Source organism: Pinus tabuliformis, chromosome 7 (assembly GCF_031772625.1).
Source record: "Pinus tabuliformis cultivar Carrire ecotype Pingquan chromosome 7, CPIR1, whole genome shotgun sequence".
NCBI lineage: Eukaryota > Viridiplantae > Streptophyta > Pinopsida > Pinales > Pinaceae > Pinus > Pinus tabuliformis.
This window is the reverse complement of record NC_142293.1, coordinates 80,336,180-80,912,895: the sequence shown is the minus strand read 5'-3', so window position 1 is coordinate 80,912,895 and position 576,716 is coordinate 80,336,180. Positions and strand designations below refer to the sequence as shown.

Genomic DNA, 576,716 nt, shown 5'->3' with positions numbered 1-576,716 from the left:
GACTCGCAGAGGTTGAAGATGAAGTGCCAGTGTGACTCGCAGTGACTAGACTTGTGCCCCCAGCATGACTAGCAGTGGCTGAAGGCTCATCTCCAACATGACTTGCAGAGGTTGAAGACTCATCTCCAACATGACTCGCAGAGGTTGAAGATGAAGTGCTAAAATTATTCTTCTTCTTTGACTTCCTTTTTCTCCTCTTTTTAGATTTCTTGTTACAAGAAGGAGGAGAAGAAGGAATCCCAGATTTCTCTTTGAGAGCAGATGAATAATTAGCACCCATATGATGCCCCTGAAATAAAGCATTCAACTGAGAAGCTTCAAGAGCATTCGGAATATTCGGAGTGGACCACAGCCAAACGGGTAGTCCAACATTCAACCCAGGAATATTCAAAGTAGCCATCAAGGGAGTACCAACGTTTCCTAAGAAAGGAAAAGCACAAGGATCCCCTTTTGGGAGGGCACCTTGGTTGGTTTCCACATGAATATTGGCCATATCTAACTGATCCAAAGACCCTTCCCTTGCGGGAATATAGAAATAACTCTTCAAAGAATATGGATAAGCAATCAAAACCTTTGCCCTTGAGGAGGCAACTCCACAACTTCCGAAAGAACGACCAAAAGCCTTTCAAGATCGGTAGAGTGGCAAGCCAGTCACTCAGAACACAAAGTCCAAATGTGACTAGACAAAAATACCTAAAGCCAACTATATACAAGGAGCAAAGAGCACTCACTATAAAGTCCCTAAAGAAACAGCCAGTCAAACAACTTCCAAGTATTTCCGCTCCGGGTGGTGAGGACCGGACACCAAAATACAAGAAAGTGGAGTCAAAGGGGCCTTCCGAAGATAGTCTGGGATGATGAGGGCCCAGTCCTATCAGCGAAGGTATCAGAGGAAGTTACGCTGACCTCCTAACAACAGCCTGCGCCGGTGCAAGCCCCAAGCTTCGCAAGGGTGCCCTCCAGTAGTACTGTCGAGAGTGATACAACGTCGACCTCAGGTGCCACGGGATTCCCTCCGCAGCCACCTATGCAGATCCCTAGGAGAGGCAACTATGGGTACCAACTCGTCACAGAAGCCAGGCGGAACAGTCGTGAGGTAAGTTCGGACAAGTAGGAGAGGGGGTATCTCTCTTCCTTGTCTTCACAGACCCTCGTGCTTAACTCCCAGATCCGGAGCTTTCCTGGTCTTCCTAACGCTATTGGATTTACTCTCTTTAATCAGACTCTTATGTTTGACGTTTTGTGTGGCCTTGGAGAGTTAACTCTCCACTCGCCTAATCCAAGGCCCTAAAATCCTAAACTTGTTGGTGTAATAACTAAAACAAAAAGTTCTAGTGGATTTTAATTAAGCGCTTGATTTTATTAGGCTGTTCTTTAAGTCAAAGGCAACGAAAGTGAAACTTGTGGTGTTTTTAGGACGTAAAAAGAAACTATCCTAACTACATGCACATGCACTTTTTCGTTTCGATGAAGAGCAATTTCTATGAGGTTCAGATGTACTTCAAATTAAACAAAGTTTTTTGCTTTCTTTTCAAACTCCACACTCACAAAAACTAACAAAACTATGCATGCCTAAAAGGGGATGCAAAGCTATGCTAATGCAAGAACTATATGTGAATGCAAGATTTTAAGACTACTCTGCAAACAAAGAAGGAAAGTTGCTGTTTTACCAATTTTGTCTTGCCACTAAAATGCTTAGATAGAAGATGATGTGTAACCAATCATTTCGTCCAAACAATAAAAACAAGTTCTAAGATAAAAACAAAGCACTTTCACTTCGCAAAAAAGGAAATCAAATGAGAAGCAAGTTTAAGAAAGCGAAACTCAAAAACTTTCAAAAGATTTTCTTTCAATCAAACCAAAAAGTCTTTTTCAAAGGAAAGCTCTCAAAAATACTGACACTAATGATTGATAAACAAGCCACCAAACACTTTTGTGAATTGACACCTTTCAAATGATGAAAACTCAACAAAAATAAAATGTGTTCGAAAACGCTTTTGACAATCAAAAGCAGCAATGAAAGTCCAAGAAATCAAAAGACAAGTTTCAAGGAAATGGTAACAAACAACTTTCCCGAAACGAAGGAGCAAATGGTCATAAAAATGATTTCGTTAAGCAAACACAAATGTCATGAAAACAAAATGGACACAAAGATTTTAAGACAATCTTCCCACTCTGCCGAAACAGAGCAATCAAGATTCTTAAACAGAAACCTTGTGTGTCAAAAATCAATGACGCTTGCAATCAACGAAAAACAAGACTAGCACTCCTAGAGAGAGTTCGAAACAAGATGCCCCCTGTTAAACAGAGAACTGTCACTGGGAATTGACTGCTTTAAACTGACCCAAACCACCAGACAGACATTCAGCCAAAAGAAAAATTATAAATCTTGAAAATTATGTGATATACGCGCCTGCAATTATTTGCAGAATGCGTGTACACGCGACTGTAACTAAGGAAACCTGCGTATACGCGGGTTTACTTAGTGCAACTTGCGTATATACGCTTCTGTAATCCAGAAAAAGTGCGTATATGAAGTGTTTCAAGAAAAAATAAAAAAACACAAACTGAAAAACTGGAACAGCTTGGAGTTCAAGAAAATATCAAACAGTCAGAACCAACAAACAGAGGGACTGAGCCTAGATTGGCTTGAGGACTACCCAAACTAGGAACAACAAGAATGTTGTCCCCAGCGGAGTCGCCAATTCTAGTTGAAGGGAAAGTACCCCTAGAGTCCTTTGGGCTGAGACTCTACCAGACTGAAATTGCTTATACAAAGAAACACACACACACAGCCATCTTTTTTACTTTTAAGCAAATTCTAATGTTTTAGGGTACATACCTAAGGTCCTACGTCCGAGAAGACCGTTAGGGTGCAAACCCTTCTTGGAGTTCCCTTCTTCTTTCTCTGACCTGCAAGACAAACAAATCAAAGAACACAACAGTACATGTATAGAAGTTTATGTATAAATCATCTTTATGCTATAAAGTTAGTTATAAATAATCTTTAAGTAACTACTTTCATAAGAATTCACCACAAGAATCTCATAAGCATAAAGAAAGATTATTCGGGAACAAAGACGTGTTTCTTTATATATAAAGGCAAATAAAGTACATATATCGGAAAGATATCACCTGAACACCTTCAGCAGGCTCCAAGCAAGCTTCCTCCCGGATTCGTTCCAGCCTCCAGCCTTCAACAAGAGCTCCTTCCAAGTCTTACTCAATGATGATGTCAAGGATGAATGATCACCAATACACATGGAAACAAGGGTTTCCTATGCAAAAATGGGGAAGTGCAGGATGCACCAAGGACTTCAGACCTGGTCTAAGGGAAAAATCTCAGCATAATAATCTTGCTCTCCTTTCTCTCTCCTTGGCCTTCCTTTGATGTCTTTTTATACCCTCTCCAAAGTAGTTTTTTAGTTAGGAGTTGGTTGGGAACAGTTGGGCCACGGGCACTAACAGGTGATCCAGCAGGTAAACCCGCGATCACCGCCCGAAAAAGAGGAAATTATATTTTTTTAAGTGTTTTAATAGATACACGCGGGTTGGGTATGACAGACCCGCGTGTACACGCGTTTAACACAGGGCAAAGTCGCGTACAGGGAATAAAACACTGTTTTTTAAATTTTTGGACCAGGTCTGGAAGGAGGGGTTGCCCTAGGCCATAAGTGCAGCATCACAAACCATAAGAGTGAGATTTGGAGCTATAACACATCTGATGAATGTGCCACCCCATCTGCGCTGAGAGAGCAAGAATCGTCCGTATGGGAAGAATACCTTGCAAAAGGTGCAAAGGTCTCCTCATAATCGATCCCCTCTATCTGTGAAAAGCCTTGGGCAAAAAATCTTGCCTTGTACTTCTCCACACTCCCGTCAGCTGCCTGCTTCACTTTGTAGATCCATCTCGAACCCACCACTGATTTCCCTTCCAGTCTTGGGACATTCTCCCATGCACTGTTTCTGACAATCGAATCATACTCTTCCACCATGGCATCTACCCATGCGGGATCCTCCACAACTTTCTCGAAAGAGGATGGCTCAGTCACAACACATTTGCTCACAAGAGCCATGTATCCAGTGTACCGATCAGGTGACTGTCTCTGTATACATTGAGCTGTAGGTGGTCCTACAACCTTCTCTACATCTTGAGCCAGTCGCTCAGCTTCTGTCAAGCGCTTTCACCCTCTGATGGTTGGCGCTACATGAGTGGTCTCTTCCACTCCATGAACTTTGTCCTGTGGATGATCCACATCTTGAAGCTCATCCTTAGGAACTAATAGCTCCTCATCTACATACAAGTGTGTCTCCCTCTCAAGCGAACACTTCATGGCTTTCTCCTCCTGAAATTTTATATCCCGTCGCACAACAGTCTTGCGACTGTCTGGCAAATACACATGATAGTTGTGGGGCATATCAGTGTACCCCACAAATATCCCAACCTCTGCGGTCGGCTCCAGCTTCTTTGGCATCCTTCATCACATGCATGTAAATGTTAGAACCAAAAATCCTCAAATGAGAAAGATCATGCTTCTTACCAGAAGAAGCCTCCTCGGGTGTACTCATGCCAAGTATCCTGTGAGGACAATGGTTCTGCACATATGCTACAGTATTGCATGCTTCCACCCACAAGTGAAGGGGTAGGCCCTGATCATGCAACATCGCCTGTGCAGCACCCACGATCGTTCTGTTCTTCCGCTCAGCAACCCTGTTCTGCTGTGGGTTATGGGGAGCTATGAGCTCTCTTCGAATCCCTTTTGCCCTGCAGAAGTCCTTGAACTCGCCAGAGATGTATTCACCACCATTTTCGCTCCTAAGAGCCTTCACCTTCTTCCCTGACTCCTTCTCGACTAGTGCTTTGAACTCACAGAACTTTGAGTATGTCTCACTCTTCTTCTGCATGAAGAAGATCCAACACTTTCGAGAGAAATCATCAACAAAGATCACATAATACCTGTGCTTTGTTGTCGAAGCTACTGAGAAAGGTCCACACACATCTGTGTGAATTCTCTCAAGGATCGTCGTGGCGTGACTATCCTTCTCGTGAAAGGTGGATTTCACAAATTTTCCCAAAGTACACCCCTTGCACTGATCTGACTGCGCAAAATTGCCTTTAGGAAGCCCTGTAGTATTCTGCTGCAGTATCTTCAAGGCTCCATGGTGAAGGTGGCCCAACCTCCTGTGCCACAGCTCGCCATCATCCCGGCTCACCAATCCTTCTGCCTTGCATGCCATTTCTGCGCAGCCATCTACATGCAACTGATAAAGGTTCCTCACTCGAACCCCTATCTTCTGGGTTTCTCCAGTTGTCTTACTGCGCAGGAAAGCCTTTCCCTCGCTGAAAACAACATCATATCCCTTGTCTTCTAACATCGCCACAAAGATAAGATTCTTCTTCAATCCTGGAACATGCATCACTTCCTTCAATATGAAGGGTTTACCAGACTCCCTCTCAAAGGCAATGGTATCGATACCAGTCGCACTGTATCTACCATCATTGCCCATCTTGATGTGCACTCCAAGATCTTTCTCCTCCAGATTAGAAAACAAATCTCGATCTCCTGTCATGTGAAAAGACGCACCACTGTCCAAGAACCATACCGATCCCATCACACTTGATACCAAGCATGCGATCAATGAAAAATCAAGCTCAAACTACGAGGCTAAGGCCTCTCCCGCTACAGATCTAGTAGCTTGCTTATTTTTCTTCTTCTGTTGACAATTTGTGGCATAGTGTCCGTGCTAGTGACAGTGAAAGCACTTCACCTTGGACATGTCCTGATTCTTGCCTTTCGCACCAGAATGAGAAGATTTCTTGTTCTTCCCCTTCTTTGCTTTGGCAGCCAAAGCGCAATTTTCTTCATCAGTTGCCTTTGATGAAGATCCGTCCCTGGTATTCCACCAGATCTCCTCCTGCACAAGATCTGACCAAAGTCTCTCCCATCCTGGCAATTTCTCTCGACCATTGATAGAGTCCTGATAGGAATTCCAACTCTTCAGAAGACCAAGGAGAGCCAAGCTCACCAAGTCCTCATCATCGACAGTCACCCCCACACTTCCCAGCTCATCCTTGCACTGAGTGAACTTCGTGAGATATTCGGGCATACTGTCTCCTTTCTCACACTTATTGTTTCTGAGTTTATCCTTGAGTGCCAACTTCCTCTGGTCGCTCTTGCTTTGGAATAGATCTATCAATGCTTTCCACATCAAGTATGGAGAAGCCTTTCCATGCAGGCGGACACAATGTGATCCTTCATGCCCTCTAACAGAATCCTTTGACACTTTGCTGTCTTCTTTTGCCAAGCCTCAACTTGCGCAGTATTAGTAGGCTTTGGGACCTCAGCCTCTATGAACTCCTTCAGCCCATTATCATCTAACACCACTTCCATCCTGTCTTTCCATGCAATATAATTCGAGCTGCCCTCAAGAGCATACTCCAATCACAATCCGTTGAAAGAAATTGCAACATTGACACCAAGAAAACACTGCTGCAAATTCGAATTCCACCAGCTCAAAACTCAACCACTTCTAATCTAAAATGCGTGAGAACAAAGTATTTCTCGTACAGAGATTGACTGTATGGGCTTTTACCGGATATCTCACCTTCCAAAGGAATGATGAATCCAGAGCTACCTGGCCCGATTACAGAATCTACCTGAAGAAATAAAATGTAAACACTTTCTGAATAATAGATCTGATGATCAACAGCTTTGCTACCATGTAGAAATTTTGAATAATATGAAACTTATTCACAAAGATTATCCAAATTATGCACTATTGCAAAATACATAACCTCCTCTACATTGATCATCAATTTAAACAATGAAACATCAATTGCATGCGCACATTAACACAATATGTAACCCGGGGAAAGCATACAGCTTAAAACCCCACACTATCTGTATATTATATTGATTGAGAACATGTAACAATACATAGTACAATACTCCTCACAAGTACTCAGTACTATCTCCACCTGTTACACACAAACTAGCTCAGATCTGATGCCTCAAATCTCCTCCATTGTTTGCTTACCTCTACTGCGCAATCCTGCATGAAAATAATGATGAATGGCTGAACCAAACTCGTATTTCCTTGGCTGAACCACGCAATCCTCATTGGCATTACCCAATCCCATTGATTGTGCAAGATCTCATGCACAACTATAGTCACAACTGATAACAATCTCAACCTCTAACACCTGTCTCCACTGAATTGTCCATGCACTGAGTTAACTGATGTATTCTTTAGTTGCTTTATGAGTTAATAATTAGTGAATTAATTAAAATTAATTCACATCACTCATCACTAGTGTATTCTGCAGTTAGACTAAATACAACTAGTTTAACCAAGTCAAATTGAACACAACTCCATCAACTCCACAATCAACTCCACCAAACTCAACCACATGAGTTCTAATTGAAGTCATGCATGCAATAGCTCAATTGACCCACAAGAAAAGCGTATTTCCTTCTGACAGCTGCATGTGCCACATCTGTAGCTCAAACTGAAGTGCTCCAAGAGGATAAGATAATGTTATAGTCCAAATATTATTATGAGCTAATAATATTCGACTGTTTTTTTTTAGCCCGACAGTCTAAAAATAGAAACCGCCCATATTTCTAAAAATAGAAGTCCATCTATTTTTACCAACATGACCAATCATCCACAAATAGCATCCTACAACTCATAGACCATGATCCATATGTCTAAAAATAGACTTTGCACCAAAAATAGCCTGTTGGCCCATTTAGTGAAGGCGACTTATTTCCACTAAGCCCCATCATCTTGTTGCATTCTAAACACTCACATATCTAATCATATTCATGAGTAGCAACGTCATCAACAAATGGTAAAGACGTATGTTCATGATCAGATTTTAGTTGAGTGGTTTATTAAGTCCTTATTACCATCTATAACTAAGGACGTGGAAAAAGGAGGAGTTGTCACTGAAGAGAAAGTCATTGCTCGTGACCAATATTTAGACTTGATCTATACTCAGTCTGACACACTCTATGATAAAATTCCTAATGCTCCCAAACCAAAATTTTCCTTTCCTCCCACTCCTAAATCGAATAGGGACTCTCACGCCAGTGATTTAGTGATCGATACCTCAAGCACACAAACTGCAAAGGCTCCATGTGGTAAATCCCTTATAGTTTATAATAAAAAAGCAAATGACAAACCACTTGCGTTAGAGGTTAATTCCTTGTCAAATGACAAGGGAAAAGATCCAAAGCAACCAGGGGGCAAGAAGAAAGGGAAAAATAATAAGAAGAAATAGGAGAACTAAACTCCTGAAAAATATTCTGAGAACCCTACTAGGCAAAAGAAACCTCGTGAGACATGTTACATTTGTAATGAGGACCATTACATGAGAAATTGTCCACATCAAGCTGAGGTTACGAAATTGTTAAAGACTTCAAATACCTTAGCGGTGTTGACTGATCCATTTTCGAACCTAGAAACTAATCTGGTTGCTATCGATCATGCTTCCACATCCCAAGTGCTTATGCTATCCATCTCAAAACAGAAAAATGATGCTTTGATATTGAAAAGGAATAAAGATTATGGGAATCCACCGATGTCGAACAACAAGGCTACAGATCAACCCAGTAGTTTGACAACAACTTCACCAGAAGTTGTTCCGCTCATCATTCCTGAATTAACTATAAAGTCGCCAAAGGGAGTAGTACATAAATTGACATTTAATCCTCGTGCTCATGCTGCAAAGAATTATAATATAGTGGAGGATCTGGCTCAATCGCCATCTGCTATGTCGACACTTGAAGTACTGCAGAATTACCCCTCCCAAAAGTAGGTTTTGTTATCAACAATAGGTGGGATTGATCTAGCGGATTCCAATCTTGTGGCCTTTAACCATAAAGGATACACACCTTAGTTACCAGCCCAACTCGCTTTCCTTATACAGGTAAAAGCCCTCAATAAAACTGTTCATCGAATGATAATTGATGAGCGGGGAATCTACCTGTATTATGTCAATGAGTTGCTGGAAAACTTTAGGTTCACCACCCTTGTCATGATCATCAACGACATTAAAAGCATTCAATGGAATAACATACACACTGTATGGGATTTTAAGTAACTTGCAAGTTGAACTGGGGGGCAAGACAGTAGAAATTGAATTCGAGGTCATTGATGGAAACCTTGACTACAATATCTTACTGGGAAGGCCCTGGATTTATGCTATGGCTACCGTTGTGTCTACATATTTTAGAAAGATTGCATTTCCCTTCCAAGGTGGAATTACAATCGTTGACCAACTAACCTTTTTCCCTAGTAGTTCACAAGATACTGGAAGCATTCCATTGATCCATGGAAGTTCTCAATCACTTCAAAATGTCGGTGTAGGTTTCCTAAAAGACCCTTCCTTAATGGGTACTTTTGCCCTCCCGCCTCCAACTGATCTGGCGGAAGTGGCCACAGTGGAGACTTGTCATATGGTCTCTTCCACATCGTCTAAGATTAAGAAGAACTCCGACCATTTTGATAGTGTGGATCATCGCGAGGTGTTGCCCCCAAGCCCCATAGAATCTTTGTAGCAATCAATTTTCTAGGCTTGGGCGGCAAACCCAAAACAACACTCAATGAGTGTTTAGATAGATAGGTCTCTAGAGTATGGTACCTGTTCCGATCCTTGGTCTCGTATACATGCTACAGACGAAGGAGTCATCTAGTCAATGATGATAGGAGAGACGCCGTGGGAAGATTACCACCATCGTTCCCATCTTCAAGATAACAATGAAGATTATTCAAGCGACATTAATCATCCTTCAATTTTTGATTTTCTATCAAATACTATAAATACAGTGGAATTTGAGCGAAATATGTCCAATATTGAAGAAAATATCACCATTAGTATCTCGACCAAACCTAATGTTGTAGAGAATATTCATGTTGGCAAATCTTGTTCTCCATTAGAACTGGAAATATATTGCGCTCTCTTTCGCGAATTCAGAGATGTCTTTGCATGGTCATATGAAGAAATTCCAGGCATTGACTCGAGAATTATTGAACATGAAATCAATATGTATCCAGATGTCAAACCAGTACGATAACGGCTTTGACCTGTTCATCCGAAGAAAGCCGCTTCCATAAAGGCAGAAGTTGAAATTTTTTTACATGCTGGTTTCATTTACCCCGTTCCTCTAACTGATTGGGTATCAAATATTGTTCCTGTGATAAAAAAGCAAGGAATAATTAGAGTGTGCGTTGATTATAGGGATGTAAATCAAGCGTGTCCAAAGGACAACTATCCTACACCCTTCATTGACCAGATAATTGATGAATGTGTCAGATGCGAAATCTTTTCATTCATGGATGGATTTTCCGGGTACAACCAAATCAATATCCGCCCACAGGACCAGTCGAAGACTGCATTTATATGTCCATGGGGCACATTCACATATCGTAAATTACCTTTTGGTCTGAAGAATGTAGGGGAGATTTTTTAGAGGGCGATGAACTACGCTTTCCATGACATCAAACACATCGTCCAACTGTATCTCGACGATCTACCAGCTCATTCGCGAAAGCGACCTGATCATTCGTAGCATTTGAGAGCCATATTTCTACGTTGTCGTCACTACAAGATACGACTCAATTCGCACAAATGTGTGTTTTGTGTTGGTTCTGGTCCATTACTTAGTTTCGTAGTTTCTAAGGACAAAATTCGACTCGACCCATTTAAGGTTCAAGCAATCCTTGACATGCCTCCACCTTCAAATTTGCTTTAGATTTAGAAACTTCAAGGGAAAGCTAACTTTTTGAGGAGGTTCATTCCATATTATTCCAAACTCACTAAAGGTTGTATATGTCTGTTGAAAAAAGGAGTACCCTTCCACTGGGATCATGTTGCGCAAGCTTCCTTTGATGCTTTAAAAAGTTCCCTGATAAAAGCATCATTAATGTTTGCTCTTGAATATCAAAAATACTTTAACCTGTATCTCGCCGCTACAGATACGATCATCGCCATAAGATAATGGAATAGAACATCCTATATATTATTTAAGTCGCAACCTTAATGATATAGAAAGCAAGTACTCTTATGTTGAAAAGCTGGCTTAGGTAGCTGTTCAAGCAGTACAGAGATTTCGACACTATATTCTCTTTCGCAAAACTACCATTGTGTTGGATTGCAACCCTATGACCTACATTCTGTCGCGTCAATTACTAGGGGGAAAATATTCCAAATGGATAGACATTTTGCAAGAGTTTGATCTAGAATTCACCAAATCCAAATCAAAGAAGTCTCTCATCTTCACGGAGTTACTTTGCGACCTCCCATCATCGTCCAATGATTTAACATCTAAAGCATCAATCGTGGATGAGACTCTGTTTCTGATATCGTCAAGCGATCTGTGGTACGGAGATATACTGGTCTATCTCCAAACCCAAAATTTTAGGCCTAACACCTCTCGATCTAAACAACAATGTATTCGATACCAAGCCAAGGATTACCTGATCATTGGTGATACACTTTACCATCAAGGTGTTGATACAGTTCTGCGAAGGTGCCTCATGCATGGTGAGGCTGAAAAAGTCTTGAATGACAATCATTCAGGTGCATATGGGGGGCATCTATCTAGTTATGCTACTGCACAAAAGATATTACGAGCTGGTTAATTCTGGCCCACTATATTCAAAGATTGCATAATTGCAGTTAGAAGTTGCCATGCTTGTCAGATTTTGATTGCAAAACTAGATTACCTCTTGCACCACTGCATCCAGTAGTTGCTATTGGGCCATTCGCTAAATGGGGCACCACCTCAACCCAGGGGCATGGGTATATTATAGTCGCTGTTGACTATTTTACAAAATGGGCCGAGACGATGCCTACATTAAACAATAGTGGCGAAACGACTGCTCTTTTCTTTTTTAATCATGTAGTCTCTAGATTTGGTGTCCCACAGGCTATAGTCACAGATCATGGATTGCATTTTCGCAATCACATGATAGTTGAATTGACTACCAAATTAGGATTGTCCCACGATAGTTCTAGTCCATATTATTTGTAGGCTAATGGACAGGTTGAGGCAATCAACAAAGTCCTTAAGCGCATGCTACAGAGAATGATTGGAGTCCACAAATGGAATTGGCATTTAATCCTATACTCAGCTCTATGGGCATATATGACTTTGGTGAGAAATGCGACTGGATTTACACCCTTTCAGTTGGTGTATGGTCTGGAAGCCGTCTTACCAATTCAGTGCGAAATCTCATCCATCAGACTCGAAATTGATTTGCTTCCCGAAACTTTGGAAGAAGAGGCTCGTTTCTTGGAACTAATCTGCTTGGATGAAACCTGTCGTGATTCCGAGCCGGCTAATGAAGCACATAAGAAACGCGTCAAGGTGAAATTTGACAAATGTCATGCTCTGTGTCTTCTCGGAAGGTGACTTGGTCTTGCTTTACGATTAGGACTCTGATAAATTCGGAGCAAGTAAGTTCGAACCATTATGGATGGGACCCTACATTGTTAAACGAGTATTGACAAAAGGAGCCTACAAGTTGGTCGATTATGATGGGATTCCTCTGTTGCAGCCCCGTAACGGGTTGTATCTTAAACGTTACTATGCTTGATTAAGTGTAGTACGCTTATTGCATATATGATTTTGTTACATTTTTGTAAAACATTATAAAACTGATAAACAAAGATATGGTCGAATCATTTTACCTAGAGCACTCCACAGCTCCCCAGCTGGTAACGCCAAATCCGGGTCGCCTCGGAAATCCATCCCGATGTATGGATACTCCGCAAAGACCATCTGTTGACGGTCGAACCACTCGAAAAAGGAATCAGAGAAGGAAATCTGTGACTGACCGGCATGTCTGGCCATAAGATCAACCCATCTCTGCATCCGTGGTTCCCCCGGTGTTGGCAATCCTAGTGAAATGTACTGAGGCTGCATCAGTGGAATCATCTCCAAGGAAAAAGCAGTCAATATGGAACCATAGCCAAAATTCTTGGTTCTTCCATTCTTTACTTTGGAGAATTGTTCTCTTATGACAGGAAGTACCGCCTCGCACTAGTTGAACACCTTTGGTTCCAGGCATTCTAGGGCGTACTGCATGTAAGATCTATTTGCCAAATGCAAAGTTGCGCTACCAACCAATCTAGCAAAGGTAAATAAAATGGTCCTCAGAGGCCGATCAGTGACATCCCAGATATTGATCTTGCCATCTCTGCTAGGCTAAGATCCATCTCTACAAAACTGACAAATATAATCTTTCACGGATTCACCCCCACGAGCGAATCCTGAAAGTGAAAGAGGGGCACCACGCCTTGACAACCCCGTCAGAAAGTAAATGTCCTCAACTGTCAATGGAATGGATTTACCTCTAATTTGGAATACCTGGTCAATCAGATCCCAAGCATTGAGAAAATACTACAACAAACTAATTTGTTGCCTCATGCTGGATATGCAAAAGAACTTTAACAAGCCACAGTTTCTTAATGCAACAACTATGCTTGGGTCATGTAAAGCAATCATGTCCTCTTCTTCATGTTTGCGTTCACGCCATGTGACAACCATCTTGATCCAACAAAAATCTGAAATGCAAGCAAAAGATGAATTAGGATCCAATTTTGAGTAAAAACAGGCAAAAATTTGGTGAAAAATCACTGTATAAAGATGCCCTTCTACGCCCATCGCACCCTGCCTTTGAGCAAGGTGGGATGCATACTGACTGGCCAGTTGGCAGCTCAGTATGAATCGTACCTTTCGATACTGGCAAGGTGCGATGATTGGGGAACGATATCTTAAAACCCTAAGGGCCCAGAAATGTGAAAAAACATGCTCAGAATCAAAAAAGGATGGAATGAAAATGAAGAGCTCAGGGTTAGCTCTTACCTGGTCCTGACGATGTAGAGAATAGTCCACCAGATCTCCTGAAATCAACTGGTGTAATTTGAGGGGGAAAACCACTCCAGAGCTCCAAATCCCAAATTTGAAATAGAATGATGAAAATGAAAGGTAAAACTACTTTTATGATTACTATTCACATACTTCAAGCAAAATGTTAGTTTTAACTCATTTTTTGCACATATATATGTATTTCTAATCAGTTTGATGGAGTGATTGAGCAGGTTGAATGACCGACGAAAGAATATGATGTGCTAAACAACAAATTAAACATTTTGACCACAAACTGAGCAATGTTATCGCATGGTTCAAGCTCGTTAAAAAATAAACCTACCTCTGAGCATAGTTATCGCATGGTTCAAGCTCATTAAAAAATAAACCTACCTCTGAGCATAGTTCCCCACGGTTCAAGCTCGTTAAAAAATGAACCCGCCTTCGGTAAATAACCTTTGTGATTGCCATGCTATCAGCCTTTTGAGCCTTGGTTGTGTTCCTGCCATCACCTCCATCCTTTTGGCCGATCATACGCTTCCACTTGATTTTTTACCCTTTTGAGGAACAGCTGCGACGAGTGGTCCTATTAGCCAACCTCTTCACATCACCTTGTTTTGAGAAGTTCCAAGCTTACCCGGAACCAGTTGCTACCCTAAATGCCACTCGTTCCTAAAAAACGAGTCTCCTTTAAACTCTTTTCAGACTCATTAAATATGAAAATATTGTCGAGCTATTGGCCTTTCCAGCTCGTTAAAGTAATGGGAAGTGCCATCCCTCCTGTATATTTTAATCTTTTTCAGACCTGAGGGATTATCTCATGAAAAAGTTCGAGCGCTTGTCTTTTCGGCTTGCTAAAGTGATCGAAAAGTCATCCCTTTTGTATTATTTTATCCTTTTTTGGACTTAAGGGATTATGCTACGAAAAAGAACTGCTGGAGTTTCCTTTTCGTCCCTTTTCAAACTCTCTAAACATGAAAAGGACCGAGTTGTCTTTGTCGTTAAACTCGTTAAAACAATAGTGACAAACTTGTCCACCTAGACAAGAACGAGTTTCACTGTCGCTAGGCTCGCTAAAACATAGCGACAGGTTTGCCCGAAGGGAAAATTATAGAACAAGCATATGTTATCCTCCTCAAGATTAGCAAAAATAAAGAGGTACTAGTCGGCAATGACTGGGGAAAAAGGGAAGAAAACTTGAAGAATTTTATGGTAGCAGGTCGCTCTTGAACATGAAACTTTCACTCCATCACCATGATTGAGTCGGGTTGGGTCATTCTGTTCACCAGTCATATCACCATTGGTCTTCCACACCATCCATCTTTTGGGGTTAACACTACCAATCCATCTCAGTGTCGCTGATATGTTCAAGAGAAGTCATTCAATTGAGAAACCACCATCAAGTTAATGCCTCATCCACTTCAATACCTTCACCCTCCATTTTTCATGACCGCCATTCCTGAACCTTGTGTCGTCAGATCATTTTCACCTCCATAAAATAATTTGCTTCGTTTCGTGTTGTAGATGTGGGATACATTAAGGCCCTCCTACGATGAGTCACTTCTTATCGACATCAGCTCAATATCCAAGAAGTTGACCTAGAAACAACCCTTTCAGTACTTTGAAGCTTGCATGCCTCAATGACAAGTTTCTCACTTCCGGCAACATGTTGACATCAATGGGATTCGACCGAAAGACTTTACGTGGTGCTCGAAATTGGATCATATATTCACACCGTGTGAATTGTACTATAATACCTTGAGGGTCATCATCATTATCAGTGATTCCTCTCACGTCTATTAACAACTCACATTATTAGCTGGTAATTAGGTGATGTCTTTCCATGTTCCACTTCAGAACATCTCTTCACATGGATCGACTTGTACATCGGGAGAAGGTTGAACGAGTTTGAAGACCCCGGATCTAGTTTCATCAATCCGGGCTGTGATATATTCAGGTACATAAAGACATCAAATATACACAAAAGCTGAACAGATAGTCATCCGAGCCAGGGATGATGACTCCACATATAAAGAATCACCAGTCTGCAATTGCAAATGATTATCTGTCCTATGTACATGGAAGTGAATTTATAAAGTTGAGCATGGGAATGCCCGCCTCAACTAGATCATGAAAATTATATTATGATGATGATGTATTGTATTTTATCTTATACAGGTCACCTTCCAGTTTCGAAAACCTCAAATCCTCATGATAAAGTATTTCACCCGACATTAAAAGATTTATGACTTCATGCTTTAGGGGGAAACTATTATAGACATATTTGGGCACTTCAACCCCAATCTTATATGTCGATAAACGAGGGATATTTAAACCCTAAAAGTGTTGTTTCATACCCTAAAGGATCATGGTCAACTGATTATATCATTTCCCAAAAGTTCCACCTGAAAAACCATCTAGAACTAGCCAAAATAGGACCATACTGACATCTCCACTGTCAGGGTGCGATGCATATTGACTCCTACACTAGCCATCTATGATGCATACTGAAGAGGCCTTCTGTAGGGTGTGATGAGCGAGGATGGACAAATGTCTGAGATAGTTTGCTAAGTGGATGCTCATGGAATCTTCTAGAAACTTCTCTTATGACACTTGCCTCTCTGAATTCGCCCAGGGATGAGTAAGAGATCCAAGAAATCTCCAAGTGGAACCAAAAACAACAAGTGGAATGACACTAATAAAAAACCCAGAGATGACTCACACCCTTGCACACATCTATAAATGGATCCCTCATCTGAGAGATCTAGAGGCTGGAATTTTGTAATTTGCAAGGAAGTGCTGATAGTTTGAGGTTGAAAAAGAGCATTGTATTGTTGATGTGATCTTGATTTTCATGAGGTGAATAGGGCTTTGATGCTAGGAGGATGATGCTGGATCAGACAGCTGGGTTGTAATTCTCCCTCCTATTTTAATAAAGTTCTTTGAGTTTTCCTCCATACAATCGTGTATTTCTGAATGTTATTATTGGTGAATACCATTGTATGTTCATTGTATTTCTGATTCTGCAATGCTTATGATATAATAGATCGAGATGCTTTGATGGTGTTTTGTTACTTTGTATCTACAGGTATTATCTAAGCGGGATAAGTAGGAGAGGAGTTGCAAGCTCTATCGAGGGGGAGAGAGATCAAGCAAGGAGTCAAGCAGAAGATCCAGGTTGGTTACTTTTCCTCTCTCTTATCTATCATACATAGGGGAAATCCCAGATTGCTTTGATTGTTTGTTTCTAGGATAACTGCTAATCCTAGAGGGCTAGAAGATCGAAAAGACACTAGTTTTCCAGGAAACACTCAGATAGCAGAAGCTTATACTTCTCTATGCCTTCCTATCAATCAGCAACCAACTGTTCGTTCATATTAGAATGAAGGGAGTACTTGTATTTTGTTGCTGGATCTCAAGACAAGCTATTGCTTCAGGATTTTCAAGATCCCTTTGACATTCTTTTGCAAGCGTTAGAGAATATGAATGTTTCATAGTTTGTTAGCATAAGCCTTGGTTTCAGTTGTTATTATGAGTTGCCTACATGTACATCATTCTGCTTGCTTAAGGAAAGCGAGAGCAGAATTTCAATGAGTAGTCATCTGCTGGATTGGTTACATTGGAAGGTTCACTTCACATGATTGTACATAATTCTTCAGTAGGCAGGTGGTTGTCATCAGTATTTGAAGCCCTCAAATCTCAATGATCTGCTGCCAATTAATAAGTTTTGTAAGTACATGTTTCAACTAAGCAAGCCTTGAGTTATTTTTTTTTTGGGTCAAGTTTAGAGTCGGTTGTGAGTCAGTCTTCAGTTTGTATTGAGTCATTTTTCTTATTTTAGTCTTTTTTTTTTGACCGTATTTCCCAATGGATGAGGCACTTGGTCTACGATGTTCTTGACACCTGTTCTTGACACCTCTAAGGAGCTGCCATCCCCAATAAGGCCGATGTTAGTGTTAGTATTTTCATCCTGCCATCAGTGATCAAAAATCCTCTTTTCATATCATTTTAAGGGTCCGATTTAGAATTTTTTTTATCATTCCACTAAGTCATGCAAAAAATTAGTCACTAATGGTAGTCCTAGTCCAAAAACATCACTCTTCCCTAAATGTGATTACTTGCTGGCATAGTTTCATATCTTGTTGATTGTACATCATCCATAAAGTTATTTTTATCATGCTATTTGTATTAATCATGAGGTCATTATATCATCTTGAAATTTAGTCCTTTATCATTAGGTCTTTAGAGTTTTTCAAGGTTTCATTAGGTCATTAGGGTTGCCAAGCTTCCATTCCATTGCATAAGACCAGCAAGTAAAGGGTGATCAAATAACATCCCTTCACCATGTGAATATGATTTGTAAAGAGAAATACTTATTTCATTATGTAATTTTATGTCTTTCAAATGTAATAATTTCACCATCCCAAGATGTTAACTCAGTGTTCCAAAGATTCTAGATCATCAAAAGATCAATTTTTCAAAGGAAATAGTCAAGTGAAAGGGTAAAGTTTCAAAGGTTTAAGTGCATGCCAAAGGGAGTTGTTTTTTCCCAAGGGTGTCCAAATCATCATTTTCCACATTCACTAAACCCTAATTTCCTCACCCATTGAGCTAGGGTTGGCTACGAAATCAGAGACATCTGAGTATATGAGGCATAAGGGAGGTCATTTCAGCGAGTATGAGGCCATTCAAACTCATACACATCATGTCTCCATCATTTTTCAATAAGTCATTCACAGGGACAAATCATTTGCCACATGTAGGGCCGTTTTTTCTTAAAACTATGTTTTATACCAAAAAGGGAAGAATTTTGAAAAAGTGAGAAATTTTTTTGTCCAAAACAGGCCAAGGAACAAAAACTGCCTTCACATTTTACGCAGGTGTCATGGTTTTAGAGAAATGTCAAAAATATAGTTGCTACAAGAGAGTTGCTGCACTTTTGGAGTGACCTTGGAAAAATCAAGCTTTCTCCTAGTTGGTGTGACCAAATGAATTTCTTGATGAGTCAAATGAAAGTAGACTTGACAAGCTTTCCAATGAGCTATCCCACGCCTAATTTGGACATCGGGAAGGCAGTCAAAAGTTAACTTGAAGTGGTGTTGCGCTTTTGGCAATGGCATTACGGTTTTGGCAGTGGCATTATGCTTTTAGTAGGAGAGGCCAATAACCTCCAAACCCTCAAGAAAAATTCACAATTTCTCTTTCTCTCCATCATCACAGTTAAGTAGATATCCCTCGCCTTGTTTTTGATTTGAAAATCTAAGTTATAAGCATCGTTTTCCATGTTTAATCTCAAACCCTAAAATCTCCCTAATGATGCCTACACCCTAAATCCTCACTATTCATCCTAGCACCTAGCCCTACCATTATAAAATTCCCCTATCCATATTCCCCTATCACCTTATCCTTTTTCCCTTTACCCCTATTCCATATCATTCCCATTCCCTTTATCCCTCTTCCCAAAAGCAAATTCTCAAGCAAAGTAGCCCTCCCTCTCATTTCCTACTCCTCCATTCATTTCCTAGTCACAAGCTCATCTTCCATCCCCTCATTCCAGAAAACACTTTCACTCATTCCCTTCATACACCTCAACCTTGCAAACACGGGCCAAGAGGACCAAGACTATGAGGAGGAGGCAAACACAGGCAGTGACACCTCAGCAGATGGAGCTAGGCAACATAGAAAACAACACAAGGGAGGCTCATGTACAGGCTCTAATTTCAAGTTGATAAGAAGAATCCATCACAACACTACTCTGCTTTGGGTAAATATTCACATTTATATGTTTTCTATTATCTAAGAAGGATCCATGATTGTCACATGCCCTTCTTATCTTCTTACTAGTCTTAAAAATCTCACCTCATCAAGCCCTAAAGTTTTAAAGCCTATGCCTACCTTGCTCCATAGAACACCCTGCATTTCTGACCTAATTTCCTAGACCTAAACTGCCCAACTCCTCCTGATCCAGTAAAACCTCTACAAAATCCAATCAAAACTCTTGAGCTACTATACCTAGCCTAAAATCCTTTACCCAATCCAGTCACCTTGACCAAGATCCAAAAGAAGAGAGCCCTCTCCCGGCCTAGTAGGGCTAGCTACTTGGCTAAGCTTGGTTTGTGGTTACCCTGGCATTGCCTCCCTTCAGCCTGAGGTCAATCTAGGTGATAAAAACACCAACGATTATTTTTAGTTGAGTGTAAAAAATATGCAAAAGTATGTTGGTGGTACTTTCGTAGTCAAGACAATGCTGTGCATGCTTCAGGATGAGTTGGACAAGGGTTCCAAGACCATATACCCAAAATATATGGAGGCAAGAGTCCACTATCAGAAAGACTCTATCAAGAAGTATGTGGATACCATAACACAATACCAAGCTTAGTATCAGTACATCATCGAGAGTTATCAAGTGGATGTTTCCAATTTGGTCTTTCCCCAAACTTGTGAGTCATAGTGTTTTGTCTTTTTAGGCTGCCTCTAACCTATTTTGTCTGACATGGGTACATGTGGAAAATGTATATTATTTTTAAATATGTTGTAAGTGAAATTCAAAGTGTCATTAGTGGAATGTGAATAGTCACTATGTAATGTAATGAGCTATTTGTAGAAGTTGAAGAGTCATGAGGGTAGTCAAAAAGTCACAAGGGTAATGTCAAGGATCACCCCACCCTTTGTTATAAATAGAACCTCATAACTCATAGTATGGAATTTTGGGAGCCAAGATTTTGGCTAGGCTTAGGATTAGAGAAGGCTTGGGAGTATTGTGATGAGCCTTGGCTTCTCCACATCATAGAGTGAGTATACTTCTTTAGAGGAGAAGGTGTTCTTGACTGTAAAGTTCCACTATTGCGGATAATGGTTGTCAATGTTGTATGTATGGATGAAACTTTCACTTATAATAATAACTGAGCCAACACATTTTCATGCATATGTTGTTATTATAGTTGGACTATTCTGGTTGCTTTAGCGATGTATGTTGTTTAAGTTACACATTTTCTTATGAACTATTTTATATGCAATTGTATGAATCTTGTTGAAGGCGCGTTGTAGCATTAACATGTCAATTTTATTTGTTTACTATTACGTATTTCAACTTCTGATGTCATTCTGCTCGTTTTCTTTTCAGGTCATGTACTATGACAATCTTCTAAGGGACACACTTCCTTTTCCCCTTGGTGTGTTAGAACACCACGCATCTCACTTGAATTGATGCAAGGTCGCACACTTTTTTTCAACCAAAGTCATCGTACTTATCTTTGCGCCCTATGATGGTCAAGGAACTACATTACCACCCACTGCTGGGAGTCCTACTCCAAACTGTTTGAGGTCTAGATGGGACTCCTTATTGGGGAGATCCCCTTGAATGTTGGCAGGTCCAACACCGTCAACATTTATGGCGCTAGAAGGAGGGCCAGATGACAAGATGAGCCCTCAAATTCTATTTTGAATCTCTGCACATCATTCATGACTTACATCACAGTATCAACCCCATCATGCTTATCTCACGCTCATGATTTTGATGTGTCAGAGGATGTTATAGATGACTTGTAACGATTTAAATATGGTGGTGAAAACAAAACATCCATGTTAATTCATAGAATTTCCTTTTCGGGTTTCTGTGACAGGAATGAAGTCCCCTCCGACGAAAATTCCTGTGGGTTGTTCACTTACACGTTCAAAGGGCATGTTAAACAATGGTGTCTCACATTGTTTGAAACTTATATACACTATTTCAATGACATGTTCAGAGAGTTAGGCCATGATTTTTTATTTTATGACCCTAAAACACTTAATCACAAAATTTTAAACTTAAGAAAAGCACACGATGAATCTATTATGCACTTTTATGATCACTTCCACCATTACTATTTTGAATTTCTAGAAGATGAAGTTGATTGAAAATTTCCAACTGAAATATTTCAATATCTTGTTCATATCTCTAAAAATCCACATGAGTTCGAATCTTTCAAACTCCTCCTAACATACCTTGATGTTAGAGCTTCTAAATCTGAGACAGACAAGGTTGCTGTCCCAAGTGACTGTCTATCCCCTTCTCATCAAACAACTCTAGCTCTATAGGACAAGGTGGAAAAAGTTGTGAACCTACTTGTTGAACTGTCACCTCCTCCTCCCTCCCCATCTGCTTTGGATTTCTGCATAGATTTAGAGTCCAAGCCTAATGGTTGTCACATGGTCTCATCCCCTGGACCTGATATTTCCACTAGTTCCTTTGATCCTCCAGATTTTGGTGTTCTGTGTTCATCCATTCCAGACTCCACATGCGATGTTCTCTAGGATCAAGTTATGGATAGAGTTGGTGTTGGGAAACCAACCTGCGCTATCATTTTTGATGAGTATGTGTGGGAATAAGAACAAGAAATTGCGGTGAAGGATGACCTCCTTCTGTCCTCACCTCGTCTGCTTTATCCTGACATCTTCTGCGATTCTACCATTTATGTTTTCTATTGTGAAAATTCATCCCCATATGTTTCCACTTTCGATCATTCATAGAACACGCTGGATGTCAGTTTGCAATTGATTGCGGAGAGGACAAATATTTCTTCCCAAATCCACTTGACCTCTCATCTTTCATTTCCGGAAATTTAGAGGGTGAAATTTTTGTTTCTTATCAACACCTCTCTATGATTCGTCAGATCATTATGATTCCAATGTCTATCTTGGATTTTCTGATTGTGGCTATCATGATCTTTTCACTCATTCACTTGATCACGATTTTGATTAACCTATTGCCGATATTTCTAAGCCACCGATATTTGATGATCCATCTTCTAATGAAGTGGAAACCCCTCAAGTTGTCGAGGCACTTCATCCTGAGATGATGGTTATGTCAGGTTCTTGTGGCCTTGAGTTTAGTTCTACTTCCATTTAGAAATCTATTGAATCTCCCTAGGTTCCTCATCACTCTCTTATTCACATTGAAAATCAATCTCATGTACAGTTTTCACATCCTCCACTGGAATCACATGATCCTATCACTCATGCTTTGGAGGAGTCAAATGTAGCGATCATTGTTATGAAATGAACATTTTCTTCTTTCTTCATGTTTTCTCATTTGTCACCTTCGAAAGAGTGTACATCCTTGTCGTTCACATGCAATGTGACAAAACACCACGAGACATCTGCAGGATGCCTTTCATGTGCTTTCAATCATTTATTTTCTATAGGCACATTCAAACTTCGAATGTTTTGGTTTTCATTCTTTATCTTTCTTGTTTATTAGTTTTCTTGAATATCTTTCTTGTTAATCATGCCATCACCTGCATGGGTCAACCAATGCGTCGATGACTGCATTGGAAATATCACTTCATGGGAGTTGGACCACGATCTTCTTATATTAGGAGTAGGAGTAATGTTTTCTTTCTGTTTTGTTTTCTTACTCTATTTTGCTTCTTTCCTTTTCTTGTTTGTTGTTTTGTGCACCCGTAGGATTAGTTTCCTTGTGGAACTGTGTTTGGCTTCATGACACAAGTAGGGTGAAATACAAGTGGACTTGTACAACTATAAACATTTGGTTATTTATCTATTCCCTCTCCTTATGAAGATCTTGTGTTTCTTTTAGTCGATGATACCCCAATGGAAAATACGTTCCTTTCAGAGTGAGTCTTGGTGAAATCATAATGCTTGCACTTTTAACTAGTACCACCTACTCTAATCGGTTAACCCTTGTCAACTTAGTCAAGTAGAGTAAGGTGAGTGGTAAAACCTTAACAACTATGTCAAAGGTATATATAAACATCCTTCTCTGAAGGGACAACCTCTTCTGCTCTCAATAAGTCGGGATCCCTCTTCCACCTCATGAAATAAATAAGTTCTTATGCATAGTTCTTTGAGAAAAGAAAAAAATGAAAATAAAACAATAAAGGTGAAAGAAGAGAAAATATTCCTATGTAGGGAGGTGTCTAGGCTCGCTGGAAGTGGAGCAATTCTTGTGTTCCTGAAGTGACTCCATCGGGGTATTGTCCAGGGTTGCTAGTAGCAGAGCAACACCGGAGATGAAACTAAAAATATGACAGTCTATATTACTTGTGCATCAATATACCCCTCATTCCCAATCGAAACAACTCAATTGAATTGGCTTGGTATGTGTGCTGCCGATAAAGAGAATGGTAGGGACTATATCTTTAACTCAAGATAGTGAAGAAGCCATGATGATCAAAGAATCAAACAATACTTCTGGAAGAGTTAGAATCACTTTACATAAGACAAGGTCCATACAAAGAGTTGGAGTTCTACCAGTGTGTCGCCAATGTTGTAGCGGCTACAACCACCCTCCAAAATTTTTCCTATGCTTCATTTTGGAGCCTCCCCCCTAAATCAAAACAACTTATCTCACACTGACCTAGGTACTTGTGCTTTGATTGAGCTTTATATTTTTCATTTTGGCTTGTGTTTTCTTACATGCTTTACTGTCTAACCCACAAGTTGATCTCTTGACTTGGTTTCAACCCTGTTCCAAGCCCGCCTTAGTGAATTGCACAATCCTTGAGGGCAACCGACCTTGCTCTCGAGAATTACACAGTCCAAACCAGTAGTGAGCTTGTAGCTACAGAATTGTGCAAAGCCAGCTGAAAGCCAACCTTTAGTTGGGAAACTGCGCAGAGCATGAGAGGCAGCCTGAGCCACTAATCCTAGGAATTGCACAAAATATTTCCCTCAACAGCTTCCCGATGCATGAGCCAGAGTTTCCCAGTTCTCCTTGTAACTGCACAATCTCTTCGAGAAATGCATGGAACCTTTTACCAAAATAGAAAAAAGATGAAAGCAAAAAAAATCCCTAAAAAATAGGGGTCTATTTTTAGTAGTCGGAGGTGGCACTTGAGTTATTTTTGGAAACTTCCACCAAGTATCACTTTTTCTAGATTTTTGGCCTTCACGTTATAAAACCTAAATCGACCAAATCTATTTAATGGATGCCGCCAGAGCTCATTTTTAAATTTGGTGTTGGAGCTCTGGCATTCCTGAGGAGATCTAGGAACCTTCAACACAATTGTCACATATTTTCTGGGTAAGTCTTGCTTGTCTAGTCTTTTGTTGCTTTTTCTGTCACTTTAGTTTCATTGGCTTGTGAGAATTCTGTTTTACTCATTTTTTTGAATGAATGGTTGCATTTTGATTTTTTTTTAGCTTGTAGAAGTGTTGTTTTAAGTTTTGCATTACATTTCCCAAGTGTCGCAAGCATGCCCCAGTTTTTGCACTAACGATCGCCATTGCGGCGACTCTCTCCACATGATTCACTGTTCTTCAGTTTGATTGATTCATGCACTCATTTTATTTGCATGCATCATAATTCACTCAAATTTTCACCCACCTTCACTTCCACCTTCAGATCTTCTTGTTTTCATGTTCCCATTGGGCAGATCTGGGCTTCCTTGGCCTAGGTCTTTCTCCTCCCTGGCATGCAATGCACATTTCTAGATCTCAAGGCTCTGGCTTGGCTCCAAGAATTACACAAAGGCTGCCAAGGCATGGCTTCAACTGCACACTGCGCAATTCCATGAGCCAGTCCTGAGCCTTAACCACTTGGATTACGAAATGCGAGATTGAGCTATGCATTGTGCAGTTCCAGTCAACAAGCCCTCCCAACTAGCAGTTGGGACTACGCAATGCACATAACCAGTTGGCGGTCAATCACCTCTGAGAGCTAGGATTACGTAATTCTTCCCTGCACTTTCCTAGTTTGTTGTTTGGTCTGTTCTTGAAGTGCTTTTGTTTCGAGCTAACATTTGCATGCCATGAGTTTCCTCTCTATCTCCAGGTACAGAAGTTGTTGAGAAACTCTCCAATAGTTACAGGTAATATGGCTTCCAAGAGAGATGCATCAAAGGATACTGTCAAAAGTAGCACCGGGGAAGAAGTTGAGCAGGTGTCAGTGAATTTGCCAATTTATGCAGACACTCAAATATTCATTGAGAAGGGCATGAAGTTAACATGGTAGGAATCAAGGATATCTTTACAGGGAAATTCAAGGAAGATCTAGAAGATCGGTAGGTGTATGTCAGTATCCACTGGTCAGGCATACATAAGGTTACATGTAGGCACCCCTCCTTCCCTTGTTTGGAAATCATCCACTGGATTATCTCACACACATATCCAGAGACTATGACATTGAGCAGTGCCAGTGGGACACAACTTGCTACCTTCAAGATGGAGAACTATCATCAGATGTATCACTTACCTTAGCTGGTGAACCACATGGATTAACTTTTCTATGCCACCCACAACTTTGTAAACACTAGGGATATTACAAAGCGATGGGTGAAAGAGCTGTCAAAGTTTAGATCAACACCCAGTCATGTTTACAATATCAAGTCACTTAGAAATGCCTACCAACTCTTGGTCATTTTTTCATGCTGATTATACACTCAAGAGAGCACAAAGACCTTTCCCGAAAATTCAATGGTTGTGTTGGACCACTTGGTGAATGATGGAAGGGCATTCAACTGGTCAAATCTATTGACTCTTTAGGTGAAAGTCCATATGACTAACGCCCGAAATCCACCCAAGGATGATCAACAAGATTCTACATGTCCACATATTTACTTAATGCAATATGTGCCCAACATCAGTTTCCTAGCATGGGTTGGACATGGACACCACAAGAGAATGTCGTCAACATTTATTGCAAGCTGATTTCCAAATGCAGCTACTGGCTAGTTATGGCGAGGCTAGATGACCATTTCATTACCCCCAGTTTGGGCTACGTCCACCCCGAATAGCCAGTCCTTCCTTTCTATTATCTAGCAAAATGAAGAGACACAACCTACAACAAATCCGCTGTAATATCCTCTGTTTTCTCTCACAGTCTCACCTCTCTGTTTCTCGCTCACAGGATACACATCTATATCTCAGCCTCAAATACAATACCCTCATACAAAGAAAGGGGTTGCCTTCTAGGGCAAAAAACCCTAAACTAAACATAAGTTCTACCGTCAGATCATCTGCCTAATGAACGGCCCAGATTGACTAGAAATTACTATACTTTTACAAGGCAATTTTACATTTGTTTTTAGCTTCGGGGGCGCTGCCCCCGAGCCCCCGCCAGAGGACCACTGGCCCCCGGACCCCCCAGCTGGGGGGGGATCGGCCCCCCCGGACCCCCGCGGGGGGGACAAGTCCCCCCCGCACCCCCCGCGTGGAGGGGTGTACAAACTTCCTGGGGTATACATCCGGCTGAAACAAAGACCTCTGAACAATCATGCTCCACACACAACAATCTCCCACTTGGAGAATGATTGTAGAAACTCCACCGCTGCTTCATTTGCTGGACAATGACTCCTCTTTGGACTTGGATGTTTCTCATCTTCATCGTCATCCTTGAAGACCAATTGAAACTAAGCATATTCTCAATTTCTCCCTGGTTACAACTTTTGTTAGCATATCTGCAGGATTCTGGCTAGTGTGTATCTTTTCCAGCGTCAACTCTCCATCTTCCAACACTGATCGTATGAAATGGTACTTGAGCTGTATGTGTTTAGTCCTAGAATGAAATGCTGAGTTCTTTGCAAGATGAATGGTACTTTGGCTATCACTGTATAACGTGCCCATATCATGCTCCTTACCCAATTCACCCATAAACCTTTGTAACCAGATCATTTCTTTACTAGCTGCTGTAGCAGCAACATACTCTGCTTCTGTTGTTGAAAGTGCAACAACACTTTGGATTTTTGAAATCCAACTGACAGCTGTTCCACCAATAGTAAATACATATCCTGTAGTGCTCCTCTTGTTATCCCTGTCACCTGCCATATCTGCATCAACATATCCCTGTAGAGAAATGTTTGCACCACCAAAGCATAATGCTTGATTTGTGGTACCTTTCAAATATCTGAGAATCCATTTCACTACCATCCAATGTTTCTTTCCTGGATTGTTCATGTACCTGCTTACAACTCCCACTGCATGTGCAATATCAGGCCTTGTGCAGACCATTGCATACATTAAGCTTCCAACTGCTGATGCATATGGAACTTTAATCATATAATCCATGTCTTCTTCGGTCTTTGGGCACATTTCCTTACTAAGTTTGAAATGGCTAGCAAAAGGTGTACTAACTGGTTTTGCATTGTGCATATTAAATCTTTTCAACACCTTTTGTATGTACTCATTTTGAGACAATGTTAATTTGCGATTTGTCCTATCTCTAGTTATTCTCATACCAAGGATTTGTTTTGCAGCTCCCAAATCCTTCATTGCAAATGAATTTGCCAATTTTCTTTTGAGTACATTTATTTCCTGCATGTTAGATCCTGCAACAAGCATGTCATCCACATATAATAAGAATATAATATAGCTGCCATCATTTTTCTTTTTCAGATAAACACAATGATCAGAGTGACATCTAGTATAACCTTGTTCAGACATAAACTTGTCAAATTTTAGATACCACTGCCTTGAAGCCTGTTTTAAGCCATACAAGCTCTTCTTCAACCTGCACACTAGTTTCTCCTTCCCTTTCACCTCATATCCTTGTGGCTGCTGCATATATATCTCTTCCTCCAAATCCCCATGGAGAAAGGCTGTCTTTACATCTAACTGCTCAAGATGCAAATCTTCAGCTGCTACAAGACTTAAAATAGTTCTGATTGAAGTCATTTTAACAACAGCAGAAAATATTTCATCAAAATAAATACCTTTCTTCTGTGCAAACCCCTTCACCACAAGTCTAGCTTTGTACCTCTGTTTTCCTCCATCTTCTTCCTTCAGCCTATAAACCCATTTATTCCTCAATGTAGTTTTTCCTGCAGGCAACCTGACTAAATCCCAAATCTAGTTATGCATTAAGGAGTCCATCTCTTCTTCCATGGCTACCTCCCACTTCTTCCTGCTTTCAACCTGCATTGCTTCTTCATAACATTCGGGTTCACCAGAATCAGTCAACAATAAATAATATAATGAAGGAGAGTATCGTTCAGGGGGTCTACTTATCCTGGTAGATCTTCTAACACCACTTTCAGGTGTTTGGGGTGCTTGTTGCTATTGTGGTGGTTGTTGTTGTTGATTATTATTATTTTTAGGCACCTTTACCTTTTAAGTGATTTCATCAAGAACTGCATATTCCTTGTTTTCTTTTTCCTGTTTCTTTTCCTGCAACTAATTCTTATACAAGACCTTTTCATTGAATATTACATCTCTGCTCCTAATGATTTTGTGATTTTCGTAATCATATAAGCGATAACCAAAATCATTAACACCATATCCAATAAAGTTACATTTCTTTGACTTTGTCTCAAGCTTTGTTCTATTTTCTTTATCAATATGGACAAAGGCCTCACAACCAAAAGGCTTTAAAAAAGAGTAGTTTACCTTTTTACCTGTCCATGCTTCCTCTGGAACACCACCATCCAAGGAACTTGAAGGCCCTTTGTTTATTAGATAAACAGCAGTATCTACAGCATCTACCCAAAACTGTAAAGGCAATGCTGCATGCAATTTCATGCACCTTGCACGCTCCATGATTGTTCTGTTCATCCTTTTTGACACACTATTTTCTTGTGGTGTTCTTGGAACTGTCTTCTCTCTGCGAATTCCATGCTCTGAACAATACCTATCAAACTCTTTGCTGCAATATTCACCTCCATTGTCTGATCTAAGACACTTCAATTTCTTTCCTGTCTCAATCTCAACCAAAGCTTTCCATTTATTGAAAGTATCAAATACATCAGATTTATTCTTAATACAATAAATCCAAGTTTTTCTAGTTGCATCATCAATAAAAGTAACATAATAACAAGAGCCACTGAGAGATGATACCTGAGCAGGTCCCCATACATCTGTATGCACAAGCTCTAATTTTTCATTCTTCTTTTCTTTCCCAACTCTGAGAAATCTGACTCTCTTCTGTTTCCCATAAATGCAATTCTCACAAAAGTCCAAATCAACATTCTTCAAACCTGGCAACAAATTCTTTGAGTGAAGAATCTTCATCCCCTTTTCACTCATGTGTCCGAGCCTATGATGCCATAATGCTGCATCTGCTCCTTTGGAAGTTAAAGCATTAACAGAGTTAGAAATACCATTGCATAAATACAATGTACCAACCTTTTCACCTTTTGCTATTACCAAGGCTCCTTTGGTGACCTTCCAAGCTTTATCTGTGAAAGTTGTCACACAACCTTCACCGCCTAACTGCCCTGTTGAAATCAGATTTTTCTTTAGATCTGGAACATGCCTTACCTCCTTTAATAGCCATTGGTTTCCATTCTGTTGTTTTACAAGAACCTTGCCCATTCCAACGATTTTACAGGGTTTATCATCACCCAGACGAACTTGTCCAAAATCTCCTTGAACATAGTCATGAAAGTATTTCTTATCAGGTGTGGCATGGAATGAAGCCCCTAAATCTACCACCCAGGAATCAGTAATATTTTCGAAAGAAAGAATCAAAGCATCTTGTAACACCTCACCTGTCACATTTGCTTCATGATTGTTTTCTTGCTGTGAATCTCCTTCTTTTCCCTTCCGAGATCTACAGTCTTTCTTTAGGTGTCCTTTCTTTCCACATTTCCAGCACACTATCCCCGATCTAGACTTGGATCTGCCTTTCCTTGATTTACTGCGATATCCTGAGCTCTTTCCTCTTTCCATTTTTCTTCCTCTAGACTCTGCACTCAAAGCATTTCCCGATGTCTCACCGGAGCTTTTTCGTCGCATTTCCTTGCTAAGGATGGCACCGACAACATCATCAAACTTTAAAGTACTAGATCTAGAAACGGAGTTACTAATGGCCATTACCAAACCATTCCAACTTTCTAGTAATGAGCACAAGAATAACAGAGCTCTAACTTCATCATCAAAGTTTACCCCTACAGAACTTAACTGACTTGTAACTGTATTAAAATCATTTAAATGGTTTGCAACAGATCCACCTTCCAACATATTCATATTAAATAACCGTTTCATAAGAAATACCTTGTTTGAGGCCGAGGGTTTTTCATATAGTTTCGACAACGTCTGCATCAAACCCTTTGTCATGGTTTCCTTCGAAATGTTGAAGGCGACTGATGCAGCAAGGCACAACCGTATTGTTCCGAGTGCCTTTCTATCGAGAAGGTTCCATTCTTCGTCTTTCATACTCGTCAGAATCTTTGTTTTTCCGCCCAATGGTAGGCATAGATCTTTCTGATACAGATAATCTTCCATCTGCATCTTCCATAGCGAGAAGTTTTGGCCGTTAAATTTCTCAACCCTAAACTTACCATCTTCCGCCATTGCTCCCACTCGAACCAGGAACCCTTCTTTCCTGCGAGTTTATCAGCCAAATAGACCTTCGGCTCTGATACCAGTTGTTAGAAAATTATATATTATGGAGCAATGGAACACATAAAATATTGTAGAAATATAAACACAGAAAACGCACAAAACAAGAGAGACACAAATATACGTGGTTCACCCAGTTTGGGCTACGTCCACCCCGAACAGCCAGTCCTTTCTTTCTATTATCCAGCAAAATGAAGAGACACAACCTACAGCAAATCCGCTGTAATATCCTTTGTTTTCTCTCATAGTCTCACCTCTCTGTTTCTTGCTCACAAGATACACATCTATATCTCAGCCTCAAATACAATACCCTCATACAAAGAGAGGGGTTTCCTTCTAGGGAAAAAAACCCTAAACTAAACATAAGTTCTACCGTCAGATCATCTGCCTAATGAACGGCCCAGATTGACTAGAAATTACTATACTTTTACAAGGCAATTTTAAATTTGTTTTTAGCTTCGGGGGCGCTGCCCCCAAGCCCCCACCGGGGGACCGCTGGCCCCCGGACCCTCGCGGGGGGGACAACTCCCCCCCGCGTGGAGGGGTGTACAAACTTCCTGGGGTATACACCCGGCTGAAACAAAGACCTCTGAACAATCATGCTCCACACACAACAACTTGCAGTAGCCCTCTATGTCCTCTTTCCAATGCCACAAGTATGACCCAATTTGGATTCTCCAAGGAAGAGTTATGTGAAGTCTCCCACAGTGACTTGATTATAGACTAGTTCAGTAGAGCGAACTTGTACGACGTTCCACGAGTCATTGTTTCAACCATTGGATATGAAAAATGTATACACGAAACTACAGTTTGTCCTCTTTCTGTACCTTCTTATGAAATTTAAATCCGATCCCTAGAGAGAAAGTTATGACTATTTTCCCCAGGTCACCTGTTTGGAATGTAATTTAGGAGTCTGCAAAAAAAGACCAACTTCCTTAGATCATATCTCCGCAAATATAGCGCGAAAAGCTCTGAAATTTGGATCCGAGGTTCAGCGTGATTGCTTCTCAAATGGGTTTTTTTTGCAAGTTTAGAAACGTCGTAAAAACAAAGTTATAGTGAAAATGCCACGATGACCTGTTTGGAGCAGCGAAACCCTAGAATCCAAAGCTCTGATACCAAATGTTATGAAACCAGCTCAAGAAAAGATAGAAAAGATAGATCAATGCCTTAGAATTCAGCCTCTTCGAGGGGGCAACCTCCTTTACATTACATAAATGAACAATTCTTGGATGATTCAAATGACAAAACCTCCTTTCTATATATAGGAGTCTAAGGAGTCACAATATAACCCATCCGACCTAACAATAATAATATAAAGCCACAAAAATAACAATAGAGGGATTCTATGGGGCACAGTAATAACAATATGGGGGCAATAGGGGCACAACAATATTAATAAGGGGTATAACTACAATAGTAATGGGGTAATCACTAGTATTATAGGGACCCAACATATTCTGGGACTGTGGGATGTGGGATTTACTATATTTCGTCACGTGGATGAGAGCGAAGGGGGAGGCACAACCTTTGTTTTTCATGGAATTCCTTTGTTGAAAATTTTTGGCCCTCCCCGATGATTTCACATTATATCACTGATTCCGCCCCTCCCGCCCCTAATTCCTTAAGGATGACTCATCAGGTATTGTAGGGGCCATGCAGGACTATGGGATGTGGGGCTTTGACAAGGCCAATATGTAGGATTCACTGTGCCTGGGACCCCCGACCTCTGATATGCGATAAACATCTCCGCCTGGACCCATCGATAGCCAATATGCGGGATATACTGTGAAGTTGCGGCACTGTGGGATGCCTGATATGCGGGAGTGTGGGATTTACCGTATTCCGCCACGTGGAGTAGAGATAAGGGGGCAGTTCGGCCTTTGTTTTTCATGGAATCCCTTTGTTAAATGAAATTAGCCTTCTGTTGAAGCCCCGAAAATCGGGTCGACAACAAGGGGGATACCCACCCGGTCCGGACCTTGGTTGGCAGCTCCTTATCCATTTGGTATAGCGGGTCCGACTGGGGATAATGGGACCAGTTTCCCAATTTAAGGGTGTGTGTGTGTGTAGAGTTGGATGATGATGATCTAAGAGTACTTAAAGCTAATTTAATTCAGACTTTTAAACTAACTCTATGCTATTGTAATCTAATGAGAAACAACAGATCTAATCTACGCTAAACCGGGGTGAATTTATTCTATTATGCGATCTAAAGAGATTTCAAACAATAACTGGTAATAAAGATCATTCAGCTATCATAAGAATAGAAATCAATTAAGATAAACCACTTTGCATAAAAAGTTAGGCAAAACAGTTGTGAACAGCGTATCGCATAACAAGTTATTCATATATCAGACATAAATAAATGGCTCCACCGTACAAAAGTGCCAAATGGTAACTCACACATTCATGCAGTAACATATAAACAACTAAAAACTGTATATCACTTTAAGAATATAAGCAGAAATGGTCAAGAGATAAAAGTACCATTTATGACTGGTTCCACTCATAAGCTTCAAGCAACAATGATTTATCTCTCCTTGCTCTAACATCTACTAAGAGTACAGAAGTGCAACATCAGTAGCAGATATCAAATGCAAACATTAATAAACCTTGATCCATCCATTCATCAAAACCCCCTCCGAGGGTGCAAAAGTGCATGTTCTGAGGACAAGTTTTTTGACAAATTTCTGGACCCTTCTCCTAATGCCTGAGAAGGGTTTAAATACTGCTAACTAATTAACTTAATTACATAAATTTAGGATACGGTTTTAAATGACCGCCCTTCTGCTAAAGAAAAACTATTTCTAAAAATTGAATCTAATTCCTAACCATTTCTGTATTTGCTCCTTAATGCTGCAAGCATGCAACATTCGCCTGGGAAGAGTCGGCTGGTCGCCTTCTGCTTTCGTTTGAGCTACGAAAATAGAAATAACAAGCGCTGGCACCACTTTCTGGTAAACTAGAAGATATTTTTGAGAATCTTCCTCTGGCTGGGTGTATTCACTGCGTGTATACTTGGTAACAGCCCAAATTTCTCTCAAACTGATTCTGCTTTTGCTATTTTGGTTTCCGGCCTAGCGCTAATCGTGCATCGCTAAGAAAATTGTTCAGAGAGCAAAGTAATCGCGCATCGAAAACTGCCTCCGTTCTTTGTTCCGGGCTTTTCTGGTGCGTTTTCCTTCTTTAGCGCCTTTTTTTTCTTTTTGCTTTACCGGTCATAAGCGTCAGGATCTTTTGTAAACATGCTGCTTTTGTGCGCTTTTGACTCTGAGCGTTGGATGGCCTATTGACATTAGCATCTGTTGAGTGATACTCTGGAATCTGTGGTCCTGTTGCATGCAGCATCCATTTATGAAGGCATCTCTTCTTTGTTCTCCGATCATTGACGCCTTCCCCTTTTCCTTAGATGTTTCTTGCACATTGCTTCATGTTATTTCCTGTCTTACAGTTTACGCAAAGGAAAAGAGTAATGATAATAAAGATTGACATGAAAGCTTTAAGCTCTTATGAATGCATAATCATGACACCCATAGCGAACTGACTCTTTGAAAAACACAAAACTATCCTTCTTGAATACTTTGGCGTACATTCATTAATTTCTTTTAAGGCGCGCGCCCAATTTTGGTTTACGGACAGCTTTCCTTGAATACTACGCCGAGGAAAATTTGCGATGAGTGATTTATGCGACTCGCATCGTAGCATCGCGGATCGCGTCGTCAAGATGTGTCATCGCAGAAATTCATGATCGCATTCATCGCAGATCGCAGATTGCGCTTAGTCATTCAATCATTGTGTGTTGCTTACGCGATGTTGCGATATGCGACGTCGCATATCGGCCGTCAGAGATTTCTTAAGATTTTTCATTTAAGAGCGCTTCATAATGTATGCGATGCGATGAATTTCGCGTCGCTTCTTCGCAGTTTATTATGCTCATAAGAAAATGTTTTATTCTCTTCTCGCGATGCGATACAGTTTTAAGGAGTTGAATACAAAAAAATTCATAAAATGTTTTTTGGATTTTTTATTAAGGGTCCCCATTTGCTTGGTGTTATTGCTAATACCAAACAAAGAGGGGGGTTGTTGGTGGCCACAACAATGGCGATTCACTGGGAAGAACCAGTTATCTCTGCTTTTCTATTGAATTTTAACTTCCAAAGCAGAAAAATTTTCATAAGTCTAAATTTTGTTATGGACAGATAGAGTACATTATGCCTTATCCTATCAATGATATTTTGTTTCAACCTTTTTCTATTCCAATTGTTTGCTTCCTCAGGCTTTGTCCTTGTATTTACATCAGCCATTACTTGGTCTTTTAAAGATAAAATAAGGTCTTCTCTGTGTGCTGGCTTTTAAAATATGCTCATTTGTCGTAGGTAGAGCCTCTGCTGCCAGCAGGCGTCCATAGCCTCGACAGGGTTACCTGTTACCCAACAATGATCCTTTATCCTGCTTAAGGCTATTTACAACTTTTCAGAGAAAAACCCATTTTGACACTTTTTCCTTTTTTATTCTCTAAAGAATAATGTCTTGGTTTGGTGGCCAAATTATGACACAGTCATTCACTTGATTTACACTTTCGCTGAACAAGCTGGCTCGTGATGAGACCCCTTGTCTTTTGATTGCAACAATCTTGAGTCGTTGCCCTGTTTTGGTGGACAGTATTGGCAAAGTCAGCAAGTTATAATATCTGTGATCATGATAAGCCGGCTCGTGATGAGACCTCTTATTCTTTGAGATATAGTGTTTTCTCGGATTGTTCCTCTGAATGCTGCGATTTCCTTTAGCAGGGAGGAAGTCATTGTTTTTCCTTAAGAAAGCTCTGGACGACAATCATAGAGTTTGAAAACAGCAGTTTTACAGAGAATATTTATTTTGTTATTGATACCTTTCATTGTGCTGATATAAAACAATTTCTTCGCTAAAGGTTGCTTTCATCAAACTTTTAAAGTTGAAACTAGTATCATATCTAGGCTAAAGTTTTTAACTCTATCTGTCAATAATAAAGATCAGATTTTCAAAAAAAAAAATTTGCTACTTGTACAAGCGAAAAAGCTCAAAATCTGAAAGAGAATTGGTGTTTTTTCGTGAATACCTGTAGTAACCATCTACAACTGGTTTTATTGTGAAAAAAGAAAAGGAAAAACCAAAACTATCCTACAGAATAGAAGAGTAATCTTCTATGGAAAATATATTTTAAGGATTTGTCCATTAACAGGCAAAGAATCCCTTCTACCTGCTAAATCCTGCAACACAAAAGTTGATGGACCTATGACTTCTACAATCTGAAAAGGACCAAGCCACATCTTCTGAAATTTTGTATGTTTGCCCTTTTCTTCATGAGCCTTATCCCATTTCAAAACTAGATCTCCCATCTGAAAATTTTTTCTGGTCATTATGCTTGAATCAAAAGATGATTTTATTAGCGCTTGGTGATGAGCATGGGTTTTCTTAGCTTGTTCTCGTTGTTCTTCTAATTTAATTATTTCCATTTGTCTTAGTTGTATGGAGGAAGTAGATACTTCATCGATGTATTGGACTAAAGACAAACAGGGGATGACTAAGTGAGTTGGAAGAACCACTTCTTTCCCATAAACTAAATTAAAGGGAGAAGTGCCGATTGAAGCTTTCTTCGTTATTCTATCTGCCCATAAAGCATTTACCAAAGCTTTGTGCCAATTCTTTTGGTTCTGGTCAACTGCTCTTTTAATAATCCTGATTAGGTTTTTATTTGTTGACTCAGCCAATCCATTACCTTGCGGATAGTAGTTGGCTAAATATTTCAGTTTGAACCCTCTTTTAAGTGCAAACTCAGTCATTGCATTCCCAGAAAAGTATGATGCATTATCAAACATTAAAGCCGTTGGCAATCCAAACCTAGTGATTATAAATTGATCTATGAATTCAATGATGTTTTCAGAATTAGCTGTCTTGAGAGGAACTGCTTCTACCCATTTAGTAAAATAATCTGTTGCCGTGAGGATGTATCTATGCTGCTTAGAAGAGTGAGGAACGATCTCACCTATTATGTCCAAGCCCCACTGACTGAATGGTTGCTCGATGTTTACCGGCTGTAGTGGCATGGACGGTTTCTTTTGTCTCCTTGCAGTGGTTTGGCAGACTTGGCATTTCCTCACGTAACTGTGTGAGTCTTTGAACAGCGTGGGCCAATAATATCCTGCACGTAAGATTTTATGTGCAGTAGCATCTCCAGCATAGTGTCCGCCTGCTGGCCCATCGTGGAGTTCCTGCAAAACCTTTTCGGCTTCAGTTTTCTCAAGACATCTAAGAAGAACAGAATCGCAATTCCTTTTAAACAGAACATCATTTATGAGCTGATATTGTTTAGCTTTCAATCTTAGAGCTCTTTTCTTAGTGTGATCCAGGTGTGATGGAGCATACCCGTTCTTAAGATAATAAATGGTGTCAGCATATAATGATTCTGCAGCGTTTAGGCTTACCTCATACATTTGTACCTCTTCAGATGAATTTTCAGGAATTTGCGATGCTCCAGCCAATATTTTGCAGAAGCCTTGACCTCTTACAATGCTTGCTGGTTTGATCGCAAGGTCGTATTCTTGTAAAGAAGTGATCCAATTTGCTCCTTTTTCACCCACATCCTTCTGTATTAGAAGATTTCTTACCGCTAGAAACGGTACTATGACCTTAGTATGGGTTTTAAGTAAGAAAGGTCTGAAATATTTGACCGCTTTGAAAACAGCATATGCCTGTTTCTCCACGTCTGAATAGTTGAGTTCAGCACCTTGTAAATTCGAGCTAAAAAATGCGATTAGAGCTTCCGCTTTCTCTTGATTCACTTGAGTTAGAATCGCGGCATATGATTTCTCTGAGGCAAATGTGTATAAGATAAAAGATTCTGAAAAACTAGGGGTTGCTAAAGATGGAGCGTTAATGATAGCTTGTTTGATCAGGTTGAATGCTTCATGCTCATCTTGACCCCATTTAAAATTTGAATTCTTTTTAATCATGGTTTGCAAAGGAGAAACAATTCGTGAAAAATCTGGGACAAATCTCTTCACAAAATTGATTTGACCAAGGAAAGATTGCATGGCTTTTTTATTATGAGGTAGGGATATTTCAGAAATTTCTTTGATTCTGTCAGGCTCAATGTGAATACAAGATTTTGACACTATGAATCCTAGAAGTTTTCCTTCACTTAATGCGAAAAAAGATTTCTTTGGTTTAAGTGAAATTCCATATCTTAAACATCATTGAAAGATTTGTTTCAAATCTTTGAGATGGTCGCTTCGCTTCTTGGAGTACACTGTTATATCATCCAAATAAATTACTACAGATTTATTGACTAAACCCTTGAATGCGGTGTCCATGGCTCTTTGAAATGTAGTGCCGGCATTGATCAAACCAAATGGCATCTTCCGATATGCGTATGTGCCCCATTTAGTTCGGAATTTGGTTTTTAACTGATCATCGGGATGTACCAGCACTTGATTGTATCCTGAAAATCCATCCAAAAAAGACATTAGTTCTGAGCCTGCTACTGCCTGTAATATCTGCTCCATAGGTGGGAGGGGAAAATTGTCTTTTTGACAGGCTTTGTTGAGATTCCGAAAATCGATGCAGATTCTAATATCTCCATTTTTCTTTCTAACGGGTACCATATTGGAGACCCATTTGGAATGCCTGACGGGGAAAATTATTCTGGCTTTTAATAACTTATTTAGCTCAGTTTTTATCTGATTTTCTAAATTGGGGTGGATTTTTCTGAGTTTCTGTTGGACAGGTTTTTCGTTGTCAATCATGGGGATAGTATGTTGAATGATAGAAGTGTCGTATGTCTTCAGCTCATCGTAATTCCAGGCAAAAACATTTTTGTATTGTCTCAAAAGACGAATATACGCTAGTTTTTCTTCAGGGGCTAGGCCGTGGCCTAGATTAACGTTTTGTGGTTTATCATCGGTTCCTAGGTTTACTAATTCGTAGTTCAGAGTTGAACTGTAGAGCTTAGAATTGGTAGACCTTTTAAACCGACTTTTCAAATCGTATAAGTCTTCCAACTTAACCACCGATTTAGGTATAGCATTATCAGTGCTATCTTGTTGTATTTGTCGATCGTGATGGTCTTCATCAATTATTTGATTGGAGTAGGATCCTTCAGAAGTGAGGAAATTTACAATATCAGGATCGTCATTGAATACTCTCCAATTTGTAATGTTGTCAGGGATGGACGGTCTAAAGATTAATTCTATTGAGAATCTATCCGGACTAAAATCTTCGGAGGGAATAAGTCTAGAGGCTACGTTAGCTAAAAGGTCTGCGCTCGCGTTTTGGAGTCTTGGGATTGGCGAAATATTGAATGCTATGAAATTCTCAGTCAGGTCTTGTACTAAAGATTGATAGTGTTTCAAATGACCTGATAGGCAATGTATGGTGTTACGTACCTGTTTGACGACAATCTTAGAGTCTCCGAAGACTTGAAGATACTTGACGTTCAACCCGATTGCTTTGTATAGGCCTTGCACCAAGGCCTCATATTCCGCTGTATTGTTTGTGCAATCGAATTCAAGTCTGCACGTAAGCATGGTCTTATTTCATTCTGGACTAATCAGAACACATCCTGCTCCTGCTCCTTTGTTAGATTTAGAGCCATCAAAATGTAATTTCCAAAACAAAGATGTATTTACAGGTTTATCTACAAAATTAACACACTTTGAATTATCAGTTTGGGAAAAATTTTCGACTTGGGACAAAACTGAATTTTCTAAGTAAGGTGATGTATGAGCATTGAAATTGCCGAGGAAAGAATCTATCGAGTAATTGCCTATGATACTGCTGTTATATGCTATTGCTTCATTTTCTCCCTCCAATTCCGTTACTATGTACTTCTGGTGTAACTCTCGTTCAACATTTATTTGATTCGGTTTACCATTGTAGGGTAACCACATGTGCGACCAGTCGGTTGAGAAGTATCCATGGAGTTTTTCGGACCAATCCCTGCTAAGAATCAAGCCATAGAATTCTGGGATATCAGCTACTAGAATGTCAATAACCTGACAATACCTTTGGGTTGGACGACAATCTTATGGTTACTTGATTAAGTTCACCAATCACTTCGACTTGAGATCGATCAAGATGAACTATGCGCACCGTGGATTTTTGTGGTTGAACATTCAACTTGGCACATATTGATCTGGGTAAAATATTCGTTGAAGCACCAGAATCTACCAAACAATTGTGCACATTTTTATTGAAAATTTCATAAGTGAGAAGAAAAGGGGGAGTGTGAGACCTTGATCTTCCTCCAATCAAGGCGATGTCATTTGGATCAATCTTATTGATCGTGTTGGTTGGAGGTCTTCCCATGTTGTGGGAAGCTACAATTGTAGGCAAAGATGTAGTAGGCACGGCATGCAATTCTTTCATCATTATCTTCTGTTGATGTTTCAATTTGCTCAATTCATAAAGAGTGATATTAGCCCTAGTCTTTTTCATGTCATCAATAATATTGTATTCCATTTCATCCGACACTATGAGTGTTCTTGATGGAGGTGTTTGATCTGGTTGGATTGGGCTTCTTTGTTGCGACTTTATCTTTTGCTGCAGGGCTTGTGCCCTTCTGCTTAGGGGTAGTTTGGGGAGGATCAAGTTGATTTTTGCTTCGTGTGCTAACCGGGAATGCTTCTTGATCTTCTTCTTGTGGGAGGATGAAATCCCACATTCCTTGTATTTCCACAACTTCTTCGTCATCGGTCTGCCCTTTAGTGGTACTCTCTTCTCCTTCCTCTTCTTCAGATTCGACATTTGAGATAGCGTTGGGTGGTTTTACATCCATTGAAGGGCCTCTTTTAAAAGCTCTGTAGGGCTTTTTTGAAGAAGTTTCTGCCACTTGTTTTTTTATGTCAATCATCTCATTGGACATGGTCTTTAATACTTTTTGCAATCCTTCTAAATCGAAAGGGTCTTTCATTTGTTTCTTCTTGGAGTCTTCCTTGAAGGTGACTTTTTTAGATTTGCGTTCCTCTATCGCAGATCTCTTTTCCAGGGCTACGACGCGTTTCTCTACTGCTATCGCCTCTGTCAGGTTTTCAACTAAGGTTGTTTTATTTGCCCTATCCACGAAGATTGCTAAGTTTGATGGTAAAGCCGTAATATACCATTCACATCGTACTTCTTCGCTGGGTTGGGAAGCAGTGGGAATTTTGTTGAGGATCTTATTGAACCGTAAATTGAAATCTTTGATGGGTTCTCTAGCCTCGGCTTTAAGATTGGATAGGTCATTGATTAACGTTGCCGTTGATCTGTCATCACCAAACTTGGTAAGGAATTGACTTTGAAAAATGTCCCAACTTGTGATAGACCCGGAGGGTAATGAAAAGTACCATGACCTGGTTGTTCCTTGCATTGTATAGGGAAAAATCCGGACAACAGCATCCTCGTTGGTAACTCCGTTGAGATTGACAGAAAGCATGAAATTGTTAATGTGCTCTTCAGCTAGCATGCCTGCTTCTGGATTGAATTTGGGTAGCCATTTCTCAGGGTGGGCCGGTATTTGGCTCAGGGGTGGAGGCATTAAAACTGCCCCAGGATTGTTCCATGGAGACCGGGCCATCGTTGAGCTGCTAGTTAATGAAAGTGCAGAGGATGATCCCTGAGGCTGGGAAGATGAAGTTATTATGATCTTAGATGATTGAAGAAGAGGGGTTGTGGAAGATGGATGAGTGGTTTGGAATGAAGATGTGGGTGGCTGACTTCGCGGTGAGGGAGTTGAAATGGACGATGTAGATGAAAGAGTCTCACTGTCAGACTCTGGTGGTGTTTTCCTTGCTCTTTTCCTGGTGGGGAGAGGGAATTCAGTTGGCTGGATGCCAAATTTTTCACTCTTTAATCTGGTCAGGGGATGAGCAGGATTGTACTGCGAAGTCACGCTGCTTTGAGATTTATCAGACCTCTGTGTAGAAATGGAAAATCCCTGGAGTTTGCGAATCAGAGTTTGAACTTCAGGGGGTTCAATGGTAGATTGGTCTGAAATATTAGGGTATGTAGCAGCGGTTAATACTCGAGCGACTTTTGACTCTGGATTTAAACGTACTGGGGAAGTCGGGGGAGTTGATGAGGGCGATTTACTCTCAGAATGGTATTTAGATTTTGATTTAGGTGCCATTCATAGTTCGGGCCCTCCTTCTAGCGCCAAATATGTTGAAGCCCCGAAAATCGGGTCGACAACAAGGGGGATACCCACCCGGTCCGGACCTTGGTTGGCAGCTCCTTATCCATTTGGTATAGCGGGTCCGACTGGGGATAATGGGACCAGTTTCCCAATTTAAGGGTGTGTGTGTGTGTAGAGTTGGATGATGCTGATCTAAGAGTACTTAAAGCTAATTTAATTCAGACTTTTAAACTAACTCTATGCTATTGTAATCTAATGAGAAACAACAGATCTAATCTACGCTAACCTAGGGTGAATATCTTCTATTATGCGATCTAAAGAGATTTCAAACAATAACTGGTAATAAAGATCATTCAGCTATCATAAGAATAGAAATCAATTAAGATAAACCACTTTGCATAAAAAGTTAGGCAAAACAGTTGTGAACAGCATATCGCATAACAAGTTATTCATATATCAGACATAAATAAATGGCTCCACCATACAAAAGTGCCAAATGGTAACTCACACATTCATGCAGTAACATATAAACAACTAAAAACTGCATATCACTTTAAGAATATAAGCAGAAATGGTCAAGAGATAAAAGTACCATTTATGACTGGTTCCACTCATAAGCTTCAAGCAACAATGATTTATCTCTCCTTGCTCTAACATCTACTAAGAGTACAGAAGTGCAACATCAGTAGCAGATATCAAATGCAAACATTAATAAACCTTGATCCATCCATTCATCAAAACCCCCTCCGAGGGTGCAAAAGTGCATGTTTTGAGGACAAGTTTTTTGACAAATTTCTGGACCCTTCTCCTAATGCCTGAGAAGGGTTTAAATACTGCTAACTAATTAACTTAATTACATAAATTTAGGATACGGTTTTAAATGACCGCCCTTCTGCTAAAGCAAAACTATTTCTAAAAATTGAATCTAATTCCTAACCATTTCTGTATTTGCTCCTTAATGTTGCAAGCATGCAACATTCGCCTGGGAAGAGTCGGCTGGTCGCCTTTTGCTTTCGTTTGAGCTACGAAAATAGAAATAACAAGCGCTGGCACCACTTTCTGGTAAACTAGAAGATATTTTCGAGAATCTTCCTCTGGCTGGGTGTATTCACTACGTGTATACTTGGTAACAACCCAAATTTCTCTCAAATTGATTCTGCTTTTGCTATTTCGGTTTCCGGCCTTGCGAATGACTGAACAAGTTAGGGACTTTGCTCTCTGAACAATTTTCTTAGCGATGCACGATTAGCGCTAGGCACTAATCGCGCATCGAAAACTGCCTCCGTTCTTTGTTCCGGGCTTTTCTGGTGCGTTTTCCTTCTTTAGTGCCTTTTTTTTTCTTTTTGCTTTACCGGTCATAAGCTTCAGGATCTTTTGTAAACATGCTGCTTTTGTGCGCTTTTGACTCTGAGCGTTGGATGGCCTATTGACATCAGCATCTGTTGAGTGATACTCTGGAATCTGTGGTCTTGTTGCATGTGGCATCCATTTATGAAGGCATCTCTTCTCTGTTCTCCGATCATTGACGCTTTCCCCTTTTCCTTAGATGTTTCCTGCACATTGCTTCATGTTATTTCCTGTCTTACAGTTTACGCAAAGGAAAAGAGTAATGATAATAAAGATTGACATGAAAGCTTTAAGCTCTTATGAATGCATAATCATGACACCCATAGCGAACTGACTCTTCGAAAAACACAAAACTATCCTTCTTGAATACTTTGGCGTACATTCATTAATTTCTTTTAAGGCGTGTGCCCAATTTTGGTTTACGGACAACTTTCCTTGAATACTGCGCCGAGGAAAATTTGCGATGAGTGATTTATGCGACTGGCATCGCAGCATCGCGGATCGCGTCGTCAAGATGTGTCATCGCAGAAATTCATGATCGCATTCATCGCAGATCGCAGATCGCGCTTAGTCATTCAATCATTGTGTGCTGCTTACGCGATGTTGCGATATGCGACGTCGCATATCGGCCGTCGGAGATTTCTTAAGATTTTTCATTTAAGAGCGCTTCATAATGTATGCGATGCGATGAATTTCGCGTCGCTTCTTCGCAGTTTATTATGCTCATAAGAAAACGTTTTATTCTCTTCTCGCGATGTGATACAGTTTTAAGGAGTTGAATACAAAAATTTTCATAAAATGTTTTTTGGATTTTTTATTAAGGGTCCCCATTTGCTTGGTGTTATTGCTAATACCAAACAAAGAGGGGGGTTGTTGGTGGCCACAACACCTTCCCCGAAAACTTTACATTATATCGGTGAATCACAACCCCACAGGTTTTCATGAGTGGCAACCCCTCTGCTTCGCGGATTCATCGATGGCCAGTAATGCGAGATTTGCTATGCTCGAGCCCGATTTGCAATCTGCCTTGGTCCTTTGGGATTTTCTCTTTTATTTCTAGCTTCTCAAGGGGCAGTTTAAAATTTCTCTATCTCCTGATCTAGAAGTCCATTCTTGGACTTCCATATATGGTTGGCAAGATCTTTCCAAGCACTATGCAATAGGGAAGGACTGACTTGGCTCTGAGAGATTTTTTGGCCTAGTAAGGTGGCTTCAAACTTCACTGCTCTTGGGTAACCTTGACCAATTAAAACCCACAATGCAGTGAGTGACAACATTGTCTCCAACTGGGGACATTGCCTTGTTGGCAAGGTACTGAGAACCTGTAGACTAGTAGCTTTCCTTCCATTGGGCATGGAGTCATTTCTAAAACCTAAAAAATTAACTGAATGACTGCAAACTGACTAAATGATTGTAAGATTCACTAACTGACTGGCTTACATAGCAGAAAACTTTTAAGAAAAATAAAAATTTTAGACAGCACATCACCAAAGTCTTAGGGCCTTCTCCTCGGGCTTCAAACTTGAATGACAGTTGTCCATACCTACTGAAAATATAATTACTAGGTGATATCTTCTCTCCAATGTAGATAGTTAAGCAACTAGCTACTTGACTGAGCTTTGCTCATATCTCTTATGAGAAATCACAAGAAGAAAGGGAGTGGAAACTCAAGATTCCATTGATTCTGAAAACCAACCTTCCAATGATACCATCTCTGCATCAGGGCAGAAGACCTCATTCCATTGTTCTCTAGAAATTCAGCAATTAAAACTAGCATGTACCTCATAAAATATTCAGACAAAAGCTTTAGTATGTCTTCCCAACTTGATAACTGATGCTCAACCCTTCCGATCTCCTCCATGAACCTTCTAATCCAGTTACTGATCTCCTTATGTTCTTTTATAAATAATCTGATGTGCTTAATAATCAGCTCGAAGCCTCCAAGCACAGTCGAGCATTCGACATTCACATTCCTTGTTGTCTATAGCCCAAGGAGCACTGCTTCATGTTTTTCCACATTGTTGGTTGCCTCAACCTCTAGCTTGGATGATCCGTCAAAGTAGAGTTTACACACTTGATTTTCATCTGTATGTTGGTGGTCTAACTGCCTTGTTAGGTGTAATGATGCTTTCTCTAATATGACCTTATCTTCTTCTAGGAATAGACAGGAGTTATCACTTTCTTTTCCATGAGCTAGGGAGTTTTCTTAGCCTTTAGCTAGGGTCACAGTTTTCACAAACCTGGATTCTCTATACAGCCTCCTTTGCTCGCCTCCAAAAGTAGGAATTGTGGCATAATTCAGATCCAACTTGATAGAGCCCCACACCTTGGAACCCCAAGATCCCGATAAGAGCATTTCGAACCGAGGAGGAATATCGGCCACCACTATGTCCATTACCACACTCTTCACCGGTATCTGAGCTAGGTTCACGACCAGGTCCTTTATCATCCCTAAGCACTTGAATCTCTTGGATTCATAGGATTACAGGTCCTTGTATGGTCTAGTGATCTCCAAGCCCAGCTGTTCCATCACTGCTAGTGGCATGAGGCTGTGTGAAGCTCTGGAGTCCAACATACAGTTGTCTAATAAAATATCATGGATCACCAATGTCACAAAAAAAGGTGTAGTAGAAGGATCAGGTTCTTTTACATGCGGCCCCAAAACAACCATTGGCCTCTCCTCTTGGAGTTTTAAACTGTCATGGGTTGGTGTTGAGGTAGAGGGATTCATGAATTGAGAGACTTGAGCTTTATAATTAGGCTGCTTTAGAAGCTCAATCAGAGGGACAATAATCTTTACCTTTTCAAGCTCCTTCTGGAGATTGAATGTAGGTTATAATTCTTCTATAGCTTCGGGATTGGTTCCTTCTTCATTGCCATTGGCAGCTTTAAACAGAGAAGAAGCCTCCTTGTCAATGTGTCCCTTTGCACTATCTCTTTCCTTATTTGCAAAGACTTTCATCTTGGAAGGGTTAGGATTTAGCTTGCCTTTCCCTTTGTCTAGTGCTGGAGGAATAACTCAGGGAGCAGTTTCCTCATTAGGAGAATTTTGAGGTCTAAAATGGGCCTCCTAAGGAAATTATAAAATAATAGTGGAAATAATAAAATAAGATTAGATTACATAATCAAATTGTAGAGGGAAAAAAAAAAACTATTTTTTCAACTCGTATTTTCAACTTATCTCCTTATGGGTTTAGTCAAATTTTGAGTGACAACACTTGTTGGATCCAAAATTGTATTCCTCATCCAAGGAGTACCCATGTTGCATAATTTCAATGGACCCTACTACATGAAAAATGAGAAATACATGAAAAACGTGATTGCAATAACTTTTTTCATGTATTTCTCATTTTTCAAGTAGCAGGGTCCATCAAAAGTATGCAACATGGATACTCCATGGATGAGGAATTAAATTTTACATCTAATGAGTACTCCCACTTGAAATTTGGGTAGAACATTAGGGAGATAAGTTGAATTTTTTTTTTTTATTATTTTTTTATTTTTTAATATTTTTACTTTTTCACTCCTAAAATAGTGAATCATCCCGCATGGTTGACATCATCTCTTGAATCCTATTGGTTCTTATAAATTTTATTTTGGTTGTGCATTTTTCTTAGGAGGCCCATTTTAGATGTCAAAATTCCCCTAATGCCTATTGCTCTGGTTCTCTTGACCTCTTCTTTGAAGATCTTAGATTATATTTACGTTGTGGTTATGCTTGCATGAACTCTATAAAGTGTTTGCAATAATAATATATATGTTCCTCATCTGTCGCTTCTCCATCATGACTGGCCTCATGGTGAGCCATATTCTCCTGTTCTTCTTCAGGGAAAGCAGAATATAAGTTTCCTTGCATCTCCTGTGTATTTGAAAATTGCTCATTGGGACCTTCTTCTAATTATAAAGGATGAGGGATCTTGTTGAGCTGCTCTTTTCTCTCCCCTGGAAGTATTTGCAATGGAGGCCTCCTATATTGCGAGTTGGGGGCCCCAGTTGTTGGTTGGAGCATTCTGTTTGGAGAGGCTCTTGTTCTCAATCTCAAGCTTTCCAACCTTCTATGATAAACTCCTGATGAGTTTTTCTAGTTCATACATATTCAGGTCTCATGATTCTCTATCTTGACCAGAGGAAGATGGCTCTTCTTTCCCTCTTTTGTTCTTAGTAGGTTCTTGCTTTCCTCTTGACTTTCCTACTGAGGCGAAATTTTCCTCCACCTCTAGTGCATCAATTTGGAGTTCTTATAGAGTGATGGACTTACTTTCCCTTAGAGTAAAGCCAAACTCAGACTCAAATGCTCCCAAAAAGGCTACTCAGGCAGCAGTTGGAGAAGGCTTTATCTCAGCTGGCAAGTTATTGTATTGCTTGTTGAACCTCTTTATAAATTATGAGATATCCTCTTTTGGCTTCTTCTTTATGGCATTAAACATTGTGAGGAGGTACTCATGATTCCTCTTTTCACCCCATTTTTGTGTGAAATAGTTTTCAAGTTCCTCCTAGGTGGTGATGAAATAATTGGGTAGGGATTTGAACCACTTTCTAGCCTCTCCATTAAGGGACTGTACAGAAGTCTCATGACCACATCTAGTTGTTCCATGTCTAGGTTCTTAGCAAAAGCACCGAAGGTTTCAATGTGACTTTGTGTCATGTTATCATCTTCCCCATTGAACCTAGGTAGATGCTTTAGGTAGTCACGGTGCATTGTACTTAGAGGCTAAGGTCAATTAAGAGGTGCATATTTATTTAGAAAAAAACATGGGAGACCCAAGTGGATTAATGGAGGGAGATTGATACTTGTTTGTGGAACTTGGCCCAAAAACACAGTGGTAGGAGTGACTAAACTGGATGCAGGGTTTGTTAGGGCCTTAGGAACAAATCCTAAGTAGTGGGTAACAACGGGCTGAGAGCTAGATGAGGAAGCTTCAAAGGCTAGTGAAATGGTAGCACAGGCAGTGGGAGTTTTCTCTTTCCAAACTTTCTTGAAAATCAACTTTTATGGGTCAAATATAAATGGGGTTTTCTGCTAAGATGTATCTGAGCAGGTATGAGGCCTTTCAAAATCCAGGGTGATAATTGATAATGGGGTGTTGTGGAGTCACCAAGGTGATGTGAATGCAATCAAAACAAACTTGCTCACCTACACAAAGAGTGCTCAATTTATCGTATCCCAAGGGAAAATTCCTTCAATACTTTCCCCGACAATGATGCCAAAAGATGTTGTAGCTCCTAGAGACAACCTTAGATTGCTTACAAGACTAGTGTATGGGCACATCTAAATTTTGAGTGTCTCAAATGATTCACAGTAAAGGGAGACCTCACTTATATTCTATATGTATATATAATGGGTTGGTTCATTCGTCTAAAGGAGTAAAACATGGATTTCTTGGTATTTCTTCCTATATACAAATCTCAAAACTATGTATAAAACAATGGAGGCTGAGTAGTCCAAGGGCTTACAGTTTAATAGACTTTTGCAGAGAAATGATAGAGGATGAGGAGGATTTACTCATCATATGGAGCTTACATCATCAAGAATTCTATGCATAACACATAGAGCTTGCAGCTTTAAGAATTCCTATACTTATCTGAGTCAGAAGTAGATATAATGGGAAGAAGAGAGGTTGTGTGCTATGATTCATGAAGAGAAATTGTTAAAGATATAATTTCAATAATCCATGCAGGCACTAGCATTAACAATGTCGATACAAATGAATCTATGAGGAACTTATAGGCACATGCATAACATATTGATACCAGCGAATCTGTGAGGAAGTCTTGAAATATTTCTAACAACAGTAATTACATGAATTCAAAGAAGAAACATGAACAAAATGGGTTTTAATAGAGGGAGAACATACTATAATACTTGGAGGGGGAATCACCACCATTTCTCTTCATATTTTGGAAAATTTGTATTGTAAAGCCATACAGACTAAAAATAGCATGTAGTGTTTCTTTAGAATTTAAGTCTTGCTTCCACCTATTTATTATGGATGGGGGAACATGGACATTTATTACATCAAAAATATCTTCAGTCGAGTCTCAGCTATCAGGTTGACTAGCTGTGTCACCTGAGATGACCCTTAGGCCCAAAAGCATTACAGAATTAATGGCCTCATTGAAATGAGGCATGTTACGGGACACAAACAATTAAACAATAAGACAAAAATTAAATGAAATATCTTCATGCCCATCTCGCGATCGCCTCTACCTCAGGCTATATTCTTCTCACGGTTTGGAATCCTGAGCTACCTAACTGACTCCTTTCATTTCTACTTTTACTACATGAACGACCAGTTCTATGGAATAGGGAGTGGGTCGTTGTAAGTTCCTGTTTCAGTGGTCCTTCACTGTGTAGAGGAGTGAGGCTCCATGACGAGCCATTAAATCTTACTGAGCCTCCCATATTGGTTCACCACCGCACCATACTCTTATTCAATGCTTCAGCTACCCACCCATCTGCCTTTACTGCCCTATACCGTGCTCTTGGAGCCTTGCTGTAATATGGGCCTTTACCCTTATAGACACTATAGAATGGTGGGTTTCAATGTTCCTTAGCCCCCTTTTAGTTTAGCCCTTTATACTGTTTTTATCTCCATATGATCAGGGGCTACGACCAGGGGCTCAACCTTTAGGCACTAAGACCTTTAGACCTATGCCCGTCGGCTGTTTTCCTTTGTTACCATAAATATCACATCCCAGAGATATCCTTTACCTGCCTTTGGTAACACCCAGTGATACCTGCGATTGCCGATCTGCGGGATTGGGCCCACCAACTATATCACAATCGCAATACGGGAGAGGGAGGGACCTTTCATCTTTTTACATCACCGGCCGACAGTCTGGATGCGAAGTTCTCATGAGATATTTCAAATAAAATATCACATCCAGGAGGATTCCCCGCATATCGTAATTTCAAGCCTTGATACTTTGGTGTAGGAGCGCTTTAACCTGTGCGATTGTCGATTGTCGATCTACAGGTGGTGATGTCATCACTGCCACGTGTCACCTTGTGAGTGGTCACACATGTCACCTGGAAATTCCCCCATTGGACCCCTAAAAATGTCAAATCTGAGTGACATGTTTCCTCTGTACTTTCTACATCACCTTCTGTATGGCCACATGGAGGAGAGAGAAAGGGTCCGCTGGAACTTGGTTTTTTCATGCATTTCCTTTGTTAATCATTTTCAGCCTCCCCCAATTATTTTACACTAGATCGCAAAAGTGGCAGTTCACGGGGCTTTTAAAGTGGTATCCCCTCTGTTCTGCTAATTGTTGATATTGCGGGACTGCAGGATGTGGGGTTTACTATATTCCACCACGTGGAGGAGAGTGAAGGGGGTGGTCGGGCCTTTGTTTTTCATGGAATTCCTTTGCTGAACTTTTTTGGCCCTCCCCGACGATTTCACATTATATCGGCGATTCTGCCACCCCCCCCCCCCCACTCCACAATTCCTTAAGGATGGCCCATCAGGTATTGTGGGGGCCATGTAGGATTACCGGATGTGGGACTTTGACAAGGCCAGTATGTGAGATTCACTGTGCCCGGGGCCCCCGACCTCTGATATGCGATAAATAGCTCTGCCCAGACCCACCAATAGCCGATATGCAGGATATACTATGAAGCTGCGGGACTGTGGGATGCCTGATATGCGGGAGTGTAGGATTTACCACATTCTTCCACATGGAGGAGAGAGAAAGGGGCAGTCCAGCCTTTGTTTTTCATGGAATCCATTTATTAAATGAAATCGGCCTTCCTCAACAACTTTACATTATATTAGCGAATCAAAACCCCACAAGTTTTCTTGAGTGGCAACCCCTCTGCTTTTCCGATTCGTCAATGGCCGGTAATGCGGGATTTACTGTGCTCGAGCCCAATTTGCGATCTGCCTTGGTCCTTTGGGCTTTTCTCTTTTTTTCTAGCTTCTCAAGGGGTAGTTTACAATTTCTCTATCTCTTGATCTAGAATTCCATTCTTGGACTTCCATATACCATTGGAAAGCTCTTTCCAAGCACTATGCAATGGGGAGGGACTGAATTGGATCTGATAGATTTTTGTGGCCTGGGACAATGGCTTATAACTTCACTTCTATTGGGAAACCTTGACCAACTGGAACCCACAATGCAGTTAGTGACAACAGGGAGGATGTCTTCTTCAATAGTAAATATCCTTGGCATCTTCTTTCTTCACCTTCTTCTTAGGTTCTCCCACTTCTTCACCTGTGTGAGCTTTTCTTCTTCCCTTTATTTTGTTGTGCTTGGACAATCCCTCATAAAGTTTCCAAATTCATTGAATCCAAAGCATTGAACCTTGGACATGTCTTGCTTCTTCTTGGAATTTCCAAACTTTCCCTTCTTTAGTTTCTTGGTTCTCGCAGTGAAGGCTTGAGACTTCTCATTTGATTCAATATCATCCTTTGCCTTGATCGTAGTCTCTTCTAGTTTGCTTTGATCCCACAACTCATCAAAAGGAGTTGATTCTTTCTTAGAGTATATGTTTGTTGCAAACCTGCTTTATCCCAGTGACAAAGAATTAAATACACATATGTTAATTTTAGAATTAGAGATTGTCTCCTCAAGCCCCTACAAATGATCTCTAATTTGAGAATTATTCAAAAGAAATGAGGACATGCCCTCATCCTTTGAATTATTCATTTTATATAGCTTATTCCTCAAAGACATTTTATGTCCTCTTGTACTTATAAAGTACAAATTTCAAAGTTTTTCATACATAGCCTTAGAAGTCTTCAAATTAGAAACAAAGGGAACTAGATGATCCTTAATGGATTCAACAATGATCCTTTGATGCTTCCTTCAAAGATGTATTCCAATGAGCCTTTGAATAGATCTCCCCTAAGAGAGATAAGCAACCTTCTTGTAATCTTCCTCTTCAGTATTTCCTTTGATGAGGGCTTGATGTAGTCTTATGCAAGTGATTCCCCTTAGCAATCCCTTCTTGTTTCCAAAAGATGATTCTTCCAACTGACTTCTCGTTCACCTTAGCTTTGAAACCATGTTGGAAAATGCAATATGAAAACTATCAATTAACATTTTCCTTATTCCTTAATACTTTCTTGTGAACTTTAATTATCTTCTTATGTTTCTTTGTTAGGTATTTTCATCAAAAAAATATCAAGATCAATACAGTAAAGATAATGGACGCATATATTAGGCTCCAAGTCAAGGAAAAACCCATCCAAGAGGAAAATCCATAAAAAATATTCTCTATTCTATACTTCAAATGAGACAACAAAGACCCAAACCCTAGACCTAATCCTCCTCCAAGTACCAATTCAACCTGTCCAATAGAATTGGATCGTCACAACTCAATTTTGCATCAATCTGCAACTTCAACCACAACTTTGATCTTGCAACTTCAGCCCTATAGTTACTGCAGAAACCTTAATTAAGCTTCTTCAAGAGATCTTCTTTGAGTAAGAAAGATCTTCCCAAGGTCAACGAAGTTAAAACAATTTTTTTCCTCTTCCAGCAACTTAATACTACAACTCATCCTATTATGACTTGAACTTGCAATTCCGACCTTCCTGGAAGTTGTAAAAACCCTAATTCTTTGCACGTGTGAGAGATATAGAGCCCAAAAACAAGTTTTCTTCCTTCTTTTATTCTTCTAGACCTTCACTCTTCTTGTCTTCTTGCTTCCCAGCTACAGATCGAACTTATTTTCCTTGAGATCAAAATTTTTAGTGAGTGTGTCCAAATGAGGTAGAATTTGCTTTATGTAGCCTTTCCAAGGGGTCGAATTCCCTCCTTTAGGCCAACTTGAAGTTGCCAAGGTTGAATTGTACTCTAGAGGTTTCAAAGACTTTTTAGACTCAAAATAAATTCTTTTACAATATATGCTTTTCTTGAAGGGTCCTATAAACATGATGTTGACTCTCTTGACTCATGAAAATATATCTTATGACCTAACAAACCCTAGAAGCACAAAGAACATGCTTTTACCTAGAAGACCATCAATAAAGAGCATGAAACTCATGCTTTAAAACAATATTTTTTTCTTTTCTTATTTTGTTTGTTACATAAGATACATATTGAAATGAGTACAATAACAATTATGAAGACCAAACCTAGTCACATTTCTAGCACAATCCACCCCTTTGAAACCAGCATATTGCAGACCCCCTTGATGGTTTTGAGATGAGGGGAGAGTGGGCTTGCAATGAATGTCCATCATTGTTTTGACATGGGAAATATTGGGCACAAACCATTTTGTGACCCATCTTTCTAGTTAAAGGTCAAAAGTAAGGAGGCACACAATTCATGTGGGTTGTTGGATGTGGCCCTGAGAGATTTCCAATGAGACAATGACTCTATAGAAAAAATTGATAAAAATGATTACATGAACATTAATGTTCATACATATCTAAATATAAAGAATACAATTAATAACATTTAATAACATATGTATGCATTTCCCTTAGAAGTTTTCCACTGCATATTTACTAAATCCTTTACTCTGTCCTTTACTCCATTGATAAGAAATAAATACATATATCAGTAAAAGTGTATACTCATATCCCGACAGTGAACAACAACATATATCTTGATATTAGTCATAAGTTACTAGTGAGTTCATTCAATTTATTAATAAAGATGAATTGGAAATTAAGTCAAGAATGTGTGTAAACATAATCATCTAAATAGTAATTAAAAAAATTATTAAAGAAAAAAATAACAATAAAAGTAAATATTTAAAATAACAATAAAAGTAAATATTAAATATAGTGAGCCATTTCCAGCTCAGTTTCCAACCTAAGAAATTCTAAAAGAATCAAATACAATGTCCACTGCGACTTTAAATTTGCTCTATAATCATAAACTACAGGATTTAAGTTCACTCGTGATGGTATTAATAGGTTTTTTTTTTTTTCACTCCAATTCGGTGATCGAAAACTTCGATTTAAACCCGTAAATGGGGTGGCAAGAAAGACAGGAGAAAACTTAATTAGGTCATATTAATAACATTACTTTAAACTAATCATGTACCAATCTCCCACTCAGAAAATTAGTTGAAGTCAACAATTTATATTTAGTAACCCAAGTCCTTCATTATAGAACCTAAATCCAATCAATTCCATCATGCATGATAAACAAGAAGCTCAGCTAATTAAATAAGCTTACGGAATCAATAGGAGATTCGGCTTGGTTTCGAAGTTTTTCCCAGTTTTTGTTACATAGCCAATGATTATCACTCTTTTATATGGATTGGAATGCAACTTATAAGGCCCATAACATAGTATATTAGGTAAATATTGTACATGATACGAAGCTTGAGAAAGGTAAACCAGTGTAATATACTTGTATACATAGATTAGGGGTATACTTATTGTTTCAGGGAAAATTAGTGTTGATTCAAACTGCTAGTCCCACTAAGATGGGTAGCTATCTTAGAAACAAACAATGAAAGCTTTTCAAGAGTTCCTTTAAGTGTGATAGATGGAAGAGTTCCTTTACCTATCGCCAGAAGTGAGAAACTTGCCATTGAGGCATGCAAGCTTCAAAGTACTGAAAGGGTTGTTTCTAAGTCAACTTCTTGGATAATGAGCTGATGTCGACAAGAAGTGACCTATCGTGGGAGGGCCTTGATGTATCCCACATCTACGATGTGAAACAGAGCAAATGATTTTTGTGGAGGTGAAAACAATCGGATGATATGAGGTTCAGGAATGGCAGTCTTGAAAAATGAAGCGTGGATGTAATGCAGTGGATGAGGCGTTTGCTGGATGGTGAATTCTCTGAATGACTTCTCTTGAACATATTGGTGACACTGATACGGACTAGTAGTGTTAACCCCATGGATGGCATGGCAGATCAATGGTGATGGTGAACGAAAAACCCAACCCACCTCAATCATGGTGATGGAGTGAAAGTGTCATGTTCAAGAGCGACTTGCTACCAATAGAGTTCTTCAAGTTTTCTTCCCATTTTTCCCCAGTCATTGCTGACCAGTACCTCTTTATTTTTGACAAGCTTGAGGAGGATAACATATGCTTGGTCTATAATTTTCCCTTCAGGCAAACCTATTGCTTTGTGTTTAGCAAGCCTAGCATCAGTGAGACTCGTTCTTGTCTAGGTGGACAAGTTTGTTGCTATTGTTTTAACGAGTTTAACGACAAAGATAACTCAATCCTTTTCATGTTTAGAGAGTTTGAAAATGAATGAAAAGGAGACTCCAACAGTCATTTTTCATGGCATAATCCCTTAAGTCTGAAAAAGTGTAAAATAATACGAAAGGGATGACTTTTCAATAGTTTTAACAAGCCGACAAAGACAAGCGCTCGATATTTTTGTTTAATAATCCCTCAAGTCCAAAAATATTAAAATATATGAGAGGGATAACGTTCCCCTTAATTTAACAAGCTGGGAAGGCCAATAGCTCGACAATCTTTTTATATTTAATGAGTCTAAAAAGAGTTTAAAAGAGGCTCATTTTTTAGGAACGAGTGATATTTCAAGGTAGCAACTGGTTCCAGGTAAGTTTGGGACTTCTCAAAACATGGCAGTGTGAAGAGGGTGGAAATTAGAATCACTCGTCGCAGATGTTCCTCAAAAGGGTAAACAATCAAGTGGAAGCGTATGGTCGGCCGAATGAAATGGAGGTGACGGAAGGAACACAACCAAAGTTCACAAATGCCAGATAGCAAAGCGATCACAAAGGTTATTTACCAAAGGTGGGTTTACTTTTTAATGAGCTTGAACCTTGTGCCAACATGTGCTCAGTGTAGGTTAATTTTTAAATGAGCTTGAACCTTGCTCTTACCAGTCTTTTGATAATGTCTCTTCGTATATTTATTTTTTAATGAGCTTGATCACTACTATAACATGTGCTCATGACCTTTTTATGTAAGCTAGAAACGACCGAGCTACGAGGTTAAAGGGTTAAGAACCTACAAACTAAGAAAAATCAAAGGTCGTTTTTCACTTGAATGCAAAGGTTTGCATGCCCCCAGGTATTTCAGTAAAAGGAGAGTTTCCAGGTTATCAAATGGAAGTCCTTGTGGTTAGGTAGGATCATTTCTGTTGGGAGACAAAAACTCTTCCTTTGCGATGTCCATCGAAATAGACAAAGGTGATTGCTGTGAGCTTCCAATCACATAACGTACGAAGGTGAATGCTGTGAGCTTCACAATCGTACAAAGGAAATAATCGCATCAGATTGATCACATAACCTATACAGGAATGTTATTCGGTCCAAGTATTATGACCTTTCAAGAAAATCTCTCTTTTCCTCTGGGTTCGCCTGCCAAAGCAGGCTAGGGTGCATGCCCCCTAATCTTCATCACATTCACTGAATTACTCACGGTAGTTAGGTGGATGGGATGAATTTGGAAGAGACATTGTTGATGCGAAGAGACCATTTAGGGATGATGGTTGATTTATAGCTGTGTTTGAATTAGGAAATGAAAGCTGGTTGACAAGTTGCACCAGTCTTCCTTCATGTGGAAAACACATCACTCGAAAGAATGTGGAAACAATGGCTTCCATGCTATATATATAATCACGTCCAAGGAGTAGATTGTAATATAGTGGACCTTGGACTACCATCACGTTCAAATAAATGTTTTTCTTTCTCAAAGTTATTAGTAACTTTGGAAGGATCCCTAATGGTCCACTGGTTCCTTTGTTGAAGCCCAAAATTTTTTTTCAGGCAAAAGCGATGGCGAACCAAGCGCTTTCCAAGTAGTTGAGGAAAGGATACTCACCGAAGCCCCTTCATCTATGATTGTGCTAGACATGATCATTTTGTAAACTTGTACTATGGTTCAGAATGGTACATTAGATGGAAGGCGAGGTTTCACTAGTTGATTCCAATCAAAGAAAATGACTAGACTGCTCAGAGGAGGTACCGGATAAATTTCCGGATAAGTTTCATGAACTGGGGGGGTCTCTTCCTGTTGTGAAGGAATGGGTAGATTTCCCCCAAGTTCATTAGACTCTATATCGACAAAAAGAATTTGAACGGTGTCATTCTCATCCTTTTTGGAACTATATCATCTAAAGGTGGATTTTCTGAAGGCAAGACTGGGTTGACTGCCATCTCGACGAGTTGACTTTGATCCGGTATGGACTCAGAAGGTTCACTTTCAATGCTAGGTGATTCAATCAACAATTGAGTTATGTAAATCGGGTTTTCAACTAGTGAAGGACTTGGCAAGAGTTTCTTGTATCCAGGTGGAAGCTGCTGTAGTGAAGCAGGACAGTTATCCAAAATGCTTTTGGCTTCATCCAGAAAAGGACAACAGTGAAGAGTATGATCACCCTCACATAACCTACATGGAACTCTAACTTTTCCTTTTTGTCGATTGACTTCGTATTCACTATTTGATGGTGCGCTATCAACCTGACTATCAGGGGTTGACGACACCGAATGGTGCAAACGGGGAGACCATTCTCTCAAGATCCGTAGGATGCAAGGGAAATCTCGATGGTAATGTCTCTCCTTGCAAATTACGCATGGAGTTTTTGGTTTGGAAACTTTAGTGTGTGGATTTTCGCCAAATGATGCATTGGTGTTCCCTTGTTTAGCTGGCTTCTTCTTCTTCTCCTTTCCTTTCTTATTCTTCTCAGTTACTTGTTTTTTAGTGTCACTAGTTTCACCAAGCGAAGAGGAAGAAGGGGAAGGAGAAACAAATGAAGTAGAAGGCGAAGGGGTAACTTCAGTATCATCTGGTTGTTGATTAGATTAATGAGGAATTGTTGTGTTTTGAATGATAGAGTTCGAGAAAAGTCATAATGGCATGCCGATTGTGATTCCTGGAAGGGACAATGTAGCCATATATGGAGAACCAATATCTCCCCAAGAGGAGAAAGGACTAGGATTCTCTCCAAGGGGGATTCCTTGATTGGTAGACTCCATTATCTCAACCTCAGATGAACGTAGGAACAAGGATGTTATTCCATTTAAAATAAATTTTAAGATGCTTTGACACAACTTGCTTTTTCAATTTTTAAGAGTCGAGAAAAAGCTAAAGGTGACTTTAGTTGCCTTCGATTTTTAATGAGCCTGAAGTGACAAGTGCTCAGATGGACCTTTTCTTTTAAGGAGTCGAAAAGGAACAAAAGTGACTGCTTTGGAAGTCTAGACAGAGGGTTTACCAAATCGATCGTAAAACTCCAAAATACACCTTGGTGATAAATGATAGAGAAATTACCAAGGACTTATGTACGGCAGTCAATCTTCTCGAATGTTGTGTGCAATGCATTATGATTGATATGGCGGCAGACATGGCTTCCTAAGGATAAAGGATATCAGCTTATTGTGGTCTCCCAATATATACTCGAAGATAAGGGGAGCACAAGTCCGTACTAGCACTTGTCGTATCAAAGAAGAGGAATCACCCAACCTTCGATGAAAATGATAGTTACCAGGTTTTACGATGCCAGAACACATCTCTAGCCTAGACTTCTAGATGTGTTGCATTAGATTCCAAAGCATTTTTATGTTCATTGAGGTTTATTTTAGAGTTGATCTTGCTTAGAAGTTTGTCTTTCAAGGTTCACCGCGTGATGTAGATGTGAAATTCCTAAATATGCAATCTAAAATGATAAACATTCGTTTATGTTCTTTTAGCAATGAAAATCCTAGCTACAAAGGAAAGAAGATAATGATTTTTCTTTCAGCAGAGAGCATAGAGCACACCCTAAATGCACTTTCCCAAATCAAATTTCGCAAGCAGTCAAAATGCAGATGCACATGCATGTATTTGTTTTCCGCTTTCTTAATGTGTGAATTACAAAAAGAAAGCTAAGTACAGATTTGAACTATTTTCTTTCAAAGTGACAGAACAATTTTTCTTTTCAAAGCGAAAGGAAGACTAAGATGACACTTTTCGATTTCGAATAGAAAACTGTTTTCGACACTTGAAATTCTAATAATTTCAAAATCAAGCACAATGACAAAAATACAATCAACTATCTAGAAGAGGAAGACTTTACGACACTCTTCTTTTGATTCAGAAAGACAATTACGACATTTGCATCAAAAACGACAGTTCGATTAGGCTACTTTTGACAAAGGAAGATTGTAAATGATTGACAAATACACAAAAACATTTACAATTCCTAACTGATGGAGGCTGAAATAATGTGAAGGAAGATGGTTACAGTAAGAAGGTATTGATCATGAACAATAAAACTACTAAATAAAGCTGAAAACAAAGAGAAAAAAAACCAAATTTTAGAGAAGAAAAATAGTTCACTCAATCATCGCACCTGCAACAAAGGGAAACATGGATGCATCTCACCTGCAACACATGGGAGGTGTGATGCATCCAGGTTGCACAGTTACAGACAGTGCGATGGGTTAGGGAGCGAAACTAAGCTTGGTTTTTGCTCAAAACTTGCAACTAAGTTTAGTGATTTAGGCTGAGTAATGATGGACAGTAAACGCAAAGCATAAGGGTAGGATCTGATGAGGTTTTGAGCTACCACAAGGGCACTTAGGATGCTTTGTAAGTCAGATGTTAAGTTTATTAACCAACCTGGAGATTGACTGAAGCAGTGTTTATCTACTTCGCAATTGCATAGCAAAGGCGTTTTGAAGGCCTGCTGGCTAACTTCAGGCTCTGTCTGTAGTTTATAAAGCAAACAATAAACAAACAAAACAAACTATTCGTTCCCCAGTGGAGTCACCATTTTGTTTCAGGGAAAACTAGTGTCGATACTGCTAGTCCCACTAAGACGGGTAGCTATCTTAGAAACAAACAATGAAAGCTTTTCAAGAGTTCCTTTAAGCGTGATAGATGGAAGAGAAGAAAAGAGGACCAACCTAGATCTTCTTCTTTGATCCTAGCTTGATTTCTCCTTTCCTTGATAGAATTTGCCACTCCTCTCCTACTTGTCCCGCTTCAAAGAGTACCTATAGAGTCAAAGTAACAGCAAACTATCAAAGCATCTCTATCTAAAACATCATAAACAATGCGAAATCAGAAACACATTGACCATACAATTGCATTTATAAACAATAAGATTCACAAATATGAGATCACATGGCGGAAAACTAAAAGAAATTTATTAATAGTAATGTAAGAGAGGATTACAACCCCGCTGTCTGATCTAGCATCGTCCTCCCAGTTGTAGAAGCCCTCTTCACCTCATGAACAAGAAAATCACCCAAAAATGCAATGTCTCTTCTCACCAATAAACCAACAACTCTTCCTTACAAAATACAAAATTCCAGCCTCTAGATATCTCAGATGAGGGATCCATTTATAGATGTCTTGTAAGGGTGTGAGTCAGCGCTAGGTTTTTGATTAGTGTCATTCCACTAATAGTTCTTGGTTCCACTTGGATATTTCATGATCTCTTACTCATCCCTGGGTGAATTCAGAGAGGCAAGTGTCACATGAGAAGTTTCTGGAAGATTCCATGATCATCCACCTTGCAAACTGTCTCTGCCATTTGTCTATTCTCGCTCATCGCACCCCACAGAATGCCATTTGAGTATGCATCACACCTAGCTAGTTAGGCAGTCAGTATGCATCGCACCTTGCCCATGGAGCAGTCTGTATGGGTCAATTTTGGCCAGTTTTGAGTAGTTTTTTAGGTGGAACTTCTGGGAAATGACGTAATCAGTTGACCATGATCCTTTAGGGTGTGAAACAACACTTTTAGGGACTTAAGGAGCCCTTAGTTTATGGACATATGAGTTTGGGGTTGCAGTGCCCAAATATGTCTATAACACTTATGATCATTGTTACTTTTCAATGCAAGTGTCTCTATTCCCATAGATCCAACTTAGTGATAGAGGTAATCCCATTACTATTCTTGAGGTAACAATAAGACACTTTTTATTATGATATGATGCATTATGAGTGCTAATAAAGATTTTGAATAAAGGTGGATTGAAGCATGCCTATATTTCACCAAACATTCAAATCATCCATGCATGTTAAGATCATAATGTCACATGTGAAAAAGGAGTGTGCCACATTTCCTATAATTTCCATGCATGAATGTCACCAATAGGTATCTAAATTTTGGATTGAATGAACAACATTATTATTATTGATTTGCTTGGAATCCGAATTTATCCTTGCATTTCAAGGAAATCGGTTATAAATGTTATTCGAGTTCATTGTAATTGGATTAATAGGTAATCCGTTGAAAATTGTCAATTATAGGTTGCACAAGTAGGGTCGTTGTATGAACATAGAAAGAGGAAGTTACAAGTTACAGGTTACACCAGACTCATTGTATGAATCTCAGGCTTTCTCAAAACATGGTCAAGCACATTATCTATGCATCCTTTCTCCATAAAGGAGACTTCATTTTCCCACTTATTAGTTCAAGATGCATTGACTTACACTGTTTAAGCATTAGGGCCTTGTGTTTGTTTGATATAGAGGATGTTGCGAAGCTCTAGCTTATATTTTTTTTTTTCAAGTTCCATTTTGAGATATATAATTTGAGCTTATAAAAAATGGTAGAAGTGAGATTACCAAACTTCGTTTAATCACAGTGGTCCGTTAGCTGTCGCGAAAAGTTTGCTATTTTTTTTATTGAAGTAATTTTTCACATCCTTTTCTTGTATCTCTAGCTTTGGAATTTTCTTTCAATTATTGTTGGATTTGGTTGTATACATGTTCAAATCCCACCAGATATAGGAGGACTGGGTTCGAAGCCTAGAAACTTGGGCTCTCGGCCTAGAGAGAACGAGGATTCTGGTTTTGTTCTGGGTGAGGTTTACCCATTGATATAGGTCTTGTGAAAGGTCAACCTCCTCCAATGAAAAATAATGATTCTAGACCAAATACATAGAAATTGGCCTTCCCGATCCCCAATTATTATATAGAAAGGCCATATTGGTTACTAAAATATTGACTCAAAACTCAAATAAATTAATTTGATATAGGGCATACTCAACATGTCCCGTTAGGGGGGGAATTACAAATTTAAAAGAACCTAAATATAAATTTGCATTGATGCCCAAGACATGAGAAGTAATGTAAAAGTTAAACTAAACTACCTATCCAAAAGTTGGCCTCAGTTTTCTTGTACATTTCCCAGGACTCGCCACACTTCATCAGGAGCTTCATAGATCCTCACCATGATAAAAAGTAAAACTAATGAAATTAGGATGGACTACATATCTTATTGGTTTGAGGCATCAAAATATATTACCAATTTCAGGTATGCATCACTATATATTACTTATAATGTGAGAAAACATCAAGGAAAACAAACAAATGTGAATAGCTACAAGGAAACATGCCCACAACCACATGTCAACATGGGCCCTACAACGAAAGGGTAGATGGAAACCATAACATAGAAAAATTCTTGGCAATAAGAGATAGAAAAACTTTGGCTAAATTGTAAACATGGAAAAAAAATTGGCAATAAGATATCGATTTTTATATCCAATCAAACATGAGAATAGGGAACTTTAAATAATTTGAAATATAATGCTGGCTTATAACTTTGGTTAAATCCTAAATAAGGAAAAATCAATGAGAACTAATAGGAAATCAATGAATATAGATTGCTATATACACCTCCTTCGAAAAGTATAATAAGATAAGCTGCATTTACAAAATGTTTCATTTTATAAAAAAAAGTTAGTATCAGAATAATACCTAACAATCACACTACATCTATATGCTTGATATTTTTGTTTTGCTTTAACTTAAACTTTTGACTCATTAATTACTATCACCTACAAACTATACAAATACAAGTAGTTTTGTAAGAATTGAAAGAACCCAAATCCAGTTATATGACTAAAATGTTGTTTACATGATATTTTTATTTTGTGGAAAGTTCTAAGGTATTCATATTGATTTAAGGAGAAACTCATAAAACCCCAACCATGGTTGATGAACTTATTTTTAATAACCCTCGAGATCCAATAGAGGAGAGATTCTTAAGGTTAGAAGAGCATGTTGTGGATATTTATTGTAATATGAACCTCCTTATGACAACTTTAGAAAACAATATTGGAATTGAAGAAGATAGAGGTTCCAATTTAGATGGTATATCAAAGGGGGAATATGGGGATCGGGAAGAACCACATAAGGACTCTAAGAAAGAACCCAAAAAAGAACAACCTAGTTTGAGTGTTGTGAACCATTCATAGTCTTTACTCAAGATGGAAGAGAAGGTCAACACCAAGCCGTATCAAGGTGAGATTGACACTTTGAAATTAAATTACTAGTTGTAGAAATTATAGGTTTATTTTAGCATTCACCACATAGATGAGGAACAAACAAATTCATTTGCTCATTTGAAACTAGAGGGCCATGCCCTGACTTTGTGGGAAAACTAGATGGAAACTTTGAGAGTAGAGGGTGATCCTTCAATAGATAAGTGGGAGTATTTTAAAACTCTTGTAAAGTCTCAATTATACCCTATTAGCCCTATTAGGTATGTATAGGACCAGTGGATCTAATGGCACTATTTTAGGTAGAGATAGGGGAAGAGTGTATAAGAGTACACCATCAAATTCAAGAAGATGGAAATGATGTTGTGTATCTCTCCGAAGACCTCAATCATACTTGTCATAGTATCTAGGAGGCCTACACAACCATATTTGGAAGTAATTGAAGTCATTCAAACCCAAAATAGTAGATGAGACTTGTGTACAGGCCAAGTACATAGAAAACATAGGCCAAAAAATATGTCAGTCAAGTGGTTCAAAGAAAAAGGAACATTGAGAAGCTTCCAAGGAGGGGAAGAAGAAGAAAAAAGGAAAAGAAGCCATAGCACATCAGTGCAAATATCCTATCAACCACTACAACCATTGCAATTTTGATGGTCACACAAAATATAAATGTTGGAAATTACAAACAAAACACAACCTGGAGAACCAAAAAAAATATGGGAAGAAGAAAAACCTCATAGCCCAAGATTTGAGCAATCAAGTGGAAAAACCTCATAACAAAATATATACAATCATCAGTTTATTTAAGTAATTAAAAATGTATATATCTTTTCATAAAAAATTTCATTGTATTAAGATTAGTGAGTGCATTACAATTTAGTATAATTTAAATATTATCACATAATTATATCTAAAAAATTAATCATTTTAAATTTATCTTAAACTTGAATTTACCTACATTGTAATTTTAATTTATACTTGAATCTATGAACTAATATGAAGGATTAAATCTCTTGAGGTATAAATCTTTTTAACTATTTATTTTAATGTCATGTATTAATTTCTTCATAATAAATTATTCTAAAAAAATACATTTTAAATTTTTTAATTCTTCTTCATATTTAATATATTTAAGTTTAAAATGAATTTCTATTAATTAATCGATAAATTCACATTTTAATGATTTAAAAAGGTAAATTAAAAATCTTTGTTTAAATAAAAAATTCAACTACTAAATTTTTAATAAAAAAAAGAAAGCATAAAAACAAATATTTATTAAAAAAATTAATTACATCTTCTTAAATATTTTCTTTGTTAGTTTAATATTATTATCCAATTTTAAGGTCACAGCCAAGTCATACACCAAATTGGTGTATGAGACCCCCTTGTTTATGGGACAAGGGACCCACCTCTGCACAACGATTTCACTGCTAAGTCTACGAAGGCATACATACTCTACCCCCCTCTGGTTTTGAACTTGTGGCCTCTTAGGAGGAAACACATGATGTTAACCATTAGGCCCACTCAAGCTATATGTGAGTCTTGAGATGACTTCACGAATAGTCATAAGAAATTTCCCCAAATTACCCCTTTTTTCCCTTATTTTTCAGGATTACTACATAAATCTAAGGAATCCAAGAGTAACAAAGGTGCATAGAATCGTGAAGACCTAGATACACTTGGGGTCGAATTACTTTGGAAAATATGTTGTGGTGAGGGTGCTCAACTCTTCGAAGGCTTAGATATGCCATAGCCTAGATACCATATGGAGATATGGATGATATCTGGTGACCCCCTCACTGGATGTGTTGTACAAGAGATGGATCTGGATTACTTTGGAGAAAAGTTGTATCGAGGGGATCCAAGATTCAGGGTGCCAAAGGGTGCATGCATACGTGAAGACCCAGATTTGGCCAAAGCTAGATCAACCCCATGAAGGATTGGATCTTGGGAACCTAGTATCTTGGGGTGACACGAGAGTGCACACTCTTGTGAAAATTGGATAATCGTTGGGGCCAGATTACTTTTAAGTGCGAGTTAGATTTGTAAATCCAAGAGTCTAGGGAGGTGAAAAGATAATACAATGTTGAATTCCTATATCAGTCATGAATCAGATATATCAGGGAATTGTTGCAAACATGAAACGGGCATGCCTAGTGGGACCCATGCACCAACGTTGACATGGAAAGTTCCATAGGGACCTAGTAGTGGCCACGTGGATGCCACACAGGGTGTCCCATGATGATGTGGACCCGAGTTATATTGATGTGGCAGTGCCATGTGGACTACACATGGGTGTCAAGTGGAATTACTGTGATGACATGGACCCCGAATTATGTTGATGTGGTGGTTCTACGTGCACCAGGAAGGAGTCACATTGATGCCACATGGAAGTTCATTATTGATGTGGCTCTATATGATTGATCAAAATTCAAATGGGCATAATGTTTTATCTAGGATTCGGATTGAGATAAAATTGATATCATCTAAAATCTCTCGACGAGCTAAATGTGATGGTATAATTTGTTTTGAGATTTGAAAATTTTGGAAAAATAAGATTTTTGTAACCCCATCTTCATAACATGTTGAAAATGCAACAAGAAAATCCTAATTTGATTTTGTCATTGAATTAAATTAAGAATCAAATTTAATTCCACATCTCATCACAACTTGTAATAGTTAACTAAGTTAATTTGACTTAGTTGGCTCAGTTAATTCAAGTTGAGGGCCTAACTAGAGTCATGTAGATTGTCTCCTACTTTTTAGGATCCCTCGTTGAGTTTATTTTGAGTTGTAATTATTTAATTTAGCCTAACTGAGTTAAAGTCAGTTAAACTAGTTCCAACTGATAGAGGAATTAGTGGGAGATCCAGTAGTGGGATGTAACGAATAGTGATCAATGAAAAAACTGAAGATTCACTCATTATTAACTCATGCATGTCAGATTAGAGAAAGACCTAGTTGAGATTGGAGTTTGGGGACAATATACTCTTAGTTGTATAATCATATGAATTGTACAGGTGGTGCATGAAATTAGAGGAAGGTCTATGAGGATTGTGCAATTCATATTTGTGGAATTTCCCAATTAAATATGGGCTAATTCCCAAGGAAACTGCACAAGGAAATAGGAGCTTGCCATGCAGCAGAATTGGCTAAGTATTGGCTTGAGCTTGTCTGGGAAGAAGTGACATAGATATATATAGTCCAGAGGTTGCTCAAGCTTAAGGAAAGCATTGTAATCTTCTCATATTTTCTGATTAATGCAATACATAGATAACAGATGTTTTTAGTTGTGGATTTCTGTAGAAAATTATTGTTTTATGTGACTGAATTCTTTCTCTTGTATGCTTCGTGATTTCATTGATAGTTTATTTTTTCACTGATGAGTAGAGTATATTCAAGACAATTGTTTTAGCATATTAAAATTTTCAGTTTGAATCTACAAGGAATTTCTACATGGTATCAAAGTTGAAATCATTGTAGAAGAGGAGAATACGAGTTTGTCTTTTGCAGGAGAAAACGAATTTGCAATATCATACTTCAGATCTAGCAGGATGTCATTCTATGGATTGAGACTTGAATATTCCCTTGAGAGTATATCGAAATATATTGCTTGGAAGGACAGGATGGAGGCAGTGTTGGAAGACAACAAGCTTAGGGACTTCATAGAGAAAGATATCCCTAAGCTAGTTGATGCTCAAGATCTGGCGGAGTGGTGAAAATGTGTGGCAAAGGCGAGAAGGATTGTCCTACAAGGAGTTTGAGATCATATTGTCTCGAACCTCCATGGTAAGGAAACTCCATTTTCAATGTGGAATCCTTTGATATACCTATTTGAAAATAGCAGTGACCACAAGAAGCTGGCACTGAAGGACAAGCTCAGAAAAATCAAGATGGAGAAGGGTGAAACAATACTGAAGTACTTGAAGAAGTTCACCCAATGTCGAGATGAGCTTGGATATGTCAGTGTTTTAGTTTTTGAAGATGATCTGGTGAGCCTAACACTTCTAGGCATTCCCAAGACCTGGCACAACTACCAAGACTCAGTTAGTGGAAGGGAAAAGTTACCAGAGTGGGAGCAATTGTGGTTTGACTTGGTACAAGAAGAGATTTGGAATAACACCAGAGATGGATCCTCATCCAAGCATGATGATGAGGAGAATTGTGCCTTATCTGGAAAGGCAAAGAAAGGGAAGGGTAAGTCATCCCATTCCAAATCAAATTCCAATCAAGGTAGCAAGAAGAAGGACTTGTGAAAGATTAAATTTTTTCACTGTCATGAGCTAGGACACTATGCTACAAAGTGTCTACACAAGAAGAAGTCCTCAGGAGGAGTGGTAGGTGAAGCTCTTGCTTCATAATTATAACTAGATTTCACCCTCATTTCATGCATGGTGACATCGGTGATGGGCAGTGTGTTGTACCTGGATAGTGGAGCCTCATTCCATATGACCAGCAACAAAGAGTTCTTCAGTGACTTGGAGGAGAAGGATCTCCTTATTCACATCGAGAAGGGAGATGATGGGAGGTAGCATGACCAGAATCAATACTATTACATTTCAGAGGGTGTCTGGTTCTCTTACATTAAAATATGTCATGTATGTTCCAGTTTGAAGAAGAATTTGGTTTCAGTTGCCATGTTGGAGGACCAGGCTACAATGTGATATTTAGCAAGGGAAAGCCTTTCCTTTGTCACATAGTCTCTGGATAGGTGAAGTAGATCGAGGTTTGGGTGAAGAACCTCTACAAATTGGATGTAGAATATTGTGTTGTTTTTTGGCACAAAAGAAGAGAAGGTGTAGAGCCGAGACATTGATGAGTTGTGGCATAGAAGATTGGGTCACTTTCACCACAAAGCTTTGAAGATCATCCAACAAATTTCTATAGGACTTCCCAAGGGTACACTAGAGAAGAGAGACACATGAAAAGGGTGTAAATTGGGAAAGTACACAAAAAATTCCTTTCGTGATAAAGGTAGTTGAGCACAAGCAATCCTTGATAGAGTTCACTCAGATGTGTATAGACCGTTCTCGATGGCATCAATGACCAAGCATAGGTATTATGTAATATTTGTTGATGATTTTTCGCGTAAGTGTTGGATTTTCTTCATGCAGAAGAAAGATCAAATGTTCTATAAATTTTGTGTATTTAAATAACTTGTCGAGAAATATATTGGAAGGAAAGTTAAAGCTCTCAGAAGCGATAATGGTGGAGAATATGTGTCGAATGAATTCAAGAAATTATGTGCATCAAAAGGCATTTGATGGGAATTAATAGAACCTCATAAACCATAGCAGAATAGGGTGGTTGAAAGGAAGAACAAAATTATTGTGGTAGCTTCATGTGCAATGTTACATGATCAAGGCCTACTTTTTCACTTGTGGGTTGAAGCATGCAACACAACTGTTTATTTGCAAAACAAAAGCCCTCATCGAATTCTCGGAATGAGTACACTAGAAGAAGATTTTTCAATCAAGAAACTAGATGGGAACACTTAAGGATATTTGGTTCATCAGTCTACTGTCGTGTTACCAAGGATGCATGGAAAAAGCTAGAGCCAACAACTGAGTTGGGCATATTTGTGGGGTACACTGATACACCTCACAACTATCGGGTGTACCTGTCATTCAACAAGATGACAGTGGTTCGTAGAGATGTGAAGTTTGATGAAGAGAAGACCATGAGATGTTCCCTTGAAAGGGAGATTTAGTTACATGCGGATGAGGAGATTTTAGCTCCAAAGGAGGAACCTCAAGAAGATGTGGAGTAGCCACATGCAGAGGAGCAGAGAGTGGAAGCACTCACTCATGCAGAGACTTCCAGATATGGAAGCAAGCGCACTGGAGAGGCTGACAAATTGATTCATGATGCTAGAGAGAATGTGGGAGCACCCACATCACAACACAGGCAGAGGAGATCACCAGATTAGTACACTGGTTACATGGATATGATGAGCGAGAGTATAGAGGTCGAGCCATCCTCATTCGAGGAAGCAGTGCAAAAACCGGTATGGGTTAATGCCATGGTTGAGGAGTATGACTCCATTATCAGAAATAGTGTTTGGGAAGTGGTCCCAAGACCAACAAGAAAGTCAATGGTGAGTTATAGATGGCTTGACAAGGTAAAGCAAGCGACATATGGGATTGTGGAGAAACACAAGGCCATATTTGTGGTTAGAGGGTTCTCTTAGGTGGAGGGAATTGATTATGATGAGACCTTTGCTCTAGTAGTAAGGTGTTACAGGGAAAAGTGTCTATATAGAACTGCTCTATCCCACTAAGGTGTGACAGCTGCCTTAGAAACAAACAGAGAAAAGCTACTTATGTTTTTCCTTTATGAATTATAGATAGAGAGGAACAGAAAGACCAACCTCTGTCTTGCGCTAATCCTTCGATTCGATCCCTCTCTTCTTTGATAGTTCCCAGCTACCTGCTCCCTTGCACGCCCAGCTTCACAAAGTACCTGTAAGATCACAGAAGCATAGCACTATACAAAGACATGGATCTATAATCATAAACAATCTAGGATCAGATGTAAATTGACCATACAAATGTAACAAGCATCAATGATACAAAAGCATGGAGGAAAACTCAAATAGCTTTTATTGATAAACAAGAAAAGATCCAGGAGGAGTTACAACCAGTTGTTCCGACCTAGCATCAACCTCCCAGCAAAGAAGCCCCTCTTCACCTCAAACAAAGCTTAGATCACCCAACAATCTGATGTTTGTCTCTAGAAACCAACAGCAATTCCTTACAATATGCAAAATTCCAGCCTCTGGATCTCTGGGATGAGGGATCCATATATAGATATCTGTAAGGGGGATGAGTCAGCTTGTGATTTGATTAGTGTCTTCTCTCCACCTCGCGGAATGACACTGCCATTTGTCATTTCTCGCCCATCGCACCCCACAGAAGGGAATTTCGAAATGCAACACACCCTCACAGTGTATTTGGATGAGATGCAATGCACCTAGCCAGTGGAGCAGCTACAATGATCCTGTTTTGACCAATTCTGAGTAGTTTCTCATGGAGAACTTCTGGGAGAAGCTGTAATCTGTTGACCTTGTTCCTTTAGGGGTTAGAACAACACTTTTAGGGACTTAGGATACTTGGTTTATGGAAATTTCATGCTTGGGGTTGTAGGGCACAAAAATGTCTATAACAGTTGCTCCTTAAAGTATGAGGCCGTTAACCTTTTGGTGTCGGGTGAAATGCTTTATTATGAGGATCCGAAGTTCTTTCAATGTTGGGAGGAGACCTGTAATAAGATACAATACAATACATTATCTTCATAATATTTTCATGATCTAGCTGAGGCGAGCATTCCCATGCTCAACTTTATAAATTCATTTTCATGTACATAGGACAGACAATTGTCTGAGTGTAGACTGATGATTCTGGTAGAGCCATCATCCTTTTGATAGGATGATTATCTGTGCTACAATGATGTACATTTAATGTCTTTATTTCCCTGAATATATATCGCAGCCCGAATGGATGAAACTAGATCCGGGGTCTTCAACCTCGTCCGATCTTCACTCAAAGTACAAGTCGATCCATGTGAGAAATGTTCTGAAGTCGAACATGGAAAGACATCGCTTGATTACCAGTCAATGATGTAACTGTTAACAAGCGCGAGAGGAATCACCGATAATGATAATGACCCTCAAGGTACTACAGTACAATTCACGTGGTGTGAATAAAGGACTTGGTGTCGAACACCACGCAAAATCTTTCGGTCGAAGGCCATTGATGTAAACCTGTCGCCGGAAGTGAGAAACTTGCCATTGAGGCATGCAAGCTTCAAAGTACTGAATGGGGTGTTCCTAGATCAACTTCTTGGATAATGAGCTGATGTTGACAAGAAGTGATCCGTCACAGGAGGGCCTTAATGAATCCCACATCAATGACATGGAACGGAGCAAATGATTTTAATGGAGGTGAAAATGATCTGGTGATATAAGGTTCAGGGTGGCGGTCATGAAAGAATGGAGTATAATGTATGGTAGTGGGTGAGACATAGGTGGACTCTCTGAATGACTTCTCTTGAACATATCGGCGACACTGATGTGGTGGATCGGTAGCATTAACCCCAGATGTGGATGGTATGGCGTGACCATGGTGATGTGACCGGTGAATGAAACAACCCAACCCGACTCGGACACGGAGCGGAAGTGTCATGTTCAAGAGCGACTTGCTACCAACAAAGTTTCTTTGAGTTTTCTTCCCAATTTTTCCCCAGTCATTGCTGACCAGTACCTCTTTTTTTTTTCAAGCTTGAGGAGGATAACATATGCTTGTTCTATAATTTGCCCTTCGGGCAAACCCATCGCTATGTTTTAACGAGCCTAGCGATAGTGAAACTCGTTCTCATCTATAGACAAGTTTGTCGCTATTAATCTTTTTAACGAGTTTAACGACAAAGATAACTCGGTCCTTTTCAATTTTAGAGAGTCTGAAAAGGAACGTAAAGGTAACTCCAAAATTCCTTTTTCGTCATCTAATCCCTTAAGTCCGAAAAAGTATAAAACAATACAGAAGGGATGGATTTTCGATACTTTTAACGAGCCAAACAAAACAAGCGCTCGATCTTTTTGTGTAATAATCCCTCAGGTCCAAAAAGATTAAAATCTAGAGGAGGGATAGCACTTCCTGTCCCTTTAACGAGCTGGAGAGGCCAATGGCTCGGCAATCTTTTCATATTTTATGAGTCAGTTGAAAAGAGCTTAAAGGAGACTCGTCTTTTGAGGAACGAGTGATAAAACGGGTAGCAGCTGATTCCAGGTAAGGTTTGGAATTTTCCAATCACGATAGTGTCACAAGGATGGCTAGTGAAATCACTCTTCGCAGCTGTTCCTCAAAATGGGTAAACAATCAAATGGAGGTGAATGATCAGCCAATGCAAAAGTGGAGGTGACGGTGCAAACACGACCAAGGCTTTAATGGCTGAAGTACTACATTCACGATGGTTATTTATCGGGGAATAGTTCATTTTTTAACGAGCTTAAACGCGGGTGGAAACATTTGCTCATGTCTTATGTTTATTTTTTAACGAGCTTGAACTATGTGCTAAAACTGCTCAATTAATCCAGTCGTGTGATAAGAATGTCTCATATAAAACGACAACTTTTAGAGTTTTGTCCCACATCCTTTTTTTATGCAAGTTAGGAAACAACCAATCCAAAAAACAGATAAATGATTGCTCTTTGCTTGCACTCCAAAAGGTTTGCATGCCCCCAGGTATAAAACAGAGTTTCAAGGTTACCCCTTCTTTAGTCCGTTAAAACATTTGTTTTACCGAGAGAGGCCTACCTCTTACAGGTTACCAAAGATAGTTCTATTTATTGCGTAAACAAAACACTTCTTCGGCGATGTCTACCGAAATAAACAAAGGTGAGCGACGATGCCCGCCAACTCACATAACTTTGACAAGAGGATCTTATTCCAGTCCAACTCCCTCTTCCAATCACGGATGGGAGTACGGAGGTCATATTCTCTCGCAGAAACCTACCCTATACCCGAAGTTTTCCTGCCGAAGCAGAACAGGGTGCATGCCCCTTGGGTTTCAGTCACGTCCTCTCGAATCACTCGCGCTCATTGGGTGGACGGACTGGGGATTGAGACATTTCTTGCGTGAAAAGACCATTTAGGGATGGTATATGACTATTTGCTATGCGTGATTTGGGAAATGAAAGCTAGTCTACGAGCTTGACCACTCTTCCTTCGTGCGGAAAACACATCACTCTAAAGAGTGATGAGACAATAGCTCTCATGCAATAAATATAGTCTCGTCCAAGGAGTAGATTGTAATCCAGGGGTCCTTGAACTACCATTACGTTCATGTGAACGGTTTTCCCTCTCAATGTTATGGGCACATTGGGAAGGATCCCTAACGGTCGACTGGTTCCTTTATCAAAACCTGTTAGATTTCTCATCTCAGGCAAAAGCGATGGCGAACCAAGCGCTTTCCAAGCAGTTGAGGAAAGGATACTCATAGAAGCCCCCTCATCTATGATGGTACCATCCATAACCATTCTATATATTTGAACAATGATTCGGAATGGTACACTAGCTGGTAAACGGGGTCTGCCTAGTTGATTCCAGTCGAAGGAGACAACTAGGTTGCTTGGAGGTGGGACCGAATAGACGGCCGGGTATGACTCTGATGAACTTCCTTCCTGCGGTAAAGGAACGGGTAAATTTCCCCCATGTTCGTTGGAGTTTTGCTTATGAAAAGAATTTGGACGGTGTCATCCTTGTTCTCTTTAGTGACTGTATCATCTAAAGATGGAACCTCTAAAGGCAAGATCGGGTCAACTGCCGCCTTGACCTTTTGACTTTCGTCTGGTATGGATTCAGATGGTTTATCTTCAATGATAGGTGCTTCGGCCGACCACCTGAGCGGGCCAGCTGGATTTTCAACTAGTGACGGACTCGGCAAGAGTTTTTTATATCCAGGAGGAAGTCGTAACGATGAAACCGGACGATCGTCCAAAACTCTTTTAGCTTCGTCTAAGAAGGGACAACGGTGGACGGCATGATCGCCTTCGCACAGTTTACAAGGAAATCTATATTTTCCTTTTTGTCCTGGGGCTTCACTGTCACTAGTTGACGGTGTGTTTTCAACATGATCATCAGAGGTTGATGACACCGGGTTGTGCATACAAGGAGACCAGTCCCTTAAGATCCGAGGGATGCAAGGACAATCTCTGTGATAGTGGTCTCCTTTGCAAATGACACATGGCGATTTAGGCCTGGTCGGTGCAGTGTGTGGATTTTCGCTAGACGACACTCGTTTTCCCCCATTCGCTTTTGGCTCCTTCTTCTTCTTCTCTTTCTTCTTCTTTTCCTTCTTCTCCTTAGGTACTTGAATTTTGGCTTTACCAACCCCATCAAGCGAAGAGGAAGGAGGAGAGAAAGAATTAGAGGAAGTAGAAGGTTGGTGGGTAACTCCGGACTCGTCTAATTGCTGATTCGATTGTTCAGGAATTGTGGTGTTCTGAACGACAGAGGTTGAGAAGAGCCATACAGGCAAACCAATTGTCAGTCCTGGAAGCGACAATGTGGCCATATGGGGTGCACGAACATCTCCCCAAGAGGAGAAGGGACTAGGATTTCCTCCAAGGGGAATTCCTTGGTTGGTGGATTCCATTTTCTCAACCCAAGATCAACGTAGGAAAGGGATAATGAATATTCCGTTTAAAATAAATTTTAGACGCTTTGACACAACTTGTTTTTTCAGTTTTTAAGAGTTGAGAAAAAACAAAAGATGACTCTAGTCGCCTTCGATTTTTAATGAGCTTGAAGTGACAAGTGCTCAGATGGACCTTTTCCGTTAAGGAGTCTGAAAAGGAACGAGGACTACTCTGGAAGTCTAGGTAGAGGGAGTACCAAACCAATCGCAAAACTACAGAATACTTTTTACGGTACGACAGTCAATCTTCCCGAATGCTGTGTTCAGTGCATTGCGATCGATAGGGCGGCAGACACGGCTTCCTATGGATAAAGGATTAAGCTTATTGGGGTCTCCCAAAATATACTCGATGGTATGTGGGAGCACAAGTCCGTACTGGCACTTATCGTCTCAGAGTGGAGGAATCACCCAAACATCAGTGAGAACAACAGTTACCAGGCTTTACGACGCCGGAATATGTCTCTAGCCTAGACCTCTAAATGTTGTGCATTAAGTTCCAAAGCGTTGTTAGATTCATTGAATTTATTTTAAGTTGATCTTGCTTATGAAGTTTGCCTTTCGGGTTCACCACGAGATGTAGATGTAATTCCTAAAATGCAATCTAAGATGATAAACAAACTTTTTATCTTCTTTATGCAATGAAAATCCTAGCTACTAGGGAAAAGAAAGACAGAATCTTTTCACAAAGAGCAAAGAGCACACTCTAAATGCACTTTCCTAAATCAAGCCAATCAGACTGTCTATATGCAAATGCACATGCATGTATTTGTTTTTTGACTTTCTTAGTATATGGATGCTAAAAAGAAAGTTGATGTACAAATCTGAATTTCTTTTCAAGTGACAAATATAAACAAGCTTCTTTTCGAAATAAAAAATGGAGACGATTACAACACCTTACGATTTTGAAATGGACACTTGTTTTTGACACTAGAAAATTACAAATTCAGACCAAAAGCAATAGTAACAGGATAATCGACCATCAACAGCAATCAAACTCTTTCCTAGGACTGAAATCGACACTTGCGACAGTTTCAAATCAAAGGGCGACAGTACGATTATGCTACTTTTATAAAGGAGAATTGTAAACGACTCAACAAACACACAAAAAACATCTACAGTTCTTTTGTACAAAGGAAGTGGAATAACAGTAAGGAAAAGGGGTTTCAAACAGACATATACTGATCACAGGCAGCAAAATTCAGGAATAGAACTGGAAAGAATGAATCACAGAAGCCACAACTGCACAGAGCTAGTCTGATCAGCGCACTTGTAACACAGAGAATCTGAAATGCAGCGCAGGTTGTCCACTCGGGAAGTGCGCTGAAATTCAGAATCTCTGAACAGTACCTGCGCTGGGCCAGAAACGAGACTCTGTTCGGGTTCCAGGTCACAGTTTGCAGTTCAGTTCTTGGTTTTTGGCCGAGTAAAAAGCAATCAATAATGCAACAATCAGGGGTAGATCTAAGGAGGATCTAAGAGCTATCACAAGGGCAATCAGATAGTTTGTGAATCAGTTGTTTAAATCATAAACAGATCCAGTAGATGGATTGAAGTAGCAGTTGTCTACTTTGCATTTGTTATGGCAAATGCAGTTCGAATCCTACTTGTAAGTTTATGAAATAGACAACAAAGAATGATAAACAAACAAACTAATTATCTCCCCAGCGGAGTCGCCATTTTGTTATAGGGAAAAGTGTCTATATAGAACTGCTCTATCCCACTAAGGTGTGACAGCTGCCTTAGAAACAAACAGAGAAAAGCTACTTATGTTTTTCCTTTATGAATTATAGATAGAGAGGAACAGAAATACCAACCTCTGTCTTGTGCTAATCCTTCGATTCGATCCCTCTCTTCTTTGATAGTTACCAGCTACCTGCTCCCTTGCACGCCCAGCTTCACAAAGTACCTGTAAGATCACAGAAGCATAGCACTATATAAAGACATGGATCTATAATCCTAAACAATCTAGGATCAGATGTAAATTGACCATACAAATGTAACAAGCATCAATGATACAAAAGCATGGAGGAAAACTCAAATAGCTTTTATTGATAAACAAGAAAAGATCCAGGAGGAGTTACAACCAGTTGTTCCGACCCAGCATCAACCTCCCAGCAAAGAAGCCCCTCTTCACCTCAAACAAAGCTTAGATCACCCAACAATCTGATGTTTGTCTCTAGAAACCAACAACAATTCCTTACAATATGCAAAATTCCAGCCTCTGGATCTCTGGGATGAGGGATCCATATATAGATATCTATAAGGGGGATGAGTCAGCTTGTGATTTGATTAGTGTCTTCTCTTTGACAGTTCTTGCTTCCACTTGGAGACTGAGGGCCTCTTACTCATCCTTGGTCGAATTGAGTGAGGCAAGTGTCACAGGAGAAGATTCTGGAAGCTTCCATTGCCTCTCCACCTCGCAGAATGACACTGCCATTTGTCATTTCTCGCCCATCGCACCCCACAGAAGGGACTTTCGAAATGCAACGCACCCTCAGTGTATTTGGGTGAGATGCAACGCACCTAGCCAGTGGAGCAGCTACAATGATCCTGTTTTGACCAATTCTGAGTAGTTTCTCATGGAGAACTTCTGGGAGAAGCTGTAATCTGTTGACCTTGTTCCTTTAGGGGTTAGAACAACACTTTTAGGGACTTAGGAGCCCTTGGTTTATGGACATTTCATGCTTGGGGTTGTAGGGCACAAAAATGTCTATAACACAAGGTACTCTTTAATCAGATCTATTCTAGCATTATCAACATAGATGGGATTGAAGATACATCAAATGGATGTGAAGACAACATTCCTCAATGGTATGATTGAGGAAGAGGTGTATATTGAGCATCCGGAAGGATTTGAGACCTTAAACATAGAGTCGCATGTGTGCAGACTCAAGCAAGTGTTGTATGGATTAAAACAAGCACCCTGTGCTTGGTGCACCAGAATTAACAACTATTTCACTAGGTTGGGCTTCACCAAAAGTGAAGTAGATGTGAACCTTTACCATATTGTGGTTGAAGGTAAATTTTTGATTATAGTATTATATGTCAATGATTTGATTCTAACAGGTGATGAGAAGCTGATAAAATCTTGTAAAGAGGATCTTGCAAGAGAATTCGAGATGAAGGACCTGGGGCTCATGCATTAATTTCTTGGTATGGAAGTATGGCAATAAATGACGAATTGTTTGTCTCTCAGGGCAAGTATTCCAACGAGATACTGAAGAAGTTCCACATGGAGAGCAACAAACCCATGGAGACTCCTCTAACAGGTAATTGGAGGAAGGAAGATGCTACTTCAAGTGAAGTAGTGGAGGCTACTATTTATAGACATCTTATGGGTTCACTTATGTATTTGGTGAACACATGACCATACATGTATTTTGTAGTTAACCAACATAGTCAAGCCATGGTTAAGCCAACCAAAATCTATTGGAAGGAAGTTAAACATGTGTTAAGATACCTTAGGGGCACCACTCAATTTGGTATTTGGTACAGATAGAAAAGGGAGTGAAGCTTCAAGGCTTCACAGATGCAAAATGGGCTAGGAGTCCATCCGATAGGAAGAGCACATCAAGGGGAATCTTCAGTATTGGATAAGTGGAAAATTCTTGGTATAGTAGGGAGTAGAGATCAGTTGCACTTAGTTTCGTAGAAGCAGAGTACATGGATGCAGAGTGTGAGGGATTATTACAAGTATATCTAATCTAATTTTATGAAGTAAACAAAATGAAATACATATTTATAACCAAAACACATAAATACATTGAAGCTTTAATTCAATTAATAAATGGAAAAAGTTGAAATTATATACATGCATAATGAAAGCAAACTAGCTTGAACGATGGTAGCTTATCTCTTAGAAGAGATGTGGACTACACACCTTCCTAAACTATGTTACAATTAGGCTCATAGGCCTTTTTATTATGAAGAATCTGTTAGTGTCAGTATTTTCAGCCTTCCTCCAATGATCAAACATGCTCTTACACAAGTGATTTTAAGGTGTCAAACTCAAATTTTATCATTTCAGTGAGTCTTCAACTAAAATTTGGTCACTAGGCATTAGGTCTAGGGTGTGATTTTACCCTTGTCAAAGCTGTCCAAATGATGTTCCATGTCACCATTCAGCTGAGTCTACCATCATTCAGAGGGTTTTCATCATCATGTCAACTTCCATTAGGTCATTTAACACCTTGTTCATGCTTCAGTTGCGCCTAGGCAAGGTTCATTTCCCTCTCCTAGGGTTTTGAAGCTAATTTCTCTTGGATGGTCAAATCATCAGAAAATCTTGTATCCTGATGTTCATACACCTTCCCATATCCTTAAAATACCTTATCAAACACTTCCCATCACTGAGATCCCCCAAATTCCTCATTTTCGCACAAACCCTAGTTTCTTGCTACAACCTGGCAATTTTCTATGGTTGGGCCTGTGTTTTTCCTTTTTGGACCCCTTCCCCTCACTCAATTTCTGAGATTCCACTTTCCCATACTTCCTAACATCCCTCCATACATCCAAAAATTTCCTCAAGAATTTAGAAGCTTCCTATCCCCTTCATTTCGCTTCATTTCGACAAATCCCTTGTCCCACACATCGGGATATGTTTCACTCAAATTATGTTTATGAACCATCAAAGATGAATTTGGGAAAACTGAGAGACATTTTTGTCCATAATATACCAAGGAATAAAAACCTCCTTCACTTTTTACACAGGTGTTATGGTTTTGAGGAAATGCCAAAAATACAGTTGCCTTGGGAAAATTGATGCACCTCTGGAGTGACCTCAGGAAAATCAAGTTTTCTCCTAGCTAGGTTGGCAAAATGACTTGCTTGATGATTCAAATGATAACTAGAGACAAGAATATTTCCAATGAGCTATCATGAGCTCAATTTGGAGTTCAGGAAGGCATTAAAAAGTTGACTGTAACAACACTCTTCCTTTAGGCAGCCTCATTTGGCACAGTTCGACCAGTCTTGGGAGATTTGATTTTTGACAGGGCAAATGAACTCTAAATTAAAAAATTAGGGTTGGGATGGAAATTAGACAGAATGGGATTTCCAATGAGCTATCACGAGCTTAATTTTAGATTGAGGAAGGCATTCAAACGTTGACCGCAACAGCACTCTGCCTTGAGGCAGCCTCATTTGGCACAGTTCGACCAGTATTGGAAGATTTGATTTTGAAAAGAGAAAATGAACTCCAAATCGAAAAATTATGGTTGGATTGGAAACTAGACTCAAATAACTTTCCAACAAGCTATCCTGCGCTCAATTTTGACATCGGGAAGACCTCCAAAAGTCACCTGGAAAATAGCACGACGCACAGGAGGAGGAGCGCGGTAGTTTTATAAATATCTTCACTCCATATGGTCAATTATACAAGTGGCAAAGGAAGGCAAAGGGTCACCCAAGCCATGTGTCATGTTTTTGGTGCTGCACCTGTAGCTGATTCTTGGCTCTCCACCTTCATTTTGTGACCCTTGGGTGTTCTATCTCTTCATGGCACATTCTATATATTGTATGCAAACCATTTGCAAAGCAATTTTTTTTGGTTGGTTGGCTTGTAACTTCTGGGAGACTGTGGGAAAGAAACTTTGTTTTTGCATTGTATATTTTTACAAAGAATTAATGAAAGGCAACAGCTCTGTTTCATGATATTCCTGTGGTTGTGAGTGTAGCAAGTGTGTCTCTTATGTTTCATATGTATCTTGTTATGTTCCATATTTCATTTCATATTCATTTCTGGTGAAATTTTTCGAATGAGATTAGGTAGAATTCAATTTTATTGCTCTACCTGTGGGAAAATTTCATGTACAGTGTTCATTCTTCTGTTGAAAAGGATTCATGTTGTCCATGCCCTTTTCACCTTCTTAATCAATCTCTCCATTCCGCCATATCTTAAAACTAAAATTGCTATGCTTTCCGCCTACCTTGCCTCACGAAATAATCTGTGCCTTTATGTTAAGTTCTCTGTTCATTAAGGTCCAGTGGTCCCATAACATCCTAGAAACACAGTCATTCATAAAAATCCCTCCTTATGTTCATTTTCACTTACTAGCCTAAGATAAATTGTTCGTTGTAAAGTCATCTCAGTCCTTTTCGTTCATCCATTCACTGAGTGTGACTCGGAGAGAGCCCTCTCCTGTTCTGGTAGGGCTAGCTACCAGACTAAGCGTGGTTTGTCGTTACCCTAAATTTTTCCTTCTTTCAGCCTGAGGCGGATTTAGGTGCTAACATAATGGTGACTCCATTGGGGACTTGATTACAAAATTGTTTGCTTGTAGATTGTCTTGTCCCAAGACATATCTCAAGTTCAGATCTGATGTTGATGGTGAACAACGATCAGACATAAGAAGATGGCTGAAATCATTGACCTGGCGACTCCATTCGCAATGGATCAGATTGCAAGAAGATACGCTCCCATGAGCCGATATAACATCCCAGGCTTCCCAAATAAAATTTCGAAGGTAGATTGGTCAAAGAATCTGCCTACGTTTAAAGATGATGGTAAGAAGGATGCTGCTTTACACCTAGTTCGATTTCACATGCATATTCGCAAGCTGAAGGTTGATTTTCCTGAAGATTTCTTAATGAAGATATTCATGGCCACTCTGGAAGACAAAGCCCGATCTTGGTATGAAAGTTTACCACCTGCTTCCATTTATTGTCTAAAGGATTTTCATTCAGTATTCTTTGAGAAGTATAAAGAATCTTATCCATCATTAAATTTAGTTCAAGATTGTTGCAAGCATGCTCATGGTTTTATTGAGAGCCTTGAAAAATACTATGGGGATGATAATTTTATGGAGGATGATATCATGGAAGCCTTGTATGAGAATCCATTTCAGTAACATGAAGAGAAACTAGAGGAGTCCCATCAAGATGCTCAGGAAACTTTGCAGCGAAATCAAGATATTTGTGGTGGAAAATGAAGGAAGATCAAAATCGAAATAAAAAGACATCTTGTTTCTTCAACAGGAGGTAAATCTTCATGTTTTTCATGATCCAATGGCAAATTTGTTGCAGACAGCAGTGAAGGTGATTATTGCAGTATTCAGTGATGAAGGAGATCATGGCCAATTATGTTTTTGGATGCCCAGTTACCAATATCAATTGTTGACCAGAAGATCTGATCGGAAGAATCAGTCAAGAAGCCATCTTCTTGATTGGTTACATTGGTAGTCTGATATAGTTTGATGATATATAGTCTTGTAAGAAATAAAGGTGGTCATGCTCTACCACCAAGCTTTAAGTTTTAAGTTCAGAGTCAAGTTTTTTTTAGTCATGTCAGTTTGCATTGAGTCAGTTTGAGTCAAGTTTCAGTCAATAAATTGAGTCATGTTGGTTTGTCGGAATAATGGACTCCATAGCCCAATGGACAAAAGGCACTGTCTAGCTCTTCCAGAGATCTGTTGTTCTTGGCACCTCCAAGGAGCTACCATCCCCCATTGGAGCCAATGTTAGTGTCAGTATTTGCAGCCTTCCTCCAGTGATCAAACATGCTCTTACACAAGTGATTTTAAGGTGTCAAGGTCAAATTTTATCATTTCAGTGAGTCTTCAAGTAAAATTTGGTCACTAGGCATTAGGTCTAGGGTGTGATTTTACCCTTGTCAAAGTTGTCCAAATGATGTTCCATGTCACCATTCAACTGAGTCTACCATCATTCAGAGGGTTTTCATCATCATGTCAAGTTCCATTGGGTCATTTCACACCTTGTTCGTGCTTCAGTTGCGCCTAGGAAAGGTTCATTTCCCTCTCCCAGGGTTTTGAAGCTAATTTCTCTTGGATGGTCAAATCATCAGAAAAGTTTGTATCCTGATGTTCATACACCTTCCCCTATCCTTAAAATACCTTATCAAACACTTCCCATCACTGAGATCCCCCAAATTCCGCATTTTCGCACAAACCCTAGTTTCTTGCTACAACCTGGAAATTTTCTATGGTTGGGCCAGGGTTTTGCCTTTTTGGACCCCTTCCCCTCACTCAATCTTTGAGATTCCACTTTTCTCTACTTCCTAACATCCCTCCATACTTCCCAAAATTTCCTCAAGAATTTATAAGCTCCCTATACCCTTCATTTCGCTCCATTTCGGCAAATCCCTTGTCCCACACATCGGGATATGTTTCACTCAAATGATGTTTCTGAGCAATCAAAGATGAATTTGGAAAAACTGAGAGAGGTTTTTGTCCATAACAGACCAAGGAAGAAAAACCTCCTTCACTTTTTACAAGGGTGTTATGGTTTTGAGAGAATGTCAAAAATACAGTTTCCTTGGGAAAATTGATGCACCTCTGGAGCAACCTCAGTAAAATTAAGTTTTCTCCTAGCTCGGTTGGCAAAATTACTTTTTTGATGATCCAAATGATAACTAGATACAAGTAGCTTTCCAATGGGCTATCATGAGCTCAATTTGGAGTTGAGAAAGGCATTCAAATGTTTACTATAACAACACTCTGCCTTTAGGGAGCCTCATTTGGCACAGTTCGACCAGTCTTGGGAGATTTGATTTTTGACAGGGAAAATGAACTTCAAATTACAAAATTCGGGTTGGGATGGAAAGTAGACAGGACAGGATTTCCAATGAGCTATCACGAGCTTAATTTTAGATTGAGGAAGGCATTCAAAAAATGACCGCAACAGCACTCGGCCTTGAGGTAGCCTCATTTGGCACAGTTCGACCATTCTTGGGAGATTTGATTTTGGACAGAGCAAATGAACTCAAAATCAAAAAATTCTGGTTGGATTGTAAATTAGACTCAAATAAATTTCCAACAAGCTATCCTGTGCTCAATTTTGACATCGGGAAGACCTGCAAAAGTCACCTGGAAAAGAGCGCAACGCACAGGAGGAGGAGCGCATCGGTTTTATAAATATTTTCACTCCATATGGTCAGTTATACAAGTGGCAAAGGAAGGCAAAGGGTCACGCAAGCCATGTGTCATGTTTTTGGTGCTGCACCTGTAGCTGATGCTTGGCTCTCCACCTTCATTTTGTGACCCTTGGGCGTTCTATCTCTTCATGGCACATTCTATATATTGTATGCAAACCATTTGCAAAGCAATTTTTTTTGGTTGGTTGGCTTGTAACTTCTGGGAGACTGTGGGAAAGAAACTTTGTTTTTGCATTGTATATTTTTACAGAGAATTAATGAAAGGCAGCGGCTCTGTTTCATGAGATTCCTGTGGTTGTGAGTGTAGCAAGTGTGTCTCTTATGTTTCATATGTATCTTGTTATGTTCCATATTTCATTTCATATTCATTTCTGGTGAAATTTTTCGAATGAGATTAGGTAGAATTCAATTTTATTGCTCTACCTGTGGGAAACTTTCATGTACAGTTTTCATTCTTCTGTTGAAAAGGATTCATGTTGTCCATGTCCTTTTCACCTTCTTAATCAATCTCTCCATTCCGCCATATCTTAAAACTAAAATTGCTATGCTTTCCGCCTACCTTGCCTCACAAAATAATCTGTGCCTTTAAGTTCTTTGTTCATTGAGGTCCAGTGGTCCCATAACATCCCGGAAACACAGTCATTCATAAAAATCCCTCCTTATGTTCATTTTCACTTACTAGCCTACGATAAATTGTTCGTTGGAAAGTCATCTCAGTCCTTTTTGTTCATCTATTCACTGAGTGTGACTCGGAGAGAGCCCTCTCCTGTTCTGTTAGGGCTAGCTACCAGACTGAGTGTGGTTTGTGGTTACCTTGAATTTTTCCTTCTTTCAGCCTGAGGTGGATTTAGGTGCTAACATAATGGTGACTCCATTGGGGACTTGATTACAAAACTGTTTGCTTGTAGATTGTCTTGTCCCAGGACATATCTCAAGTTCAGATTTGATGTTGATGGTGAACAACGATCACACATAAGAAGATGGCTGAAATCATTCACCTGGCGACTCCATTCGTGATGGATCTGATTGCAAGAAGATACGCTCCCATGAGCCGAGATCACATCCCAGGCTTCCCCAAATAAAATTCCGAAGGTAGATTGGTCAAAGAATCTGCCTACGTTTAAAGATGATGGTAAGAAGGATGCTGCTTTACACCTAGTTCGATTTCACATGCATATTCGCAAGTTGAAGGTTGATTTTCTTGAAGATTGCTTAATGAAGATATTCATGGCCACTCTGGAAGACAAAGCCCGATCTTGGTATGAAAGTTTTCCACCTGCTTCCATTTATTGTCTAAAGGATTTTCATTCAGTATTCTTTGAGAAGTATAAAGAATCTTATCCATCATTAAATTTAGATCAAGATTGTTGCAAGCATGCTCATGGTTTTATTGAGAGCCTTGAAAAATACTATGGGGATGATAATTTTATGGAGGATGATATCATGGAAGCCTTGTATGAGAACCCATTTCAGCAACATGAAGAGAAACTAGAGGAGTCCCATCAAGATGCTCAGGAAAGTTTGCAGCAAAATCAAGATCTTTGTACGGTGGAAAATGAAGGAAGATCAGAATCAAAAGAAAAAGACATCTTGTTTCTTCAGCATGAGGTAAATCTTCATGTTTTTCATGATCCAATGGAAAATTTGTTGCAGACAGCAGTGAAGGTGATTATTGCAGTATTCAGTGATGAAGGAGATCATGGCCAATTATGTTTTTGGATGCCCAGTTACCAATATCAATTGTTGACCAGAAGATCTGATCAGAAGAATCAGTCAAGAAGCCATCTTCTTGATTGGTTACATTGGCAGTTTGATATAGTTTGATAATATATAGTCTTGTAAGAAATAAAGGTGGTCATGCTCTACCACCAAGCTTTAAGTTTTAAGTTCAGAGTCAAGTTTTTTTTTAGTCATGTCAGTTTGCATTGAGTCAAGTTTCAGTCAATAAATTGAGTCATGTTGGTTTGTCGGAATAATGGACTCCATAGCCCAATGGACAAAAGGCACTGTCTAGCTCTTCCAGAGATCTGCTTTTCTTGGCACCTCCAAGGAGCTACCATCCCCCATTAGAGCCAATGTTAGTGTCGGTATTTGCAGCCTTCCTCCAGTGATCAAACATGCTCTTACACAAGTGATTTTAAGGTGTCAAGGTCAAATTTTATCATTTCAGTGAGTCTTCAAGTAAAATTTGGTCACTAGGCATTAGGTCTAGGATGTGATTTTACCCTTGTCAAAGTTGTCCAAATGATGTTCCATGTCACCATTCAGTTGAGTCTACCATCATTCAGAGGGTTTTCATCATCATGTCAAGTTCCATTAGGTCATTTCACACCTTGTTCGTGCTTCAGTTGCGCCTAGGTAAGGTTCATTTCCCTCTCCCAGGGTTTTGAAGCTAATTTCTCTTGGATGGTCAAATCATTGGAAAAGCTTGTATCCTGATGTTCATACACCTTTCCCTATCCTTAAAATACCTTATCAAACACTTCCCATCACTGAGATCCCCCAAATTCCTCATTTTCGCACAAACCCTAGTTTCTTGCTACAACTTGGCAATTTTCTATGGTTGGGCCTATGTTTTGCCTTTTTGGACCCCTTCCCCTCACTCAATTTCTGAGATTCCACTTTCTTCTACTTCCTAACATCCCTCCATACTTCCCAAAATTTCCTCAAGAATTTAGAAGCTCCCTATCCCCTTCATTTCGCTCCATTTTGGCAAATCCCTTGTCCCACACATCAGGATATGTTTCACTCAAATGATGTTTATGAGCAATCAAAGATGAATTTTGGAAAACTGAGAGATTTTTTTGTCCATAACAGACCAAGGAAGAAAAACCTCCTTCACTTTTTACACAGGTGTTATGGTTTTGAGGAAATGTCAAAAATACAGTTGCCTTGGGAAAATTGATACACCTCTGGAGCGACCTCAGGAAAATCAAGTTTTCTCCTAGCTCGGTTGGCAAAATGACTTTCTTGATGATCCAAATGATAACGATAGACAAGTAGCATTCCAATGGGATATCATGAGCTCAATTTGGAGTTGAGGAAGGCATTCAAAAGTTGACTGTAACAGCACTCTGCCTTTAGGAAGCCTCATTTGGCATAGTTCGACCAGTCTTGGGAGATTTGATTTTTGACAGGGAAAATGAACTCAAAATTGCAAAATTCAGGTTGTGATGGAAACTAGATAGGACAGGCTTTCCAATGAAAAATCTCAAGCTTAATTTTAGATTGAGGAAGGCATTCAAAAGTTGACTGCAACAGCACTCTGCCTTGAGGAAGCCTCATTTGGCAGAGTTCGACCAGTATTGGGAGATTTGATTTTTGACAAAGAAAATTAACTTCAAATCGAAAAATTTTAGTTGAATTAGAAAGTAGACTCAAATATCTTTCCAACAAGCTATCCTACGCTCAATTTGGACATCGGGAAGACCTTCAAAAGTCACTTGGAAAAGAGCGCGATGCACAGGAGGAGGAGCACGGCGGTTTTATAAATATTTTCATTCCATATGGTCAGTTATACAAGTGGCAAAGGAAGGCAAAGGGTCACCCAAGCCATGTGTCATGTTTTTGGTGCTGCACCTGTAGCTGATTCTTGGCTCTCCACCTTCATTTTGTGACCCTTGGGCGTTCTATCTCTTCATGGCACATTCTATATATTGTATGCAAACCATTTGCAAAGCAATTTTTTTTGGTTGGTTGGCTTGTAACTTCTGGGAGACTGTGGGAAAGAAACTTTGTTTCTGCATTGTATATTTTTACAGAGAATTAATGAAAGGCAACAACTCTGTTTCATGAGATTCCTGTGGTTGTGAGTGTAGCAAGTGTGTCTCTTATGTTTCATATGTATCTTGTTATGTTCCATATTTCATTTCATATTCATTTCTGGTGAAATTTTTCGAATGAGATTAGGTAGAATTCAATTTTATTGCTCTACCTGTGGGAAAATTTCATGTACAGTGTTCATTCTTCTATTGAAAAGGATTCATGTTGTCCATGCCCTTTTCACCTTCTTAATCAATCTCTCCATTCCGCCATATCTTAAAACTAAAATTGCTATGCTTTCCGCCTACCTTGCCTCACGAAATAATCTATGCCTTTATGTTAAGTTCTCTGTTCATTGAGGTCCAGTGGTCCCATAACATCCTAGAAACACAGTCATTCATAAAAATCCCTCCTTATGTTCATTTTCACTTGCTAGCCTAAGATAAATTGTTCGTTTGAAAGTCATCTCAGTCCTTTTCGTTCATCTATTCACTGAGTGTGACTTGGAGAGAGCCCTCTCCTGTTCTGTTAGGGCTAGCTACCAGACTGAGCGTGGTTTGTGGTTACCCTGAATTTTGCCTTCTTTCAGCCTGAGGTAGATTTAGGTGCTAACAGAATCAATGACAAACCTTAAACATCTAAAAGCCTAACCCTATGAGATGAAGTGCCAAAGGCTTATGGGCCCTGATGGGGTAAGTCATAAAGTTAAATTCCCAAGGGTGTAATTTTGGCATACGATATTTGTTTGAAATACATGCTAATCCATTGGAAAGATCTATTTCAGGAGTACAATGTCCTACTACCAATGGTAATTTCGTCAAATTATTTCCCTAAAAAATTATGTTTATAGCCTCAAAACGACTTTAGAAGTTCATAACCTGAAAACTACCAAAATAGGAAAATTGTGCTATGAACCAATGCAATAGGTGGGTGGCCACTTATTTCCACTTGGATCAGTCCTCCCCACCTTAGGAAGCAATGGTTTCCATTACGTTGATTTCCTTCATGAGATGGGGGAACTTCTACTGAAATTGGCCCCTAATGAGTTACGTGCCTTGGTGCAAGAGCTAACCTGCTTTGACAACCCGATACAGTTAAATCCTTTGTTGGCGAGATCTCTTACTCTATATTTACATGATATAATTTTTTGTGTCATGTTCAATGCAATCTGGTTGAGCTCTATCATTGTTAGTTGCTATGTGATTTCTAATGTGTTTAAAATGTTGGAAATTATGGCTAAAGGTGGTCCACATTGAATATTGCATGCAAGCCAAGGAATGGGGGGTTACTTAACTCAAAAGAGTTTTCACCCATAGCCTTGGTGACGGTGTAAGGTCTATAGCAGAGTGGTTGAAGCTTTTGGTGGGCCCCTACAAGGTGTTCCTTCTGTAGATGCAACCAAACCTTATCTACCACTTGAAACTTGTTTGGCACCTGGTGTTAATCATGGTGTTGTTTATACTTAGTGTTGGATTTCTGCAAGATATTATGGACCTATTGGTGAATGTGATAAATTATTTCACTAAACTCGATCACTTTGTCGACTTCAAATTGAAAATGTGCAGATTTTGCCTTTATAGTTACAAGGAGCAGTGCAACATCAATGGGACCTAATGGTTGAAACCTTTGGCCCACCTGAAAGGGGTCGTGGCCAGTTGATATATGAAGATCTCTATTGTATATATATTTAATATAGGGGAGAATCTAATCCCATGTCCGTGGATACTTGGATTTGTACATGTGAAAAATGTGCACGATCATCTTGCTGACGACCTTTGTCAAGCCCTCAAACTGGGAGTGGGAGGAAGCTGATTTGGTGAGCTTGGTGTCCAACAATTACTAGAGGCTCAACCAGAATGTGCTTAGGAACCTACTATCCCAATCTTAGATCATGGTATGTAGGATCCCAAATATAGCCACACCCATTCGAAGAAGAGCTTGACAATGGCTTCTATTGTGATACTATTTTTACTAGAAGTCAATATGACCATCTTAGAAAAGTGATCAAAAACCACAAACACACAATCATTACCATGCTTGGTAGAAGGAAGGCCAGACATATAGTCCATTTAGATAGATTCCCAAGGCCATTCAGGATCAGGAAAAGGGGTGTACAGGCCTTTCTTCTTAATGGTTGGCTAGGAAATAATAGGAGTGGTGTAGGACCTCATATACTTAAAAATGTATTTTCAAAGTTTTGGCCGATAAAAATACTTCTGCAATATTTCCATTGTCTTCTCAACACCAAAGTTCCCGTTTTCCCTACTGTAATGAGCCTCCCATATCAGCTTGTCACACTCACTTGAAGTAACACAAAGGTGTCCTAGGCAGCACAATAATGCATTTGGGAAGTGAAAGTCTGGAACTTTATTTCCCACCATTAACATCTAGTATGTGGCAACAAATTTCAAGTCATTGTTATAGATTTTTGGCCATCCAAAGATATTTTGCCCACAAGAGTTGAGAATGGTGGTCAGTGCCATAATAGAGGGGCGACTATGGCAATTTGCAATGTGATTGGAGCTACCCTTCTTGTATTTAATGTTCAAATTGAATTGTTGTAAATATTTGGACCATTTATGATGGAGGTCATTATGTACCTTCCCTTATGTCAGCATAAATTAAAGAGGTCAGTGATTCGTGGGGATGATTATCTCCTTCCCTATAATATAATGTTTCCATTTTCGACAAGACTACATGATGGAATACATCTCCTTATCATAGGTGGGATATCTCCAAATAGTATCTGAGAGTGTCTCACTATGATAGGCCACTAGATGTCCTTGTTAAATTAGGATTGCACCAATTGGATGCATTTGTCTTAAACTCAAATGGTTGTTGCGAGTCTGGTAGGGTGTAATACCCTCCTCCCACATTTACCCAAGATAACCGGTCCATTGGGGTAAACATATGACGAAAGGATACTATAATGTGATTCAACTCCCCATGTACATTTAAGGAAGTGGAACCAACAAAAAAAACCATTCTTACCTTCCACACATGCTACAGAACCTTAAGGTGCCAAGCAACCCTTCTAGGTGACCAAACCCTGAAACAACTTGACATTTTATTGATATAAACCTTCATCCACTCCCATGACAATAAATGCATGCAACTGAGGGATTCCAGTTTCTCCCATATCAAGGAATTTCAACAAGTGTGGATTTTTCAGGCAATTTTGTTCCAGCAACCCCGAATTTTGAGCCACTTTTTCAGGCTAGGATCCAGACCATTGCCCAGAACTTAATGAAACTTTCTAAAACCATGAATGACACGAGGTCAAAGCCTTCCATACAAATCTTAGAAAATAACTTGACCTAACAAGGCATAGCCATGAGAGTCATTTTGTTAAACATATCATGAACATGAAATCTACAGGTCAGAAATACACATATGAACCTAGGGATCTCATACTTATCTGAGAATCATCAAGGAGGTCTAATGCCCTCTCATAATATCTGCAATAACAAGTTTTAGTCCATGCCTTCATCATTCATTCATGTATTCATCAAACATGTCCAGAGCCATAGACAATATACATCATATAATCAACATATAACTAGCATATAAACCAACAATATCCAACATATAAACCAGGGGAAATCATCCATAATATCACCATAATAATCAATACATATTCTCATATATCACAATAGAAAATACCTATTATTAACATATGAAAATTCCAACCAATTTAGTGACTTCCACGTACCACTCGACCATAAACTGGGCTGAACCAAATCTTTCTTTCAGTTAGTCACCCTCATACCATATTCCAAGCATGAATGTGGGATCTCATGGAATAAATCAAGAAAAACCAAATCAGGGCTTCCATAGGCCAACCACCTCAACCTTAAACCAACGATTCCACCTCATGGTTGGACATTACTAACCATCACCAAATCAGTCTCTACCCAATTTGTCCAGGGCTCTAGAATGTTTGTTCCAACCAAGGCTTCCACGACTAGTAACTCAACCCATAGTCGTTGTTCGGCTCTATAGAATTTGTTCAACCATGGCTTCCAGGACTAGTATCTCAACCCACCAAGGGCTCCATAGAGTTTTTCCAATCAAGGCTTCCAGGACTAGTAACTCAACCCAAGCTATTATAGGGCTCCCAAAGCATTTTTCCAACCAAGGCTCCACGAACTAGTAACTCAACCCAAGCTATTACAGGGCTCCCAGAGCATTTTTCCAACCAAGGCTCCGAGAACTAGTAACTCAACCCACATCCAAAGAAACATGAGAAACAACCAGAAAAACAAAAGTAAAACCCACAACACCATGGCTATCCAGGAAATGGGAAGGCTAGGGAAAACCACTGTCAATCTAGGAAATCCGCCATGCCAATGACAGATCATAACCAAGAGAACCACATGCATATGTCATGCATGCCAAAACTAGCAAGGAAACCATACATGCAACTCGACACCTACAAGTAATTTAGTTGTGGCTATCGATCCACCTGTTCCCTTGCACTTTCCTTCTTTCCTTTTTCTTCTTTCTCCAAATCAAAAGTATGCCACACTCCTCCAAGAGTTCTCTAAGAAAACTCTAAGTTTCCAAGAGTATGAGAGAGAAAGAATAGAATGAGAGCTCCAAAACTGAACTGACAAAAGCTATGAAATGATCCTTAAAAGCCTTTTTATCATTGAAGCCTCTATTTTCTTCAATTTTCCTTTCTTCTCCTTCAATTTCCCTCTCATGCAAACATGTGACCTTTCACCTTCCTTTTCTCCTATTTTTCCATTATTTTCATAAATAAAATGCCAATTAATGTCACTTTTCCATTTCAAAACCTTTTCCATTTCCTTTTCCAATTTCCTTAGCCATAATAAACTGAAAGTGACACATACTAGGATGTTATGCCCACCATTCAGCTTGGAATATGTGTCCCATGATCTTGGTCTTATATTTTTTACATGGAAATTCAACCAAGGTTGTTACAGAACCCTCCCCCTTGGGGGAGCACTATCCTTGGTGTTCAATGACACCTATAAAATAGTAAAAGCATATTGCTTATGGAGCTTTATAACATAGCTCATTGCATTATTTAGAATAACCAACTACTAAAAACATGACAAACATACTGCTTACTGGAGATTTATAACACAACTCATTACAATATTTACAATAACATTCACATATACTCTCATGCACACTTTATTCAACCAAGAAATAATCATACTATCTATGGAGATCTATAAACACAACTCGATAAAATATTTACAATAATATACACATATGCACATTTTCTCAACTAGAAAATAAAAGGATACAATGCTCGCATCAATCAACAAGGGAATCCATAGGCTCACACCTCCACCCTCAAAAGTAGTATCATGATTCATCTCCTTCTCAGGAAGTCCATAATCCACTACCCAAAGTCAAATATGCATCAAATGTGTAGCGCTACAATCTTTGCTTTAATATTGTCTCAATTAACAGTTACCGACTCATTGTTCCAGGGCACACTCTGAATGTGCATATGGTTCCATTTGGAAATGCTAATTACCAAAAAAAATCTATTTCCTGACCCTCCCTTCTTTGCTACATAGTCCCTTGGGAAATCCAATCACCCACTTCCATGAAGTCACACACCTTCCAAGTTCCACGAGCATCCACTTCTCTCCTACACAGTCCCTCGGGCAACCCCTCCCCTGGTAAGGTTTTCTCGCATCGGAAGTTTCAAAAACAAAGGTATATCCCTACCTCAAAACTATCATACCGGTCATAACATGCTCATGAAAATCAATGAACACTATTGGGTACCAGTGTCCAAAGATGGCCTTGCTCCTGAAGTGCTTTACCAAAATATTGTTGCATGTTTCATTTCCTTTTGTTGTTGTTGCTTGTTCTGGCAGTCAGTTCCAACCACCCAACCGATCATTTTCATGTTGTCCTGTACGAAGCACATAACTTCCATTAGATTCAAAATAAATTGAAATAAATTCACACCATACCTCATCGGTGTCCCTTCAATAAGGCACACTTTCAATTCTATTCACTTCCTGTCAAAACATGTCAAACTAGTTATTTGATCAAATCATCATGTATAAACATATCACATCTAGTTAGCTCAAAATGCAACCATCATAATCAAAACCATATATCACATGCAACCATCATAAACCAAAATCATAGATCACATGCAACCATAATAAACCAAAATCATAGATCACATGCATAATTAAAACTAAAATAAAATATTGATACTTATCCTTTAATCAATCCTTTCACTTCTACCTTTTTTCTTTTTGTACACACACCTGATCAGTTTCCACACCCGACAAACACCTAGTGCCTTATCTTCAAACCATGTACACATACACATAGTGTGCATCACACACAAACAACCACACACAACATACAACACATACGATACATGCATGTAAACCTGACGTAAAACACATACACCTACACTTGCGTACAAACACAACAAATACACCTGCATCTAATGTATGACACAACACATACACCTACACCTAGTGTACAACACAACACAATACATACACCAACATCTGGTGTACAAGATAACGAATACACATGTCATGATACCATGTCTACGCAATGCATATACTTAGCACCACAGGTACACAAAACAACATGTAAAACATGCACACAATACCACAAGTGCACAACACACCACATGCACGACATGTACACAACACCATCTGTACATAGAACCCCACGTACAACATGTACATGACACCACATGCACACAAAACCACATGTACATAGCACCATATGTACAACATGCATGTAAATCCATATGTACACAACATCGCATATGAAACATGCACAAAGCATCCTATGTACACAACATCACATATCCAACATGTGCACAACACCGTTTGTACACATGACGGCATAAACAACATGCACACAACACAATATATACACAACATCGCATGTATATAACATCGAAAGTCATGTACAATATGTACAACATATACACAATAGTAGTACTGCACCTCCAGAGACTACACTATCTCTACCAAACAACCTTGCTTCTAGTGTCTTATCCATGCTTGTCCTAGCATGCCACATATCACACTTCTTTTATTCTGTTGATGTATCCTTCAAGATTACCTATCATAGCATAAACATAGACATAGTATAAACGCCTAATATCAAATCCTATCCACATGATACTAACCTCATATATCCTTTAGGGCTACTCTTCTGACTTGATTCCTCATAAACCAGGAACCGCTTCATGTCATTTACCTACATAAGCAATGATTCCTCCACAAGAATGATCCCTGACAACCTTGTTAGACGTCAACATACATACATACACATACACATAGAAACATAAACATAAAACAATCATGACCACTGAAAACCCTTTCAAACAACAACATACATACATATATACATATGCATATAAACATCAGAAAAAATAAATCATGATCCTTGATGACCTTGTCAGACAACAACATATTTACATACATATATACATAGAAACATCAACATAATCATGATAAATGTTGGGTGTGGAGCCTGATTATCTTCTATATTCAAAGGTATTGCCACATAGGACCCCAGTTCGAAATGGGGGCGGCAACGCCGCCCGTAAAATATTTGCTGCAGGGGGGGTCCAAGGGGGGGGGCGGCTGCGACCTTTGGGAGCCCCCCCTGGCGGGGGGTTTCGGGGACAGCGCCCCCGAAGCTAAAAACAGCTGTAAAATTGCCTTGTAAAAGTATAGTAATTTCTAGTCAATCTGGGCCGTTCATTAGGCGGATTATCTGATGGTAGAACTTATGTTTAGTTTAGGGTTTTTTGCCCTAGAAGGCAACCCCTCTCTTTGTATGAGGGCATTTTATTTGAGGCTGTGTGATAGATGTGTATTCTGTGAGCGAGAAACAGAAAGGTGAGACTGTGAGAGAAAACAGAGGATATTACAGCGGATTTGCTGTAGGTTGTGTCTCTTCATTTTGCTGGATAATAGAAATGAAGGACTGGCTGTTCGGGGTGGACGTAGCCCAAACTGGGTGAACCACGTATATCTGTGTCTCTCTTGTTTTGTGCATTTTCTGTGTTTATATTTTTGCAATATTTTATGTGTTCCATTGCTCCGTAATATATAATTTTCTAACAACTGGTATCAGAGCCGAAGGTCTATTTGGCTGATAAACTCGCAGGAAAGAAGGGTTCCTGGTTCGAGTGGGAGCAATGGCGGAAGATGGTAAGTTCAGGGTCGAGAAATTTAACGGCCAAAACTTCTCGCTGTGGAAGATGCAGATGGAAGATTATCTGTATCAAAAAGATCTATACCTACCATTGGGCGGAAAAACAAAGATGCCGACGGGTATGAAAGACGAAGAATGGAACCTTCTCGATAGAAAGGCACTCGGAACAATACGGTTGTGCCTTGCTGCGTCAGTCGCCTTCAACATTTCGAAGGAAACCACGACAGAGGGTTTGATGCAGACGTTGTCGAAACTATATGAAAAACCCTCGGCCTCAAACAAGGTATTTCTTATGAAACGGTTATTTAATATGAATATGTCAGAAGGTGGATCTGTTGCAAACCATTTAAATGATTTTAATACAGTTACAAGTCAGTTAAGTTCTGTAGGGGTAAACTTTGATGATGAAGTTAGAGCTCTGTTATTCTTGTGCTCATTACCAGAAAGTTGGAATGGTTTGGTAATGGCCATTAGTAACTCTGTTTCTGGATCTAGTACTTTAAAGTTTGATGATGTTGTCGGTGCTATCCTTAGCGAGGAAATGCGACGGAAAAGCTCCGGTGAGACATCGGGAAATGCTTTGAGTGCAGAGTCTAGAGGAAGAAAAATGGAAAGAGGAAAGAGCTTAGGATATCGCAGTAAATCAAGGAAAGGCAGATCCAAGTCTAGATCGGGGATAGTGTGCTGGAAATGTGGAAAGAAAGGACACCTAAAGAAAGACTGTAGATCTCGGAAGGGAAAAGAAGGAGATGCACAACAAGAAAACAATCATGAAGCAAATGTGACAGGTGAGGTGTTACGAGATGCTTTGATTCTTTCTTTTGAAAATATTACTGATTCCTGGGTGGTAGATTCAGGGGCTTCATTCCATGCCACACCTGATAAGAAATACTTTCATGACTATGTTCAAGGAGATTTTGGACAAGTTCGTCTGGGTGATGATAAACCCTGTAAAATCGTTGGAATGGGTAAGGTTCTTGTAAAACAGCAGAATGGAAACCAATGGCTATTAAAGGAGGTAAGGCATGTTCCAGATCTAAAGAAAAATCTGATTTCAACAGGGCAGTTAGGTGGTGAAGGTTGTGTGACAACTTTCACAGATAAAGCTTGGAAGGTCACCAAAGGAGCCCTGGTAATAGCAAAAGGCGAAAAGGTTGGTACATTGTATTTATGCAATGGTATTTCTAACTCTGTTAATGCTTTAACTTCCAAAGGAGTAGATGCGGCATTATGGCATCATAGGCTCGGACACATGAGTGAAAAGGGGATGAAGATTCTTCACTCAAGGAATTTGTTGCCAGGTTTGAAGAATGTTGATTTGGATTTCTGTGAGAATTGCATTTATGGAAAACAGAAGAGAGTCAGATTTCTCAGAGTTGGGAAAGAAAAGAAGAATGAAAAATTAGAGCTTGTGCATACAGATGTATGGGGACCTGCTCAGGTATCATCTCTCGGTGGCTCTCGTTATTATGTTACTTTTATTGATGATGCAACTAGAAAAACTTGGATTTATTGTATTAAGAATAAATCTGATGTATTTGATACTTTCAAGAAATGGAAAGCTTTGGTTGAGATTGAGACAGGAAAGAAATTGAAGTGTCTTAGATCAGACAATGGAGGTGAATATTGCGGCAAAGAGTTTGATAGGTACTGTTCAGAGCATGGAATTCGCAGAGAGAAGACAGTTCCAAGAACACCACAAGAAAATGGTGTGTCAGAAAGGATGAACAGAACAATCATGGAGCGTGCAAGGTGCATGAGATTGCATGCAGGATTGCCTTTATAGTTTTGGGCAGATGCTGTAGATACTGCTGTTTATCTAATAAACAGAGGGCCTTCAAGTTCCTTGGATGGTGGTGTTCTAGAGGAAGCATGGACAGGTAAAAAGGTAAACTACTCTATGTTAAAGCCTTTTGGTTGTGAGGTCTTTGTCCATATTGATAAAGAAAATAGAACAAAGCTTGAGGCAAAGTCAAAGAAATGTACCTTTATTGGATATGGTGTTAATGATTTTGGTTATCGCTTATATGATTATGAAAATCACAAAATCATTAGGAGCAGAGATGTAATATTCAATGAAAAGGTCTTGTATAAGAATCAGTTGCAAGAAAAGAAACAGGAAAAGGAAAACAAGGAATACGCAGTTCTTGATGAAATCACTGAAAAAGTAAAGGTGCCTGAAAATAATAATAATCAACAACCACAACAACAGCAACCACCACAACAACAACAGGCACCCCAAACACCTGAAAGTGGTGTTAGAAGATTTACCAGGATAAGTATACCCCCTGAACGATACTCTCCTTCATTATATTATTTATTGTTGATTGATTCCGGTGAACCCAAATGTTATGAAGAAGTAATGCAGGTTGAAAGCAGGAAGAAGTGGGAGGTAGCCATGGAAGAAGAGATGGACTCCTTAATGCATAACCAGACTTGGGATTTAGTCAGGTTGCCTGTAGGAAAAACTACATTGAAGAATAAATGGGTTTACAGGCTGAAGGAAGAAGATGGAGGAAAACAGAGGTATAAAGCTAGACTTGTGGTGAAGGGGTTTGCACAGAAGAAAGGTATTGATTTTGATGAAATATTTTCTCCTGTTGTTAAAATGACTTCAATCAGAACTATTTTAAGTCTTGTAGCAGCTGAAGATTTGCATCTTGAGCAGTTAGATGTAAAGACAGCCTTTCTCCACGGGGATTTGGAGGAAGAGATATATATGCAGCAACCACAAGGATATGAGGTGAAAGGGAAGGAGAAACTAGTGTGCAGGTTGAAGAAGAGCTTGTATGGCTTAAAACAGGCTCCAAGGCAGTGGTATCTAAAATTTGACAAGTTTATGTCTGAACAAGGTTATACTAGATGTCACTCTGATCATTGTGTTTATCTGAAAAAGCAAAATGATGGCAGCTATATTATATTATTATTGTATGTGGATGACATGCTTGTTGCAGGATCTAACATGCAGGAAATAAATGTACTCAAAAGAAAATTGGCAAATTCATTTGCAATGAAGGATTTGGGAGCTGCAAAACAAATCCTTGGTATGAGAATAACTAGAGACAAGAAAAATCGTAAATTAACATTGTCTTAGAATGAGTACATACAAAAGGTGTTGAAAAGATTTAACATGCACAATGCAAAACCAGTTAGTACACCTTTTGCTAGCCATTTCAAACTTAGCAAGGAAATGTGCCCAAAGACCCAAGAAGACATGGATTGTATGTCTAAAGTTCCATATGCATCAGCAGTTGGAAGCTTAATGTATGCAATGGTCTGCACAAGGCCTGATATTGCACATGCAGTGGGAGTTGTAAGCAGGTACATGAACAATCCAGGAAAGGAACATTGGATGGCAGTGAAATGGATTCTCAGATATTTGAAAGGTACCACAAATCAAGCATTATGCTTTGGTGGTTCAAACATTTCCCTACAAGGATATGTTGATGCAGATATGGCAGGTGACAGAGATAACAGGAGGAACACTACAGGATATGTATTTACTGTTGGAGGAACAGCTGTCAGTTGGGTTTCAAAAATCCAAAGTGTTGTTGCACTTTCAACAACAGAAGCAGAGTATGTTGCTGCTACAGAGGCTAGTAAAGAAATGATTTGGTTACAAAGGTTTATGGGTGAATTGGGTAAGGAGCATGATATGGGCACGTTATATAGTGATAGCCAAAGTGCCATTAATCTTGCAAAGAACTCAGCATTTCATTCTAGAACTAAACACATATAGCTCAAGTACCATTTCATACGATCAGTGTTGGAAGATGGAGAGTTGAAGCTCGAAAAGATACACACTAGCCAGAATCCTGCAGATATGCTAACAAAAGTTGTAACCAGGGAGAAACTAAGAATATGCTCAGTTTCAATTGGTCTTCAAGGATGACGATGAAGATGAGAAATAGCCAGGTCTAAAGAGGAGTCATTGTCCAGCAAATGGAGCAGCGGTGGAGTTGCTACAATCAGTCTCCAAGTGGGAGATTGTCGGGTGTGGAGCCTGATTATCTTCTATATTCAAAGGTATCGCCACATAGGACCCCAGTTCGAAATGGGGGCGGCAACGCCGCCCGTAAAATATTCGCTGCAGGGGGGTCCAAGGGGGGGGTGGCTGCGACCTTTGGGAGCCCCCCCCTGGCGGGGGGTTTCGGGGGCAGCGCCCCCAAAGCTAAAAACAACTGTAAATTGCCTTGTAAAAGTATAGTAATTTCTAGTCAATCTGGGCCGTTCATTAGGCGGATTATTTGACGGTAGAACTTATGTTTAGTTTAGGGTTTTTTTCCTTAGAAGGCAACCCCTCTCTTTGTATGAGGGCATTGTATTTGAGGCTGTGTGATAGATGTGTATTCTGTGAGCGAGAAACAGAGAGGTGAGACTGTGAGAGAAAACAGAGGATATTACAGCGGATTTGCTGTAGGTTGTGTCTCTTCATTTTGCTGGATAATAGAAAGGAAGGACTGGCTATTCGGGGTGGACGTAGTCCAAACTGGGTGAACCACGTATATCTGTGTCTCTCTTGTTTTGTGCATTTTCTGTGTTTATATTTCTGCAATATTTTATGTGTTCCATTGCTCCGTAATATATAATTTTCTAACAATAAAAACATAATTCCCATATATCATAAGGTCAAGGTTGAGAACTCCCTTTATCCATGCACACCATGCCCAACATTGAGAACAACATTTCCCAACTTAGCCAAGGTATCATATGCCTCACATCCATTCACTTTACCTTCCAGTTACCTTTTTCAAGATTGTCCTGCCATTGTTGACCTGATTGGGAAAATTAGTTTTGTTGTGCTAAATTCCTTTTAAGAATATGTTAAATGTACTTAAGGAGTCATGAGATTATTTCCAAGTTTAAAACATGAGTTTTTGAGTGCTATTATGTAATTTTTATGTGCAAATTAACATAAACAAATGAATGAACAACAACATATAACAAACATAAACATCACCATAAATAGTATCACGTAGCACATGATGAAGGAGTTCACCCCTACTAGGCTACATCTCCTTGGTCCAGCTTCCAATGGCTTGGCCCTCTCTTTTATGCTCAAAAGTGTGAATACATTAGTTCACAATGCTTAGAAAACTCTAAAACCTATTCCAATCACTCCAGAATGCCCAAAAATGCTTGTGTAGCCTCTTTCTGCTCCTGATTTGGTAAAAAAATGAAGAAGTTATGGCCTTTCCAAGTTTTATACTAATCGCACTGCAAATTCCCCAAAATCTAGCAGCATCCTACAAATTTGCCCCAAAATGCACTAACGGAACAACAATTTCACTAAATTTTGGGCGAAATCGTCAGGCACTTTAAATAGCCTCCAACACCTTAATTCCAAAAATGTGGCCATATGGGGCCACATGCCCAGGGCTAAGTTCAATGGCCCACCCCCGTTGGTCAAGCCCTCGCTCCTCTCTACTAGTGGTTGTATCGGTGGTAGCATGTCCAAGGGTCGGCCCCTGTGGGTTAGCCCCTCCCCTAGAATGGTGTGCATGTCATAAATAAATAGAACTTGCGAACTTAATATGTTAAGTTCTACTGTAATGGCGCATTGGTGGTTGGATTTCCTCGTTCATTGGTGGTTGTGAGTTTGACCCCCGCTCTTGCTGCCTAGACTTCAACTTATAATTTTGGTGGCCCCCGGGCTGCAACGTGGCTACCTTTGGTTGGGCCATGTGTCAACTCATGGTTGGCCACCAACCAACCAATAATAATACACCAAATTGCACCAACGAGAATGTGCCACTTGGCAGAACATGATTCACTGTGCCCGTTGACCAGTCAAACTTTCACATAGACCTGAACAGTCAGCTCCACATCAACAGAATGGACTGCTAACCACACTGTCAATTTTTTATAAAAATTCGCATGTTTGGGAAAGTGAACAGAACATGATTCTAGGAGCATACGGTGTCTATTTTGCGCAAAACGAGTTACGTCGGATTCAAGATGACGTGCACTACACGGTCATCCAGGTTCCACATTGATCCGACAATTTTGAATTTTGAGCTAAATTTTTTTTGAGCACCTGATCATTTCTCCCCACTGGAAGCCTTTTGGACCCCAAAATGTCACTTCCATTTGTTTAGCAGGTGAGGATATAGTTCCCTCACCTTTCCAATCTCGATCCATTTGGATTTTGAAGGATTTCTTCCTTTGAGCCTCACTCGAAGGTAGTCCACACTCCCTCATTTTGAAGACCTCGTTCTTCTGTCAAGAATGGTGTCTTGTTGTAGTTCGTCAAGGCATTCAGGAGAAAAATCCTCAATGGAAGGAATTTGGACATTTTCTCTTTGATGTTCTACCAAAGGAGGCTCATACAACCTTAAATTCTCAACATTAAAACAACATAAATTTGCATATATGAAGGCAAATCCAACCTAAAGGCATTGTTACCAATCTTTTCCAGAATTCTGAATGGAGCATATCTAACTGGTTTTAGCTTTTTACCTTCTTGGAGCCTCTCTTTGTTATTGTGAAGCCAAACTTCATCACTGACTTGGAACTTGTGATCTACATGATGCTTGTCGTGTCTTGCTTTGCACTTGCCTTGACTCTTTTCTAGTTGTTCTTGAACTCTTTGGTGTACCAATTGGATTTGTTCAATGAACCTTATTTCTTTGTCTATGTCACTATTACCATCAATAGTAACATATTTTTCAAAAATGAAATCCAAAGGAGACTTGGAAAGTATCCCAAACATGCTTCAAATGGCGATGTTTGCGTTGAAGAGTGCTTGGCCCAGTTGTAAGCATGTTGAATATAGTGAAAATGTTCATCCCACAACATAGGATGATTGCTACAATACCCACGAAAAAGATGTATAATTTTCCTATTCACCACCTCTATTTGTTCATCTGTTTTTGGATGAAATGTTGTACTCTTTTCAATTTGGTGTCCATGAATCCCCACAAGCTTGACAAAAAATTCCCAAAAAAGTGAGAATCTCGATAACTAACAATGGATGTGGGAGATCCAAAATGCACCCATACGTTCTGAAAGAATAACTGAGCAGTTTGTTCAGCTGTAATTTTCCTTTTACATGGCATCAAAATACACATTTTGTTGAACCTATCCACAACTATATACAAATAATCATGACCTCTTTTTGACAATGGAAGACCTCCTACAAAATCCATAGAAACACTCTCCCACGGTCTTGAAGGAACCAAAAGTGGTGTGTACAATCCTAACTTCCTATTGCTAGGTTTATTGACTGCACATAATGAACATCCTTTAATAAAACATGACACACTTTCAAGCATACGAGACCAATAACAATACCTCTGTATATGTTCCACCATCTTACTTACACCGAAATGACCAACAATAAGAGAAGTATGTGCCTCTCTTATGATGTTGACTCTTTCTCCCTGTGGAATACAAAGCTTGCCATGTATCATGCAAATGATAATCCAATTCCTCTATTTGGTTACCTTGACTCATGCTTGCATAAACATCCTGAAAGTCATTGTCTAATGCTTATTGCTCAATATAACTTTCATGCAACGTAGAATTATTCTTGAGTAAAGTAGTTGCACTAATAATAGGCCTAGAAATCATATCATCAACTTTACTGTAGATACCTTTCTTATACCTTATTACCAAGTGGAATTGTTGAACAAAACCCATCCATCGGATGCGCCTTGATTGCTACAACTTAGATTGAGATTGCAAGTATTGCAATGGCTAATGATCAGTGTGAATAATTGTTTCCTTACCCATCAAGTAGTGTTTCCAGTTTTTCACACTTTGCACCAATGCATACAATTCCTTGTCATATGTAGGATAATTAATCACTACACCATTGAAAGTTTCTGAACGAAAATAGATAGACTTACCATGTTGCATGAGGACTACACCCATGGCGTAGTCACTAACATCAGTATGAATCTCAAATGACTGTCTCAAGTCTGGAATTGCAAGTACTAGAGATGAACTAATCCTTTCCTTCGATGCATCAAAGGATTTTTGTTGTTTTCCTCCCCACTGAAAAACCTTTTTCACACTAGTCAATGCATGCAAATGAGTTGCTATAGAAGAAAAATTGGTAATGAATTTCCTCCAATATTGGGTTTCTCCAAAAAAACTTCTTACCTCAATAACTATCTTGGGCCTTGGAAAATTCAAAATGACATAAACCTTGGAGGGATCTATTTTCAACTCCCCTCCTTCGACAATATGACCCAAGTAAACTAAGGAAGTTTTTCCAAACTCACACTTTGACATCTTTAAATACAACTATTCTTTATTTAAGACATCAAGTGCTTTTCTCACATGCATGATATATTCATCACAAGATTTACTGAAAATTAAGTTGTCATCTAAGTAGACTATAACAAACTCATCAAGAAATGGCCTCAACATATCATTCATCAGATGCATGAAGCTGTCAGGAGAATTACATAAACTAAAAGGCATAACTAGCCATTCAAACAAACATTGTTTTGTTTTGAATGTTGTCTTCCAAATGTCTCCTTCAAAAATTCTAATTTGATGGTATCCACTCCTTAAGTCCAACTTAGTAAACTATTTTGCATCTTTCAATTAATCAAGTAAATCATCTATTCTAGGCAGTGGGTAACAATTCTTTACTGTAATCTTGTTCAATGCATAGAATTCCACACACATGCGCCATGTTCCATCCTTATTTGGCACCAAAACAATAGGTGAACCACATGGCAAAGAACTTGGCCTGATGATCCCTTTATCCAAAAAATCTTGAATTTCTTTTTTAATTTCTGCACTTTCCATCACCAACATCTTATACATGCCAATGTTAGGAAGAGGACTATCTTACTACAATTGTATCTCATGTTAGATCCCTCTCGTGGGAGGTAATCCTTTTGGTTCCTGATGTTGGAAATCCTGAGAGGGGGGTGAATCAGTATTTATTTTCAATTGTTATTTTACCAATTAGATTCTTCACAATTTAAATCAAATCAATGTATAATAATTATATTACTAATTTAAAAAAATGAATTGTGTACAATACAAATGTGTTCCCAAGCTCCAACTTGGTTTTCATGAGGCTTCGAAACCTATGGCTTCGACCCTATCTATCCAAGGCACCAACCTTGAGTTTAGGAGCACCAACTCCAAGGACACCAATCCTCTTGTAGTTTTGAATTAGAAGATGTACATAGAACTCATCTCAGTCAGCAATCAAGGAAGGTACTGCACCATAGGAAGATACTACACTGTTTGAGAGGCACTGCACTTCTTTACAACACTGTCTACAATGGGGGAAGGCACCAAACTTGAGAAACTGCAACTCAAACTTCCATAAGATGGTCCATCGTTAAACTGTATATAGCTTTATTTAAGATAATGACTCTGTCTACAATCCTTAAATACTTCTCTGCAACCTTCTTCACAGTGCACAACTCATTGATCTAATCTGTAGTTGGACAGACCCACAGTCAAGTATGGTTAACACGGACCCTTATCAAGTATAAGTGCAAACCCTTATCGAGTATAAATTCACCGCAACAGAGAGTTAACGTAGACCCTTATCAAGTGTAGATGCACCGCAACAGAGGGTTAACATAGACCCTTATCCGCACTCTAGTTTTTAAGCCATAATCACAACAATCCGTAGATCAGTTCATAGGATCGCTAGCATAGTTTCTTCAGCACAAACCCTTAAGCCACGGTCATATCCGTAATCCAATCAATCCGCAATCTATCTCAGTTTTCAAATCATTTCTTAAGGTGGCTAGCTCTGTCACTTAGTTCACGAGATGTGAATTGTATATCTCTTATCTTTTTCACCAAATTACTTTTTCAAAATGACACCATATCCTATATATACATACATTTTTGTTCATGAACAATGAAGGGATGTGCCTCTAGGCTAAGCCGACATGAGTTTGACTAGGAAAGGTCGGCTCACTGGTAGATTCATGACTCAAATTTGTAAAATCACGTTCTCACTCGTTATTTGGAATTTTATGACGTATATTTGCTCATTAGAAAGATAAAATTATGCTCTTCAAGATGGGCTAGGTCACATGATGAGATTCTTCCTCTAAGATGGATAAAAATATTATTTAATGTGACTGATCATTCAGTAGTGCAGAAATGGAGGCAGGGCATACTTCTTTTGAGTGTTGGGCTTCTTCATTGATTGCCTTCTTTAACATAGGGTCACCATCATTTCCTTGATGTCCTTACCTTCTTCATCACCATGTCATGTCCTTGCCTTCTTCAATATATTTACATCAATGGCAACTAGATTAACACATGAAACATCTCATTATATTGGTTAATAATATCAACCAATTCATATTTCAATCTTGAATCACAACCTTGAAAATATTGATTATCAACATCATTCTTGGGTTTGATCATTAGAAGCACAAAATTCTTGCTAGAATTCACTAGTCTTTTCGTCTACCCCAGATTAACAAGTGAAATATTTAGTTTCTTGCTATGAGCTCTCACAATATATTCTACTCCATTTTGGAAAAAATGGTATTTGTTTTCATGTCTATGGAAGATAGATTTTCTGTCATAGAGATATGGGCTACCAAAAATTATACCACATATGTCTAATGGCACAACATCAAGCTCCACTTCATCTATGAAATTTGGAGTCATGGCACATTTCAGTTTACACTTTCTAGTTACTTGCAATTGAGCATTGTCACACACCCATCCTAATAGATATGACTTGTGATATGCAATCATTTCCAAGTTTAAACTTTTGACAATGTTTTCATAGATAAGATTGGCTTGAGAGCCACTGTCAAAAAGAGTATCAATTTTGCTATGTTTTGAGATTACCCTTATGTGAAAAATTTATATCCTATTCTTTTCATTTGGAGTTTCATTGTCTAAATTTGAAGTACTAGTGCTAGCAAGGGATTCTTTTCCCTTCATACCCATGGCTTTAATTTTAGTTTCATCCCCCGAATCGGATCCCAAATCTTGTTGAGTGGTTGCAGTTGTCTTCTGTTTTCCCTTATTGTTGAATTTCTTTGGTTTCATTTCAAGATGAAGCTTCCAAAAATGAGCTTAATCATGACCCTCTTTGGAACAATTCTTGCATGTTAATTTCTCTCCTTCCTTCTTAATAGATGCATTTTTCTTTCCCTTTCCTTTGAAATCCTTTTCTTTTCCTTTACCCTTAAATGGATTTTTACTACCCTCTTCTGGAATATTTTTTCCTCTTGCCTCAAGAAGAGTGGCTTTCACACACACTTCATCTAGATTATTGGGATTAAACATAAGGATAGTATGCATAATGTAACTCTGGAAACCCCCTATGTACTTCATCAATGTGTCTTGTGATTGCAAATCTACACCTAACATTAGAGACCTTTTTCTGTTGTTAGGTCCCTATAATACTAATGATTCCCCCATTACTATTGTCATTGTAGCCCTTATTGTTATTGTTGTGCCCCTATTGTCCCCATATTGTTATTATTGTGCCCCATAAAATCCCATTATTGTTATTTTTGTGCCCTTATATTATTATTGTTATGTCGGCTTTGATTATATTGTGACCCCTTAGACTCATATATATAGAAAGGAGGTTGTGTCATTTGTATAATCCAATAATTGTTCATTTGTGCAATGTAAAGTAGGATGTCCCCTTGAATAGGATGATTTATAATTTATTGATCTATCTTTTTGAGAGCTAGTTTCATAACATTTGGTATTGGAGCTTTGGATTCTAGGGTTTCGCTGCTCCAAAACAGGTCATTGTAGAATTTTCGCTATAACGTTTTTTCTGCAACTTTTCAGAAGATAAAAAAATAATCCATTTGAGCCAAAATCTCGATGATCCTCGGGTCTGAATTTCAAATTTTGTCTCGCTGTATTTTAGGAGATATGATCCAAGGAAGTTAGGGTTTTTGCAAGCTCCTGAATTATATCCCAAACAGGTGACCTGGGGAAAATAGTCATACCTTCTCTCTGAGTATCAGATTAAAATTTTGTAAGAAGTTACAGAAAGAGGATGGACTGTACTTTTCTGTGCATCGTTTTCAGGTCCGAAGGTTGAAGAAGTGACATGTGGAACTTCGTACAAGTTTGTTCTACTGAAAAAGTGTATAATATTGTCATTTTGGGAGATTGGGCATAACACTTTCTTGGAGAATCCAATTTCGATCAGACTTGTGGAGTTGGAAAGGGAACTCAGAGGGCTACCGCTGTTCACAATTTCAGACCTTGGAGATCTGAAATTTCAGAGATACATCAGATACAATATCGAGCTCCTACAAAGCGAAAAAAGGTGTGTATTTTTTTTTAATTTTTCGTAAGTATGGTTTGAAAAAATAGTTTGAAGGAATTCAAAAGGAATAGTGAAGCATAATTATCATTAATTGATGCCCCGAAGAAAGAAAATGGAAACACCTAGTAAGCAACCTAAAATATCTAGCATGACTCATGAAGAAGAGGAAGAAATGCAACATGATATATCAAAATTACGAGACCAAGTGCAACAAAATTCACTCTCACAAAAAGTATCAGAAGCTAAGATGGATGGTTTAAAGAAAGGTGTAGAAGCTAAGATGGATGACATGGAATCTAAGATGAATGACGTGGAAGCTAAGATGGATGGCATGGAAACTAAGATGGTTGGTTTAAAGAAAGGCGTGGAAGCTAAGATGGATGGTTTAGAAGAAAAACTTAAATGCAACATGGAAGATTTCAAGACAGATTTGACAAAGTTTCTACAATAAATGCTTACTAATGGCGAAAGGGTAGTAAAGAAAGCTCTTGATGAGAACAAAATAAATGTTAATCATGATTTCATAGACTCTAATGTTGGATCGAAGACCCACCATGTTCCAAAGATCGATATGAGTAAGTTTTATGGCAAGGATCCCATAACATGGATACTACAAATGGAGCAATATTCCGATCTTGATAATGTGCAAAACACACAAAAGTTACACATTGCAACTTTATATTTGGAACCAAATCAGTTTGTATGGTATCAATGGCTTCGCTCTCATAAAAAAATTGTCACTTGGGCAATTTTTACAAATGAAATGATAGCACATTATGAGGATACAAAAAGAAACACTTTTTTTAGCCAATTGATAAATTTGAAACAAAAGGGTTCAATGATGGTGCACATTGAGGACTTCCAAAAATTGAATATAAGGGTAAAAGATATTCCAGAGGAGCATAGGATTGATGTGTTCATAGGTACTTTAAAGGATAACATATAACATGAGGTTCACCTTTGGGAACCTGAATCATTGGAGAAAGTATTCAGGTTGTCAAATAGAAAGCAAAATTATGGCAACAAGGAAGCCTACCACTCACAATTATAACGATGGAAGTGTTTTGGCCCCTAGCCTTTCACAACCTACAAGGTTGACACCACAAAAACTGGAAGAAAAAGAAAAAGGGATTTGTTACAGTTGTGATTAAATACACCAAAGGTCATAAGTGTGATGAGAAGAAATTATTTTACATAGATTGTGAAGAGGAGGAAGAAAAGGAACAAGAAACGTCAAAAGAAGAGGATATACACCAAGAAAAAACCCTAGAGAAAGAAGAAATGAATCCGATCATATCTTGTAATGCATTGGTTGGAATTACCACTCAAACTATCAAGATAGAAGGACATATCAAGAAGAAAAAGGTAATACTGTTGATTGATTCGGGTAGTACCCATAATTTTATTCATTGTAAGATAGCCAAGGAATTGAATTTCTTCCTATATCTAGCACCAGAGTGTCAAGTGATGGTTGCAAGTGGAGGAACCATAAATTGCTCTGGAAAGTGTCATAATATCAAGCTATCCATGGGAGAATATGTATCGAATAGCTCAATGCTTTCCATTCCAATGGATGGTGCTGATGTTGTACAAGGAGTCTAATGGCTACAATCCTTGGGTACAACAGCTTTTAATTTTCAAGAAATTTTCATGAAATTTTCTTCAAAAGGAAAGGAAGCTGAATTAAGGAGTATCACAGGGAAACTGAGAAAGATAATCAACTCTAACATAATGACAAAACTTCTAAAGAAAGAACAACGAGGCATAATTGCACAATTATGTTCACTAGAGGTTCCCACATCGAAATCATCTATTTCTCCAGATCTCCAAAAAGTCTTGGACAATCATTCCAAGGTATTTGAGACTCCCAAAGGCTTTCCACCTATTCGTGATCATGATCATGCTATTCATTTGATTCCAGAAATTTTTCCTCTAAACATCAAGCCTACAGATATCCTTATGCCCTTAAGAGTGAAATTGAACGTATTGTTGCAGAAATGCTAGACGCTAGTATAATTGAACCTAGTCAAAGTTATTTCTCTGCTCCAGTAGTATTGATTCACAAGAAATATGGATCATCGTGCATGTGTCCAGATTATAGGGAGATTAACAAGCTCACTATTAAAGAGTAATTTCCCATTCCTGCCATTGATGAATTATTGGATGAATTTCATGGATCAATTTACTTCACCAAGTTGGATCTTCATTCAAGATATCATCAAATCAGAATGAAGACTAAAGGCATTCTGAAAACAACATTTAGAACTCATGAGGGTCATTATGAATTTTTGGTCATGCCTTTTGGCCTTACCAATGCACCTTCTACATTTCAAGGTTTAATGAATTCCATTTTCAAACCCTTCCTTAGAAAAATTGTGTTAGTATTTTTTGATGATATACTCATCTACAACAAGTCTTGGAAGGATTATGTTCAACATGTTCACAGGGTGCTCAAACTATTAGAGGAGAAACAATTATATGCAAAAAGCTCCAAATGTTTCTTTGGAGAACAAGAGTGGAATATCTAGGCCATATTGTATCTCATGAAGGTGCTAAGGTATACCCTAGCAAAATTAAAACCATTGAGGAATGTAAAATCCCCACATCCATAAAGCATTTGTGAGGATTTCTCAGGTTGACAGAGTATTATCGCAAGTTTGTTAAGAATTATGGGAGAATAGCAGCACCTCTAACAACATTATTGAAGAAAGATGCATTTTCATGGACTCTAGAAGCAACGAAGGCCTTTGAACATCTTAAAGAGGACATATGCCAAGCACCTGTCTTAGCTATGCCGAACTTCACAAAAACCTTTATTGTGGAATGTGATGCCTCGGGAAATGGATTTGGTGTTGTTTTAATGCAAGAAGAGAGACCCATTGCTTTTGAAAGTCGTCCAATCAAAGGAAAGTATTTACAAAAAGCTATTTATGAGAAGGAAATGTTGGCAATACTACATGCACTTAAGAAATGGTGAGCCTACCTAATGGGAAGACACTTCAAGGTAAAAACGGATCATGATAATATTAAATACTTTTTGGAACAAAGATTATCTTTAGAAGAGTAACAAAAATGGGTCACAAAGATATTGGGTTATGACTTTGAAATCATCTACAAAAAAGGGAAGCAAAATGTTGTGGAAAATGCACTCTTTAGAAAGGATGAGGATGTGGAAACATTTCTTTGCGCCATTTCTATTTTCCAACTAGATTCGATAAACGAAGTAAGGGATGAATGGAATAACGATGACGAAGTGTGGGCACTCATGCAAAAGATACAACAAGATCCTAGTACATCTGATACATTTAGCTGGAAAAATGATTCGTTATGGTACAAAGATCGCTTATACCTATGTAAGAATTCTGAACTCAAACAAAATATTCTTAGGGAATTTCACACCTCTCCCTTAGGAGAGCACTCAGGATTTCTAAAAACTTACCACAAGGTTAAGAAGGAATTTTCTTAGGATGTCCTTAAATTGGATATTCAAAACTTTGCGATGGAATGTTTGGTTTTCCAACAAAATAAAGTTGAAGCAATTAAGACCCCAGGTCTATTACAACCTTTATCCATTCCAAGCCAACATTGGGAGGAGGTTTTAATGGATTTTATCACAGGTTTACCCAAGTTCGAAGGAAAGAGTGTTATCATGGTGGTAGTTGATATACTTACCAAGTATGCACACTTTTGTGCAATATCTCATCCATTTAAAGTGAGTACAATTTCCACTGCATTTATGGAAACAATTCAAAATCTACAAGGAAACCAAAGATTATTGTAAGTGACAGAGATCCCATTTTCACTGGAAATTTTTGGACATAATTATTTTCTTGTCTTGGTACTTAGTTAGCTCATAGCTCATCTTATCATCCTCAATCTGATGGTAAAACTAAGATAGTAAAAAAATATTTGGAAGGATATCGTCGTTGCTTTGTATATGATAAATAGACACAATGGGTCAAATGGTTGCCTCTATCTTAATGGCAGCATAACACTTCCTTCCATACTGCAGCAAAAATGACCCCATTTATGGCACTTTATGAATATCATCCACTGTCCATCACATCATATTTAAGAGAAAATTCTAAGCTTCAAGAAGTGGAAGATCACATCGAGCATCAACAACAAGTTCTCCAAATGTTAAAGGAAAACCTCACTTTGGCGCAGAATAGAATGAAACAACAGGCAGATCAACATTGCAACGAAAGAAGTTTTGATGTAGATGATTGGGCATTCCTACAAATACAACCATATAAACAAATGTCCCTCAAGCAAGCTAAGAAGGATAATAAATTATCACCAAAGTATTATGGTTCATACAAGGTGTTGCAAAAGATAGGTACTATGGCATACAAATTGGAGCTTCCTGCAACTTCTCGAGTGCACCTAGTTTTCCATGTTTCATGCTTAAAAAAGGTTATAGGTGACAAGCTCGTAGTTCAAACAATATTTCCAGAAATTGATGATGAAGGAAAAATCATATTGGAACCTGAAGAAATTACAAAAACAAGAAATTGACAACTATGAAATCGATCAATTTCAGAGTATCCCACCAAGTGGAAGAACTTACCCACTGAAGATTCCACATGGGAGGATGAGAATTTTATACAGAAGCATCCAGAACTACTCAAATGTTGAGGAAAACTCTTTTTTGAAGGAGAGGGACATGTTAGGTCCCTATAATACTAGTGATTCCCCCATTACTATTGTCATTGCAGCCCTTATTGTTATTATTGTGCCCCATAGAAGCCCACTGTTGTTATTTTTGTGCCCTTATATTATTATTCTTATGTTGGATTTGATTATATTGTAACCCCTTAGACTCCTATATATAGAAAGGAGATTGTGTCATTTGTATAATCCAATAATTGTTCATTTGTGTAATGTAAAGGAGGTTTCCCCCCCGAAGAGCCTGATTTCTAAGTCATTGATCTATCTTTTCTATGTTTTTTAGAGCTGGGTTCATAACATCTGTATTCTTGGGTGTAATATTGCACATTTTTACCTTTAAGTTGTCTAAATTTCTGCCAATTCATGATGGATTTCTGCATATATGCTAGAGGGTAGCATTTTATTTTAATTGCAACAAAGAAAACAAACCAAGAATTTGAGATCTTACCCTATTTTTTTATCTCTTCTTATGTTCCCACCATACTAATTCTGCACCCTCCAACCTCAAGGAAGATAGCTGAATCTTTATGTCATCCTCTTGAAGGTTTTGAATTTTGAAATAGACCTCCAACTGACGAACCCAATTGTCAAGCTTCTCTACATTCACTTCACCATTATACATGGCAAGTTCAAATTTAACATCAAGTTTTAACATGGGTGATTTACTCGTTCCTTTTGAAGTATGTTGATGAGTATGAGTAAGGGTTGTATTAGTGGAAGAGGGTGAAGATGCCTGTGAAGAAGAATATGAAGAAGATGGTGAAGAGGGTGGAGTTATACCTCCATTTCCATTACCTCCTCCTCCTGAAGAAACTTCTCCTTTGGGAGGCTTGGAGCTTCAGCCCTACAGTCTGGTATTCCTCTCTTCATAGAGGACCTTCACCATCTATGTCAGGTCAAAGAAAGCCTTCCTAAAGACCTTCTCATCCTCTTTCATGTTTGTAGGCTCTCCTTCAAGTGACATGCTCAATGAAGCCTCAACTGCAACTTGAGGAAGATCTGGTGGTGGAGAGTGTGACAACCTTGCATTCCTTCTCCTTGACCCAAATTCAGCACTTTCAGCCAGCTTAGCTTCTCCTCTCTTGAGCTTCAACCTTGTATGCATGACATTCACTTGAAAATAGTTAAATCCTTCTTTCACAAAGAAAACCAAGAGATATGATACCAAACTTGATCTGATTGGGAAAATTAGTTTTGTTGTGCTAAATTCCTTTTCAGAATATGTTAAATGTGCTTAAGGATTCATGAGATTATTTGAAAGTTTAAAACATGAGTTTTTGAGTGCTTTTATGTAATTTTTATGTGCAAATTAACATAAACAAATGATTGAACAACAACATATAACATACATAAACATCACCATAAACAATATCACAACATCACATTATGAAGGAGTTCACCCCTCCTAGGCTATGTCTCCTTGGTCCAGCTTCTAATGGCTTGCCCCTCTCTATTATGATCAAAAGAGTGAATATATCAGTTTACAATGCTCAGAAAGCTATGAAACATGTTCCAATGGCTCCAGAATGCCCAAAAATGCCTGTGTAGCCTCTTTCTGCTCTTGATTTGGTAAAAAACTAAAGAAGTTATGGCCTTTCCAAGTTTTCTGCTAATCACACCGCAAATTCCCCAAAATATGGCACCATCCTACAAATTTGCCCCAAAATGAACTAACGAAGCGATAATTTTTCCAAATTTTGGGCGAAATTGTCGAATGCTTTAAATAGCCTCCAATGGCTTAATTCCGAAAAATGTAGGTATATGGGGACCACATGCTTGAGGCTAAGGCCAACAGTTGGGCCTCCACTCCTCTTTGGTGGTGGTTGTATCGGTGGTAGCATGTCTAAGGGTCGGCCCTCATGTCTGGCCCCTCCCTCGGAATGGCGCGCATGTCATAAATAAATAGAACTTGCAAACTTAATATGTTAAGTTCTATTGCAATGGTACGTTGGTGTTTGGCTTTGATCATTCGTTGGTGGTCGCAGGTTCAATTCTTTCTACTTCTGCCTGGACTTTGACCCACAATTTTGGTGGCCCTTGGGCTACCACGTGGTGGCCTCTGGCTAGGCCACATGTTAGCCCATGGTTGTCCACCAACCAACCAATAATAATATGCCAAATTTCACTAATGAGAATGTGCCACATGGCACAACATGATTCACTAATCCCATTGACTAGTCAAACTACCACATAGACCTTCACAATTATCGCCATGTTAGCAGTACGGACTGTTGACTAGGCTATCAAATTTTTGCAAATAAACGCCTGTTTGGGAAAGTGAATAGAACATGATTATGGGAGCACACAGTGTCCGTTTTGCGCAAAACGAGTTGCGTTGGATTCAAGATGATGAGAAATACATTGTCATCTAGGTTCCACACTAATCCAACAACTTTTAATTTTGAGCTTATTTTTTTCTAGCACCTGATCAATTGTCCATTTATCCCAATAGACCCAACCAATCCAACCATTGTCATACTCTTGCCTTTAGCTGCCCTTTACTCATGAATTGAGATTCATCAGGGTCTTTAATTTCCTATTGGGTTTCATTCATCTCTCCCCAAGTTCCATTAACTTCCTCCTTCCCAAACCAATTCCCAAGACCCTCAAAACACAAAAGGAAAGAACCAAAGGAAACCAAGAATAAAACCACCTAAAACTAATAACACCACAAACAAAGTGGTATGGCCATACACTAGACATAAACAAAACTACAAATCAAGTACAGACAAATCACAGAATACTGAAAGCACAAACTAGCAGCAAACATCATGACTCAATCCCCATGGGTTCCCAATGCTTCTAAAGGAAATCTTAGCCTTCTTCAAGATCTCATGGAAGTTTCTTTTTCCATAGAATTCCTGCATCATACTACCATAAACACATAACTATTAGTGTATAAATAAATATAACAATACATCGGTTACCTTACCTTGTTGTATCGAGCAAGTTTTCTTAAACACCTGCACATGTTTCATCTCTCAAGGAATTCCAATTCCTTGACAAATCCATCCATAACTGGAAACCAATTGTTTACCTATCAAGTAAATTCTCATACATATAGGACATATCCACATAATGTCAGACAAAATCTAGGTTAAGAAGACTTACTATACTCATGCAAGCACTCATTCAGTTGGAACTGCAGTTTCCAAACATTTCCAAAGGAATTCTTACCTAATTCCTTCCTTTTACCTTTGTCCTCACTACAATTGATTCTTATTTTGTACTATCACATCATCCAATTTTTAGTTATGTAAACAAATCAACTATTACCTTGTCATGCTAACACCAAGCATGTTATCTTGCACCTCTTCACATATGTCAGTCACACATTCCAAAGATCAAGGCATCATGTCTATTAATTTGAAATCGGCTTTTACCAAGACTAACAACCATGTCATAATCAACTAACAATCATTAATCATAATTCTACAACTAGAAATTACTTTCACTCAAATACATATCATTTATCTCAGAATATAACGTGTTAGTACAACCGTCTTGAAACAAGATCATTCCTTTAGGCAATCTTATAAAAATATACTCATACCATGCAATTAATCAAACATTTAGACAATAAATAGATGACATAATAGACACCAAACACTCAAACACCAAATATACGACATAATCAAACTCATACCTTAATGTATCTCAAGGGAGGCTATCACATCTGCACAAATTAGTCTATATTAGTGCGACACGATATAACAAATATATTGAATCATACTTGAATATCATAACCATAACCATCTACACTGACTGATCCCTATTAACACGATACATATAATATCAATATCTTAGATATAATGATCATAACAATCATGAATATTACCACAATGCATATAACAACAAGTTACTATCCTTCATAACTAACGTGACACATGTGCATACAACCACACTGATTAACTAACATATGTCATACATGTAACGTAACAACCATAGACTAATAGACATGTACGTAACCCTAATGCTTATAACAACCATTAACCAACATACCTACATACCCACCATACAAACATGTATAACGATCTTCTCTTCCCCCAAGGTCCATTGTTGCAATCTTGCTTTGATGATCTGCATCTCTTGCTCTATCTCAGCCAACACATTAGCATCATAACGACCAACAACAACATGATGACACAAACTACATACAGTGACCTCACAATGCATGTCTGACCTACTATACATGCATAACTATAATCATGATAATTGTTGTGGGGAAAAATGCCTATGCAGGATGATCCTATCCACCTAAGGTGTGACAGTGCCTTAGCAACAAACAGAGACAGCTATTCTGGTTTCTTCCTTTATGAAATGGGAAAGAAGAGAGATCAATGGACTTACCGGTGTCTTCCGTTTGTCCCTCGATCTAGATCCTCTTCTCCTTCGAGTGTTCACAGCTACTTGCCTCCTCGCTCATCCAAGAGAACAGCTACTTGATTCCTGCGAGATCACAAGAGAACAACTACTTGCGACAAGAGAACAACTACTTGAGACAAGAGAAGAACACAACACAAAGGCAGATATTCATATTCATAAATGATTCAGGATTAGAAATAAATCAAATACACTAATGCAATCATACATCAAAGATACATCAGTATATAGGAGAAAACCAAGATAGCTTTATTGATAAATAACAAGGTTCAGGAAGAGATACAACCCAGAGGGCTCCAATCCAGCATCTCCTTCCCAACAGAATGGAATTCCTATCTTCACCTCCCTTCAAAGCATTAAGCACCCAATGATTCCAGTCTCAAACCAACAGCAATTCTTTGCAATAACAAAATTCCAGCCTCTAGATCTCATGGAGGAGAGATCTATATATAGTTATTTTGGAGAGAGGATGAGTCAGCTTGAGATCTGACTAGTGTCCTCTCCCACTCTCAGTTCTTGAGTCCACTTGGAGGTTCTTGCTTCCACTTGGAGATTTGGAACCTCTTACTCATCACCAGTCGAATTCCCTGAGGCAAGTGTCATTTTGGAAGCTTCCTGAGCATTGACACCTTGAGGAATGAGCCTGCCACTTGTCCAAACTCGCTCAGCGCAGGTAGCCTTTGTTGCAGTTGACATTCAACGCAGGTAGACAGTGGAGCAGTTGACATTCAGCGCAGATGCTCAGTGGAGCAGTTGACATGATCCTGAATTGACTTGTTTTTAAGCAGTTTCAGGTGGAGAACTTCTGTGAATTGCTGTGGTTTTCTAGCCTTGTTCCTCTAGGGGTAGGAACAACATGTTTAGGGACTTTGGATCCCTTAGATTATTGACATTTCATGCTCAATGTTGTAAGGCACAAAAATGTCTATAACAGTTGCCCCCTAAAGTATGAGGCCGTTTATCGGGTGAAATGCTTTATCCAGGAGGGTTCGAAGTTCATCCATTTGCTGGGAGGAGACCTGTAATAAGATACAATACAATACATTATGATTCATACTGCTTTCATGATCTAGCTGAGGCGGGCATTCCCATGCTCAGCTTTATAAATTCATTTTTGTACATAGCACAGACAATCGTCTGATGGTAGACTGATAATTTTGGTGAAATTATCATCCTTTGAGTAGGATGATCATCTGCTGCAATGATGTACATGTCAAATGCCTTTATCTTTCCTGAATATATATCGCAACCCGGATGGATGAAACTAGATCCGGGGTCTTCAAACTCGTTCGATCTTCACTCTAAGTACAAGTCGATCCATGTGAGAATTGCGCTGAAGTCGAACATGGAAAGACATCGCTTGATTACCAGTCAATGATGTAAACCGTTAACAAGCGCGAGAGGAATCACCGATAATGATAATGACCCTCAAGGTACTGCAGTACAATTCACATGGTGTGAATAAAGGACTTGGCGTCGAACACCACGCAAAATCTTCTGGTCGAAGGTCATTGATGTATACCTGTCGCCGGAAGTGAGAAACTTGCCATTGAGGTATGCAAGCTTCAAAGTACTGAGGGGGTGTTCCTAGATCAACTTCTTGGATAATGAGCTGATGTCGACAAGAAGCGATCCGTCAAAGGAGGGCCTTAATGAATCCCACATCAGTGACACGGAACGGAGCTAATGATTTTGATGGAGTTGAAAACGATCTGTGACATATGATTCAGGGTGGCGGTCGTGAATGGATGAAGGATAATGTATGGCAGTGGATGGGACCCGGTTGACTCTTTCTGAACGACTTCTCTTGAACATATGGCGACACTGATGCGATGGATCGGTAGCATTACCCCAAATATGGATGGTATGGCGAGACCATGGTGATGTGACCGGTGAATGAAACAACCCAACCCGATTGTGGTACGGAGGAAAAGTGTCATGTTCAAGAGCGACCTGCTACCATCAAAGTTCTCTTTAGTTTTCTCCCAATTTTCCCCAGTCATTGCTGACCAGTACCTCTTTATTTTTTTCAAGCTTGAGGAGGATAACATATGCTTGTTCTATAACCTGCCCTTCGGGCAAGCCCATCGCTACGTTTTAACGAGCCTAGCGATAGTGAAACTCGTTCTCGTCTAAAGACAAGTTTGTCGCTACTTAGTGATTTTAACGAGTTTAACGACAAAGACAACTCGGTCCCTTTTCATTTTTAGAGAGTCTGAAAAGGTACATAAAGTTAACTCCGAAATTCCTTTTTCGTCATCTAATCCCTTAAGTCCGAAAAAGTATAAAACAATACAGAAGGGATGAGTTTTCGATCGTTTTAACGAGCCGAACAAAACAAGCGCTCGATCTTTTTGTGCAATAATCCCTCAGGTCCAAAAAGATTAAAATCTAGAGGAGGGATAGCACTTCCGGTTGCTTTAACGAGCTGGAAGGCCAAAACTCGGCAATCTTTTCATATTTTACGAGTCAGTTGAAAAGAGCTTAAAGAAGACTCGTCTTTTGAGGAATGAGTGATAAACAGGGTTAGCAGCTGATTCCAGGTACATGTTGGAATTTTCCAATCACGGCAGTGTCACAAGGATGGCTAGGTGAAATCACTCTTCGCAGCTGTTCCTCAAAATGGGTAAACAATCATATGGAGGTGAACGATCGGCCAAATGAAAAGTGGAGGTGATGGTGCAAACACGACCAAGGCTTTAATGGCTGATAAGGTTAACATTCACAGTGGTTATTTACCGGGTGGTGCTTATGTTTATTTTTTAACGAGCATGAATTCCGCGTTAAAACTGCTCAAACTTATGTTTATTTTTTAACGAGCATGAACTATGCGCTAAAACTGCTCGGATCTTGCGTTTATTTTTTAACGAGCATGAACTTTATGCTAAAACTGCTCGTTTATATGGTCAAATTTTGATTTTTTACCATAACTAGTTTTTCCTCTTTTCAAGGACAGTACTGCATTCTCAATTGCTGCATCAAACTTAGTTAGAAATGAATGACATTTGCTTGAAAATGAGATTAAAACCCTAATATTTCACTTTGAACTACGTAAAAAGCAATTAAAAAGTGTTTTTACCTCTCATTTTACCATTTAATTTGAACTTGGCTTGTTGGAGCTTTGGAGGTGCCTCTTCCCCCTTGATTTTCACCAACTGATTTCGGGAGATTCTGTGGACGATTCTCGGCGCCGTCAGGACCAGGTAGGAGCTAAACCCTAGCTCTTTCTTTTCATGGTTTCATTTTCCTATTCTGTGCATGTTTCCTTGTCTTCCTGAGCACCTGGGGTTTTGCCAGGGCACCCTGCCATCAACGCAGGTGGTCCACTCGAAACCTGCGTTGAATGTCAAGCTGCCTTAAGGCAGTCTGACATTCAACGCAGGTGGAACACTAGTTACTTGCGTTGAGCACAAAAACAGGTCTTTTTGCACAGTCTTTTGATGAAATTTCACCAGTTTCTCATCAAATTCAGGAACTTACTCTTTCTCTTGTTTGCTTTGCAGGGATCTTTGAGCAAAATGTCCCTTACATGGCGAGAACGAGAACATGAAGAAGAGGACATGATTTCCCTCCATGATCCTGTCACGGTGAACGCATTGCGGAACTGCGGCCTGCTAAAGTTTTTTTGTATCTCGAGCATGAGAGCACAGATCTCCTTACTGCAGTATATGCTTGATGCTTGGGATCCTATCAACCAAGTATTCCAGATTAGGGGTAAATCCATCCCCTTGACCATCGTAGACATTTACTTCTTGACTGGGTTGTCAAGGCGGGGTGCCCCCATTTCTTTGTCAGGTTCGGCCCGAGGGAATGACTCCGTGAGAGACTATGTCCGCCAGTATTGCAGGGAAGGTTCCAAGCCGAGCGGAGACGGCAAGGTTGTTATCCGTGAGATTACTGACAGGTCTCTCAGGTCCATTCTGTATACTATTGGTAGGATGGCCGGTAGTGCATCTCTTCATGTTGCCAACAGATCTTATGTGCAGCACGCCTTGGAGTGTCTTCAACCGAAAGTATTCAACTAGTGTGATGCAGTACTTCTTCAAATGAAAATTCAGTTGAACAAGGTAAAGGACGGGAAGCTGAAGAACTTTGGATTTGGTTCTATTCTAACTGCCTTTGCCTTGGAGAAAATACCACTGATGCAACCTCAGTATATCGCACTCGACTTGCCTTCTCCTACCGAGCCACGCATGCAGAGATGGGTTGATCACATGTCTAGGCATGCTGGTCAATCTCAGATTTCTTTCACTGATACCTTCTTCAGGTGGTTCGAGCGTCAGGAGATGGTCTATTCCGAGTATCCATACGTTGGTATGGATTTCCGAGGTGATCCGGACTTGGTACTTCCGGATGGCGAACAGTGGGGCACTATTGGTAAAATCTTCGACCATATTACTGTTTACTGTTCTTATTTATAATGTCCTTGTGCTTTATTCTATCAAGACTTTTAATCAAACTCATGTGTGCATGCAGATGTTGGTCCTGTTCGTCCAGCAATTCGCCCGAGAGCGCCAGTCGCTGCCCCAGCAGGAGAGACTGCTAGGAGGGTTATTCTCCGCGATCTTGATGTGACCGAGATCCTTACAGCTGTGCAGGAGCAGGTTTAGAGCCTTACTCTCGGCATTCCCGATGTGAGGATTGATGAGTTACCTTTATAGTTGCAGCGGCATACTACTGGTGTGCCTAGACGATGGATTCGTCTCTTGCGCATGATTGCACAGGCCGTGACGTGTTATCATGAGCATCACTAGGCTAGGGTGCCCCCTAGCATATTTGAGTTTTTGGGTCATGTGACCGATTTTGTCTTGGTTACGGAACATTATGTATGAATGATAAACAGCTTATATATATATATATTTTGATTTTCGGGTTTATTCTGGTTGAGTTATATGATCCATATGTACAACATTGATGATGTGTCTCTTTTTATAAATGTCGCAAATGTCTATCTAACACATAGTTTGCTAATGAGTCGGTTAATGTGTTTAAGTTCCTGGAAATATGTTGGTATTGAATTAAATCAAACTGTCTTTCCAAAATCTTAACCCTTAGAAACATGCGATAAATAGCTGGATTGCGGACAGAATATATACCATTGAGATGTAGTATCACGAGTTGTGAGTCTAGCCTGACGATTAGTCGGCGTATACCATGGGTGATGGCATCAGAGAGGAGTTCTATCAACGCGCTATACTCAGCGATATTATTCGTTGATTTCCCAATACACACACCTCTGAAATTCACTAACTCGCCGCTTGGATCAAAAATGGCCCAGGCTGCAGAGGACAGGTTCCACGAACTACGACTCGCTCCGTCGGCATATCCCACACATGTCTCAGAAAGGTTCGACATCTGCAATAAATGTAAAAAGGTGGATTACTCGACCAAAAAAAACACTTTAGCGAAAACAAAATACAACAAAAGCACACAGGTTACTATTTAAGCATAGTAACGCTTGAGGTACAACCCATTGCGGGGTTGCGCCAGTGGAATTCCGTCATAATCCATTAACTCGTAGGCTCCTTTTGCTAACACTCGTTTAACAATATAGGGACCCATCCATAAAGAATTAAATTTTCCTGCTCCCAATTTGTCGGATTCTTGGTCATAAAGCAAGACCAAGTCACCTTCCGAGAAGACACGGGGTTTGACATTTTTGTCGAACTGCGCCTTGACTCGTTTCTTATGGGCTTCGTTAGCCAAAGCGGCGTCACGACGGGTTTCATCCAATTGGATTAATTCCAAGAAACGGGCCTCTTCTTCTGAAGTTCCGGGGAGGAGGTCGATTGCGAGTTTAAGGGACGAAATTTCGCACTGGACTGGTAAGACTGCCTCCAGGCCATACACCAGTTGGAAAGGTGTGAACCCAGTCGCATTCTTTACCGATGTTCGGTAAGCCCACAAGGCTGAGTACAGGATTAGGTGCCACCTTCTTTTGTGAACTCCGATCATCCTTTGCAACATACGCTTCAGGACCTTGTTGATCGCTTCAACTTGTCCATTGGCTTGCGGATAATACGGGGTAGAGCTATCATGAGATAGCCCTAGCTTGGCAGCTAATTCAACCATCATGTGATTGCGAAAATGCGATCCATGATCTGTAACTATAGCCTGTGGAACGCCGAACCTGGCGACTACATGATTGAAAAAGAAAAGGGCAGCTGTTTCACCAGTGTTATCCAATGTAGGCATCGCCTCGGCCCATTTGGTAAAATAGTCAACGACGACTATAATATACCCATGCCCCCCGGTCGAGGTGGGGTTACATTGCATGAAATCGATGCCCCATTTGGTGAAAGGCCCAACAGCAACTATTGGCTGTAAAGGTGCGGGTGGTCTTTTGGTTTTGCTATCAAAAATTTGACAAGCATGGCAACTCCTGACTGCGATTATGCAATCTTTGAACATGGTTGGCCAGAAGTATCCTGCTCGTAATATTTTTTGTGCTGTTGCATATCCAGATTGATTCCCCCCACACGCGCCTGAATGAAACTCATTCAGGGCTTTTTCAGCCTCCTCATGGGTAAGGCACCTCCTCAGAACTGTATCGATACCATAACGGTAAAGTGTATCACCGACGATCATGTAGTCTTTCGCTTGGTATCGTATACGTTTCTGTTCAGAGTGAGAGGTGTTAGGCCTGAACTTTTGGGTTTGGAGATAAATTATGATATCTCCATACCATTCATTGCTTGTAGATATCAGAAACAAACTCTCGTCCACGATTGATTCTTCGGATGTTTCATCGTTGGACGACGATGGGAGATCGCACAATAATTCTGCGAAAACTAGAGCTTTCTTTGATTTGGATTTTACAAATTCCAGATCAAACTCTTGAAGGATCGCTATCCATTTTGAATATTTGCACCCCAGCAACTGTCGCGACAGTATATAAGTCATGGGGTTGCAATCTGATAAAATGGTAGTTTTCCGAAAGAGGACATAATGTCGAAATCTTTGAATCGCTTGAACAACTGCAAGCGCTAGTTTTTCAACATAAGAATATTTTTTTCTGTATCATTTAAGTTCTTACTCAAATAATATATAGGATGTTCAATTCCATCGACTTCTTGAACTAAAACCATCGCAATGGTTGTATCTGCTGCAGCCAGATACAGGTTAAAATCTCTTTGATAGTCCGGGGCATACATTAATGATGCTTTTACTAGAGAATCTTTCAGAGCATCAAAGGAAGCTTGCACTACCTGATCCCAGACAAAAGGTACATCCTTTTTCAAAAGACGAGTATAACCTTTAGCAAGTTCCGCGTAATTTGGAATGAACCTCCTCAGAAAGTTCGCTTTCCCTTGGAGTTTCTGAATCTGAAGCAAATTTGAAGGTGGAGGCAAATTAATGATTGCCTGAACCTTGCAAGGGTCGAGACGAATCCCATCCTTAGAGACTACAAAGCCAAGTAAACGACCAGAACTGACGCAAAACACACATTTATGTGGATTGAGTCTTATCTTGTAGTGTCGGCAACGCAGAAATATCGCTCTTAAATGCTGCGGATGATCAGTCCGCTTTCGCGAATGAGCCGGAAGGTCGTCGAGATATGGTTGAATGATGTTCTTGATGTCATGGAAGGCATAATTCATTGCCCTCTGAAACGTCGCCCCTGTGTTTTTTAAACCAAAGGGTAATTTTCGATAAGCGAACGTGCCCCACGGACAAATGAATGCAGTCTTTGACTGGTCCTGTGGGCGGATATTTATTTGATTATACCCGGAAAATCCATCCATAAATGAAAAGATTTCACATCCGACGCATTCATCAATTATCTGGTCGATGAAGGGTGTAGGGTAGTTGTCCTTCGGACAAGCTTGGTTTACATCCCTATAGTCGACACACACTCTAATCGTCCCTTGTTTCTTCATAACAGGGACAATATTCGATACCCAATCGGTTAGAGGAACCGGGTAGATGAAACCAGCATGGAGAAGCTTTTCAACTTCTGCTTTAATGGCAGCGGCTTTCTTGGGGTGCACCTGCCGAAGCCGTTGTCTTACTGGTTTGACATCAGGATACATCTTAATTTCATGTTCAACAATGCTCGAGTCAATGCCTGGCATTTCATCATATGACCAAGCAAAGACATCTCTGAATTCGCGGAAAAGAGCGTTATATATTTCCAGTTCTGAAGGAGAACATCCTTTGCCGACATAAATATTCTCTACAACATTTGTTTTAGTCGAGATATTTATGGCTATAGTCTCTTCAATATTGGATAAGTTTTGCTCGGAATCCACCGTATTTACAGTATTTGATAGGAATTCAAAAACTGAAGGGTGATAAAGGTCTTGTTGAGTATCTTCTTCGTATTCTGGAAGAAGGGAACGATGGTGGTGATCATTCCATGGTGCCCCCTCAATCAACATTGATTGTAAGATTCCTTCGTCAGTCCCATGCACTTTCGACCAAGGATCTAATGGGGTACCATATTCTCTAGACCTATCTACCCAAACGCTTGACGAGCGTTGACTTGGGTCCGCCTCCCATGCCTGAAACATTGATTGCTACAATATTTCTATAGGGCTTGGGGGCAAAACCATTGTATGATCCATGTCTTGTTTTTCTACGACCTTCGTGGAAGATATCATGTTGCAGGTTGCTACCAACGCTATATTTCCTATATAAATAGGAGGTGGAAGCGCGAAAGTTCCCATCAATGTGGGGTCTTTCAATAGGCCTACTCCGATATCTTGAAGCGAATGGTTGCTCTCATGGATCATGGGAATGCTTCCTGTAACTTGTGAACCATTAGGGAGGAAGTTCTATTGGTCGACGACCGTAATCCCTCCTTGAAAAGGGAATGCAATCTTCCTAAAATAAGTCGACACTACAGCCGCCATGGCATATATCCATGGTCTTCCCAGTAGGATGTTGTAGTCAAGATTCCCATCGATGACTTCGACATCTATCTCCACTGTTTTTCCTCCTAGTTCAATCTTCAAGTTATTTAGGATGCCGTACGGGGTGTACGTCCTTCCATCGAATGCTTTTAGTGTTGTCGAAGATCGCGACAAGGTTGGAGATCCTAGAGTTTTCCAGCAACTCATCGACATGATACATGTAGATGCCCCCTCATCAATAATTGTTCGGTGAACAGTTTTGTTGAGGGCTTTCACTTGAATAAGGAAAGCTAGTTGAGCTGGTAACTGAGGATCACATCCTTTGTGGTCGAAGGATACAAGATTGGAATCCTTGGGATCAACTCCACCAATAGCCGATAACAATGCCTGCCTTTGGGATGGGCAATTTTGTAGTACTTCAAGAGTCGACATAGCGGATGGCGATTGGGCCAAATCTTCCACTATGTTATAATGCTGCGCCGCTCTGGCGCGAGGATTAAATGTCGACTTGTGTACTACTCCCTTTGGCGGTTTTATTGTTAATTCAGGAATGATGGGTGGTACAACTTCTGTCGAAGTTGTTGTCGAACTACTCGGTTGATCTTTACCTTTGTCGTTCGACAGCTGCGGATTCCCGTAATCTTTGTTCCTTGTCGAAATCAAAGCATCATTCTGTTGCTTGGAGATCGACAACATTAGCACTTGCGACGGGGAAGCATTTCCACCATCAACCAGATTTTGACCTGGATTGGGAAACGGATCAGTTAACACAGCTGAAGTTTTTGGACTCTTAAAGAATCTTTTAATCTCAGCTTTGTACGGACATTCTCTTGTCCGATGATCCTCATCACATATTTGACATGGATAATTTGGTTTCCCTTTCGCAGGAGGGTTTGAAGAAGTTTTTTGAGGGGATGACTCACCCTGTTTCTTCTTCTTCCCTTTGTTTTGCTTCTTCTTGCTTCCTGGTTGATTGGGTTCTTTGCCTTTATCTGCTGATACGGCATTTACTTCCGAAGCAAGAATTTCTTGATTAGCATTTTGATCCGAATTCTTACGGGCTTTCTTAGACGAAGCCTTTGTTGATTTTGCGTTTGCGGTGCCAATCACACCATCGCCGGCATGAGAGTCACTATTTGATTTAGGAGGAGGAGGAATTGAGAATTCCGGTCTAGGGGCGTCAGGTATTTTGTCGTAGAGCGTGCCAGATTGAGTGTATACTAAGTCTAGATACTGTGCACGAGCAATAACTTGCTCCTCCGTTACGACTCCCCCCTTGGCCACATCTTCCATTATGGCAGGAAGTAATGACTTAATAAACCATTCAGCTAATAGCTGATCGGGAACGTATGTTTTCACCATCCTGCGACGACGATGCCACTCATGTATATGATCGGATATATGAGTTGCCGTCGTCTGCTTGAAGTTGGTTAATATTTCCGTTCCCGTTTCATACCTTATCGGTAATTGAAAATGGGTTAAGAAAGTCGTGGCTAGGGAACTGAAATTGTCGAAAGAGGCTCTAGGTAATTCAATATACCATTTAGCCGCTGGACCTGTCAATGTCCTCTGAAAAAGGCGAAGCCTTAACGAATCATCGTTCAGGGTGTTCGACGAACACCACAGATGAAATGTCATCACGTGATTCGATGGATCTTCACCTGGATTTCCATTAAATTTAGGAATGTCCGATGGAAGTTTGTGAGGAATCGCTAGCCACCAAGGGGCATAAGCAATTGGATCGTTTGTTAATCGGTGTAAATCCGGTAATTCTAAAGTTGCCACGAATGGTAACTGTTGATTCAGGTTAGGTGAGGCATACCCAGGATACGATGGAATCGCCTGAACAGTTGGTCTTTGCATACCAGCATAATGTAATTGATGTTGGTATGACTGATACGGTTGGTGGACTTGACCACTGTAAAGCGGTTGGTTTTGACCGTTTTGAATATACGGTTGTCCACTGTTCGCAAAGATCTGCTGCTCAGAACCTTGGTACACTTGCTGGAATTGTGGTTGTTGGTATTGCACCAGCCATGGTTGTGAAGCCATGCTCTGTTGTGCTATACTAACCGACGGACCAAGATGTGGGGTAATTGTACCCGTTTGGGCTTGTGTTGCCCCACCAGTTGGCGATTGTGGTTGTGTCACAGGGTCAAGGGGCTGTTGCATTACAACCTGAGAAATCTGAGGTTGACACACGACAGGCATCGTTTGAACTTGCGACACTGTTACAATAGCTGGCGTTGTCGGGATGTTCGACACAGGTACACATTGTTGCATAGAATACACAACTCTTGGCTGTTGGGGTAGCATAGGTACCCAACCACTTGTCGTAACTCCAGTATAACCTGAGTATTGTTGAGAACTGCCGTATGGATATCCTCCCGAAGGGGGTAATGAAAGGGCATACTGCCCCCCATACGGTAGCAACCCGGAACTCAAGGGGATTGTTTGCCCTTGGGGACTGGATGGCCCAAATTGACCTCCATAGGGATCAATTTGTCGAGTCTCGACATAAGAGTTACCGGATATTACTCCGGAGGAACAAACTGGAACAGACCACACTGTCGAAATAGTCCCTGAGTGGACTCCTTCTAGCGGTTGCGAGCTAGTTGGGACAGATGGTATGCCAGCAAACATCGTCGGAGTGACGGCAGGGAGTTCTGTTGTCGCTGTGTCGTTTGACACAGTCCTAGATGTCGACAGTTGCTCAGACATTTTGAGTCTATCCAATAGATTGCCTAGTGATTCTACAGGAACTTCCACTGGTGATGGACTAACTTCTGATGTAGAAGGAAATAGAGTGACCCCTACTCCAAATGGGTTGGAGTACTTGCTTGCGGATCCTCTACAATTTCCTCTATCGCAATCAGACCAGGTGGAAGAGGAAGACCGTCAGGTCCGTAAAATATTTCTGGTGCCGAAGAAGGGGTTGAATCGACAGCGACAGTTGTTTGAGGAACAATACTCTCTGGACCGGTTACAGATGGAACTGGTTCAGTTACACAAGTACTTGTTCTCAGACTAGGATCAGTGTCACTGTCCCTCTGTGGCTGTTGAACTTCTTCAATAGAGGCAGGGTTTCCAGAAATGTTTGGAGTAACCGGAATCTCAGATGTCGTCGGAACACTTGTTCTAACTTCGATAGGAGATTTCGAACCGGTTAAACGAGTTCGCTTTGTCCGTACTATTTTCGATTCCGGAGACAAAGACGGTTGACTCGTAAGCCTCCGCGAACGACGGGGTTTCAATTGACTTTCTTCCACGATTGCGGATTACTCGATCAACTAAAATAAAAAAGGGGAAAGTGTGTTTCCAAATTGAATGAATTTTTTAGACGCTTTAGACACAACTTGCTTTTTCACTTTTAAAGAGTCGAGAAAAAGCTAAAGATGACTCTAGTCTCCTTCGATGTTTTAACGAGCCCGAAGTGACAAATGCTCGGATGGACTTTTTCTGTTATAGAGTCTGAAAAAGGCCAAAAGAAACTGCTCTGGAGTTCTAGGCAGAGGGTGTGCCAAACTTTTTGCAAAACCGCAGAATACTTTTTAGGGTACGGGCGGTCGATCTTCGTGAATGTTGTGTTCACTGCATTGCGATCAGTAGGGCGGCCGACACGGCTTCCTAAGGATAAAGGATATATGCCTATAGGGGTCTCCCAATATATACGCGACGGTACGTGGGAGCACAATCCGTACTAGCGCTATTGTCCCTCAGGAGGAATCACCCACCTTCCACGAGATCGACAGTCACTAGGCTTAACGACGCCGGAACACGTCTCTAGCCTAGACCTCTATGTTGTGCGTTATGTTGCAAAGCGTTGTTAGGTTCATTCAGTTTATTTTAAGTTGATCTTTTTAGAAGTTTGCCTTTCAAGGTTCACCACGAGATGTATGATACAAATTCCTAAATGCAGTCTAAAGATGATAAGCAAGCTTTATATCTTTTCAACTTTGAAAATCCTAGCTACTAAGGGAAAAGAAAGACACCATCTTTTCTCAAAGAGCAATCAGCACACTCTAATGCACTGTTCCTAAATCAAGCATGCAAACTTATCAAAATGCAAATGCACAATGCAGGTGTTTGTTTTCCACTTTCTTAGTATTGATGCCTACAAAGAAAGCTTTTTGTACAACTTTGAATTTGCTTTTAAATGACAAGTACAAACAAGTTTACTTTTTCGAAATCAGAAAGGGTAGAAGAGATTACAACACTTAACGATTTTCGAAATAAACTTTTGTTTCGACACTTTAAAAGAGACAAATTCAAACCAATAAGCAAAAGTAAATGTATAATCAACTGTAAACAGCCAATGAACTCTCTCCTAAGATCACAATCAACAGATCTGAATCAAGGGCTACAGGATGATTATTTCACTCATGCAAAGGAAAACTGTAAATGATGCCACAAACACATAAAAACACTCACAGTCTTTTTGTACAAAAGGAGGCGGAATTTAAGCAGAGAAAAGGAGTTATCAGACTGGTACCTATGCTGGTTACAGGCTGCAAAAAACAGAGATCAAAACAGGGCAACAGAGAGCAGAGAACCCCAGCTGCACAAGGCTAAACTGGTTCAGCGCAAGTCCAACACTGTGGGTTTGACATTCAGCGCAGGTAGCCTTCACGGGACCTGCGTTGAAATGCAGACTGCCTTCACAGCAGTTGCGCTGAAGGAGAAACTCTCGTTTCTCACAGGTTCTGGGTCACAAATTGCTCAAAAATCAACAGTTTCAGGCCAAATCAGAAACACAAGCAAGGTATAATCAAAGGGATGCTTTGAAAGGGTACTAAGATCTATCACAAAGGATCATCAAATCATTTGTGAGTCCATTTTTCAGATCATAGACAAAATCCAGTGAAGGATCAAGGCAGCAACTGTCTACTTTGCAGAAGCAGTTCGATCGTTGCTGTTGAGTCTATGAAACAAACAATGATGTAAACACAAATAAAATGCCTAAACAGATCTCCCCAGCGGAGTCGCCAATTTGTTGTGGGGAAAAATGCCTATGCAGGACGATCCTATCCACCTAAGGTGTGACAGTGCCTTAGCAACAAACAGAGACAACTATTCTGGTTTCTTCCTTTATGAAATGGGAAAGAAGAGAGATCAATGGACTTACCAGTGTCTTCTGTTTGTCCCTCGATCTAGATCCTCTTCTCCTTCGAGTGTTCACAGCTACTTGCCTCCTCGCTCGTCCAAGAGAACGGCTACTTGATTCCTGCGAGATCACAAGAGAACAGCTACTTGTGACAAGAGAACAGCTACTTGAGACAAGAGAAGAACACAACACAAAGGCAGATATTCATATTCATAAATGATTCAGGATTAGAAATAAATCAAATACACTAATGCAATCATACATCAAAGATACATTAGTATATAGGAGAAAACCAAGATAGCTTTATTGATAAATAACAAGGTTCAGGAAGAGATACAACCCAGAGGGCTCCAATCCAGCATCTCCTTCCCAGCAGAATGGAATTCCTATCTTCACCTCCCTTCAAAGCATTAAGCACCCAATGATTCCAGTCTCAAACCAACAACAATTCTTTGCAATAACAAAATTCCAGCCTCTAGATCTCATGGAGGAGAGATCTATATATAGTTATTTTGGAGAGAGGATGAGTTAGCTTGAGATCTGACTAGTGTCCTCTCCCACTCTCAGTTCTTGAGTCCACTTGGAGGTTCTTGCTTCCACTTGGAGATTTGGAACCTCTTACTCATCACCAGTCGAATTCCCTGAGGCAAGTGTCATTTTGGAAGCTTCCTGAGCATTGACACCTTGAGGAATGAGCCTGCCACTTGTCCAAACTCGCTCAGCCCAGGTAGCCTTTGTTGCAGTTGACATTCAACGCAGGTAGACAGTGGAGCAGTTGACATTCAGCGCAGATGCTCAGTGGAGCAGTTGACATGATCCTGAATTGACTTGTTTTTGAGCAGTTTCAGGTGGAGAACTTCTGTGAATTGCTGTGGTTTTCTAGCCTTGTTCCTCTAGGGGTAGGAACAACATGTTTAGGGACTTTGGATCCCTTAGATTATTGACATTTCATGCTCAATGCTATAAGGCACAAAAATGTCTATAACAATAATGCATTCATAACACCATATAGATATTGGCATGCATAACAAACGCATATACAATCGACATGCATTCATGACAAGCACATCCCAATAGCAACATCCTCAACTCCTACATGGAAACACAATTGTAACAATGACTACCACCATGAATACATAACAAGCACATATACATCCTACATGCATTCATGAAAAACACATTCCACCCATCTAGTCCAAGTGTTGAACCATGCTCTGATACCACTTTGTAACACCCTTTGATCCAGGGGATTAGTAAAGTGCTCAAAATTCAAAGTGTTCAAAAGTGCTCGAAATCTCGATGACCTAAATCCAACACAACTTGAATCTCTCAAAACTAATATTGTATGCTCCCAATGTCGTGTTCTGATCATCTTCCCAAACAGGTAAAAAAATTGCAGGTTGGTTGTAGGATTGATGACTGGGCAGTCCGTACTCTAACTAGGCAAGGTGACTGGACATGTTGACTGGGTATGTTGCCACTTGGCATCTCTGTATTGGGTCAAATTTACTGTTCATTTGATTAGTTGAATGAGGTTATGAGTTGGACCAATGGTGGGATGCCATGTGCACCCTGGGGTTCACTAAAATTATGTTATGGCCAAACAAGCCTCAGGGTGAGTCAAACACAAGATCGATCAAGCAAAAATACAACCCCTTACTACTAGGGTGCATGATGGGACTTAAGCCATATAGTTATGAATTGGTAAATAAATTTTATGTCATTTTGTATTGGGGGACGGGGCTAAGCCTTGGCCCCCGATCACCCCATGCCCACAAGATCGTAGGTAGGGGAGTTGAGGGCTTGAGCTTAGACTTGGCCCAAGGTCCCAATACTCACGATAATAGACCATTGGACCAGGGTATATATACCAGAAGCGCCAACATTCACAGGGGTAGAATGTATGGGACCAACCATGGTCTCATGCATATAACATACGATCGAAGCACAATGGACATGGGGGCTAGAGTTAAGCCCAAACCATGGTCACAACTCATGGCATGCAACCACGACGGATCAGCAGAGGGCACAACAGAGTTTGGTGATGGTGTAGAGATTTTTTGGCTTGGGAATAGGCCTAGGTAAGGGTCCTATGGGTGCAGGAGGAACCGAAGGTGGAGTTTGGAAATAGGGGCTAGTGGATAGGGACCAACCCATGGTCACAACACCCTCATGTGACCCTGCACGTGGATAGAGCGGAGTATTTGGAGTCGAACGTGAAACTTTGGGGATAATACCAGATTATATGGTGCCATATGTGACCCGACACGATAAGAGCAGGGGCTCCGATGGCAGGGGCATGTCGTTGGCCTTGGCTCTCAGCCACATAGCCCAAGTGGCCCAATTTTTCCGCTCACCGAGGTCATTGGAAATTTAAACAAGGCAACAACATGCACTAATTTTGATGCGAATCTCGCCGGCGGCGAGCGAAATTGTCACTTGACGCGCCTGGGAAAGGTGGATTCGTAGGATGGATATCAATCTAGTGTGTTTTGTAGATGAGTTAGCAGGGAAAACTTTGAGAGAGCATAAATTCTTAAGTGTTTAGCCAAATTAAGCCCAAAAAATCACATCTAGGGGGTTTTAACTGTTATGAATTCATTGGAGACATAATATTTACATTTTGAGCACTGTAAATCGATGTAAACATAAATTTGAGCACTTAATGAAAGAGGTCCGACATTGGAAGCTGGACCAGGAGATGTAGCCCAAGAGAGGGGTGAACTCCTTTATCATTTTTGTTGTTATGTGTTTCTGATATGGTATATTGTCTCTGTTATTTTTGTTAACTAAGTTTAAAAAGCACTATTTTATGTGTTTTGTAAAGAGATCCATTACCTAAAATACATAGAAGTTTACTTCCAATTTTTCTATCACCTTCAAGTTTGTGTTACAGATCAGTTTGGTAGTAGAGCCCAAGTTTAATTTGAAGGTTTGATTTTGTTTGCAATTATTTCCTGATGCTTACAAGGTTGAATCTTAAAATAGGAGAAGGGGAACATGTGGAGCCAAGGCCTCTAATTTTTTCAAGGAGAACACCCATACCTCAAGCTTCAATAGTCATGGCACATGAAGAAGGCCCTAAATGGATGTCTGAATATGAAAGAACTTTCAGAAAAGCCTTCTTTGAAATGTATGAAATGGTAAAAGTTCTTTATGGGGAGAGGAATTCAAGGTTGAAAGGAGAGAGATAGAAGCCTTCAAAAGGAGATGGAAGAAAATGAGACAAAACTCCAAAAGGGAATGGAGGAAATGGTGACAAGCCACTACCTTCACCTCCATCATCAACCTCATCATCATCATCATCATCATCATCTTCTATTTCTTCTACCTGTTAGCGCTTGAAATTTCACCTCAGGCTGAGAAAGGTAAACCTCAAGGCAACATCAAACCATTTAGCCTCGTAGCTAGCCCTACGGGGCAGGAGAAGGCTCTCTCCGGTCTATCTCGTAAAATCTTCAATAGATGAGATGACCAATAAGGTAACACTGATATTAGGCTAGTAAACTGATCAAAAGGGTTGATTTGGGGTTTTTTGGGTTTTTTGGTGGCAAATTGAGGATAGGGCAATTTTGGGTGCGGGGATTGGACACAGTTTCTGCAGGGGGTTCTTTGGGGCGAGGTAGGAGACAGTATTGATGCCTTTGATTGAGGTGGATGGTCAGGAATGAAAGGTGAAGAGATAAAGAGAGCAAACAATAACTTTGAATTCTCTTTAGACAGTAGAAAACATTGAAATTAAACAAACTTAAAAGCAGAGCATGGCAGGCATGAATTCTTACTTTAACACTTCATTTGTTTAATGTGCAGAAGTAAAAGAAAGGAAATGAGTCACATAACAAGCTTACAAGTACATTGAGAAACACACCATCAACACATGAGTCCACAAGAATCCCAAAGAGGACTGCAAAACCCTGGTCTTCCTTAGCCAAAAATTGCAGAGATACAGTGAATAATACAATGATAGCTTATCCCTCAAGAGTCCAACCATGAAAATGAGCAAGAAAGTACATAATATAGATGATCTAACCTCTTTCCCTGCCTCCATGGGTCGAGCTCACTATCCTAGGAGCTGTTTCAACCACTTCTAAACTAAGCACTACAAATTAGGCAGTCAAAACAACCTGCCTCTATAAGCTAGGAAACCAATTCATTCACTTAATATTTACCCTTTTCATGAATGAATCTTCTAGAAATGTTACATAAGAGTAAAAGTGTCTAAAAAGTACAATAATTACATCAAAGAGGATCACAATTCATCCCAAAAAGTCAAACTGAGTCAAACTGTGCTTTTCCGAGCTGTACAGTGCATTTCTGGACAAAACTGCCTGACAGGTCGCGCACCCCTGCCTGACGGGTCGCGCGCCTTTGGAGCCATGTTTGGGGCACTTGCAGGTGGCCAAATTGAGAAAAAGTGGGCTTGTTGGAAAGGTCTGTGAGTCTACTTTCCAACCCAACTGGAATTTTTGAATTTGGAGGTCATTTTCCCTGTCAAAACTTAATTCTCCCAATACTGGTTTCTGCAACTCAAAAAAGGGCCAGAAAGTCATTTTTTGGTAGTTTTTTTACCTTTTGGGGGACCAAAACTGCAAAAAATCTCAAGTCCATTCACAGGCATCTGTAACTTTGCATGAAAAATCTAGAAATGCTAAGTTTTTGCCAAACTGAGTTGCCATGATGTAGGGTCGTGCGCGGGGTGAGACCCATTAATGGGAAAAACCTGCAAATTGCCAAAAATTGCCAAAATTCACCCAAAATTCTCAAAATTTTTTGGGATTTGTGCTGTGGTTGAGCTGATTAGTGCCTTGATATTTGAGGGAAGCCTCAGCCAAGATACGGAGTGGATTGGTCTTCTTTTTCCGTTTAAGGGCCTCGGACAACCGCCTTTGAAACATTTTCATCTTGGCCTTGCACACATGCATTCTTGCCCAGTAATGGTTTTTCATGTTCCTCAGCAATCTCTTCTCTTGGTTGGCCTTAGCCAACAGCCTCTCTAAGTGTGCATTCTCCTGGATGAGCATGGACTCTCGGTCAGCGGGCAATGGATCACCAGCTCTTCTTCGGTTCAAGACCCGGTCACTACGAATCCTCCATAACTCATCAAGGACTTTTTCCTCCTCCAACTGCTTGTTGCGTTGCTCAAGGTAGGTGATGGTCCATTGTGCCCCCTCTAATCTCCTCTGCAAGGCATCATTTTCAGCTCTGAGATGCTGAATGATCTCCTTTGCGTCTTGGCTAGGAGAATTGGCCTTAAGATCAACAAGCTCAATATCTGGAACTCCTAATGGACCCTCATCAATCATGGGCTGTTTGCCCCTCTCTGGTACCTGTGCTGGTGAAGAAAGCGAGACCCCTTCCACCTGCTTTGGAGATAGTACTCGCCGAGCTGCTGCAAACAAGGCCCTCTAGCCTCTCTGATAAGTGATCAAACGTGAGGAGCTGACATGTCTAGTGACAGGGATGTCATGCTGCTGAGATGGTCCTCCCTCCTCGTGAACAACCTCAGGATGTGGCGGGGGTGGTGCTGTAAAAAGCTCACGAGAAATGAACTCCTCCCATGAGATGCCCTGCTGAGCCAACTGATGCAAGACTACGAGCTGAATCAAACCATAATGACATAGGCTCCTGTACTGCTGGGCCGGGCTCTTCCTCTGCATGACGGAGACCATCCTCTCAATGTTCTGATAAAAGAAGACCGGGATGTTCATCATCCGCACTCGAGTGAAGTGCATCAAGAGGCGAATGTGATATGAATATACCTGGGAAAATCTGCCCTCACAGGTGAAATAAAGCATAATGAGTCTCATCATGGGGGCATACTGACTCCGGAGGAACCTGAAAGGAAATACACCTGCCAAATGTCTCATGAATGGTGGCCGGACAAAAGGCTCAAAGTGAACTGTATCCAATACCTTGCGTTTATTCCAAATCTCCCCGACATTTGGAATCCCTGTAGCCTGTGCAATGATCTCGGGTGTCAAAATGAAATCCACCCCAGCAAGGTTAACATGTCCCTCATGCAAGTGCAAGACAAAGAGGTGGGCCAACTCTCGGTGATGTTGAATCAGAGATATCCTCTCACAAAACTCATAACAGGACATGTACTGAAAGCAAGAAACTGCCATAGGACAAACTTGTAGACCTGCCAAAGAAGTAGGTTCCTCTCTCCTGTGATGGCCACCTTTTCCACCCCTATGTGGCCTCCTCTGTACCTCAACCTCGGACACTGATGCTTGGTCATCACTCTGCTCATATGTTTCGGTTTCTGACATGTTTGAGGAGCAGAGTGGACAAAATGTACTGTTGTTTCTGCTTGTAAAAGTGTTGAACTCTATGCTGTTTCAAGGGGATAATGACATAAGGGAAATGTTAGGGGAGGGACCTCTTGAACAAGGAATTGGGAATATATGAATAACAGGGAATTTAAGGAAACATTGCAAACAATTTTTGCATATAGGAATACATTTTTATAATCAGGAATATTGGGAAATCATTTGCAAAGATCACTGCATATGGGAATACAAGTATAAAAAGGGAAAATATGGGAATATGAATACATCTATTAACAGGGGAAGATAGGGAAATATATTTACACAACTCTTTACATATTCACCAACCAATTGCTGTGTTTACTCATACATATGGTGCAGCAAGATTAGGGTTTGAGTGTTTTTGATGCTTTGGGAGAGGGGTAGGGTTTGTATTTTTAGTGATTAGGGAGAGGGGAGGGTTTGCATTTTATTGATGGAATAGTATGGGAAACTAGATATGAGTACACATATGAGTGGAAAGGGGAAGGAGGGAAGCAATTACAAAGGGAAAAACCTTGAAACAACACAAACCCTAGCACATTTAACCATTAACATTACAGTCATTTGAAATTTCATCCACTTGCACAATTTAACTTTTAAACACAATCATGAGGGTCATCAATCATAACCAACCACCAAACTGAAGTGTAGAGGGCCTACCTCGAACAATCTTGAAGATTTGAGGGAGTTTGAGCGATTTTATTTCGAGTTTGCAGGGGAAACCTTGACGGGTCGCGCGCCACGCCCAACGGGTCGCGCGCGCTTGACGGGTCGCGCCCGTTACAAAATACACTGCGGAAATGGCGCTGACGGGTCGCGCGCGTGGCCTGACGGGTCGCGCACCTGTCTTGAGCCCGAATTCGACCAGTCTTTGCCCAAAACGCTTGGATAGCTGCTCACTCTCTCTCAACAATGCCTTGGATGCACAATAAGAATAATAGGAGGGAAATTGAGCTTTTATAACCTCCATTTGAAAAAATTTCATGCTCAAACCCACTTTCTAATGTTTTCTCATTGACACTTTTTAAAAAACTGACTTTTTGGATTCCTTTGTCCTAAAATTGACTCTTTTAGTGCTTTTTCTTGATTCTTTTTGCAGGTAGATCATCTGAGGGATCTCGGCAAGGGGACCAGGGTTTCATGATGTCTGTTGCAGTCTTTTGAAAATTTCATCACTTTACCAAAAATTTAAAAAAAATGACCTTGGCTTTAAAAACAAAGTTTTTAAATCCAAGGTAAAAATTCACTGTACAAGATAGAATCTTTCGAAGAAACACTTTTAAAATCATCCCTCTGGCTTTCTGAGCACTTATTGACCTTCAGAGACATGACCTTGTAAACAAACTTGACCAAAACCATAGACCTAGGAATTTGACCTCAAGCCAAGCCAAGACAAGCTTGAAAGTGACTAAGGACTGAAATGACTTGATCCAACAATGCCAAGAGGGGGACAAAGACACCAGCTCCTCCATCAGGGTTATGGCATGCCTAATGGGATGCAAAAATTGACACTGATGAGACACCTACCTATGCAAATGCAAAGAGCTTTGATCGCTGATGGAGGGCTACAAGACCGACTCTAACACTACCCTTTCGCAAACACCTCCAAATTCTCCAAAAGGACATGGTAAAACTCCTTTGTTAAATATTTACATTAAGTTTTAATTGCCTATGTATGATGGAGAGGTAAATTCTGAGAAATTGGATAATTGGATTCATCAGATTGAAGTGTATTGTAGGATGCAAAGAATCAAGGATGATGTGACCAAAATTCAACTTGCTTGTCTTAGGTTGGAAAGTGCATCACTTATTTGGTGGGGGGCCAAAACAAGAGGACATGAAGAGACATGATAAGGTTTTATCCTCTTGGAATGATTTTGTTGTTTCAATAAGAAGACAATTTTATCCATTAGCATATATGAAAAAAACTATAATGGATCGGCAAAACTTTAGGCAAGCTAAGGGACAAAATGTGCAAATCTATACTCAATAATTTAGGAAAAGAGCTTTGATTTTGGGTATATATTTGTCCTCCCAAGACACTCTACTGAAATACATTGGAGGTTTACATAGTTATTTGAGACACACAATTCTCATGTTTAACCCTACAAAACTAGATGAAGTTTGTGTACAAGAAACTCATTTAGAAGCAAGAGGGAAGAATGTTTATGAAGAAACTAGTGAGAAGTCATTTAAGTCTAGAGAAAAATGAAAAGGGAAGTTCAAAGGCAAGGATAAAAATAATTCTTTAGTCAAGAAAGAGGGAGAAAAAATCACATGTAAGCATTGTTCAAAAGAATGCCATGATGAAGACCACTATTGGAAACTTCATCCTGAGATGAGACCCAAAAATTTTAACAACAAGGAGAAAGAAAAGATTGTTGCAACTACACAACAAGATCTAGGATCTGATTCTGGAGATGAAACAAAAATCATAGCCATGGGATTGAAAGGTAAGGATTCAATTACAAGTACTAGTTCTTATAGAAAATCCATTGAAACTCAAAATGAAAGAGAAATAATAAAGATTTTCCATATTAGAGTCATCAAAAAACATAACAAAGTATATACTTTGTTTGATAGTGGTTCACAAGAAAACCTCATTTTAGAAGGCATTGTTAAGAAACTAAATTTGGAAACCATTCCTCATCCTAAACCTTATCCTTTGGGTTCGGTATGTGACAATGCAAAATTGCAAGTGACAAACAAATGCATACTTAGATTTTCCATCACTGCAAATTTTATTGATGAGGTAAAACTTGATGTGGTACCACTTGACATTTGTGGGATTGTTTTGGGAAACCCATACTTATATGACAATAAATCCATCTTTCATCGCCATGAGAAAAAGTATCATTTTTTTAAAGATGGGATTGAGTATATTGTTAGAGCACATAGCAAGAAGTTGAATTTATCTCTTGTGAATGCTAGAGAAATGAAGAGGTTTGTTAATGCTAGTCACAATTTTTCATTATTTTTGATTAAACATAAAGATGTTGATGAATCTAGAGCCTTCCAAGGATGTGATGCAACATTAAAATATGATTTAGTTGAGGTTATTAACACATGTGATAAGATGGTTCATGAATCTAATGTGTTGCCTCCCAAAAGAGGAAAACAACATGAAGTTCATTTGCAGCATGATGCATCACTTTTGAACATTGGTTTGAACAAGATGCTAGTGTTAGAGAATGCAAGAATCAAGAAGCTACTTGAAAAAGGGAACATTAGTTCTAAATCATCTACTTGTGGGTCTCCTAGTGTTTTGGCTTTGAGGAAGAATGGTGCATGGTGATGGAAATAACATTTGGTGAAGATTCAAGCCAAGTACAAGGCTAAACATGATAAGCATCGTGTTCACCATAATTTTCAGGTTGGAGATGAGTTAAGGCTTTGCATCAACAAAGAAAAACATCATGGTGAAAATAAATTGAAATTGGGCAAGCCTCCTTTGATTGAAGATGTAGGAGTTAATGTTCATATTTCCTTAACATAAGTTTTCTCTTCCAAATATCTTGAATAATTGCAGCAAGATCCTATTCTTGATAGAGAAATAAGAACTTCAAGAAGAAGGAATGAGAAGCACCTTCTTATGGGGTTGAAAGGTACAAAACTAGGAAAAACCAAATGGATTGAAAAGGGAAGGGTGAGGGAACTATACCTTCATCTGTTTGTTGACTCAAAATAGTCTTTTGGAGGTCCAAAAGCTTCCACTTAGGAGGAGTGATCTAGGGGATTGGTAAAGTGCTCAAAATTCAAAGTGTTCAAAAGTGTTCAAAACCTATACTAAAGCATATATATTGATGACCTGAATCCAACGCAACTTGAATCACTCAAAACATATATCGTATTCTCATGATATTGAGTTTTGATCGTTTTACCAAATAGGTAAAAAATTGCAGGTTGGTTGCAGGACTATTGACTGGGCAGTCTGTATGCTGACTAGGCAGGGTGACTCGACACATTAACTAGGTTTCTCAGGCCAATGGCAGGCTGCCACTTGGCCTCTTTGTATTGGCTTGAATTTACTGTGCATTTTATTGGTTGAATGAGGTGATGAGTTGGACCAAAAGTGGGATGCCATGTGGAACCCCAAGGTTCACTAAAATTATGTTGTGGCTGAACAAGCTTCTGGGTAAGTCAAACACGAGACCAGTCAAGAAACAATACAACACCTTACCACTAGGGCGCATGGTAGGATTTAATCCATATAGTTCTGAATTTGTATATAAATTTTATGTCATTTTTTAATGGGGGATGGGGCTGAGGCTAAGTCTTGGACCCCGGTCACCCCACACCTACGACACTGCAGGTAGGGGAGCTGAAGGCTTGAGCTTAGACCCAGCCTAAGGTCCCAAAACCCGCGATAATAAAGCATCAGAGGAGGGCATATATACCCGGAGCACCAACATTCATGGGGGTGGAACGTATGGGACCAGCCATGGTCTTGTGCATATAACATACAACCAGAGCTCAATGGACATGGGGGCTAGAGTTAATCCCAACCCACGGTCACATCCCATGGCATGGAACCATGGTAGATCAACAGAGGGCTCGACTGATTTTGGCAATGTTGTAGAGTTTTGGGGCTTGGGAATATGTTGGCTTGCTGGGGCCTGACCCAGGTTCAGAGTTAATTAGCCAAACAAATCCCTGTAATACTGGCCCTTTCGACAATAATTTGCAGGGCGCGGACTGAGGTCTCACCCAAAGCAGTATGGGGGGACGTTAGAACCAAGTTTTAGCACCCTTGAGATATATGAGGGGCTGATTTAGTCCAACTATGGATCCCTTCGTGCAGGTTACTTCGTGCACTTCCTTGGCCTGCAAGGTCTTCATGCCCTATTATATTCACCTTTTCGTAGCCCTAACCAGGGGCTATGAGGTTTTCACACTGTTGGAGCAGTGATATGCACTCCTTCCCCAAGTCACACTGTGGATCTTACTTATCTTCTTATGCAAGTTAGTTATCTTTGCATAAACAGATACCTTGTATTATATTCACTTACTCAACATATTTATATAAATTCGTGCAGTAAATAAACAGTAAAATTGCAATTCATACCCAATAATACATAAAACAGGAAAAGATACACAGAAATATGGTAAAACTTCTCTTTTATTAATTCTTCCAATGGTTACAGACTCAACCTACCCTGTGCACTTAGCTACAAGGGTCCACACACTCAGCTGCAAAGCCTTCTCCTACTCTATGACCCAAAGACATGATTCTACCCTTCAACTCAATGCTTCTATTCCGTCATCATCAATCCATCAGATTATTAGATGTTGTCTTACACTTAGAGCCTCGGACCATGGGTAGATCTCTCAAACTGACATTACATTACAAAAATGAGGGTGGACAACCCTCTGACTCATTGACCATCTTCGCGCTCCGTACCCATAAATCGCAAAGTCTTTACAATAGACTTAGTAAAAACTTGGGCTTTAAGCCCCAAAACTTGCCTTGGGGGGATCCCACGCCCAATAGACCCCCAACACAAACATCGTGACTTGCCCTCGAGTCACTTTGTCGATGTTGAGATCTTCACGTAGACACCTCCAAACTCTACTCAGACAGCTGCAAGGTTGGCAGCTCACTAAGCGACTGCCTGTTGGATCTCTTGTACTTGTTGTTTCAAGACCGCAGGGTTGTAAATGCTCCCCTACATCTGTTCCTACATCCCTTGCATCTTCTTATAGTCCCGCACCTTCTTTCAGCTACCTGGAGTGCAAATATTTTGCCTCTGTCAGCTAGTCAGATAGCCAGGCCACCCATGTATGGCTTCAATAGACTATCATTCACTTTGCCTGGGAAAGGTTCTCCATTTAGCTTTACCAGCTGCACCGCGCCTCCATCTCTGACCTCCTTAACAACATACAGTCCCAACCAATGCATTTTGAATTTTCCCAGGAATTTATCAAACTTACTGTCATATAATAACACCAGATCGTTTACCTTGAAGGTGCGTAACTTAATATGTCAATTGTGCCAAGCATTTTTGCGCTGCTTTTGCACCTGCTGATGGAATCTAGCCAAAAACCGTTCATCTTCGAGTTCCTCCAACTGCACAAGGCTCTCTTCTAGGGCTATTATGTGCAAAATAGGCACAATATACTCCATTGGAATTACAAATTCCACTCCATCGACCAACTGGAGAGGTGTCTGTCCTGTCAGTTTCTTGCAAGTTGTCCTATAAGCCCATAATACTGCAGGTACTCACATGTCCCAATCACTTCGCTGCGCATTGCATACTTTAGTCAGCGCAGTCTCCATTGTTTTGTTAAATGCTTCTATTGTCCCATTGGCTTGTGGATGATACAGTGTGCTTTCTGATGATACACCTGAAAATCTTCTGTTAGCGCGTTAATTGTTTCGTTTAGGAAATGTGTACCGCAATCGCTCATCAAGATTTTCAGATAACCAAATCGTGTCAATACATGGTCAAACTGAAACTTCGCGGTTGTGGCGGTCGTGCAATCTTTTACAGGTTGTGCTTCTGGCCAACGAGTTAGGTACTCTATCACAGTGTAATGTATTGTGCGCCATCTTTCCCTGAGGTTTGATAGGTCCTATAAAGTCGATCGCCCACTTTTCAAAAGGTTGCAATGCCATTTTTGGATTCAAAGGCATCTCGTCCCTCCGCAATGGTTTACCTATTCTTTGACATACATCATAGGCCCTGTAGTGTTCTTTTGAATCTTGATGAAGGGTTGACCACCACAACCTTGCACGGAGAATTTTTTGCGCGGTCGCTCGCCCTGTATAATGCCCTCTCGCAATGCCCCCATGCACATCCATGAGAATATGACTTCATTCAAATTCAAGTACATACATTCCAGTATCTCATCATTTCCCATCTTATATAGCTGCCCCGCGATGACAAAAATCTGTCGCACGCACCACCAGTTCCTTCTTCTGCTGGATGGAGTATTCTTTTGGTGTATTTCTAGTCATGAGAAAGTGGATTATGTCTTCAAAGTATCCATCCACTACGCACACAACAAAGAGTTGTGCATCAGGTAGTCCTTCCTCTAAACTAGTAGGTTCCTCTCCTGTCTCAATGCGTGATAGGTGATCCGGTCCCGCATTTAGGCGCCCAGGCTTCATAACGACCTCAAAATCATATTCTTGGAACAATAGAAGCCACCTGCATATGCACCCCCCAACACAGGTTTATTGACCAAGTATTTCAACACGGAATGATCTGTATACATCTTGAAGTGTCCCCTTAGCAAATAGTGCCGATATTTTTGGAGCGCGTACATGATAGCTAATCCCTCGTGTTCAATTGTGGAATAGTTATTTTCTACTTTAGACAACATACGACTCACGAACACGATAGGGTGATCCAAGCCCTATCCACCGTCCTGTGTTAGTACCGCTCCCAGTGCTACGCATAATGCATCAACATGGACATGAAACTCCTCATCCCTTTTCGGGAAGACCCGAATCAGTGCAGAGGCCATTTTTTCTTTTAGTACATCCAGGCTTTTCTTGCAGTCATCATTCTAGTAGAATGTGACATATTTTTTCAATAGCTTCTCCATTGGCGCAGTAATCTTGGCATAGCTTTTGATGAACTTCCTATAGTACCCCATATGTCCCAGGGTAACGCGTAGCTATTTGACACTTCGCGACGCTTCCAAATTTAGAATCACCACAATTTTCGTGGGGTCTACCATTAGTCCCTATTTGCAAACCACATGTCCCAACAGGTTCCCAAAGGGAACGAGGAACGTACACTTTTTGAGGTTCAACGCAATTTGGTGTCGTCGACAGGTATCTAGCATCAAGCGTAAGCTCATTACATGGTGCTTAACCAATCCAAATACAGTCCAATCATCTAGATAAACCTTCAGGAACTTGTGGATATATTCCTTGAATGCTGCAACAACTATGTGCGAAAAGATGGCCGGCGCATTCTTCAATCCAAACGGCATAATAGTGTATTGAAAGCATCCCCATTCAGTCGCGAAGGTTGTATTACTCCTATCTTTCAGTGTGATTTTGATCTGGTGGTACCCTGAGAATCCGTCAGTGAAAGAATATGCTTCTTACCCACCAACATTTTCTAATACTTCATCTATGAACGAAGTTTGGAATGGATCGTGCACACATGCATCAGTTAATTTTCTGAGGTCCACACACATTCTTATCTCACCCTTCTGCTTCTTTTCCTAAACTACCATAGGGCTTACCCAATCAGATTCTTCCACCAGCTCAATGATTCCAGCTGCGAGCATCTTGTCTAGTTCTATGCGGACCTTCTCCTTGTACTTTAGATTCAAGTGGTAGGGCCTCTGCTTAACTGGCTTCACATCGTGCTTTAATGTGATCCGCATCATCCCTAAATCTCTGACGATTCATTTTAAGTCCATGATCTTAGTCGGGAATAGGTCCAGGTACTTGCAGAGTAACTCAGTGACCTTATCCACCGTCGTGTCATCCGAGTAGTCACCGAGCATTGCATACTTAGGTTCGGCTTCCATACCAATGTTCACCTACTTTGTCTTTACCGGTGCAGTAATGTCAGGGTCTTCAATTAGTGGTCCTTGAACCTCGCGATATTCTTCACTTTCTGGAATGTTAACTTTTCATGGGTCCTCATCGTCTTCATCAGTATTTACATTATAACACTCCAGTGCGCAGCTCAGCTGAGTAGCCCATTCAAGCTAAATCAATTCTATTGGCTCTTGGGGTATCTTAAAGATAGCTACTTTTACAGGTTGTAGTGCTTCATCAATAGTCCTACCAATGATCCTCAAACATGAAGGTTAACAGGAACCCTTCATGCAAGATATCCCATTCACTCGTCCCATGGTGGAGCTCTATCTCTATATACTAGTTCATGGGTATAACATTGAGGGTATGACAGAACAGGTGCACCCACTCAGGTTGGCTCTTCCCCATAGACCTTTGTCCACTTGGTGAGGTGCACACGCGGATCATGTTGTCTGTCATATTTGTCTTTTAGACGCATCTAAGGCTTCCCAAAATGCATGCAAATCATTCTCCTACATTCACGCCAGTCCTTAAAGCTTCCTTGGTGCATACCCCACCATCTCATGGGCGTAGTGTGTAGTACCCATTTCAAATCCTCGAAAAGTTGTTGTTCCGGCACCTCTCTTTCAAAACTATTCACGAAAACATCTACCTCACTTAACCATCATAAGTGGGCAAATCCCTTACTTCCATTGATACATAGTTCAGTGTGGTTACCTTGTGTAACCAATTCTGCCATCGCTCTATCTCTTCATCTAAATCTGACGTACAGGAGCTTTCACGCTCCCACAAGATTCGTCCATCCGCGGTGGGATTTACCCAGTCATGCTCTTGCGTGATTATCTTGTAGATGCAGTCTAAGTCATCTTCAATTCCATAGTCGTGCATTAGCTCTATGTAGCACGATCCTTCTACAGGCTCCAAAGGTACCACTATGTGCAGAGACATTTTTTCAAAAATCATCTTGCACTTCTTCAGATTTATCACCCTGTTCATGTCAATGGCCCAATATATTCCTAATAGCGTAGGGTAGGGATTTCTTTCATCAACAATCTCTATCACTTCAAAATCTGCCAATGCGCTTGCTCCTTCAATATCCACGGTGATTCCCTGCAATATTCCCATAGGTAGGATCTTTTGTTGGTTCACGATTCGCAGTTGGATAGGAGACCATTGTAGTGTAGGTCTTCCCATGTGCTCCCATGTCTGCTTCGGCAGAATGTTCACGTCTGATCCTAAATCTAGAATCACTTGGTCCATCTCATATTCTCCAATCTGTGTGGTCAATCTCATTCCTCTTCATGTCCTTGTTGAATCTTTCGGACTACGCGCGGTTCTCCTGGTGCAGTCCCAATGCATCTATTTATGAGTTCCTGTAGTCCCTTTACAACCTTGCTGTCGCGCAGCAGCTTCATGCATGTTTCCAAGAACGTAATGAGCATCGATGGGTCCATTTCCAACTCCGGTTTGTCTTTGCTTCCTAAAGTGGAGGCATCAGCGAAGCTCTTCCTAGCTTCCATGAAGGTTTCCTTAGCGTGCTCCAAATCAAACTCTGGTTCTTTCATCAGAGCCTTGCAAACCCAAGTAATATATTCAGATTGATTTTCTTTATCATCCCCTATCATCATCCCACTTCAAAGCACAATGTTCACGTTAGGGTCTTCCTCGCGCGGCTCAAACCTCATCGTTTTCAGGTTCTTAGTCGGGGGAGGTTGGAGTGTGCCCTTGTTGCACAATCGTGCTATCAGTGTGTGACAATCCTCCATCTCATGATCAAACAATGCACAATACAAGCATGATGGACACGTCGGATTCGTACAATCATGGGCATAATGTCCTAGCCCCCCGTAATTGTAACATATCAACAATCCGCGACCTCTTCTAGATCCTCCTCCACCTCGGCCTCATTCGTGCCCCTGAAATCCAATTCGTGCCACTCCTGCATTCTGGTTAAGGGGCTACGTTTCAGCCTTAAATCTATAGGTCAGAGTCCTATCCATCATCATTTCATAGCTTCTATAGGTGTGCTCATCATGTCCCACTAATCTACATAAATTACATAACATCTGTTGTGAATTCTGCATGTACTTCTGCAATAAATGGCAGTTTTCTGTAGCATGATTTCCTCCTATTTGGCAAATCGTGCACCACAACACAGGTGCCATGCTAGGTCCTTCTTGGGCTTCCAGTCTTAACAGCATCAGTCCTCCTCCCGCGAGGTAATTCACGAACACTAGACAGTGGTCCTTGTCATGACCCTGACCCTTACATTTAACACACCATACCTCGTCGCGCACTTCTGGGCGAGCTGTCCTATCTTGTTTCAGACTCTACATCTCAAGGCACAAGTTTTTCAGCTGCACGTAGATCTGTTGAACTCCGAGGTTAGGATCCTATATCGGGGTCTCATGCAGTCTCATCACGATTTCCAAGGCCTCTGCTTGAGTTGTTAACCTTTGTTGTGACAGCGCATTCCTTAAATGCGGCGTTAGCGATGCTACAAACATTCGAGGTGTTGTTCATCCATCAAAGTCATGTTAGCTTCACGAATCGTGCACTTCAGTCTCTGATCCAACTCCCAAGGAGTCTCACCTGGTAGCATCTTGATCTCCTTGAACCCAATGATCAACTGCGCTTCTGACTTTAGCCTTCTAAATTCTTTGTTTAGCGCAGTTTGGATATCTATGATCCCTGCATTCAGATTGTCATTAGAATTCTTAATATACCAGGTCAGTGCACAATCCTGCAGAGCGCTGGCCAATGTCACCTTCTTTATATTGTCATTTGTAACTCCCTATGCTTCCCATACATCTTTTATCACAAACCAAAATTGGTCTGGATCTTCATTTCCTACTCCCTTGAACACTGACAAATTTATCGTGCTTGCCATATTGACTTGCAGTGGCGGCGGAGGTGGTATGGTCGAAAATGGGGGTGAAGGTGGTGAAGATGGTGGTGGTGTGGGTGGCGGTGGTATGTGCAGAATCCTCTACCTTATCAGATTGATCACACTTCTTTGTGAAACCTTCGCGTGCTCTTCCTCGTCCCCTAGTGAAGGTGAAATTAAGGGGCTAGTTTCTAGTTCTGTACTACCTTCATTTCTGTAAATTATCCCACTTCGCGTAGCCCCAAACATCAATGTATTTGCATAATCTGCTTTTCACACAGTAGCATTTTAACCCAAGTGTTCAGAGACTTAACGTACTTACCCCGCGGTCCTTTGAGGAAGCGTCATCTTGCCTTGCTATAGTTGACTGAAGCATCTACTGTGAACTCAGTAATGAACCCTCCTACAATTCGATCGAGCCAGTGATCAACAGCGCACGCGATCTTATCCTTCGATGCTTCTAATCTGTGCACCAACTCTGGTGTCCACACAATAAGACTCTCAAGCTTGTACCTTCCTTGGCTATTTTCTAGTTTTGTGATCCACTCGTACAACTTAGTAGGGAAAGATGCGAAGAAAATTTCATGGATCTCTGTGTACAGGTAGCAATCTAACCACTCTTCTTTTGATAGTCATGAATTCCTGTTCTCCTACACTGCGAACTCGTGAATTCTCCTATCTAACCAACCTTTAATTTCTTTCTTAGTTGGATTCCAATGATACGACATCAGACATCTCTATGCAGATTCTGGTCCTGGCAACAGAACCATTTTTTGGCTTGTTGGGGCCTAACCTAGATTCAGAGTTAATTAGCCAAACAAATCCCTATACTACTAGCCTTTTCGGCAACAATCCGTGGAGCACGGACTGAGGTCTCACTCAAAGCAGTATGGGAGGATGTTGGAACCAAGTTTCTACACCCTTGAGATGTCTGAGGGGTTGATTTAGTCCAACTATGGATCCCTTCGCACCCTATTATATTCGCCTTTGAGTAGCCCTAACTAGGGGCTATGAGGTTTTCGTGCTGCTGGAGCAGCGATCTACACTCCTTCCCGAAGTCACATTGTGGATCTTACTTATCTTCTTATTCCAGTTAGTTATCTTCGCATAAACAGATACCTTGTATTATATTCACTTACTCATCATATTTATATAAGTGCATGCAGTAAATAAATATTAAACTTGCAATTCATACCCAATAATATATAAAACAGGAAAAGATACACAGAAATATGATAAAAATCCTCTTTTATTAATTCTTCCAACAGTTACAAACTTGACCTTCCCTACGCGCTCAGCTGCAGGGATCCATGCACTTAGCTGAGGACTACTAGGTCTCTGCAGACTCAGTAGCAGAGCCTTCTCCTACTTTATGACCCAAAGACACGATTCTACCCTTCGACTCAATGCTTCTATTCCTTTGTCATCAATCCATCAGATTATTAGATGTTGTCTTACACTTAGAGCCTTGCTCTATTTATATAATCCCATGGTTCGCGAACCATGGGTAGATCTCTCAAACCGACATTACATTGCAAAAATGAGGGCAGGCAACCCTCTAACTCATTGACCTAGGCTTTATAATAGACTTAGTCAAAACTTGGGCTTTAAGCCCCAAAACTTGCCTTGGGGGGATCCCACGCCCAACAGAATAGGCCCAGGTTAGGGTCCTATGGGTGCAGGCGGAATTGAAGGCGGAGTATGGCGACAAGGTCTAGCGGATAAGGACCAATCCATGGTCGTGGCACCCTCATGTGACCCCGTGCGTGGATAGAGTGGAGCATTTGGAGTTGGACGTGAAACATTAGGGATAAGCCTAAGTTATATGGCACCATATGTGACCCAACGCCATAAGAGTAGGGGCTCTGATGGCGAGGGCAGGCCGTTGGTCTTGACCCTCATGGGGTCATTGGACATTTAAATGAGGCAACAAAATGCACCAATTTTGGTGTGAATCTCGTCAGTGCTGGGAAAAATTATCGCTTGGCACACCTAGAAAAAGTCGATTCATAGAATGGATAGAAGTCCAGTGTAGTTTGTAGATCGGTTAGCAGGAAAAACTTTGAGAGAGCATAACTTCTTTAGTTTTTGGGCTAATTGATCCCAACAAAAGCCTAGTTAGGGGTTTTTTACTGTTCTAAAACCATGGGATACATAATATTTACATTCTTAGCATTGTAAATCCATGTAAACACAAATTGAGCACTTAATGAAAGAGGCCCAACATTGCAAGTTGGACCAAAAGATGTAGCCCAAGAGAGGGGTGAGCTCCTTTATCATTTTTTCTGTTATGTGTTTCTAATATGGTATATTGTCTCTGTTATTGTTGTTAACTAAGTTTAAAAATCATTATTTTATGTGTTTTGTAAAGTGATCCATTACCTAAAATACATAAAATTTTACTTGCACTATTTCTATCATCTTCAAGTTTGCATTACAGATCATCCTCCAACATTTACCCAAGCTAACTGGTCCACTGGGGTAAACATGTGACGAAAGGCTACTATGATGTGATTCAACTCCCCATGTACAGTTAAGGAAGTGGAACCCAAAAAAAAAACCATTCTAACCTTCCACACATGCTACAAAACCTTCAGGTGCCAACCAACCCTTCTAGGGGACCAACCCCTAAAACAGCTTGACATTTTACTTATTTGGACCCTCAACTAATCCCATGCAACTAAGGGCTTCCAGTGACTCCCACGGTAAATCATGCTAGTGGCTATGGACTTTTTAGGTAGTTCTGTGCCAGCGACCCTGGATTTTGAGCCACTTTTTTAGGCTTGGATCCAAACCTCTGCCCAGAACTTAATGAAAATTTCCAAAACCATGAATGAAATAAGTACAAATACTTCCATACAAATATTAGACAAGATCTTGACCTAACAAGGCCTAGCCATGAAAGTCATTCTGTCACATGTCATGAACATGAAATCTACATGTCATAAATACACATATGAACATAGGGATCTCATACTTATCTAAGAAACGTCAAGGAGGTTTAATGCCCTCTCATAATAGCTTCAATAAAATTTGTTAGTCCGTGCATTCATCAACCGTTTATATATTCGTCAAACATGTCTAGAGCCATAGAAAATATACATCATATAATCAACATATAAACCATGGGAACTCAGCCATAATACCATCATCATAATCAATACACATGCTCATAGATCACAATAGAAAATACCTCTTATTAACATATCAAAATTCCAACCAAGTCAGGGACTTTCACACACCACTCAACCATATACTGGGTTAAACTAAATCTTTATTTTAGCTAGTCACCCCTGTGCTATATTCCAAGCATGAATGTGGGATCTCATGGAATAAACAAAGCAAACCAAATCAGGGATTCCAAAGGCCAACCACCTCAGCCAGTGATTCCACCTCATGGTCGTACATCACTAACCATCACCAGATCGGTCTCCACCCAAGTTGTCTATTTTCTTCAATTTTCCTTAATTTTCCTTCAATTTCCCTCTCTTGCAAACCTGTGATTTTTCACATTCCTTTTCTCTTATTTTTCCACCATTTTCATAAATAAAATGCCAATTAATGCCACTTTTCCTTTCAAAAACATGTACCATTTCCTTTTCCAATTTCCTTAGCCATAATAAACAGAAAGTGACATGCACTAGGATGTTGTTCCCACCATTCAGCTTGAAATATGTGTCCCATGACCTTGGTCTTAAATTATTTACATGGAAATTCAACCAGGGATGTTACATAGGGTAAGGATTGGTGCAGAGCAAAGACAATTTTTCAATTGATCAAATGCCTTCTATTGTAAGTGAAACCAAAAAAACTTTGCTTTTTCTCTACACTTGGTAACTTGACTTCAGGGCCAAGTGATATAAGAGAACCCCAACACAAATCTTCAGTAGAAATTAGAAAGGCCGAAAAAGATGCAAACCTCTGTTAAAGTTGTTAGGTCTACCAATCTTGAATGGCTTGGATCTTAGAGGTATCCACATCCACACCTTGCTCATCAATAATGTACCCTAGATATTGGACCTTTTCCTTGCCAAAGGAGTATTTTTCCAAGTTAGCACATAGCTTGTGTTGTTGCAGAGTGTGAAGGACCTACTGAATGTTATAGCTCAAAAAGATACCCCTTAGGGTCTAATAGAAGGGGAAAACCCTTGCCAAGTCAAGGGGTCAAAAAGTGATTAGTAGAAGGCTCCATAAAATTGGAATTTGAGGCTTCTCTGCTCCCTTGTTGTTCTGGTTGAGCACCATTAGGCTTAACAACACCTTTTGTAAGTGTAACTTGAGAAACAGAGGGCTAACAACTCTCCTCTACCACTAGATTGGAGCAACAAAGTGCAACTTTTGCATGGACGAGGTTGATTTGGTCATGCTTAATCAGAACCTTATATACAGTCAAGAATATGTATAGGTTCAAAGTTGCCAATCATGAGAAAAATATATATATAAAAATCTCTCCAAAAGTCACAAGAGAAAGAAGTGTCATAATGTCATAATTTTGCTAGAATACTTCTACAATAAGCCTTCATAATTAGATCTTGATATCTGTGAGTGTAGGTGAGGAGGTGTCTAGGGCAGAGGCTCCAAGAAGACTCATTTATGTATCTACTTGGTATAATACAAAGTGATATAGACTTCCCCATTTCATTTCATGGCTTTTATTATTATGTACATATTTGATTTGATATTATATGCATGCTTGTGCTAACATTGATTTGCAGGGAAAATTGTGGTTGTTTTCTTGTTTGTGCACAGGATTCAGGTGGGGGAGTAGGAGTTGAGATCTTTATGAGATCTCCCCTCAAGATGGAATCACCAAATATAGAAAGTTTCTCGTGATATAAACAATAACTTCCTCTACCTTGTGAATTTGTACTTGTGTTCTTCGAACTGTCTTCTTTGTGTCATACACATCATTCACACAACCTCCTTTTGGGTAGACCCTAGGCAGGTCTATTGGACTCAAAGTAAACAATTAATGTAGGAGAAATTTGTCCATACAACTGAATATGCTACAAGTTCTCTGATAAACTCTTGTTGAAGATGAGGATATCATCCATAAATACAACCATGAAAAAGTTGGTGAAATGCACAAGATGTCATCCATCAACCTCATGAAAGTTGTTGGGGGAATTCTTTAAACCGAAGGGCATGACCAACCATTCAAAAATACCTTCCTTGGACTTGAAATCAATCTTCCACACATTAGTTGGTTCTATTAGGACGTGGTGATAGCCAGACCTCAAATCAATCTTACTAAAGTACTTTCACCCTTTGACTTGGTCAAGAAGGTCGTCAATCTAGGGAATCAAGTACCTTTTCCTGACCATAATTTTGTATAGAGCCTAATAATCAATGCAAAGTCTCTAGGTCCCATCCTTATCTCACACAAGTACAATTGGGCTTTCGCGGGGTGAGGAACTTGGTTGGGCGTGCCCTTTTTGTAGCAACTCTTGGATTTGCCACTTGATTTCCTCATTTTCTATAAGAGAGAGGTGATAGATTGGCCTATTGGGTATAGGTGTGTTGGGGGTTAGATCGATTGAATGGTTGAGCTGAAAGTGAAAAGGTACCCCAATGGGTGAGGAGAAGATGTCTCTGTATTCTTCCACGACCTTATCCAATTGCATCTGTTGCATGGAGGAGCCTTGTGTGGAGGCCATGGATGTAACCACGATCTTATCCTTACTTTAAGAGGTAATTAGGAAGAAGACAAAATTCCCAATCTAGGAGATGACCTTATTGTATTTCTTAACAAAGATCAAAGAAATGGAAGTAGGCAAGGCTAACTTTGGTATCATGTATAGTTGTCTGCCCAAAGTAATAATAACACTACGAGGTCTAAACTCATACACAACATGATGTTTTCACAAGTATGGTTGGCCTAACAAAACATCACAAACTTCAAGTGGAGAAACATCACATAATACCTCTTTTTTGAAAGGTTTGATGCTCCAAGGTAGGCAACATTTTTTGTTGGCGCTGTTAGCGCTCGAATTTGCCTCAGGCTGAAGAAGGCGAAACTCAAGGTAACATCAAACCACTTAGCCTCGTAGCTAGCCCTACGAGGACAGGAGAGGGCTCTCTCCGATCTATCTCAGCAAAAAGTTTTCTAAAAGGGGCTGAGATGACTTTAAAAGAAATTGATTTTAGGCTAGTAAATTGATAAAAAGGGTTTTTAATAGAATGATGGGGTTTTTCTGGGCTGCATGGGCAAATTAACAGCTTGAACAAAGAAATGTAATCAAAAACACAGATTATCCCCTGAGGCAAGGTAGGCAAGAAAGTTTAACATCAAATTGAGATTAAATGGAATGGCAAGATTGCTGAGGAGCTGACAAGGGCATAGAAGATGAATCCTTGTCAAACAGAAGAAAACATTAAATATGAACAAACTTAAAGGCAGAGCATATAAATTATGAATTCTACCTTAACACTTCATTTGTTCAAATGGAAATGATCATGAAATGACATGAACACATAACAGGCTACATATGAAACAAAAGAGGACACAAATGTTAAATCTCATACCACAGGAATCTCAGAAGCCAGAGCTGTGTATTTTCATTAAAATCTCTATCAAAATTGTACAATAGAAGCTCTCTGTTCTCCACCAGCTCTCAGAACTCTCTTCCCCTCTACTCTCTCAAATGAATTTTTAATACAATAAATAAATGCTGCTAAGGGAAAAACAAATCGACCCCAAAACAGGGGCGCTGTTTCACCTGCAGTTACAAAAAAAGAAAAGAGCGTTTCCATTTATTCTAAAATAGAACATAGTTCCTCTAAAAATCCTCTGATGGCCAATTAAGAGATAAATGCTGGAGCGCAGATCCCTTTGAATCATTAACTGAAGTCTTGAAATAGGAATCGAATCCTATGTCTTCGGCTGTGATGTATATCTTTGTTCCAATTTAAAGTATTTTGGCTCCGTTTGAATAGCGCTCTTGGGCCATATTCATGAGCCAGCTGTTGCTACCCAAGTCATCTTTTTCGCGAGCATACTTTGCATAGTCATTTCTCAGAGTCTGCATCAGGATCATTGAGACTAAACCCGTGAGCTAATTTACATAGGTGGGCACAGTCATGGATTTGGGTATTTTACAGCATCACTGATGAAATCTATACGAGATTCATACTCAAGAGTCAAGACACTACAATAGGAGTGCAGGTTAATGCCTCTTATACTCCATAAAGAAAATATGTGTTCCTTAGGGTAACAATAATTCCTTGATGGTATGTAGCTCCAACAACCTCTTACTCAGCATAAGAACTATAGCAAAGAACATGTGCTCGTTTCTCAAAGGACAACAACAGTCATTCGGAATGTGCATCTTTGGAACCAGCAGAACCTCCACCAAAATTGACTGAAATAAATTTCCTCTGACCTGGTTTTAATTGGTGACTTCCACGTTTGTTCAATTAAATGCAACCAGGGCCTGTAGGACACAACCTGAATATATTCAAACATCACTAATTACATCGGTTTCCTCATTGCTTCACTGACTGGGACTCTCCATTTACCTTTGTTTCAGGGTTGGAAAAATGGGCATAGGTAGTGAAGTGGGATTCACGCCATTTAAAAGAGAGGTGCGCGTAATGAAAATTTCTTTACCATTTGCATCATTAGGCATGTCCTCAACACCAACCCCTGACATAGTTGTGGACCCCTCTTGTAGGTTTTCCATGTTGCATCGCCTCAGGGAAGGAACATTCCCTTCACAATACCGGTGCCATAGCTTTCGGTATGTTGATTCCAAACCATGAATAAAGTTATGTCCATCAAAAATATTGGACTTCAGCATCCGTTCCCGAAGACACATCCTCAGAGATGAGAGCAAAGGAATGTTAGAAGCTAACTCCAATGCCTTGCTGACATACTCATCTTTAGTTTGAGCAATTAAATTTGTCAAACCAACTTGGTGCAGAAGGCTTACACCCACATTGTGAGCATGAACAGACCCTGCCATGGTAACACATGGAACGCCCATATACAACGATTCACATGTGGTGGTCGTTCACTTAACAACAAGTCATGATGTAGGAATTGCACACAAAATCTTTGCCCATACACGCAAAACTCGCAGTGTTATCTTAGCGAGATTATTGAAGCTTCCAAAGGTGATGAATCCATTAGAAAGAGCAGGTGTTTCTACAACAGGCCCTGCTTCTGGAGATGGTGAGTAGCAGAGGAAATATCCTGGCAATCTTACAAGCTCTTCCACATGCTTCTGTCTTGTTTCCAAAGGATCTGCCAATGAATCTGTAAATCGATAATCAATGGTCGGCAAACCAGTTGTATTTGGATAACCAATCCATGTAGCCTGTACTGGAGCAGGCCTTCTTCTCATCAATTCCATATATATCTTGCCAAAGCCCACCTTTCTTCAGAACTCTTTCTCTAAACCTATGTGTCTTTGCATCTTAACAACTGCAGAATAAACGACCACCTTGTAATTGCTATAATCATGGCATGCAAGAGGTGCTTCTATGAAATATGAGACTGAATGTGTGAAGTAATCTGGTGATACGTAACCAATAACTAGTTGTCGTTCGGGATCCTTAGGATTATCCCAAGTAGTGTACTGAGGATAGAGATTCATAAACCGTTTACCCCATTCCCTGTGTGCAATTGAATACCTGCGACAGTAATTTTAATACTAATTTAAAACTGTCAGCGGGTGTTGATCCTCAGTTGAGCTCCATGGAAAATTGAGCTATCTGTTTGCTGAAACTGGTGAAGATAATGTGGTGACAGAGTTGCCTTTGAAGCTGAAACAGGGCTGTCATTTGAAGAATTGGAAACTTTGAAGCATTTTGACACATCTGATGATTTCTTTGGCTGTTTCTGCAGGGATTGGAGCTACTGAAGCTGCTGCCATTGAAGACTGTAGAGCTTTGGAACATTTCCTATTTATTACAAAAACATATTTGATGATTTCTTCTTCAAAACAGGGTTTTGAAGAAGAATCTATTTCACATTGATGACATTCCTGAAGTAAACATCTACTGAACCTTCTCCTAGCCTGCAAGTGTTATTGAAACATCAAGCTTTACAAACATCTAAGTAGCAGTGGATGAAAGCTAATTGTCATTGGCCTGCATATTTGAACTGAGATTTTAATAGCCACCTGTCATTTTGACTCTGACAGAAAATTTTAAGAAGACGGAGTCTAACATTGGCTCCAATGGGGATGGCAGCTGCTGCTTTTTGGAGGTGCCAAGAACTGCAGAGCTTTGGGAGAGCAGACAGTGCCTCCATCCATTGGGCGATGGAGTCATCATTCCAACAACCAACACAACTGAAGACTCAACTTATTAACTGGAAACTGACTGAATTGATTGAAAGACTAACTCGGCAAACTTCAAACTAAACTGTAATGAAACTGGAACAAAATGTTGCTTATTTATTTACAAAATCTACCCTACTATGCTGCAAAAACACTAGATCAGGTAATACTGAAGTGCCAGATCAACCATTCAAGTAAACCTGAGAATGATGCCGCTTGAGAATGCTTCCGCGAGGGCACAGATGTAATTGCTGACAGCCCTTCATGCACGTAATGAGCCTGGTCACGGAAAAGACAGCCTGATCTATCAATCAAACTGAAAAACATTTCCATGTACATCGCAATTGGATCACGAAATCCATACTCTGTTGGCTGCCCCAACTCTGCAATACATACCTCCAGCTGCACATTGTCAATGTAAACATCTGTAGGCAATTCTATGATTTCTTGTTTCAATGGAGGAAGGATTTCCAAGAACATTTTAGGGTCTTGGAAATCATATGACTGGATCTACTCATCTAAATCTTGAATCTCCTTTTCGATTCTTTCAACAACTAACTCACAAAATCTAGTTTTGAAACAAGGGAACTTTGGAGATTTCAACCAATGAAGCAAGGCACTGAAAACATCTTCATCAAATTCAGTATCTGCTAACTCATTTCTTATTTCTTCTACAGCTTCACGCAGGGCAGGGTTTGCCACATACCCTACCATTGCATGAGTGAATCAACAAGCACTAGAATGTCTGGATCGAGTTGGAGTCGCCAGGTGAATGGTTCAGCCTGCATATGTGTCTGACTGCTGTCCACCATCAGCATCAGATCTGCAATTTGATTTCATGTACTGGGACAAGACAATCAACAAGTCGAATGTTCTCCCCAGTATGGTCGCCAATATGTTAGCGCTCGAATTTGCCTCAGGCTGAAGAAGGCGAAACTCAAGGTAACATCAAACCACTTAGCCTCGTAGCTAGCCCTACGAGGACAGGAGAGGGCTCTCTCCGGTCTATCTCAGCAAAAAGTTTTCTAAAAGGGGCTGAGATGACTTTAAAAGAAACTGATTTTAGGCTAGTAAATTGATAAAAAGGGTTTTTAATAAAATGATGGGGTTTTTCTGGGCTGCATGGGCAAAGTAACAGCTTGAACAGAGAAATGTAATCAAAAACACAGATTATCCCCTGAGGCAAGGTAGGCAAGAAAGTTTAACATCAAATTGAGATTAAATGGAATGGCAAGACTACTGAGGAGCTGACAAGGGCATAGAAGATGAATCCTTGTCAAACAGAAGAAAACATTACATATGAACAAACTTAAAGGCAGAGCATATAAATTATGAATTCTACCTTAACACTTCATTTGTTCAAATGGAAATGATCATGAAATGACATGAACACATAACAGGCTACATATGAAACAAAAGAGGACACAAATGTTAAATCTCATACCACAGGAATCTCAGAAGCCAGAGCTGTGTATTTTCATTAAAATCTCTGTCAAAACTGTACAATAGAAGCTCTCTGTTCTCCACCAGCTCTCAGAATTCTCTTCCCCTCTACTCTCTCAAATGAATTTTTAATACAATAAATAAATGCTGCTAAGGGAAAAACAAATCGACCCCAAAACAGGGGCGCTGTTTCACCTGCAGTTACAAAAAAAGAAAAGAGTGTTTCCATTTATTCTAAAATAGAATAGTGTTCCTCTAAAAATCCTCTGATGGCCAATTAAGAGATAAATGCTGGAGCACAGATCCCTTTGAATCATTAACTGAAGTCTTGAAATAGGAATCGAATCCTATGTCTTTGGTTGTGATGTATATCTTTGTTCCAATTTAAAGTATTTTGGCTCCGTTTGAATAACGCTCTTGGGCCATATTCATGAGCTAGTTGTTGCTACCCAAGTCATTTTTTTCGCGAGCATACTTTGCATAGTCATTTCTCAGAGTCTGCATCAGGATCATTGAGACTAAACCCATGAGCTAATTTACATAGGTGGGCACAATCATGGATTCGGGTATTTTACAGCATCACTGATGAAATCTATACGAGATTCATACTCAAGAGTCAAGACACTACAATAGGAGTGCAGGTTAATGCCTCTTATACTCCATAAAGAAAATATGTGTTCCTTAGGGTAACAATAATTCCTTGATGGTATGTAGCTCCAACAACCTCTTACTCAGCATAAGAACTATAGCAAAGAACATGTGCTCGTTTCTCAAAGGACAACAACGGTCATTCGGAATGTGCATCTTTGGAACCAGCAGAACCTCCACCAAAATTGACTGAAATAAATTTCCTCTGACCTGGTTTTAATTGGTGACTTCCACGTTTGTTCAATTAAATGCAACCAGGGCCTGTAGGACACAACCTGAATATATTCAAACATCACTAATTACATCGGTTTCCTCATTGCTTCACTGACTGGGACTCTCCATTTACCTTTGTTTCAGGGTTGGAAAAATGGGCATAGGTAGTGAAGTGGGATTCATGCCATTTAAAAGAGAGGTGCGCGTAATGAAAATTTCTTTACCATTTGCATCATTAGGCATGTCCTCAACACCAACCCCTGACATAGTTGTGGACCCCTCTTGTAGGTTTTCCATGTTGCATCGCCTCAGGGAAGGAACATTCCCTTCACAATACCGGTGCCATAGCTTTCGGTATGTTGATTCCAAACCATGAACAAAGTTATGTCCATCAGAAATCTTGGACTTCAGCATCCGTTCCCGAAGACACATCCTCAGAGATGAGAGCAAAGGAATGTTAGAAGCTAACTCCAATGCCTTGCTGACATACTCATCTTCAGTTTGAGCAATTAAATTTGTCAAACCAACTTGGTGCAGAAGGCTTACACCCACATTGTGAGCATGAACAGACCCTGCCATGGTAACACATGGAACGCCCATATACAACGATTCACATGTGGTGGTCGTTCACTTAACAACAAGTCGTGATGTAGGAATTTCACACAAAATCTTTGCCCATACACGCAAAACTCGCGGTGTTATCTTGGCGAGATTATTGAAGCTTCCAAAGGTGATGAATCCATTAGAAAGAGTAGGTGTTTCTACAACAGGCCCTACTTCTGGAGATGGTGTGTAGCAGAGGAAACATCCTGGCAATCTTACAAGCTCTTCCACATGCTTCTGTCTTGTTTCCAAAGGATCTGCCAATGAATCTGTAAATCGATAATCAATGGTCGGCAAACTAGTTGTATTTGGATAACCAATCCATGTAGCCTGTACTGGAGCAGGCCTTCTTCTCATCAATTCCATATATATCTTGCCAAAGCCCACCTTTCTTCAGAACTCTTTCTCTAAACCTATGTGTCTTTGCATCTTAACAACTGCAGAATAAACGACCACCTTGTAATTGCTATAATCATGGCATGCAAGAGGTGCTTCTATGAAATATGAGACTGAATGTGTGAAGTAATCTGGTGATACGTAACCAATAACTAGTTGTCGTTCAGGATCCTTAGGATTATCCCAAGTAGTGTACTGAGGATAGAGATTCATAAACCGTTTACCCCATTCCCTGTGTGCAATTGAATACCTGCGACAGTAATTTTAATACTAATTTAAAACTGTCAGCGGGTGTTGATCCTCAGTTGAGCTCCATGGAAAATTGAGCTATCTGTTTGCTGAAACTGGTGAAGATAATGCGGTGACAGAGTTGCCTTTGAAGCTGAAACAGGGCTGTCATTTGAAGAATTGGAAACTTTGAAGCATTTTGACACATCTGATGATTTCTTTGGCTGTTTCTGCAGGGATTGGAGCTACTGAAGCTGCTGCCATTGAAGACTGTAGAGCTTTGGAACATTTACCTATTTATTACAAAAACATATTTGATGATTTCTTCTTCAAAACAGGGTTTTGAAGAAGAATCTATTTCACATTGATGACATTCCTGAAGTAAACATCTATTGAACCTTCTCCTAGCCTGCAAGTGTTATTGAAACATCAAGCTTTACAGACATCTAAGTAGCAGTGGGTGAAAGCTAATTGTCATTGGCCTGCATATTTGAACTGAGATTTTAATAGCCACCTGTCATTTTGACTTTGACAGAAAATTTTGAGAAGACGGAGTCTAACAGGCGCATAGATATTTCCCTTGGTGGAGCCACTCAATGGTGTATGGTTGCAGATGTGGTGTTGTCAACAGACCCAGCTGCTTAACGACCCCTGTCGATATGAGGTTCTTTTGACTCTTACTATCGACAAAGAAACATAGTGGGGCACCCTTCATCACCCACATTTGTGAGTGAAAGAGGCGCTCACCTTCCTCCAGGTCTTCAAGCTCACTTTATTAGACCCTGGTGGTGGCAATTTCTACTCTACCCCTTCTGAATTTGAACTTATAACTTCTTAAAGAAAAACATACATGATTCAATTAAACCTACTCTCTCTCTCTCTCTCTCTCTCTCTCTCTCTCTATATATATATATATATATTATGAACCACTCACTAACATGTTTTTTTAACGGTGAGGAAACCTATCATAACTCAGTTGTCAAACCAGCAGTGAGGACAACTATCTTTGTCTATTATCCGCGAATGCAAACTGACTCATCACCATTATTCAAGGAAAACCACACCACTTGGAATGACCCGTTATTGGTCTGTAAGAGGGCAAACTTTTGCTCCTACTAAATACCTCTAGATCTTGGACCGTTAACCTATTTCCTTATATCCAAGAAATAAACTCTTAGCCAAACAAAAACTAAAACAATAACAATTTTAAAATAATTTCTAAATCACTAACAAACATTTATATAAACCAAAATAAACTTACAAATATTTATATATCAAAATATATACTACAAATATAAAAATATTTTAAATCAAATCACAACCCAAAATTGAATAAATAACTAATTTAAATAAGCATCAAACTCCCAAAAACAACCATATTAATGTTCAAACACACAAATCTTAGATCTATAGTATCCAATTACCTAGAATGCTTTAATGAAATATTACCTAAACATATTAATATTAAAGACCCAACAACAAACATATTAATGCTCAGATGCACGGATCTCAGATCTATAACATCCAAATACCTAAGGTACTTACAATGATATATATCTAAACAAGTGAACATTAAAGCAGACTTATTAATATTTATATACTTAAATATATATTATTTAAATACCCCGGTTACTAATATATTTTTCAACGCATAAAACATTAAAAATTCGCCACGCATGTAGTGACGTTTAACTCAACCCAATGTTACAATTAAAGGCATTGTTACCAAGTGTGTTGGGACATCATTTTTTTTGTTGGTAATAGAATTTGGTTATTTTTTTAACGAGTTTGATATAAGTGTTTGAATCGTAATTTTGATAGTGAAAATGAGTTCAGAATCATTAAAATAATTTTGAGGCATTTAAAATCTTGAGACTTGATCACTGTAACTCAAATTTCTTAAAATTTTTCTTATTAGGAATTTTATTATTTTCCAAACAAATTTAAAGCTTTATTAGATTACGTGTATAACACGTATAATGGTGGGCCTAATGGTTAAGAGCATGTGTTTCCTTGTAAGAGGTCACAGGTTCAGAACCACAAGGGGATGGGCCTAATGGTTAAGAGCATGTGTTTCCTCGTAAGAGGTCACAGGTTCAAAACCATAGGGGGTAGAGTATGTATACCTTCGTAGGCTTAGCAGTCAAATCGTTGCGCAGAGATGGGTCCCCTGGCCCACAAACAAGAAATCATTGCGCAGAGGTGGGTCCCTTGTCCCACAAGCAAGAAATCGCTATACACAAATGGGTCCCTTGTCCCACAAACAAGGGAGTCAAATTGCTGCACAGAAGTGGGTCCCTTATCCCAAAAGTAAGGGGGTCTCATGGTCATGCCCTTAAAATTAGATGATAATAGTAATAATAATTAGGTGAGTCCCTTGTCTCACAAACAAGAAGTTTCATATGCCAATTTGATAATAAGAAATGAGTCTCTTATTCCACAAACCAGAGATATAATAATTAAATGAGTTCCCGTTTCATACACCAATTTGAAAATAATAATAATAATATTTAAAAAAAACCAATAAAATTAAATCCCTAAGTCTGCAAAGTCACAACTCTATGTTAGGTACGTCCACTTGTCATTGTCATGTCATGTCACTACAGATACAAGAGACAATAATATGTTTCCTATGACGATGGATGATGTGGCATGTCATGGGAAAACATACATCCATGCTCATGTGTTTCTGATTATGATTATGATAAAGAGTCTGCCGATTGTTCATTCGTCATACCACGTCATCCATGTTCAAAACGTTGGATACCATGTGGGCCTGCTGCCTTCATTGTCATGCCACGTCATCCACCGTAGTTATTTTTTACCAGAACCGTGTAATTGTGAAAATTTGGCTGCTACGTGGACAATATTTTATCCATAATTTCTTAGAGAGAAGGAATCACTGGATGACTTGACTCCCAAAGCTCATATGATTTTTAAGTCATTTCTAAAATATGGAATTCATGTGAAAACTACTGTTTCTTTATTATTTGAAGATTAACCCCAAAAATAGACTTGCCTCATCCACATTTTAAAGATTGGCCACAAAAATGAGATTTGCCTTATCCATAATGTTAAGATTGGCCACAATTTGAAAAATGTCTTCAATGTAAAGAGGAAAAATAACTAATAATATGAGCTTTGACTTAACTTTAATTTAGTTAAAAGAATAAAAAATATGTTGAGGCTATAAATTTGTGGGAGAGAAATGCATACAAGCTATAAATTTTGACAATACACTTTTTATTATTAGATTAAATTACTATTCGAGCATCATTCAATATGTAATTATTAAAGTTTTTATACCATTTATGTAAATAGTTTTTCTAACGAGTTTAGAGTTGGTCTATTTTCTCAATTTTTTATTTTTTTATTTTATTTATTATGGTCGTTTGTCCCTGAAAAAGAGTTTTGAACAATGCCACTTTTAAGCTTAATAGCTAGTGTACGAATCAGTTTTGTAATTATTATATAGTTCAGTAATTAATTACTTGAAATGGTTATTTTAACAATATTTTATGAGTTTTTGGGTTGAGAATGTCCAAGTTTCTTATATACATGTGAATGGTTATTAGTGATACATGTACTATGAATGTTGTTTGCAATGGTTATGAAGAGTTATTGTCGAAAAATGCTAGTATAATTGTTTCTTTAATATTGGGTGTTTTTCACTAATATTTGTATAAGTTGTAATTAAAAGGAGTTGAATGAGCTAATGAATTCTTTCGGTATCCCATTATCATTATAGACTCGTTAAGTTAGTGAAAGACCTAGACTACATGTGGCAGTGATTCTTTAATGGACTAAGAAGATATCAAGCACGTGAATAAACCATTTTTAATAGTTCCCCAACTTGAGTAAAAGTGAATATGAACGTGTCAACAACAATAGCCATCAAATCATCCAATTAAGGAGGGAATTGGCCCTATGAATCCTCAATAGCCTGCCAAAATGATAAATCTATGGTGTGAGGAAGCTAGCACTTATAGGGGTAAGACCAATTTTATTATGCCTTGGAACTCCTTAGTAATCTAAAGGGATCCAATGATTCTCCATTATAAATATGCTCATTTGCAGCTTGAGTGTGAGAGATTTTGAATTTCACGTACTAAGGTCTAATAGTATAGAAGCCATTAACTAGATATTATATTTTAAAAGTGTTTCTTGATGAAATATTGTTATTGTTTTTGTGATTTGAGCTAATATCTTTTATAGGGTTCATCAATCCTCTTTTGTTGTAGGTTCAGAGGTGATTTAGTTAAGCAAACCCTGGTACTACTAGCCCTTCCAGCAACAGTCCGCGGAGCGTAGACTGAGGTCTCACCCGAAGTAGTATGGAAGTGTGCTAGAACCAGGTTTCCACACCTCGGGGATGTCTGATGGGCTTCTGGAGGTTCGTGGTTTGACCCTGCGCGCACGTCACTTCGTGCACTAGTTATTCCTTCGGAATCTGTGATGTTGTTTCCGCGTGGTTATTCCTTGCTATTTAATCTGTTATTACCCGATTACTTAACTTGTGTGTAAGATTAATGATTATTACAGCATATTCAACAATCATATCAATGCGCGCTATAAATAAACCAATATAAACATAAAGAAGGCAATGTACAACAAATACACAGAAATAAGAATCAACTTCTCTTTATTAATCTTCAATCCTGATTACAGACTCAACACCACCCTGTGCACTCAGCTGCAGGGGTCCACGCACTTAGCTGTGGACTCTACTAGGCCTCTGCACACTCAACTGCAGAGCCTCTTCCTACTACTACGACCCAATACACTTAGAATCCTACTCTAAGCTCGAACCATTCGTATTCTTCTCTCTAATTCCTCAACTTTCTTTACAATTTAGAGCCTCACTCTATTTATACAATCCCGTGGTCTGCGGACCATGGGTAGGCCGACATGACTTTACATTACATTACATTACTTTAGGGCAGACAACCCTATGACTTAACTTCTACTTCGCGCTCCACGCCTGCAATTCATGGAGTCTTAGAAAACCTTTGACCAAAACTTAGGCTTTGAGCCCCAAAACATGTTGTGGGGGGATTCCATGCCCAACAGGCCCCCAACACAATCATCATAACTCATCTCGAGTCACTCTGCTAGTGCGATGATCTTGGCACAGAGCCCCTCCAACTGGTCCCGTACTGCCCGGAGGTCCGTGACGCACTGTTCTATGGTTTGCTAGAACTACTGCATGCGTTCCTCCGATGCTTCTTTGTAAGGATCTGCTACCTGCGTTAGTGCTTATATCTCTTGCATCTGTGCGAGCTTTCCCTCAATCTCGGCCATAATGTGAAGCCCTCATCAATCCAAGGCTGGATGCGCACTTTGAGAAGTGCCTCTTTTTGTCTTGCAACATCCACTTGTTCCTTTAGTGCCCTTGCTTGCTGCATCTTTGCCAACCATTGGGTGAGGACGAATGTCTGCACAGTTCCCCTTACACTGTCATATTGCTCCTACAGTTCGCGTGCCTCTGTTTCCAGGCACTGTATGTTGGGGTCCTCCTGCAAGGATGTGAGGACGTCAAATGCTTGGTCCAACATACTGGTACAGTCCTGCATTGGCCATCCAATTTCTTCCAGTCCTATTTGAATCGCGCTAATGCGCTATTCTTTAACTTCTGGAGGAGTGAAAGGCTGCACCTTCATTCGCAGCTCAACAATCTAAAGGTTCAGCTCCAGCTGCACTCGTGTTGTTTCTTTGCGTGCGTTGCAGACTCCACTTGCTAGACAGTGGATCTGCATCTCTGTTGGTAGGTCTGATGGAAAATTCTAGAACGCGTCGGCTTGCTTCATCAACTGTTTGCACGATCTACTGATTTTGTGACACTAGTTCGTCACGCTGTAGGTTGAGCTGTTCAATGTTGATCTTCTACTCACTTAATACCTAGATCGCGTGGCCCTCCCTGGTGTAGAGTTCTGCTGTGATGCCATCCTGTAGTTGATATAATGTGTCTTGCGAAAGGGCAACTAAATTAAGGCCCATTCCCTTGATCCTGCTTACCGTGGCTCTGTCATCTTCGTTCTCCGTTGTTAGTGCTCCTTCCGGTAGCACTATGGTGCTGGCCATCTTTATGCATAGCAGCTGCTCCGCTGTTGATGTACCTGCGGCGCCGTAGGCAGCTACTGCTCCTTCCTGTGGGAGCCGCACCTAAATTTCTTGCAACTGCACCCTTAGGGCTCCCAACACAATCTGTTGCTCTGTCATGGCTTCCTGGAGTGCTTCCTTGGTGACCTTGTGAATTGTGTCGCCGATGTCGTAGAGGTCACCTTCTGTCAGTGTAATCGATTCGATGTCCAGTTTGGATGCCTTGACCTTTTTTCGTGGACCTGATCTCTCCGTGACGTGTGGCCATTTTAGCTGGGTGGATGTTGTGCTTGGTTCTGCGCCTTCTGCTGTGTCCTCTGCCCCCTATCCTGTAGACAAGTTCTGGCCCCCTTCCTCCTGGATCGTGGTGGCCCTTGTTGCCTGCACTGCTGCTGCTTTTTTGGCGACGTTTGCCTGCTCTGCGATTGCTTTCGTTGCCTCGTGGACATCCCTTACCTCCATAGCCGCTTGTTCGTTGCGCTTTTGCTAGGCCAACTGGATGATATGCAACTTGGTTGTAGCCTTCTGCTGTTGTGCTGTTGTTCTATCCTTCTCTGCTAGATTTAGGGTGCGCCACTCGGGAGGCCATGATTCTAGCACTGAGAAGATTGCATCATCAATGGCGATGAAGGGGAGCTTGGCCCATGTCTACGTCGGATCCTTATGCGCCTTGATATACACATTATGCATGTTCGCCTTGAAGTCTGCAAAGCTCCACATACTATTGTACATTGTGGGGGACAGACGCTGCCTCCTATTGATCCACATCCGAACGCTTGCCTCCATGAGCACCCAGAATATCTTTGTTTCGTGGATCCGCGTGGCATCCTTAGTAGCCGAGAGTGACACGTAATTTGCGGCTTGTGGTAAGTCCTGTTCAATATTAGGGAACTGACTGTCCTCAGGTAGTTTCCCTATTACCAGTAAAATCGACAAGAGAAACCACGCGTAGTGGAAGGTCTTGCCCTGCTCCTGGGCTTCTTTGCAGTTAGTTAGGAACTCCTCGCAGAGGAACTCGGCCCAGTTGAATTGGACCCCCTCTGCGCATTGTTCTGCCAGTGCAACTACCAGCGCTGGTACCTCATCTTTGCAACATTTTTTCTTTACCTTCCCGGCCAGGAGTTGGTTGGCTACGTGCACCCCTTTATATTTCATGTTGTTGATTACGTAACCCCTCTTTTTCTTTTCCAGTTTGTATTTCTTCTTCATGGCATCTGCAAGCGCCAAATCTTTGCTTTTTCTGGCTATCTTTGCGGGGTCCTTTCCCTTACAGGGGAGCCAGGAAATCCTGTGGATAAGATCCGGTGTGATGGGAATAGGCTCCTCCATCCATAAGTACCCATCGTGCACCAGGCAAAGCAGTTGGCCGATGATGAAAATTTTGATAAGCATACGATGAAAGTGTGGAATGTTGGAAATAATACTGAGGGGGGGGGGGGTGAATCAGTATTATCAAATCAATATAACTTTTTCATTTCCACACTCAAATTCATATACCCTACTTCAGTTAAGGGAATTTGCATGTACACGCAACTGTGTCTAATGCAACTAGCGTATATCCAGTAAACTTATGCTTCAATTAATCCATTAAATGTTGATCTTTAGTTAGTGCATCATAACTTCATTAACCATATGAACAGTAAACAAGTGCAGTAAAACAGAACAGATCATCACACACAAGGAGCACACATGAACACCATGATGTAAGGTGGAAACCCAATGTGGGTGAAAACCACCTGCTGCAATTCGTCTCTATCTTCCTTTAATATGAAACTTATTTTTACAATATTTCTATACTGGAGCAGTCTTATACCAGTACACAGGCTTCTACCTGCAGAAGGCTACAACCTTCTCTCGTTCTCTAGCTTCTCCTGGAAGGGAGCTGCAACCCCCTTAGCTCTTGTACTAGCTGATCCTTTTACTAGTATGTAGGTGCTGGCCTACTGAATGCTCCAACCTTCACTCGTTTTCCAGCTGCTACTGGAAGGGAGCTACCACCCCCTTAGCTCTTGTACTAGCTGATGTACTAGTATGTAGGTGTTGACCTACAGAAGGCTATAACTTTCTCTTTCTTCCTCCAGGTACCACGTTTCATAAATTTTCAAACTGGATACTCATGGAACACATCATCATAATCTGAAGGCCACGTTTCATCCAATTTTCATACTGGACCCATCAATATCATTGAAGCACACAATCAATCAACACTAGCATCATCAATCTTTGAATCACCCAATACTGAATCACTAAAATCCAGTCAACAAACTACAATCGCCAGAACACAGAACTCTGCAACAATGTTCAGATCTAACTGTATCATCAAAAATCATGTATCAGAGTGCATACGCTACTTGGAAGAGCCAAACCAGCATGTATACGCAACTTCACCAAAGCGAACCAGTGTATATGTCATTAATTACTTACTTATAACTTCGCTGCACTTCCTGACTCCAGACAAACCCAGATCATTACATATACAAGGATAATACGTATGTTAGCAACCAGATCTAGTCCATCAGATCACATAAAGCTAATTCATTATGATCCTAATCCATTATAGATCTCATCCATCAACACTGAAGCTAAACACAATCAACCAAACTGAATATGCAGAATACTGACACCAGTAAACAGTCATCAGAACTCATCAATAACCAGAACCACCTGTAACTTCAAACATCATAGTTCATATGGTATACGCTACTTAGATGTATCTAACCTGCATATGTGTGCGCTTTTATCATAGTCAACCAGCGTATACATCTGCAAATATTCATTCATGATTTGCAGCTATTCCAAAACTTGAGTTATACCCAGATCATAATATTTACAGAACATTACATGCGTCAGTATACAGATCTATAATAAGCATGATCAAACTGTATAGAGATGATTCATTCCAAGCCATTAGATCCCAATCTATCCTTAGATCTCGTTCTCCATCAGCCGCTGAGATTGCTCCTTAGCAAATCATTATGAACCCATAACATGCATACTAGATCTCATACTTCATCAGATATTCAAGACTTTCTGAATGCCTTTGCCTAATGATCTTCTTCTCCTTTTATAGTCTTAGGCCTTACTCAATACCATTGTCCAAAACCACTTAGAACTAATACCTAGGACCAAATACCTGGGATCAACACGTCGGACAAGATACCTTGGACCAATACCATGGATCACAATACCATGGTCCAAATACCACAAACCAAAACCAAATGTATGCGCCTTTCCTTGCATGAGAGTGCGTGTATATGTATATGCACCTTTTGGTCGGCTAACAAGTGTGTATACGCGGCTTTATTAAGGGTAACTTGCGTATACCTATTTTTCTTCATTTTGTGAGCCTGAGATGTGATCTGTCATCTTAGTCAGTTGCCATCAAGGACAACACCTGTATCATAATGCCAACAATCTCCCCCTTTGGACTTGATGGCAAAGTTATCTTGCCATATTGAGAACTGTCATCTTAATGAGTTGTCATTGTTCATTACATCTGAACTGATTCCTTTGAGTTGCCCTGCATCCCATGTATTCTATCATATTTGATATCTCTTCTGTAGATTCATCTAGTTATATATTAGTGAGTTGGTCTGCTACAAGTGGGTTGCCATCAAGTACAACACATGCATCATAATGCCAAAAATCTCCCCCTTTGGACTTGATGGCAACAACACAAAATCACTCTCCCCCTTTGACATCAAGGGCAAAGGGTGGACCAAGATATTCTCTTTCCTTGATAAACATTCCGCTGTCCATACTCCCCCTGAGTACCTGCTGAAATTTCTAAATGAGCTCCCTCTTTGTATATGCCAAGGTGTACCAATTTATCCATGCTCCCTCTGAGTACATGCTGAAATCTCTGCTCTGCTGAAGTGTGTTGTTCATGCTCCCCCTAACTGTAAGTAAGGTCTGCAAAAAGATGTTCTACAAGAAGAACATGACTCTATCACAAATGACCTTCCTATCACCAAAGACTCATACATACATCCATCTCCCAACCCAGTGGGGATATACCAATATTGACTCATCCACCCAACCAAGTGGGGATATGCCAGATACCAAATGTTTGTACATGACTGAAATATTACATCATCCTTCCCATGCATAGTGGGGGTACAAATTACATCATATGACCAAAAGGGATTCATCAAATGACTACAATAGATAGAGACAAACTATTACATCATGAGTCTTGATATGACCTTTACATGACATTTATAATAGAGACCAAACATCTAAATAAGATCATGATAGTCATCAGCAACTATCATACACAATGTATGATCTGCTCCATAAGCATTTGTCAACAGCATCTAGACCAGCAACCTGTATATGTTCATTAGTGTATAAGTCATCAACCTATAACAAGGTATGTCTGCATCAACTCATCCTTTTGAACAGAATTCTGCATATGACATATAGAATCATTCACATTATATCATATGTGAAAGACACCATAGCCATCTCATCAACATCAAGATCTGCATGATCCAAGTATCATCACTTGGGAACATCTGCATCAATCAACATATGTAAGTATCAACCTATCATCATATAGGTAAGAACTCATCATCATCATGTCTCCAACAATGCAACTTTGAGTAATCATCCATGTATCCAGCACTATGTATCTTGAGCTCAAGATCATTTGTTAAGATTTCTTGATATCATCAACAGAAACAATCCTCATCCACATGAGTGCCAAGAACTATAGGAATCCTGCATCACAACTGTATTATATGATCTTTATGCATATGACGACAGCAACATATGAGTGACTCATCATCAAGTAATGAAGTTGTGTGTTCAAGCTTTGTACTTCTCCTTATCCTTATGAAGATCACCATGTAAGCACCATATATGCATCATCACAAATCTGATCTGAACATCAACTATGTAACCCCAAGAATCATATGAGATTTGGTCATGGACAACTCATAACCATACCATAGCAAGATATATCATTTATCCATATAAGCATCATCACCAAGAACTACTAACCATAATGCCAACAATGCATTATTAAAAGCAAATACTCCCCATGAACTTGTGCCATCTTTCTTACTGTCAGATCTGATCATGCATATATCGGCAAGAAGTATCAAGGCATCATCATCATTAATTTAGCATCAAAACAATTTTAAACATCTTACAAGTGTCAAGACATTTCCACACATCATCAGCAGATTGTAACCATTATCAAATAGAGAAAATAATGGACTGAATCATATCAGACCCTTTTTCCTGAGCCCGTCCCTACTGCTTTTCCTCAAACTAACATATATGCGGCTATGCAGTAACTAACTCGCATATATATGTGACTTCTCTTTATGAAACTTGCGTATGAGATTGGGAACACTGAAGTTTTACACTTTCAGCTTCCTTTGAGTCTGTTAGGTCTGTACATTGTGCTGTGCCACATCTTTCTGACAGTACTTCCTTCTTCTTCCATATCTTCAAGTGTGATGATGTTTTCTCCTTTTGGTATGGTGCCCAAACTTTGTTCCTGCATTCCTTTGCTATATGTCCAAGCTTGTTACATGCATAACATCTTACATGTTTTATATTCCTTCTATAGCAGTCAACAACTTTGTGACCAAACATATTGCAAGAAAAACAATATCCCTTAAAGTACCTAGAACGTGATGATCTTTCTGTGTGATGGTATTGAACCATTCTGCTTTTGCATCTGGCTACAACATGTCCAAGATTATGACATACATAACATTCAACATTATTCAACGGAGGAGTAAAAGATTTTCTTTGAAGAATTGCTTTCCTTGGTTGTTGATGGGATTGACCTCTCATCTCCTTGTTGAGTATTTCATATTGTGCATTAGATTTCCTTGTCTTATTTTGTGAACTAGATTCACATTCAACAGATTCATGAAAACCAAGACCAGTTTTGGTAGTAGGAGACCTTTGACTACTAAGAATATCATCCAAGATCTTAGTACTCTCTTGAAATCGTAATAGCTTATCCTTTTCTTCTAAGTTATCTTTTAGAATATTTACCTCAACCTGAAGTTGCTCTTCCTTTTCACGATACTACTTCTTCATGTTTTCTTCAGCTTTTCTTCCTTCTTCCAACTGGTGTCTTAATTCAAGAACTTCGTTTTCTTGTTTTTCAAGAGCTTAGAGTAGTTCTTTATTCTGCTTATTTGATTCTTCAAGATCTTCGTTTAGCGAGAGGATCGTAGCTTCAAGACTTTCATAGTAACTAGATCTTTTTCTGAGTTTCTTGATTGTTGTGCTCCTTTCATTTACTTCACTTCTTAATGATGTCACTTGATCCTGCAACTTTTTACATTGATCTTCCTTTTCCTTGAATAGCTTCCTTACCTTGTTTCCTTCCTTTAGTTGAGCTTTTAGTTTGGTAACTTCTTCTTTGGAGATACATTCCCTTTTGTGCAATAGATCTTGTTGATCTCTAATTTTGTCTGTAAGCCTTTTAAATTATGCCTCTATTTGATATCTTTCTTTCTCACTCATAAGAGCAAATTCAGTTGTTTCACTATCACTTTCATCATCTTCAAATGGATGGAGAAATGTATCACCAGAGGATAACAAATTCATACCTGATAGTTCTTTTGCTTGTTCATCTTCATTCTAAAGTGATTCTGAATCTGAAGTGCTTCTTCCACATATTCCCTAATCGATTCTCCCACTGTCATAGTTCTTCTGGGATGTCTTCTTTTTCTTAGGTGATTTCTTCTTAAGCTTCTTTCCCTTGTTCTACGGATCTCCTTCAAGCGATTAAGCTTCTACCAAAGGACTTTCTCTGATTCCAATTGTTGGAAATAATACTAAGAGGGGGGGGGGGGGGGGTGAATCAGTATTATCAAATCAATATAACTTTTTCATTTCCACACTCAGATTCATATACACTACTTCAGTTAAGGGAACCCGCGTGTACACGCAATTGTGTCTAATGCAACTAGCGTATATCCAGTAAACTTATGATTCAATTAATCCATTAAATGTTGATCTTTAGTTAGTGCATAATAACTTCATTAACCATATGAACAATAAACAGGTGCATTATAGAGATGATTCATTCCAAGCCATTAGATCCCAATCTATCCTTAGATCTTGTTCTCCATCAGCCACTGAGATTCTTCCTTAGCAAAGCATTATGAACCCATAACCTGCATACTAGATCTCATACTTCATCAGATATTCAAGACTTTCTGAATGCCTTTGCCTAATGATCTTCTTCTCCTTTTATAGTCTTAGGCCTTACTCAATACCATGGTCAAAACCCACTTAGAACCAATACCTAGGACCAAATACCTGGGATCAACACGTCGGACAAGATATCTTGGACCAATACCATGGTTCAAATACCACAGACCAAAACCAAATGTACATGCCTTTCCTTGCATGAGAGTGCGTGTATACGTATATGCACCTTTTGGTCAGCTAACATGCGTGTATACATGGCTTTATCAAGGGTAACCTGCGTATACCTCTTTTTCTTCATTCTGTGAGCCTGAGTTGTGATCTGTCATCTTAGTAAGTTGCCATCAAGGACAACACCTATATCATAATGCCAACAATCTTCCCCTTTGGACTTGATGGCAAAGTTATCTTGCCATACTGAGAACTGTCATCTTAATGAGTTGTCATTGTTCATTACATCTGAACTGATTCCTTTGAGCTGCCCTGCATCCTATGTATTTTGTCACATTTGATATCTCTTCTGTAGATTCTTCTAGTTATATATTAGTGAGTTGTTCTGCTACAAGTGGGTTTCCATCAAGTACAACACATGCATCATAATGCCAACATGGAATCAATAATAGCTGAAGTAGTCTGACCTTCTCCACATCGTGCAACCGTTTATGCGGCTCTAGTGTTGTAACTGACCCCTTCGTGCTTTGCTTCATGAGGTTCTTAGTCTCTAAATGTGGGAACTTCTCATTGTCTACGAGGTCCTAATCTTCAAACTTCATTGTGGGCACGCAGCGCAAGGCCGAGCCCTCAAACAAAATTCCATCAGGGAAGAGCAGGGTTTGGAGTGCACTCTTAGTGGCATCCAAATCCTTGGGTATCTTAGCTTTCCCTTCTCACGAAGGAATGTACTTGAGCAATTTTGCTGCAACGCGCACTGACTGGATGTCCTCTTCCTTGTCTTCTGTTGCTTCTATCTCATCAACGAGAGCCTGTAGGTCCTCCTCCTCGTCATCTGTCACAATGGTGACAACCTTGCCCTTTTCTTCCATGGAGAGTTTACTGAATTGTGGATTCCATGGGGACATGTGGAATGGTCCCACCACCTGCTTATCTTTCTTGGGCCTCAACGTTTGAGGCGATTTCGGGATATCTGGCGTGACCCCAGTGTCTCTGAGAACATCATGCACCATGGGGTTCTGCGTGGCCTCATTGGTGGTTCCTTCGGCATAGCCCAAACCTCTCTTGGTAGTTGTCATCATGCTTGAGCTGTCTGTGGTTGTTCGTGAAATTCGAGGCTCAAATCTCACTTGGCACTCAACACTCTATGCTCTACGTAATTGCTCAAATCTCAAATGAACAAGTGTTGTCTTGTGGCTAGCCCTTGGAGTTTTGTAGTACCTTTTGCATTCAAATCCGACTGTTCCCCCTAATTCTGAGCCATCAATGCTTTCTTGGCAGCAGATTGCCCTAAATCTAGCTCTTAATTTGTGTCTTAAATGCCCACTGCCCACTCCCTTTTGCCTCAAATTGGACATCTCATCATAAATAGTGACACCAATGGTTACTTCCCAGCCTACCCGCGTGGCAGCACAACCCCCCATTGTTATAGCTCCAAATCTCACTCTTATGGTTTGTGATGCTGCACTCATGGCCTAGGGCAACCCCTCCTTCCAGACCTGGTCCAAAAATTTAAAAAACAGTGTTTTATCCCTTATACGCGACATTGCCCTGAGTTAAATGCGTGTATACGAAATGAATGGTAGCATCTCATATTCCATCTGAACATTCTAAGTGGCAAAATAAAAATTGATAAGCAAGCAACTTTCATTTCTTGATTTTAGAGTAGTTTTGAGTCTTGCATCAGCATATACTTGTTGCATTAGGATAGATTTGCATATCTTTTTAGGCATCCATAGCTTTGTTAACTTTTGTGAGTGTGAAGCGTGAATTAACGAAAAGAAAAGGAAAATTTGTTTTATTTGAAGTTCCTCTGAACCCTGTAGAGATTTCTTTTCCTCGAAAAACGAAAACAAGTGCATTTGCATGTAGATTGGTTTTTATTAATTTCTTTTGCATCAAAACACCACTAGTTTCACTTCCGTTTATCCCGTGACTTAAAGAGCAACCTATTTTAAAATCAAGCGCTAATTAAAATTTACTAAAACTTTTTTTATCAAGTTAGATACACCAACAAGTTTTAGGATTTTAGGGCCTTGGATTAGGCGAGTGGAGAGTTAACTCTCCAAGGCCATTTAAACTGTCAAACATAGGAGTCTGAATAGTGAGTGAAAATCCAATAGCGTTAGGAAGACCAGGAAAGCTCTGGATCTGGGAGTTAAGCACGAGGGTCTGTGAAGACAGGGAAGAGAGATACCCCCTCTCCTACCTGTCCGAACTTACCTCACCACTGTTCCACCTCGCTTCTGCGACGAGTTGGTATCCATAGTTGCTACTCCTAGGGATCTACACAGGTGGATGCGGAGGGGAATCCCATGGCACCTGAGGTTGACGTTGCATCACTCTCAACGGTACTATTGGAGGGCGCCCTTGCGAAGCTTGGGGGCTTGCACCGACACAGGCTGTTGTTAGGAGGTCAGCGTAACTTCCTCTGTTACCTTCGCTGATAGGACTGGGTCCTCATCATCCCAGACTATCTTCGGAAGGCCCCTTAATTCACTTTCTTGTATTTTGGTGTCCGGTCCTAATCATCCGGAGCGGAAGTACTTGGAAGTTGTTTGACTGGCTGATATCTTTAGAGACATTATAGTGTGTGCTCTGTGCTCTTAGTTGGCCTAGCTTTCAATTTTTTGAGTCTTTAGTTAGATCTTAACAAAAAATTCAAAGTGGCTGACCGATCACCTAGACGGTCCTGAAGACTTCATGGTCTTTCACCACCAAGTTTAGAGCCTTCTCCTAGAAGGCACAGAGGTAATACTGCTAGTGGGTTTCATCCCATGGCAGTTGACGCATCAGGGATTGATCCTCCTCTGGGGGGCATTAGTGTTCAAGCAAGGCCTGACACTTCCGCAGAGCAAGAGAGGAACACTCCAGTTCTCTCTCGAGTTCTCTTTCAAACAGAGAATAACATAGAGGTAGAAGAACTCTCAGAGTCATTAGCGGCTCTGAATTATCCCCTACCATCTAGCCATCCCGACGTATTACAATACGTTGGGACTCCGACGCATAGACCATCAAGTCCAGGTTATGCTACGCGCTTACCATCGATGACCACTACTGGAAGCATGGCTTCTACTACAAGTGCTACAACTATGCAGACTCCAACATCGGTACAAGGGGGAGGAACAATTTCCATCTCCTCTGCTTCTTTGTTTGGATCTTTGCTAGCACATCTTTAGTTGGGTTTACCTCCATTCCGTCCATGAGTGGAAATTCCCAAACCAATGCTTTTAGTTCTGGGTTCTTCCCATTTGGCACCCATTCACAGGGTATTCCATCAGTTCCGTTTAGTTCCACCACGTCCATGATGGATGGATCGGCTTCATTCCAAGGTTTTCCTTTCAGAAGTGGTCATATACCACATTCCAACCCGACAATAGGATCCATGCCTTTTTCTTCTATAGGAAAAAGCAGCAATCCTTTCCAAGGTTGGACTAACCCTGGGGTTAGTGGCACGGGAACTGGGAATCTGTTTTTTGGCCAACAAGGGAATAGGCCGTACCCCACAGTTAGTTCATTTCAAAGTATTCCCCCCTTAGCTTCGGCTTGGAATCCGTATCAGGGGTTATCAACTCCTTATAATCCTTTAGGAGGAAACTTTGCTAGTTATGGAGGTTTTGCAGCCGGAGTTGGTCAAACTCTGAATTTTGCTCGATCACAAGGCTTGCCTTTTGGTTCAGCCGGTTCTGCTGGTTACTTCAGGCAGCCTGGTGCCTTCCAAAATCCAGGCCAATCTTTTCAGAACTTTGGGAGCTCCGCCCAGTCTGGGTGGAATCCCCAAGGTCCTCCTAGGCTTCCGCTTCTGGCAACTTTGAACTTGCCAGAACTCACTAAGTTAACAAATGATCCAATCAAATACAATCCGGCCTGGCCTCCGGTCCCAACCAGACTCCCTTCAGACATTCCAAAATTCGAAGGGAAGAGCGGTGAAGACCCAGGCGACCATGTAACCACATTCCATTTGTGGTGCTCCTCTAACTCCCTTATCGATGACTCGATTAGGTTGAGACTTTTTCAACACACCTTTACTGGTAATGCAGACAAATGGTATATAGAGTTGCCAGGGGGTAGCTTTATATCTTTCACTGACTTAGCTAATATTTTCTTAAATCATTTCCAGTTGCCTGTCAGTTATGATGCCGGAACTGAACTTCTGGCCACTTTTCGTCAGGATAAGGCAACCCACATTTCTGACCATATTCAGGAATGGAGACGGAGAAAGAGGCTCATTAAAGAAGAAATCCCTCCGGAGTACCATCTCGAATGGTTTTTGAAATCTTTACAACCCGAGATCTCTAAGGATGTCTCCATGTCTGGAGTCTATTCTGAGGAGCAAGCCATTTTTAGGGCCCAACAATTAGAATTGATCTACTCTCAGTCTGGGATCCTACAAAAATACTTACCAGATGCTCCTGGGTCTAAGGTTGACATAGCCAAGTCGAAGCTAGGTCCCCATGCGGATGGTATTGTTGGGTTGGTAGACACAAATGCGGTGAACTTGTTGAACCAATTGCAGCAGTTGTCTTTACAAAATGCTTCTAACAACCAAGTCACATCGTCTAACCCTCCGGCTTCCCAAAACTCTTCGATTAATGCCGTCCAATCTGATAACCCCAAAGGAAATCAAAATTCCAATGGGAAAAATAAAGGACAAGGTAAGAAAAAGAACCAGGATGGGAAGGCTGATGCAAATAAATCTGGCAATAATGTTGGTGGTGGTAGAAATGAGTCTAGAAAGAAAGTCAAGTTTCCATGCAAGTTATGTAGTGGAGACCATTTAACTCATCTCTGCCCCAAGATTCAAGATGCTCAGCACTTTTTAGGGCAGCAAGGGACTTCTAGTTCTCAGGCTGTGTTAACCAACCCTTTTCCCCAAGGGCAACAACTTCTTGCTGGCGCAAGTTCAAACCCTGGAACCTCCGCAGGGGGCAACCAAGAAGGGGAAAAGTCATCAAATGTTTTCATGATGGGTTCTCACGCTAATGTGGCCACATGGTCACGCGATTATGGTGAAGGTGAAACTTCCAAGGGTAAATCATTTCTCGAAACTAACAACCCACTTCACATTGAGCGACCTTCTATTGAGACTATACCACGGGTACCGAAAGGTTCCGCTATACGCGCCACTATCAACCCTAACATCAGGGCATCCCAGAATTACTCCATTGTTGAGGCTCTAGCTCAGAGTCCATGTGCTATGTCTGCTTTAGAGGTTCTCCAGTCATGTCCTGCTCAAAGAAGTGCCCTATTGTCGGTAATGGGGGCAGTGGATCCAAGTAATTCCTTAGCTCTCACTTTTGATATGAATAATGTCAAAAAGAACTTCCTCACATGGCTTTCCAGATAAATTCTACCTACCAGAAAATGAATATTTTTCGAATGGTTATTGATGAGGGAGCTTCCATGTGGGTCATGTCTATGTCATGCTGGAAGGCCATTGGATCACCGTCGGTTGTTCCTTCACCTACCCTCTTGACAGCGTTTGATGGTGATTCTCATAGGCCATACAGGATTATCCCGGCCTTTCCTATATGTGTTGGAGGGAAGGTCATTAATATTGAAGTAGAAGTCATCGATGCTAACCTAGACTACAATCTCCTCTTAGGAAGGAACTGGGTATACGAAATGGAAGCCGTTGTTTCGACTCTGTTTCGTGTCATTTTCTTTCCTCATGAAGGGAAAATCGTTAAGGTTGATCAATTAGATTACTCTCCAGTCGATCCTCGAGCAACTTCGGACTCTACTATTCCCTTAGTGGATAACCCCCGTCCGCCTACTGAGAATCTAGGAGTCGGGATGTACTCTTCATTGATGGGTACGTTTGATCTTCCCCCTCCTACGGCTAGAATAGATACAATTTCATCCTCCAGGGACCCTTTATGGAAAGATTTTGTTCAAACTCCTTATCTTTCGGATCCAAGAACCTTATCTTCATCTGTTACCACATCAGATGACGGCAAGGTGGGTGAAATAGAATCTCTTATGTCTGTAGTAGAACTTATATGTGAATCTATCAATAACTATGCAAATGATCATCCTACTCCTTCCTCAGAGAACGAGTTAGATGATAATGTGGCTCATGCTCGGACCCTTGATTCCACTTCTGCATTGGATTGCTCGGATATTGTTTTTCCATCTGATGAAGCAATATTCGAAGCAATGACGACTGTAGATCGACCTTTGGAAGACTTACATCGTCGGTCATGTTTTCATTCCCCTTCGCATAAAGTTGAATCCAGGTCCTCCAGTCCAACTAGCGATGTTTGTACGGTCCCTTTGGCTCCAACACAGTCATTTGCCGAAGGAAGTATATTGATTGGTTCAATAATTGTACCTATAAACATCCCTAGGAGCAAGTTGGCGGAGCCCCCTGACGGGCTCTACCTCAGGAAGTACTTTGCTTAGTTTTGGCCAAGCAATGGCTTCTTTGTACATTATGTATATTTGTACATATATCATCAAGAGTTTTTTGATATCAACACTTTTTGGTCTGCTGTGGCAAGTGTTGATGGATGACTTGGTTTATTTTGGGTTCGCCGATGGTGCTAGTCAGCACACTCGGAATCTTGCTTCTGCAGCTTGGGTACTCTATTATCCAACTGGTCAATTGATGGTATTAAGAGGCGTATGCATTGGTCCCGCTTCAAACAATATGGCTGAGTATACTGCCGTTATTAATTTACTATCTGAGGCAATTTCTCACGAGATCGACTCATTGGTAGTTTATCTTGATTCTCAATTGATAGTGTCACAATTAAACAACATTTATCGGGTAAGGGATCCATGTTTATATCGCCAATATTTAAGGGCGAGGTTGTTGCAAAGATCATTTACTTATATTAATTATTTGCACATTCCAAGATCTCATAATTGGTTAGCTGATTCTATCGCTAATCAAGCATTAGACTGGCACATAAATCATTCATCACAATAAAATCAAGCATCAAAAAGTCAAACTGTATCTCTCTCTATATATATATATATATATATATATATATATATATCATAAGGCATCTCGAGTGTACATATGTTTGTCCAAAAATATACAAAATTGGGACTCAAATGCCCATAATCATGTCCGACATATCTAATGCCCCGACTCAGGATGAGTGGCTAAGTAGGTAACTATCGCATTGGCCACACGCTGAAAAGTGCGAACCCAGTCACGTGGCATACCAACCACATGATGCTGCATATCCTCAGGAAGGTCCTCTACAGTAGCCATCGGTACTCGGCAACTCAATCTCGCCAAGTGTCGCTGGACGTTATGTAGAACTCGTTCTGTATCAGCAGCTGCCTCTTCAGCTCCTCGACCACGCCGTCCATGCCGCGGGAACCCATCTGGTCGTACCGGCCTAATATCTGGAACATGATCATCATATTAGTCATTCGAATCCCATCAAAGATATTTTTCAAAATTCATCATTATATTTGAAAAATCCAAAAAAAATCATAAAATCATAAAATTCTTACCAATGTCGCCCCATGTTGCATTCGGTGGTAATGCTAGATCAGGATCTTCTCTGAAATCCAACCCAGCATAGGGGTAGTCATCTATGGCGATGATCTGCTGATCCCACTAGGTAAAGAAGTCATCGTCAAATGCAGTCCGTGGGACCTCCCCACCCCCTAGACATTTCATCAGGTCAGCCCACCGGCCCATGCATGGATCTCGTGGGGTGTTGATGGAAACTGCTACCCTAGGGCAGAGTGCGGGGACCTTCTCAAAAAAGAAAGAGCACAGGATAGTCCCATATCCAAAGTTTTTGGTCTGTCCCCTCTTGATAGAAGTGAGTTGGCTCTTCATGTTGGCCAGAAGAGGAGTACACCAGTCAAACACAGTGGTGAGACAGTCAACTGCCACGCTCATGGTTAACCATGATGCCTGATACAGAGAGGCTGATCCGTTCACTCGAGCTATGGTGAAAAATATTATCCTCAGTGATAAACTCGCCACATGTGTGATGGAAATCTGACTCCCAACCTTCTTGGGATGTCTCAAGCAATATATCTGTACGTAGTCCTCGATCGTGAAACTGCTCTGTGTCATACCCCGGGAATGTACTACCTCTCCCCTTCGGGAAAGGCCCGTGATGAAATAGATATCCTCCACTTCTATCTTGAGTGGCATCTGGTCAATCATAAAGGCATCCTCCTCGATATCCCAATAATCAATGAGCATCTCAAGCAGACGTGTGTTTGCTTTCATATTCGGCAGTTTGAAGAATTTAAGCAAACCACATCCTTGTAGGGCTTCCAAAGCATCAGGATCATTCATGACTTCGTTATCCACCGCGACATGCTCTCTTTCTCACCAGGTGACTGACATTCTGAGCAAAAAATGATTTTCAACCGTTAGTTTTTTGTTTAAAAATGTTTGCGGCGTATACGTGGGTCCCTATGCACACAGTCGCGTATAGGGCCCGCGTGTACGCGGGTTTCATATTACCAACCCGCGTATACGCCGCGGTGAAATTTTTGGCAAAAAATTCAATGGTTAAACATTAATTAAAAATCTTAAAAGTAGTCACAATCAATTGCAAGACAAGTATAAGAGTTACCTGGAGATTTTTGAAGAGTCTGAACGGTTGAATTTGGCGTATGGGAAGTTTGCTCCTTTTGCTCCAATTCTTTGCTCTCAAACTCAAATGGTGAAAATGGTGAGTCCAAAATCTCTTTTATAGGTTTTGAAAATGCAAAATTTTTTCAAAATTTTATTTTGTTTGGCCTCATGTGACTTTTAACTTGGGAGCTTGGAATGTCGAGAATGGTTTGATTTTCAGGACATTTTGGACGTTTTTCGATAGTTTCGAGACAGTTCCATGACTGTTGACCCGTCATGGCAAGTATCGTTTTCTCACTGGCATATAGGTTAGGGACACCATTTTTCCATTGCATTATGCATACTAGCCTCCATTTGTCGATACATCTGCCATAGGGTCAACCCCATCGTGTTATGGTTCGTAAGCCATCTTCACTTGCAGATTCTTTAAATCATGACACGGTGGTAGAGCCATCCTTTACATGGGCATCGTAGTTAGCACCTCACTGACATTTTTTGCCCATGCTGCTCTGATTTGAGTAGGCTCGGGAGTCCTCTGTAGTCCCGCCATGACTTATGCGTTGAAGACTCATTCCTCTTAGCTTCTCTGCTTCGTTCTGGCCTTGTACCCTAGAGGCTCCTTTTTGTTGAGTTCTACTACTGCATTGAATGTTGACCACTTGCACCTTTTGGCCTAGAGCCAGCTTCACTTGGACTCGTGTTTAAGCCAACTTTTGACCATGATGACTGCAAAATCAACCTTGCATACCTTTGACTTCTGCAACTTGACACACCTTGACCCGTGGAAGGAACACACCTTTGAGTGTCACTGACTAGTTTTCACCTCCCTGCATTAAGCATAGGAACGTTCCATTCCCAGGAACTAGATCATCTGTTTCACCGACACTCGTTCTTTCCACTATACCATAGCATTCTTTTATTCTTTTTCAAGCTTAACAGAAAAAGACAAAAAAATTAAATATTCCAAAAAAGAGCGGGAACAGGACAGTATTTCCATTTATTGTTGGCAGCTAGAGTCAGTCGTGTCACCCTTGAACAAAGCACTCAAAGCAAAGTCTCCTCTGTTTGGGCGGGATTTAGTTTGACTTAGGTACGCCTTAACCTTGTTATGCAGTCAGTTCTCCCCCGATTGGTTATCTCTTCCAATCATATGGAGGGTTCGTTCGTGCCTCCTGCATGACGAACTTATACAGAGTCATCATAGGTTGCCACATAGTCACATTGAGTCGTGCTTTTGTTCAAGGGAAGTTAGCCTGAGTCAGCCTCTCTGCGGTGTCTCTTGACTCATTTTTCAGTCAGCCATCCCTGGTTGTCAGTATCATGTCTGTCATCACATCAGCTATATTGGTCCTTTACTCATGCCGGTTTGAGAAGGTCCCATTGACTTTTTTCTGGCGGGTCTTGTCCTTATCAATGACGACATCTTGCTTTGAGGACAGGCCTAGAGCTGCACCCTGGCCCTATTTTCATTATTGATAGGTCACCTTGTGCTTAGCATCGATCAGTATCATGGGTCTTTGACTGAGTGGTTTCCCTTGTGTTCGACATCATCTTACATTATCACACATTGGGATTCGTGCAGTACCTTGGTTTCCATTTGACCCTATTGGTGGATACCTCGCCTTTGTGTCAGCTTTCATTATTGGTTGGTTCAGAGGGTTTCTGTCATGTGCTAGCCACATCTTGTGTATGCCAGAAACATACTTCGGTTGGGTTACTACATCTCTTTCGTCCGATTCCTTCCACATTATTGGCCTACAGGTTACACTCACGCTAGTTTGATGAAGGATGCCTTAATGCCTTCTTTCTAGTGGATCTTTCCCTATCGACTCCGACTCATTACTCTGGGGCAAAGATCTAGAGTCCATTTGGCAGTACCTTGGGGTTTGCAGTCATTGGTGGCAGATCCTTCTCTATCGACAGTGGGAAACCATCATTGTCTCCTGATCGATGGATTCTTAAGGTGTTCGACTCCAACTCATCTATTCACACTTGTTAGATTGTATTGGGTACCTTGATGCCCATTATCATTATCGGTGAGTAGTCCCGCATTTGTTAACGGTATACATCAATGACCGATAATCAAACGATTTCTCACATGGTCGACTTCAGATCATTTATTCCCATGGTGTAGAAATGTACCACGGAGGTCGGTGAAGACCTCAGGTTGTATCAGCATTCATTGGTTCACTTGACAGTTGCTCCTGTTGCTGCTAGTTGATACCGTTCCACCTTATATGTTGCAGTCAGTCATGGCAACATTCTATATGCTGGCACCTGAGTTTGCAGTGTAGTACCATCCTATTCCATCATGTTCAGTTGATACCTTTTGGGATTAGTCTTTGATATCAGTGATCCGTTGCATCTTTCAACATCATTGACAGTCTTATATGTGATATTCAGACATGTACTTGTTCGATCATGATCAGATGATCCATTATGTATTTTCCAGTCATTTATACTTGTATACTTAGTGGATCCGCTTGTACTTGATATGTGGACATGCTTTACTTTTTCTAAACATGGGTATGCCCACCTCAGACAGTGTTTCTTTCTGATCTCCTTTTGTGGCTTGTCAGGCTGAACTCTGGTGAAGTCGTTCTCGGTTTTTGACAGATTTCCTTTCCATGTACTTGCTTAATATATTTCGGCCATCATGTACCCCTTCTGACCTCATATATTAGGGGGAATCTGTTATAGCTCCAAATCTCACTCTTATGGTTTGTGATGCTGCACTCATGGCCTAGGGCAACCCCTCCTTCCAGACCTGGTCGAAAAATTTAAAAAACAGTGTTTTATCCCTTATACGCGACATTGCCCTGAGTTAAACGCGTGTATACGTGGGTAGGCATATACCCAACCCGTGTATATGTATTAAAACATTTAAAAAAAATATAAAACTCCTTAATTTCGGGTGGAGATCGCGGGTTTTACCTGCTGATCACCTGTTAGTGCCCGTGGCCCAATTGTTCCCAACCAACTCCCAACTAAAAAAATACTTTGGGAGAAGTATAAAAAGGCTTCAATGGGAAGGCCTAAAGGAGGAGAGAAGAGAGAGTAAGGTTATTATGCTGAGATTTTTCCCTGACCAGGTCTGAAGATCCTTGTGCCTCCTGCACTTCCCCCATTTGTACAGGAAACCATTGTTTCCTTGTGTGTTGATGTTCATCCACTACTTGTGACATCATGGAGTAAGTCATGGAAGGAGTTTGTTAAAGGCTTGAGGCTGGACGAATCCGGAAGAAGGCTTTTCTTGGAGCCTGCGAAAGGACGACTCAGGTGAAATTATTCCTTTTTTGTACTTTATTTGTCTATAATAAAAGAAACACATGTCTTGGTTCCTGATATAAATCTTCTTCATGTTTATGATATTCATGTTAGAATTCATATTTGAATGGTTGTTTAAATTTCATAACTAAATACCTTTCTTTATAACATGAAGATGGTTTCTTTATAAGGTTCAGTCCATATACTGCTGTACTCCCTAGAATTGGTTGTTTTGCAGGTCAAAGGAGCAAAAGGAACTCGAAGAAGGGTTTGGACCCTAAAGGACCTTCTCAAACGTAGGACCTCAGGTACGCCCCTTATCATAGAATTTGATTATAATAGCATAATGGCTGTGTGAATGTGTGTTTCTATGTATAGACAACTTTCAGTCTGCTAGGGTTTCAACCCAAAAACCCTAGGGGAACATTTCCCTTAACACCCATGTGCAGGCACAAACCTTGTGCCATGCTGATTCTGCGCGCACCTCCCTCATCGCGTAGCTCCCAAACAGACTCTTTTAGAGTCTCGCGCTCTCTTTCAACTATCTGGAGCGCTGAGACTGTGCTCCCTATGGCTAGTCAGGTGGTCGCACCACCTGTGTGAGAATTCACCTTGCCTTCCAGCATAGTCCGCAGAAACTCCTCAATTGTCTGTGCAACTGCCGGCGCCACGCATTCTACCGTATGCAGTGCTCTTCCCTGGTTACTGCATTTGGTGAGGTGCGGTCGTAGCCATGGCAGTAGAGCCATAAACTCTCGGAGACAATCTTCTACTATAGTGGTATGGTCATCCGTATCTTGCTTTGTCATCCTGGGTTTATCGATGAGACATGCTTGCATGATCTTGTTTTACAGCCTTTTAATTTCAACGTCCATCCACATGCTTTTCTTCCTCAATCATACCCGGTCCTATTCGAGTTTGCGAAGTCTAAAGTTCCCTCACTGGATGGCTTCCTGAATCCTTAGATGTTTGTCCTCGCGTAGATGTGTGATTTATGTTGAAAATAGCAACAAGAAATGCTAAAAATAAAATTTCTATAAATAGCAGTTCAACCAGTGTTGAACATAACTATAAGGAATCAAAAATGGTAGTGCTAAAAATAGCATTCTATAAATAGCATTTCAGGATACCTTCCTATTTTAGTCAGTCCCTAAACTAAAATAGTGAAGTAAAATTCGAATTTGATCTTAGCAGCTGTTTGTAAAATAATTAATTAATTCATTTTGAGTTAATTAGTTAAGGAAAATCAAACATGAAGTCTATGTGGGGACATGCAATAGTTTCTCCATTAATTTAGGAATTTATCCATCAGTTAAAGAGATCAGGATGAGTTGTAATTAATTGGCTCAGTTAATTGAGTCAAGTCCAGTTAGATTAATTCAAACAGTTTGTTGAATTAATGTAAGTTCAGTTAGTTAATGCTTGCATGCATGTAACTACTGCACTTCAGATAACTAAGTATTATCTCATAAATAACTCATGCATGTCAGTTTAGACAGAGACCTATTTGAGATCAGATGGAGGGGCAGTGTACTATCAGTTGCTAGAATATTCCATTGTGAATATTCCTTGCATGCAGAAGGAATTCTTTCCTTGAGGATTGTGCAGTTACTTCTTCAAGTTTTGTGAGTGTGATGAGGCCAATTCACACATGTGGCTTCACTAGACCCCAAGAAAAGCTGCGCAAGGAAATAGGAGGAGGGCTTGAGGAGGAATGAGTTATAAACTAGATCAGCTATTTGATTAGTACCTTCGTAACCCAGGAAGGGTCGATATCCCAAGGAAAAATTTTGGATATGAGCTGGGGCGGAAATAACTCCATAGGGAATTTCATATACTATGTCTATTCAGTGTATTTGTTGTATTGATTTATTGCATAGAGAGCAGGATAGCTTGAGCGCTGATTCTTTTTGTAACTTGAACAAGATTTCCACTTGTATGATAATACATAGATTGGGGTTTTAGGCTGAGGCTTTCCCTGGGTTATTTCTTCTTTGTTATGTGTGATTGATTTCTCATTCTCAGTTATATGTGTTCTCTTGATCTTGCTCAATTCGATTAAGCTTCCTCCAAGTGTTGTAGAAGTAGATCTTGTATTGTGTTTTAGTATATTGCATAATCTGTTGATCTACAGTGGGAATTTCTACATGGTATTGGAGCAAAGGTGATCAAGGTGAAGAACAATATACAAGAAGGAGAAGTTAGAAGTTTGTGGTTCCTGAATACAGAAATCGAGTTCTTATCACATCTCAATTTCATCAATGGCATTCAGCAGTTTAAGACTCGAGTATGCCCTTGATGGCAACTCAAATTATATAGCCTGGAAGGATCGCATGGAGGCAATATTAGAGGATAATGGTCTAAAGGAATTCATTGATCGAGAAGTCCCCGAGCCAATTGATGCTACTCAACTGGCAGAATGTAAGAAATGTGTGGCTAGAGCAAGGAGAATCCTCCTAGAGGGAGTTGAAGACCACATTGTCTCGAGTCTCCATGGGAAGGAGACACTGTTTTCGATGTGGAAAACATTGAAAGATTTATATCAAAACAACAACGGTTGGTGCTGAAAGACAAGATTTGTAAGATCAAGTGTGAAAAGAGTGACACGACCTCTACATATCTAAACGAGCTCACCACCTGCAAGGATGAACTTGGAAGTGTAGGGATCATGACCGTTGATGATGACATGGTGATTCTTGCACTTCTCAGTCTTCCTAAGAGCTGGCATAGCTACCAAGACTCGGTTAGTGGAAGAGAAAAATTTCCAGATTGGGAACGACTTTGGTCGGATCTGATGCAGGAGGAAATAAGAAGAAGCACCAGAGATGGATCCTCATCGAAGCAAGATGATGAGGAAAATATAGCCTTAGCGAGTAAGGCGAGGAAAGGGAAAGGGAAGGTGTCCCATTCCAAATCCGGTTCTTCCCATGGTGGGAAGAAGATTGACAAATCAAAAGTGCGATGTTTTCATTGTCATGAAGTGGGCCATTATGCTACGAATTGTCCACAGAAGAAATCCAAGAAGGGTTCCTCGAAGGGATCTGATGGTGAGGCACTGGCCTCACAGTTTGAGCTGGATTTCTTGCTTATCGCATGCATGGTTTCATCCATGGTGGGATGTGTGTGGTACCTAGACAATGGAGCTTCATTCCACATGTTAGGTGACAAGAATCTTTTCAGTACCTTGGAGGAGAAGGATCTCCAGATGCGGATCGAGATGGGTGATGATGGAAAGTACCGTGTTTTAGGTGAAGGTACGGTTGTGTTTGAGAGGGAGCATGGAGTTCCCCTCACCCTAACTGATGTAAAGTATGTACCAGGTCTAAAGAAGAATCTTGTGTCTATTGCTATGCTAGAAGATAAAGGCTATGATGTAGTCTTTAGTAAAGGTAAGGTATTCCTGAGGCATATCGATACTGGACAGACAAAGCGACTAGGGATTTGAGTCAAGAATCTCTACAAGCTGGAGGTAGATGACTGTACTGCTTTGAGTTCCAAAGCTGAGATGGTGCAGAGCTAAGATGTTGGCGAGCTATGGCATAGAAGACTGGGCCACTTGCACCATGGAGCCTTGAAGATCATGCAGCAGATTTCTACTGGATTACCCAAGGGAAAACTTGAGCAGATGAGTACATGCAAAGGTTGTACCTTGGGTAAGTATGCGAAATCTTCCTTTCTAGATCAAGACAGTAGAGATGGAGAAATGTTGGAGCGAGTTCACTCAGATGTTTGTGGACCTTTCTCTATAGCCTCCACCGCTAAACATAGGTACTATGTTATTTTTATTGATGATTTTTCTCGTAGATGTTGGATCTACTTTATGCAAAATAAGGATCAAACCTTCTTAAGGTTTTGTGAGTTTAAAGCCTTGGCAGAGAAAGAATCTGGAAAGAAAATAAAAGCCTTGCGTAGCGATAATGGTGGAGAGTATGTCTCCCAATAGTTTAAAGACTTCTGCGCTGCAGAAGGAATTAAACGGGAATTGACGGCACCCCATAACTCACTGCTGAATGGGGTGGACGAAGGGAAGAACAGATCGATTGTGGGAGTAGCTCGAGTGATGTTGCATGATGAAAGCCTACCACTGCATTTGTGGGCTGAGGCATGCAATATAGCAATATACTTGCAGAACAGAAGCCCACATCGTATATTGGGGATGAAGACACCTATGGAGGCCTATTCTGGGAAGCGACCTGATGTAAGTCACTTCCAAACCTTTGGATCATCAGTTTACTGTCATGTGACCAAAGATGCTAGGAAGAAGCTAGACCCAATAGCTGAGTTGGGAATACTTGTGGGGTAGACGGATACCCCACAACTATCGGGTGTACCTATTTTCCACTTAGAGGACTGTGGTATGCAGGGATCTGAAGTTCGACGAGTAGAAAGCCATGCAAGTGTCACTTGAGAGGGAGCTCAAGTTGCATGCAAAGGAAGAACCTTCAGTTCCTAAGGAGGAGGAGCCTTAGATTGATGTGGAGTAGCCGCATGCAGAGGATCCGGGAGTGGAGACATCCACTCATGCTGATACTTCCAGAGATAGGCAGAAACACTCAAGGGAAGCTGACAGGTTGATTTTGGATGTGCGGGAGAATGTGGGACAACCATCTTCTCAGCGTAGACAGAGGAGGTTGCCTGAGCGGTACACAGGGTACATGGCCCTAGGTGGGGAGTGTGTAGATACCGAACCTTCTTCATTCGAGGAGGCAATGCAACAACTAGTTTGGGTTGATGCAATGGTAGAGGAGTATGACTCTATCATTCAGAACAATGTGTGGGATGTCGTCCCAAGGCCTTAGGGAAAGTTAGTGGTGATTTCTAGATGGCTTTACAAGGTAAAGAAGGCAACTGATGGCAGTGTTGAGAAACATAAGGCAAGGTTTGTTGCCCGGGGTTTCTCACAGGTTGAGGGGATCGACTACGATGAGACTTTTTCTTTTGTAGCAAGGTACTCATCAATTAGATCGATATTGGCACTATCAGCTCAGATGGGGTGGAAGATCCACCAGATGGATGTGAAGACAACATTCCTCAATGGGAAGATTGAGGAGGAGGTGTACATTGAACAACCATAGGGTTTCAAGACCATCGATCATGAGTCGCATGTGTGCCAACTCAAGAGGGCTTTATATGGGTTGAAGCAAGCACCCCGTGTTTGGTACACTAGGATCGATAGCTATTTCATCGGGTTGGGCTTCACCAAGAGTGAAGCAGATTCGAACCTTTACCACATCATGGTAGAAGGTCAACCATTGATCATTGTTCTTTATGTCGATGATCTGATTTTGACAGGTGATGATCAGCTGATATAGTCTTGCAAGGAGGACCTTGCAAGAGAGTTCGAGATGAAGGACATGGGCCTTATGCACTACTTTCTAGGCATGGAGGTGTGGCAGAGAGATGGTGAAGTATTTGCTTCTCAAGGCAAGTATGCCAATGAGATACTTAGAAGCTTTCACATGGAGAAGTGCAAGCCCATGCAGGCTCCTCTAGCTGGGAACTGGAGGAAGGAGGATGCTACTTCAGGTGAGGTAGTAGCTGCTACCGTTTATCGACAGCTGGTGGGTTCACTTTTGTATCTAGTGAACACATGACCCGACTTATGCTTTGTGGTGAACCAGCTTATTCAAGCTATGGTTCAACCTACCAAGCTGTTTTGGAAGGTAGTGAAGCATTGTTGAGATACCTCAGAGGCACATCTCAGTTCAGATTGTGGTACAGACGGATAAAGGGAGTGAAGATTCAGGGCTTCATAGAAGCGGATTGGGTAGGGAGTCCATCAGAATGGAAGAGCACTTCTGGAGGAATCTTCAACCTTGGTTCAACTGCAGTTTCCTAGTACAGCAGGGAATAGAGATCAGTTGCACTTCACTCGACATAGGCTAAATACATAGCTGCTAGTCAGGTTGCATGTGAGGCCATTTGGATGCCGAAGATTCTAGTGGGATTGTTTGGTCAGAGGATGGATCCTACAGTGATATACTATGATAACCATAGTTGTATCAAACTCTTTGAGAATCCAGTTTTTCATGACAAGTCCAAGCACATTGATATTCGGTATCACCATCTTCGAGACTGTGTGGTCAAGAGGATCATGTTGTTGTTGTATGTTTCGACCGAGGAATAGGATGTAGATATTTTGACGAAGGCATTGTCAAAATTCAAGTTTGAGTTCCATAGAGACAGGATTGGGGTTACTGATAATCCCTTTCTTGTTGAGAGGGAGTGTTGAAAATAGCAACAAGAAATGCTAAAAATAGCACTGCTATAAATAGCAGTTCAACCAGTGTTGAACATAGCTATAAGGAATGAAAAATGGAAGTGCTAAAAATAACATTCTATAAATAGCATTTCGGGATACCTTCCTATTTTAGTTAGTCCCTAAACTAAAATAGTGAAGTAAAATTCGAATTTGATCTTAGCAGCTATTTGTAAAATAATTAATTAATTCATCTTGAGTTAATTAGTTAAGGAAAATCAAACATGAAGTCTATGTGGGGACATGCAATAGTTTCTCCATTAATTGAGGAATTTATCCATCAGTTAAAGAGATAAGGATGAGTTGTAATTAGTTGGCTCAGTTAACTGAGTCAAGTCGAGTTAGATTAATTCAAGCAGTTTGTTGAATTAATGTAAGTTCAGTTAGTTAAATCTTGCATGCATGTAACTACTACACTTCAAATAACTGAGTATTCTCTCATAAATAACTCATGCATGTCAGTGCAGACAGAGACCTAGTTGAGATCAGATGGAGGGGCAGTGGACTATCAATTGCTAGAATATTCCATTGTGAATATTCCTTGCATGCCTAAGGAATTCTTTCCTTGAGGATTGCATAGTTACTTCTTCAGGTTTTGTGAGTGTGATGAGGCAAATTCACACATGTGGCTTCACTGGACCCAAAGAAAAACTACACAAGGAAATAGGAGGCTAGGAGGGCTTGAGGAGGACATATACTATGTCTATTCAGTCTATGAGCTGTATTGTTTGATTGCAGAGAGAGCATGATAGATTGAGAGATGATTCTTTTTGTAACTTGAACAAGATTTCCACTTGTATGATAATACAAAGATTGGAGTTTTAGGATAAGGCTTTCCCCCGGTTATTTATTCTGTGTTATGTGTGATTGATTTATCATTCTCAGTTATATGTGTTCTCTTGATCTTGCTTAATTCAATTAAGCTTCCACACAGTGTTGTAGAAGTATATCTTGTATTGTGTTTTAGTATATTGCATAATCTGTTGATCTACAGTGGGAATTTCTACATGGTATCGAAGCAAAGGTGATCAAGGAGAAGAACAATGTACAAGAAGGAGAAGTTCGAAGTTTGTGGTTCCTGAATATAGAAATCAAGTTCTTATCACATCTCAATTTCACTAATGATGTTCAGGGGTTTAAGACTCAAGTATGCCCTTGATGGCAGTTTGAATTATATAGCCTGGAAAGATCACATGGAGGTAGTATTAGAGGATAATGGTCTAAAGGACTTCATTGATCAAGAAATCCCCAAGCCGACTGATGCTCAACTGGCGGAATGGAAGAAATGTGTGGCTAGAACAAGGAGAATCCTCCTGGAGGGAGTTCGAGACCACATTGTCTCGAGCCTCCATGGGAAGGAGACACCATTTTTGATGTGGAAAACATTGAAATATTTATTTCAGAACAACAACGATCAAAGGAAGCTGGCACTGAAAGACAAGCTTCGTAAGATCAAGTCTGAAAAGGGCGACACGATCTCTACATATCTGAACAAGCTCACCAGCTACAGGATGAGCTTGGAAGTGTAGTGATCACGACCGTTGATGATGACATGGTGAGTCTTGCACTCCTCGGTCTTCTTAAGAGCTGGAATAGCTACCAAGACTCAGTTAATGGAAGAGAAAAACTGCCAGATTGGGAATGACTTTGGTTGGATCTGATGCAGGAGGAAATAAGAAGAAGCACCAGAGATGGATCCTCATTGAAGCAAGATGATGAGGAAAATCTATCCTTAGCGAGTAAGGCGAGGAAAGGGAAAGGGAAGGCGTCCTATTCCAAATCTGGTTCTTCCAATGGTGGGAAGAAGATTGACAAATCGAAAGTGTGATGCTTTCATTGTCATGAAATGGGCCATTAGGCTACGAATTGTCCACAGAAGAAATCCAAGAAGGGTTCCTCGAAGGAATCTGATGGTGAGGCACTAGCCTCACAGTTTGAGTTGGATTTCTTGCTTATCTCATGCATGGTTTCATCCATGGTGGGATGTCTGTGGTACTTGGACAATGGAGCTTCATTCCACATGTCAAGTGACAAGAATCTTTTTAGTACCTTGGAGGAGAAGGATCTCCAGATGCGGATCGAGATGGACGATGATGGAATGTACCGTGTTTCAAGTGAAGGCATGGTTGTGTTTCAGAGGGAGCATGGAGCTCCCCTCACCCTAACTGATGTAAGGTATGTACTAGGTCTGAAGAAGAATCTTGTGCCTGTTGCTATGCTAGAAGATAAAGGCTATGATGTAGTCTTTAGTAAAGGAAAGGTATTCCTGAGGCATATTGGTACTAGACAGGCAAAGTGAATAGGGATTCGAGTCAAGAATCTCTACAAGCTGGAGGTAGATGACTATGCTACTTTGAGTTCCAAAGCTGAGATGGTGCAGAGCCAAGATGTTGGCAAGCTATGACATAGAAGACTGGGCCACTTGCACCATGGATCCCTGAAGATCATGCAACAGATTTCTATCGGATTACCCAAGGGAAAACTTGAGCAAACGAGTACATGCAAAGGTTGTACCTTGGGTAAGTATGCGAAATCTTCCTTTCCGGATCAAGACAGTAGAGTTGGAGAAATCTTGGAGCGAGTTCACTCAGATGTTTGTGGACCTTTCTTTACAACCTCCATTGCTAAACAAAGGTACTATGTTATTTTTATTAATGATTTTTATCATAGATTCTGGATCTACTTTATGCAAAAGAAGGATCAGACCTTCTTGAGGTTTTGTGAGTTTAAAGCCCTGGCAAAGAAATAATCTGGAAATAAAATAAAAGCCTTGCATAGCAACAATGGTGGAGAGTATGTCTCCCAACAATTTAAAGACTTCTGCGCTATAGAAGGAATTAAACGGGAACTGATGGCACCCCATAACCCACAACAGAATGGGGTGGCCGAAAGGAATAACAGATTGATTGTGGGAGCAACTTGAGCGATGTTGCATGACCAAAGATTACCATTGCATTTGTGGGGCTGGTATGTGCAGATTCCTTTTGGTATTCTCTTCAACAATTACGGTCTCCCAAATGTTCCAAACTTTTGGAATCATCTCCATGTTTAGGGTTTTTCACATGGTCTAGTAGGCCCATCGAACTGCTGGCACGTGCAGGTCCCAATCATTTCATCTTGCATGGTGAACCTTGTTCAGTACTCTACACACCCTGTCGAAGGCTTCGTCGTGGAGAATTGGTAGCACGAGTCACCTTTCCTACTACTGCGATTTGTTCTGATTCTCTATTCTAGGGCTGGTGTGCACTTGTGCGGACTGTAAAACATATTCTCTACCCATCAAGAAAGGTGGGCGTGCAAGTTGTTTTACCCCTACTGATTGGCTTTCGTTCAGAGTTGGGGTTCTCCAAAACGTAGGTGCATCATCCTTCTACATCTGCACCAGTCCTCAAAATTTCCTTGATGCGTACCCTGCCATCATGTGGGTGTTGTGCATAGTGCCCACTTTAGCGCATCGAACTGCTGTTTTTCTGGTACTACACTTTCAAATCTGCTCAGAAATTCATCCACTGCTGGCAATCCATCATATGTCGGTAGCTCCCTTGCCTCTGTTGTCACGCAACGTAGTGATCTAACCATCATGTTGCAATTAAGCGTTGTTACTTCGTGCAACCAATTCTACCATCGCTCTATCTCTTCATCTGAATCCGAAGTGCAGGAGCTTTCGTGCTCCCACGAAATCCTTCCTTCTGCAGTTGGATTCACCCAATCCTCTCCTTATGCAGTTATCTTGTAGATACAGTTGAGATCATCATCATTATCGTCGTCACGCACCGGTTCAGTGTATTGCACTCCTTCAGCTGGATCTAGTGGTACTACCATGCGTAGTGACTTTTTCTCAAATATCATTTTGTGCTTCTTCAGATTTATGACTCTGTTCATGTCAGTGGCCCAATCTACTCCTAGTAACGCAGGATAGGGATTGCTATCATCGACAATCTCTATCACTTCAAAATCCACTTGCGCGCTTGCACCTTCAATATCGACTGTTACCCCTTGCAATCTTCCCATGGGCAAAATCTTCTGTTGGTTTGCCATTCATAACTAAATAGGGGACCATTGTAACGCAGGTCTACCCATGTGTTCCCATGTTTGCTTTGGTAGTACATTCGCATCCGAACCCAGATCCAGGATTACCTGATCCATTTCATACTCACCTATTTGCGCAGTCAACCTCATTTCCCTTCCTGTGTGCAATGCATGCTTTCCAAGTTTCCAGACCACATGTGGTTCTCTTGACCCCACACACCTGGTGATAAGCTCTTGTAGTCCTTTGACTGCCTTGCTATCGCGTATCAATTTCATGCATGTCTCCAGAAAGGTAGTGAGCATTGAAGGATCCATCCCTGGTTCTAGTTGATCCTTACTACCTGAAGTGGAGGCCTCTATGAAGCTCTTCTTAGCTTCCATGAATATCTCCTTCACGTGTTCTAAATCAAACTCGGGTTCCTTTGTAGGAGCCTTGCGAACCCACACACTTTCTTCTGGATTCTTCCCTTTATCATCTCCTGTGGTCATACCAATTCTAAGCATCATGTTTATATTCGAGTCCTCTTCGCGCGACTCAGACCTCATCATCTATAAATTCTGAGTCAGAGGGGGGCTGGAGTACCCCCTTTTCACGCATCCTCGCTATCAATGAAGGGTAGTCTTTTGCCTCATGATCAAACTGAGTACAATACCAACATGATATTCTTATCGGGTTTGTACAGTCGTGGGCATAATGCCCTGGCCCTTCGCAATTGTAACAAATTAGTTGTCCGTGACCCCTTCCTGGCCCGATTCTACCTTGACCACGACCGTGCCCCTGAAACCCAGCTTGCGCCATTCCTACATTTGGGTTGAGGGCTCACATTTCGGTCTACACCTTGTAGGCAGGAGTCTGATCCATCATTAGTTCATAGCTTTGGCAGGTGTGTTCGTCATGGCCTACTGACCTGCAGAAATTACAAAAATATTGCTGGGATGTCTGCGTATACTTCTGCAACAGATGACAATTATCCATGGTGTGTTTTCCTCCTATCTAGCAGATCATGCACCATAATGCAGATGCCGCACTCGGCCCCGCCTGTGCCTCAAGTATTAATGGCATCGACCCTCTTCCTACTAGGTAGTTCACGAACACTAGACAATGGTCCTTGTCATGCCCTTGGCCTTTTCATTTTATGCACCATACTTCCTCGTGCACCTCCAGCCAAGGTGTCCTGTCCTATTTCAAACATTTCATTTCCAGACACAAATTATGCAGTTGCGCTGGATTTGTTAAACTCCAAATCCAGGGTCTTGTATAGGGGTCTCATGCAATCCCATTGCCATCTCCAACGCTTTAGCCTGGGTGGAAATTTTTTGCTGTGGCAGCGCCATCCTTAAGTGTGGTGTAAGTGAGGCCGCAAACCATGCGCGATGCTGGGCATCTGTTAACATCATATTGGCTTCGTGGATCATACTCTTCAGCCTTTGGTCCAGATCCCAGGGGGTCTCACCTGGGAGCATCACGATCTCCTTAAACCTGATGATTGATTGTGTCTCTGATTTTGGCTTGCTAAATTCCCTGTTTAGCGCGGTCTGGATCTCTGCGTGATCCTTCAACGCTCTCACCAGCATAGCATTTTTAATATTATCATCCACGACGCCTTGTGCTTCCCATACTACTCTTACCATGAACCAGAATTGGTCTGGATCTTCATTCCCTACTCCTCTTAACACCAATAGTTTGATTGCACTCGCCATACTGAACTGTGGTGGTGGCAGAGGTGGAGTGGGTGGAGATGGAGGTGAGGGGGGTGAAACGGGTGGCAGTGTGGGTGGAGGTGGTAAATGCGGAATTCGCTGTCTTATTAAACTGACCACGCTTCTTGGAGAAACCTTCGTGAACTCTTCCTCGCTTTCCTACGAGGGTGAAATTAAGGGACTGTTTTCCAACTCTTCATTACTTCTACTTCTGTATATCTTCCCACTTCGCGTAGTTCCAAACATTAATTTATTCACATAACCTGCTTTTCACACAATAGCATCTTAATCCAAGTGTTCAAAGATTTAATATACTTACCTCGCGGTCCCTTGAGAAAACATTGCTCTGCCTCACTATAGCTAACGGTCGTGTCTACCACAAACTCAGTGATAAATCCTCTTATTATCTGGTTGAGCCAATGGTCCACAGCTTGTTCGATCTTATCTTCTGATGATTCCAGTTTGCGCACTAATTCCGGAGTCTACACTATTGGTTTGTCGAGCCTACACCTTCCCTGGCTATCTGCAAACTTCACAATCCACTCATACAACTCAGAGGGAAAGGATGCAAAGAAAATCTCATGGATTTCCATATACAAGTAGCGCTCCAACCACTATTCCTTAGATACTCGTGAAGTTTTGTTTTCCTACGTCGTGAACCCGTGAATCTTCTTGTCCAACCATTATTCAATTTATTTCTTTGTTGGATTCCAGTGGCATGACATCAGACATCCTTTATGCAGATCCCCGGTCCCTAAAATAGAACCATTTGTTGACTTGTATGGGCCTAACCCAGGTTCAAAGGTGATTTAGCCAAGCAAATCTTGGTACTATTGGCCCTTTTGGCAACAATCTGTGGAGCACGGACTGAGGTCTCACCCAAGGTAGTATGGGAGGGTGCTAGAACTAGGTTTCCACACCCCTAGGATGTCTGATGAGCTTCTGGAGGTTCGTGTTTTGACCCTGCATGCAGATCACTATGCGCACTTGTTATTCCTTCGCAACCTGTGATGTTGTTTCTGCGTAGCCCTACTCGGGGTGCAACCCGTATAATACCCAAGTTCCTTGCTATTTAATCTGTTATTACCTGATTACTTAACTTGTGTGTGTAAGATTAAAGGTTATTACAGCATATTAAACAATCATATCAGTGCGCGCTATAAATAAACCAATATAAACATAAAGAAGGCAATGTACAACAAATACATAGAAATAAGAATCAAATTCTCTTTATTAATCTTCAATCCCAATTACAGACTCGACACCGCCCTACGCACTCAGCTGTAGGGGTCCGTGCACTCAGATGTAGACTCTACTAGGCCTCTGCACACTCAGCTGCAGAGCCTCTTCCTACTACTATGACCCCATACACTTAGAATCCTACTCTGAGCTCGAACCATTCGTATTCTTCTCTCTAATTCCTCAGCTTTCTTTACAACTTAGAGCCTTGCTCTATTTATACAATCCCATAGTCCGCAGACCATGGGTAGGCCGACATGACTTTACATTACTTTAGGGCGGACAACCCTATGACTTAACCTCTACTTCGCACTCCGCACCCACAATTCACGGAGTCTTAGAAAACCTTTGACCAAAACTTGGGCTTTGAGCCCCAAAACATGTTGTGGGGGGATTCCATGCCCAACATCTTCAAACTAGGGCTTTCTTAAATAGATTGTTAGTGAACACACTTCCTTGGTTATATTTTTCCCTATTTAAATTTCTATTTACTTGAAGTGCGTTATCAAGGTAACATCTTTTTTACTTGAGTGGTTGAGAAATAGTTAATGTTTGAATATTATAGTTATAATATTCACCTCTTTTTGTTGAACTCCTTCACTAGGATACCATGATCTTGTGGTTCATGGAAGACGATGTTATTGTAGAATAGTTTTTTTTATGTAACAGTAAGTTTATTCATTAGTAAATAATTATCCTTCTTATAGTGTTTATTGACTAAAGTAGTAGTCCTTTACCATTTGTAGTTTCAATACTAAGAGTGAAAGGGTTTTGAAGCATCTCTTAAAATCCAAGGAATTATATCCATGGATGACTAAAGTTCTATAACAATTGAAGACTTGTTAGGATAGAACTAACATGTAACGATAGATGCATATAACAACATTTGGTTTCCATTAATAAAAAATGGCAATGCAAAGTCAACTCAATAACATCTAAGCTTCGAAGGTTGCATAAATAGTGCATAACACTTCACAAGGCATTCCACTAGCCAATAATTCAAGTTATGGAATTCAACGACCTATATATTGATATAATTATTTAGCTTACCACTTTTGGCATTGTTGTCGAGGGAGTGGTAAAATATTCAAGGAAGAAACTTTATTGAGTTGGTACTCCACTACAAGGGAAGAATGAACATGAATTCTTGAGTGTTTCCCTCTATAGTGTTTTTATTTCTACATTTAGTGGTTTTATTTTAAAAATTCCATGCATTAGTAGAGACAATTAGTAGGACCATTTTCACCAAAACTAAATAACCCCATTCTAGGTCATGCAAAGAGTAGTGAGTAAGAACATGGGATAATTCCTGAGACAAACGGAAAAAATTAAGAGATAAATTCTAGAAATATATTTTAGACAAATCATTGAGGAAAGAGAGTCATCCTAGGCAGAGGAGGAGTGAAAAGGAGCTAAAATACTTTAAATCCTTTTTATTTTCCTCTTTAGGAATTCTTCCTTTATTTGCAATGAAAAAAGAAAGAGTGAAAAGGAAACTAGAAGTTTTTAAGTTTCCCATCCTAGAAACTAAGAAATAAGTAACAATTGAAAATAGAAGCCTAGTATTCCTTCCTTACTTCCATGGGATGGTTATAAAGGATCTTGACTCTTTCCTCTTTGATTTTGAAGTCCTTTGTAGAACCTAGGCTTACAAGAAGGATGCTCAAAAGTTCAAACAATTTCCTTCCATTCTAAAGGAAGCAACACTTTGATAGTTCATGGGCCTTAATGTAAATAGTATCCACACTTGAGAGTAGATGATAAAAATTTCCACCAAGTATTGAAACTACTATAAAATAAGGGACAAAAAATATGAAATATTCTAGATGACTTAGGGAAGGGATGATTCCTTGGAGGACTATGTTGAGAGGTTTCAGTTCAAAGATAGGATGTCTACCAACTACAATAATAAATGAAAGTTACCTTAAAATAATACTCCTAAGAGAAGAAATAGATGAATGGATAGAAGAGTAAATATAATAGTAGGAAGATACATCTCCAAGTGCTCTTATGATGAGATAAGGGATACTTTTAAGACTTATTCAAGAGTTGTTATAAGAAAAGGAATTTGTTTAATGGGAGTTGTTCCACAACGCATGAGACCAACAATTGTATTGACCAAAATGGACTAAAAACTTGTTAGAAGAAATGATATCATGCATTCATTAGAAATGTCATTTGATACACTGCAAACCAAGAAGAAACGAGAGGAGGTAGAGAAGGACTTATCAGTGTTTAATCCAAGATGTACCAAGAAACATGCTTGTCATGAATTTTCATTGAATAATGTGAAAATATGTAGCATCATCAAAGAATATCATTACACAAGCCAATGCCTCAATTGTTTATCTTAAAGGTGTTGTATGAAGGAGCTTAAGAGAACATAAATCAAGTATGTTTCATCAACCATGGAATGAAAGAAACATCTCAACAACTCTCTCAAGACATGCCTTATGAATATCCCCAACATTTCAATTTTTCATTGAGTAATTAATTAAATCCTTGTATATTAGTATTATATCCATCTTCAACCTTAGCGAGACCAAATCCTATCTCCATAGCGATGGCACTATATAAACCCTCAAGGAAAATAACTAACATTCATTAACTAATAGAAACTTAGTGGAATACTTCTCAATATCCCCAAAGACTTCAACAAGGGTGGCCACCACTCCAACAAGAATCATTGCTAGCAACTCCTCAAAAAAAAAAAATCCCTCCTCAAAGGTAGCCACCATTTCTTACCCAACCTACACCAAATTCAAACATTAATAAGTTGGCTTAATTAGTATTTAATAATGAGATAATTACACAACCTACATACTTTGTGGAACCTATTGGCTATAATGAGATTCAACTTCATTTAGGGAATATGGTGAGAAACTTTGCTCCACCCATAAACATTCAAATAGGTGAAGAAGAGTACCTACAAAATTCACCCCCAATTCCTCAAGAGAACCCAAAAAAAAATTCCTTAGCAAGAACAAGAACAACATAAAAACATTTCACATTTTCCAAAAATATTAGAGTGAATTAGGAAAAATCCTCAACAATAGTTTTCCTTTGAAGAGAACTTAGAAATATGCATGACAAAATCCATTTAATCCAAGAAAGCAATAATTTTCCTATCCACAACAAGATTTTCAAGGAATTTTTATTAAAGAAACCAAGGAGAAAAAATATATCCTTAGACAATTCATATCATAGGTCAACTTGTTGATATCATGCTAACACATATCCTTACTTCCAAAAACTTTGTTTTGGGCAACCCTATAGTGAACATATGTATAACTAACTAGTTAATACAAAACAATTTGATGGAGTTAGGGTGTTGTATGGAATTGTTTTCTATCACTAGGTTTAGGATTCCCAAGTGAGTGAGATGTAATCTCATAGTAAATAGTTGACATAGGAATATCTTATTTCTCCATGATGTGCAAATGATTTGTTTTACAAACTTGAAGGTGATAAAAAATTTTGCAAGTAAATTTTTATGTCTTTTAGGCAATGGATCACTTTGCAAAAGCACATAAAACAATGATTTTAAAACTTAGTTAACAACATAAAAACAAAGACAAATATACCATATATAGTAACACAAGACAACAAAATGATAAAGGAGTTCACCCCTCCTGGGCTACATCTCTTGGTCCAGCTTCAAATGTTGGGCATCTTTCATTAAGTGCTCAAATTTGTGTTTACATGGATTTATAGTGCTCAAAATGTAAACATAATGTATCAAATGGCTCTAGAAAAGTAAAAAAAACCCTAAGTTGGGCTCTTATTGGGCTCAATTTGGCCAAAAAATGAAAAATTTATGCTCTATAGAAGTTTTTCTGCTAACTGCTCTACAAAATGGAGTCCTTTGCTAACTGTTCTATGAATTCTGCAATTCCAAGGACTACTAAGCATCATTTTCCCCTGACGCCGACGAGATTCCCACTTATTCAGTTGCAATTGTTTGGACCATTTAAATGTACAATGACACCTTTTGGTGGAAAATTATGGCCACATGGGACCATGTGCCCGGGGATTGGGGCTAACTGCCCGCCCCTGTCGGCATAGCCCCTAGTCTTTCGGTCCATGGTTCCATTGCGTCATAAGTCCCAGGGCTAATCCCCAACCTTTGCACCTATCTGCTAGTGCTCCATTATGAACTGCCTCTGGTCACGTTATATGGTTAGACTTTGGGCTGGGGCTAAGCCTCGAGCCCTTCGTTGCTTCACTTGTGGTCTTGTGGGTTGTGTAGTGACCAGGGGCCAGGGGCTTAGCCTCGACCCCTTTCCCCAACACTAATCACCAAAAATTTAAATATTCATTCACTGCAATGACTATTAAGTACCAACCATGGCCTATTTGTAAGGCGCTTGGCTTGTGTGCATGAGATCTCCCATTCAAATCTCGTGGAGGGCAGTTCGACGCTTAACCAAAATTTTGCACAGTAACAGGGTGCCACGTGGTAGCCCATGATTGGGCTGTGTGGCATCCAACCATTGGTCCACCTAACAATTCTACAACCAATCAAAATTCTGCCAATTTAGACCAATCAGGTGAGGCCACTTGGCAACTTGCTATTGGCTTGAGATACACATTCAGCTTGTCTAGTCAGCATGCCCAATTAGCAGTCCTGCACCTAACCTACAAACATTTTACCTATTTGGGAAAATGATCAAAACATGATATTGAGAGCATACGATATCGATTTTAAGTGATTCAAGTTGCATTAGATTCATGCCGATGATCTCTATGCTTTGGCACTAGTTTCTAGCACTTTTGAAACTTTTAATTTTGAGCACTTTACTGATCCCTTGGATCACTCCTCCCCACTAGAAGCTTTTGAACCTCCAAAAGACTATTATGAGTCAACAAATAGATGAGGGTACAGTTCCCTCACCCTTCCAATATCAATCCATTTGGATTTTCTTGGATTTGTACCTTTGAGCCATAAACAAATGTACTCCACATTCCCTCTACTTGAAATTCTTGTTTTTCTATCAAGGATAGTATCTTACTGCAATTCTTCAAGAAATTGAGGAGATAAATCTTCTGTTGAAGGAATCGGAACAGTCTCTCCTTGATCTTCAATCAAAGAAGGCTCATATAATATCAAATTATGAACATTAACAACTGCATAAATTTGCATATATGGAGGAAAATCCAACTAGAAGGCATTATTACTAATATTTTCTAAAATATTAAAAGGTCCATACCTAATTGGCTTCAGTTTTTTACCTTCTCCTTGAAGCCTATCCTTGCTAATGTAAAACCAAAATTCATCTCCAACCTGAAAATTGTTGTCAACACGATGCTTATCATTCCTTGTCTTTTACTTGGCTTGACTCTTTTCCAATTGTTCTTGAACCATATGATGCACCAATTGAACTTGTTAAATGAATCGCTTGGCCTTATCAATTTCACTATGTCCATGACTAGCAATATATTTCCTAAAGATAAAATCTAAAGGAGATTTTGGTAAGTATCAAAATCATGCCTCAAATGGATATGTTTGAGTTGATGAATGGTTGGCCCTGTTGTAAGCATGTTGAATGTAGTGTAATTTTTCATCCCAGATCTTAGGATTCTTGTTGCAATAACCACGAAGAAGATGTACTATTGTTTTTTTCACCACTTCTTTCTAACCATTGGTTTGTGGATGGAATGTTGTGCTCTTCTTCAAATTTGTGTCCATGAGTCACCATAATCTTGACCATATTTTGCCGACAAATCAAGAATATCGATTATAAATAATAGATGTGGGAAACCCAAAATGCACCCATACATTTTAAAAGAACATTTGTGTAGTCTGTTGAGCTGTAACCTGGTTCTCACAAGGCATCAAAATACACATTTTGCTAAAACAATCCACCACAACATAAAGATAATCATGATTTTTCCTAGACATAGGTAGCCCTCCTACAAAGTCCATAGAAACACTTTCCCAAGGTTAGGAAGGAACTTGAAGTGGAGTATGCAGTCCTAAATTTCTATTGCTAGGCTTACTAGTAGCACAAAAAGAACATCCTCTTACATATCATGACACACTTTCATTCATATGAGGCCAATAACAACACCTTTGTAATTGTGCCATCATTTTGCCTATGTTATGAAACCAGCTCAAGAAAAGATAGAAAATATAGATCAACGCCTTAGAATTCAGCCTCTTCGAGGGGGCAACCTCCTTTACATTACATAAATGAACAATTCTTTGATGATCCAAATGACAAAACCTCCTTTCTATATATAGGAGTCTAGGGAGTCAAAATATAATCCAGCCGACCTAACAATAATAATATAAGGCCACAAAAATAACAATAGAGGGATTCTATGGGGCACAGAAATAACAACATGGGGGTAATAGGGGCACAACAATATAAATAAGGGGTATAACTACAATAGTAATGGGGTAATCACTAGTATTATAGGGACCCAACATGCTCCTCTCCTTCAAAAAAGTGTTGTCCTCAACGCTTGAGTAGTTCTTGATACTTCTGCATAAAATTCTCATCCTCCCATGTGGAATCTTCAGCGGATAAGTTCTTCCACTTGATAAGATACTCTGAAATTGATCGATTTCGTAGCTGTCGAGTTCTTGTTTCTGTGACTGCTTCCGGTTCCAATATAATTTTTCCTTCCTCATCAAGTTCTGGCAATATTGTTTGCACTGGGAGCTTGTCGCCTATAACCTTCTTTAAACATGAAACATGGAAAACTGGGTGCAATTGAGAAGCTGCAGGAAGTGTCACACGGAATTTGTCAAGGGTGCGGACACAACTGACCTTCCTAGAAGTCTAAGACGTTCTAATGACAAACAAGACAAAATGGAGTGATCTTTCTCTAAATATACCTTTTACAACATGAAAACTACAAGTGTTTAGGCTTACCTTATTCCAAAACGCTGTTGTTGAAGTCCGTTCTTGACGATCCGGATGAGCTCCTCCTTCAAGTCAATTCCTGCAACCACAAACAATCAAACAATTACCAAGCACTTGCATTTCATATAATAAAACATATATTCAACATGCAGACCAAGGAACACATGAAATAACTCATTAACACAAGCTATTGAGAAAAATAAACCAGTTTGTATTAATAACGAAACAAAGAAACTCTTACAACCTGGCCTTGGTGTTGTGCAAGTTCCTCCCAGGGTCCATCAAGGGTTTTCCTCTACTTTGACAAAGCTCACCCTCTCCCAAGTAGAATCAAGTGAAGACAATCTCTCCTCACAAAGGCTCTAATGGAAGACCTAAATCCTGCAGCATTTACCCAAAGAAAATGTATAGCTCCAACCTCCTTTCCCTCTGGCTCAATGTCTTTATTTATAGTGCTGTAAAGAGGTTATTCAGGTCCACTATCAATGGGATCATCCCCCTCTTTGGGTGGGATAGCTCCCTTATTGATGGGATAAGTTCCCCCTTAATAGAGATACATGAACCAACTGGAGGCGCATCCAATTCATCAAACCGACCTCTAGAATGTTCTAGAAGTAACCACAAGTAACTTTTTCAAGATAAAACTCGCGCATTTTGCCTTTTACAGAGGGACGCACCTGTCCCTTAACATACAGAGCGTCCACGGACGCAGATTTTGTGAACATGGTCAGCGTCCCCGCAGGTAAGGCTAGAGAGAACCTGCGACCCCAGAGATAAACATAGTTTTTACAAGACTTTCTCTCTTCTTTGAGTTTGAGATGGATAACAGAGGCATGAGACTTGCCTAAGAGGGTAGCATGACTGTTGATTTGAGCCATACTAACTGTAATTAGTCAAGGTGACATTTTTTAGTGTAACAGATTGCCCCCTAAAGTGCGAAGCCTGGAATAGAGTAGGGTTTTGTATTTCTAGGAAGGGTGAAGCGCTTTATCATTTCAAGGATTGTCTTGTGGATGGCCTGGTTGGAACCTGCAATTTTCAACACAAAATACATGGATAAGATTATATCATCACTGAGGTAGGCATTCCCATACTCAGATTCAAAACTTTAACTAATGGACTAACTATTCTGATACAGGAATGATCTTGCAGTACATCATTTTTATAGACTTTTGTAGACACAGGATGGACGCAGCCATCTGTTTATGATTAGTCTACATAGATAATGAATACAAAACTCCTCGCAGCCTGGATGGTAGAAACTAGATCCAGGGTCTTCACTTCTACTTCCCGAATTGGTACGATTCTAGCCATGTGATTAAATGATTCGATGTCGAACATGTTAGAAACCACTTGATTACCAGTCGATGATGCAAACTGTTAACAAGCGTGAGAGAAACCACCAGTAATGTCAATGGTCCTCAAAGTACCAAGCACAACTCGTGAAATGTGAATAGATGTTTTGATGTCGAACACTTCACGAAATCCTTTGATCGAAAGTCAATGATGTAAACTGACGTCAAAGGCGAGAAACCTGCCATTGATGCATGTAGACTTCAAGGTACTGTCGATTCCTAAGTCATCTTTCTAGATAATGTGTCGATGTCGATAGAAAGCGACCCGTTGCAGGCAAGCCCGCAACACGAAATCATTGTTCAAGTTGAAGAAATGTTGCTGTAAGGACTGACTCAAGGATGGTCAAATGGATGACAAGTATTTTGCAGATGAAAGTTTTTGCTTGCAGACCTCTTGAACACATAACGACACGACAGATGGCTTGGTGACGAATAACTCAAAGTTAATCCCCGAAACCCGGTTAAAGACTTTCAAAGTGGTTTGGTCAACTGTGAGGTAAAAGATTTCCCAACCCAGGTGAATGAAAAGTGTCGTGTTCAAGAGTGGTAATAAAGTTTCTTTTGAGATAAAAGGTAACAAATAGGCTCATTCTTCTCTCTTTTCCCCCACCATTTCTGGCAAGTACCTCTTTATTTTTAACAAGCTTGAGGAGGATAACATATGCTTGATTATAAGCTCATCCTTCGGACGAGTCCAACCTAGTTTAAATTCGAACCCTAGGAAGGAGTGGTTCGTTCCTGTTTGTAATTGAACAGGTCCTTTACTGTAAAAGTTTAACGAGCCCAGTATAGGAGAAACTCGGCGTTTTTCAATTTTAGAGAGTCTGAAAAACTTAAGGAAACTCCACGTTGAACTTTTTCGTATATTTGTGTCCCTCAAGCCCGAAAAAGTATAAAATAATACCTGGGGGAACCGCTTGATCTTGCGACCAAGGAGTACTTTCATAATTAGTGTCACTGACCTGAAAAGTAAAAAGTGATCAAGGACACGTCGTTTTATTTCCGTATCGAGTTTGAAACGACAAAAACACGGCAATCTTTTCCTGATTTTACGGTCAGAAAAGAGCTATAAGGGGACCGTCTTTTAATTCCGTTTTAACGAGTGTAAAAGAAACGCTCGGCAATCTTTTCATGTTTTAGGAGTCAGAAAAGGGCTTAAAAGATGACTTCGAGGTTTCACTTTTTCGTAAGTTTTAACGAGTTCGAAAAAATGATAAAAATGTACTCATGGTTTTCACTTTTTCATCAATTTTAATGAGTTCGAAAAAGGGATAAAAATGTACTCATATGACCGACTTTCAATTTAATTTACGAGCAGGAAAAGACGGAAAGAACTCGGCATTTTCATTTGTTTTACGAGAATGAAAAATAGCAAAATAATCTCGGGATTTTCATGAGTTTAACGAGTCTTGAAAATAACTGAAATTGACTCGAGATAGGTTTCATTTTTACAAAAGCTTGAAACAGATAAAAACTATGCTTCAAATTAGTTTCATTTTTACACAAGCTTGAAACAGAGATAAAACTGTGCTTGATGCCCCCTAAGCATAACTGTTAGAGCGCATGCCCCCCAGCTTCATTTCATTCAACTAAGGTGGATGAAATGAAGGTTCAAGAACGAGATCATTTGAAAGACTCGACCTAAAACTGTAAGAAAATTATGCAAAAACTGAAATAACTAACCTAAAAATACAACTTAACATCTAAGATCTAGTCAATCTCTCAACTCAAGTAGAGGAGGATTTGTTTCATTTTTTAAACGAGCTTGACACAGGAAAAGAACTATGCTTGGATTCGGTTTCATGTTTACACAAGCTTGAAACGAAAAACTATGCTTGTTACAAGTTCACATGCCCCCGGCATAATGATGCAAATCAAGGTACATGCCCCCCAAGCTTCATTGCATTCAATGAGGTGGATGGAATGAAGCTTTACTTTCAAAATCTTGGAAAGACTCGTGGGAGTTGTTTCATTTTTTAGTGAGCTTGACACAAGACAAGGAACTATGCTCATAACTACTTTCTACAATCTACCTAACAAAAAACTATACTCTAAAAAACCTTGATTCATTTTTTAACGAGCTTGACACAAGACAAGGAACTGTGCTCTAAAAAGCCTTGATTCATTTTTTAATGAGCTTGACACAAGACAAGGAACTATGCTCTAAAATCCTTGATTCATTTTTTAATGAGCTTGACACAAGACAAGGAACTATGCTCTAAAAAGCCTTGATTCATTTTTTAATGAGCTTGACACAAGACAAGGAACTATGCTCTAAAATCCTTGATTCATTTTTTAATGAGCTTGACACAAGACAAGGAACTATGCTCATGACTACTCTCTACAATCTACCTACTTAACCTACCCTTGTTTCATTTTTTAACGAGCTTGACACAAGACAAGGAACTATGCTCAAAAAGTTCGCATGCCCCCAGCATAATGATGCAAAGTGAGGTACATGCCCCCCAGGCTTCATTGCATTCAACCGGCTGGATGAAATGAAGGTTTACTTTCAATATTTAACTTGAAAAGGGAGTTGTTTCATTTTTAAGGAGGTTGACACAAGAAAAGAACTATGCTCATAACTCCTTGTTTCATTTTTTAATGAGCTTAACACAAGACAAGGAACTATGCTCATGACTTCCAGTTTCATTTTTTAACGAGGTTGATACTAGAAGAAACTATCCTCGCACACACTTAGTTTCTACAATCTATCTACATAATCTAAAATCTACCTGATTCATTTTTTAATGAGGTTGACTCAGTAAAAGAACTATCCTCAAACACACTGATTCATTTTTTAACGAGGTTGACACAGTAAAAGGAACTTTCCTCACGCATTCAGTTTCATTTTTTAACGAGGTTGAGACAGGAACAAACTATCCTCGTGACTCCTTGTTTCATTTTTTAACGAGGTTGATACAAGAAAAAAAAAAAACTATCCTCGCACACACTGATTCATTTTTTAACGAGGTTGACACAGTAAAAGGAACTTTCCTCGAACTCACTGATTCATTTTTTAACGAGGTTGACACAGTAAAAGGAACTTTCCTCGTAACATCCAATTTAATTTTTTAACGAGGTTGAGAGAGGAACAAACTATCCTCGTAACTCCTTGAGCATGGCTTCTAACTGGAAGAAAGACATGTCAATGGACACACCTTGATCATGGCTTCCAAGAGATCTTCATCAGAAGGAAGAACAGTTCTTTGGAAGGAACACATGTCAAGGGACTCAAAAGGGATAAGAACATTGTGTTCAAGAAATCCCATAGAGTTCTCCATGTCAATTACCGGATCTAAATCAACAGTGAGAGGCTCACTTACATCGGTAACTGAAAACATGGGATCAGTTGCCACATAATTAACCCGTGGCAGGGTAGATACCACTTTAGAATCAGGAACATTTAGGGGTGTCATATTATTGGTAGTTGAAAAAAGACTAGGGAACGAAAGCTGGTCTACAGTCACAATACTGCCATTGTGAGGGAAAGACATCACGCGAAAGAGTGTCGATACGACAGCTTTCATTGCATAAACATAGTCTCGCCCAAGGAGTAAATTGAAATCCAAGGGACCTTGAACTACCATAAGATCAATACAAACAGTTTTACCTTCCAAGGTAATAGGAAACTTAGGAAGGATTATCCTCGCACACACTGATTCATTTTTTAACGAGGTTGACACAGTAAAAGGAACTTTCCTCGAACTCACTGATTCATTTTTTAACGAGGTTGACACAGTAAAAGGAACTTTCCTCGTAACATCCAATTTCATTTTTTAACGAGGTTGAGAGAGGAACAAACTATCCTCGTAACTCCTTGAGCATGGCTTCTAACTGGAAGAAAGACATGTCAATGGACACACCTTGATCATGGCTTCCAAGAGATCTTCATCAGAAGGAAGAACAGTTCTTTGGAAGGAACACATGTCAAGGGACTCAAAAGGGATAAGAACATTGTGTTCAAGAAATCCCATAGAGTTCTCCATGTCAATTATCGGATCTAAATCAACAGTGAGAGGCTCACTTACATCGGTAACTGAAAACATGGGATCAGTTGCCACATAATTAACCCGTGGCAGGGTAGATACCACTTTAGAATCAGGAACATTTAGGGGTGTCATATTATTGGTAGTTGAAAAAAGACTAGGGAACGAAAGCTGGTCTACAGTCACAATACTGCCATTGTGAGGGAAAGACATCACGCGAAAGAGTGTCGATACGACAGCTTTCATTGCATAAACATAGTCTCGCCCAAGGAGTAAATTGAAATCCAAGGGACCTCGAACTACCATAAGATCAATACAAACAGTTTTACCTTCCAAGGTAATAGGAAACTTAGGAAGGATCCCTAAAGGTTCACTAATGGTTCGGTTAAAAGCTTTCAGATTCTGCGTAATAGGCGCAAGCTGAGGGGAACCCAAAGCTTTCCAAACAGTTGAGGATAAAATACTAACAGAAGCACCTTCATCTACCTGAGTACGATGTATGTCCCTACCACCAGCCTTGACAATGATTTGGAAAGGGATGGAGGAAGGAAGACGAGGTTCTGTCAGTCTATTCCAATCAAAGGAAAAGACCTCAGTGCTTGGAGGGGGTTCTGTAGAAACAGGTGAAATGCCCCCCGGCATAGAAGAATCTGATGTAACAAGAAGAACCTGAGCGGTATGAAGTTCACTCTCCAAAGGGAAAGTGTGATCGATTGAATGTGAAATTGAATCAACCACTTGATCAACTAATGGATCATCAGCCTGAGTGACATGAGTTTCACTCTCCAATGGGAGAGTGTGATCGATTGTACTTGAATTTAGATCAATCATTCCGTCAGTTGACGGCAGGTTGGGAGAAAGTTTACGGTAACCAGTTGGAAATTCTTGCTGTGGAACAGTAAGTTTTTCCAACAATGTTGAGGCTTCATCCATGTGAGGGAAAATGTGAGTTTGATGACTCCCTTTGCATAACTTACAAGGAAACCTAACTTTACCCTTTTTCCCAGGAACCTGACTATCACTGGTTGATGGATCAACAGAAAGTTGATGAGATTTTTCTGACCATACTTCCAAGACCTTTGGAATACCAGGACAATTGACAAGGAAGTGGTCACCCTTACAAAGCCTGCAAGGGTATTTGGGTTTACGATGCATGTCGGAATTTTCCTCGACACAACTAACACTTACAACCATGGTTGGTTGGTTGACTTCTTTCTTATCTTGCTTCTTCTTCTTCTTCTTCTTCTTCCCTTTCTTCTTCTTCTTAGCCTCCTGGTTACTAACATCAAGGCTTTTACCAGGCGAAGAGGAAGAAATGGAGGAAGAAAGATTAGGCGAAGAAGGTAAAGGGTCAACAGAAGGTTGGTGATGTTGAGATGGTGAACTCTGTGAAGGTGAAGCATCCGGTTGAGATGGAACAATTGGAGTATCTTGGGCCAACGAAGTTGAAAATAACCATATCGGTAAACCTATTGTAAATCCAGGTAATGACAAAGTATCCATATAAGGAGGACCAACATTTCCAAAGTAAGGAAAAGTACTAGGATTCTCATTAGGAGGGGTTCCTAGGTTGATAAATTCCGGAACATTTGCCATTATATTCAACTTCAGTGAATTTTATTAACAATTTAAAACTAAAATTAACAATTCACAATTCACACTTAACAACTAAAATTCACAATTCACACCTATGGTCTCTAAAAGTAAAAACAAACAAATTAACACGCGCTATCAAATCTAGGAGTCAAACCATACACAAACAGTAGCCTTCTGGACCGAAAACACTAGTTGGTGATGAAACCCAACATCGCCGAATTCAGTACAGAAGTGGTGGGCGGAACAGTTACCCTGGCAATCTGCTTAATGAATAGACTGGCACAAGTTCCTCCACTTTAACCGTCTCGAAGTGAAGTGAACCCCCTGGAAAATCCAAGTGAGTATAACCGACGTCTGCTCCAGGTACAGTGGGACCTTCCCTCCACCGTCACCTCGGTAGAACCCTAAATATTATGGTCACTAAGGTCACCAACAGTAACAAATACACCTGGGGGAACAGTCTAAACTCCGACAGCACGCAAGGGCAGAGTAGCAAGCTCAATCCCCTTACCGGCTCCTTGAGAACAATCCAAGGTTTACCGATAAGTGACCCCTGGCTCCTCGACAATGGTTAATCCGAGGTTTACCGTTTGTAATACGTACTGTCTGGCGTCGTTCCCAACGAGGGGGGAATGATCCCCTCACTGGTTCGGACACGAGCTCGTGCTTCTCCTTTAAGAGGAGCTTTCCCAGAGCGCAATTGAAACAATTGGATTTATTCTACTCAAGATAAACTATCTGTTTGGTTTTGTAGTCTTGGAGAGTTAAGTACTCACCTACTCCAAGACCCTAGCCTAAGCTATGTTGGTGTTTCAGAGCCCTAGAAATGTAAAAATTACTAGATGAATTTTAATTAAGCGCTGTGTTATTAAGGCTGTTATTACTCAAATGGGTAAATGGATACGAAACCAATGGTGTTATGACCCGACTCAACTGAATGCAATCGAATATGATAATGTAATCTTTTCAATTCGATGAATCCTAGCTAAAGTAAGGAGAGAGTTTCCATTCACTTCCAACAATGCAAAAAATTGATCATTAAGAGAAAATTTAACAAATTCTCTAATGCACTAATTTCATCAAGAAAAACTAATGCAAATCAATTCCAAACCAATTTTTATTTTTATTTTTGTGTAAATTCAAATCAAAGAAAGCTGATCTAAATCTACGATTGATTTTTCAGAATGTAAACTATGCAATTGTAATCTATGCACAATTCACATGAAAAGTATGCAAATGTAATCTATGCACATTTTTCATTCATATTCTGAAACTGAGAACTCTAATTATGCAAATGTGATCTATGCAAGAGAATTCTCAAACACAAGATGATTCTAATGTAATCTAAGAACCAATCAAGTGCAAGTCGAGAAAATTGGGTGAGAGTTCCAAAGATCAAAACATAAAAACACTCAAAGGCGATTAACACTCATACACAATTTAGCCCCCCCCGGCGAATGAGGGGGAAATTTTTTTGCAAAAACAAAAGCAAAAAGATGCAAAATTGTGAAAAGACTGAGAGAAACCTCCAAGTAATGACCAAAGGAAATCAAATTAAGAATTTCTCAAAAAAGAGACTCAAAACACCCAATTGATGAAAGCTAAAAGCAGGAATGCTAATGAAACAAGTTCAGGTGAAAATTTTTGACAGGGTACTAAAGGATCTGGGCAGAAAACACTAAGAAAAAACAAAATTTAAAAGCAATTAAAGCAAAAATGGAGTTTTCCTAAATTTTTACAGGAAGACGCAGGCAACCCGTTAGAACAGGCGCGGGCCCGCTCTGTGCAAACAGCAACAGCGCGTCCAAAGACGCACTGTGCAGTACTCAGAGGGTGCGTCCTTCTGGAAAAGTTAAGAAAAACCAAATCTAACTAAATCTAAAGCTAAGCCACCCAAATACTAATTCTCACAGTCAAAAACCAGAAAATAAAAATGATTTTCTCAGAGCAAAGTTCACACAAAGGAAAAGACTTTCTCATTAATGGATTCCCCAGTAGAGTCGCCAATTTGTCACACGGAATTTGTCAAGGGTGCGGACACGACTGACCTTCCTAGAAGTCTAAGACGTTCTAATGACAAACAAGACAAAATGGAGTGATCTTTCTCTAAATATACCTTTTACAACATGAAAACTACAAGTGTTTAGGCTTACCTTATTCCAAAACGCTGTTGTTGAAGTCCGTTCTTGACGATCCGGATGAGCTCCTCCTTCAAGTCAATTCCTGCAACCACAAACAATCAAACAATTACCAAGCACTTGCATTTCATATAATAAAACATATATTCAACATGCAGACCAAGGAACACATGAAATAACTCATTAACACAAGCTATTGAGAAAAATAAACCAGTTTGTATTAATAACGAAACAAAGAAACTCTTACAACCTGGCCTTGGTGTTGTGCAAGTTCCTCCCAGGGTCCATCAAGGGTTTTCCTCTACTTTGACAAAGCTCACCCTCTCCCAAGTAGAATCAAGTGAAGACAATCTCTCCTCACAAAGGCTCTAATGGAAGACCTAAATCCTGCAGCATTTACCCAAAGAAAATGTATAGCTCCAACCTCCTTTCCCTCTGGCTCAATGTCTTTATTTATAGTGCTGTAAAGAGGTTATTCAGGTCCACTATCAATGGGATCATCCCCCTCTTTGGGTGGGATAGCTCCCTTATTGATGGGATAAGTTCCCCCTTAATAGAGATACATGAACCAACTGGAGGCGCATCCAATTCATCAAACCGACCTCTAGAATGTTCTAGAAGTAACCACAAGTAACTTTTTCAAGATAAAACTCGCGCATTTTGCCTTTTACAGAGGGACGCACCTGTCCCTTAACATACAGAGCGTCCATGGACGCAGATTTTGTGAACATGGTCAGCGTCCCCGCAGGTAAGGCTAGAGAGAACCTGCGACCCCAGAGATAAACATAGTTTTTACAAGACTTTCTCTCTTCTTTGAGTTTGAGATGGATAACAGAGGCATGAGACTTGCCTAAGAGGGTAGCATGACTGTTGATTTGAGCCATACTAACTGTAAGTAGTCAAGGTGACATTTTTTAGTGTAACAGGAAGCTCCAATTTGTATGCCATAGTACCAATCTTTTGCAACACCTTGTATGGACCATAATACTTTGGTGATAATTTATTATCCTTCTTAGCTTGTGTTAGGGACATTTTCTTATATGGTTGTAGCCGTAGGAATACCCAATCACCTACATCAAAACTTCTTTCACTGTGATGTTGATCTGCCTGTTGTTTCATTCTATTTTGTGCCAACACGAGGTTATCCTTTAAGAGTTGGAGGACTTGTTGTTGATGTTCGATGTGATGTTACACTGCCTGAACCTTAGAAGTTTCTCTTAAATATGATGTGATGGATGGTGGTTGATACCCATAAAGTGCCATAAATGGGGTCATTTTTGTTGCTGTATGGAAGGAAGTGTTATACCACCATTCAGCCAGAGGCAACCATTTGACCCATTGTGTCTGTTTATCAGATACAAAGCAACGAAGATATCCTTCCAAACATTTGTTTACTATCTCAGTTTGCCCATCAGATTGAGGATGATAAGATGAGCTATGAGCTAACTGAGTACCAAGACAAGAAAATAATTCTGTCCAAAAATTTCCAGTGAAAATGGGATCTCTGTCACTTACAATAATCTTTGGGTTTCCATGTAGCTTTTGAATTGTTTCCATAAATGCAGTAGAAATTGTACTGGCTTTAAATGGATGTGATAATGCACAAAAATGTGCATACTTGGTAAGTCTGTCAACTACCACCATGATGACACTCTTTCCCTCAGACTTGGGTAAACCTGTGATAAAATCCATTGAAACCTCCTCCCAACGTTGGCTTGGAATGGATAAAGGTTGTAATAGACCCGGTGTCTTAATTGTTTCAACTTTATTTTGTTGGCAAACCAAACATTCCGCCACAAACTTTTGAATATCTGATTTAAGGCCATCCCAAAAAAATTCCTTCTTAACCCTGTGGTAAGTTTTTAAAAATCCCTAGTGCCCTCCTAAGGGAGAAGTGTGCAATTCCATAAGAATCTTTTGTTTTAGCTGGGAATTCTTACAGAGGTATAAGCGATCTTTGTACCATAATGAATCATTTTTCCAGCTAAATGTATCAGACGTACTGGAATATTGTTGTAGCTTTTGGATAAGTGCCCACACTTCTTCATCATTCTTCCATTCCTCCCTTGCTTCGTTTATCCAATCTGGTTGGATAATAGAAATGGCGCACAACAATGCTTCCACATCCTCATCCTTTCTTGAGAGTGCATCTGCCACCACGTTTTGCTTGCCTTTTTTGTAGATGATTTCAAAGTCATAACCCAACATCTTTGTGACCCACTTTTGTTGCTCTTCAGAGGATAATCTTTGTTCTAAAAAGTATTTAAGGCTATCATGATCTGTTTTTACCTTAAAGTGTCTTCCCATTAGGTAGGGTCACCATTTCTTAAGTGCATGGAGTATTGCCAACATTTCCTTCTCATAAATAGCTTTGCTTAAAAACTTTCCCTTGATTGGATGACTTTCAAAAGCAATGGGTCCTTCATCTTGCATTAGAACAGCACCAATTCCATTTCCTGAAGCATCACATTCCACAATAAAGGTTTTTGTGAAGTCCGGTGTAGCTAAGACCGGTGCTTGGCACATTGCCTCTTTAAGATGTTCAAAGGCCTTTGTTGCTTCCGGAGTCCATGAAAATGTATCTTTCTTCAACAATGTTGTTAGAGGTGCTGCTATTCTCCCATAATTCTTAACAAACTTGCGATAATACCCTGTCAACCCAAGAAATCCTCGCAGATGCTTTATGGATGTGGGGATTTTCCATTCCTTAATGGCTTTAATTTTGCTAGGGTCTACCTTAACTCCTTCATGAGATACAATATGACCCAAATATTCCACCTCCTGGACTCCAAAGAAACATTTGGATCTTTTTGCATATAATAGTTTCTCCTCCAATAGTTGTAGCACCCTGTCAACATGTTCAACATGATCCTTCCAGGACTTGTTGTAGATTAGTATATTATCAAAAAATACTAACACAAATTTTCTAAGGAATGGTTTGAAAATTGAATTCATCAAACCTTGAAATGTTGAAGGTGCATTAGTAAGGCCAAAAGGCATGACCAAAAATTCATAATGACCCTCATGAGTTCTAAATGCCGTTTTCGGAATGTCTTCAATCTTCATTCTGATTTGATGATATCCCGAACGAAGATCCAACTTGGTGAAGTAACTTGATCCATGCAATTCATCCAGTAATTCATCAATGACAGGAATGGGGAACTTATCTTTAATAGTGAGCTTGTTGAGCTCCCTATAATCCGGACACATGCGCCATGATCCATCCTTCTTGTGCACCAATACTACTGGAGTAGAGAAAGAACTTTGACTTGGTTGAATTATACCAGCCTCTAGCATTTTTGCAACCCTACGTTCAATTTCACTTTTTTAGACATAGGGATATCTGTACGGCCTGATGTTTGGAGGAACACTTCCTGGAATCAGATGAATAGCATGATCATGATCACGCATAGGTGGGAGACCTTTGGGAGTCTCAAATACCTTGGAATGATTGTTCCAGGACTTTTTGGAGATCTGGAGAAATAGATGATTCCGATGTGGAAACATCTAGCGAACATAATTGTGCAATTACACCTCTTTGCTCCTTTTTTAGAAGCTTTGTCATACCATTAGAGCTGATTATCTTTCCTGGTTTCCCTACAATACCCCTTAATTCAACTTCCTTTCCTTCCATAGAAAATTTGATGAAAAGTTCTTGAAAATTAAAAGCTATTGTACCCAAGGATTGTAGCCATTGGACTCCTAGTACAGTGTCAGCACCTCCCATTGGAATGGAAAGCATTGGGCTAGTCAATACATATTCTCCTATGGATAGCTTGATATTATGGCACCTTCTAGAGCAATTTATTGTTCCTCCATTTGCAATCATCACTTGACACTCTGGTGCTGGATATAGGAAGCAATTCAATTCTTTTGCTACCCTACAATGAATAAAATTGTGGGTGCTTCCTGAATCAATCAACACTATTACCTTTTTCTTCTTGATTTGTCCTTCTATCTTGATGGTTTGAGGAGTGGTAATTCCCGCCAATGCATTACAAGATATGGTCAGATTTATTTGTTCTTCATCTACGCTTTGTTCCTAGAGTATATCTTCTTCTTTTGACCTTTCTTGCTCCTTTTCTTCTTCCTCTTCACAATCTATGTAGAATAATTTCTTCTCAGCACACTTATGACCTTTAGTGTATTTGCTATCACAACTGTAACAAAGCCCTTTTGCTCTTTTTTCTTCCAATTGTTGTGGTGTCAACCTTATAGGTTGTGGAAGACTAGGGGCAACAACACTTCTGTCTTTATTGTTGTGAGTGGTATGCTTCCTGGTTGCCATAATTTTGCTTTCCATTTTTCTTGCTAACCTGAATGCCTTCTCTAATGAATCAGGTTCCCAAAGGCGGACATCATGTTGGATATTATCCTTTAAAGACCCTATGAACACATCAATCCTATGCTCCTCTGGAATATCTTTTACCCTTATGTTCAATTTTTGGAACTCCTAAATGTGCTCCATTACTGAACCCTTTTGTTTGAGACTTATCAATTGGCTAAAAAAAGTGTTGCTTTTTGTATCTTCATAATGTGCTATCAATTCTTCCGTAAAAATTGCCCAAGTGATAAATTTTTTACGAGAGCAAAGCCATTGATACCATACAAACTGATTTGGTTCCAAATATACAGTTTCCATACGTACCTTTTGTGTGTTTTGCACATTATTGAGATCGAAGAACTGCTCCATCTGTAATATCCATGTGGCGGGATCCTTGCCATCAAACTTCCTCATATCGATTTTTGGAATATGGTGAGTCTTCGATCCAACATTAGCGTCTATGGAATCATGATTAACATTTCTTTGTTCTCATCATAAGTTTCCTTTAGTACCCTTTCACCCTTAGGGACCATTTCTTGTAGCAACTTATTCATATTTATCTTCAATTCGTCTATGTTTGTCTTCAAATCTATCTTCAAATCATCCATCTTAGCTTCCACGTCAATCATCTTAGCTTCTACGCCTTTCTTTAAACAGTCCATCTTAGCTTCTACACCTTTCTTTAAACCATCCATCTTAGCTTCTACATCTTTCTTTAAACCATCCATCTTAGATTCTGTTCCTTTTTGTGCAAGGGACAGTTGTTGCACTTGGTCTTGTAATTTTGATATATCATGTTGCATTTCTTCCTCTTCTTCATGAGTCATGCTAGAGCTTTCAGGTTCCTTACTAGGTGTTTGCATTTTCTTTCCTCGGGGCATCAATTACCGATAATAATTCTCTATTATGCCCTTTGAATTCCTTCAAAATAAATTTTCAAACCAAGCTTAAGCAAAAATTTAAGAAAATCTACACACCTTTTTTCACTTGGTACGAGCTCGACATTGCCTCTGATGTATCTCTGTACTTTCCAATTATCTACTTCTAAATTTGTGAGCTGTAGTAGCCCTCTTTGTCCTCTTTCCAATGCCACAAGTCTGACCCAAATTGGATTCTCCAAGGAAGAGTTATGTCAGATCTCCCACAGTGACTTGCTTATAGACTAGTTCAGTAGAGCGAACTTGTACGATGTGCCACGAGTCACTGTTTCAACCTTTGAATCTGAAACATGCATACAAGAAACTACAGTCTGTCCTCTTTTTGTACCTTCTTATGAAATTTCAATCCGATCCCCAGAGAGAAAGTTATGACAATTTTCCCCAGGTCACCTGTTTTGAATGTAATTCAGGAGTCTGCAAAAAGACCAACTTCCTCAGATCATATCTCCGCAAATATCACGTGAAAAGCTCTGAAATTTGGATCCAAGGTTCAACGTGATTTCTTCTCAAATGGGTTTTTTTTGCGACTTCTGAAACATCGCAGAAAAAAAGTTATAGCGAAAATTCCACGATGACCTGTTTGGAGCAGCGAAACCCTAGAATCCAAAGCTCTGATACCAAATGTTATGAAACCAGCTCAAGAAAAGATAGAAAAGATAGATCAACGCCTTAGAATTCAGCCTCTTCTAGGGGGAAACCTCCTTTACATTACATAAATGAACAATTCTTTGATGATACAAATGACAAAACCTCCTTTCTATATATAGGAGTCTAGGGAGTCACAATATAATCCAGCCGACCTAACAATAATAATATAAAGCCACAAAAATAACAATAGAGGGATTCTATGGGGCACAGAAATAACAACATGGGGGTAATAGGGGCACAACAATATAAATAAGGGGTATAACTACAATAGTAATGGGGTAATCACTAGTATTATAGGGACCCAACAGCGTACAACAAAATGGCAAGCAATAAGAGAAGTATGTGATTCCCTTATGATGTTGACTCTTTCACCCTATGGAATACATAGCTTGCCAAGATGATACAACAATTTATCAGGAACATGGTAATATAATTCCTCTACTTGGTTGCTTTGACACAAATTTTCATATACATCCTCAAAATCTTCATCTAAAGCATATTGTTCAACATAGCTCTCATGCATGATAGAATTATGCTTAAGAATAACTGATGCACTAACAATTGGTCTAGATAGCATATCAAGAACTTTATTATAGATACCTTTCTTATACCTTATCACCAAGTGGAATTGTTGCAAGAAACCCATCCATCTGAAATGCCTTTCTTGTTGTAGCTTGGTTTGTGATTGCAAATATTGCAATGGTTGATGATTAGTGTGAATGATAGTTTCCTTTCCCATCAAATAGTGTTTCCATGTTTTCGCACTTTGCACTAAATCATAAAAATATTTGTCATATGTTGGATAGTTAACTATTGCACCATTAAAAGTTTTAGAATGGTAACAAATAGGATTACCATGTTGCATCAAGACTGCACCCATAGCATAGTCATTTGCATCGATTTGTATCTCAAATGGTTGTCTTAAATAAGGAAGTGCAAGAACTGGTGTTGTATTGATTCTCTCTTTCAATGCATTAAAGGCTTTCTGTTGCATGCCTTCCCACTAAAAAACTTGTTTCACACTTATCAAGGCATGTAATGGAGCTGTAATTGATGAGAAGTTATAAATGAACTTTCTCCAATATTGGGCTACTCCCAAAATGCTCCTAACCTCTGTTACATTATCAGGTTTAGGCCAATTCACAATGAATTTGACCTTTGAGGGATCTATCTTCAATTCGCCCCCTCCAACAATATGACCCAAATACACTAACAAGGTTTTTCCAAATTCACATTTAGACATCTTTAAAAACAACTTTTATTTCTTTAAGACATCTAAGACTTGCCTAACATGCTCTTCATGAGTCTTGCTGAAAATCAATATGTCATATAAGTAGACTATCACAAATTAATCAATAAGAGGCCTTAATACATAATTCATAACTATCATGATGTTGCTGGAGCATTACAAGGCCTAAATGGCATAACTAAGCATTCAAACAAACTTGCTTTGTTTTGAAAGTTGTTTTCTTTATGTTTCCTTCAACACTCCTAATATGATGATAGCCACTTCTCAAGTCCAAATTAGTGAAATAAACAACATCTTTCAACTGATCAAGTAAATCATCAATTCGAGGAAGAGGAAAACGATTATTTACCATGATCTTGTTCAAGGCTCTGAAATCTTCACACATGTGCCATGTACCATCTTTCTTTGGTACTAAAACAATTGGAGACCCAAGATGGCGATGTGCTTGGTCTGATGACCCATTTATGAAGAAACTGTTGGATTTGTTTCTTGATTTCTTCATTCTCCATGGATGACATCCTGTACATGCCAATGTTTGGAAGAGGACAATCTTGTGCAATTGGATCTCATGTTGGATTCCTCTTTTAGGAGGAAATCCTTCAGGTTCTTGAAATATCTTATCATAGGTGTTAACAAACTCAATCAAATCAGATTTTAATCTTGCATCACATCCTTGGAAGGCTTCATTTTCAACATTTTTTTTAGGTTTGATCATGAAGAGTACAAAATTCTTACTAGCATTAATAAATCTCTTCATTTGTCCATCATTCACAAGAGATAAATTCAACTTCTTTCTATGTGATCTAACAATGTACTTAATCCCATTTTTAAACAAATGATATTTGTTCTCATGGAGATGAAAGATGGCTCTCCTATCCTATAGATATGGGCTTCACAAAATAATACCACAAATTTCAAGTGGAATTACATCAAGATCTACATCATCTATAAAGTTCGCAGTGATGGAAATTTTAGTTTACATCTTTTTGTCACATGTAATTTTGCATTGTCACATATCCATCCTAAAGGATAAGGTTTAGGATGAGGAATGGTTTCCAAGTTTATTTTCTTAATAATGTCTTCTAAAATAAGGTTTGCTTGTGATCCACTATCGAACAAAGCATATATCTTGGCATGTTTTGAAATGACTCTAATATGGAAAATCTCTATTCTTTATTTTTCATCTTGAGTTTCATTGAGGTTACTAGAAGAACTAGTACTTGCAATAGATTTCTTACCTTTAAATCCCATGGTTGTGATCTCTGTTTCATCCCCAGAATCATATCGTAAATCATGTTGTGTAGTTGCAACAGTCTTTTGTTTCCATTTGTTGTTAAAATTTTTGGGTCTCATCTTAGGATGAATTTCCAACAGTGGTCTTCATCGTGGCCTTCTTTTGAACAATGTTTACATGTGAGTTTTTCTCCCTCCTTCTTCACTGAAGCACTCTTCTTCCCTTTTCCTTTGAATTTCCCCTTTCCTTTGTCTCCAATCTTGAATGGCTTCTTGCTTCCCTCTTGATTCTAAATGAGTTTCCTGTACACAAACTTCATATAGCTTTATAGGGTTAAACCTGAGAATTATGTGTCTCAAATAACTATGTAAATCTCCAATGTATTTTAGTAGAGTGTATAGAGAGGATAAATCTATACCCAAAATCAAAGCTCTTTTCCTAAATTCTTGAGTATAAATTTGCACACTTTGACCCTTAGCTTGCCTAAAGTTTTTCCAATCCATTATAGCTTTTTTCATGTATGCTAATGCATAAAATTGTCTTCTTATTGCAACAACAAAATCATTCCAAGAGGATAAAACCTTACCCTTTTCTTCATGTCCTCTTGATTTTTGGCCTCCCACCAAATGAGTGCTGCACTTTCCAACCTAGGAGAAGTAAGCTGAATTTTGGTGGCATCATCCTTGATACTTTGTATCCTACAATACACTTCAATCCGACGAAACCAATTATCTAATTTCTCATCATTTACCTCTCCATTGTACATAAGCAATTCAAACTTTATGTCATGATTTAAAAAAGGAGTTTTACCATGTCCCTTTGGAGAATGTGGATGATATGAACTTAAACAAGAACACAAAAAATTACATATATAACCATAAATACATAGTTGCAGCAGAAAGAACACTCCATTTCATTAATATCAAAATACTGAAATATGCTTACAAAAAGAATGGAAATAAACTAGTTCAGATGATGGTAGCTTATCTCTAAGAAGAGATGTGGTGGCTACATGCCTCTGAACCATGTTACAATGAGGCTGAAGGGCCTATTTATTATTGAACAACATGGGAAAACCCTAAACAACCCAAACCCCAACCCCATGAGATGTAACATAAAGAGTTTGTGGGCCCCTTTGGGGTTAGTTGGCCAACCAACTTCCCGGGGTCATAAATTGGTCATATTATCTCTGTTTTGCGTGTATGATACCTTGTTGGAAAGGTATCTCCAAGTACTACATGATTTGTGATAGGCCCCTGCTTATGGCTATATGTTGGCTTAAGGGGGTCTGGACCTAGGTTCAAAGCTAGTTGAACCAACCAACAAAACCCTACACTGTCGGCCCTTTTTGGTAACAACCTGCATAACGTAGGTTGCAGTCTCACCCGAGGTAGTATTGGGGGATGATAGAACCAGGTTTATACATCCAGAGGTCTGTGTGATGGGTTTCTGTTACTTATAGGGCTCTATGCCAACCTTCGCGAACCCTAACCCTTGAAACGCGAAAATTACAGTAACTTAGATAAAATAGATTCTAACTTTGCGTTGATTGCTTTAATCATTCATAACATCAAGTAAACTAACAGATCTACCACTTTCACACATCAATTAAGTGTTTCTTAAGATAAATGTAGAAAACAAAGTGAATATACAATAATTACAGAAGTAAACATAAACACACAGATACACAGATATTGCTTCCAAAATAGTCTTTATTATGTTCAATCCTTCTATTATAGGCTCTTTCTTCCCTTTGCATGCAATTGTAGGGGCCTGTGCAATCAGCTGCAGACTTAGCAAGGTCTCTGTGCACATAGATATAGGAGCCTTTCTCTTTGCCTAAGTACAGAAAACAGACTCTTCCAACTTAGGTCACTTGCCCATTCATAGACCTTCAATGCTTGATTAATTGATTGATTGATTATCCCCTATGACTCGCTATGACTCCTTTTTATAGCATCTATCTTTACAATACCATGGTTTGCGAACCATGGGTGGGTCAAAAAACTACTTAACTTCTAACAAACTAAGGGGATTTGACCTTCCTAAAGCCCCTTTGACTTCTAATGACCTTCGCGCTCCGCTCCTCAAAATGCGGAGACTTTACAAAAATAACAAAAACTATTACAAAATTGACCCTAGGGCACCTTGTCCCAATGGGCCCCCAACACAAAGTCATGAATCATCCTCGACTCACTCTGTTGGTGGCACCTCAATCTTCGCCTACAGCTCACTAAACTCTATCTTCAAAACTTGCAAGTTTGTTGTCCCCTGTGCAACGTCCTGATAGACTTCTTCAACCAATTTTTTGGTGCTAGCACCTTCGACTGAAAGGCCCACAGTTCTCTGCGTCTGCTACATGGCATTTAGCTTGCTCTAGAATGACAATGTCAAATGACTAGCCCCATTTTCCCAGGGCTATGTCCTTGAAGATATAATTGCTTCCTTTCGACATGGCTCATCAATTTCGCTTTGGATGAGCTTGCCTTCCTGTAACATGGTGAACCTTTGCACTGGTGCTAAGGTTCGTGATGTAGACCTTATTTCATCAAATTGCCTCTACTTCTCCTGGATATCAGCTTCAATCTTCTACAGAGTTGGATCCTCCTATAGCGAGGTCCAAAATTCCATGGCTTGCTCGAATAACTGAGTGCAACCCTTGACTGCTTCTTCCAAAGTAGCCAATTCCTCTTTAATAGCAGCTTCGTGCTGCTCCCTGACTTCTGGCAGAGTAGTTGGCTACAACTTAAGTCATAGCTTAGATATTTGCAGCTGTAGCTCAAATCTTCCTTTGCTAATTTCTTCCTTTGACTCCTTTACTGCTGATCTAGGTGGATCCAGGGACACACACAGGACAAAGAGGGCTTAGGGAAGCTCAAAAATCAAAGTGACCGGAATGCTTTCGAACCAGGACCAAAGCGTAGATCTTATCGTCGTGATCACGGTGGTGTGAATGGTTTGTCAAACTGAGTCTGTATGCGAAAGTTAGGAGTAGTCAAAGTTAAAGGTTGACTTTGTTGACTGGGCAAGCTTAAGGAGGCAGCAATTTGGACAAAATCCGGCCACCATATTCTGACCAACTTGGGCCAGATTTCGGGCGAATTTTTGGCCTACTTAAATTGACTCCTTCTGTCAATTAGTTTACAAAATTACTTATAATTATATATATAATTTTATATATATTTATATATATATATATATTTTTATATATATATATATATATATATATATATATATATATATATATATATATATATATATATATATATATATATATATATCTATATATATAGATATATATATAAAGTGGTGGTGGGCCATGACCCCCAACACCCCCATCGCACCCATGCCATATATACCTTAACAAACAAAACGGAGCCGGTGGGAGTCCAACCCATGGCCAGCAGTCCCGCCCACACAGTGGCCCCATGTGGCGTACTGCCAAACCAAACAACACACCAAAAAAACGCAACACTTATTACAACGCATTAATCGTTGTTAAATTTAAAAACAACGCACCATATTTAATGCAACCAACAGCCCATCAACATAACCGTTGGTTAAAAATTGTATATACGTGTATTTTTGGAATGGTCGGGATTTGATCCCTTGACCTTTGCTCAACTATTTTCCAAGTTTACCACAATGCCAAACAACCTTTTCATTAATATTTCTGCCCGGGAACGTTATATAAACCCTCATTCGCTCAGTATGCAAGGGGTGAAGGCGTGACATGGAAATTGAGACACATTTTTAATTTTTTATTGCATGTGGAACCATCAACTTGGGAATAACATAGGCAGAACCACGATTGAGTGAAATTGTCAGGAGGGTGAAATTTTACCAGTGTCCAAATTGGACAAATTTTATGTCGATGTTACACCTCTCAATGACACAAACTTGATGGCGCAGTCAGAGTTTTGATCTGAGCAACAGATATTAAGATGACTTGGAGGAGGGAATATCTAAAGAATCTAAAAGATTCCTATAGCCTTCGATTTCCACTTTCTCAGAATTCAAAAATTTGACAGTTTATTTTACCCTATTTGCTAGATGGGTTTTCTGGTTATAACCAGATCCCAGTGTTATAGACATATTTGGGCACTGCAACCCCAATCACATATGTCCATAAACCAAGGGCTTCTAAGTCCCTAAAAGTGTTGTTTCATACCCTAAAGGAGCAAGGTCAGCTGATTACATCATCTCCCAGAAGTTTTCCATGAAAAACCACTAAGAACTGGTCAAAGCAGGACCATACAGACTGCCCAGTGCAAAGGGTGCGATGCATACTGGAAAGCCCTTCTGTAGGGTGCGATGAGTGAGAGCAGACAAATGGCACAAGTAGTTTGCTAGGTGGAGACCCTGAGAATCTTCTAGAAGCTGCTCATTTGACACTTGCCTCCCTGAATTCGCCCAAGGATGAGTAAGAGATCATGAAATCTCCAAGTGGAACCAAGAACTATCAGAGAGATGACACTAATCAAAATCCCAGAAGCTGACTCACCCCCTTGCAAATATCTATAAATGGATCCCTCATCCCAGAGATCCAAAGGTTGGAATTTGGTAATTTGCAAAAAGGTTTTGTTGGTTTCTCTTTGAAGACATTGTTGGGTGATCTTGCTTTGTATGAGGTGAAGAGGGATTTCAAGCTGGGAGGATGACGTTGGGTCAGACCAAGTGGTTGTAATCCTCTCTTCTACTACTTTTACTAATAAAGCTATTTGAGTTTTCCTCCATATTCTTGTGTATCTTTGAATATTGTGTTGATATATGCATTTGTATGGTCAATATATATCTGATCCTATATTGTTTACAGTGATAGATCTCTATGCTTTGATGGTATTATGCTGCTGTGAATCTACAGGTGCTCTTTGAAGCAAGACAAGTAAGGAAGCAGTGGCAAGATTCTGTCAAAGGAGAAAGGAAACAAGCAAGGAGCCAAGAAAAAGACTGAGGTTGGTACTCTTTGCTTCTTTCTCATCTCTCTCTCGTAAAGGAAAAACAAGTGACTTTAATTTGTTTGTTTCTAAGATAGCTACCCTTCTTAGTGGGACTAGCAGTTCTGAATAGACACTAGATTTCCCGATAACAAAATGGTGACTCCACTGGGGAGCGAACCCGGAATCTCTGGTTTCGCAAACCCCAGAACAAATTACCAAATTCCAACCTTCCTTGTGCAAAGATTTGTGAATGTTTTTATGTATTTTTCGCCATTCACAGTTCTCATTTACAAAATGGTAGCTTAATCGAACTGTCGTCTTTGGATTTGAAAGTGTCGCAAGTGTCATTTTCAATCAAGGAAAAGAATCCTTCTCTTTTTGATAGTCGATTACACTGTTACTCTTGTATTTGATCTGAATTAATAGTACTTCAAGTGTTGAAAGCAGTTTTCAATTCGAAATCGCAAAGAGTCGTCTTGTCTCCCTTTTGTTTTTTTTGAAAAGAAAATTGTTAGTACTGTCACTTTGAAGGAAGATATAATTCAAATTTGTGGTTAGCATTCTTTTTGTCATTCACACATTAAGAAAGCGGAAAACAAATACATGCATGTGCATTTGCATTTAGACTGCTTGTTGATTTTGATTTAGGACAGTGCATCTAGTGTGTGCTCTCTGCTCTATGTTGAAAGGATTTCATTTCTCTTTCCTTAGTAGCTAGGATTTTCATTGCAAAAAGAAGATTAAATGACTATTTATCATCTTAGATTGCATTTTAGGAATTGTATATCTACATCACATGGTGAACCTTAAAGGCAAACTTCTTAAGAAATATCAACTATAAAATAAATTCAATGAACATAAAAATGCTTTGGAACCTAACGCACAACATTTAGAAGTCTAGGCTAGAGACGTATTCCGGTGTCGTAAAGCCTAGTAACTGTCGCTTTCATCGTAGGTTGGGTGATTCCTCCTCTTTGAGACGATAAGTGCCAATACAGACTTGTGCTCCCACATACTGTCGAGTATATATTGGGAGACCACAATAGGCTATATCCTTTATCCTTAGGAAGCCGTGTCTGCTGCCATATCGAGCGCAATGCACTGAACACAACATTCAGGAATATTGACTACCGTACCGTAAGAAGTATTCTGTGGTTTTGCGATTGGTTTCTGTCTAGATTTTCAGAGTAGTCTCTTTCGTTACTTTTCAGACTCCTTAAAGGAAAAGGTCCATTTGAGCACTTGTCACTTCAGACTCATTAAAAATTGAAGGTGACTAGAGTCATCTTTAGCTTTTTCTCGACTCTTAAAAATTGAAAAAGCAAGTTGTGTCAAAGCGTCTAAAATTTATTTTAATCGAAATAACGTCACTGTTCCCTCATTGGTCTTAGGTTGAGAAAATGGAGTCCACCAACCAAGGATTTCCCCTCGGGGGAAATCCTAGTCCTTTCTCCTCTTGGGGAAATGTTGGTGCACCTCATATGGCCAAGTAACTGAGAAGAAGAAGAAAGGGAAGGAGAAGAAGAAGAAGGAGCCAACGACAAAAAGGGGCAACCGTGCATCGTCTATAGAAAATCCACACGCTGCACCGTCCAAACCTAAATCTCCATGTGTCATCTGCAAAGGAGACCACTATCATTGAGATTGTCCTTGCATCCCACGGATCTTAATGGACTGGTCTCCCCGCTTGCACAATCCGGTGTCGTCATCCTTTGACGATCATGTTGAGAGTATATCGTCAACTAGTGAAAATGAAGTCACTAGACAGAAAGGGAAATCTAAATTTCCTTGCAGACTGTGTGAAGGCGATCATGCCCTCCACCATTGTCCCTTCCTGGATGAAGCTAAAAGAGTCTTGGATAATTGTCCTGCATCACCGCAGTGACTTCCTCCTGGATACAAGAAACTCTTGCCGAATCCATTGCTAGTTGAAAATTCGACTGACCCACCTTTGTTGTCGGTCGAAGCACCTATCATTGAAGATAAATCCTCTGAGTCCACATTGGACCAAAGTCAACAGGTCGAGAAGGCAGTTGACCCCATCTTGGCTTCAGAAGATTTACCTTCAAATGGTATAGTCACCAAAGAGAATGAGAACGACACCGTTCAAATTCTTTTCGTAAACACAGACTCCGATGAACATGGGCACAATCTGCAGATTCCTTTACCACAGGAAGGAAATTATTCAGAACTGTATCCGGCTGTTTATTCGGTCCCACCTCCAAGCAACCTAGTCATTTCCTTTTATTGGAACCTACTAGGCAGATCTCGTTTACTGTCTAATGTACCATTATGAATCATAGTGCAAACTTACAAAATGGTCGTGGTTGGTACCATCATAGGTGAAGGGGCTTCTGTGAGTATCCTTTCCTCGACTACTTGGAAAGCACTTGGTTCACCATCACTTTTGCCTGAGATGCGAAATCTGACAGGCTTCGATAAAGGAACCAGTTGACCGTTAGGGATCCTTCCAAGTTTGCCTATAACTTTGAGAAGGAAAATCGTTTATCTGAACATAATGGTAGTCCAAGGACCTTTAGATTACACTCTACTCCTTGGGCATGACTACATTTATAACATGGGAGCTATTGTTTCCTCACTCTTTCGAGTAATGTGTTTTCCGCATGAAGGCAGAGTGGTTCAGCTCATAGACCAACTTTCATCCCCTGGTTCACACATAGCTAATAGTAAAATGCCATCCCTAACAGGGTTTTTTGCGCAAGGAATGTATCATCAATCTCTAGTCCGTCCACCTGATGAACGCGAGTGATTCGGTGGTTGTGACTGAAACCCAGGGGGCATGCACCCTAGTCTACTTCAGTAGGAAAAATTTAGGTATAGGGTAGGTTTCCACATAGGATATATGACTGGTCTGACACACCCGTCCATTAGGAAAATGGGATTAGACCAGAATAAGATACCTCTATTAGAAGGTAGGCCTTTCCTGATAGAACAAATGTTTTGTCTGCAAATTGAAGGGTAACCTGGAAAAGGTAGGCCTTTCCCGATAGAACAAATGTTTTATCTGCAAATTGAGGGGTAACCTGGGAAACTCTACTTCGCTATACCTGGGGGCATGCAAACCTTTTTGCATGAAAGTGAAAAGCGACCATTTATTTTCCTAGTTTGTAGATTCTTAACCCTTTAAACTCGTAGGATTGGTCGTTCCTAGCTTACATAATAAAAGGAGTCAGAGCATAATTTCGAATGGTGCAAGCTCCCTAAAAAATGAACCTATCAATGAGACATCTTTATTATAACTGGCACGAGCAGTTTTACGCGAAGTTCAAGCTCGTTAAAAATTAAACCTAGTAATGAGCATATGTTCCACCAGAGTTTAAGCTCATTAAAAAATGAACCCACCTCCGGTAAATAACCATTGTGAATGATTATCATCAGCTTTTGAGCCTTGGTCTTGTTCTTACCATCACCTCCACTTTGTTTTAGCCGATCATTCACCTCCATTTGATTGTTTACCCCTTTTGAGGAACAGCTGCGACGAGTGATCCTATTAGCCACCTTCTTTATACTGTTGTGATTGAGGAAGTTCCAAACCTTACCTAGAACTAGCTGCTATCTGAAAACATCACTTGTTCCTCAAAAAACGAGTCTCCTTTAAGCTCTTTTCATTTGACTCATAAAATATGAAAAGATTGCCGAGCAATTGGCCTCTCCGGCTTGTTAAAGTGATAGGAAGTGCTATCCCTCCTCTAGATTTTAATCTTTTTGGACCTGCGGGATCATTACACAAAAACATTGAGCGTTTATCTTGTTCGGCTCATTAAAACTATCGAAAAGTCATCCCTTTCGCATTGTTTTATACTTTTACGGACTTAAGGGATTATATTATGAAAAAGGAATATTGGAGTTTCCTTTCTGTCTCTTTTTAGACTCTCTAAAATTGAAAAGGATCGATTTATCCTTGTTGTTAAACTCGTTAAAACAATAGCGACAAACTTGTCCATTCAGACAAGAGCGAGTTTCACTGTCGGTAGACTCGTTAAAACATAGCGACGGGTCTGCCCGAAGGGCAGATTATAGAACAAGCATATGTTATCCTCCTCACGCTTGAAAAAAATAACTTGAAGAAACTTTATTGGTAGTAGGTAGCTCTTGAACATGACACTTTCACTCCATCACCATGATTGAGTTGGGTTGGGTTATTCCATTCACCGGTCATATCACCATTGGTCCACCGTACCATCCACTTTTGGGGTTAATGCTACCAATCCATTTTAGTGTCACCGATATGTTCAAGAGAAGTCACTCAGAGAATTCACCTACCCAGCTTGTGTCTCATCCGCTACAATACCCTCACGCTTCATTCTTTCATGACTGCCACCCTAAACCTTGTTTCATCATATCATTTTCACCTCTACAAAATCATTTGCTCCGTTTTGTGTCGTAGATGTGGGATCCATTAATGCCTTCCTACGACGGGTCACTTCTTGTCGACATCAGCTCATTATCCAAGAAGTCGACCTAGGGACAACCCTTCCAGTGCTTTGAAGCTTGCATGCCTCATTGGCAAGTTTCTCACTTTCGGCGACATGTTTACGTCAATGGCCTTCAACCGAAAGATTTTGTGTGGTGTTCGACATCGACTCATGTATTCACACCACGCGAATTGTACTGCAGTACCTTGAGGGTCATCATCATCATTGGTGATTCCTATCGCGTCTGTTAACAGCTTACATCATTGGCTGGTAATCAGGCGATGTCCTTCCATGTTCAACATAAGAACATCTTTTCACATGGATCTACTTGTACTTTCAAGTGAAGATTGAATGAGTTTTGAAGACCTCGGATCTAGTTTCATCCATATGGGCTGCGATATATTCAGGAAAATAAAGAAATCAAATGTACATCAATGCTGCACAGATAATCATCCAAACTAAGGGATGATGGCTCTACCAGAATCATCAGTCTGCACACAGACGGTTGTCTGTCCTATGTACATGAAAATGAATTTATCAAGCTGAGCATGGGAATGCCCACCTCAGCCAGATCATGAAAATATTATGAAGATAATGTATTGTATTGCATCTTATTACAGGTCACCTTCCAGTGCCAAAAACCTCGGATCCTTATTATAAAGCATTTCACCCAACATCAAAAGATTTACGACCTCATGCTTTAGGGGGCAACTGTTATAGACATATTTGGGCAATGCAACCCCAATCACATATGGACATAAACCAAGGGCTTCTAAGTCCCTAAAAGTGTTGTTTCATACCCTAAAGGAGAAAGGTCAGCTGATTACATCATCTCCCAGAAGTTTTCCATGAAAAACCACTAAGAACTGGTCAAAGCAGGACCATATAGACTGCTCAGTGCAAAGGGTGCGATGCATCTCACCTGCCACATGAAAAAAGTGTGATGCATACTGGAAAGCCCTTCTGTAGGGTGCGATGAGCGAGAGCAAACAAATGGCACAAACAGTTTGCTAGGTGGAGACCCCGAGAATCTTCTAGAAGTTGCTCATTTGACACTTGCCTCCCTGAATTCGCCCAAGGATGAGTAAGAGATCATGAAATATCCAAGTGGAACCAAGAATTATCAGAGAGATGACACTAATCAAAATCCCAGAAGCTGACTCACCCCCCTGCAAATATCTATAAATGGATCCCTCATCCCAAAGATCCAAAGGTTGGAATTTGGTAATTTGCAAAGAAGTGCTGTTGGTTTCTCTTTGAAGACATTGTTGGGTGATCTTGCTTTGTATGAGGTGAAGTGGGCTTTCAAGCTGGGAGGATGACGCTGGGTCAGACCAAGTGGTTGTAATCCTCTCTTCTACTACTTTTACTAATAAAGCTATTTGAGTTTTCCTCCATATTCTTGTGTATCTTTGAATATTGTTTTGATATATACATTTGTATGGTCAATATATATCTGATCCTATATTGTTTACAGTGATAGAACTCTATGCTTTGATGGTATTATGCTACTGTGAATCTACAAGTGCTCTTTGAAGCGAGACAAGTAAGGAAGCAGTGGCGAGATTCTATCAAAGGAGAAAGGAAACAAGCAAGGAGTCAAGTGGAAGACTGAGGTTGATACTCTCTGCTTCTTTCTCATCTCTCTCTCATAAAGGAAAAACAAGTGACTTTAATCTATTTGTTTCTAAGATAGATACCCGTCTTAGTGGTACTAGAAGTTCTGAATAGACATTAGATTTCCCGATAACACCTAGTCCACCCAGATGATCAGGCAAAAACTGCATTCACTACTCCATGGGGCACTTTCATGTATGTGAAAATGCCTTTTGGGTTAAAAAACGCAGGGGCCACCTTTCAAAGAGCAATGGACATAACATTTGCTAAGGAAATCCATGACTTCCTGGTAATATACCTAGACGATATCATAATATTCTCTAAATCAGGATCATCTTAGGCAGGTCTTCACCAAGTGTAGGAAGTATGGAATTTCTCTGAATCCCAAAAAGTCTTTATTTGGGTTGGAAGAGGGAAAATTACTAGGCCATATTATCTCCAAAGATGGTATCCGGATTGACCCAATGAGAATTGATGCCATTTTGCAGATACCACATCCCAGGAAAATCAGAGAACAATAAACATTTTTAGGTAAAATAATTTTTTTGAGAAGATTTATCTCTAACTTAGCTGAACTAATTAGATTACTAAACTACATGTTAAAGAAAGTTTAGACTATTAAATGGACTCTAGAGGCTAAAAGGTCTTTTGAAGATATAAAGCGAGCCTTAACACAAACACCAGTTCTCATCAGTCCAATGTTTGATAGGGATTTCATCATTTTTTCTTTCACCTCAGACCATACAATTGCTGTATTCCTACTGCAGAACAATGATCATGGTTTTGAACAAGCAATAGCCTTCTTCAATAAAGCCCTGAGAGATGCACCTTCAAAGTATAATATAATGGAAAAGTAAGCTTTTTCTTTAGTTAAAGCTATTAAATATTTCAGAGTTTATATCTTGTATTCTCATATAGTAGCTTATGTTCCCAATGCTGTAGTCAAAGACATTCTAACACAAGATGGACCAGATGGAAAGAGAGGGATAGCTACCATATTAGAATATGAATTATAAATTACACCTACAAAATTGATCAAAGGCCAAGGTTTAGCCAAGCTCATGGATGAATTGAACTTTCAAGCCCTAGACATAAATTTCATTGCAGAATTGGATACCGAAGAGGAGATGGCAACTCCACAGACCAGTCAGGCCTTTACAGATTCACTATGGTATGTTGACATTATATATGTTCTACAAAATCTTCAAGCTCCTCGTGAGTTATCCAGGACTAAAAGTAGGTTCTTAAAAATGAAATCTTTGAAGTTTTGCATAATTGACAACGCTTTATTTTGGAAAAATCATGAAGGCATCCTTCTTAATTGTTTGTTAAAGGAAGAATCTGAGAAAATATTATAGGAGTTTCATGCAGGTGACTGTGGGGGACATATTTATTGGAAGACTACAGCTGATAAGATCTTAAGAGCTGGTTTTTATTGGCCCACTCTGTTTTTTGATGTAAAGAAATTTGTAACCTCATGCCACAAATGTCAGATTTTTGAAGGAAAAAGAAAACTACTGCCATTACCTTTGAAACCTATATCTACTGAAACACCATTTCAATAGTGGGGTCTTGACTTCATTGGTGAAATTCATCCCCCTTCCTCTGCTCAACATAGATGGATTTTGACTACCACAAATTATTTTACAAAATGGATAGAATCCATACCCTCAAGACAAGCTACTGATACTGTCATAATAGGTTTCCTTGAGGCCAACATTCTGTCCAGATTCCGTTGCCCCACCAAAATCATAATAGACAACACAATAGCTTTTAAATAAAAAAGGATGATTGATTTTTGCAACAAATATCACATAACCCTAGGTCACTCCACAACCTACTATCCCCAAGGAAATGGACTAGCAGAGTCTTCCAACAAGAGCTTAGTGAATATCATCAAAAAATTGTTGGAAGATAATAAGAAAACCTAGAACAAGAAGCTAGTAAATTCCTTGTGGGCAGATAGGCTGACCACAAAGAAATCCATTGGCACCAATCCTTAACAGTTAGTCTATGGAATGGAGGCTGTTTTCCCATCTTCCTTGGGAACACCAGTGATGAAATTGCTCCAAGAAGCACAAGTTGAACCAAATGATATTCAAAGGAGGATCAACTAGACAATTCACTTACATCAAACCAGGGAAGAAGTGTATATTAGATCCCACGTTGTACAGGAAAGAATCAAGAAAGCCTTTGACAAAAGGACCAAGGCAGAAGATTTCTATCTAGGAGATAAAGTTTTGAAATGGGATTCAAGAAGGGAAGATAAAGGCAAACATGGGAAGTTTGACTTCCTATGGAAAGGCCCTTATATCATTTATGCTTTCAGAGGTAATAATGCTTATTTCCTCAAAGAATTGGATGGTGCAGAAGTAGAAGGAGGACGAGTTAATGGTCGAATGCTTAAGCACTATATAGATCCCAGTCACTGATTACACTAATCACTTGTACACATTTTATTTTTCACAAAGTTCAGTGTTGATTGGATGGTAATTTTGGAGTTGAAGCCTGAAGAGAAGGCCCTAAGCTTCAAAAGTTTCACTGTCATAAATATCAATAAAGCAGCAAAGTAAAAGGGAAAAGTTATAGAGTAAAACACAGTAATTCAGAAGGCCATTTCTCTACTAGTTCTTGACATTTCACCAGGAAATGCCATACCCAAGTGGAGCCACTATTAGGTTCCTATACCAATAGTAGTCATATTTTTTGAATGACTGAGATTAAACCTATAATATGTACATACCTTTGCTTTTTGCAAATGTTTTCCATATTCAAAATTTTAAAAAATTTAAAGAGGGTATGTCCTAAAAGAAAAATCAAAGGACAAAAAGAATGAAAAAGGTCAAAAAAAGATGAAAGATGAGCCCCAAGAAAGAAAAAGACCATGAAAGTGTGAAAGTCAAAATTCCACTACCATTTACCTTTGATGTAAAATAAAAATATTGTGTGCAGCTTGTTACTTTTGCCACAATCCATGGATAGAGAATAAAAACTGACCAAACTGTTTAATCTTGGTAGATAAGTAGATGAGTAGGGAAAATGAAAGGAGCTCAACTATTTAATCTAAGCCCTTGGATGTAATAAGGATATACTTAGATAGATTTCTATTGTAAATGAAAAGAAATGTTTTGATAAAGGGTTTGCCAGCTTAAGTGCACCCTAATAAAGAGTAGAAAAAATGGTAGGTTGAGTAGATGGGTAAGTAGTTGAATGGTTACAGAATTATGATGATTGATTAGATTAAATCATATCATTTAATTTAATCATCAAATTTCTAAAGTATGGATGATAATTGAGCATTTGCCAAAGTAAACAAAGTCAATTGATTAACCTCCCTCATTCATTACATTTTGCACTTAACTAATTTCCAAGGAAAGTCTTAAAGTACCTAAAACCTTAGGTTAAAGGGGCTTAGAGCATTTCTCTAACTTCTGGAGGGACCGGACCCTCGGCCCAATAACTTATAGGTTCTAAAGTACTAAAATCCCCTCATAAAAATTCACCTCCTTCAATTCATTCATTTTCCCCTAAAAAATCCCTTTTCCTAAGGTAAAAGCACCATTTGCCTAGGGAAAGTTATCACCCCCACGTAAAACCCTTTTTTCCGAAAAACTGACAAAAACGCACTTAGCCTAAGTTATAATGTTTCCATGTGAAAAGTAAATAAATTTCAAAACACATTGTACTTAGTGAAAATCCATTTTTCTGCCTTTTTTCCATATTAACTTCTAATTTTATTTATATATTAATTCCCGAAAAATAAACCCTTTCCTGTATGTATTTATTAAATTCCTTTAATTTTAATATCTTGTCCCCTAAGTTTGAAAAATAAACTTTATTAACGTATGATTAATGGGTTAATTATGTCGATCAGTGGCTAATTAATAACCAACAGCCACCGCCAAATAAAAGAGATTAATTAACCGATCTGCGATTAATTAATAATCGACGTCGCCAATGAAATCACTCCCGACGTCATTAAACATCCAGAATCCTTCATTAATTAAATCTTTCCACATTAAAACCTCGCCGGAATGCTCCATTAAACTTCATATCAAATCATCACCCCAATCACCGTACGATCTGATCCCTTTTGATGTAACGGTCAATGCTCATATCGGGCGACCTCCAAAGGCCGACCTTTACTCGCCCGATATGGGTGGTTTCACTATTCACCCTCCTGCTATGTGGCGCCCGATGAATAGCATCAGGCAGCCTCCCCCCAAAACTGCTTAAGCCCAAAAGTAGTGCGATATGATCCCGCTTACTGTCTCTCACTAAATGACAAAACGTCACACCACCTAGCTTAACGCCAAATGTCCCTTTCTCTATGTACCCACCAAAATAGTTGAATTTGCGAATAAAACCAAAAAACTCACTGTTTTTAGTTTTATCATGAAAAGGACTGCTCAGACCTCCATGCAAGCACCAGAGCATGTACAACCATCAACCCACGTCCAACTGTCAACCTGTTGAAGCTGCTGAAACTCCAGACCACCTTTCAGTCACGTGTGTTTCTTGCAAACCATGCACAGACTCTCATGACTCCGTTCAAAGATGAAACTAGGTATTTACCCAAATTCACTGAGAAACCTTGTTTTATTCCCGAAACTGGACTCAATTGCTTTAAATTACTAAGTAATTCAGTAAGACAGTTGCCCAGTGACTCCAAATACTCTGAATTAGACCAGTTTTCCCCAATTTCACTGAAAAATCTTCGCCCCCATCCTTGAATCCACAAGAACCAAGGATGGCTACTCCCATTGCATTAAATGTCCTGCCAATTTCTACTCCCCACAGGGATTTAGACCATCTCCCATTGGCAGATAAAGATTTTCAGATTAAAGATACCTCTATCCAAGAATCCCCTTTGAAACTATACTGCAGGTACAAAGATCAGTACCTGAACCATGCAGACTACATAGGGCTTTGGGAATCAGGTTTACCCAAGTACCAAATCCCGAGAGTTCATATCTTCCCAGAGATTATACATTACTACCATATGAACTATAATCCCAGCCAAAGGGTAGTGATGACACCTAATCATTTTGTATTATTTACCATCACTACTGAGTCCATAAATGAAATGCTGCAGTTACAACCAAGCCAAAACCTGACCCCTCTTTTTGTTGGAGATTTTCTTAACAGATTCCCTACACTCACCTCAATCAAACTTGCTCGGTTATACCAGACCTTCATTAGGGAAGAACAATACATTCCAAAGGAACCTCCCCCTTACATGTGGACTATATTCTCTGATCTTGGCCGAGACATATAGAAATGATATACAATGTGCTAGGCCAGACTACAAGTGAATTTGTTGATGAAATTATTATAGCCTTTATGTCCATCTACTCTCTTGGGCAACCCCTAGCCATCATGTTTGACTATGCTAAGTTCATTTCTAATAAAATGCATGATAAATTCATGAGGATGGATAATGAAAGAGTGTTCAAATTTTCTTCAGTTTTATATCATCTTTTCCTGTATTATCAAGCTGACAAATTCCCAATCACACTCCAAAAGCTTGATACGAAAGACAACACTAGATCAGTGGTCTTCTCGACTTCATTAATCCACCTACATGACTCTCAATATTCTTATACTGATTTCATAGATCTCTTTGTGCACCTAGTGGAAACTATGTTAGTAGGAAGTCCTCCCCCTAGAATCAGTGCAGATATCAGGAGTATCCTATAATTGTCCAAACAATATAGAGTGGGATATTGGTACTTGTACCAAAACCACACTGGAATCAGAATATATGGATGTGAGTTGGCTCCCTACAAATTGCCCAGATACCTCCCCATGAGATTGTTTGCTCTGGAGTACTACAAACAAATAATTAATTCAGATGAGGTGCATTTTGTAAAGGCCAAGAAGAAAACTCAACTTAGGATAAAAGATCAACTTGGCCCCTTCATATGTAATAATAGGGAGGCAAGAAAGGAAACAGAAGAGATCCTCCAAAGGCTGAAACTGAAACAAAATTTTATCTGGAATTATGACCCTTTAGAGTTCATTTGCAATAGGAGACGAAAGAACAAATTATCTCCTTACATCCTCCATAGAATTCCTGAAATTGAACAGTATGCAAATCAGCTAGAATGGGTGGAAAACACTTTGGTAGACCGAGATAGCACATAAGTTGCTGTCAATAATGTATTGATTGATTTAGAAAGAAGACTTGATGAAGATTCATTTTTACAGCTGCCAGGAGAATCTCCATCTCAAAGGCAATCACAAGAACACAGTGGACAAACAACAGAAGAGGGACCTTAAGAGAAAAAGCCATTAGAGAAGCCAGAGGAATCAAAGAAGCCAGAGATATCAGAAGAACTTGCTCAGCCATAACATATCATGAGCAATCCACCTATTTTACAGACTCCTCTAAATGAGGAGAGAAATCCTAAAAGATAGAGAAGAGGCCACTCCTTCTAGCAGACCTATTGCCTAAACTTATTTCAAGAGGCAAAGGTTGAATCCACTTTCAGAACAAGAGTTTACTGAAGAAACAACAAGAGCTGCAGGTGCAGAAAGAGTAGAAAGCAGGCAGACCACTCCCACAAGAGGTACACAAGAACCTTCCACCTCACAGGCTCAAATGCTGGAGAGACAACAAAGCGTGGAGGTATACTCATTTAGAGCTCCAAGCGGCCAGAGCCAAGATATTAGAGAAAAATATAAAGAAATAAAGGCCAGGAATGAAAGATTGAAGGCCCAAAGCTATGCACATTACCTAAAAATGGCCCCTACTAATCAGACGATGCTAATGTCAGACTTTGATGTGAAAGAGGGTAGAATGCAGATGACTTTCATGAAGCCAACTACAAAGTAACCCAAGTCAATTGCAGATTACTTGAAAATAGACTTTGAAGTATTGGCAAAGGATATCCATCCTATTGACCAAATAGAATTACACAAGCAAACTGGGGAAATGGTCTACTCCACCTTGACCAGCAAGGCAATTGCAGCTCACCAACTCCAAAATTTGTTGAATAATATATCAGCACAATTCCAGTTAGAGAAGGCCTCTTCACAAGCCAAGGATACCAGAATAAAGTCCTTAGAGGACTTAGTCATAGAACTGGGCCATGATCCCAAAGATGTGAAAGTTGAAGAAAAGCTTATTAAAAAGAAAAATGATGATATAGCTGCACTAAAGAAGCAGCTCAAAATTCCCCCTCTGCATCATCCTCAGATAGCTGAAGTATTGGAAACTTAGAAGGAGGAAGAGCTTATGGACTTAGTCCTTAAGTTGAATGAACAACTGAAAGAAACAACGAAAGAAATGGATAACTTGATACAGTCTAGACAGAGTGAGTTGGCCACCACTCCTTAGACTGTAATCCCTACAGTCTCTACAATAGGACCCTCCACATTGGCTGCTTCATTAGCACCCACAGTTCCACCAGCCACAGCTCTGCTAGTTACAGGTACATCAACAAGCACAGGGAGATCCACAGAAAAGATAGTTGAATTGGTAAAAGCTATGGAGGAAATGAGCATCCAGGCTACTGAGCTTAAGAAACTTAGAGAAAAAGTGTCAAGTTTGGAAACTGATTGCAAACTTGCACAAATTCAACAGAAAGAAGAAGCTCAAAAGAATCAAAGAATGGGAGAAAGAATAAAAGTCTTGGAAAAGGACTTAATATTGCAACAACCACTTGGAGACATGAAGGAAATTCTTTAGGCCAACATCATTGATTCTATAAATGATGTTTGGCCATCTATTCAAGTAATTTTTGAACAAACTAAATTGGTAAAAGTGGCTATAGAAGCAATCCATAAGACAATGGAAGAGTTGGGAGATAAGCCTAAAGAAGCCAACCAATTGATAGAATTTTTGAATAGCAAAAGCAGGTACCAGCTTGATGAACTATAAATAGAAGATAGAACAGGAACTATCATAGAAATAAAGAAGGTTCTCACTAAAAGGAACCTTATGCTCAATCTGGAGAAAAGGTGCCAAAGCATCCAAGAAGAAATGGATAGATTTATGACAAAGTTTGGTATTTTAAGGGAAAGAGGACTCCCCAGTCCTATGGTAATACATGACAAGCTGATGACCCAGGAGGATTACATTGAAAGACTAAACAAGTTGGCTAGTAGCCAAGCTAGTACTTCAGGGGTAAAATCTCTGCTTACTGGAAAGGTACTATATGATAGTCTGGAAAATCTGCTTTTCATAGAGCATGAGGTCAAGCACTTGTTCGTCAACATGCCAAATTTTTCTAAGTATACCAAAGCTGATGAGATATATAGAAAGATGATAAGGATAAAATTACCTGACAGTGAATGGTGGATGAAACTAACAGATTTACTATAAAGTTACTGTAGTAAATCTATATGCCAAGTAAAACAGGTAAAACAGAGTCAAAGAATAGCAGGTAAAGAGTATCAGTAAGTAGAAGATAGAAAGTGATTCCAGCACACAACTATAAAGCAATTGAAAGAGCCAAATCCGAATTACAATAGCCAACACAGTTATAATAAAAGGGACAACAAGAGGACAATTCTCCATCTATCTCTATCTTCATGATTGAAGATATTTTCGGTTTCCTAGAATAATTCTCGTATTGTTATGAGATATTTTGTAACATTTTTTGTATAAATACTTCACAGATTGAAGTAAGTAGGGTGGATTAAAATACATTTCTGTAGACATTTTATATCAAGCTAAGGAGCTATTGTATTCAAGATTGGACTGGTTTTGCTGGGTCATGAAATAAAGCTAAAGACATTTCACTGGATTCTTGTGCACAGTTGGAACCAAATAAGTATTATTTCTTCATGTTTAATTATTGTTTTCTCGTCATCTTATAAATATTCACATGTTTTATCTATGAAATCTGAATAGTAAACAAGGAATGATATTTTAGAATTAGCTTTAATGCTCTCTGTCTTGACTGTTTACTTTCTCATTGTTTTCTACTAAACTATCTTGGTTTGGGAATTCTTAATTGCTCCCTTACTTCCGTAGTTTCCCCCCTTAGTTCCATAGTAAAGGATTCTTAGTTTCCCTTTGCTACTGATCTCCTTCTTTTCTTCATCTTGATCCTAGTTTAAGGATTCTTCATTGCCCTTTCACCCTGGTTAGGACTACCCCATCCATTTGTTATAGCTCCAAATCTCACTCTTATGGTTTGTGATGTTGTACTCATGGCCTAGGGCAACCCCTCCTTCCAGACCTGGTCCTAAAATTTAAAAAACAGTGTTTTATTCCTTATACGCGACATTGCCCCGAGTTAAACGCGTGTATACGCGGGTATGTGTATATCCAACCCACGTGTATGTATTAAAACACTTAAAAAATATATAATTCCTTATTTTCGGGCGGAGATCGCGGGTTTTACCTGCTGATCACCTGTTAGTGCCTGTGGCCCAACTGTTCCCAACCAACTCCTAACTAAAAAACTACTTTGGAGATGGTATAAAAAGACCTCAAAGGGAAGGCCTAAGGGAGGAGAGAATAGAGAGAAAGGTTATTATGCTGAGATTTTCCCCTTGACCAGGTCTGAAGTCCCTTGTGCCTTCTGCACTTCCCCCATTTTGTACAGGAAACCTTTGTTTCCTTGTTTGTTGATGTTCATCCACCATTTATGACATCATGGAGAGAGTCATGGAAGGAGTTTTGTTAGAGGCTTGAGGCTCGAACGGATCTGGAAGGAAGCTTTGCTTGGAGCCTGCTGAAGGTGACTCAGGTGAACATATTCCTTTTTTATGTACTTTATTTGTCTATAATAAAAGAAACACATGTCTTGGTTCCCGAATTGAATCTTCTTTATGTTAATGATATTCATGTTTTGAATTCATATGTAAATGGTTATTTGGATTTCATAACTAACTACCTTTCTTTGTAACATGAAGATGGTTTCTTTATAAGTTTTTGTCCATGTACTGCTGTGTTCTTTGAATTATTTGTTTTGCAGGACAAAAGAGAAGAAGGGAACTCCAAGAAGGGTTTGGACCCTAAAGGCCTTCTCAAACGTAGGACTAAAGGTACATACCCTTATCATAGAATTTGCTTATAATAGCGTAATGGCTGTATGAATGCATGTTTCTTTGAATAGACAACTTTCAGTCTGCTAGGGTTTCACCCAAAAAGCCCTAGGGGAGTAATTCCCTCTACCAGAATTGGCGACTCCGCTGGGGACAACACTCTTGTTGTTCCTAGTTTGGGTGTTTTTCAAGCCAATCAGGGCTCAGCTGCCTTGTCTGCTTGCTGTTACTGTCTGGTCTGTTCTTGAACTTTAAGCTTTGCCAGTTTCTTCAGTTTGTCTTTTTTATTTTTCTTGAAGCTTTTCATACACGTTGTTTTTCTTAGATACAAAGGCGTATATACGCTTGTTTCTTTGAGTGAACCCACGTATACGCAGGTTTCCTCAAACACAGTCACGTATACACGCAATCTGTACTACAGTACAGTCGTGTATATATTCCAATTTTCAAGATTTGTAAATCTTTTTGGCCTCTGAAGGTTTGTCTGGTGGTTTGAGTCAGTCTGAAACAGTCATTTTCCAGTATCAGTTATTTGTTTTACAGCGAGCATCTCGTTCTGAATTCTCTCTGATTATAAGGAGTGTTGGTCTTGTTTTTTGTTGATTGCAAGTGTCATCGTTTTTTGCTAAAGCACGCAAGATTTCTGGCTAGGAATCTTGGCTGCTCTGTTTCATCAGGGTAGGAAGATTGAATTCAATCTTTGTGTTAATCTTGCTTTTGGTGACTTTTTGTTTGCTTGACAAAACCGCTTTTTGTGACCATCCACTTCTTTGTTTCATGAAAGTTGTTGATTAACACTTTCTTGGAATTTGTCTTTTTGATCTTTTTTGGTTTTCATTGCCAAGGCTTTCATTGCTGCTTTTGATTGTTAAGAGCGATTTCAAACACATTTATTTTTGTTGGGTTTTCATCCATTAAGTGGTGTTGATTCGCAAAAGTGTTTAATTGCCTATTCTTCAATCACAAGTTGCAGTGTTGTTGAGAGCATTTTTTGAAAAGACTTTTTGTTTGTTGCTTTGAAGAAAATCTTTTGAGAATCTTAGTTTTGCTTTCTTGAACTTGCTTTTCATTTGATTTCCTTTTAGTGAAATGAAATTTCTTTATGTTTGTCTTAGAACTTGTTTTTAGTGTTTAGACGAAATGAATGGTAACATTTCATATTCCATCTAGGCATAGTAAGTGGCAAGATAAAGTTTGATAAGCAAGCAACTTTCATTTTTGTTTTTAGAGTAGTGTTTAATCTTTCATCCACATATAGTTGTTGCATTAGGATAGATTTGCATCCCCTTTTAGGCATACATAGCTTTGTTAGCTTTTGTGAGTGTGAAGTGTGCATTAACGAAAAGAAAAGAAAAATTTGTTTTATTAGAAGTACCTCTGAACCCTATAGAAATTGCTCTTCATCGAAAAACGAAAAGTGCATGTGCATGTAGTTAAGTTTTTATTAATTTCTTTTGCGTCAAAAAACACCACTAGTTTCATTTCCGTTACCTTGTGACTTAAAGAACAACCTAATAAAATCAAGCGTTAACTAAAATTCACTAGAACTTTTTGTTTTAGTCAGTTACACCAACAAGATTAGGATTTTAGGGCCTTGGATTAGGCGAGTGGAGAGTTAACTCTCCAAGGCCATATAAACGTCAAACGTAGGAGTCTGAATAACGAGAGAAAATCCAATAGCGTTAGGAAGACCAGGAAAGTTCCGGATCTGGGAGTTAAGCGCGAGGGTCTGTAAAGACAGGAAAGAGAGATACCCCCTCTCCTACTTGTCCGAACTTACCTCACGACTGTTCCGCCTGGCTTCTGCGACGAGTTGGTATCCATAGTTGCTACTCCTAGGGAACTACACAGGTGGCTGCGGAGGGGAATCCCGTGGCACCTGAGGTTGACGTTGCATCACTCTCGACAGTACTACTGGAGGGCACCCTTACGAAGCTTGGGGGCTTGCACCGGCACAGGCTGTTGTTAGGAGGTCAGCATAACTTCCTCTGTTACCTTCGCTGATAGGACTGGGCCGTCATTATCCCAGACTATCTTCGGAAGGCCCCTTACTCCACTTTCTTGTATTTTGGTGTCTGGTCCTTATCACCCGGAGCGGAAATACTTGGAAGTTGTTTGACTGGCTATTATCTTTAGGGACTTTCTAGTGTGTGCTCTTTGCTCCTTGTATATAGTTGGCTTTAGGTATTTGAGTCTAGTCACGTTTGGACTTTGTGTTCTGAGTGACTGGCTTACCACTCTACCGATCTTGAAAGGCTTTTGGTTGTTCTTTCAGAAGTTGTGGAGTTGCCTTCTCAAGGGCAAAGATTTTGATTGCTTATCCATATTCCTTGAAAATTTATTTCTATATTCCCGTAGGGGAAGGGTCTTTGGATCAGTTCGATATGGCCAATATTCCTGTGGAAACCAACCAAGGTACCCTCCCAAAAGGGGATCCTTGTGCTTTTCCTTTCTTTGGAAACGTTGGTACTCCCTTGATGGCCACTTTGAATATTCCGGGGTTGAATGTTGGACTACCCGTTTGGCTGTGGTCCACTCCAAATATTCCAAATGCTCTTGAAGCCTCTCAGTTGAATGCTTTATTTCAAGGGCATCACATGGGTGCTTATTGTTCATCTTCTTTCAAAGATAAATCTGGGGTTCCTTCTTCTCCTCCTTCTTGTCACAAGAAATATAAAAAGAGGAGAAAAAGGAAGTCAAAGAAGAAGAATAATTCTATCCTTTCATCTTCAACCTCTGTGAGTCATGTTGGAGATGAGCCTTCAACCACTGCTAGTCATGCTGGGGGCACAAGCCTAGTCACTGCGAGTCACACTAGCACTTCATCTTCAACCTCTGCGAGTCATGTTGGAGATGAGCCTTCAACCACTGCTAGTCATGCTGGGGGCACAAGTCTAGTCATTGCGAGTCACACTAACACTTCATCATCAACCTCTGCCAGGCATGTTGAAGATGAGTCTTCAGCCGCTGCAAGTCATGCTGGGGGCATGAGTCTAGTCACTGCGAGTCATACTAGCAAAGAGTCACCGACCTCTGCAAGTCATGTTCAAGACTCTCCGCAAACCACTGCTAGTCATGTTGGTGGAATGGAGGTTGATAAGAAACCTGGACGTAGAAGTTTTAAACCTAAGTTCCCTTGTAAGATATGCAAGGGAGACCATCTTACTCATTTATGTCCTGGCATTCTAGAGGTTCAAAGGATATGGTCCGAGTCTGAAAGTACTTCTACTCCTAGATCTAATATGGTTTCTCATCAATCCCATCAACCATTGGTTGATAATGTGGCAGTGCCAGTGCAATTGTTGGTTGATTACACTCCTCTTTTGGGGGTGAAGTGCCTAACAAACGAGTCTGTTTAATCTCTAGTACAGAGTCTTCTAGTATAGGGGGCATTCAGGTTTCTTCGAATGTTCCCCCTCCAAGTTCTAAGAGTGTTTCCTTTAATTGGGATAGTCTTGTTGAGCCTCGTCTTCCTTCTGCTGCACCTTTCCAAATAAAGGTCAGGGTTAATTCCACAAATGTCTATCGATGTATGGTGGATGAAGGATCCTCTGCAAGTATTATATCCTCTTTGACTTGGAAAGCTTTGGGTTCCCCAAAGTTGTTGACAGCTCAGAGTCAGTTGTTAGCCTATGATAGAAGACCTGGTGAATCTATGGGTGTTCTTCCTCAATTGCCTATCACTTTAGGTGGGAAGACTATCTTAATCGATATGATGGTGGTTGATAGCCCTTTAGACTTTAATATGCTACTTGGGCGTGATTATGTCTATGCTATGAATGCTGTGGTGTCTTCACTCTTTCGAGTAATGTGCTTTCCCCATAACGGGAATATTGTCACTATTGATCAGCTTGCATCTGATAATCACCACCCGAATTCGACTTTACTGCAGAATGCCCCTTGGTTTGTTCCAAGTGTTCAAGTAGACTCTACCCCGCCACGGGTTAATTATGTGGCATTGAATCCTCAATGTTCAATCGCTTCTAAGAAGGATCCTTTGACCTATTATTCTCCTTCTTGGGACTTGGTCCCGGCAGTTGACCGAGAGATTCTTTCTATAGGGACATGGGACCCTTTAATTCCCTCTTTTGATCCTTGTAGTTCTCATGATTTCTTAGAACTTGTTTTGCCTTCACAGGAGGAACTCTTTGAAGCCATGAGTTATGACTACCAAAGGAGTCCTTAGTCCGATCCCTGTAAGGGGTTTGTCCAAAAGAACTGTTATACATAGGCCGCAAGGCTGCGTGGTTCCCTGTACCATATTGTATACATGAGGTACGCATTTTTAAGTTTTGTATTCTATAACACAATATTTTACATGAAGTTTATATGTGGGATGTATTAACTTCGTGTCTAGTGTTCCTATTTATGTTTACAGAACTTGGAAGTTTTCTCCTTTGGAAGTTTATGGTTGGTCCATTTTGACAGGTATCGTGTTCTCACTGGCATATAGGTTAGGGACACCATTTTTCCATTGCATTATGCATACTAACCTCCATTTGACCGATACATCTGCCATAGGGTCGATCCCATTGTGTTATGGTTCGTAAGCCACCTTCACTCGCCGATTCTTTAAATCATGACACGATGGTAGAGCCATCCTTTACATGGGCATCCTAGTTAGCACCTCACTGATATTTGTTGCCCATGCTGCTCCGATTTGAGTAGGCTCGGGAGTCCTCTGTAGTCCCACCATGACTTATGCGTTGAAGACTCATTCCTCTTAGCTTCTCCGCTTTGTTCTGGACTTATACCATAGAGGCTCCTTTGTGTTAAGTTGTACTACTACATTGCATGTTGACCACTTGCACCTTTTGGCCTAGAGCCGGCTTCACTTGGACTCGTGTTTAAGCCAACTTTTGACCATGACGTCTGCAAAATCAACCTTGCATACCTTTGACTTCTGCAGCTTGACACACCTAGACCCGTGGAAGGAACATACCTTTGAGTGTCACCGACCAGTTTTCACCTCCCTGCATTGAGCATAGGAACGTTCCTTTCCCAGGAACTAGATCATATGTTCCACCGACACTCGTTCTTTCCACTGTACCATAGCATTCTTTTATTCTTTTTCCGGCTTAACAGAAAAAGACAAAAAAATTAAATATTCCAAAAAGAGCGGGAACGGGACATTATTTCCATTTATTGTTGGCAGCTAGAGTCAGTCGTGTCGCCCTTGAACAAAGCACTCAAAACAAAAGTCTCCTCCGCATGGGTGGGATTTAGTTTGACTTAGGTATGCCATAACCTTGTTATTGAGTCAGTTCTCCCCCGATTGGTTATCTCTTCCAATCATATGGAGGGTTCGTTTGTGCCTCTTGCATGGCGAACTTATACAGAGTCATCATATGCTGCCACATAGTCACATTGAGTCGTGCTTTTGTTCAAGGGAAGTTAGCCTGAGTCGGCCTCTCTGCGGTGTCTCTTGACTCATTTTTCAGTCGGTCATCCCTGGTTGTCAGTGTCATGTCTATCATCACATCAGTTATATTGGTCCTTTACTCGTGCCGGTTTGAGAAGGTCCCCATTGACTTCTTGCTGGCGGGTCTTGTCCTTATCGACGACGACACCTTGCTCTGAGGACAGGCCTAGAGCCGCACCCTGGCCCTATTTTCATTATTGATAGGTCACCTTGTGCTCATCATCGATCAGTATCATGGGTCTTTGACTGAGTGGTTTCCCTTGTGTTCGACATCAGCTTACATTATCACACATTGGGATTCGTGCAGTACCTTGGTTTCCATTTGACCCTATTGGTGGATACCTCGCCTCTGTGTCAGCTTTCATTATTGGTTGGTTCAGAGGGTTTCTGCCGTGCGCTAGCCACATCTTGTGTACGCCGGAAACGTACTTCGGTTGGGTTACTACATCTTTTTTCGTCCGATTCCTTCCACATTATTGGCCTATGGGTTACACTCGCACTAGATTGATGGAGGATGCCCTAATGCCTTCCTTCTAGCGGATCTTTCCCTATCGACTCTGACTCATTGCTCTGGGGCAAAGATCTAGAGTCCATTTGGCAGTACCTTAGGGTTTGCAGTCATTAGTGGCAGATCCTTCACTATCGACAGTGGGAAACCATCATTGTCTCCTGATCGATAGATTCTTACAAGTGTTCGACTCCAGCTCATCTATTCACACTTGTTAGATTGTACTGGGTACCTTGATGCTCATTATCATTATCAGTGAGTAGTCTCGCGTTTGTTAATGGTATACATCAATGACCGGTAATCAAACGATTTCTCACATGGTCGACTTCAGATCATTTATTCCCATGATGTAGAAATGTACCACGGCGGTCGGTGAAGACCTCAGGTTGTATCAGCATTCATTGGTTCACTTGACAGTTGCTCCTGTTGCTGCTAGTTGATACCACTCCACCTTATATGTTGCAGTCAGTCATGGCGACATTCTATATGCTGGCACCTAAGTTTGCAGTGTACCTTTTGGGATCAGTCTTTGATATCAGTGATCCATTGCATCTTTCAGCATCATTGACAGTCTTATATGTGATATTCAGACATGTACTTGTTCATTATGATCAGATGATCCATTATGTATCTTTCAGTCATTTATACTTGTATACTTAGTGGATCCGCTTGTACTTGATATGCGGACATGCTTTACTTTTTCTGAGCATGGGTATGCCCGCCTCAGACAGTGTTTCTTTCTGATCTCCTTTGGTGGCTTGGCAGGCTGAATTCTGGTGAAGTCATCCTCGGTTTTTGACAGACTTCCTTTCCATGTACTCGCATAATATATTTCGGCCATCATGTACCCCTTCTGACCTCATATATTAGGGGGCATCTGTTATAGCTCCAAATCTCACTCTTATGGTTAGTGATGCTGTACTCATGGCCTAGGGCAACCCCTCCTTCCAGACCTGGTCCTAAAATTTAAAAAACAGTGTTTTATTCCTTATACGCGACATTGCCCTGAGTTAAACGCGTGTATACACGGGTATGTGTATATCCAACCCGCGTGTATGTATTAAAACACTTAAAAAATATATAATTCCTTCTTTTCGGGTGGAGATCGCGGGTTTTACCCACTGATCACCTGTTAGTGCCCGTGGCCCAACTGTTCCCAACCAACTCCTAACTAAAAAACTACTTTGGAGATGGTATAAAAAGACCTCAAAGGGAAGGCCTAGGGGAGGAGAGAATAGAGAGAAAGGTTATTATGCTGAGATTTTCCCCTTGACCAGGTCTGAAGTCCCTTGTGCCTTCTGCACTTCCCCCATTTTGTACAGGAAACCTTTGTTTCCTTGTGTGTTGATGTTCATCCACCATTTATGACATCATGGAGAGAGTCATGGAAGGAGTTTTGTTAGAGGCTTGAGGCTGGAACGGATCCAGAAGGAAGCTTTGCTTGGAGCCTGCTGAAGGTGACTCAGGTGAAATATTCCTTTTTTATGTACTTTATTTGTCTATAATAAAAGAAACACATGTCTTGGTTCCTGAATTGAATCTTCTTTATGTTAATGATATTCATGTTTTGAATTCATATGTAAATGGTTGTTTGGATTTCATAACTAACTACCTTTCTTTGTAACATGAAGATGGTTTCTTTATAAGTTTTTGTCCATGTACTGCTGTGTTCTTTGAGTTATTTGTTTTGCAGGACAAAAGAGAAGAAGGGAACTCCAAGAAGGGTTTGGACCCTAAAGGCCTTCTCAAACGTAGGACTAAAGGTACGTACCCTTATCATAGAATTTGCTTATAATAGCGTAATGGGTGTATGAATGCATGTTTCTTTGAATAAACAACTTTCAGTCTGCTAGGGTTTCACCCAAAAAGCCCTAGGGGAGTAATTCCCTCTACCACCATTTGAACCTGCAGATTTTCTTTTTATTGTGATACCCTGCCCTGTGAACTCTTACTTTGGTGATTGATCTGACCCAGTTAAGCCACTCTTTGATTGACTCCATTGCCCAATGGCCTGAATACTTGTTCTGCCCATCTGTTTTCTTAATTCCACCACCCAATCAAAACAAAACATCATGAGCACTAAGAACTAGCCTGAAATCCTACTTAAAAAACAAAGTTAAATTATAAAGAGAGAGCCCTCTCTGGACTTAGGTTGGCTAGAACCCGAGTCTAAAAGATTAGGTTTGTGGTTACCTTGGACTATTCCTTCTTTGATAACTTCTAGGGAAGACATCTGAGTGATAACATAGTGGCGACCATACTGGGGACTCAAACCCCCAGTCTTAATAAACCTTTGAGAAATTCAAATTTTTATTTTTAAGCCTCTTAAAGGGTTTATTAGAAGTTATTTCAAAAATTCATAAAAAAAAAATAATTAGAAAAAGCTCGAAATATGGCTTCAGGAAGAACTCACTATACCAGGGCCAACCCTGATCCAAATCCTCTCCCTGTATTTGACAATCCCAACCTTATTCCGAGAATAATCAGAAGGCAAGAAAGTTCAGTAAGCCTAAGATCTTTATTTAGATCCAATTTCTGCCCTAGTGAGTGGTTATTCATAAAAGACCTCCCTTTTGATTAGTATTTTGACCATTCTCTATTTAGAACCAAGTCTAAGAGTGAACTTGAGGACACAGTTCTAGATCCAGAATTTACAGCAGAACTTGAAGTCCAAAGGGCAAACTTGTCAATTGATCAGTACCTTCTGAATTCCCCTCAGTCATCCCTTACTACTAATAGAATCCCTAAACTTTCTGAAACAACTTCAACTTCTTTTAGCTCACCATCATTTCCCCACACTTCTGAAGTTCATTCCTCATCTCCATTCATACCTTCACTTCCCCATCAGCCTATCACTACCCTTCAAATATCCATTACCCCTATTACTACAAATCCCCCTGTTGTCCCAAATCCTTATGTTACCCCAAATCCTGTTCTCAATCCTGTCCAACTTAGAGCTATGGCACTCAAATATGCCCCTCTTGTGATGCCTGCTCCTCAAGGTGCCTTACCAATAGATTATCATAGTAAAATTGTCCTATTCGATGGCATTGGATCTTACACAGCACAACAACACACAAAGAAAATGACAGATTATTTTGAACTGCATGAAATTGACATAGGAGATGTCCAAATGAGAATTTTTGTCCAAACTCTAGCTGGAGATGTGAGAACATGGTTTAGATCTCTACCTCCTAATAGTATAGATAGTTTAGAAGTTTTTTACCAGCACTTTTTACGTAAGTGGGAGAAGAAAAATAACCCTCTTCAAATTCTTTCTGAATATGAAAACCTCAAGAGGGGACCAAATGAAACCATTCAGGACTACTGTACTAGGTTTAACAACGTATATAACACAATACCATATGACCTTAGACCTCCACCTGGCTTAGCCTTGATTAAGTTTCCAGACGGATTTGACACAGATATGGCTTTCCAATTGAGAGAAAGGAATCCCCCTACACTAGAAGATATGCAAAGTGTAGCAGTTAGTGTAGAAGCTAATCTTCTATCCAAAAGAGCCAGGGTTAGAAACGAAAGAAGAACACCCCTGAAAGATGAAACTTCACCCTTTGATAAAAAAATGGATGCTTTAGCTAAGGGAATGGAAAGATTGATGGATAGGATAGAAGTCATTGAAAGGAAACCTCACTGGGATAACCAATAGGCACCTCCAGTAAGGAATCCAAACTTCAGGAAAAACCAGAACCAAAACACTGGTAAAAATGGGCCTGATCAGAACATTAGACCTCCTTTCCAAGAGAATTATGCTGAAACTTCTCATCAAGAAGACCCTGAGCTAGACACTCAAATTAACTTAATGGGGTTAGATGACGAGGGAATGGTTTTTCTAACTCAGGATGACCAAGAATTATACATGCTTCAGCAGTTACAGACCCAAACTGGAGAATCTTTCGACTACAAGCAAGGGTATGACTTTGCTATTTTCGAAGTGCATAAATAGTACAATTTGAGGAGCAAAAAGAACACTGATGTTCTGGACCAAAACAAGAAAGCAGTACCTAATCAGCCTAAGAAAGTGAAAGCTTCAAATCAGAATCCTCTAGTTACAAAAACTCTACAAATCCTTTCTAGATCAAATCAGAACCCTCCCAGTCCCACCATTGAAGATGTAACTAATGACCAACATTCTAATGAGAAACCCTCCACTTCAGTTCCCCTCAAGGAAATAGTGGAACGATCTCTAGAAATTATATTAGAAAATCCAATTAAAAAGACTCCAAACACTGAAAAAGAAGAATAGACCACTCAGAACCCTGGTGCTAAGATTTCAAATGTTTAAACAGACAAATCGCCTGTGCCTTTCAATTTGGGAGCAGAGGTGGCCAAACTTAAAATCTCAGTCCCTTTAATAGAACTGGTTAAACATGAAACTTACAGATCTCAAATAAGCAAATCTTTAAACTTCATTGAAAATGAAGACTCTGTTAACGTATTTGATGATCAACCCGAGTTAATTTTCAATCCTGATGTTAATGGAAAACTAGTGGAAGGAGGGATACCACCCTTCTACATTAGCCTTAACATCCACGATAAAATCCTACATAATTCCGTGCTAGACTTTGGGGCTTCACACATTCTTATGCCTAAATCCGTTATGGAGAAGCTAAACTTGGATATCACTAGACCCTACAAAGACCTGTTTTCATTTGATTCAAAGCAAGTTAAGTGCCTAGGACTTATAAAAGACCTGTGTGTTTCCCTAGTGTAGTACCTTGCTAAGACCATTCTTATGGACAAGTTGTTGTTGATATACCACCTAAGTATGGTATGCTGTTGTCTAGATCTTGGGGTGCTAAACTTCAGGGATCTCTGCAACTTGACATGTCATATGCTACCATATCAGTCTTTGGACATCCTAAGAAACTGTATAGAGATACTCTGATGCAGTATGTAGTGAGTACCCAGGAGAGGCCTCAAAACTTTCCTATATATTCAATGCATTCTGATATTGATTTTTTCATTCTTTACAATGCTAAATCTAACCAAGAGAATACTTCAGATAGCCTCATAGCAGAACCAAAAGAAATTATAGTAACAGAAGAAAATCAAAGTGTCCAAATTCATGAGGTTTCAGATAATAAAGATGACCTAGATACTTTAGTCGAAGAATATTTTATTCCCCCAGACAATAAGAATTATGAACATGAAATTCTATGGCATCTTGAATTTGATGGGTCAGTAAACGAACTAGGTGTAGGAGCAGGAGTATGGATTTACAACTTAGAAAATGATCATTCAGAGGGTCATGCCTACATATTGAACTTTAAATGTACCAACAACATGGCTGAATATGAAGCACTTCTGTTCGGTCTGAAATTGGTCAAAAGGTTAGGAGCCATAAGAGTCTCTATTATGGGAGATTCAAAGTTGGTAATAAAACAAATTAACACTATTTATATGACTAGGGATCCTAGGTTAGGATTTTATAGAGGAACAATTGTAGAAATACTAAATACTTTTCTAGAAACCAAGCTTGTTGTTACTCCAAGAAAAAACAATATGCAAGCTCACAGCTTAGCTATGTTTGCTAGTACTTGCAAGTTCCCATTTTGGCCCAACCATCAGTATACTGCTGAGGTTAGGCATAGACTAGCTATTCTTGAAAACTTAAAGAACTGGCAAGTGTTCGATAATGATCAACAAATTAACAATTTTTTAACTTTAGATGATGAATTTGTAAATAGAAACATAGAAACAGACATAACATTAGATTTTGATTACACTAATAAAGTAGAAATTAACGAAGTAGAAGATGAAAAGATAGATAATTTCCATCCCACAAAGTTTACAAAATCAGATATTCGAAACCTAAAACAAATGGAAATTGATGAAGCAATCGATGAAGAATCTGAAGTCATCAATCTTAAAGACAATTTTTTGCCCAAAGGATTAACTCCTTTGGAGGACTTATTTGATTCAAACGATGTCCCTAAAAAGCCAAAAATGGAACCTTTAAAATCAGACATTGAGGAATGTAACATAGGCTCTGAAGAAGATCCCAAAATGATAAAACTTTCAAAGTCTTTACCTCCCAATGAAAAAGTGAAATACATAGAACTGCTAAAGGAATTCCAGGATGTTTTTGCTTGGAATTATGAGGACCTTAAGTCCTATGATACCAGCATAATACAACACACCATTCCCTTAAAAGAAAACTAGAAGCCTTTTAGACAGAAGCTTAGAAGGATTAACCCCGTTCTATTTCCTTCCATTGAAAAAGAGATCAAAAGAATGTATGAAGCTAAGATTATTGCACCAATTAGATTCTCAGATTGGGTCTCTAATTTGGTACCTACAAGAAAGAAAACCGACGATATTAGACTGTGTTGACCTTAGGAATTTAAATAAAGTTTCACTTAAGGATAACTACCCTCTTCCTAAAATGGATCACATATTACAGAGGGTATTAGGTTCAACTAGAATCTCGTTGCTAGATGGGTTTTCTGGTTATAACCAGATCCTAGTCCACCCAGATGATCAGGCAAAAACTACATTCACTACTCCATGGGGCACTTTCATGTATGTGAAAATGCCTTTTGGGTTAAAAAATGCAGGGGCCACCTTTCAAAGAGCAATGGACATATCCTTTGCAAAGGAAATCCATGAATTCCTGGTACTATACCTAGATTATATCACAATATTCTCTAAATCAGATCAACAACACCTGGATCATCTTAGGCAGGTCTTCACCAAGTGTAGGAAGTATGGAATTTCTATGAATCCTAAAAATTCCTTATTTGGGTTGAAAGAGGGAAAATTAATAGGCCACATTATCTCCAAAGATGGTATCTGGATCGACCCAATGAGAATTGAAGCCATTTTGCAAAGACCACATCCCAGGAACATTAGAGAACTACAAGAATTTTTAGGTAAAATAATTTTTTTGAGAAGATTTATCTCTAACTTAGCTAAACTAATTAGATTACTAAACAACATGTTAAAGAAATATTTGACTATTAAATGGACTCTAGAGGCTAAAAGGTCTTTTGAAGATATAAAGCGAGCCTTAACACAAACACCAGTTCTCATCAGTCCAATGTTTGATAAGGATTTCACCATTTTTTCTTTCGCCTCAGAACATACAATCGCTGTAGTCCTACTGCAGAAAAATGATCAGGGTTTTGAACAAGCAATAGCCTTCTTCAGTAAAGCCCTGAGAGATGCACCTTTAAAGTATAATATAATGGAAAAGCAAACTTTTGCTCTAGTTAAAGTTATTAAAGATTTCAGAGTTTATATATTGTATTCTCATATACTAAGTAGCTTATGTTCCCAATGCTGTAGTCAAAGACATTCTAACACAAGATGGACCAGATGGAAAGAGAGGGAAATGGATAGCTACCATATTAGAATATGACTTATAAATTAAACCTACAAAATTGATCAAAGGCCAAGGTTTAGCCAAGCTCATGGCTGAATCGAACTGTTAGGCCCTAGACATAAATTTAATTGCAGAATTGGATAACGAAGAGGAGATGGCGACTCCATAGATCAGTCAAGCCTTTACAGATTCACCATGGTATGTTGACATTATATATGTTCTACAAAATATTCAAGCTCCTCGCGAGTTATCCAGGACTAAAAGTAGGTTCTTAAAAATGAAATCTTTGAAATTTTTCATAATTGACAACGCTTTATTTTGGAAAAATCATGAAGGCATCCTTCTTAATTGTTTGTTAAAGGAAGAATCTGACAAAATATTACAGGAGTTTCATGCAGGTGATTGTGGGGGACATATTTACTGGAAGACTGCAACTGATAAGATCTTAAGAGATGGTTTTTACTGGCCCACTCTGTTTTTTGATGTAAAGAAATTTGTAACCTCATGCCACAAATTTCAGATTTTTGAAGGAAAAAGAAAACTACTGCCATTACCTTTGAAACCTATATCTATTGAAACACCATTTCAACAGTGGGCTCTTGAATTCATTGGTGAAATTCATCCCCCTTCCTCTGCTCAACATAGATGGATCTTGACTGCCACATATTATTTTACAAAATGGATAGAAGCCATACCCTCAAGACAAGCTACTAATACTGTCATAAGAGTTTTCCTTGAGGCCAACATTCTATTCAGATTTGGTTGCCCCACCAAAATCATAACATACAATGCAACAACTTTTAAATTAAAAATGATCATTGATTTCTGCAACAAATATCACATAACCCTGGGTCACTCCACAGCCTACTATCCCCAAGGAAATGGACTAGAAGAGTCTTCCAACAAGAGCTTAGTGAATATCATAAAAAAATTGTTGGAATACAATAAGAAAACCTGGAACAAGAAGCTAGTAAATGCCTTGTGGTTAGATAGGTTGACCACAAAGAAATCCATTAGCACCATTCCTTATCAGTTAGTCTATGGAATGGAGGTTGTTTTCCCATCTTCCTTGGGAACACCAGTGATAAAATTGCTCCAAGAAGCACATGTTGAACCAAATGATATTCAAAGGAGGATCAACCAGACAATTCACTTACAACAAACCAGGGAAGAAGTCTATATCAGATCCCAAGTTGTATAGGAGAGAATCAAGAAAGCCTTTAACAAAAGGACCAAGGCAGAAGATTTCTATATAGGAGATAAAGTTTTGAAATGGGATTCAAGAAGGGAAGATAAAGGTAAACATGGGAAGTTTTACTTCCTATGGAAAGACCCTTATATCATTTATGCTTTCAGAGGTAATAATGATTTTTTCCTCAAAGAATTGGATGGTGCATAAGTAGAAGGAGGACCAGTTAATGGTCGAATTCTTAAGCACTATATAGATCCCAGTCACTGATTTCACTGATCACTTGTACATATTTTATTTTTCACAAAGTTTAGTGTTGATTGGATGGTAATTTTGGAGTTGAAGCCTGAAGAGAAGGCCTTAAGCTTAAAAAGTTTCACTGTCATAAATATCAATAAAGCAGCAAAGTAAAAGGGAAAAGTTGTAGAGTAAAACACAGTAATACAGAAGGCCATTGATCTACTAGTTCTTGACATTTCACCAGGAAATTCCATCCCCAAGTGGAGCCACTGTTAGGTTCCTATACTAATAGGAGTCATAATTTTGAATGACTGAGATTAAACCTGTAATATGTACATACCTTTTCTTTATGCAAATGTTTTCCATATTCAAAAAATTAAAAAATGTAAAGAGGGTATGTCCTAAAACAAAAATCAAAGTTCAAAAATAATGAAAAAGGTAAAAAAAAAAGATGAAAAATAAACCCCAGGAAAGAAAAAGACCATGAAAGTGTGCAAGTCAAAATGGCACTACCATTTACCTTTGATGTAAAATAAAAAGATTGTGTGCATATTGTTACTTTTGACACAATCCATGGATAGTCAAATGTTTAAACTTGGCTATTTCACATTTTCAATTTTATGCTTAGAAATAGAGAATAAAATTTGACCAAACTGTTTAATCTTGGCAGATAAGTAGATAGGTAGGGAAAATAAAAGGAGCTCAACTGTTTAATCTAAGCCCTTAGATGTAATAAGGATAGACTTAGATAGATTTCTATTGTAAAAGAAAAGAAATGTTTTGATAAATGGTTTGCCAGCTTAAGTGCACCCTAATAAAGAGTAGAAAAAATGGTAGGATGAGTAGATGGGTAAGTAGTTGAATGGTTGCAGAATTATGATGATTGATTATATTAAATCATATCATTTAGTTTAATCATCAAATTTCTAAAGTATGTATGATAATTGAGCATTTTCCAAAGCACACAAAGTCAATTGATTAACCTCCCTTATTCATTACATTTTTCACTTAACTAATTTCCAAGGAAAGTCTTAAAGTACCTAAAACCTTAGCTTAAAGGTGTTCAGAGCATTTCTCTGACTTCTGGAGGGACCAGACCCTCAGCCCAATAACTTATAAGTTCTAAAGTATTAAAATCCCCTCATAAAAATTCACCCCCTTCAATTCATTCATTTTCCCCTAAAAAATCCCTTTTCCTAAGGTAAAAGCACCATTTGCCTAGGGAAAGTAATCACCCCCATGTAAAACCCCTTTTTTCCAAAAAACCCACAAAAATGCACTTAGCCTAAGTTATAATGTTTCCATGTGAAAAGTAAATAAATTTCAAAACACATTATACTTAGCGCAAATCCATTTTTCCACCCTTTTTCCATATTAACTTCTAATTTTATTTATATATTAATTCCCGAAAAATAAACCCTTTCCCGTATGTATTTATTAAATCCCTTTAATTTTAATATCCCGTCCCCTAAGTTTGAAAAATAAACTTTATTAACGTATGATTAATGGTTTAATTATGTCGATCGGCGACTAATTAATAACCAACACCCACCGCCAAATAAAAGAGATTAATTAACCGATCTGTGGTTAATTAATAATCGACCCCACCAATGAAATCACTCGTGACGTCATTAAACCTCCATAATCCTTCATTAATAAATCCCGGCACATTAAAACCCCGCCGGGACCCTCCATTAAACTTCATATCAAATCATCACCCCGATCACCATACGATCTCATCCCTTTTGATCTAATGGTCGACGCTCATATCGGGCGGCCTCTGAAGGCCGACCTTTACCTGCCCGATATGGGTGGTTTCACTATTCACCCTGCTGCTACGTGGCGTCTAATGAATAGCATCAGGCGGCCTCCCCCTAAAACTACTCAAGCCCAAAAGCAGTGTGATATGAACTCTCTTACCACCTCCCGCTAAACGAAAAAACATCGCATCCCCCTGCTTAACGCCAAATGTCCCTTTCTCTATTTACCCACCAAAATAGTTGACTTTGTGAATAAAACTAGAAAAACTCATTATTTTTAGTTTTATCGTGAAAGAGACTGCTCAGACCTCCATGCAAGCACCAGAGTACGTACAACCATCAATCCACAGCCAACTTCCAACCTACTGAAGCTGCTGAAACTCTAGACCACCTTTCAGTCACATGCGCTTCCTGCAAACCGTGCACAGTTTCTCATCACTCCATTCAAAGCTGAAACTAGGTATTTACCCAAATTCGCTGAGAAACCCTATTTTATTCCCAAAACTGGACTCAATTGCTTTAAATTACTAAGTAATTTAGTAAGACAGTTGCCTAGTGACTCCAAATACTCTAAATTAGACTAGTTTTCCCCAATTTCACTGAAAACTCTGCGCCCCCATCCTTGAATCCACAAGAACTAAGGGTGGCTGCTCCAATTGCATTAAATATCCTGCCAATTTCTACTCCCCATAGGGATTTAGACCATCTCCCATTGGCAGATAAAGATTTTCAGATTAAAGATACCTCTGTCCAAGAATCCCCTTTGAAACTATACTGTAGGTACAGAGACCAGTACCTGAACCATGCAGACTACATAGGGCTTTGGGAATCAGGTTTACCCAAGTACCAATTCCCCAGAGTTCATATCTTCCCAGAGATTATCCATTACTGCCATATGAACTATAATCCCAGCCAAAGGGTAGTGATGACCCCTGATCATTCTGTATTATTTACCATCACTGCTGAGTCCATAAATGAAATGCTGTGGTTACAACCAAGCCAAAGCATGACCCCTCTTTCTATTGGAGATTTGCTTAACAGGTTCCCTACACTCACCTCAATCAAACTTGCTCGGTTATACCAGACCTTTATTAGGGAAGAACAATACATTCCAAAGGAACCTCCCCCTTACATGTGGACTATATTCTTTGATCATGGCCAAGACATCATAGAAATGATATCCAATGTGCAGCCAGACTACACGTGAATTTGTTAATAAAATTATTATAGCCTTTATGTCCATCTACTCTCCTAGGTAACCCCCAGCCATCATGTTTGACTATGCTAAGTTCATTGCTGATAAAATGTATGATCAATTCATGAGGATGGATAATGAAAGAGTGTTCAAATTTTCTTCAGCTTTATATCATCTTTTCCTGTATTATCAAGCTGACAAATTCCCAATCACACTCCAAAAGCTTGATACCAAAGGCAACCCTAGATCAGTGGTCTTCTCGACTTCATTAATCCACCTACATGACTCTCAATATTCTTATAATGATTTCATAGATCTCTTTGTGCACCCATGGAAACTATGTTATTAGGAAGTCCTCCCCCCAGAATCAGTGCAGACATCAGGAGGGTCCTACAGTTGTCCAAACAATATAGAGTGGGAGATTGGGTCTTGTACCAAAACCACACTGAAATCATAATATATGGATGTGAGTTGGCTCCCTACAAATTGCCCAGATACCTCCCCATGAGATTGTTTGCTTTGGAGTACTACAGACAAATGATTAATTCAGATGAGGTGCATTTTGTGAAGGCCAAGAAGAAAGCTCAACTTAGGATAAAATATCATCTTGGCCCCTTCATATGCAATAGTAGGGAGGAAGGAAAGGCAGCAGAAGAGATCCTCCAAAGGCTGAAACTGAAACAAAGTTTTATCTGGAATTATGACCCTTTAGAGTTCATTTGCAATAGGAGATAAAAGAACAAATTATCTCCTTATATCCACCATAGAATTCCTGAAATTGAATAGTATGAAAATCAACTAGAATGGGTGGAAAACACTTTGGTAGACCGAGATAGCACAAAAGTTGCTATCAATAATGTATTGATTGATTTAGAAAGAATACTTGATGAAGATTTATTTGTACAGGTGCCAGGAGAATCTCAATCTCAAAGGCAATTGCAGGAACACAGTGGGAAAATACAAGAAGAGGGACCTTATGAGAAAGAGCCATCAGAGCAGCTAGAGGAATCAGAGCAGCCAGAGATATCAGAAGAACTTTCTCAGCCAGAACATATCATGAGCAATCCACCTATTTTACAAACTCCTCTAATTTAGGAGAGAAATCCTAAAAGAGATAGAGAGGAGGCCACTCCTTCTAGCAGACTTGTTGTCAAAACTTATGTCAAGAGGAAAAGGTTTAATCCATTTTCAGAACAAGAGTTTACTAAAGAAACAGCAGGAGATGCAGGTGTAGAAAGAGTAGAAAGTAGGCAAACCACTCCCATAGGAGGTACACAAGAACCTTCCACCTCATAGGCTCAAATGCTGGAGAGATAACAGAGTGTGGAAGTATCCTCATTTAGAGCTCCAAGTGGCTAGAGCCAAGATATTAAAGAAAAAAATAAAGAAATAAAAGCCAAGAATGAAAGATTGAAGGCCTAAAGCTATACACATTACCTAAAAATTGCCCCTACTAATCAAATGAGGCTAATGTCAGCCTTTGATGTGAAAGAGGGTAAAATGTAGATGACTTTCATGAAGCCAACTACACAACAGCCCAAGTCAATTGAAGATTACTTGAAAATAGACTTTGATGTATTGGCAAAGGATATCCATCCTATTGACCAAATAGAATTACACAAGCAGACTAGGGAAATAGTCTACTCCACCTTGACTAGTAAGGAAATTGCGGCTCACCAACTCCAAAATTCGCTGAATAATATATCAGCACAATTCCAGTTAGAGAAGGCCTCTTCACAGGCCAAGGATACTAGAATAAAGTCCTTAGAGGACTTAGTCATAGAACTGGGCCATGATCCCAAAGATGTGAAAGCTGCAGAAAAGCTTATTAAAAATAAAAATGATGATATAGCTGCACTAAAGAAGCAGCTCAAAATTGCCCCTCTGCATCATCCTCAAACAGCTGAAGTATTGGAAACTTAGAAGGAGGAAGAGATTATGGACTTAGTCCTTAAGTTGAATGAACAACTGAAAGAAACAAAGAAAGAACTAGATAAGTTGATACAGTCTAGACAGAGTGAGTTGGCCACCACTCCTTAGACTGTAATCCCTACAGTCTCTACAACAATACCCTCCACATTGGCTGCTTCATTAGCACCCATAGTTCCACTGGCCACATCTCTACCAGTTACAGGTACATCAACAAGCAAAGGGACATCTGCAAAAAAGATAGCTGAATTAGTAAAATCTATGGAGGAAATGAGCATCCAGGCTACTGAGCTTAAAAAACTTAGAGAAAAAGTGTCAAGTTTGGAAACTAATTGCAAACTTGCATAAATTCAACAGAAAGAAGAAGCTCAAAAGAATCAAAGAATGGGAGAAAGAATAAAAGTACTGGAAAAGGACTTGACATTGCAACAACCACTTGGAGACATGAAGGAAATTCTTTGGGCCAACATCATTGATTCTATCAATGACGTTTGGCCATCTATTCAAGTAATATTTGAACACACTGAACTGGTAAAAGTGGCTATAGAAGCAATCCACAAGACAATGGAAGAGTTGGGAGATAAGCTTGAAGAAGCCAACCAATTGATATAATTTTTGAACAGCAGAAACAGGTACCAGCTTGATGAACTAGAAATAAAAGATAGAATAGGAACTATCATAGAAATAAAGAAGGTTCTCACTAAAAGGAACCTTATGCTCAATCTGGAGAAAAGGTGCCAAAGCATCCAAGCAGAAATTGATAGATTTATGACAAAGTTTGGTATTTTAAGGGAAAAAGGACTCACCAGTCCTATGGTAATACATGACAAGCTGATGACCCAGGAGGATTACATTGAAGGACTAAACAAGTTGGCCAGCAGCCAAGCTAATACTTCAGGGGTAAAATCTCTACCCACTGGAAAGGTACTATATGATAGTCTGGAAAATATATTTTTCATAGCGCATGAGATCAAGAACTTGTTCATCATCAGGCCAAATTTTTCTAAGTATACCGAAGCTGATGAGATATATAGAAAGATGATAAGGATAAAATTACCTGACAGTGAATGGTGGATGAAACTGACAGATTTACTATAAATTCACTGCAGTAGATCTATATGCCAGGTAAAACAGGGAAAATAGAGTCAAAGAATAGCAGGTAAAGAGTATCATTAGGTAGAAGACAAAATTGATTCCAGCACACAACTATAAAGCAACTGAAAGAGCCAAATCCAAATTAGAACAACCAGCACAGTCATAATAAAAGGGACAACAAGAAGAAAATTCGCCATCTGTCTCTATCTTCATGGTTGAAGATATTTTCGATTTCCTAGAATAATTCTCATATTGTTATGAGATATTTTGTGACAGTTTTTGTATAAAAACTTCAGAAATTGAAGTAATTAGGGTGGATTAAAATACATTTCTGTAGACATTTTATATCAAGCTAAGGAGCTATTGTATTCAAGACTGGACTGGTTTTGCTGGGTCATGAAATAAAGCTAAAGACATTTCACTAGATTCTTGTGCACAGTTGGAACCAAATAAATATTATCTCTTCATGTTTAATTATTGTTTTCTCATCGTGTTATAAATATTCACTTGTTTTCTCTATGAAATCTAAATAGTAAACAAGGAATGACATTTCAGAATTAGCTTTAATGCTCTCTGTCTTGATTGTTTACTTTCTCATTATTTTCTACTAAACTATCTTGGTTTGGGAATTCTTAATTGCTCTGTTACTTCCGTAGTTTCCCCCCTTAGGTCCATAGTAAAGGATTCTTAGTTGCCCTTTGCTAATGATCTCCTTCTTTTCTTCATCTTGATCCCGGTTTAAGGATTCTTCATTGCCCTTTTACCCTGGTTAGGACTGCCCCATCCATTTGAACCTGCAGATTTACTTTTTATTGTGCTACCCTGCCCTGTGAACTCTTACTTTTGTGATTGATCTGATCCAATTAAGCCACTCTTTGATTGACTCCATATCCCAATGGCCTGAATACTTGTTCTACCCATCTATTTTCTTAATTCCACCACCCAATCAAAACAAAACATCATGAGCACTAAGAACTAGCTTGAAATCCTACTTAAAAAACAAAGTTAAATTATAAAGAGAGAGCTCTCTCTAGACTTAGGTTGGCTAGAAACCGAGTCCAAAAGATTAGGTTTGTGGTTACCTTGGACTATTCCTTCTTTGATAACTTCTAGGGAAGACATCTAAGTGATAAGATGGTGCATTCAGATTTTCCATTTGATCATTTCAATTTTCGGCCACTTTTCAAAGTGGAGTGCAGTTGTCAACATTCAATGTGTGAGAAGTCATTTCCATGAGATTCGATGCCACGAGATTGATCGTGCAGTAAGATCCAATAGTTTATCATCATATTCTTTAGATATCTCCTTGATGTGAGGTATATGCAGTGTGATCATGTAATTTTTTATCTCTTTGCTTGAGATGCATTGCGCTGTATAGATACATGTTTGATGTTTGATGTGGGATCTTGTTTTGTACTTTATGTGAGATGTACTTATTGACATGTTTTGATTGAGGTCCCTTTTTCATCATGTTGATGGGATACCCATGTGTCGTCATGTATGTTTGATTTGAGATCCATTTGATGCCATGTTGGCGGGATGCTCATTATTCACATATGTGAAATTATGTCATGCTGATAGGAGTCCTTTTCTGAATGATAGTTCCTGCAATGGAACATATCTGGGATCCACTCCTGCGTTAGGGAATATTCCTTGTATGATAGAGAAAACACATGCATGTACATCATCACTCTTTCTAGCACTTAATGCAGTGGCCTACACCATCATTAACACCAGGGCCCAGAGATGTAGTCCCTCCTAGACGAATTCCATTATCAACGTGTTGAGTTTTACGTTGTTGATTATTGTCATGTTCCTTCTTCTTTACAACATGCATATATGTTCCTTTATGCTATTTTAATTGCAATTCTAATCACATCACGAAAGAAAAAGATCTTGGTTAAATCCGAGATTTGAGTCAACTCGGATCAACTGCGGCAACTATCTTTTGAATATTTTCTACAGAGGCCACTTCTGTTGGAATCTGGAGCTCAGGAAGCTCACTGCAAGCTTGCGAAATTTCTGTTGACTTCACGCCATTACTTCCTCCCTTTCCTTCAGGGCCTATGCATTTTCTTCGAACATCTACTGATTATTGGTTTTGACTTCGTTGATGATCAACAATTCGCATTGTTCTCGAATTTTGAGCTCATCTGACACCCCTTGATGTAGCTCGTGCAATGTCTGAATGGGAAGTGCTACTAGATTCATACTCAAATCCTTCATGTGTAAGAGGTGTGCCCTGCCTTCTATTGAGTCTACGCATAGGGACCCCTCTGGTATCTACACTATGTAGAGGTCCATGGTGAGTTATGCTGCCAAGTCTGACCCGCTCGATTGTTTTAGGCTCACTTTCTTCGGGCTCGCCTAACCCACACTCACTTGAATAATACTTGTTTGGACTTGAAATTCCTACAGACCCTGCTATACCTTATCCAATGTTTGTTGGTACTGTTATTCGATGTGGCCCCAAAGATTCTCTATGGCATCACAAACCACCACTAATTTCATCAAAGTCCCCCTCCATGAAGACCAAAGGTGTTGCGTTGACTGATTTATATGTTTTTTTCTTCTTGCGTGGCTCGATCAAACTCCTCTTCTGCCTGTTCTTGACGATGAAGGGGAACTCCAAGCCTGCTCTCCCTTCCTCTTCTCCTTCTGTCTCTTCCTCCACATTTGTGCACTATATTTCGGACTCACCAAGGTCAATGGTGGCCTGCGACGTAGTCTTTTATTTTGTTGCTTCTTTTTCCTTGGCAGCAACGTATTTATCCTTTGCAAAAACTTCTTTCTGCTGTGCGGCTTTTGCCGTGACCTTCTGTATAGCGGAAGCCTTCTATGCTTCCTTCTTCTTTTCCTTCACTGCTGTGGTCATTGTTGTAGTCTGTGTTATTGCACCTTTAGTAGTCTGGCTGGTACCTGCGTCGGCATTAGAAGGGGTGAGCTAGTCACTTGGCCACTTGCTGACAACCCCTAAAATATCATCCTCAATGACCAGGTATGGAAACTTGCGCCATGTGCCCTTAGCATATTTCTTCATGCAGATGTGCAGATTATGAAAATATGCTTGGAAATCTGCAACACTGCTATAGTGTGCGTGAAAACTTGGTGATAACCTTGGCCACTAGTTAAGCACCATTCTCAGTTCTAACTCAAATAGCAACCAACTCTTTTTTGTATCCATGACGTGTTCAAGGTATTTAGTGACCCACAATGAGGCAAACTTCACGGCCGTAGGTAGCTCTGAATCATGCTGAGGGAATTGATTGTCTTCTGGCATCCTCCATGTCACCAATGCAAGAAACAACAACAACCACACGTAGTGGAATGCTTTGCCCTCATCTTGGGACTCTCTACAGTCTTCCAAAAATTCATGACACAAGTATTGAGCCTAGTTTCACTAGACTCCATTGGCGCACTGCGAAGCCAAAGAAGCTATTGGTGCTGGTACTTCATCCGTGCAACACTTATGCATGATTTTTCCTGCCAAAATTTGTTCAACAAACTACACTGTGCTATTAGAGATTCAACGAATGGATTACCTGCGCGAATTCTTCACCAGAACAAATTCATTCTTCATTTGGTTTTCCAACTTTTTCTCTTGCGATTTTCTTACAAATTCTTTTGCAAGGTCCACTCCTTGGTATGGCATCAATGTTATTCTATGGATCACCATGTCAGTGATTCGGACAGGCCCTCCCAACCAGAGGTACCCATCGTGCACCAACATTAAATGTTGACGCACACAAACTATGTTGATAACGCTTCAGCTAAAATGTGGTACCCACAACATGTTCAAGAGCCCTGTGTGCTCAACTTCAACCACCCACTTCATTGGTTCTAATCAGGTGACCTTTGATTCTTCATAATATACATTCTTCAGGTATTTGCTTGGCGCTAGTTGTGGGAACTTTGCATGGTCCCCTAAATCCCAATCCTCCAGTTTCACGTAGGGTATCCGGGCTAGCAAATTACTCTCAAATGCCACATTCTATGGCAGCAAATGTGTAGAGACCATAAACTTCGTGGCATCTGGATCTTTGGGTACTTTAGTTGTGGCTTTCCTTGGTGGGATATATGGTGGTAGCTGAGTTATCGGCTCAACCTCCTCGGCACCAATCTCCTCTATTACTCCATGTAGTTATTCCTCATCCAGGTCCAAGGGCTCTGTCAGTATTTTGTACCTATTCATATTTCCCTTCTAGTGGACTTCTGTCAGTTTTTTCCGCGACAATTGCCACACCATTGCTTGCTAAGGATTTTCTTCTTCTTATCTCCCACTGTGGAAGCAGATGGCTTAGGCCTTGGCGACCTAGGCGATGTAGTAAGAAACCGTGTAGGTTGGGTAGGCTCTATCTCAGGTCGAGATGCAATCCTTTTCTCAATGAATGTCTCGTGTTTCCAGTCATTTAAATTTGTGAAACCCGGTTGTGAAATCTACTCCTTAATTCTTTCCCAATCCCAGTTAGACATACAATACTTCTTTTGGCACAAAATCAGGCACAAAAGCTTAAGGCAAATTCTCAGGAAGCAAAGTGTTCGAATGTGGAGCGACATGCCATATTTATAACTCAATTTGAATTCAAATCCATCTGTTCCCTCCAAATCCCTATCATTAATGCATTTTTGGCAGTAGATTTCCAAAGATATGCTCCATAAATTCTCTCCCCCTGCTCCCTTTAATGGAAAAATCACCATCCAATCAACTATAGTGCTTCCAATGGTCACTTTTTGGCCAGGCTGCGTGGGACCCACCATCTTAGAACAACTCCTTCATCGTAACTTTCCTCTATGCCTTCCCTTGATTCATCATGCAACCCAATCACTTTGCCCAACCATCCTTCTAGAAGTGTAGTTTATATTCCCGCACTCCCTTGCAACTTCCTAGAGTACTAAGACTATCCCACATGCATATAGTCATTGCGCAAGGGAGGGATCACCCCAAGGTTCTACATTAATAATCACTGCAATTTTGGCAGGGTCTACCATCAACCCCTACTTGAAGACAAAATGGGCCAAAAGTGCCCCATACGGTATGTAGAATATACATTTCTTCAGATTAAGGGATATCTGATACTTTCTAAAAGTATCCAACATGAGGCAAAGACTGGAAACATGTTTCTTGACTAACCTAAACACCATCCAATCATCAAAATAAACCTCCAACAACTTATGAATAAATTATTTGAAAGTTGTGACTACCACCCTAAAGAAGATTGTCGAGGCATTCCTAAGTCCAAAAGGCATAACTGTATACTGAAAGCAACCCCATTTAGTTGCAAAGGTGGTATTACTCTTATCCTCAGGGGTGATCATGATTTGATGGTACCCTGAGAACCCGTCACTAAACCAATAGGCTTCCTAAACTCCAACATTCTCTAGTACTTCATCTGTGAATGGCGTAGGAAATGAATCATAGACACAAGCATCATTCAGTTTCCTTATATATATGTAAATCTGAAGGTCACCCTTTGTCTTTTTCTCCTGAACCACCATAGGCTTGACCTAGTCTGATTCTTTGACAACTTCAATAATTCCGACAGCAAGCATCTTATCTATCTGTTTGCGTACTTTTTCCTTATACTCAGGTTAGGCTTCAAATGGTAGGAGTGCTACATCACTGGCTTCGTATTTGGATTTAGATTGATCTTCATGACACACATATCCCCTACTATCCCTTTCAAATTAGAGAACTTGGTGGGAAACAATTCCTGATACTCCCGCAATAACTCCGCGACTTTGTTCACTATGTCTTCATCCGAATAGTCACCTATGTTTGTGAACTTCAATTGTTCTTCTAATATGATATTCACCCACTTAGTCTTCAAGGGATTTGAGATATCAAGGACTTCCACCTGAGATCCAGCGCCTTCATGTTGTCCTTCTGACTTAGGAATATTGATGTTTCTAGGATCTTCTTCACCTTCCTCAGTGGTCATATTGTATCATTCAAGTGCATGGTGCAGCCGTGTACTCCATTATGGTTGTACACACGTGACCAGTTCTTCTGGAATTATGAATATTTTAGCTTTAATCTCTTGTAACGCTTCGTCAATACACTCAAATCCATCTTCAAAGCTGAAAGTTAACAGAAAAATTTCCTTCAAAACATCCCATTCTACGGTTCCATGTCGCAGCTCCGTCTTTAGATACCAATTCATCAGAATCGTATCCAAAGAGTGGCAGAATATATGAACCCATTCTGGTTGGGGTTCTTCTCCCCATGCTTTCATCCATCGAGCCAGATGCCCGTGCGGATTATCCTTTCCTATTTATTTCTCCATAATGCGGTAATTGGCATACCCAAACACAGCTTCATCATCCATCGATACTCCTTCCAATTTTCAAAGTTGTTCTTGTGCGTACCCCACCATCTGGTAGGTGTAGCCCGTAGTGCAATGTCCAATGCCTGGAACCAATGTTCCTTTGGTACATCCCTTTCAAATTTATCCAAAAATAAACTGACATCTTCTAAAACATCATAATACGATAATTTGTGTACCTCAGTGGATATACATCAAAGTGACTTTGTAAGCCTATTGCATCACAATGACAATACATCATGCAACCTTTTTTTTCTAGTGCTCGAGCTCTTCACCTGAATCTGAGTGGGAGGAGTTGTCCTTTTCCCACATAATTCACCCATCCACCATAGGTTTGGTCCAATATTTATCCCATGCAGTGAGCTTATAGATCTTCTCAATATCATCTTCCTCATCATAATCATGGATTGGTTCAGCATATTGCGCACCCTCGGCTAAATCCAGTGGAACAATAACCCTTAGTTCTTTCTTTTCAAATGTCATACTGCGCTTCTTAAGGCTGATGACTGCATTCATATCAAATTCCCAATCAATGCCAGGTAGTGCCAGTTATGGATTGCTGTCATCCACTATTTCTATTACTTCAAAATCATCTATGGTTTGCACCCCTTCAATATCCATGGGTTACTCCATGTAGGCGCCCCATAGGAATAATATTTTGCTGATTTTCCATTCTTAGGTAGATCGGGGACCAATGTAGCACTGGTCTTCCCATTGTTTCCTAGGTTTTGCTTCGATAGAACATTTGCATCAGACCCCAGATCAAGGATTACCTAGTCCATTTCAAATTCTCCAATATGGGCAGTCAATCTCATTTCACGACTAGTCCTTTTCTTATATCCACCTTATGTACCATGATCTGTTCTGGAGGTGACTTATTCTTGCCACTGTAGTTATCTATCAAATCCTACAATCCTTCTACTACCCTCTTATCCCTTAAGAGCTTCATCCAAGTTTTTAAGAAAGATACTAACAAGGATGGATCTGTTTATTGCACAGCACTGACTCCTCCAGGCTTCTCTGTGCACGTACCCATAGTCCTTGATGTAGAAGCTCATGCATTTGTGAAGCTCCTTTTTGCTTCCATAAACATTTCCTTTACTTTATTTACATTGAATCTAGCCTCCTTGTCAACAACCTTGCGAACACATACATTTTCCTTTGGTTGTTTTCCCTTATCCTCCCCGGTAGCTATACTACTTCACATAACAATATTAACACTAGGTCCGTCTTCGCGGGCTCAAATCTCATCATCTGGATATTTTGGGTAGGCTACTGAGTCTAGGTCTTATTTTATTGCATCTTCACAATGAGCACATGAAAATCTTCTATGACATGATCAAACTGTCGATAATATTGGCACGAGGGTTGCATTGGATTATGACAATCTTGCGCAAATTTACCAGGTTCTCCACAATTATAACAAATAATCTGGCCATGACTCCTTTTAGCTCCTCCTCCTCGTCCTCATTCTCGACCCTGAAATCCTCCCCGTGCTGAAGTTGCACCTTGATCCTGAGGATGATCCTCCATTGGTACTCTATACGTTGGTGTTTTGTCCATCATTAGTTCATAACTATGGAAGTTGCACTCGTCATGTCCCACAAACTTACATAAATTACAGAACAACTGCTGGGGAGTCTGCACAAACTTCTGTAGAAAATGACAATTATCCGTCGTATTTTTTCTTGTAATTTGACAAATAACGCACCATGGTACTACACCTATACTTGTCCCAGCGGTATTCTCAGGCTTTAGGGGAACATGACCTCCCCCAACTAGGTAATTATGATACACTAGGCAATGATCCTTATCATGAACATGTACTTTACATTTTAAACACCATACTTCTATGCGAACCTCATTCTAGCTTCTTTTCCCTTCTTGAGGCTCTACAACTCCATATGTAGACTAGCCAACTGTGACTGAATTTTCTGCACTCCCAGATTTGTGTCCTAAATAGTTGAGCCTTCCAATTTCATGGCAATATCCAATGCCTTGGCCTACATCCCAATCTTATACTATGACAATGGCAATCTCAAATGGGGTAATAGTGAAGCAATGTACCAGTCCTTGTGTTGGTCATCCACAATCTGCATATTAGCCTACTGCAACAAACATTTGAACCTCTGATCAAAGTCCCATGTGGACTCATTGACCTTCTGCGGGATCTTTTTGACCTATGTTACTAACTGGGCTTGTGACTTAGGCTTCTTAAACTCATTATTTAGTGCTTCCTTTGTTTCCTTCAACTTTGCATTTGGATGAGTTGAACAATACTTAATGTACCAGCTCAATGCTTTGTCTTGCAAGGTTGTGACTAGCTGTGCTTTCTTCAAGTCATCATCTCTAATCTATTGTGACTTCCACACAACATCTACTACAAACCAAAACTATTCAGGGTCTTCTATCCCCAGACCCTTAAATATATGCATCCTCATCGTGTTCGCCATATTGAATAGTGGAGGTGGAGGTGGGGGCGGAGGTGTAGGTGTAGGTGTGCGAGGTGGAGGTGATGGTGGAGGTGGCGTGGATGGATGTGGTATTCCCACAATGCCCTGATTTACTGGTTGCGGTGCACCCTGAGGTGTTTTCAGAATACTGCCTTCTTTTTCACTATCAGATGCTCCCAACAGAGGGTTGTTATTGGGACAGGGTCCCCTAGGGTCAATTTTGGGGAAAAAGCCCAAGTTTTGTTGTAAAAAATGTAAAGTCTCCACAAGTTGTGGTCGTGGAGTGTGTAGACAGTAAAGTGTCATAAAAGGGTTTAGCCCTTCTTTTATGTAAGTTGTGTCAGCTTGTATAGACCTACCCATGGTCTGCGGGCCATGGGATTGTATAATTAGGAGAGTCTTAGAGAGTATAAGAAAAAAAGTGATGATGAAGATGAATGTAATGGGTTAGTATAAGAAAGAGAGAAGAAGTCTTAGAGTAGAAGAGAGGCTTTGTAGCTATGTGCGCATGGACCTAAAGTAGAGTTTGCAACTGAGTGCACAAACCCCTACAGTTGAGTGCGCAGGGAAGTCTTGAGTCTGTAAGTAGAACTGAAGTATTAATAAAGAGATTATTCAAGAAATTCCTGTGTTTCTCTATTTCCTTCTGTTAAGAATGAATACACTACTATGTTATGATGAATGATGGGTTTATGAATTAGCACTGTATTGATGCGCGACTTTACATGATTTATATTATCATATGAATGCAAGTAATAGTAACTATTTACACGAAGAATATCTTGTTGCATGTTAAATTTATCAAACACTTAAACCCATCCGGGTAAATACGGGATTAAGGGAAATCATAGAGGCACGTAAGTGGTTGATTCACCTGTTTAGGGTACGCGAAGGATGGTATAGAACATCTACGGAGGTATAGAATCTGACTAATGGAAGTTATATCGATAAGCCCTAAAGGCTTATCGATTTGCACGAAGGCAGGTTTAGGGCATAAAACGACATTACACTAATCTCTGGGTGCAGAAACTTGGTTCCAACATCGCCCCATACTACTTCGGGTGAGACTTCAGTCTGCACACCACAAGTTGATTTTGAAAGGGCCAGTAGTGTAGGGATTTGTTTGGAAAAACTAACTCTAAACCTGGGTCATGAACCACCAAGCCAACAAATGGCTCCATTGCTGGGACCGAGATCTACATAAAGAGATGTGCAATGTCGCATCACTAGAATCCAACAAAGAGGGAAATTGAGGAGTGGTTGGATAGAAAAATCCACGAATTCACGCTACAAGAAAACAAAAATCCGCACCTGACAAAAGAACAGTGGTTAGATAGGTATCTGTACACAGAGATGCATAAATTTTCTTATGTTCCTTCTCGATCAAGCTATATGAGTGGATCGCTAAATTGGTAGACAACCTGGGAAGGTGGAGGCTTGAGGGTCCAATAGTGTGGACCCTGAAGCTAGTACGGATATTGGAAGCCTCTGAAGATAAGATCACACGCACTATTGATCACTGGCTTGATCGTGTCATAGGGCGATTTGTGACATAATTCACGGTCGATACCTCGGTCAGCTATAGCGAAGCAGAGCAATGCTTCTTCAAGGGATCATGAGGTAATTATTTGAGATCTTTGAATACTTGGATTAAGATGCTCGTGTGAAAAGTGGGTTATGCCATTACCTTGATGTTTGGAGCTACACGAAGTGGAAATCTCTTCAGGGATAGAGGAAGAATAGGTCCTGAATATAGCCTGCTAATTGAACCTCCTCTAAGTGACAACGAAGGGGCAGCACAGGCTTCACCGTAGAGCATTGTCCAGTTAATAAGGCAAGGGTTCTCACGAATACCCAATCCGCCCACACCACCCCCACTGTCACCTCCACATCATACACCTTCACCCATGCCGCCACCACGTCCGCCACCAATTGATATGTCAAATACGCTGAAATTTCCCATTTTCAAGGGGCCGGCTTGGGAAATGAGGACCCGGACCATTTTTGGTTCATTGCGAAGGCCATATGGACAACCTAGAATATTACAAATGATCAAATGAAGAAAGCAATGTTGGTTACTGCTTTACAAGATCATGCGCTAACGTGGTATATTAAGTACCACACCGATAACCTGACGACTCTGTTAGTAGACATTCAGACCACACTGAATAAGGAATTCAGTAGGCCCAAGTCTGAATCACAGTCAGTCGTTGGATTCAAGGAAATCATGATGAGGCCTGCTGAAACATCTTGGGAGTTGGATCAGAAATTGAAATGCTAGATCCGCGAAGCTAACATGAATATTACAAATGGGAAGCACCGTGAATGGTTTGTAGCTTCACTCTTGCCCCACCTAAGGGTTGCCTTATCACAACAAAAGATCGGGAACCAGGCGGAAGCCCTGGAAATTGCAATGAGATTGCATGGGACACTAATTCAAGATGCTGCCTTGGGAGTTCAACAGATTCATGTGGAATTGCAGAATATTTGCTTAGAGTTTCAAGGTCTGAAGAAGGATAGAGTGGCTCAGCCAAAGGTGTGCCAAGAAATGTGGTGCATGAAGTTTAAAAGCGAGGGGCATGATAAAGATCATTGCCCTGTCTTCGCAAATTATGTTGCAGGAGGAGGGCCAATGCCTTTGAGGCTAGAAGCTCAAGTAGGGCCAAGTACAGGTCCTGCAATGTGGTGTGTTATCTATCAAGTAGCTGGAAAACATGTAACATACAATTGTCACCTGCTACAAGAATTTGTGCAGACACCACAACAACTCTTCTACAACTTCTGCCAATCAGTGGGCCATGTTGAGTGTAACTTCCATAGATATGAGTTGATGATGGAAAGAAAACCCACGTATCGAATGCAGATAGAGACTCGGCGTTCGAATCAAGGTGCTAGGGGAGCATGTGGAGGATATCATGGGCATGGACGAGGCTGAGGCAAAGGAGGACCTACAAGAGGTTGGGGACAAGTTATTTGCTACAATTGCGAAGTGCCAAAACACTATGCATGGGAGTGTATGAGCCCCACGCATCGGTCATGCTGATACTGTAATTAGTTTGATCACGTGATAGAAGATTGCCTTGTATTGATAGCTAAGATGCAGGAGAAGAGGGCGCAACCTCAACAGCCTACCCAGAACCTACATATGATGAGGACTGAACCCCATGAAGAAGATCCTAATGTGCATATTTTGTTGTGAAGTGGAATGACGACTGGTGAGAATAAAGGAAAGCAACCTGAAGAAGGTGAGTGGGTCCGCAAGGCTCTAGAAAAAGAGTTTGGGTTTGATTTGTAGCATGTGAAAGAAACATTCATGGAATTGAAGAAAAGCTTCGCTGAGGCCTCTACCTTAGGAAGTCAGGATAAGCTATATGAAGAAATGGACCCCTCCATGCTTACTACCTTTTTTGAAACTTGCATGAAGTTGTTAAACAATGGCAAGGTCGTGAAAGGATTACATGAGTTGATAAATAAATGTGTCAGTAAAGAGAATTCTCTTAAAGGACCTCGCGTAGTTTGAAAAATTGGTAAGAATAAAGTAAGAACAGGGTGTGAGATGAGGCTCACTACGCAAATAGGAGAATATGAAATGGACCAAGTTATTTTGGATCTTGGGTCGGATGCGAATGTTTTACCTAAACAGACATGGGAGAGGATGGGGAGACCCATGCTGCAGTGGTCTTCGATTCAATCGAGGAGGGAAAATCATTAGAAGATTATCCCCATGGGAAGATTGCAAGGAGTGATAATAGATATTGAAGGTGCGAGTGCGTTGGCTGATTTTGAAATGATAGATATCATGGATGACAACAATCCATACCCCGCACTCCTTGGGATCGATTGGGTTATCGATGTGAATGGAGTAATTAATTTGAAGAAGCAGACGATGTCATTTGAAAGGAAATCACTCCGTGTAGTAGTACCTTTGGACCCTACAAAAGGACCGCGCTATACTGAACTAGTCTACGATTATGAGGAAAGCGACGATGATCTGGACCAGATCTATAAAATAACATCGTGAGATAAAGATTGGGTTAATCTGACAGCTGATGGATGCATTGCATGGGACCGTGAAAGTTCCTGCACATTAGATTCAGATGAAGTGTTGGAGCACTAGCAGAATAGGTTGCATGAAGTATCTACATTGTGCTGTAACATGATGACTAAATCGCTGCGCTGTGTATTGTCAAAGGTAAGAAGTTTTCCTTATTATGATGGTCTCCCTAACATAGATAAATTTTTGGATGCATTTGAAAGGGAAGTGTCTGAGAAGAATCGCTTCCAAGAACTGGATTTGGCACTGTGCACTATGCTCACAAGGTGGTGGGGTACGCATAAAGATAGTTTTGATGGATGGCACAAATAAAGAAAAATTATGAGATTGCAGTTTGGTCACCCAAAAGTTCAGCTAACAGAGAAATATGATGGAAGAAGTGATCCACACAATCATTTAGAAAAATGGACTCACGTTTATGGAGCGGAGCCACAACCTGAGTGGGTACATTTATTCTGTCACATTTTGGATGTAATACCAATGAATTGGTACTTGGAAACAGAGCTCCACCATGGCACTGAAGAATGGGACATTTTGAGATAGGGATTCTTGATGACATTTAGATTTGAATATGGGTTCAAATGTATTAATGAAGCGTTGCAGGAGGTCAAGGAAACGATCTTTAGAATACTGCAGGATCCCTTGGATTTGATTCAACCAGATTAGACCACCAAGTTGTGCCATGCGCTAGAGTGCTATAATGTGACTGTTGAAGAAGAAGACAAGGATCCAATGAAAATTAATATCCCAGAGGCAGAAGGTCACCGCGAAGTTGAAGGACCACAAATATAGAATCCAGATATCACTGCACCACTAAAGACTACATAGGTGAATATTGGCACAGAAGCGGAGCTAAAGTTTGCGAAGGTAGGGGACTACTGGGATGATGCTACAGTGGATAAGGTTGCTGAGTTGCTCCACGAATATCAAGATTTGTTTCCCACAAAATTTTTGGAGTTAAAAGGCATCATCGACAATTTGAGAGTGATGAAAATAAAGTTGAAACTAGACACGAAGCCTGTTAAGCAGAGGCCATATCGCGTTAATCCCAAGTACAAGGAAAAGGTTTTCTTGGAGTTGGACAAGATGCTTGCAGTAGGTATTATTGAACCAGTGGAGGAATGTGATTGGGTGAGTCCAATGGTAGTTCAGGAAAATAAATAGAAGGATGAAATAATGATTTGTGTAGATCTCAGGAAGCTAAATGATGCTTGCGTTCATGATCCTTTTCCAACACTGTTCACCGATGAAGTGATGGATAATGTTGGCGAGCAAGAGGCCTACTCATTCACTAATGGGTTCTCTGGGTACCATCAGATCAAGATCGTGCCATAAGACAGGAGTAAGACGACCTTCATGATTGAATGGGGATGATTTGAGTATACGGTAATGCCTTTTGGACTTATGAATGCACGACAATCTTCTCGCGTGTAGTCATTGCGACATTCAAAGAGTTCATTCACATGTTTTTGGAGGTATACTTTGGTGATTGGACAATATTTGGACTGGTAAAATGCCATGTATCTAGTTTGCGCTTGATGCTGGATACATGTTGGAGGTATCAAATTGCGCTAAACTTGAAGAAATGCTTATTTTGCATCCCTTTCAGAATCTTGCTGGGTCATGTGGTGTGCAAACAAGGACTAATGGTGGACCCTGCTAAGATCATGGTTATCATTAATTTGGAGGTGCCAAGGAGTGTTAAATAGTTGCACGCAACACTGGGTCATACTAGATACTATTAGAAGTTCATGAAGAGTTATGCCTAGATTACTACATCGATGGAAAAGATACTAGAGAAGGACGCCACATTCTGTTGGGATGAAGAATGTCAGCGGAGTCTGGATGTATTAAAGGAGAAAATGGTCACCACGCCGATACTAGTCTTCTTAGATTAGAAGAAGGAATTTCATGTGCATGCTTCATGTATTACGCTAGGAGTAGTGCTGACACAGTCCAATGAAGGAGAATTGTATCACCCTATAGAATTTGTGAGCAAGAAGCTATCTAAGGATGAAAAGAATTACTCGACGACAGAGTGCGAAGGGTTGGCTATGGTGTACATGCTCTAGAAGTTTAGACATTACGTGCTAGGCAAACACTTTAAGATGTATACAGACCATTCTGCATTAAAGTACCTAGTCAACAATCTTGTGTTGGGGGGGGGAATATGCAGATGGTTACTATTGTTTCATGAGTATGATTTTGAATTAATTGTGAAGCCATGATGATTGAATGCAGGGCCAGATCGTCTGTCGCGCATTGAAACGGGTGAGGATCCTACCAATTTAGAAGAAGGGCTACTTGACACATAACTCTTTGTGGTGCACGTAGCTGACAATCACTTTGAAGACATTACCCACTTCTTGAATACAGGAACAACTCCAAAAGGATACACTAGTCAACATAATAAGGAATTGGTGGTGCACGTGACAGACTTTTCTGTTATAGCAGGCCATTTGTATAAGACGGACTCGGACGAGATATTGCAACGTTATGTGCCTGATTTTGAACGAAATAGTATCCTTGCTAAAGCTCATTGAGGGGCTATGGCAGTCCATTATGCAGGAAAAGAAAGAACGTAGAAGATTTTATGCGCTGGGTTGTGGTGGGCAACATTGCATAAGGATTCCAAAGCATATTGTAGGGTGTGCGATGCATGTCAGAGAACCGACAGGCCATCACAGAGGGATGAGCTTCCTTTGAATCAGTAGGTATCATTACAACCATTTGAGAAATTGGAAATTGATTTTGTAGGGCCAATTCAAGCTCCAAGAAAGAAGACAGGTGCACAGGATATCATCATCGCGACCGAATATTTGACCAGATGGGCAGAGGCTTAGCCTGTAAAGGACTGTACAGGGGTAACAACAACAAAATTTCTGTTGACCAGGTTTGGTTTCCCAAAGATTTTAATGAGTGATCATGATACACATTTCCTTAATGAAACAATCAGCGTGCTAACAGAAGAATTGTAAGTTTATCATCATAAGAGTACGCCATATTATCCTCAGGCCAATGGGACGGTTGAAGCATTTAATAAGATATTGGAGAATGTGCTGACAAAGGTTTACAATGGGTAGAAGAATGATTGGGATGTGCGCATAATGGCAGTATTGTGGGCTTACAGAACTATGGCATAGAGGCTGTGATGCCTATGGAGTACATTGTGCCTAGTTGTAACAGTCCAAAAATAAATATCTAATTAACATTAAATTTAAATCAAGTGGCACTTACCTAGCCAAATAAACATGTAATTAATAAACTAAATTCAACTATGAATAGTGCTTACCTATGGTAGAAGTAGGCTTATCGCGACAAGGTTTTGGGGACGACTTTCCGCCCAACCGTAGGCTCAATTGTGCAAGGATTTGCTACAACTGGCCACCCCCGAGCCCTCAATCAACGTACTACTGCCAGTGACTCCTATGTCTTAGAACACCATTCTCCCAAGAGAATGAAAGATAGAATCTCGAAAAGATGGAATGCAGGAATGCTTCTCACCTTCCTCACCATCTATTAAATAGAACAACATTGGAAGGGGAACCACATGCACACACTCCATGTGTCTACATGCAACTTTCTTTTGATTTTTAGCTTTCTTGTTTTATTTCTTTACTTTTCTTTTGATTTTTAGCTTTCTTGTTTTATTTCCTTCTTTTTGATAGTTTTCTTGTTTTATTTCTATTTATTCTTATTTAGAGTTTTAGTATGGTTATTACTATTTTTATTTTTATTATTTTTATTTATTTTTTTGTATATATTTTTAATATCATTTATTATTTAACATTTATGATTTATTATATTTATTATTTATTATTAAGTGATTTATTTATTATTATTTTTGCATTATTTATTATTTTATTATTTATTATTATATTATTATTTATTATTTTTATTATTTATTATTAAGGGGAGGGATATTACACTAGCCTATGCATAGCAACGTTCACAGGAATGGAGGACCACAGAGCCTTAGAAGAGCGGCTCACATAGATAGCAGAGCTGGAGGAAGATAGATTTTTGGCTGGATTTCATCAATAGGTTTAGAAGGAATGTGAAAAGGCATGGCATGATCGACACATCAAACTACGCACCTTCAACGTAAACGATTTAGTTTTATTATATCAAGCAAGTTTGATAATTTCTCAGGAAAATTTCAGATGCATTGGTTAGGGCCATATGTTATCAAAGAGATTACTGATGGTGGAGCAGTTCAACTTGTGAAATTGAATGGAGATCCATTTCTGAGAATGGTGAATGGAAGCTGATTGAAGCCATACACCGGGGATCCGACCCAATGACTACATGATAGTAGCATATTCTTAGCGTGATCCGGATTTAAACAGGAACGCAATAAAATACAGAGATAACCATAAAGACAGATATGCAGCGGAAATAATACCTCAATTCATTACTGTAAAATACTGAAATATGCTTACAAATAGAAATGGAAATAAACCAGCTAGGGCGATGGTAGCTTATCTCTGAGAAGAGATGTGGTGGCTACATGCCTCTGAACTGTCTTACAATGAGGCTCGAAGGCCTATTTATTGTTGAGAAAACAATGGAAAACCCTTCACATTCTAAAACCTAACCCTAGAAGATGAAACGCCAAATTGTGGGCCCCGTTTTTGGGTAAGTCGATACATCAACTTCCCGGGGTCGCAAATTGGTCATACTATCTCCGTTTGACGTGCATGATAGCCCGCTGGAAAGATCTCTCCAAGGAATACGATGGAAAAGACTATTTTTATCAAAAAAAATCGCTGGCGGTAGATTTCCCAAAAAACGTCGTTTAGGGCCTCAAAACGGCTCCGGAAGTTTAGGACCCGAAAAACTGCGAAAAATAGTAAATTGTGCTATAATTAAGGAAACTGAAAAAAAAACTGTAAGAAGCACTAGAGGGGATCCAAGTGGAATTAGCGGGTGGCCACCAATATCCACCTGGATCATTCCTCCCCCCTTAGGAAGCAATGGTCCCCATTGCGTTGAGTTCCTCCATGAGATGAGGGAACTTCTGCTGCACTTGGTCCCTTGTGAGCCACTTACCCTGGTGAAGGAGTTGTCCTGCTTTGACAACTCGATATAGTTGGATATTCTGCTGGCGAGTGTGCTTGATCTGTGTCCATGATCCGATCAGTTGCAGCTTGTTCCATGCAAGCTGGATTTAACTCTGTGGGTGTGAGTTGTTCTGCAATGTCGGACGTGTCTAGTAATGGTGGAAAGTATGGCTGAAGGCGGTCAACATTGAACACCGGGTGCAGGCCAAGGAATGGGGGAATGCTGAGCTCAAATGCATTGTCTCCCACAGCCTTGGTAATGGTGTAAGGGCCATATCGAAGTGGTCTGAGTTTCTGATAGGCTCCGGTAAGGCATTCCTTTTGCAAATGCAACCAGACTTTGTCGCCCACTTGAAACCTGTGTAGCACCCGATGTTGATCATGTCGCTGCTTGTACTTGGCATTTGATTTCTCCAGAATGTCATGGACCTGCTGGCGAATATGTTGGATGTGCTCAATGAAGCTGTTTGCCTTATCTGTTTCAGACTAGACATGAGCAAAATCTGCGTGAGTAGCTGTAAATGGCATGGCCACATCGATGGGACATAGTGGTTGGAATCCCAATCCCACTTGAAAAGGGCTGTGGCCAGTCGAGCTGTGGAGAGCCCGGTTGTAGCTGTGCTGAACATAGGGGAGGCTCTCGTCCCATGTGCGTGGATGCTTTGAGTTGTACATGCATAGAATGTGTATGATCATCCTATTGACGACCTCAGTCTGGCCATCAGTTTGAGGATGGAAGGCTGTGGACTTAGTGAGTTTGGTGTCCAGCATCGACTAGAGGCTAGACCAAAATGTACTGAGGAACCTGTTGTTCCGATCTGAAATGATAGACTGTGGGATCCCAAAGTGTACCCATACTCGTTCAAAGAAGAGTTTAGCAGTGGCTTCTGCTGTGATATTCTTCTTGCAGGCCGTCATAATGGCCATCTTCGAGAACCTGTCGACGACCACAAAAACACAGTCATTTCCATGCCTAGTGGAAGGGAGGCTTGACATGTAATCCATGGAGATGGATTCCCAAGGTCGACTCGGGGTAGGCAGCGGGGTATAGAGGCCTTGCTTCTTGATGGTCGGTTTGGCAATGGCGCAAGCAGTGCATGATCTGATGTACTTCCCGACATCCTGTCGAAGATTCGGCCAATAGAAATATTTCTGCAGTACTGCCACCGTTTTTTCGACCCCAAAATGCCCAACGGCCCGACTGTAGTGTGCTTCCCAGATCATCTTGGTACGCTCGCTTGAAGGAACACAAAGGTGACCCAGGTGGCATAACAGGTCATCCTGGAGGTGAAAATCTGGAACATGTTGACCCTCCAAGAGTGTCTAGTATGTGTGGCCGAATTCCGGGTCGCTTTTGTAGAGCAGTGGCCAATCAGAAGTCTCGTGCCCACAAGAGTTGAGCACGGTGGTTAATGCCATGATTGGTGGTCGACTGAGGCAATCTGCAACATTATTGGTGCTGCCCTTCTTATACTTGATATTCAAATGGAACTGTTGCAGGTATGTGGACCACTTCTGATGGCGATCATTCTGCAATTTCCCTTGGGTCTGTATGAACTGCAGGGGTCGGTGGTCTGTGTGGATGACCGTTTCCTTCCCCAAAATGTAATGCTTCCATTGTCGGCAGGCCTGCACAATGGAATACATCTCTTTGTCATAAGTGGGATACTTCCGGACTGTGTCTGAAAGTGTCTCACTGTGATATGCCACTGGATGCCCATGTTGAGTAAGGACTGCCCCAATAGCATAGTCAGAGGCATCTGTCTCGACCTCAAATGGTTGTTGCAAGTCTGGCAATACAAGAACTGGTGCTGTGCAGAGTCGATCTTTCAACTCTGTGAATGCCTTCTGTTGAGATTCAGACCAAAAAATTTTTGCTTTCGCTCCTCCCTTGGTGACCTGACTCAAGGGCCAAGTGATATGAGAAAATCCCAACACGAACCTGCGGTAGAAGTTGGCAAGGCCTAGAAAGCTGCGAAGCTCTGTCAGAGTGGTTGGAGATGGCCAATCCCGAATGACTTGGATCTTGGCTGGATCCACATGCACCCCCCATTCATCAATAATGTATCCCAGATACTGAACCTGGGTCATGCCAAAAGTGCCTTTCTCCAAATTGGCACATAACTTGTGTTGTCGCAGTGTTTGGAGAACCTGTCTGATGTGGTGGAGGTGCTCTTCCCAAGTCTTGCTAAAGATCAAGATGTCATCCAAGCATACCACTACAAATGAGTTGGTGAATGGCCGCAAGATGTCGTCCATTAGCCTCATGAAGGTTGTAGGAGCATTCGTCAATCCGAAAGGCATAACCAACCATTTGAAAAGGCCCTCCTTGGCTTTTAAGGCAGTCTTCCACACATCGGAGGGTTCAATTGGTACCTGGTGATATCCTGACTTCAAATCAATCTTGCTAAAATATTTTGCCCCCTTTAGTTGGTCCAGGAGGTCATCAATCCGTGGGATTGGGTACCTATTACGGACAGTGATCTTATTCAGCGCCCGATAGTCAATACAGAGTCTCCAAGTCCCATCCTTCTTTTGTACCAGCATGATCGGGCTCCCACAAGGCGATGAACTCGGACGGATGTGACCTTTTTGCAGTAGCTCCTGAATCTGCCTCTTGATTTCATCGTTCTCCAGAACAGAGCGCTGATAGATTGGTCCATTGGGCAGCGGCGAACCTGGGGTTAGATCAATGGAGTGCTTGACTTGACAGTGCAGAGGAACCCCTGCGGGGGAGGTGAAGATGTCCTCATACTCCTCCACGACCTTGTCCATCTGTAGTTGTCGTGCGGAGGGGCCCTGTCTGGAGGTCGTGGCCACCGTCTTCTTCTTTTCTTGAGGGCGTATCATCAGGAAAAAAAACTTCCCGATTTTGGAAATGAGCTTACTACATTGTTTTGCAGTAACCAAACAGATGGCGGTAGGCAGTGCTACCTCTGGTATCCTGTACAACTTATTTCCCAAAGTAACAATAACAGCACGGGGCCTTGACTCATACATAGCATGTCGCTTCCACAAGTATGGTTGTCCTAATAACACATCACAAACTTCAAGGGGAGCAATGTCACACAATACCTCATCTGCGAAGGGCTTGATGTTGTATGGAAGGCGACACTATTGGCTCACGCGAAGATCCCGTCCTTGGTGCAGCCACCCAATGGTGTATGGTTGTGGATGTACTGTGGTCGGTAAGCCCAGCCGTTTCATGACCTCTGCCGAAATGAGGTTCTTTTGGCTCCTGCTGTCAACAATGAACTATAGCGGGGAGCCCTTTACCCACATCTGGGAGTGGAAGAGACGCTCCTCCTCCTCTGGATCTTCAGGTTCCTCCTTATGGATCTTCGTGGTGGCAACAGTGGCGTTGGGCTCCGCATCAATAATCTGCTTCCCTTTTTCATTCCCCTTATCGAGTTCTGACTCAGAGTTAGAACATGCATCTGATTCTGAAACCTTTAGCTCAGCCACCAGTGACTGCTTGGCCCGACACTCACTTGTGTTGTGAGTGGAGCTCTTATGGAACTCACACCACTTTCCGGTGTCCTTTTTCGGCTTCGTGGCGCTATTCTTTGCTTGCAGCTTTGGTGGGTTGTCTTAGGCCGCCCCGCCTTGGCTTTGTCCTTTGTTCTGCGGTTTGGGGGCACCTTTCCCTTGTTTCGGATTCGCAGACCCAAAGTCTCGCTTCTTCTGTTTAAACTTTCGCTCGACCTTGACGGCATATCGGTATGCCGTGCCGAGCGAGGAGATGTTCAGGAATTCTATTTCTTCTTGGATGTACTTGTGTAGGCAGCCACGGTATTTTAGTACCAAATGTTGCTCTGTATCCTTGATACCCAGCTTTGTGCGAAGGGTATGGAAAATATTGGTAAACTCTGGTATGTCTTGGTCCCTTCCCTGCCGTAGCGTGGTCCACTTTATGTATTGATCCTCATAGCTTCCGACAGGGTAGTACTGCTCCTTGATGGCATCTCGGAATGAATCCCAAGTCGGTGCGACTGAAAATAATGAGCCTGTACTTTCATCCTTCTGCTCGCAGTAGGTTTCCCACCAATCCTTGACGTGGGGAGCTGCTTTGAGAAGAGCGAAAATAATCTTTTCCCGACTGGAAAAATCATGAACAGAAAAATAACCCTCTAGCACATTTAACCATTTATCGACGATATCTGCGTCTATCTGACCCTCGAATATGGGGATTTCAAAATTAACTTGTACCTTAAATGGTGTGGTGTTTCCAGAGTTGCTGTTGGAAGCCGATGCGTCGCCCCTGGGTAGCCGCTGTAGGATTTGGGCAAAGTTGTCCATCATCGCGTTCCTTAGGTGATAGGATCTCCTGCCCCCTCGTCTTTCTTTTCATCTGCCATGGGAGGCCGTCGGGATTTGCAAGGCTGGTCTTGCAAAGGTTTGACCAGTTCAAGCCCTAACTCCTTATATCCCGACCTCATTGGGGACATGCAAAGAAAAACAGAGAAGAAAAGCAGACCGCTCTGATACCACTGATCCGGATTTAAACAGGAATGCAATAAAATACAAAGATAACCATAAAGACAGATATGCAGCAGAAATAATACCTCAATTCATTACTGTAAAATACTGAAATATGCTTACAAATAGAAATGGAAATAAACCAGCTAGGGCGATGGTAGCTTATCTCTGAGAAGAGATGTGGTGGCTACATGCCTCTGAACTGTCTTACAATGAGGCTCGAAGGCCTATTTATTGTTGAGAAAACAATGGAAAACCCTTCACATTCCAAAACCTAACCCTAGAAGATGAAACGCCAAATTGTGGGCCCCGTTTTTGGGTAAGTCGGTACATCAACTTCCCGGGGTCGCGAATTGGTCGTACTATCTCCGTTTGATGTGCATGATAGCCCGTTGGAAAGATCTCTCCGAGGACTACGACGGAAAAGACGATTTTTATCAGAAAAAATCGCTGGCGGTAGATTTCCCAAAAAACGTCGTTTAGGGCCTCAAAACGGCTCCGAAAGTTTAGGACCCGAAAAACTGCTAAAAATAGTAAACTGTGCTATAATTAAGGAAACTGAAAAAAAAAACTGTAAGAAGCACTAGAGGGGATCCAAGTGGAATTAGCGGGTGGCCACCAATATCCACCTGGATCATAGCGCTCCAGGCAACTACAAGGAGGCACAAGACTATAAACTACACTACTTGGGTTGTAGATCTATGCGATAAGAGGTCTACACGAAACAGGAGGGTCTCATAGTACCAGAAGAAGCATGAAGGGAGTTGCGCTATAGGGGTGGAGACCATGCATTGCAGCCAAAAAGTGACCGCTACCATCACTATTCATGATTTGACTGCTAGGAGACGGTTAAGAGGAGCGAGGGGGGGGTGACATTTAACGTTGAATTTAAGAATGAAATATTTGGAAATCTACTGCCAATCTAGCATTTATGGATGGATTCTGGGGGGAATTGTCGAATTTGAATTTGAATTCGCCTATAAATTACGCTTGGCCGTCCAACGAAAAACACTTTGCATTTGGAGAATTTCTATGTTGTGTGTCTGTTGCACATGAATATTGAGTTCTTTGAGGATTTTCGTGCAAGCCCTATGTTTGATCAGTGTCCTGAGTTAGATAGAAATATTATTCGCGATATCATGTTAGGACTAGGTCCTGCAGAAACTACAAGCACTGGAGGGACTATTGCCTCTGAGGGAGCTGCTCCTGAGGTTGTGAGTATGGAGGTTCTAGCAGCAGTGCCTACGGCACCAAGGTCGCCTAGGCCGAAGCTTACGCCGATGAGAGAGGTCCCCAAGCCCAAGAAGGATAAATAAAAGAGGACGATGCTAGTGTGCGAGTCACCACGGAAGCATGTCACTACATAGGCTCATAGAAAAGAAAAGTTGAACATGAAGGAGAAGGGAAAAGTGGTATGTTTGGAGGTTGAGGAGGGCATGGAAGGTATCGAAATTGAGGGGTGGACTCTATTTCTAAGCTACCAGAGTATATCCCTCCATGCAAGGGCAAGTTGAAGGTCTCGAAGGTCCTAGATGTAGGACAGTACCCCCTCAACACACCCCTATTGCCAGAGAACATCACCTTTGAAGGTCCATGCTTGGCGTGGATCCCACACTTAAAACTCGAAGACTAGGATTTGGCATAAAATGAGCAGTTCCCCCACCTAGCTACTGACACCTTCATGTAGAGGATCTTCTACAAAGATATTGGTGTCACCACATTGGAGCCTGTGGAATGGATACGTGGAGTCAACAAGTTAGGGTTGCTGAACCTGTTATGGGTACCACACTATCATCGCTAAAATATAAACCTGATTGTCATTAAGCAATTGTTGTTCCTGGTGCATGACGGGTGCTTGTGGCTGAATGATCTGATTCCCATCACTGATATGCTGATTCATCAAATCACATTATTACCACATTCTGGACTCAATCCAGCCAAGGTGTTTGGTGGAAAGATGAGTGAGCGCGACCTCGATGAGAAGATCAAGGACAAGTTTAGACTTGTGAAGAAGCCACGCAGGTATTCGATTACCAGCATCACTGATCCCGCAGTCAAGATTGCCATGTAAATTTTAGCTGGAAAAGTTATGCGAAAGTGTCGTGCAGATGAGGTGCCGACCCCAGTGGTTTCATTGGAAGCTCAGTGCATGGAGGGTGTATAGTTCCACTGGGTGCGCTACCTGTACAGTGATTTCCTCGTGAACTACAAAGAGGCAAAGAATGACAGTAATACATTCCACTATTCATGGTTGTTGCTTTCAATAGTGCTCATCACACGGGATTTGCCAAAGGATAGCTAGTTTCCTCCTATGGAGAAGGATTTACCGGAAGCGGAAAAGTTTGCATCTCTCTAGGTCACAAAAGATGTCGTGTGGGTCACAGAGAGAAAATTCTTTTGGGTGCTAATGGAGGTGAGCATTTGCATGGCCATCAACCAAAAGTCACGGTTGTCACCAACCGTGCAGAGTTCAAAGTGGACTTCCACCATGTTTACATCCGGGCGTGAAAGGACCCCGAGTAGAAATGGTTCGACTTACCCTACCTGGCTATGAATGACACTATTGCAGAGGTAATCAAGAGTTGGCTAATAGACTGGCACTCCGGATCCAATGTGGCCACCGGGAGTAGAAAGTCCTCGAAGAAAAAGAAAAAGGAAGCAACCAAATGGAAGGTTTAGCAGTTGTCTAAGAAGACGAAAGTTGGCTGCAGGTGTGTGCGACGCGAAGATGGAAGTGGCCAAGGTTTAGTTTGAACTAAACCTGAAAATCATAGAGTTAGAGTTGAAGTCACAACCTTCAACTCTGCCAGAGGTAAGAGAACAAAGTGAAGCCGCTGTGAAGGATGGAGTTGCAACAGTGGATGCCATAGTGGTATATTACACCATGCTCTTCGAGCAATCCATGGAGGTAGTCACAACTATGCAGGAAGATCCTAACTTGCAGAGGTTAAACACAGAGGTCTGTGAATTGCAACAACGGTATGACAAATCGAGAGCTACGGTACCCACCATCACTATAGCACAATGATTGGCCAAGCTGCATGAGGAAAAATAGTTGCTTGAATAGGTGGAAGAAACACAGAGGAAAGAGGCGTCCTCAAGGCCAGATTAGGGCCTAGGATGGATGAGGCCTACATTATCTCTGCCATTATTGAGGAGAAGTTGGCAAGCCTACATAGAACGTAGCAGAAAATCAAGGAAGACAACGTGGGACCAACAACAGAACCACTGGTGGAGCAGATCAAATAGGCAGCCACGCAGAGCGCAACTGATATAGCAGTGGCACAAGTAGAGTTGGGAGGTCTTCACAGTAAGATCTCTGCATCGACAGAGTGACTCAATGGCGAGTCATGATATTTGTGTTGGGGGCCTATTGGGACAGGGTCCCCTAGGGTCAATTTTGGGGCAAAAGCCCAAGTTTTGGGGAAAAAGCCCAAGTTTTATTGTAAAGAATGTAAAGTATCTGCAAGTTGTGGTCATGGAGCGCGTAGATAGTAAAGTGTCATAAAAGGGTTTTACCCTTCTTTTATGTAAGTTGTATCGGCTTGTATAGACCTACCCATTGTCCGCGGACCATGGGATTATATAAGTAAGAGAGTCTTAAAGAGTCTAAGAAAAAAGGCGATGATGAAGATGAACGTAATGGGTTAGTAGAAGAAAGAGTGAATAAGTATTAGAGTAGAAGAGAGGCTTTGCATTTGTGTGCGTAGACCCCTGCAGCTGAGTGCGCAGGGAAGTCTTGAGTCTGTAAGCAGAATTGAAGTATTAATAAAGAGATTATTCCATAAATTCCTGTGTTTATCTATTTCCTTCTGTTATGAATGAATGCGCTATTATGTTATGATGAATGATGGGTTTATGAATTAATACTGTATTGATGTGCGACTTTACATGATTTATATTATCATATGAACGCAAGTAATAGTAATTGTTTATGTGAAGAATATCTTGTTGCATGTTAAAGTTATCAAACGCTTAAACTGATCCAGGTAAGTGGTTGATTCACCTGTTTAGGGTCCACGAAGGATAGTCAAGAACATTCGCGGAGGTATAGAACCTGACTAAGGGAAGTTATATTGATAAGCCGTAAGGCTTATCTTTCTGCGCAAAGGCAGGTTTACGACATAAAATGACATTACACTAAACTCTGGGTGCAAAAACTTGGTTCCAACATCCCCTCATACTGATTTGGGTGAAAATTCAATCCGCGCACCGCGGGTTGATGCTGAAAGGGCCAATAGTGTAGGGATTTGTTTGGCAAAACTAACTCTAATCCTGGGTCAGGACCCACCAAGCCAACAGTTGTACTCAACACATGAATCTAGATCTCTTCTAAACATCTTTCCACTTCAGGTAGTACCCATCAATTCTCTTCTAAACATTAATTCAATGGCATAACCCTTTTCTCGCACAACAACATTTTAATCCAAGTTTTCAGGGACTTCATATAGACACCTCTTCGTCCTTTGAAAAATCGGTGTTTAGCTTTGCTATAACTGATAGAGGTATCGATTGCGAACTCAGTAATGAATCTGACCAAAATTCTATCGATCCATTAATTGAAAACCCTCGCGATCTTGTTTTCTAAAGCTTGCAAGTGCCTTACCAACTCTGGGGTCCACACAATAGTGTTTTCCAACTTCCATGTACCTTGATTGTTCACCAATTTAGACAACCACTAGTGTAATTCACATGGAAAGAGAAGAAGAAAATTTCGTGTTCATCTCTATATAGGTATCTATTTAACCACTCTTCCTTTGTGTTAGCACTCTGTAATATTTCTAGGTTTCAGAAGAAAATCACAAAGGTAACCACAAACCTACTTGGGAAGCTGGGATCTAGCCCTTCTAGCTTTAGAGATGACTCTCTTTCTAAGATTTAACTTTGTTTATATTGAGATATTAGGCTAGTTATGAGTGTTCGAAGTTTGGTTTTTAATTGATTGGTTGATTAAGTTCCTGAACCTTCCATTGGGCTATGGAGTCTACAGTTTAAAGGGGCTCTATTTCAACTTTTAGAAAGGAGTTTTACAAGGAAAGGTATCTAAACTAGCTGGATCCTTTACATTTAAGTGAATTGGAATGGAAGAAAAGATATAATTTCAATAGGAGTTAAAGAGAAATTAAGAATTCCTTAACATGATATCAAAAGAAAACATATAAATTATTTCCAGCGAGAAGCAAACTTTATTTTTCAACAAATTTTGTTCATCAATTTTCTGTAAAATAATTGAGATTCAGAAGACACAAGTATGGAAACAATGTAGTAAAACCTTAATTGTGTAAGAAGCACACCGCCAGATAATCTAACACATAAATCCTGTGAAGAATGTCCTCTTTATTATTCATCATACCATCAAATAGAAAATAGTACAATAGCATTCTGGAATGCAAAAATCCATGCAGTAATCAACCCTTAATACTTCTAAAGAGAAGTATTTATAATATATTTACAAAACATCATATCAAAACTGACTAGGATGTATTTAGGAATTCCTAAACTGAATCTATCTAGCTTATTACAAAAATTTAGGAAAATTTGAACTGTTTGGAGTGATGGCACTAAATTCATGGAATCGCCGACTGTCTGGCCCTTTGAATTCTATCATGCTGTTGTGCTGAGCTGTACAATTGAATCGACTGCTTACTCCAGTAATTCACATAATTTATTCCAGCATGACTCACTAAGGATAGAAGTCTTCAGTAACTTTCTATATACCTTGTCCACTTCAGTATATTTAGCAAAAGTTGGTTTGTAAATGAATAAGCATTTAATTTCATATTGAATGTCTAGGTCATATGACAATGCTTCCAAGAATGTTTTTCCTATCATATTGATTCTTCCACTTTTAACTTTCAAACTTTCTTTGGCCTTGGTCATTAATTTCTCACTTTAATCAGACCATGTACTGAGCTTATCATTTATTACTAATAAATTAGGAAGTCCCTTTTTGTAGAGGGCTTCCAACTTTTTAAAGAATCTTTGCACACCAGTGTCTAGAGTGACACTTTTCTTCAAGCTATCTCACCAAATTTATCTTAGTCAACACCTTCTTGACCTCCAATATAGTTTCTGTTCTATCTTCAATCTCTAGCTCTTCTAATTCCTGTTTGTTTTTAGAGTTAAGGAATTTCATGAGCTTAGTAGCTTCACTGGGTTTGTCACCCAACTTTTTTTTGACTTCTTCAATGGCTTCATTAGATCTTTCAATCAGTTCTTGTTGCTCAAATATGATTTGTATTGAAGGCCAGATGTCTATCATATCTTCATTGATCCTTTTCCAAATATTTTCTTTGACTTGGGCCAAGGTATTACCCATGGTAGTGTCTTTCTCCATCTGCTGCATTCTTTGGGAAAGTGTCTGGGATTTGTGTACTTCTGTTAGGAGGGCATTCTTAAATCTTGCTTGCTCCTATAAGTTCTTCACCTTCTGTCTTAGTTCCTTTATCTGTTCTCTCTGTATAGACATGTTTTCTAGGGATTCAACCAACTTAATTGAATCATCTGCAATTGAAGAAGGAGTTACTGCAGAAGAGGATGCTCCTATTTTTTTAGCTGTTGTAGGAATACCTATTTGAAGTAGGGATGCAATTCGTACTACATCAAGAGGAACCACTACTAGTTGAGAGCTATGCTCCTTCTCTTTGATCATCTTATCCATCCCTGCTTCCATCTCCTTGATTTGTTCACTCTACTCCACAATTAGCTTGAGCATTTCTTCTTTTTGTAACTCTGTCTCTCCTACCTCATTTGCTTGGGGATCTTTAGTCACAGGCAGCTTCAATTTCTTATTCAATGATGCCATTTCAACATTATTCTTCTTGATAATTTCCTTCCATGGCCTTTGAATTTCTAGGATCAAAACCCGGTTTAATCACCATTTCCTCCAATTATTTATTTTTTTTGTCTTTAGCAAGAGAGGAAACTTTCTCCAGTTTAAGTTAAGATTGAACATTGTATAATGAAAGTTGTAGTTTGGAAGAAGTGAGGGAAGTCTGTGTGAAGGTTGAGTAGACCATTTCTCTTGTTTGCCTGTGCATGTCCATTTGATCCAAAGGATGAACATCCTTTGCCTCAAACTCAAAGGTAGTCTACTTGAAGTCAGCTACTGATTTTGTTTGTGGAACTTGGGCCTGCAAGAATGCCATATGAATTCTTCCCTTCTCTGTGTCGTAGGCTGAAATGAGGTTGTGCTAGATTGAGGAAGACTACTTCCCAAATTGAGCAGAGATTTTGTCATGAATGGATACATTCCTCTGTTTAATCTCTTTATATCTCTGGAAAATATCCAATTGCCTCTGTTATGTAGATCACTCTGGTGTGTGAGGTATTGTAGCTTGAATCTTTTTAGTAGTCGAGGATGACGGAGAATCAGTGGTACTAATGTCAAACTTAAATGTTTAAGGGCCCAAGAGTACAATGGCACCCTGTGTTTCCTCGAGTGGTGGGAATCCTATCTTAGTGCCTGTCTTAACCTTCTTTGTATATATCTTAACTTCTTTGGCTGAGACTTCTGTGACTGAAGGAGAGTCCTCTTCTCTTGGTCTCTTCTCCGTCTTTTCTCTAGGTATAGGAGTCTCTGAGACAGTGTTGGAAAGCACCTTCTCTTCAGCCTCTTGCAGTGTGTTCTCTACCCAATTTTTTTGATTCATGTACTTCTCTATTTCTAGTCTTTGGGTATGCACATAGGGAGTTTCCTTTTGTTCCACTCTTAGCTTAGAAATTACCTTGAAGGGGTCATAAGACCATGTAAAGATAAGAGGTAAATGAATTTGTTTCAGCAGGAGGTCTTCGTCCTCTCCTGCGTCTCTGCTATTACAGATAAAATGTCCTATCTGTGTCTTAATTTTGAATTGAGGCTTCTCCTTGGTTGCCACAAAATGGATATTGTTTGAGTGGATTATTTGCCTGATGTACTCCACGGAAAATATCATCATTGGAAGGTACTTGGGCAGCTTATATGGTGGCATCTCTGAGCCATAAACTATGATATCTATAAATGATTGTTATAGGTACCAATGGCCTATCTTCACCTGTTTAATAAGGTATAACACTTTTTTAAAATCTTCATTGATTCTTGGAACCTGCTGGCCACTAAGCAAACAAGTTGTTGGATACACAAACTAATCAATAAACTCTATAAAACTGAACTCCTATGATTGTTTTCTAGTCATGGAGGTCCAGAAAATAATGAACTAAGGCTCTCCTTGCTGATCGAGCTTCTGTAATGTGAAGGGAAAACTATCTGTATGGAAGAAAATGAACATATACATAATAATTGAAGAATATTTGAACATTCCTTTAGTTAAAAACTAAAGTAATTGTTCATGAATTACATCAGTAAGGAAGTGACCATAGTCAAAGGTGACTGATAGCCCTTCCTTTGTAGAAAGAGCAGATAGAAATCCTAAAATAGGCTCATCTACCCATTCATCTGAATAGTAACCAAGAAGGTAAGACATGAGAGAGATAATCTGTCTGGTTCTTTGAGGGAAAATAGAAGAGGGATAATGGGGATTCTTCTTGGGGAGTAGAGAATCTCCTGGCAGGAAGACCTCAAAAATTCGTCTCTCTTGGGGAAGGTGAGTTTTTGATAAATTTATTTAAGAACTTCAAGGGAAAAGGGAGTTAGAGAGTCATTGTAGGGGACCTGCAACATTTGGTTTATACTTTCAGAGGTAATGGTGAAAAGGATTTCACCACTGGGGGAGATGATAGCCCTCTTACCTGAGAGATAAGAGGCATGACATTTGATGAAGAATTTTGGGAAATGGTAGGACTAGGGAAAAACGAATAGAGGTAATCTAGACTGCCAAAGGTTAATTTCATCTGAGTGGTCAAGGTAAGTGTCACAAAACCAATAGTGTAATTTGGAGAGGTCGAATTCACACCGTGTCTCAACAATCATGTAATCTCTGTCAGCAAGAGGGATGTGGTCCAAATCCACAGGGGAGTGAGCATGGGGTTTATCACAATGGCAATTTTTGGGGCCATCGTGGTAGTAGAATGGAGTTATAGAGGATGACAGGTCGAGAATTATAGATGGTCTCAGTAAATTTTGCGGGAAAATCTTGGGGGGAAGTTCCTCTGTAAACAGTCGTGGATAGGCAATTCGTCTATGAATAGTCGCTGATAGGAACAAAACAGAGGGCTTGGAAGCAATGAAATAGTAGGAGAATGAGAAAGGGACATGAATGCCGGAGAAATGGAGATTTATAGATTATAACTAGAGCAGGACCCTTGGATGAACATTGTCAGTGGGCATTTAGTCGACAGTGGGATGGAAATAATGGGAGGAAGCCACAACAAAATTGGTGTAACGGTCATCGACATGGAAGCTCAAGATAGGTGGACAAAGGCATGGGGCTATTGGCAGGAAGTGATAGGTAGGGGGATATGTGGCAGGAAGGGAGGGACAATTGGACAGAGATGTGGTGGGTGAACGTTGGCAGGAATGCGGGAAACAACGGGATGGAGGAAACTTCTTTTAGAGGGGGGTGATAGTTTTTTGTGGTATTTGAGGGGGCGGGTCTGAAATCACAAGGGGAGGACATGTAGCAGTGGGAAAACCACTTTTCAACCCCCCCCCCCCCCCCCCCAACATTAAAGAGAATCATAGTGGGGGGGTTCGAAAAGGCTTAAGGGTCGTCAGATGTAAAGGCAATTGTGATCGGGGGAGGTAAGGTGAGCAGAGTTTAATGCAAGTGGTCCCACAACGTTTGATGTGTGCATATCTTTACCATAAAGTCCAAACTTTGGACTAAGCAACATATTACAAAAATCTTTTCATAACATGAATTTCATTTTTCCTAAACTAGTCTAACTTAACCAATTAGGGTGTATTTGAGAGTGAAAACCCTATTTATTTTTCCATTTTTAAAGGACTAAGAATATCTATTAAAATCACTAAACTAATCTGCAAACTACATTAATACATATTAAACTATTGGATTAATTTATTCACCTATTCTACCTATCTAATCTCAGCCAAGATTTCACTGTTTGGCTAAGTTATTCACTCTAATATATTTGACATAAATTGAAATTTGCTTGAACATGATTAAACTGTATGTTTCAAACAACAAAAGTATTGTGGCATTTTAAACAAGCTACACACAATTTCATGAATTTATTCTCTACAAAACTATTGGAATATTAGTGGCACTTCAATTAGCATCACTTTCACATTTATTGTTTTTTGTGGGGTTATTTTATCATTTCTTTTTCTTTTTTCTATTTTTTCTATTTATACTGTCTTTTCATTTTTCTATCCTTTTTTTTGGAAATCATTTGCAGTATGAAATATTATTTACAAACTGAAATACTGAAAGAAATCATTCAATCATCATTTGATCCTATAAACTATAGGACCCTAACAGTGGCTCCAGCTAGGGTTGGAACTCTCTTTGTGAGGTGTCAAGAACATTAGACCAGTAGCCTTGAATCCTTATCTTTAGTGTTTGGCTGCATCTGTTTTTTTTGTGTGTTTGTTGTAGTTACGGTGGAAAAATGACTAAAATCTTAGCTTATTCTCCATGAGATTCAAATTTCAGACATAAGCTACCCACTCATGATAGTACAAATTAAATGGTATCTACAATGGGTGTGATAAAAACTATTTTTTACTCCCGAAAAACATAATGTTTAAGCATCCTGCCATTGACAGGTCCTCCAGGTAGCTATGTTCCATCCATGTCCTTCAGAAAAAATGCATATTACCTCTGTAAGCATGAATAATGTAAGGTCCCATAGATATATGTCCAAACTTACCATGCTTTCCTTTCTCTTATCTTCTAGAATCCCATTTCAGAACATGATTGCCGATCTGAAAATTGCCAGTGTTTGTTCTTCTGTCAAATGTTTTCTTGATACTTTCCTGGATCAACTAAGTTTTGTTGTGGACCTCCTCTCTTGACTGCTGCAAGTGAATAGTTTGGTTTATTCTCCTCTGTAGATCATTTGGTTCAACCTCTAATTCTTGAAGCATTTTCAAAACAAGAATTCCCAACGAGGTTGGAAAAACAACATCTATTCCATAAACTAGCTAATATGGAGACATGCCTATTGACTTCTTGGTAGTAAGCCTGTCTGCCCATAATGCATTCACAAGTTTATTGTGCCATGATTTCTTGTTCTCCTGCAACAACTTTTTAATAATATTAACCAAGATTTTATTGGAAGATTCTACTAGTCCATTTCCCTGAGGGTAATAGGCTATAGAATGTGCTAAAGTTATCTAATATTTGTTGCAAAAATATACCATCCTCTTTGACCTGAATGTTGCAGCATTATCTGTGATAATTTTCCTAGGGCATCCAAACCTTGAAAGGATATTGTTTTCTAGGAATTTAATGATGACTACATCAGAGGCTTGTCTAGTAGGTATGTCTTCTATCCATTTTGTAAAGTAATCAATGGCTGTAGGAATCCAATTATATTGGGCAGAAGGGTAGGGTGAATGTCTCCTATAAAGTCAAGGTCCCATTGTTGGAAAGGAGTTTCAGCAGATATGGGCTTTAAGGGTAAAGTCAATAGTTTCCTTTTTCCTTCGAATATTTGGCATTTGTGGCATGAGGTGACTCTTTTTTGGACATTAGAAAATAAAGTGGGCCAATAATAACCTACTCTCAGGATTTTGTTGGTAGTAGTCTTCTAGTACAGGTGTCCACCACAGTTTCCTTCATGAAATTCTTGCATCACTTTATCTGCTTCATCTTTCAACAAATAGTTTAGTAAAACACCACCAACATCTTTCCAATACAGATTTTTATCTAGAATACAAAATTTGACAGCTTTGAGTTTAATAAATATAGCTTTTGTTTTAGTCAAACCAGGAGGAGCTTGTAAATTATGTAGAACATAAATAATGTTTGCATACCAGGGAGAGGTAGAAAAAGCTTCTACTACCTGTGGAGTCGCCAGCTCATCTAGTTCATTAAATATTGCTAGAAAATTTATATCCAAAGCATGTAAATTTGATTCAACCATTAATTTTTCTAACCCCTGACCCTTAATGAGTTTGGTAGGTCGAATTTCAATGTCATATTCTAATATAATAACAATCCACTTACCCCTCTTCCCATCAAGATCATTTTGGGTCAGAATATCTTTAACTACTGCATTTGGAACAAAGGCAATTATATGTGAATGGAGGATATACACTCTAAAATATTTTATTGCTTTTACAAGGGCAAAAGCTTGTTTTTCCATGATGTCATATTTTAATGTTGCATCTCTCAAAGCTTTGCTAAAGAAAGCAATAGGTTGTTCATGGCCTTCATTATTCTTCTGTAAGAGAACTACAACAATGGTATGCTCAGAAGCAAACGAGAAAATCAGAAAATCTTTAGTGAAATCTGGACTAATTAACACCAGGGCCTGAGTTAAAGCCTATTTTACCTTGTCAAATGATTGTTTAGCTTCAATGTTCCATTTCACCTCAGTGTCTTTCCTTAACATGTTGGTTATATTATTTAAAATTTTTGCTAGATTAGGAATGAATCTCCTCAGAAAATTTATCTGTCCAATGAAAGATTGAACTTCCTTTACATTTCTAGGGTGGCTAATTTTTAATATAGCCATGATTCTATTGGGAGCTATTTTGATTCCTTCCTTTGAAATTATGTGTCTCAACAGTTTTCGTTCTTGTTAACCAAACAATGTTTTCTTCAGGTTGGGTGAGATACCAAATCTCCTATATTTTTCAAAAACTCTTCTTAGGGGATTTAAGTGTTCCTCATTTGTTTCCGAAAAAATAGTGATTTTATCAAGGTATATGACTATAAAATGACCCATTTCATGGGCAAAGGTGAAACCCATTACTCTTTGGAAATTTGCACCAACATTCATTAGACCAATAGGCATTTTCACATACATGAAAGTGCCCCAGGGTGTAGTAAATGTTGTCTTCTCTTGGTCGTCTAGGTGTACTAAGACTTTGTTATAATGCAAAAATCCATCTAACAGGGAAATTCTGCTAGATCCAACCACCTTCTGTAGAATGTGGTCCATCTTGGGTAGAGGATAATTGTCTTTCAAAGAGACTTTATTTATATTTCGAAAATCAATACAGAGTCTGATTTCCCCAGTCTTTTTTCTAGTCAGAACCAAATTAGACACCCACTTAGAATATGTTAGTGGCACTATGATCTTAGCATCATACATTCTTTTAACCTCTTTTTCAATCAGAGGCATAAGCATTGGGTTGATTCTCCTTAATTTTTGTTTAAAAGGTTTATGATCTTCTTTTAAGGGAATTTTATGTTGTATAATGCTAGTGTCATAGGACTTTAGATCCTCATAACTCCAGGCAAAGACATCAATGAATTCTTTGAACAATTCAATGTACTCTATCTTTTCTATTGGGGGTATAGATTTGGATAGTTTGATTACCTTAGGTTCTTGTTCTGTTCCAAGATTGAATTCCTCAACACTAGCTCTAGTGGGTTCAATTTTGGGCTTCTTATCTACATCATTAAAGTCAAACAAGTCTTCTAGTGGAACTAGTCCTATAGGAAAGATATTGTCTTTCAGCTATAAAATTTTTGTTTCTTATTTTTCATGATCTATTTCATTCAAATTTAAATTATTCACACTATTATGTACATTATTTTCTAAGTAAATTTCAGAATCTATATAAGCATCTTCAAATTCATCCTTAGACTGCAAAAAATTCTCAATCTGGGCATCATTTCCAAAAACCTGCCAGTATCTAATGTTATCAGGTACAACAAGTCTATTTTTTATTTCGAAGGCAAGTAGGATGAAATGGTAATTTAAAAGTACTTTCCGAAGTATCCAGACCATCAGGTAGAATATTTTGATATCTCGAAACCACAGACAAACTATATTCAATAAAAGAATATAGAAAATCCAACACATCATTCCTGTAGGCTCTCATCCTGGGATGTTTAGTAGAATATTCTCCTTTAATTTGTTTAATTACCAATTCAGAATATCCATGAATGGAAATTCGTTTAGCACCCAGCTTCTTTAAAAGTTGTAACCCTAAGATTAAGGCTTCATACTTTGCTACTTTACTAGAACATTGGAAATTCAATTTATAGGAATGACCCTCTGAGTGATGAGTTCTCGAATTGGAAATCCATACACCAGCACCTGACCCTTCTTTTCTAACAGATCCATCAAAAATCAAATTCCATAAATTTTCATCTAAGTTATCATGTTCACTGACTAATGTTTGACATTCCTTAGTGTGAAATAACACAGCGTTTTGATCAGGAACTTGTTCCTATACATTTGTGTCATTATATAGAATAAATGAGTCAAGGTCCAAATGAATAGAATATAAGGGATAATTATTAGGTTGCTCCTGAGTTGTGACCATGAATTGCATGTGTATTTCCCTATATAATCTCCTATTCTGACCAAAAACTAGAATTGTAGCATAGGTCATATCCATTTCGAGGGTTCCCTGTAGTTTAGCTCCCCATGAACGAGAAAGAAGCATGCCATATTTAGGAGGTATTTCAGCAATAACTATGTCCATTACCGCATTTTTGGCTGGTATTTGGACTAAGTTGACACATAAATCCTTAATAAGTCCAAGACACTTTACTTGAATGGAATCAAATGAATATAGGTCTTTGTATCTTCTGGTAATATCTAATCCCAATTTTTCCATGATTACCTTAGGCATGAGATTATGAGAGGCCCCTGAGTCAAGCATAACATTGTGTAAGATTTTATCATGAATATTCAAGCTAATGTAAAATGGAGGTACATCTCCATCTTGAAGTTTACCATTAACTTCCAGGGAAAACAATATTTCAGGTTGATCATCTAATACATTCACTGTATCAATATTTTCTCCTATGCTTAAAGCTTTCATTACCTGGGATCTGTATGTCGTTTTGTTCATTAGTTCTATTAGGGGAATGGGTATTTTGAGCTTTTCCAATTCATGTTCTATATTAAATGATGTCTGAGTTTTGTTTAAAATGGCAACTTCTTGTTTATCAACCAAATCATTTTGGGATATGTCTCTTGGTTGGCTAGTGGAGGGATCATTTGTTTGAATTGATTTGGATGCAATATCAAGTCTTTTCTGGATTGGAACATCAGTATTATTTCTAGCAAGAATCTCAATGTTTTTCTTGGAAGGTGTATCAGCTGGCTTTTTAGTTGGAGTATCATGTGTTTTCCTACTCCTCAGATTGTATTGCTTATGGACTTCCATAATTTCATTTTCAAAACCATTTTTATACTCTTCCAATTCTTCAGGCTCTATTTCATCTTGGGATATCAGAAAAAGGTCTTGTTCATCTTGGGTAAGAAAAGTTGAATCATTATCATTAACTCCCATCAAAATTATGTGATTATCATCTATGTCATTAGATATCTTTGCCTCCTCATATGTATAGTTTTCTTGGAAAGGAGGTCTTAACTGCTAGTATGGACCTTTTGGGTCCCTTTGTTTAATCTGGGGTTGGTTTCTCCTAAAGTTTGGATTTATGATTTGACCAATTTGGTTTTCTCTAGGAGGAGCCCTACTAGATATGTTGAAAACTATGCAACAAGAAATGCTAAATTTAGGAAGTGCTAAAAATAGAACTGCTAAAAATAACACTTCTAAAAATAACAGTTTGGTCAATGAGAATTTTGGCCACCTTGGGTGAGAGGTGAAACTGCTAAAAATAGCATATTCTAAAAATAGCATTTCTGGGTCCCTTCCTATTTATAGCAGTCTCTGGTCTATCTATAAGAAGTAAATTCGAATTTGGTCTTACCAATAGTTTGGAATATTAATTAATTAATTCTCCATGAGTTAATTAGTTAAGGAAAAGCAAACTTGAAGTCTTTGTGATAACATGCAATTATTTCTCCACTAACTGGGTAATGTGTCCTTGATTTGCTCCACTAATTGAGGAATTAAGGATGAGTTCTATATTGAGAGGATCAGTTGACTTAGTTTAACTTAATCAAGTTCAGTTAGATTAATTTAACAAGTTGTTAAATTAATGAGATACAGTTTGTTGATGCTTGCATGCATGTGACAACTGCTATTTTCAAATAACTGAGTATTCTCTCATGGATAACGGATGCATGGCAGTTCAGACAGAGACCCAGTTGAGATCAGAGAAGGGACAGTGTACTATCAGTTGGATGAATATTTTTCCTACAAAGGAAGCTCATCCATGATGAGGATTTATCTCCTTCAGGTTTGCGCAGTTGTTTCAGAGGTCAATGTTGTGTGTGAGGTGAGAATCACATAGGTTGCAGCTGGAGGACCCAGGAAAAACTATGCATAGAAATAGGAGGCTTGGAAGGTAGAGGAGATGGTTTGTGAGAAGCCTTTGACTGTCTATGAGCAGTAGAGGGATTGTACTGAGAGCTAGATAGCTTCCGAGCTAAGGCTTTGTGTAATCCGGACATATTTCCACTTGTATGATAATATAGAGATGGGGTTTTAGGCTAGTGCTTTCCCCTAGTTATATCTTCTATGTTATGTGTGTTTGATTTCTCCATATTAGTTATATGTTTTCTTATTTATGTTGCTCATGTTCGATTAAGCTTCCGCTAAATTGTTTGTAGAAGTAGATCAAGTGTTTTTCTTTAGTACATTGCATTACTAGGTGATCTATAGTGGGAATTTCTACATGGTATCAGAGCTAGCTGATTTGTAGAAAAAATTCTACATGGTATCAGAGCTAGCTGATTTGTAGAAAAATTCTACAAAATTCTACATGGTATCAGAGCACAGGTGATCAAAGGAGAGAACAATATACTGAGAGGAGATTTCAAAGTTTTGAGTTTTGGGCCGAGAGTTTGCAGAGCAGATCTGAAAATTTCTGTACAAAATTTTCAAAAACAAATAAAAAATTTGGATTCCTTGTGGAAAAATACCCAAAATAAAAAATAAAAATAAAAAGAATCGGTTGAATTAGAGTTAGGATGAGGGAGATATCGCTGATTTAAAATCAGCTTTTTTCCAAAAAAATTCGTGACGACGGGAAATATGAAACATATTGGTGTGCTAGCCAAGAACCTGTATGCACTTGAGGTACAAGATGCAGGCAAAGCCTTGAGGAGAAAGGAAAAGGTTAGATACTTGGTGGTTGAGAGGGAGAGTAAATTACCTCTCAACATGCAGCGCTAGAAGAAGTCTCAGACAATTGTGGAGGAGCCATGATTGGTGCAGCAGCTTTAGGAGGTTGTGGAGTAGCCACAACTAGAGAGGCTAAGAGGAGATTGAGAAGAGACATCTACTCATGTAGAGACCTCCAGTAGGGGGAAAATTTGAGCCAGGTGGGCAAAGGGATCACATGTAGCCATACCTCCAAGTAGGAAGTGGGGCGATGTAGAGTGATCGTCCCAAGGAGGAGGAGCAGGATCCTTGAGGTACCCAACCTCTTGGATGAGACCTTGCTATGAGAGACCCGATGTGGAGTATGTTTCTAGCCCAATAGAGAGGTCAGTTGGGAGTTTTTTTTTTGTTCCGAGTGTTGCTGGAGCAACCACACTTGGTAGATGTGTTGCATGCAGAACATTCCAGAGTTACAGGATCGGGTTCGAGAGGAAGCCTTTCTTGTTGAGAGGGAGTGTTGAAAAGTTTCCAACAAGAAATCCTAAATTTAGGAAGTTCTAAAACAGTTTGGCCAATGAGCATTTTGGCCACCTTGGGTGAGAGGTGAGACTGCTAAAAATAGCATCTTCTAAAAATAGCATTTCTAGGTCCCTTCCTATTTATAGTAGTCACTGGTCTATCTATAAGAAGTAAATTCGAATTTGGTCTTACCAGCAGTTTGGAATACTAATTAATTAATTCTCCATGAGTTAATTAGGTAAGGAAAAGAAAACTTGAAGTCTTTGTGAGAACATGCAATTATTTCTCCACTAATTGGGGAATGTGTCCTTGATTTGCTCCACTGATTGAGGAATTAAGGATGAGTTCTATATTGAGAGGATCAATTGACTTAGTTTAACTTAGTCAAGTTGAATTATATTAATTTAACAAGTTGTTAAATCAATGAGATACAGTTTGTTGATGCTTGCATGCATGTGACAACTGTTATTTTCAGATAACTGAGTATTCTCTCATGGATAACTTATGCATGGCAATTCAGACAGAGACCCAGTTGAGATCAGAGATGGGATAGTTTACTATCAGTTGGGTGAATATTTTTCCTAGGTCCTCCAGGTTGCAGCTGGAGGACCTAGGAAAAATTGTGCATAGAAATAGGAGGTTTGGAGGGCAGAGGAGAAGGTCTGTGAGAAGCCTTTGACTATCTATGAGTATCAGAGGGATTGTACTGAGAGCTGGATAGCTTCCAAGCTAAGGCTTTGTGTAATCTGGACATATTTCCACTTGTATGATAATATAGATATGGGGTTTTAGGTTGGTGCTTTCCCCTGGTTATATCTTCTGTGTTATATGTGTTTGATTTCTCCATATTAGTTATATGTGTTCTTATTGATGTTGCTCATGTTCAATTAAGCTTCCACAAAGTTTTATGGTAGATGTAGTTCTAGTATTTGCTTTCGTACATTGCACATATTAGTTTGATCTACAAGTGAAATTTCTACATGATATCAATGATCTAGCTGATTTGTAGAGAAAATTCTACAAGATATACTTATTCTATCCATCATTTTTTACACAGTTATAAGTAGACTGTCTATTTTATAATCAGTGGTAGAAGAAGATGAAGGTTCCTCTTTTATTGTCACTTGTTTTTCAGATTTCAATTTAGTTTTTCTGGCTAATAAATTAGTCTCAACTTTGAGCACATTTTCTTGCATTTCCTCTAAGGTCGTGGGATCTCTTTCTCTCAGTTGATAAGCCATATCAAAATTGAATCCTTTTGGGAAATGTATCAGGGCCAAGCCCATGAGAGGTTTAATGGCAACCGGAATTGCATTGTAAACCTTATTAAACTTGTCACATTACTCTTCTACAGTTTCATTAGGTCCTCTCTTAAGGTTTTTGTATTTGGTAAGGATTTGTAGAGGACTCCTTTTGGTTTCCCGCCTATTTAGGAAAGATTGGTGAAAAATAGAAAGGTCAACCATATTACTTGCTACTAAGTTTTTGAACCATTTTCATACCTCTCCACCCAAGCTCTAGGAAAAAAGCCTTATTTTTACATCATTCTCATCTAATTCATGAAGATAGAAGAAGTCATTCATTTTATCTATGTGTTGTTGTGCATTAATAGCACCAGTGCTATCGAATTGGGGAATCATAGTTTGATAGTATTAGGGAATATCACACAACTGGGCAGGAAAACCCAGGGGGGCATAACAAGCAGCCATGATGGGTGGAACAATGTGTGGTCTTAAGGGAGCTGTGTATATAGGATTTGTGGGAACAGGTTGGGTTACTTTTTTTGATACTACTGGATGAGTATTAGAAATTATAGAAGAGGTAGGGCCAATGTATGTTGGATGAACAGATTGGGAAGAGTGAGCCGATGTTGCAATAGTAAGAGCAGAAAGTTCAACAGATTGCTGAATATATGCTTGGTGCACAACTTGATCAAGTGCTGACACAAGATCTTGCAATTTGTTAAAGTCTTGGAGGGCTTGCTAGTCCAAATTAGGTTCAACAGATGATTTTTCAGGCTTATAAGGCTGAAGAATAGATTCGTCAACTAATGTTTGATCCACAAAACTTTTAGATTTGGTCCTAAAAAGACTATGTTCGAACGGTAAATCAAACTGAATATCTTGTATAGTATTGAGGTTTTCAGGAAGGGAATTTTCTGTAGAAAGGGGGTTGTTACTTCCTTGGCTTTCATCTAGACTTCTTTTCCTTAGTATCTTTTTAGGATTGTCTAAAATTTTAGGTGGTTTTGGATTAGGATTTGATTTTGTATAAATTCGTTTCAGAGCTAGATCTTAAAAGTGAGGAACAACCTCTAATCCTTTATTTCATAAATTTGAATCATTGTTCTTCCTAAAATAAAGTTTTAGGAACTAGGGAAATTAACCTTATGAAAATGAAATGAAGGATTGTTTTAAGTCTCCAGTATGGTCACAAAAATTTTAGCACTCTATAATTTTCTGAGGTTGCAGAAAAAAATCACAAAGATAACCAGAAACCTACTTTGGAAGTTGGGATCTAGCCCTACTAGCTTCAGAGAGGGCTCTCTCTGTAAGATTTAACTTTGTTTATATTGATATATTAGGCTAGTCATGAGTGTTTGAAGTTTGGTTTTGAATTGATTGGTTGATTAAGTTCCTAAACCTTCCATTGGGCTATGGAGTCTAAAGTTTAAAGGGGGTCTGTTTCTGCTTTTAGAAAGGATTTTTATAGGGAAAGGTAGCTAAACTAACTGTATCGTTTATATTTATGTGAATTGGAATGGAAGAAAAGATATAAGTTCAATAGAAGTTAAAGAGCAATTAAGAATTCCTTAACATGATATCAGAAGAAAACATAGAAATTATTTCAGTCAGAAGCAGACTGTATTTTTCAACAAATTTTGTTCATTAATTTTCTGTAAAATAATTCAAATTCAAGAGGCATAAGTATGGAAAAAACGTAGTAAAAATTTAGCAGTGTAAGAATCACATCACCAAATAATCTAACACATGAATCCTGTGAAGAATGTCCTCTTTATTACTGATAAGCCCATCAAATAGAAAAAATTACAATAGTGTTTTGGAATGAAAAAATCCATGCATCAACCCTTGATACTTCTAAAGGGAAATATTTATAAGATATTTACAAAACATCCTGTCAAAACTGGCTAGGATGTATTTAGGAATTCCTAAACTGAATATATATAACTTATTACAAAATTTTAGGAAAATTTGAATTGTCTAGATTGCTGGCACTAAATTCATGGAATCGTTGACTGTCTGGCCCTTTGAATTCTGTCATGATGTTGATGTTGAGTTGTACAATAAAATCCACTGCTTACTCCAGTAATTCATATAATTTATCCCAGTGTTGCTCACTATGGATAAAAGTCTTTGGCAACTTTCTGTAAACCTCGTCCACTTCAGTATATTTAGCAAAAGTTGGTTTGGAAATGAATAACTATTTAATTTCACACCGAATTACCAGGTCATATGACAACGCTTCCAAGAATGCATTTCCTGTCATGCTGATTCTTCCACCCATAACTTTTGAAATTTATTTGGCCTTGGTCACCAATTTCTCACTATAATCAGATCACATACTGAGCTTATCATTTATTACTAATAAATTAGGAAGTCCATTTTTTTAGAGGGCTTCCATCCTTTTAAAGAATCTTTGTACACCAGTGTCCAGAATCTAACACTTTTCTTCAAGTTGTCTCACCAAATTTCTCTTAGTCAGCACCTTCTTGACCTCCAATATAGCTTTTGTTCTATCTTCAATCTCTAGCTATTCTAATTCATGTTTGTTTTTAGAGTTAAGGAATTTGATGAGCTCAGTAGCTTCTCTGGGTTTGTCACTCAACTTTTTTCTAACTTCTTCAATGGCTGACCTGGGCCAAGGTATTATCCATGGTAGTGTCTTTCTCCATCTGCTGCAATCTCTGGGAAAGTGTCTAGGATTTGTGTACTTCTATTAGGAGGGAATTCTCAAATCTTGTTTTCTGCTCCTATAAGGCCTTCACCTCCTTTTTGAGTTTATTTATCTCTTCTCCATGTATATAAATGTTTTCCATGGATTAATCCAACTTAATTGAATCATTTGCAGTTGAAGAAGGAGGTACAATAGAAGAGGATGCTCCTACTGTTGTAGCTACTGTAGGAATATCTGTTTGAAGTAGGGATGAAATTCATATTGCATCAAGAGGAACCACTGCTAGTTGAGAGCTCTACTCCTCCTCTTTGATCATCTTATCCATCTCTGCTTCCATCTCCTTGATTTGTGAAATATGCTCCACCAGTAGCTTGAGCATTTCTTCTTTCTATAAATCTCTCTCCTAACTCCTTTTATTGGGGATATTCAATCATAGGTAGCTTCAATTGCTTCTTCAGGGCTGCTATGTTAGCATTCTTCTTATTGATAATTTCTTCCATGGCCTTTGAATTGCCAAGATAAAAACCTACTTTAATCACCATTTCCTCCAAATATTTAATTCTGTTGTCTTTAGTAAGAGAGGAAACTTTCTCCAATTTAAGTTGAGATTGAACATTGTTTGATGAAAGTTGTAATTTGGAAGTAGGGAGTGCAATCTGTGTGAAGATTGAGTGAACCATTTCTCCTATCTGCCTATGCATGTCCATTTGATCCAAAGGATGAACATCCTTTGCCTCAAACTCAAAGGTAGTCTACTTGAAGTCAGCTGCTTATTTTGGTTGTGGAACCTGGGCCTGTAATAATTCCATATGCATTCTTCCCTTCTCTGTGTCATAGGCTAGAATAAGCCTATGCTAGTGGTGGGTTCCAGTATTGCAGCAATAATGTTGGAACTCCTGGGACTCCCTTCTTCACTTTTATCAACCCGGTAGTTCGTAACAAACTTGGAAACGACGATGCTATATGCACAAGTACTAGCTCTTGACACAGCTGTCACTGGATCAGCTGGCACAAGTCTACTAGGAGCTTAAGCCAACTTCTATGAGCTCTCAGAAGAAGCTTTTAATGGTGATGGATGAAAGCTAACTCAACCAGAGGCTAATCTACTTGCAGAAAGAAGTTGAAAGCTAGAAAGGAACGCAAACCCTAACAAACCCTAGTTTTACCGACTAACCTTACTGGTGCAAGTAAAAGGATGAAGCTACAGGAATGGATGTCATTGACTTCTATAAAGGTAAAATGCATGTGACTAAGCTACTTCTAAAGAGAAATATGAAGAAAACATCTTTTTGCATTTTTGAGTACTTCGTCAAGATTATTTTGCATATGCTTTAACTGTTTTTGACTGTGCAGAGGTTAACTGGTGAAAGGAGATGGAGTAGGCGCTTGCAGGAGGTTGGGAAGGTTAGAAGAAGGCCTAAGGGGTCCCTAGCACCCTTCTAGAGAGTTTCACAGTGATCAGATTCCAAGAAACCACTTTCGTGAGCTTCTACAGGAAGTCTGCAGGGGTTCTACAAGATGTTCTGTGGCTTCTACAGGATGTTCCGAAAGGAGATTTTTGAAGGGTTGATGGTGGAAAAGAGGTGAAGAAGTGGGTATGGAGGTTGATGATGATGAGGAATGGTCCAAGACCTGGCGAACGAAGCAGGTGAGTGACAAGGATGGTTGGATTTGTTCAAGGAGGGGTAGAGCAATGTTGCACAAAAATATGGAAATTAGGTCAAAGTGAGGGAACGTAGCAAATGTGAGGCAAGAATCAGAGTTAGAGGGCGGAGTAGGCGGTATTGATGGATTAGGGGTAGGAAAAGAGGTTTTACAGGTGCTCTGCAAGTTATTTTCCAACCTATTCAAACAAATACTCGAAAAACCAAAGACCTAGCTACTTTAACCTAATTTGACTCGAATATCGGCAAAGAAAATGAGCAGAAGTTTATTGCAACAAAATCATGTGAAATAGCTATGTAAACTAAGCAATGATGAATCTGAACATGTAACCTCAACTGGTATCAACTTCTCTAGATGAGAATCTACACTAACAATAGCATGATGAAGCAAAGACAATGTTTTCGGTAGCGGCAAGGACACCTTGGTCTCAACTCATGGTCCCGCAGAGGGAGAGGTGATATCAGGGGTGCTTGATGGCCTCTTTTATGAAGATATTCTCTGTTATTAACCTATCAAAACAATCTGAACCTGAAAATCCTTTTTAATCATCAACAATGACCTATGTAATCAAGCAAATCTGTAATCTACCTAACAAAAATTATTTGATAAAGACATTCAAAACATGTAACAGTACAAGAAGGAAGCCTTGGCGCTTGGGTTGGTCCCAACCCCAAGAGCTGCATGCTCCTAAGAAAAAGCTCAAGATTGATGCCAAATGAATATGCTTTCCATTATTCAAAAACAACCATGTCACCATAAAGTTGTACAGCAGAAACTACAAAATGAGCTGAGAAACCAGCAGCACTATAGTGCAAAAATACAACTGTTCAAAAAAGTAAAATACAAAGGCTGGAAGCCTTCCTATTTATGCACTACGAGGGTCTCCAATAGCCGTCCTTAACTCGAGGGGCTTGACTGCTCAAACTGCCAGTGATCAGTCACTTTACAGAAAAATGCTCAGCTGCCCTTGGGAATCCTTTTCGGTGGCCTGCTAAACTCTGAGTTGAGGGTGGAGATTTCGAGGAAGGGGTGATTTAGTGCAGGAGACACCCTTCCTATGAATCCTCACCCTTGTTCCTTCATGCTTGGCTGTCATCTGGCTCATAACTACTTTGCTTTGATCCTAAATTTGTCCAAAAATCTGCAATAACCACGTGTTAGCCTTCTTGGTCAAGTAACTATCCTCATTCATTCAACTAACATAAATATACTCAAAAAACATGCATAAACTATGAAAAATGGTGGATTGATGAAGAAAAATAGGCAAAATGAGCCCAATAAGTTACCCATTTTTTGGGCTCATCATCACCCCGCTGCTAAATGGGTTGCTCATCCTCTGAGCAACTAATCTAGCTCATCATCCTTGATAGCTTTGACTGCCTCTCTCATGTTCTAGGCCTTCACAGTGATGTCTTCTTACCGGTCATGAAATCCTACTTTTCTTTCCACTTCCTCCCACTGCCTGTTTTCCTCCTCTTCCTTAACTCCTTCTAGCAATCCCAAAAGCAAGGGAGGATTGAATTTCAGGCCGATCCAATTGGCCTACAGATTTTGCATTGATTGTTTATAGAGGGGTACCCTTGCCAAGGCCTCCTTCATCCTGGTTGGAGAGTGGTATCCCCTTATCTTCAAACTGTGGGGCAGTGTGTTCCACCTCCTTGTGCACACATGGAGGCATTTATCCCCCAACAGTCTCTCCATGTCCTCAATGTGGGTAATAGCCTGAGCCTATCGCTCAATGTAATCTGGTAAATCTTGAGGGCTATTGGCCAAGTGCTGGTGGGTTCTTATCAATGCTAGGGGATCCTCCGGCTCTGCTCTGATCATTAGTGGCTCACTGAGTTCCCTGCTCATAATATTTCGGACCTCTGCTGCTCTTTTTTCCTCATGATTCATCCAAGAGGCCATGGCTATAATTTGGACATCTCCTACCATAGTGTTGGGATCCCATGAATTCATATTCGGAAGGGCTAAGTTGTGCAAATAAAACTCTGATAATTTAGCCTTGTCCTCTAATGAGCTACTATCACATAAAGCCACAAATTGATGATAGTTTTGAAATGGAGTAGTGCCCCTTTGGGCCAAGGTGTTAATATGGAACTGCAACCATTGATCTTTAAGGTATAAAGCGTATGACTTGGTTGGCTGCCTACACTGTATGGCCTCTATTGCCCAGCTGGCCATGCAGGCCAGTTGGGCTTCCTTCTCATGTACCTGTTGCCTTAGAGACTGTATCTCCTCTGCTGCCTACAACTCCTTCTCCTGTAGCTGTTTTGTTAGTGCCTTGATCTCAGCCTGCAACCCATCCTTTATTTACTGTTCATCCAAGGTTTCTTTGTCTGTTGGAGGCTTTTCCTGTTGCTGCTGTTCTCCTAGAATGGAGGGCCTGTCTTCCTTATGGATTCGCTGTAGCTGTAGCTATTGTTTCAGCAGCTCGTTCTCTTCCTGTAGTTTGGCCCTCTGACAACTTTCCACATGCTTCACCATAGCCAATTCTTTCCTTGACTCCTTGAGTTTCTCCTCTAGGGGGCCTATGTCTGCCACACCCTTGGACTTGGCGATCCTCATCCAAGTATGAGTCCTAATCCTTTCTTCCTCCTGTGCAAAAAATAGTGGCACAGCAAATTTATGGGGAATTATTTTCGCACCTTCTAACAAGTTATAGTGTGTGCCCAAACTGGGCTGAGGACTTGGTTCCAATATTTCCTCTATCTTTTCTTCTTCCTGTGGTTGTTTGGCCACCTTTTCCTCCAACTTCTCTATCTCCTTTAGCTTAGCCCGAGTTTCCTATAGAGCTTTCTTAGCTTCCTGTAGAACAGTCTTTGTGTCCATTGTCTTTAGTCTTTCTCTCCAGGTGAAATTTTTTGGGCTTCCTCACTCATAGGTGACGGAAATCTTTGAGGGAGACCCTTCCTTTGGTTTAGGGGTTGTGTCCTCAATAATAATTGGCTCCTTTGACTTCGGCTGGGGTCTGCCTACTTTGATCCGTGTGCTCCTTGCTTTAAAGTACATGGAGGTCTGCCTCTTTCGCTTCCCTTTTTGTTTTGGAGGTGTTTTTAAGGCAGCTAGCACAGCTGCTGCCTCTCTTGCCAATATTTCTGGTGATTTTCCTCTTTGCTGTTTTGTTTCCATGCTTCCTGTATAAGCCTCCGTGTTAACTATTTCTGCCTAATTGTGGGCATTTTAGGATCTGTTTTTACTTTTTGTTTTGGTGTGACTACTGTGGCTGTATCAGCCTTCACTTGGGATGTTTCTGCCTTCTCTGCTATCCTCTATAGTATCTTTTCCCTTAGTGTTTGTGCTGTTGTTCCTTTCTCTGTTTTAGACTCAGTAATTTGGCCCTCCCCCTCTTTCTCTTTTTGTCCTACTTGTGCTTGTTTATCCTGTGTTTCTTTACCACTAGTTTTCTCTCCTGCTTCAATTTGTTCCCCTTCTTCACTGCTGGATGAGGTGAGCTCCTTGGCCAGAATTCTAATATCGTCATCTTTGGTCATGTTTCGGAAAATTTCCCAAGAGAGGGCAACAGTGTAGGTGTGGAGAGCATCTTCTACTAAAAGTTTGATGAGCCCATGATGGGCTAACTGATCCGGTGTCCCTTCTTTCAATTTTGTGCCACATTCACTTAACAACTGCAAAAGAAAACAGGGGATGCTCAACTTTTGTTCTGGAGGTAAATCCATTCCATGTCTTAGTTCATTTAGCAACCTGAAGTGATAGCCGTAGAAAATGCTGAATCTCCCTTCACAGGTAATGTATTTCATGATTTGGACGCTGACTTTGCTCCAAAGAGGAGGTAAGCTGACTCTCCGAACCCCGTTTTTGTCTTCTACAGGATGTTCTTCAGGCAGGAAGAATGCTTTCTTGGCTGCCTAGCCCAATGACCTTTCTTCTTTGCTCCATGGGAGTCATAATGGGAGGCTAGTAACACGACTAATGAGCTTAGGGGTAACTTATAGGGTCAAACCCCTAAAATTCACTGTGGCCTGTGTCTTTGATTCAAGTTTTAGGGACATTAATAATTCCTCCGTTATTTCATCGTCATGACCCTGAATTTTGTCACAAAAGGACATCCAATTGGAACGGGTGAAGGGGTCTACCACCTCTGGATGCTCACGCAGCTTGCTGGGATCTGAAGGTTCTCTCCTGATAAATCCTCCTGGCATGGCGAGAGTGCCCTGTTTTATGCTCTGTCAGAAAAGGGAACGCTATCTATGGGTTTTTCCTTGGACTCAAGGAAGAATTCTTCGGTTGTTTAATATTAATGAGCAACAATTCTCTGGTTTCAAGCTTGCTGTGACTTAGCTCTCAGTTATCTGGTTATGAAAGGAAGAGTTTTTGCTTCTAAAGACAGAGGGTAGTGACCAAGTTTCTTCTTGGGACACATTCAGATATGCAAAATTTTTAAAATTTTCATCCATAGGCTGGCTCTCACAACTGCATATGCTTTCCTTATAAGAGAATATTAGCAACAGGAGACGTGGAGAAGAATTTCGATGCAGAAAAACTGAGGAATATCATTCAACACACAAGAAAACTGCTATTTCCAACTAACAGGATGATTTTCTCAGACTCCCCAATTTAAAATAGTTCAATTCACCACCTTTTCGAAACATACCATGCATGGAAGAGTGTTTTCAAGCCTACCTCTCTCGGAACTCCAAATTCGACGAAGAAAAATCCAGGCTTTCTGCTTCGGAACGCTGTGCCAGACTTCTTGTAGAGAGGCTTCCTGTAGAACTCTTGTCGGCTTCTGTAGGATGTCACTACGCTTCTGAACGAGCCCGGTATGCGGGAGATTTTTTGAACAGGCCGAAAAACTCGGTGGAGGACGACGGGTTAATAGATTTCAGAGTCGAAGGACGGGTACTTCGGCTGAGGACGTTGCAAGTGCAAATGAATAGCGGGTGGTGAGAGTCTTCAACCGAATATCTTTTAACTGCGACGCAATTCATGGTGAGGGAATGAGGTGGCCGAACTGAACCATTGATCCAACGTCACGGCCATCATTTTTCTGCGTGTCTCTGACCACCATCACCTCCCCTCTGCCATTGACTGCCGCCACCACTACCAGTCTCGCTGATTTTCCCCGACTGGACACTCCACACGTGTCGGCTACACGTATCGGCAGAAAATTTGAACGTAACTAAGCTTGTTTAGATCCCACGAGGCTTTGTAACTGGTTGAGGGTGGCCAGTTTGACTGGCCACTGATCCTGTTCAATCCGAACCATTTTCACAACCATGCAGTTTTCGAAATATAGTTTATGCAATTGACGAATGAGGTTAGACACTTACCTGCGTGGCCTTGGACGCGTTATGCAGACCTCTGGTCTTGGAACCACTACTTCGCTTGTTGTTGCCTCGTGCATAGGTGTTAGAACCCATTCCTCCATTCATTGATGCTGTATGTACAAGTTTTGGAACCCAATCCTTTGGTTGTCATTGCTGCATACACAGGTTTGGCTTCGTTTCAGCTGCTGAGGATGTTTTCACGTTCAAGAGGAGCCTTCTGCATGTTCCCTTTGTTGATTTCGGCTATCCCTGTCTTCAGAGTATGTCTTTCCAGAGGGATTAGTTGCTACAGGATTCCTATAGGATATCCTGTAGCTGCTTCTCCTCCTGGAATGTAGGCTAAATGAGCAGGGCTATATTGCGGATGAGGGATTTGTTGATGAAGAGTCCAGATGGAGATTGATAGGTAGGGTGAGCTAGACATCATTGCTTAATTTGTCGCTAAAAAATTCTTGCTGGCAATCTGAGGAAACGGGGTTTCTGGTATGACTATGCAGGAACATATAACCAAGTGGGTGACGGAGGTGTATAGAGATGGAACAGGGTGCCATATGGTGATGGGTGGAAACAGGGGTGGCTGCAGGCCTAACAAACAGATTCCCACCATCAGATTCCCCTCCAAAATCAATTTTGGCTTGCCCGAAGGTTCTACAGGATGTTTCTTGTAGAAGACATAAACTTCCTATAGAAGAGGCAGAGCTTCCTGTAGAAGGTGGAATCTGAACCCGAATGCGATCAAATCCTAGGAAAGGTGAGTGGTCAGGGAGGAAGTGTCTGTGAGGGTGTCCTGTAGCCTGGTGTGGACCCCTATCCTTGTTTTGTGTGACCTTCCTAACCTGCAATATATTCCCTGCAACCTGCAATTATTCCATAGAGATTAGGCCTGTTCTTGTTTTTTTTTCTCTTTTTTTTTTTTTTTTTTTGAGAGACAGCTGGGGTGCCTCCATGAGGTTTTCGCCCTCACTGCCTACCCCGGGTGCTTCTAAGAAGTTTTCACCCAGGGATCTTTTTATTTCACTTCTCTCTCTCTTTTTTTTTTTGATACTTAAGGTGTGGGTGGAGTAGAGACAGGGCCCCGCTCCATTACCAGCACTGATTTCTCCAAAGTTTCAATGAACTCCTGCCTCAAAAGGGGTTTCCTATAGATTTTCAATCAATGCCCATTGACGAGCATGGGGATGGCTTCTTCATCAATGGTCCTGATGAGGACTGAAGCATTGTCGTTGCATTTCTCCACTGTATATGGTCCTAATCACCTTCTCCTCAGTTTCCCTTTGAAATCCTTGTATCTGGAATCATACAGCAGCGCCCAATCTCCTGGCTAGAATTGCTTTTCATTAAGGTGCCGATCATGCCATATCTTCCTCTGGAGTTGAATTACTTCTAATTGGAGGAGGGCCTGCATTCTATGTTCATCTAATCCATTCAGTTGCAATAATCTTTCCCGTTGTGCATGGCTGAGATCTAGGTCTAGCTGAGCTGCCACCCTCAATGTGTTGTACTCGAATTCTATGAACAACAGAGCCTTCTTCCCGTAGACCAGCTCGTAAGGTGTGAAAGCTATTGTAGTTTTCCAAGTGGTGTTGTAGACCCAGGTGGCCTCAACCAAACGATTTGCCCAATCCTTCCTACTGCTGCTCACCACTTTAGTCAAAATTTCTTCCAGCGATCTATTAGTAACTTCCACCTGCCCATTAGCTTGTGGATGATAAGGAGTGGAAGTTTTGCGCTTGATCTTGTGATGAGCGAGTAGGTCTTCAATCAAGTTAGAGGTGAACTGACTTCCTTGATCGGTGACTAGCTCTCTTGGGTAGCCAAATTTGTAGAAGATATTTTCCCTTAAAAACTCAGCCACTTTTTCTTCTGTCACTGCCTTGATTGCCTTGGTTTCTGCCCACTTTGTCAGGTAGTCTATGCACATAATGATGTAAGACCTTTGCTTTGAAGGAGGGTTGATAGGACCCACAAAATCCATGCCCCACTTCTCAAATGGCTCGAAGGTCACTTGAGGTTGGAGGGGCATTTCGTCCCTTGGAGTCGGTTTCCCCATCCTTTGACATTGGTCACATTGGCTGATGTATCTTCTAACATCTTGATGAAGAGTGGGCCAATAGTAGCTTGCCTGTAGAATTCTTAAGGCAGTTCTTTTCACTGCAAAGTGACCTTTATAGGGCCCATCGTGATAGGTCAGGAGGATGTCAAAGACTTCCTCCTCCCTAACACAATGCCTCAAGATCTGATATGGGCCAAGTTTAAACAGGTTTCCCCCGATCCAAGTGAATGGGGCACTTTTCCTCACAATTTTTCTCTTCTCTCTTGAGGAAAGGTGTGGAGGGAACTGTGTTGAGACCAAGTAATTTTCTATATCAGCAAACCATGGGGAGAGTACTAAAATAGCAAACAGGTGTTCGTCTGGCATCTGGTCATCCACTGTCCCTTCTTCAACTGCAGGAAAATCCAATCTAGACAGAAAGTCAGCAACAACATTTTCCTTACTTGGCTTGTCCACAATGGTCAAATCAAATTGCTGCAACAAGAGTAACCATCTAATGATACGAGCATTCACATCAGGCTTATTCGTTAAATATCTAATCGTAGCATGATCAGTGTGTACGAATGTTTGATAACCAGTGATGTAGTGTCTGAACTTGTTTAGGGAGTGTACTACAGCCAGGAACTCTTTTTCGGTTACAGTATAGTTCATCTTTGCCTTGGACAGGTTTTTGCTGACAAAGTATATGGCATATGGGAGTTTCTCCTCAACTTGTCCTAAGGCTGCCCCTATGGCTTTGTTCAAGGCATCGGTGTGGATGTGGAAAGGTAGGGCCCAGTTTGGACCTCTCAAGATCGGGGCGGACACCAGCTTATCTTTCAACTCATCCAAAGCCCCTTGACAGTCGTTAGTCCAATTAAACTCAACATCTTTCCCTAAGAGGCCAAACAATGACGAGGCTAGCTTACTAAAATCTTTAATGGATCTTCTGTAATATCCTGCTAATCCTAGAAAACTCCAAACATCTCTTACCTTTTGAGGAGGTGGAACCTTTTGGATGATAGCAATTTTGTTAGGATCCACCTATAATCCTTGCTGAGAAATGGTATGACCTAACACAGTCCCTTTAGTCATCAGGAATTCACATTTTTCAGGACTGAGGGACAAGTTCATCTCAATACATTTGTTTAAAACTTTTCCCGGGTTAGACAATGATTCTTGGAAGTTAGACCCATAAGGAGTAAAGTCATCCATATAAATTTCCACCGAATCGTGAACCAGCTCAGCAAATATGCTCAACACTGCTCTCTGGAAAGTGGCAGGAGCGTTGCATAGCCCAAAGGGAAGGACCCAGTAGGCAAAGGTTCCCCAGGGACAAGTGAAGGTGGTCTTATCTTGGTCTTCCGGGCTGATTTGGATTTGATTATACCTGCTGAACCCATCTAGGAAAGTTAAGAATTTCTTCCTTGCTAGCCCATCTAGCACTTGATCTATGAAAGGCAAAGGGAAATGGTCCTTCTTGGTGGCTTTGTTAAGTTCTTGATAATCTACACAGATTCTCCACTTCCCATTTTTCTTGGGTACAAGCACCAGAGGAGAAACCCATTCGCTGTCCGAGATGGGGTAGATGAATCCTGCGTCCAACAACTTTTGCAATTCCTCTTTAACGATGTCCTTAAGCGCTGGATTCATTCTAATCTGAGGCTACCTGACTGGTTTACAATCCTCTTTAATGTAAATGTGATGGGTACAGACTGACGGATGGACTCCTTTCATTTCCTTATAGCTCTAGGCAAAAGCATCCAAATGGTGGTTCAATAAGCTGCAGAGCTCCTTCTCCTTAGAGGGAGATAGGGATGAGCTGATCTTTAAGGTCTTTCAGGGCCAAATTCCACATTTTTAACTCTGTGTGAGGTCGGATCGGCCACACAAAGGTCCACTAAAGCACTGGCTTGGGTACCTTCCACTAACTCCTCTACTGATAGTGCACTAGAAGGTGGATTTTGAATCAAATTCTCGATCAAGTCATCCTCAGTCAAAGGACCTCCCCTAGTGGCTTCTACTGTGCACAATGGTGCAGAGTAGACTTCATCCTCATTTTCCTCCTCCAACCAGAGCGGTAAGTCGTGTTCTGACAGAGGTTGGGAAGGAGGGTATAGGACTAGCTGTTTGGACATAGGCCCATTCTTGATGGTCATGCTTCCAGCTCGACAACTGATGTAAGCATCCGCAGTAGCTAACCAAGGCCTTCCCAAAATGAGGGGGTATCCAGTGAGTTTTGCCTTTGGTTGAAGGACCAAGAAGTCCGTAGGGTACTCCCAAGAATCAACAGAGACCAGGACATCCTCCACAATCCCTTCGGGAGTCACGGTGGAGTGGTCTGCTAACTGTAGTACTGTCAAGGTATTTCTTAAGGAACTCTGAAGGTTAAGTTTAAGCATAGTGTCCCTGGTCATCACATTAATGGCAGCCCCTAGATCAATCAAGGTGTGGGGGATTATGGTGCCATTGATGTGGACATCAACTACAAGACTCCCAGGGTCCAAATATTTTGGACAGATTACTTGTCCCAACATCAGATCAGACAGTTGTCCTATGACATTGATAGTTAGGGCATCTCTCTTGTGCCTGCCTGGGTGCCTGAAACACTTTTCCTTGATCAATTTTTTGTAGATTGGTACATCTCTTATGGCCTGGAGAAGTGGAATTTTCACACACAACTGTTTAAGTTCTCCTAGAAGTTCAGTCTCCTCTAGGTTTGGTTGCGTGGCTACTGTTAGTCTCTCAAGAAAGGGTGGAATGGCTTTGGGTTCACTTTCCTATTTCTCTTCCTTCTCCTCTGGGGCAGGAGGCTGGCGATCTGGAAGCACCTTTCCAGATCGTAGGTTGATCTCTTGAATCTCCATAGCATAGGTAGGGCATGTTGTCTCTCTAGTGTATACCTGTTGGGCTTGTCTATTGTTGGGGTTCGGGTTCGGTTGAGCAGGCATCTGGGGTTGTCTTGGAGGAGCAGGAGGTAATGGTTGTGGTTGAGTAGGGGGTGGAGGAAAAATAGCAGGAGGAGAGTTGTATTGGGGCCTCCACCCCAGTTGAGGTGCATTCCGCTGAGGTTGTGGCTGGACGTGAGAGTGAGACGAATGAGTAGCAGGTTGAGTATGGTACTAAGATGGATAAGACCAAGGAGGAGGTGTGGACTAGGAGGGATGAGTAAGGGGTCCCCAAGAAGGCATGTGAGTGGATTGGTTGGGGTTGTAATAAGCTTGCGATGTTCCTGTTAGAAAATTATCTATTACGGAGCAATGGAACACATAAAATATTGCAGAAATATAAACACAGAAAACGCACAAAACAAGAGAGACATAGATATACGTGGTTCACCCAGTTTGGGCTACGTCCACCCCGAACAGTAGTCCTTCCTTTCTATTATCCAGCAAAATGAAGAGACACAACCTACAGCAAATCCGCTGTAATATCCTCTGTTTTCTCTCACAGTCTCACCTCTCTGTTTTTCGCTCACTGAATACACATCTATTTCACAACCTCAAATACAATACCCTCATACAAAGAGAGGGGTTGCCTTCTAGGGCAAAAAACCCTAAACTAAACATAAGTTCTACCGTCAGATCATCCGCCTAATGAACGGCCCAGATTGACTAGAAATTACTATACTTTTACAAGGCAATTTTTACAGCTGTTTTTAGCTTCGGGGGCGCTGCCCCCAAAACCCCCCGCCAGGGGGGGGGCTCCCAAAGGTCGCAGCCGCCCCCCCCGGACCCCCCCTGCAGCGAATATTTTACGGGCAGCATTGCCGCCCCCATTTCGAACTGGGGTCCAATGTGGCGATACCTTTGAATATAGAAGATAATCAGGCTCCACACCCAACAATCTCCCACTTGGAGACTGATTGTAGCAACTCCACCGCTGCTCCATTTGCTAGACAATGACTCCTCTTTGGACCTAGCTGTTTCTCATCTTCATCGTCATCCTTGAAGACCAATTGAAACTGAGCATATTCTCAGTTTCTCCCTGGTTACAACTTTTGTTAGCATATCTGCAGGATTCTGGCTAGTGTGTATCTTTTCCAGCTTCAACTCTCCATCTTCCAACACTGATCGTATGAAATGGTACTTGAGCTGTATGTGTTTAGTCCTGGAATGAAATGCTGAGTTCTTTGCAAGATGAATGGCACTTTGGCTATCACTGTATAACGTGCCCATATTATGCTCCTTACCCAATTCACCCATAAACCTTTGTAACCAAATCATTTCTTTACTAGCCTCTGTAGCAGCAACATACTCTGCTTCTGTTGTTGAAAGTGCAACAACACTTTGGATTTTTGAAACCCAACTGACAGCTGTTCCTCCAATAGTAAATACATATCCTGTAGTGCTCCTCCTGTTATCTCTGTCACCTGCCATATCTGCATCAACATATCCTTGTAGGGAGATGTTTGAACCACCAAAGCATAATGCTTGATTTGTGGTACCTTTCAAATATCTGAGAATCCATTTCACTGCCATCCAATGTTCCTTTCCTGGATTGTTCATGTACCTGCTTACAACTCCCACTGCATGTGCAATATCGGGCCTTGTGCAGACCATTGCATAAATTAAGCTTCCAACTGCTGATGCATATGGAACTTTAGACATATAATCCATGTCTTCTTGGGTCTTTGGGCACATTTCCTTGCTAAGTTTGAAATGGCTAGCAAAAGGTGTACTAACTGGTTTTGCATTGTGCATGTTAAATCTTTTCAACACCTTTTGTATGTACTCATTCTGAGACAATGTTAATTTACGATTTTTCCTGTCTCTAGTTATTCTCATACCAAGGATTTGTTTTTCAGCTCCCAAATCCTTCATTGCAAATGAATTTGCCAATTTTCTTTTGAGCACATTTATTTCCTGCATGTTAGATCCTACAACAAGCATGTCATCTACGTACAATAACAATATAATATAGCTTCCATCATTTTGCTTTTTCAAATAAACACAATGATCAGAGTGACATGTAGTATAACCTTGTTCAGACATAAACTTGTCAAATTTTAGATACCACTGCCTTGGAGCCTGTTTTAAGCCATACAAGCTCTTCTTCAATCTGCACACTAGTTTCTCCTTCCCTTTCACCTCATATCCTTGTGGCTGCTGCATATATATCTCTTCCTCCAAATCCCCATGGAGAAAGGCTGTCTTTACATCTAACTGCTCAAGATGCAAATCTTCAGCTGCTACAAGACTTAAAATAGTTCTGATTGAAGTCATTTTAACAATAGGAGAAAATATTTCATCAAAATAAATACCTTTCTTCTGTGCAAACCCCTTCACCACAAGTCTAGCTTTATACCTCTGTTTTCCTCCATCTTCTTCCTTCAGCCTGTAAACCCATTTATTCTTCAATGTAGTTTTTCCTACAGGCAACCTGACTAAATCCCAAGTCTGGTTATGCATTAAGTAGTCCATCTCTTCTTCCATGGCTACCTCCCACTTCTTCCTGCTTTCAACCTGCATTGCTTCTTCATAACATTCGGGTTCACCAGAATCAGTCAACAATAAATAATATAATGAAGGAGAGTATCGTTCAGGGGGTCTACTTATCCTGGTAGATCTTCTAACACCACTTTCAGGTGTTTGGGGTGCCTGTTGTTGTTGTGGTGGTTGTTGTTGTTGTGGTTGTTGATTATTATTATTTTCAGGCACCTTTGCTTTTTCAGTGATTTCATCAAGAACTGCGTATTCCTTGTTTTCCTTTTCCTGTTTCTTTTCCTGCAACTGATTCTTATACAAGACCTTTTCATTGAATATTACATCTCTGCTCCTAATGATTTTGTGATTTTCGTAATCATATAAGCGATAACCAAAATCATTAACACCATATCCAATAAAGGTACATTTCTTTGACTTTGCCTCAAGCTTTGTTCTATTTTCTTTATCAATATGGACAAAGGCCTCACAACCAAAAGGCTTTAAAATAGAGTAGTTTACCCTTTTACCTGTCCATGCTTCCTCTGGAACACCACCATCCAAGGAACTTGAAGGCCCTCTGTTTATTAGATAAACAGCAGTATCTACAGCATCTGCCCAAAACTGTAAAGGCAATCCTGCATGCAATCTCATGCACCTTGCACGCTCCATGATTGTTCTGTTCATCCTTTCTGACACACCATTTTCTTGTGGTGTTCTTGGAACTGTCTTCTCTCTGCGAATTCCATGCTCTGAACAGTACCTATCAAACTCTTTGCTGCAATATTCACCTCCATTGTCTGATCTAAGACACTTCAATTTCTTTCCTGTCTCAATCTCAACCAAAGCTTTCCATTTCTTGAAAGTATCAAATACATCAAATTTATTCTTAATACAGTAAATCCAAGTTTTTCTAGTTGCATCATCAATAAAAGTAACATAATAACGAGAGCCACCGAGAGATGATACCTGAGCAGGTCCCCATACGTCTGTATGCACAAGCTCTAGTTTTTCGTTCTTCTTTTCTTTCCCAACTCTGAGAAATCTGACTCTCTTCTGTTTTCCATAAATGCAGTTCTCACAGAAGTCCAAATCAACATTCTTCAAACCCGGCAACAAATTCCTTGAGTGAAGAATCTTCATCCCCTTTTCACTCATGTGTCCGAGCCTATGATGCCATAATGCTGCATCTGCTCCTTTGGAAGTTAAAGCATTAACAGAGTTAGAAATTCCATTGCATAAATACAATGTACCAACCTTTTCGCCTTTTGCTATTACCAGGGCTCCTTTGGTGACCTTCCAAGCTTTATCTGTGAAAGTTGTCACACAACCTTCACCGCCTAACTGCCCTGTTGAAATCAATTTTTTCTTTAGATCTGGAACATGCCTTACCTCCTTTAATAGCCATTGGTTTCCATTCTGCTGTTTTACAAGAACCTTACCCATTCCAACGATTTTACAGGGTTTATCATCACCCAGACGAACTTGTCCAAAATCTCCTTGAACATAGTCATGAAAGTATTTCTTATCAGGTGTGGCATGGAATGAATCCCCTGAATCTACCACCCAGGAATCAGTAATATTTTCGAAAGAAAGAATCAAAGCATCTTGTAACACCTCACCTGTCACATTTGCTTCATGATTGTTTTCTTGCTGTGCATCTCCTTCTTTTCCCTTCCGAGATCTACAGTCTTTCCTTAGGTGTCCTTTCTTTCCACATTTCCAGCACACTATCCCCGATCTGGACTTGGATCTGCCTTTCCTTGATTTACTGCAATATCCTAAGCTCTTTCCTCTTTCCATTTTTCTTCCTCTAGACTCTGCACTCAAAGCATTCCCCGATGTCTCACCGGAGCTTTTCCGTCGCATTTCCTTGCTAAGGATAGCACCGACAACATCATCAAACTTTAAAGTACTAGATCCAGAAACGGAGTTACTAATGGCCATTACCAAACCATTCCAACTTTCTGGTAATGAGCACAAGTATAACAGAGCTCTATCTTCATCATCAAAGTTTACCCCTACAGAATTTAACTGACTTGTAACTGTATTAAAATCATTTAAATGGTTTGCAACAGATCCACCTTCCGACATATTCATATTAAATAACCGTTTCATAAGAAATACCTTGTTTGAGGCCGAGGGTTTTTCATATAGTTTCGACAACGTCTGCATCAAACCCTTTGTCGTGGTTTCCTTCGAAATGTTGAAGGCGACTGACGCAGCAAGGCACAACCGTATTGTTATGAGTGCCTTTCTATTGAGAAGGTTCCATTCTTCGTCTTTCATACCAGTCAGCATCTTTGTTTTTCCGCCCAATGGTAGGTATAGATCTTTCTGATACAGATAATCTTCCATCTACATCTTCCACAGCGAGAAGTTTTGGCCATTAAATTTCTCGACCCTAAACTTACCATCTTCCGCCATTGCTCCCACTCGAACCAGGAACCCTTCTTTCCTGCGAGTTTATCAGCCAAATAGACCTTCGGCTCTGATACCAGTTGTTAGAAAATTATATATTACGGAGCAATGGAACACATAAAATATTGCAGAAATATAAACACAGAAAACGCACAAAACAAGAGAGACACAGATATATGTGGTTCACCCAGTTTGGGCTACGTCCACCCCGAACAGCCAGTCCTTCCTTTCTATTATCCAGAAAAATGAAGAGACACAACCTATAGCAAATCCACTGTAATATCCTCTATTTTCTGTCACAGTCTCACCTCTCTGTTTTTCGCTCACTAAATACACATCTATTTCACAGCCTCAAATACAATACCCTCATACAAAGAGAGGGGTTGCCTTCTAGGGCAAAAAACCCTAAACTAAACATAAGTTCTACCGTCAGATCATCCGCCTCATGAACGGCCCAGATTGACTAGAAATTACTATACTTTTACAAGGCAATTTTTACAGTTGTTTTTAGCTTCGGGGGCGCTGCCCCCAAAACCCCCCGCCAGGGGGGGGCTCCCAAAGGTCGCAGCCGCCCCCCTGGACCCCCCCTGCAGCGAATATTTTACAGGCGGCGTTGCTGCCCCCATTTCGAACTGGGGTCCAATGTGGCGATACCTTTGAATATAGAAGATAATCAGGCTCCACACCCAACAATTTCTTGTACGGACTCTGGACACCACATATCTCCACAATGGTATGATATTGTCCACTTTGGGCCTAAGCCCTCATGGATTTGTTTTTGGGCTTTACCCCAAAAGGCCTCATACCAATGGAGATATTTGTCCATCCTTATATACCCATGATCTTCCCCACTTCTAGTCAATGTGGGACTTTGGTCGTATACCCAACAATCCTCCCATCGAACAAAGGACCATCGAGCCTCCCCTCGAACGATTATCCATTCGTCCACTCTCTACCAACCAGGATTCTCCGCTCCAATGCGTTGGAAGCACACGCCTTACATGGAACACCACCTGCCTTGAGAGCTTGCTCTAACCGAGCTCATCCACGGATCCCATTGTGATATTACCGGGGCTCACCACCTTCATTCAACATTCCAAGGATTCATCCACTTAGCTAACTTTGAATCTGGCTCCAATACCACTTGTACGGGCTCTGGACACCACATATCTCCACAATGGTATGATATTGTCCACTTTGGGCCTAAGCCCTCATGGATTTGTTTCTGGGCTTTACCCGAAAAGGCCTCATACCAATGGAGATATTTGTCCATCCTTATATACCCATGATCTTCCCCACTTCTAGTCAATGTGGGACTTTGGTCGTATACCCAACAGTTCCTTGCATCCCTTGCTGGTAAGGTCTGGACCCATGCGGCCTCCTTTGGTTAAGGAAGTAGAGTGGCTCAGTGGCCCCTTCAGCCCCTTGGTACATGGCTTTAAGTCTCAGTAAGGTTAGGCATTGGTTCGTGGGGTGGTCTTCCTCACAAACGAAATATACCTCCACTAAGTGCAATGGACACTCATTCTTAGGATGCTTCCTTGTACATCTAGGACAAAAAATGGCCAAAGCCCTTTCAACTTCCTCTTTCTTCTGTTGGATTCAGAAGGTATCTAGTTGCATAGAAATGGTCTATCTCATCTCACTTTTGAGGTCTACCATCTGATTAGCAAACTCATGCTTGGAGAAGGTGGTATTAGCTGAGAGTGGATTCCCCCTACCTTGTTTTCGGGCTGCCCTAAAGTGGTTTCTAAACACAGTCTTTATGTCCTCATAAGGTAGTTGGTAGATGTCTCCTCCAGCTAGCAGATGGAGGGTATCTAGAAGGTCTTCGGGGACTCCTCGGAGCAGAACCAGCTTCAGAGATTCACGGTCAAGCATGCACCTGGCCTGTTTATAGCTAAGTTGGAACCTTTCCTCGTAGTCTTCTAAAGACTCATCGCTTCCCATGGTCATCCGAAAGATTTCTCCCTCTGTTTCCTTTGACCTACAGTAGTCCCAGTGTTTGTTGTTAAAGGCTTGTTGCATCTGAGCCCAAGTTGTGATACTATTTCCAGGTAACCCCATGAACCAACATAATGCCGCATTCTTGAGGGTAGAGGGAAAGAGTTTCAACTTTTGCTTGTCTTCTGCATAGTCATAAGTTCAACAAAGGACAACAAACTCAAACAGGTAGGTATCAGGGTCTTCAGTGGTCAATCCATGGAAATGAGGTAAGGCTTAGGGACTTATGTTTTTCATCTTTATGTCCCCGTTGGTCTCTCAGATGGGGAAGGCATATTCTATTCACTCCTCATCTTCTCTACCGTTTCTGTTTGCAGCCATGGTCTCAAAAGGAATGTTTTCTTGCTCTTCTTTTGTTACAGGATCTTCGTATATCTCAGGAGGTTCACCTATAGGTTCTTCTGGATCACTGCCACCAAAGAAGAGAGAAGGGTGACTCAGTGATGTGGTGGGGGTGTTGGGTAGGAATTTTCCGGTATTATCTCTATTCCTACAAGGCATGAAATGAATATTTTTAGTTTCTTTTGTTTTTTTCTGTGCTTGTACCTACAAAACTGAAATAGATTGAATTGCAAATAACTAAAATCTATCTTGCTGAAACGAAAATGTGGAATTGAAATGAAAGCAGGAAAGAACTAATCTATTTTGCTGAAATGAAATTGCAGGAATGAAATGCTAAGCTACGCTTGCAGAATTGAAATGCTAATCTACGCTTGTAGAATTGAAATTGCGGAATTGAAATGCTAATCTATGAAAGCAAGAAATTCTAATCTACTTTTTCGGAAATGAAATTGCAGAATGGAAATGAAACAACTACTCTACTCTTGCTGAAATAAACTACTTAGCAGAAGGTTGTAGTATAAAATAGAAGAAAAACAGCAATCACCAATACTTTGACGCTTCCCCGGCAATGTCGCCAAAAAGGTGGTGGGTTCCAGTATTGCAGAAATAATGCTGCAACTCCTGGGACTCCCTTCTTCACTTTTATCAACCCGGTAGTTCGTAACAAACTTGGAAGCGATGGTGCTATATGCACAAGTACTAGCTCTTGCCGCAGCTGTCACTGGATCAGCTGGCACAAGTCCGCTAGGAGCTTAAGCCAACTTCTATGAGCTCTCAGAAGAATATTTTAACAGTGATGGATGAAAGCTAACTCAACCAGAGGCTAATCTACTTGTAGAAAGAAGTTGAAAGCTAGAAAGGAACGCAAACCCTAACAAACCCTAGTTTTACCGACTAACCCTACTGGTGCAAGTAAAAGGATGAAGCTACAAGAATGGATGCCATTGACTTCTAGAAAGGTAAAATGCATGTGACTAAGCTACTTCTGAAGAGAAATATGAAGAAAACATCTTTTTGCATTTTTGAGTACTTCGCCAAGATTATTTTGCATATGCTTTAACGATTTTTGACTGTGCAGAGGTTAACTGGCGAAGGAGATGGAGTAGGTGCTTGCAGGAGGTTGGGAAGGTTAGAATAGGGCCTAAGGGGTCCCTATCACCCTTTCAGAGAGTTTCACAGTGATCAAATTCCAAGAAACCGTTTTTGTGAGCTTCTACAGGAAGTCTGCAGGGGTTCTACAGGATGTTCTGTGGCTTCTACAAGATGTTTCTACAGGATGTTCCGAAAGGATATTTTTGAAGGGTTGATGGTGGAAAAGAGGTGAAGAAGTGGGTATGGAGGTTAATGATGATGAGGAATGGTCTAGGACCTGGTGAAGAAAGCGGGTAAGTGACAAGGATGGTTGGATTTGTTCAACGAGGGGTAGAGCAATGTTGCACAAAAATATGGAAATTAGGACAAAGTGAGGGATCATAGCAAATGTGAGGTAAGAATCAGAGTTGGATGGTGGAGCAGGCAGTATTGATGGAGTACATGTAGGCAATGAGGTTTTACAGGTGCTCTGCAAGTTATTTTCCAACCTATTCAAACAAAGACTCAAAAAACCAAAGACCTAGCTACTTTAACCTAATCTGACTCAAATATCGGCAAAGCAAATGAGCAGAGGTTTATTGCAATGAAATCATGTGAAATAGCTATGAAAAATAAGCAATGATGAACTTGAACATGTAACCTCAACTGGTATCAACTTCTGCAGATGAGAATCTACACTAACAATTGCATGATGAAGCAAAGACAATGTTTTTGGTAGCGGCAAGGACACCTTGGTCTCAGCTCATGGTCCCATAGAGGGAGAGGTGAGATCAGGGGTGCTTCATGGCCTCTTTTCTGAAGATCTTCTCTGTTATTAACCTATCAAAACAATCTGAACCTGAAAATCCTTTTTAGTCATCAACAATGACCTATGTAATCAAGCAAATCTGTAATCTACCTAACAGAAATTATTTGATAAAGACATTCAAAACATGTATCAGTACAAGAAGGAAGCCTTTGCACTTGGGTTGGGCCCAACCCCAAGAGCTGCAGGCTCCTAAGAAAAAGCTCAGGACTGATTCCAAATGAATTTGCTTTCCATTATTCAAAAACAACCATGTCACCAGAAAGTTGTACAGCAGAAACTACAAAATGAGTTGAGAAACCAGTAGCACTATAGTGCAAAAATACAACTGTTCAAAAAAGTAAAATACGAAGGCTGGAAGCCTTCCTATTTATGCACTACGAGGGTCTCCAACGGCCCTCCTTAACTCGAGGGGCTCGGCTACTTAAACTGCCAGTGATCAGTCACTTTACACAAAACTGCTCGGCTGCCCTTGGGAATCCTTTTCGGTGGCCTGCTGAACTCCGAGCTGAGGGTGGAGATTTCAAGGAAGGGGCCATTTAGTGTAGGAGACACCCTTCTTACAAATCCTCACCCTTGTTCCTTCATGCTTGGCTATTGTCTGGCTCATAACTGCTTTGCTTTGGTCCAAAATTTGTCCAAAAATCTGCAATAACCACGTGTTAGCCTTCTTGGTCAAGTGACTATCCTCATTCGTTCAACTAACATAAATATAGTCAAAAAACATGCATAAACTATGAAAAATGGTGGATTGATGAAGAAAAATAGGCAAAATGAGCCCAATAAGTTACCCATTTTTGGGGCTCATCAGCTAGATCAAGGAAGATTGCTTCCTGAATTGAGCAAAGATGTTGTCATGAATGGCTTCACTCCTATGTTTAATCTCTTTATATCTATGGAAAATATCTAGCTATCTCTATTATGTATATGACTCTGGTGTGTGAAGTAATGTATATGGAATCTCTTTAGTAGTTGAGGATGATGGAAAATCAGTGGTACTTCTATCAAATTTAAAAGTTTGAAGGCTGGAGAGTACAATGGTACCCTGTGTTTCCTCGAGCGGTGGGAAGTCTATCTTAGAGCCTGTCTTAACCTTCCTTCTATATATATTAAATTATTTGGCTGAGACTTTTGTGATTGAAGGAGAGTCCTCCTCTCTTGGCCTCTTCTTAGTCTTTTCTCTGGGTATAGGAGTCTCTGAGGCCATCTTCGAAAGAACCTGCTCTTCGGCCTCCTGTAATGTGTTCTCTACCCAATTTTGTTGATTCATGTACTTATCTATTCTGTATTTGGGTGTGCACATAGGGAGTTTCCTTCTGTTCCGCTCTTAGCTTAGAAATTAACCAGAAGGGGTCATAAGACCATGTAAAGCTAAGAGGGAAATGCATTTGTTTTAGCAGGAGGTTTGCTTCCTCTCCTACTACTCTGCTATTATAGATAAAAGGTCCTATTTGTGTCTTGATTCTGAATTGAGGCTTCTTCTTGGCTGCCACAAAATGGATATTGTCTAAGTGGATTATTTGCCTAATGTACTCCAAAGAAAATATCCTCATTGGAAGGTAACTGGGCAACTTATATGGTGGCATCTTTGAGCCATAAACTCTGATCTCTGTAAATGATTGGTATAGGTATCAATTGCCTATCTTCACCTGTTCATTGAGCTGTAACACTTTCTAAATATCTTCAATGATTCTTGGAACCTGTTGACCACTCAGCAAACAAGTTGCTAGATACACAAACTAATCAATAAACTCTGTAAAACTAAACTCATGTGATTGTTTTCTGATCATGGAGGTTCATAAAATAATGGACGGAGGCTCTCCTTGTTGATCGAGCTTCTATACTGCAAAGGAAAACCTGTGTGTCTAGAAGAAAATGAACATATACATAATAATTGAAGAATATCTTAACATTCCTTTAGTTAAAACTGAAGGAATTGTTCATGAATTACATCAGCAAGGAAGTGATCGCAGTCAAAGGTGACTGATAGCCCTTCCTCTGTAGAAAGAGTGGATAGAAAGCCTAAAAGAGGATCATCTACCCATTCATCTGAATAGTAACCAAGAAGGTAAGACAGGACAGAGATAATTTGTCTGGTTCTTTGAGGGAAAATAGAAGAGGGATAAGGAGAATTCTTCTTGGGGAGTTGAGAATCTTTTGGTAGGAAGACCACAAAAATTATGGATCTCTCGGGGAAGGTGAGTTTCTAATAAATTTCTTTGAGAACTTCAAGGGAAAAGGGAGTTAGAGAGTCACTATAGGGGACCTTCAACATTTTGTTTATACTTTCAGAGGTAACTGTGAAAAGGATTTCACCACTGGGGGAGATGATAGCCCTCTTACTTGAGAAATAAGAGGCATGACATTTGAGGAAGAATTCTGGGAAATGGTAGGACCAGGGGAAAACGAACAAAGGTAGTCTAGTCTGCCAAAGGTTAATTTCGTCAAAGTGGTTAAGGTAAGTGTCATGAAACCAACAACATAATTTGAAGAGGTCAAATTCACACTCTGTCTCAGTAATCTTGTAATCTCTGTCTACAAGAGGGATGTGGTCCAAATCCACAGGGGGAGTGAGCATGGGGTTTATCACACTGGAAATTTTTGGGGCCATCGTGGTAGTAGAATGGAGTTAGAGAGGATGATAGGTCAAGAATTGTAGATGGTCTCAATAAATTTCATAGGCAAATCTTGGGGGGGAGTTCCTCTGTAAAAAGTCGCGGATAAGCAATTCTTCTATGAATAGAAGTTGATAGGCATGAAACAGAGGGCTAGGGAGCAATGAAACAGTAGGAGAATGAGAAAGGGATGTGACCATGGGAGAAACGGAGCTTTATAGATTGTAACAAGAGTAGGATTGTTGGATAAACAATTGTTCGGGGGCATTTACTCTGTGACGGGACAGAAGCAGCGAGAGGAAGCCACAACAGAATTGGTGTAATGGTCTTCGACATGGCAGCTCAGGATAGGTGGATGAAGGCACAAGGCCATTAGCAAGAAGTGATAGGCAGAGGGATACATGGCAGTAAGGGAGTGGTGGTTGAATGGAGCCGTGGTTGGTGAATGTTGGCGGGAATGCAGGAAACAACGACATGGAGGAAACTGCTTTCGGAGGGAGGTGATAACTATTTGTGGTATTTGAGAGGGCAGGTTTGAAATCACAATGGGGGGACACGTAGTAGTGGGAAAACTACTTTTTGGACCTCCCCCCGTTAAAGAGAATTACAACGGGGGGGGGGGGGGGGGGTCCGAAAAGGCTTAAGGGCCGTCAGATGTAAAGGCAATTGTGATTGGGGGCGGTAAGGTGAGCGGAGTTTAACGTTGGTGGTCCCACAACACTTGATGTGTGCCTATCTTTACCATAAAGTCCAAACTTTGAACTAAGCAACATATTACAAAAATATTTTCACAACATGAGTTTCATTTTTCCTAAACTAGTCTAACTTAACTAATTAGGGTGTATTTGAGAGTGCAAACCCTGTTTATTTTGCCATTTTTAAAGGACTAAGAATATCTATTCAAATCACTAAACTAATCTACCAACTACATTAATCCAAATTAAACTATTGGATTAATTTATTCAACTATTCTACCTATCTAATCTCAACCAATACTACACCGCTTGGCTAAGTTATTCTCTCTAATCTATTTGACATAAATTGAAATTTTCTTGAACATGATTAAACTCTATGTTTCAAAGAACAAAAATATTGTGTCATTTTAAACAAGTTGCACACAATTTCATGAATTTATTCACTACAAAACTATTGTACTATTAGTGGCGCTTCAACTGGCATCACTTTCACATTTATTCTTTTGGTGGGGTTCTTTTATCGTTTCTTTTTCTTTTTTCTATTTTTTCTATTTATACCCTCTTTTCATTTTTCTATCCCTTTTTTTTGGAAATCATTTGCAGTATGAAATATTATTTACAAACTGAAATATTGAAAGAAATCATTCAATTATCTTTGGATCCTATAAATTATAGGACCCTAACACTTTGACAGGTGCGGATTCCTATTTTCCCGGGCTGCAAATTCGTGGAGCTTCTGATCTATCCACTTCTCTATTTCTTTCTTATTTGGGAACCATTTATTCAACATCGTACATTCCTCAAAAAGATCCTAGTCCCAGCAACGGGACCATTTTTTAGCTTAATGGGGTCTGGACCCAGGTTCAAAGTTAGTTGCGCCAACCAACAAAACCCTACACTGCCAACCCTCTTCAACAATAACCCATGTAGTGCAGGCTACAGTCTCACCCGAGGTAGTATTAGGGATGGAAAAACCAGGTTTCTGCATCTAGAGGTCTATGTGATGTGTTTCTGTTACTTCTAGGGTTTTATTCCGACCTTCGCGAACCCTAACCCTTGAAACGCATAAGTTACAGTAACTTACATAAAACATATTCTAACTCTACGTTGATTGATTTAATCATTCATAACATCAAGTAAACTAACAAATATACCACTTTCACACATCAATTAAGTGTTTCTTAGGATAAATGCAGAAAACAGAGTGAATATACAATAATTGCAAAAGTAAATATAAACGCACAAATACACAGATATTACTTCCAAAATAGTTTTTATTATGTTCAATCTTTTTGTTACAGACTCTTTCTTCCTTGTGCACACATCTGTAGGCACCCACACACTCAATTATGAACTTACCAAGGTCTCTACAAACACAGCTGCAGGAGCCTTCCCCTTCGCCTAAGTACAGAAAACATAGTCTTCTAACTTAGGTCACCTTCCCATACATAGATCTTCAATTCTTAATTGATTGATTGATTGATTATCCCCTATGATTCACTATGACTCCTTTCTATAGAGTCTTTCTTTACAATGCCATGGTTCACGAACCATGGGCGGGTCACAAAACTACTTAAATTCTAACAAATTAAGGGGATTTGACCTTCCTAAAGTCCCTTTGACTTTTAATGACCTTCGCGCTCCGCTCCTCAAAATGCAGATACTTTACAAAAATAACAAAAAATATTACGAAATTGACCCTAGGGGACCTTGTCCCAACACTATTGGCCTATTCTGGATGTCAAAAAAACTTCGTTTACAAGGTCGAAACTACTCCAGAAGTTTAGGACCTGAAAAAAAAAAAGCTAAAAATAGTAAATGCTAGAATAAATAAGGAAACATATGAAACCAATTAGAGGTCTGGGTGGAATAGGTAGGTGGCCACCAATATCCACCCAGATCAATCCTCCCCCCTTAGGAAGCAATGGTCCCTAGTGTGTGTAGAGCCTCCATGTGGTGAGGAAATTTCTATTGAACATGGTTCCTCGTGAACCACTTTCCTTGATGAAGGAGTTTTACTACTTTGACAACTCGATATAGATGGATCCTATGTTGGTGAGTGTTCTTGATCTACATGTCCATGAGTTGATCAATTATGGCTTGTTCCATGCAGTCTAGGTTGAGCTTTGTTGGTGTGAGTTGTTCTGAAATTTCGGAGGTGTCCAACAATGGTGGAAAGTATGGCTGAAGGTGGTCTACATTGAACACTAGGTGCAGACCAAGGAACGGTGGGATCTTGAGCTTGAAGGTATTATCCCCTATAGCCTTGGCGATGGTGTATGGCCCATATCGGAGTGGGAGAAACTTACGGTAGGTTCTACCAAGGTGCTCCTTTTGCAAATGTAGCCAAACTTTGTCACCCACCTGGAACTTGTGTGACACTTGATGTTGATAATGGTGCTGCTTATACTTAACATTGGCTCTGCCCAATATAGCGTGGACTTGCTGGTAGATGTGTTGAATGCACTCAATGAAGCTATTAGCCCTACCAGCTTCAGACTAGATGTGAGCCAAATCTACCTAAGTATCTGCAAATGGTATGACCACATCAATGGGACATAATGGTTGAAATATTAGCCCTACCTAAAAGGGACTATGGCCCGTTGAGCTATGGATAGGTATGATATAGCTGTGTTGGACATAATGGAGGATTTCATCCCATGTGTGTGGATTCTTTGAGTTGTACATGCGCATAATGTGTATGATCATCCCGTTGACGAACTTTGTTTGGCCATCAGTTTGGGGGTGGAATGTCGTGGATTTAGTAATTTTGGTATCCAACATCGACTAGAGACTTGACCAAAATGCACTGAGGAATCTGTTGTCCTGATATGAGGTAATGGACTGTGGGCTCCCAAAGTGTACCCACACTCGCTCAAAGAAGAGCTTAGTAGTGGCCTCTGTTCTGATACTCTTCTTACATGTCGCCATGATGGCCATCTTAGAGAATTTGTTGATGACCATGAAAATGTAGTTGTTGTCATGCTTAGTAGAAGGAAGGCTCGACTTGTAATCCATGGAGATAGATTCCCAAGGTCGACTAGGAGTAGGTGGAGGAGTATATAGGCCTTTCTTCTTGATGGTTGGTTTGGAAATGGGGTAGGTGGTGGAGGATCTAATGTAATTCCAAACATCCTGATGAAGTTTTAGAAAATAAAAATACTTATGCAGTACCGCCATTTTTTTCTCTACGTCGGAATGTCTAGTGACCCAACTGTAGTGTGCCTTCAAAATCATCTTGGCACACTCACTTGAAGGAACACAAATGTGTGCCAAGTGGCATCATAGTGCATCCTGAAGGTGAAAATTTGGAACTTGCTTCCCTTCCAGGAGTGTCTGGTATGTGCTTCTGAATTCTCGATTACTGTGGTAAAGATACAGCCACCCCCAAGTCTCGTGCCCACAACAGTTGAGCACAATGATCAGCACTATGACTGGTGGTTGGTTGAGGTAGCCTGCAACATTATTGGTGCTTCCCTTCTTGTACTTAATGTTCAATTGGAACTGTTGTAGGTAGGTGGACCATTTCTGATGGCGATCATTCTGCAACTTCCCTTATGTCTGTATGAACAACGGGGGTCAGTGGTTTGTGTGGATGATTGTTTCCTTCCCCATAATGTAATGCTTCAATTGACAACATGCCTCCACAATGGAATACATTAATTTTTCGTAAGTGGGATACTTTTAGACTGTGTCTGAAAGTATTTCATTGTGGTAAGCCATTGGATAATTTCGCCTGTTGAGTAAGAACTACACTAATAACATAGTTGAATGTGTCTGTCTCAATCTCAAATGGTTGCTGCAGTTCTAGTAATGTAAGCACTAGTGCAGAGAAGAGGTGATGCTTCAACTCAGAAAATGCCTTCTGTTGGGTTTCAGACCAAAAAAACTTTTCTTTTGCTCCGCCCTTGGTGATTTGAATTAAAGGCAAAGTGATATGAGAGAACCACAACACGAACTTGTGGTAGAAATTGACAAGACCCATAAATCTGTGGAGCTTTGTTAGAGTGGCTGGAGTTGGCCAATCCGGATGATTTGTACCTTGTGTGGGTCCACATGCACACCCTTCTCATCAATGATGTACCCTAGATATTGAACTTTTGTCATGCCAAAAGTTCATTTCTCCAAATTGGCACATAGCTTGTGTTGTCCCAGGGTTTGAAGGACCTGTCGAATATGGTGGAGGTGCTCTTCCGAACTCTGGTTGATGATCAATATGTCATCTAAATACACCACAAATAACCACCAAAAATGCATTGGTGAAGGGTCGCAAGATGTCTTCCATCAATCTCATGAAGGTTGCGGGGAAATTTGTCAACCTGAAAGGCATGACCAACCATTCGAAAAGGCACTCCTTGGATTTGAAGGTAGTCTTCCACACATCGGAGGGTTCGATAGGCACCTAGTGATAACTGCACTTCAAGTCTATCTTGCTGAAATATTTGTCCCCCTTGAGCTGGTCTATAAGGTCCTCAATCCATTGGATTGGGTACCTATTCCGAAAAATGTTCTTGTTCAACACATGGTAGTCAATAAAGAGTCTCCATGTCTCATACATCTTCTGTACCAATACAGTTAGGCTCCCACAGGGTGATGAGCTTGGTATGATGTGCCCTTTCTACGACAGCTCCTAAATATGCCTCTTGATCTCATCATTATCCTTAACATATCATCGATAGATCGGTCCATTAGGTAGCAGTGCTCCTTGGGTCAAATCGATGGATTTCTTGAACTGAAAGTGTGGAGTACCCCTGTAGGTGAGGTGAAAATGTACCTATAATCCTCGATGACCTTATCTATATGTTGTTTCTAAGCGGAGGAGCCCTGTCTGGAAGTTGTGGCCACAACCTTCTTCTTGCCCTGAGGGTGAATCATAAGGAAACCAAATTTCCTAGTGTGGGAAATGATCTTACTACATTGCTTTGTAGTGATCAAAGAGATGGTGATAGGTGTGGCTAGCTTTGGTATCCCATACAACTTATTGCCCAAAGTAATCATCAAAGAGCGAGGTCTAGACTCATATAGAACATGTCACTTCCATAAGTATAATTGTCCTAATAATACAGCACAAACTTTAAGAGGAGCAACACCACACAATACCTCATCCATGAAGGGCTTAATGCTGTAGGGAAGGTGACACTACTGGCTGACATGGAGATCTTGTCCTTGGTGAAGCCACCTGATGGTGTATGACTGTAGATGTGTTGTCATTGGTAGGCCCATCCACTTCATGACCTCTGCTGAAATGAGGTTATTTTGGATCCCATTGTTGAAAATGAACTGCAGCAGAGAACGCTTCATCCACATCTGTGTGTGGAAGAGGCATTCCCCCTCCTCTGGATCTTCATGCTCATTCTTGTGGATCTTGGTGGTGGCCACGGTGGCACTGGGTCACCCCACCTTATCTTTTGCCTTTTCTTTGTGGTTTGGGGGCACCCTTTCCTTGATTCAGATTCACAGATTGAAAGTCTTGCTTCTTCTATTTAAACTTATGCTCAAACTTGACAACATATTGTATTTCGTGCCAAGCGAGGAGATGTACAGGAACTACATCTTGTCCTAGATGTACTTGTGTAGACAACCACAATACTTGAATACAAAATGCCACTTAGAATCCTTGATACCCAACTTCATGTGGAGGGTATGGAAACCATTTGTGAACTTCGCACATCTTGGTTGCTCCCTGCTGTAGCATGGTCCACTTTATGTATTTATATTCATATCTCCCAACAGGGTAATATTGTTCCTTGATGCATCTTAGAAAGAATCCCAAGTGGGTGTGGCTAAAAATAGTGAGGGTTCCCTCTTGTCCTTTTGTTCATAATAGTTTTCCCACCAGTCCCTGATGTGTGGGGTGGCTTTGAGAAGCGCAAAAGTAATCATTTCCCAATTGGAAAAGCCATGAAATGAAAAATATCCTTCCAATAGATTCAACCATTTATCTACTACGTTTGCATCTATCTATCCCTAAAATATGGGAATATTAAAGTTAACTTGTACCTTAAAAGGAGTGGTGCCTCCTTAGTGGCTACTAGATGAAGATGCATCACTTGTGGGTAGTCGTCGAAGGTTTTGGGAAACGTTATCCATCATTTCATTCCTCTGTCGCTCGAGAACTTTCTCGAGCAATATTTTGAAAGGATCTCCTACCCCCTCATATTTCTATTCTTCTGCCATGGTAGGTCATCGCAGTTTGTGAGGTTGGTGTTGAAAAGGTTCAACCAGTTCAAGCCTTAACTCCTTATCCCCTAACCTCGTTGGGGACATGCAAAGAAAAACAAAGAAATAACAGACCACTCTGATACCACTAGTTTGAACTTAAACAAAAATACAAAAAATTATAGATATAACCATAAATACAAAGATGTAGCAGAAATAACACTTCATTTCTTTAATATCAAAATACTGAAATATGCCTACAAACAGAATGGGAATAAGCTAGCTCAGGTGATGGTAGCTTATCTTTGAGAAGAGATGTGGCAGCTACATGCCTCTAAACTATGTTACATTGAGGCTCAAGGGCCTATTTAATATTGAAAAGAAAGGAAAAACCCTAAACAACCAAAACCCTAACCCCAAGAGTTGTAATGCCAAGAGTTTGTGGGTCTCGTTGGGGTTAGTTGCGTAGCCAACTTCTCGAGGTCGTAACTTGGTCATATTATCTCTATTTGGCACGTATGATACCTTGTTGGAAAGGTCTCTTTGAGTACTACATAATTTGTGGCATGCCTCTACCTATGGCCATGGGCCTGCTGCAGACCTCAAAAAACCATCGTTTAGGGGGTCAAAACTGCTCTAGAAGTTCAGGACCCAAAAAAATGCTAAAAATAGTAAATGATGGAATAAACAAGGAAATAGTTGAAACTGAATGGAGGTCTAGGTGGAATAAGTGGGTGGCCACCAATATCCACCTGAATCAGTGCAGCTATTTGTGAAGGGGTAGAAGTAGAAGAAAATGAGGGTGAGGATGGAGGTGAAGGTGGTGGCCTATCACCATCCCCTCCATTCCCTTTTGGAAGTTTGTCTCCATTTCCTCCATTTCCTTTTGGAGGTCTTGAGCTATCTCCTTGTAACCTTGAGTTCATCTCCTCATAAAGAAATTTCAGACATTTCAGACATTTCAAAAAAAGATTTTCTGAAAGTTCTCTTATCTTCAGACATCCCTTCATGACCTTCTTCATGTGCCATGACTGGTGAAGCTTGAGATATGTGTGTTCTCCTTGAAACAATTTGAGACCTTTGCTCCACAAGCTCACCTTTTCCTCTTTTGAGCTTCAACCTTGTAAGCATGGGAAAACACTTACAAACAAAACAAAACCTTCATTAAGTGCTCAAATTTGTGTTTACATGGATTTACATTGCTTAGAATATAAAAAATAATGTCTCCAATGGCTCCAAAACAGTAAAAAACCCCAAGTTGGGCTCTTGTGGGGCTCGATTTGGCTAAAAATTGAAGAATTTATGCTCTAGAGAAGTTTTTCTGCTAACTTCTCTACAAGCTGGACTCCTATTCTAACTGTTCTACGAATTCCGCAATTCCAAGCATCGTTGAGTGCCATTTTCGCCCGACATCAACGAGATTCCCACTAGTTTGGGTGAAATTTGTTGGATCGTTTAAATGTACAATGACGCCATCTGGTGGAAAATTAGGGCGATATGGGGCCATGCGCTCGGGGCCTGGGGCTAACCTTCTACCCTTGTTGGCATATCCCCTTGTCTTTCAGGCCACAATTCCATTGTGTGATAAGTCCTGGAGCTGGCCCCCAATCTTCGCACCTATCCACTAGTGCTCCGCTCTAAACCAGCTCTGATCACCTCATATGGTTAGACCTTGGGTTGGGGTTGGGGTTGTGTAGTGACCAGAGGCCAAGGGATTAGCCCTGACCCTTTCCCCTAACATTAATCCACGAAAACTTTAAATATTCATTTGTTGTAATGACTATTAAGTACCACTCATGACCTATTCATAAGGCACTTGACTGTGTGCATGAGGTCGCGCATTCGAATCCTATGGAGGCTAGTTCAGACCTTACATAAAATTTTGCATAGTAACGGGGTGCCACATGGTAGTCCATGACTGGGCCATGTGGTATCTAACCATTTTTCCTCCTAAAAATTCCACAACCAATCAAAATCCTGCCAATTCGTACCAATCAGGTGAGTCCAGTTGGAATCCCACCATTGGCTCGAGGTACACAATCAACTTGTCTAGTCAACCTGCCTAGTCAGCATACATACTGCCTAGTTAGTGGTCCTGCACCCAACCTTTAAAAATTTTACTTTTTTGGGAAAACGATCAGAACACGATATCGAGAGTATACGATATTGGTTTTGAGAGATTCAAGTTGCGTTGGATTCAGGTTAGCGAGTTCTATACTTTGGAACTAGTCTTGAGCAATTTTGAACACTTTTAATTTTGAGCACCTTACTGATCCCTTGGATCATCAAATGAGAAAGGATAAAGATACACCTTTTTATATTTGTTTTTGTGGATCCTAATAAGTAAACCTAATCGACTCACTCTATAGCTCCAACTTTCTCTTTAGATTTACACATAATCAAGTAATTAATACTTGCTCCTATCAAACATATGCTTTCCAATGAGTATATTAATCTAAATTGATTCTTAAATTAAGCAATGGAATAATAATTCCTAGATCTATATACAATGACCATTCATAAGAATAATAACAGGGAACTATGGGGGAAGAAGAAATATCTATATTTAAAAGTATGAGAAATGTGTTATAACAAGTATGAACACTTGGTCCACAGTTGAAACACCTCCCTCTATCACATGAATTTGGGTCCCTCCATCCTTTTCCACATGTATAAAATACTTCCTCAAGATAAGGATATTAATCTCTTATTGTAGTTGGTGGATCCAAGTAGAACCACTAGGATATAGTCAATTCATGATCTTAATTAAAGACTTAAGGAAACTCTCTCTCGAATGAGGAAATAAGGACAAAGGAAAGGATACCACGATCTAGCTCAATAACACCATAAGTGTGTTATATCTCCCGAAATAAGTCCCTTCATATCACCAAATTACCATCCTTTTTATAAGAAACAAATAGTTCACATAAATAGAGATTATGGCTCTACAAGTAGATGATTCAAGATCTAGCTTGGAAATCACACTTTCAAAGTTTTTAGAGATATTTTTAGGAATAATTCCAAATAAAGATTTTTACATTTACTCTTCAGAAAAATACCACATAAAAGTTATTTTAAAGGTAACTTTGGAAAGAACATATTCTCCTTAATGGAGTAAATAATTTATTTGTAAATTTCCATGCATATTCCAATGGATAGTTCATTGCAACAAATATAATGAAATAAACTAAAATATGTACTGTAAAGGTTAAATTCCTTTAGATTCTAAATTTGTTTAATTATTGATTTTTTGCTTATACTTGGAATAGATAAAATGCAAAAAGTAAAGAACAACAAATACAATTACACCATCCACAATGAACACAAATATTTGCTCTAGGAAAACCTTATGGGAGAAAATCTAGCTATAAGGTGAGGTTTTTATGCTATCTTTTCTAGTATGGAAATAATTGAAGTACAAAGGATAAGACACTCTTTATGTAGTTTCCTAATACTTGTGGCTTGTTAAGATATTATAGGACATTAGCCTGCTCTATTATGCTTTCTAAATCCCATGCTCAGTTTCTCTACTCCACTACTTCTGTGTACCCCATCCCACAATGTAGTCCAAAATTCACTAAGAAATATGGTGCCCCTATCTGAAATGATGATCCTTGGTATCCCAAAGTGAATCTAGACCTATTCAAATAACAATTTTCTTGCCTCTTACCTTTTGGTGTTCTTTTTACAAGGCATGAGAATACACATATTTCTAAACATTTCAATTACCAAAAATAGATTGTCATGTTCCTTCCTAATTGTTGGTAAAAATCCCAAAAAGTCCATGGAAATGTTTTCCCAAGGACAAGTGGTTATAGGTATGGTATGGTATAGACACTATTTCTTGTTACTAGGCTTGCTTGTACAACAAAGTATACATCCTCTAATGAATCTTGCTATGTCCTCTTGCATTCTATGCTAGTACATGTACCTATGTATGCTAGAAATTGTCTTCCCAACACCAAAATTCCCTACAACCTTGAAAGTGTGAGCCTCTCTAATTATATACCATTTCTCACTTTTAGGAGCATAAAGCTTGTCCAACTTCTAGAGTAAACCATTATGGAGATGATATCAATATATGTTGTCACAATCATTTGCATGACTCTAAGCCTATAGATACTAAAACACCTCCTTTAATTCTTCATATTATGTATATTCCTCTATATTTACATCACGCGTGAAAGGATTCATATGCCTCAAAGTTCTCAAAGATATAATTTTTGTAGTTGGTGGTCTTGAGAGAATGCTAGCCAACTTGCATATGCTACCCTTCTTATACTTGATGACATAATGAAACTGTTTTTAAAACCACATATTCTTATAGTGTCAAGTGATACCAGCCTAAGCTACATATAACTAATGATGCAGCCTAAGCCGCAAATACCCACAGTATGAAAATAAAATTTCATGTCACACTATGTGTCTGTCATGTCCCAGGATGAACACCAATATCACTGGTGAAACCCTCTTAAACCAAACTTGAAGTCTTTTAATTGAATATCTAAGTGGAAGCTATCAAACTTTACCATAAAACATTAGTCCTGCTTATTTCTATTATAATTCCCATATAATAGAAACATTCATAACCCATACTTAAAAACTTACCTTTCCACCATTCCACAAATCATTACACATATACTAATGCTCAACTTGTGCTTCAAATATCCACTGTTGATTTGTCTCATTCGATCCAACGGTTATTGCGTCGTCTGCTCGCCAACTAGCTTAACCGATCTCCACCGTTGATCAATCTCACGTAATCCAACGGCTATCGCGTCACCTGCTCGCCAAATAGCTTGGTTGATATCTACTGTTGATCAATCCTACTTGATCCAACGGTTATTGCACAATATCGCATGAAATCGTGCATGACCGATATCAGATCAAGAGCACACGAGAAAAGTAGTTTTCTCGTGCTACGTGTCGGCCACTAAGGGTAATCATGTAGAATTTTAGAATAACACTTACATCTTTTAGGGTGTACGAGATACCACTTACCATCTTTTCAAGACCACTCTATCCTTCTGCTAACATGTTAACCTGCGTGTACTTTTGGAAGCGATATAGGTCCGATCACCCATTAAACAAACGGTCCGACCACTCTGTACATTAAACTCTTGACTTCATTTTGCGCGACTTAATCTTGGCCGTCTATCTCCCTCACTCTTATTCGTTGATTTGACTGATCCAATGGTTCTTGTGCACTTTTGCTTCACTACTTCTTCCTTTCACTGACCTCGATCTTCGATCACTCTTTTGCTTGACTCCTTCCGGAACATTGTTCTGCTTATTCTTTAAATGCTACCACTCCTGGGCTTTGATTTGCTTATTCAATTAGACTCCAACACTGTCCGATCATCGCAATACTCCTCTGAGCATTGTCCTCTCTCTCAGATTCTTATTGAATTCCCTAAACACTTATGTTATGCAGAATTACTCTAATCCACACACAGTTATAATTCAATTAATCAATACACACCACACAAACTCAGAAATCAAGTTATCTGTATTAATAAACAAACATTTACACAAGAATTTCTTTCTCGGCCTGATCTTCTATATCAGTGGCCTTTTGATTTTTTGCCTGTAGGCTTACAGTCAAACCCTATCTGATTCTCACTCTAACTAACTCACTGATTAACTGATTGCTAACTGACTGACTTCTCTATTCCTTTTAGGCTTACATTTATATAAAAAGTTTTGTTAACCAATTCTCGTTTAGATCCGTAATCTGCTGAACTAAATCTTGAATATCCTCTAAGTCCACTTTTGACTCCAATAATCCCTAAGAATCCTCTTTAGTTCCACAAATCATGAAACTAATTCCTAATCTAAGACTTACAATTGATTTCCAAATCTCTCAATCCCCACTAATCACTCATCATCACTCATGTTCTCCTACATTCGAGAGCATTTACAAATATCCTCACAATATCTAATTAATTCCTATTCCAATCACTCAAAACATTAATAACTACATTAATTTGATACATAGGAATCCAACTTCCTTGAAAACACAAGGGCCCCTAAGTTAACTAGAATATAATGAAATTGTTGAGCTGAATGCTCATGCATCAGACTCACAAGGTTAAAATAATCATGATCTCCTAATCATGTGCTTCCGACCTTTATCTTCTTGGATCCCATACTTTGTTTTGTAATTTGTTTTTGGTTGTTGTTGTTGTTTGTTGCTATTCTCCAGGTTTCCATACTTTGTGTTGCTTTACCCCACTAGCTATGGTTTCATAGTCTATTGTTGTCTTTCTCTTCCTACTACTTGGTCTTCTTACTGCTGCTTTCTTCTGAGGCACCTTCATCATCAATCTTATTATTCTTTCAATCTCTATGTACAATTTATCTTCTGACTAATAATAACTTTGCCATTTGTTGTTGTACTTTGTCCACTCATCTTCAAACTGTTGTTTGTTGTCTTCTCTTTGAAGTTGTTGGATTCTTACTACCGCTCATTCATCCTTACCCTCTTGTTGTTTTCCAAACAACCTCTGTTCAATATTTGTAAATTTACTTTCAAAAAGTAAATTTTCCTTCAATTCCCTTTGTACTTGATTCCTCTCAAATACATCACTATGTTGTTCATCAATTCCAACATATTTTCCTTCTTCTTCTTTGACAATCCTCAGTAATTGTCCTTCACTTCCTTGACTGATTTTTACAATCAATTTAACTTCTTCAAGCATGGTATCTTCATTCTTTTCATCTTCCTCGTCAACATGTCTGACCTGAAAAATTCCAGTCTTCTTCAGTTTTAAAACTGACTCTTCAACTTGGAACATGTTTGTCTCATCTTCATCAAATCCTATAATCATAAAACAATTATCAGAATTAAAAATATAAGGCATCATTACCTTTTCCTTCTCTAGCAACATCTCAGTATGCTACTCTGATTTTTCCTCCTCTATCAGCACATCAGTATGTTGATTCTTCAAAGAATTTTCTAAAGAATTTTCTAAAGGACTCTCGAAACTGTCAGCAAGTCTCTCTTCCACACCATCTGCTTCAATGATGTCTTTCTGCTCTTGTCCACTATGGTGAACTCCTTCCTCTGCAATCACACTATCATACTCTGAGTTTTCCAACAAATATTAAAACAATTCAATTTCTCTTTAACACTTCATAAGTACTTCATCATCACTTATAATTCCTGCATTTATACACAAATTATCAATTTGAAAATTACAAGGTTCAACAGTCTCAACTGTTGCTTCACATATCAGCTCTTCAGACTGATTTTCATCTCCTTCTTTCACAAGAAACTGTTCCTGGGTTGTAATAGCTTCAAACATCAACGTATTACTAAATTATTTTTGCTATAATAATTCACCGCTTTTCCCATTTAAGAGACATTATCCATCCTTCTTTACTTCAGAGTATTCATCTTCTGAAAGATACTCTTCCATACTTTTGACAACTTCAAAAGACTGCTCATCCTCTGCAAAACCTTCCTTTGTTAGTGACCAATCATCAAATGTCCTTTCTCCCTTTGTTAAATCTTTTTCATAGACTTCTTCTTTCTTAACATCTTTCAGTAGATGTACTTCTACTTCAATACACTTTTCCTTGTTGTCTCTCTGTAAACCTTCTTCAAGAGCTATCCTTGCCCCATCACCTGCATTAATATTCTCCTGCATTTGTTCTTCATCAATAAAATTAATCAAATTCATTAGATTACCTATCTGAGACAATATTCCTTCATTCTTCATCAGAATAAGATCTTGATCTTCCATCTCTATGACAACTTTAAATGACTATCTTCTCTCATTAAGTAACTCATCCATAGACTCATTCTGCAGTAACGAGTCAAATTCTTCCTCTTCTGAGAAATTTTCTTTGTCACCTTTCACTTCAAGATCTTCATCCATTCTGAAGACATCTTCACAAATTTGCTTTTCTCCTGCAATACCTGCAATGTTACACAAATTATCAGTTTTAAGAACATAAGACCTTGTGGTCTCATTTGATGCTTCAATCATCATATCTCCTTGTTGTTCTGAATTCTCACAATAATTCATAAGATCTTCCATAGATCTCCAGTCTTCATCTTTAACCAGAACTTCACCCTGTTCTGCTTCACAAATGGAAACTTCCATTCTCAACTCAGCTTCTCTAAGTTCTTCCACCAACCACTTCACTTGCCCCTATTGCAGCCTTCTCTGCAACTTAGACCACTTCACTCCCTTTTTCCTCAAGACCGAACCTTGTCTTTGGGTTTCCTCTAGTAGCATCCTTAGTGCATTGAGTTTTTATTTTAACTCTGCAATCTCATTGTCACGCTCCTCTTGGCTCATTCTCTTGCCATTTACCTTGGCATCCTCCTTCTTCACTTTTATTCTATTGTGGTCTTCCTCAGAACCTTTGTTATCTCTGTTATGACTATCAGTAGTCATCTTCTTCTCTATCTTCATGAGTTCCTCACTCACTTACAATGAGCTTCATTAAAGTCTCTGCAACAACAAGTCCTCCCTACTGCCACTTACCTCACCAAGCTCTCCTCTGTACTTGGTCTTTTGGCAAGCACTTGGTTCTCTATTCTCTCGAACCTCTTTGAGCACTTCTCTCTGCTCCTTTCAGGCTTCAATTCATCTACACCTTTTAAGAACACAATTGGCCTCTTGTATTTCAATCACAATGAAATACTAGGTTCTGGCCACCTCTTCTTTCACTAAGAAATTCTTACCAGCTTTCTTCATCCCTTAGAAATTCTACCCACATCCTCTATGGAATTGCCTCTATTATCTTTCCGTGAGCTGTAACAAAACCTCTGCAGTAACAAGTCTCCTTCTTGCTACACATGCCTCACTAAGCTTCTCTCCTTTGAGCTTAGTCTTTTGGCATCTCTTTGGTTCTCTCCTCTGGAACCAATTGAGCACTCCTGGCTCTAGGTTGTTGCAATCTTCTCACCTTCTTATGCCACTACCTTCAATACCTTTACATGATCTTGTTCTACCATTCACCTGCACTTTGAATGGATTGTTCTTTGTTTCCTTTGCATCTACAAATTCTACTACACTTTATCTCTGTGTGCCTACTGTTTGTCATATTTAAATTCTGATCTCCTCTTTCCTGCATACATACCTTCAAAACATAACTCTGTTCTAAATTTTCTCAAATAATTCTCACACGTAGAATTTCCTTGTTCTGCTTTGATACCAAATGATGCCAGCCTAAGTCGCATATACCTAATGATGTAGCCTAAGCCGCAAATACCCACAGTATGCAAATAAAATTGCATGTCACACTATGTGTCTATCATGTCCCAGGATGAACACAGTTATCACTGGTGAAACCCTCTTAAACCAAAGTTTAAGTCTTTTAATTGAATATCTAAGCAAGAGCTATCAAACTTTACCATTAAACATTAGTCTCGCTTATTTATATTATAATTCCCATATAATAGAAATATTCATAACCCATACTTAAAACCTTACCTTTCCGCCATTCCACAAATCATTGCACATATACCAGCGCTCAACCTATGATTCAAATCTCCACCATTGATCTGTCCCATCCGATCCAATGGCTATCACGTCGTCTGCTGACCAACTAGCTTAGCTAATCTACACCATTGATCAATCCCACGTAATCCAATAGCTATCGCGTCACCTGCTCGCCAACTAGCTTGGATGATCTCTACCATTGATCAATCCCGCATGATCCAATGGCTATTGAGAAATCTCACGTGAAGTCATGCACGACTGATATCGGATCGAGAGCGCATGAGAAAAGTATTTTTCTCGTGCTACGTGTCAGCCGCTAAGGGTAATTGTGTTGAAGTTTAGAATACCACTTACAACTTTTAGGGTGCATGAGATACCACTTACCATATTTTCAATACCGCTCCATCCTTCTGCTAACACGTTAACCTGCACGTGCTTTCAGAAGTAATATGCATCCGATCACCCATTAAATGGACGGTCCGATCATTCTGTACATTAAACTCTTGACTTCATTTTGCGTGACTTAATCTTGGTCGTCTATCTTCCTTGCCCTCATTCGTTGATCTGACTAATCCAATGGTTCCTGTGCATTGTTGCTTCACTAATTCTTCCTTTCATTGATCTTGATATTCGATCGCTCTTCCACTTGACTCCTTCCTGAACTTTGTTCTGCGTATTCTTTAAATGTTACCACTCCTGGGCTTTGATTTCGTTATTCAATCAGACTCCAACACTATCCGATCATCACAATACTCCTCTGAGCACTGTACTCTCTCTCGAATTCTTCTTCAATTCCCTGCACACTTATGTTATGTAGAATTACTCTAATCCACACATAGTTATAATTCAATTAATCAATACACACCACACAAACTCAGAAATCGATTTATCTGTATTAATAAAAAAACATTTACACAGGAATTTCTTCCTCAGCCTAATCTTCTATATCAGTGGCCTTTCATTTCCTGCCGGTAGGCTTACAGTCAAACCCTATCTAATTCTCACTCTAACTAACTCACTGACTAACTGAATGCTCTATTCCTTTTAGGCTTACATTTATACAAAAGGTTCTGTTAGCCAATTCTGGTTCAGATCCATAATCTGCTGAACTAAATCCTGAATATCCTCTAAGTACACTTTTGACTCCAGTAATCCCTAAGAATCCTCTTTAATTCCACAAATCACGAAACCAATTCCTAATCTAAGACTTACAATTGATTTCCAAATCTCTCAATCCCCACTAATCACTCATCATCACTCATGTTCTCCTACATTCGAGAGCATTTACAAATATCCTCACAATATCTTATTAATTCCTATTCTAATCACTGAAAACATTTATAACTACATTAACTTGATACATAGGAATCCAACTTTCTTGAAAACACAAGACCCCCTAAGTTAACTAGAATATAATGAAATTGCTGAGCTGAATGCTCCTGCATCATGAAGTTATTTGTGGCTTACTTTGGGTTTGAAAATACTAGAGGAACTAGTGATCTATGTGGATGATGCTCTTCTTTCCAATCTTTCAATCAAGCTACTGTGGAAACCAAGATGATTTGAGAACTGAACAATAATTTTGGAGGAGTTAGACATGATTTTCATGAAACAAGGTCCATTCAGAGAGCTGGAGTTCTACTAGTGTGTCGCCAAGTGTTGTAGCGGCTACAACCACCATCAAAAAATTTTCCTTAGCTGCATTTTGGAGCCTCCCTACTAGCCATCCTTAGCAACATGTCTTGCACTACCTAAGTACATAGGTTTCAGCTGAGTTTCATTGGACTTCCAGCCTATGCATGTCAACTTTGTTTTCTCCCACCATAAGTTGTCATTTCAGACTTCGGCATTTTTCTGGCTGAGTTGATGCCCCTGAAAATTGCATAATTCTAGAGTAGAAATAGCCTTCCCTCTAGAAATTATGCAATCATGCTAGGCTACCTACTAGGCTCCAGAAATGTGCAATCCAATTACACAACCTTCCCTCTGGAAAATGCGCAATCCAGCCCAACACTGGGCTTCAGCTCAGAAATTTTGCAATTCTGACTAACATCCAGGGCTTCAGTCCAAAAATTGCACAATGCATGAGGGCCAGCCAGTCTTTCTCAGCCCAGAAATTGCACAAATTTCATCCTCAAGCTTGAAAATTGTTACATGTTCTTGTAGGTTGACCAGTTCCCCCTAGAACTGAGCAATCCTGATTTGCATGCATGGGCTGCTTTTTCTCGAAAAGGTAAAAAGCAAAAAAGCAAAAAAACACCCCTAGATTTTAGGGATCTATCTTTAGCAGCTAGAGGTTACATTCAAAGATCGTTTTAGAAAATTCCCTCCAAGTGTCTGTTTTTCTTAGATTTGTCACATGCGCATCATAAGAATCATCCTTGTCAAACTTATTTATTCGACGCTGCAGAGCTCATTCCTCACATTGATATTGGATCTCTGACATCCCACATCGCATCTAGGAGTCTTCGTCATATTCAGCTCAACTTTATCTGGGTAACTCTTCTTTTCATTTCATTTGTTGCTTTTATATCACTTTTTGTATTTCACTTTGTATGAATGTTGTTTTCTTGGTTTTGTTGAACACTTGCTATCGTTTTAATGCATGTTAGCTTGTAGAAGCATTGTTTTAGTTTTCCTTTGCATCACACTCTTATCACATTCATGACACTGTTTCTACACCGATGGTTTTCATTGCAGCGAATCACTTCACACACATGCTTGCTTTCCTATTTTCTAAATCTTGCACTCATTGTTTTCATGCATGATCATTCACTCTTTCTTACACTCAGTCTTGCCATGCATTCAAACCTTTTCATGTTTTCAGTTGCATGTCAGCGGGTTTGGGCTGCCTCGGCTCGGACCTTGCCTTGCCCAGAAAACAATGCACATTTCTGAGAGTAAAGGCTCTGCCTTCCTTCCTCCTAGAATGTGTGAAAATATGGCCCAACACTAGCCTCCAGGCTTTCTTTGCACAATTATGGGAGGCAGTGCCTTGTTGACCCCAGAAATTGCACAATGCAGTTTGTGGGTTTGCATGTCATTCCTAACTGAAACTGCGTATTGCACAGTTTCAGTCCTCAACATGCCAGGCTAGACTATGCATTGAATAGTTCCAGTAGTCAGTTAGCCTCCTGATAGCCCGGGTTGTGCCTTGCGCAACTTTGGCAGTCAATCTCCTAGCCTACCAGTGAAAATTGCACAATCTTCACTATCAATCACCAAGGTATGTTGCATGTTAGTCCTCAAATTTGTTTTGGTTTTCAACTAACAGGTCTCTTTCCATGAGTGTTGCTATATCTCTAGGCATAGTAGGTGTTCGTCCATCTCTCAACATTACATGTACAATGGACTGCAAGAGAGCAGGGTCAAAGGAAACCATTGGAAGTGCAAATGGAGATGGAGTTGAGCAAGTGTCTATGAGCTTGCCTATCTATGAAGACACAAAATTGTTCATAGACAAGGACATCAAGATGAAATGGAAATAAATCAACGACACATTCTCAGGCACATTTGAGGAATATATGGAATACCATAGGGTCTACTTCAAAATCCACAAGTCTGGCTTGTATCAGATTGCATGCAGGTATCCCAGGTTTCCATGCATGGGCATGATCCCTATATTGTCTCGCACACTGATCTTGAGGCAATGATATTGAGTAGTGTCAGTGGGAGAGAGCTTGCCACCTTCAAGGCAAAATACTTTCAACAGATGTACCACTTTCCATAGCCGATGATTACAATGGAGAAACCCTTCAGTAGACCCAACAATAGTGCAAAATCCAGAGATACCTTGAAGAGATGGGTGAAAAAGCCAGCCAAGTTCAGGACAACAACCAGCCTAGTTTACAAGAAGAAGATATTGCAGAAGGCATATGAGTACTTGGTCATATTTTCATTCCTCTTATACAAGCAAGAGAGCATAGAGACCTTCCCGCAGAGTTCAATGATTGTGTTCGACCAACTGGCCAGCGAAGGAAGGTCATGAAACTGGTCTGACATGTTGGCTCTCAGGTTGAAGGAATAGGTGATAGAGGCCCGACATCTGCCCAAAGGTCAGCAAGCGGAGATATACATGTCCACATACATAATTGATGTAGTCTTTGCCCGTCAGCAGTTCTCGGGCTTGAGTTGGACATGGACACCTTAGGAAACCTCTGTGCACAATTAATGCAGATTGTTCTCTGAATGCAGCTTCCGTGGAGTTACCACACAGTTTTCAGACCACTTTGTCACCCTAGTGTACAAAATGATATTTGAGCAAGATCCACCTTGCATGTTGCAGGAAGTGATGGAGGCATTGATCGACATAGCAGATTGGTATGCCTCACCCCTTGGGACCTTCATACAAATGTACAATGCAGATAAAGCTCCGCATATTTTACCGAAGTTTGCATGGAGAAGCTCATCATGCAAGAGGTGTCATATCACATATCGAATTGTTTGTCTGCAAGACTGCATAGGAGGAAGAAGGCACATTGGCCTTCTCTTCCTTTGTGAATTGGGTTGTATGAGATATGGAATCTCAAGCATGTTGGGTCAAAGATGGATGTTATGAAACCAGCTCAAGAAAAGATAGAAAAGATAGATCAACGCCTTAGAATTCAGCCTCTTCGAGGGGGAAGCCTCCTTTACATTACATAAATGAACAATTCTTGGATGATACAAATGAAAATACCTCCTTTTTATATATAGGAGCCTAAGGGGTCATAATATAATCAGAGCCGACATAACAATAATAATGTAAGGGAATAATAATAACAATAGTGAGCTTCTATGGGGCACAATAGTAACAATATGGGCACTGGGTACATCAATATAATAAGGGGGTTGTACTAATAACAATAAGGGGTTACACTAGTAGTATAAGGGCCTAACATTCCCCTCTCCTTCAAAAAGTGTTGTCCTCAACGCTTGAGTAGTTCTTGATGCTTCTGTATAAAATTCTTTTCCTCCCATGTGGAATCTTTAGTGAGTAAGTTCTTCCACTTGATGAGATACTCTGAAATTGATCGATTTCACAGCTGTCGGGTTCTTGTTTCTGTGACTGCTCCAGGTTCCAATATGATTTTTCCTTCCTCTTCAATTTCTGGCAATATTGTTTGAATTGGGAGCTTTTGCAGCTTTTGAATAAGTGGCCATACTTCTTCATCCTTCTTCCATTCATCCCTAGCTTCGTTTATCCAATCTGGTTGGATAATAGAAATAGCACAAAACAATGCTTTCACATCCTCATCCTTTCTTGAGAGTGCATCTGCCACCACATTTTGCTTCCCTTTTTTGTAGATGATTTCAAAGTCATAACCCAACATATTTGTGACCCACTTTTGTTGCTCTTCAGAGGATAATATTTGTTCTAAAAAGTATTTAAGGCTATCATGATCCGTTTTTACCTTGAAGTGTCTTCCCATTAGGTAGGGTCGCCATTTCTTAAGTGCATGGAGTATTGCCAACATTTCCTTCTCATAAATAGCTTTGTGTAAAAACTTTCCCTTGATTGGATGACTTTCGAAAGCAATGGGTCTTTCATATTGCATTAAAACAACACCAATTCCATTTCCTGAAGCATCACATTCCACAATAAAGGTTATTGTGAAGTCTGGTGTAGCTAAGACCGGTGCTTGGCACATTGCCCCTTTAAGATGCTCGAAGGCCTTTGTTGCTTCTAGAGTCCATGAAAATGCATCTTTCTTCAATAATGTTGTTAGAGGTGCTGTTATTCTCCCATAATTCTTAACAAACTTGCCATAATACCCTGTCAACCCGAGAAATCCTCGCAGATGCTTTATGGATGTGGGGGCTTTCCATTCCTTAATGGCTTTAATTTTGCTAGGGTCTACCTTAACTCCTTCATGAGATACAATATGACCCATATATTCCACCTCTTGTACTCCAAAGAAACATTTGGATATTTTTGCATATAATTGTTTCTCCTCCAATAGTTGTAGCACCCTGTCAACATGTTCAACATGATCCTTCCAAGACTTGCTGTAGATTAATATATCATCAAAAAATACTAACACAAATTTTCTAAGGAATGGTTTGAAAATGGAATTCATCAAACCTTGAAATGTTGAAGGTGCATAGGTAAGGCCAACAGGCATGACCAAAAATTCATAATGAGCCTCATGAGTTCTAAATGTTATTTTTGGAATGTCTTCAGTCTTCATTCTGATTTGATGATATCCTGAACGAAGATCCAACTTGGTGAAGTAAATTGATCCATGCAATTCATCCAGTAATTCATAAATGACAGGAATGGGAAACTTATCTTTAATAGTGAGCTTGTTGAGCTCCCTATAATTCGGACACATGTGCCATGATCCATCCTTCTTATGCACCCATACTACTAGAGCAGAGAAAGAACTTTGACTCGGTTGAATTATACTAGCCTCTAGCATTTCTGCAACCATACGTTCAATTTCACTCTTTTGGGTATAGGGATATCTGTAGGGCCTGATGTTTGGAGGAACACTTCCTGGAATCAGATGAATAGCATGATCATGATCACGAATAGGTGGGAGACCTTTGGGAGTCTCAAATACCTTGGAATGATTGTCCAAGACTTTTTGGAGTTCCAAAGAAATAGATGATTCCAATGTGGAAACATCTAGCGAACATAATTGTGCAATTACACCTCTTTGTTCCTTTTTTAGAAGCTTTGTCATACTGTTAGTGCTAATTATCTTTCCCTGTTTCCCTGCAATACCCCTTAATTCAACTTCCTTTCCTTCCACAAAAAATTTCATGAAAAGTTCTTGAAAATTAAAAGCTATTGTACCCAACGATTGTAGCCATTAGACTCTTAGTACAACATCAGCACCTCCCATTGGAATGGAAAGCATTGGGCTAGTCAATACATATTCTCCCATGGATAGCTTGATATTATGGCACTTTCCAGAGCAATTTATTATTCCTCCATTTGCAACCATCACTTGACACTCTGGTGCTGGATATAAGAAGCAATTCAATTCTTTTGCTACCTTACAATGAATAAAATTGTGGGTACTTCCTGAATCAATCAACACTATTACCTTTTTCTTCTTAATTTGTCCTTCTATCTTGATGGTTTGAGGAGTGGTAAATCCCGCCAATGCATTACAAGATATGGTCGGATTCATTTCCTCTTTATCTAGGCTTTGTTCCTGGAGTATATCCTCTTCTTTTGACCTTTCTTGCTCCTCTTCTTCTTCCTCTTCACAATCTATGTAGAATAATTTCTTCTCAACACACTTATGACCTTTAGTGTATTTGCTATCACAACTGTAACAAAGCCCTTTTGCTCTTTTTTCTTCCAATTGTTGTGGTGTCAACCTTATAGGTTGTGGAAGACTAGGGTCAACAACACTTCCATCTTTATAGTTGTGAGTGGTATGCTTCCTGGTTGCCATAATTTTTCTTTCCATTTTTCTTGCTAACCTGAATGCCTTCTCTAATGAATCAGGTTCCCAAAGGCGAACATCATGTTGGATATTATCCTTTAAAGTCCCTATGAACACATCAATCCTATGCTCCTCTGGAATATTTTTTACCCTTATGTTCAATTTTTGGAACTCCTCAATGTGCTCCATTATTTAATCCTTTTGTTTGAGACTTATCAATTGGCTAAAAAAAGTGTTTCTTTTTGTATCCTCATAATGTGCTGTCAATTCTTCCGTAAAAATTGCCTAGGTGATAATTTGTTTACGAGAGCAAAGCCATTGATACCATACAAACTGATTTGGTTCCAAATATAAAGTTGCAATACGTACCTTTTGTGTGTTTTGCACATTATTGAGATCGAAAAATTGCTCCATCTGTAATATCCATGTTGCGGGATCCTTGCCATCAAACTTCCTCATATTTATTTTTGGAATATGGTGGGTCTTCGATCCAACATTAGAGTCTATGGAATCATGATTAACATTTATTTTGTTCTCATCATGAGTTTCCTTTACTACCCTTTCACCATTAGTGACCATTTCTTGTAGCAACTTATTCATATTTATCTTCAATTCTTCCATCTTATCATCCATGCCATCAATTTTAGCGTCCATGCCATTCATCTTAGCTTCCATGCCATCCATATTAGCTTCTACACCTTTCTTTAAACAATCCATATTAGCTTCCACACCTTTCTTTAAACCATCCATATTAGCTTCTACATCTTTCCTTAAACCATCCATCTTAGATTCTGTTGCTTTTTGTGCAAGTGACACTTGTTGCACTTGGTCTCATAATTTTGATATATCATGTTGCATTTCTTCCTCTTCTTCATAAGTCATGCTAGATCTTTCAGGTTGCTTACTAGCTTTTTGCATTTTCTTTCCTCGAGGCATCAATTACTGATTCAAACTAATTTTTCAAACCAAGCTTATGCAAAAATTTAGAAAAAACTACACACCTTTTTTCACTTTGTAGAAGCTTGATATTGAATCTGATGTATCTCTGCAATTTCAGATCATCCAATTCTGAAATTGCGACCTGTAGTAGCCCTATGTGTCCTCTTTCCAATTCCACCAGTCTGATCCAAGTTGGATTCTCCAAGGAAGAGTTATGCACAATCTCCCAAGATGACCTGATTATAGACTAGTTCAATAGAGCGAACTTGTACGACGTGCCACGAGTCACTGTTTCGACCTTCGGATCTAAAAACGATATACAAGAAACTACAGTCCGTCCTATTCCTATAACTTCTTATGAAATTTCAATCCGATACTCAGAGAGAAAGTTATGACGATTTTCCCCAGGTCACCTGTTTGGAATGTAATTCAGGAGTCTGCAAAAAGACCAAATTCCTCAGAGCATATCTCCGCAAATATAGCGCGAAAAGCTCTGAAATTCGGACCTGACATTCAACACGATTTCTTCTCAATTGGGTTTTTTTTTTAGCTTCTGAAACGTCATAGAAAAAAGTTATAGCAAAAATTCCATGATGACCTGTTTGGAGCAGCGAAACCCTAGAATCCAAAGCTCTGATACCAAATGTTATGAAACTAGCTCAAGAAAAGATAGAAAAGATAGATCAACACCTTAGAATTCAGCCTCTTCAAGGGGGCAACCTCCTTTACATTACATAAATGAAAAATTCTTGTATGATACAAATGAAAATACCTCCTTTCTATATATATGAGCCTAAGGGGTCATAATATAATCAGAGCCGACATAACAATAATAATGTAAGGGCATAATAATAACAATAGTGAGCTTCTATGGGGCACAATAGTAACAATATGGGCACTAGGTACATCAATATAATAAGGGGGTTGTACTAATAACAATAAGGGGTTACACTAGTAGTATAAGGGCCTAACAATGTAGGAGTTCAAAAGATTCACCTTCGACACCATAAGTTTCAATCTGTATGACTTGCATTTCTTGGTGAAGGACTACTATGTTAGAGTTTGGTTTCCTTGGATCCACAGGGCATGTCATTGGCCTAAGGAAGACCCATGGAGATATTTCTATCACTCCAAGCTCAATCAACCAGTCGACATAGTTGTAGAGTGGTTAGCAAAGCCAAAAGAAGCAACATCTCAAAGAGTGCTCTGAATTTAAACAGGATCAATACAAATTACAAATATAACCATAAATACATAGATGCAGCAAAAATAACACTATCTCTCATTAATATCAAATAATGAAATATGCTTACAAATAGAATGGGAATGAGACCATCTCGGGTGATGGTAGCTTATCTCTGAGAAGAGATGTGGTGGCTACATGCCTCTGAACTAAGTTATAATGAGGCTCAAGGGCTTTTTTTATTATTGAGCAATAAGAGAAAACCCTAAGAAACCAAAACCCTAACCTGAGGAGATGTAACACCAAGAGTTTATGGGCCCCATTGGGGTTAGTTGGGCAGCCAACTTCCCGAGGTCATATCTTGGTCATATTATCTTCGTGACGTGCATGATACCTTGTTAGAAAGATCTCTACAACTAAAAAACATGATCTCAATGAGATCTCTTGAAGCGATATTGCCAAAAAACGTCGTTTAGGGCCTCAAAACGGCTCTGGAAGTTCAGGACCTGAAAAACTACCAAAAATAGTAAAATGTGCTACAATTAAGGAAACTGAAAAACTAAAAGAAACAATGGTGGGGGTCCATATGGAATAGGTAGGTGGCCACCAATATCCACCTGCATCATCCCTCCCCTCTTAGGAAGCAATGGTCTCTATTGCATTGATTTCTTCCATGAGATGGGGAAACTTCTACTGAACTTGGTCCCTAGTGAGCCATTTTCCTTGGTGCAAGAGTTGGTCATCTTTGACAACTCGATATAGTTGGATCTTCTACTGGCAAGTGTTCTTGATTTGTGTGCCCGTGATCCGATTAGTTGCAACTTGTTCCATGCAGTCTGGATTTAACTTTGTTGGTGTGAGTTGTTCTACAATGTCAGATGTGTCTAGTAATGGTGGAAAGTATGGCCGAAGGCGATCCACATTTAACATTGGGTGCAGGCTAAGGAATGGGGGAATGTTGAGCTCAAAATCATTATCTCCCACAGCCTTGGTGATGGTGTATAGCCCATATCGAAGCGGGTGAATCTTGCGATGGGGCCCAACGAGGCACTCCTTCTACAGATGTAGCCAAACTTTGTTGCCCACCTGGAACTTATGTGGCACTCGATGTTGACCATGTTGTTGCTTGTACTTAGCATTGGCTTTTTCCAATATGTCATGGACCTATTGGAAGATGTGTTGAATGTGCTCAATGAAGTTATTTGCCTAATCGGCTTCAAACTGGACATGAGCCGAATCCGCCTGAGTCATTGCAAATGGTATGGCCACATCAATGGGGCATAGTGGCTAGAACCCCAAGCCCACCTAAAAAGTGTTGTGGCCAGTCGAACTATGGAGAGCCTGGTTATAGTTGTGCTAGACATAGGGGAGGTTGTCATCCCATGTGCGTGAATGCTTTGAGTTGTACATGCACAGAATGTGTACGATCATCCTGTTGACAACCTCTATCTGGCCATCAGTTTGAGGATGGAAAGCTATGGACTTAGTGAGTTTGGTGTCCAACATCAACCAGAGACCAGACCAAAATGTACTAAGGAACATACTATCCCGATCTAAGATGATAGACTGTGGGATCCCAAAGTGTACCCACACTCATTCAAAGAAGTGTTTAGCAATCAATTCTACTGTGATACTCTTCTTGCAAGCTACCATAATGGCCATCTTCGAGAATTTATCAACGACCACAAAAACACAGTCATTTCCATGCTTAGTAGAAGGAAGGCCTAACATGTAATCCATGGAGATGGATTCCCAAGGTCGACTAGGGGTAGGAAACGTAGTATAGAGACCTTACTTCTTGATGGTTGGTTTGGCAATGGCACAGACAATGTAGGATCTGATGTACTTCCCGACATCCTGTCAAAGATTCGGCCAATAGAAATACATCTACAGTACTGCCACCATTTTCTTGACCCCAAAATGTTCAACGACCTGACTATAGTGTGCTTTCGAAATCATCTTCGCACGCTCACTTGAAGGAACACAAAGGTGTCGTAGGTGGAATAATAAAGCATCCTGAAGGTGAAAATCTGGAACTTACTGACCCTCCAAGAGCATATGGTATGTGTGGCCGAATTCTGGGTCATTTTTGTAGAGAAGTGGCCAATCAGACGTCTCGTGCCAACAAGACTTGAGCACGGTGGTTAACACCATGATCGGCTGAGGCGGTATGTAACATTATTTGTGCTACCCTTATTGTACTTGATATTCAAATGGAATTGTTGCAGGTACGTGGACCACTTCTGATGGTGATCATTTTGCAACTTTCGATGCATCTGTATGAACTGCAGGGGTCGGTGGTTTGTGTGGATGATCATTTCCTTCCCCAAAGTGTAATGCTTCCATTATCGGTAGGCCTACACAATGGAATACGTCTCCTTTTCATAAGTGGGATACTTTCATACTGTTTCTGAAAGTGTCTACTGTGATATGCCACTTGATGCCCTTGTTGAGTAAGGACTGGCTTAATAGCATAGTTAGAGGCATCTGTCTTGATCTCAAATGGTTGTTGTAAGTTTGGTAATGTGAGCACTGGTTCAGAGCAGAGGTGATGTTTCAACTCTACAAATGCCTTCTATTGAGATTCAGACCAAAACAAATTTGCTTTCGATCCTCCTTTAGTGACTTGACTCAAGGGCCAAGTGATATGAGAGAACCCGAACACGAACCTGCGGTAGAAATTGGCAAGACCTAGAAAGCTATGGAGCTTCGTTAGAGTGGTTGGGGCTGGCCAATCCTAAATGACTTGGATCTTGGCTGGATCCACGTGCACCCCCGGTTCATCAATAATGTATCCTAGATACTGAACCTGGGCCATGCCAAAAGTGCATTCTCCAAAGTGGCACACAACTTGTGTTGCCGCAGTGTTTGGAGAACCTGTCGAATGTGGTGGAGGTGCTCTTCCCAACTCTAGCTGAAGATCAGGATGTCATCCAAGTATGCCACTACAAATGAGTTGGTGAATGGCGGCAAGAGATCATCCATAAGCCTCATGAAGGTTGCAGGAGCATTCATCAACTCGAAAGGCATAACCAACCAATTGAAAAGGCCCTCCTTGGCTTTGAAGGTAGTCTTCCACACATGGTTCGATTAGTACCTGGTGATATCTGGACTTCAAGTCAATCTTGCTGAAATATTTTGCCCCCTTGAGTTGGTCTAGAAGGTCATAAATTTGTGGTATCGGGTAACTATTTCAGACAGTGATCTTGTTCAGTGCCCAATAGTCAATACAGATTCTCCAAGTCCCATCCTTCTTCTGTACCAACATGATTGGGCTCCCACAGAGCAATGAACTCGGCCGAATGTGACCTTTCTGTAGCAGCTCCTAAATCTGCCTCTTGATTTCATTGTTCTTCGGAACAGAGCATCGATAGATTGGTCCATTGAGTAATGGTGCACCTAGGGTCAAATCGATGGAGTGCTTGACCGACAATGCAGAGGCACCCTTGCGATGGAGGTGAAGATTTCCTCACACTCCTCCAAAACCTTGTCCATCTGTTGTTGTCGTGCGGAGGGGCCCTATCTGGAGGTCGTGACCACCATCTTCTTCTTTCCTTGAGGGCGTATCATCAGGAAAACAAATTTCCCAGTTTTTGAAATGAGCTTATTGGATTGTTTTGCAGTAACCAGAGAGATGGCGGTAGGTGGTGCTACGTCTAATATCTTGTACAACTTATTTCCCAATGCAACAATAACAACACGAGGCCTTGACTCATACACAACATGTCATTTCCACAATTATGGTTGGCCTAATAATGCATCATAAACATCAAGGGGAGAAGCTTAACATAATACCTCGTCCATGAAGGGCTTGATAATGTATGGAAGGTGACATTGTTGTCTCACGCGCAGATCCCATCCTTGGTGAAGCCACCCGATCGTGTACGATTGTGGGTATGTTGTGGTCAGTAAGCCTAACCGCTTCATGACCTCTGCTACAATGAGGTTATTTTGGCTCCCGCTATCAACAATGAACTATAGCAGGGAACCATTTACCCACATCTGGGAGTAGAAGAGATGCTCCTTCTCCTCTGGATCTTCAGGTTCCTCCTTCTGGATCTTTGTTGTGGCGATGGTAGCGTTGGGCTCTACATAAATAATCTACTTCCCTTTATCATTCCCCTTGTCAGGTTCTGACTCAGAGTCGGAACATGCATCTAATTCTGAAGCCTTCAGTTTGGCCACCAGTGACTGCTTGGCTCGACACTCACTTGTGCTGTGGGTGGACCTCTTATGGAACTCACACCACTTTCCCATGTCCTTCTTCGGCTTCACAGTGTTTTCCTTTGCTTGTGACCTTGGCGGGTTGTCCTAGGTCATCCCATCTTATATTTGTCCTTTGTTCTGTGGTTTGGGGGCACCTTTTCCTTGCTTCAGATTCACAGATCGAAAGTCTCACTTATTTTTTTTAAACTTCTGCTCAATCTTGATAGCGTATCGATACGCTGCCGAGCGAGGAGATGTCTAGGAACTCCATCTCATCCTGGATGTATCTATGTAGGTAGCCACGGTACTTGAGTACAAATGTTTCTTAGAATCCTTGATACCCAACCTCGTGCGAAGGGTATGAAAAACATTGGTAAAATACGGCATATCTTGGTCCTTTCCTTGTCACAGTGTGGTCCACTTTATGTATTTGTCCTCATAGCTCTTGAAAAGGTAATACTGCTCCTTGATGGTGTCCCGGAATGAATCCCAAGTGGGAGCGACTAAAAACAGTGAGGTCGTACTTTCATCCTTCTTCTCACAATAGGTTTCCCACCAATCCTTGATATGGGGGGTGACTTTGAGAAGATAAAAACTAATCTTTTCTCGGCTGGAAAAACCATGAATAGAAAAATATCCTTCTAGTAGATTCAACCATTTATCTACTATGTTTACATCTATTTTGCCCTCAAATATGGGAACTTCAAAGTTTACTTGTACTTTAAAAGGTGTGGAGCCTCTGGAGTGACTGTTGGATGTGGATGTGTCGTCAGTGGGCAACTATTGAATGATCTGGGAAAATTTATCCATCATGGCGTTCCATTGTTTCTCAAGGGCCTCCTTGAGCAATATTTTGATAAGACTTCCTGCTCCCTCATCTTTCTTTTCTTCCCCCATGGGAGGTTGTCAGGATTACCAAGGCTGGTCTTGAAAAGGTTTAACCAGTTCGAGCCGTAACTCCTTATATCCCGACCTCATTGAGGACATGCAAATAAAAACGTAGGATCAGACTGCTCTAATACCACTGATCTAAATTTAAACAAGAATGCAACAAATTAAAGATATCACCATAAATATAGAGATGCATCAGAAATAACACTATCTCTCATTAATATCAAATAATGAAATATGCTTACAAACATAATGGAAATGAGACTAGCTCAGGTGATGGTAGCTTAAATCTGAGGATATATGTGGCAGCTACATGCCTCTGAACTGAGTTACAATGAGGATCAAGGGCCTTTTTATTATTGAACAATAAGATAAAACCCTAAAAAATCAAAACCCTAACCCAAGGAGCTGTAACACCAAGAGTTTATGGGCCATGTTGGGAAGCAAACTTTTTGAGGTCGTAGTTTGGTCATATTATCTTCGTTTGACGTGCATGATACCTTGTTATAAATATATCCCTGAGGACTACAACTAAAAATGCAATCTAAATTAGATCGCTTAAAGCGATATTTCAAAAAAAACATCGTTTAGGGCCTCAAAACGGCTCTGGAAGTTCAGGACTCAAAAAAGTGCCAAAAATAGTAAACTATGCTACAATTGAGGAAACTAAAAAACTAAAAGAAGCAATGGTGGGGGACCACATGGAATAGGCAGGTGGCCCCTATTATCACTCAGGTTGTTCCCTGCCTCCTGAAGGGAATACAGCCGAGGTAACCACTAACCAATCTTTTAGCTGTAGGTTCTAGCCTACCTGCAACCAGAGAGGGCTCTCTCTTTGTAATTTAGCTTTGTTTTGAAGTGTTTTAGGCTAGTTATGATGCACAAGGTTTTGTTTTAAATTTGTTGGATTGTGATTTCAGACCGAGCTGAGATGCAAGTCCAATATATTCTATTCCGTTGGGAAATGGAGTCAATGATGGTGTACTGCTGGAAGTGTTTCTTGGGTAAATGGTAATGCTACAGAGCAAGATAGGCAATCCTGTAACAATCTTCAAATCTGGAAATTGATGGAATGAAGTCAGGGAATGAAAGGCAATCAAGAATCTTTCATTATGCTGGTAGAGGGAAAGTGCATGAATATTATCAAGGAGAAATCAAGAATTCCTAGGTAATATTCAAAGTGAAAGAATCAGTGCAGACATGAGCAGTTAAGAATTCATATTCATGACTAATTTTGAAGAAAACACAATTAATAGCAGAGATTGAACAAAGGGTGCATTTAAACAAATCCTGGGCTATTCTTCTTCTCTGTTACCAAGATTATGGAACATATATGAAATTTGCAAACACAGAAAACATAAAACACAGTTTAGAATAACTTATTGATCCATAGAATGACACAGGAATTCTGTAGCAGGTCCTAGAACATCAAATCCACATCCAGATGGTCAGCAACAGTGAACTTCAATAGCTTTTGTATTAAAACAGTCTCAGAATTTACAGCGCAGCCCAGAGAGAAAATCACCAACCCCAAATACATTCTATGGGGAGGTATTTATACAAAAATGATATACAAAATATCTTGTAGATAAGTCTTCATGCAATAACTTTCTTCACCAACTCTTCAAAAGAAGTAAATGAGAGAAATAAATGCTGCAGTAATTGTTGGTGTGCTAGCTATCCAATTTGTCAGAGATATTTGACTTTCTAGACTGAATGAGACGGCTGGAGCTGCGTCTTTAATCTGTGGTTCCTGTGTTTGCTGTCTTGCTATTTTGTTGCGTCACCGCTTTGCTATCCTAGCCTTGTCATCCATACTTGGTCTTTTATTAAAGAGTTGTAGTTACAATTGGACTTCTTCTGTCTACCGGTGGCCCGTGCATTTAGAGTTGCTGATCTGTAGCTGACCAAAAAAGGAACAGAAATCAAATTACCTGGGTAGAATTTCCAGCATTGCCTGCCACCAATCCTCTGTAGGCAGCTGATGTCTTTGTATCTTTATGAGTGTTTCATCAGCTTCAGTGTATCTATAAAAGTTGGGCTGGACCTCAAAAAGATGGTTTATCTCATGTTCAATATAGAATAGATTCTCTAACTTGTCATAAAGAATCTGTCCAGAGGGAGGCCCTGTTTCTTCTGAGGTACTTGAGGATGCTATAATCTGATTTGAAACATATTTATTCATCCTAGTAGTATACTATTCATGGGTCAGTAGTCTGCCACTACTGGTTAATAAGCTGGGTAACCCTCTGCTCTGCAATGCTGCAATTTTTAGCTTGAAGTCATTTATTTCTGCTTGCATTTCCTGGCACTTTCTTTCTAGAGTTTGTACAAAATTTCTTAGGGTCAGCACCTTTTTTACTGTCAGAATAGTATCTGTCCTGTTACTGATATCTAATGCTGCCAACTCCTCTTTGGTATGAGTGTTTAGGAAGTGAATCATTCTATTGGCTTGCTCAGGCATATTTCCCAATGCTGCTCTAGCCCTTTGAGTCTCAAATTGAGCTAAGCCTATCAATTCTATTTGTTCATGTATGGTCTGGATTGATTGCCATTGGTCAGTAATTGACTGGCCAATTTTGGCCCACAAAATCTTCTTGATTTCAGCTAGAGTTTTGTCCAAAGTAAGCTCCTTCTCTAAGGCTTTTATTTTGTTCTCCAAGGCTTTTATCTCCCTTTGTTTCTCAGCCACTGTCATCTTGGACTTGTCATAGCTTGCCTCCAGCTTGGCCAACTATTCTTTGGCCTCTTTCACCTCTGTCGCCTGAACTTCTAGCTCTTTGACTGCTTTCATCATTTCTTCCATACTCATGCTAGATTCTGGTGCTGTTGATGTTGTTTCTACTGTTGTAGCATCTGTAGTTGATGTAGCTATTGTGGATGCTGGAATGACAGGAGGGATTGTTGCTGCTTGTGTGGAAGGAACAGTGGCAACAGTTGGAGTTGTTTGAGGTGGTTGGGAGGTCGACTCTCCCTGCTTGCCTTGCAATGCTCTCTCCAATTCTTCCTCCATCTAAATTATTCTTTGGTTCATCTTCATTAGCAGATCCATGGTATCTTCTCCTTCCTTTTCTTGTACAAGTTCTGCAGTTTGAGGGTGCATAGTTGTAGGTAGCCTCAATTGCTTTCTTAGTGCAGCAATATCTTCCTCTTTTTTCTTTATGAGGGCCTGGATGCCTTTGGCATCCTTCTTAGGATCATGCCCTAGTTACATAATGATTTCCTCCAATGTCTTTATTCTGTTATCTTTGGCCGAGGAAGACATTCTCTCCAAATCCAATTGAGTATTTGTATTTTTCAATGATTCCTTCAGTTGATGAGCCAGCATGGCCTTGTCTGCTAGGGTGGCATAGACCATTTCACCTGTTTGCTTGTGTAGCTCAATTTGGTCCATCGGGTGTATGTCCTTGGAGAGGACCTCTAAGTTGGTCTTTATATAGTCTGCAGCTGTCTGTGGCTATGGTATCTTAGGCTTGAAATGACTCAGAATCATCTTTTCCTCCTTAAAGTCATAAGCTGCCATTAATCTCTGCTATTTGGAGGGTGTTGTCTTGAGGAATTGATCATACAGCTGTACTCTTAACAACTCATTTTGAGCCTTGATTTCTATGAAAGTTCCTTTAATGCCAGGCGGTTGCTTGGTTTTTTGCCTTGAGGAAGACACATCCATACCATGCTGCCTCTCTTGCTCTTGCTAGAATGAGCTAGTAGGTGTTTGCTGGCTAGTTTCTCTTCCCCACCTCCGACTCTCTATGACTTCTTCACTAATTTCTTCCTCAACTTGAGGATCAATTCTCTGTCTTTTGGCTTCTAGTTGTCGTGCTAACCCACTTGGAGGTCTGGTCTCTTCCCTATCCCACTTCTTACCTCTTTCCACATTAAGAGGAGTCTGTAAAGCTGGCACCTGTAGTGCCTCAATTTGCTATGGAGGGGTTTGCTCCTGATTCTTCTCCTTTGAGGTGGTAGGCTGTTCTATCACTGTTTCCTGCTCTGCATCCATTACCTCCTTTCCTTTTGCTGTACCTGTTGCTGGTGTAGATCTTTCTTGGGCAGCTTGTGAAGCTGCAGCAGTTGATGGGCCTTCTCCGACTTGTTGTGGCAGTTTGAATGTTACCTGCTCAAAAGAATCCAAGTCAAGAGTTTTTTCCAAATCTTTGACATTTTGCTCCATTATTTCTTCTTGGGTGAATTCTTCAACTAGTGTCCCTGCCACCCACTCATCTTGGTTGGCAAATTGTTCAATTTGTGGGATTTTGCAGTGTTCATAGGCTGACAGCCTATATTTTATTTTTCTGGCATTAATAAAGCCATCTGGGTCATAAGGGACCCACCAAAAACTCCTTTTCAACTTGAGTTTCTCCCCCAATATTTGGTCAGCATCTTGCCAACCTTCTTTCTTGTTCATGACAAAGGGGCCTAGTTGGTCTTTGAATTTCAGGCGAGCCTTTTTCTTGGCACTGTGAAAATGAGTTAAATCTGAATTGATGAGTTGCCTGTAATACTCCAAGGTAAACAATCTCATTGGTACATATCTTGGCAGCCTATAGGGACAGAGCTCACAACCATATATCTTAATGACAGTGTGATTCTGGTAAAAGTACCAGTCACCTATTTTGTAGTTCTTTGAAAGCTGCAATATTTTCTGCATGTCATAGGATAGCCTAGCAGGAGGAGTTCTCATCAGGAGACAAGAGACTGGATAGACAAACAGGTCAATGAACTCACAGTAAGAGTAAGGGGAGTTGTGGACTTCATGAAAGACTGAGGTCCAGAAAATCACAGACCTTTTTTCTCCTTTAGAGTCCAATCTTTTGATGGGGCATTGGAAGCAGTCTGGCTAATAATACATGAATAGATGGTAGATATAAGATGAGTATTTGAAGACTCCCTCCCTATCCAGTTTCAACAGTTGGTCATGTATCTTATTGGCAATAAATTTGGCATAGTTGTATTTGACAGCAGGGGGCTGTCCTGGGGTAAATGCAGACAGCAAGACCAATATAGTATGATCAATATGTTCACTTGTCTTGAAGCCCAGTACATAAGATATCATATCCACTAGTAGTTTTCCCACTTCATTGAAACATACATAGAGAAAAGGAGGTGGCCCTGTAGGCTGGCGGTCTGCTCTCATGAATGTTTTGGCAATTCTGGTTATCTCTGAGCTGGAGAGTTTAGGACCTTCATCAAGCAGGAATTTCATAGAAAAAGGGACCAGAAGCTGAGTTTGCTTGAAGTTTAGCATTTGGTTGATTGAGTCAGGAGTTATTTGGAAGAGGGTGCTCCCAGATGGAGACTTGACTGCTCTTTGAGTTGGGTCATAGTTTTCACAGCAGAGGCGAATAATTTCAGGGAAGACATTGACAGAAGGGAGGAAGTAGATAGGCAAGTTTGATTCCCAAATGCCATAAATGTCACTGTTATTCAAATAACTGTTCCTTAGCTGACAGAAGGTCTGCAAGTGGTTTCTGTCACCAACCAAATCTTGAATTAAGTGGTCCCTATCAGCCAAAGGCAATGCTTCAAGTTCTTTGTGAGGTGCATTGAGAGGAGTGATATTCAGTGCTGCTGGAGTAGTCATTTTAAAATTTTGAGTGCTTGCAATTTGAAACTCTATCTTGTGTGCAACAACTGTCAATAGAACAAGGGCTACGAAACTTTTCCCAGGGAATTTGCAGATTGAGCTTTGATATGAAACAGGTTTACTGGGTAAAATTCACAGGGAGAACAAACCGTGCAGAGGCAAACTGGGAGACTGGATATACAGGGGAGATGGGAATCTTAGCAGGGGCTTTTGACAAATGCACTTAGTTGATGGGCAGTTTGGAGACTATGCCAGCGGAAACGAGCTTAAAATTTATTTTAATGGTGGAATTTGCAGAGGAGGGCTAGTTTGCCGAGTTGCTCTTGAACAAAGGGTCACCTAGTGAATTTACAGGTGGAATTTCAAGGGCTGTAGTGAATTTTAGTTTGAATTTGCAGATGCTCAATCAATTTTAATGGAGAAACTGCGGAAAAACAGGGTTTATGGGTAAACAAACGGGTAAATACCTGTTTTTGATGGTGCAGAGGTAATTAGCAGGTACAATGCTGAGCTGAGGGGCCGAATTTTCAAGAGGAACTTGCTTGGTTGGGTAATCTGGAGTGGTGGCGGCAAATTCGTCGTAAAATGGCATGCACGTTGTCCACGGCGACCAATAGAAATAAACAAAATAGTCGTTTTCACGACTTTTTAATGAATTTTGGACATTTTAGCGCTTTTGGCGCTTTTCGGGGATGACGTCAGCATGACGTATTTTTGGTGCGTAGTGGGTACAGAGGGTGACGTGGCAGCAGACGTGTATGGTGACGTGGCGGATGACATGTTGGCGGGGCGGTGATGTCAGCAAGTGATGTGGTAGTACTGCAGAGGGGTGGGGGGCCGACGTGGACACAATGTGTATGATGACGTGGACCTGACGTCATCGGGCAGGTGGCGGGTGTTAAGCGATTTTCCCCACACCGCCTTTGGCCCAGGGTGGTTTTGCAGGGGAGGGCTCTGATCACGCCGAGAGATTGACACGTGGCGGGGGTACGACAGCAATACCGCCCATCCCCCAGACGCTAACCTTCGGCAGATTGGGGCATGCGATATTGCCGCCAGCCATTGGATCGCCGGCGCTGGATCGGACAGTGGACAGGCGACGATGGACGGCGAGCAGTTTTGGATGCGGGACCCGCCGAATATTTTATTGTTTGTTAATGTGGCGGGGGTTTAAACTTTAGAAAAATGGGTTTTTATATGTTTCGTTGGAGCGGAAATGGTTTAGGTGGAGGGTTAGCATGGTTATTAATTTAACCAGATGTTAAATTAATCCCAAGTATTTTGGACGCGAAAGGGCTAATACAAGTCCCAAATGAACTCAATATTCCTTGAACTCGGGATATATGGCTATAGTGCCAAGGGGTGGGGATATTTACATTTTTTGGGTTTTTTATATAGTTTTTGTAAAAATAGGGGTGGGAAAATGATTTTGGGGAGCTAAATAATAAAGTTAAATGTTAATATGACTTTATGGATTGAAACTGCATGGATAAATGCTAAGTTTGTAGAGTGAAAACTTAGGCATAGGGAAGTGCAAGGAGTATGGAATAATGATTTTTACACAAGAAATGTGGCTTTTTTTCACTAACTAAACTCAGAGTTTAACTTAGCATTTCTCATAAAATTAAGTGAAATAGGAGTATTGGGCAGATCCCAAGGTCCCTGAGGGGATGTTAGTAAATGATCTTTGGGGGAATAAAAGGGGAGTTAGTCATGCTTCCATTGTTCTGCAGTCCAACAACTACCATGGTACCTGTTGCATCGATAAGATGAGTCCTTCTTGACAAGACAAAAGTGATCATAAACTTGATTCTGCAACCTCAAACTGCCTACCCAGCCTAATACACCTAGCATTTTTTCTTCATTTTGATTGGGTGCATTTGAACTTGCAAACCCTGATATAACTCTTTTCTTTTGACTGCCCTCCTATCTAACTCTACCCTTATCTCTTCCAAGGGCCCAGATTAAGCAGTTGGGCTCCTTATTTTCTCTATCTATCTACTTATCTGCCAAGCTTGAACTGTTTGGACAGACATTCTTCCTCTATTCTACAACAGTAAATTTAAATATGGAATGGTCCAGATTGAACTCTTGGGCCATCCATCAAGTGTGATAAGAAACAGTATTTGCACATTGTGAACTTGCAAATAAGATAGCAGTGGCATTTTGACTGGCCACTTTCCTGGTCTTTTGGTTTGGGGTTCATTTCTATTATTCTTTCTGACCAATTTACTCTTTTTTCCCTTTGATTTTTCTTTTATGGCATACCCTCTTTACATTTTTTAATTCTCTTTATCTGTATACAAAATATGGAACCTTTGCAGCATGAAAGGATGAACATATTTGGCACTTCCATGGTCAATCATGAAAAATGAAACCTATTGGTATAGGAACCTAACAGTGGCTCCACTTGGGGATGGCTTTTCCTGGTGAAAAGCCAAGAACAGCAGGTCAGATGGCCTTATTCTTAGTTGGCTGCTGTAATTCAAAACTTCCTTCTCCTGGAAACCAATGATCTGAACCTTTGTAGCCTGTGTGCACTCCTCATGAGCTGATCTGTACAAAATTACAGCTCTGTCTTTTGCTGGTTTCTCTGAGTATTTATCATCATCTTTATAATTCCCAAGTCTTCTTCTTGATCTCTTGTGGTAAATTCAAAATATACACCAAAAGTGGTGTAATTCCTTGACTTTTTCCTCAAAATCTGCTGCATCTTGTTCCTTATCTAATTGCTGTAAATGAAAACTGGTGGAAATACAACTATTTATGTACAATATACAGTTGTGTTGTGTTGATCATAGGGAATCAAAATAATGCTTGAGCATTCACCCATTGACTGGGCCTTCCTCAGTATCTGTGCCATCCAAACTCTTCAAAAAATAGGTGTTGTTACCTTGTACAGCCTGAATAACAAATGGTCCTTTCCAAAGAAAATCAAATTTCCCATGCTTTCCTTTGTCTTCCCTCCTAGAGTCCCACCTTAGCACTTTGTTTCCTATGAAGAAATCTTAAGCTTTTGTTCTTTTGTCAAAGATCTTCTTGAGTTTATCTTGTAGAACCTAGGTTCTCTGATATACTTCTTCTCTTGTCTGCTGCAAGTGAATAGTTTGATTGATCCTTCTCTGAATATCATTAGGCTCTGCTTGTATTTCTTGTAGCAATTTGATCACAGGGATTCCTAAGGATGAAGGGAATCTTGCCTCCATTCCATAAACCAATTCATATGGACTTGTACCAATATATCTTTTGGTGGTCAATCTGTCTGCCCATAGTGCTTTCACAAGTTTTTTATGCCAGTTCTTTTTGTTCTCCTCCAAGACCTTTTTGATGATGTTAATGAGGCTTTTGTTGGATGACTCAGCTAGGCCATTACCTTGAGGGTAATAGGCTGTGGAGTGGCCTAAGGTAATGTGGTACTTATGACAAAAATTGATCATTCTTTTGGATTTGAAAGCATCAACATTGTCTGTAATAATCTTTTCTGGACAGCCAAATCTAGACAAGATGTTGGTTTCTAAGAATTGCATGATGATTGAGTCATTGGCTTGCCTACAAGGGATGGCTTCTATCCATTTGGTAAAATAGTCTGTGGCAGTCAAAATCCACCTGTGTTGGCCAGAAGAGGAAGGATGAATTTCACCAATGAAGTCTAAACCCCATTGTTGAAATGGTCTTTCAGTTGAAATAGGTTTGAGGGGTAAAGGTAACAGCTTTCTCTTGCCTTCAAAGATCTGGCATTTGTGGCAGGTCATTACAAATCTTTTCACATCAGCAAACAGGGAAGGCCAATAAAAACCAGCTCTTAGAATCTTATCAGCTGTTGATTTCCAATACAAGTGTCCTCCACAGTCCCCTGCATGAAATTCCTTGAGCACTTTGTCAGTTTCATCCAATGTTAGGCAATTAAGCAAAATACCTTCATGATTTTTCCAAAACAACACATTATCTATAATACAGAACTTTGATGCTTTCATTTTCAAGAATCTCTTTTTAGTCCTGGACAACCCTCGAGGAGCTTGCAGGTTTAACAATAGAAAACATATGTCAACATACCAAGGTGATTGTAAAAAGGCTTCATTGATCTGTGGAGTCGCCATCTCCTGTTCGTTATCCAATTCATTGATGTCAAGGGCTCAGAAATTGGTTTCAGTCATTAATTTGGCTAACCCTTGTCCTTTTATCAATTTTGTAGGCTTTATTTCAATGTCATATTCTAAAATATTGGCTATCCATTTGCCCCTTTTACCTTCAATTCCTTCTTGAGTTAAAATATCCTTAACCACAACATTTGGAACATAGGCTATCACATGTGAGTACAAGATATAAACTCTGAAATCCTTGATGGCTTTTACAAGGGCATAAGCTTGCTTTTCCATGATCTGATATTTTAAGGGAGCATCTCTAAGAGCTTGGCTGAAGAAAGCAATGGGTTTCTCACACCCTTGGTCATCTTTTTGTAATAGGACAACAACAATAGTATGCTCAGATGCAAAGGAAAAAATGATGAAATCTCTATCAAACTTGGGACTTGTGAGGACTGGTGTTTTTTTTAGGGCTGCTTTAATGTCCTCGAAGGCTTGTTTAGCTTCCATTGTCCATTTGAATTTGTAATCTTTCTTTAGCATATTGTTCAACAGTCTTATCAGCTCGGCCAAATTGGGAATGAACCTTCTTAGGAAATTTATCTTCCCTAAAAAAGCTTGCAGTTCTTTGATGTTTCTTGGATGGGGCACTTGGAGAATAGCTTGAATTATGTCTGGGTCAATCCTAATGCCATCTTTTGAGATTATATGACCTAGGAGTTTGCCTTCTTCTAGGCCAAACAATGATTTCTTAGGGTTTAATGATATGCCATATTTTCTACAAATCAGGAACACTTGCCTTAAATGTTCTAAATGTTCTTGGTCTGATTTTGAAAAAGCAGTGAGATCATCAAGATATATGACTAAGAAATCATGGATCTCTTTGGAAAAGGCTATATCCATTTCTCTTTGAAATGTGGCCCCTGCATTCTTGAGTCCAAAAGGCATTTTGACATATTTGAAGGTTCCCCAAGGTGTTGTGAAGGCAGTTTTGTCTTGATCATCCGGGTGGACTAAAATCTGATTGAATCCTGAGGATCCATCTAATAATGAAATCCTAGAGGCTCCCACTACCCTTTGTAGGATATGATCCATTTTTGGCAAGGGGTAGTGGTCTTTGAGAGAGACTTTATTCAAATTTCTCAAGTCAATGCATAGTCTTATCTCCCTGGTTTTCTTCCTAGTAGGCACTAGATTTGAAATCCATTCTGAGAACCTGATTGGTGCAATGATTCCAGCTTCATACATACGTTTAACTTCCTTTTCAATCAGGGGAAGGAGGACAGGATTCACCCTTCTAAGCTTTTGTTTAAAAGGTTTTTGATTCTCTTTCAGAGGTATAGTGTGTTGGATGACTGAAGTATCATAGGACTTGAGGTCCTCATAACTCCAGGCAAAGACATCTTGGAACTCCTTAAACAACTCAATGTATTTTAACTTCTGATCAGCAGGAAATGTTTTGGATAGTTTTACCATTTTGGGATTTTCTGTGGTTCCAATGTTACAGTCCTCAATTTCTGCATTGAGAGGTTGCATCTTTGGCTTTCTAGGAATGTCATTTGAATCAAATATGTCCTCTAAAGGAGTTAAGCCCGTGGGCAGAAAATTGTCTTTTAGTTCAATTACTTCAGCTTCTGCCTCAGTTATTTCATCAAGGTCTATTTGTTTCAGCTCTTGTAGATTCTTGTCACCAAAAGTGGTTGGGTGCAAAATCAAATTTGTTGTTTTAGCTGATATACTTTGCTCACTTTTGTCGATCTGTTGTTGATCATCCACGGTGCTTGTATCAATGTTTATACTTGAGAATTCCTCCTTCAGAGTCAGGAAATTATTTATCCGTGTATCATTCTCAAAGACCTGCCAATTTTTTTGACATTATCTAGGATAGCAGGTCTGTGTTTGATTTCAGCAGTGAAATGGTGGTTGGGTTCGAATGGTAGCTTGCAAGTGCTGGCAAAAGTTGCCAAGTTGTGCGCATGTAAATTGTGCTTTCTAGGAATTTTGGTGAGTTGAGATTTTGAGAAAGTGTTAAGTATTTCAATGGCTGCCCCTCTGTAAGCCCTCAACCTAAGATCATTTGTGACAAAACTTCCCTTCATCTGCTGTATAATCAGATCTGAATCCCCTAGAATTGAAACCTTGGTTGCCCCTAGACCTTTGATCAGTTTGAGTCCTAACAACAGGGCTTCATACTCGGCCATATTGTTTGTGCATCTAAAATTTAACCTATATGCATGACCTTCAGCATGGTCATTTTGCATGTTGTGTATCCAAACCCCTGCCCCTGCTCCTAATTTGTTCACAGAGCCATCAAACTCCAAGTACCATAAGATTTCTTGGTTATGACTAGCCTTAAGAGTTTTAGAAGCTTGTTCAGTGGGCAGATTTGGCTCTTGTAACTCATATGATATGTCATTTTCCTTTATTGCATTAATTACATCAACAGTTTTATGATCTTGAGCATTATATTGTTCCTCTATGCTTTGTGTTTGTGTTGCTTCTAGGAGTTTGACATCAGTTTTGGGACACATCTCAGCATTATATAAAATGAATGAATCCAGGTCGGAATGCATTGCATAGATGGGGAAGTTTTGGGGTTGGTCTTGACTGCTAACCACATATTTCATTAATGTTTCCTGGTACAATCTCTTTGGCTGTCCAAAGACTGAAATAGTGGCATAAGACATGTCTAGTTGCAGAGACCCTTGGAGTTTTGCACCCCAAGATCTAGACAAAAGCATACCATACTTAGGTGGAATGTCAGCCACCACCACATCCATCAAGATTGTTTTAGCTGGATATTGGACTAAAGATACACAAAGATCTTTGATTAGGCCTAGACACCTGACCTGGATGGAATCAAATGAGAACAAGTCTTTGTAGGGCCTTGTGATGTCTAGATCCAGTCTCTCCATCACCGATTTAGGAATTAGGTTATGGGAAGCTCCAGAATCAAACATAGCATTATGCAGCACCTTGTCATGAATGTTTAAGCTCACATAGAATGGAGGCACCCCTCCGTCTACTGTTTTATGATTAACTTCAGGACCGAAAATTAACTCAGGTTGATCATCAAGAACATTGACTGCATCCCTGTTCTCTGGTATCTGCAGTGACCTATTGATTTGCTGTCTGTAAACTTCGTGTTTAGCCAGTTCAGACAAAGGAATAGCTATTTTCAGCTTACCTATTTCTGTTTCTAAGTTGAAAGGTTTTTCTATCTGAATTTTTGTATTGTGGACAGTAGACTTTTCCTTTTCAACTAGATTTTCAGTGATCTTTTCTTGATTATGAGTGCTATTTTGAGGTATATCTGATTTGAAATCATTTTCAGGAGGGTGATTCAAATTTTCTTTTGATGAATGGGATGTGTATGGCTGATTTTTTGAGGGCTGTAAGTCTGATATGTCTTCCACAGTGACTTCCTTTGGGTCTGGGTCTATTTTAGTGGAGGATTCTAACAGGACAACTTTATCCTTTATTTTCTTTGGCTATTTGGTATCCTTCAGCTTGGTAGGTTCAGGAACATATATGGTTCTACTTCTTAATTTGTACTGTTTATGAACCTCATAGACTGCTGCATCATAGCCTTCCCTAAAATCAAATGACTCTCTGGACTTGGTTTGAAATTGATTGATGTTATGGGCTTCTTGGTCATCTTGTGTTAGGAAAAAAAATTTCTCACTGTTTAACCCCATTAGATTGATTTGGGTGTCCTCTATTGGTTCGCTAGATGTTGAGGCTTCGGCATAGTTCTCTTGAAATGGAGGTCTGATGTTCTGGTCAGGACCAGTCCTCCCAACATTTGGATTTTGATTTTTTCTAAAGTTTGGGTTTCTTGCAGTGTTACTTGGTTGACCTTCCCATGATGATTTTCTTTCGATGGTTTCCACCCTATCTCCAAGTCTGTCCATACCTTTGATGATTGCATCCAGTTTTTGTTCAAATGTTGAAGGCTCTTCTTTGAAAGTTATTCTTCAGCTCTTGCCTGATTTCACTTAGCAATTAGGTTTGCCTCCACACTAACAGCTATATTTTGCATGTCTGCTAAGCTTAGAGGGGCTCTTTCCCTTAGTTGGTATGCCATGTCAGAATCAAATCCATCAGGGAATTTGATCAAAGCTAAATCAGGTGGAGGTCTAAGGTTTTGAGGAATAGCATTATAAACATTGTTCAACCTAGCACAATAGTCCTGGACTGTTTCCTGTGGGCCTCTTTTCAAATTGTCATATTTTGTTAAAATGTGTAAAGGGTCTTTCTTCTTTTCCCATCTGTTTAGGAAGGATTGATAAAGAGCTTCTGAATCAGCTATAGAATTTGCAGGAAGTGATCTAAACCAAATCCTTACATCACCAGTTAGACTTTGCACAAAAATCTTCATTCTCACATCATCATCATCTATTTCATAATTCTCAAAATAATCTTGCATTTTCTTAGTGTGTTGCTGGGCTGTGTAGGAGCCAGTACTATCAAAATATGTGATTTTACTCTGATAATCCTAAGGCATAGCCCCTGGATTTCCAGGTAACTGCAGGGGGAGCATAACGGTTCACCATATTTACAGGGATAAATGGGGCAACAAGAAGGAATGGGACAGCTGAAACTACAGGGACAACGGTAGAAGTATATGCAGTGGATGGTGGTGTGGAGAAGGTGCTTTGAGAGGTGGATGAAGAACTAGGAGAAGCAACAGTAATGTGAGGACGGATTGAAGCTTCAGCAAGAGTTGGGATATAGTTCTGCTGAACTGTTTGAAGGTTTGAATCAGCAGAATTTTCTTGAGTTCCTTGTTTCCTAAGGGTCTTAGGGATCAAGTTAGGATTTTCAAAAACAGCTGGAGGATCTCGGTCAGGATTTGACCTAGTGTACCAGGTTTTCTTCTTTGGAGCCAACTTCTAAATTTGTTTTTGGTATTTTCTAGGAATATTTTAAGATCACAGTTTTTCACAATATTCTACAAGAGTTCCTTTGAAATATGGGAGGCTTTGGGCTTTCCTTTGAATATGTTGAAACAAGGAAACTAATCAAATCTTTGGAACAACTGTTTAAAGCCTAAAACTATACTGCAGATTGACTGAAGCAGCTTTTATTTACTCCTGTAAATGCAAAGCAAAGACAGTTTCAAAGGCTACCTGGCTGACTTCAGGCTCCATCTGTAGCTTTAGAAAACAGACAGTAGTTACAAATAGTCATTCAGTTCCCCAGTGGAGTCGCCAATGATCTTATCACTCAGGTTGTTCCCTGCCTCCTAAAGGGAATACGGCTGAGGTAACCACTAACCAATCTTTTAGCTGCAGGTTCTAGCCTACCTGCAACCAGAGAGGGATCTCTCTTTGTAATTTAGCTTTGTTTTGAAGTATTTTAGGCTAGTTATGATGCACAAGGTTTTGTTTTAAATTTGTTGGATGGTGATTTCAGACAGAGCTGAGATGCAAGTCCAATATAGTCTATTCCATTGGGCAATGGAGTCAATGATGGTGTACTACTGGAAGTGTTTCTTGGGTAAATGGTAATGCTACAGAGCAAGATAGGCAGTCCTGGAACAATCTTCAAATCTGGAAATTGATGGAATGAAGTCAGGGAATGAAAGGCAATCAAGAATCTTTCATTATGCTGGTAGAGGGAAAGTGCATGAATATTATCAAGGAGCAATCAAGAATTCCTAGGTAATATTCAAAGTGAAAGAATCAGTGCAAACATGAGCAGTTAAGAATTCATATTCATGACTAATTCTGAAGAAAACATAATTAATAGCAGAGATTGAACACAGGGTGCATTTAAACAAATCCTGGGCTATTCTTCTTCTCTGTTACCAAAATTATGGAACATATATGAGATTTGCAAACACAGAAAACATAAAACACAATTTAGAATAACTTATTGATCCATAGAATGACACAGGAATTCTGTAGCAGGTCCTAGAACATCAAATCCACATCTAGACGGTCAGCAACAGTGAACTTCAACAACTTTTGTATTAAAACAGTCTCAGAATTTACAGCGCAGCCCAGAGAGAAAATCACCAACCCCAAATACATTCTATGGGGAGGTATTTATACAAAAATGATATACAAAATATCTTGTAGATAAGTCTCCATGCAATAACTTTCTACACCAACTCTTCAAAAGAAGTAAATGAGAGAAATAAATGTTGCAGTAATTGTTTGTTGGAAATAATACTGAGAGGGGGGGGGTGAATCAGTATTATTAATTTCTTTTCAATAAACCATCCAAATTTATGCTTTAAAGTATTCTTCTGATATTGATAATTAACTTGTATATCAGAACCATATAATAATGAATCAAGAACAGTAAAAACAGATAGTCACACAAAGGAACACCAGATATAAGGTGGAAACCCAATGTGGGTGAAAACCACCTGCTGCAATATGTCTCTATCTTCTTTCAAATAGAATTTCTCTTACAATGAGTTTGTACTGGTGCAGTCTTTTACCAGTACGCAGGCTGCAACCTGCAGAGAGCTACAACCCTCTCTCGTTTTCCAGTCTCTCCTGGAAGGGAGCTACAACCCCCTACTTCGTTCAAGGACCATGTTTCATTAATTTTCAGACTGGATCCAAGAAGATCCAATGGTCATCAAGTATAAACAATTCTTCAGAATTACCCCAGCATCAGATCAATACATATTTTCTTTATACAGCAGAACACCCAAGCGCCAACCCAAGCACTAGATCAAATATAAATAAATATTCGATCTGGCCACCCAATAAAACAGAGGATCTACATATAACAGAGCACCTGGAGGCTAGACACAAAACAAACCCAATATGCACACCCAGAACCTGAACTGCAAAACACCCGAAGCAATGTGATTTCTCTCGAAGAAATGTCTGAACTTTAAGCCTGCGATCTCTGTTCTGCACGCATTCTCCTTGATTCAGGTTCAGTAATTGCTCATTTACTGGTCACACGAATGCCGATCAATTTAATCAATTCTCCCTTGATATATTTCATTCGTGATCGATACTTTGCCACAAGATCCCCTTTTCTTTATATATATTCACGCTTTTGATAATACCAAGAATCGAAACCAGAGGATCCGAAAACCTGGGGCGCAACTGTTTTGACCGATCTCTTAAGAAAGGAGCTTAAGCGGGAAAACAATGAAAATGGTCCAAACGGGCGAAGAGGCGAAATTTTGATTGAATGCACTCATATTAATAATAAATCAGGTCTGCTCCTTATCGCTATCAGCGATTAGATGAGGGAGGCTTTTATAAAATGGGCGACTACCGCGGATGCGATATTAATATATGATGCCTTTAATCCCTTTATCGGGTCCGCCCCCTCTTATCGCAATCGGAGGATTGGGGTGGGCGCCCTTTTATGTATTGCGATACACTACGGATGCGATATTGTTATAAACCATGATTGATGCCACCATCGGGTCCGCTCGCAATAACCCCCAACGCGCATATATGCCGAACTGCAGATGCGATATAATTATAAGCCATGTTTGATGCCACCATCGGGTCTGCTCGCAATCGGAGGTTTCAACGAAGTCACATAGCTGAACCCCCGATGCCGATATATATGTATTAACACATATAACTGTGTTTATCCACCGAAAGGGGGAAATGCATACATGCTATTGTTTATTATATAATACATATATATATGGGTTTTAAGCGCCCAAACACCTCCCGATAATATTAATGCATGCATATATGGGTTTTAATAAGCCCGATACCTCCCGATAAGCTCCCAATGGCTCAATGGTTCCGATAAACATATGTAAATGGCCCCTCTTCTCTCCTCTTGGCTCTTCTTGTCCCCATCAAGATGTATATAAGAGAAATGTCCATCTGTGAGAGGGTTGCCATCAAGTTCAACACATGTCCATAATGCCATAATGCCAACATTGTTGGTGTGCTAGCTGTCCAATTTGTCAGAGATATTTGACTTTCTAGACTGAATGAGATGGCTGGAGCTGCGTCTTTAATCTGTGGTTCCTGTGTTTGCTGTCTTGTTGTTTTGCTGCGTCACCGCTTTGCTGTCCTAGCCTTGTCATCCATACTTGGTCTTTTATTAAAGAGCTGTAGTTATAATTGGACTTCTTCTGTCTGTTGTTTTCATGCTTTAACTGGTGGCCTGTGTATTTAGAGTTACTGATCTGTAGCTGAACAAAAAAGGAACATAAATCAAATTACCTGGGTAGAATTTCCAGCATTTCCTACCACCAATCCTCTGTAGGCAGCTGATGTCTTTGTATCTTTATGAGTGTTTCATCAGCTTCAGTGTATCTATAAAAGTTGGGCTGGACCTCAAAAAGATGGTTTATCTCATGTTCAATATAGAATAGATTCTCTAACTTGTCATAAAGATTTTGTCCAGAGGGAGGCCCTGTTTCTTCTGAGGTACTTGAGGATGTTGTAATCTGATTTGAAACATAGTTATTCATCCTGGTAGTATACTGTTCACGGGTCAGCAGTCTGCCACTACTGGTTAATAAGCTGGGTAACCCTCTGCTCTGCAATGATGCAATTTTTAGCTTGAAGTCATTTATTTCTTCTTGAATTTCCTGGCACTTTCTTTTTAGAGTTTGTACAAAATTTCTTAGGATCAGCACCTTTTTTACTGTCAGAATAGTATCTGTCCTGTTACTGATATCTAATGTTGCCAACTCCTCTTTGGTATGAGTGTTTAGGAAGTGAATCATTCTATTGGCTTGCTCAGGCATATTTCCCAATCCTGCTCTGGCCTTTTGAGTCTCAAATTGAGCTAAGCCTATCAATTCTATTTGTTCATGTATGTTCTAGATTGATTGCCATCGGTCAGTAATTGACTGGCCAATTTTGGCCCACAAAATCTTCTTGATTTCAGCTAGAGTTTTGTCCAAAGTAAGCTCCTTCTCTAAGGCTTTTATTTTGTTCTCCAAGGCTTTTATCTCCCTTTGTTTCTCAGCCACTGTCATCTTGGACTTGTCATAGCTTACCTCCAGCTTGGCCAACTTTTCTTTGGCCTCTTTCACCTCTGTCACCTAAACTTCTAGCTCTTTGACTGCTTTCATCATTTCTTCCATACTCATGATAGATTCTGGTGTTGTTGTTGTTGCTGCTGCTGCTGTAGCATCTGTAGTTGATGTAGCTATTGTGGATGCTAGAATGACAGGAGGGATTTCCGTTGCTTGTGTGGGAGGAACAGTGGCAACAGTTGGAGTTGTTTGAGGTGGTTGGGAGGTCGACTCTCCCTGCTTGCCTTGCAATGCTCTCTCTGTTGTGTGTGGAGTATGATTGTTCAAAGGTCTTTTGTTTCAGCCGGATGTATACCCTAGGAAGTCTTGTACACCCCTCCACGCGGGGGGGTGCGTGGGCTCGGGGGAAGCGCCCCCGAAGCTAAAAACAACTGTAAAATTGCCTTGTAAAAGTATAGTAATTTCTAGTCAATCTGGGCCGTTCATTAGGCGGATGATCTGACGGTAGAACTTATGTTTAGTTTAGGGTTTTTTCCCCTAGAAGGCAACCCCTCTCTTTGTATGAGGGTATTGTATTTGAGGCTGTGAAATAGATGTGTATTATGTGAGAGAGAAACAGAGAGGTGAGACTGTGAGAGTAAACAGAGGATATTACAGCGGATTTGCTGTAGGTTGTGTCTCTTCATTTTGCTGGATAATAGAAAGGAAGGACTGGCTGTTCGGGGTGGATGTAGCCCAAACTGGGTGAACCACGTATATATGTGTCTCTCTTGTTTTGTGTGTTTTCTGTGTTTATATTTCTGCAATATTTTATGTGTTCCATTGCTCCGTAATATATAATTTTCTAACACTGTCCAATTATTCCTCCATCTGAATTATTCTTTGGTTCATCTTTATTAGCAGATCCATGGTATCTTCTCCTTCCTTTTCTTGTACAAGTTCTGCAGTTTGAGGGTGCATAGTTGCAGGCAGCCTCAATTGCTTTCTCAGTGCAGCAATATCTTCCTCTTTTTTCTTTATGAGGGCTTGGATGCCTTTGGCATCCTTCTTAGGATCATGCCCTACTTCCATAATGATTTCCTCCAATGTCTTTATTCTGTTATCTTTGGCCGAGGAAGACATTCTCTCCAAATCCAATTGAGTGTTTGTATTTTTCAATGATTCCTTCAGTTGATGAGCCAGCATGGCCTTGTCTGCTAGGGTGGCATAGACCATTTCACCTGTTTGCTTGTGTAGCTCAATTTGGTCCATCGGGTGTATGTCCTTGGAGAGGACCTCTAAGTTGGTCTTTATATAGTCTGCCACTGTCTGTGGCTGTGGTATCTTAGGCTTGAAATGACTCAGAATCATCTTTTCCTCCTTAAAGTCATAAGCTGCCATTAATCTCTACTGTTTGGAGAGTGTTGTCTTGAGGAATTGATCATACAACTGTACTCTTAACATCTCATTTTGAGCCTTGATTTCCATGAAAGTTCCTTTAATGTCAGGCGGTTGCTTGGTTTGCTGCCTTGAGGAAGACACCTCCATACCATATTGCCTCTCTTGCTCTTGTTGGAATGAGCTAGTAGGTGTTTGCTAGCTAGTTTCTCTTCCCCACCTAGGACTCTCTATGACTTCTTCACTAATTTCTTCCTCAACTTGAGGATCAATTCTCTGTCTTTTGGCTTCTAGTTGCTGTGCTGACCCACTTGGAGGTGTGGTCTCTTCCCTATCCCGCTTCTTACCTCTTTCCTCATTAAAAGGAGTCTGTAAAGCTAGCACCTGTAGTGCCTCAATTTGCTGTGGAGGGGGTTGTCCTTGATTCTGCTCCTTTGAGGTGGTAGTCTATTCTGTTACTGTTTCCTGCTCTACATCCATTACCTCCTTTCCTTTTGATGTATCTGTTGTTGGTGTAGATCTTTCTTGGGCAGCTTGTGAAGTTGTGGTAGTTGATGGGCCTTCTCCGACTTGTTGTGTTAGTTTGAATGTTACCTGCTCAAAAGAATCCAAGTCAAGGGTCTTTTCCAAATCTTTGACATTTTTCTCCATTATTTCTTCTTGGGTGAATTCTTCAACTAGTGTCTCTGCCACCCACTCATCTTGGTTGGCAAATTGTTCAATTTGTGGGATTTTGCAGTGTTCATAGGCTGACAGCCTATATTTTATTTTTCTGGCATTAATAAAGCCATCTGGGTCATAAGGGACCCACCAAAAACTCCTTTTCAACTTGAGTTTCTCCCCCAATATTTGGTCAGCTTCTTGCCAACCTTCTTTCTTGTTCATGACGAAGGGGCCTAGTTGGTCTATGAATTTCAGGCAAGCCTTTTTCTTGGCACTGTGAAAATGAGTTAAATCTGAATTGATGAGTTGCCTGTAATACTCCAAGGCAAACAATCTCATTGGTACATATCTTGGCAGCCTATAGGGACAGAGCTCACAACCATATATCCTAATGACAGTGTGATTCTGGTAAAAGTACTAGTCACCTATTTTGTAGTTCTTTGAAAGCTGCAATATTTTCTGCATGTCATAGGATAGCCTAGTAGGAGGAGTCCTCATCAGGAGACAAGAGACTGGATAGACAAACAGGTCAATGAATTCACAGTAAGAGTAAGGGGAGTTGTGGACTTCATGAAAGACTGAGGTCCAGAAAATCACAGACCTTTTTTCTCCTTTAGAGTCCAATCTTTTGATGGGGCATTGGAAGCAGTCTGGTTGATAATACATGAATAGATGGTAGATGTAAGATGAGTATTTGAAGACTCCCTCCCTATCCAGTTTCAGCAGTTGGTCATGTATCTTATTGGCAATAAATTTGGCATAGTTGTATTTGACAGCAGGGGGCTGTCCTGGGGTAAATGCAGACAACAAGACCAATATAGTATGATCAATATGTTCACTTGTCTTGAAGCCCATTACATAAGATATCATATCCACTAGTAGTTTTCCCACTTCATTGAAACAAACAAAGAGAAAAGGTGGTGGCCATGTAAGCTGGCGGTCTGCTCTCATGAATGTTTTGGCAATTCTGGTTATCTCTGAGCTGGAGAGTTTAAGACCTTCATCAAGCAAGAATTTCATAGAAAAAGGGACCAGAACCTGAGTTTGCTTTAAGTTTAGCATTTGGTTGATTGAGTCAGGAGTTATTTGGAAGAGGGTGCTCCCAGATGGAGACTTGACTGCTCTTTGAGTTGGGTCATAGCTTTCACAGCAGAGGCGAATAATTTCAAGGAAGACATTGACAGAAGGGAGGAAGTAGATAGGAAAGTTTGATTCCCAAATGCCATAAATGTCACTGTTATTCAAATAACTGTTCCTTAGCTAACAGAAGGTCTGCAAGTGGTTTCTGTCACCAACCAAATCTTGAATTAAGTGGTCCCTATCAGCCAAAGGCAATGCTTCAAGTTCTTTACGAGGTGCATTGAGAGGAGTGATATTCAATGCTACTGGAGTAGTCATTTTAAAATTTTGAGTGCTTGCAATTTGAAACTCTATCTTGTGTGCAACAACTGTCAATAGAACACGGACTAGGAAACTTTTCCCAGGGAATTTGCAGGTTGAGCTTTGATATGAAACAGGTTTACCGGGTAAAATTCACAGGGAGAACAAACCGTGCAGAGGCAAACTGGGAGACTGGATATACAGGGGAGATGGGAATCTTGGCAGGGGCTTTTGACAAATGCACTTAGTTGATGGGCAGTTTGGAGACTCTACTGGCAGAAACGAGCTTAAAATGTATTTTAATGGCGAAATTTGCAGAGGAGGGCCAGTTTGTCGGGTTTCTCTTGAACAAAGGGTCACCTAGTGAATTTACAGGTGGAATTTCAGGGGCTGGAGTGCATTTTAGTTTGAATTTGCAGATGCTCAATCAATTTCAATGGAGAAACTGCGGAAAAACAGGGTTTATGGGTAAACAACGGGTAAATACCTGTTTTTGATGGTGCAGATGGCAATTAGCAGGTACAATGCTGAGCTGAGGGGCTGAATTTGCAAGAGGAACTCGCTTGGTTGGGTAATCTGGAGCGGTGGTAGCAAATTCGTCATAAAACGGCATGCACGTTGTTCGCGAGTGACCAATAGAAATAAATAAAATAGTCGTTTTCACGATTTTTTAATGAATTTTGGACATTTTAGCGCTTTTGGCGCTTTTCGAGTATGACATCAGCATGACATATTTTTGGCGCATAATGGGTACAGAGGGTGGCGGGGCAGCTGACGTGTATGGTGACGTGGCAGACAACATGTTGGCGGGGCGGTGATGTCAGCAGGTGATGTGGCAGTACTACAGAGGGGTGGGAGGCCGAAGTGGACGCAACGTGTATGGTGACGTGGACCTGAAATCATTGGGAAAGTGGTGGGCAGTAAGCGGTTTTCCTCGCACCGCCTTTGGCCTAGGGTGGTTTTTGCAGGGGAGGGCTCCGATCACGCCGGGAGATTGACGCGTGGTGCGAGTATGGCAGCAATACCGCCCATCCCCCGGACGCTAACCTTCGGCAGATCGGGGCATGCGATATTGCCACTAGTCGTTGGATCGCAGGCGCTGGATCAGATGGCGGACGGGCGACGATGGACGGCGAGCAGTTTTGGACGCGGGACCCGCCGAATATTTTATTGTTTGTTAATGCAACGGGGGTTTAAACTTTAGAAAAATGGGTTTTTATATGTTTCGTTGGAGCAGAAATGGTTTAGGTGGAGGGTTAGCATGGTTATTAATTTAACCAGATGTTAAATTAATCCCAAGTATTTTGGATGCGGAAGGGCTAATACAAGTCCCAAATGAACTCAATATTCCCTGAACTCGGGTTATATGGCTATAGTGCCAAGGGGTGGGGATATTTACATTTTTTGGGTTTTTTATATAGTTTTTGTAAAAATAGGGGTGGGAAAATGATTTTGGGGAGCTAAATAATAAATTTAAATGTTAATATGACTTTATGGATTGAAACTGCATGGATAAATGCTAAGTTTGTAGAGTGAAAACTTAGGCATAGGGAAGTGAAAGGAGTATGGAATAATGATTTTTACACAAGAAATGTGGCTTCTTTTCACTAACTAAACTCAGAGTTTAACTTAGCATTTCTCATAAAATTAAGTGAAATAGGAGTATTGGGTAGATCCCAAGGTCCCTGAGGGGATGTTAGTAAATGATTTTTGGGGGAATGAAAGGGGAGTTAGTCATGCTTCCATTGTTCTGTAGTCCAACAACTGCCATGGTACCTGTGTCATTGATAAGATGAGTCCTTCTTGACAAGAAAAAAGTGATCATAAACTTGATTCTGCAACCTCAAACTGCCTACCTAGCCTAATACACCTAGCATTTTTTCTTCATTTTGATTGGGTGTATTTGAACTTGCAAACCCTGATATAACTCTTTTCTTTTGACTGCCCTCCTATCTAACTCTACCCTTATCTCTTCCAAGGGCCCAGATTAAGCAGTTGGGCTCCTTATTTTCTCTATCTATCTACTTATCTGACAAGCTTGAATTGTTTGGACAGATATTCTTCCTCTATTCTACAACAGCAAATTTAAATATGGAATGATCCAGATTGAACTCTTGGGCCATCCATCAAGTGTGATAAGAAACATTATTTGCACATTGTGAACTTGCAAATAAGATAGCAGTGGCATTTTGACTGGCCACTTTCCTAGTCTTTTGGTTTGGGGTTCATTTCTATTATTCTTTCTGACCAATTTACTCTTTTTTCCCTTTGATTTTTCTTTTAGGGCATACCCTCTTTACATTTTTTAATTCTCTTTATCTGTATACAAAATATGGAACCTTTGCAGCATGAAAGGATGAACATATTTGGCACTTCCATGGTCAATCATTAAAAATGAAACCTATTGGTATAGGAACCTAACAGCCCCCAATATCCACCTTGATTAGAGAGCACCATCATCAGCAGTAGGAGAGGGTATCGTACTTAGACATGACAAAGGAAAGAGAAAGGTTGTTGACAACACAGAGGTAGAGAAAAGCTGCAAGTTCAAAGAAGATCAACTTGTGTTGAAAGAATCCTTAGAGATTGAGGCTAAGAGGCGATAGTGTGATAGGAGGAACATGCAAAGGCAAAGAGAGAAACGGAGGATGGAGGAAACAGAAAAGGAGTTTCAAGAGTTGAAGAAGCAACTTCGGGAAGAACAGGAGTTGCGTAGAAGAGAGAAGGAAGTGCATTAGGGACAGTCATAGCAGGAGGTGCAACATGCACAGATTGATGAAACAACACTGATATATGTTATAGACTCATATGAGCAGCTAGCACAAAGCATACAGGGTGAGCAGTCGCAGGAACAAGACTTAGCTCAAGAGATCAAACAGATGCTAGAGAAAATGGACAAGGAGATGGTTCAGCCAGAGTCAGATCAGGATATTGACCTCCTACCTCAGAACCAAGAGGTCACCCCACCGACTTCACCACATCCAGAAGTAGAGAAAGTCCCAAGCGATCAAGGAGACACAAATATCCTTGAAGACAATCTAAAGGTGTAGATGCAAAACATATCTTTCGACGAGTCACAACACTGGTTTGTGTAGTGCGCAGAGTTCCCATTCCAAATGTTCACATATCTCCTACACAGTTTGAAGAATGAGTGGTCGTATTCGATGTGTGCAAGCATCCAGTAGCATTGGATGATGTTACAAGAGCATATGCCGAAGCCACAAGTTCGAGTGTTCGATTCTTGATAGTTGAGAATGACCACATGGCTAAGGAGTTACAAGTGACCAAGCAAGGAGGAGAACATATTACATCATCCATGAGAGCAGTGTTGAAGAGAATGATACTAAATGAAGTATCGTCCCTCGAGGAATTCATGCGGATGTTGCATTCAAGATTCATCACCATGCATAAGTTAATCATCCATCTCAACAGTTGGCAGCAACGTTGTGCTAGGAGAGCACGCATCTTGTCAAATCTGCACACTACTATCGATCACATGAAAACATGGACAATGAGGTACAAAGGAGCCCCATTTCACTTGCCAAAGATGATGAAGGCCAAGGCGGTAGAGTTGAATGCACGCATCCGGAGTCAGATCTGGAACTATGAGGAACTGCCGCAGTGCATCACCAGTTTCTAGGCTTCACATGCACAGGTGTTAAGAAGCATGGATGTCATTGTGTGCATGCACGTGATCCCATCCATTGACACACTCACCGAGGTGAAGACAAAGAACCAAGTTCAATTGGAGCTTGAAATGTACTTTGATGGTTGATGCGTGTAGCCACCAGCGCAGACACTATGCCTCAATATGTTGATGGTCCAATTGCACTCAAGATGAGTTGGACAAAGGTGCCAAAGCAGTGTACCTAGATGTAACAGAGGCAAGAGTTTGCTTTTAGTAGGATGTCACAACTGAGCATGTAAACACCATCACGGACTACAAAGTTTTGCATCTTTCTCCACCATCGATCATCATGAGGATGTCGAAGAGTTGGTCTTCCCAAAACTCTTTGAGTCTTAGTGATACCTTGCATTGCTTGCTCAAGCCTATTTTGTCTCACATGGGTACATGTGTAGATTGTAATGTAACATCTCTTAAAAGTGAAAGACCAAGTGTCGATAGTAGAATGCAACAATCATGTCGTAGTTGAAGAGTCATGAGGGTAGGTGAAGAGTCACAAAGGGGAATGTCAAGGGTCACCCCACCCTTTGCTATTTATAGAACCTCATAACTCATTGTATAGGCTTTTGAAAGCCAAGCTTCCAATAGGTGTATCTTGGAGAAATCTTGGAGTGTATTGTAATGATCGTTAGCTTCTCCATAGTACATAGCTAGTATATCTCTTTGGAGGAGCAGGCGGGAGTGACGGTAACGTTCCATCGTCAAGACTAGTGGTTGGTCATAGTTGTATGTATGATTGGAGCTTTCACTTTCTTAATATAATAGAGCCAACACATTTCATGCATATGTTGCTATTATATTTCAGCTATCTTGGTTACACTAATGATATATGTATTTTTTGTTTACGCATGTATGTATGGACACTTCTATATATGTTTGTATGAATCTTATCATGATGTGTTGTTGGTTTAACCATCACTTTGGATCATTGGCTAACCTTATTTCCAGCTTGTGATGTATCTCTCTCGTGTGTTCCCTTTCAAGCTATGTGTTGTCATGGGTTTCTAAGGGATGCACTCACCCGTTACGTGTGTTAGACCCATTCATGCACCTTCCATGAATTGTTGTACATGTCACACCCTTGCTACCAACAAGGACATCATGCTTTCCTATGCGCACAACCTCGGTCAAGTCAATACCATACAACCCACTGCTGGGACTCCTACACCAAACGGTCTGAGATCTAGTTAGGACTTCCTACCGAGGAGATCCCCTGATATGTTGGCAGGTCCAACACCATCAACAAGTGTTCATCATATAGAAGAAGAACAAAATATTTCAATTTTGCGACTAAAATTAGAGATTGATGCCCTAACAGAGTGGGAAAGCCACATGAAGACCTTGAGCTTGGAGGGAGATCCTCCAATGACTAAGTGGGATGAATTTAAAACCCTCATAAAGTCCAAATATTACTCTATCAGTATTTAGAGGACTATTGGATCTAGTGGCATTACATCAAGAAGAAGCATTGAGAGATTGTATTGGAGTACACCAAATAATTTAGAAAGATGGCCATAATGTTAGGTATCTCCACAAAGAACTTAGATGTACTCCTTAAGTATATAGAGGATATATATAGTGATATGTGGAAGTAAGTGATGTATTTCAAGGCTATATTAAAGGTTGAGACTTGTGTACAGGCATAGTGCCTGGGGGGCATAGGCCTAAAGAAAGAGAAACCGAGTGGAACAAGAAGTGGAAAAGGGGAAAATATAAAAGGATAGTGGCCATAGAATACCAGGGAAAATATCCAAAAACAATTGCAACCATTGTAACATTAATGATCATATCGAGGAGAAGTGATGGAAGTTGCATCCAAAGAGTAACCTGAAGAACACAAAAAAAGATAATAAGAAGAAGAATCTCATGGCCACTAATTCAAGCAAATAAGTTAAAAGCAGCTCGAACGTGAATGAGAATATCATTTGTACATCAATTTAGGAGGAGAATCTAAAGTATCCTTCAACCACATGAAGAGAATGAAAAGACCAAGCTCTTCCATATAAATATAAACGTTAAAAATATCATCAGTGATGCTCTATTTGACTCAGAATCACAAGAAAATATCATTGGAGCATAACTAGTCAACAAATTGGGATTGGAGGTTCATGATTATCAAAACCCATATACATTGGCTCAAGCAAATAAGGATGCAGAAATAAAGTTAACCAATAGTGAAAAATTATATTTGCTATCTGAATGCTAGTTTTATTGATGAAGTAGAACAAGATGTAGTTCTCCTTGATGTATGTGGAGTATCATTTGGAAGTACCTATATGTACATGCAGGATGAAATATCCATGTGGAGATCCAACCAGTACCACCTCATCAAGGATGGAAAATCGTTCACCATCAATGCGAACAAAAGCAAGTCAAAAATTTCGCTAGTAAATGCCAACCAATCCAAGAAACTTTTCAGTTCTAGGAAGAAATATGTTTTACTATTTTTAAGGGTAAATTAGTATGTAGAAGGATCATTAAGAGCAAAGGAATTCCTATATGGGTGTGCTAAGAAACAAAAATAAAAATTAGAAGATTCACTACATGCATATAGGAATGTGTTCCAAGAGCCTAAAGGGATACCACCAAAGAGAGAAGTGGAGCATGAGATCCAACTATTCCCAAACACCCCATTTCCAAACCTTTGGTTGTACAAGTAATTTGTTATCAAAGCAAGTGAGGGGAAGAAATAATTGAACCAGCTACTGGAACAAGGTGTTATTTTACCAAGTACATCACCATATGGGTCACCCATCATCATTATGCCAAAGAAGGATGGGACTTGGCAAATGTGTAAAGCTTACAGGGCATTGAAAAAATATTACGCTAAATAATAGGTACCCCCTACCTAGAATAGATGATCTATTCGAGTCAAATAAGAAGTTACTTGGAAGATCACCTTCAAAACCAAGTAAGATTTTCATAAGTGGTCAGTCATGCCATTTGGTCTATATAATGCACCAAATACATTTATGAGGTTAATTAATGGTATAATATTTCATTTTATAGATTCGTTTGTTATTGTATATTTGGATTATATATTGGTATATAGTGCTACCTAGGAGGAGCACATCTCACATTTGATGCAGGTGTTGGAGACATTAAAGAAGCGCAACTACTAGAAAAACTGAAGAAGTGTGAGTTTGAACAATCATATTTAGTGTATCTAGACTATGTGATAAGTGGAGGAGGATTTAAAAATACATCCTAGCAAGATGGGGGCCATAATTCATGAAATGGAAAGTTCCTACTAATGTTTCTTAGGTTAGGAGTTTCTTTGGAAGATTCATAAAATCATTTTCAATGGTAGCAACACCACTCCATGCCATAAAAAAAGTGAAAATAGTTTCTAGTGGGGAAAGGTTAGCAGAGGGCCTTTGAGGAGCTAAATAAGAAGATCAATCTAGCATCAGTTCTGGAATTACCAAACTTGCAACAATCCTTTGAAGTGGAGATAGATGTGATTGGGTATGTTATGGAAATGGTCTTGATGTAGGGAGGAAGGCTTGTCTGCTACCATTCTAACATATTCCAAGGGAAATTTTGTAACTACCCTACCTATGACAAGGAGCTATATACCCGAATGTAATTTGTGAAGAAGTAGAAACACTATTTGATGGATCTTAGCGCTTGAATTTGGCCTCAAGCTGAAAAAGACAAAAGCCAAGGCAACATCAAACCACTTAGCCTCGTAGCTAGCCCTACGGGGCAGGAGAGGGCTCTCTCCGGGTCTATCTCGGCAAAAAGTCTTCAAAGGGCGGAGATGACCAATAAAGAACACTGATTTTAGGCTAGTAAACTGATTGAGAAGGTTTGATTTCAGATTTTTAGGGTTTTGGTGGAAAAGAGGAGGAGAGCAATTTTGGGTGCGGGGATGGGACACAGCTTTTGCAGAGGTCTTTTTGGGGCAAGGTAGGAGACTGTCTTGATGCCTTTGATTTAAGTGAATGGATAGGAATGACTGGTGAGGAGCTAAAGAGAGCAAGAAACTTTCGAGAGTTCTCTTTAGACAGAGGAAAACATAAATATTAAGCAAACTTAAAGGCAGAGCATATAAATTATGAATTCTACCTTAACACTTCATTTACTTAATGTGCAGAAAAGAAAAGTGGGAAAATGATACACATAACACACTTAAAAGTACATGAGAGAAGCACACCATCAACACAAATAACCACAGGAATCCCAAAAAGTGCTGCAAAACCCTGGTCTTTCCTTTGCCAAAATCGCAGAGATACAAAGTGTAATACAATAGAAGCTTATCCCTCAAGAGTCCAACCATGAAAATGACTAAGAAAATACATAATATAGGCAAGCTAACACCTTTCCTTGCCTCTAGGGGTCGAGCTCATCATCCTAGGAGCTGTTTCAACCAATTCTAAACTGAGCACTAAAATCTAGGCAGTCAAAACCACTTGCCTCTATAAGCTAGGAAACCAATTCATTCATTAAATTTTTGACTTTTTATGAATGAATCTTCTAGAAGAGATAAATAAGTACCATGACATCATAAAATTACATCAATTACATCAAGGAGGATGAAAAATCACTCCAAAAAGTCAAAACTAGTCAAATCTGCGTTTTGTTGAGCTGTAGGTGAAAATCTGGCAAATTTCCCTGATGCGTAGCGCCCCAATTCTCAACGCGTAGTGCACATTTGAACCAACTTTTGAGGCACTTCTCGGCATGAAAATGAGGCAAAAGTAGGCTTGTTGGAAAGGTCTGGATGTCTACTTTCCAGCCCAAGTGGAATTTCTCAATTTGGTGGTCATTTGCCCCTCCAAAATTGCAATCTCCCAAGACTGCTCCCTGTGTGTCTAAAAAGTGGCAGAAAGTCATTTTTTGCATGTTTTTTGACCTTCTGAGGGCTCAAAACCTGATGAAATGTCTTGGAAATTGCTGAGAAAGTGTAATTTGTCATGACAAATCCAAAAATGCTGGGTTTTTGAGAAATGGACTTGCCCATCTTCAGGGTAGCGTGCGGCGCGCTACGTGTTGAGAGCAAAAACCTGTGTGTGGCACAAAAAAGTCAAAATTGACCAAAATTGCTCAAAATTTCCTGAAATTTGAGCTGGAAGTGCATCATTGAGCACCATGCTCCTTCAAGGTAGCCTCAGCCAAAATATGAAGGGGATCGGGCCTTTTCCTCCATTTTAGTGCCTTGGCCAACCGTCCTTTGAGCACCTTCATTCTTGCTTTACACACATGCGTTCAAGCCCAATAGTGATTCTTCATGTGTCGGAGCATGTCTTTGTCCCTGTTTGCCTTTGCTATCAACCTCTCTAGATGTGTGTTCACCTGAATGATCATAGAGCTTTGCTCCTTAGGTGTCAAATCACCGGGTCTCTTGCGAGCCAAGTTCCGGTCTTCTCGGATCCTCCGCAACTCATCAAGAGAGTGTTCATCCTCTAATTGCTTGTTGCGCTACTCTAAATAAGTAATTGTCCAATTTGCCATCTCCAATTTTTGCTGCAACAAGTCATTTTCAGCCCTTAGCTGCTGGATGATCTCCTCTGACTCTAGGCTAGGAGAAATGATATCAAAGTCAACAACATCTATGCCTGGAACACCTGATGGCCCCTCATCAATCTTGGGTTGCTTGCCTCTCTCTGGTACCTGTGCTGCTATCGAAAGCGAGGCCCCTTCCACCTGATGTGGAGATAACACTCGCTGTGCTGATGAAGAAGGTGAGACCCCTTCCACCTGATGTGGAAATAATACTCGCCGTGCAGATGCAAATAAGGCCCTGTGGCCTCTCTGATATGTGACAAATGGAGGGGAGCTGACATGCTCGGGCTCTGGAATGTCAAACTGATGTGAAGGCCCTCCCTCATCATGGAAAACCTCAGGAGGTGGCTGTGGCACTGTGAACAAGTCACGAGAAATGAAATCCTCCCATGGAATACCCTGCTGTGCCAACTGATGCATGACCACAATCTTGATCAGTGCATAATGATAGATGCTCTTGTGTTGCTGTGTTGGGCTCTTTCTTTGCACCAAGGGCACCATCCTCTCTATATTTCGGCACATGAAGAATGGAATGTTCATCATTCGTACCCGTGTGAAATGCATCAACAAAGGGATATGGTACGAATATAAACATGAAAATCTGCCCTCGTAAGTGAAATAGCGAATGATGATCCTCATCAAAGGTGCATACTCGTCTCTTAAGAATCTGAAGGGAAAAACAACAGTTAGGTGCCTCATATATACAGGTTTGATATATGGCTCATAATGAAATCTGTCCAACTGCTGGCGCTTGTTCCACTCTTCTCCAATATTGGGTATCCCTGTTGCTTGAGCAACAATCTCGGGTGACAATGTGAAGTCCACTCCTGCAAGATTCACATGCCCATTGTGCAAATGTAGGACAAACAAGCGGACCAATTCCCTGTGGTGTTGAATTTGGGAGATTCTCTCGCAATATTCATAACATGATTGGTATCGGAAACATGTCACTGCAAGTGGACAAGCTTGTAGATAAGCCAAAGAGGTGGGCTCCTCCCTGACATGCCGACCACCCTTACCACCCTTATGATGCCTCCTTGGCACTTCTACCTCTGGTGATGTATCACTGTCATAGCTCTGCTCATAATCTGACTCTGTTTCTGACATGGTTTTGGAGGCAAGTGACTGAAAAGTAATGCTGACTGTGCACCCAATGAACTGCTGTTTTGACTTGTTTAAATGCTGTTACCAAGGGGACAAACACACATGGGAAATGTTAGGGAAAAGGGAACATTGAGGGGATTAGGGAAAACAAATGTGAAAGGAAATTTTAGGAAAGGAACATGGAACATATACAATCATAATTTGTGGGATTTAAATGGGAAGTAGGGTTTAGGAAATTTACATAGGGTTTTAGGAATTAGTAGGGTTTAGGGATTTTAATGATTTTTAATAGGGAAATTATATGATTGCATGGAAAAATGTCAAGGAAAATGGTGATGAAAATATGGGGAAAGAGGAATGGAAAATGGGTAACCTTGGGCAGCAAATTTCAATGAAACCCTAACACATTTACATTTTAAAATTTTGACACAACAATGTAGGGTTTTTACTCCATATTAGCATGGCATTTTTTGCATGTTCATTGCTTATTCATCTTAGCCAAACCAAAATCACCATGGATTAGAGGCCTACCTGAAAAGATTTTGAGAGAGAAGTAGTTTTGGTGGCTTGCTGGCGATTTCCTGAGCAAGAAACCCTACGCGTAGCGCGCCCAGCCTAATGCGTAGCGCGCCTCCAACGCGTAGCGCCTGAGTTAATTTGCACTGGAAAATGCGCGCTGATGCGTAGCGCACCCCCAACGCGTAGCGCGCCTCCTCTGATGCGTAGCGCGCCGCTGTAATTGCCCAATTCGCCCAATGAACTTTGAAATCGAATTGACAAGTATTCTCTTGAAGTGTTGAGAGGCAAATGAGTTACCAATGAGGAGGGAGGGGCTTTAATAGGCTCACTTTTGAATTTAATTTTCCCAAAACCCACTTTATAATGTTTTTGAAATGACACTTTTTGAATTAATTGCTGCTGACTTCTGGTTTCCTTTTTTCAAAATAAATTGGTTGAAATGCTGATTTCTCTTGAAAATTTTTGCAGGGATAGCTTCTGAGATGTCTTGGCAAAGGAGACCAAGGCTGCATGCCAACTTTCGGAGAATTTGAACTTTTTACAAATTTTTACAAAAATGAGATAATGACCTTTTTCTTCAAAAACAGGGTTTTTGAAAACAAGGTAAAAATTAGCTGTACAATGATAAGAGTTATTAAAATTATGCTTTATGACGGACATACCTCTGGCCTGCTGGTCCTTTATGACATCTCAAGACAAAGCTTGACTCAACCCTAGACCTAAGACCTTGACATTTAAAACAGGGAAATGACCTTTTAAAGATTTTATTTACTCAAGAAAACATGATCCAGCATTGCCAAACAAGAGGGGAATAACGACACAAACTCCCTCCACCAAGATTATGGCATGCCTAATGGAATGCAACATGATCACACTGATGGGACACCTAATCATGAAATGCAAAGAGTTTTGATCTCTGGTGGAGGGCTACTAGACCGACTCTAACATTGGCTCCAATGGGGATGGTAGCTCCTTGGAGGTGCCAAGAACCGCAGATCTCTGTAAGAGCTAGACAGTGCCTTCATCCATTGGGCGATGGAGTCATTATTTGACAAACAATACAAGACTTTGACTCATTTATTGGCTGAAACTTGATTCAAGCCGACACAATTATGAAACCGACATAATTGAAAACTGACTCATAAATGACTCATGATTGACTTAACGAAAACAAGAACTTACAAAGCTTATTGAAGGGCAACAGTCCATCAAGATTTGAAATCATGATGACAACCACCTGTGTTTCTTACAAGACAATATACCATCAAACTATATCAAAATGCCAATGCAACCAATCAAGCAGATGCCTTCTTGATTGGTTCTCTTGATCAGATCTTCTGGTCAACAATGAATAATGGTAACTGGGCATCCAAAAATATAGTCGACCATATTCTCCTTCATCACTGAATACTGCAATAATCACCTTCACTGTTGACTGCAACAGGGCTGCCATTGGATCTTGAAAAACATGAAGTTTTGCCACTGCCACCTCCTGCTGAAAAAACAAGGTGTCTTTTGCTTCAATTCTGATCTGCCTTCATCATGTGCTTCAGTAAAAGTATGCTCATAAGCTTCAAAAAACTCCGAACAAATGGATGGGCAGATCTCTTCTTGGAAAAGCATTTCAGCACATGAAACATATGAAGAGGAATCTGAATGGAAATCCTGAATGTTTTGTTCTTCTATGGTGTGAATGTGTTGTAGGTCATTTGTATATGATATGACAGCCGGATTATCATCTTTGTGAAGGAAAACATTATCTGTTTGCTGATCTACAAGACAGTCATCTTTTTCAACAGAGGAAGAAGTTTTCCCAACACTTTCCTGACTATGTGTGCACTGCAAATCTGCTATAGCTTGGGCTGTAACAAGACCTTTCAAGAGCTGATCTATCTCTTCTTTAGACAAAGGAGACAATGCCTTTTGTTTTCTTCTGCTTAAACAGTAATTATCTTCATATGACAGGGCACTTAGACTATCATTTATTACTGAGTTATTGAAAGGAGATTCATCACTTACTTGCACAAAGATCTCACCTTGCTGTTCATGAACTGACTGGATTGCTTCTTCATGAAGGCTGTGTTCTAATGATGGACTAACAGTATGAATTATTGTGTCTTCTACATTCCAAATGATTTTAACAGAACCTGGAGTAGCTGACTGGACATTATCAAAATCTACAATCAGCACTGGACTTACTTGCATGCTGCTGTCTTCTGTGGGCAGATCTGAAATGTCATTCTCCCTTTCATCATTTTCAGCCATATTATCTTCAACCTGCTAATCTTGATTCTGCTGCAAAATGTCCTGATCATCTTGATGGGAATTCTCTAAGTTTTCTTTATGCTGCTGAAATGGATTCTCATACAGAGCCTCCATGATCTCATAGTCCATAAAATTATCATCTTCATAATATTTCTCAAGGCTTTCAATAAAATTTGAAGCATGTTTGCAACAATCATGAACTAAATTTAATGATGGATAAGATGCTTGATATCTTTCAATAAACAAGGCATGAAAATCCTTTAAACAGTAAATACAGGCCTGCGGCAAATTTTCATACCAGGATTGAGCTTCACCTTCCAGAGTGGCCAGGAATATCTTCATCAAGCAATCTTCAGGAAAATCCACCTTCAACTTGCGAATATGCATATGAAATCTAACTAGATGTAGAGCAGCATCCTTCTTACCATCATCTTTAAATGTAGGCAAATTCCTTGACCAACCTACCTTCAGAATTTTATTTGGAAAACCAAGGATGTGATCTCGGCTCAAGGGAGCGTATCTTCTTGCAACCCGATCCATTTTGAAAAGCTCAAAGCTACTAATCTTCCTGCAGTGAAGTCACCATGAAGCATTGATCTCTGGAGTTTTCAGTGAAGGAGTTGCCAGTGAATGATTTCAGCCTTGTCAGTCTCTGATCATTGTCCACCATCAACAATCAGATCTGAACTTGATACATGTACTGGGGTAATTAACAAGTTAGATGTCACGTTTACAAGCTAGACCGGAGATTGACTGAAGCAGCGTTTATCTACTTCCGCTAATGCAAAGTAAAAGCGTTTCAAAGGCTACCTGGCATAACTTCAGGCTCCGTCTGTAGCTATAAAACAAATGACATCAACCAACAAACCATTTGTTCTTTCCCCAGTATGGTTGCCAATATGTTAGCGCTTGAATTTGGCCTCAGGCTGAAAAAGACAAAATCCAAGGCAACATCAAACCACTTAGCCTCGTAGCTAGCCCTACGGGGCAGGAGAGGGCTCTCTCCGGGTCTATCTCGGCAAAATGTCTTCAAAGGGCGGAGATGACCAATAAAGAACACTGATTTTAGGCTAGTAAACTGATTGAGAAGGTTTGATTTCAGATTTTTAGGGTTTTGGTGGAAAATAGGAGGAGAGCAATTTTGGGTGCGGGGATGGGACACAGCTTTTGCAGAGGTCTTTTTGGGGCAAGGTAGGAGACTGTCTTGATGCCTTTGATTTAATTGAATGGATAGGAATGACTGGTGAGGAGCTAAAGAGAGCAAGAAACTTTCGAGAGTTCTCTTTAGACAGAGGAAAACATAGATATTAAGCAAACATAAAGGCAGAGCATATAAATTATGAATTCTACCTTAACACTTCATTTACTTAATGTGCAGAAAAGAAAAGTGGGAAAATGATACACATAACACACTTACAAGTACATGAGAAAGCACACCATCAACACAAATAACCACAGGAATCCCAAAAAGTGTTGCAAAACCCTGGTCTTTCCTTTGCCAAAATTGCAGAGATACAAAGTGTAATACAATAGAAGCTTATCCCTCAAGAGTCCAACCATGAAAATGACTAAGAAAATACATAATATAGGCAAGATAACACCTTTCCTTGCCTCTAGGGGTCGAGCTCATCATCCTAGGAGCTGTTTCAACCAATTCTACTAAAATCTAGGCAGTCAAAACCACTTGCCTCTATAAGCTAGGAAACCAATTCATTCATTAAATTTTTGACTTTTTATGAATGAATCTTCTAGAAGAGATAAATAAGTACCATGACATCATAAAATTACATCAATTACATCAAGGAGGATGAAAAATCACTCCAAAAAGTCAAAACTAGTCAAATCTGCGTTTTGCTGAGCTGTAAGTGAAAATCTGGCAAATTTCCTTGATGCGTAGCGCCCCAATTCGCAACGCGTAGCGCGCCTTTGAGCCAACTTTTGAGGCACTTCCCAGCATGACAATTAGGCAAAAGTAGGCTTGTTGGAAAGGTCTAGATGGCTACTTTCCAGCCCAAGTGGAATTTCTCAATTTGGTGGTCATTTGCCCCTCCAAAATTGCAATCTCCCAAGACTGCCCCCTATGTGTCCAAAAAGTGGCAGAAAGTCATTTTTTGCATGTTTTTTGACCTTCTGAGGGCTCAAAACCTGATGAAATGTCTTGGCAATTGCTGAGCAAGTGTAATTTGTCATGAAAAATCCAAAAATGCTGAGTTTTTGAGAAATGGACTTGCCCATCTCCAGGGTAGCGCGCGGCGCGCTACGCGTTGAGAGTAAAAACCTGTGTGTGGCACAAAAAAGTCAAAATTGACCAAAATTGCTCAAAATTTCCTGAAATTTGAGCTGGAAGTGCATCATTGAGCACCATGCTCCTTAAAGGTAGCCTCAGCCAAAATATGAAGGGGATCGGGCCTTTTCCTCCGTTTTAGTGCCTTGGCCAACCGTCCTTTGAGCACCTTCATTCTTGCTTTACACACATGCATTCGAGCCCAATAGTGATTCTTCATGTGTCGGAGCATGTCTTTGTCCCTGTTTTCCTTTGCTATCAACCTCTCTAGATGTGTGTTCACCTGAATGAGCATAGAGCTTTGCTCCTTGGGTGTCAAATCACCGGGTCTCTTGCGAGCCAAGTTCTAGTCTTCTCGGATCCTCCGCAACTCATCAAGAGAGTGTTCATCCTCTAATTGCTTGTTGCGCTGCTCTAAATAAGTAATTGTCCAATTTTCCATCTCCAATTTTTGCTGCAACAAGTCATTTTCAGCCCTTAGCTGCTGGATGATCTCCTCTGACTCTAGGCTAGGAGAAATGATATCAAAGTCAACAACATCTATGCCTGGAACACCTGATGGCCCCTTATCAATCTTGGGCTGCTTGCCTCTCTCTGGTACCTGTGCTGCTCTCAAAAGCGAGGCCCCTTCCACCTAATGTGGAGATAACACTCGCTGTGCTGATGAAGAAGGCGAGACCCCTTCCACCTGATGTGGAAATAATACTCGCCGTGCAGATGCAAATAAGGCCCTGTGGCCTCTCTGATATGTGACAAATGGAGGGGAGCTGACATGCTCGGGCTCTGGAATGTCAAATTGATGTGAAGGCCCTCCCTCATCACGAACAACCTCAGGAGGTGGCTGTGGCACTGTGAACAAGTCACGAGAAATGAAATCCTCCCATGGAATACCCTGCTGTGCCAACTGATGCATGACCACAATCTTGATCAATGCATAATGATAGATGCTCTTGTGTTGCTGTGTTGGGCTCTTTCTTTGCACCAAGGGCACCATCCTCTCTATATTTCGGCACATGAAGAATGGAATGTTCATCATTCGTACCCGTGTGAAATGCATCAACAAAGGGATATGGTACGAATATAAACGTGAAAATCTGCCCTCGCAAGTGAAATAGCGAATGATGATCCTCATCAAAGGTGCATACTCGTCTCTTAAGAATCTGAAGGGAAAAACAGCAGTTAGGTGCCTCATATATACAGGTTTGATATATGGCTCATAATGAAATCTGTCCAACTGCTGGCGCTTGTTCCACTCTTCTCCAATATTGGGTATCCCTGTTGCTTGAGCAACAATCTCGGGTGACAATGTGAAGTCCACTCCTGCAAGATTCACATGCCCATTGTGCAAATGTAGGACAAACAAGCGGACCAATTCCCTGTGGTGTTGAATTTGGGAGATTCTCTTGCAATATTCATAACATGATTGGTATCGGAAACATGTCACTGCAAGTGGACAAGCTTGTAGATAAGCCAAAGAGGTGGGCTCCTCCCTGACATGCCGACCACCCTTACGACCCTTATGATGCCTCCTTGGCACTTCTACCTCTGGTGATGTATCACTGTCATAGCTCTGCTCATAATCTGACTCTGTTTCTGACATGGTTTTGGAGGCAAGTGACTGAAAAATAATGCTGACTGTGCACCCAATGAACTGCTGTTTTGACTTGTTTAAATGCTGTTACCAAGGGGACAAACACACATGGGAAATGTTAGGGAAAAGGGAACATTGAGGGGATTAGGGAAAACAAATGTGAAAGGAAATTTTAGGAAAGGAACATGGAACATATACAATCATAATTTGTGGGATTTAAATGGGAAGTAGGGTTTAGGAAATTTACATAGGGTTTTAGGAATTAGTAGGGTTTAGGGATTTTAATGATTTTTAATAGGGAAATTATATGATTGCATGGAAAAATGTCAAGGAAAATGGTGATGAAAATATGGGGAAAGAGGAATGGAAAATGGGTAACCTTGGGCAGTAAATTTCAATGAAACCCTAGCACATTTACATTTTAAAATTTTGACACAGCAAGGTAGGGTTTTTACTCCATATTAGCATGGCATTTTTTGCATGTTCATTGCTTATTCATCTTAGCCAAACCAAAATCACCATGGATTAGAGGCCTACCTAAAAAGATTTTGAGAGAGAAGTAGTTTTGGTGGCTTGCTGGCGATTTCTTGAGCAAGAAACCCTACGCGTAGCGCGCCCAGCCTGATGTGTAGCGCGCCTCCAACGCGTAGTGCCTGAGTTAATTTGCACTAGAAAATGCGCGCTGATGCGTAGCGCGCCCCCAATGCGTAGCGCGCCTCCTCTGATGCGTAGCGCGCCGCTGTAATTGCCCAATTCGCCCAATGAACTTTGAAATAGAATTGACAAGTATTCTCTTGAAGTGTTGAGAGGCAAATGAGTTACCAATGAGGAGGGAGGGGCTTTAATAGGCTCACTTTTGAATTTAATTTGCCCAAAACCCACTTTATAATGTTTTTGAAATGACACTTTTTGAATTAATTGCTGCTGACTTCTGGTTTCCTTTTTTCAAAATAAATTGGTTGAAATGCTGATTTCTCTTGAAAATTTTTGCAGGGATAGCTTCTGAGATGTCTTGGCAAAGGAGACCAAGGCTGCATGCCAACTTTCGGAGAATTTGAACTTTTTACAAATTTTTACAAAAATGAGATAATGACCTTTGTCTTCAAAAACAGGGTTTTTGAAAACAAGGTAAAAATTAGCTGTACAATGATAAGAGTTATTCAAATGATGCTTTATGACGGACATCCCTCTGGCCTGCTGGTCCTTTTTGACATCTCAAGACAAAGCTTGACTCAACCCTAGACCTAAGACCTTGACATTTAAAACAGGGAAATGACCTTGTAAAGATTTTATTTACTCAAGAAAACATGATCCCGCATTGCCAAACAAGAGGGGAATAACGACACAAACTCCCTCCACCAAGATTATGGCATGCCTAACGGAATGCAACATGATCACACTAATGGGACACCTAATCATGAAATTCAAAGAGTTTTGATCTCTGGTGGAGGGCTACTAGACCGACTCTAACAATGGGAAAGGAGACAATAATCCACACAGATCACTAGCCACTATAATACTTGCAAGCCCCAATCAAGCTTTTACAGACCAAACATTGCAAGTGGATTAGGTTTATATAGTAGCTTCATTTAGTGATCAAGTATAAGAAGGGTAGAAAAAACAAGTTGGCAGACATGCTTTCAAGGCAACCCACATCAAAGATCACAACTTTGGGAAATTTGAGCCATATGGAGCCATTAAGCCATGATGCATATAAATAAGCATATTCCAAGGATGAGGAATTCAAGGAAGTGTTTCAAAAATTGTAGAGTCAGATTCATGGGCACAATGGTGACAACACTATTGACTACCCTCTTCAAGACAAGTTACTCTATAGGTTGGATAAGATATGTGTTCCTAAAGCTGAGTGATACGTATGATAGAGAGGCTCACAAGTCCAAGATTGTCGAGAAATTTGGTGTAGGGAAGATAGTGGCCAACTTGTGGAGGTATGTGTATTGGGCCAATATGCAAGAGTGGGTAGCTAGGTTCGTAAGAAGAATCACGATGAATTCTTTCTTGTACAGGTAAGCCTAGTAATAGGAAACAATGTCTATATCATTGCTTATATGTTCCCACTTGTCCTTGGGAAAACATTTCCATGGAATTTGTGGGAGGTTTACTGACAACTAAGAAGGGTCATGACTACTTTTTCATGGTAGTTGAAAAGTTAACAAGATGTGGGTTATGGCACCTTGTAAAAGGATCATAATTTGGTAAGAAGCAAAATAATTGTTCTTTGGATAGGTCTGGGTGCACTTTGGGATATCGAGGAACATCGTTTTAGATGGAGACACAATATTTCTCAATGCATTTTCGACTTCAATTTTGAAGAATATGGACATGGAAATAAAGAGGCATGAAATATTTAATCCACAAAGGGATGGGAAAATAGAAGTAATCAACATGAATTTGGTGCAACTTTTGATGGGTCACAATCAAAAGCATATGAAGACGTGGGATGAAAATATAGTATATCTAAAATATCATATAACATGGAATTCCACGCTTCTACTAGTATGCCCCCATTTGAGACTTGTTTTGGATATTTCCACCTTCAGCTTTGGATATTATCTATGGGAAACAAGGTGGAGTGAGGAAGAATATTATAGGTGATTCCTTGAGGGTTGGAAATTTTATTGAGAATATCAGCTAGATCCATATATATGTACATGAGACACTATAAAAGTCACATAATATAGGAGTCATTCAAAGTGGAAGGCAGCGTATGGTTACAATTGAATAAGGAGAGGCTATAGGGTCTTGCTAAGAAGATCGAGGCTCTATAGTATGGTCCCTTTGAGATATTGTAAAATATGGGAGATAATGCCTATAGACTCAGTCCACCCTCGAACATGAAAATTTACTCAATTTTGAATATAAATAAGTTAAAACTCTATGATAATTCCATGCTTGATCCGGAAGAGGAATAGGTCCTACCTTCTGTAGAGGATTTGATGCCACATGCTCAAGCAGAGTTGATAGAAGATATAGTTTTTCAGAAGAGATATTGAACTACAATATATGAGCAGCATGATATTTTGTAGATTGGTTTGAAAGGTCAACTTCCAAGTAAGGCTCAATGGCACACTTATCAGAGCGTGGAGGAAAAAATTCCTCACCTCATTTAGTATAAGATTTTTGGGAAAAAATCCTCCCAAAATATGGAAGTGTGATCCATATTAATCATTATATTGTTTCTAAAGCATCTCAATGCTTTCAGAGTGGAAACATTGGAGGAATCGGGTCACAAGACCATATTTACCAATGGCCATGTTTGGAAAATTGGGGTTTGAAACCTTCTAAGAGAATTTTGAGGCATCAAATGGAATTTTTTGGGGGTACATTTTTTCACTTTAGCATAGCACCCTTTTCTCATATTCTACACATTGAGACCTTTCCAACAATGTACAAATCACCTTAATTGAAGTCTGTGTGCAAATGTTATGCCACTTAGAAGTTGACCTTCCTATTTTGTCCACCATAATTTGAGAGGATGCCACGAAAAGCCCCATTACTCATGGAAAAGGGAATAACCATGTGATCATGATGAGGAAGAATCTAGAAGAGTCCATATTGTGTCTAGCTAAGAGTTGAAGGAACCAAACCTAACTAATAGTAGGCTATTAGATTGTTTTATAACCATATGACTAAGAGAAAAAGGTGTTCCAATTCTTTTCTGGGGCATTATATTCCATAGATGAGTAGAGTAGCCAGGAGGGATAGGGAGAGAGCATACAAAGAGGATTTGTGCATTGTATTATGTCATAGGACACATGTCTTACTTCTGTGTATTTGTGATCATTTTCTATTTGGAAAAAGAAAGCAAAGTATCCTCACCTTTCAGTTGGGTTTTCTCCCCAAAGGGTTTCCTAGGGTATATGTTGTGTCAATTATGCTTTGTGATTTTTCATTTCGTTGTTCTATATATTCTGCATAATTATAATTTGCATGTATATGCAATAAACAATAAATTACAATTCTAGAAATCTAAAGAAAAATAATAACTCATAATGTTGATTTCATATTTTTAAGGATAATTTTATTAGATTTGTTGTGATGAATTTTCTAGTGGAATATCCATGGAAATTTATGAATCATATTGGTATCAGAGATTTTTTTATTTATTTATATTGTGGATATTTGGAGGAGATCTATATTGGTTAAGCCAAAAGTTATAAAAACCTCAGGCATGGTTGACGAATCTGTGAAGAACCCTCCCAATCCTATACACGAGAGGTTTTCATTTGGAAGCACACGTTGCAGATATAAAATGTAATTCCAATATCCTCATGGTGGCCCTAACCAATAATCTCACGATATTTGGATAAGATGGGGGTTATAAAGTAAAGGTTCAATCAAAGAGGATATTAGGTGATTGAAAAGAAACAGAGAAGGAATCAAAGGAAGAACCCAAAAAATATCAACCTAGGTCAAGTGTCGTGAACCATTCACAATCGCTGTTCAAAATGGAAGAAAAGGTTGATACCCAACAGTATCAAGGTCAGATCAATGCTTTGAAGCTAAACCATTGGTTTCAACAATAATAAGTTTGTTTCAATTTTCATCATATAGAAAACAAATTATGCAACATGATATATCAAAATTACGAGACCAATTGCAACAAGTGTCACTTGCACAAAAAGAAAGGCGTAGAAGCTAAGATGAATAAAGTGGAAACAATTAAGACCCCAGGTCTATTACTATCTTTATCCATTCCAAGACAACGTTGGGAGGAGGTTTCAATGGATTTTATCACAGGTTTACCCAAGTCTGAGGGAAAGAGTGTCATCATGGTGGTAGTTGACAGGATTACCAAGTATGCACACTTTTGTGCATTATCACATCCATTTAAAGCCAGTACAGTTTCTACTGCATTTATGGAAACAAATCAAAAGTTACATGGAAATCCAAAGATTATTGTAAGTGACAGAGATCCCATTTTCACTGGAAATTTTTGGGCAGAATTATTTTCTTGTCTTGGTACTCAGTTAGCTCATAGCTCATCTTATCATCCTCAATCTGTTGGGCAAATTGAGATAATAAACAAATGTTTGTAAGGATATCTTCGTTGCTTTGTATCTAATAAATAGACACAATGGGTCAAATGGTTGCCTCTGGCTGAATGGTGGTATAACACTTCCTCCATACAACAACAAAAATGACCCCATTTATGGCACTTTATGGATAACAACCACCATCCATCACAGCATATTTAAGAGAAAATTCTAAGGTTCAAGCAGTGGAACATCACATCGAACATCAACAACAAGTCCTCCAACTCTTAAAGGATAACCTCATGTTGGCACAGAATAGAATGAAACAACAGGTAGATCAACATCACAGCGAAAGAAGTTTTGATGTAGGTGATTGGGTATTCCTATGGCTACAACCATATAAACAAATTTCCCTCAAGCAAGCTAAGAAGGATAATAAATTATCACCAAAGTATTATGGTCTGTACAAGGTGTTGCAAAAGATTGGTACGATGGCATACAAATTGGAGCTTCCTGTAGCCTCTCGAGTGCACCCAGTTTTCCATGTTTCATGTTTAAAGAAAGTTATAGGAGACAAGCTCCCAGTTCAAACAATATTGCCAGAACTTGACGAGGAAGGAAAAATTATATTGTAATCGGAAACAGTCACAGAAACAAGAACTCGACAGCTACGAAATTGATCAATTTCAGAGTATCTCATCAAGTGGAAGAACTTATCTGCTGTAGATTCCACATGGGAGGATGCTTCCAGAACTACTCAAGTGTTGAGGACAACAATGTTTTGAAGGAGAGGGGCATGTTAGGTCCCTAAAATACTAGTGATTACCCCATTACTATTGTAGTTGTATCCCTTGTTAATATTGTTGTGCCCCTATTGTCCCCATATTGTTATTATTGTGCCCCATAGAATTCCTCTATTGTTATTTTTGTGGCTTTATATTATTATTGTTAGGTCGGCTGGGTTATATTGTGACTCCTTAGACTCCTATATATAGAAAGGAGGTTTTGTCATTTGAATCATCCAAGAATTGTTCATTTGTGTAATGTAAAGGAGGTTGCCCCCTCGAAGAGGCTGAATTCTAAGGCGTTCAACTATCTTTTCTATCTTTTTGTGAGCTGGTTTCATAACACTAGGGGGGACATATCATACCATGGGCTTTCATATTGGGGGATATATATTGAGGAAAAAAAAGACATAATATATTGAGCATATAATAGGGGGTAAAGGTTTTTTATATTGGCAGGTATAAAAAATGGACCTCAAAGTTAATGAAAAAATAAAAAGGGGTATAAAAAATGTTAATGAAAAAATGGATACCTACAATACCGAGTGAAAGTAGGGGTTTTTAATATTAGGAAGGTGTATTGGGTTCGTATTGGCATGGGGGTTAAATAATGTGATTTTTAGAGGTATTTTCCAATATGTATTCAAATTATGGGTATTGTTTACTATGCCATGAATGCACGTGATATGTTAGAGGTTCATTGAGTGAAGCCCTCCTGGCCTTGACCTACTATGAAAGCCACATGAAGGCATTGAGGTTGGAAGGAGATCATCCAATGACTAAGTGGGAGGACTTTAAAACACTTATAAAGTCACAATTTCACCCCATCAAGTATGTAGATGACCAATGGATCTGGTGGCACTATTTCAGGTAGAAGTAGGGGTAGACTGTACATAAGTACACCATAGAATTTAAAAATACATCCATAATGTTGGGTATTTCCCAAAAGAAGCCAATTGTATTCCTCAAGTATCTAAGAGGTCTACATATCCATATACAGAATAAAATGATGTTTTCTCAAACATAGATTAGTGGATGAGGCTTTTGTATAGGCACAATACTTGGAAAACATAGGCCTGAAGAAAGGACAATTAAGTGGATTGAAGCAGAAGGAGCGTAAGGACACTTCTAATGAGGGGAAGAAGAAGTGGAAAGGGGGGAAATATAAAAATATGGTTGCCACAATGCACTAGTGCAAACATCCCAACAACCACTACAACCACTGTAACATTGGTGGTCATATAGAGGAGAAGTGTAGGAAGTTGCATCCAGAGCTTAACACAAAGAACACAAAAGATAAGGAAGAAGAATCTCATGGCCACTAATTTACAAGCTTGAAAGTAGCTCGGACATGGATGATAATATCATATATACATGAGTTAGAAGGATGTGAATATAAGTAGCCTTCAATGGCAGGAAGAGAATGAAAAGAGTAGGATCTTCCACAAAAATATATAGGGTAAAAATACCAATATTGATGCTCTACTTGACTCAGGATCATAGGAAAATTTCATTTCACCAAAATTGGTCAAAAAATTGGAATTGGATGTTCATAATAATCAAATCATATATTAATTAGGTTGGGTAAATAAGGATGTAAAAATAAAGGTGACCAAACAATGCAAAATTATATTTTTTGTTAGTGCTAATTTTATCGATGAAGTAGAGCTAGATGTTGGAAAATCATTCACCATCAACACACATAAAAGAAAGTAAAAAAAATCATTTGTAATTGCTAACCAAGCTAAGAGACTAATAAATTCTAGTAAGAAGTATGTTTTATTGTTTTAAAGAGAAAATCAATATGTAGAAGATTCAGTAAGAGCAAAGGCATCCCTAGATGCATGTACCGAGAAACAGAAACAACAAATGGAATAATTGTTACATGCATATAGGGTTGTGTTCCAGGAGCATAAAAGGATACCAACCAAGAGGGAAGCGAAGCATGAGAACCAACTATTTCCAGACTCCCCGTTGCCAAACATTTGGTTGTATAGGAAGTCTATTATAAAAGAAAGTGAGTTGAAGAAATCATTGTAAAACTAGTATAATAGGGTGTCATTCGACTAAGTACATCACCATGTGGGTCACCCATCATCATTGTGCCAAATAGGGACATGGTGAATGTGTATATAGTATAGGGCATTGAAAAAAATTATGTTCAAGATTAGGCACCCCCTTCTTACAATAGATGACCTAGTGGGTCAATTGGAGAAAGAAAAATATTCACCAAGATGGACTAAAATTTTAGATATCACAATGTTCCAGTCAAAGAAGATACCTGGAATACCACCTTCAAAATTAGGCAAGGTTTCTATGAAGGTTAGTCAGGCCATTTGGCCTATTTAATGCACCAACTACGTTTGTGAGGTTAATGAATGATATATTTCACCCTTTTAAAGATTAATTTGTTATTGTTTATTTGGATGATATATTATTATACAATGCTACCCGAGACTAGAACATCTTACATTTGACATAGATTTTAGAGACATTAAAGAAGCACTAGTTGCTAGAAAATCTCAAGAAGTGTGAGTTTACATAACAGTCTTTGGTGTATCTAGGGTATATGATTGGTGGAGGAGAGATGAAAATAGAGCCCTCTAAGATGGAGGTGTTGAAAAGGAAACAAGAAAATCCTAATTTAGTTTTTTCCTTTAATTAAATTAGGAATAAATTTGTAATTCCACATCACAAGACAACTTGTACAAGTTAACTAACTTAAACTAACTTAGTTGGCTCAGTCAATTCATTTTGAGGGTCTAACTTGAGTCATGTAGAGCGTCTCCTACTTTATAGGAGCCATAGTTGACTTTATTTTGAGTTGTAATTAATTAAATCATTTTAACTAAGTTAAAGTCAGTTAAACTAGTTCCAACTGATGGAGGAACTAGTATGAGTTCACACAATGGGGTGCTTATTCACATGTTCATACAATTAACTGATGATTCACTCATAAATGACTCATGCATTTCAAATCTTAGAGTTACCTAGTTGAGAATGAAATTCAGGGACAATGTACTATCAGTTGTATAATAAGCTAAATTGTATAGGTGGTGCATGCAATCAAAGGAAGCCCTATGATGATTTCACAATTCATATTGAGGAATTTCCCTAATTAATAAGGGGCTAATTCCCAAGGAAAAACAAAAAGGAAATAGGGACTTGGGTAAGCCAAATTTTGGTTAAGTATTGTCCTGGGCTTGTCTAGGAAGTTATGAGATAGATAAAGATAGTACAAAGGTTGCTCAGACTTGAGAAAAGCATTGCAATCTTCCCATCTTTTCTGACTAATGCAATATAAAGATGGTAAGGGTTTTTAATTGTGGCTTTCCCTAGGAAATCATTGTGTAATGTGTTGATTGAATTCTTTCTCTTGTATGCTTCATGATTTCTCGAGCAATTAATTGTTTCCACTTATGAGTAGAGTAAATTCAAGTCTTTTGGTTTATAAAATTACATAAGCTATTTGAATCTACAAGGAATTTCTACATGAGGCCATCATGAACTAGATGGTGCCTACTAATTTTTCTAAGGTTAGGAGTTTTTTTAGGGTAACATCCACCTGAGGAAATTCGTAACCTTGTTTTTAATGGTAGCAAGCACCACTCCACACTATAGAAACAAGTGGAAAGAGTTTCTAATGGGGAAAGGGTTAGAAAATCAACTTTGACAATCTAAAGAAGAATATCACTCAAGCACCAATTCTAACATTACCGAACTTACAACATTCCTTCAAAGTGGAGACATATGTGAGTGGGTATTCTATGGGAGCATTCTTGATGCAAGGAGGAAGGCATGTATGCTACCATTCTGAAGTATTTCATGGGGCAGCTCTTAACTCCCTACCTATGAAAAGGAGTTTTATTCCTTGGTGCAAGAAACGAAGAAGTGAAAACACTATCTGACGGGAAAGGAGACAATAATCCACATAGATCACCAACTACTACAGTACCTACAATGCAAAGTAAGCTATAACATACCATGCATTACAAGCGGATGGGGTTTCTATAACAGTTTCTTTTATTTATCAAGCATAAGAAGGGAAAGAAGTTGGATGCATGCTTTCAAGGCCACCCACATAAAAGATTACAACTTTGGGAACTACAATCCACATGGAGAAATTCATCCATGATGTGTACAAATAGGAATATCCAGAGGATGAGGACTTAAAGGAGGTGTTTAAAAAGTTATAGAGCCAGAGTCATGGGAACAATTGTGACAACACTATTGTTCAACATGCTTTCAAGGCCACCTACATCAAAGATCACAACTTTGGGAAATTTGATGCACATGGAGCCATTCACCCATGCGGTGTACAAAGAGGCATGTTTAGAGGATGAGGGCTTCAAGGAGGTGCTTCAAAAGTTGCATAGCCATAGTTGTGGGCACAATGGTGACAACACCATTGAATACCATATCTAGGATAGGTTACTCTATAGGATGGATAACTTATGTGTTACTAAATGTGAGTGCTTATAGTTGATTAGAGAGGCTCACACCTCCAAGGTTGCATGTCACTTTGGTGTAGGGAAGATAGCGACAAATTTGTAAAGGTATTTGTATTGGCCTAAGATGTATGATCAAGTAGCTAGGTTCATAATAGAATACATTATTTATCGTACCAACAAGCCTAGTAATAGAAAAAAGGGTCTATATCATCCCTTACCTTTATCCACTCATCCTTGGGAAAGAATTTGCATGGAATTTGTGGGAGGTTTACCAACAACTAAGAAGGGACATGACTACTTTATCATGGTAGTTGAAAAGTTCAGAAAGAAGGATCAAACTTATTCTTGGGACAGGTCTAGGCACACTTTGGTATATTGAGGAGCATAGTTTTAGAGAGGTACATAAGAAATATAAATGAATTCTAGAATGCATTTTTGGAGAAGATGGACATGAAGTTAAAGAGGATTACAACGTTCCACCCACAGACATATGAGAAAATAGAAGTAGTCAACATGACTTTGGCACAACTTTTGAGGGGTTACAATTAGAATAATCTAAAGATATGGGATGAAAATATGATATATACAACACTCTTATAATATATCAATCCACACTTATACCTATAAGTGCCCATTTCAAACTTGTTTTGGATATTTTCAACATTCACCTTCGGATATTACATATAGGCAACAAGGAGGAGTGAGGGTGGATCTTACATGGGATGCCTTGAGGGATAAAAAAATTGTTGACATGATCAGGAAGATCCATATATAGTTACATGAGACACTGTAGAAGTTGCAAGAAAAATATAAGGCCATGAATGAACAACACAAAATAGAGAAGTCATTCAATGTTGGAGATAGAGTATGGTTACAATTGAACAAGGATAGGCTATAGGGTACTTGTAAGAAAATCAAGGCTCTTTGATGTGCTCCCTTTGAGATACTAAAAGATATGGTAGATAATTCCTATGAACTCATTATACCCACATACATGCACATTTACTCTATGAGACTTCCATGATAGATCAGGAAGAGGAACATGTCCTACCTTATGTAAAGGATTTTCCACCATATGCTCAGGCACAATTGAAAGACTATGTACTCTTCTAGAAAATGTCACAAAGTATAATACATGGATAACATGATCTTCAATATATTGGGTTGAAAGGATAACTTCTAGGCAAGGCTAAATAGCACACCTAAGAGAAGGTGGAGGGAAAATTCCCTCACCTCATTTAGTAGAATATTTTGGGGACAACAATCCTCCCAAAATAGCGAGGTGTGATTTGTATTGGATAATTATATTTTTTTTACACATATAAATGATTTTAGAGTGGAAATATTGGAGGAATCAACTCAGAAGGACATTTTTACTAGCGAGACCCAGTTCGGCAAATTGTGTTTTGAAACCTTTCATCAAAATGTTTAGGTATAAAATGGTATTTTTTGGTGATAAAACTCTATTGATTCAACATATAAACTTATTTTCCTATTATAAACATTGATACATTTCCAACAGGGTAACAATCACCTCAATCAGAGTCCATATGCAAAATTTATGCCACTCAGAAGTTTACCTTCCTCTTTTGTCCACCATAATTCAAGAGAATCCCAATCAACCCCATTACTCATGGAAAATGGGTTAGACACATGATCATAATGAATAATAATATAGAAGAGTCTATATTATATATCTAGTTAAGAGTTGTAGGAACCAAACCTAATCACTAGTAGGTTATCAAATTGTTTTATAACCAAACCACTAGGAGGAAACATTGTTCCAAATATTTTCAAGGGAAATTTGTTTCATGGATGAGTAAAGTATCCAAGAGGGATAGGGAGAAAGCACAAAGAGAGTATTTTTACATTGTATTATCCCACAGACAATATGCCTTTCTTATTTCTACATGTATCCATTTATTTAGACAAATAGAGTATAGAAGCCTCACCTTCCAGTGAGATTTTCTCCTAAAAGGGTTTCCTAGGGAATATATTGTGTCAATTGTGGTATCTGAGTTTTCATTTCTCTATTTGCTATTTTTTGCATAATTATAATTTTCATGCATATGCAATAAACAATCATTTACAAATCCAAAAAGATAAAGAGAAATAAACCCTCATATTGTAGATTTTGGATTTGTAAGAATAATTTTATTAGATATGTTGTGACAAATTGTCGAGTGGAATATCCATGATATTTTATGAATCGTATTGGTATTAGAGAAGGTTTATTTTAGTGTATTATGGATATTTACAAGGGATCTATATCGACAAAGACAAAAGTCATAAGACCCTAGTCATGGTCGACGAATATATGAATAACCCTCATGATCTTGTATATGAGAAGTTTTTGTTCTTGGAAGCACAAGTTGTAGATATAAACCATAATGTGAATCTCCTCATCATGGCCTTGACCAATAAGATTGGGCTATTTATAGAATATGGGGGTTCTAATGCAGAGGTCAGATTAAGAGGGGAGATTAGGAGATCCATAAGATATAAATAAGGTGTTGATGAAAGAAAATAAAAAATATCAACCCAATTCAAATGCCATGAACCATTAATAGTCCCTGCTAAAAATGGAAGTGAATGTCGATATCAAGTTGTATCGAGGTGAGATTGATGCTTTGAATTTAAATCACTAGTTTCATAAATTAGAAGCTTATTTAAATGTTCATCATATAGAAGAAGAATAGAAAATTTCATATACACCATTGAAATTACAAGACCATGCCTTGACTTGGTGGGAAAGCCACTTGAAAACCTTCAGGTTGGAGAGGGATCCTCCAATGACTAAGTGGGAGGACTTTAAAACCCTCATAATGTCACAATTTTACCTTATCAATTATGTAGAGGACAAGTGGATCCGGTGGCACTACTTTAGGTAGAAGCAAGGGAAAATTGTATAAGAGTACACCATAGAATTTAGAATGATGGCCATAATGTTGGGAATCCACCCAAAGAACCTATATGTACTCCTCAAGTATATGGGATGTATACACAACCACCTGTGAAAGTAAGTGATGTTTTTCATGCCTAGATTGGTGGATGAGCCTTGTGTACACGAAAAATACTTGGAGAACGTAGGCCTAAAGAAAGGGAATTCAAGTGGATTGAAGTGGAAGGAGCATCAAGACACTTATAAGGAGGAGAAGAAGAAGTGGGAGGGGGAAATATAAAAATATGATGGCCAAAACACACTAGTGCAAAACTCCCAACAACTGCTACAACCACTTTAACATTGACAATCATACAATGGAGAAGTGCTAAAAGTTGCATCTAGATCTTGACGCAAAGAAAAAGAAGAAAGATAATAAGAAGAAGAATCTCATGGTCACTGATTTCATCAACCAAGTTGAAATCAAATCATACATGTATGAGAAGATAATTTGTATATAAATGAAGAGGGAGGTGAATCTAAGTAGCCTCCAATGGCAGGAAGAGAAGAAAAATACCATGCTCTTCCATATAAATATATAGGTTAGAAAGACCAATATTGATGCTCTATTTGTCTTAGGATCGCAAGAAAATCTCATTGTTGTGGAAGTAGTCAACAAATTGGGATTGGAATTTCATGATCATCTAAGCTCATATACATTGGTTTGGGTAAGGATGCAGAAATAAAGGTAACCAAACAATGAAAATTAGATTCGCTACTAGTGCTTATTTTATTGATGAAGTAGAACTAGATGTGGTTCCCCTTGATATATGTGGAGTGGGGTTTGGATTTCCCTATATGTAGATGTGGTATGAAATCTTCATGTGGAGATCCAACCAATAACACCTCATCAAGGATAGAAAATCATTCACCATCAACACACACAAGGGAAAGTCAAAATTTTGTTGGTAAGTGCCAACCAAGCAAAGAAACTTATTAGTTCTAACAAGAAGTATGTTTTACTATTTTCAAGAGAAAATAAGTTTGTAGAAGAGTCACTAAGAGCATAGGAATCCATGGAGGAGTGTACTAATAAATAGAAAAAATAAGTGGAAGAGTTGTGATAGGCATATAAGGATGTGTTATAGGATCCTATAGGACTACCACCCAAGAGGAAAGTAGTGCATGATATCTAGCTATTACCAGATTCTCCATTACTGAACATTGGGATATACAGGTAGTTTTTTATAGAAGAAAGTGAGTGAAGAAAAAAATTAGGCAATTATTGGAACATGGTGTCATTCGATGGAGTACATCACCATGTGGGTCACCCATCATCTTTGTGCCAAAGAAGCATGGGAATTGGAAAATGTGTATAGATTACAGAGTGTCGAAAAAAATTACACTTAAGAATAGGTACCCCTTACCCAAAACAGATGATTTGATGGAATAGTTGTAATAAGAAAAATAATTTACCAAGCTAGAATTAAAGCCTAGATATCACTAGGTTTGAGTCAAAGAAGAAGATACTAGGAGGACCATCTTCAAAACCAGAAAAGGTTTGTATGAGTCGTTAGTCATAACATTTGGCCTATGAAATGCACTAGCCACGTTTATGAGATTAATTAATCATATAATGCACCCTTTTACATATTCATTTGTTATTTTCTGTTTGGATGATGTATTGGTATATGAAGCTACATAGAGACATTAAAGAAGCATTAGCTACCTAGAAATATCAAGAATTTTTATTTTTCAAAGACGTCTTTGGTGTATCTAGGGTATGTGATAGGTGGAGGAGATTTGAAAATAGATCCTGCCAAGATGGAGGCCATCATGAAATGGTTTGTGCCTACTAATGTTTTTGAGATTAAGATTTTTGTTGGGGAAGCACATTACATGAGGAAATTAATAGCCTTATTTTCATCAATAGCAACACCACTCCATGCCATAACAACAAGTGGAAATAATTTCTACTGGGGAAAGGGTCAACAAAGGGCCTTTGAAGAGCTAAAAAATAAGATCAGTCAAGCATGAATTCTAGCATTATCAAACTTGCAACAGTCATTTGAAGTGAAGACAAATGCGAGTGGGTACGTTATGGGAGCGGTCTTGATGCAGGGAGGAAGGCTTGTATGCTACCATTATGAATTATTTCACGCGGTTGTTCTTGACTACCCTACCTATGACAAGGAGTTATATGTCTTTGTACAAGTGTGAAGAAATATAAACACTATCTAATAGGATAGGAGATACTAATCGACACATATCACCAACCACTATAGTATCTATAGGCCTAGAGTAAGTTACAACAAAATAGGCACTACAAGTGGATTGGGTTTCTATAGTAGTTCCATTTAGTGATCAAGTATAAGAAAGGTAGCACAACTGATTTAGTCAACATGCTTTCAAGGCCACCCACATCAGATATCAAAACCTTGGCAACTATAATGCACATGGAGCCATTCACCCATGATGCAAATAGAGAGGCCTATCAGAGGATGAGGTAAATTTCAAAGCCAGATGCATGGGCATGATGATGACATTGCTGACTAGCATCTCTGGGATGGGTTTCTCTACATGTTGGATAAGTTATCTTTTCCTAAAGGTGAGTGATTGTAGTTGATTAGAGATACTAACACCTACAAGGTTACAAGGTACTTTGGTGTAGGGAGGATAGTATCCAATTTGTAGAGGTATATGTATTGGCCCAGTATGTCAAAGGTTCAGAAGAGTATGCTTGCTTCATTGTGCCAAAAAACTTAGTAACAAGAAATGGTCCATATAATCCCTTTTCTGTACTGCTCATCCTTGGGAAAGCATTTCCATAGACTTTGTGGGAGTTTTACCAACAACCAAGTGAAATTATTAATTGTTTGTGGTTTTTGACTATTTTAGCAAGATTTTTGTTATGCCCAGTAAAAACACCATCGGTAGGAAAGAAGCAACAAACTCATTCTTTAGATAGGTCTGGGTTCATTTTGGGATTTCAAGGAGCATTTCTTCATATAGGGAAAATATTTCTTAGTGTATTCTAGAATACATTGTAGGAGAAGATGGACATGAAGTTAAATAGGTATACAACATTCCATCCACCGATAGATGGGAAAACAAAATTATTCAATGGGAATTTGGTGAAACTTTTGAGGGGTTCAAATCAGAAGCATCTAAAGACCTGGGATGAAAATCTAGTATATATACAACACTCTTATAACAAAGTAGTCCACACCTCTCCTCGTAAGTCCCCATTTGAAACTAGTTTTGGATATTTTATACCTCCACCTTTGGATATTGAAAATGGGCCATAAGGAGTAGTGAGGGATTATCTTATAGGGGATGCCTTAAGGGATGAAAAAATTGTTGAGAAGATCAAGTAGATCCATATACAAGTACAGGAGAAATTGTGAAAGTCATATGAAAAATATAAGGCCAGGAATGAAAAACACAAAACATAGATGTTGTTCAAGGTGGGAGACAACATATATTAGTTATAATTAAATAAGGAGACGCTACAGGGGCCTGGTAAGAAAATTAAGACCCTGTAGTATTGTCCCTTTAAGACACTGGAAAATATGTGTGATAACATTAATAGAATTAGTCTAGCCACATAAATGTGAATTTACTCAGTTGTGGATGTAAATAATCTAAAACTCTATGAACCTTCCATGCTAGATCAGGAAGAGGAACATGTCCTACCTTTTGTAGAGGATTTGGCACTAGATACTTAGTCATAGTCAAAAGAATATACAATTTTTTAGAAGATGTCTTCAATTACAAGACAGGAGCAACATGACCTTTGGCATATTTGGTTGAAAATACAACTTCCACGAAAGGCTAAGTGGCACACCCGAGAGAAGGTGGACAAAAAATCTCCTCATTTCATTCAGTAGAAGCTTTTGGGGAACAAAATCCTCCCAAAATTGGGGTATGATACAAATTGGATCATTATATTGTTTTTTAGGCATCTTGATGCTTTCAGAGTGGAAACAGTGGATGAATCAATTCACATGACCATTTTTACCTGCTAGACCCAATTTGGTAAATTAGGGTGTAAAACCTTCCAAGAGCATTTCGAGGCATAAAATGGAATTTTCTGTGGGTCAAACTTTTCTACTTTAGCATAGAAACTTTTTTTATTATTATACACACATATAACTTTCCAACAACATGAAAATTTCCTTAATCGAAGTCTTATGCAAATGTTCTCTTTTTTCTGCATAATTATAATTTGCATGCATATGCAACAAATGGTAATTTATAGATCCAAAAATATAAAGAGAAATAAACCCTCATAGTGTATATTTCATATTTTAAGGATAATTATATTATATATGTTGTAACAAACTTTCCAATCGAATATCCACAACAATTTATGGATAAAATTTGGTGAAATTGGAACACAAACCCCTAGAAATTCTTATTATTTTGCACAATCATTCTAGTCCTATAAACCCTTAAATATATCCAAATATATTTTTTATTATTAAGTACTTCCTCAATATTTGGATGTATAATAGGAGAATCATAACAAGGCTTAGGTTTCTCCTCTACCCTTCGAGACTAGAGGAAGTCCTCTAGATTGGGTAGTACACTTTGTCCACTTCATTCTTTGACCATCAATTCAAGAAAACTTTAAGACATAATGACCATTCATATTCATCACCTAGAAGATACTTTACCAACTCCTTGGCATCTATAGCTATTTTACTTTTCCATAGCTCTTTTTTCCCTCCTTCTTATAATCCCCTTCTCCTTTGTGAATATCCCCTAATCTGCTTTCTTGTCGGGTATCCCTTCCCCAAATTTATTTACCCAAAACATTTTGGTGAATTAGTACACACTTAGAAACCACACATCCATAACTATGACATCTAATGCATGTAAAATGAACTCCCATTTAGTTAAAGGTTTGGTAGTGAACTAAAGACCACTTTTCTAAAATGATTTCCTTGGATAATGTTTCTCTTGGCTCCATTTTCACCAAAATTCAAGTCATTTAAAAATTACTGGAGTTTCGAAAACTAATATCCACATCTTTGTAGGATACCAAACTATTCTCTCTCTCTAAAACATCTCAACGAACCAAAAATGAAGACTTAAGAGAAGTAGCTTAACCCATACAAATTTACTACAATAGAACATGTCATTACTGCCACAAATAGTGTCAGAATCCAGTATTTTGGAGCATGCGAATTGGCTTGAAGTGGTCAAAAAATATTTGGCGAAAGAAGACATGTCCACATTGAAGCCTATATTTATGTTTCAAATAGCACTGAGAATACCATAGGGAATATCACTAGGAATATCGCCAGAAATTGTTTCTTCCATTCTTGCTTCAATTGTTGCATCCATTCCTACTTCTATTTTTTCTCCTAGTTTCACTTCTTGTTTTGATGCTTGCATGGAATCGAAAATAAAATATTTTTTGGCTTCCTAATTAGCTCCAAGCTATGCTTCCACCGTAACACCAAGTATCACTTCCAATATGGTTCCACCACCTATTGCATCTAGTTTTGCTTCCATTATGGCATCTTGTTTAGCTTCTAATATATGGCTTCCATTATAGTGTCTTTTGTTGCTTATAATATTGCTTCCATTATTGCTTCTTTGTTTGCTACCTAAATGGCTTCTTTGTTTAATGCTTCTTTGGGAACGCCAAGTTTGGCTTCTAGTATTGCTTCCCTTATTACTTTTTTGTTTCCTACCTAAATTGCTTATGTTTTTGCTTCTTACATAATGTCAATTTTTGCTTCCATAATTACTCCTTTTTTGGCTACCTGAATTGCTTCTATTTTTTCTTCTTGGGTAACACCTAGTTGGGCTACTAGTATTGCTTCCATTATTACTTCTTGGTTTTCTACCTAAATTGCTTCTTTTTTGCTTCTTATTCAATGCCAAGTTTTGCTTCCAATATTTCTTTTGGCTGCTTCTATTTTGGTTTCCATTGTTGCATCATTTTTTGTTTACATAATTGTTCCCTATTAGCCTCATGGTTTGCTTCTCATTCAGCGCCTGGGTTTGCTTCTTTTCTAGATCCAGGGTTTGCTTCCTTTTAGTGCTGGGATTTTCTTATGGATCAGCCTCCAATTTTTATTCATGTTAAGAAACCAATTTAGCTTCATATTTAGAACCCGTAATAGCTCCTAGTATGGCTTTGAATTTAATGTTGAATTTTACTTCCATTTTACAGCCACATTTTTCTTCCATTTTAACAACTCATGATGTTTCCTTTAAAGCTTCCATTTATTTATTTAATATTTTTTATTTCAATAAATTATTTAAGTGTGTCATACCTCTTAAATAACTCATATGATTATAGATTAAGTCATATTGCATTTGAAATATTTTATATCATACCACTTATAAAACATTTCAAGGGAAATGGGAATCCATACAAACTAACAAAATTTTTAAAAAACTATAACCATTATTTTTATATTATTAATAAACAAAATTATTGGTTGTGACTACCTACACATAATGCAAGCCGAAATTCACATCATAGAGATTTATAAAGAAAATATCTTTCAGGTTTCTTATAGTTACAAACCACACCACAACATTGGAATAAAATAACAAGATAAAGTGTTTTTAACTATAACCTGTAATTTTATATTATTAATAAACAAAGTTGTTGTTCCATGACCAGCTACACATAATGCAAGCCCAGATAATACATTTCTGAATTATATAAGTAAAAAGGATACATGTCAAAGTGATATAACTCAATATGGTACTGCAAGTGAAAATGATACATATGATAATAAACATGAAAAGAAGAATCATAACGATCTATCAACAATGATCCATGATAAAGTCTATATGGTAAATGTCACTAGCTACTACTAGCAGATTTCTCATCATCATCATGTCTATCATGATAATCATAACTCTCGTCATTGTCATTTGCCTTTGTGTCCTCTCCATCTACCTTATTGCCTTTGTCTCGAATGTCTGGAATATACCCAACATAATTTGGTTTAATTTTAGGATCAACTGGATCTTCTGAAAGACCCGTGTTCTGCAAAAAAAAAAAAATCAAAATGAAAAGTTATTATTTGTTTCATGCAATATTTAATATTTATGTTATATTTCTAATATTACAACATTTGAAGGAACCATAATAATATTATATCATATCAAAGTGCATATACATCCAATAATACAATTTCAATTGTTAGATCTACGTGTCATTCCAACGATCTAAAACATGCAACAATTCTAATAAACGTTAGTGAATTGTGGAATGGCACCATACCTTTATTTTGAGTAGCTTGTGTGTTTTGTAGTGTACCAGCCCCTACTAAGAAGGGAGGGCCCTCCTTATTAGGAAGGTATTATAGTTGTTTGATTTATTTCCTCTCAGTTATAATTCATGTGTGATTGTTTTTATTGTTATTATTAGTCTTGTGGATGATTTAATGATTGAAAATCCTAACCTTTGTATTGTGTTACATGATAGGTCCTAGACAAGTTCCTTTGTTAGTGTAACAGTTATTTAATTATCGTTACAGTTTGATGGTGTGTTCATTTTATTTGAATGTGTGTTTCAACATTTGTTGAGAGAATGGTTTCCAAGAGTGCTCTTCTTTTTTTAATAAGAGAGATAATATGACAAAGTGATTTTATTCTACATTGTTTGTTTATTTCTTGAGAGTGTGAACAAGGTTTGAGAGTGTAACATCCAAAGTGTTGATTTGTTGAGAGTGTGATTACAATGATCGAGTTTGAGATTCATTAAGCATTGGTCATGATTTTCCCTTGCATATAGTTTTCACAATAGTCTTGCAATAACAAAACCTACCTAGATTGACAATTAATGTGAATAATTGGAACTATTACTCTGAATTTAAAGGACAATTGTCCTTCCCAACAACAAGCTGAAGAAAAACCTATGCACAACTTTCACATAATGCAAGTTGAAGCAAAACTTGGAATGTTGTATGAAATCTAAAGAAGAATTATTTAAGGGTAAAAGTAAAGATATAACAATGAAAAAGCGTGTAAAATGATTAAATAAATAGTCTATAATTTGAATCAATCAGATTGGCCAATAAATGAAGCATAGGCGTGCATTTTAGTCAAGAAAGGATTTTTTGTCCTGATTCAAAACAATGCAGGCCCAACCTTCATTTCAAGGCCAAATTGAATGATTCAAATTGGAGAGTACTTTTTACTCATAATTAACATTAATTTTGCAAATAGAAAATTCTGTTGTGCAATAATATGCCAAATTGGATCGATTTCAAAGGGTTAAAGTCAAGGTTTGTTTGCCTCAAACAAATGCACACCAAGACCTGTAATTAATTGGATGTGCGATAATGATCATTCCAACCTAAATATAAAGCCATTTTACACAACATAACATAGTCATTTTCATAAAGGAAATGCTATACACTTAAATCCAAGTTTGTCAGAATAGCAATTGATCATATCTACCAATGATCACAGTCGGTACAAATATGAACTCCCACAACAAACCAATTACACTCTTGGTAATGAAATTTTAAATGGGACATGATTGGACAAGTCCTAACCTTAGGATATAACCTTAAATCATGTCTTAAAAAATATCCTAAATAACTATGTTTCCCACTTATACACAACTTTCACATAAGGCAAGTCGAAGCAAAACTTAGAATGTTGTATGAAATTTGAAGGATAAATATTTAAGCTCAAACTAAATATATAACAATGCAAAAGTGTGTAAAATCATCAAATAAACAATATACAATTTGAATCAATTATATTAGTCAATAAATGAAGTCTAGGCATGCATTTTAGTGAAGCTAGGCAATTTTGGCTTGCTTCACAAAAATGCATGCCTAGACTACATTTCAAGGCCAAATTGAATTATTCAACTTAGAGAGTACATTTTCTACTCATTATTAGCATTAATTTTGCACATAGAAATTTATGTTGTGCAAGATATGCCAAATCGGATTGATTTTGTAGGGCTAAAATCAAGGTTTGTGTGCCTCAAATAAATGCACACAAGGACCTATACTTAATTGACTGTGTGATAATGATCATTCGAATATAAATATAAAACAATTTTATGCAACATAGCATAGTCATTTTCATAAAGAAAACGTTATACATTGAAATCCAAGTCTGCCAGAATAACAATTGATCATATCTACCAACGATCACACTCATAACAAATGTGCACTCCCAAGCCAAACAAATTACACTCTTGGTAATGAAATTTTAAATGGGACATGATTGGACAGTTCCTAACCTTAGGATATAACCTTGCATCATGCATGCCAAATATCCTACATAATTATGTTTCCTACTTATACACCACTTTCACATAAGGCAAGTTGAAGAAAAACTTAGAATGTTGTATGAAATCTGAAGTATAAATATTTAAGCTCAAAGTAAATATATAGAAAAATTGTGTAAAATCATTAGATTAACAATATACAATTTTAATCAATTATATTGGCCAATAAATGAAGCATGGCCATGCATTTTAGTTAAGCAACGCAATTTTGGCCTGCTTCACAAATATGCACGCCCAACATTCATTTCAAGGCCAAATTGAATGATTCAACTTGGAAAGTACTTTTTTTACTCATAATTAACATTAATTGCACACGCACAAAACTTATTGTGCAATAATATGCCAAATTGGATCAATTTCATAGGGGGTTAAAGTCAAGGTTTGTGTGCCTCAAATAAATGCACACCAGGACCTGTACATAATTGATAGTGTGATAATGATCATTCCAACCTAAATATAAAATCATTTTATGCAACATATCATAGTAATTTTCATACGAAACTGTTATACACTAAAATCCAAGTTTGTCAGAATAACGATTGATCATATCTGCTAATGATCATAATAAAAAAAATAATGCACTCCTAGGCCGAGCCAAATACACTCTTGGTAATGAAATTTGAAATGGGACATGATTGGATAATTTATAACCTTACGATATAATCTTGCACCATGTCTAACAAATATCCTACATAATTATGTTTCCCACTTATACACAACTTTCACACAAGGAAAGTCGAAGCAAAAATTAGAATGTTGTATGAAATATGAAGTATAAATATTTAATCTCAAAGTAAAGATATAACAATGCAAAAATGTGTAAAATCATTAAATAAATAATCTATAATTTGAATCAATCATATTGGCCAATAAATGAAGCCTAGGAGTGCATTTTATTGAAACAAGGCAATTTTTGCCTACTTCACAAAAATGCATGCCCAACCTTCAATCCAAGGCCAGCGTTTTTTCTTATAAGGATATTTTCTCTTGAATTTTGTGACAACCCTAACCATGGTTCTCTTGTAAAATGCATTGTAAAACTTTTAAAGAAATGAAATTTAAAAAGTGGGGACTGAGTCAAGGACACAGATTCTAAAGCTAAGAGGAGGTTGCTTGCTTGGGATATCTTCGGGTTCCTTGTGCAGAAATATGAACCATTTTTGGGACAACCATTAAAGGGTTGGTTGGTGTGCCTTCATCGACTGGTTATGAATTTAATTAGGCTACAAGGAAGTATGCGGACCATGTTGCCTTGATAAACACTCACAAGGCAAGAAGGATAAGGACCATGATATTTGAGAAGAGATTACAAGGAAACAATGATAGGGAAGTCAATCCCTGTGTAGAAAAGTAAATAACAGAAGAAAAGGATGGTTCCATGTCATTCAATACTTTCACTTTTTTATGCAGAGACAAAATTTTCACTCACTCTCTTAGCCATACAGGATTCAAAATCCAACAAGAAGAGAAGAGAAGAAGGAAGAAAGATAGAAACTAATATCGGTTGGAAAGATTCGTGGACATGTGGTTTCTCCTTAGTGAGGAACAATGCCTCTCGAGTCCCTGTAAATCTAAAGGTTGGAGATGGTTTTATCTAGATTCCTTTAGTGGTGTGGGTGGAGGATTGTGTCCTTAGATTTCTAAAGGGAGATTCACTAAAGCCTTCTTGTTGTTGATTTACAGTGGTTTTTAGATTCCCCTAAGTGGGTGGAAATCTATGTGTTGTTTAAGGGTGGATATGCCACTCTTTGGATTCCCTTGGTATCTCTAGGGTGGAGGTAACTAGCCTTTGGAATCCCTGTGTTCTATTGACTATTGACTGGCTTGTGCGTGGAGGAGGGATGTCCTCTGGAGTCCCTGTTTCCACTGGTAGTTGGTGTTTTATCCTTGAAGCAAGTCACTTAGTCTCTGGAATCTAGCTCAAGGTGACACCTCCAAGATGAAGTTGTCTAAGGTTGGGTGGAGGGTCCTTGTCCTAGACTCAGTTTCCCAACACGTTCCAAGATATATATTTCTATTTACTTACAGTGTTATTGAACATGATTTCGTATTATGGATTGAAATGATGTTGATAACTATAATGAGCATGTCTTTATATTTTTGGACTGAGATGGTGCCTATATATGTGATGAACATGATTATAATGCATTCCTGGCTTGGAATGGTATGCCTTGTGAATTACATGACTATTCTATTGAAATGCACAATGAATTAAAAATGTACACAGGTTAAAGACACCATAATGGTTCATAGGAACTAGATTCAACCATGACAATATTTAATATATGAGTCGTTTTATTACATGTATAATGATTCCATGGGAGACAAACTATTTAATAGGGTATGTGTGAGCATATGTTGTGATAAATCCCATTATAGTTCATTTGTTTTTGTGTGGAAGTTGAGCATGACCTCATCTTCTAACTATACAAAATGGTGACATTCATACACTAAAGGCTCTTATAACCTTGCATTTTGAGAAATCCTATAGGTCTTCGAAAAGCTTCACAGTGTTGTTAGCTATGGTAAGGTTCAGAAACTCACGTGACGGTCAGGACCACGTGATGGGAGTTGCACCAAAGTATTCATTCCCTGTACTATAATCTTCGTTGAAGTGAAATAAAGAGGTTGGGTTGATTGTTGAATCAAATTTTTGTTGTAGAATATAACATGCAAGTTTTCAATTAAACCTTAGAATTATAAGGCGGTGAACACTGACGGCGCTATACTGAGCTAAGAAGATAAAATAAGTTGAGACTGGATGGGGTGAGAGAGGTAGCACATGTGAACCATCGTATCGAGTTGATTTGAAGGAAGATTGCAAACTAGATTTGTGTAGACTCAGAGTGATTCAGATCAGAAAACCATAATGGTGAAGTCAAGGTCAAAAGAAGTCATGATGAAGGAGTCAGAGGTGTGAATATCTATAAAATACCACCCAAGGGATGATTGAGGAAGGAATTAATTGGTGAAAGGAAGTCTTCGAGTAATAGAGGATTAGAGGGGATGAGGAAATTTAAGTTGGAACTAGGAGAAGGAGCGCAAGAGTGGCGCCAAACCAAAGGAGTATGAGGGATCACATAGAAGGAGCTGAAAAGATAATTAAAATACATGGAGGAAATGGTGAGAAAGTGGCCATGGTAAGGTGATGCAACTATGGAAGAATAGATTGTGTTATAAGAGTTAGAAGCGGTAGATACAGAAAATTATATTTCATCCATGAGAGGTGGTTACATTATGACAGGTGGCTAGGACCAGGGAGGGCTCCCTCCACTCACAGATATGGTTCTCATGTGATGTTATAGTCTCATTAGTAATTTTATCTCAACACCTTTTGAAGGTGGGATTTGCAAGTCCATATGGTGTAACTGTGTCAGGACACTTCCAACTGTGGGAGTTGTAACAGTAGGACGAGATTATTTCCCCTTGCTTAATAGAAAGATAGGGGGACCTTACCCCTAACCATTACTTGAAATTGAGAAGAATCCTTGTTCTATATGGTACAAGGAACTGAAATCACTTTGAGGAAATGGGATGGTTGGTTGAAAAAGTATGAGCCACCCCACCCCAATAACCCTTAGAGTATCTTGAAGAAGGCAGCAAGACAAAATATTTGCCACTACCTACCAAAGGAAAGGGCAAGTACACCAAGGTGAAAAGATAAATAGTCAGGGATATGCATGGGACCCTGACCTGGAGCAACAGTGGTGGTAAAGTTTCTCTTTCGGAGAGCACAGTTGTGGGGAGGGGGGATGTGGCTAACCCCTCCTAGTTTGTTCGAAGAGCTCTAAGGAAACCAAGTTCCCTATTTACCCTTGTGCCTGTTGTACCAGGATAAAGAATACAACCTAAATAAGGACAGAGGTTCTAGATACATGGGGATAGAAGAAGGAATGAGTGGCCCAAGGAAAAGCCACATTTTTTTGTTGTGGTGTAACAACACAACGCTTTTTTTTATGGTTTGTCTTCTCTTCAAGGTCTATCTCTCGGTGGCTTAGTCCCACCACAGAACAAGGGTTTTGAATTTTTTAATGTTCACCTTAAAAAAATTCTGATGATGGATTACACAAGACTTGATTTGCAAATTTTGGAAAGGTTCTATGGTTTCTCTCTCTAAGGATAGAGAACCTCGATGGGTCATGGACGAAGACCCCCCAAGATTTTTTACATGTACTCTATGTATATTTCCTTGTTAATATAATGTGAATCTTTTCCAACAAAAACACAATAGTGCCCTAATGGGCCTCAGTCTTGTGGTGCAACATTGCCTTAATGGGCCTCAATTCTTGGGTCTGACAACAACCTCTTTGGGCCTTCTTGTTTATGATATGAGAAAATATTATGACAGAGATATGTAGGAGATATGCTGAGATATATGGAAGAGATATATGAAAGAGATATCATGCTATACCTATGAATGTTCCGCTGCATTTTTATTTCTAACATTCTCTCTACATAATTTATTATGATAATATGGGGTGAATGCAATTTGAAAATTTTGAATATGTTTTAAAATGCAATTATCTACAATAGAGACTTCTAGCCCTAAGAAAATTAATATTGTTATTACTCTACTGGTTAGTAAATATATAACAATTTAAAAGTGTGTAAAATAGTAAAATAAACAATCTACAATTTGAATCAATCATATTGGCGAAGAAATGAAGCCTCGGCATGAATTTTTGTGAAGCAAAGCAATTTTGGCCCGCTTCAAAAAAATGCATGGCTAACCTTCATTTCAAGGAAAAATTGAATGATTCAACTTGGAGAGTATTTTTTTACTCATAAGTGACATTAATACAATTAAATGTTTTTAATTTTTCACATATATATTTATGTTGTTCAAGAACACTCCAAATTGCATGGATTTCATGGGGTAAAAGGCAGGATTTGTGTGCCTCAAATAAATGCACACTAGGACCTGAAATTAGTTGGAAGTGATATAATGATCATTCCATCCTTTGGGTCTATGAAATTGTACCTCATTCTCATGGTGTAACAACACACTAATGCGCCTCAGTTCTTGGGTATCATAGTGGCCTCTTAGGGTCTTCTTATCTATGATATGAGAAAAGATTATGACAAAGATATGAAGGAGATATATTGAGCCCTATGATAGAGATATCATGACAGACCTATGAATTTTCCATTGCATTGTTATTCCTAATTTTCTCGGTACATAATTTTTTATGATGATATGGGCTGAATGAAATGTGAAAATGTTGAAAATGTTTTAAAATGCAATTATCTACATCAAATATTTCTAGCCCCAAGAAAATTTACATTGTTACTACTCTATTGGCTAGTAAATATATAACAGTGTAAACATGTGTAAAATAGTGAAATAAACAATCTACAATTTGAATCAATCAGATTGATCAAGAAATGAAGCATAGGCTTGCATTTTAGTGAAAATTTTTGTATAACAATCCATTTTCAAAAGTGTTATTTAGATGTTGTATGCAAGCCTAACCTTTCAACCTTAAAAGTGCAACCTTAAAATATATAAAAGTGGGGCTGAAACTTTTATAAATTGGAAATTAAACCACGTGTAAGTTTGGGGTCGGATCGTCGCTCATTAGAATCAGCCCAAGGAATCAAATACTTTTCAACAGGTTAAAGCAATTGAACGTTATGGGATGAGGACCCGTCAGAAAATAGTATGGCTAAACAACCCATCTCCAAATCAATGACCTATCAAAATGAATCGTGGTCATTGATAATGAATAGCCAAACGCTGATGAGTAATTAACAATATACACTCTTGACATTTGTCACCGTAACTACGCAACTAAAGGACAAAGAAAATAACATGAGAGACAACCTTTTATCGAAAAATATTGATGACATGTAAGGGCCCATTCACTTGCCTAGCTCACCTCATGGGTACATGAGCTATCACAAGCTTTCGATGCTTGGTTTTCATAAAAACCATTAACCACTTCTAAGGGGTCCCCATAGTGGTTTGTGAAAAGCATGAAAGACCTATCAGAGTGAATCATGGTCGTTGATTTGGTAATGGGTTGTTTAGCCATACTATTTTCTAACGTGTCCCCATCCCATAACATTCAATTTATTTAACCTATTGTAAAGTATTTGATTCCTTGGGCTGATCCCAATGAGCGACGATCTGACCCCAAACTTGCGCATGGTTTAATTTCCAATTTGTAAAAGTTCCAAACCCACTTTTATATATTTTAAGGCTAAAAGGTTAGGCTTGCATACAACATCTAAGTAACATTGAAAAGGGATTGTTATATAAAACTTTTCCCACATACCTATAATTTCCCCGAATTCGTTAGTTGGTTAGTGTCTTCCTTTGTCTCACAGAGGGATTTTGATTTTGTGTTGTCTTATTTAGGGGAGAATATTTTTGAGTTCACTTTAGAGCTAATACACAAAGCTTTTAACTTTCCTAAAATTGAGAATCCCATAAGCTTTTTAGATCAATCCTTACACGTCACATATAGACTTCTCTCTAAAGATAATAAGGAACGTATGTTTAGAATCATTCTACCACCAAATTTTGAAATTCTCTACCTGTAGTGAATTATCCAACAACCTTATTTTCTGAAGTTGCACAACATGACTTAGTTATAATTTTGTCTCTTTTGGGAGAAGATGATACTGGGATAGTAAATGAATAAGCCTTAGGGTTTTTCAGTTGATGCTACAACCAAATACTGTGTTGGATATCCCTTCTTACCTAGCCAAGTCTATCACTTTTTAATTTGAGAACTATCATATTTTGGTCTTTTTAGATATCCCTCTCTCTTGGTCTATATGTTATTATATGTACATGTTGATAAGTTTGAACATCTGGGTCTGAATATGTGGGATTCAAATAATCAAATGAAATTTGTGATTGAATGGACTAGTGTTGTTAGGAAGAAGGAAAATAATGAGGTCTTTTATTATTACTTGTCATCATTCACGACCACTGTACTATTTTGAACAATTAGCAGCCTCCAAGGATTTTTCCTAAAGGAAAAGAGTTTTTGCAGCTCAGCAAGGACACCAGAGTGGGGGACTAGTATTTTTTTGAATATTACAATAAGATAAGATTGTATTGGGTTTAAGTACCACCGTATTGTTTGCCAATATTTTTTCCTATGAGGATATTTTCTCTTGAATTTATAAGGCGGAGTCTAAATGTTTACCAAGTTCATTTTTCTCCTACACGAAAAGGGTATACTTTTAAGTTAGAATGAATTTTTGGACCATTCATCATGAATAATAGGCAATCCCTCCTACAAGTTGAATAAATGATGAGGGAGTTTGGCTTTGATCAAGGAGAGAAGTAACAATATGATCCTCATCATATAATTTCAAATAAAAGAGGGGATATCAATTATGCACCTTATATTCATGAGAGCAAGCTAGAACATGAGAAAACGGCAAATCAAGAAACATGGCCTAGCAACAAAACACAACAAAGAGTAGATGTTCAAACCCATGTAGTGAGGGAAAAGAGCTTGAAAGATAAATATACCTAAACAAATTTATTTTTAGATAGAAGACTCACAATTGAAAAAGAGAGCAAAGGTTCAAAGAGAAGAAGAAGCAGAGGTACAAGTTAAATTAATAGAGGGACCCTCAAATCAACCAAGTTTTCAAATGCAGTTGGGAAACCCAAAGTGATCTACCTCCTCCTCTGTTCTCACTAATTTGAAAGTATTTTCAATTGAAGAAACTCCCCCCAATCATAGAAGTGTTACAGAGGAATTATAAACAGATTGAAGAAAGAAGTCATAAGGTGAGAAGCAACATGGAAACTCAACTAGCAGCACAAGAAACTCAAACTTATCAAACAAGACTACTCTTTGTTATGGATTTAGAAAGGAACCAATTAAAATTGTCCCTCATGCATCTAGTTGTTTAGTCTCTTCCTTCAAGACTTGATTTTAAAACATTAGATCTATCCATAAATGTAGCTGACATTCCACTGCCTAACAATATTAATTTGCATATAAAAGCAAAGGAAACAATTTATAGTGACCAAAGAAAAATATAATTAACAGTAACTAAAGCAAAAAATAATTTGGAGAAAGTTTCAAATAATCTTAAGCAAGAAAAGGAAAATTCTAGAGCATTGCATATTCAAAATGAGGACTATAAGAAGCTAGTTGTTAAATTGGGAATAGATCTAAAAGATAGGGAAGCTATCAAAAACCTGTTGCAAAAAACATAATATGAGATGTAGTCATTAAGGAAGAAGTTGAAAATGCCTAGGACTGAGCACACTCAAACAACTAAACTAACTCAGGTTGAGAAAGAGAAGGAAGTGTTGATGAGAGTGTTAGTGGACAGAAACAAAGAAAACGACATTTTGCAGAAACAAATGCAGGGCTTAAAACAATCAATTGAAAGTCATGTTTGCACTATTGTGGTCCAAAGTGAGTCAAATGACCCCTCAAAGAAGCTTACAAAAGTTATGGAAGAACTCAAAAATTTATAGGTCGAACTAAAAAAGATTCAGGGCAACCTACCTCAGGTAAAGGAACAACTTGATATGAAGGAGGGGTAGCGAAATACAACAAAAGAAAAACAACGATCAGTTGACCACTAAGAACAAGGCAACACAAGATGAGATCAAGGAGTTAAAAACAAAATTGAAGGGAAATATCTCTCTAATTGAAGCTAGAAAAAAATGTTTGGGATGATATCATTTAGGAAGTCCATTCTAAATGGGATTATATTCATATAATTGCTCAATATAATATTATGATGAATGGGTGTCAATCAAGCATTGATACATGCAAGTAAATAGTACATAAATAAGAAATTAAAGCTAAAAATATAATCAAATATTTAAATGAGAAATCTTCAACCGAACTAAGGGAATTAGATATCAGAGACAAAAATAAAGTAATTATGGAAATCAATAAAATTAATGAGAAAAACTTACTTCGCATTCAGGTTGTGAATATATTAAAGTATGTTCACATGTCAATATCTTTGTTTGATTCAAAATTTTACAAAAGGACTAGATATTATATACATAGTTGTTGGGACCAACAAGGAAATATACTTTCTTGGGAACTATATGAAATGGAACTAGTGGTTGTTAAAAGAAGAGCAGATACAACACATGAAAAGAATGCAATTCTAAAAGGAGGTACTATAGTGAAGTTTTTGCAGAGGGACTTCCAACTTCTTTGGCTGATGAAGACACTTTTTTTGTAATACCTAATTATACAAAGCTTTCAAATTTCAAATTTTCATTCCATAAAATGATCTAGTGTAAGCTCCCAGATGAAGAACTTTGGAAGAAGTGTCAAAGGTTGATTACTCCTATTGAAGGAGAAGTTCACATGGTGGAAGCAGGCAGCAATCCTCAAAGTCAATGTTCCACTAGTCATTAGACTTCTAAAAAATGAGAAAAATTCATTTTGTAACGTTGTAAAAGGCTTTTTAGTAATGGATAGTTAAGTAGTTATAGATGCTTTGACAGTTACATTTGTAACTAATTTTGATGTAATATTTAAAAGAAACGATAACCACTAGAAAATGATTTACAGTTTTGGCATTTTGAGTACTTGTGTAATGATTTTGGATTCCTTGGAGATAACAATAAAAGTCACGAGGTTGATTCTAGTATGTATTGGTACGTTGTAGTATGTGTTATTTCTTTTATGTGTTTTCCATATTAATTTTCCTTCTTTGAAGCATGTGTATGATCATAGCAGATTTATTTGAGAAAGTTACAAATTTATTTTATGTATCTTTAACAGTTACAGTCAAAGAGATCTTAATAGGCTCTCCACTGCTTCTACACTTTCATTCTTAATCTAAATCATTCAAAATTTCATCTTAGAGTTTTAAATTTGGATTTTATTAAAGGGCATAATTTATAAACCCTGACCTCTTATCAATTTTACTTTCTAGCAAATAATTAAAGCTTGCTAATATAAGTCCAATTTGGGCATAAAGATTCATCTCCAAGAATATTTTTTGTTACACAAGGGAATATATCACCTCTAGGCACATTTTAATAAAATTTTAACAATATTTTAAAGTTTTGAAAAATTTATGTGGATGCCCTAGGCGTCGGTTCCCTTTCAGCCAACATCTATCTCTATGATGAAAACACAAGTTATGGATGGAAATGTTACCCACCAAAAGTGGGTGACCCCATATGAGAATTTTTCTCCCAGATTTGTCTTCAGTCGGTAGCCAACAACACTTGATAGCCACTAGTGTAGAAAATGTATTGTGTCATTTGATATCTACTCCCTAAGATGTTCATATTTCCCCACACCCATCTATCGAGAGCATGTGTTTTAAGGTGGGCAATCCAATATTAAAGGTATGTTTTCCATTGTGATATCGGGTGCTTATGCTTGTTTCTCCTTGTGAACTTTGTGCATGGATTGTTAGATGACTTGGAAGAAGGAAGGGTCTTGACTATAGTCTTGTTACCTTGCCTTAAAAGGGGAGTTAATCCTCAATCCTAGTCCAATGGGATCACCCCTAATGGCTTATAGCTTAAGGAAGGGCACTACTTGGAAAAATTCTATTATTATAGGCCATTTTGTCACATCTAATCAGTGAGCCTCCTAATGGGATCAATCAACATCCTATTCCCCCTTGTCACCATCTTCCACAAAGCCTTATTCATATACCTTTTATTTCCCATAGTTTCAGCCCTGAACTACTTCATCTTAGTCACTTTAAGGACCAATACTCCCTATAGGCCTACTAGGGCCCATTCACCAGTAGGTTTCTCCACTATGGCTTGTGTTCATCACCAGCAGGTTGCTCCCCTTTACACCTGCATTGGTTCTAGAAATTCGAGAGAATGATCAACATTCTGGAAGCTTCCCCTTCTAGGATTTTCCAAAAGTTGTTACAACTATTTACCTTGGATAAAACATTCAGATCCTATCTTTCCCTATATTGGAGTTTTCATCACTTATCCTTTGATCTTAACCCTCCATCAAAGGTGGATCTCTTACCCTAGATTGGTAATTGGATAAGAACTCCCAACTTACCATACTTCTCTATATATTCCCAACCTTCTATGTGGTATGGGGTCATATTTTGGAGAGTGATTCTTCCCTTATGCTACTATAGTGAGTGGGCATCTTCTCATGCATTTAGGGTGATTGGAGGTGCATATTGTGACAAGGAAAGGACAAGTCAACAACTTGGAGGATCTCTTATACAATTTCAATTGTTACTTATGGTTGTAATCTCCTTCCATTTATAGTTATGAAAATAATTCATTGTTTTCCTATATGTGATGTTTTTATTTCACTTATTTCAATACCATGTTGATCTATTGAATGAAGTACTTCGATGACACTCCATAGATCTTGTAGTTTCTTGTCTTTTGTTATCTGACTGTGCAGGTTCTAATATTGGCATTTAGAGCTGGAATTGGAGCTTCCAAGCTAAAGAAGGAAAAAAGTGTGTGAAGGATTCTAGGTAGGCCTCACTCCATCATCTATTTACTTTAAGGAAAATCATTATGTTCCTTGTCTCTCTATTGTTCTAGGTTAGCCACCAACCTAGGGGAGATACTTTTATTCGCAATTATAAATATTGTATAACAAATTACTTTTGTTCGCAATTATAAATATTGTATAACAAATTGGCAACTCTACTACAAAGAGAATTATTCCCTTGGTGGTATCCTTATCCATTATGTTTGATTACCTCCTTGATAGATTGTTGTTGAATCGTCCAACCAAGAACAGACCTAGGAAGTGCTTTCTTTGAACCATTTTTGCAATTTTTATGTCGAAAACCTCTTTCCCAGGCCCAACGCACCCCCATGCCTTCGACAGAGCATTGTACCTCACCCTGGTCCACTCTGCACCAGCGTTGCAATGCACAGGTGCCTATTTTGCACCAACATTGGCTGTCATTTTTGATTGAATTTTGCCTTAGTTCTTGAGCCTATTTTTGTTCACCCTACTTCCAATTGAACTTCCCCAAGTCTTCAGTTTCATGTGGTCTCCCTAAATCCTCCATTTCGTTTGCATTTGTGTTGTTTGCCTTTGGTAAGGATTGGTTTTGATTTTTCTTTGTTCTTATTGCTTGCTTTCTTGCAAATTGTTTTCGTTTGATTGTTGATCGCTTAGATGAATTGTTGTTTTAGTCTACATTCTGAAAAGTGTAATGGAATTAGTAATTGAACTTTTGCATCTTAGGTTTCTCCATTTTGAAAATTAAGTGTGGTGAAAAGAAAAAACTTCATCGGCATTTAAAGTTTTTCATGTGCATTAGCATAGGAATAGTTGCATTGGAAAGGAAATTGTATCCTACATATTGTTTGTTGCATATTGTGTGCTACATCTTGATTGTGTCTTCCCTTCCTTAGCTATATTTTCATTGAAAGAGAAAGGATTTCTATTTTCTCATTCTAGATTTTCATTTTAGGATATTCAGGTGACATTCATGGTGAGCCCCAAAATAGAAACATAATCAAAGATAAACAATAAAATTTATTGAATCAACCTAAGGAGAATTTGTAACATTAACACAAACATTTAGAGGTCTAGGCTAGAGACATGTTCCAGCATCGTTAAATGTAGGAGATGTCGTTGTTTGCTAGCATTGCATCCCAAGGGTGAAATCTTCTTCCACGTATGTGAGTGTATAGGACCGTACTCCACATACCATCAGGTATATTGCTGGAACTCCACGCACAACAAGTATATGGGAATGATCTCATCGAACGATTAGCATTAGAAATCACTACTAAGGACTGTACTCCCATGTACTGTCGTGCATATTTTTGGAGTTCCCAATAGGTTGTTATCCATCCATAGGTAACTATGTATGCTACCTTGTATACCGTGATACATCGAACACAATATTCAGGGACATAGGTTGTCGTATGTTAAGTCCTTAGTTTGCTAAGGTGTATATTGCAGTTCAAAGTTTCTTGGTAATCCTTTGTGCCTAGATTACCCTCTTTTTTATTTATTTCTTTTTTTTAAATAAAATTTATGCCCAATGTGGAAGAACAAAATACCCCTCCCTGTCATTTGCGTAGAATGCAAAATAAGCCTCCACTTCCTCTATAGGCTACTCCTAATCGTCATCTAAGACATGGGAAAATGCAAACTATCAAATTAGGAACATCAAGAACTACTTCTAGCCCTCCTCCCGATATTGATCAGCCAAAATCATCTATCCATCTGAGTTCTGAACTTGAGATTACATCGATTCTTGTTGGTGACACTGACAGAATTGAAATAGAAGTCCCTGAAACTTTGTTTCCTGAGGTCATTGAATCTAATCTCCTTGACTCATAGACTTTGTTTCCTAAGGTTATTAAACTTGAGTAGCCTTGGCCATATTTACCTAAATCTTTGGGACCTTCCTCCTCTCTTCCTTTGTCTCAGATAAAACCAATATATCTTGGGCCTGACAGTGAACCTCGTCCATACAAACTTATAGGTATTGAAGAGATCCCTCAGGAAGAGCCTCGTCCTTCTACTCATGTTCATTTGGAAGGACTTCATTTTTATGAAACTGATCCTCTTATGTCTCATCAACCTTAGACACAATCTCCTTTACCTGATTCTTTGGTCTTACCCACAGATTTCTCGTGACAATCTTCATTAGGATTGTTAACCATGGCTGAAACTAATTCAAACTCCTAGCCTGTGTCCACCACTATGGTTTAGACATCAAGTGTCTTATCCTCATCTGTGTTCATAACATCACCAGAAGCTTATTTATATGGTGTCTTTTCCGTCTCGCCTAGCTATCAGTTATTATTTAGTACCTCTTCTGGTGTGGCTTCCCATCCTTTGACCTCTCCCATGTCATCCAATTTGGGAATAATGTCTGGTAATTCTATTATGAATGCCACACAGTCTACTCATCTTCCTCCAACTACACCTACAATAGAGCAGCAGGTTATCCCTTATGTTAGTGGGCAAAGTTACCCTCAACATCCCAACCCTCTTTATGTTGGGTACCCTCCATATAGATCACAGTTGCTTCCATCATTCCCTCCTCCCATGGCAGGGGGGAAACCTATTGTTGGTATACCTCAATATGGTAATCCACCTAGTTATAGTCCTCCTCATACTAGAATGACTTCCATATTTTGTCAACCTACTTTACTCGTACAACATGGTTCATATTGGGATCGATTATTGCATTCTCAAACTGTACCATCTTCATCGAAAATTCCTACCTATCCGTTGGTGCCACAACAAGATCAAATACATGTGAGCCAACCTTTACAGCCCACTCCAAAGGTGTCTGGTTCTCCCCAGATCTCGATTAGTCAACCTGTACAAGGTCCCTAGCCTTCTTAATCGCTTGCACAAGGTACTCCTCAAGTTTCGGTAGGCCAAATTATTCAAAATTTGGCGCAGTCTCAATTGAACTCGTACTAGGGGGAAATGAAAACCCCAATCAGGCAACAGTATGGGTCACATCAAGTGCCTTTTCAAGGCCAGCAAATCCAAACCCAACCATCCATCAACTTTATCTCCATCCTGGGACTGGGCAACTAACTCACTTGTATGCTGGTTATCAGAACCGTCTATATTCTAGTAACCAGGTTCCATATTATCCTAAACCTCCTTATCCAAGGATGCAAGTGCTTGTTTCTTAGGCTATCCCTTCATGTCCAGGTCATCCACCTCCAGAATTTAATAGGCGGTTGCCTTTTTTGGCTACCCTTGAATTAGCGGATTTAACTTGGCTTACTAACAACCCCATTTCTCATTCGCCATGGTGGCCAATTATTCCCACTAAGTTTCCTTCTGATATCCCAAAATTCAATGGGGATCCTGGAGGAGACTCGTCGACACATGTCATGACATATCAACTATGGTGTTCATCATATTCACTTAATGATGATTCCATTCGACTCTGCCTTTTCCAACTAAGGCTTAAGGGTACCACAACTAAATGGTATATTGAATTACCTATTGTTGGCTTGAGGAGGCTTGGACCCAGGTTCATAGTTATTTGTGCTAACCAACAAAACCCTACACTATTGACCCTTTCGGAAATAACTCGCATAACATAGGCTGTAGTCTCACCCAATGCACTATTGGGGGATGCTAGAACTAGGTTTCTGCATCCAAAGGACTGTGTGATGTGTTTCTATTACTTTTAGGGCTTTATTCTGACCTTCGTGAACCCTAACCCTTAAAACCTGGAAATTACAGTAATTAACATATAATATATTCAAACCATTTGCTAATTGTTCTAAACATTCATAATATCATGCAATTAAACAAATCTACCTATTTTTCACATCTATTAAGTATTTTTCATGATAAATTAAGTAAACAAAGTGAAAATTCAGTAAATTCAGAAGTAAAGAATAACACATAGATATACAAATATTTCTCCAAAACAACCTTTATTATGCTTAGATCTTCAATTACAAACTCTTTCTACCCTACACACATAGCCGTAGGGGCCCGCGCACTCAGATGTGGACTTACTAAGGTCTCTACGCACATTGATGTAGGAGCCTTCCCCTTCGCCTAAACTACAGAAAACAAAATTCTCTTACTTAGATCATTCACTGATAGATTGCTATATCTCCCCCTTATGACTCTATATGACTCCTTTTTATATCCTTCTCTATTACAATATTGTTGGTGTCCGAGAGTGAATAACTATTCAACCCTTTTCCACATTTAATTTATCAATCCAGGTGCATATATTTCAAGGTAATGTGCAAAGTATATGTAGGTAGAAATGACACAATCCAATCACCAATCCCAGATTCAATAACTAAATTAATTAAATAAATATAAATAAATATTGTGACAATAAATAAGAATCAATTGCAGAATTATAAAAGCATTCACAACAATTAAGTAAGGTATTGTAACAACAATCAAAATAAACCAACATAAATAAAATAACAACACACAGAAATAATGCAGCACCTGATCAGAAGAGTGGGCCCAACTCTCTAACCAGGGTTGCGATGGATTCACAACTTATAGAGAGAACAACAAAATAACTTGCATTCAATTAATTAAACAATCTTATGTTACAATATTAGTCCCTTGCATGGCTAACCCGATTCACAGCATTGAAACCCTTCTTATACAATTATTCAGAGAAAATCGTTCTCTAAATCTGGTACCTAATGTCTACAAATATACAGTCGTTGAAACAGCGAAACTAGTTTCCAAGAGGGGGAAAAAGAAAGGTCTAGAATAGGCCTGGAATCCATTATGTTGTTACAACGTTGCTGCAATGGTGTTGTAAGCTCAGACTTACTTCTGTGATTTGCATTTGTGACCTTTGACCACTGAATCTGCGAAAATGACAGAATTAGTAACTTGCGTAGGTAAAATCTCCATGACTATTACTCCATTAATTGAACATTCCTGGAAGACAAGCGAAGAGGGTTTACCTTGTGCATTTAGAGTGATTAGTGCATATAAATGATACAAAGGAGTGAGAGAGAGAGAGAGTGAAAATGGAGGAAAAAGTATGCAGATTTGGTACCCAACATCTCCCCCCAATTGGTCTTTCTGCATGTCTTCATGCAGCTCGTCACTCTTCAGATCTAGGTTGGACCGGTTGTGGTCAACATGAAGATGAGCAAGATCGTATTCTTCAGCCATCTCTGTCCCTGGAGGTTTATATCCTTTTGTCATAAGGACATCCTTCCACCAACCACTGCTCACATTATATGTTGGAGTGTAATGCTCTTCTGGCAACCAAATGAGGGGAAAATGAAACCTCAGCCCCATCCACCAGACCCCACAGGTTTGAATGAATGCAAAAAAATGTGGCACTCTTTCTAATGCTTGAGAAAAATTGGGTGCTCCAAAAGGTTTTCGGTTTTTTACAGCTGATGACAACATCATCCATCTCCTTTGAAAATTGTCAAGAGCTTCATCTTGAAAAGTGACTATCTATCTGACACAGAGGTTAGTATATCGCCTCTGTGTTGCCAGCATTCGTTCCTTAGATCCCTTAATATGTAGAAAGGTGGAGTGCTTGTTATAAATAGTCACTGACTGACCATTCTCCCTCCTTACCATCAGTGGCTTTGTAGCTTGATTTTCTTCAAAAGTATCACAAGCCTTCCTCCATTTAACCTGATTAATAGTGTAGGAGGTGAAGGCTCTCAGGTGAATGTCTCCCACGAACAGAACCGGATTGAAGGTCTTGTCACCCCTCAAGAAATAACCAAGCATTTAGAGTTCGCACATCAAGTGTTAGCTCAAGATATCATGAATTCTTATGATATGAAGGAATTGTATCAGATCCTCAATCTCATGGTTGATCTCCTTGTAAATGCTTTCCAGGCAGAAGAAAAAGAATTGTTCATGAAGAAACAAAGTGTAACTATGGGAACGAGGTTGACAAGCCATTACTTGTTGTGCCAAGGTAAACATCTGTTCCTTATTTGCCTTCAACACCTACACCTGCCCTTCTAAGTCCTTTATCTTTTTCTATTGTTTCTCTTGCCTCTACCTTGCTTTATCTAGTTGGTCTACATACCTAGTAATAATCTCAACGACCTGTTCTCAAACCCTCTTTGTCTCCTTCCTTTGTTCATTCACGGCAGATTTCCATTTCTAAATTTCAGCAACTAGGAAGAATTCTCGAGCCTTGAACAACTGTTCCACAGGACCAGTCTGTGTGGTAGCAGAAGTTGTGGGAACATCTTCTGTCTGGACAACTACTGAGGAGACCTCAACCTTGGGCTTTACAACCTCCCGTTATACTTCCTTGTCTTCTTCTTTAGCCGAGATACCTGCTTTCTCAGCTTTCGAACCTCCATCTTTAGTCGCATGGTTTCTCCGAACTAAAGTTGATACCTTTCTTTGAGAGGTGGTCTCCTCTTCTCACACTATTCTATCCACTCCTGTTTAACAATAAATTCATTTCCCAACCTTGCAGCTGGTTCAGAAAGTGGTGGATTTCCATTAAAGGCATCAACCAGCTCCTTTACCAGGTCTTCCTTACTTGGTTTTATGTCCTCGGGAGCACTCTCTTCCTCAACTCTTCTCAATTCAAGAACATCTGTCACCTGGACAGTGCCTTCATCGACCGGCCTCTGCTCCAATCCTTCTGCAAAAAATTATTTTTCAGCCTGACCTTCAGGAAGCCCTTGTTGGGAATCTGCAAGTGATGAGCCAACAATGGTTGCGCCCTCCTTTGAGCTGACGAACTTCAATATGGGAGGAACAACAATTTCTTCCATTAAACAATGAGGGGAACAAATCCTTCTCACTCCTCTTGGAATTGTGGCCTGAAAAGGAGAGTTGGGGATGTTCTCCACCTAGTCTATATCGGTCATGTCTACTACCTCTAGTTATTTTTTTCTATCACCTTCATCTCTTAATTTGGTCGAGCCTTCTTCATGCGTCAACCTCAGGGTTTTTCTCTTCCACAGTTTCCTGCCCTGACTAAGTTGTTAGTGGTTCTTGTGTGACACCCTTACTAATTTTAACATCCACGTTTGTTTGGGCAAGTGATGTTGGTTCTTGTGTAACAGCATCACTCACCAGCTCCTTATCCGAAATTTATTCTCCTTGTGCTTCATTAATGAAATTCAGCTCCTGTAGAAAAATATCAACTCCATCCATTATCTTCGTTTCTTCATCAATAGGTTCCATAGGCGAGGATGGTTCTTGTTGCACAACCTCGACTGTATTGCCAATCGTTTCCTCCACTTCCATTTCTTCATTAATAGGTTCCACAGGCAGGGCTGGTTCTTGGGTGGCAGCCTCGATTGTATCGCAAATCATTTCCTCCACTTCCATTTCTTCCGACTCCTCTTCTTCTTTCTCCATTTCCTCGGGCTCTTCTTATTCTCCCGTTATACCAAAAGGAGATGTTGGTCCTTCCTCCAATTCTTATGGTTCTTCTTCTTCTCCTGTTATACCAATAGGAGATGCTAGTTGTTCCTCTGATTCTTCTGGTTCTTCTTCTTCTCTTGCTGTACTAGTAGGAGATGCTAGTTCTTCTTCCAATTCCTCGGGCTCTTCTTCTCTAGTAGTTATAATAGCTACTACTTCCTCTTCTGTCATCTCAAGCAATTGTGCCCAAGGAACTTGTAATTGGGTCAATGCATGCATGACCAATAGTTTTACCAGTCCGTAATTTTTTAGGATAGCCAGCACTTGGCGTGAGTGCCGAGTGGACTACGCCATAAGTTGAATACTTTTCATCAAAAAGAAAGGCATGTTCAAAGAATGAACTTGTGTATGCGGGAATCGAAGATGGGCTAGAATTTTGAAATGATATTTGAACAAGGTGGTAAACCACCCTTCGCAAGTTATGTATTTCATGAAAAAGCCTGCTACCTCATTCCCTAGATACGGAAAGGACTTATGGTCATACCCCCTTCCCTTCTCGACAATGCTTTCTCCAACCTGCAAAAATAGTTCTGGAAACTCTGGCAGCAAAGCCTTCCATGAAAACGAATTTTGTCCCTGCTGTATTAACCCACTGACCTCTGCAATGGCCTCTTCTGTGACAAGAATTTCTAATCCTCTGACTCACGAGAAATTCTTGTCCAAATTCAGCGTGAATTCTACCATGACCCCTTCGTCAAACCCTTGCAATCTGTTGAAATAAATGCCCCGTCCTACTTCTACAAAGACCCTCCATACATCTGCATTGTTGCGGACCAGGAATGTATCCTTGGGTTCATGACGCACATCCAGTCCACCCATCCTATAGAGACTATAGCATCACTTTGGACACAGTGGACCGTTGGAAGGAGTGACAACAACCTACTTCTTTGTAGTAACAGCATGGTAAAAAAAATGAATGAAATGGAACAACGGTAAAACAGTAGGCGATTTCTCGAGAAAAAAATAAAATCATGGCAGATTATGGCGGGTACGATGAATGGAGTGGTAATTATTCCGCATTAAATTAGAAGGGACTTATTGGTACGTGTTTCAAATCCAAACGCATGTCAATGATTATGCGAAATAATGATGAAGATCATGGAGCGTACCATCGACACAAGGTTTAATGATGGTGATGGATTAATCATTAGTGCAGTTTGATTACATCGTCGTTTAATTATGACGACACCACCCCAACTTATAAATAGTTGTCCATGGCATTTCAATGTCTTATCCACGGAATATTTAATTAAATTCATAAAAGTCAACGGAGAAGTACTTGGAAACCTACCTGAGGGAAGTGACAGTTGGCAAAGTAACGACAGAGTAACAACATCCAAAGAGTAGTAACATCCAACACTTAGAAAATTTTCAAGAGTAACATCATTGGAGGAGTAATAGCATCTAAGGAGTAACAACATCTGAGGAGTAACAGCACCCAAGGAATAACAACATCTGAGGAGTAACAACATTGGAGAAGTAACAACATCCAAGGAGTAATAAGTATCTGAGGAGTAACAGCACCCCAGGAGTAACAACATCTGAGGACTAACAACACCCAAGGAGTAACAACATCCAAGGAGTAACAGCACCCAAGGAGTAACATCATCCAAGGAGTAATAGCATCCAATACTTGCAAAATTTTCGATAGTAACAGCAGTAGCGTAGTAACAACACCCTAGGAGTAACAACATCTAATACTTAGAAAAATTTCAAGAGTAACAACAATAATTATTTAGAAAATTTTTCAAGAGGATCAGTATTAGTGGAGTGACTACCCCAATTACTTAGGAAATTTTTCAGCTCCTCAATCATTGTACCTCAATAGTAGCTCCTACAAAAAGACAATCAAGTGAGTAGTAACAATATTTTTTTTTATTTTTTTTAATTCAAGGGTGCAAAGGAGGTATCTTCTGCACCAACAACCTTCAATCCATATTTTTCATAGAGTTGATTGATGAAGGCTTCTCTGGAGGCTGGGCGGTGGTAGAGTCTAAGTGGATGTCCATTTACAATAAAAGAAACATGGGAATCATCGATTATGACCAATCTAATAGTCCCATTGTCAAATACCACATCAACCTCATACAGTCCTAACCATCGCAAGTGAAGCTTTCCTTTAAAATCCTTAAAACGGGAATCATACAGTAATGCCCAATCCCCTCTATGAAACACCTTATTTTTAATAAATTTATCGTGCCATTTTTCTCTCTACTGTTGTATGGTAGCAGTTCTCTGGACAACCATTAAATGAATTTCATCAAGCTCATTTAGTTGTTCTAGCCGTTGTTTCTGGGCTTCTGAGAGGTCCAATCGTACTTCCAGTGTTGTTTTGAGTGTACTAATTTCAAATTCCATTGGGAAAAATGGGGATTTTCCATAGACAAGTTCAAATGGCGAGAATCCTATCATGTTCCACCATGTTGTTCTATATGCCCAAAGAGCTTCAAGAATTTTTTCAGCCCAATCCCAATGATGATTTGCCATGGTCTTGGTGAGGATGTTTTCCAATACTTTGTTTGTGCTCTCCACTTGACCGTTCGCCTGAGGATGATATGGGGTTGTTATCCTATGCTTGATCCCATATTTTTCCATAATCTTTGCTATCATGTGTGACGTGAACTGCGCTCCTCCATCTGAAACTATCTCTCTAGGAGTACCATATCTAGCAAAAATTTCTTCAAATAAAAAGTTTGAGACAACCTGCTCTGTTTCTTTCGCTACAGCCTTGGCTTCTACCCACTTCGTTACATAATCTGTGCAGACTAAAATGTGGACTTTCTGATGTGAAGGTGGGTTAAATGGACCTACAAAATCAATAGCCCATCTCTCGAAAGGCTCAAGAACTACTTGTGGTTGTAATGGAATTTCATCTGAGCGACCAGGCTGGCCCATCCATTGGAAGCTATCACATCTTTGAACATAGTTTCATGCATTGCTGAAGATAGAGGGACAATAATATCCCATTTGTAACACCTTGTGGCCAGTTTGTTTATCCGTAAAATGCCCACCACAAGGGCCATCATGAGCAGCTTTCAAAATCTCATATATGTCACTTTCTGCTACAGAACGATGGATCTCCTGATCACCCCCTATATAAAAGAGATATCCTACTATCCATAAGTAACAGGCACTATGATGAATGATCCTCCGTTGTTCCCTATATGAAAAATTTCCCTGGTACTTTTCCTGTAGCCAGATAGTTAGCAATTTCTACATACCGAGGGGTATTAGTAGAAATTGCAAACAAATTTTCTTCCAGAAATCTATCTTCTAGGTTGTCCTTCATTATCAACATTTAATATAGACAAAAAATCAACAACTACATTATCTTTTCCTAGTTTATCTATAATGGGGATATCAAATTCTTGAAGTAGTAACAACCACCTTGTTATATGCCCAAGATTTACATGTTTATTCATCAAATACCTGATTGTTGCGTGGTCAGTGTGTACAAATGTAGGATACCTAGTAATATAATGTCAAAATTTATTAACAGCATAGATAATAGCCAAGAAGTCCTTCTCTGTTTCCGTATAGTTTAGCTCAGCAGATGTTGACTCTTGTTGACATAATAGATCGCATACGACTTCTTATCTTCTTGTGGTCCCAACACTGCCCCTATAGCCGCTTGAGAAGTATCTGTGTGGATATGAAACAAAAGTTCCTAGTTGGGACCACACAAGATTAGAGCTTGGTAGATCAGTTCCTTGAATTTCTCAAAAGCTACTTCACAATCGTCTGTCCATAAAAATTCTGCATCTTTAGTTAAGAGCTGAAAAAGTGGGAATGCTATCTTGGAAAAAAATTCTATAAAATGCCTATAGTAACTAGCGCAACCAATGAAACTACGTACCTGATTCAGTGTCTTGGGTATAGGAAAATGCATAATTACCTTTATCTTGGTAGGATCAACTTGTATTCCAGCAGCTGAAAGAAAATGTCCTAGCACTACTCCCTCTTCTCTCATCATATGACATTTTGTTGTACTCAGAGAAACATGCATTTGTTTACACCTTTTAAGGACTTTCTCCAAGCTTTCCAATCCTTCTTCAAATGACCCTCCATATGGCATGAAGTCATCCATATAGATTTCAACACTGTCATCGAGTAAATCAAAAACAAAATCCCCAGTATTGCCCTCTGAAAGGTAGCAGGTGCATTACAGAGGCCAAACAGAAGGACTCGATAAGTGAATGTTCCCCAAGGGCATGTAAAGGTGGTTTTGTCCTAATCCTTAGGAGCTATTTGGATTTGGTTATACCCACTAAACCCATCCAAGAAGGAGAAAAACTTTTTCCTAGCCACGGTATCAAGGACTTGGTCGATAAATGGGAGAGGAAAATGATCTTTCAAGGTTGCTTTATTTAGCTCCCTATAGTTTACACAAATCTGCCATTTACCATTCTTTTTAGGAACAATGAACAGCGGGGATACCCACTGGATATTTGAGATTGGGTAAATAAATCCTGCATCCAATACTTCTGGAGCTCCTCTTTGATGATGTTTTTCAAGGCGGGGTTCATCCTTCTTTGAGTCTATCTCACGGGTTGACAATCTTCTTTGATGTAAATATGATGAGTACACAAATCAGCAGGGATACCTTTCATATCAGTATAATCCCAAGCGAAAGCTTCTTTCTGTTCTCGAAGGATCTTCAAGAGATGTTCAGTCTTGGCTGATGAAAAATTTGGGTTTATATTCAGTGTCTTCCTCTGCTCAATCTCCACCAGTATGCTGTCAGAAAATGTTGTTATAGGAATATCTTCATTTCTGGTTTCTGATCTGATAGTTTCCTGTGTTTCACAGCTCATGATAGATTCCAAAAGTTGCCGAGTTGGATCTGGAACAACATGAGGGCTACTAATAAAAGTGTTGATAGTATCATCCTCTGTCTCATTCTTAAAGCAGAGGGCTTGCCCCATGGTAAGCACTAGCTGGAGTTCTTGATATTCAGTTTCGATCCCATCCAAAGACAAAGAGTTATGTTTTGGCTTTTTCTGTGAGCTTGGTTCTGCAGGGGGATACAGAATAAGATTTTTCATATTTTCCCCATTAGAAATTATCATGTTTCTTGACCGACATCCAATATAGTCATCAACGGTTGCAAGCCAAGGCCGTCCTAAAGTAAGGGAATGACCACCAGCTGAGGAATACATATGTAAGACTAGGAGATCAACGTGATAGCACCAAGAATCCACCAAAATCGTTATATCATCCAATTTCCTTATCAGCCTAATTGTAGATATGTCAGCTAGTTCTAAGACTGTAGGGGTAGGCTTAATATCATGCAATCCCAGTGTAAGCATGGTTTTAGAAGTAATTACATTAATTGCAGCGCCCAAATCTACCAGTACATTCGGAATATCTACCCCATTAATATAAACTATTCGAATTGGGTTCCCAGGATCCCAATATTTTACAAGCATAACCTTTCCCAGCATAATGTCAGATAATCTCCCCATAACATGAATTGTAAGTGGATCTTTTTTTTTCTTCCCAGGTCTCTTAGAACAATATTCTCTGATAGTTTTAGCATAAATAGGTACATATTTCATGGCCTAAAGAAGGGGGATTTTTACAAACATATTCTGCAATTCTCCTAAAAGATCAAATTCTAGTTGAGGGATTCGTTTACTCAAGGCCAATCGTTCTGGATAAGGAGGATTGGTTTGACAAGCTTGAGTAATAGTCAAATGAGAAGGAGAATGTTCCATAGATGGTTGGGTTTTCTCATCCCTGACTACTTGAGATTCTAGATTCTCATCGTCAAGATGTTCAACAATAACGGGTGATGTAGGAGCATTTACTACCTGGCCAAATTGTAGATTTATCTCATTAAACCCTGTGGTAGAAATTTTGTACGAAGGAAGGTTGAGGATGTCTTCTTGTTGAGCGCCCTTATTGTTTGGATTTGGGTTTAGTTGAGCTATTGTGTAGGTTGAGGAAATTTAGCAACAGGGGGAATAGGACTATGCCAACTTTGAGACCATGAATAACTTGAATTAGGTTGAGGACACCATGGCTTCCAAGGTGGGTATTGATAATATTGAGGCCAAAAAGGAACTGACTGAGGATTCATATTATAATATTGAAAAGGATCCTAAGATGTACCTAGATTTAAGCCTGATGATTATGGTTGCCATAGTTTCTTAGACCTCATAAAGCATATCTGGTCTTTCTTCATTTGTCCCTTGAAATACTGCCTTTAGTGCTAGAAGAGATGGACATTTACCGATGGAGTGACTATGTTCACAAATAGCACATGTCTCTATAGTGTCTAGTGGATGTTTGTTTCTACACCAGGGCAAAAAAATAGCCATGGTTATTTCCAAGTCCATCTACTTCTGCTTTGCATGTAATGTGTCCATTTGGGAGGATAATGTGCTTAGGATATCAGTTTTCAAGTTATCCAACAGGTTCCCGATTTCTGCTTTTGTGATCCCCCCTCTTGATGCTTTGAAAGTCTAGATTCCCTATTTATTCTTGCAGCTCCCCTTGAACATTGAATACAGAGTTCACAAATGCTGTCAAAATATTCTTTATATATATCCCCTTTACCTACTATGCTTAACAGCTCCAAATATTCTTCCCTCAAGGCCCGGAGAAAAATAATTTTCAAAATATCCTTATCCAGGTCACTATGGCCAGACCTTTGGAGAGTGTACTTAAAACGCTCCACACAGTCCTCCATATTTTCATCCTCCTTCTACATAAATTTGAAAATTTTTTCCTTAATGTTTCGAGATTTACAACAATCCTAATATTTTTCTAGGAAGGCCTTCTTCATCTCATCCCGGGTAGAGATGGATTTTCCTCCTAGACCCATAAACCATTGCAACGTTGTCCCTTTTAATGTAGCAAGAAAAAGTTTCAGCTTTTGAGCATCATTGACATAGTCATACCCTTTGCAAACAATATAAAAATAGAATAGGAAAGTGTCTAGATCTTCTGTAGAAAGCCCATGGAAGTTCGGCAATGCGGTCAGTCGAATAGGCTTCATTGGTGCATCACCTGTGATTTCCCCAATTGGAAATTCAATTGAAGATGTTGCGGGTGCCATAAATATCTTCCAATACTCGCTTGGAACTTCAACAGGTTCCTGTTATATAAAAACTAATGGTTGTGGAAGTTTAATAGCACTCCCCTGATTGCGAGGTGAAGAAAATCCTCTAATGTTTCCTTCTTCTGTCCTTGAGTGGATTTCTTCTTCTAACCCTCTACTGGCCACTTCCTCCCTGTCTGATACCAGAGGAGGTGTTTCTGATTCCTCTGATGCCCTACTTCCTACTTCTCTTGTAGCTGTTGAAAGGGATACTTCCACCCCTAGAGGTTGTAGAGGTTGTTCCACAGAACGCCCTTCAGATAGTGTGTGAACATTCACCCTATAAGCCTCATGAAGAGGTTTCTGATGCAGCTTTTGTGATAATCTCTTGGATATAGGTATTCCTCCCTAAATCCTTCCTTCCTTGCTTTTGGGGTCCTCCTCTGCCATTTTTATTTGAACCCTTGTTCATACATTTATTAGAAAGAAAACATTAAAAATTTCACAGCTCAAGACTTAGAGCAGGGAGAAAAACTATTTTCCTCCCCATGACAAGAGGATGATTTGAAAACAATAAACCAGCAGAAAGAAAACTAAAGCTCGGGACCTGGAGCAGGGTGAGGAAACTCTTTCCCTCCCCGGGATGAGAGAGTGACTGCTATATAAAAATCAGAAATAAAACGAAAAAGAAAAACGGCTAGGGCTCAGGATTTGGAGCAGGGTAACAATTCCCTCCCTAGAACGAGAGATTGGTTTCTAGGAAATCAGTAAAATTCAAAGCAATCGAAAAGAAAAGAAAACACAACACTGTGCTCAGGACTTAGAGCAGGGTAACAAATTCCCTCCCTAAGACGAGAGATTGACCCATAGATCAATGTGGATCGTGTTCTTGCACCTGTTAACCTCCCTGGCAATGGCGCTAAAATGTTGGTGTCCGGGTGTGAATAACTATTCAACCCTTTTCCAAATTTAATTTATCAGTCCAAGTGTGTATATTATTTCAAGGTAACGCGCAAAGCATATGCATGTAGCAATGACACAATCCTATCACCAATCTCATATTCAATAATTGAATTAATTAAAGAAATACTGTGACAGTAAATAAGAATCAATTGCAGAATTATAAAAGCATTCACAACAATTAAGTAAGGTACTATAACAACAATCAAAATAAACCAATATAAATAAAATAACAACACACAGAAATATTGCATCACCTGATCAGAAGAGCGGGCCCAACTCTCTCGCCAGGGCTGTGATGGATTCACAACTTATAGAAAGAACAGCGAAATAACTTACATTCAATTAATTAAACAGTCTTCTGTTACAATCTTAGTCCCTTGCATGGCTAACCCAATTCACAGCATTGAAACCCTTCTTATACAATTATTCAGAGAAAGTCGTTCTCTGAATCTAGTAGCTAATGTCTACAAATATACAGTCATTGAAACGGCTAAACTAGTTGCCAAGAGAGACAACAAGAAAGGTCTAGAATAGGCCTGGAATCTGTTATGTTGTTATAGCATTGCTGCAATGGTGTTGTAAGCTTGGAGTTACTTCTATGATTTGCATCTGTGACCTTTGACCACCGAATCTGCAGAAATGATAGAATTATTAACTCGCATAGGTAAAATCTCCATGACTATTACTTCATTAATTAAACATTCAAGGAAGACAATCGAAGAGGGTTTACCTTTTGCATTTAGAGTGATTAGTGCATATAAATGATACAAATGAGTGAGGGAGAGAGAGGGTAAAAATGGAGGAAAAAGTATGCAGATCTGGTACCCAACAAATGCCATGGTCTGTGAACCATGGGCGAGTCACAAAAATAACTTAACTCCTAGCCAACTAAGGGGCTTTGACTTTCCTAAATCCCCTTTGACTACTATCATCTTGTGCACTCTGCTCCTCAAAATGTAGATACTTTACAATAATAACAAAAAAATTTACAAAATTGACACCAGGGGACCCTAACCCAACAGGCCCCCAACCCAAAGTCAAGACTCATCCCGAGTCACTCTGCTGGTGTTGCCTCAATCTTTGCCTACAGACCGCTGATCTATGTATTCAATGCTTGAAGATCTACCATTCCATGTACATCTTCTTGACAAACTTCCTCAACCAATTTCTCTGTAGTTGGACCTTCGACTCCAAGACCCATCATTCTTTTTGTCTGCTGCATAGCCTTCAGTGTGCTCTTCACCATCTATGCCAACTGACTTGCCTCATCTGCCTAATATTGCATCCTTGAAGATATTATGGATAACTTCTGACGTAGCTCATCAATCTCGTTCTGGATGAATTTTCCCTCCTGCAGTCGAGCAAACCTTTTCACTGGTTCTAAGGTCTGCATTGTAGCTATGATATCCTTAAACTACCTTTGTTTTTCTCATATATCTAATTCAATTTTCTGTAAGTTTGGATCCTCCTGAAGAAGGTCCATAGTTTCATGGCCTATTCAAACAACTAGTTACAATCCTTGACTGCAGCTTTTAGTGTAGTCATGTCTTCTTTAATAGAAACCTCGCGCTACTCTGTGACTTTTGGAGGAGTGGTGGCTGTAGCTTAAGTTGAAGCTCAGATATCTACAGTTGCAGCTCAAAACAAACCTTGCCAATTTAATCCTTTGATTATTTCAACGTGACATCTAGCTTATTGATCTTTTTTGTGGAGGCCACTTCTGCTGGAATTTGGAGCTCGGAAAGCTCACTGCAGGCATGCGCTATTATTGCTTCTAGCCGTTGACTACGCAAAATGACTTCTTCCCATTCCTTGAGTGCCTGTGCCTTTTCGTCAAACATCTACTATTTGTTTGTCTTTACGTCGCTAATAACTAGTAATGCTCATTGTTCTCGAACTCTGAGCTCATCAGATACTCCTTGATGCAGCTCATGCAGTGTCTCAGACTCAAATATTTCAGATGCAATAGGCGAGCCCTGTCTTCTGAAGTATCAATTTGCATTGATCCCTCTGGTAACTATATTGCGTGGAGGTCTACGGCTGCTAAGGTTGGCCCGCTTGCTTCCTTCAGGCACACTTGCCTCAGGCTCGCTTGTCCGACTTTCGCTTGAATAACCCCTATTTGGACCTACAATTCTCTCAGGCCTTGCTGCAACTTTTCCAGTGTCTGATGGTACTATTCCTCAATGTGGTTCCAGATAGTCTTTGTTGCGTTGCAAACAACACCTTCGATCTTGTCTAGGTCCCCCTCCATGAGGACCAAAGGTGTCGCACTGGCAGACTTGTCAGACTTCTTCGTCTTGTGCAATCCCATGGAACTCTATTTTTTCCTTGTTTTAATAATGAAGGGGGACTCCAATTTTGTGTCCCCTTCCTCTTCACCCTCTGTCTCTACCTCTATATTGGTGCACTCCATTTCAGATTTGCCGAGGTCAATAGTGGCCTGCGACATGGTGGCAACTTTCTCCTTTGGTGCTTCTATCTCTTTGGTAGAGACCTTCTCTTTTAATGCTTCCCTCTCCTTTGCAGAAGCCTCTTTCTACGGCGCGACCTTTTATTTTACCATGGCATTGTCCTTCACAGAAGGTTTCTATGCTTCCTTCTTCACTTCTTTTGTTGCTACTATCGTAACTGTGGTTTCCTCTGCTTCTCCTTCAACATACTTACTAGTTCTTGCACTTGCATCAGATGGGGTGAGCCAGTCGCTTGGCCATTTACTAGAGACCCCCATAATATCATCTTTGGCAACCAAGTATGGAAATTTATGCCATGTGCCCGTGGCATCTTTCTTTGAGTGGATAGACACATTATGAAAAGTTGTCTTGAAATCAACAACATTCACATACTGGGCATGCAAGATTGGTGATAATCATGGCCATTGGTTAATCACCATTCTCAACTCTAATTCAAATAGGACCCAATATATCTCTGTTTCCATGATGCGCTCAGGGTCCTTTGTTGCCCACAGTGAGGCAAGTTTTGCAGCCTCGCATAGGTTAGGATCATGCCGCGAGAACTGAAATTCCTTCGACATCCTCCATGCCACTAATGTGATCAACAAAAACATCCACGTGCAGTGGAATGCCTTCTCGTCATCTTGGGCTTCACGGAAATCTTCCAAAAACTCATGACATAAGTACTTAGCCATACTATATTGGACTACATAAGTACTTAGCTAGATATACTACTGGCACCAACACTTCATCAATGTGACAATCCTCATGATCTTTTCAGCCAGTATTTGTGTAGTGAACTTCACCGTGCCATCTAATATGGAACTAATCGCATGGTCGTGTAACTTCTTCACCAGCCTAAAGTCGCACTTCATCTAGTCTGCCAACTTGTTCTCCTACGATTTCCCTACGAAAGCATCCACAGGGTCTACTCCTTGATACGGCAACAACATTATCTAGTGGATCAGCATATCAATGATTGGAATGGGCCCTCCCAACCAAAGGCACCCATCATGAACCAATGTCAATAATTGACACACAGTGCTAATGGTGTTACGGCTACAATGCGGAACCCACATCATATTGAGCAGCCCCGTGCACTCAACTCTAGCATCCCACTTCATTGGTTCGAGCTATGTAACATCTGAATCCTCATAGTATACTTTATTTAGGTATTTTCTCAATTCCAACTACGGGAACTTCGTGTGATCCTCCAGGTCCTAGTCCTCCATATTCAAATACAATATTATGGCTAGCAAATTTCCCTCAAAAGGTACGTTCTGTACCAGAAATGGTGTGGAGACCATGAATTTTTCTGAATCTGGGTCTTTAGTAACCTTGGTTGTGGATTTCCTAGGTGGTATATAAGGCGGTAGCTGAGTAATCAGCATAGCTTCATCTACATCAATCTCTTCAATCCCCATGGTGAGCTCTTCTTCATAAAAGTCCAGGGGTTCTGTCGACCACTTGTTTCTATCCATCTTCCCCTTTTTTCTAGCTTCCGTTGGATTTTTGCATGGTGATTGCCACACCAGCGCTTGTTGAGGCTTATTTTACTTCTTTTCTCCTACTGCAGAGGTAGAGCATTTAGGCCTCAACTACCTAAACGCTGTGGTAGGCAAGGTTGTAGGCACGGGTTGGGTTGGATCAGGTCTGGTCACAATCATTCTCTCCAAGAATATTTCACGTTGCCAATTAGTTAAATTCCCGAATCCTTAATGCGAAATATTCTCTCGAAGTATTTTCCAATCCTCTGCAAACATGCAGCAATTATCTTGGCGCAAACTAAAGTGCAAGAGTTCAAGGCAATTTCTCAGGAAGTAAAGTGTTTGAATGTGGAACAAGATGTTGTATTTATAGCCCAATTTGAATTCCAATCCATCCATTCCCTCCATATCCTTGTTATTAATGCACATTTGGCGACAAATTTCCAAATATATGATCCTTAAATGATCTCCCCCCGCTCCCTTTAATGGAAAAATCGCTTCCAATCATCTATAGTACTTCCAATGGCCACTTTTTCACCAGGCTACATGAGACCCACCATTCTAACATAACTATTTCGTCATATCTCTCCTCTGTGCCTTCTCTCGACTCGTCGCACAACCCATTCACTTTGCCAAACTAGCCTTCTGGAAGTGTAGTTTATAGTCCTGCACTTCCTTGCAACTGCTTGGAGTACTAAGATTGTCCCGCATCCATATAGTCATTGCGCAGGTGTGGGATCGCCCTTTATAATTTTAACTAGCTCCCATTGATCTTTCCTGGAAACAATTCCCCATTTAGCTTCACGAGCTGAACTACACCTCCATCTGTAATCTCCTTGATGATATATGGCCCCAGCCAATGCATCTGGAACTTTCCTGGGAATTTCATGAACTTACTATCATACAAAAGCATTAAATCTCCACTTTTAAAGGTGTGTTACTAAATGTGGCAATCATATCATGCCTTTTCACAAGCCTTCTACACCTTCTGATGAAAATCAGCCAAGAAGCTATATTCTTCCAACTCAACCATCTGCGCAAGGTGTTCTTCCATGGTCTCCTGATTGGCCATCTCTGTGACTACAGTAATCCCAGAAACTCGGCATGATGTACTCCATTGGAATCACAACTTCTTGTCCATAAACCATTATAAATGGTGTATGTCCAGTCAACTTTTTAAAGGTAGTTTTATATGCCCATAGAATAGCCGGTATGCACACATCCTAATCATTCTAATTTTCATTACAAATCTTCATTAAAGCATTCTCTAGGATTTTATTAAAGGCTTCCACTGTTCTATTTGCTTGAGGATGATACAACGTATTTTTCTGATGATACATCTGGAACTCTTCAAGCAAGGCAACAATTGTTTCGTTCAAGAAGTTCGAACCCCTATCTCTCATCAAAATTTTAGGGCAGGCAAATTGAGACAAAATGTATTCAAAAATAAACTTCACAATTGTAGCCACACTACAATCCTTCACAGGTTGCGCCTCAACCCACCTGGTCAAGTATTCGGTCGTTGTAAGGATGTATCTTGCTCATGTCTTCTTTGCTAGTGGTTGAATTGGTCCCATGAAGCCTATTACCCACTTATCAAATGCTTGTAATGACACTTGTAGGTTTAGAGGAAATTCATCCCTTCATGGCCACCTCCCCGTTCTCTGATAGACATTGCGTCCCCTGCAATAATCCTTGGAATCCTAATGCACACTTGGCCATCATAGTCCTACTCGTAGGATCTTCTACACAGTTTCTCTTCCCACATAATGTCATCTCACAACTCCTCCATCTGCCTCAGTGAAGATACTTTTTCATCCATAATCTGGGACATACCTATGCAACAATTCGTTCGATCCCATTTTATATAATTGCCCTCCAACAACAGAAAAATATGCAGCCTTGACCACCGATTATTTCTTTTTCTACGTTGTATACCCTTCAGGACTTGTACCCATAGACAAGAGCTGGATTATGTCTACAAAATGTTTGTATGCGATGCGCACAGCAAAGAGTTACACATCAAGAAATCCTTCATCAATATTCGTAGGTTCATCTCCATTCTCAATCCGCGAGAGATGATTTGGTCCAAAATTTAATCACCCTGGCTTCACAACTACCTCAATGTCATATTCTTGAAAGAGTAGCAACCATCTACAATTCCCCCCCCCCCCCTAACACAGGCTTGTTGACCAAGTACTTCAAAGCAGAATGGTATGTGTACATTTTGAAGTTTGCACCCAACAAATAATGCCTAAACTTTTAGAGCACATACACCATTTCCAATCCTTCGCACTATGTGGTTGAATAATTCTTTTTTGTCTTAGATAACTTCCTTCTTGCAAATGTTATCGGATGGTCAATATCACCTATGCTTGGTTGGGTTAGCACAGCTCTTAATGCTATGCAAGATGCATCTACATGTACGTGGAATTACTTCTTCTAGTAAGGGAACACTAGAATAGGTGTTGTGACCATTTTTCTTTCAATACATCCAAACTCTTCTAGCAATCATTATCCCAGCAAAATGCCACATCCTTCTTCAGTAATTTCTCCATGGACGCAGTGGTTTGCGCATATTCTTTGATGAACTTCCTGTAATACCCTGTATGACCCAACGTCACATGCAGCTATGTGACATTCCTTGGCGGCTCCAAATTGATAATTAATGAAATTTTGGTTGGGTCTACCATCAACCCTTGCTTACATACAACATGGCACAGGCGTATCACATATGGTACGCTAAATATGCACTTCTTCAGATTAAGGGATATCTTATACTTTTGACAAGTATCCAACATGAGGTGAAGACTTGAAACATGCTTCTTTTCTAATCCAAATACTATCCAATCATCAAAGTAAACCTCCAAAGCTTATGAATAAATTCTTTTAAACCACAACTACCACCCATGAAAAGATTGCAGGGACATTCTTAAGTCGAAAGGGCATAATTGTATATTGAAAACAACCCCATTATGTAGCAAAGGTAGTCTTACTCCGATCCTCTGGTGTGATTTTGATATGATGATATCCTGAGAACCCATCTGTAAATGAATAGGCTTCTTGACCTCCAACATTCTCCAACACTTCATCTGTGAATTATGTATGGAATGGATCATGGACACAAGCATCATTCAACTTTTTTAGATCTATGTAGATCCAAATTTCTCCCTTAGTTTTCTTTTCCTAAACCACCATAGGACTAACCCAGTATGATTCTTCTACAAGCTCAATAATACTTGTCGAAAGCATCTTATCTAATTATTCGCACATGTTTTCCTTGTACTTAGGATTCAACCAGTATGGGCGCTGCTTTACTCGCTTCACATCTAGCTTTAGAGTGATCTTCATGACACCCATATCACCTACTATTCCCTTTAAATCAGAGAACTTAGTGGGAAACAAGTTTTACTCCCGCAATAACTCTACGACTTTGTCCACTATGTCCTCATCCCAATAATCACCTATATTTGTGAACTTCGACTATGCTTCCGACCCAATGTTCACCTACTTAGTTTTCAAGGGCTTTGAGATGTCAGGGACTTATACCTTAGGCCCCACAACTTCGCGTTGTCCTTTTGACTCAGGAATACTGATGTTCCTAGGATCTTCCTCACCTTCCTCAATGGTCACATTGTAGCATTCCAGTGCATGGCGCAACTGTGTACTCCAATCTGGTTGTACCCACATGACAGGTTCTTCAGCCATTCTGAATATTGTAGCTTTGATCTCCTGTAACGCTTCATCAATACACTCAAATCCATCCTCGAAATTGAAATTTAACAAAAAACTTTCTTTCACAACATCTCATTTTGTAGTTTTGTGTCACAGTTCTGTTTCTAGATATCAGTTCATCGGAATAGTATCCAAAGTTTGGCAGAATCTTTGAACCCATTTTGGCTATGGTTCTTCTCCCCATGCCTTCTTCCATCGAGCAAGATGCTCGCGTGGATCATCCTTTCCTATATATTTCTCTGTAATGCAGGTATTAGCATACCCAAACCGCAGCTTCATCTTCCATTGATATTCCTTCCAGTCTACAAAGTGTTAGGACTCCGAATTGACCACTTTTGACCTTGTATTTTTGCTATAATATTACCTTCGTCAGTCCATAAGTTGAAAGCCTTGATTATATAGTGACCTAATTATTCCAAGGTATGAAGTAACTCTCCTCATTACTATATGTTTAATCATTCATTACATATTCATGTTATCTTTATAATTAATCTTTGGAGAAGTTAACCAATTTGCTAAGTAACCATTGAACTATCTAAAGTCTGCAGAAATTATAGTTCGTAGTTGCTGCAACACCAGAAACAGCAACTACGTAGTTGCTGCAACACCAGAAACAGCAACTACGCAGTTGCTGCAACACCAGCAACAACAACTATCTAAAGCAGGGAAAACGTTATTTTGCAACAACTGGAACACCGGAAATGACAAGCGAAAACAGCAACTATCAGAAGATCGGCAGAGTTCCATGCTGACATAGCACGATCAGCAACTGTCCAGAAAGGGTAAAACACAGTTACAGTTGCTGAAACACCAGGAATAGCATGAGTTTACTAAATCAGCAACAATGGTGAAGTGGCAAAGGATAGTACGAGGATTCCAAGAAGACGGTTGAGGTTCGTTTACCAGCTGTGTAACAGTAAGAGACCCAAGAAAGAATACACCGTCACACTGTTGTAACGGCATCCTGTAACAAGGATGGATTTCTTATTTTTGACAAAAAGGTTAAACTGAATGAACCATGACGGTCTATTGTAATAGATGTCTCCTCTATAAAGAGGAGACATCTACATTAGAAGAGGGAGAAAACAAGTTGTAAAGGAAATTTTGAAAAACAAAAGCAAGTCTGAATCTTCATTGTAACTGGACATTTTGGCAGATGAATAAAAGGTTGTTCTGAGCATCTAATCCGGCATCTGTGTTCTGGGGAATCTTGTGAGAGGGACAGGGCCCACCTTCTTCACAAGATTCACCCATTTATTTTCTGTTAGTGTGTGAGTGTGTTTGAATTCTGTAGCATTATCTCTGATAATTTCCTTTTGCTGATACTCTGTTTGGATTCTGTAGCATTACCTCTGATAATTTCCTTTTGCTGATACTCTGTTTTGTTAATACTTCACCGGTGATTAGAAATTGCAGTGTGTGTTGGAAATTTGGTTACAGGGGCAGGTGCTGAACATCCTTACCCTGAGGATAGGGTCCTGATCCTCTGCTAACAGAGCAGCCATTATTTTTCTTTGCAGATTTGTATTCTTAGTTAACTGCTTTCATTTCATCTCTGCAATATATTTTAACTGCTATAACATAGAGTAAGGAGTTTGACAGAAGATAGAATTGTGTATACTACAACTTTTAATGCTTTTAGAATTAAGTACATACAGTACGAGGTCACCTTTGAAATAAAAGGACTTTCCCGGGTTGACAAATTAATGTGGTACTCGACTGTTTAATCAATAAACAATTCAAGTAGCCAACATTTTGGCGTCGTTGCCGGGGAAGGCGACTAGAGATTTTAAAAGCATTAATGATTTCTTTTTAAGAATAACAGGTGCATGAGAGGACGCAGGAAACCTAATTTCACAGGCGGCAAAGGCGGGGGAGGAAGAAAGACCTTCATTGACGAAATTATTTCAAAGTCGAGACATCACAGAGGACGAGTTCCGGAGACCTCAGATCCAGTATTCCTCACAAACAGATCGACAGACGGAGGAGGTACTAGGACCTGAAAGGAAGCTGGAAGTACCAGAGCACACTGAGGAACCAGTAGAAGAACCTGAAGAGACAGAAGATACTGAAGATAGAGCAAGCGATTCAGGAAAAAGACCAATGGAGGATAACAGAGCAGAAGGAAGGGGGGAAAACTCACTCTCTACCCTGGAATTCCCTATTGGGGAGCTCCCGAGAGGGGCAACCCCTATGAAGAACATTCCACTTTCAGCATTACCCAACTTTCATGGGTTATCCTCTGAAGACCCGGATGAATTCCTCTTTGAATTTGATATACTATGTAGGAGTTATGATTATGTGAGCCCTAATCAGAAACTAAAACTGTTTCCAGCAACACTGAAAGGGAATGCGTTAAGGTGGTTTATGAGCTTAGGAGCTCAGGCAATCACTACCTGGGATCAGATGAAAGAAAGTTTTCTGGCCAAATATCAGGATTACTGCCGAACAAGAGAGAGGAAGGAAGAGTTGTTTAAAATGGTTCAGAAGGAGGACAAGAATCTGGAGGACTTTGTGGAAAGACTGCAGTATAATCTGCAGCGGTCTGACCACCCTACCATGAGTAAAGATATTCTGAAAACAATACTGTTGAAAGGGGTACGAGATGACTGCTTGGACATGTTGAATATGCTTGGAAAAGGGGACATTTCCAAGGAACCATTTGATGAAATTATCAACCTCTGTATGAGATGTTCAAGAGGAGCAATAAGCAGACCAAAAAGCAGGGACAACGTATATTCAAGAGTCCAAAAGTCAGCAAGTGGAGGAGCAACAAGGGCTGAAATAGGTAATTTGTTGGAAGAATTTAAAACTGAAATGTTAAGCTCTTTTGCTTCACAAATTGATGCTCTGCAGGTAAAAACGAAATAGGCAGAAGCAGAAGCTGCCCTAGCTATTTTTTGTTCTAAATGCAGAGAAAAACACCCACTCAGGGAATGCCCACTAGATAAGGTACCAGTCTACACGATCTGTGAAAAGGATCATGAGACCCAGCAATGCCCCTCTCTGCTGGGAATAAAAGCAGCACTGCAGTCAACTAAAGAAGAGGCTGAAGCAGTGTATCTGATGACACAGAGGAGGCAATGGCCACAAAGACAAGGTATGAATTCTAACACAGCATTTAGTTGTTGGAATAATCATTCTCCTTTTCAAACGAATTACCCACCCATGAACCAAATGCAGTACCCACCCTTTAATACGATGAATTTTCTACCCATGCAGCAACCAAGTCTTCCTTTTCCTGATCCTACCATGTGGAATCCTTGGGCTCCCCAGCAATCGTATTTTAATCAATGGAATCCGAACTGGGCAGCCCAGCAGATGCCATTTCCTCAGCATCAACAATCTCTTTCCTTACCATCCAACACTCCTCCGAATAACCAAGCAATTAGACCACAGCTGCCTATGCAACCTAACCCCAACCCAAATAATAATAAAGCTCTGCAAGTAATTGATGTTCAAAATCAGCCTGTCTCCCCTATGCAATGTAACGATATCCATCTCCGTTCAGGGAGAATTGTTGAACCCATCATTGATGACATTACTGACTCTGATAAAGAGGAAGTTGGAAAAGAAAAACTAGCTAACAATAATGCTGAAACAGTTGAATCAACATCTAACAACAATGCTCAAACAACAGATCCGCCATTCCCTGAACGTCTAGCTCTCACCAAAACGCTTGAGCAACCTTCTTTTAACCTTTTAGGCGAACTGCAGAATTTATATGTTAAAATTCCATTGTTGCAAGCGCTAAGAGATGTTCCCATTTATGCTAGGACTGTTAGAGATATCTGTATAAAAAAACCTGGAAGAAAAGCTAAGGACCCCCTCACAGTTCATGTGATGGGAAAACTGACTGCTTTAATGACAGAAAAAGATCCTCCTGTGAAATATGGTGACCCTGGTCACCCTACAGTAACAGTTCAGGTTGGAAAAACCTTTGTCTCTAAAGTTCTAGTAGATTTGGGTGCTGCAATAAACATTATGACGCTTGAAATAGCACAATTGCTGTAGTTAAAAAACTTTATTAGGGAAACTCCAACTATTCTAGAGCTGGCTGATCGCTCTACAATTAAACCTAAAGGAGTCATTGAAGACCTAATAATTTCTGTAGAATCCTAGAATTACCCAGCTGATTTTGTGGTGTTACAAACTAAAACAAAGTTGGGGGGCCATCCACTGATTCTAGGAAGACCTTGGCTAGCTACAGCAGATGCTTTCATCAGCTGTAGATCAGGATCAATGACCATCTCTAATGGGCAGGAAACCAAACAGCTTACCCTTTATCCTCATGCTACACCCATGATTAATAATGACAATTCTGTATGGGTAGATTATGAGGATGAAGAAACCCAACCTATCCTGACTATCGGACAAGCTTTAACTTTCAAAGATTCTACCGAAGATGAATTAATCAGTAGCTTCATTTCTGAACCTTCTTCAGTCAGCCCAGAAATGTATAATCACTTCACTACAATCTTGGAATCTGAATCTCAGCAGAACATGAAAACTGAAAATTTATCTCAGACAATAGCAGGCAGCTCCTCCAAAAGTACAACAATAGAAATTGAGCCTGGAAAAACATTAAATATAAATCCTAACTTAACTAATAATGAAAAACAGCAGTTAATAAAGTTACTCCGGGAGAATAAAGAAGCATTTGCATGGGATTATACAGACATGAAGGGGGTTTCTCCTGAGCTATGCACCCACCGCATTTATATTAAAGAAGGATCCCACCCAGTCTGTCAACCCCAGCGACGGATGAATCCCAATTTAAGGGAAATTGTGAAGGAAGAACTTCAAAAACTGTTGAATGCAGGATTTATATATCCTATATCTGACAGTGAGTGGGTTTCCCCACTTGTAATTGTACCCAAGAAAAATGGCAAATGGAGAGTATGTGTGGATTACAGAGCCTTAAATAAAGCCACCCAGAAAGACCATTTCCCTTTACCATTCATTGATCAGGTATTAGATAATTTGGCAGGTAAGAAATTCTTTTTATTTTTAGACGGATTTATTGGATACAATCAGATTAAGATTCCACCCCAAGACCAGGACAAGACCACGTTTACTAGCCCATGGGGGACCTTTGCTTACAGGGTTCTTCCATTCGGGCTATGTAATGCTCCAGCAACATTTCAAAGAGCAGTGATAGGGATTTTTCTGATATGCTAAATGATTCCTTAGAAATATTTATGGATGACTTTACTCCTTATGGAGTGACTTTTGAGGATGCACTGCAGAACCTTGAAAAAGTACTTAAGCGATGTATAGAAGCACACCTTGCCTTAAGCACTGAAAAATGTCATATGATGATGAATCAAGGTATTGTATTGGGTCACTTCTTCTCATTCCTAGGAATTCAAGTCGATCCAACCAAAATACAGGTAATTCAGACCCTCCCTATCCCCAAAACACAAACTGATGTAAGAAGCTATTTAGGACATGTTGGATACTATAGAAGATTTATCAAGAATTTTTCCAAAATAGCTTCTCCTCTATTTGTGTTATTAACAAAAAATGCTGAATTTAAATGGACTGATGATTGTGAAAAAACATTTAATGAACTTAAACATCAGTTGTCTACAGCTCCCATTTTGAGAGGACCTGATTGGGCACTACCCTTTCATATATCTTCTGATGCTTCAGATACTGCAATTGGAGTTGTCTTGGGCCAAGAAGAAAATAGTCTTTCCTATGCTATTTATTTTATCAGTAAGAATATGACACCAGCTGAACTGAATTATACAGTCACTGAGAAAGAATTCCCAGCAGTCATTTATGCTATCAATAACTTTCGACATTATATTACTGGCTACATTACTTTTGTGCATATTGATCACTCGGCCATTAAATATCTAATGAATAAATCAGTTACAAATGCTCGAGTTACCAGATGGTTATTATTATTACAAGAATTTGACATCACAATTGTAGATAGGCCAGGAAAAGAAAATGTAGTTGCTAATTTCCTTTCTCGATTAAAAACTGATGAAAATATTCCAATAGATGATTCTTTTCCTGATGAATATTTATTTGCAGTATCTGCTTACTCACCTTGGTATGCAGACATTGCCAACTATTTAGTTGCAGGAAAATTACCATCGCACCTATCACACAGGGAAAAAAGAAAGATCATTCAGCAAAGTGCTAGGTACAGCTGGATAAGCGGGTGTCTTTTCCACACAGGACTTGATCAAGAAATCCGGAGATGCATTGGTGGAGATGAAATTTATGATGAGTTAAAAGCTTGTCACGATGGCCCTTGTGGAGGGCATTTTGCAGATAAAAGAACAGCACACAAGGTACTCAGAATGGGTTATTATTGGCCCTCACTCTTCAAAGATGCAAAGAAATATGTGAAGGCCTGTGATAGCTGTCAAAGAATGGGCCAGCCTAATCACAGGGATGAAATGCCACTCAAACCCCAGGTAATTCTCGAACCTTTTGAGAGATGGGCATTAGATTTTATAGGTCCCATTAATCCCCCATCCAATCAAAGAGTGTACATACTAGTGTGCACAGATTATATGACTAAATGGGTAGAAGCTAAGACACTCCTTAAAGCTAATGAAGAATTAGTACTAACATTTTTATTTGAAGAGATCTTTGTTAGGTTTGGATTGCCTAGAGAACTAGTCACGGATGGAGGACCTCCTTTCAACTCTCATGGCTTCAAGGATACACTTCAGAAATATCATATTAAGCACAAAATGACTACACCTTATCACCCCCAGGCAAATGGGCAGGTAGAAAGCACCAATAAAGTCATAGAAAACATCTTGACAAAAACAATAAAGGAGAATAGAAGGGACTAGTTTCAAAGGTTGCCTGAGGCATTATGGGCCTATAGAACTACGTGGAGGAATACTACGGGCTTTTCACCTTATGAATTAGTTTTTGGAAAAAATGTTGTTTTCCCTGTAGAGTTTGAAATCAAAACTTTAAGAACTGCTTTAGCTGTTAACCTTGACTTGACTGATGCACAGACAGCCAGGTTGCAGCAGCTTCAGGAATTGGACGAGAAGAGACTGGATGCCATCCATCAAACAACCATGATACAGCAACAAAGAAGTAGGTGGCATGACAGAACCATCAAGCAAAAGCAGTTCCAGAAAGGTAACTGGGCTCTACTCTATGACTCTCGTTTTGAGAATTTCCAAGGTAAGTTAAGAACAAGGTGGTTAGGGCCTTATGAAGTAGATGTTGTTTTTCCAAATGGGACAGTCAGACTTTTAACGATTGATGATAGCAGAACACCACTACTAGTGAATGGGTATCGACTCCGTTTGTATCAGCGGCCTGTTTCTAAAGAAGATTTTAAAGCTGCTTGCATGATGGATATACACTATGCTTTCCTGGGGGAACTTGCTGTCCCTCAAGGCACTTAAATCTCTGTTCATTTATTTATTTTTAGATTAGATATTCTTTTCAACTAATAATCCCTGTCAAGGGTTGCCATATTACAATTCATTATTTTGTAGATCTTAGTTTTGGAAAATGGCTGAGAACAAAAACTTCAAAAGAATCACTTTGCGGACTTGGGAACGTTTTTTTGGACCATAAATTAGTCTTTCATCATTTCCCATTGCTGCAACACCACTCTTGTTGAAGCAACACCATTTCCCGTTGCTGCAACACCATTTCCCGTTGCTGCAACACCAACTCCCGTTGCTGTAACACCAACTCCCGTTGCTGCAACACCATCTCCCGTTGCTGCAACACCAACTTCCGTTGCTGCAACACCATCTCCCGTTGCTGCAACACCAACTCCCGTTGCTGCAACACCATTTACCGATGCCATAATGCCTCCCGTTGCTGCAACACCATCTCCCGTTGCTGCAACACCAACTTCCGTTGCTGCAACACCATCTCCCGTTGCTGCAACACCAACTCCCGTTGCTGCAACACCACTTACCGATGCCATAATGCCTTTTTCAGTATTTCTCTCATTTATACTAAAAAAGCACCAATTTCTCCACTTCAGTTCCCAGGAAATGAATTATTATTTGCATAAAACATACCATTTCCTACAAAAAGAACCAGCCATACACTATGATGATTACAATCCTCCACTATTACTTCCTGTCAGTAATAAAAACCGCTGGTATTCTCATACTTTTAGACCCACTTTAATCATTATTAATCCAGCAAAAGACAAGACAAGACTTTTCGAAGCAGCAACTAAAAAGGTAAAATATAAATGTACGCATGATTATGCAAGGATATTAAATAATAGTTAATGTGGAGACGTTGATAGGACTACCGAATAATTGTACTTCCAATCATATCACTTAGTCGTAGCTTTTGGGGGGGGATTACCAAAGCGCTGTCATAATTGTATAGCACGCCAACTGCCGCCGCCCTTAACTCTCCCGGTAATATGTAAAAGTCACCTCATCGTGTCATGTTACCATTTGCAATGGTTTACTCTGGACTGAACTCGGAAACTCGGCTCTGTACTGAGAATTCTCACTGAAACAGCAGCTATGGGAGGAAATCTCATCACATACGAACCTGGCACAACAACACTTCTTGAGCTCTATCCCGAGGCCTACCAAATCTTCCTGCAAGCGGGATGGCTAGATTATTTTAGGAGACTTCCAGATTTCGACGCACAGCAAGTCCTTGAGTTTGCATGCAATTTAACAGAGGGGTTTTCCGTCGTTCAGGGAGTACAAATTCTAGTCACAGAGGAATTCATAGCCCAAGTTACCAGGCTACCAGCTAATGGCACGCGCTGGTTCAGTAGGAAGCATCTGATCCTCAACGCGCAGCAGGATTTTCTTCAACCAGGCGAGCAGGTGGAACCCAAGGGCAGAGGCGTAGCACTTCAATCACTGCCTCAACCATGGCCGAAAGTCACTGAGTTTGTAAAGCAATACCTGACGTGCGAAGGCCAGTACCAGGTAATTTACCAGCACAATTTCGTCTTGTTGAATCACTTGAGGCATGGTCAGTTGATAAATATGCCATATTATCTATTGGGATGTCTTAAAAATATGTCACGTTACACTGTCAACGCAAAGCATCCGCTCCATTCCTTGAAACACCACCGTCTAGCTCAATTATTGATAAATAAAGGCCTTGCCTTAAATAACCCCCCTCCCCTCATTAATCCCCACCAAGAGGAAGAAATCCCTCAGCCAGAGCAGCAAATTCCTCATCAGGAAGAAGAAATTCCTCATCAAGTTGAGGACATACCTCAGCAGGATGAAGAAATTCCTCAGGAAACAGAGGATACTTCAGAGCAAATATGCCAAGAAATTCCCCAGCAAACTGAAAAAACTCCCCCACAAGTTGCACAAGTTGCTGAAAATGTACAATCAGCAGTAGAAATACCCATCCAAACAACCCCATCCCCCAATAAAACCGACCCATCCACTCCCATACTTGGTATTTCTACCGACGACTCTCATGATAACATCCCTATTACCCTTCTCAAACGAAAGAAGAAGCAGAAAAATGAAACCCCACCGAAAAGAAGAAGAACTAGGGCTTCGGTCAAGGCAGCTGCTATTTCCGCCACTGCCCCTATTTTAAAGAAAGCTAGCCGAAAAAGAAAAATATCTGAATTCCCTGCTTCTCTACCCAAGCAAAGGACTCGATCGTCTGTAACAGCTGAACCCCCTAGCCCCACCCTCCCCAGCTCTCCACCCATCATGTTAAGAACCCGTACTCCCACCAGCCCTGAAAACTCCCCTTCCTCACCCTCTGGGGCTGAGATGCAGAGTGTTCACAGTTTCGTGACATTATCTTTTGAGGCAGCTGTCACACAAGAACCAGCTGTCAACACCCAAGGTAATATTGGCCAAGTGGCTGCAACACAAGAAACAGCCACTACCCCACCAGGTGACACACAAGAACTACCTGTTGGGGGTATAAATGTTCAAATGAATGCTGAAACACAACCTCTGCCTCCACTGGAACCTGCAGTTCCACAAGCTCAGCCTACCATATCTGCCCTGCAGGAAGAAATTGAATTTCTGAAATCCCAAATTCAGGATTATCAGGAGGAAATAATAAGGGTCAAAGAAGCTTATCAAAATGAACGCAACCTGCACATTTTAGCACAGGTAGCATCTGCAGCGGAGAAGAGTAAAGAGAGTGAGTATATGTGCGCCAAGTGTGGTGAGCTCTACACTCAAGCAGGATACAAGATAATTGTAGTACCAGTGACTGGAGTCATTCCAGAACCTTCTGCTGTTGTAGTTGAAATGAAAGAACCTGCTGTTACACAAATTGCAGAAGAAAAAACAGAACCACCACAACCCTCTGCTGATATAGAGCAACCTACTGCAACACAAGAACCAACAGGCTCTCCAAAAACTGTGCAGGAGGAAACAGAGCAACCTGCTGCAACACAAGAACCAGCAGGCTCTCCAAAAACTGTGCAGGAGGAAACAGAGCAACCTGCTGCAACACAAGAACCAGCAGTCTCTCCAAAAGCTGTGCAGGAGGAAACAGAGCAACCTGCTGCAACACAAGAACCAGCAGGCTCTCCAAAAACTGTGCAGGAGGAAACAGAGCAACCTGCTACAACTCAAGAACCAGCAGGCTCTCTAAAAACTGTGTAGGAGGAAACAGAGTAACCTGCTGCAACACAAGAACCAGCAGGCTCTCCAAAAAAAGTGCAGGTGGAAACAGAGCAACCGGCTGTAACACAAGAACCAGCAGGATCTCCAAAAAGTGTAAAGAAAGAAGTAGAAGAACTTGCTGTAACACAAGAACCAGCAGGCTCCCCAAAAATTACAGAACAAGAAAGAGAAGAACTTGCTGTTATAGAAGACATAAAATCACCCCGGCCTACCCTAACTGTTATGGAACAAGAAGAAGAAGCATTGGCTGTTACACAGGAATCAGCAGGAAATGGAGAAGAAGACATAAAATCACCCTGGCCTACCCTAACTGTTATGGAACAAGAAGAAGAAGCATTGGCTGTTACACAGGAATCAGCAGGAAATGGAGAAGAAGACATAAAATCACCCCGGCCTACCCTAACTGTTATGGAACAAGAAGAAGAAGCATTGGCTGTTACACAGGAATCAGCAGGAAATGGAGAAGAAGACATCGAACCACCCCGGCCTACTCCAATTATCACAGAACAGAAAATTCTTGTTGATGCCTTTACACAAACTGAATCTCCCTCTGTCAGTGATGCATGCATAGAGACCGCTAGTTTTCAGGAATTAAAGGGAATATGGTGGAAAGAATATGAGCTGTCACAAGGGAAAGCATTCCAACAGCAAAAGGGAATCTGGTTCAATTATGCATATAAGAATTGGGAAGCACTTGAGCAGTCTAGAGCTCAGTACAAAGAAATTAAGGAACTAAAAGCCAGACTGTCCCAAATCTTTGATTTGGTTCAAAGAATACTTGCTACAAGAAAACCTTCCTTCAACTATGCAGCATTTTTGAGGGAACGACTAACATTCTTACAGATAAAGGCAGTTAGAGATGGCAGACCTCATCAGGTGATTACATCATAACAATTTATTGAAACCTTTGCAGAAGCACCCAAGAATGATCAGAATTTGTTGTGTGAGCTTTATCTCCACAACGAAGCTATGTCTAAAGACAGAAAAATGAATATACTCCCTCTTGTTGGCGACATACAACTCAGAGCTTTCATTTCCTTTCTAGCCAACCAACTCACTTGGCAAAACGCTTTCATCTCAGCACAACACAATGAACAGAACTACCTCCTTTGGATTAGGGCTGAACCCCAAAATGCAGCTACTTTCATTGCACAACACCAAAGAATGTTAAGTGAACCTGGAATGACTGATCACATTAGGCAACTACAAGCAGTGGTCTTGCGAGATTTCCAACACTATGTGAAAACAAAGGCACCTATGGCTATTAAAGCCAACAACCTATTCTGGGAAAACTGTCCCAAGGAAAGACAGGAGTATCATCCCTACCATCCCCCTAATCTACAGGTAGCAATTTCAAGGGTACCTTACTATGTTAGATGTATGGAACAATGTGCTGAGAAATGGATTGGCTACAGATTTAAATTTCCCCTCTTATGGTTATCTGGTCAGCAATACAAGGGTCAGTTTAGATCATCCAAAAAGGAAGAGGTGGCAGCATGGAAGCAACTAGAGACTGTCTGTGGGTTCAGAGACAGGTTTGATAACACTTTCCATAGCTACTGCATCAGTAATTTACACTGTTCATCCCAGTACTCCGACTCAGATTCAGAGTAAGCATTGCATGAGGACATGCAACCCTTTCAGTTGGGGGGGATGTTAGGACTCTGAATTGACCACTTTTGATTATGTATTTTTGCTATAATATTACCTTCTTCAGTCCATAAGTTGAAAGCCTTGATTATATAGTGACCTAATTATTCCAAGGTATGAAGTAACTCTCCTCATTACTATATGTTTAATCATTCATTACATATTCATGTTATCTTTATAATTAATCTTTGGAGAAGTTAACCAAGTTGCTAAGTAACCGTTGAACTGTCTAAAATCTACAGAAATTATAGTTCGTAGTTGCTGCAACAGCAGCAACAGCAACTATCTAAAGCAGGGAAAACGTTATTTTGCAACAACTGGAACACCGGAAATGACAAGCGGAAACAGCAACTATCAAAAGATCGGCAGAGTTCTATGCTGACACAGCATGATTAGCTGTCCAGAAAGGGTAAAACACAGTTATAGTTGCTGAAACACCAGGAATAGCATGAGTTTACTAAATCAGCAACAAGGTGAAGTGGCAAAGGATAGTACGAGGATTCCAAGAAGATGGTTGAGGTTCGTTTATTTAGAAGAGGGAGAAAACAAGTTGTAAAGGAAATTTTGAAAAACAAAAGCAAGTCTTAATCTTCATTGTAACTGGACATTTTGGCAGATGAATAAAAGGTTGTTCTGAGCATCTAATCCGACATCTGTGTTCTAGGGAATCTTGTGAGAGGGACAGGGCCCACCTTCTTCACAAGATTCACCCATTTATTTTCTGTTAGTGTGTGAGTGTGTTTGAATTCTGTAGCATTATCTCTGATAATTTCCTTTTGCTGATACTCTATTTGGATTCTGTAGCATTACCTCTGATAATTTCCTTTTGCTGATACTCTGTTTTGTTAATACTTCACCGGTGATTAGAAATTGCAATGTGTGTTGGCAATTTGGTTACAGGGGCAGGTGCTGAACATCCTTACCCTGATTATAGGGTCCTGATCCTCTGCTAACAGAGCAGCTATTATTTTTCTTTGCAGATTTGTATTCTTAGTTAACTGCTTTCATTTCATCTCTGCAATATATTTTAACTGCTATAACATAGAGTAAGGAGTTTGACAGAAGATAGAATTGTGTATACTACAGCTTTTAATGCTTTTAGAATTAAGTACATACAGTACGAGGTTACCTTTGAAATAAAAGGACTTTCCCGGGTTGACAAATTAATGTGGTACTCGACTGTTTAATCAATAAACAATTCAAGTAGCCAACACAAAGTTGTTCTTATGTGTACCCCACCATCTCGCAGGCGTAGTCTCAGTGAAATATCTAATTCCTGGAACCAATGTTCCTCTAGTACATCCCTTTAAAATTTATCTAGAAATAAATTGACATCTTCTAAACCATCGTAATACAGTAAGTTGTGTACCTCAGTCGATATACATGGGAGTGACTTAGTGTAGGGATAGGGATGAGTTTAATAGTGATGTAGGAAAGTGTTGTAGGGTCTATGGGTAGCAAATTTGGGATAGGGATGGATTTAGGGTTTTATCACTTGCCCAAGTGCCAATTTTTCTTAGGAACCAAAACACTAAAAAAAATGTTGTTTAGGAGTGCAAAGAGGTGGAAAATTTGTGTGACTTACTTGGTAGAAGAGGAAACAAGACTTTGTTGAAGTTTTGAGAGAATTTGGAGGTGTTTTGGTGCTCTAGGGGCTCACTGGGAAAAAAGCATAGCGCACTAGGCAAAATTGCAATGCCTTGCCCAGAAGTGCAACACCTGTGTTAGAGAAGGCAGCGACCACTGCTCTAAGCACAACGCCTCCCTCCTGAGCATAGCGTAAAGAAAAATGTTGCCTTTAAACCTACAAAAATAGACTTTTTCAACCGAGGGAGTGTGAGCTCAACCTTTGAGAGTTAAAATGAATTTGTTTTTGATGTCATAGTGCCCTTTATACTTCATGAAATTGATGATTTGAGCCTTGGGACCCACTTTGTTCCTTTTGTCATTCACCTCACTCTTGGAAACTATACCTTTACACTTGACTTTTTCTTTGATAAATTGATCACTTGATATACATTGAGAACACGTTGATGTTTGACTTTTTGGTCCTTTGGAATTTTGGAACTCTGAATTAGTAGCTTGGAAATCATGTGCTTATTACATTTGAAAGACATAAAATTACATAGTGAAAAATAAAAAATATTACATTTAAAATCAAAATTACATGCTGAAACAAGATTTTTTGTTTACAAATCATCCTCAGATAGTGAAGAGATGTTATTTGATCACTATGAGACTTGCTGACATTATGCAATGGAAATGGTGTTTTATTGGACCTTGAAAACCCTAGGACCTAATGGTAACCTTGACTGACCAGAATTGATGGTGTCATGACTGATATGATGACATGATGACTTTGACCTCATGACTGATGTACATTCAGCAAGGTATGACAATGTGCCAGCAAGTAATGAAATTTAAGGGAGAGTGATGTTTTTTTACTAGGGCTACCATCGGTGAGTAAATTTTTGAATGATGACCTAGTGGAATGACAAAACTTTTTGAGTGGGACCCTAATATGATATGAAAAGAGGATTTTTTATCATTGATGGCAGCATGCAAATACTAACACTAACATTGGCCTTATTGGGAATGGCAACGCTAAAAGAGGTGTCAAGAACACCGTAGACCAAGTGCCTAACCATGTGGGCTAATACGATCAAAAACTAAAAACCAAAATAAACACTGAAAACTTCAATCCAAATTGTTAGATCATCAAAGCCTTAGGGCCTTCTCCTAGAGCTTCAAACCTTTACGAATTATGTCGTCACTTGCTGAAAACTGAACTTGAAAGAAAGTTGCTACTGAAACAAAATCCACACCCTGTTCTATTCTAACTGCTGAAAATGACTGCTAAATTAGGTAAAGGAAAAATTCCAATGAAGCCAATCAAGCAACTGGATACCTGATTGTCCTCTATTTACATTATCTACAAAAAACTTGAAGATTGGCAACTCAACATACAACTGAAGCTGAAAACTATGATTCAAAACAAGATAACCATCATGATCTAATGACTGCAGCAAACTGGTAAAAGGATCTGTTGGAAATAATACTGAGAGGGGGGGGGTGAATCAGTATTATCAGAACTATAAAACTTTTTCAATGCTCAAAAACATATACGCTACTTTCGTTAAGTGAACCCGCGTGTACACACTACTGTGTCTAAAGAAACTTGCGTATATCCAGAAATCTTATGATTCAGTTAGCTTAGTCTTCAGTAAATACATCAGATCATTATTAAGCATATTAACAGTAACCAGGTGCAGAATAACAGAACAGAACATCACACAAGAGCCACACACATGAACACAAAGATATAAGGTGGAAACCCAATGTGGGTGAAAACCACCTGCTGCAAGTCATCTCAATCTTCTTCTTAATAAGAAAATCCTTTTACAATGTTTGTACTGGTGCAGTCTTATACCAGTACGGGAGCTACAACCCCCTTTGCTCTTGTACTAGCCGATCCATTTACTAGTACGCAGGCTGCTACCTGCTACAATGCTCCAAAGATCTCCTTTAGCTTTTGTACTAGCTTAGATACTAGTACGTAGGTGCTTGCCTACAATCTTCTCTCCTCCAGGTACCACGTTTCATCAATTTTCAGACTGGATACACTGAAGCACAACACATAATCTGTAAGGCCACTTTTCATCCAATTTTCATACTGGACCCATAACTATCATTGAAGCTCAAAACAATCATCAAACTCTGAATCACTGAAACCCTGTTAACAACAATCACCAGAACACAGAGCAGACACAGAACTCTGTAATAACCATCAGATCCATCTGCAACTTCAAATATCAAGCTTTACAATGTATACGCTACTTCGATGAATCAAACCCGCGTGTATACGTGCTTTTTCCAAAGACAACCCGCATACAAATCTAAAAATAATTTCTCATAACTTGCAGCTGTACCAGACATCAGTCATACTCATAACACTTATAGAACAATACATGCGTCAGTATGTAGATCTAGAATAAGCATCATAAAGATAGTTCATTTCAAACCATTTGACCCCGATCTCTCCTTAGATCTAGTTCTCCATCAACCGGTGAGATCTCTCTTTAGCTCAGATCAAGCAATGCATCATCAACCCATAACCCTGCATACTGGATCTAATGCTTCATCAGATATTCAAGACATTTCAGATACACTTGCCTAATGATTTCCTTCTCCTTATATAGCCTTAGGCCTTGTTCAATACCAAGGGCCAAAACCATAGAGATCCAATACCATCAACTTCAAAACTAGGGATCAACACGTCCGTCGAGACACCAAGGTCCAAAACCATAGGCACAACTTCCAAGGAATAACCGTCGTGGACCAAAGATAAGATTTCCACATACACGCTCATTTGCTGAAGCCAACCTGCTTGTATACGCGACTTGGTATATATCGAACCTGCGTATACGCGACTTGGTATATAGTGAACCTGCTTGTATACGCTACTTGGGATATAGTGAACTAGCGTGTATATATTTTTCTTCATACTTGTAGACTGATCATCAATTCCTTGCTGCTGACCTTCTGCACTATGATTTGTCATCAGTGTGGTTTGCCATCAAGGACAACACTTATCTCATAATGCCAACAATCTCCCCCTTTGGACTTGATGGCAAAGCTAACTTGTCACACTTAGAACTATCATCTGATTCCTTTGAGTTGTCCTCCATCAGTCACATCTGATATCTCTTCTGAAGATTCATCCAGTTATACATAAGTGAGATATTCTTCTATGAGAGGGTTGCCATCAAGTACAACACATGCATCATAATGCCAACAATCTCCCCCTTTGGACTTGATGGCAACAACACCAAATCACTCTCCCCCTTTGACATCAAGGGCAAAGGGTGGACCAAGATATTCTCTTCCTTTGCTGAATCATTCCACTGTCCATACTCCCCCTGAGTACCTGCTGAAATCTCTGAATAATCTCCCCCTTTGTATATGCCAAGGTGTACCCATCTGTCCATGCTCCCTCTGAATGCATGCTGAATCTCTGTACCGCTGAAGTGTGTTGTTCATGCTCTTCCTGACTGTAGGCAAGATCTACAAAAGATGTTCTTCAAGAAGAACATGACTCTATACATCATAAAAGACCTTCTATTACCAAAGACTCATACATACATCCATCTCTCAACTAAGTGAGGATATACAAACATTGACTCATCCACCCAACCAAGTGGGGATACATCAAAAGTTTACATATGACAACCAATCATATTGCATCAATCATCCCAGGCATAGTGGGGAAACCAAAATAGGCCGTTACATGACCTTGACACCATGAAAGAGATACCATAAAAGAGATATATGACATAGAGACAAAATATCTAAAGTAAGACTTATGAATGTCACCAATAGCATCTGATAATCACCATTCAGATCAGCAACCAAGAGATCCTTCTGTTCTCCTTTCGCCTTTGTTCCACCTGAATCAACAACAAATGTGAACTAGAACCAAAGGCTTTAAGATAATGCCAACAATGCATCATTGGAAGATTATCTGCTCCCCCTGAACCTGTGCCAGATGATCTCTGTCAGACCCATATCAGACTTTCTGCAACCAACATCTGTTCCTGCTGATTTCCTTCAAAAATCAATATACGCGTCTGTATCCACATAAACAAGCGTATATACGCGGATAGGCCTTATGAAAATCGCGTACAACCATTTTCATATCAACAACCTGTAAATGTCCTGCAGCAAGGTATGTCTGAACATAGATGTGAACTTCTCCTTTTAAACATCATCATGAAATCATTCACATTACATGTGAAACCACCATAGCCATTACATCAACGTCAAGATCTTCATGATCCAAGTATCATTACTTGGGAACATCTGCACCAATCAACATATGTAAGTATCAACCTATCATCATATGAACTCATCACCATGTCTCCAACAAAGCAACTTTGAGTAGTCATCCATGTATCAGCACTATGTATCTTGAGCTCAAGCTCATTTGACAAAACTTCTTGATATTATCAACAGCAACAATCCTTATCCACAGGAGTGCCTGCATCATAACTGTATGATCTTTATGCATATGACAACAGCAGTATATAAGTGACTCATCATCAAGTGAGGAAGATGTGTATTCAAGCTTTGTACTTCTCCTTGTCCTTATGAAGATCACCATGTAAGCACCATATATGCATCATCAAGAAATCAACCATAAATCTGATCTGATCATTAACTATGTAACCCCAAGAGTCATATGAGAGTTTATCATCATAGCAAGATATATCATTTAGCCATATAAGAATCATCACCAAGGATTATTAACCATAATGCCAACAATGAATTACTAAAGGCATATGCTCCCCCTCAACCAGTGCCATCTGTTAGATCTGATCATGCATATATCAACAATAAGCATCAAAACATCATCATCCTCAAGTTAGGATCAAAGACACTTCTAGACATCATACAAGTAACAAAACATTTCCACACATCCTCAGCAGACTGTAGCTATTAACCAATAGAGCAAATAATGGATTGAATCATATCAGATCCCTTTTCTGAGCCTGTCCCCACTGCTTTTCCTCAGACTGACATATACGCAACTTTGCAGTGTCGAACTCGTGTATATACGCGACTTCCCTTTAAGGAACTTGCGTATGAGATTCAGGACACTGAAGGTTTACACTTTCAGCTCCCCCTGAGTCTGATATGTCTGTGATGTGCTGTGTCTCAGTACATTGTGCTGACTGTACTTCCTTCTTCCTCCATATCTTCAAGTGTGATGAGGTTTTCTCCTTTCGGTGTGATGTCCATCCTTTGTTCCTGCATTCCTTTGCTATATGTCCAAGCTTGTTACATGCATAACATCTAACATGTTTCATGTTCCTTCTGTAGCAATCAGCAGCTTTGTGACCATACATATTGCAAGCAAAGCAATATCCATTAAAGTACCTTGATTGAGATGACCTGTCCGCATAATAGTCTTGAACTCTTCTTCTTCTACATCTAGCTGCAACATGTCCAAGATTATGACATACATAACATTCAATATTATTCATAGGAGGAGTAAAAGATTTTCTTTGAAGACTTTCTTTCCTTGGTTGATGATGAGATTGACCTTTCATCTCCTTGTTGATCATTTTGGATTTCTCTTTAGAGTTCCTTGCCTCACCTTGTGAACTAGATTCACCTTCAACAGATTCATGGAAACCAAGACCAGTCTTGATAGCAGGAGACCTTTGACTACTAAGAATATCATCCAAGGCTTTAGTACTATCTTGAAATCTCAAAAGTTTATCCTTTTCTTCTAATTTACCTTTCAAGATATTTACCTCAACTTGAAGTTGTTCCTCCTTTTCCAGACATTGCTTCTTCATGTCTTCTCCATCTTTCCTTCCTTCTTCCAACTGATGCCTTAGTTTGAGAATCTCCTTTTCTTGTTCTTCATTCAGATCCTGCTGCATTTGACGAACTCGGAAGGCACATTCTAGTTGAGATTTTAAGCTCCTTCCTTCTTCCAACTGATGCCTTAGTTTGAGAATCTCCTTTTCTTGTTCTTCATTCAGATCCTGCTGCATTTGACGAACTCGGAAGGCACATTCTAGTTGAGATTTTAAGTTGGTGACTTCGTTTTCTTGTTTTGCAATAGCTTGGAGTAGATCTGTATTCTGCTTCTTTGATTCTTCAAGATCTCCTTTTAGTGAGGGGATTGTAGCTTCAAGATTTTCATAGTAGCTGGATCTATCTTTGAGTTTCTTGATGGTTGTGCTTCTTTCGCAGACTTCTTTTCTTAATGATGTCACTTCATGCTGCAATTTTTGACATTGGTCTTCCTTGTCCTTGAGTAGCTTTCTTACCTTGTTTCCTTCTTCTAGTTGGGCCTTTAGTTTGGTAACTTCTTCTTTGAAAGCACATTCCCTTTTGTTCAATAGATCTTGTTGATCTTTAACTTTGTCTGCAAGCCTTCTAAATACTGCCTCTATTTGACACTTTTCTTGCTCACCCATAAAAGCATGTTCAGTAGTTTCACTATCACTTCCATCATTTTCACAAGGAAATATAGCAGGAACATCAGAGGATAACACATTCATACCTGATAATGATTCTGAATCTGATTCTGAATCTGAAGAACTTCTTATACCTAATCCCCAATCGACTCTCCCACTGTCATAGATCTTCTGAGATGTCTTCTTCTTCTTATGAGCTTTCTTCTTAAGCTTCTTACCCATTATTCCACGGATCTCCTTCAAGCGATCAAGCTTCTACCAAAGGACCTGCTCTGATACCAATTGTTGGAAATAATACTGAGAGGGGGGGGGTGAATCAGTATTATCAGAACTATAAAACTTTTTCAATGCTCAGAAACATATACGCTACTTTCGTTAAGTGAACCCGCGTGTACACGCTACTGTGTCTAAAGAAACTTGCGTATATCCAGAAATCTTATGATTCAGTTAGCTTAGTCTTCAGTAAATACATCAGATCATTATTAAGCATATTAACAGTAACCAGGTGCAGAATAACAGAACAGAACATCACACAAGAGCCACACACATGAACACAAAGATATAAGGTGGAAACCCAATGTGGGTGAAAACCACCTGCTGCAAGTCATCTCAATCTTCTTCTTAATAAGATACAGGAGCTACAACCCCCTTTGCTCTTGTACTAGCCGATCCATTTACTAGTACGCAGGCTACTACCTGCTACAATTCTCCAAAGATCTCCTTTAGCTTTTGTACTAGCTTAGATACTAGTACGTAGGTGCTTGCCTACAATCTTCTCTCCTCCAGGTACCACGTTTCATCAATTTTCAGACTGGATACACTGAAGCACAACACATAATCTGTAAGGCCACTTTTCATCCAATTTTCATACTGGACCCATAACTATCATTGAAGCTCAAAACAATCATCAAACTCTGAATCACTGAAACCCTGTTAACAACAGTCACCAGAACACAGAGCAGACACAGAACTCTGTAATAACCATTAGATCCATCTGCAACTTCAAATATCAAGCTTTACAATGTATACGCTACTTCGATGAATCAAACCCGCGTGTATACGCGCTTTTTCCAAAGACAACCCGCGTACAGATCTAAAAATAATTTCTCATAACTTGCAGCTGTACCAGACATCAGTCATACTCATAACACTTATAGAACAATACATGCGTCAGTATGTAGATCTAGAATAAGCATCATAAAGATAGTTCATTTCAAACCATTTGACCCCGATCTCTCCTTAGATCTAGTTCTCCATCAACCGGTGAGATCTCTCTTTAGCTCAGATCAAGCAATGCATCATCAACCCATAACCCTGCATACTGGATCTAATGCTTCATCAGATATTCAAGACATTTCAGATACACTTGCCTAATGATTTCCTTCTCCTTATATAGCCTTAGGCCTTGTTCAATACCAAGGGCCAAAACCATAGAGATCCAATACCATCAACTTCAAAACTAGGGATCAACACGTCCGTCGAGACACCAAGGTCCAAAACCATAGGCACAACTTCCAAGGAATAACCGCCGTGGACCAAAGATAAGATTTCCACATACACGCTCGTTTGCTGAAGCCAACCTGCTTGTATACGCGACTTGGTATATATCGAACCTGCGTATACGCGACTTGGTATATAGTGAACCTGCTTGTATACGCTACTTGGGATATAGTGAACTAGCGTGTATATATTTTTCTTCATACTTGTAGACTGATCATCAATTCCTTGCTGCTGACCTTCTGCACTATGATTTGTCATCAGTGTGGTTTGCCATCAAGGACAACACTTATCTCATAATGCCAACAATCTCCCCCTTTGGACTTGATGGCAAAGCTAACTTGTCACACTTAGAACTATCATCTGATTCCTTTGAGTTGTCCTCCATCAGTCACATCTGATATCTCTTCTGAAGATTCATCCAGTTATACATAAGTGAGATATTCTTCTATGAGAGGGTTGCCATCAAGTACAACACATGCATCATAATGCCAACAGGATCTTGAAAAGCATGCGCAAAGGACAAATCTTGATGATCAGTAGAAAGATCAGAACAACTGTCAAGTTGAATTTTTTTCTCTTCATGAGCCAGAGGCAACAAAATGGCATGTTCCTCCACTATTTTCCTTTCTTCCACCATTGTTGATTGGGTGAAATGATCATTTTAGTGTAACCAATCCAGTACATGGTTACTTACTGAAATTCTACTCTCACTTACCTCGAGCAGGCATAATGATGTATATGTAGGAAACTCATAATGAAAACCGAAACCAAGATTTATGTTGATAAACAAAACAACATTCATATTCTCCAATGCTTGCAAAAGACTGTCCAAGGGATCTTGAAAATTATGAAGAATTAACTTTTGTGAATCAATAAAGGGAGAAGAATAAGAATTATTTCCATATGGCTATAACAAATTAGCAAAAGGATCCTCCATAATATTTCCAATAGCATAAGTGTCCATATCTATAGGATTTGGGGTAAACTCCTTTTCATCAACAGACCTTTGATTTTTTGAACCTTGAGGAATATTTGTATTTGCAAGGGTCTCTAAAAAAAATTCTTCTTTATCATTGTTCTTCTCTTCATAATCACTTGGAAACTAGCAAGACTGTACAATAACATCATCATTCTTAATGGATGGAATATGGATTTTCAAATTAAGAATATGATTTATTTCTTCTTTAGTCAAAAAAGGAAGTACTCTTTGTTTTATTTGGAAAAAACAACAATTGTCTTCTTTCCCTCCTAAAGTTTGACAAGGATGTTAAATATCTTCATTAATTTCAAGCAAAGGAGTATATAGTTTTTCATCAGGCTGTTGATTCATTTCATGTGATTCCCTCTAACTATCAAGACACAAAATTCCTTCATCTTCAAACAAATAGGAAGCTACTATATGCTGACTATGATCTTCTGTATCAAAGTGACTAGCTTCTTCAGATTGTTGTTGAAGGTAAAAATCAAAGAAGGCTTCAATGATTTATTCATCATCCATACATTCGATATCATCAATACTTTCAAGATATGCAATGAAACCTTCACTATAATCACAACAGCTTTGTAAAGAAAGATAAGACTTCACATAATGGTTGGATACCACATTATGGAAATATTTTAGAGAACTCAAGATTCCTTCTGGTAACCCTTCATACCATACCCTAGCTTTATCTTCAAGGGTAGCCATAAACAACTTCATGAGACAGTCCTCAGGAAACTCAACTCTTAGTCTACTTACATGTACATGAAACCTTACTAAATGCAAAGTAGCATCATCTTCGTGTTCATTTTTTAAATATAGGAAGATTTGTAAACCAGTCAACATGAGGCATAGGATTTGGAAATCTAGGGATCTGAGATCGATCCATAGGAGAATATCTAGGATTTCATCTTGTAGTAGAACTCATCTTGACAACAATGAAGTCACCAAGAAGGTTTTCAAACTACTGGCTCTTGAAAAGTGGAGTCGCCATGAAAAATATGAACCTTTGGATTCATCGACATCGGAGTCACCAGGTGAATGATTTCAGCCTTCATTTGCCTGATCACTATCCACCATTAACAATCAGATCAAAATCATTGTTGTTCATTCCCAGGGAAGATAGAGCTTTCGCTCCCCGGCAATGGTGCCAGTATGTTATCACTCCTCCGGATCTCCAACGCTGAGGAAGAGTCCAACTGAGGTAACCACAGACCAACCTGTTGACTTGGTATCTAGCCCTACCAAGCTGGAGAGGGTTCTCTCCACAAAATCACAGTAAAAAGGGCTAGATGAATTAGGGTTTTAGGCTAGTTATGATTTGAAGAAGGGTTTTATTGCTTGAAATTGGGTTATTGTATGAGGATTAGGTCAAAGATACTAGGTCAGGGCAAATAAGGGTATGATTGCAGACATTTGATGGAGCAAGGTAGGTAGACACTCAAGCACTTTAAGGTTCTTGAGTGATATCGATCAGACTGGTGAGGTGCTAGAAAGAGCAAGATAAGCATGTATTCTTTCTAAACTAAAGAAAATGGACAAATTATGAAGATCTCCCCAAAACAGAGCATGTAAGATGTATTATGTTCATCAACTTGAAAATCAACATATCATAGAAGTGAAATGAAACATGAGAGTAAAAAACATTCAAAAATATGCAACATAAGGAGAAAATATGTCAAAATTCCATACCACGGGTATTCCATCAAAATATTTGCAACTCATTCATTAAATTTCTATCAAATACTGATTACACTAGTGTCTCTAATCAATACAACAACATCCCACTGAGTCCAACCTATAGAATGACTGAAAAACTACATGATATAGGCCTCAATAAAACTCCTCCTAGCCTCAAGGGTCGAATCCATGAGAGGAGGAGTAGTTCCACCAAAATCTGAAATAAAACCTAGAGTGTAGGGAGGTTAAACTGACTCTTCCCTCACTTTTTGGAAACTAATTCATTACATCACAAAAAGAGTTTTCACCTGATGTATTTACCCTAGGTAAATTTAAAACATCATTATTACATTCACATCCATCAATTACATTGGTAAAAACATGATTTTTCAAAGTGAAATTGTCAAAACTGAGAAAATTTACAAAATGATGAAACTCAAAAAATTTGTGTCAAAAGCACAGCGCCACTGTCCTAAACGCAGTGCCATCTTCAGCTCCACTTTTGAGGGGGTGTCCAAATTAATCCTAGTATAGCTCATTGGAAAGCTTGTCCTGTCTATTTTCCATATATACCTTTAGTTTCCAAATGTTGGAAATAATACTGAGAGGGGGGTGAATCAGTATTATCAAATCAATAAAACATTTTCATCTCCATACTTAGATACATATACGCTACTTCAATTAATGGAACCTGCGTGTATACGCAACTGTGTCTAATGCAACTAGCGTATATCCAGAATACTTATGATTCAGTTAATCCATTAAATGTTGATCTTTAGTTAGTGCATCAGAACTTCATTAACCATATGTACAGTAAGCAGGTGCAGTAAAACAGAACAGATCATCACACACAAGAAGCACACATGAACACCACGATATAAGGTGGAAACCCAATGTGGGTGAAAACCACCTGCTGCAAGTCGTCTCTATCTTCTTTTAATAAGAAACTTCATTTTACAATAGTTCTGTACTGGTGCAGTTTTATACCAGTATGTAGGCTTCTACCTACATAGGGCTACAACCCTCTCTCGTTTTCCAGACTCTCTTAGATGGGAGCTACAACCCCCTTAGCCCTTGTACTAGCCGATCTATTTACTAGTACATAGGTGTCTGCCTACTAAATCCTCCAATCTTCATTCGTTCTCCAGCTGCTACTGGAAGGGAGTTACCACCCCCTTAGCTCTTGTACTAGATGATGTACTAGTATGTAGGCGCCGGCCTACAATCTCCTTTCATCCTCTAGGGACCACATTTCATACATTTTCAGACTGGATACTCCTGAAGCACAACACTATAATCTGAAAGGCCACGTTTCATCCAATTTTCATACTGGACCCATCAATATCATTGAAGCACAAAATCAATCAATACTAGCATCATCAATCTCTGAATCACTGAAACACTGAAACCCTATCAACAACACAGTCACCAGAACACAGAGCAGACAACAGAACTCTACAATAACAATCAGACCCAACTGCAACTTCAAATATCATACTTCATAATGTATACGCTACTACGATGAACCAAACCCACGTACATACGCGCTTTCACCAAAGCCAACCCGCGTACAGATCTATAAATATTCAATCATGACTTGCAGCTATTTCAAACTTAAGTTATACCTAGTTCAGAACATTACATGCGTCAGAATACAGATCTAGAATAAGCATAATCAACCATATAGAGATAGTTCATTTCAAACCATTTGATCCTGATCTATCCTTAGATCTTGTTCTCCATCAACCGGTGAGATCCCTCCTTAGCTTAAATCAAGCAATGCATCATAACCCATATCCTGCATACTGGATCTCATACTTCATCAGATATTCAAGACTTTCTCAATGCCTTTGCCTAATGATCTTCTTCTCCTTTTATAGTCTTAGGCCTTACTCCATACCATGGTCCAAAACCATTGAGAACCAATACTAGGGACCCAATACCTGGGTTGAAACCTTCAGACACAATACTAAGGACCAAAACCATAGGTCTAAATACCTTCGGACCCAAAAATAAGCTTTCCCACATGTACGTGCTTTTCCATGCATGAAAGTGCGTGCATACGCATACGCGACTTTTGATCGGTAATCCCGCGTGTATACGTGCCTTTGTATTAGTGAAGCTGCATGTATACCCTACTTGGTATATATCGAACCTGCGTATATATGCGACTTGGTACATAGTGAACCTGCGTATAACCTGCTTGTATACCCTACTTGGTATATAGTGAACCTGCGTATGTACTCTGAACCTGCATATTACTCTTGTTTCATCATTCTTTGTAGTCTGATCATCAAATCTTTGCTACTGGTCTGCTGCAATATGATCTATCATCTGTGTGATTTTCCATCAAGGACAACACTTTTCTCATAATGCCAACACCAAAATGGTCAAGTTTTGACCCTCCAAAAGTTGATTCTCCCAAGACCAGTCAACAACAATGCCAACCTCCAAAACAGGGCAGAAACATGATGTTTTGGGTGTTTTTTTACCCTTTGACTGCCTAGTTGACCTAAAAACACTTAGCAAAGTGGTTTTCCTGACTTTATTTGGCCTTTTGAATCCAATGGTGGTGGCCATTTTTCATTTGGAGGCCTCTAAGAAAAGTGCAGCACCTAGGGCGGTGCTCTTTTGGCAGTGTAACTCGTGCAAAAACTGCCAAAAATGCAAAAAACTCCAAAATTTTCAAAATTGCTCAAAATTCTTCAAAATTTGATTTGTGGAAGGTGGATGAGGTATGTTAGAAAGTATTTCAAGCTTGTATTCCTTCTTTTGCTTGGCTAGGGTTTCAAGTCTTGTTTTAACCTTTTGGAGCTTGGACCTTGCAATATGATTTTTATTGAAGTAATATTGGGCCATCTTTATTTGTAAGTCATTATCCCTCTTTGAATTCTTCAAGATATTCTCAAGGTGCTCATTTACCCTTTCAAACCAATATTCCTGGTCCTCATTGATCATGATGGCAAACTGCTCATTCAAAGTGAGCTCATTGGAAAGTTCAGCCTCTTTTTACCTTTTTCATGTGGCCTCCTCTGTTCTCTATCCTCTTCTACTTGTCTATCATCCTCTTCTTGTGTATCCTCCTCTTCCACATAGTCTTTGTCTTCCTCCATAGTGTTTGGTTAAGAAATCCTAGGGATAAGGTAAGTGGGAATGGGAAGTGGAAATAGGTCTAGGGAATAGGGATAGGGTGATAAAAATTTGAGGATATGACGAGAGGGATTATGGAGCTGTGGGAGGTGAAAATGTCAAGGGAGTTGGGAATGATAATTAGATTACAGGTTTATGGTGGAGGCTGTCTAAGAATTTTGGAAACCTAGGTCTTAGGGTTTTATGGGAAAAGGGTTTAAGGACTAGGAAATGATGGCGTAGGGGTAGGGATGGGTTTAATAGTGATGTAGGAAAGTGTTGTAGGGTCTATGGGCAGAAAATTTGGGATGTGGATGGATTTAGGGTTTTATCACTTACACAAGTGTCAATTTTTCTTAGGAACCAAAACACTAAAAAAAATGTTGTTTATGAATGCAAAGAGGTGGAAAATTTGTGTGACTTACTTGCTAGAAGAGGAAACAAGACTTTTTTGAAGTTTTGAGAGAATTTGAAGGCATTTTGGTGCTATGGGGGCTCACTGGGAAAAAGCACAGCTCACTGGGTAAAAGCACATCGCCTTGCCCAGAATCGCAGTGCCTGTGTTAGAAAATGCAGCAACCACTGCTCTAAGTGCAACGCCTCCCTCCTAAGTGCAGCGCAAAGAAAATTTTTGCCTTTAAACCTGAAAATTTGACTTTTTGAACCAAGGGAGTGTGAGCTCGACCTTTGAGAGTGAAAATGAATTTTGTTTTGATGTCTTGGTGCCCTTTATACTTCATGAAATTGATGATTTGGGCCTTGGGACCCACTTTCTTCCTCTTGTCATTCACTTTACCCTTGGAAATTATACCTTTACACTTGACTTTTTCTTTGACAAATTGATCACTTAATATACATTGAGAACACTTTGACCTTTCACCTTTTTTTTCCTTTGGCATTTTGGAACTCTGAATTAGCAGCTTGGAAATCATGTTCTTATTACATTTGAAAGACATAAAATTACATAGTGAAAAATAAAAAATATTACATTTAAAATCAAAATTACATGCTAAAACAAGATTTTCTATTTAAAAATCATCCTCAGATAGCGAAGAGATGTTATTTGATCACTATGAGACTTGTTGACATTATGCAATGGAAATGGTGTTTTATTGGACCTTGAAAACCCTAGGACCTAATGGTAACCTTGGCTGACCAGAATTGATGGTGTCATGACTGATATGATGACATGATGACTTTGACCTCATGACTGATGTACATTTAGAAAGGTACAACAATGTGCCAGCAAGTAATGAAATTTAAGGGAGAGTGATGTTTTTTTACTAGGGCTACCATTGGTGAGTAAAATTTTCAAAGATGACCTAGCGGAATGACAAAAATTTCTAAGTGGGACCCTAATATGACATGAAAAGAGGATTTTTGATCATTGATCGTAGGATGCAAATACTGACACTAACAAGGTGCTCCCAACAAAGGACTGTACTCAACACCTGAATCTAGATCTCTTATAAATGGATTTCCATTTCGCGTAGCTCCTGTCAAGTCTCGACTAAACATCAATTTAATGGCATATCTCATTTCTCACATAATCATTTTAATCGAAGTTTTCATGGACTTCAGATACTTACCTCTTGGTCCTTTGAAAAACTAGCATTCAACTTCACTATAAATGACATATGTGTCAATCGCGAACTCAATAATGAATCAACCCAAAACACTATTGATCTAATAATCAACAGCCCGCGCGATTGTATTTTCTGAACCTTCCAAGTGCCTTACTAACTCTGGAGTCCACAAGATAGGGTTATCCAACTTCCACTTACCTTGATCATCCACTAATTTAGCCAACCATTAGTATAACTCGCACGGAAAAGAGCAGAAGAAAATTTTGTGTTCTTCTGTATACATGTATATATTCAACCACTCTTCCTTTGACAGGCATGGATTCCTATTTTCCTAGGCTATAAACTTGTGCAGCGTCTTATCTATCCACTTCTAAATCTCTTTCTTAGTCGATATCCACTTATGCCACATCACACATTCCTTAGATAGATCCCAGTCTCTACAACGAAACCATTAGTTGGCTTGAGGGGGCTTGGACCCAGGTTCAGATTTAGTTGTGCTAACCAACAAAACCGTACATTACTGGCCCTTTCGGCAACAACCCGTGCAGCACATGATTTAGTCTCACCCGAGGCAGTATTGGGGGATTCTAGAATCATGTTTCTGCATCCAAAGGACTATGTGATGTGTTTGTATTACTCTTAGGGCTTTATTTCGACCTTCGCGAACCCTAACCCTTAAAACCAGAAATTACAGTACTTAACAGATAATAGATTCAAACCCTTCGTCAATTGTTCTAAACATTATTAACATCATGTAATTAAACAAATCTACCTCTTTCGTGAATCTATTAAGTATTTTTCATGATAAATTTAGTACACAGAGCGAACATACAGTAAATTCATAAGTAAATAATAACACATAGATATACAAATACTGCTCCAAAAAATCATTTATTAAGCTTAGATCTTCAATTACAGACTCTTTCTACCCTGCGCACATAGTTGCAAGGGCCCACACACTCAGTTGCGGACTTACCAAGGTCTCCACACACACAACTGCAGGAGCCTTCCCCTTCGCCTAATTATAGGAAACAAAATTCTCTTAATTAGATCATTCACTAATAGATTTATATATCTCCCTTTTATGACTCTCTATGAATCCTTTTTATATCGTTCTCTATTATAATACCATGGTCCAAAAACCATGGGCGGGTCACAAAACAACTTAACTCCTAACCAACAATGGGGATTTGACTTTCATAAAGCCCCTTTGACTACTATCGACCTACATGCTCTGATCCTCAAAATGAAGATACTTTTCAATAATAACATTTTTTTTTCACAAAATTGACCCGAGGGGACCCTGTCCCAACACCTATAGTGTTGTTTAACAACTTCAACACTTTATCCACTACCTTCCTCACACATTTTCAGTTGCCCATTAGATACAAAACTGGAATGGAACTATTGACTAACTTTAAATAATCAAACTCTACTCACATTTCAGATCATATTCATGAGTGGAGACGTCATCTTCAGTTGGTCAAGGCTTATGTTCCCAATCAGTTGTTAGTGGAACCATTTTTCAAATCTCTATTAGCTCCCATAACAGAAGATGTGGCCAAAGGTGGAGTTGTGATCGAAGAGCAAGTTATTGCTCATGCTCAGTATTTAGATCTTGTATATACCCAATCAGGAATGCTCTATGATAATATGCCAAACACTCTGAGACCTTCAAATATTGTTCCTCCTCCACCTGGTAAATAATCTCATGTTGTCGATCTCATTACAGGTTCTTCTAGTTCGCATTCGGCGAGTAAACCATCTGGTATTTCTCTTGTTTCTCCTGCACAAAACCTTCCATCTCATCCTCATTTCGCTTCTACTTCTAAGATAAATGTCGTCTCATTTGATAAAGGAAAGTCTCAACAAAAACCTGGAAGAAAGAAGAGAGGTAAAGGTAAGAAAAATAAAGACTTCTCACTGCACGATAAACAAACAAATTTGTCTTACGATGAGAAATGAAAGCCTCAATATCCATGTTTGATTTCTAATGGGGGCCACTTTACACATGCTTTTCCACACAATGCTAAATTTAATTATTTCCTTAAGTTGTCCACTTCTCCCGATGTGCTGACCAATTAGGAGACCCATATGGTTGCCCAGGATGCCTCTTCCTCTAATACAGATTTGATTCTTTCCTCCTCAAAATTGAAATCTGATGTCATGGTGGCCACTTAGAATAAGGACTATGGTAAGGTGAATCCAACGAACGGTCAGCCTACTGATCAACCTATCAGTTCGGCACCACCTTCATCTGATCCTATTCCACCTATGGTTAGTATAGAATTGACTATCAAGGCTCCGAAGGGTGTTATCCATAAGTCTTCTTTCAACCCTCGTTCAAGAGCTACTCAAAATTACAACATAGTTGAAGACTTGGCTTAGTCCCCTTCAGCTATGTCAACTCTTGAGGTGTTGTCAAAATTCCCCACCCAAAATAAGGCCTTATTGTCAATTATCCAATGTGTGGATCCATCATATTCTAACCTAGGGGTTTTCTCTCATGAAATCTATACCCCTCAACTTCTGTTTCAAGTAGATTTTATGATCTAGTTCACTCTCCATGGTAATAACATTCATCATTCCATTGTGGATGAGGGAGCATCAACTTGCATCATGTCCTTGTCTTTCTGGAAGCCAGTCGGTTCACCCTAACTAAGTCAATCAACCACCACAATAAAAGACTTTGATGGAAGTACATACAAACCTTTTGGGATTTAGAACTCCCTCCAAGTGGAATTGGGGGGCAAAGCCATCTTCGTTGAAGTAGAAGTTATTGACAGAAATTTCGATTATAATCTTCTACTAGGATGTACATGGGTTTATGATATGGCTTCCATCGTTTCAACTTACTTCCACATGATCGCCTTTCCTCATAAATGCGGGATCATGGCCATTGGTCAACTCACCTTTTTCACCTCTGATTCCAATGTTATTGGAAGTGTCCCTATTGTAGGGGAATCCCTACATTCCTATCAACATGTTGGAGTTATTTTATTGAAGGATTCATCACTTATAGGAAATTTTTCACTCCCTCACCCCCCCCCTTCCCAACTCCTCCACTTCGGTTGCTTATATCAACATGATATCATCATCTACGATCCTCGCTGATCCATGGATTGTCCTGGGTGAAACTGCCATCAAAAGTTTTGGCGACCAGATGTCGCTTAGCCCCATTTAGCAAGATTACGAAGCCATCTTCTTGGCTTGTGTGGCCCATACTTTTTATTCGATTGATTGGGTAGATCGATCACAAGAATATGGCATGCCCTATTATCCTTTCTCATGTACATTCTCTATAGACGAAAACATCATGGAGATCATGATGTTAGATGACGCACCGTGGGACAAACATCATCACCATTCCTCCTTCCTAGATATCATTGAAGATAATATCAGTGGTGCCTACCTACCTAATCTTATCAAACCCTTTATGAGTTTCGTTCCCATTCATGAGATCAATTCTGACAAGAACCTTTCGAATATCGAAGAAACCATTCCTCTCGATATTTCGATTAAACAGGAATAGTCAAAAATTTATAAACTGGAGCATCTTGCACTTCATTTGAAGGTGAGATTTATCGAGCCCTTTTTCATTTTTTAAGAGATGAATTTCCCTAGAGATATCAAGAAATGCTAGGTATCGACCCAAATATCGTAGTGCATGAAATCAAGATGTATCGTGATGCCAAACGCGTCCGACAGCGCCTCCGTCTGGTCCATCTCAAAAAGGTTGTTGGCATAAAAGCTGAAATCAAAAATATTCTTTGGGATGGTTTCATATACCCCATTCCTTTAACTGATTGGGTATCAAACATTGTCCCTGTCATGAAGAAACAGGGCACGATCCGAGTATGTGTCAATTATCGAAACATAAATCAAGCTTGTCCAAAGTATGACTACCTGACGTCGTTTATTGACCATATTGTTGATGATCGTGCTAGATGTGATATTTATTCATTTATGGATGGATTCTCCTCCTATAATCAAATCAACATTCTCCCGAAAGACCAACCTAAAATCGCATTTATTTGTCCTTGTGGTACTTTTTCTTATATAAAGCTTCCTTTCAGTTTAAAAAATGTAGGGACCATGTTTCAACGTGTGATGGAATATGATTTACACGATATCAATCACATCGTGCAACCCTATTTGGATGATCTCCCTGCTCACTCCAAGCATTGAGTTAATCAGACCATGCATTTATGGGCGATTTTCCTCCATTATAGACATTATAACATTCGACTCAACCCACAAAAATGTGTGTTATGTGTCGGTTTTGGTTGACTCCTTGGTTTCTTCATTTCAAAACAAGGAATTCGTATTGATCCTTTAAAATTTCAGGCAACCATTGATTTCCCTGTGCGTTCCACTCTTTTTCACTTACAAAGACTCCAAGGGAAAGCTAACTTCCTGAGGAGGCTCACCCCTAACTGATCCAGGTGTATATTGGTGGCCACCCACTAATTCCACCTTGATAGTCAGTTTCATCTGTTTCCTTGTTCATTTCAGCATTTACTATTTTTAGCAGTTTTTCGGGTCCTAAACTTCCAAAGCAGTTTTGACTCCCTAAACGATGTTTTTTTTTGGGTCTGCAGCAAGCCTGTAGCCATTGGTAGGGGCCTACGGTGAAACTTGTAGTACTCATCGAGAAATTTCCAACAAGGTATTGTATGTGCTAAATGGAGATAATGTCACCAAGTTACGACCCCGAGAAGTAGGTTTCCCAACTAACCCCAACCGGGCCCACAAACTCTTGGTGTTACATCTCCTGGGGTTAAGGTTTTGGTTATTTAGGGTTTTCTCTTGTTTTCCAATAACAAATAGGCCCTTGAGCCTCATTGTAACATAGTTCAGATTCATGTAGCTTCCCCATCTCTTCTTAGAGATAAAATACCATTGCTCGAGCTATCTTATTTCCATTATGTTTGTATGCACAGTTCAATATTCTTCTCATTAATGAAATGAGTGTTTTTCTACTGCATCTTTGTGTTTATGATTATATATGTAAGTTTTTTTATTCATGTTTTAAGTTCGGATCAGTAGTAGAATAGCGGTCTACTCTTTCTCCATTTTTCTTTGCATGTCCCCAACAAGGTTAGGATATAGGGAGTTAGGGCTTGACCTAGTTCAACCATTGCAAGCTTAGCCTAGAAAAACCCGATGACCTTCCATTGTAGAAGAAAAGAAAGACGAGGGGTTAGGATAGCCTTTCAAAAAGTTTCTCGAGGAAGCCCTCAAGTGATAGAGCGATGCGATGATGGATAACTTTGCCTAGCTCCTTCGATGGTTACCCACAGGCGATGCATATTCATCTAGCAACCACTCTGGAGGCACCACTCCTTTTAAGGTACAAGTTAACTTCGATATTCCCATATTTTAAGGCCTGATAGATGCAGATGATGTAGATAAATGGTTAAATCTATTGGAAGTATATTTTTCATTTCATGACATTTCCAATCGAGAAAATATTACTTTTTCACTTCTCAAAGCCGCCCCACACGTCAAGGACGGGTGTGAAACATACTGTGAACAAAAGGACAAGAGTGAACCCTAGTTGTTTTTAGTCACACCTACTTGGAATTATTTCTGAGACGCCATCAAGGAACAATATTACCCTGTCGAGAGCTATGAAGACAAATACATAAAGTGGACCACATTACGGTAGGGAAGGGACCAAGATGTGCCAGAGTTCACAAATATTTTCCATACCCTTTACACGAAGTTGGGTATCAAGGATATTGAGCAGAATTTGGTGCTCAAGTACGACGACTGTCTACACAAGTACATCCAAGAAAAGAGGGAGTTCTTGGACATTTCCTCGCTCGGAACGACGTATCAGTACACTATCAAGATTGAGCAGAATTTTAAATAGAAGAAGCGGGACTTTGGATTTGCAAATCCAAATCAAGGAAAAGGCGCCCCCAAACCACATAACAAAGAACCAAGTCAAGGCAGGGCTACCCAGGACATCTTTCCGAATCCGTAAGCAAAGAACAACACCACAAAAATGAAGAAGGACATAATAAAATGGTGTGAGTTCCATAAGAGCTCCACTCACAATACAAGTGAGTGTCATGCCAAGAACTCATTGGTGTCCGAGCTGAAGGCTTCTGAATCAAATGTAGATTCCGTCTCTAAATCAGAACCCAATAAGGGAACTGGAAAAGGGAAGCAGATAATTGATGTGGAGCCCAGTGCCACCATGGCCACCACCAAGATCCAAAAGATTGAGTCTGAAGATCTAGAGGAGGTGGAACACCTCTTCTACTCATAGATGTGGGTGAAGGGTTCTCTGCTGCAATTCATTGTCGATAGCGGGAGCCAAAAGAACCTCATTTTAGCAGAGGTCATGAAGAGATAGGGCTAAATATATAGCACATCCACAGTCATACACCATCGGCTGGCTTCACCAAGCACATGATCTTCACATCAGCCAGCAGTGTCGCCTTCCCTACAACATCAAGCCCTTCACAGATGAGGTAATGTGTGACATTTCTCCTCCTGAAGTTTCTAATGTATTGTTAGGAAAACCATACTTGTGGAAGTGACATGTTGTATATGAGTCTAGACCTCACTCTATGATTATTACTTTGGATAATAAGTTGTAAAGGATACAGGAGGTAGCCCCACCTACCACCACCTATTTGATCACTGCAAAGTAATGTAGTAAGATCATTTCCCAAACCAATAATTTTTTTTTCCTTATGATTTGCCCCCAGGGCAAGAAGAATGTTGTGGCCATGGATTCCAAGCAGGGCTCCTCTACACAACAAGAATGGATGGACAAGCTCATAGAGGAGTACATGGATATTTTCGCCTCACCCACAGGGGTACCTCTGCACTGTCATGTCAAGCACTCCATCGATTTGACCCTGGGTGAACCACTTCCTAATGGACCAATCTATCGACGCTTAGTTCTAGAGAATGATGAGATCAAGAGGTAGATTCAGGATATATTACAGTTAGGACACATTAGGCCAAGCTCATAACCTTGTGGGAGCCCTATTGTATTGGTACAGAAGACCTAGAGGCTATGTATTGACTATCGAGCACTGAAGAAGATCATTATCTGGAATAGGTACCTAATCCCGTGGATTAATGGCCTTCTGGACCAGCTCAAAGGGGCCAAATATTTCAGCAAGATTGAGTTGAAGTCAGGTTATCACCAAGTGTCTATCGAACCCTCCTATGTGTGGAATATTTCCTTCAAATCCAAGAAGGGCCTTTTCAAAAGGTTGGTCATGCCGTTCGGATTGATGAATGCCCCTGCAACCTTCATGAGACTGACGAACAACATGTTGCAACCCTTCACCAATGCATTCGTGGTGGTGTATTTAGATGACATCTTGATCTTCAGCCATATTTGGTAAGAGCACCTCCACCATATTCGACAAGTCCTTCAAACCCTATGACAACATAAGTTGTGTGCTAACTTGGAGAAATGCACCTTTGGCCTGACCCAAGTTCAATATCTGGGATACATCATTGATGAGTAGAGCGTACATGTGGACCTATCTAAGATACAAGTCATTTGGGATTGGCCAGCCCCAACCACTCTAATAGAGCTCCACAGCTCTTTGAGTCTTGCCAATTTCTACCGTAGGTTCTTGTTGGGCTTCTCTCATATCACTTGGCCTTTAAGTCAAGTCACCAAGGCCAGAGTGAAAACAAAGGTTTTTTGGTTGGAAACCCAACAAAAAAAATTCTCTGAGTTGAAGAATCGCCTCTGTTCTGCACCATCTCTCACATTACCAGACCTGCAACAACCATTTGAGATTGAGACATATGCCTCTAACTATGTTATTGGTATGGTTCTTACTCAGCATGGGCATCCAGTGGCTTACCACAGTGAGACACTTTCAGACACAGTCCGAAAGTACCCCAATTACAACAAAAAAATTTATTCCATTATGCAGGCCTGCTGTAAATGGAAGCATTACATTTTGGGGAAGGAAATTTTCATCCACATAGACCACCAACCTCTACAATTCATACAGACATAAGGGAAGTTGCAGAATGATCGCCATCAGAAATGGTCCACCTATCTGCAACAGTTCCATTTGAACATTAAGTATAAGAAGGGCAGCACTAATAACATCATTGATTGCGTCAGTCGACAACCGGTCATGGCACTGATCACTGTGCTTGGCTCCTGTGGGCATGAAACATTGAGGTGGCCGCATATTTACAAGAGCGATCCAAAATTTGACAACATATACCAGACACTCCTCCAAGGGAAGCAAGTTCCAAATTTTCACCTTTGGGATGCACTGTTATGCCACCTAGGACACATCTGTGTTCCTTCAAGTGAGCATGCCAAGATGATTTGGGAGGCACAATACAATTGGGTTGTTGGACATTTCAATGTAGAGAAAACAGTGCCAGTATTGCAGAACTGTTTTTATTGGTCGAAACTTCATTAGGATGTTGGGAGGTACATTAGATCTTGCACCGCGTGCACCATTTCCAAACCAGCCATCAAGAAGAAAGGCATGTATACTCCTCTACCTACTCCTAGGCAGCCTTGGGAATATGTCTCTTGGATTATATATCGGACCTTCCTTTTACTAAGCATAGGAACGATTGTGTTTTTATGGTTGTTGACCGATTTTCTAAGATGGCCATCATAGCAGCCTACAAGAACAATATCACAATAGAGACCACTGCTAAGCTCTTCTTTCAGCGAGTGTGGGTACACTTTTGGATCCCACAATCCTTTGTCTCAGATCAGGACAACAGATTCCTGAGTTCATTTTGTCAAGTCTCTGATTGATGTTGCATACAAAACTTACTAAGTCCATGGCTTTTCATCCCTAAACTGGTGACCAAATAGAGGTTGTCAATGGAATGATCGTACACATTTTGTGCATGTACAATTCGAAGCATCCACACACGTGGGATGAAAGTCTCCCCTATGTCCAACACAGCTATAACAGAGCTCTCCATAGCTCAATAGGCCACAATCCCTTTCAGGTAGGGTTGGGATTTCAACCATTAGGCCCCATTGATGTGGCCATACCATTTGCAGCCACTCAGGTATATTTGGCTCACATTCAGTGCGAAGTTGATTCAAATGGCTAACAAATTAATTGAGCGCATTCAATACATCCACCAACAATTCCATGATATATTGAACAAATCCAATGCTAAGTACAAGCAGCACCATGATCAGCATCGAGTGCCGCACAAGTTCCAGGTGAGCGACAAAGTTTGGCTACATTTGCAGAAGGAGCACCTTGCTAGACCACACCACAAGCTTTGCCTGCTCCGATATGGGCCATACACCATCACTAAGGTCATCCGTGACAATGCCTTCAAGCTCAACATCCCAAAGTTCCTTGGTTTGCACCCATTGTTCAATGTAGATCACCTTCGTCCATACTTTCCACCATTGTTGGACACATCTAACATTGCATAATAGCTCACACCAACAAAGCTCAACCCAAACTGCATGGAACAGGCCACAATTGATCAGATCATGGACACATATATCAAGAACACTCACCAACAGAGGATACAATTATATCGAGTTGTCAAAACAGGCCAACTCCTTCACCAAGGCAAGTGGTTCACCAGGGACCAGGTTCAACAGAAATTTCCTCACCTCATGGAGGCTCTGCACGCAATGGGGACCATTGCTTCCTAAGGGGGGAGGAATGATCCAAGTGGATATTGGTGGCCACCCGCCTATTCCACATAGACCCCCCAGTCAGTTTCATCAATTTCCTTGTTCATTTCAGCATTTACTATTTTTGGGGTCTACGGTAGGCTTGTAACTGATTGGCATATGGCGAAACCTGTAGTACTCGGCAAGACCTTGCCAACAAGGTATCATATGTGCCAAATGGAGATAATATGACCAAGTTATGACCCCAGGAAGTTGGCTGCCCAACTAACCCCAACGAGGCCCACAAACTCTTGGTGTTACATCTCTTGGGGTTAGGGTTTTGGTTGTTTATGGTTTTCTCATGTTTTCCAATAATAAATAGGCATCCGGATAATCCACAGTGTTCATCTTTTTTCTGTCGACGTTTCGAGTCTAGAGCAAGACTCATCATCAGGACTTGTTATACAGAGAAGAGGAAAATGATTGTGATAAATATGGTAAAGGATGATAGCTAGGATGATTTAGCCGACCATTGATCATTTAATAATTTATTAAATTTTTATTATTTAACCCATTAACTGAAAAACCCTAAACCTAGTTTTACTTCTGTATAGGTGAATGATGATGTTTTACTAATATTAATAATTGGATTTTAATTAACCTGGCTTAATTTTGATTTGGAATGTTGAATATTGTATAATTAATAAGTTTTTATATTTTGTAATTTATATAGATCTAGGTTGCTTTAATTTGTAAAGTCCTATTTTGTTTTATTAATTGGATGCCTATTATTAACTACAATTAATACTTCTAGGTTTTATATATTAGGTTTATTAGTTTAGATTTAATAGTCCACTTAACCTAGAAGTATATTTTGTATAATTGTAATTGTATAGTTATATGATGTTTAATCAATATGGTATTATATTGTTTTCTAATTAAATTGTTTAATAATTTTTAATATATTAAGTTTTGAATTGTTTTATTAATCTAGTCTAAATTGTTTTATTAATTAAGTCTATAATGGATATTGTATAAATTAATTCAGATATGTATTGTGTAATATATATAGATTTTGTATTGTATATAATATATATAATATTGTTTATAGTTTTGTATTGTATATATAATATTTAATATTTAATATATTAAGTTTGATATTGTTTTTATTAATCTAGTCTGAATTGTTTTATTAATCAAGTCTATAATGAATTTTGTATAAATTAATTGAGTTTTGTATTGTATAGATATCTTGTTGTTTGATTATTATAGTCTTATTTTTATTTTTAATTTAGATGCCTATTGTTAAATAACTGAGGTTAATACTTATAGGTTTTATATATTAGTTTTATTAGTTAAGATTCAATAGTTTAAATTAACCTAGCTATATATTACAATGAATTGTATAATTATTGAAGATTTATATAGTTAAATGATGTTTTAATTAATTGATATAGTTGTATAATGTCTTATCAATTATGTACCTTATTGTTTAATTAGTAAAGTTAATATATTATATTAGGTTTTATAATGTTTTATTAATCTAGCCCTATTTGTTTGATTGACCTAGATATAAATAGATTTATTATTTAATTTAATTTCAGATATGCAATTTATTAGGAAACCTTGAGTTCTAGACTGGACATATTATTTATTATTAAAGATAAGCTTAGGCAGCTACAGGCCAGCGATTCTAACGGAAGCAGGAAAATTAAGGATAAGAGAGGGGAAATTTAAGAAAAGGAAATATGGGAGGGAGAAGGGGGGTGCGGGGGGTGGGAGGGATAACTTTTTTAAGCAGAGAATTCCAATTTTTACTAATGTCCCAGCCTCCATCCTATTAAGGTTACTGGGGTGTTTTATGATTTCAATGGCTTCACGAATTTTCCTCTTGAAATGGTGCTCCTCCTTAGCAATGATTTTGGTATCTTCGAGGCATATGTGATGGTTGGTTTTTCCTACATGCTCAGCTAAGGCAGAAGAGCGAGTTCTTTCTTTACGGATGTCAGCGCTATGTTCTTTTAGTCTTATCTTTACGGATGTCTGTAAAGATAAGACTAAAAGAACATAGCGCTGACATCCGTAAAGAAAGAACTCGCTCTTCTGCCTTAGCTGAGCATGTAGGAAAAACCAACCATCACATATGCCTCGAAGATACCAAAATCATTGCTAAGGAGGAGCACCATTTCAAGAGGAAAATTCGTGAAGCCATTGAAATCATAAAACACCCCAGTAACCTTAATAGGGATGGAGGCTGGGACATTAGTAAAAATTGGAATTCTCTGCTTAAAAAAAGTTATCCCTCCCACCCCCCGCACCCCCCTTCTCCCTCCCATATTTCCTTTTCTTAAATTTCCCCTCTCTTATCCTTAATTTTCCTGCTTCCGTTAGAATCGCTGGCCTGTAGCTGCCTAAGCTTATCTTTAATAATAAATAATATGTCCAGTCTAGAACTCAAGGTTTCCTAATAAATTGCATATCTGAAATTAAATTAAATAATAAATCTATTTATATCTAGGTCAATCAAACAAATAGGGCTAGATTAATAAAACATTATAAAACCTAATATAATATATTAACTTTACTAATTAAACAATAAGGTACATAATTGATAAGACATTATACAACTATATCAATTAATTAAAACATCATTTAACTATATAAATCTTCAATAATTATACAATTCATTGTAATATATAGCTAGGTTAATTTAAACTATTGAATCTTAACTAATAAAACTAATATATAAAACCTATAAGTATTAACCTCAGTTATTTAACAATAGGCATCTAAATTAAAATAAAAATAAGACTATAATAATCAAACAACAAGATATCTATACAATACAAAACTCAATTAATTTATACAAAATTCATTATAGACTTGATTAATAAAACAATTCAGACTAGATTAATAAAAACAATATCAAACTTAATATATTAAATATTAAATATTATATATACAATACAAAACTATAAACAATATTATATATATTATATACAATACAAAATCTATATATATTACACAATACATATCTGAATTAATTTATACATATCCATTATAGACTTAATTAATAAAACAATTTAGACTAGATTAATAAAACAATTCAAAACTTAATATATTAAAAATTATTAAACAATTTAATTAGAAAACAATATAATACCATATTGATTAAACATCATATAACTATACAATTACAATTATACAAAATATACTTCTAGGTTAAGTGGACTATTAAATCTAAACTAATAAACCTAATATATAAAACCTAGAAGTATTAATTGTAGTTAATAATAGGCATCCAATTAATAAAACAAAATAGGACTTTACAAATTAAAGCAACCTAGATCTATATAAATTACAAAATATAAAAACTTATTAATTATACAATATTCAACATTCCAAATCAAAATTAAGCCAGGTTAATTAAAATCCAATTATTAATATTAGTAAAACATCATCATTCACCTATACAGAAGTAAAACTAGGTTTAGGGTTTTCAGTTAATGGGTTAAATAATAAAAATTTAATAAATTATTAAATGATCAATGGTCGGCTAAATCATCCTAGCTATCATCCTTTACCATATTTATCACAATCATTTTCCTCTTCTCTGTATAACAAGTCCTGATGATGAGTCTTGCTCTAGACTCGAAACGTCGATAGAAAAAAGATGAACACTGTGGATTATCCGAATTCTATCTCTCAAAAACCACTCCACAGAAACCTGCAATCCAAAATAAATAGGCACTTGAGCCTCAATGTAACACATTTCAAAGGCATGTATCTACCACATCTCTTCTTAGAGATAAGCTTCCATCGCCTGAGCTATCTTATTTCCATTATGTTTGTAATCATAGTTCAGTATTCTTTTATTAATGAAATGAAGTGTTTTTTTAATGCATCTTTGTGTTTATGATTATATTTGTAAGTTGTTGTGTTCCTATTTAAGTTCGGATCACTAACTACGCTGAACTGACCAAGGGATTTACTCGCTTATTGAAAAAAGAGATTCCCTTCCATTGGGATGACGTTGCGCAGAAAGCGTTCGATGACTTGAAAGATGTACTAGTTCGGGCATCTCTTTTATATCCTCTCGACTATCAACACAATTATTTCCTGTACCTTTTCTACCACCATCTCTATGTTGATTTTGGGTAGCATCAAATGTTATCTAGCTCCGAAATTTTGTGGAGGGGCTAGAACACATAAGATCTCCAAGACCCAAAAATCATTTGGAGAAATTCCACCTGGATTGTGAGTTATTAAAATAATTAATATTTTTAGTGGGGTTCCTAAGTCTAAACTTAGGAAAATAAGGAGAAGGAGTTCGATTTTAGAGGGAAATCGATTATCAAGGAGGAGTTCGATTTTAGAGGGAAAGTTGCATGGTGAAAGAAGAAGACGGCATCAGCATCAGTCAGAGACTGAGGAGGAGGTGATGCAGAGAATCAGACGGATGGCACAGAGGGAAGATCAGAGAGACAATGCAGAAAGGGCAGTCCTCATGCAGGCCTCATGCAGAAGTGACGCAGAGGTGAAACAGTGAAGGCTAAAGGGTCTCCAGGGTGTCAGAATTTCTCCAAAGCAAGGGGAAAAATTGTCTCAGGTGTTTCTCTCAGACGTGCCTCTATATTCTATAAAATTGTTCCTTGTAAAGAGATTGTTGCTAAAGAATAACAAATAAACCCTCATCTACTGCATCGGTTTTCCCGCATTGGTTTTTTCCAAGGACAATTGTCCAAAAATAACTGTGTTGATGTGATTGATTCTTGTGCTTGTATATCACTGTTATTTCCTCTATGCTATTATGTGACAAGTGTAGTAGAATTTATTTTGATGTTTACTAAAGGGATTTGTAAATAACTTATTTAAGTAGGATAAATAAATCAGTTACTGCAGTAGAATTTCGTATTAGAAATTTTCGCATGGTGTTATATTGACATTTTCAAATAATGTAAATAACTTTCAAATTCACACCATATCATATTCAAAGAAGAATAGGAACCAGGAAATGCTGAAATATATATGTGTGGTATATCTATATATATCTATATATATATATATATATATATATATATATATATATATATATATATATATATATGAAGTTTGTTTTACAAAGTGTGTGCCCCGAGACACATATGGCTACATCTCCCATATAAAAACTACATGCAAAACATCTAAGTAGACAAATCAATAGTTCTCATGATAAAATGACACTACATGAGCTATCTTGTGCAATAATCGACCAATATGACTAGGTACTCCTATTGTGTGTCAATGAAGTCACAATGAAAGTTGATCAACCACGGTCTCATCAATCCCATGTGTCAATCCTTCCATGTGGCACTCCACCTCTTTTAGGACCTACGCTACATCTGGATCTCCTAGTGCATCTCGTCCTACCGCAGCGACCTGTACTAGTCCCAATGCCTTCCCCTGTGGCTATATCTCTGTGCGATGGAGATATGTAGCACCACTGGCCGAACAGGTCCAATTTCTACATGAAAACATCAAATAGTTTAGTCTCGCGAACATCAAAAAACACAAAAAAAAATCGTAAAACTTTTAAAACTAAATGGTCGAATTATCTTACCTTAAGCATCCCATTGCTCACCCTCAAGCAACTTGAGTTCAAGATCATCACAAAAATACATCCATGTGTAAGGATAATCATCAATGATGATGAACTACCTGCCTAGCCACCCAAAGAAGGATGGTGAAAAGTTGATCACTTATGGGCCTACATGTCGGCTCAGATGGTCTATCCACCTCCTCATCTGTGGGGTCCTCGGATCGATGAGCTCAAATACAATATGTTGGGGCTATAGTAGTGGCACCTGCTCTAGAGAAAAAGAGACTAAGATTATGCCATAGCCGAAGTTCTTCAACTTCCCCTCCTTTTCTTTAGTAATTTGTTCCTTCAAATTGACCAAGATACCCTCACTCGAGTTGAATACTATCAACTCTAGACATTCTATCCCATAATGCATGTATGATTTTATTTCTACATGTAGTGTTGAATTGCCTCCCAAAATTGAAATAATGAATAAGCTCATTCTAAGTGGAAATTGGGTTACATCCTTTATGTTGAACTCTCCATCCCTGGTAGGAAGGGCTCGAGGTCTACAATAGGTAGCGATATAGTCTTTCATCGTCTCGCCACCACTTCTTCCACCTAGAAGAGAGACGGGGGCACCTCACTTTGACAATCCTGTTAGGAAGTAAATATCCTCTACCTGTATCTCGAGAAGATTCCCCCCAAACCAAAACTCCTGTGCCTGAATATCCCATGAAAGGACAAGGTACTTCAACAACTCCATTTTTTGTCTCATACCAGGAAGCCAGAAGAATTTCAATAACCCACAATGTTTTAGCACCTAGATGGTAGCAAGGTCATTTGCCACATTCAAATATTGTTCCTCATGTTCTCTTTCTCACTGGATGAATGCCATTTTGTGCTAATGGGTACCTGAAATATCAATAAGGGATCCATTAGGCTCTTTCCCATGCAACCAACTTGACAAAATTTGAGATTAAATTGAGAAACAACTTAGGAAAATGCACCCAAAGCTCCCCAACTATATCTACCATAACATTTCACCTTTGTCTACAATGTTCCCCTACCTAGGAGCAACGTAGCTTTCAACACTAGGTGGGTTCATTGGTCCCAAGGTGCCTTTTATGAACCCTAGGGCCTCAAAACCTTTAAAATTTTGCATGAAATCACAAAAATGGATTGTAGAAAGATAGAGAAATGTTTCAATTCCTACCTGGAAGTGATGACACTTGAAATGGTTCCCTAGGTTGGCTATAATCAGCGACAAAATATCAAGGGAAAAAGGGATCCAAATACTCATTGTTGAAGGTAAAATGTGAAATGGTAAAAATGACAAGTCATTTTGAATATTTATGGTCATTTTCTCATTATTTTATTCATTTTTAGTATTTTGACCTAGATATGCTTCATTTTTACTATGAAATAGGTATGTTTAATCCTTCTTGTGGTGTTTTGAGTAGGTCGACAGTTGTTAGTAGGTTTTCATTATGTTTTGAATAGGTTATTTTGACCACAGAGTATACTTTTATCTCTTTTTCGGGCTCTTTAAACCTATGAAAAAGGAACCCCCTTGGAGTCCTCTTTCATCTCTTTTTAGACTCCCAAAATATGAAAAGATTGTCGAGCACTTGTCTTTTCGAACTCGTAAAAGTAAATGAAAATATGTCTACTCAGTATAAGTTTAACCCTTTTCCGAACTGAGATAGACTAACTATGAAAAAGGAATGCCTTAGTCAAACATAGCTCAGAGGTTCTCTTCGGTATTGTTTTCTACCTTTTCAGACCTAAGGGACTACCTACGAAAAGAGACATTTGGAGTTTCCTTTTTCGCCTCTTTTTCAAACTTTCTAAAAATGAAAAAGATGTCAAGTTTTACCTTCACTAGACTCATTAAAACATTAAACAGTGTTGTAATCATTGATCATGACGAGGTCGAACCACTCCTTCTTAAGGTTTGTCAAATATACTCGGAGGGATTCATCTGAAGGATGAACTTACAGATGAAGCATATGTTATCCTCCTCAAGCTTGTTAAAAAATAAAGAGGTACTCACCAGTATGGTTAGGGAAATTGGGAAAAAAAAGAGATTTCATTTTTCTAATGGCAGTGAGTCTCTCTTGAAGATGACACTCTTCCACTTCATCTCTGTGGCTATTGGGTTAGGTAATTTTCTTGTGTTTTGGTTATCATACCGTTTTTAAAAGCCTCCATTTCGTTTTTGGGTCAATGCTGCCAAATCCATTCAGTTTCGCCAGTGTGTTCAAGAGAATTCCTTTAGTTCATCTCTACTAAAATACTCTTAAGCCTTCATTTCATGTCTTCCTTTCCTAATCCAATTCCATGTCAGCATCATTCTGATCATTCTGTCTCAATCATGATACCTGTTTCGTGTCATTGATAGAGGATACATCAAGGCCCTCCTGCGACATTCGCTTCCTGTTGACATAAGAACATCATCAATGCTTGGTGCTTGCATACATCAATGCCAAGTTCCCTCACTCTCGATGACAGGTTTACATAAATGGCCTTCGACCAAAATATTCTGTGTGGTGTTCAACATCAACTCATTTATTCACACCATACGGTTTGTACTTGAGTGCCTTGAGGACAATTAACATCATCGATGGTTTCTCTTGCATCTATTAAAGACTTACTTCATTGGCCAGTAATCAGACGGTGTCTACCATGTTCGACTCTAGTTCATTCATTCACATGGTTAGACTCATACATTGGTTGGTCTTGTGAGTGAGACAGAAGAACTTGGATCTAGTTCCATCCATTCAGGCTATGATTTAAGGATTATACAAAGATCACAATGTATGATGGTCATGATAATATAGACAGTCAGCCAGTCGTGGTTCCACCAGTTTCATTTTTGGATGCATCTTTTGATCATTGTACATGTTATGTTAGCTTATGAGCTGAGTATGAGTATGCCTCCCTCAGAAAACAAATATGGCATGTTGTAAATGTACTGTAACAGATGAAGCACATCGGTTTTCCTTGATCCCTACTTGTCACAAGGTAAAGCACTTCATTCATCAGTCATCATCTTTGACTTCTCGCTTTAGGGGGGATTCTGTTATATGCCATTTTGTCACATCTGATCAGTGAGCCTCCTAATGGGATCAATCAACATCCTATTCCCCCTTGTCACCATCTTGCACAAATCCCTATGCATGTACCTTTCATTTCCCATAGTTTCAGCCCTAAACTACTTCATCTGAGTTAGTTTAAGGACCAACGCTCCTTGTAGGCCTATTGGGGTGCTTTCACCAGCAAGTTTCTCCACTATGACCTACATTGGTAACCAGCAAGTTTCTCCCCTTTGCACCCGCATTGGTTCTAGAAATCCAGGAGAATGATCGGGATTTCGAAAGCTTTCCCTTCTAGGAGTTTCCATAAGTTGTTACAACTACTTACCCTTGATAAAACATTCAGACCTTATCCTTCCCTACGTTGGAGTTTTCACCACTTATCCTTTGATCCTATCCCTCCATCAAAGGTGGATCTCTTACCCTATATTGGTAATTGGATAAGAACTCCCAACTTTCCATACTTCTCTATATATTTCCAGCCTTCTATGTGGTTAGGGGTTGGGTTTTGGAGAGTGATTCTTCCCTTATGTTGTCGTACTAAGTGGTCATCTTCTCATGCATTTAGGGTGATTCCAGGTGCATAGTGTGACAAGGAAAGGCCACATCAACAACTTGGAGGAGATCTTCTACAAGATCCACTGTTACTTATGGTTGTAATCTCTTTCCATTTATAGTAATGAAAAGAATTCATTTTTTTCCTATATGTGATGTTGTTATTTCACTTATTTCAATACCGTGTTGATCTATTGAATGAAGTACTTAGATGGCACTGCATAGATCTCGTATTTTCTTAGATTGTGTTATCTGACTGTGCAGGTTCTAATTTTGGCATTTGAAGTTGGAATTGGAGTTTCCAATATATAAAAGGAGCGAAGTGTGTGAAGGATTCTAGGTATGCCTCACTCCATCATCTATTTGTTTTAAGGAAAAGCATTGTGTTCCTTGTCTCTCTGTTGTTCTAGGTTAGCCACTGACCTAGGGGAGATACTTTTGTTCGCAATTGTAAATCCCACTTAACAACAATTTTGGTAGCATGGTCCTAAGACTCCTTCCATTGGTGAAAGTCCATAAAGACAAGGATACCTTTACTAAAGTGATAGTGGGTCATTGTTCCATTGCTTTCACTTGGTCTAGTAGTTGTCCCTAAGGTTTTCCCTTCTTTAGGGACCTGCTATATTGTGTGCTAACAAGAAACATTCCATCGATATGGTGGGAAAAATTCCACTGATATATTACCCTAGGGGGATTCCATTTATCCTATCATCTTCCAACGAATTTCCAACCAATTTTACAATTAGAATGTACAACATTTTTCATTGGATAAATATGGAAAACAAGGGTATGCTGCCTCTACTCTATGTTGAAAGAAATGAATATTGACATATAAACAAAAAAATATCCAACTAATTTATTGAAAGTGAACTATTAATACCTCATTCTCCATCCAAATAACAAATGTTGGTCCACTTTTTTCTTTGTAACATGTCCTTTTCAAAGTTTGTTGGATGACAACCATATTTTTCCTCCTGTCAAAGCATGGCACATGGACTAGTTAAACTAATTAATATGAAATCATTTACTTTTTTTATGAAATAAAGTAATATATCATTTTACATATTAAATATACTTACGAAGGTATGAATCAAGGCCTGTAGACCTTTTTGGCCAATATGATGTGTGGCCCATCGTTTTCTAAGCCTATCCTTCAAGGCCTTGTCCTAAAACATATACTAATTGAATTTAACTATGCACGGATAAAATATAAAAATCATTTAAGAACTATCTTATGAGAAAATTCAAATACCTGGATACTCTCCTCATTGGACTTTCTACATTTTTACAAGTTCTTTCCATACATTTATACTTACATCAAGTGGCCTTCTTTTGAGCCTTTTCTCGAGCGGGAATTTTTTTATCTTCTTTGTTTGCTTCCACCTAAATCTCATGTAGTTCTGATACATTTGTAGTTTAACCTTTTTTATGGACCAACCTACACCAAATTTAGTCTGCATTTCATGAATTACTATTTTTTGTAGGTGCAATGATATCTTTGAGAATGGAAAATGGAGATGTTATTTGAACCATTGAAGGCATTAATCCTTCAACCTATTCATAAAAACTTCCCAACATATGATCTACAAATTTCACCTAAAAGCATGTTTTGTTCTATCCTCGTATCATGGCTGTTAGCACCTAAATCTGCCTTAGGCTGAAGGAAGGCAAAAATTAGGGTAACCACAAACCACACTCAGTCTGGTAGCTAGCCCTACCACAGCAGGAGAGGGCTCTCTCCGAGTCACACTCAGCGAATGGATAGGCAAAATGGTCTGAGATGACTTCCAATGCAATATTTACCTTAGGCTAGTAAGTGAAAAGGTATTTTGGAAAAGATTTTATGAAGTGACCGAGCTTCTGGGATGTATATGGGACTAGCACTCAGCAAAGAACATAGAATCAAATATGAAAGCACAGATTATTCCATGAGGCGAGGTAGGCGGCAAGTGCAACAATTTCGGCTTAAGGTAACGAGGAATGGAAAGATTGTTGAAGAGAGTGAAAAGGGCATGGTCGCATGAATCCATTTCAACAGAAGAATAACACTGTACATGAAGTTTTCCCACAGGCAGAGCAATATAAATTGAATTCTACCTAATCTCACTTAGAAAATTTCACTAAAATGAAACATGAAATGAATTATGAAACATAACAAATACATATGGAACATAAGAACACATTTTCTACACTCACGACCACAAGAATCTCATGAAACAGAGCCACTGCCTTTCATTAATTCTCTGTCAAAAATACACAATGCAGAAACAGAGTTTCTTTCCCACAGTCTCCCAGAAGTTACAAGCCAGCCAACCCTTTGCAAATAACTTGCATACAATATATAGAATGTGTAGAGAAGAGATGGAACACCCAGGGGTTGGAAAGTTACTCAAATCATTTCGAAAAGGAGATGGAGAGCCAACTATCAGCTACAGGTGCAGCACTCTCAAGCATGACATTTGGCTGGGGTGACCCTTTGCATTCTTTTGCCACTTGGATAGATTCCCACCTGGAGAGAAAACTCTTTAAATGCCGCCTTTGGTGCCAAAAAACCGAAGTGTAGATGACCGGGCCCACTTGGAGAAGTCGCAACCCAAAATTTTGCGAAACGGGAGCAAATTGGCAGTTTTTTCCCCTGTGCGCCGCGCCAAATTCTCTGTACATCGCGCCACTTTGGAGCCTGTTTTGGGGCACTTCCAGGTGTCCAAAATGTGCCCAAGTGGGTTTGTTGGAAAGGTGTCCTGTCTACTTTCTAACCCCACTGGAATTGTCCAATTTGGTGCTCATTTTCCCCTCCAAATATTCATTCTCCCAAGACTGCTTTATGTGTGTCAAAAAAGTGGCAGAGAGGCCATTTTTGGGTGTTTTCTAACCTTTAGGAGACCCAGATCTTGTCAAAATTTCTTGCCCAACCACCAGTAGTAGTATTTTTCGATGCTGAATCCAATATGCAAGTCGTTCCTCGATTAGAGTCCTATATTTTTTGCGCACAAGGAGGAATTTCTTGTTTTGTGCCCAAAAAATTTGCCTGTGACCAAAATTTGCCCAATCTTTTTGAAATTTGGGCTGGAGGTTCCCTATAAAGTGCTATGCTATGCCAAGGAAGCCTCAACCAAGATTCAAAGCCAATCTTGCTCCTTTGCCTCCTTTGCCTCCTTTGCCTCTTTTGTCGCTTTGCTTAATTTTGCCTTTAGGCTCCTGATTCTTGCTTTGGAACTCATGTTTCGGGCCTGGTAGTGATGGGTCATGCGCCTTAGCATGTCTTTCTCCCTATTTTCTTTATCCAACCATTGCTCCAAGTGAACTTTCACTTTCTCTAGCACATACTCCCAGTCTTCGTCTCTTTGCTCCATAAGTCTGCCTTGTGCTGCCAGGATGTGTCGCCAGTTTTCCTTGATCATTTGCAACTCTATCTCAGCTAGCTGATCCTCAAGTTGCTTGTTCCTCTGCTCCAAATACTGCACGTTCCACTTGGCCCTATCCAAGTCCAGGGATAGGTTCTCAATCATAGACTGCTGCTCCTGAATGATCTCTCCCATCTCAGCATTTGTAGGTTCTGCATCTGTCTCATCATCCTGGAGGAGAACAAACTCGGTCTCTTACTCACCTGATGGCCCTTCCTCCTGCACTGGCTCCTTGCCCTTACCCTGCTCCTGTGATGCTGATGGCAGAAGCGAGGCCCCTTCCACCTCGGGTGGAGATAACACTCGCTTTGCTGCTGCAAACAACGGTCTATTGCCCTTCTGGTATGTGATGTATACTGGCATGGTGGCAGTCTCATGGTGCTCGAACTAATGTGAAGGACTTCCCATCTTAGGCTCAAACTGATGTGAATGACCTCCCAGCTCATGCTCAGACTGATGTGAAGGACCTCCCACCTCATGTTCTACCTCTGGTATCACCGGTGGAGCGCTGAAGAAATCACGGGAGATGAAGTCCTCCCAAGAAATACCCTGCAATCCCAACTGATGGTCCACCAAAATCCGGATGAGAGAAAAATGATAGACACTATTTAGCTGCTGTCGTGGGGTATTGTGCTGCATGAAGTTTTTCATCATCTGCACCCTGGTGAAGTGCATGAGCAAGCCGCCGGATGTGATAAGCATAAAGGCGAGAAAACCTCCCCTCCCAACTGAAATACTTCATAATCAATCTCATGAGTGGGGCATACTCATCCCTCAAAAATCTGAATGGAAAAACTCTGGTGAGCTGGCTCAAGCAGCTGTTCTTGATGTAAGGCTCATAGTGATGCCTCTCCACCTTCTTCTTCTTATGCCACTGCTCCCCAATGTTTGGTATCCCTGTTGCCACTGATATAGCCTCCGGTGTCAAGGTGAAAGTGACCCCAACCAGGACAGATTGGCCTCCCTGTAGATGAAGTGCAAAAAGGCGGGCCAACTCATGATGGACTTTGACATTCGACACCCTTTGACAAAATTCATAACATGCCAAGTGCTGGAAACAAGACATGGCAAGTGGGTATGCCTACAGCTCAATGAGGGTGCTTGTCTCATCTCTAAGATGTCTACCGCTCCAGTGATGTCTCCTATGGGCCCTCTCTCCTAAAGAGTGTCACTGTGGGTCCCCTCCTCATACTCTGATGAATTTTCTGATGCCATTACTGCTGCTTGTACCCTGAGTTTTATGCTGCCCTTTGAATCCAATGAAACTGATAGATGCTCTGAAAATCTGTCACCAAGGTGACAATAAAACAGGGGAGTGTTAGGAGGGGAATGATGAAAAGGGGAATAGGGGTTTAAAGGAGAAATTTATCAAGGATTTGGGAGTGTTTGGGGTATGGTTTTGATGGGGTAGGGTTTGGGATATTTTGAGCTATAGGAATAAAGGGGATGAATGGATATGATTACAATTTAGCTAGGGTAACTATTAGGGGAAACTGCTACAGGGGAATTAGCTGATAGAGGTAGGGTAGGAGCATATTTTAGCAATCATGTTACTATAGCAAAACCCTAACTTTTTGCCCTTCTTTGTCTCAATTTTGGGTTTACTTAATAAAAATTTTGCCTTTCATTTCATGGTCACCAAAATCATATTTTTCTTTGAGTTAAGGATCAATGGTGAAAGGATCTAGGGCCACCTTTGCAATTTTGAGAGCCATTTATAAAAATTTAGGCGATTCGGTGTTTTTTTCTAGGCTCACAGGTCTGTGCGCTGCGCGCTTTGCCCAGTGCGCCGCATGCTAGGCATGCGTTGCGCCAGTGCAATATTAACACTGTGGTCGGGCTCCCAGTGCGTCGCGCGCCCTGAGTGCGCCGCGCCACCTGGTGTGTGCCTCGCGCATTGTCAAATGACACTAATTTGCTTAGAACACTGGGGGTAGGGTCTTAGTGGAGATTTTTAGGGGGTTTCCTTAGGACACAAGGTGGAATGGAGGTGAAAATGATGAGGAGTGAGGGGACAAGGGGAGGGGAGCAAAACCTTGGTGGCGTCTTCACAAATTTGCAACCCCGTTTATCTTTTTTGCTTTGATGATTATTCTCATGGATGGCCAATGTGCTTTGGATATCATTCAACATCTTAGAAACACCAAACTAGTGACCAAATTGACATGGAATATGTTTCATTTGAGCCTACCTCTTGCTTGCTAGCTTTCAACCGGGATTAAAACAAATTTGCAAGTGTTTTGAGCTCCCTGGTTGTGTGCATCGCGCGCCAAGCCCAGTGCTCCGCGCTCCTGGAGTGCGTCGTGCCCTTGTTGATTTTGCACTGTGGGCTGGTTGCCAGTGCGTCGCGTCCTCTGTGTGCACCGCGCTCCCTGGGGTGTGCGCCGCACCCTTTGGAAACCAGCTCTCCTTCACTCAAACCCTCATGAATTTGCTCTCTTACCTTTGTAATTTCTCTCCAAGCTCGCCAAAGCACAAATGGTTTTTGTTTTGGGCAAAAACAAGTATATATAGGCTTGGGAGAGATGGGTTTGACTTTTTCTTCTTTGAAAACCCACTTTCTAATGTTTGTGTTTTGCACTTTTTTCATTGACTTTAAAACACCCTGCTTTTCATTTTTCTTTGAAATTTTGGCTCTCATGATGAAATTTTTGGAATTTATTTGCGGGGACTGTGTGACTGGGCATTTGGCCATGAAAACCATGATTGCATCTGAAAAAGTCAACTGGTGATTTTTTGGAAAATTTTGTCATAGTTGACCTTGTTTGACTTTTCTTCAAAACAGAGTTTTGAAGAAGAGTCGATGTCTCTTCAAGTGATGATGAAGCTTTCGGAATCATAGCTGTATAAGGTCTCCCTCTGGCCTGCATGGCTTTTTCTGGACATGTTTTTTCAAAGACAACATTGATGATTTCCTAGACCCAAACATAAAAGATGACTTTGTCCTGTAATATGACCAGACCTTGACTATCATGAATTTCAGTGATTATGGACAAAGACCTGAGCCAGCAGGGGCCAGAGATGAGGGAAAATGACTAGCATGACTATCTCTGTCAGATCATGGCATGTCCCTAGCGAAATGCAGCTGAGTGGATGGAGCAGGACACCTAAAATTGAAATGCACAAAGAGCTTTGATCTCTGACGGAGGGCTGACCAGACCGACTCTAACATTGGCTCTAATGGGGGATGGTAGCTCCTTGGAGGTGCCAAGAATAGCAGATCTCTGGAGGAGCTAGACAGTGCCTTTTGTCCATTGGGCTATGGATTCATCATTTTGATAATCAGCACAAGAATCTGACTTATCTATACAATTGGAATAACCAAGAAATTGACTCAAACTTGACCTTGAAATAACTCAAAAAACTGACTTTACATACTGAAACCAAACTGAAATAAAAATGGTATTTACAATGACAGTGGAAGCAGCGTTGATATATCAACAGTGATACCGCTTGAGCAGCTGACCATTGATCGGCCCTCCAGGACAATCTTCCCCGTTCATTTCCTTCAGAAGAAAGGCATTTTGACCCCTATATGCTGCGATCTTGAAAGGACCTTTCCACATATTTTCGAACTTTCCATGCTTGCCTTTCTCTTCATTCCTTGCATCCCACTTCAGCACCACATCATCCAACTGAAATTTATCTGCTTTTGCTTTTCTATCATATATTTTCTTTATCTTCTCCTGCAACTTGGATGTGTTCCTGAAAACTTCCTCTCTTGTTTGCTGCAAGTGGATCATTTGATTCAACCTTCTCTGCATGGGATCTTCCTCACTACCAGCCTCCTGAAGAAGTCTGACCACTGGGGCAGTAAGAGAAGTGGGGAATACTGTGTCCACTCCATAAACCAGCTCAAACGGTGACATACCAATAGACTTTTTCTGACTGATCCGATCTGCCCAAAGCGCATGGACCAGCCTCTTGTTCCAACTCTTCTTATTTATTTCCAGCAGCTTCTTGATGATGTTGACCAAAGATTTATTTGAAGATTCCGCCAATCCATTGCCTTGCGGATGATAGGCAGTTGAATGATCCAAAATTATGTGATATTTGTGACAAAATTCTACCATCCTTTTCGATTTGAAAGCTGCTACATTATCAGTGATTATTTTGTTTGGACAACCAAAGCAAGACAAGATGTTATTTTCGAGAAATGAGATGATTACCGTGTCCATCGCTTGTCTGGTAGGGGCTGCCTCAATCCATTTGGTGAAATAGTCCGTCGCTGTAAGGATCCACCTATGATGTCCGGAAGAGGTGGGATGAATTTCCCCAATGACATCCAACCCCCACTACTGGAAGGGAGTGCTCACTTCAATAGGCTTAAGTGGAAAAGGTTGTGATTTCTTCTTTCCTTCGAAAATCTGACATTTATGATAGCACTTGACCATCTTATGCACATCAGCAAACAACGTAGGCCAGTAGTACCCTGCTCTCAAAATTTTGTTTTGCTGTTGACTTCCAAAAAAGATGACCTCCACACTCTCCTCCGTGGAAATCCTCCATGACTTTCTTTGCCTCCTCTTCCACCAGACAATTTAACAAAATGCCACCGGGATCTTTCCAATACAGCACAAAATTCAAGATACAAAACTTGGCAGCCTTCAATTTGAGTGTTCTCGCTTTGTTTCTAGCCATGCCGGGCGGTGGTGATGGATTTTTTAGCACATATATTATATCAGAATACCATGGGGACAAAGCAAACATTTCGGATACCTGAATTGACATTCCTTCCTCATTCTCATCGGACATGGCAGCGATCAGATTTATGTCCAATACATGCAAGTTTGATTCAGCCATTAGCTTCGCCAACCCCTGTCCTTTGACCAGCTTTGTAGGCTTTATCTCCACATCGTATTCTAGCAAGGCTGTGATCCATTTGCCTCTTCTCCCTTCCAGATCGGTCTGCACTAGAACATCTTTCACAGCAGTATTAGGAACATAGGCCAGAATGTGAGAATGTAGGATATACACCCGGAAATCCTTCAATGCCTTCACCAATGCCAGGGCCTGCTTCTCAATGATGTTGTACTTCAAAGCTGCATCCCTTATAGCCCTGCTGAAGAATGCAATGGGTCTTTCATGATCATCCCTCTTCTGCAATAGTACCATTGCCATAGTGTGCTCAGAAGCAAATGAAAAGAATATGAAATCTTGAGTGTAGTCCGGGCTGACTAGAATTGGAGCTGAAGAAAGGGCAAATTTGACCAAGTTAAAAGATTTTATCGCCTCATCCCTCCATTTCACTTGGTTGTCTTTTTTAAGCATGTTGGTCATTTCTTTCAAGTGTTCTGCAAGATTAGGCACAAAACGGCGCAGAAAATTCATCTTACCATTGAATGATTGTATCTCCTTTTTGTTCCTGGGCAGATCGATTTGCTGAATTGCTTGCACACGTGCTGGGTCTATGCAGATGCCTTCTTTTGAAATGATGTGTCCAAGTAATTTGCCTTCCTCCATGGCGAACAAGCTCTTCTTTGGATTCAGCGATAAACCATATTTCCTGCAATTTTGAAAGATAATTTTTAGGTGATGCATGTGTTCTTCATCAGATTTTGAAAACACTGTCAAGTCATCCGAGTACACCACCAAAAACACATCCTTCTCTTGCAAATGCCAAGTCCATTGCATGCTGAAATGTGGCACCTGCATTCTTTAAACCGAATGGCATTTAAGCATAGTGAAAGGTTCCCCATGGAGTGGTGAATGCTGTCTTGTCTCTATCATCTTCATGGACTAAAATTTGGTTATATCCGGAATAACCATCAAGCAGCGACATACGAGATGCCCCCACTACTTGTTGAAGTATATGGTCCATCTTGGGCAGCGGATAGTTGTCCTTCAATGAGACCTTGTTTAGATTTCTGAAATCGATGCATAGGCAGATCTCACCGGTCTTCTTGCGTACAGGTACTAAGTTAGATATCCAATCTAAAAATCTGATAGGCACAATGATACCTGACTTGTACAACCTATTTACCTCTTTTCAATAGATGGTAGCAACTTTGGATTGATCCTTCTCAGCTTTTGTCTAAATGGTTTTGATTGGGCTTGATAGGTATTGTGTGCTGAATAATATTCCTATCATAGGTCTTTAAATCAGAATAATCCCAAGCAAATACGTCTGCAATGAAGCCATCAAACTGATATACTTGTCTTTGATTTTTGGCGGTAATGCTTTGGACAATTTCACCAACTTTGGATTGGTAGCTGTACTGATGTTGACCTCTTCCACACCCTTCTCTGTCGACTACAATGTTGGCTTGCGGGCTACATCATCCTGATCAAAAAGTTCCTCTAGGGGTATCAAGCCTTTAGGAATGATGTTATTCTTCAGCTGTAATACGTCCATTTGATTGATCTGCACTTCATCTGTACCATTCCCTTTGCCCTCATCATTTTCCACATTGATTGCGGTTTCTTTGAACTTGCCTTGGTTGAGCAAAAAATCCTTTATCTCCTCATCATCTTGGAACACTTGCCAATGTCGTTGATTGTCTGGAATGGTTGGACGATGCTTGACATGGATTTCAAATTTATTGCTGGAGTTCATGGGAATCTTCAAGTTGCTCGCTGCCTTGGCCAGAGAATCATCAATACTATTTTGTATTCGTGGCACACATGTCAAGGTGTATTCAGAAAATAGCTTCAAGATGTCTAAAACTGCATTACGATAGGCCCACATCCTAGGATGTTTTGCTTGATACTCACCTCTGACCTGTTTTATCACCAACTCGAAGTCGCCATATACTGAAATCCTCTTTACATTCAGCTTTCTAAGAATCTTCAGGCCAGCAATCACAGCTTCATATTCAGCTTCATTATTTGAACATTCAAAGGCCAGCTTGTAAGAGCAAACTCTCATGCTGCTAGGCACATTGTTTGGGGCGGAGAAAGGACTGTGTACCCAAATACCAATAGCAGCGCCATCATTCCCTACTGCTCCATCAAAATCCATGGTCCACAAGCCTTCTTCGTCTTCTTGCAAGTGCTGAAAATCTGTTTGCTGTCCATTGTTTCCTTGCTGTCCATCGTTTTCAGCTGATTGCCCAATCTTTTGCTGCTTTTCTTGTCCTTCTTTCTTCAAGATTTCTCTAAAATTTTCTATTATCTCTAGAATGTCGTCTGCTTCTACTATCTGACTATCTATCTCATTTAAACTATCTGGAAACAAAACAAAAGACTCTAAATCTATATGTACATAGTTAATAGGATGATTTATCAGTTTCTCCTTGCTTGTGATCATATATTTCATCTTTTGTTCCCGGTATAACTTCCTCATTTGTCCAAACACAGGGATTGTTGCATAGGAGAAATCCAGTTGTAGTGTCCCTTTCAATTTTGCTACCCAAGACCTGGAAAGAAGCATGCCAAACCTTGGAGGAATGTCTGCTACCACTACATCCATCAGAACGTTTTTCATAGGAAGCTGATCTAAACTCACAACTAAGTCTTTGATGAGCCCTATGCACCTTACTCTGCTGGAATCGAATGAATAGAGATCATGATATTGGCGGGTGATGTCCAGACCAAGCTTATCCATGATAGCCTTGGGCATGAGATTGTGAGAGGCTCCGGAATCGAACATGGCATTGTGTAGCACAAAGTCATGCAATCGTAAACTGATATAGAAGGGTGGCACATCGCTCTCAGGAGACTCACCATTCGTCGCTGGCCCAAAAATCATTTCAGGCTGATCATCTTCCACATTTACCATGTCGGACATTGGGTCCAAATTCAACATTTTAGAAATCTGTCCTCTATAACCGTTGTTCTTCATGATTTCAGTCAAAGGGATGGATACCTTTAGCTTAGAAATCTCATCCTCTAGGCTGAAAGCGGGAGTTTTTTCTACCTCATTGACTGGGATCTCTTTCCTTTCCTTCTCTTTTGATGTGGCTTGTTGCTGTGATTGTTCTAATGACTTTGATTTGCTGCTCTATGGAACAACCGCCTCCTTTCCCTTTCTTTGTGTAGCTGATGGATCATTCTTTGTTGTTTCACCCTCCTTCTTTTTCTGAATTGGTTTGGCCAGTACATCTCTGTTTCTAAGGGAATATCATTGTTGTTGTGCGGACAAATCATTCACATACCCCCTTTGATATTCTTCTGACTCTTCTTCCAACACGGTTTCGTTAGCTAAAATAAAATCAATGTCTTGGTGTGTAGCTGAATTTACTGCACATTCTTCTTCTTCAGTGATGTAAGTAGGCAGCTCATCTGGAGTAAAGAGATGGTTTTCCTCGCCTATTACATTCTCGTCCTCATCTGACTCTGGTCCATGCACAAAATTCTGCTGCAAAGGTGTTTGTACCAGCTGTTGTGCTGTCTGCTCTTGAGTCCGCTGATCTCTTTGTCTAATTCTATATTGTGGCTGTTGTTGGCCACGAAAGTTAGGATTCCTAACTTGTGGCTCTAGCTTGTCAAGTTTTACACTTTCAAGCATCTGTTCTACCTTTTTGAGCAGCTGATCCATTGAAGAAGATTCTTCTTTCACCGTGGTTTTCTTCTCTGTTTTCGCTCTAGCTCTTTTGGACAGCAGATTTTCCTCAACGCTGACCGCAATTTTCTGCATGTCTTTCATTGTAACCGGTTCTCTCTCTCTCAATTGGTACGCCATGTCAGCATCAAAACCATCTGGAAACTTCATCATCACTAGTCCCACAGGTGGCTTTAGATGGTCTGGGATTTTGTTGTAGACTGCATTAAATCTAACACAATAATCTTGGACCGACTCACTAGCATTCCGCTTGATTTGTTCATACTCGGCCAGAATTTGAAGGGGATTCTTCTTCACTTCCCACCGGTTCAAAAATTGTCTTTGTAGCTCAACCAAGGTGGTGATACTTGCAGCCGTCAAACCTTTGAACCATTTCTTCACATCACCTGCAAATGTTTGTACAAAGAGCCTCATGGCCACGTTCTCCGCGTCGATCTCATGAAGTTCATAGAAGTCTGCCATTTTATCCACATGTTGTTGAGCTGTAATACTATTAGGAGTGCCATCAAAAAATGGGATTTTACTTTGATAGTCATTTGGCATGTCATCTAGGACTTGGGGCAGAACAAGGGGTGTGAAATGGGCAGCCATCATTCTCGGTGGATTTGGCCTTGGAGGTGTTGGAGGAGTGTGCACAGTTTGCAAGGGGCTTGCACTTGGAGTTTGGGGCTGTGTGGTAATGTAGTTATCGATTAATCTATTAGCTCTTTCTATCTCAAGGTCTACAAGAAATTGTGGATCGGGGATGGTGTAATCAAAAGCCCTTTCGGATTTAGACTCAAACAAAGATATCATTCGTCAAACTCAATCTCTTCAAGATACTCAAAATGTTGGGACATGAATGGGATTTGAACACGGGGGTTATGGTGCTTTCTTGACGAAGGAGTCTCGGGATCAAATTGGGATTTTCGTAAATGTGAGGAGGGTCTGGGCCTAGATTTGCTCTGGTATATTGTCTCGAAGCCAGCGTACTATTGGGATAAATTACGGGACACAACCAACTTACTCAGCCTTTCCAATCCTAAGCTCATCATCCGGAAGCCTAGAATTCTTATGAAACAAGGGGATTTGATTTTCAACTTGTTCCCCAGTGGAGTCGCCACTATGTTAGCACCTAAATCTGCCTTAGGCTGAAGGAAGGCAAAAATTAGGGTAACCACAAACCATGCTCAGTCTGGTAGCTAGCCCTACCAGAGCAGGAGAGGGCTCTCTCCGAGTCACACTCAGCGAATGGATAGGAAAAATGGTCTAAGATGACTTCCAATGCAATATTTACCTTAGGCTAGTAAGTGAAAAGGGATTTTGGAAAAGATTTTATGAAGTGACCGAGCTTCTGGGATGTATATGGGACTGGCGCTCAGCAAAGAACAGAGAATCGAATATGAAAGCACAGATTATTCCGTGAGGCAAGGTAGGCGGCAAGTGTAGCAATTTCGGCTTAAGGTAACGAGGAATGGAAAGATTGCTGAAGAGAGTGAAAAGGGAATGGTCGCATGAATCCTTTTCAACAGAAGAATAACACTGTACATGAAATTTTCCCACAGGCAAAGCAATATAAATTGAATTTTACCTAATCTCACTTAGAAAATTTCACTAAAATGAAACATGAAATGAATTATGAAACATAACAAGATACATATGGAACATAATAACACATTTTCTACACTCGCAACCACAAGAATCTCATGAAACAGAGCCGCTGCCTTTCATTAATTCTCTGTCAAAAATACACCGTGCAGAAACAGAGTTTCTTTCCCACAGTCTCCCAGAAGTTACAAGCCAGCCAACCCTTTGCAAATAACTTGCATACAATATATAGAATGTGTAGAGAAGAGATGGAACGCCCAGGGGTTGGGAAGTTACTCAAATCATTTCGAAAAGGAGATGGAGAGCCAACCATCAGCTACAGGTGCAACGCTCTCAAGCATGACATTTGGCTGGGGTGACCTTTTGCATTCTTTTGCCAATTGGATAGATGCCCACCTGGAGAGAAAAATCTTTAAATGCCGCCTTTGGTGCCAAAAAAATGAAGTGTAGATGACCAGGCCCACTTGGAGAAGTCGCGACCCGAAATTTCGTGAAACGAGAGCAAATTGGCAGTTTTTTCCCCTGTGCGTCGCGCCAAATTCTCTGTGCATCGCACCACTTTGGAGACTATTTTGGGGCACTTGTAGTTGTTCAAAATGTGCCCAAGTGGGCTTGTTGGAAATCCTATCCTGTCTACTTTCTAACAACACTGGAATTTTCCAATTTGGTGCTCATTTTCCCCTCCAAATCTTCATTCTCCCAAGACTGCTTTCTGTGTGTCAAAAAAGTGGCAAAGAGGCCATTTTTGGGTGTTTTTTGACCTTTAGGAGACCCAGATCTTGTCAAAATTTCTTGCTCGGACACCAGTAGTAGTATTTTTTGATGCTAAATCCAAATATGCAAGCTGTTCCTCGATTATTGTCCTAGATTTTTAGCATTGCACCAGTGGCGCGACGCACATGGAGGAATTTCCTGTTTTGTGCCCAAAAATTTGCTTGTGACCAAAATTTGCCCAATTTTTTTGAAATTTGGGCAGGAGGTTCCCTATGAAGTGCTATGCTATGCCAAGGAAGCCTCAACCAAGATTCGAAGCCGATCTTGCTCCTTTGCCTCCTTTGCCTCTTTTGCCTCTTTTGTCGCTTTGCTTAATTTTGCCTTTAGGCTCCTGATTCTTGTTTTGGAACTCATGTTTCGGGCCTGGCAGTGATGGGTCATGCACCTCAGCATATCTTTCTCCCTTTTTGCTTTATCCAACTGCTGCTCCAAGTGAACGTTCACTTTCTCTAGCACATACTCCCTGTCTTCGTCTCTTTGGTCCATAGGTCAGCCTTGTGCTGCCAGGATGTGTCGCCGGTTTTCCTTGATCATTTGCAACTCTATCTCATCTAGCTGATCCTCAAGTTGCTTGTTCCTCTGCTCCAAATACTGCATGTTCCACTTGGCCCTATCCAAGTCCAGGGATAGGTTCTCAATCACAGACTGCTGCTCCTGAATGATCTATCCCAGCTCAGCATTTGTAGGTTCTGCATCTGTCTCATCATCCTGGAGGAGAACAAACTCGGTCTCTTGCTCACCTGATGGCCCTTCCTCCTACACTGGCTCCTTGCCCTTACCCTGCCCTTGTGATGCTAATGGCAGAAGCGAGGCCCCTTCTACCCTGGGTGGAGATAACACTTGCTTTGCTGCTGCAAACAACGGTCTACTGCCCTTCTGGTATGTGATGTATACTGGCATGGTGGCAGTCTCGTGGTGCTCGAACTGATGTGAAGGACTTCCAATCTTAGGCTCAAACTGATGTGAAGGACCTCCCAGCTCATGCTCAAACTGATGTGAAGGACCTCCCACCTCATGTTCTGCCTCTGATATCACCAATAGAGTGCTGAAGAAATCACAGGAAATGAAGTCCTCCCAAGCAATACCCTACAATCCCAACTAATGGTCCACCAAAATCCAGATGAGAGAAAAATGATAGACACTATTTAGCTGCTATCGTGGGGTCTTGCGCTGCATTAAGTTTTTCATCTTCTTAATTTTGTTGCAGATGAAGAATGGGAGGCTCATCATCCGCACCCTGGTGAAGTGCATGAGCAAGCGGATGTGATAGGCATAAAGGCGAGAAAACCTCCCCTTGCAACTGAAATACTTCATAATCAATCTCATGAGTGGGGCATACTCATCCCTCAAAAATCTGAATGGAAAAACTCTGGTGAGCTGGATCAAGCAGCTGTTCTTGATGTAAGGCTCATAGTGATGCCTCTCCACCTTCTTCTTCTTATGCCACTGCTCCCCAATGTTTGGTATCCCTATTGCCACTGATATAGCCTCCGGTGTCAAGGTGAAAGTGACCCCAACCAGGACAGATTGGCCTCCCTGTAGATCAAGTGCAAAAAGGCGGGCCAACTCATGATGGACTTTGACATTCGACACCCTTTGACAAAATTCATAACATGCCAAGTGCTGGAAACAAGACATGGCAAGTGGGCATGCCTGTAGCTCAATGAGGGTGCTTGTCTCATCTCTAAGATGTCTTCCGCTCCGGTGATGTCTCCTATGGGCCCTCTCTCCTGAAGATGTGTCACTGTGGGTCCCCTCCTCATACTCTGATGAATTTTCTGATGCCATTACTGCTGCTTATACCTGAGTTTTATGCTGCCCTCTGAATCCAATGAAACTGATAGATGCTCTGAAAATCTGTCACCAAGGGGACAATAAAACAGGGGAGTGTTAGGAGGGGAATGATTAAAAGGGGAATAGGGGTTTAAAGGAGAAATTTATCAGGGATTTGGGAGTGTTTGGGGTATGGTTTTGATGGGGTAGGGTTTGGGATATTTTGAGCTATAGGAATAAAGGGGATGAATGGATATGATTACAATTTAGCTAGGGTAACTATTAGGGGAAACTGCTACAGGGGAATTAGCTAATAGAGGTAGGGTAGGAGCATATTTTAGCAATCATGTTACTGTAGCAAAACCCTAACTTTTTTCCCTTCTTTGTGTCAATTTTGGGTTTACTTAATAAAATTTTTGCCTTTCATTTCATGGTCACCAAAATCATATTTTTCTTTGAGTTAAGGATCAATGGTGAAAGGATCTAGGGCCACCTTTGCAATTTTGAGAGCCATTTATAAAAATTTAGGCGATTCAGTGTTTTTTTCTAGGCTCATAGGTCTGTTTGCCGTGCACTTTGCCCAGTGTGCCGCATGCTGGGCATGCCCTGCGCCAGTGCAATATTAACACTGTGGTCGGGCTCCCAGTGCGTCGCGCGCCCTGAGTGTGCCGCGCCACCTGGTGTGTGCGCCGCGCACTGTCAAATGACACTAATTTGCTTTGAACACTGGGGGGTAGGGTCTTAGTGGAGATTTTTAGGGGGTTTCCTTAGGACACAAGGTGGAATGGAGGTGAAAATGATGAGGAGTGAGGGGACAAGGGGAGGGGAGCAAAACCTTGGTGGCATCTTCACAAATTTTCAACCCCGTTTATCATTTTTGCTTTGATGATTATTCTCATGGATGGCCAATGTGCTTTGGATATCATTCAACATCTTAGAAACACCAAACCATTGACCAAATTGACAGGGAATAGGTTTCATTTGAGCCTACCTCTTGCTTGCTAGCTTTCAACCGGGATATAAAACAAATTTGCAAGTATTTTGAGCTCCTTGGCTGTGTGCGTCGCGCGCCAAGCCCAGTGTGCCACGCGCCCTAAGTGCGTCGTGCCCTTGTTGATTTTGCACTGTGATCTAGCTGCCAGTGCGTCGCGTTCTCTATGTGCATCGCGCTCCCTGGTGTGTGCGCCGCGCCCTTTGGGAACCAGCTCTCCTTCACTCAAACCCTCATGAATTTGCTATCTTACCTTTGTAATTTCTCTCCAAGCTCGCAAAAGCACAAATGGTTTTTGTTTTGGGCAAAAACAAGTATATATAGGCTTGGGAAAGATGGGTTTGATTTTTTCTTCTTTGAAAACCCACTTTCTAATGTTTGTGTTTTGCACTTTTTTCATTGACTTTAAAACACCCTGCTTTTCATTTTTCTTTGAAATTTTGGCTCTCATGATGAAATTTTCGGCATTTCTTTGTGGGGACTGTGTGACTGGGCATTTGGCCATGAAAACCATGATTGCATCTGAAAAAGTCAACTGGCGATTTTTGGAAAAAAATTTCATAGTTGACCTTGTTTGACTTTTCTTCAAAACAGAGTTTTGAAGAAGAGTCGATGTCTCTTCAGGTGATGATGAAGCTTTCGGAATCATAGCTGTATAAGGTCTCCCTCTGGCCTACATGGCTTGTTCTGGACATGTCTTTTCAAAGACCACATTGATGATTTCCTAGACCCAAACATAAAAGATGACTTTGTCCTGTAATATGACCAGACCTTGACTATCATGAATTTCAGTGATTATGGACAAAGACCTGAGCCAACAGGGGCTAGAGATGAGGGAAAATGACTAGCATGACTATCTCCGTCAAATCATGGCATGTCCCTAGCGAAATGCAATTGAGTGGATGGAGCGGGACACCTAAAATTGAAATTCTCAAAGAGCTTTGATCTCTGACAGAGGGCTGACCAGACCGACTCTAACAATGGCTACCAATGCAAGATTCATAATGTGGTGTTGAAGAAAATATTTTTGTCCCAAGAGTGGATTGGGAATTAGACCTATCTCTTTCCTATTCCAAATTTTTAGTGGTTATGCTTATTGATTTCCTCCTTTATCTTCTACTCGAGCTGGGGGTGGTTGGGGAATCAATTGATTCCCTTCGAACTGGTTGATATGCTTCCAATGTTTCAGTGGTTTTAGTTTATATTTTTTCGATGTATCTAGCAATCAGTTTCAAGTGTACACCATCAAGTTTTTTAATTGTCTCTATCCCTGATACAAAAGCCAAGACCAATTCCTCCTTTTCATTCTCATGTGCCTAGATATATAAAATAAATTTTTATTGTCAAATTTTGGAATTAAAAAAAAAAAAACTAAAAATCAAAGAAAGAATTTAAACAATTACATATCTATAAATTCACAATGACTTACCTTATTTTGTTCACTGTCTACTCCATTCCCTCTGCTCGACATTCTGAGGTTGGGCTTGAAAATCTTGTTCGTGGAAGCAAGCCAAGGGAAATAGCGTGCAAGAAAGGAGATTAAATAACATCCAAGGAAGGAAAATAGTGTGCATGAAGGGCAGTAATTCAAGCTAGGTAAGCAATCTAGCCATCACATACACACAATATTCCTATAAAACCTTTTTGATAATCAAACCATTATACACCAATCCATGAATAATATCCCACAATTTAACTCTAAATACACCCTTTGTTCACGGAACCAATAATTCCTTACTCCGCAACTCCGAAATCTGGACCAAAAAGGGAGAAAAAAAAAATTCTTGTGTAAGCTTCATTTGAATCCTTAATTTTACTCTGCAACTCCCATTTCTAGACCAAAAATGGAGAAAAATAAAAATCATGTGCAAGATCCATCTAAATCCTTAAGATCCTTTAAATTCCACTGAAGATAATCAAAATTCATCAATTTGTTTTACAGTATTTGAATTGTCGCCACGAATCCAAGAAAAAGAAGGAAATGTCGAAACTATCCATTTGCAATAGAACGGGTGGACTTTGAAGCTCCTAGATTGATACCCAGGTAGAGATTGAGGATCATATTCTTTTCTTTCCCAGTTCCATGCCTATCAACAGTGAAAAAAATTCTCAAAGGAGAAAGAAATAGTCTGATTTTTTTTAGTTCAATAGTTAGCAGGTAGTTAATTTCGAAGTTTTTGACTCGCTCGTCGCTGAATATTTTGATTCGCCAAATCAGATAAAATAATGTGATCGTGTTGGGGCATCAAAGTCGGTGAAAATGGTGCCTACTCTAGCGCCTCCTAGTTATTTTTTCCATAAAAAATTAGATATGGAAATGTTACAAGAATATAATTTTATTCTCAAACAAAATCAAAGATTATTAGAATACATTCAATAAAATAACCATAACTTCAATAATCTACTACATACACTATAGAGTAATTTAATTATCTCTAAAATGATTGCATAAATTAAGTTATAAATGAGGAATGAAACAAAATGGATATACATACTAGTGGTAAAGTGTGTTACATGAGGAAAAAATGCTAATCTCGATCAATATTTATGTTGTAAGGACAAATTATACTCTATTGAAAATATAGTTTACCAATAATTCTACCCCTACACTTATTGTTTTCATTATTGATAATTGAGTTTGAGTGGTGTACTAAAAATTATTGTAATTGTTGTGTATTACAGGATCCAAAGGAGGTCATGGACATATGACATGGATGGCATAGAAATATTAAATCACAGAGGAAAGTGGATCGAAGAAGATATGACAATGGAATCTAAAGATGAAATAGAGGTAAGAAGACAAAGAAACCTAAACCAAAGGAGGAAGGTCTTTATGATTTCACAAATATTATAGCATAGATGAGAGAAATTCAATTTTTATTCCATGAGGCCTTTCAGATCAAACTTATTGGATGAGAATGCAGAGGAATGGTGATTAAATGTGATTATATGATCAAGGGAAATGTTTGAAAATTATGGTGGCCATGTGGGATAGGGATGTTGGATACTTTTCTTGTCAAAATTTTGGCTCAATGTATATACCTAGGGTCATAAAATTATTTTTGATTTTCAACTCCAAATTAACATGATATCAATATGTCAAATATATGACTAAAGTGAAGTTTTGTGTTAGATAGCATATTCATTGAATTGATATAATCGGTGTACTAAATGTTGTTGACAAATTTGTATATTACAGGATCCATATGAGGCCATGGCAACAGATCATGTCCTATCAAATGAGGAGAGAATGGATGACACAAGACATCACGTACTCAAATTTTCACTTAACTTAGGAAAACTTGATATAATGGCATTTTGTGATATGTCCTTCCTTTTTTCACAATATTATTAAAATTTATAGTTTATTATCCAATCTTGACAGAAATATTGAGGCATAGAAACCTTGCCTTTTACCCTATGAAATCCAAGCAATTTGGAGTATTCTTGAACAAAACAAATACATATGTGAAAAAAATTAAAAATATCTAATTTTATTAATGTTACCTATGAGTAAAAAATACTTTCCAAGTAGAATCATTAAATTTTTTGGGTGGGAAGCCTAATTATCTTCTTGATTCAAAGCTCTTAGCCACGTTGGACCCAGTTCCTAAACGGGGCGATAACATCATCACCCTTATGATAGCCGTCAGGGGGGTACTGGGGGGGTTGGTGATGGCTACTTTTAATGAGTCGGGGTCCCCCTAATGGTGTTTCAAAGGAAATGCCCCTGAAGCTAAAAATAAATGAAAATTTGCCTTGTAAAATATTGTAATTTCGTAGCCAATCTGGGTTGTTCATTAAGTGGATCATCTGACAGTAGAATTTATGTTAATTTAGGGTTTTTTTTCCCTAGAAGGAAACCCTCAATTTAAAAAAATATGAGGAAATTGTATTGCAACTGTGTATTATTATTCTTAGAGAGAGAGAGAGAGAGGAGGTTGTGTGAGAGAAAAGAGGAAATTACATTGGATCTGCTATAGGTTGTATCTCTTCATTTTGCTGGATAATATAAAAGGAATGACTAGTTGTTTCCTCGTGGACATAGTCCAAATTGGGTGAACCATGTATATTTGTGTCTCTCTTGTTTTATGTGTTTCTTTATTTGTGTTTCTATAATATTTTATGTATTTCATTGCTCCATTAATTATTTTCTAACAAAATTTGGCCTTAAAATGAAGGTTGGGCATGCATTTTTGTTATGCTCTTAACCTGCAAGACGATACCAGAATACCAAATATGTGAATAAATATACCTTGAACATAGAACAATGAGCAATAATAGCAAGTATTTTATTATTCAAAAAGCAAAGTTCACCTGCCTCTTCAAGGGGGCAACCTCCAATAGAGCTTAGCTCGATTACAAAATAAGACATGATGCTCCTCAAAGGGAGTCTCTATCCTTTATATATGATTCATACATGCAATACCATGGGGTAATACCATGGTTCTTATTAATACCATCTATCTAATACCATGGCCCATTTGCAACTAACTTTGGTCCCGTTATTAAATGCAGGTTAACCACTTACAATTATTAATATGGGTTTTATTGACTCTTTACTTAACTATAACTATGACTCAATCATATTACATAAATAACGGGGTTAGGTGGGACCCTAACATGCCCTCCCCCATAAGAATAGCCTTTTCCTCAAGGCTGAAGCTGTGGAAACTACTGAAGAATAGTGGCTGGTTCCCAGGTTGCATCTTCCGGAGAGGTGTCTTTCCACTTGACGAGGACTTCGTTGATCATGCGGCCACGCAGGTGCTATTCTCATGTGTCAAGGACCTATTCAAGTTGGAGCCAGATTGACCCTTCTTCATCCAGTTTAGGTAGACTGGTTTGAATTCTGCAATTATTCCCAATCACTTTCTTTAGGCATGAGACATGGAAAACTAGATGGATTTTTGCAGTGGGTGGCAAAGCTAGCTTGTAGGAAACTTCTCCAATGCGCTGAAGTACTTGATATGGTCCATAGAATTTTGGAGATAGTTTCTGACAACCCTTATCTTTGAGTGATGTTTTCTTATATGGTTGCAGCCTCAAAAATACCTTATGCCCTTCTTGAAATTGGCGTTCTGAGCGATGTTGATCTACCTGTTGCTTCATGCGGTTTTGAGCTTGATGAAGATTCTCTCGAAGATGGGCCAGCATGGTTGTGCGGTTCTGTAGGATTTGATCCACTGCTTGTACCTTCGAGCACCCCTTGATATAAGAAGTAGGGGAAGGAGGGAGTTGACCATAAGCTGCTTCATATGGAGTCATTTTGGTGGTGGCATGATAGTTGGTGTTATACCACCATTCAGCTAGAGGTAGCCACTGTACCTAGAGATGTTGCTTTTCTGAAGTGAAACACCTAAGGTAGGTTTCCAGACATTTGTTGACTGCTTCAGTTTGACCATCAGTTTGTGGATGATAGGAAGTACTGAGTTTAGTTGGGTACGTTGTAGTTGGAAGAGTTCCTACCAAAAGTTACTGGTGAATACTTGGTTACAATCAAACACAATGGAAGCGGGCATGCCATGCAATTTGAAGATCTGATCCATGAAATATTGAGCGACCAAAGTTGCTCTAAAAGGGTGGGGTAGGGCGCAAAAATGAGCATACTTAGAAAGTCTGTCCACAACCACCATGATTACTAACTTGTTTCCTGACTTTCGAAGACCCGTAATGAAATCCATAGAAACCTCCGTCCATATTGATGTCAGGATGGGTAATGGCTGTAATGTGCCTGGTGCTTTGATTGTTTCTCCTTTGTGGCGCTGACAGACGTTGCATTCAGCTACAAAAGTAAGAATGTCATTTTTCATGCCTATCCAAAAAAATGATCTTCGAGTGTGAGCATACATCTTCTGAAAGCCTGAATGTCCTGCAGTGGGAGATAAGTGAAACTCCGCCAAAATGCGGCTTTTGAGGGTGGATGTTGGTGATATGACGACTCTGTCCTTTTAGCGAAGAATCTCATCCTACCACGAGTAGCCCTCTGTGGAATTTGGATCCGCTTACAATTGAGTAATGAGTTGGGAGATCCAGGGATGTGAAAACCATTCCTTGTGAGCCTCTTTAATCCATTCTGGAATGGGAAGGGAAATTGCGAGCAGGGTACTTTCCTCCTCAAATTGGCGGGATAATGCATCTGCTACAATATTTTCATGCCGTTTCTTGTAATTTATCTCATAATCATATCCCATCATTTTGGTGAGCCATTTATTTCTTTGTGGTGAGGATAGGCATTGCTCCAAAAAATATTTAAGGCTTTGATGGTCTGTGTGGATTTGGAAACGTCGCCCCAATAAGCATGGTCGCCAGGTATCTACTGCATGTAAGATGGCCATCATCTCCTTCTCATAGGTAGATTGTCCCAGATTCTTCCCACTTAGTTTTTGGCTTGTGAAGGCCAAGGATCGACCTTCCTGCATTAAGACCGCCCTAATACCCGTACCCAAAGCATCACATTCAATGACAAAAGATTTGGTGAAGTCAGGTAGTGCTAAGACTGGGGTGGAACACATGCCATTGTTTAGAGCGATAAAGGCATGTTGTGCTTCATCATTCCAGAGGAATGAATTTTTCTTGAGGAGTTGAGTGAGGGGCCTCGCAATGCGACCATAATTGCGGAAAAATTTGCGATAGTAGCCTGTGAGACCCAAAAATCCTCTCAGGCACTTCAAGGTCTTAGGTTGAGGCCAATCTTGCATTGCCTGGATCTTTTTGGTGTCCACCCTGACACCTTCATGCCCCACAATGTGGCCCAAATACTCAACTTCTTCCATGCCAAAAGAACACTTGGAAATCTTGACAAATAATTTATGCTAGCAGAGCAGTTGCAAGAGCAGATCTACATGCTAAAGATGTGTAGCCCAAGTGCGACTGTAGATGAGGATGTCATCAAAGAAAACAAGGACAAATTTTCTGAGATATGGTTTGAGTAGGTGGTTCATAAGGCTCTGAAAAGTGGATGGGGAATTACAAAGACTGAATGGCATGACCAGGAACTGATAATGGCCTTCATGATTTCGGAAAGCAGTCTTTGGAATGTCGACTTATTTCATGCGAATTTGGTGGTAGCCTGAGCAAAGATCAAGCTTAGTGAAGAATTGAACCCCATTTAGTTCATCCACCAAATCATCCACAACCGGGATGGAAAATTTATCTTTGACTGTCAACTTATTAAGGGCCCTGAAGTCTGGACACATATGCCATTCCCCATCTTTCTTGAGCACCATGACCACCGGTGATGAATAAGGACTAATGCTGGGACGAATGACGCCTGCTTCCAAAAGTTCCTTGATTATTTTTTCTATTTCATTATTTTCGGCAAACGGATATCTATATGGGCGCACATTTGCTAGTTGGGCCCCTGGGACCAAAGTGATGTTATGATCATGTTCCCCTCTCGAGGGTGGAAGCTCATGAGGCTTGTCAAAGATTGTCAAATGGTTATTTAAGATCCGTTGCATCTCAGGATGAATATGAAGAGAATTGGGTTCAAAGGCCTGGATGGCATTAAATTGAGCTATAACTCCATGGTGGCCCTTTTTTAACAATTTTTCCATCCGATGTGAGCTGATGATAGAGGGAGCTCCCACCTGGAGTCCGCGGAGGGTATGTGTGTGGTTGTTCTGCTTAAAGCTCATATATAACTCCTGGAAATCCATTGTGATTGGGCCAAGTGTGCGAAGCCATTCAGCACCTAGGACAATGTCACACCCTCCCATGTGTATGGCAAACATGTGGGTCTTTAACTGATAATCCCCCATTTGAAGTTTGACATTTTCACAGTGGCCTTCACATTTCATTGTTCCCCCATCAACGATTTGGACCTGGAAGTTAGAAACTGCTCGTACAAAACAATGCACTACTTCCACGACTCTTTGATGGATAAAATTATGTGTACTTCCACTATCAATCAATATTACTACTAGGCGATGCTTAATAAAACCTCTGATTTTGAGAGTTTGAGGTGAAGAAATCCCTGCCAAAGCATGCAGTGAAATAACTGGTTTGTCAGGTACATTGTCCTGCTGGTTGTCCTCTTCTTCCTCCTCTGGTTTCTCAAGTGGTGGGACTTCCTTCGATGAACTATGATCAGTAGCATCAATTTGAAAGAATTTGGGCTCCTTGTATTTATGCCCGGGGGAGTATTTTTCATCACAGTAGTAACATAATCCTTTCTTTCTTCTTTCTACCATTTCTGTAGGTGACACCTTTTGAGCCTTGAGTGTTTGGGTAGTGCTTTGAGCCTATGGGGGGCGACCCTTGGCAGTGAAATTTGGGCGATTGGATTGGGCCACTAACGCACATTCTACTTCACAAGCTATCCTGCAAGCTTGCAGCCATGAGGGAGGGTGGTGCAGTCGGATGTGGGCTTGTATAGCTTCTTTAAGACCACTGACAAAACATTTCGTGTAGCGCTCATCTTGTAGACCTCCAATGCGGAAAGCTAAGGCTTCAAAGGCTATAACATATTCATCCATTGTTCCTGTCTGTTGGAGCTTAGTGAGATGACCCAAAAATGTAGATTCATGGTCAAAGTGATCCATAAGAGATTTTTTGAATGTCTCCCAAGTCAAGAGCCTTCCATAGCAACGTTGATGCCATTGCCACCATTGTCATCTTTCATTGTCCAAGTACATGATACCCACAGTAAGTTGAGTGGCATTATCCAGGATGTAATTTAGATTGAAATATTGCTCCATTTGTGCTATCCATGCTGCTGGGTGAGAGCCATCAAATTTATACATGTCCAGCTTGGGTGGTCATGGATGGGATTGTTGGTGGGTGCCAAAGAGGTGAAGAGACTGGTTAGACTCACCCTCATTGTGTTCAGTGCCAATATATGCCTCCTCACATGCCTTTGCCTTGCCCTTAAAGAGTGTTGCATTTAATTCCTTTAGCTGCGACACTACATCTTTCAAGCCCGTTTCAAGGCTTTCTATCCTCTCATTCGCCATTGTTTGAGCTCTAGTTTGTACCATGCATCAAGGCAATGTGCTCGAAATTTGGTACCGCCCGAATTTTTTGGCACTAACAATTGAATGGTACCACCTTGCTCAGCTCGTCGTCCTGATTCTTATGGGCTAAGTCACCAATAATCGCCCCGGGGGTTTTACTCCAAATGGAGTTTTACTCCTTCCTTAGGAATACTACAGTAGTCGAATCCCAGAAATATCAATGCTACCAAAAGTCCTGCGAAAATCACGCCCAGGTATAGGAACCCACACAACTACTCAAATCTGGATGGTGAAACTAATTACTGTTGCGGATATGATGGATCTGAGAGATCTGAATGGCTGATATAATAGATTTGAAGCCAATTCGACCATCATGTGATTGCGAAAATGTGATCCATGATCTGGCCTATGGAACTATGGAACTGATTGCTGCTGCGGTGACAAAAACCCCACTTGCGAGATCTGATCTAGCAAAGATTATGTGTGATCCAGAGATAGTCAGGGAACTATGGTCTCTAGGAGTGTCAAGTGCTACAGATCGCAATATACATAAGGGTCTGATAGTAGTACTCGGCCCAATTTTTTAGGGCACTAACCAAGGAGGATCAACCGTACCCTTATCCATACAACTCGACTACCCTATCGTACGTGTGAGTAATCTCTTTGAGTGTTGTTCTCGTTGTACTGTAGCAGCAAGACGGTTGACGGTTTATCTATGGTGAGGTTATCAAGGGAGCTAGGGGGCTTCCGATATACCCAAAGGGTACTTGGAAGATAGTCCGTGCGCGGTTCTATCTAATACACTACTACTCGAAGGGGTACCCACAACGATTACAAGGGAGTCCAACAAGCGTGACCACATCTTTTATTTCCTGCGTGCATGCCTCCCCAAATCCACAGGTTTATGCGCTGAACGACAAATCTCCAAGTTTAAAGACACCGGAACATGTCTCTAGCCAAAAAAAAAAATTGCTAAAAATTGGAGATCCCACCAGCCCTAGAAAGCGCTCTAATACCACTAGTTATGCTCTCAACTTGCAAGACGATACCAAAATACCAAATATGTGAAGAAATATACCCAAAACATAGAACAATGAGCAATAACAGCAAGTATTTTATTATTCAGAAAGCAAAGTTCACTTGCCTCTTTGAGGGGGCAACCTCCAATAGAGCTAAGCTCGATTACAAAATAAGACATGATGCTCCTTGAGGGGAGTCACTATCCTTTATATAGGATTCATACATGCAATACCATGGGGCAATACTATGGTTCTTATTAATACCATCTATCTAATACCATGGCCCATTTGCAACTAACTGTGGTCCCATCATTAAATGTGGGTTAACCACATACAATTATTAATATGGGCTTTGTAGACTCTTTACTTAACTATAACAATGACTCGATCCTATTACATAAATAAGGGGGTTAGGGTGGGACCCTAACAATTTTTGTGATGTAGGCCAGTTTGCCTTGCTTCACTAAAATTCACATTGAGGCTTCATTTCGTAGCCAATCTGATTGATTCAAATGGTATATTGTTTAGTTTATTATTTTAAACATTGTTATATCTTTACTAACTAGTAGACTAGTAACAGTGTTAATTTTCTTAGGGCTAGAATACTTTGTTGTAGATAATTGTATTCTAAAACAAAATCAACATTTTCACATTGCATTCACCCCATATCATCATAAGCAAGTATGTAGAGAGAACATTAGCAATAAAAATGCAGCAGAATAGTCATAGGTCTGTCGTGATATCTCTGTCATATGACTGTCATGATATCTCTGTCATAGGGCTCAACATATCTCTTTCATATTTTGTTCTCATATTACAGATAAGAAGGCCCAAAGGGGTTGTTTTCATACCCAAGAACCGAGGCCCATTAGGGCATTGTTACACCATGAGACCGAGGCCCATTAGGGAATTTCTACACCACAATACTGAGGTCCAATTTATCAAACCCATAGGATGGAATGATCATTATATCACTGTCACTAATTACAGGTCCTAGTGTGCACTTGTTTGAGGCCCACAAACCTACCTTTTACCCTATGAAATCCATGCCATTTGGAGTATTCTTGAACAACATAAATATTTATGTGAAAATTTCAAATATTTAATTTTATTAATGTTACTTATGAGTAAAAAAGTACTCTCCAAGTTCAATCATTCAATTTGGCCTTGAAGTGAGGGATGGGAATGCATTTTTGTGAAGCAAGCCAAAGTTGTCTTGCTTCACTAAAATGCACACACAAGCTTCATTTATTGGATAATCTGATTGACTCAAATTGTAGATTTTTTATTTAATGATTTTAAACAATATTGCATTGTTACAACATTCTAATTTTTTCTTCGACTTGGCTTATGTGAAAGTTTCCATATAAGTGGGAAACATATTTATGAAGGACATTTGTCAGACATGATGAAAGGTTATATCTTAATGTTAGGTATTGTCCAATCATGTCCCATTTCAAATTTCATTACCATGAGTGTAATTGGTTTGCCCTAGGAATGCATATTTGTTTTGACTTGAACATTGGCAGATATGAAGAATTGCTACATTGGTAGACTTGGATAGAGCCCTTTCCATGACACCTTTCAAGTCAAACTTTTTGGTTGAAAATGCACAAGAATGGTGATTAAATGTGATTCTCTGATCAAGGAAAAATTTTGAAAATTAGGATGGCCATGTGGGATAGGGATGTTGGATACTTTTCTTCTTATTTTCAACTCCAAATTAACATGATATCAATATGTCAAATATATGACTAAAATGAAGTTTTGTGTTGGATAGCATATTCATTGAAAGGATATAATTTTTTTACTAAAAATTATTGACTATTTTGTGTATTACACAAGCCAGATGAGGCCATGGCAATAGATCATGTCATATCAAATGATACAATGGATGATGTGGGACATTAGGTACTCAAATTTTCGCTTAACTTAGGAAAAATTGATATAATGACATTTTGTGATACGTCCATCTTTTTTCATGATATTATTAAAATTTATAGTGTATTATCCAATCTTGACATAAATTAATGCATGTTGTTGATTATTTTAGATGGAGATTGGAGAAAATGCAGAGCCTAAGCCTTCAACTAGCAAAAGAAAAATATGTGTACGTGGATGTGGACCTAAAATTGTTAAATCATGTAGCAGACAATGGGTGGAAGAGGATATGACAATGGATCGTTAAGACACAACAAATTATTGCACTGAAAAAGAGGTTGGTCAGGACTATAGCACATGGGATTATACTTTGAGAAAATTATTGTATATGGATGTTCTATATGTCATGGAAAGAAACAATTCAAACAAGCGATTGTAAAAAGAAATTACATAAATGATGAACTTCCAGTTGGTAGTATGCCTCCTACAATCGATTTGAATCTAATAGGAATTGTGGTAAGGAATTTTCCAATTTGATTTAAATAATAAGTATTCTTCTTTTAAACATTGTTTTATATTATTTAAATAATTATTATTTTCTTAATGATTACTTGCAGGATAAAGTTCTTGATTTAAAGTTTCTTGGAGCACCAAATTCAATCCTAGATTATGATGATCATTTATCTGATGATACATCTAAAAAATATATGTGCACATATACTAGTTCAAAAGATGAGGAATTGATGAAAACAAGTAATAGAAAAAGAACCAGTTTACACATGCATAATTTGATCTAGACAAGGGAAAGGTGGACTATAACACCCTCCTCCAACATCTACCCAAGCAACTGGACAGACAGGGTAAATATGTGACGAGAGGCCACTATGATATGATTTGACCTCCTAAGTCACGTTAAGGAAGTGGAACCGATAGAAACACACCATACAGACATTCAACATCAGCTATAAGACCCTCATGAACCAATACAATAATTCAGACAGTTTTCCCTTGGGTCCCACTGAACTTTTGGATAGCTAAAGCCTCAGCCACTCTCAAGATATAGGCATGACAGCGTCCATAAGCCCAAATTCACTCTCACAGGCTTGCCTGCCAACGTCCAGAGACTAAATTTATCACTGTTATGCCAGTGTCCCAGGGACTTGAGCCACTTTTTTCAGGCCCAGAGCCCAAGTCACTGCCAAATTGAACCATATCTTCAGAACAGTAAAATAACATGGAAATAAAAATACTAACTAAAATGATTGAATGAAAACTTGACTAGACCCCTACTATCCATCACAGGCATTTTGTCAAACATATCATGAATATATAATCTACAAGTGTAAATAACAGTTATGAGCATAGGGGTCTCATAACTAGCTGAGAATCGCTAAGAACCATTGATGTCTCAACACATCAACTACCATTCCATCATTTAGGTCATAGATACTTTGATCATTCAATTGCAAGTAAAAACATGATGAAATCCATACATGGATGTTGTCATAAAATACATACATAACCAGCATAATAGCAGCATAAAAACTCACGAAAGTACATCTATATAGACCACATATAATCCATAAAAATGCTCATAGAAATGCAAGGATAAATAACCTTTCATTAAATATGAAAAATCCAAGCCTGGGATGGGATTTCCATGTTCCACCCGACCATAGAATGGCTGAGCCAAATCTCTCTTTAGCCATTCACCCTTGTGCCATGTTCCAAGAATGAATGTGGGATCTCATATAACACATCACTTAAAACTCATCCATGGCTTCAAGAGGCCATCCACCTCAACCCACCAAATAGTGATTCCACTACCCGGTCGGGCATCACCAAACCCATCATCGGATTGGTCTCCATCCAAGCCTTTCAAGCGCTTCCATAGCATTTGTCCAACCAAGGCTTCCAGGACTAGTAACTCGAACCACAACTTATACAAGGCTTCCAAATCTTTTGTCCAACTCATGCTTCCAGGAATAGTAACTCAACTCACCAAGGTCTTCTAGAGTTTTTGTCCAACCAAGGCTTCCAGGACTAGTAACTCAACCCAAGTTGTTACAGGGCTTCCAAAGCGTTTTTCCAACCAAGGCTTCCTGGACTAGTAACTCAACCCATGCTAAGGAAACATGAGAACCAACCAAAACAAACAATGAAAGTAAACCCACAATCACCATGGCTATCCAGGAAATGGTAAGGCTAAGAAATCCAAAGTCAATCTCGACCATCCTCCATGCTAATGATAAATCACAACCAAAAATCCACATGCATATGTCATGCATGCCAAAAACTAGTGCAGGAAACATACATGTAACACCTGCAATCAAATCTGATGTAGTTGTTGATCTTGATGCCTTCTTATGCTTTCCTACACTTCATTTTCCTTCTTTCTCCAAGAATCAAAGTATGGAACACTCTCCAAGAGTGCTCCAAGAGAACTCTAAGTCTCCAAGAGTATGAGAGAGAGAAAGAGAGAGAGAGTAATGAGAGAGACTTTTTATGAATGAGGCCTCTATTTCCTTCATTTTCCATTTTTTTCCTTCAATTTCCTTCTCACATGCAACCTGTGACATTTCACCTCCCTTTTCTCCTAATTTCCATTATTTTCATAAATAAATGTGTCAAAAATTCCATTTTTCCTTTCCAAATCCTTAGTCATTACCTTTGCAAATTTCCTTAGCCATAAGCAATCACAATTGATCCCCATAACGAGGATTTTTCCCAACATCCAGCTTGGAATAAGTGTCCCATCATCTGTGTTAATTATTTTTGACTTTATTAACTTTTATTACATGGAATATTCACCAGGGTTGTTATATAACTTTCCCCCTTGGGGGAACACCATACTCGATGTTCAATAACACCTGTAACTACAAAACTGTTGTAAGAAAAATATACTGTCAATTGAGCTTTATAACTTAGCTTGATGCAGTATTTACAATGATCAACCTATTGAGAAGCAAACCAACATGAAACATAACAAGCATAAATCCATAATGACATGACACCCATATCGCTTATTGGAGCTTTATAACGTAGCTCATGGCAGTATTTACATCCATATACATTTGTACATAAGAAAACATCACCAAACATTTATCGAAACATATACCAAAACACCAAGCCAAAATTGTTTCACCTCAACTCGAAAACAAGGAAGGATACATAGCTTGCATCTAATCTGCCATCTCCCATGTAGCTTCATGGGGCCCAAAGTGCTGTCATTGCACTTTAACTTGCTCAATTTCTTGGTTCCGGAGCATGAGCACCTTTTTCTGCAATCTACACTAAGGCTCCAACTGGAATTATCCATTTAGTTCCACCTACAATACAGACCAGTCAATCCCATGATCAACATCCTTAACATCTTAAGCAATGATACATGGAAAACATCATAGAATTTCATTATTAGATGCAGTGCAAGTCGATAGGCTACTAGACCAATCCTATCAATAATGTTGAAGGGTTCACAAAAACTTGGTGTTAGATTGGCACATGATCCAATCCGCAAGGAGCTCTTCTTCATTTTTATGCGCAAGTACACATATTCCCCAACCTGGAACTCCTTGAACAACTTGTTCCTATCTGCATAGATTTTATGCCTATCCTTTTCTCCCTTTCTTTATCACCTGCATTTCTTGTTCCATGTCGGCCAACATATCTGGTCCAATCAACACCCTATTAACTGGATCACTCCAACTGATGGGAGTGTTGCAACTCCACCCATATAGTACCTCAAAAGGACTCATCCTCAAAGATTCTCGATACCCATTTTTGTACACGAACTCTACCAATGGAAGATACTCTTCCCACTTTCATTTTTGATGCATCACATACATCCTCAACACATCCTCCAATATCATGTTTACCCTCTCTGTATGTCCATCTGTCTACAGATGATAATTTGTACTAAAGTCCAACTCTATGCCCAAACATGAAAACAACTCCTTCCAAAACTTGGAAGTGAACTTTGCATCCTTGTCTGACACAATCTTCTTCATAACACTGTGCAATCTGACCATATCTCTTATGAATACTTGTACTACATCGCTAGCTGATAATGTAGACTTCACCAGAATGAAATGTGAAACCTTTGTCAACCTATCCACAATAACCATGATGGAATGATGTTGTTTCATTGTCTTTGGAAAACCTATAATGAAGTCCATGGAAATGACTTCCCATTTCCACTATGGAATCGTGATCGGTTGTAACAGTCCACCTGGATGCTTACATTCTACTTTCACTCGTAGACAATCAAAACATATATCCATGGACTCTACTACATCCCTCTTCAAATTCAACCAATAGTAAAATCTCTTCACTGTTGTCAGTGTCTTTTGGTAGCCTAGGTGACCTGAATAAGGTTTCACATGAAACTCTCTCAAGATCATCTTCTTGAGCTCACTGCTATCTGGCACATGTATCCTATCTCTTAATCTAACCAATCCATCTACTCTAAGACAATAATCCATATCTTGTGCACCTACATCTATACATGTATCTGTACCACTACACATACCATCACCTGTACCTATGCATGTACTATCACATGTACCTATACCTGTGCCTACACCTATACATGTACCATCACCTATACTGATTCTCTACTGCAACCTGTGCATAATATCCATATATCTGGCATCCAGTTGACCTGCCCTCAAGATCCTATCCTGTATATCTGTCCCATAGGAGCTCATATCTCTAAGTGATTTACCTATACCCACCTGATAAGAGCATTTTCCACTTTGTTATCTTTACCTTTAATAGATATGATCTCGAAATCAAACTCACTAATCATAGCCAACCATCGAGCCTACCTACCATTCATATTTAGTGGAATAGATATCGCAAACCACAGATATCACTCATAAATGTAAATCTCCTTCCTAAAAGATAGTGTATCCACATAGTCAACACATTTATAATCAATGTTAGATCAAGATCGTGTTTGTGATAGTTCTTCTTGTGCTTATTCACTTTCTGCAACTCATAGCATACCACCTATCCATCTAGCATAAGGACTCCACCAAGTCCATTCTTGCAAGCATCTATGCATACTACAAATTCTTTGTCTGGAACTGCAATCTCTAGCACTAGTGCATGTGTCAACAACTAATTAAGCTGCTTAAAACTAGCCTCACGCTCCTCTATCCATTCGAACTTCTTACCTTTCCTCTGCAATGATGTGATAGGATAAGAAATCTGTGATAATTTCATGATGAACCTCCTATACTATCTTGCCAACCCCATGAAATATCTCACCTCATCGACATTCTTAGGAGTTACCCACTCCATGGTGGCTCTTATATTTTATGGATCTACTGCAATGCCTTCCTTGGAGACAACATGCCCCAAGTAGTGTACCTCAGTCTCAAATAAACTACACTTGTTGAGCTTTGCATACAACTAATTCTCTCTCAACAACCTTAACACTGCTACTAAATGCTCAGCATGCTCTTCTTCATTTTTAGAATATACCAACATATCATCAATGAAAACAATAAAAAACTTATCCATGTATGGACGCAACACACTATTCATCAAGCACATAAATGTAGTTGGAGCATTAGTTAATCCAAAAGGAACTACAAAAAACTCATAATGCCCATACATGGTCCTAAATGTGGTCTTGTAAATGTCCTCCTCTTTGATGTGTACCTGATGATATCAAAATCTCAAGTCAATCTTAGAGAACACTGCTGCTCCCTTCAGCTGATCAAACAAGTCATCAATCCTTGCCAACGAACAATTGTTCTTGATGGTCACTTTGTTCAACTACTTGTATTCAATGCATAATCTGAGAGTACCATCTTTCTTCTTAACAAAAAATACCGATGTGCGCCATGGTGATACACTTGAATTAATGTATCCTGTATCCAACATTTCCTTCAACTGCACCTTTAACTCAACCAACTCAAGTGTATTCATCCTGTAAGGTGCTTTTGATGCTGGAGTTTCCCCTGGCACTAACTCAATAGAAGAGTCTACCTCACTGTGAGGTGGAAACTTTGTAATGTCCTCAAGAATTATATCCTTAAACTATTGTAAAATTGGGTACCTTTTCAACACATCTATATCCTCAACTTCCTTACCCTTATCACTAGAAATGTGCATTGTGAATATATTTCACCCTTTCCTGTGGCTACGCTTCACTTGCATAGTTTTCACCATCCTAATCGATGTAGCTTTCTTCTTACCCTGTAATACTCTTGGTTCTCCATTATTGTCAACACACTCAATGGATTTGTCATAATGGACTACCTTGGTTCTATGTAGATACAGCCAATCCATTCCCAACAACATATTGTATGATCCCAATGGTAATACATTTAGATGTGTTGTTGTAGGCATACCATTTAAATCAAATGCACAAGCTCTTACCCAATCATGAAATCGCTTCTTCGTACTTGTATCCAACAGCACTAACCAAGACTTTGCATGCAATTCCTTACTCAAACCACACTTGTCCACCAAGTCAGGATTAACATAGCTATAATTAGATCCAGGGTCAATCAAAATAGAAATAACTTGGTCACAAATCTTATTGTACATCTCAAGGATAGATGTTTGATTCTCTGCCTGTTTTTTATCCAATGCTTCATACGTACGTGGAATACTCTAACCAACATCCCCAATAGTTTATGCCTCTCACGCACTATATATCTAAGGTCTACCACCTTGATTCTTCAGAAAATCTCTCCTATGATGATCCTTGCCACAAATCCAACACTCTATAGGCTTCCAATCTATCTCTTTGTTTTGTTCTCCTAATCGGAATCCCTATTCTCTATCTAATGTATTGAAATTCTTAGGTGGTGCAACATTCTCCTTGTTACATGTATCTTGTGGTCTTACTCATTTATTTTCCCATTTGCCTTTGTTCTTTGCATTACCTCTCCAATTTGGCTTAGTCTCAGTTGTGTGCTTCGATTGTTCATAGCAATGCTTCAACTTCCGAATGGCCTCCTCCAATGATCTAGGCTCATCAAACTCGATCCTATCTTTGAATGCAACCGGTAATCCACTAAAAAATATCTGAATCTTAGCCTTCTCCTCCTTGAGGTAAGGCACATACCTCAGAAACTCCAAGAATCTGCTAGTATACTCATCATCTGTGATGGATCCCATCTTTAGTTCATAAAATTCTTTTTCTTTGTCATCAAAGTATCTCTCTAATAGGTAATTATTCTTGAATAGCCACTCAAACTCGCTCCAAGTCAATTCTTCCTCATTTATACCTCTGACATTCTTCATGTCTTCCCACCAAATGTTTGTCTTTCCTTTGAGACTGAATGTAGCCACTCTAACTTTCATGTTCTCTGAATATCCATGTAATTTGAATAACTTCTTCATGCCTAGCAACCATGCCTCTGCATATTGCGATTTATTTACCTCTCCATCAAAAGTAGGTGCCTTTGTTTTCTTAAACTCCTCTGGAAAATACCCTTTATCACTCCTCATGTAAGGATGATACCAATGACAATCATAGTGCTTATTTGAATTAGAACTAGAATCATACATGTGTCTATCCACTCTCCTATCTCCCAAGTGTCCAAAACTCTGCCATCTCTAATTGTGTCATCTCTATCTGATCCATGACCACCATGACCGTGTGCCTCATTATTTCTGTCCTCCTGCTCATGGCTAATCTGAAGCGGTTCCTGTCGCTGCAAATCTGACAAGCTCTGAAGTATGATTCCATTTACCTTATCTAACTTTTCCTATGCCTGTATGATTCTATCATTATCTTCCTTACAACTCCTTATTTTTTCCTTTAAACTTCTCAATGTCAGTGCCAAGTCGGAAGAGTTCCCAACACCATACTGCCCTTCCGATTCATAGGGAGAGTCTTTATAGTCAACCATCTTGCTATCCATTTGATATTTCTCCCTACAAGGTATATCATGGTAGCTAAACAAAATCACAATAAACCAACATACCTTAGTATAGCTTGGGGAGGATACTTTGTCTGCAATATCAAAAAATCAGTGTGATACATGTATAACATAATCATAACATATAGAAACATAAAATATAATCATATGACCATGCAACCTTCATTCTAGCTACAGTCCAGTCATCAATGCATGACCTTAACAAAAACACACACCACAACCTCATGCATGACAACAACCACTACATCATTGTACAGTTGACCATATGCAAACATGATCATGCATAATTGATGCATAACTATCTACACATAATATGCATAAACACATATGATCAAGCATGAATGAACAATATTTGAAATCAAACATGTAAGAATGTTACATGCAACCAAGCATACAAGAATGAAACCAAGCATACTACAATGATACATGTAAGCGACATAAGTCGAAATCTACACTCATGATTTTGCATTCCACAATAACAAACTCAAGTTTCACATGACGACATCACTACAACCATGAACAACATCATGCAAATGAAACAAGCGCATGGAATGCAAGTGTGAGAGACACACATGCAACTGACATGCATGCATGGCCAATGCATAGCCCATCCATTCTGAGGGGTGAACCATGCTTTGATACAACTTTGTAACACCCTCCTCCCACATATAGCCAACCAACAGGCTAGTCGAGGTAGACATGTCACAAGAGGCCACTATGATATTATTCTACCTCCTAAGTCACGTTAAGGAATTGGAACCGACAGAAGCACACCATACAAACATTCAACATCAACTAGAGGACCCTCAAGAACCAATCCAATACTTTAGAAATCTTGCCCTTGGGTCCCATTAAATTTTTAGACAACTTAAGCCTTCATCTCTCTCATGCTATAGGCATGACAACATCCAGAAGCCCAAAGTCGCTCTCACAGGCTTTCTTTTCAGCATCTAGAGACTAAATTTTTCAGTGTTATGCCAATGTCCCCAGGATTTGAGCCACTTTTTCAGGCCCAAAGCTTAGGTCATTGCCTAGAATTGAACGAACTCTTCATAACAGTAAAATAACATGGAAATAACAATACTAAAGCAAATGTTTGAATGAAACCTTTACTGGACCCCTACTAGCCATGACAAGAATTCTGTTAAACATATCATGAATATGTAATCTATAGGTGTAAATAACAGTTCTGAGAATTGGGGTCTCATACTTAGCTGAGAATGACTAAGAACCATTGATTTCTCAACATATTAACTGCCATTCCATCCATTAGGTCATAGATACATTGATAATTCAATTACAAGTAAAAACATGATGAAATCCATACATGGTTGTTGTCATAAAACACATACATAACCAGCATAATAGCAGCAAAAATACTCATGAAAGTACAACCATATAGACCACATATAATCCATCAAAATGATCATAGAAATACAAGGAGAAATAACCTTTCATTAAATATGCAAAATCCAAACTCGGTATGGGACTTCCACGTTCCACCCGACTGTAAAATGGTTGAGCCAAATCTCTCTTCATCCATTCACCCTCGTGCCATATTCCAAGCATGAATGTGGGATCTCATAGAACACATCAATCAAAAATCATCCATGGCTTCTAGAGGCCATCCACCTCAACCCATCAAACAGTGATTCCACCACTCGGTCAGACATCACCAAAACCATCATCAGATTGGTCTCCATCCAAGACTTCCAGGGATTCCAGGGAGTTTGTCCAACCAAGGCTTCCAGCACTAGTAACTCGAACCACATCTTGTACAAGGTTTCTAGAGAATTTGTGCAACTAGGGCTTCCAGGACTAGTAACTCAACCCACCAAGTGCTTCCAGAGAATTTTTCCAACCAAGGCTTCCAGGACTAATAATTCAACCCAAGATGTTATAGGGCTTCCAAATCATTTGTCCAACCAGGGCTTCCATGACTAGCAACTCAACCCAAGCTAAGGAAACATGAGAACCTACCAAAACAAACAATGAAAGTAAACCCACAATCAGCATGGCTATACAAGAAATGGCAAGGCTAGGAAATACACTATCAATCTCGACTATCATCCATGCCAATGATAGATCACAACCAAAAATCCTCATTCATATGTCATGCATGCCAAAACTAGTGAAGGAAACATACATGTAACTCGATACCTACAATCAAATCTGATGTAGCTACTGATCCCGATGCCTTCTTACACTTTCCTACTCTTCCTTTGCCTTGTTGCTCCAAGAATCCAGGTATGCCACACCCTCCAAGAGTGTTCCAAGAAAACTCTGAGTCTCCAAGAGTATGCGGGAGGGAGAGAGAATAATGAGAGACCTCCAAAACTGAATTGACAAAAATTGACCAACTAATCCTCAGAAGCCTTTTTATGAATGAGGCCTCTATTTCCTTCATTTTCTATTATTTTCCTTCAATTTCCTTCTCACATGCAATTTGTGACCTTTCACCTCCCTTTTCTCCTAATTTCCATTATTTCATAAATAAATGTGTCAAAATCCCATTTTTCCTTTCCAATGCCTTAGCCATTTCCTTTGCTAATTTCCTTAGCCATAAACAATCACAAGTGATCCCCATCACTAGGATTTTGCCCAACATTCATCTTGGAATAAGTGTCCCATCATTCGTGGTTATTATTTTTGTCTTTATTAACTTTTATTACATGGAATTCTCACGAGGGTTTTTACATGGACTACATACCCTATGAGAATGAATGTGATGGATATGATGAATTTCCCTTGATAATGAGATAAATTTACAAAGATACATTTGATCGTCGACTATATTGCGCTTGGCCTAATGATCAACAACTACCTAAGTGTATGAGTTGTTTCAGTTTTTGGGATACAACTACATGATATGACCTTCCAATATTCATGGAGTGAATCTAGGCCTCTTTATTGTCCAAAATGTCCATGTGGGATCTAAACGTAGAAACAATTCACAACAAACCACTAGGAGATTAATGCCATATTATGATCCTTCATATTACAATGTTGAATGGAGAAGGTTAGCATAATATAAGCCTAGCATTTCAGCATATGGTCTAAATTCGAATATGTATATGCATCGTCTCCAATTGGAAAGTGGAAAAGAAATTAATAGAGGCCATCTTATGTATATAGATGGACATGCATACACACACAAAAATATTGCAAGATTTATAAATAGTAGTAAGGGAAGGGACCCTACTATAAGACCGAATTGTCAATTTGTTGAGGTTATAAATGATAAAGATGGAGATATGGAAAGAGAGGTTGATAAATTGATAAAGGTTGAGGCTATTATGAACCTTTTGGTCTGAACTTAAACAGGAATGCAACAACTTACAGATATAATCATAAACATAGAGATGCTACATAAAAACACTTCATTTTATTAATAGAAAAATATTGAACTATGCTTGCAAACAGAATGGAAATAAGATAGCTCGGGCGATGGTAGCTTATATCTAAGCAGAGATGTGGTGGCTACATGCCTCTAAATTGAGTTACAATGAGGCTGAAGGGCCTTTTTATTATTGAACAATAAGAGAAAACCCTAAACAACCAAAATGCTAACCTGAGGAGATGTAACCCAAGAGTTTATGGGCCTCATTGGGGTTAGTTGGGCAGCCAACTTCCCAAGGTCATAAGTTGGTTATATTATCTCCATTTGACGTGTATGACACTTCATTGGAAAGATCTCTCCAATGACTACATCCATTGAGGCGATTTCTGTAGCAATTGCTACTGGAATTTTTCCAAAAAAAAAAACATCATTTAAGGCCTCAAAATGGCTCCGGAAGTTCAAGACCCGAAAAATTGCCAAAAATAGTAAATTGTGCTACAATTAAAGAAATAGATGAAACTAACTGGGGTGTCTAGGTGGAATAGGTGGGTGGCCACCAATATCCACCTCGATCAGTCCTCCCCCCTTGGGAATCAATGGTCCCTATTGCATGCAGAGCCTCCATGAGGTGAGGAAATTTCTGTTGAACCTAGTCCCTGGTGAACCACTTGCCCTGGTGAAGGAGTTGGCCTGCTTTGAGAACTCGATATAGTTGTACAATTTTTTTTCAAGTTGTATTGATCTATGTGCCCATGATTTGATCAGTTGTGGCATATTCCATGCAGTCCGGGTTGAGCTCTGTTGGTGTGAGTTGTTTTGAAATGTCAGATGTGTCCAACAATGCTGGAAAGTATGGTCGAAGGCAATCTACATTGAACATTGGTTGCAGACCAAGGAACGGTGGGATGCTGAGCTCGAAGGAATTGTTAGAGATGGCCTTTGTGATAGTGTACGGCCCATATCAGAGTGGGTGAAGCTTGCAGTGGCATCCAGCAAAGCGCTCCTTCTGCAAATGTAGCCAAAATTTGTCATCCACCTGGAACTTGTGCGACACTCGATGATGGTCATGACGCTTCTTGTACCTAGCATTGGCTCTATCCAATATATCATGGACCTATTGGCAGATGTGTTTAATGCACTCAATGAAGCTATTATCCCTTTCAACTTCAGACTACACGTGAGTCAAATCTACTTGAGTGGCTATAAATGGTATGGCCACATCAATGGGGCATAATGGCTGAAACCTTAGCCCTACCTGAAAGGGACTGTGGCCTATTGAGTTGTGGAGAGCTATGTTGTAGTTTTTTTGGACATAGCTGAGACTTTCGTCCCATGTGTGTGGATGCTTTGAGTTGTACATGTGAAGAATGTGTATGATCATCCTGTTGACAACCTCTGTTTGGCCATCATTTTGGGGATGGAAAGTCGTGGACTTAGTCAACCAAAGACTTGACCAAAATTCACTCAAGAATCTATTGTCCTGATCTAAGATAATGGACTATGGGATCCCTAACTATACCCGCACTCGCTCAAAGAAGAGCTTAGTAGTGGCCTCTGTTGTGATACTCTTCTTACAGGCTGCCATGATGGCCATCTTCGATAATATGTCGGCGACCATGAAAATGAAATCATTGTTGTGCTTAGTAGAAGGAAGGTCTGACATATAATCCATGGAGACAGATTCCCAAGGCCAACTAGGAGTAGGTAGAGGAGTATACAGGCCTTTCTTCTACTAAGCACAACAATGATTTCGTTTGGCAATGGCGCAGGTGTTACAGGGAAAAGTGTCTATACAGAACTGCTTATCCCACTAAGGTGTGGTAGCTACCTTAGAAACAAACAAAGTAAAGCTACTTTCGTTTTTCCTTTATGAAAGATAGATGAGAGAAGAATAGAGGAGACCAACCTTTGTCTTGTGCTTGGCTCCTAGGTCAATTCCTCTCTCTTCTGATAATTTTTTGCTACTTGCTTCCTTGTATGCCCAGCTTCACAAAGTACCTATAGAATCAGAGTAGCATAACACTATACAAGAACATGGATCTATAATCATAAACAATCTAGGATCAGATGTAAATTGACCATACAAATGCATAAAACATAAATGACACAAGAGTATGGAGGAAAACTTGAATAGCTTTTATTGATAATCAAGAAAGAGCCAAGGGAGTTACAACCAATTGTTCTGACCCAGCATCATCATTTCAGCAAGTAAGCCCTTCTTCACCTCATACAAAGCTTAGATCACCCAACACTATGATGTTGTCTCAAGAAACCAACAACAATTCCTTACAAGATGCAAAATTCCAGCCTCTGGATCTCTGGGATGAGGGATCCATATATAGATATCTGTAAGGGAGATGAGTCAGCTTGTGATTTGATTAGTGTCTTCCCTCTAATAGTTCTTGCTTCCACTTGGAGATTGATGATCTCTTACTCATCCTTGGTCGAATTCAGAGAGGCAAGTGTCACAGGAGAAGTTTCTGGAAGATTCCATGCCTCTCCACCTCGTGGATTGACACTGCCATTTGTCACTTCTCGCCCATTGCACCCCATAGAAGGGCTTTTTGAAATGCAACGCACCCACAGAGTGTACTTAGGTGAGATGCAATGCACTTTGCCTATGGAGCAGGTGAAATGATCCTGTTTTGACCAGTTCTGAGCAGTTTTTCATGGAGAACTTCTGGGAGAAGCTGTAATCAGTTGACCTTGTTCCTTAAGGGGTTAGAACAACACTTTTAGGGACTTAGGAGCCCTTGGTTTATGGAAATTTTATGCTTGGGTTTGCAGTGCCCAAAAATGTCTATAACAATAGGTGGTGTGGGATCTAATGTACTTCCCAACATCCTGGTGAATTTTCAACCAATAAAAATACTTCTGCAATACGCCACAGTTTTCTCTACTCCAAAATGTCCATCGACCCAACTATAGTGCACCTCCCAAATCATCTTGGCATGCTCACTTGAAGGAACACATATATGTCCCAAGTGGCATAACAATGCATCCTGAAGGTGAAATTTTGAACTTCCTTCCTTTCCAGGAGTGTCTGGTATATGATATCAAATTTTGGATCACTCTTGTAAAGATGCAGCCACCCCAATGTCTCGTACCCACAGGATTCAAGCACAGTGATTAGGTCCATGATTGGTGGTTGGCTAAGGTAATCAGCGACCTTATTGGTGTTTCCCTTCTTATACTTAGTGTTCAAATGGAACTATTACAGATAGGTGGACCATTTCTAATGGAAATCGTTCTACAACTTCCCTTGTGTTTGTATGAACTGTAGAGGTTGGTGGTCTGTGTGGATGATTGTTTCCTTCCCCATAATTTAATGCTTCCATTGATGGTATGCCTGCACAATGGAATACATTTGTTTGTCATAATTGGGGTACTTTCAGACTGTGTCTGAAAGTGTCTCACTGTGGTAAGCCACTGGATGCCCATGTTGAGAAATAACCACACCAATAGCATAGTCGGAGGCATCTACCACAATCTCAAATGGTTGTTGCAGGTCTGGTAATGTGAGCACTGGTGCAAAACAATGATGATTCTTCAACTCAGAGAATGCTCGTTGTTGGGTTTCTGACCAAAAGAACTTTTCTTTCACTCCACTCTTTGTAGGTTTTAACCCCGTACAGAAATTACCTACATACGAATTCTAATAACACAAAATAAATAAAGGCGAGAGCATAACATATAAAACAAATATACACAGATATTTTCCCCTAGATCCCAAAACTCAGATTACCAAATTGATTTTTCATTATATTCCTGTCAATGTTATAATACATATATATACATGTTGAAGCATCCATAAACCCCAATCCATTAACCCTGGTTTAGAACATAATCATAGGTCCCTTTACTAGATCTACAAGATACCATGGACCAAAAAACCATCGCGCCAAAACCATGTGCGAAAACCATGAACAAAACCATAGGTAGGTTTGCCCACCTAATATAGGGTCCAATCATGGAAAGAATATAACACAACCCAACAATTGGTGACTTGAATTAAAGGCCAAGTGATATGAGAGAACCCCAACATGAACCTACGGTAGAAATTGGCAAGACCCAAAAAGTTGCGGAGCTTTGTTAGAGTGGTTGGGGTTGGCCAATCCTGAATGATGTGTATCATGGATGGCTCCACATGTACACCGTGCTCATCAATGATCTACACCAGATATTGAACCTAGGTCAGGCCAAAGGTGCATTTCTCCAAGTTAGCACACAGCTTGTGTTGTCGAAGAGTTTGAAGGACCTGTTGAACATGGTGGAGGTTCTCTTCCCAACTCTAGCTGAAGATCAAGATGTCATCTAAATACATCACCACAAATACATTGGTGAAAGGCCACAAGATGTCGTCCATCAGTCTCATGAAGGTTGCAGGAGCGTTCATCAATCCGAACGGCATGACCAACCATTCGAAAAGGCCCTCCTTGGTGGTAAGCTCCAGTATTACAACAATAAGGCTACAACTCCTGGGACTCCCTTCTTTACTTTTATCAACCCAGTAGTTCGTAACGAACTTGGAAGCGACGGTGTTGTATGCACAAGTACTAGCTCTTGCCACAGCTGTCACTTGGTCAGCTAGCACAAGTCCGCTAGGAGCTTAAGCCAACTTCTATGAGATTTGAGAAGAAGTTTTTTAACTGATGGACGAAAGCTAACTCAAAGAAGGTTGATCTACTTGCAGAAAGAAACTGGAAAGCTGAAAGGAAATGTAAACCCTAGCAAACCCTAATTTTACCATCTATCCCTACTGATGCAAGAAAGAGGATGCAAGCTACTGAAAGAAATGCCATTGATTTCTAGGAAGGTAAATACATGTATCTAAGCTACTTCTACAGTAGCATCTGAAGAAAAAAAAACATCTTTTTGTATTTTTGAATAAGTTGCCAGAATTATCATGCATGCGATTTGACTGTTTTGACTGTGCAGAGGTGGATTGGCGAGAGGAAATGCTTGGAGGAGGTTGGGAAGGTTCAGAGAGGACCTAAGGGGTCCCTAACACCCTTCCAGAGAGTTCCACAAATTTTGGCTATCAAGAAACCTCATTTGTGAGCTTCTATAGGAAGTCTGCAGGGGTTCTACAAGATGTCTATGATTTTCTACAGGATGTCTGTAATTTTTCTACAGGATGTTCAAAAATGGGATTTTGGAGGATGGATGGAGGAAGAAAGATGAAGGAGTGGGTATGGAGGTAGGATAAGGGTTGGAGGTGGTCCAGGTCTTGGTGGATGGAGTTGAGGAAAGATGTAGATGGCTGGATTTGTTCAAGGAGGACTGAAGCAATGTTGCACAAAAACTAGGGTTATGTGAGCAAATGGCAAAAGTAAGGCAAGAAGATGAGTTGAGGGATGGAGCAGATGGGTTTGATGGAGTATGGGCAGATAGAGAAGTGGTACAGGTGCTCTGCAAGTTGTTTTTCCAACTGAACCAACGAAGACCTGTAAATTCAAAGACCTAGTTACGTTGACCTAATCTGATCTAGCTGTCAGTAAAGAGAATGAACAGAAGTTTGACCTGCAATGAAACCATGTATACTAACTTATGCAACTAAGCAAGCAAGAATCTGAACTTGTAACCAACTTCTACAAATGAAAATCAAACACTAGTGATTGCATGGCAAAGCAAAGTCAGTGTTTTTGTGGGCAGCAAGGTCACCCTGATCCCAGCTCCTGATCCCACTGAGGGAGAGTTGAAATCAGAGGTGTTTGATGGCCCTTTTTTTGAAGCTTTTCCCTGTTAACAACCTATCAACTCAATCTGAATATCAAAAGTCTTTCTAATCATCAACAGTGACTTAGTTAATCAACAAGATTTAATCTACTTAACAGAAATGATTTTGCAAATACATAAAGAACAAGAAACAATACATAAAGGAGGCCTTGGCACTCAGGTTGGGCCCAACCCCAAGAGCTGCAGGCTCCTATAAAGAACTCAGATCTGATGCCAAGTAAAGCTGCTTCTCATTACTCAAAAATAATCATCACAAGAAAGTTATACAGTAGTAGCTAAGAAAACGAGCTGAGAAAAGGACAACACTATAGTGCAAATACCAACAGTTCCAAAAGTAAACTACGAAGGCTGAGGCCTTCCTATTTGTACACTACGAGGGGCCTAGCAGCCCTCCTAAATTCAAGGGACTCAGCTGTTCCAACTACTAGTAAACAGTCACTCTTCCCAAAGCTACTCGACTGCCTTTAGAACTCGTTTTGGTGGCTTGTTGAGCTCAGAGTTGAGGGTGGAGATTTCGAGGAAGGGCCATTTAATTCCAAAGACAACCTCCCTACAAATCCTCACCTCAAGCTTGGTTGTCACCTGGGCCATAATTGCTTGGTTTTGCTCCAAAATTTGTCCAAAAAATCTGAAATGACCACGTATAAGCCTCCTTGGTAGAGTGACCACCCTTATTCGTTCAAATAACATAAACATACTAGAAAAACATGAATAATCTATGAAAAATGGAGGATTGAACAAGGACAATTAGGAAAAATGAGCCCAATAAGTTACCCAATTGGGGCTCATCACTTGGATTTGAAGGTAACCTTCAACACATCGAAGGGTTCAATAGGAACCTAGTGATAACCTGACTTCAAGTCAATCTTCCTGAAATATTTAGCCCCCTTGAGCTGGTCCATAAGGTCATCAATCCATAGGATTGCGTACCTATTCCAAACCGTGATCTTTTTCAATGCTCGATAGTCAATACAAAGCCTCCAGGTCCCATCCTTCTTCTGTACCAATACAATTGGGCTCCCATAGGGTGATGAGCTTGACCTGATGTGCCCTTTCTATAGTAGTTCCTGAATGTGCCTCTTGATCTCATCGTTCTCCATAACAAAGTTTCAATAGATCAATCGATTGGGCAGCGACACACGAGGGGTCAAATCGATGGAGCACTTGACCTGACATTGCAGAGGTACCCCTGTGGTGAGGTGAAAATATCCCTTTACTCCTCCATGACCTTTTCTATATGTTTTTGTTGTGTAGAGGAGCCATCCCTGGAAGCTATGGGTCGTGGCCACAACCTTCTTCTTGCCTTAGGGGTGAATCATAGGGGAAAAAAATTTGGTCTGGGAAATCATCTTACTGCAATGCTTTGAAGTGATCAAAGAGATGGTGGTAGGTGGAGCTACCACCGATATCATGTACAACTTATTAACCAAAGTAATAATCACAGAGCGAGGTCTAGACTCATATATAACATGTCACTTCCACAAAGTATGGTTGTCCTAACAATATATCAGAAACTTCAAGAGGAGAAACGTCACACAATACCTCATCCATGAAGGGCTTGATGTTGGAGGGAAGGTGACACTGTTGGCTGATGCGAAGATATCATCCTTGGTGAAGCCACCCGATGGTGTATGGTTGTGGATGTGCTATAGTATTTAGGCCCAACTACTTCATGACTTCTGCTGAAATGAGGTTCTTTTAACTCTCGTTTTCGACAATGAACTGCAGCGGAGAACCCTTCACCGACATCTGTGAGTGGAAGAAGAGTTCCCCCTCCTCTAGATATTCATTCTCAATTTTATGGATCTTTGTGATGGCCATGGTGGCACTGGGCTCTGCATCAATGATTTGCTTCCCTTTGTTAGTCCCCTTATTGGGTTTTGATTCAGAGTCAGAACCTACGTCTGATTCGGAAGCCTTCGCTTAGGCACTAATGACTGCTTGGCCCAACACTCACTTGTATTGTGAGTGGATCTCTTATGGAACTCATACCATTTTCTCGTGTCCTTCTTCATCTTCGTGGTGTTTTTCTTTTCTTGCAGCTTCAACGGGTTGTCCTGGGTAGCCCCACTTTGGCTTGGTCCCTTATTCTATGGTTTGGGGGCACCTTTTCCTTGCTTTGGAATCACAAATCCAAAGTCCCGCTTCTTCTGTTTAAACTTCTGCTCAATATTTACAGCGTACTGATACGTTGTGCCGAGTGAGGAATGTCCAAGAAATCCATCTCGTCTTGCATGTACTTGTGTAGACAAGTGTGGTACTTGAGCACCAAATCTCTCTCAGTATCCTTGATACCCAACCTCGTGCGAAGGGTATGGAAATTATTTGTGAACTATGGCACATATTGCTTCCTTCCCTGTCGTAGCATGGTCCACTTTACGTATTTATATTCGTAGATCCTGACAAAGTAGTATTGTTCCTTGATGGTGTCTCATAAAAAATTCCAAGTGGGTGCAGCTGAAAATAGTGAGGGTTCACTCTCGTCCTTTTGTTCAGAGTAAGTTTGCCACCAGTCCTTGATGTGTGGGACAGCTTTGAGAAATGAAAACATAATCTTTTCCCGATTGGAAAAGTCATGAACTAAAAAATGTCCTTCCAATATATTTAACCATTTATCTACAGCGTATGCATCTATCGGGCCTTTGAATATGGGAATATCAAAGTTAACTTGTACCTTAAAAGGAGTGGCACCTCCAAAGTGGCTGCTAGATAAATATGCATCGCTTTTGGGTAGCCGTCGAAGGATCTGGGCAAAGTTATCCATCATCACATCCCTCTGTCACTCGAGGGCTTCCTCGAGAAACATTTTGAAAACATCTCCTGCCCCCTCATCTTTCTTTTCTTCTACCATGGGAGTTCATCGGGTTCTCCGAGGCTGATCCTGCAATGGTTCAGTTAGATCGAGCCCTAACTCCTTATACCCTTGTTGGGTTGTGTTAGATTCTTTCCACGACTAGCCCATGTAGTTAACCAGGGGGTTAGAAGGGGGGCGGAGCCCCCCTTTCATTGCACTGATTGCATAGAGGGGGTGGTCATAGGGGATTTGAGGGGTGCAGGTAACCCCACTCTATGGGATCTGGGGCAGCGACCTAGAAAATTTTGGTTTTGGAACCTATGTTAGGTTGGGCGAACCCACCTATGGTTTTGTGCATGATTTTCACACATGTTTTTGGACGCGATGGTTTTTCGGTCCATGGTATTGTATGCTTCGACATGTATAAATATGTATTATAACATTGAAAGGAACATAATGAAAAATCAAGTTGGTAGTCTTGGTTTTGGGATCCAAGGGAAAATCTCTGTGTATATGTGTTTTATGTGTTATGCTCTCGCATTGTTTATTTTATGTGTTTTAGAATTTGTATGCAGGTAATTTCTGTACGGGGTTAAAACCTACATTTGGTATCAGAGTTGTTTTGGCTTCAAGAGGACACCTTTGTTGCTAAGGGGTTTCGCTCGGACCTGTGGTAGACCCCGTTTAGTGGGAGATCTGCGAGATCGATTCTAGTGGTGAAAGAAGATGGCGAGCAGTGGAAAGATAGAGATCGAGAAATTTAATGGTCAGAGTTTTGAGTTGTGAAAACTCAAGATGGAGGATCTGTTGGTGGATAAAGATCAGTGGATCGCGATAGATCTAGGTACTAAACCAATGGGAGTGTCCGATGAAGAATGGAAGAAGTTGGATAGGAAGGCAAAGAGCACAAAACGATTGTGTGTCTCAAATTCAGTATTGTTGAATGTATCAGGGGAAGCTACAGCGAAGGCTTTGTGAGACAATTTAGGGACTCTGTACCAATCTAAGTCTTTGGTGAATAAACTGTTCCTATGGAAAAATCTGTATAACCTGAGGATGAAAGATGGAGACTCTGTGACAGAGCATCTGAACACATTTAATACTATGGTAAGTCAGTTAGCATCTGTTGATATTAAAATTTCAGATGAAGATAAGTGCATCAGTTTGTTGTGTGCTCTACCAAATTCGTGGGATAGTCTGGTTATTGCAATAGGTAGCAATGCAACTACCTTGTAGTTTGATGAAATAGTCTCATCCTTTCTGACGGAGGAGATGAGACGGAAAAATATGGAGAGCCAGAATGGTGATGCCTTGTCTATACGAGGATGGTTCCAGAACAGGAACAAAAATAATTCATCAAGTGGGAGATCTAAATCTCCAGGAAAACCTATAAAGGTGGTGTGCTGGAAATGCGGAAAGGAAGGGCACTACAAAAGGGACTGTAAATCTAAAGCTCCTGATAAAGGAAAGGGATCTGATGATTCTCTTTCTGCAAAGGCGAAAGCCACCTCAGATGAAGGTTGGGATGTGTACTTGGCTTCTTCAAGTACACATGTAGATCTAAATCTAGAGGGAGATCTAAATCTCCAAGAAAACCTGTAAAGGTGGTGTGCTAGAAATGCAGAAAGGAAGGGCACTACAAAAGGGACTGTAAATCTAAAGCTCCTGATAAAGGAAAGGGATCTGATGATGCTCTTTCTGCAGAGGCGAAAGCCACCTCAGATGAAGGTTGGGATGTGTACTTGGCTTCTTCAAGTACACATGTAGATCATGAGGCATGGTTGATTAACTCAGGTGCATCCCTTCACTTCACTCCCCATAGAGAGTGGTTTTGCGAGTATGAGAAATACGATGGTGGTGATGTCTTCTTAGGTGTTGATAGGAAGGCTAGAATCATTGGTCTCGCAAAAGTAAAGTTGAAGCTACAAGGTGGAATGGTTAGAACTCTTCCAGGTGTTCTACATATTCTTGCATTGGCCAGAAATATGATTTCTGTAAGCAAGTTGGATGATGCAGGTGTAAAAATAGTGTTCGAGAAGGATACCTGCAAAATGGTTCAGGAAGCACTGGTATTGATGTGGGGACTTTGGATTGGAAATTTGTACAAGCTGCAAGGTAGCATGGTTGTTGATAGGTGCAATAATTCTGTGGTTCCTCAAAGTGGAGCAGAAAATCTAGTGGTCTATGGAGAGAAGACCATGTTGTGGCATCAAAGGCTTAGACATATTGGAGAGAAGGGCCTTCGAATACTTCATGGTAAAGGTATGGTAGAAGGTATGAGTAATAGCTCTCTGGATTTTGAATTCTGTGAAAATTATGTATATGGGAAGCAGAATCGGGTGAGTTTCCCCTCTAATGGTAAGAGGACGAACAGATATTAGAGCTTGTGCACAGTGATGTGTTTGGACCTATGAAGGTTCCATCACTGGGTAAGTTTGTGTACTATGTATCATTTATAGATGACTTCTCAAGGAATACATGGATATATTTCCTTAAGAAGAAATTTTAAGTCTTTGACAAGTTTAAAGAATTTAAGGCTCTGGTGGAAAACCAGACAGTGAAGAAGATAAAGGTGTTGAGGACAGATAACGGTGGAGAGTTTTGCAGTAAGGAATTTGAAGAATTCTTTAAGAAGTGTGGTATAGCACGGTAGAAGACTACTCCATATACACCTCAACAAAATGGAGTTGCAGAAAGAATGAACAACACATTGATGGAAAGGGCAAGAATCATGCTCAGTGGTGCTGGGTTAGGACAGGAATTCTAGGCAGAGGCGGTGGAGACAGCATGTTACTTGGTCAACAGATCACCTTCATCAGCGTTGGAGGATAAAACTCCACAAGAGGTATGGACTGGTAAGAAACCCTCTATTTCACATCTGAGGGTATTTGGATGTGTTGCATATGTACATGTTCCAAAGGAGAAATGAACCAAGTTGGATAGTAAATCTGAAAAGTGCATCTTTATTGGGTATAAGGATGGTTTAAAGGGTTATAAGATTTGGAACCCAGTAACAAGGAAGGTTGTGTACAGCCGAGATGTGGTGTTCAGAGGTGAAAGATGTTATTAAACATGAAGTCCAACCAAAGGAACCTGAGAAGATGGAGTTTGAGCTAAAGGAGGAAGAATCAAACTCTACAGCAGAGGAGGAATCAGAAGATGAAGAGCCACAAACTTCGGGTGTGAGAAGATCAGTTCGAGAAAGAAGGTAGCCAAAAAGGTATAGTCCATCTGCTTTCTATTCAAATTTTGCTTTATCTATTACTAATGATGATCCTAGAACTATGATGGAAGCAGTAGATACAGAGGATGGAAAACTCTGGAAAGAGGCCATGGTTGATGAAATGGCATCTTTGCACAAAAATGAGGCTTGGGATCTGGTGGAGCTGTCGGTTGGAAGGAAACCCATTGGCAGCAAATGGGTGTTCAAGAAGAAGACAAATGCAGAAGGAAAGGTGGAGAAATACAAAGCTTGGTTGGCAGTAAAAGGTTATTCCTAGGTGCCGGGAATTGATTTTGGTGATATTTTTTCTCCTGTTGTGAAGGTAACTTCTATTAGATTACTTTTATCTGTTGCTGCTGCTTTTGATTTTGAGGTAGAACATATGGATGTGAAGACAACATTTCTTCATGGGGATCTGGAAGAGGAAATATACATGAAGCAACTTGAAGGCTTAGCAGTGAAGGGTAAGAAAGAACTGGTATGCAAGTTAAAGAAGTCTCTGTATGGGTTAAAACAGTCACCAAGGATGTGGTATCAGAAATTTGATACATTTATACGGGGACTTGGATTAACCAGAAGCAAAGCAGATCACTGTGTATATTTTAAATTAATTGGTGACTGTGTTATTTATGTGGTCTTGTATGTGGATGATATGTTTCTAGTCAGAAATGATAAAGAAATTATCCAGGATTTGAAGACCCATTTGTCCTCCAAATTCGACATGAAAGATCTTGGTGCTGTAAACTATATTTTGGGCATGGAAATTAAAAGAGATTGAACAAAGAGGTAGCTCTAGTTAAACCAGAGGAATTATTTCGAGACAATATTGCAGAGGTTTAATATGCATGATAGTAAACCGGTGAAGGTTCCTATTCCTGTAGGTGTAAAATTATCTGTTGAACAGTGTCCCAAGACACAAGAAGAGGAAGAGGACATGTCCCGTGTTCCATATGCAAGTGCAGTCGGTAGCTTGATGTATGCAATGGTTTGTACTAGACCAAACATTTCACATGCAGTGGGAGTATTGAGTAGGTTTATGTCTGTTATGGCCTAAATCTACCTCAGGCTGAGAAAAGCAAGTCTAGGGTAACATCAAACCACGCTTAAACTGGTAACTAGCCCTACGAAGTCGGGAGAGAGCTCTCTACTTGTCAATCTCAGGAAAATATGGCCAATAAAGCTAGAGATGATTGATATGAATACTAATTTTAGGCTAGGTATATGCTCAGAGGAGTTTGATTGATTTTAATGTTTGGTTGTTGGATTAGATATGAAAGGCAGTTTTGGGTCTGAGGAATGAACTCAGTTTTGCAGAGGTTTCTATGGGGCGAGGTAGGCAAGTGATTTAGTACTTTATATTAGGTGTAATGATGATTCTTGAGACTGGTGAGGAGTTGGAGAGGGCATGGAAGTGTCATGAGTCATCTTCAAACAGTAGAAAACATGTAAAGCTAAATAAACCCTAAGGTAGAGCACTGCAACATCAATGATTCCACCTTTATACTTGATTCATTTAGTTAAGCAGAAAAGAGAGAGATAATGGCACACATAAACATATGATAACTTGATTCACTGAGGAGAAAACAATACTAAATCACCTTGCCACAAGAATCTCATAAAATGCTGCAAACCCTAGTCTATTTCCTTGCCAAACTGCAGAGATGATGTACAATAGTGCTCAAAGCATTCACAAGAGTCCAACCTTAACAAATGACTAAGAAAATACATGATATAGACCTCCAAACCACCTGATCTATCTATCAAGGGTCGAATCCATGAGAAAAGGGGTGTTTTCAACCATATCTAAACTAGGAACACAAAAATAGGCAGTGGAATAGCTTGCCCCTGAAACATAGGAAATTGATTCATTCAACTCAAAACCACCTACAACTGATGCATCTATCTCATCAAGTCAATTTTTATCATTTTTACACATAGTATATCAATTTACATCATGTCACATCATGAATTTGACCATAAGAGAGAAAAATTCAAACTAGAAGAAAACTAGGCGAAAAACAGAGTTTTTGAGCAAAATTGACACTTTTTCATCCTATGCGTAGCGCCATTTTTCTGTGCGTAGCACTTTTTCCAAGCTGCTTTTGGAGGGCTTCCCAAGGTCCAAATCAGGTGTAGGATAGCTTGTTGGAAAGGTCTATGAGTCTACTTTTTGGAAAAACTTTAATTTTTTTATTTCGAGCCCATTTTCCCCTCCAAAAATGCAATCTCCCAAGATTGCTTCCTGTGTGGCCAAAAAGTGGCAGAGAGGGCTTTTTTTGGGTGTTTTTTGGCCCTTTTGGAGGTCCAAAACTTGTCAAAATTTCCTAGTAATTTCTGAGCATGCATAAATTTTCATAAGGAATCCAAAAATGCAAAGTTTTTTTCAAATGGATGTCTCCATCAAAAGCGAGCGCCAGGTAGCACTACGCACCTGCCAGAAAAACCTATTTTTTCCATGAAAAAATCAAAAAAGTCAAAAGTTTACCAAATTTCTTGAAATTTGGCATGAGTGATCTATGTTAGGTGCTATGTTGGACCAATGAAGCTTCAGCCAAGATCTTGAGCTTATCTTGCTTCTCAAAGTTCTCCTTAATTTGGCTTTTAGCTTTCTTATCCTTTTTTCACAAATTTTGTTTCGTGCCAAATAGTGATAAGCCATGTGGCACAACATCTTTTTCTCCTTGTTGGCTTTCTCAAGCAGCTTCTCCAAGTGAATGTTCACCCTCTCTAACCATGATTCCCAGTTAGCATTGATTTCTTGCTCAAGTGGTGTAAATTTGACTTTCTTTCTTTTGGTTGCTTGCTTGTTTTCCCTAATGGTTTGCAGCTCCATGATTGTTTTTTTGTCCTCCAATTGCTTGTTTTGTTGCTTAAGGTAGTTAATGATCCACTTAGACCTCTCAAGGTTAAGAGATAAGGCATGGATGTCAACTTATTTCTCTTTAATGACCTCCTTGAGTCTTGAGTTTTGGGAGATCAAATCAGTACCCTCCTCCTAAATCAAAAAAAACTCTTTATCCTGACCTTCAGAAGGACCTTCATCAAACAATGGTTGCTTTCCTTTATCCAGTACCTTTACTGTTGAAGAAGAAGTCAAAGCCCCTTTCACCCCGAGTGAAGATAGCATTTGCCTGTGGTATGGTGAAGGAAATGAGACCCCTTCCACCCCAGGTGGAGATAATACTCATTTGGCAGCTGCAAATAGTCTCCTTGTGCCCTTTTCATAAGTGACAAATACTGGCACACCAGTAGTTTGAGTCTCATGAACCTCTTGTTGATTTGAAGGCCCTCCTTCCTCTTGAAACACTGATGGGGTCACTTGAGGGCTTTTGAAAACCTCTTGTGAAATGAAGATATCCCATGAAATGTTCAACAAGCTCAGCTGATGCAAAACAAAAATCTTGATCAATGAAAAATGATAAATACTACTAAACTACTAAGGAAGAGGTTTCCTTTGCACCAATGTAGCCATCTTCTCAATATTTCTACATATGAAATATGGGAGGTTCTTCATCCTCACTCTAGTGAAATGCATCAATAATCTAACATGGTAAGTGTACAAGCGAGAAAACCTCCCTTCACATGTGAAGTATTTGATAATGAGCTTCATGAGTGGAGCATAAGTGTCTTGTAGGTATCTGAAAGGAAAGACTCTACTGATTTGCTTTTGATAACTAGCCTTGATGTAAGGCTCATAATGCTCTTTGTCCACAAGCTGTCCTTTGTTCCACTGGTCACCCACATTTGGAATACCTGTTGCTGTAGCTATGGTTTCAGGTGTCAAAGTGAAGGAAACACCTGCTAAGTTCACATGGCCATTGTGAAGATGAAGGACAAATAGCCTAGCAAGTTCATGGTTGTATTTCACTCTCTCCACCATCTCACAAAACTGGTAGCAAAATTGGTGTTTAAATCATGTTACTACAAGAGGGCAAGCTAATAACTCTGTGAGTGTGGTAGGCTCCTCCCGGATGTGTTTCCCTCCCTTATGTGGTTTTCTTGGTGCATGTACCTCTTGGGAAGAATTACTCACAGTTTCCCTTTCATAAGCTGAATCTATTTCCATACTTGCAAATGTGGAGTGTAGAATGATGAGTATGAAGAGATTTTCTTGAAGTATAGGTGACTGCTATTTTCTTCTTTGGGATTTGATGGGTTGACTGATAATATAAATGCAAAGGAGGGTTTTGATGATGGCTGTAGGGTTACTAGGGAATGATAAGGTTTGGGAAATGAAAATTAGGGTTTGGGGAATAGTGGGAATTAGGTATAGGGCTTAGGGTTTGGTGATAGGGGGTAAGGTGAGTGTCAATGGGAGAGGGAAAGGGGAAGGGAATTAGGGAAATTTAGTGCAGGGGGATGAGATGTGGGAAAATCATACAAGGGAGTAAAAACAGCAAGAATAACAAAAACCCTAGACAGTTTTGCAAGACAACTTTGAAGCAACTAGGGTTTGATTTTTCACCATTCAAATCACTATGATGGATGAAAAAAGCTCTTGCTATGGCAGATGGGAGGGTGTACTTACTTGAAGAGAGGATATTTGCCAATTTAGAGGCTTGGAAAATCGATGGAATGAGTTTTTGAGCTCAGTTGACAGGTGAGCCACGCCAACACCCAAGTGCGTAGCGCCTGGTAGGTGCGTAGTGCCCATTGAAATTTCTTTGCAAATCCTGCACCCAGTGCGTAGCTCCTGGCAGGTGCGTTGTGCCAGTGCCCAGGTTTGTCACGCCGAGAGAAAACTTGAAATTTGCTGCAACTTTCACTTATTTCTCCTCAAATGTGATTTTTCCTCTTTCTCTCTCTCTTTAGCACAAAATGAGGTCTTCTAACACAAAGGATTACTTTATATACATTTTGAATTTAATTTTTCATTTAGAAAAAACCCACTTCCTAAAGTTCCTTTTCACTTTGCTTTTAAAAACCCCGTTTTTGCAGTTTGGCTCTTTTTTGTCATTTGATGAACTGATGGCTGGATGTTTTTTGTTTCTTTTGCAGGAGCTGGAGTGCTGGAGTTTGGCAAGGTAACCCAGGGCTGTAGATGATGCTTTATTACATATAAAAACAATAAAATTACATAAAATTTGTACATGAAATGGAAAAACCCTATTTTCACCTCAAAACATAGTTTTGAGATAAAAACCCTTTATGGAGCAAATCATCAGTAAAATTTGTGATTTTATGAACTTATTGAACATCCTCATGTGACTGCTAGCCTCTTATTGAATTTTTTAAGACCATGGTGGTAAATCCTAGACCTAATGAGACCTGAAAACCCTAAAATGAATTCTGCAAATGAAATGAAATAAAAAAGACAGCAGATGACTTGTGCATGTGAAAATACACTAGCAGATGAAAGACATGAGGGAAATTGACAAAGAACCACTACCATCAAATGATCCATGACCCTAATGGAATGCAACTAATCAGATGGGACACCTATTATGCATGCAAAAAGAGAAATTATGATCACTGATGGAGGGATGAAGATACCAACACTAACAATGTCAAAACAAGGAAAGTAGAATTAGACAACAATGAAGTGGGTTTTCAGGTATTTTCGTGGCACTAGTGATTATGGTTTGTGATACCAAAGAAGACCAGGATTGGATAGAGTGTTGGATATTCATGGCTTTGTTGATGCAGACTGGGCTGGAGATCTGGATCAGAGAAGATCTACAAGTGGGTATGTGTCTAACCTATTTGGAGATGCAATCAGTTGGATGAGTAAGAAACAATCTGTAGTGACACTATCAACTACAGAGGCAGAATACATGGCATCTGCTCATGCAAGCAAGGAAGTAGTTTGATTGCAGAGATTGTGTTCAAATATGGGGTTAGTATAGGGAGCTATAAGGATAGATTGTGATAGACAAAGTACAATTTTCTTGGCAAAGAACCCTGCATATCATTCAAAGACAAAGCACATTGATGTTCAGTATCACTTTGTGAGGGATATGATAGAAGAAAAAAAGGTGTTGCTAGTAAAGGTGGACACTTTGAATAATACTGCAGATGCATTGACAAAATCTGTGAGCTCTGAGAAGCTCTCTTGGTGTAGAGAAACAATGGGCGTTGCAGGGCTAGATAAATGACTAAGCTCTCTTGTGGCCCCCTGTGGAAAGAAAACAACAAGTGGGAGAATGTTGGGTTGTGTTGTATTCTTTCCACAACTAGCCCACGTAGTTAATCAGGGGGTTAGAAGGGGGGCGGAGCCCCCCCTTCATTGCATTGATTGCATAGCGGGGGGGTCACAGTGGGTTTGAGGGGTGCGGGTAACCCCACTCTATGGGGTCCGGGGCAACACCCCGGAAAATTTTGGTTTTGGAACCTATGTTAGGCTGGGCGGACCCACCTATGGTTTTATGCATGATTTTCGCACATGTTTTTGGATGCAATGGTTTTTTGGTCCATGGTATTGGATGCTTCGGCATGTATAAATATGTATTATAACATTGAAAGGAACATAACGAAAAATCAAGCTAGTAGTCTCGGTTTTGGGATCCAGGGGAAAATCTCTGTGTATATGTGTTTTATGTGTTATGCTCTCGCATTGTTTATTTTATGTGTTCTAGAATTCGTATGCAGGTAATTTTTGTACAGGGTTAAAACCTACAACCCTGACCTTGTTGGGGAAATCCAAAGAAAAATAGAGAAAGAGCAAACCACTCTAATACCACTGATTTGAACTTAAACAGGAATGCAACAAATTACATATATAATCATAAACACAGAGATGCCATAGAAAAACACTTCATTTCATTAATAGAAAAACATTTAACTATGCTTGCAAATAGAATGGAAATAAGATAGCTCGAGCAATGGCAGCATATCTCTGAGAAGAGATGTGGCAAATACATGCCTCTGAACTGAGTTACAATGAGGCTCAAGGGCCTTTTTATTATTTAACAATGAGATAAAAATCTAAACAACCAAAGCCCTAACCCGAGGAGATGTAACCCAAGAGTTTATGGGCCTCGTTGGGGTCAGTTGGGCAGCCAACTTCGCGGGGTCATAACTTGGTCATATTAGCTCTGTTTGACGCGTATGATACCTCGTTGGAAATATCTATATGAGGTAATCATTGAATTTCTATTTTGACAAAAAAAAAAGTCGTATAGGGCCTGAAAACGGCTTTAGAAGTTTAGAACCCGAAAAACTGCCAAAAATAGTAAATTGTGCTACAATTAAGGAAACAGAAGAAACTGACTGGGGTGTCTAGGTGGAATAGGTTGGTGGCCACCAATATCCACCTGGATCACCTTAGCATTGCGGATGAGTTATTGATTAATTACCCCTTCTTAAAACACACTCCGACGTGAAAGAAAAGGGAAGAACAAGGTCTCCCTAAGGATGTTCTTAAGGGCAGAAAACCAAAGAACAATCAATGAGTGTGGACTGACATTTTATAAACTATGTTGTCAAAATTGTGTTTTATTTTAAATTATTGTATAAAAAAGGTTGTCTATATATATATGTGTGTGTGTGTGTGTATGTTAAGACATATTTCATTATATTTTCTTGAAATTGATACATTCATGATTTATCCAATTGTTGCCTAACATTAAATAATGATTGTATTTGTTGATAGCTAGAAGATATTGATGATGCATCAATTAATACCCAAGATCAAACTGGGTTATTAATATTTGAATGGGATGATCCAATCCATCCTTTAAACCATACCAGGGAAAGAAGAGAAAGATTGAATAGAACACTACCAACTGAGAAATTTTAAGAGTTGATGATATTAACATACAATGATGACGTGCCACCTAGCCTTAATGGTGGTGATGATAGTGAAAATGTTATGCATGAAGAAGGATTGAATGAAATTCTTACAAGTTTCTTTGGGGATGGAAACAATGATGATGATAATCATCATATGGTTGAGAATAACGATGAATTATATGGTTTATTATTTTACACACTTTTGAATTATTATATGTTTACTTTGACCCTTAAATAATTTCGCTTCAAATTTCATACAACATTCCAAGTTTTGTTTCAACTTCCATTATGTGAAATTTGTTTATAGGTTTTTCATCTTGCTCTTGAGAAGAACAATTGTCTTTTTAATTCAGATGAATAGTTCCAACTCTTCACATTAATTATCAATCCGCATAGATTTTGTTATTACAAAGCTATTATGCAAAATATATGCAAGGGAAAATGATGACTAGTGCTAATGAATCTCAAACTCAAACATTGCAATCACACTCTCATCAAATCAACGTTATGGTCAGTACACCCTCAAACCTTGTTCACACTCAATAAATAAACACGCAATGCATAATAAAACCACTCTATTAGAGTAACACTCTTATTCATAAAAGAAGAGCACTCTTGGAAGCCATTCTCTCAACAAATTTTGAAATACACATTCAAATGAAATGAACAAACCATCAAACTATAACGGGAATTAAAGAACTTTCACACCAACAAAGGGATCAATTCAAGACCTACGATATTACACAATACAGTGGTTAGAATTTTGCAATCATTAAAGCGTGAACAAGACTAATAATAATAGTATCACTACAAAACACACAAGCTAGTCAACATAAAGGTATGGTGCCACCAATTATTGAGTTTACATTAATTAAATATACATGATTACAATGTTGGTGCTCTCCCCCACTATCATTGTCTATATGTTTCTATATGTCTATATTGTGAGGGAAGAGAGTACACCTATTTATAATTTCATATTGCAATGGTAAGATCATTGTGAGAACCTCTCAGTGCTCATGTGATTTAATTTGAAAATACACATTAACAATTTGATAACAATTTCCAAGGTTACGACAAATTTGTAACAACTTTTCCAAATTACAATCATTATCAATACAAAATCCTAATTGTTTCAAGTGTGGTGTCCATAAACTTCACCTTTGATAGTCGAACTATATTTTCATTATATGTTTTCCAAATTGATGTTCATAACTGATTAAATGAGGTCAGTGTGTACAAATAGATCTTCGTGTGTAACAACAATGCTCTGTGAGTCCTTGTCCTCTCCTTAGCGAGGAAAAACTAGAAACTGTAATCCTGTAACAACATCTCAACAAAGCATAAACCCTATAACAACCTAGTTGTCAATTTTATGAAAAAAATAACCTAAAATAGTGGTTCTCATGAAAAATTACTAGTATAATTGGATCATAATGATAACATATAAAAAGGGACATATCGAAGTTGATAATGGTTGTTAAAGTTGCGGAGTATAGTCTCGAGAATAAAAAAACGATAAAGAAAAGGTAGGAAAACGAGTGAAAAAAGATGCCAATTTCACATCCCAATATCTCCCCCCAACTTAAGTATCTATGTGATTTCACATCCCAACATCGCCATCCTCCTCTACTTAAATTTCTAGCTCTTTTGTAACAGCGACATCTTCAACACATTATTGGGGGATAGCAGATTGGAATTCTTCATATTTCTCTCCAACTTGAATTCCAACTAAAATAATGGTTGGCCTTTCATAACTTGCTTCCTCTAGCACTTTGTTACATCCATCACAAAATATAACTAAAATTACTTCTGCCACTTTTCTGAGGGTTTCTAATCCATTTTGTTTACTAGACCAAAGTTGCCCTTCAACCATGGTAAGTTGTTTCCTTAAATTCTCATTTTCCTCCTTCAATTTATTAATTTACTGAATAAGGAGGTTAGTTTTAGACTTACCTAGTAAAGAGACATATTCTTTTTCCTTTTTTAGCTCCTCCTCATTCTGTTGTTCCTCAGATTCCTTTGATTCAAGTGGAACAACATGAACTTCAGGTGTCGGGGTATGTTCTTTTACAAATTATTATTCTTTCTCTTCATTCTAATGTCCCTCGGACTCTTTTGGTTTTGTTATATCAGTACATTCATCATATATTGGCATAACTGATGGTGTAACAATAATTACCTACACTCCCTTGTTGGGATTCTTTCCACGAAATTGCTTCTTCAATTTCCTCTTTTTCACCACAGTTTGTACACGAGTGGATTTTTTAGATGCTTTCCTAGATTCCTAGGGCATTTTTGTTTCAAGAACCCCTGCTTCAGTTAATGTTGTTCTAGGTGCCCCTTTTACATCAGTATCTTCCTTAGGCCCTTCTTCCTCAATAGGGAATCCATGATAACTATCCTTACCTTTTCCATTGGATATATCTGCAGGTTCTTTAGTACATGCTCTTTTTTCTTTAGAGAGTGTACCAGTAGACGTTCTTATGGAAATTCGTCTCTTACGGTTTCTAAAAATAGGTTTAATAGGTGTAACCACTCTTCTTTGTCTGTGAAATGTGTTGGGATTAGGTCCCCTAGGTTAGTTTTGGGGAAAAAGCCCAAGTTTTGATGTAAAAAGATGTAAAGTCTCCACAAATTGTGGTCGCAGAGCGCGTAGCTAGTTAAGAGTCAAAAAGGGTTTTACCCTTATTTTATGTAACTAGAGTCGTCTTTTGAAGATCTACCCTTGGTCCGTGGACCATGGGATTATATAAATAAGTGTGTCTTAGAGATTCTAAGGACAGTAAGTAAGAAGTCTATGGGCACGAGCAAGGAAGTCTAGCGCAGAGATAGAAGTCTTAGAGAGGAAAAGGCTTTGTAGCTGAGTGCACAGAGGCCTAGAGTAGTGTCTGCAGCTAAGTGCACAGGGAAGTTTTGAGTCTGTAAACCTTTGCTGAATATTAATAAAGAATATTGTTACAGAAATTCTTGTCTTTTAGTTCCTTTACTTCTATTATGTATGAATGTGTTATATGTTGTGATGAATGATGGTTCTATAAAATAATGATGTATTGATGCGAGACTTTACTTAATCTGTATTGTTATCTGAACGCAACTAATGTTAAGTGATTACGTGAAGATCATAACACTTTCTATTAAAGTTATTGCACACTTAGGTAATTTCGAGTAACTACTGATCTAAAGGTAAACTAAAGTGAGCGTAATTAGCTAATTGACCTATTCATGGTCCATAAAAGCCAATCGTAGACCTTTGCATAGACCTAGAGGCTGACTGGGGGAAGTTACAACAATAGGCCACAGGAGCATAGAGGTCTGCGCAAAGGCTGATCTAAGTCATCAAAAGGACATCACACTGATCTATGGGTGCGAAAACTTGGTTCCAGCATCCCCCCATATTTCTTCGAGTGTGACTTCAGTCTGTGCCCCACAGATTGATGCCAAAAGAGCCAGTAGTGTAGGCATTCGTTTGGAATAACTAACTCTTCACCTCGGTTAGGAACCCCTACACCAAAAAATGGTTCTATTGTCAGGACCAGGATCTGCATAAAGAGATGTGTGATGTCGCATCACTAGAATCTGACCAAGAAGGAAATTGAGAAGTGGTTGGATAGAAAGATACATGAATTCACCGTGTAAGAAAATAGGAATCCGTGCCTGAAAAAATAACAATGGTTGGAGATATATTTATACATATAAATACACAAAATATTCTTCTACACCTTCCTGATCGAACTATATGACTGGATCGCTAAATTGGCAGACATCTAAGGAAGGTGGGGGCTTGACGGTCCGATAGTGTGGATCCCAGGGCTCGTGAGGAGGTTAGAATCTTTTGAAGATAAGATCGCGCTCGTAGTTGAACACTAGCTTGATTAAGTCATCGGAGGATTTGTTACAGAGTTTGTCGTTGATACCTTAGTCAGTTACAGTGAAGCAGAGCGACGCTTCTTCAAGCAACCGCGAGGTAAGTATTTGAGATCTTTGAATACTTGGATTAAGATTCTCTTGTGTGAAAAGTGGTTTATGCCATTACTTGATGTTTGGATCTACGTGAAGTGGACGAAGTTGTAGAAATCAAGGAAAAATAGGTCTTGAATATAGTCCATTGGTTGGACCTCCTTCAAGTGATGACGAGTGAGTAGCACATGCTTCACGACAGAGCATTGTCTAGTTGATAAGGTAGGGTTTTTCACAGATACCTCATCCGTCCACACCACCTCCACCTTTGCCTCCACAACATACACCTTCACCCACACCGCTACCACCACCACTGCTGGTCAACATGTCAAATACGATGAAGTTGCCAATTTTTAAAGGCTTAGGAAGTGAGGATCTAGATTAGTTTTGGTTTGTTGCAAAGGCTGTTTGGACATCACAACAAATTATGGATGATAATATAAAGAAGGTGCAATTAGTCACCACTCTACAGGACCATGCGCTAACATGGTATGTTAAGTATTGCACTGACAATCCATTGGCGTCGTTGGCAGATACTCAAACCGCTTTGAACAAGGAATTTGGTAAGCCTAAATCTGCCTCGCAGTTGGTAATTGGATTTAAGGAAATCATGATGAGGCCCGGTGAAATGCCATGGCAGCTAGATCAAAGACTGAAGTGTGGGATCTGTGAAGCTAATATGAATCTCACAGATAGCCAACACTGCAATTGTTTTATATTTGTGCTCTTGCCCCACTGGAGGATTTCTTTATCGCAACAAAAGATAGGAACTCAGGCGGAATCCCTGGAAATAGTGATGAGATTGCATGGGACACCTATCTAGGATGCTTCTTTAGGAGTTCAATATATTCATGCAGAGTTGCAAAACCTATGCTTGGAGTTATAGAGCTTGAAAAAGGAAAAAGCAGCTTGGCCAGAGGTGCACGAAGAAGTTTGGTGTCTCAAGTGTAAAATCTAGGGGTATGATAAAGATCATTGCCCTGTCTTCATGAATTACATCACAAGAGGGGGGCCTATGCCCCTAAGGAAGGAAGCTCTAGCAGGGAAAAGTGCAGGGCCCACGCTATGGTGCGTTATTTTTCAAGTAGCTAAAAACATGTAACAAACAATTGTCATTTGCTACAAAATTTTGTACAGACACCACAACAATTGTTCTGCAATTTCTACAAATCGGTGAGCCACGATGAGCGCCATTGTCAAAGCTATGAATTAATGATGGAGAGGGCACCTACGTATTGAATTCAAGTAGAAACTCGGCTTCTAGAACAGGGTGTTGGGAGAACGAGCAGAGGATATCAGGGGTGCAAAGGAGGGCCAAGCGAAGGAGGACCTAGTAGGGGTTGAGGGAAGGTCATTTGTTACAATTTCGTAATGTTAGGACACTACACGTGGGAATGTACAAATTAGACATGCCCATCATATCAATACTGCACCCACTTTGACCACACAATCAAAGAATGTCCTGTGCTAATGGCCAAGATGCAGGAGAAGAAGGCACATCCTCAGAATCCCACCCAGAACTTAAGACGATGAGGAATGAGCCCCGCGAAGAGGACCCGAATGTGAATATCGTAATGCGAAGCAAGATCGCGACTGGTGACGATAAGGGAAAGCAGCCTGAAGAAGGTGGATGGGTCTGCAAGGCTTCAGAAAAGGAGGTTGGGTTTGATCTGGAGCATGCAAAGGAAACATTCATGGAAGTAAATAAAAGCTTCGCTGAGGCCTCCACCTCAAGAAGTCAGGACAAACTATCTGCAGAAGTTGACCCCTCTATGCTTACCACCTTCTTGGAGACTTGTATGAAACTACTACGCGAAAGAAAGGCTGTGAAAAGGCTAGAGGAGTTGATAAAAAAATGAGTCGATAAGGATAATACTTATGATGGACCCTGCATAGTCAGAAAGATCAGTAAGCATAAGGCAAGAACAGGGTACAAGATGAGGCTTACCATACAAATAGGAGACTATGAGATCGACCAAGTTATTTTGGATTTGGAGTCTGATGTGAACGTATTGCCTAAACAGACCTAGGAGAGAATGGGGAGACTTGCGCTACAGTGGTCTCTGATTAAACTGAGGATGGCGAACCAGTAGAAGATTATCCTTATGGGACGATTGTAGGGAGTTACCATAGATATAGAAGGTGCGAGCATGCTAGCTGATTTTGAAGTAATAGAGATTGTTGATGATAGCAATCCATACCCTGCGCTCCTGGGAATTGATTGGGCTATTGACATGAATGGGGTCATCAATTTGAAGAAGTGGAAAATGTCATTTGAAAGGAAATCTCTCCGCGTTGTAGTACCATTAGACCCGGCAGAAGGACTGCACTATACTGAACCAGTCTGCGACTATGAGGAGAGTGATGATGATTTGGATCAGTGTTGTGTGTGGAGCATGACTGTTCAAAGGTCTTTGTTTCAGCCGGATGTATACCCCAGGAAGTTTGTACACCCCTCCACGCGGGGGGGTGCGGGGGGGACTTATCCCCCCCACGGGGGTCCAGGGGGGCCGATCCCCCCCGGCAGGGGGGTCTGGGGCCAGCGGTCCCCCAGCGTGGGCTCGGGGGCAGTGCCCCCAAAGCTAAAAACAAATGTAAAATTGCCTTGCAAAAGTATAGTAATTTCTAGTCAATTTGGGCCGTTCATTAGGCGGATGATCTGACGGTAGAACTTAGTTTAGGGTTTTTTGCCCTAGAAGGCAACCCCCTCTCTTTGTATGAGGGTATTGTATTTGAGGCTGTGAAATAGATGTGTATTCTGTGAGCGAGAAACAGAGAGGTGAGACTATGAGAGAAAACAGAGGATATTACAGCGGATTTGCTGTAGGTTGTGTCTCTTCATTTTGCTGGATAATAGAAAGGAAGGACTGGTTGTTCGGGGTGGACGTAGCCCAAGCTGGGTGAACCACGTATATCTGTGTCTCTCTTGTTTTGTGTGTTTTCTGTGTTTATATTTCTGCAATATTTTATGCGTTCCATTGCTCCGTAAAATATAATTTTCTAACAACTGGTATCATAGCCGAAGGTCTATTTGGCTGATAAACTCGCAGGAAAGAAGGGTTCCTGGTTTGAGTGGGAGCAATGGCGGAAGATAGTAAGTTTAGGGTCGAGAAATTTAACGGCCAAAACTTCTCGCTGTGGAAGATGCAGATGGAAGATTATCTGTATCAGAAAGATCTATACCTACCATTGAGCGGAAAAACAAAGATGCCGACGGGTATGAAAGACGAAGAATGGAACCTTCTCGATAGAAAGGCACTCGGAACAATACGGTTGTGCCTTGCTGCGTCAGTCGCCTTCAACATTTCGAAGGAAACCACGACAAAGGGTTTGATGCAGACGTTGTCGAAACTATATGAAAAACCCTCGGCCTCAAACAAGGTATTTCTTATGAAACGGTTATTTAATATGAATATGTCAGAAGGTGGATCTGTTGCAAACCATTTAAATGATTTTAATACAGTTACAAGTCAGTTAAGTTCTGAAGGGGTAAAATTTGATGATGAAGTTAGAGCTCTGTTATTCTGTGCTCATTACCAGAAAGTTGGAATGGTTTGGTAATGGCCATTAGTAACTCCGTTTCTGGATCTAGTACTTTAAAGTTTGATGATGTTGGCAGTGCTATCCTTAGCGAGGAAATGCGACAGAAAAGCTCTGGTGAGACATCGGGAAATGCTTTGAGTGCAGAGTCTAGAGGAAGAAAAATGGAAAGAGGAAAGACCTCAGGATATCGCAGTAAATCAAGGAAAGGCAGATCCAAGTCCAAATCGGGGATAGTGTGCTGGAAATGTGGAAAGAAAGGACACCTAAAGAAAGACTGTAGATCTCGAAAGGGAAAAGAAGGAGATGCACAGCAAGAAAACAATCATGAAGAAAATGTGACAGGGGAGGTGTTACAAGATGCTTTGATTCTTTCCTTCGAAAATATTACTGATTCCTGGGTGGTAGATTCAGGGGCTTCATTCCATGCCACACCTGATAAGAAATACTTTCATGACTATGTTCAAGGAGATTTTGGACAAGTTCGCCTGGGTGATGATAAACCCTATAAAATCGTTGGAATGGGTAAGGTTCTTGTAAAAGAGCAGAATGGAAACCAATGGCTATTAAAGGAGGTAAGGCATTTTCCATATCTAAAGAAAAATCTGATTTCAACAGGGTAGTTAGGCGGTGAAGGTTGTGTGACAACTTTCACAAATAAAGCTTGGAAGGTCACCAAAGGAGCCCTGGTAATAGCAAAAGGCGAAAAGGTTGGTACATTGTATTTATGCAATGGTATTTCCAACTCTGTTAATGCTTTAACTTCCAAAGGAGCAGATGCAACATTATGGCATCATAGGCTCGGACACATGAGTGAAAAAGGGATGAAGATTCTTCACTCAAGGAATTTGTTGCCGGGTTTGAAGAATGTTGATTTGGATTTCTGTGAGAATTGCATTTATGGAAAACAGAAGAGAGTCAGATTTATCAGAGTTGGGAAAGAAAAGAAGAGCGAAAATTTAGAGCTTGTGCATACAGATGTATGGGGACCTGCTCAGGTATCATCTCTCGGTGGCTCTCGTTATTATGTTACTTTTATTGATGATGCAACTAGAAAAACTTGGATTTATTGTATTAAGAATAAATCTGATGTATTTGATACTTTCAAGAAATGGAAAGCTTTGGTTGAGATTGAGACAGGAAAGAAATTGAAGTGTCTTAGATCAGACAATGGAGGTG

At 39.6% G+C, this 576,716-nt stretch overlaps 1 protein-coding gene across 2 annotated transcripts; it reads right to left on the bottom strand.

Moving 5' to 3' along the window:
• Positions 1 to 160,071: 160,071 nt before the first annotated feature.
• LOC149245290 (putative UDP-N-acetylglucosamine--peptide N-acetylglucosaminyltransferase SPINDLY) lies at positions 160,072 to 160,991 on the bottom strand. 2 transcript variants are annotated; one of them, XM_089455571.1, is made up of 2 exons: positions 160,593 to 160,991; positions 160,072 to 160,430 (listed from the first exon to the last, which is right to left on the bottom strand). In XM_089455571.1, exons 1-2 carry the CDS (start codon positions 160,966 to 160,968, stop codon positions 160,396 to 160,398), a joined length of 411 nt encoding a protein of 136 aa, XP_089311697.1. In that variant the 5' UTR covers positions 160,969 to 160,991; the 3' UTR covers positions 160,072 to 160,395. The 2 variants fall into 2 exon arrangements, with proteins under 2 accessions (XP_089311697.1, XP_089311698.1); XM_089455572.1 differs by having other exon boundaries at positions 160,072 to 160,416.
• Between the last annotated feature and the right edge of the window lie 415,725 nt (positions 160,992 to 576,716).

Excerpts from the sequence above, each read along its gene's own strand:
- LOC149245290 (XM_089455571.1), bottom strand. The coding sequence starts at position 160,968 with ATGGGCGTTCCATGTGTTACCATGGCAGGGTCTGTTCATGCTCACAAT. Across the intron at positions 160,431-160,592 it reads CATGCCTAATGATGCAAATG|GTTGTGTCCTACAGGCCCTG; the intron begins GTAAAGAAATTT and ends GAATATATTCAG.